Here is a 576,716-nt window from a genome sequence, read left to right as displayed (position 1 = left end):
AGCAATCGATACCTAGAACCACTCATAGTGTTTATTTATGAAAAAAAAAAACCAAAACCCACCAATTGAATGTTCCAACTGAGAAGAAACATTGTTATTAATATGCAGCATGATTAATGATCACATTGCAGGCAGGCCCACGCTGTCAGACTCACGCTCTTTACTTTTTCTAGTGGCTCTGCAGGAATTTGAACCACAACATTTCATGCACAGGGACAAAGACGTTTTGTCCCAGGGAAGGAATATGTGGATGTTTTTGACTTAAAGAGCCAGTGCCACATTCAGAACTTCACACATGCACCATTTGGAACCCAAATCCATCGCTCTGTCACGTCTTTCAGTGGAAGTATATTTCTCCTTTTAGCTGAAGATCTGTATCTAAGCAGCAGCCTTTCAGCTTGCTCAGATGTTTCACCCCTCTGTTACGGTTGTCAAAGCATCAGCTCTGAGGCCTCTTGGCTTACACCAAACATTGAGTTGTGGAGGTGGGATGAGTGTTTCTGATGCAGTATGCCAGCAAGTGAACAAAGTTCATTTCCACTCCTTTTGCTCTGCCGCCTAGGCTGATGTTTGCCCACCTGTGCCTTGCGCTTTTCCTGCTGCAGAAGGCAATGGCAATAAAGTCAGCCAGTAAAGTTGACACAGTTACAGAGAGCCCCGTGCCTTGATTACTTCCTCATAGCCATTTGTCCTTTGCAACACCGCTTTATTACTTGCTGGGCAAAGAAGCCAGCTGAAAAGCCAACATGCAAATCACCTATATATTGCAGATTGTGCCTGAGCTGCTATCAAATATTCTATTTTGTACAAATCTGGTTATGAGAACTGCAGGAGGGGAAAATAAGGAAATAAATCTTCAGGATGGCTACTCCAAGGCAGCTTTTAGCTGTGCTGAGCCACCGTGGGGACTGCAGTGTTGCTCTTCAGGGATGACAGGACCTAGAAGAGCCTTTGGGTAGACTGGGACATCCTTGCCACCCTTTAATTTCCCTTCCTACCCCATCAATATGTCAAGCATCAGCTCTTGTTAAACATCTTTTATCTATGTCATACAAGCACTTGCAAGCCAGTTGCCCTGAAAAGGACCATCCTTTTGCTATGATGTATAATGCAGTGTCTAGCACAAGTGAGTCCCACAACCTGCCAGGCTGGCTATTGTCAAAGAAATAATGGCTGCAGTGCATTTTTCAGACGGTTTAGAAACAGAAGGGGAATTACAGGACAACCATTGGAAACTGCTCTTGGGTTGACACATATCTGCTTTTTGAGATGCAGACAGAGAGAGGCCTCAACAGAGAAGAACACAAAATGCTGGGTCTCCCTGAACGATTCCTGGGCTTTTCAATGGCTGAAGGGAAAAGGAAAAAAACTGAAACAAACAAAACAGTAGCTGTAATATCTGCAATATCATTTTGACAACTGATATAAACAGTCAAATAATAATCATAAGTGAGATATGCACAAATGCCTCATGACATTGCAAAGTACAATAGAAAAGACTAATAAAATAGATGTCAGCTTTCTGAATTGCTCTCGCAGCATTAATTCCCTCCGTGCCAGTTGCTGTATGTTTTCCTTGATACAATCAGGAGGAAAACATCTAATCTGACATGACAAATTCATTGTATTAGGAGTCATCTCTGCTTTAAAACATGTGTCATATGACTAAACACTCTGCTCAGGGTACAATGCACCCCTCAGTAAAATCGGGCAGAGCTCATCCTTAAATGCCCTGCCAAAAATATTCCCAACAAAGGCCAACAAGAAAACATAATTCAAATGAGGGACATCTGTTCCCTAATGTTTGCGGATAATGACTGGATCAAGTGTCTGCATAAAGGATAATTATTTTCTGCAGATGGTTTGATCCGATATTTTAAACATTGTGCAAGATCTTTGTCTCAGCCGCTCTGTGAAGTATGTGGGGTTTTGCTGGCGTGAGACCTCTTTCCCACTTTCTGATTTTATAAACGCAAAGGTAGGTAAATGTTAAAGTTAAAAAAGGCAAAATGAAGCATGTATGTGTCGTGCAGATTTCAGAGGGGAGCCTGTTTGCGACAGTAATGGCACAGTATGGTTGATCCTCAACCAGCCTGCAGAAGTCGGTGCTTCCCTCAGGAAGCTGCTGGTCTCAGGCAAGAACGATCTTGCCGGGAGTCCAAGGATGCGTCTGTGAGCCACCGTAGGAGCAGTTTGTAATCCACCTGTGTCCAACGTGTGTGTTCACCCCCATATCTGTGAATAGCTCCACCAAAGTCTGTGGCAACCGGAGAGAAGGATGTCACACTTCCGCATTACTACACACCAATAAATGCCTACGACTGTGGAAACAACCCGCTTGGACGTTTAGAACCGAAAAGATCTGTCCTCTCGGTCAGCGACACTGACAGCGCGAAGAAAAGCACCGCACTACATTTCCCAGCGTGCACCGGGCGGCGGCCAGGCACGGGGCCGCGGGGAGGGAGGGGGACACTTCCGGGTTGGCGGCCGGCGGGGCGGGGCGAGCGCCGTGTGTTTACTTCCGGCCGCCGGAGTGCGCGAGTGTCAGAGCGAGGGATCCGGCCGCCTCGCGAGCGGAGCCGCAGCCGGGCAGCGCCCGCCGGGCCGCCAGCCAGCCGCTGGGGCGGGGCCCGCGGGGACCTCATGAGCGGGCGGTGAGAAGGACGCGGCGGCCGCTGGAGCCACCCGGGGCGGCGGGACCCAGCCATGGACTGGCTCATGGGGTGAGTAGGGCCCCCGTTCCCTCCGGGAGCGGCCGGCCGCCTTCCCACGCAGGTGCGAGCGGAGCCGTCGGGGCGCGAGGGCGAACCTTTGGGCGCGCGCCGCGGGACGGCGCCGCGGGACGGCGGGTGGCGGGCCGGACCGCACCGCGCAGGGCGGAGCCGCTGGGTGTGACAGCCCGCCGGGACGGACGGCAGGAAGAGGTGCGGAGGAGCCGGCCTCGGCCGTCGGGAGAAGTCAAGTTTTCATTCCTTTTTTGGCCGTGGGAAGGGCGGGCGTCGCGGGGCGCAGCGCTTCCTGCCGGCTGAGCGCGGGGATGGGACCGCGTCACCTCGCGCTGGGCACGGGGGCTCGCCGAAATGCGAGCGGCTTTCTGTGGGGAGGAAGAGGAGGCTGAGACCAAACCCGCGCCGGTGGGCTCGGGTTGTCCGGGATTAACAGCGCTAATTGCGCGGAGGACAGGAGGGAGCGCTTGGCTGCTGGTTTTAGGTTTGAGAAGCTCAGTGCGGGAGAGCACGGTGCTGCTGATGGCAGTGCCCTGATACACCAGCGCTGTCTGAAGGAGCGCGTCTGGTTGCTGCTTGCATGAGCTGTGCTCGTGACCTGTGCTTAGGTGAACTGTGAATAATTCTGCTTCCAAATCACATGAGCAGTAGGTCTATGCTTCAGCTCAACTAGACTCACAGCGGTTTCTGCTGCCTGCAGATCTTTTTTTCTCCCTTTTTTTAAACAGTGATTTAATCCTTAGCCTGAAAGCCATCTTTGTCACCTTGCTTGTGTGATGTGCCTAGAGATACAATGTGAAAACCTGTTTTGTCACAGTTGCTAGATTTGACCTGTTAAAAAGACTGTACGTGTTTGCCTGTGTTGCCTCTAATCTGCAGCATAACTCTTGAAAGCATGGCACTTGCTAATTATCTTCAAAACAGATGTAAAAAAAACCTCTTGAACCAACTGTCAGTACCAGCTCTGCTTGACTTCAAGCTTGACCCATGAGTCTGATGGATGTGAACACTCAGTATCTGTGGAGTAGGGTTATCCTCCAGCAGGCTGAGCAGCAGAATTGGAAATGTGTGAAAGGAGATGCCTTCTATGCCACATACAGCAGTTCTTGTCTTGCAGCCCTCCGACCTATACTGTGTTGACGTGCTCAGTGAATGTGGCTGGTTTTGATATTTCTTTTCATGACAACCATACAGCACAGGTGGCTTGTTTTTATTTTCTTAGTAGAAGTTGAAGTGTCAGCACTGTGCTACAATTAGAAAAAAGCGAAAGTCAATGCTTGGCAGAATGTTTGCATCAGCCAAAGTGGCTCAGTTATGCATTGGTACTTATTTTGTGCAAATTACGTTGTAAAGCAGGAAAGAATCAAAGCGGAGTTTGGCCATACTGTCAGTGTGTTAAGGTATCAATTTCCTCCTGAGAAAATATTTTAGGTCTTTTGAAGCTACTGTGAAAAAATTGGTATTGCTGTATACTTGTTTTTTTTTCCCTTAGTGTGTGGATCCATCATGCTGGAAAAAGGCTTGCCTGCTTTCCCATTGTGTAAGAATGGATCCTGAGTCACTTGTACATTGTGTATTCATTCTCAGCTATTTCCTGATATATTTCTTGCTTGACCAAACCCACCAGTGCTCTTCTTAAATCTGAGTAAATCTGAGTTTTGTTTGTAGATTTCTTAAGGGGTTGGGAGATGTGATGCTGCAGGAAGAGAGAGCATTGATATTTTGAAGGGAAAAGGGGAGGGAGGCCTGATGGACGTTAAGCTGCCTACATTATTCTTGTTGTTGGCAACAAAGTGTAAATGAAAACATCCTTCTTGCTGTTTACTGAGAAAGAAAGTAAAGATGTTTTTCTGTCTCAACAGAAGTCTGAGTAATGTTGCTCACTCAGCCTTTCTCCACTGTAAACTTCAGCTGTTCTCTTATGTGCAAAGGGAAGGGCAGTAGAAATAGTGGGAAAATAAATTGCTCCCAGTAACCTCTCAGATCTTGTGTCTGCTGCTTGTTGTGCCTTAGGAGAGCAAGACATATTGCTATGCATCTTGGCGTTGACACTCATGGTGACAATCACTCTTTGCTTAATGAATATTGTCACTAATAAAAGTACCTTGATCTTTCTTATTCTGTACTGTTTGAGTAACGTGCTGGCTTGCAATTTTATTAATTTTATTGCATGAAACTTGCAATTTTGTGTGCTTGTTTGCAATAATCCATCGTGTTATCAGCTATGCTTTCATAATGTTCAGTGTAAGAAATGCTGTCTGTATTCAACTTCATATTACTGAGATATCAATCTTCAAGTGCAAGGGTGTTAAATTAGGCAGCAATAACAAGTTGCTTCTGTTCTAGATCTCTACCCTTCAAGCTTGTTGTGTTTACCCTACAGAAGATTTAGAGTGATATCTGCTTTATTCCTTACTGTCTTCCCCTCCAGTCATGTTCTGGAGTGTGGGGGAAGGGTGAGTTCTAATCATACCACAAAGGGCAGCAGCCCAAGTGTCTCTGATCGCCTCAGAGTGCTTAATATACAAAAACGGAAGCTGAAGCTTATGAACAATAGTGAATTTATTATGGATTAACAAGCAGTTATAGGCTTATGTTGTCGCACAGCAAAACTTCTCTGGATGCTGTTTTCTGTTTGGTCGAGTGCTTCAAAATCCAGTTAAGTTGTAGGGAAGAAAGCTGAACAAAATGGGCTGTTGGCACATTACAATAAGATCTCAATTTAACATCAAAGTTAAACACAAAGTCACTTCTCTGGTTGGTTAGTATCTTTTATCTTTCTAGGTTGGTTAGTTTATTTTCTTTCTACTGTGCATAGCCTTAATAATGATACTGTTGAAAGGCTCTGGCCTTTTCAGTTCTCTTAAAGTATACATTTTTAGAAAGCCTTTTTTGTTTTACACAAAATATTTTCAATGCAATTCACACTGGAGATCAGTATTGCATAAATGTTTTGCCCATTGGTATTTGATGGAGCTCTATATTACTCTTTAAAAGAGATTCCAAACTTTTGTGTTACAGATAGCACTGACTGTTCGTGAAGTTCAAAGTAGCAACAAGGACAGGCATTATTTATTCAGTTATAAAACTTTTCAATTTGGTTTTATAATTCATAATTGCAGAGGAATAGGAATTAGGAAAGGGAAGGAATTAGTGGTACTAATAATCCTGACTTGGCATTATGTTTTTGAATATCTGACTGCAATGTCTGATTCTGTAACAAATTAGTCTAATCAAAGGAGGATTGTGTACTGTCATTATTTGATAAGCTGTTCCTTAAAATACTTTTCTTCTACGCTCCTCCCTTTTCTTTAAACCAAGAATTACCTGTTAAAGCAAAGGTGTTATTTTGTGCTGCATCTGTGCTATAACTGGAACCATGAGAACTTCAACAGTTCAACATAGTTGTGATGTCAAAGCAAGTCTGTAGATGCGAATTGAACTGGAAAGGAGTTTCTTCTGCAGGGATGAGCTGGAGGGCTTTGTATAGGCAACTGGAAAAGCCTGCATCATACAGCCTTATAAACAGGGACTACTAGTGAAGGAAAAGAGTCATCTTTAACTATTTCCTTTGCTTCTATTAAAAAAAAAAGCAAATGGCTTCTCAATTCTTGCTCAAATGACTGTGAGTACAAGAGAACTTAGGTGTCTTCAAGAAGTGAAATGCTGCCTGTAAACTCTTTAGGGAAGATTCTTTAATGTTGGATGTATATTACCATTCCCTCTGCATCAGAGGATGGAGTTATTCCAGGATCAGAGTAAGCAGTGACTTGACAAAGGTATAGAAGAGAAGAGAAGGCTGTGTGTGATAGGGGTTCATTCTGTCTTTAGTTCAAGTTGCAGCCCTTGCTGCTTATACTGTCTCAGCTACCCATATTGTCATACCATTCACTGCTCAATTATGTGTTCCTTCTTGTGTTGCCTTGGTGATGTGAAAGAAGAGCTTGAACATGATTGAAAGTTACCTTTTTCTCATATCCTGGCCAAAGTTCTTCCATATCATCAGCTTTGGGGATGGTAAGAAATCAGTGGCCTAGAAAGATGAGAAAAATACAGGCAGTAAAAGAAAGAAGCAAAAAAATTGTGCCTGGAGAGGGTACAGACATCTTCACTCTGCTCAGGTGCCCTGTGGCCTGCTACCATAGAGCAAGTGGATACAGCTGTAAACTGAAAACTGTCTAATCCAATAAATCAGCCTTTATGCTTGCAAATTTGTCATGACAGTTAATCCATTGGAAACACAATGTATAATATGCTGTTTTGTATAGTCTTCGTTTGACCAGGACAAGTAGTCAGAAAGCAACTTGTATTCAAATTCAATCATTTAGAGCATATACTATGTTAATGATTTTTAACAAGCAGTGCAGGAAGTCTTCTTTCAGTCTATGTACTGGTAGATTTGTCTAGTGCAGAAGGCCTTAGCTCTAAGTGTCAATGCACTAAAACAAAACTAGCAGATCTTCTGTGTCCCAACAGTGATTTTGAAGGCTAGTAGAAAAGCAATGCAACCCGTTGTTCTTGCTGTCTTCCATACTGCATTTATGGCAGTGTCTTCAAAATACTGCCCAGTTCAAGATATATTCTGGTGAAATATGAGCGATATTATTATGCATAGAAGTCCTAGCACTGAGCTAAAACAGCTGAGAGCTAGAGGTAGAAAACACAGTGTTCCAGTTCTGAGTCAGTAACAAGTCCAATATGCTAATTTACAGCTGTTAGGCTAAATCCTTGTTGCTTTTGAATAGGATGCATTAATTGTGAGGAACACATCTTGTAGTGGGAACAGAGAGAAATTACACTGTTTACTTAGCTGTCAGTTTGTCTTCTGTATAATGCAGTTGAACTGAGAGTAGTGCTGCTGTCTATATCTAACAGACCTTTATGTCAAGCTATGTAGCTAATAATTTTCATTCTAAGTAATGCTTGAAAATTCCTAATTAAGTCTTTCTACAAAAAGGAAAAATGCTGGAAGTTCTTCAGCTGCTGTAACAGTAAAGAATGCTTTTCTCCCCTTCAGTCCTCTCCAGTGAAGAAAGTCTCCTGTCTTTACAAGCCAGACCTCCCCCCATAAGCCCTTCTGCAGCCTCCCACCAATCACAGCTGCACTGTGTGTATCCATTCTGCTTTTTAACTGACTTCATGACAGGTGTTTCCCCTGCTTTGCATTCTCTGCAAATTCTTGGCTTTGTGGGTTGTTTTCCCTGCTTTGAAGGAGCTGAAAATAACTTGGAACCAGTAAAACAGATATGTCCAGTCCCATCGTGCAGGAAGTATTTGCATGTTCCTTACCTATTCCTGTTCATAGGTATAACATCATTACCGGTGGGTCCCCAGATTGCTCTTCCCAGCTAAGTCTAGGTCTGTCTGTGAGCCATTTGCACTCAGCTTACTGTTTACCAGTGAGACTTCAGTTTTATTTCCTGTACTTTCACCAGACATGAGCCTTATCTCTGCTAAACCAGAGGTTACCTGTCAAAACAATTTGTATAACATCCACAAGTAAAGGAGTATCTCAAATACTAATTTGTAATATTCACATGGTATATGTATAATGGTGGGAAGATGCTACTTGTTTGATGACCAAGGAAACTCTTCTAGCTGTAGAAGAGGAATCCATACTGGACAGGAAGATCAGTGTGGTTTGAACTGTTCAGTTTTACTCTTACTTCTCTCTGGTTCTGAAGGGGTTCGAGTGCATCACTGAGTATGCTACTACTGCTTTTCTGCCATATAGTGAAACAAATACTAAAAGATAACTGCAAAGGCCTTTTCTTGGAAGTGTCCTGGCATGATTAGTTATCAATTTATTGCATTTGTTGGCAGAAATACTGAAGAAACCCTACTGAAACCTGTGTTACTTTAGCAAACCACTGGACTTGTATCAGTTAGGCAGTTACTTGCCTTCAATCAGTACAACGTACATGAATCTTGGCTTGGTTTTGTAAGAGCGTTCTTTTTCCAGTAAGAATTTTATTTAGGATGAAGGGTAATATATCAATCAATATGAAATTGATTATCTTATTTTAGGATCCTTAGTTAAAAGAGTTGAATGCTCAAAAAGAGAAGCAGTAGTTTCTTAACATATACCTGCGTGTTTCTTAACATATACCTGCGTGTTTCTTAACATATACCTGCGTGTGTTCTCTGCTGTTATGCTGGCTGGTAAGGTAAAGATGCTCATCTAGCTGAAAACTAATCTTTTATTTCCCTTCCTGTTTTTCCTCTCAAGAATAGTTCTCATCTGAATGAGTTCCTGAGGCATGTTTGTGTGGCCATTTGAGCGATGTAAATAGCTCTAGGGAGTTGGTGGGAGCATAAGGTTAGGGAGAAGAGCGTTACTTTTCCGTGGCAGCAAGGATTTAAATCAATTGGTTGTAATTGTGAAATGGCATGATTGCTAGTGGTAATATTCCGAAAATAATTAGTGATTTTTCTGATGATATATTCTACTTGAACTGTGTGGAAAAACTGCAGAATCTGTGAAAATGTGAGATGCTCTGACTGATATCTTGGAGCAGATGTTGGACTCAAAATTCTGTCAGACTTCCTGTGAGTTTGTTACATTTAGTTTTTGGCTACATGATATAGTGAACTAGATACTTAAGTATAATTCAGAACTTATAATTTACTCCAAATCAGTTTTCATTTGTGTGAGAAAAGTGCTAGCTCTTCCATGATGTAGATGTGAAGGTAGCAGAATTTGGGGTGTCTGGCTGAATCCAGAGATCTGATTCAAGGTGAGAAGCCTTGTTCTGCGTTATGGCCTATATAGCATTGCCATATTTCACTGGCATTTTCCATCTTGTTACATTTACTGGATCTGGGCCCAGAGCACGAGTACTTGAAAAAGTAAAATGAACAGGAGACTGGAGTTTTTAGATAGCTGTGTATACAAGTTTGAACTCGGTTTTGTCAGATCTGTGTATTCTGCAATCACTGCTGACCTATCAAAAAACTTTAATGTGGGTCTCTGCTAGTGGAATGCTATCAAAGTAATCTTGTGCATCACTTCTAATGCATGTTCTGCCTTCCAGAAATGGTGATGAGGTTGTGAGATTATTAAGTTCAATTTCTAACTACCCTCCTTAGTAGTTTTCCCACTGGTCTTATTCTACAAGAACAGCAAAAATTTAGCCTGTATCCTTCAGTGTGATAAGCTTCATAATGCGTTATTTTATTCTTTTTTTTTTTTTTTTTTTTTTTTGCAGTCATGATGTTGATCATATTACTGAATGTTGCTACATGAGTGAGACTGCCCAGGGAAGAATGGTTTCATGACTGACTGCTTCAGCATTTTGAAAAGTTGCGTTCAAGGAGCCTCCCTGCTCCTGAGGTTATGTGCAATAATTGAAAATAATTCAATTTCTGAGTTATAGGGATGAGTGTAACTGTAAATTGCTGAACAGCAGTACTGTTATTTTAGTGTTTGGGGGGGGGGGGAATAGTGACTTTCACTGAAGCTGGTCTTGCACTCTTATTAATTTCTCTCAGTTGAAAGTTCTTCACCCAATCCACAAAGCTGTTTTCAGCTGGAAAGTGGGACTGCATGAGCACTGAATGTACAAATTAAAAAAAAAAATCTGAATGTATTTTGTCAAGGCCTTGAAGAATGTCAGAAATCAAGCTTGAATCAAGACAGGAATGACTGTTACAGATAATTTTTTTTCCTATGAACATTCATGGTAAATCCATTGAGCTAAAATGTAAGCTTGCAGAAAAGTATGTTCTCTTGCAACCATCTTCGGTGGTTAGAATAAAATTAAAATGATCTGGGCACGGTAACCCAAGCTCTTCAGAATGTATCTGCATGTTCTTTTCTTCCACTGTACAGGTTAGAAACGTGTGTCGAATGCTTTTATCATCAGTGTTCATTGAAGGTATCATGGCTGTTTCTTCTCTACTCTGAAACATAAATGAACAGTTGGGATTTTGACCTGGGATGTTTTCTGGTGTTTGAACGTAAACTGCAGAACTTGTGTGAAACAGGTTGTGTAGAGGGGACTTGGAGGCTGTTTTTTTTTTTTTTACTGCTCAATTTCACGACTTTAATGCTCATTTATTGTAAAATTTCATAACTTACAGACCATCTTTCTTTTGTATGGTGCTTCTTAAAACAGCAGGGAGTTGTTCAGGAAGGACTTGGTGACATAGAGCATAACTGAATAGGTTATACAAAACTGGATAGGGTTGTGGTTTGCTTTTTTTTTTTTTTTTTTACACAAGGTGTTTTGTGTCTGCTTTGTGGATGGGACTGCCCTGACTCAGGTTACAGGGTAAACTCTGTGGTTTCAAGTTTGTGTCAGGTCTGATAAATTATAAGTAGCTTTCTTTTCATTCAGTCTTCTCTCTGAGGATAGGTAGGTGTTTCTGGAACTCCAGTCTGTAACCTTCATGATTGCCATGTCTTACAGAGTGCTAGTGTGACTGCTTTCCAGTGGTTATAAGAGGATAGAGGGTTAATAACTTGTTAGGGCAGCAGATGTACCTGCAGAAGGAAGAGAAACTTTAGGGCAGACCTGTATCTCTTGTTTATGTTAATAGACTCTCTTGAGCAAAGCTTCATTAGAACTAAAACTGTGTGTTGGCTGAGTAAATCTCACCTGCTAATTTAGCAAGGGAATGGTATATATATATATATATGTGTGTATATTTTAAGGAGTGGACTAGCCTACATTCAAAAAACCACAGGTTAACACTGATCTTGCCATTTAGTAAGGTTATCTGAATTTCTTTTAGCAGAGGAGAAATAGGAGAATTTGCAGGTTCTGGTTTAGGGTATCCAGATCATCAGATAGACCTTATTCTCTCCAATGTTTTGTTTTCTTCTCTTCAAGTCATACTTTCTTAGTTTATTTATAATTTCTGTTTGGGGTGGATGTGTTGCTGTGCAGTCCTAGCATACTTACTGGTCTCTTCTGTGTTTCTCTTTTGTGGCAAGATAGTGCGGTGTTTTTTTTTTAAGTAGCATCAGGCTGATTGTCGAAGTCTAATTCCTTTCAGACTGGTAAAAGGTGGATAGGAGAAACAGTGAAAATAGTATAGAAGTCTAATGATTGTTTAGTTCTGTTTAACTATAGTATTAATCTTGCAAGATAGAGGGTCTGCTGGGTGCCCCTATGCTAATGGATTTTCAAACATTAGAGGGAGTTTCTGCACAGAATTCCTCTTCTGGATTGATATCTAGCAGTAGTTGTCCTTTTGTCCTTATTCTACCCCTTTCTCATTTAGTTATTGTGGCTCTATGTGTTAGGAGTGATTTTTGAAGGCCACCCTGACATTTCATCTATTAATGTTTCTTTCTAGATGTATGATGGCATTTGCCATATTATCTGGCATATCGCAGTTTTTTGCTTTGGTTTACAAGTACTGTTCAAAATGCTGCATTTGGTGGTTTGTGTTCCGATAGCCCCAGCGTGTCTGTAATGAGGCTTTCTTGCCCCACCCTGTTGAATGTGGTTGTACTTGTCCAAGTTACTTGAACCTGTTGAGGCTTGAGCTGGTGGTGTAAAACCACTATGGGAGCTTCTCTTTGAAAAGACCATTCTGTGCTAATACTTGTCAAATGCAACTAGGTATTTAGCTTAAAGATTGTAGACTGTGTGCTTGGTTAACTTGTTAGAAGAATAATTTCTGTTTTTACATTGCAATATAAGGTTGTTCTTGTTAATGTTGTTTTTCAAGTTCCTGTGTTTTCTAGGCTTGTATTCCAGGCAGGAAATACCCAGTCATCCACTAGAATGTAGGCAGCTGTTTGCTGTATATGGTGTAACTTTTCAGGTGGACAAAATATTGTTTATGTATATTCACAGGCCTTTTTTTTCCTCATCCTTGTTAATGGAATCAAGGTTCTTGTTTAAATTGTGTCTGTCTTGTTTGGCGGTGGAGTGAGTACGTATTAAGCTAGCTGGTTAGGAATACATGGTATTAACCATCATGTTAATGCAGAAGCATTTTTAGTCTTTTCTTATTCTATTTACTTCAAAAAAACAGTACTGAGTAGCAGATCTGAATTGTCATCTTTGTACATCCTATTCTAAGAAATGGATGCTTCTATTTTTCAAGAGACAAAAATCTGCTGAGAAGGATGTACTTTGTAATAGTCAGTTCTACTTGTTTAGTGTGCTAGCTCTCCTCAACGTTTCTGAACCAAGCCAAAAATGTGAGATAAAGATGTTAAATATTTCTTTGGACATATTCAGAAGTTAAGCAAGCTTCACATTAGCTTACTCTGCTGACAACTTTTGTGAAGGTTTTAATGTGTTTTGAAGTGTATGGTTCATATTCATTCTTTTATATTAAGCTTTTTGCATGAAAGCTTTTCTAAGTAGAGTTTAAAATTAAATAAGACTTTTGAAAGCAAACCTGAGGATGCATGGGATACATCACCAGAGTAATGGTCCACAGCACTGAGAACAGCATTTTTTCTTACAACGAGCAAATATAATTTGAGCAAGGAGAACACAAATATAGGAAGAAGGGAAGTGCTTGTCTGTATAATGCAACCTTGCTAGCACGCACATCATCATTTCTCAGTTGTTATAATAAACAGTAATAATTTGCTAGAGTTACGAAGACCTTGATAGTTTTATGACAATACTGAGCACAGTAGTATCTTATGTAGAGCAGTTATCTCCAATTGAACTGGAGCACAGAGAATTTGGATCCTGCTGGTTTCAGTTCATACCTGTGTCACTGACCAATAGGAACAGCTTATCATTAATCTAGATAGATGTCTGTGTCATGATGTGTCACAGGTGCCTATTTTGCAAGTGTGTGCTTGCAGTGTGTTACTAGTATGACACAGTATGCTGTCTCAATTGGTATCTGTTGTGACTTTTAATTGCCTGTAGCTGTGAACTTCAGCGTAATCCCTGTGCCAACAGTTCTTGTCCCATGGCTTTTATCTATTTATCTAATCATGGACTTAGCACACTTTCATTTTCAGGTGTGGATGTGGTTTCAGTCTGTCACCTTATAGGCAAAGGTTCTAGTGAAAGTCATGCCAGAAATCAGTGTGTGCAATTTGTTGGTCTTGCAAGTCAGGCCTGAAGATACCAGTGATCTTTCTCAAGTGAAGAAAGACAGAGGAATACAGATGTATTTTTGAATGATGTGAGACCTCAACTTGAGGGCACCTAGCTACCAAATCAGCACAGCCTTTGTGGCCAATGCAGTGCCTTACTGGGAAAGATTCTGTTTTGAGTCTGTGCTTGATTGTGTGCTCTGCCACTTCTTTGAAACTAGAATTTAGCAACTTTTTCTTACTATATTGATCAAGTACTCCAGAAGTCAAACTACTCATCTATTACATAAACTGTGGAAAAGTATATGAGACTTGGAGGAGGTTGAAGGCTATTGTAATAAAGGAACAGCAGACTACATGGGCAAACCAAATCCACCCAGAAATTTTTGTTTCTAGCAAGGTGAAATGTGAAGATCCCCCCCCCCCCCCTTTTTTTTCTACATACCTCTTAATTCTGCAAGTTACTATTCTAAATTTTATTTTTTCCTTAAATGGTACACAGCTTTACTAGCTAATTGCAGAGAGTTAATTTCACCTGCTTGATATTGAGTACTGTAGGGGAGCTGTTAGGTTAAGGCCTGACTGATAATCAAGCACCTGGTGAAGGGGGTGGCTGACATAGGTGCAAGCAATTCCCCTGTTCTCCCCACCTGACAGGAGGGGTGGATCCTGGGCAGGCTCATGTAAGGGCTAACCTCTGAAGGGAGAGTATCTCTTGGATGAAGGCCAATTCCTGTGAACAGCTGGAGACCCTCATCACTGGCTGGCAAGTGAACTTTCTTCTTGTATGTGCCTATTAGTATTCCCAGTAATAGTGTGCCTAGTATTGCATAGGACTTATCAGAAGCAGTTTTGCTGCTTTGCAGGACAAACACTCTTTAAGAAAAAGGAATAGGTAGAATCTGTGTTAGCTAAAATAAGAGGAATCATGCATTGTGGCTCTGGTGTTAGGTGTAAAATGTTGCATTCTTATGGAGTGGTGGTGCCAAGGTAAGGTCCTCAGTATGTCTGAGACTGTCCCCGAGCTCTTTTGCTAGTATGTGCCCAATTACATGCGATTATTTTATGCAAAAAAACAGAGTTAAGCAGCTGTGACAACTACTAATCCAAATGAATCCACATTCTCACTGAAAATAATAATGTGGCTGCTTACAGAATTTATTGCCGTGGCTTGTTTCTCTAAGATCCTTGGAGACATGCAAAGTGGGTGGAGTGCACAGGGCATAAAGCAAAAATATTATGAGAAACCTGTCCAGAAAGTCTAATCTCTAAGGAAGACAATGGTTATCATAGCATCACGAGCTACTTGTTAACTGGAGGTTGCTAAAACAAACATTATTTTAAAGTGACAGACAGCCATGTGAAACTGTTACTACTCTTTATTCTCATTTTGGATTTGCTTTTCTGCACCTTCTTTTTGGAGTCTAGGAGTAAAATGACTGTGTGACTATCACAGCAGGTACTGTTTCAGACCTTCCAAGAAAGAATGAGTTTTCTGGTTTGTGTTACAATATCAAACTGAGAAGAACTTCACGTTAACTTTAAGTTTCAAATAAATACTTGTTCTGCTTCATGTGGAAAAGCGGCAGCGAGCTCAAAAATGGAGCATCAACACCAAGTGATTTTACAAGGCAATTGCCAAGCTAGCCTACTTTGACAGTAAAGAATAATTTTGATATCTTCCATAATAATGGAAGATGGGAATACTAATAGGAAGAATTAGTATGTACAACATACAGTTACAGTACCGGTTTTGAACTGTATAATTCACTGAGGTTAAATGTATAACTCTGTAAAGATTAACCACATTAGCAAGAGTATCAGCGGTTGTACTAGCTAGGATAATATTGGTTTTAGTCCATGCATCAAAGCTGAGCAGTTAGAGCTGAGAAAAGATTTCTCTTGGGACATAGGGTTAGCAATTAGTTGTATTTTGAGAGATTTATGGAGCCTTCTGAATACTCCAGTGTTACATGTTATCAGAAATAGAATATCGGGCTTGCTAGGCTATGGTTTTGTATTGTGCATGGCACTGTGATGCGGAGGTAGATATCCAGAATGACTTTACATAACAGCACAGTAAAGGTTAATCTTTTCTTGTACTTGCAGTCTTATTTCCTTACAGTGTGCAGGAAGTTGAAATGCTTGATAAAAATCTAGTCATTACAGAGGAACTTAAATTCAAACTGAAATTCAAACTTTTAAAACATTTGTACTGCTTAGTACTCCTGTAAAAAGTAGGCTTTAGAGATAAGTGTGTTAGTGACTCGATTTTAAGCTTGAAAAACAGCATCAGATACCAGTGGAATGCTTCTGCAACTGTTTTTGCGGTGTTTTTTGAGGAATTAATTTCATATTTTTAAGCTTTTTGATCTAAAATGAATGGTGTCCAGCTTATTGTTTCTTTTTTTCCCCTAGATTCAGCTGACTTGTTAGAATGCTTCATCCTTGGGTTCATTTTGAGCCCTGAATTACAGCATCTGGTTCCTAAGTATGCTGAAGTCACTCTTTGTTGTATCTACCATTCCCTGTTGTTGAAATGTCACCTTTGGGACTCTGACTGTCATTAGACGTATGTTATGAATGTAGGTCATTTTAATGATTAGTGCAGTGATAAAGATGACAAAAGACAAAACTGTTTTTTGGGAGATAAGTTTTGAGATATTACAGAATTAGAAATATCCCTGGATATTAATATTGAATCACCGTGATGTGCTTTTCTTTTGTTATTAGTTGTTTAGAGGTGAAAATACATCAACTTTTTCCTTCCTGCCACAGAGAGAAGGGAGAATTAAGATGGAGTCTGTAACATGGGCAAGAATAGAATGTGTATTTGGAGATAGAGCTACTTGGTTACGTACGTAAGTTGTGTTACTGTTCTGCCGTGATTTTTCTTATCTGTAGTTGCTTGCTCGTCTGTTATAATGCTTTTTCAAAAACAAATATCTTAGATTCAAGATGTGTTTGCAGAGATGCCAGATGGTACACTGACCTTTGTCTTCTCCACTTGAATCTGTAGTGCTTCCCAAACAGTGTAAATACTTAGAACTTGCATTCTCCTGCTGGGTATTCAGAGCTGAAGCTTTATAATGAACTTTGGTTAGAATTTAAAGGGTTGATTTAGTCTACAGTAATTTTCTGTGGTTTTCTTTTTCTTTTTTTTTCCCAATTATGATGCTAATATTTAAGCAGAGTTTTCTATTTACAGATCTTCACTAAGAATTGCTGTAGCATCTGGAAATGTGAAACAAAAAGGTTATGGATTGAAGTTGCTTTTCTTAAATGCAATTGCTACTTAAAATGGTTTAAACAGTAATGCAGATTATCTGTCCTTTAAAAGGGGAGGATCCTTGCAGTGTTGGTTTTGGTTTCAGTGGGTCCATGCTTTGTTTATTCATTTATTGCTTGTGTGCAGGGAGAATCTAAGTATGTGGTGTAATTATCCATTGTAATTTTAAAGCTTTATGGTTAGTAATGTGCTAGGTTACTAATCCCAGCTTTCTTTTATGTACTGTTAATGGAGAAGTATTGTTCAGGACACAAATGGTATCTAACTAGATAAAGTAAATGCGATTCTGCTGGGTACTCCAAAGAGTAATACATAACAAAGCAAGTTCAAACAGCTGAGTTGAATGTTACCTCTGATTTGTTGATATAAGGCTGGGCATAAATCAGGTTTATTTAGTGGTAGGAAGTGACCTTTTTGTATTCCTCAGAACCGGGCATCTGAAAACCTGCAGTTCTTCTTTTGGCTTCGTTCTTGCAAAACCACTGTGTGCACGTTAACATATTTATGGCTTTTATGAGAATTTGTGTAGGATTAGCTAACTCAGTTAAAAATGTAACGTCTGAGTGCCCAACATCTGTCTTATGCTGCGGCCCTTTGCAGTGAGATCCCTTTTTCTTCGAGATACAATACCTGAACAAGTTCTATTGTATGCTCCAAAATCTCTTGGGGAAGATTACGTGCTTTATCTTGCTATTAAGTTCTGAGGAATGACCTCATCGTGTGCCGAGGGAGCAAATGTTGTAGCAGTAGCTGTTTTGAGTCTTTATTATTGAAAGCTGCAGAGATGAATGTTGTTGTTTCCTTCATCCTTTTTCTTCTAGCCAGTCTAAATTTACTAAAACAAATCAGTTGCTGATAAATTCCTTGAACAATTTTGGAAACGGTTCACAATTGGGAGATGGGGGGGTTAAAAAAATGGCTTCTACTTCGTCTGAAATACTGTGGCAGAAACGTGTTTGTAACCTCCATTATAGACTTCAGTGTGATACATTTTATCCAAAGAAAAGTTGCATTGTCAGGCTACTTTTGGCATGGCTAGTTCAAAGGAGATGCATGTTTTCACGAGTGAGCTCTCTTGCTCTCATTTCTGGATGGTGTTTTTTCTCCCAGCAGAGTGCAATATTGAAGAACATAGCCAATGTATGCATGAACTATAAGCCATTCTGAAGACCTTAAAAAAAAAAAAACTTTTTAATGTTCATCTGTGTTACATTAAAGCACTGACAACACTCACTGCTATAGGTGCTGCACTGATTTGTGTTCTAAAGTTGAAGTGACGGTACATATGCACAGTAGCCTCTGGTTACTTTAGTTCTCATTGCCACACCTGTGATGGAGATAACTTTTGCCCGGTTTCTGTCAGGCAAATACAAATTCCTTTTGTGTATGTCATTGTCATAGCTTCTTTGCTGTAGCTTGATATTACAAGAACAAAAGAAAGCAAGGGACCCTAGTGAGAATGTTAGGGAGGGATTAACAGAGCCTTGTAGCTATGGAGTTAAGCTGGGCTTCTTTTTTAACTGCCAGTGTCATCTTGATTTATGCATACTGGGGATGCTTTTAAAAGCAAAAGCAATAGGAAATAAGACAGTCTGCTTGTGTTTCCTGCGGGGCTTCTTGGCTTTGCCTTCCGGTTAGGCAGCAGCATTTGTGGCATCATCTTGTCATTCTTTCCACTCACTGCTGTTTATTTGTATTGCCAGCTACAAGCTCAGACCTTCATGCATCTCTCTTCCCCTTTTCTAAATTTTCCTTTAAGATTACATTGGGAATGTGCATATGAAAAAATTTGGGCACATTCTGTTTTCAAACTGTTATTTCATTCAGTCTTGCACTCCTGAGAACGTGGCTTGAAGGATGTCTTGTGCTTGGATCTGGCTGTGATTGCGAGGGAAATATGTACCTTAAATAGCATAAGAATTTAACAGCCAGCTAGGTAACTGATTTATGAATGCGTAGCATTTAGGAGTATTTAGTCCTAATGCAAATGTTATGTTGTCTAAATTGTTTTCTGTACCTTTCTCTTATCTCAGTGTATATGTTAAGAAAAAAAGTAGGTTTTGCACATTCAAGCTATCATTATGAAACACTGTAACCATCAATGAATTCCTGCAAATAAAAAATAGAGCAGCAGCCTGGAAGAGAAATATGAATACCTCCATTCTGTTATTGCTTATTTCAGTTGTGCATATTGCCAAGGCAAGCTGGCCTGCAGAGCTGTGAATGGTTAGACATGTTGTTAGTGTAACTAGTGTGAAGACGAGCATTCTTACATTACCAAGCACTTCTGAGTAGTCTATTGCTGATAGGTGACATTGTTTGTGATTCTAATAGTGTAACAGACTGTTGTTGGCATTCTGAACTATTTAAGTATTACAGCATATATTGACTAAAAATACATTCATATATTTTTGCTTATGGGTTTGATACAGAAGCAGAATGATTGATGGTCATTAGGTATTACAGAAGGATTTTCCACGCTGTATTGAAGGAGTTCTACTAGGTAGATGACTGGAATTAACCCCTAGCCTTGTCTCAGTGATCTTTAGTATTAAATTGCTAATACAAATTACTTATTAGGGGTCTTCCTACTCAGATAAATAAACTTTAATCTCCTTTTATAGACTGCTGTAAAACAACCCTTAACTTTTTGTTACTGTGCTGATAAAAAGTGCTTTAATCTGTGTAAAAAGCAGGTGAGCATGGGAGCTTTCCTGATCCTTTAAATGTTCTTTTTATCTCTGCTGTTGATAAAGGAGATTTTCCTATAATACTACAGTGAAGTAAGGATTTCATCATTTGACCCTTCTATGGTGTTTGTCACTCATTTTTAATACTGTACCTAGATTTTTGTGCTGCATCACTGAGAAGCAGTGGGCTTTTCTATTTAAAATAGTCTGAAATTTAGGTAATTTTTCTCCAGTGTTTGAAATGGAATGTACTGAATTAAAATGCAAATGTATAATGTTGTGTAGTTTTTTTGTTTAATTTCCTTAATCTTTTTTCCAATTTATCCTATTGAGAATATTTTTCATCCGTACTTAGAAGTGATGCTAATGTTTGTCACATAAATGAATAAATCTGCTTTGGAAAGTTCCTCTTCCTAATTCCCATCTTTAAAGTCTTTGTTGTGGTTCTAATTAGTAGATATTAGCATATGTATCAAAATGCAGAATGTTCAAGTACTTATTTGGAAAATTAAATGCTAGGTTTAGCTCATCATTCTGTATCATTTGGATTTATATTGAACAAAAACATTAGCACACTGAATTATGAGACTTATGAAAACATGGCACAAAATCAACAGCAATGGAAACCCATCTGATGCATGGGTATTGCTCTTGTAGCATCCATGTTGCTTTTCATGGCTGGGAGTGGTGAAAGTCACTAGAATTAACAACTTGGCACTGGAAATGTAAAAACACTGAAATGTTCCTAGGGTATTGAGGAGAAGATAGGGCAGATGCATATCTCGGGGTAAAACAAATATTAAAACTAGCAAAAGTAAGGTTATGATGTACTGCTCTGGGAGCTGCTCCTGATTGCTGCTGCTGTAGTGATGGAGGAAGTGACTAGAGGTACTGACTGCTTTGGGAGGTCTTTGTGTTGTAGACTTGCTGTAAAAGCCTCGAGTTTTTGAGTAATTGAAAGTAGTCACCCAGCTGTACCCTGCTTTAGTAAATAGGGAAATACTGGAGCAATTGCAGAAACAAAGCTAGTTTTCAGTTATCCTTCTCAAGTACATTTAATTATTGCTGATCTCGTGAGAGTTTGGGATGATAGGTTTGGATGTATGTTAGATTTTCTAAGGAAGTGCTAATCTGACAGGATTTAACATGCTGTGCCACACTTCCCATAAATGTAGTATTTTTAGTTGAAATTTAGCCATTCTAACCTGATTATAATTGCTGGAATGATAGTTTGTCAGTTTTTCATTGAAGATAGGCTAGATCTCTTTTGCATCTAAGTTGCTTTGCTACAGCAGTAAAGTGAATGCTATTTAGACACTTGTTTTTACTCTGTTACTGTCTGTGGTAATAGCCAACAGGAAAGTAACCTGTAAGTTACATCTCTTGCTGTTTTTTTTTTTTCTGCTGACCTAACATTTCCCAACTGGGATGCAATATATCCTGGGGACAGGAATGGATTCCCTTTGTGGCTTATGAGGTGAAATCAGCCCTTTACCAAAAGATTAGGATAAACAAAGCACATAGCTTGTTTTCAAGTGTGGCTTTTACCCATGGAATTCTGCTTATTGAATATGTGCCTGTAGAAGAGCAATGTCCTGTCTTCCCTCTCTGTGCCGCAGATGGCAAATTGGTTCTGGTCAGGGAACAAAGAGAAGCTATCAAGTAGGATGTGGATTGCTTGCTGTCTATTACTACGTGCTCCCAGCCAAACATTTACGATATGAAAATCCAGTGTATAACTTAGAATCATACTTTACTAATATAAAATGACATGAAGTTCTCAACTAAAATCAGTTATACAGTGAAGTTCTGAATTCACTTTCATTGCTGGCTATACTTTGTTTTGTGTGACTCACTGAAGATGACTATAATTTTGTTCAACCCGAAGTTACCTAGTTGCTTTTCAGAGTGTATTCGCTCTTCTGACCAAATGACTCAGTTCTCTTAAAACTTCTGATATTGTTTGCTTTTTTTTACAGGACCATATGTGCTTTATGGGGTGTGATAGGCAAGTGTATTGATACACTTGTTACAGGACCAAGAATGCTGCACTCAGCCTGGATGCTTCAGTGGTCCCTGGTGTATTGTGAAATGCAGCCATGTAGGTTTATCAGGAGCAGCTGTTTTTGTTCTGTGGACAGATCTATCTGGGTCTGGGGGGAGAGAGATGGTGGCTTTTAGATATTAACTGGTGACAATTTTGCTAGGGAAGTGTACCAAGTTTTAGCAGAGCTAGTGTAACAGAAATAAGAGATGAAAAGGGACAGGTGAGAAAAATGTGAGCCCTGCTAATCATTGTGTCAGAAGAAGCCTTCAGGATTTGGTTATCTGCACGTGGATCTAATTGCAACCTTGATTAGAGGAGTGCTTAATGCTTCCTATTGCTGCAAAGATCTGGCTGAGCTGTTTCAGACATTTGGATGTACAAGGCCTTAAATGAGGAGTCAGAGCAGCTGTGTCCTTGTGCAGGCGAGAGAGAGCTGTCTGGTTTATTGGATTACCTCTTGTCAGATCATGGTCATGCATGCTTTTTAAATCCCTCAGGGCAGAGAGGGAGTGCCATAGAAGGAATGGCTTATTTTAGGTAAACTGATTAAGACTACAGCCCACTTCTGTTTTGCCTTTTCTGTCGAGTAACGTTGGAATGTTTCGTGAGAGAGTAGTGTGAAATGTTCGTGTTGAGTTTTTTGTGGATAGAAGCTGTGTGGCAAGTATGAGCTGGGCAGAGGGCCTGCAGCAGGCTTCATTGATTTCTTCACCTTATGTTTTACTTCAGGAAGTGGTGGGTGAGTGGGTTCCTCTAACCTCAAAGAGGAAGGCTTCCTGGCTTCTGCAGCTTAGACCTTGCTGATACAGGACTGGCTGGTCTGGGAAGTGTGGGAATAATAGACGTATGTTGGGGTTGTAAGATATAGTGGCAATTCAGAGGAAAAAAAAAGTTACTCCGGAGGAAAGCCTGCAATGTTTGAATGGCTCAGTAGTTGTAGGACAACTCTGTGTTGCAAATGAGAACCTGTCCTTTGTGTTTACTGTGCTTGTCTCAGTCAGCTTTATGTCTAGAATTTGGCAAGTGATACCACTGAGCTCTTAATCTTGAGGGCAATGGGTAATGTGCTTGGAAATGTTTTTTAAGTAGTGCTTTTCACTCCTTCAGAACACAGTCATGTATGAAAAGATTGATTTTGGGCTGTGGTATCACTGGGTTAGAGGAAGATAATGTTTTTCTATATTAGCTCTGCCATTATCAGCGTACTGCTGCTTGATCAGATTATCATCTCACTCAGATTATCATCTTTCAGATGATGGTAACAAATCAAAATTTGTAAAAGATGAGGATAAACTCACTATGATAATGAGTAATCTCAGATGTAAGCATAAAACTGGAATGTCAGAAGCGTTTTGGGATGGGTTTATAGAAGATTACTAGTGAGGAGACTGGTGGCATTTAGATGATTCTTTCGTTTAACAAAGAGGTCATTGAAAAACTTGGTTTGAACAACTGATTGACATGAATAAATGTTCTGTGTTCAACTGTCTCACCTGCTTTCTAGAATGCAGGCTTATTAAGTCCTGTAGCTTAATTGTAATCTTTGTGGGCTTTTTCCCTTCTCCTTGCTGTGTTGTGCTCTACCCAGTGTAATTGGGAACATTTTATAATGGTAATGAACTTGGCAAGGGGAGAGCCTTTTGCCTGCTGCCAGAGTAAAGCAAACAAACAAATCAGGAAAACAAAAGTGGATCCCTCCCAGTCCCCTTCACGGGTTTCATGGGGTGGCTGGCACCGCTGGCCATACTGGTGGAAGGGTGGAATGTCCTGCTGTGCATTCCACGCAGATGGCCTGGAACCCAGCCACCCCAGCAAAGCAGAAAAAAACATGTCCTCAGCCATGCCACTTGTGATTTAATTGGAAGTGGAGCTGACTTAAAAAGTAGCTCATCATCAATTAGTGCTGTTTTTGCTGTGTTTCTAAAAATTACACAACAGTTTTGCTCTCTTGAATATTGGCTCTGACCTTTGTTTGCTCAGGAGAAGCTGAATTTCTCTGCCAGGCATATCTTAGCAAAGCTTCATCTTAAAGATAGGGTCTCTCCTTTTTGGGGCACCTTACTTCTCAAAGTCTTAGTATCTCCATCTGAACTGAGCAGAGGCATCACCTAAAGAGTAGCTTTTTCAGTAGTCACCTGTTCTGCTTCTCAGCTGTATATTGGGCCTTCTGCTTTCAAGGATGGTGAAATGATGCTTCCCGTGGAAACAGCAATGCTGCTCCTTGGGTGCATTAAAGACAGCTAATTGTGCTTCTGAACTGGTTTGTATTTATTGCTGTGGTGATCAGTACTGTCTCCTGATAAAATGCTCAAATTGCGGTTCAGAGTTTCTCACTGCAACTTTATGAGGGAAGTTGCATTCGCTTTTGATTTGAGATTGACTGTAGAAGTGTGCTGCTTCTTGCAGGATAATCTGAGTGTATCTTGCATATTGCTGTCGATACCACTGCATGCAGTAGCAGCTTTGTGTCGCTAATCAAATCTGCAGGTAGCTTGAGAGAGGAGTGGATCCTTTCAGATAGCCTGTGTATTGTTTAAGTCACCATTAAGGAAGCAAAACACTGTAACCTTAATTGAAGGATGCAATAATGGTGCTTTGTAGTTATTTAGCAGGCAAAATCTGATGCCATTAAGGAAGTAGAACACCCTGTCCTTAATTGAAGGATATGCTAATGATGTTTTTAGACTTTTAATAGGCAAGTCTGTGATTAGTGTCATGTATTGTTTTAGAATCTGGAGAAGGAGTTAGGTAATGTTTGTGAAATTAAATAACTTCAGGAAGAATGTGGGGAAAATTACATCACCTAATTCTACAGCATTGTTGTTACGCTGTCAAGTGCTGGCTGATAGTATAATGTTTCCTGAAGTTCAGTAAGAAATGGTTTCTCACAGGTGACAGAAGTGTGAAGCTGGACTATGGCTTATGTTAAAATCATAGGATAATTAAGACCTCCAAGATCATCAAGTCCAACCTTCAACCTGGCAACACCATGCCCATTGAACTGTGTCCCTCAGTGCCACATCTACATGTTTCTTTGAACATCTCCAGGGACAGTACCACTTTGCGGTGCAGGCTGTTTTGTTTGACTATTTGGAGAATAAATTTTTCATAATATCCCATTGGAGACTGAAGTCCACCTTGCTGCCACCCCCTTCAAGTAGTTGTACAGTTAGACTTAGTCCATCAATCCAGTTTATCCAGATCACTCTGTACAGCCTGCTAACACTCAAGATATCAACTTTCTTCCATCTTGGCATCATCTGCAAACTTAGAGTGCACTCAATCCCCATTGTCCAGATTGTCAGTGAAGGTATTAAACAGGACTGGCCTCCATACAGACCCCTGAGGAACACCTCTAGTGACTGTTCGTGAGTTGGATTTAACTCTATTCAGCAAGACCCCTTGGGCCTGGCCATTGTGCCAGGATTTTTTACTGGCATTTGTGTAAGCCATGAGCTTTCAGCTTCTCTAGGAGAATGCTGTGAGACAGTGTTTTATCTTAAGTTTAGGTAGACTATGTCCACAGCCTTTCCCTCATCTTCTAGGTAGGTTCCCTCTTCATAGAAGGAGGTCAGGTTGGTCAAGCAGGGCCTGCCTTTCATGAACCCATGAAGGCTAGACCTGATATCCTGGTTGTCCAGCATCTGCTATGTGATTGCGTTCAAGGTTATCTTCCATAACCTTCCTTGGTACCATAGTCAGACTGAGAGATCTGTAGTTCTCTGGATCTTACTTCTGACCCTTCTTACGGATGGGTGTGATGTCATGTGAAGTCTCCTGTCATCTGTGACCTCTGTGTTAGACTAGGACTGGTTGTAAGTGATGGCAGGTAGCTGTGTGAGTACTTTGGCTAGCTCTGTCAGGAAGAGTGTACACATCTGTGTATCTTTCACAATGACTGCTTTTCTAAGATATCCAAAAGGCAGTTAGTTACTAAAGCCACATTAATGATGGATAATTATAAGAGAAACATATTGCCTGGAGCCTTCTATCCTAATATCACCTTTCTGCTTGCTATGGTTAGAAGAGAAAACAATACCTTAGTCACTTGAAAAGGGCAGCAGTATTAGCAAGTCATGTAGCTGTTCTACTGCTCTCAGCATCCTGTGCAGTTTCCCAGGGGCAAACCTAAAAGTACGCAGTGTATTGTCACAAGTTGCTGTGTCTTCATTAGCCAGAGCCCTTCCCTGGGATTTGTAATTGTGCTGTGCTGAATCTATCAAATAATGAATTTTAATGACCTTAGTTTAGCCATTCTTCCCAACAGTGAATCAGTTTATTTCTGCCTGAGTTGCTTGGAGCAGCATCTGTGCACCTACATCAAGGCCCTGTGAGACAAACTGTCAGAGTTCTTGTCCCTGGAAGGACCTGGTGGCATGGCATGGCAGCTGATGCTTCCAGCTGTGCTGACACCTTCTGTGCAGAGGAGCTTCTGCTGGTGTGGGTCTGACCACCTGCTTCAGGCCACCAGCAGTCAGGTGCTGGATCACTTCAAGGGTATTCTCAAGGAGGAGCAGTCTTTGAGTTTTTTCCATGACAACATAGTAAGTATTCACTGCTCTTTTCTCAGAACAGATAGATCTCTGAACTTTGCTTTCTGAGAGTACAAGAAAATGTACAATACACAGAAACAAATGTAGCCATGCATATGTTTTTACAACTCTTCATAGCTCTGTTTATAACACTTTCGACTTATTCTTGCCTCCCTTCTGTCTCTGTATTGTATTGTTCACATCTATTTAAACTGAAAGAGGGGAGATCTAGACTGGATGGCAGAGGGATGCTTTTCACTAAGAAGATGATGAGGTCCTGGAATGAGTTGCCCAGAGAGGTTGTGAATTCCCCTTCCCGGGAGGTTTTCAAAACCTGTAGATGTAGCCCTGGGCAACCAACCTAGTACTTGATTGGCAGCCCTGCCTGTGGCAGTGGGGTTGGAACTTGATCATCCTTGAGGTTCCTTCCAGCCCAAGCCGTTCTATGATTTGTTAATCCATGAGCTCACATGACAGTACTGTGGCATCAGTCTGCTCTACTACAGCAGTTTCTAGCAAAGAAAAGCATGTGTGGTGAAGATCTATGATATCCGGTTCAGCTGGGAGCTGGGAAGCGTTTGTACTCAAGTGTGCACGTGGATTCGAGAGGGCATACTTTGTTCTGAAGTATGCCAGTTTTCAATAGTCTTCTGTAATAAAATTTACCAGTTCATTTGCTGATAAACTGAGGGTTTGAATTCTTGAAATAACTCCTCTGTGAAATAAGAGGAGGAATCCAGAACAATATTTTCATCAAGGCTTTGTTATAAAAATATGTAAAATAAGAGGTAATAGAGTAATGCTAAATATGAAAGGTTTTGAAGTCTTTTTTTTTTTTTTAAGTTCTTAAGTGCAGGTTCCTCCTTTTAACCATGCTCATAAATCTCTGAAAGAGAGGGGAGTGGGTGTGGAATTGGTACAGAACAGTGTTGGAAGCACACAGTCTCTAGAGGCATTTCCAAAGCTACTGGATCTTCAGATAAAGAAAAGAGCAAGTGAGACATGGAGTAATAATTGTTAAAAGTGAATAATGTTTTTTTTGTAGAGGTTTCTACATAGTCTGATAATTTCTCATGTCCCAATCCCTTGTTGTGTTGCCTTTAAGTACTGTAGCTCTTAAGGTTGGCAGGGTACTAGGAAAGAGAAACAGGGAAGGTGCTGGCATACTTCCTGACTTGTAGAAGTGACTTGTAGTGGAGTAAATATTTTCAGGCAGGACTTAGGACTTGACAATTGATGGCACATGCTGGAGAGAATTCTGAATAAGAATAAGCAATGAAATATTTTTTTAAATACCTTATTTAGCATAATTAAAGTAACAGTGACAAAGTTTGTTCCCGGAAATAGATCAATTTTCAGTCTTAGAGCCTGAATCAAGTACAAATCATGTGCCTTAGGTTAGAAGGGTGGCAAAAAATGCTGTCTGTTTGTTATGAACATGAATCACTAGACCTGTAGTAGTGTAACGAATGTGAAAAGGTAGTTAAATTTCCACCCTGACTCCTTGAAAAACATTTCTAAAGAGAATGGTTAAAATACTTTGAAACTTGCTCCTTCCTTATCCTTCTGGAGAAGATATTCATACTGTTTTAAATACTTGCTAGAAGAATTGACTGAATATTAACAAACATGGAATAAACTACTCTTTTTAGAAAGTGAGCTGTTCTTGGTGTGGCAAACTGGATTATTAAGTTTTGACATGCTAGGTGACCGTAGGTGCATCTCTCCATTACCTGTTGTCGTTTCTGTCTCTAAAGTGATAACTCCTGTGTAAGTCTTGGATATCTTCAATAAAATTATTGATGTGAGACTTGGTTATGGTTATGCCCTTGAGATACTTAGTCTACATCTTACTAAGCTAATAAGAGGGCTTGAAAGCTGGTGGCTATGGTAAAACTAATTAAAGAGAGGAGCAAATTAGGTGTGGGTTTTTTTTTTTTGGTTGGTCATTTTTCTGTCTTCCCAGAGTGGCTTTTAGCTCAACATGGCTCTGGTACCAGAGAATGCAGCATATTTTTAACGTTGGAAATTTGTGGCACACGTTAGTCCAGTCTGTGGTAGAATAAACACAGAATAGGCTGATATTTTTTTTGGAGAAATTCTTTTCTAACACAACTACAATTCTGTCCTTGGCAAGGTGAGTATTAAAGTTCATACTGCGTCTTTGCTCCCCAGTTTCAGACTGTGCCACATTGATTGCAGTTTGATTTTAAGTGTCAGTGAGGTTATACTTAATTTCTATGAATTCTACTCTTATCTGTTGATTTTGGAGCTTTGTGGGTGTTGGTTTCTTCAGATCTTGGTTACTATATTGCTGAAAGACAGCCTTCCTTCCTTCTCTTTCCTTTCATGATGGCAAGGTTATGATATGCATTCTGCCACTCTTGAGGAAAAGGTAATGTACTCTGACCTGATACAGACATACAGACCTGCAAACCAGAAGGCCATGAAATTAATTTGCCTTTTTCCTGTCAGGACTCATGCTCAGTCTGGAGTAGTAACTGCTAGCTTTTGCTTTTTGACATATCAGTCATTTTGGATTTACCTTTGTTTACTCCTAATTAGTATATGATTATATTGATGATGAATCAAATTGAGAGTGGCTTTGTGATGGATGTCTTTTTGGTAGACTGAGTAGCTCACAACTGTGAGTTGTTCAGTAGGCAGGACTTTGTGTCTGCAAGATATACTTGAGAACATGCAGAAGACAAAAAATTTCCAATTGACACTTTGTTTATATCAATTGAGTTTCTTTTTATTTCTTCTGATTTAATATCCATCTGTTCTATTTTTTTTTCTGATCCATTCCACCCATTGGTTAGTGGTACATCTAGAGAAGCTATAGGCAAAATGGTTCTGGAGAGAGAATTGAAGCTTGCCATCTCAACTTAGTGTGCTCAAGCTGGCCTGGTGCTTCTACACATTTAGTCTGAGGGCTCAGTACCTACTTACTGCGGCTGGTCAGACATAGCTATCAGTGTATACGTAGTTATTTTCTCTCTAGAACCTGTTCTTTTCAGAAGTACTTTGATAAACTCCATTCTGACAGAATGAGTTCAGTAAAAAAATATTTATAATCAGCACAACATGTCAAGAGAATTCCAATCTGTATTTAAACAGGAGGGCAAGATAAGGCCTGAAGTTTATTTTATGCAAACGTTACTTGTGGAGAGAAGCAAGGATAATGAACACAAGGTAAAATCTACAGTGACTGCTGGCAGGGCACCTAAGGGATGGCTAATAACAGATGTACCTTTGCAGCAGCACTGGTGTAGACCCAGAGAAGGGGCAGTAGTCAACAGAAACTTTTCAGCTGCTAGTAAGAATCTAAACTTAAAATATACATTTTTAAAATATACTTTTATGTATCTTTTATAATCCTCTGTCTAGCAGATAAATTTTTACTATGGTATTAGTCTAATTTGCAGAAACAGTACAGTATACAGTAATTAAGAATCCAAGCACTTTGGATTTCAGCTAAGAGAAGAACTAACAGTAAACCATTTGAAGAAAGAAACAGATTTCCATGCTGTATGGATGTGTATGTGGGATTTGTGGAAAACTAGACTTATACAAATAGACAGAGATCAACTTTTTTTTGAAGCTACAGTATCAAAGATGCTTATGTTTTGATTTACTAGTTAATAAGAAATAAGTGTTCTGTTGTATACTGATATGTAATGTATGCAATAACTGGTAGTGAGGATGATAGTTTGAAACAATTATTTCAGTTGGGCTTAGTTTGTTTATACACTAAAAAAAAAAAAGTAAGCAGGAGTTGGCAGTGGAGATGCTGCTGCATTTTGTTCCTAAGTTATCTGTGAAATGCTACCATGAATTTAAGATATATCTGGCATTGTAATAAGCTGGATGAGTTCTGGCAGCATTTACAGTTGGAAGGTCTAGACAGTGTTTTGAGTACTTCACTTTTCAGGGTAGATAAATCTCCTTGCTGCACATTTTCAAGGGAGCCTCTGAAAAAGACAGTGATACAGCAGGTTTGTCAAAGGAACATAGTTTACTATCTTGGCTGTATTTTTTTTTTTTTTTTGCTTAGAATATCTCCAAGGCTGCTGTGGAAGGAAGGAAATGTGACACTCCCAGGTCTTGTGGCTTCAGTTTAGATTTCTATCTAAGTTGTTAGCTGGGCTTTAAGTTTCTTATCATCACTTCACAGGTAATGTGATAACAATGAACACGTTTTTTTCACTAATAATTTTTCCATGCCAGTCTGGGTCATACCTCTCAACAAGGGAAGTATATAGCAAACAATAGCAAATGTTTAAAAAAATACACTTTTTTGAAGTCACTTTTTGTTATCTTAAATATATTTTTTTAATACTCTGATTTAAAAAGCAACAACCTGCATCATTATGAATTTCTAAATTAGCCTGTTAGATAATGCATGATTTAAAGTGATAGAGCATTTTTAAGGTTGATTCTCCTCTGCTGTGGACTGCTGCCTCTTCACAAATATTTTTTTGCAGACCCCAAGAAGGCTTTTTTTAAAAGATCAAAAGAAACAGTTTGTTTCAGGATCGAAATTACTTCAGGATTGGAACTCTGAAGAGGAAGACCAGTACAAACAGTAAGAATCCAAGATATTAATCTCTTCCTGATTTTCAGATGAATTATTCTTCAGTTTCTAAATTTAATGCCATGTTTCTGCACATTGTTTAAGAACTCTACCTGTGTATGAGGTGCATCTCATTAGAATGTGAGATTTCAGTGAGATCTGAGACCTGCACGAAGTGGAAACTCATCTTGCCCTTTTGTTTTGCTGCTGCCCTGAATGAGAAGCTGGGTAGCTACTTCAGCTTACCAAATTATAAATTATATTCCTCATAACAAGCTTGGAGGTGAATGTTGTTCTCCAGATGTGCAGTGAGAGGTGGAATGTGCTTTTGGTCTCTGTGGGGAGGTGTCAGCGTTGATTTTAACAATTAGGAATATAAACCTTGTTGAATATTTCCAAAGGAACATTGTGACCAAGCACTTACGGATTTCAGCAAGTAGAAATGTAATGGCAAACCATTTGAAGAAATGAACTGGAATCTTGGTGCTGTACAGATATCTGTGGGTTTTTAGGAAAAGTAGACTTGTAGAAATGGACTAAACCTGACTTTTTTTTAAGCTATACTGTCAAAAGTGCTTGTAGTCAAGCAAATGAAGATGATACGTGTTTACATGCAGGATGTTGCTGCTTATATCACTAGTGTCGTTCTGGAAGTGTAATGAGAATGAGAGGAAGTGGAGGACTTCCTGCATTAGTTTCTGTGGCTGCGTGAAGGGGTTCTGTAAACTGCAGCTGTGCTATGTGACTGATAAAAGTTGTTGGGCTGGGATAAGTCTCTTGAGATGTGGACCAATATATCTCTGTGCTGCATGCATCATGCTTAATTTTTTATTAACCTGCAAGTCAGGAGAGTAGTAATAATGGCCAAGTATGCCATTTGTTTTTTTTTGCATGCAATACATTACTATCCCATGAAATGTATTTGTGCTGAACTATGTCCTTAAATAGCCATTTTGGGAAAAGCTGCTTATGTAAGCTAACTACAGGAATGAATAAAAGGTCTGTGTAATATAGAAGAAAGAAGGGATTAATGAGAACCTTTAACATATCTGTTATCTATGTGTCTTAAGGTCTCTAGGCAAGAAAGGGGTAAATACCAAGTTGAAAAGCATTTGCTTTCTTTGGGGAAAGCTTGAGATGTATATTGTATGGTAGAGAAAAACACTATTGCTTACCATCCTTGAAACACAAAGCTATTTGCATGCAGTTAATTTCTAGATTTGGGCACTGCATTTAATGCTGCGTTAAGTTGATGTCCTGAATAAGGCTTGCATTTGACTCAGGTGTTTAAAAACTGAATTGATGAAATGTTAGTCAACAGTGTTAGTTCAGTGTCACTTCAGTGTTTGCTTTTCACAATAATATAATGGTTTTAGTGGATGTTTCAATTCAGTCAGCTTAGTGTTACTAGTTCCTCTGTGAACTTAGAACTTTGCATGACTCTTCTCAAACAAGGTCTGAGACCTTGAACTATAGGGCTGATGGATAATTTTGATTCTGATATGCTAGGCATATATTTAAGGTATAAGTAGAAATGAAGACTGTTTCTCTTCTGCTTCTATAGAGGTGTGGTTTTGTACCACGTACAGACTAGAGGAAGTGCTTGCAGATTTTGAAAAATGCTTTTTTGTGTATGTGGATGAGAAGTATTACTATGTACATTGGTGAGAGGTTTTCAGAAACAGTACAGCATGACAGATTTAATTGCTTTGGCTTCGCTGTCTGACATGGATTTTGTTTTGTTTTGAGCCATCATAGTAATCAGTCCAATAACTTAGAATCAAATATTCCCTAATGATATTAGGAAAAATAACAAAAAAATAAGTGAAAAATTGCTTGCTGCTTTGGGTATTTTCTGAGAAAATGGTACCTGCTTCAAATTGACTTGATTTTCCTGTCATTGTATTCTACTGCAGGTGTGGTTATCCTGGATGAAACTGGGTAAAGTGGGTTGCCGAGAAGCCAGCAAGGGGAGTGTGTTTACCTTTTATACTAGCAGTGTTTAACATTGCATGTACCACAGTAACTGGGAAGGAGGCCTCCCCTTTCTGTGCAGAATATGCTGGATTAGGTCACTCTCCTTTAAGGGTACAATGCTGACATTGACAATTAGCCAGACATAGATGATTCTATGATGAGATAATGATCGTGTTTAATGTAATAAAAATGTAAATCAGACTAAAGATGAGGCTGGCAGTTAGGCTATAAAAAATGCTCATTCATTATAATGAAACAAAATTCAGCAGAAGTGGAATTTGCGGAGTCCAGCTGTTTCCTTTGTGTAATTCTGTAGATAATGCAGGAAATAATTGATATAAATATGCTTTCAAAAGATTGCTTAGATTTCCAGGTGCCTTAAAAAGTTGGATGTCAACTTTTCCATATGTATTGACTTCCATATGTGTTGTAGCCTGCATGTTTGCCTATTTTTTGCTTCTGTTAATGTCTTTCTCAAATGTTTTATTCAGTGAACAAAAACACAGATTTCCTCTTATTTAAGAGGCTTATTATTCAGGACTTGACCCTTCTCCTCAGATTATGTCAGGTAGGATGACTAAGTTGGGTATCAGTTCTTTGGCTTTTAGTTTCCAGTTGTTTTAGCTGTGAAAGCAGGGAAGTTCAAAACCAGTCTGCCATTCAGTTGCATGTGTTACAATTCTTCTCTAGTACTATGTGAAGACAATGTTATAGAGCGCTGGTCTTCACAAACTTCAGAAAACACATCTGTAAGGTCAGGTGGAATGAATTTCAAATTGGGAAGATGTTATCTTTCCTTATGTTCATACACCCACAGTGAATTTTAAAATCTTTTATTGCACCAATACTACTTTCCAAGAAAAGGGCCGAAACTACTGTTTAATATTTACTCTTGAGAGTTTTCTTTAGGAGCCCACACACTGGTTGAGTATTTTAAACTCTGGTTTTGTGAGCAAGGGTCTGTTTTCTCCTTGACCTCTTCTGCTGAAGTGGTGTTTGATTCACATCATGATCTTTTTTTAGATGAGAGCTGCAGGCACAATGAGCATAACTGCACTGCACTTTGTGTGAAATCTCAGGGAAGGACTGTCAGGATACTGGCTACAAAATTGTTTGATGTCTCTAGTTATTAAATATATGAAAAATATGTTAGGCAACATACAGAAACACCTGTCAGTGAGTCATGTCATCTGTCTTTGCAGTTCACACTTCCATCCTGACTTACTTTCTTTTAAACAAAGAGGCCTACATGGATTAAAGGTCATGGTATGTATTTCTGTCAGAGTACATAATTACAACAAACTGTTTTTTTTTGTTGTCTGTCCTTGGTCAGTGCAGGTTGTAATTTGTATGGAAGCTAGAGATGGACATGTGTTTTTGTTATTATAGGGTAAAATGGGTATTAATTGTTTGTGGTTCCTAGCTTTGTTCAGAGTTCTCATGCTGAGTGAATTGTACACCCAGAATGTGCTTCTGGTAATAGTTCTGTTTGCATGTGGTGCTCTCTGCAGCCTGGCTGTGAGTTAACCTTTTTTAATGAAGTTTTGCTCTTTTAACTGTTTATGATGAAACAATATGCTGAAAAGTAGATTTAGAATATGCTTCCATTCATGACCAGCTCTCTCTGATGGTTCCTTGAGAATTTAATGAATTTCTATTCCTTGTAGATGTAAAAATTATACATTTACTGTGAGCCCTTTCATATGATAGGCGCTTTTCTTGTGTGTGGGTTGAGTAGTTCAGCAGGCATCACATCTCCCATGTGAGGAAACTAGGAATATTGCATCTGAAGATGGGTAAAGCATGGTGAAGCTGACAAGCAGAAAAGATACTGCTGCAGCAGCAAAGCAAGGGGGCAGTGCTTAGGCCTTCTGGATAAGATAGCTAGGATGCTTCTGGATTCTAAAGAACGTTCTTTAGTCATTTCATTCTCAACAATTTTTATTTGGACTAGTTAAGTGTGCTGTTGCTTCTAATGCTGTATATGACTACTGTTGAACGCAATGACTGATGTGCAAGGAAGGTAACTCAAGGTGTTTGGTGTATGAGTTTATGTGAGGGAACACAGCCAGAAGAGTGTAGGGGGTAAAAAGAGTTGATTCAGTAAAAAAAACCAAACATAAGTTTGAGTAGCCTTTCTGATGGGTTATATTGGGAGTAAGACAACTGTGGCATTGAAACTTCTTTGTATTAGATATCATGTTTAGACAGAAGCTTTGATTTCATGATGGCAAATTATCAAAGCTTATTTTAAATGAGATTTTTACATGGCAGTGGCGACTGCTTTTACTTGACATGCTATTTTTTCAAATCTTTACTATGTCAGAGTTATACACATACAGGCTTTTGACCTCCATCCAGTGTGTAGTTTTTGTTATGTGTTTTGGTTCTGGCCTGCGAGCTGTAAAATCTAAAGCTTTTATACTTTAGAGTAAAGAATGTGTGAAGTAGGGTGCTTTTTTGTGTGTTGTTTAAGGTAAAACTAAGTCTTTTTTTATGACTACAATATGGGAAGGTAAGGGAAATTACTTGATGTTCTGCTAGTGTATATCTGATCTCTCATTGCTTTGTAAAACTCTATTCATAAATGTCAAGTTTTTGTTATATCTGGGCTTTTTTTTTTTAAGGAGGAGTCTACAACAATGTAAAAAAAAATGTAGGGGGCTTTAGAGAGGCTGCAGACATTTTCCTTGCACTTAAGAATTGCCTTTATATATGTGTATGTATATTAAAAGGGGTACAGAGCAGATCCTTGTTGCATCCTGAGATGTGTTATTTTCTTTGAAACAGGAAGACTGTCCTTCCCATGGAAGTGTTGCCTCAAGTGCTAGGTCATTTAATGTTGGAGCAGCATAGTTGAGAGAACAGGAAGAATAAAATATTCAGTGTTTTATAAAACTAGCACTTACTTTAACGCACAGGGGTTGTTTAACATCCACTGTAAGGTACAGAGTTGAAGGGTACTGTGCAGCAAGGGGTGCTACTTCTCCTGGACAGGTGAGTTGTGAACTCTTCTCTGCTTTCTGTATGAGCTGGTTGCTGAGCTGTGCTCCTCTGCGGGTCAGGGCACTGTAAGTGAGGCCAGCAGCATGGGATGATGGCAAGGAAAGGAGGTAATGTGCAGCTGTGGAAACTGACACACATGTCCTTACACTGACTTTGAAAATCTCAGCTGGAGATTTTGGGCAGAGATACAGGCATTCTGGGCTTTAGGTCTCTAGAAAACAGGCAGGCTTCTCAAGTGATGCCTCCTTCAGAAGGGTTATGCTTACATCTTTTCTACAGACCCTGAGTTCAGCCAGTCCATGATCCAAGCAAATAAATTGCTCAGCCAAATAAATTTGTTATTGCATAAAATTCTCCACAATCAAATTTTGTTCTGTATTTCAATCCTTAAGTTGTACAGTTTTCAGGATGCTGTAAACGTCTAAATCCCCAAATGGGGCAACTGAACTGCTCTGAAAGTAGAAATGTTTTAGTGCAAGGTTTGTGTTAGAGGAAGTATAATGTAGCTGTGGTTGATAATCGATTAGTAATCATAACATAATTATTAATTCAAAGTACTTAATCAGTGTGGATATATGCTCTTAAGTATCTTGGTTTTACTACACACACAAAAAAATTCATGACACTGTCACATGACTAATATATTGCAGATGACAAAAGAAAATCTTTAAATCTTCTGGGGTTATTTTGCAATTTCTTGTGTGTTTATTTGCTTTCATGCTGTCCACTAAAAGCACGAGGGACATGTGCAGTACCTTAGTAATCTATACAAGATGACGCGGTATTATAGGATGTTGACTTTTAAACCTATTTGTCACCTTCATGGCCCTCGTGAGAAAGAAGCAGCAAGAAAGAACTATGAGAAAATAGAGCCTGAGTAAGGTAAAGGCTTACAGGGAGGTCAGAAAAACTCCGTATATGTGAAGTGGAGAACTAGTGGTTTAAAAGTTGCTGCTGTTTTTATTTTGTGCACAGCTCTCTTTCAGTAGAGGGCAGTGCTGGTTCACTTTCTTTTGAAATTCAGAAGCGGTGCAGTCACACGCAAACTAGTTACACCGTATTGTTCTAAATACTGACTTCAGGAATGGCTGAAAGTAGACCTTAAATTTAATGGTGCTAGTAGGTGACTGGAGAAGGACTGGGAATGGCTTTCTGTATAGCTGTGCCTAGCCAGGGTCAGTGTAGTGCTAGATTTAAGTTCTTCTAGCAGTTTGTCTGTTCTTAGTGGCACAGTTGCTGTGTCTTTGTGTTGCTAGTCCATCAGCTGGGGAGCTACAGCACATCTGTCTGTGATGGTTTTCTTGCTGAATGAACTGTAAACCCAAAGCCAGGAGGAAATGCAGTGAGACCTGTTCTGGACTGCTGTATCTCCTTTTTCAGCACCATGTTACTGTGATATGGACATAAAGTAAAAAATAGCTTTTTGTTTTATTAGTAATCTCTCCCTGCTTGTTTTTCTGCTGCAGTAGAATGCAGTTAAGTCTGTCTTACTGTGTGACTGGCAAAGTAAATGTGAAACACGTTAGTCCTATTTTTCCACTGAAGCCTATTGGTATGTTACAAGCATTGTCCACAAGGAGGAGCTTTAAGGCTCTACAGCTGAGAATTTTTCCCTTTTAACTAATGAGCAGAAAGATGAATGGATTTATGGGGTCTCTTAAAGCCAGATATAAAATGACCACTTCATTGTTTTTCAATAAAGTGGGCAAACTTTAGAAAAATGCAACAAGATCAACAGATATTTTGGACTTCTTAACGTGATTCTCTGAAAATAATCCTGTAAAAGAGCATGGGAAGGACCAGTTAAAAATAGCTCACTACTTATTTATTCTTTTGGAATTACTCCTTTCCAGACTGATTTCAAAAGTAGGCAGAACTCAATGGGGGCAGAGAAGCACTAGTAAAAGACTTGCTAAATCTTCTTTTACTGGGAGGAGTGGTTTTTTTTTTTTAACAGTCCTACCCTAAAAGAAGAGGAGGAAACATTAGATAACCATTTTGATAGATAAAAGAAAGGCAGAGAACATTTTCCTTTCTTTTGGCCAGCTGTCTTTTGGAAAATGAGCTATGTATACTGCTTCTTTGGAAGAGAATCTTTGTTTTGTTTCTCACTACACTTGCTAGAAGTTGTATCTTGCTGAATTCTGGAAGAGTGCTACCTGTATTTCAGGCTGTACTTCAGTAATTAGCTGTATTGAGCTTTTGAGTATCCTCACTGTTTTACACAGCCATCTTGTTGGAAATCCCCTGCTGTTAATTATTGCTGGAATGGAATTTATCATCTGTTCGTTGTGCTGCTGTTGGTAAGGTGATTTTGTATATTCATGCACTGGCACAGTCATGTGTGGACGTGAGTTGTGCAGACAAATGAAAAGAACTTGGCTAATGAGGGGGAAGAAGCAGCAGAAAACCGAAGTCAAGTGTGTCTCCTGTCCAGCTTTTCTGCCTGGAGCTAGCCTTTTCTGATGATAAGAGATGTTGGTAATGTACTTTTACCACATCTCTGACACAACTTGAAGAAACAGTTCACTGAGTATTTTCTACAAACATTATTTTTCTGTCAACTCTCTTTATATAACTCATGTTATTCTCAATGTCTTTGAAACATGGGAACTGATTAGTGTGTTTTGTTTTTTTTGTCCATGGTCTAGTTGGTTTTATCATGGTCTTATTTTCTGATAGTGAATTATTTGTATTGTTTCTTTATGCCTTGGAGATAGCCTGCTAGTGAGTGAGTGATGGGGAAATTTTTTTTTTCCAATTTTGTTGCTTAGGAGCTTCAAAAGTAAAATTCTGAGAAATTTGGAATGAAAACTGCATAACGAAAATCCCCTTTTTCCTTCTTTAAAATTGCTACCCCTTTCTGAAGGCCCTTTTCTCTCTCAAATTTTAGATGCAGAAAATGGTATATGGCAAATGGAAACTTTTTTTATACTTAATTACAATGTGTTAAGAGACTTTCTGGATTCATCCTACTACTGGTTCTAGGTTGTACAGAGGTCAGTGTCTGAAGCAGTTTGTAGTGCTTCTGGATCACACTGAATCTGCTACAGATCTGAATTAAGAACTCCTTTTTAAACATAAATGTGTTTAGAACTATAGCTTTTCCTTTTGTTCTACCTCTTTTTTTTCCCCACATTCTTGCCATGCAGATTTGTTTAAATGACAGTCCATTGCCAGCTGAGTAGATATATCTGTTGGTGTGAAAGATGTGGCAGGCAGTTTGGACAGTTTTTTTTGAAGAGCCCTGCCCTATAATGAAATGTTAGGTTAGATTTCTGAGCCACAACCTCAGAATAGAAATTTAACTTGACTTGGAAAGGGGTTGGGGGGCAGGGAAGAGAGGAGGTGATGGAGTGAGTTTAAAATCAGTTTCCTCCTTTCCCCGACAACCCCCCCCCCCCCCTTCCCATGGCCCACTCTCCACCTCCAATCTTGGGGGACTTGTGGTTGTATTTGGGCAGGAATTTTTGCCTTTCCTTCTGATTTTGCCAACGTGGGCTTCCAATTTTCAAAGACTGAATACTTCATCCTTTTGATTTCTAATGCAAGCAGCAAATTCCTTTCTGTTCTGAAGTCAATAGCATTATTGATTAGTTAAAAATACTCTAGATGCAGTTTTTTGCATAATTCTTAAGTTTTCTAACAGTGAGTGGTTCTGTGGTAGGCCATTTCAAACTACAATGGCTATAGATTTGGAACTATTAGGGTATTAATTTCTTACACAGACTTAACAGAAACTGGGTGTTTTTAACTGGGAGTTTCATGGTGACTAGTTGTAATGAAGCTATGGATACTGAGGGTACATTTACTGAAGCATAATATTTATATTTAATATTTCTCAGGCTGATACACTGTTGACAAAAACTCCCTGAGCAGACAGTTTGGAAACATTTCTCTGTTCATAATAGAATACAGTTGTCTTGGAGCAAAGATTTTCTTAGCACTTACTAGGCAAGCTTTATTTAAACAAACTTTGGTATGATGATATCAAAATAGCAACCCTAAAACATGCTTCCACAGAATACACATGGAAAGGCACTAAGTGTAATCTAGCCAACATTTGGGCTTGAATAAGCAGTCTGATTATTTGTTGTCTCTTTTTCTACAAGCCTTATATTCAGAATAAAACATGAAAGAAATGCAGCGTAGTCACCTATTTAGCTTCACATCAGTGTGAAAATCCCTCTGCAGCCTGCAAAGAGAGAAGGCTGGTACAGTCAGCTTTTAGAATAGTGGAAGAGGTAATGACTGGTAAGATGGATTCTGGTTATTATAAAGCTGCCTGTGGCTTCAGCATCTGCTTTTTTCACATCTTCCAGTCTATAGCATTTCTGCCCATATTGTGTTGTTATTTTTCACCTTACTGGTAGGCTTAGGTTCTCGTAAAACTGATAGGCTAACAATATAAACTTTTGTTCTTGCTCCTGTGTTCCCTTGTCCTGGCCAGTGACAGCTGCTCTTGGAGTTGAGTGCATTGAATGTGAAAATAAATCTACACTGTGATGCAAAACCTGAGGTATGGGAGTGAGTGTCTCATATTGTAATGATGCAGTTTACTCTGCTAATGTTGAATGACTCTGTAGCTGATGGACTTTTCTGTGATTTTAGTACCTGGCTCACTCCATCTGTTTTATTAACTAGCTCCTAATAACTAAGGTTTATAGGTGGTCTGTAACTGATTCCAATTTTAAACCCTATCAGTTTTCTTATCAAATTTTTAGTTCCTAAAATTAGGCAGTCTTCCAGTAGAAGCCATATGTTGGTTGATATATAAACTAAATGGAAGCAGAAAACACTTCTAATGACACTTCACCTTTTTTAGTTGGTTTAGGAAGTAAAAATGGGAGGAAGAAAACAAGAACTTAAAACCAGTTCATCAGCTATGACTGATGACTATAAATCACACAGCAGACATTTCGTAAGAGGAGATAAATCCTGATTAGACAATCTCAAATGCTTCTGGGAGGTGCTGTGGATACTATCCTGTAGTTAGCATATTACTCTAATTAGCAAATAGTTCACACCCCTCGAATGAAAGGAGTTATCTGAAAGTGTTTTGAGTTTGAACTATCTGAAATTAGTTAAATCTCTAATGCATCTCTTTGATATCTGTGTGCCAGAGGGAATTGAATGATAAGGTTACTTTCCAACAATGTACACATTTTAAGGAAAATGGTGTACGTGATTTTTAAAAAACTGTCCACTTTCTAATGTAAATAATTTGGTTTTTAAAGTATCCTGGAGAAGTAAAATTTCCGCTTGATATTCCTTGGATGAGCTTTGGTTAAAATGAGAATGATGATACCCTCTTACCATGTTCTGATGAATGCAGAATGATAAAAGAGAGAGGAAGTGTTTTTTTGTTTTAGTGCAACTTTTGTTCTTTAAGCTTCCATTTGCTTTTAAAATGTAGTCAATACTTGAAGAAAAACAAGTGCCACAGTGGCGCTGCAGTACATAATGCCTCTAGGTTATATTGATTCCTTCTGTGGTGGAAGGTGCATCTTTTTTAAATGAACCTTCAAGGGACAAGGTTGCATTTTGCATAATTTTCCCATTGCTTTGCTATTCTTATCAATTCCTTTGAAATGTTGGGTTTTTAAGGCTCTGCCTTATACTGGGACGTGTTCTATGCTGTTGTGCTCAGTCTTCTCCCTTCGTACTCCTACTCCAGCTGGGTTCTGCTAAAGTTTTATCCAGGACAGTCATGACTTGAAAACAGTTCATTGCAGGATGATGGTCCATACTGAACATGATTATGTAAACTACTCTTTCTGTCAGGTTTCAAAGCATCTGCTGTAGATGACAGAGATCAAGAGGACAGAAACCTACATGTTTCTTCTGTATTTGCTTGTCAGAGTAGCATCTGCTTTGTATGTGTTTCAAAACTGAAGCTCTGGTTCTCCGTTATATTGTTGTTTAAGACCTCCTTCCATTGCCCTTTTATTGGCTTTCTGCAGCATTGTAGGGAGTAGATTGTATAAGCATGCCCTGGAAAGCAGAGCCTGCTAAAAGATTTAAGACAAACTTGTTTGAAGACAAAGAGGGCATTGAGGGGAATTCTAGAGAGGGACTGAAGGGTTTTTGCAGTGCAACAGAGCCTTGCCTGTGCAAGACTCAGCCTGCCTCTAAGTTCCAGCAGGCTGCTGAGAAGCAGGCCAAGAAAAGACTCTCCAAGACCCCGTTCTCTTCATCTGAAGTCTGCCATCTGGACAGAGGATGGCTAGAGGGTTCCTGGAACATATAGAAAGGAATCTTGAGGGCTGAAAATAATTGCCAGTGGAGACAGGAAGTGTCTGAGACATACAAAGGTTGGAGGAGGGGGGCTGCTCTGTGGGTCACAGTGGTAAGGATGGGAGGCAGATGAGGAAAGCCTCTGTGCTATATACTCTGAGGTGCTTAAACCCACTCTTCATTTACTGTCTCGTGTGTATGAGAGTGTTTCAGTTGTTTACTACGAAGATCTGAGTGATTTGGGTTTCCCTTCCCTAGCAGGCATGGGTGCTTAAGTTTGTAGCTTTTGGCATACCAGGAGTTTTAAGTCTAAAAACTTTATAGAAAGGTAACGACTTGTCTCAGTTTTCATATTGCTGGGGCCGTGCTGTAGTTGCCACAAAGCTGTTACTGCAGTGTGATGTTTGGTGTGGTCTGCTGCAGTCAAATCAAGTGATGTTATGAGCAGACTATGCTGTCCTCAGTCATTTTTCTCATGTGGCACATCCAATGAGTAGGGGTGTATTTTTTTCCTTTTGTGTTCTTTAATAACTGTGATAAGTTCTGGAAAACAATAACTTTTGTGGGTTATGAATGTGGCATGGTCTTTCCACTTCTCTCGGAGTGGAAATGTTAGCTAATCACATCACCTGTCTTATGTTTCTATCAGAGCTTTTTTTATACTTCAAAAGAAATCTTGCAGTGAATTTTTTCATCACCTGTTATGCGTTTTTAAAGGTAACAATCCAGGTGATGTTGAACTGAAGGGCTGAAGTATTATGTTTATATGAAGTAAGTTTTCATACTCAAGGTGTGTCAAAGAAAGTAGTCGTGAAACAACTCCTATCCTACTAGGAGGCTTCTTCAATGTATGTAGTAAATGATTGTACACAAGATTTCTGGGTCACTCATTATTCTCTAAGGAACAGAGGTACTTGTCTCTTAAAAGACCAAGACAGTGATTCTTGAGAAAACTAGTCATTGAAAAACCGCTATTTTCCGTCAGTTAAGGATTCTTAAATGTGTATACCACATGAAGGTGGTGGTACATCTCTCATTACTGGTCTTGCAAGTGAGCTGTGCACTAAAAAGCAGCATACACTGGCTTACTTAGCTGAGCAGTAACAGAAAATCTTATTGGTTTCAGAAAAAGTTTTCCCATGCACTTATTTTCACAGTTCATGTGATGGCATACTTCTTAGTGAGATCACTGTGGGTTGTTTATGGTTTAGAAACTGAATGGGGGCATGATATGTAAGGACATAAAGTGCAAGTTTGGAATGAGAATTGTTTCATTAAAATGACAGATTTTCTGATTCCTCACTGTAATTGTTCATATGAGTGAACAGTCTGTTAGCTTAATGCTTTAGTGCTGTCTCCTGGTAGCTAAGAGACCAGATACCTAGCTGACAGAACCTGTAGACTGAGATTTCTGATTTACATGTTGATCAGTAACTCCAAGTTGTAGAATCTGGTAAGTGCTATAAATATCTAGAAATGGGAAAAAGGAGATCCTTCTACAACAATGTCTTCATTCCTGTAAAGTATGTCTTTCTTTCCTTTCACTCTAAATGACTTGATACATCATCACTTGCAGTATCAGTAAGGACTGTAATTATTTTCTAGGCATTACATGCAGTTAACATTTGAACTTGTAGTAGGGGGAATGGAAGTGTGGGTTATCTGTGCTTGATAAATTATTTGTGAACGTAGCTGTGTAACATTGCAAAATGGAATATGAATTTACACATTTTTCTCAAGAGCATGATGCATTTAAATGAATAGTAGATAACTGAGCTGGTAGTTCTCAGTATGTTATACAGAGTTTGAGTGAACTTACTGCTGTAAGATGGATTTACAGATTAAAAGCATGCGACTCCCCCTTGAAAGTTACCTTCCAAACTTCTTCCTGAATTTCATTAGTCCTTTATGAGAGTGGTAGTTTGACAGGAAAGAAATGATAAAAATTTCTTGTGATTTAAATGAGAATAATCACTGATTCTTTGCTGAAAGTCTTTATTTTTCCCCTCGTGAATCTTTTTCCTGATGTTACTGTAAATGACAGGATTTTAGCTGTAAGTTCTGCAGCAGTAACCTTTTCTGTCTTGCAGTGCATGTCATTGGAACAAAGCGCAGTATGACAGGGCAGATCTTTCTTTGGATCCAAGGAAAGAACATGGAAGTGGCTTTAGTATAGTTTTGAATTAAGCTTGAAAAATATCCTGTCTTCTTGAGGAGCTTGTTGAATTGTGGCCAGTGGGTTTTCACTTTTCTGTCCTGAGGAAAGTGAATGGAAGAAGAGGGGAAGATGACCTTTAAAGTAGGCTGGTTTTTAATGTATGTATGCGGGAAAAACCTTGTTGCATGTAGACTTGGGAGTAATCCTGGTTAATAAAAGTAAAAAATAGTGACCTGTATTAACAAAAGTCCTTGTCCTTAATATGGCTGTGAAATATAGATTATTGCTCTTTAGGAGAGGAACGGGGCAAGGACTCTGGCCCTGGATTTGTGTTGTTCCATGGGTGTTTGCATAAACGTGTATTTGGTATTTGCAGCTTCAGAAGTAGAGATGAGGCAACTTTACTCGAATTCCTTGGTATATGTTGTTGTGTAAGTGCGGTATATGAGGAGAATGAAATGCTGTCACTTTGTAACAAAACTTTCTAAGAGCTGCTACTCTGGTATAGGATGGGAACTGGCTAGTGCTCTGGTAAAGACTGACAGATTGCTAGAGAGCTCCTTTTTTTTCACCCCCTGAAAGAAATATGGAAAGGTGTATTTTTTAAAGGCTAAGAGCAAGTGTGAAAGCTAGAAAGGGAATACTGTACCTACTCAGAGTGAAGTTTTGCCTTGTGTTTGTAGAATCACAGAATGGCGTAAGTTGGAAGGGATCTTGAAGACTACCCAGTTCCAACTCCTTGTGATGGGCAAGTTTGCCAAATACCAGATTGGACTGCTGAGAGTCCCACCCAGCCTGGCCTTGGGCATCCACAGCTCTTCCAGGCAGCCTGTGCCAGTGCCTCACCTCCTCCTCAATAAAAGATTTCTTTCTGTCATCTAACCTAAAACTCCTCTTCTGTTGGAAAACTTTTGCCCTTTGTTCTGACACTATTAAACAGGTGAAAAATCAGTCTCCATTTCCCTTTGAGTACTGGAAGGCAGGAATGAGGTCTCCTGCCCATCTCCCTCAACTTTTCTTCATAAGGGAGCTGCTCTTTGCATTCTTGTTGCCCTTTTCTGTACTTCAGCAGCTCCACATGCTTTTTGTGCTGAGGACCCCAGTTCTGGATGCAGTACTGTAGTTGGGACCTCATGAGGGCAGAAGAGAGGAGGATGGTTACTTGCCTCAGCTGCTGGCCAAGCCTCGTTTGATGCAGCCCAGGATACAGTTGGCTGCAAATGCACACTGCTCAAAGCAAACCTGCTGCGAAGCCACAAAAACATTCTCAACGACCCCCCCCCCAAAAAACAGTTAAAAATGCAACCCCTCTCAACACTTCAACTCCCTAAAAAAGTGTTCACAAACCAAAGAGTGCACAGCCTTTCACCTCCCACAAATAAAGCTCTGGGTCCCTGTGAAAAATGAGAAGACACTCTCTGAACTCAACTGCCTCGAGAACTCCCCATCACTCCTGAAACCCTAAATACATAGAGTGAAAAATAACTGTATCCATAAGACCCCCTCCCAAAGGTGTTGGGGAAATAGAAAGGACAAAAAGCCCTCAAAACAGGGGAGAAAAAAAAAAGTGAAGTCCCTTAAATACTTCCCCAATTCCCTTAACAAATGGCACTGAATATAAATAAAAAAAAACACCCAAGAACACTGCATCCCATAAAAACAGACCAAAAAAACCCATCTCCCCTCCACCCCCAAAGAGGAAAAACACATTAAAAAAAACAACTTAGGAAAAGCCACTGTCTCACTCCCTGAATAAATGAAACAACCAACAAAAAATGCATCACCAACCCACCCAAGAGTTGTATGCCTGGCATGGGAAGCACGGGGGGGGGGGGGGGAGGGGGGGTTGTATGCTGGTTGTATGCTTTTTGTTTTGTTTTAGTGTTGTTCTTTTTTGAGGGTAGTTCTATATATATGGTTTTTTTTTTTTTTGAATGGAGATGATATTTAATATTGGGGTATTTGTTATGTTGCTTTTGTTTCTGGAGGGACACTGAGTTTTCCTCTGTTCTCGGAGTTTTTTTGGTTTTTTTTCCTCGTTGGTATTTTTTGGGGTTTTTTTTTTTTTTTCCAAGGGACATTTTTCTCTTAACGTCTGATATTAAGTGTGAGCTGGGCGAGGGCACAGTGTGGAAATGTCCCGTTTGGAGCTACTCAAGCTTCTATTGTTAAACTCTTACTCAGCAACACACTATATTTTGTGACCAAGCAATTTAATCAATTTTTATTCATTTCACTGCCTAAAATTGGAGAATTTTCCACATTGTAGCGGTGTCTATTACCTCATTATTAATTATGCTATTTACCTTGTGAAAATCATTTGCAAATTAGTGCAGTTTTTTGCTTGCATCCTGTTCATGGCACTATAGGCAAGACTGCTTATTACTGCAGCTTAAAACTTGAATTAAGAAAAGTTACAGTGATTAAATTAAAAATCCAAACCAAACAAATAATAGTAGAAAGCATTTATTGAGTGTTAGATATCTCAGAATAGCACGTAAGGTTGATTTTTCTTCTCTTAATTCTACTCTCTTTGCTGGCTAGGCTTTCTATTGTCATTTTTTTATCATGTTGGGAAATTCAGTTTAAAGTAAGTTTACTGTTTAGCTTTGAAATTGATTCTTTTTCTGCTAAATTAGAAATACAATCTACTAACTATGTTCTTGTGACCCTAAAAAGTATGCTTTAAAAATCTGAGTTTTAGGTTAAATGCCCAGGGTGCAAGTTGTGAAAGTCCATGGGTAGGGCTGGAACTGCTTGTGCAGGTACTGGTTCTCATCTTGAAAGTAAGTTCCCAGCCTCTGTGATTTTCAGTTGTTTCACCCAGATCACATTAAAGCAGCATATGGTAGTAGTGTATCTTTAAAGTCATGTAAGATCTACTTTTTGTCCCTGATGCTTTTAGGACATAAGATGCATGTAGGGCTAGAACATGTTACATAAGTGAAGAATGAGAGATTGCTCTGGATTATAGGTTTTCCCTATTCCATGAACTAGGCAGTTTGCTTTTCAGTAGCAGTCAATAATACCAGAAGTGTTACCAGACAGCAATTTTACAAAGCTTGAATAGTGGTGACAGTACAATTTTATTTTCTGACTTGAGAGCGGTAAGATAGGTAGTAAGAATCTAGTGATGCATCTATGATTTCTCTTTGAGAGCTAAGCTCAGTAAATCTTTAAGGGAAGTATATGCTTGTGCATAGATGAGGGAGAGAAGGGCAGTTATTCAGAACTGAAATGTAGCTTCTGTCATGTGAGAGGTATTTTGAAAGGTACAAGGCCTAAGTAGTGAGGCTTCAGTTGGGAGCTAAGGACTTCTGAGTTTTTTCCTTCGTTTGGTGCTTGGCTTTACACTTCAGGTAAGAAAACCCAGGACTTCATGCCTTTTCAGTTTCTGTCTGTCAGAGTGTGGCCAAAGTGTAGCTATTGGTGGTTTGCACTTCGTGAAACTGTGATACCAAAGCTAAAGACCTCCTTTCACCTGAAATTTTGGGTAAGATGACCTACCCTTGAGATTTGACTTTGCCTTAAAGATGAGACATCTCATGGGTAGACATAGCTAGGTGCAACAGATTCTTCATTCTGATTTCTAATGCACATGATGGGGAGTGCAGCATTTAGAATTCCAGGTCATCTGAAGTTGTAGCTCCAATGTTCTGAGATTACTGGAATTATTTCACGTTTGCTGCTGTCCCTTAACTAATACATTGAAAACGTACAGTACAGATGGTACTCTGTGTTTTGTCTGTGGTAATGGAGAAAGACAGAAACAGCAATGAGATCTTGATTCCATTTCCAAACTGCTAAACTTTACTTGCTCTGTATAGCCCTTTCCTCCTGGATTTTTCGAATTTGATGTCTGTAACAGTCAGTGATGGGACTTGAGCAACAGATTTAACCCTTTTTCTTTTTTTTTTCCTGAAGAGCTATGTGAATTTCTAAAGTGCTGCATAGCAGATATCTTTGACTGTTAAATACCAGTTCTGACTTGGGTCGAGTCATCTTTCCTTGATACAGGAGTGGCTATGGTTATGCAAATGTATGCAAAGGCTTTTATGGAACACTTAAGATTTTGTGAAAGTATGAATAACGTCAACTGAAGTTTGGTTTGATCAGGCCTTTGTTAGAATTGCCTGAAAACCCCAGTGCTTAAATGATTTATGTTGCTGCCTTATACTGACACAGTAGGTATTTTTCACTATGCACTCAGAAGCTATTTCAGTATGTGTGTAATTTAGGAATAGAGATTAATTGGCAAAAATAAAGTTAGTTTTGTTTGTTTTGAGATAGCCTGTTAATTCTCTTTGGTCTGAAAGTGTATCACATAAACTATGTCTGATAACGAACACTAATAATGCAGGCAGGATGATATTTTTGAGAGTTGATCAGAATTTATTCCAAAAATGTTCTGTTTTCTGTTTCTCTTTTCATAGTAGTCAGCAACTGATAGATGAATTTAAAGCCTCTGGTTATAGTTGTCTCCTGTAATATGTTTGGATTTACAGATTCTGTTATTAATCTTTGGTGGCCTGTACCCTCCTCCCGCTACTCACAAACTCCATTCCCTTTTTTGGGGGAGAATTCATAATCCCTTTTGGTCAGGACCAGATGTATTTAGTGCTTTTGGAAGTGTTTTTTTGCTTGGATTTGTGCTTCAGAACTTTTTTCCCTGCTGAGGAAGACAATAATTGTGTGCAAGTTGCAAAAGTAACGCTTTTGGTGCTTTCAGGTTTAAATGAATTTATTGGAAGTTTGTACGTAAGAACAAATGAGAGCTAGACTGTTGGATTCACTTGAATAATAGCTATTAAAAGCAATCTAGGTTTGAACTTGTTTTTGTAGAAAAGTTGCTTGCAAATTTTAGTAATGAGAAACTGCTTAGCTAAAACGGACCAAAAAAGCCTAAAGAGGTAAGTAAGATATGCAGTAAAAAACATTATACCTTTCTGCTTGTTTTGCAAGCTTCAGAGATTCATGTGCATCTGATCTGGTGTAGTTAATTTTAGCTAAGGTCTCTTTCTCAGAAATTTTTCTCCTGTTCTCCCTCTGTGGTACTTGCAGACTTCTCCTGGCTTGTGTCATTAGCTAAATTCTGCAGCAGAGATTTTTATACCAACTGGGACTTGCTGGGTGGGGCATTTTGGTGAGTTGTTTCCTGTTGGACTGAAGGGGCAGTGCCTGCTCTAAATTACCTGCTTGCTGCTTTTGCCAAGAACACCAATCTTTCCTTACTATTTATTTTGCTTCACGAGCCTTCTGTTGAGATGGACAGCATTCTGGGGCCTGATATGAATGGGGGTCTTCATGCTTCACGGCTGTCTGCCACAGCCATATAAATATAGCTGTTGTCTGCATGGCTGGTCTCCATGTCTGTCTGCACAACCCCGGGCAACTTTCACCTCTCCCTCAAAAATCTACTTTGCCACAGTAATTTATGTTAATGCTCTGTAAGGCGCTCTCTTTGACACAGAAATATATTAAAAATTTATCTAGCTGCTTCAATTTTTAAGACTACACATCATTTAGAAGTTAAAAACAATGTGATTAAGCACCGTGCAGCCTGATAGCAAGTGTGCATTACATGAATTCTTTTGGGCAGCGTTTTTAAAAGGAGATCTGCCCATGTTCGCTTGCTCCAAACCTGCCTCCAGGAAACTGCCCGAAGTGGGGGATCAGAGCAGGCAGCGTGCCAAAGACTTGAGTTTCAGACAGTTTGGCACACACTGAAAGCTTGTTCTTTCCTGTGTTAAGCCATGGGCAGATGTCCATTAAGAACGATGAGGCAAAATTCATATATAAGCTTTATAAAATGCCTTTTTTTTTTTTTTTTTGTGTGTGTGCTCTTACTTGAAGTTTTGTGTGGGTGTGTGTTTTTTTTTTCTTAATTTACAAACCCTGGCTTTTGCCCTTGTCCGGTAGAGACTGCTCACCCACCCTTTTCCGTTTCCAGGCGGATTGCTTTTCTGTTATTTCAGTTCTGTAACTTTCTCCACCACTGTCCTATTTGGCTTATTATGAAGGGCTTGCAATAACCCTTTCAGTGCTGCTGTCATCTTTCCCTTAAGTAAGGACAGGCTGTTGTATTCTGAAACAAATAAATATCTCCTCTTAGAAGTAAATAGAGAACATCTTGAGTTATGTTTTTTTGTTTGTATACAGGGAGTGTTACGTGGCTTTTGTTTGTACATTGACCGTTGTACTTTCCTCATACAGGTTTTCTTATTCAGTACTAAATGAAAACCCTCACTGAAATGGCATTTCTTAAAAGCTTTGGCAAAGAAATGCTTTCTTAAGCTGAGGCAACGCTATCTGCGTGTGCAGAATGAGTTAACCGAACTTGTTTATTTCCAACTCTGTCTCAGAGTCAACTTTCCTCTTCTCCTCTTAGAGGTCACTTCCTTCTTCGTTGTCTATTCAGCATCAATTGATATTTGCTTCTTTCTCTAATATTAGTATTTGAAGTAACTGAATTAGCTAAGCAGTTAAATGAAGTGAGCCTGCTTGGCTCGCTGTTTGTGATGATATATGAACTAAGGCAGTGTTGCAGATATTATAATCAGGCCAGAAATGTTAACTCAAACCTGTTCCTTCTAACAATTCCACATTTCACTGATTATCTCGGAAGTTAACTTGACTGGTCCTTAGGTGTTAGTTATGATGCAAGACAGTAGAAGGCAACTAAACATTAGGTTGTTAGGTCTTTTCCTCGAGATGGAGTAAGCTGTTCTCATCAATAGTGGGCTGGGTTCCAAGTCCAAATACAAGTTTTCAAAAGTGTTGAATGGAATGGGTCAAGGATGCGAGAACAAAGTAACAGTCCATGCTGTAGAAGTAAATTTAACACCTGTGGAAAAAGTCATGGCTCTGAGAAGTAGGGTACATATGGGCATACTGTCTCCTCTCTTTCCTGACCAGATGTGGAGAACTGAGGTTACTAGTGAGTGTTTCTTTTTAGATGTAGAAAGATGTTTCATTCATATGCAAAACATTCTCTGGGTGAATAATTAAGCTCTGAGTGTACTGTAATCCTTTCCAAGAGTAGAGGGCTAGCTATTCTCTTCTGTATTCAGCTTTTTATTTGACATGTACATTTCCTTACTAAATGGAGATTTTTTTTGTTGTTATAGTAGTTGAAACAGAGATCTTTTAATGCTGTTTTCAAAGTAGCAAGTGGCCGGGAGACGGCTGAACCCAGTAAATCATCCATACTAATTTCTCCTACCTAAAGAACTGTATTTGAGCTAACTTCCAGAACAACTGGGCCAAGTAGTCCTGTTGGAATTCCTCTCAGAAGCAAAGTAGTAATGGGATGAATGTTTAGCCTGGGAACCAATAACCTGTGATGAAGTTTATAGATGCTGCTCAGGGAGAGGAGTAAAGAGAAGTGGGCTGTCAGAATGCTTTATTTGTTAGAAGGGACTTGATAGAGACATATTTTCCCTCCTCCCATATGTTTTCACCACAGTAATGATGATTCAGCTTGTGCGTGCTCTCTGGAATGTGTGCATGTGAAGAGAGAGGAGAAAAGTATTTCATTACATGCAGCTAATTGAAAATACTGTAGGAAATGATGTATGTAGCATATTGCTTCACCATAGAGTTGCTGATTTCAGCAAGACTGTTGTCCTTGTTTTTATGTTAACTTAAAATAAGGGTATTTTTCATCTTTGTTAACAAAATACGTTTTTCCAGAAAACCTTTCTGAAGCAGGAATTTGTTTCTCCAGCAGTTGGCAAGTTCACTTTTGCTGTGTTTCTTTGGTAAGTGCTTTTGTCCATGATAGCATTTTGGGATCCCAGCATCAATGTGGCTGGCTCAGGCTGTGATTGGACGGTTTATATTTAGTTACTGGTTTCTTATAATAGTTTTCAGATGGAGATGTCAAAGAACGCATACCCTTGTGCTGCTGTAATCCCTGAAAGAGTGTGAGGGAGTGAAAAAGGAAAAAAAAAACAAACCAAAACACTGATATGTTTGGGTAGGCACGGTTTGGAAAAAGTAGCAGCTGCTAGCAGCAATGGAATGCTGAAATTTCATTTTAAGAAATGAGGTAGCCAGGAAAAATGAAATGCTTATAAAATCAGTGTCTCCATCATTTGTATTTTGCATCCAGACAGGAGCTTAAAAAAAGGAAGCTGGAAAGAAGTAATTCTTTAATTAAAAAAAGTTGTGATTCTGCAGTTCACAATTGTACTCAACTGAGATTTAGTAGTAATCACAGCACATCATGGTAACTCGTGTATTCTGTAGTGCTGGTGTGCTTCCAGTAGAAATCAGTGTGTATCCAAAAACTAGTGCCATATATGCTTCACCTTTGGAGAGCTTGAGTTCAATTAAAACTGAAGACATAACAGATTCACTTTGAGTCTGGGTTTAAGACCACCTGTAAGAAGATTTTCCTTAGTTCTCAGACACAAAAAAAAAATTCAGACTTCAAGGTTTGTGTTGTCTTTCAAGTTTTCTTGCTATTTAGAAGAGATCTTTAAATGTTATTTATTAATTATGATGGTATTATTTCTCCAAATTATTAATGAAATCATCCTGGTTTTCTCACTAGGCTTCTCAGACCAGGTCTGCTTCATCTGGTGCTGGCAGGTGGTACCTGGTGGCACCAGATTTTGAGCTCTTTAACCACACTGAACCTTCCTTGGCTGCTGAGGGACAGCAGGACCTGGCTGTACAACATGAAGGATCAGGTCCCAGTGCTAGCAGCTTGAGGACAGGATCTCTTCGTAGCTGGTGTCTGAGCGCAGGGGATGTAGTGCTTTTGCATGATGTATAGTAAAAGCAGAGTGCTTTTACCACTGTGGTAACATTGCTTCTCTTTGCAGTTCTGTCCAGTATAATTTTGGGGGGAAGAAATCAAAAGCATACTGTAGTCTGCTTGGCTCGAGCTCATGTGTTTGGACAGCAGTTTCCATTCTTTAATGGGAGCAAATCATAGAAAGCCAGAATTGGATGAGACCCATAAAGGTCACCAGTTAATCTCCAGCTCTGGAGCAGGATCATCTCAAGGGCCTACAGTAATCAAGGCTCTATATCTGTTCCTTTACTGAGAAAACAAACAAAATGTGCAATGCTGTCCTGTTTTATTTCTTGCTTAATTCAAATCCCCGTGTTATGCACAGAGCAGGAAGAACATTTTGTTTATTTTATGTCAGTTTTTCATTCTTGGGAGATGTTATGTTGTTTTTCCTCTGTTTTCTCATCTTTGAGGTGGATAAATCTTCATATTGGTGTCCCCTGGACTCCAGCTAATTCAACATCCACCTCCTAGAAGTGAGGAGGGTTGGGCATGTTGCTCCAGTTGAGGCCTGATAAATGCTTATAGCTGTTTTATATCTGAAGGAATTAACATACTTGTACAGCTCAGACTCATTCCCCTTTTAGCAATGGTATGACGCTCTTGATTTCTTCAGCCTGTTAATCCCTTGTAACCTTGTTTTCTTTTAGTCTTTGTGTTCTGATCAGGTTCTTTATTGGTATAGTTGAATACACTTGCTTGCAGCACCTAGGAACAAATCAATTTGCCTTCTAAAATTCCAGTTTGATAAGTATAGCATCTTTAGTTATTTGGGCATTAATAATAATAAAAATTAATAATAGTGACATTTGGGACCCTTCCCATTGCTTCCCTCTGTTTAGGTTGTAAATATTGAATCCATTTATTTGGCTAGCATGTAGTTTTTCTGCTATCCTAGAGTATCTAGGCCACAGTTGTTTAAACATTAAATTTAAGAAGTGTTTTTCATATGATTTATTGCTTGGGTAGATGTTGACTCGCTTGCAGCTAGTGATCAGTGATTATCTGCAGTACATTTTGCTCTGTGGTAGGTCCATTGCTCTGGTCCAGGTGTTTGGGCTCACTACTGTCGGGGAATGGCAGGCTGAACAGGAGAGGAGGCAGAGCAGCCTGATGGGAGGCAGCACGAGCTGTGAGCTGTGTGGGGCAGCTGGCCTAGGACTGAGCTGCTAGGGGTATTTTTCAGTTTTGACTGACTTGAGAGCTGCCTGGTTCTAACGTTTTGCAAGGAGAAGCCGTTAACTCCAAATGGTTTGTCCCTTTCCAAATGTGTAGCTTCTTATTTGATCTTTGAGTGGAGGAAAAAAAAAAAAGAAGGTAGTGCTGAATTCCTGAGTGATAATCACAGCAGGGCTCATGGTAAGGAGGGAATTTATCTGAAGCAGTTTTCAGTCCGATTAGAAGAAAAGCAGCTCACCAATAAAACGGTTTCCTATGACATTTATTCTTGCAAATGCAGGGTGTGGTTATGGTACTCGTTACTTTTAAAAAAAAAAACAAACAAAAAACAAAAACGAAAAACAAAACCATTCTCCGCGATTTTGTACTGCTTTTCCTCAGTAGGATTGGAGATGCTGTGGGGGGTGTGCTGGGGCTGCTTTACACCTCCAGCCTCTCGCGGGGCTGCGGGCAGCTTCCTCTGGCTTCCTGCTAATTGGCTCCACTGGCGGTTTCTCATTGTTCCTTGCTGATGACTCAGAGAAACAGGAAAGAGATCCCCTGATTAGCAAAAAGCATAGCCACCTAACAGGTGCCTGCATTCTGCTTTAGCAAAGGACAAACGTCCTCAGTCTGGATTTTTTCCTAAGATTCTTATCTGCGAGTATGAGGCTCAAGAGGAACGGTTCATACACGCTGATCGGGTAAGAGACAGCCTGCATCCTCCTTCAAATCCTCATCGTTAAAACTGCACAAATACGGAAGCCTTGTTTTTCCTTCTAGCAGTAGGGCTTGTGAAGTAACAACTAAGCATTCTGTTTCAAAAATAAGAGGATAACTGCATATGAAACGTGCAGCTTATTTAGCTTGTGCTCTTTAGCATTTTGTTAAATGTGCTGTTGAGGTGTCTGTTTGTTGGGGGAGGGCTGGAGCTGTCTGCGTGTGAAAATGGGGTGCATCTCATCTCACAGAGGAAAGGAGCACTGGCTCAGTAGAGCCGCCAAAGCATTAGGAACTGTGTGGCTCCTGAAGAGATGTCAGTGGTAATTATTTCAAGCGTTTGTCAGCAAGTAGCCCGTGCTTTTGATACAAACGGCGTGATGCTCATTAAATGTGATGCTCCCTTGATAGTGGATACAGATTACTTTGATTTTTATGCTGAATAAATGTAATGCAAGTAGTTTTGAGTACTTAAAATCGTTCTGAAATCACCTTGAGGTTTTTTTGTTTTTGTTTTTTTTTTAACTTCTCTCCAATTGCTGTTAAATCAGTAACGGTACCATTTGACAATACTGTTCTTGTAAAGAAGATAACTAGATATTTCTTGTGTAAGTAAGCTGTTTTGTGAATTGAAATATGAGTCTTATAAAGTGAAGTCACTTTTATTATAATTGCACATGATTTTACTTATGCAGATGCATTGTATTTCTTGAAATGATATAGGTTTTCTTCTTTAGCACAGCATGCCAGAGCTGAAGAGAACTTGCATTTCCACACTGCTGTGTTAACTGTTTGTTGGTGCCTGGTGGTGACTTGGCAAATGAAGAAAGCTGTTAGTCCTGGAGTGCCGTTTTCCTCTGCTGCTTTAAACCATCTGTAATGAGTAAGGATGGTGATAAATGCTCTGTGGTGTGATTGGCTTAGTGCTTCATCCTCAAGGAGCTGCAGTGTATTCAAGTTCAGTGTAGAGGTCATTGTACCTGGTGCCCCGAAACTCATAACTTGTTGCACTGTTGTTTGGCAGCCTCAGCACAAGAGAGCAGGACGGGTGTGCAAGTGGATGATTAGAATTGTTTGCTAGTTGTGGCCAGCTAGTCTGTGCCAATTTGCCTGCACTAGTTTGCAGAAGGCCACTTTAGTTGGAAAAGCATCAGTCCTTTATATGCTTAACTTTGATTTTTAAGGAAGTAGAGTCAAATGTTACTGTTTTTTGTGTTTTTTTTTAACAGTAGTCTAGATACTAACTTTTTCTATCTAACTATCCTTACCTTTTTTAATAACTGTAAAAAAAAGTTCCTCTACCTGTCTGCATGCAAAATCAGACCTAATTAAAGGATACTATCCTGCAGGATTTAGTTGTAAGCTGTAAGATGAGACTGTCTCTCTCAGTAGGACTGAGTTTGTAGCAGATAGAGGTTAAGAGTATATTAGTGTTGATGTTTTTTTATTATTATTTTGGCACAGGTTTTTGACCCTGTGAGAGATTATCTGAATTTAGAGAATCCGTTAAGAAATGTTTTTGAAATGCAAAATTTAGTTGATAATACTTATGCAAAGGGAGTTTTTTTAGGTTTTAGTTGTACATGGGAAGCAGTTTTTAATTGATTTGAGGTTTCTTAAAAATGAACGCATGCATGGTATAAAACTTACTGGAATTGAATTGTGCAAGATCACCCCATGCATCTGTTTTGCACCTTGTTCTGACTTGCAGGATGCTGCATAATCATTTTAAGGAATTTCACTTGTTGTGGCCCAGTGCATACCTGGCATTATGTTTTATGGCAATCATATAACTGGAAGTGTTATATTACACAGAGTAAAAAACAGTGGCACCCAAATGTTTGCATGAAAAAGAAGCTTCAACTCTGAGTTTGTGGGATGCTCTGATATTATCTGATTCTAACATGCTGATGTGCTCTACTCTATTAAACAGCAGATGCTGAGGAGTGAATTTCTCTAATTAAAGAAATTCCTTTTATGTTTATCTGCTGCCTAGATAGTTTAATAATGCAAGGCAGTGGAAAAAGAAGTTGAAATATGTTTTCCTGTTCAGCCTCAACTTCTGGCATGTCAGCAGAAAGGTTTGTTTTGATCTTTAGGGTTTTTGTTTGGGACAGCATGTTCCTCTTGCCAGGTGGAGCAGCACCCTGTCACACAGGTCACACCAGGCGATGGGAGCTCAGTGGTTTGGAATGCTGCAGGACAAATGCAAGCTACTGCTGCAGCAGATAGCTGCACATGGCATGAACATGGTCATAGAGGGATTACTGTTCACGATATAGCACCAGGGCTGCCAGCTTCTGTTACTGAAAGAAGTTTCTTTTTTTTTTTTTTTTTAAAAAAAAAAGCACATAGTTGGTTCAGCTAAATGAGTGATTTGAAGTAGTCAGTGTGGTCAAAGATGAATTTCCCATCCATGCACACTGTGAATCGGACAATAAAATTTTTAAACTATATATTTAATAATGTTAAGTAACAAGAACTGTGTGTTTAGTTCTGCTCTATCAAATGTGACCAGCTTTGAGTTTTTCCTAGTTGCTGGGAGATAGGATGCTCACATTTTGGTTGAGGCAACCAAGTGGATGCATGATTGGAGAATCTCAGTCCCCAAGATAAAAGGGTTGTGTGAGAACTTGCGCATCTTTTGCAGTAAATGTGTTAATTTCTGATAGTTATGCATTCAGAAATCTGGTGGAGAGGAAAGCTGGAGCTGTTGGAGAGAGGGTGCAGAGGAGAGACCATGAAGAAGATGATCAGAGAACTGGAGCACCTCTCCTGTGAAGGCAGGCTGAGGGAGCTGGGCTTAGTCAGCCTGGAGAAGAGAAGGCTGTGAGGAGACCTCATTGCAGCCTTCAAGTATTTAAAAGGGGGATTATAAAAAGGAGGGAATCGACTTTTTACAAGGGTAGACAGTGGTAGGACAAGGAGGAATGGTTTTAAGCTCAAGGAAGGAAGGTTTAGATTGGATGAGAAGGGGAAGTTCTTTACAGAGAGGGAGTGGTGGGGTGCTGGAATAGGCTGCCCAGAGAGGCTGTGGATGCTCTGTCCCTGGAGGTGTTCAAGATGAGGTTGGATGGGGCCCTGGGCAACCTGGTCTAGTTCCCTATCTGGAGGTTGATGGCTCTGCCTGTGCCGGGGGGTTGGAACTTGATTCTTGAGATCCCTTCCAACCCAATCCATCCTATGATTTTATGAAAGCGTGAAATGCTGTGTTTGCAGCCAGCATTAGTGCCAGGGCTGCTGGGGACTGCTTGCTCAAATTTCTGGGAAAGTTTGCATTTACCCTGTGATGTCAGGATCTGAGAAGTCACATAGCCTGGCATCTCCCTCCCCCTGCCCACTGCTGTCTTGGCTCCTTCTGAAAATACTCTTGAGTTTTGCTCACAAAAAAATCCAGATGGGAACGGAACCAAAGTATTTATCTCAAGACTTTGTCTTCTTGAAGGTGATTATTTATACAATCAATGTCAGAAATAACTGGTGCCTGGAAACAAATTTGAACTGGACAGGGAAAAAATATTTAGGAATATCATACTCGTTAATGGTGTTCAGCTGACTGATAAAATATTGTTGGCCCCAAGGTCTGTTTCCTCTGCTCTGAGCCACTGATGTAAACTAACGACTCTTGATTTTGAGCCAACTACTGAAATTGAAAAAGAATTTGTTTTTCTTATGCTCCCTTCTTGTAGTGACGCAAAACAAGCCAGGGAGGAAAAAAAATCTTGTATTTCTTTTGCCCAAATATGTAGAAATAAGGGCATAGTAAGCGTACTTCAGAAGACTTGTTTTATTAAGCATCACTGCAACTGCAGGAAAAAGAAAATTAAAGGATATGACAAGCAGTTTGTGAAAACCTGTTAAAATAGCTCATCTGACAAACAGGTAGTATGAACACCCAAATATCTTATCTGAGGAGAAGCAGCTGTTTAAATTGCTTTACAGTGCTTCCAGATTACCACTGTTTCTACACTTAAAGGGAATATCTAAGGGTAGTAATACAGACTGTTATCCTTGGAACGCATAGCAAACATTGTGACAGCCTATGGCCAAAAATGGGGATTAACCACTTCAGGTTTTGTTGAACTGGGAATTCATTTTTGGTGAGTCGTCTTTAAAACACTGTATGGTGTCAAAAAAAGGAGAGCTGAGCTACCATGGGAGCACTGCTGCCTCAAGGGGATCCTGCTGTGTTCTTGGTCAACCACGGCTTGTGCTCCCATCACTTAGAGTTTGCTCTTCCACTTGCTGAAGTCAGTAGTGATTCTCCTTGCCTTGCAATACCAAGTCAATGACATACATCATTACCTTCAGGAATGGGTCTATTTTTACAAGCGTTGTGGATATTGCTTTTATAAATTGTCCTCTACTCCTCTGGCTGTTCTGTTAGTGTTTGTCCTGAAGACTTATCACCTCGTGTTTTCCTTGATCTATTTTTATTTTTATTTTTGCATGTACAAGCAGGCAAAAGTAGTCAAACACTTTTCATTAATGTATGCATAAAAACTTTAAGCCTTATATGGTGAAAGTGTTACAAACTCAATGTTTCTAAATAGGAGATTTCATTAGAACTTGCACTGTGAGTCATTATTGTGTTATATTAATAGAGCTGTTCCCAAATAGGGATTTGGAACTGAGCCTTCTTTATGGTGAATGCTGCAGATGACCAAAGAAAATATACATCGAAATTAAATACGAAGTAGTTTGTAGGTAGTCTCTTGATCAAGGAGTTGTCTGGATTGGTGAAGTGTATATAGTATAGAAAGGTGTTGTAATGTAGTTCTGGAATGGAAATACTTCATGTTAGATACTATAGCGGGAAAAATCGTTGGTTTTATGTGAAAAAGTGATTAAGGAAGAACAATCTCAAGCAACAACATAGCAAGATATGCATTTTAATTATCATAGAATCAGAATGGTTTGGGTTGGAAGGGGCCATTAAGATCATCTAGTTCCAACCAGGGAACACCTCCCACTGGAGCAGGTTGCTCACAGCCCCATGCAGCCTGGACTTGAATGCCTCCAGGGAGGGGGCATCCACAGCCTCTTCGGGCAACCTGTCTTAGCACTCTCCCAGTAAAGATTTTATTTCTAATATCTAGCATAAATCTACTTGCTTCTAGTTTAAAGCCATTTCCCCACATCATGTTACCACATACCCTTACAAGAAGTCCCTCCCAAACTTTCCTATAGGCCCCCTTCAGGTACTGGAATGCTGTTGAAGGGCCTCTCTGGAGCCTTCCCTTCTTCAGGATTAAGAGCCCCAATTTTCTCAGCCTGTCCCTGTAGGGAGTTGCTTCAGCCCTCTGGTCTCTTTGGCTCTCTTCTGGACCTGCTCCAACAGCTTCATTTCTTTCTGGTGTTGGGGGTCCCAGAACTGGATGTAATAGTTCAGGCGGGGTCTCATGAGCATAGAGGAGCAGAATCATCTCCCTCCAGGTGAACTGGCCTGATCAATTAGTTTCCTGCTAGTTATAATATTGGAATCTATTAATCTGTAGACATGTATTAATTCCCATAGATTATATCTGTGTGTAACTAACAGTAACACCTCTAATAGAAACAGAAATTTAGTTCAGAATACAGAATGTGCTCTTGCTACCCTTGTATGTGTATATTCTCTGACTTCTTTTTCCCAGTAGTGTATATACTAATTGGAAATACTTCCCCTTTAGATACAAAACAATGTTGTGGCAAAAATTCAAGGAAGCTGTCATAATTGTTTTTATACAGAATCTCAAGGTGTGATAAATACTCGTGTTAGGATTTGTGTTACAAAAGGGTTGTGACATTAACAATGTTGAGCTAGTACAGGAACAACAAAATACTTAATTGACACTTAACCTTTAAAAAAGAAAAAAAAAAAAAAGAAATTGGCGCCTTCTGTGTTTTTCTGAGACTCTTACTGAAAGTAAACAGCCTTGTAGAATCATAGGATCTTTTAGTTGGAAGGGACTCTTCAAGGCCATCTGGCCCAACTCTCTTCTACAGTGAGCAGGGACAGCTACACTAGATCAGGTGTTCAGAGCCCCATCCTGCTTGACCTTGGGTGTCTCAGGGACAGGGTTTCCATCACCTCTCTGGGCACCCTATGTCAGTGCTTCACGACTCCTACTGTAGAAAAACTGCTTTCTTATCTAGTCCAAACTTCTCTTTTTCTGGTTTGAAATAATCTCCCCTTGTCCTGTCAAAACAGTCCCTGCTAAAGTGCCTGTCTCCTTCCTTCTTACAGCCCTCTCCCCCTTTAGATACTGAAAGGCTACTGCTATCACGTCTCCCTGGAGCCTTCTCTTCTCCAGGCTGCATAGCCCTGGCTCTCTCAGTCTGTTCTCTTAAGAGGTGTTCTGTCCAGGAGCATAGAGCATGATCAGGGCTTATAGTGAAGGCAGTATGTATGTGCAGCAAGAAGTATCCACTTAAAGTAGCCATATAATTTATCTATTCTATACCAGAACTATTAACATCTTTTATAGTCTATTAATAATAATTAGGGTCCATAAATTAACTCCAAACTTTTATAACAGTTACTGTGTATTTCAGATCTAACAGCTTGAGCGCACAGGCAGTTTATTTCTTTTTTTTCCTCTGAGATGCTCTAACTACTAGAGCTTTTAGCTGGGATATGAATGTGAGATTGTAGTGAACAAGTGTATTTAATACAGCCAGTTTAATAGCTTTTTCAGTGAATTCAAGCTTTCCACTACAATACAATGGGAGCTTGTTTTTCTCCTTTAAGTGCTGTCAAACCATACCTACAATAATAATGATGTAATTTGAGGTTTCTTTACTCCATAGCTATATTAAGGAGATTTTTTCAAGTATGGTCTGCTCCAAAGCCAAGAAAGAAAACTAAAGCAAATCTTGTTAATCACTTTTTTTTTTTTTTAATCTTCCAGTCCTGAAACTCTGTCCTGTCAGCTATGCTGGATGAAACATCATTCATCTCACTTTACTGCTAGCTCAGCTAAAAGAAAATGTGGATTCTTTATGATGTGTGGGAAAGAGCAGCAGTAGTGCTAAGGGATGCTAAAGATGGAGCATATGTCTTGGCAGGAGAGATCGTGATGCTGAATGTTAGGTAGCTGACAGCATCACACTGTCATTGCATGTGTCAGTTCTTATTGGCTTGGAACTTCATTTCATTTCATGGCAGTCATAAAGCTGCATTACTCCAAAGAGATGAACTCATTCTTTTTGCAGACAAGTCTTTGCTTTCCTAGTCAGTTTTAATTAAAAGTGTATTCTTGATACCATAATGTTGCAGTTTTCTGAGGGGAACTAAGCCTTTTTGTTATCGTCATTTGATTTTGTGGAGCTTGGAGGATTTTTGTAATGATTGATGCTTAGCACTTCTAAAGAGAAATTACCACGTTGAAATATTTTTATTGAGGTTAAGTGCTGTTTTCTGTAATATGCTCAGTGTTCTCCCTGTACTTAAGATTATTTAAAAAGCCATTCAGCTCTTAAAAAAACGACTGCTGTCTGACCTTAATAAACAAAAAATGAAGCAGTTGTTTAGCAACTGAAAACAATTAGGGTTTTTTGTTTGGTTGGTTGGTTTTTTTCGGTGGTTTTTTTTTTTTTTTTGCAGGTTCATTCCATCTTTTGGCTAATGTTAATTGATTTCTCGTTGGTTGGAATATGGCTTTTTGAGAGAAATTTGATTCTCATCCATGCTAAATGGATAGAATGTTCAGTGCTTTGTGGGAAGGTAGATAACTTATTGAACTTAGTGTGATGCAGTAGCTGAGGAGGAATGTCTCCAGAGGAGGCCAGCTGGAGATAAGACACAGCTCAAGAAACACCTAAGTCTGTGGAGGTACCAAGCACAAGCTGTGCAACTTTGCTTTTATATTAACCAAGCTGCCAAAGGAGCATTTCTTTTATTGATGCTGATCGTAGTGACTGCTGATTTTCTGAGGGATCTTTCTCTTTGTGTTCTAGAATATGGTTTTAAAAAACACTACCTGCTGGGCCTGGAGAATGGTGGTAAATGGAGTCACATCCAGCTGGTGATCGGTCACGAGCAGTGTTCCCCAGGGGTTTATATTGGGGCCTGTCCTGTTGAATACCTTTGTTGATTACCTGGATGAGTGCATTGAGTACACCCCCAATAAGTTTGCAGATGACACCAAGGTGGAGAGGAAGTGTCAATCTGCCTGGGATAGGAAGACAGCCCTACAGAGGGATTTGGATAGCTGGGATGAGGCCAGTGAGACAAAGTTCAACCAGACCAAAGTGCAGAACTTGGCACTTGAACATAGCAACCGCAGGTGACACTACATGCTTGGGGCCGAGTGGCTGGAAGACTGCATAGAGGAAAGAGTCCTGGGGGTATTGGCTGATGCTTGGCTGAATGTGAGCTTGCAGTGTATCCAAGTGGCTGAGAAGGCCAACAGGATCCTGGATCATATCAGAAGTAGTGCTGCCAGCAGGAGCAGGGAGGTGATCATTCCTCTGTATTTAGCACCAGTGAGGCTGTACCCTGAGTACTGTGTTCAGTTTTGAGCCTAACATTACAAGAAAGACACTTAGGGCCTGGAGTTTGTCTGTAGAAGCTGGTAAAGAGTCTGGAGCAGAGGCCTTTTGAGGAGCAGCTGAGGGAACTGGGATTGTTCAGTCTGGGGAAGAGGAGGCTCAGGGCTGACCTTGTCTCTCTCTACAATAAGCTGAAAGGAGGTTGTGGCAAGGTGGGAGTCATCCACTTCTCCCAGATAACTAGTGATAGGACTAGAGGGAGTGGCCTCAAGTTGTACCAGGAGAGATTCAGGTTGGATGTCAGGAAATGTTTCTTCGAGACTGGTGAGACCCTGGAATGGACTGCCCAGGGAGGTGGTAGAGTCACCATCCGTGGTGAAACATTTAGACATTGTACTGAGGCATGTGGTTTAGTGGGAAATGTTAGTGATAGGTGGACAGTTGGACTGGATGATATCAGAGGTCTTTTCCGACTTCAGTGATTCTATAATTTGTAATGCTTTATTTTTCTGGGTCTGTAGCACCTTGTTAATGGAAGAGTACTATGCACTAGTTTTGTTTCCTTCCTGTCATCCATCATAGCAGGGACTGACAAATGTATCATATAGGAGGATTGTGGTTTTAGAGAAGTTCTCGTGACCTGAAAGTTATCTTTGGGTAGATTTATGTAGCTATATTCAAGCTTCAGGGTGTGAAATGGCTTCTGGGGAAGAGCAGGAACTCTGAAACTAATGCCATTGCTTTTCTGAAGGTGACTTTGAAGCCCAGAGCAGTGCAGTGAGGGTTGTTTCGCACATGACTCTGTGCTGTGATGCTAGATGTGGTTGCTGATCTGGGAGTGGTTTATTTCTTGCAGAGCTTGCCTGCCTCAAATTCCTGACTGGTCCTCTTTGTTCTGTGAGAACCAACTATGGTGCTCCTTCTTGATGTCTTCACAAGGATTGAGAGGCAGAAAAGGTAGGCAGCAGTGGTAAAGGGTGAGGCAGATAAGCTGAAAGTCTAGCTGGGCTTGAAGCCCCCTGGAATGGGTGGAGGGCTGGGGATTTTGGTGTGAGGCAAAGGGAGAGGAACTGGCTGATAGGAGGTGTCAGGGTATGCGCGTGGTGCTGCGTGTGCACTGATACATTCTGAAACTCGTGGTATGAATGCTGTTGTGGAGGAATACTTGAATTGAGCATGTGCAAATTTGTGTTTGAGGCACATGCTGGAGAGGAGAAAAACATGATTCAAACAATTTTGAGAGCTGCTGATTAATTGCAGTCTGTAAATGTGGGAGCTGTTCTCTGCATAGACGACATAAACCATCAGAGCATATTTTTCTTATTATTTATTTTGCTAGATAACCAAACAATTTGGGATCTAATCATCTAAGAATTATTGTTTTAACCACTCTGTGCCATCTCTGTGTGATGAAAAGCTTTTAAAAAGCTCTAAACCTAGAATTAATTTAGAATATATTACGAAAATGATCTACCATAGACTTTTGCATTTTAAAAGTAGGGTAGGACATGCCATGAAGGAATGGCAAGCTAAGGGTGCTATGTTCATAGTACTCACAGATGATAGGCAGTCGTGGTCATATTTCAGTGTCCTCTGTATCATCTGCAGCTGTTCCCACAGGTTCAACAGGAAGAATTTTTTTCCTAAACTATTTTTCCCCCAAATTGCTTGAATGGCTGTCCTTTATTCACATAAATAGACATGAAATGCAGTTCTGGATTTCTGCAGGAGATGTTCAGGAGAAAAAAAAAGACTGGCTGCTAAAAGTTAGTTTCATAGAATGGTAGGTTATTTCAGGATTTTCTTTGGGTAGCTCATACACACATTTTCAAACTAGCTCCTCAATTTCTTTTTCAATGGAGTGTCTGATCCTGCTCATTTTTTTTCCCCTTAGTTTCTGATATGTGATCCTGCAATACACGTGATCAGCAGGAGCATCTACCTCTCAAACATTCTAGGCACTATATGTTAAGATTTTTTAAGTGATTTTAGAAAATTCATGTTATTTTCTATCCTAATGATTTCCCCTTGATAAGGACAACATTGCTGAAGTGAAGGTGTAGAACTTTTCATGCGCTTTTGGGAGTGATATTCTCCATCTGATGTTGTGCAGTCTCATTTGTAAGACAGGGATAAAGCATCTGTCTACTTTATAAGGAGCAGAAGAACTAACTTGTGCAGTTATTTAAACGGACATATTTCCTTGCTTTCATTACCTTTTTGTAAAGGTAAATAAAGTCTACGCAGGAGTCTAACCTGAAAACTCTGATACAAAATAAATGACTTTGTGCACTTATAGGTAAACCTGTGTGAAATGTAAATGCTTGAAAATAACAGCACTGGGGCGGGTAAACACCAACGAGCCTTGCCATCCTGTTGCTTACCTTAGAATAATTACTGGTCTGCATTTGAAGAACAGATCTCAATGTTGCCAAACTCCACCTTTTTCCTGCCCTGTCTGTATGTGGGAGAGCCTTCATAAGAATTTATTTCCTGTTTCCCAGACGAGGGAGGGAAAAAATGTTTTTTTTCTCCTTGTTCTGAAAAACAAAAGCCAGGCTGTGACTGCGTACCCGCATCAGCTGCTCCTGGGGCAGCCTGAAAATGAGTGTATGAACAGCTGAAGGCTGCAGCCAGCTCCTGACTTCAACCTTTGCCAGAGTGATACACAGTCTTTCTCATGGGGACTTACCTTGTAAGTTTTCTGCAAGAGAAGCAGTACAAAAGGTGATCTAAAGAAAAGAGCTGGACTTATCTTTTTATTAGGACACTTGAACACAATCTCTGAAGCATAGAAAAATTCATAAATATCTTCCCACTTGGTTATTATTATTTTGCAGGACGTCATCCCATGTTTGCAGTTCTATGGATTGTTTTTGTCAGAGACTGTTAAGCTTTTAAGTTTTTTGCTTGTGGGGTAGTATGTCACGGGCTTTTAGAGATGATTATAAATTAGTAACAACTCTACAGGAAGATGCTGAGGGACTAAAAGTTAAGTTAGCCTGTTCTCCAGTGAGCATGTGTTGAAATAAGGCAGTGTAATTTCAACATAGGTCTATTTGTATCAGAGGATTTAAAGTTTATAAACAAATTGTTTCTTTATGAGTATATTTTGTATCACCCTTGGGAGTGATATTTTGTATTACCCAAAGGAGATACTTCAAGCCTCTTACACGCCAAGGTTCAGGCAGAAAGAAAACCAAGCCTGAGTGTTGTTATCACTTGGAGTGCTCTTTCATTTGTAGACTTGGAGCAAGGGTGATGCTTCTCATCAGAAAACTGCAAGCCTGGGAGGAGATCAGTGCTAGCTAGTCTGCTGTGCTTCTCCAGCTGTTCTGATGCATAAGAGTGCTGAGCAGCTCCACTTGGATTGCCTTCTCCAGTTCCAGCCTCCTATTACTCCAAGCATTTTCCTGTGTTTGGGAACTGTTTTGACTACCTTCTACAGTGGCATTTAACACAATATCCTTGCTGTTGTAGTAGGCATGGCTAGGACACCAGGAGGTGATGCGATAGGCCCTCCCTTGCTCTGTGAGTGATGTATGATACATGCTCTAGGGGTCGTAGACGATGATAGATATATGTATATAAGGAGGTGCTGTGCCTTATTTTTGCCATTTTCTACTTCTCCATATTGGTGTCTATGTGGAAGTGACCCTAGCGTGGAAAATTGCTAGCCCTCAGCGGTCCAACCTCCAAGAACGGAGTCGACTCCTTGCAGCGTGGAATATTAGATATCAAGAAGCTACATGTAATTTTTCTCTCTTTAGTCTTATCACGCTCATTTATGGGAACTGATATGGTGCTGCATGTTGAGAATTGTCTTTTGTTTGCAAGCACATGTGAAGCTATTAGCATAAGCATGCAGTTTGATGCTGTAGCAGCAATCCTCCACTGATAGGGGATCATCCCTGGGCTGTTTCTGCTGTTTCTGTGACATACCCAGTGATACCCCACACTGAGCTGGTTCACAGCACTTAACTAGCAGGAAATCAACAGTATGAAAATGTCATATCCAGTTGGCGTGAGCACTGAGTGGAAAGCGGTTTTCCTCTATCACCAAAAGATGCTTCACTGAATTTCAGAAGATCCTGATTAGCTTTTTGTGTTGATAGACTAGTGTAGTCCACCTTAAGTGGGATCACTGGCCTTTCTTTATTGACCATATAAGGACTATTTAAATATTAGTTTACTGTAGCTGCATTTTTAGAGATTTGTGTTTAAAAGTTTTGTGAAGTGTCTGAATGTCAGTCTAGATTGGTTTCTCAGTATCCATTCAGCCAGCTTACGAACAACTATGCAGCTTTTGGATTCTCTAATATTTATATTGCACAGTGCAGATGTTAGTTGCTTTCATTGCAGTGCAAGGCTGTTTCTGAAAGGTTGCACAAGTAGAACAAATGCCAAGCTGCTGATCTGTTTCTCATTGGCAATCTGTTTTTCCTAATCAACAATCTGCTAAGAGGGAGTTGTGGTACAAGAGCAGATGCATACTGTACAGGAGGACAATGTGGTTTCCTTTGTTGCGTGGTGGGAGAGCGCAGGACCTTTTAAGTTCTGTTGATAGTGATTATCTGGAGTGGAAATGAGACAGTAAGTGAAGCCCTGAAGTGGGGAAACAGCGGCTTTCACTTTGGGAGAGCATCAGGTGTTGAAGCTGGGAAACTTGTGCGAGCTCCAACTTGCATAACGGCAGTCTACCCCCCTTTTTTCTTATGCATCAAGCAACCCAGCAAGCCTTGAAGTACATGGAGAGTGCTTCTGGTGAGGGTGGGCGTTGTTCTTTAGTGAGTTCAAGAAAGAATATGTTTTTTCAAGTTACATATTTGAAGTAGCATTGTTTGAGTGAGACTAGGACAGTACTGAGGGATAAGGGACACAGTGTGTATTGGTTCATTCTTTGCTGCTGTTGGAGTGTTTCCTTGTAAAGAATGTGAATTTTTTCCATGAGTCTGAGGAAGGGGTAGGAGAGAGCAGGCAGGAAAGCTGGACTGAGCAGCTTTCTGTGCTAATGGCCATAGTAGCAGATGGTAAGGCATGCTTTAAGTTTTAGGCCAGATCATCTTCCCCTCTCTCTTCTTACTGGGTCCTTCAGGTCAGATAGTCTGGCTTGAATCAAATACTACTTTTGCTCAAGGGTATTCAAAGATTACAGTGGAAACAAGCAGTGGTAAAGGTAATTTTATGTGGTAGAGGGCATAATGTTTTGCTGTTTTTTTTCTTACAACCTAATTTTGAATGATCATGTTGCAGCCTTTTTCCCCCACCCTTATGATTATAAATGAGGAGGTGAAGAAAATGGATTACAAAAAAAAAAAAAAAGTTTACTTTTCTTGAGGTTTTTTAATCAAAGGTAGAGCAACCTATCTAGGATGGCATGGCCTTAATTGTTGCTAAGCTTATTTAATATTTACAAAGCAAGGACGGTCTCAAGTTTAAAGCTCTTCTGTCTGGAGAATGAAATAAAACTCATGGTTTTACAGATTTGTCTTTCTGTGCTCAAGCGAGTGCTAGAATATTTCCTAGTGCCTTAGGATATAGACATCCTCGGAATTTGTAAATGTTAGAAGCTTAAACATTTTAATTTTGTAGCAGTATTAAATAAAGTAGTGTCCCTTTAATCTGTTGGGGAATGAAGACCCAGATAAGGTTCTGTGTGCTGGTTCATCCCTCTTAAAACTTAAAAAGTATCTCCAAATCTTTTGATCAGGCATACTTATGTTGTCTTGAGCAGGCACTTGGATCCCATCTAAATTAAAAAGATGGGAAAGACCTGTAGTATTTAAAGACTGGAAAAAAACAAAACTGTAATATGAGGCGTAAGGGGAAAGTCAAGAGAATACGGTATCTATCTGATAATCAAAAAAAAAAAAGGAGAAAGTGATAATCTCACAAAGAGAGTAACAGATTTAATTGGAAGCATGAATGGATGTTTAAGCTAGGAGGCTTCAAATATTCAAAGGATGTGTGTTTTAACAACAGATGTGATCAGCTATTGAAACAAGGAATCACTGAATATTGCTTTTTTTCATCCTTGTCAGATGTACCAGTTAAAAGTAGATGCCTTTCTGGATGCTATAGTTCATGAATCCTTAAGTTCACTCCAGGAATAATGAGATGGAAGGCAGACAAGAACTAGAGGCTTCTTCTGGTCCCAAAGCCTACCTAGCTGGTTATCATGGCATGTTGGCACGTAGCATACCCAAGGACCTTGACTTTGGAGGCTGCTTCTGTGACTCACTCCTAGTTGTCCCTACTTCCACCCCAGGCCCCTGAAATGTCCGGGGTAGCTGCCTTGTCTCAGCTGCTGTCTTCTGTGGACTCCCAGGCAGGAGGTAGTTGGCTACATCATCCCCTGCACATGCTGTTTGTTGTTTGTGCAATCCCAGTAAATCAGGCTCGTCTGGGAAGTGTCAGATAAGTACTGTGGTGAAAAGCCCAATGTACCACCAGAAGAAATGTGTGACTCATCCTGGGTGTTACCTGCGTGCATTTTGTCTGTGCTCCAGATGTCTTCTGGCGTTTGGTTGGGGTGTGAAGAAGACTTCTGAGTGTACACCTGCACTGGAAGAAAGTCAAGCATAGTTACAGGCAAAGTAGATTGTTTTGTGTTTTAACCAGTACAGCTTGCTTTACTTGGACAGCTCAGAGGCATGGGTGAAGGGTGAATTTTATATAAATCAGTGTGCAAAGCGCAGATTTCATAGGAACTGCGGTGTCTACTGTGGCAGCCACTCTTCACTCATGTGCTGTATCTTCTTGGATAAAAAAAAAAAAAAGCATGTTTGCATTGGGAAATAATTAGAACAAGCTACAAAAACCATAGTGGGGAAACAACTATTTAGTTTGTCTACAAGGTTAAATGAGATGAAGTCAACACCAGGAAGGGGTGTGCAATGCTGACTGTAGCTACCTGATAGATCTCATCTCTATTTAAGTTTTGAGATGTGATAAGTATTGCATATTTTGACTGCTTTTAAAAACATTGGCCCCCAAGAAGCCATTATTAGTGGAGACAAAGCAATAATCATATGAGGCAAAAGACAAAAGGAACTGGGAGTTACCAGCATGTTGCTACAACTGAATCTGTGCCAATTTATTCTTTCCTCAGCTGGCTGTTTGGAAGGTAACATTTTATCTGGGGAAATTGGTTCCTGGAGAACTTAACAAATACTCAAATGGTGAAGCAATACTTTGTCCTGTGTCTTTCTGTGTTAAAGCTTTAATCCCCTTTGTTTAGTGGTCCCTTCCCTATGCCTTCTCTTCTGTGCTTGGCAGAGCAGAAAGGTTTTGCAGTCTGCAGCACCAAGCATATTTGAGAGGCTGGGGTTGGGGGCATGGGTGCCCAGCACCGTTAGGCTGATGTACAGCAGAGCTTCACTGATCTGTGATGTTTTTTTGTTTCTGTCTGTATTTTGGCATGCAGTCAAGTAGTGAATGGATGCAGATATTGGCTTCAGTTAGATGGCCTAGTGTCATTATAAACTTGGTCATGTCTAAGGGCAAGCAGGGAGATATTTTGTGTAAGAGCTGCTGGTTAGCAGGTGTACGGGTAGCGCACTGCCAGCAGTGTACATGTGGGCAGCCTCCAAGTATGCATATGAAAGCTTGAGAACTTCTAGGACAGTCCCCTCTTCATCTAAATGCATGTATAGAAGTGAATTATTTTTCTGAAGAACTAAGGATGTTTTGGAATTGATGCCAGTCTTACATCTGCTTTAGTCTCACCTTATGGAAAGTTAAGGCAATGAAAGGGAAGGGAAGAAAGAATGTGAAGAAAGCTGACGCAGAAAACTCGAGACACATTTAAATACAATGACAAAAATAAAGCTACTGAAATAGAAAGATAGCTGTTCCTTTCTTGAAGAAAAAACAGTGAAAAGATTGATGGAGCCGCCCGTGTGCGGGTGTGTATGTGTTTATGTAATGTGGGAAAAATTTTCTGCAAAACTAAGAATAGTGGCTAAATGTTTGTCTGCTTAGCATCATCCTAGCAGTGATGCAATCCTCAGCAAGACGTACTATAATGGTCCAGGGAAGTTGCTATTTGCATAGTGGAACACAATGTTTGTTCCTTAGTTTCAAATCATTTTTAGAGCCAAATGTCAAACCCGGTTCACATACTGTACTGAAGTGTATTTGTCTGCTGCGTGTAACGCACCTTCAAAGCGCTGAAACAGCTCAAGGTGCAGGATGAATACACAGTGTTTGCTTTCACCTCCCCTGTAAGGGACCTAGAAAAGTACTGAAATACTTTAGGTAATGTGTATCACTCGATTGTGGATAAATTTTGACAAGCATTTCTCTCCCTTCCAGAGGAGGACTTGAATATTGACTTTGACAGCTCAGAGAATTACCAAATGTCCAAAGAAGTCTGGAATTCTCCTTCCTTTCTGTTGTTGCTAACACTTTCTTTTGCCACTTGCCTGCACGTGTGTCCTAGCAGTAATGCTTCAACTTCAGGACGTTTTTCTAGTTAAAAGCAATTTTCATCAGATGTTAATAACAAAAAAAAAATAAAAATAAAATAAAAGACAAAGCCATACACGAAAACCCCAAACAGATGGCCTTGCTGTGCTCACCATAGTTGTACCCCTCAGGAACTGAATAGAAATTATAATATATGATGCTATCACTCATAGTTTGGAAGATACTTCTATCATAAGTAGACATTCATGTCCTGTCTAGGTTTCCAGGACTTTCTTAACTAGAAATATTCTGATCCAAAAAAGGAAACTTCTGATGGTTTGAAATAATGTAATGCTCTCAACTACTTGAATTATTTTTGTATGGAGAAGTGATTTTTTTTCCCCCCATATATCTTACCTTTTTTGGTTGTCCTTTGATATACTACTAGCATGATCTCACTCAGTGCTCTTGCAGAGATGTTTAGAAATAAATGTAATACAAAAACAGTGATCCCACCAATACTTGCTTTTTAATCCACCAGTTCCTTACTGAACCATTGAGCTTCCAGCATATGTTAGTGCAGTGCCTAAACATTGAAAAAAGTGTGCAGTAGCCTTGGCTTTCAGGTATGTTATCCTGCCACTCAATATCTACCCTGAATTTCCAGGAGGGCTTTGTATCATGTTCATCTGCTCACAGTAACTTTTGTGAAGTACTTGAGGTATTGTTATACTTGGCCTACTTCGGGATTCTGAACTATTGCAGCTTTTGGGTTGGGTACTTCATGGTGTTGTTTGGATGGCAGAAGCTGTTGCTGGCCTCCTCTAACTCTCCTCCTCTGTGCTGGGATCATGCAATTAAATGAGCTAGGATTCAATGTGTGTGTTTGGAGTGGTATGTGGAGTGCAGACGTGCACTGATCTGGATGTGAACAGAGTTGAATTTGTGCCTTCTGGATTGTGTGGCCCTGTTCTTCAGAAGTAGTAGCTAAGTGATTCCTGGCACTTACAGGATAATTCCAGTGAATAGTTTCTCCTGTTTAATCTTGCATAATGTAAGCTGTGTGCTTCATATTTTATAATGTATGCCTGGAGAAAAACCTCCTAGAATAAATTTCACGCTTATTTCCTGAATTTTTTTTCCCCGATGTTGTCATCTAAATGTGACATTACTAGATATAAAATCATTTGCTGTTCTGAAAAGAAGTCATTATTAGCACCGAAAGGGAAAGAAACTTGTGTTTCCTTAGTGGCTCTCTGTCAGTCTGGGAAATCTCGTCAAGTTCATTCCCAGCATCTCCCCTTTTTTCCTCCTGTGCCTTTCCCACTCAAGCATAGATAGCCTTGACCAATAACTGTGCTGACACAGATACCCTCCTTTCCTGTGCTGATTACACTTTCTACTCCTTAGTCTGGAGTTCTCTGCCAATTTGTAATTAGGGTTTTGTTTTCAGTGCCATATTAACCACGAGTCTGTGGAAATAGTTGTGTTATAAAACTTACAGGGAGGCTTCTGTGTGTGTGTGTGTGTGTGTGTGTGTCACAAGTAGCTCCAAATATGTTAAATCATCCCCAGGGAAAATATCTAAGCCAAGTTTAAGAAGTTTTGCTCTGTAGGAAGCTGAAGGTACAGCATATTTGTGGGAGAGAAGGAGAAGAACAAGAGTCTTTCATTTTAGCTTTTCTGCATCAAATGCATGTTGTGTTCTTCTTTCTCTGGAACACAGATTTAAGCTTCAGAATTAGTGAAAGAAAATGTAAGGAATAGTAAAAATTCAAGACAAAGCTCTTGTTTTCTGTAGGAAGGAAGCAGTAGTGGATACAGTGCTAGAAACGAAGCGTATCACCCTTCACAGTATGCTGTAAGCACCTCGTACTGCCTACCAGCAGGTACTGTTTTATAAGACTTCAGCCTCTGACTTCATCTGTGAGGTGTGTCAAAAGACTGCTTTTTTGGGCACTTTCCTTCTCAGCTCCCCCGTACTGAAAGAAAAAGGCTTCATTCTCTCAGAAAGATTTTACCTGGCACTTGCTTCCAATGTCACCCAGAGTTATTGCTAGGCTCTTGTCTTGCAAACTGCATCTGTTTGGAAGGTAGTTGGAAGTAGAAGTGAATGTGATAGATTGGAGCTGTTTATCTGCAAATATTTTCCAGTTTATTGTTCTTTTATATAGTCATGCCAAGCGTGTTGGCTTGCAAACTAGTAGGAAGAAAACCATTTCTTAAGGCTGTATCATTGTGGTGTTGGTTTTGGAATGAACTGTGTAACTAAGGTACAGGATAAGGACTGCTTCATGCATCATTGAAATGGGGTGCTATGCAGTTGGGTACGTCAGCTTTGCACAGAAAGCAGAAATCATTCTCTGTTGAGAACATGGAGACTTTAGTCAGAGTGCAGTTATCCTGAGACTTGGCCAGGGATCAGATTTTTGAATTTTTAAAACAAACGGTTTTTATAGTTTTCAGTGATGTTCCAGCCCCCAGTCTGGATCTGATACTTCTCCCCAACTCTGTGACAAGTCGCCGTCTCAGATTCTACTTCCTCCAAACTTACCTGGTAGAGCTGCTCAGGAGACGTGTCTTTAGCAGAGTGGCCCCTGTCACTTGGGGGCTAATTCAGGAGGGACAACTGGAATGCAGGTGATAAAAATCCACTCTGTCCTCTATCTTGCATCACTTCTCCACTGTGTAATTCAAGCATTAGCATCACATTTTTTCTTAGTAGCTCTTGGGTACTTGTTCAGTGCTGGTAAAGCTGAATGTCTCCTGCTGAGCTGCTGTTAATGCTGCTTTCTTCACCACTTCTGTGTCTTCAGCTCTCATCTTTGTATGTTTCTTAATGAACCTGGGTTAACTTGATGTATGAAGGGATTTCAGGATAATAGGTGTGCCTACATGTATGCCAGAAATACAGTGCACATGAGATCATGGTTTCTCTGGTTCATACAGCAGCAGTCACTTTTTTTTAAAGTCACATTTGAGTTGACCTGAGTTCTATGTTCTTGTTTTGTGCATCTTTTCCAAAATACCATCGTATGAACTCATAGGAGTTCCTGGTGAAGCTTTCCCATTATTTTGAGGTGCTTGGTGTTGCTGTCAGTGGTTGTTTTTTTTCAGGTTAGAGGTTAGGTGAGAATATGTACTCTTTTTTCCTCATTGCCTGTTGCAGGAAAAACCCTGCCTCATTGATAAGGTCAAAGGTGGTGTTTGCAGGGGTGAGAGACTCACGCTTGCTGTGTTACCAGGGTTTTCAGTAAAGCAGCAGGTGAGGTGCTGTGTCACTTCTAAAAGTGCTTCTTTTAAACTCAATCTGTTACGCACAAACTTACCAAGCTGTGTGTGGCCACCATGATAAGGCTTTTATCACAGCACTGTGTGGCCAGGAAGAGCCATTTCTCATGCCTTTATCCTGAGAATAGAGCTGAAGGTATACCCTCAATCTTCTTCCCTTCTGCTGTGACCACCTCCAGACTGCTTTTTGGAACTGAGTTGACATGGATTTTGGACACGAGACAGACTGAAATTGATGTGTGTGTGTGTACAGAGCAGAGCTTGTTGTGCTGCTTTTGCTGCTGTGAGAGGATTACTGAACAGAGAGCAAACGCAATCTTGGTATAAATATTGCTTACTAAGAGGATAGCATGTTTTCAGTGCTAATTTTGAGTGATTCCAGAGTACTGGGGGTGCAAAAGAAGTGGGAAGTGTGCTTGGCTGTGTGGTAGCAGGGCACACTAAAGTCGGACAAAAGGACTAATTAGCTAGCAATGTTGAAACACTATGTCAGGCAGGGAGACACAATACATTTCAGTTTAATTTAAAACAGAACTTTACAATCTGACGTTACAAAGCCTCATTTTCTTATATATAGATGCTGAGTTGTACTTTAAGCAAAACAATGGTTGATTTATCCCCCACCCCCAACATTGTTTGCTTGTTTGGGCTGATACAATGTGCTTTCTTTTTGGGCTGGTCATCCGGATACTAGTATAACTCGTTGTGGTGTCTGCTTTACACCTCATTTTTATGGAAGCCTAAAAGAGGCAAATAAATTGAAAATTGTGCAACTGTTGCTTATAAAATCAGTTTAAATGCAAAACATTATTCATAACATTTTTAAAGACCATTCCTTGACTTGGTAGTCAACTCAGGTTTTAACAAGAAGTTTGAGTGGCAGTGACCACAAAGCTTGCTCTCTCCGGTCCTTACAGCGCTGGGATCCGTTCAGAGCCCGTGGGTGTGCCCTGAGAACCTATATTCATGTGTAAATGGTGGGAAAGGGGTATGCCCACAGTATTGTTCTGTGTCCTTGCTGTTTCTGATGTTAGCTCACCAGAGCTGAGTGGCAGTGTTGCTGTTCTGCAGTTGAAGCAGCTGGTACCCACAGGTGTTTCTGGTAACGTGTTCCTGATGACTTCAGTGCACTCTGGGTCATCTTTGATACCTGGGTGGTGGGCAGGGGAATGCCTAGGGAGCTCTTTGCTGCTGTGGAAGCCTGATTTGTATCTGGGTCTGGGCATAGCAGTTGCCATGAGCAGGGGTGTTGAGGAAACAAGTGAAAAAGCAGCTACTGGTTGATGCAAATAGCCAGAATATTGGATAGCATTAAGACACACCCTTTAGGAAGTGCAGGTATGCTCCCTTTTAGAATATGTGTACATAGAGATCATACCAGTGCTTGTATTTAAGTAAAGGTACTGCTTTTAGATAGAGTATTGCTCTTTCTGGATGCAACATCTTTCAAGTAAACCTATTTGTTTGTGCATGCGCTCTGAAACATGCTAAAATTTAAGCATCCATGCTGCACGTGTTTCAAATTACTGTATGTTGATACCTTATAAATGAAGTGTACATGCTTAAGTTGTGCTTCCTACTATAATCTTGTTAATTTTTATTGTTTAGGAGCATTTAAAATTGACTTTGAGATTCTCAGTTTTCCCACAACTTGAGTAAAGTCTGGTGACATAAATGAACAGTGCACAACTGAACTCAAAAGGGATACCTCTTGAATAGAGGAGCTGGTCGGTGAAGGAAGGGCTAAGGAGGGAATATACGGGTAAAGAAAGTATCTGTTCTATGCAGAAACCAGCAAAGCAGAGAAGTGGGTCATTTATCTAGGTCAAAGTGAGAAGATAGCACTTGAAAGCAAGTTTTTAAAGCTGCTCTTTCGGTCCTAATGGCAGAGCATCTGTCCCTGAACTTGGGCCCCCATGTGAGATCGTTGCTGCTCCACCTCTGCAGCGTGTGTGTGCAGCCCTCAGTCACAGAGGCCAGCGTTCCCAGTACAGCACCGCAGGGCTGTATTTATTTTGGTTTGACCTCTGGATTTTTCTTTAATTTACTTTGGAGAGACAGGCTTTCATTAAAACTTAAGCTGCTTTATGTCACAGGTTTGTTGTTTTTAGGATGTTTTTTTTCTCAAACAAAATTCTCTCTGTGCAGATTTCACTGGAGACCAGCAAGGTGGCAGCTTCCCTCTTGGCAGGTGTTCTCCCTCTGCGTGCCAGCACTATTGCCTTCAGTGTTACCGTGACAAGGTGGTGTTACTCTGGGAGAGGATTGGGTGGGCACTGGGTTTTTCAAAGGGTGGTGGATAATCTTTGGTGTGAAGCTCAGGATTGTGGCGTGAAAAGCTGAGCTCTCTTCGCTGAGCCGCAGGCTTCCTGTGCCTATCAGTGAAGCCATTAAAACCCTGTCTTAAATGGGCTGCTTGGAGAGGGGGAATAAAAATAGATGCTTCGTGAGGGCACCGATGCTTGGCCTGCACATGTGGCTGAAAGGCAGCAAAACACTGTGCTGCCTGTTTAGGTGCTTTGGGACAGAGAAGTATGTATTTCTCCAAGTTGCATCATGTGGCTGCAGTTTGTTGGCCCTGTGCAAGTAGCAGCCATACTCCTGGCTGAGCTGAGCAAGTGGAGCTGATGCTGGGCTGCTGTGGCAGTAATGGCGTTGTTTGTGCTGCACTTAATTGGAGACATCTGCTGGCCTTCTGCTTACAGGTGGTGCCACTTTAGCAAATGAACAGAACCGTTCCCTCCCAGGGCATTTGGCGTTGCAGGTGTACGTAGGGGCGAAACCCACAGTACATGGCAAACTTGGCTGGACGACCTCACAGATATTTCCCAGTGAGTCCTGTTTGTGCCCGTCTGTGCGAATAGGAAACCTCGTGGCAAGCGTAAAACCGCCGTAAAAATCACCGCGCGCCTCCAGGCTGCGGGCGCCCCTGGGCGCCGTGCCCCGGGCGGCTCCCTGCCCGGCGGGAGGCGGAGCGGGGCGGGCCGGGCGGAGCAGCCGCCCCCCGCTGCCCATTGGCGGGGCCGGGCGGGGCGGGCGGCGCGGCCGGGGAGAGCGGCGAGAGGCCGCGGCGCGCCGAGCCGTGCCCCGCGGCGCCCCGATCCGCCGGACCATGGTCGGGGATCAGTGCAGCCTGCCCGCGGAACGGCCCGTCCTCGCGCAGAGCCCCAAGGCTGGACTGAGCTGCAAGATGGTGCTGCAAGCGGTGGGCAAGGTGCTGCGGTAAGGAGGGCTCGGCGGCCGCGAGGAGGGGGAGAAGGCGGCGCGTGGTGTGCGCTGCGGGTTAGGGTTAAGGTGCCCTGTGCTCCCGCGGGGTTCTGCGCGGCGGCCGAGGGTGGAAGTTAGAGTAGCGGTGGCTGCTCGGGGAGAGACGCGTGTCCGCATGTAGTGCTGTGGTCCGGGGCTGCCTCTGCTCCCTGGGAGCCGGGCTGTGCCTGGGCAACGAGCAGACAGCGAAAGTTCTGGTTCTCCCGGATGAGGCGTCTGACCGAGACTCCACACGTGCTTTGGCATGTCTTGTGCAGGAATGTCGTGTAAGACGAGGGGAAAAAATTGCTCATGTGGCTCAGGAGTTGCGTGAACAGTGAGACGTGTATGACTGCTGAGACCAAAACCAGACTCTTTGGCAGAGGACGTGCAGTAATATGATTCGGAGGAGTTCAAACCCGTCCTGGTTGCAGGGAAAAACATCACCACAAACATTAGGATTAGTAGCCTTGCTCTTCAACAACTGCAGCTTTTTATTTTGGCTAAATGCGGTCGGGTATTTTCTCAGCTGGATGAAGAATGGCAGCACTGCTCCAAAAAGGCGCCTTGTTCCTCCAGCGTAACTTTATTTGGCAAGCTTTCATTTGTCCCCGTTCCTACTACTGGTTGCCAATTGTTAAATGTTTGTCAACAGAAACATTATCCCTCTCTTCCTCTGACTCATGCCTTCTCTCCCCGGACGGGTTTGGGGAGCTGTTTATTAAGGTCGGGATGGAGCTGCCGCGTCAGTGAGGCACGTTCACTGGTGCAGGCGGCTCCGTGAGAACCGCTCGGAGCTGCTTTTCAAGAAGTGCTGTGTTACACTCACACTTTTTCTGTTAAAAAGAATAATAATAAAATTTTCCTTCCTGTAGAAAACATTAGTTTAGGGTACTCAGGTTTCTTTCCCGGCGTTTAACAAGGTTAACATCCATTCTTGGTATTTTGGAGGGGGGTTAACACCATTCAATATGGTGTTACACAGCTGGTCATATCATAAAATCCCTTGGCCGGCAGCTTGCTATTCATGCTGGGAGCCTTTTGAAGTTCGTGGTAGCTGCTCTGTTGGCAGCGCTCCCAGATGTAAATAGATGGGTGCCTCTGCGGGGAAGCAGTGCCAAGCCTTTTGTTCAGCATCTCTGGCAGTTTATCGTACAGCATAGGTAACTTCCTGCGACTTCAGCAGCGGGACAGATCTCTGATTTGTTCAGTGAGCACTTTTTCATAAAGCATAACAAAAGCTCTTCCTTTCTCCTGCAACTGGAGTACGTGCAGAAGTTGCACGTAGCTTTATTTGCTCTTTCTTCTTGATGTTTCTTTGCTATACACGCTATGAAACTATGTCGAAAGCAGGAAAAAGTTGCTGTTGTATGTGAAATATTTTGGGTTCAAATAAGCAGCAGCGTCTTGTAGCTGTTACTGGATAGGGGTGACTGGTATTTTGTGGGATTTTTTTTTTTGCTTTAATATGTCTTTTCATTTGGAGTTATCTCCTTTTAGGATTTAGAAATGCAAAGTAACAAAAACTTACTTTGGATGCCAGACTGGTTCTCTTGTTTGTTTTTTTTTTTCTCACACGTATGTGTGATTTTATGGGTGGTGTTTAATTTTGCTTTTCAGTTTTTGTTCTGTAAAAAGAGAAACTCACGTTCTGCTAAGAGCTCAGGCAGTGTAAGAGTCCAGTAAATGGCTAGGAGCCCACATCAATACAGAGTCACCACAGTGTCCTCACTACAAAAATCAGGGGCTTAAGGAAGTGGGAGCCCCACAATGGTAGAAGAGGGAACTATGTGGGACCTGGTTTAGGTTAAAAATGGTGGCTTGTTGGTGCCAGTTGTGGAGGGATTTCTTGAATGTGGACATCTATGAGCTTTCTGCACTTCATTGCTGGTAGGGAGCAGGATGCTTGAACACGTGACAGAATGCAGAGGTGTGTTGTCACTCTGGTGAAGAGTGCCTGGCACTCTTGCTGGCATAGATATTGTAGGCATATGGAGCTAAAGATGAACCTACACTTGTTGGAATGGCTGACCATCTATTTCAGAGTGTGCAGGGCAATCAAAGATACTGCTTCTGAGCTTGAAATGCTGTTCACTGGGTTTCCCATCCTCAGCACAGAAAATGAATCAACGCTAAGTTTTATCTGAAGCAACTTTTCTTGTGCTGATCAGGCCTTACCATGGCATGGGGATGAAATCAGGGACATGTATCTTGTGTGTTGCCTGTTGCTATGAACAGCCTACTGTGCTTTAGTCCTATTTCACAGGCAAAACTGCGAACTGTCACTGTCACCCCTCCCACCCACTGCACCATTCCTCTGCAGGCCACCGGGCACTTGCAGAACGTCACACTTGAGAAGGGACAGAGTGCCCATCTTCTCTCCAACTCATCTTCTGCTTCTGTCTCTGACAGTTTACTGGTTGACAATTAGAAGGCTCGGTAAGATGCTGAAGCAGTACAACTTTTCTCCACGGTGAGCCCTTTGCACAGTAGTTAAGGACCTGTGGATGCCTGTAAGTAAGGTGCTGTCTGGAAGCTTTCAGTATTCCTGTTCTCGATGCTCGGTGATGTAGGTCGTGGTCCTCCTGGCTGCCGCTGCCAAATAGTGCCTGCATCACGTGCCAGGAGCAAGAGTAGCCACAGGAAAAATGGGTTCTGGGAGGGAAATGGAGGGTATTCATGACAATCAGCAGCCCATGTGCACACCTGGGAAGTTTTGAAGCATGTGGGGAAGGACAACTGAATCAGAAAGGGCAAAAAAAAAAAAAGTAACAAAAGCAGCAGATGTGTTCTCAGCCTTTCTAATTAATTTTTTATGAAAGCGACTGCTAGGTTTGTTACTCTTTTAAATTATTAGTGATTCAACTATGAAGAACTTCGGAGATGCAAATATCTTTCATCATACAGGCTAGCAAACTGTATTTAACATTTAAGGGGTGGAACCAAGACTCTGTGCTTCTAATGATTAAAAAAAAAACAACTAAATTCCATTGGAAAAGTGCCACCTCCCCTTTTAAATTAATCACAGCGCAGCTGAGATGAAGTTGTGTGTTCCTTAGCCCAGTGCTTAATTAGGGCTTGCATTTCAATTCAGATGTTTTTGAAATACGTTAATCTCAGTTTTTCCCTTCTCGTGGGATGAACTGCGTGTAATTTTTTAGCCCGTGGTGGGAGAGGGAGGGAAGAAACAAAACACCAAAAGGGATGCAGTTGTCTTGTCCTGTGTTTTTTTTTTTTCCTACATGTTGGTGATTCTAGAGAGAGGCAGGAAAAAAAAGTGAAAAAGAGCAGTGCAGAAACCTTAAATATTGTTCTACTTTTTAAAACTGCTGATGAATATGCGGAAGTGTGCTTTTTAATGGCCTTGAATGGCAAACATGGAAGGAAAAGCTCAGCTGCAGGCGACATCTCCCCTTCTTGGTCCCCACAGGTAACTGAGCTGGTTGTGTGAACGGGCAACAGCTGTTCAGAGCCATGGGTGGGGACGTGGTTTGCACTGCCTGTGTCAGGGGCAGAGTCCTGATTCAGGTTCTCAGGTGCAGCTCAGAACCAGCATTTGCTGTGCTATAGCACTGCAGGTCGTGCATGGGTGAATTTCAGAAAAGTACTTAGCATAACTGTACCGTGTTTGTCTTTTCCAACCTCCAGTGAAACCTAGGCCCTATGGGATAGTTGACTAGCAACTGAGGATACAGGGTCACAGAAGAGGAGTGATGCAGGCTACAGAGTTGTGATACTGTTGTCTAATCACTTCTGATGAAGAATGGTACTTTGTATGTACACATAGTCCAGGGTGAGTGTGGGAATGGATAACTTATCTCATAAGAGAGACTTCTGTTTTACAGGGATGTGCAGGGATTGATTTGGAACCCAAAGCAAAGCACTTTCTGTGTAGGCATGGTTACTGTGGACAGTACTAATAAAATGGGATTTTTACAGTCACTTTTCAAGAGTGTAGCAATTTGTCTTGTGATAATGTGATTAATGATTCCACCATAGATAAACTGACAAGCTGGCATCCTGGATGGCACATAGATATTCTTACACCCAGCGCTTTGAAATGAAAAATAATTATTCTCCTTAAATAATTCATAGCAAGATCAGAATGAAAACAGCTCAGTTACGACATTGAGTTTTGTTTCTCCGTGATGTTGCAGTCATCCTAAACATATTCGTGAAATGGGATACAGGTGGGTAGAAGCAGAGCATTTTTGCTGGGTCTGCCTCGGCTCACACAGCCAAGTGTGTGTGGCACATGCGTATTGGCAAGGCTGGAGTGAGTGTTTTAAAAATCAATCCATTCATATCCTACTTCAGGTTGAAACTTATTTTGATAATTCAGTCCAATGTACAGTATTTATAAGTAATTAACACTAACTAATCTGATTAATGCACAAGTTGGAGGAGGGTAGGTAGAAGTGAAGGAAGGGAGAAGGCAGTGTGCTGGGAAGGGGCTTGTAGGCAAAACCATGTCAGCTATTTTTATCCTGTGCTCGTTCCTTCTCCCTCCTACAACTTTCCATTGTACCAAAATAGTTCAAAATGTTTATGGTTCAGGGCAACTGACGTCACTAATTGTCCTGCTGTGTCTCGCTGAATATTTCTGTAACAGGAGGTGATTTCTTTCTTGTTCGCTGACATCCACTGGGCTCTTGCTGTGCTACTTGGGAAGGACAAAAGGCACTGTGGGGCAGCAGCATCTTGTGCTCTGGCAAGATGTGACTGAGATATGGGGCTCTGTGGGTAACTCTTCCATGCGACTGAAAGCATGGATGGGCTTTTGGAGATGATTCTTTCACCTGAGCGTACTGGCCCAGAGCAGGCTGCAGAGGACTCAGCCAGCCAGGACAGACCCTTCAGAGGGTCCCATCCTCAGCTGAAGCACACAGTTCAGTGTGTGTACGTAGTAAAGTTGTTTCTGGTGGGGGCTGCAAAGTCGGTCATGTTTTGCTTGATACTCAACCCTGTCACAAGCTGTCAGATACCTCTTCTGAGGGCATCTAACAGGCTGCTCTCCTGGAGCTCAGGACTTGAAGCTATACTCTGGAAAGAGGCCGTGTTCCTTGAGCAGACCTGTGCAGCCGGCACGCCTCCATTCCTTGGGATAGTTGTCAGTTCATTCGCTTGTATGCACTGCAGGAGTGTCACGATCCTGGTGTGTTTATGAAACCTTATGAACCACGTACAATGTACTAGCTTAACCAAGTTGGTCTTTCTTCATTCAGAGTTATTTCACAACATTGAGCTGTAGAGCTGTATTTTGGTTATGTGTTCTACATCCGGTGAAGTGATAGCCAGAGGGAGATGACTGCTAAAATTCCTCTGTGTGTTGAAATAACCCTGCAAGGTATCTTGAGGGCCAGTATGGGATGGGTGTCTGCCTGAGGATTAACAGCATTTTCCTCTGTTTTAGGAGCATGAGTGTCCTCCTTGTGTTCTTCTGGAAATTCCTTGTGGGCAGTTTAGGAAGAATAGATTTGATTGTAATCTGAAACTTCTGGAATCATCCACCCTTCTTTTATCATGTTTCTTTGGTATGCGGCTGTTTCAGTGTAGGATTTCCTCTATGATCTTAGCTACTGCTTGTTTCTGCCTGGAAGATGATTTCAGATATATATGCCCACAAAGTATGAGCATGTTGCATTCGTCCTTCTGGGAGCTGACTACAAATCCTGCTTTGTCTCTACTTCTTCTGTTATAACAGCCCATTTTTTTTTTCCCAGTATTGCTCTTTATGGAGAAAGAGTCTATTTCACACATGAAATTTTTATCCTGTGCTCTGTGGTATCTTATAGTGCACCCCGAGTAGATTTAGTAGTGGTGGTCATCTCCTTAAATAGGTAAGGCAGTCCCTGTCTAATTTCCTATTACGTACCGTTATGTGTCTCTTTCCCTTTCTGTGACTTTACCAAAACTGAGTTAGACAAAGCTTTTTTTTCTTTTTGCTGATAAGTTCTCCCTGATCTGTTTTCTTAATCCCTGGTGCCGTGGAGCTCAACACAATCTTAACAAAGACTTTGGCAAATAGTTCCCAGAGAAGATGGAACTTTGCCTTTGAGATCAGACAGCACCTAGTCTCTGGAGGGAGTAAGGTGTAGGATGTGTGGATTAGCCCTTTCCTTTGTGGAAGAAGTGGAGTCTGTTAACAACGGTCAGAGGTAGGTTGTTCGAGCTTGCCTGAAAATGCTGCTCTGTTAATTTTGCAAGTTAATTTCTTTCTGGTACTGAAGCAGTTGTAGAAGTGCTTTTGCCCAGACAACAGGGATTGGCTGTAGCAGCTGCTTCCCAGGTGGAAGGAACATCATGGATGTCTCCAATTCCTTATATTTTTTAAAAAGGAAGACTCAGCAGTGAGTGCAGCTGTCTGTCCTCAGGAAGGTAGGTAGAGATGTAACAAACTTTTACCAGAACTCAGTACCTGAACAAAATAATCCCAGCAGGCCATGAAGAATTGGAGTTGATGAAGAAAGGCAGCTTTGGATTCTTTTTGGTGACTTCAGCGTTGAAATGCCAAGAGAGATGGCACTGCGTCCTTGTTAGCTTCACTCATGCTAGATGCACACCAGAGTTGCTATTAATTCCAGTGTGACCACGTATCTCATTTTCAGAGCACCAAAGACTACAGGGGCATACGTGCTGAGAATCAGCACTTTGCATTTGGCAAGATGAGGGAAAGGAAAGTTTTGAAGTAGGTTGTTCTGGTTCCTCACTGTGCAAAGTCCTCAGTTACATCACTGCCTTTTTATTCAGAACAAACATGCAAAGTGAAGGAGTCGGGTAAGGGTCCTGATCAGCTCTGGGAGACTGAAGGGAAATTACACTGTCTTTGCTGTTTTTCAGCATTCGTAGCTGCTCTTTGCTTCTAGTTACATCATCAGCAGTTGTAAAGAATCTGTTAACTGATTTGTTACAAGCTTTCCAAGAAGGATTTCTATTGATTTTTGAAGCAGGAACTTAAGTACTGAGAACTGATCACCCAGCGATGATAGGAAGCTGTTCTCTTGAGAGCGTTCCTCCCTTGTTAGCCATCATCTTTAATTTCTTCGCAGTGAAACTGCTAATGTGGCTCTGCACCAGTAAGCACAGTTGGCTCTTTACAAAGCCACTGTGATCTGCCTAATGCTGCCAGGAACTGAAACTAGCAATGCAGGCTGTGTCTGAAGAGAGTTGGTCCTGGCCACCCTCTTGATGTGGGGCGTGATGCTGTGTTAAGGAAGGCTACTGTAAAAGCACGTCTTCACAGTGTGTTTGGGGTAATAACCTTAGAGATTAGTCTCTGCTTGTATGACTGGAGAAACTGTAAGTTCATGCAAGCTGTTAAAGGTGTTGCTTGCCATTTGCATGTGCAGCTGAGGGGATGAAATGAATTCACATGCAACTGTTCATCTAATTCTCTTATTTACTTAGAAAATTATTAGTCTTAACCAGTTCCTTGGTTGCACTTTCAGTATTTAATTAATGTTTCAGGAAGCTGTTGAAGGTAACACTGCAAGTTTGGATATATCTGTGTTGTTTCTTTGTGATTGCCCATGGACTGGTATGTATCTGTAAAGGTGCCTCTACTGTAGCTTTCCATTCTCACTTGGAGTGTCCTGGAAAGTAGTAAATCAGGATTGGGAATCACTGCAGTCTCATGAGTTAATTAACAGTGGTAGATCTAACTGTACAAGTAATTAAAATATTCTTCACCCTACTATTTTTATCGGTCATTCAGATATTTTTTTACTCTGACCCATAATTCTGTGGGGCTTATATTTGGAATAGATCTGATGTCATCTATTGTACATAGAAGAAAATATAACATTTAGGGAAATGCTGAGAGGGCTGTGTGATACTGATGACAAAACCAAACAGGCGATGTTGCATCATTCTTCTTCAAAGTTTAAAAATTAACCAATGGCTACATTAGCAAATGTTTTGTACTTAGCATTTGTTAATGAAGATCATGCTTTGATTCCTTTGACCTTCGACTCTTCTCTTACCCTGTGAGGAGATGCAGTTTGTGCCTTCTAATTAGGAATTGTTTTTCCCCTTAATGAGACACTTCGTATTAAGACTGGAAGGTACTGTTCCATTATCACAAGATCTGAGCTATGCCAGAAGAGGCTGGATTTCCCTGAACTTGAATCTTTCCTAATGAAAGTTCTGTGGGTTACTTAAAATGTAAGAGCTGAGTTTGTACCGTGGATCTGAATTTCAGGTGGAGCTGCTGATCGACATTGATCTTTTTGTCCAAACTGTTCATTAACGAACTCTTCACGGCTGTGTGCAAAAAGATACGTGTGTGTGCTAGCACAAATGCTCTAAGGTCACAGGTGCAGGCATGCAAAATTGCTTGTGAACGGTGAAGACAAGCTGTAGTTTTTTTCCCATCCTGTGTATCTAAGACTTTACTGAAGCTCCTACACAAAAATGAAAACACTGGAAGTAGTTACAGTCACGAGCTATGCGTGCTGTCGCTTGTGCCCTTGCTCTTTTCTGTCCTATTAAATCCTCTTACAGTTTCAGATGTGCGCTAGACTGTTCTGTGGAAGATTCAGCCATTGAAATCCTGCTTTACTGTGCGATTACGTGTCAGTGACGTTTTCAAAGATGTAACTGTATGTAATGAAGTAGCAAAACAGAAGGCAGGACTTGTTCTCACTATTCCCAATAAAGCAGGCAGCGTTGCCTTCCAATGCAGGGCACGTTTTGTGCCTCAATCCCAACTTGCCTGGTCCTACCGGAAGTGAAAAAGACAGCCCCTGCTGTTCCTTGCCTCTGGGGAGCTGGGGTGAGAGGCAGCAGCCGCAGCTGAGCTCAGCTGTGGGCTGACATGTCTCACCGTGTTGAGAAGCATTCATCTATTGGGAGCACTGACTCACGGTGAGTATTCCCATTAGCTTCTTGGGGACTTTATCTTGCAGCCCGTGTTGCCACCTTTCGTGCTGCACAGTATCGTTAGCAAAAGGATTTTAAAACCCTTGTGTAGTTTTTAAAAGTTCAGAAGTATAAAATTCAGTTGACGATATATTGACATTGTATGTACCTGTCCTCTAAAACATAGTACATGGGTAAGGTGGTGAGCCTGGCTTGCATCTCTTAACACACATCCCCTGTTGCAGATTCTTGTTAGACTGTGCTGGTACCTAAATCTGATAGGCACTATTGGATGGATGAATGTTTTTGTGGGAAAAGGGCTGTGGGGAAAGTCAAACACTTGTGTACAAAGACAAACCTGTCTGCAGCCTGGTACTCTGAGCGGAGCAGGCTGCCCGCGTTTGTGTATCTTGGGCTATGCAGCAAGAAGTCTGAGCGTTGAAGCCAGGTTTCCATGGTGAAATAATTCCTAGCTATTAAAGCGCAGTTCTGCTCTGAAAAGCAACTCTGTGCAAGCTACGTTGTGAAATCTCACATTTACGAGGCCAGGAGGGTTTCAAATCAAATTTGCTCGGAGAAATAGAAAAGATACCATTGCAGTCTGCCAGCTCTAGAGTTTGGGTTGGAAGATAATGAGCAGCGCCTTCAGTGGTTTATGTGCTCTGGTGGTGAACTCCCTCCCTGCAAAGGTGGACTGAAATTACTGCATGTGCTCTTCTGTGAAGATAACAGAGTTGCATCAGAATAACCAGGGGGAGTGGTTGCTGCCAGAACTCAAATTTAATCATAATGCAGAAGTCAAAATAACTTTTAAAGGTATTCCAATGGAAGATTGCAGCAGGGAAAGTAGTAAAAATAAATAAATCCCTGCTGAAGTTAGTTGATATGTCTGAAAGCACACCGGGAATAGATGTGTTAATGGAGAAGTTGCCGTGCTTTTAGTGCAGTACGTTTTCTCTCACTTTGCAAAGTCAAACTTTTGAGGGGTGCAGGCGTATTTGGTTGTTGCTGACTGCCTGGGTTTTAGTTCCTTCTTGTTCTTTGCAGACAGTTGTCCTTGGTCTCCGGTATTTCAAATTGTGTCGGAAAGAAACTGCTGTTTTGAATGATATAACTTGTGTTCCAGTTTTGGTGTGGATTACTTGTTCTCATGGTTCTTTTTCACTCTGCAGCGCACAGTATCTGCCTTTGTCTGCTCTCAATTAAGAGCCCATCTCCTTTATGTGTGTGTTTTAATTACAGAATTTTGTTGGTCTAGTATAAAACACGGACATAAAGCTATTCATCTCTCCTGCCTTTAAAAGGACGTACCCAATTCAGATATAAATCTTCACATATGCAGGTACCTGTGCTTAGGTGAGATGAATCCTATTCTGAATGCTAGCAGCAGTGTGGAAGCAATGCAAGCCCCTCAGTGGATGGCTACGGAAGAATTTGTGCTGCTTCAATAGGAATGACCTCTTCCTCTAAGAGGGACAAAGGATACAGTGGCATCCTGGTGGCTCTGGGGTATGTGCCTGGGAACTAAAATGAGCTGCATGTTAAGGAGACAAACCCCAGAACACAGGACTGCAGCCTGTGTTTGCAGCTGAAGTATTTCAGAAAGGGCTGGGCAGAGATGCTGTTGGAAAGCTGCCCTGTGGAATTTCACAGCAGAGCCTCTCCGGTCCCTTTGTGCCCCATGTGCTCTGAAAGTACCCTCCTGGGGAGGAGTTGCTGCAGCAGGGGAGAACAGCCTGAGAGACATGTTTCCAGGCAGGTCTTTGTTCTGTGTTGCTTTGGGATTGCTTTATCAACCAGCCAGAGCTCACCCACTGCTGGAGAGTTAAAAACATAGACAAAAAGGAAACACCCCAATTCTGTCACACACTCAGGACTCTGGCACCTATGACGCAGTGTTCTGCTCTATAGTTTGTTCTGTGCATTGGATAAATTAATTGTTGCAACACTGAATCTGTAACCCACTGCATCTCTTACAACAGATCTAATTTGGCTCCGTGTAAAGCTCTTGAGTATAAACGTTAGGAAAGATTTGTCTTTTTCCTTTCCTAATCCTCAGATTACCAAAACTCTGGACTGTACTGACTCACTTAGGACAAGAATTTTGCTGAGACTTTGCTTTGGCATCTTCTGGTTTGGCTATGTTGGGGGCATTTTTGCGTGTAAAGGTACAAGAAACCATTCAAAGTGAAAATGAATGGGGTAAGATTGTTTTCTATCCTTCTGCTGGTGTTTCCTTCTGGATTGCATCCCTGGCTCCCAGGAGTAAAGTGTACTTCCACCCTGCGTGATACCGGAGCTCTGTCCCCAGTGGCCCCTCCGTTTGCTGGCTGGACAGAAGCTGGACCTGCATGAGGATCCTGCATCCAGGAGGCCCTCTTCAAAGGCAGAAGGAGAGCACGGGTCTGGCCTCTGCTTTGGGGAGGAGTTCTGGCAGGTACGCCTGGAGAAGAAAGGAAGCTCTAGTCCAGCGTGTTTTTACCGCAAGAATGCGCTCTGCACATTTTTGTAGTATTAACTGAACTGTTTGCAAGCCTGGCCTTGCCTCTGTATTCATTCTTCCCAGAGTTGCATTAAAGAGAACAGGAAAGCCTGAGCAAAAGGGAAGGAGCAGCGGCAGTACACAGCCATCAGCAAGTGCCTGAGCATCCCAGCACTGGGCTTGAGAAGGTGGCTGCCACACTACGAGGGGCAAAGAGGGGCTAGCATGCAAAGGGTATGGGAGGGGGAGGTCCGAAGTGGGTGGGGATTCCTCCAGAAATAAGGGGAAGGCCTGATGTCCTGGAGACCGTATTGCAGGTGCCCTTTGTTCTCCCTGCTTTGCCAACAGCAGCAGCTGGAACTTGGCTTGGCCCTACAGAGTTGTTCAGGGCTTTCTGCTGAGAAGAAGCATTATAAAATAATGTTATGGCATTTGTCATCCTTAACATGCCTGCCATGCCTTGGCACCGACTGTTTTCAGCGCAGCATCCGGAGCCTCGGCAAAGATTCCCTTTTAAGGCAAAGAGCCACTATGAGAATCCAGGAGAAAAAGTTTCCCTGGCATGTAGGGCACATTCTTCTTTCCTCCTCCCCTTAAATAAACTATCAGTAATTTTTAAAAACAGAAGAAAAATGAAGAAGCAGGACCAGAAATGCTGCCAAAGACATTTTATTCTGCACAGCCTCCTTAGAGCTGCACCGTACCCCAGCCCTGGAACTAACCCAGGATGGGAGCTGGGAGGAATGGAGCTGGGGTCGCAGGGGTCTGTCAGAGAACCCTCTCAGGGCTGAGAGGGAGCACAGCCGGGCTGGAAATGCATCGTCTTTCCTTCCTCAAGCCCTGGAGAGATGATCTGACCACAGCAATCTGTGAACAATAGTACTGCGTGGTGCAGTGGGTTTGGGCTTGCATTCTCATACCTTACACGGTCTCCCTTCCCATGCTGACGTGTTTCTCTTTCCCAACCCTGAGCGTGTACGTGTACACCCAGGATTCACAGTCTGGGTGTGCTGGCATGTGGCCTTTTTGGCTCAAGGCTTAGCACTTGGTTAAAGCAGCACGTGGGGGGCTGCAGAAAATTCTCCAGGATGTGTGTAGTTTTAAAGGGGGAGAGAAGTGCAAATACCATCTCTCCCTTTCAACTGTGCTGCTGCTCAAATGAGACTTTTAATTCCGATTTTCTTTGTGCAAATAAAGATGTTGAATTCCCAAAGGGTGATTTTTAAGGTGACTGCAGCCTTGAAGCCTTCAGTCCTTGTACCTATCAGAGGGAAAAGGACTGCGGGACAGTGTTGGAAATAAGGATGGCCGAGTTAGGAAAATGGACAGCATTTGTAGCTGTTGTGTAAAAGCTGGTGTGACCCGCTGCTTTGTTGTTCTTGGTGGGTGTTTGTCATTGGGAATCAAATCTTCGCTCATAAAACCATTTCCTTCCTTCTGGGGGTAGGTTCAAGGCTCCCATTGTCACGCAGAACGTTCCTAACCAGAAACTTGCTGAGAACTTCTTTCCAGGAAGCCATCAAGGGGAAAAAAGAGAAGCAAATCTTGGAGCAGTTAGCCTGCTTTTCCTTACACAACACATGGGTGGCTGAGAGCTCTGCTTTTCTCCCCTTTGCAGAGGGGTAGCACATTAGGGGAAAAGAGCTCATGTATTCAAATTTTTAACTTCCATGTGTTTTAATTCCTTTCCTGTTCCATGCAGCTCCCATGATTCCTTACACCAAGAGGGGATGAGGGGAGAAACTGCCATGGAAAGGCATTCAAATCTGAATGACAACCTCACATTCACTGCAAAATGGAGAAGCTTGAAAGTGGCCATAAGGATCGGCCTAACAGATACCGTTAAAGGCTGGCTTACTGCCTCTCTAATCCCATGCTGACTTATGTTTTAAGAAGCTCACCCCCAGCCTCAGATTACTAAGAAAGCAGGTTTTGGCAGGAGTGCTTTTTTTTTTATCTTCCTTAAAACATTTTCTTTCTGTGCCACGATTGTATGCGTTACTGTGAACCTTGGGCTCTTACTCTGCTCTTGCCAGCATTGACAGAGTGTGTCACAGCTGGGTACCACTCTTCTAAATCTGCTTGGGAGTCCTAAGATTATAGCAGCCAACCTGGGGTAATAAATTGCATCGGTTATTTATAAAATGTTAGCAATATTAGCATTTAATAAACCACTCGCATCTCTTCTGAGGTCAAACTTGTAATGAGTGGGGCTCACGTGGCTAAAGCCATGGGTGCCTGGTACAATTCCAAAGTGATGTGAGGTCAGGCTGGGGAGCGTGTCCACACTGTGAGCATGCTGTCCCCGTCACATCTTCAGCTGCATTGCCTTGCTTCCTCTAAAGCAAGCTGTGTCAGTTAAAATTGAAGCTCTTCTTTAGCATTTGTACCTTTAATAAACTTTGAACCTTAGAGCCAGTTTCTGCTATGGAGTGGGAATAATACTCCTCTCCTATGGTTTTAGAACTGAATTAATACATGGACAGGTTTTTTTATACCAAGAGACTACTGGGCATCTGATCAAGAAGGAAATGAGAGAGATAAGAGAAGGATCTCGATTAACTGGGAGTGGATAACAAAGCAACCTGAGAAACTGGCGTTTGAGCTTGAATCTTAACAAGGTGGTTAGGCCAGGAGAAAGATCAGGAGGGCCCAGCAGGCCTGTTACTTGCTGGGGTTGTCTTACTCCTCTTGCTCCAGTGAGATCCAGGCAAGTTTCTAGCTGCTGTGTTTTCTCAGGTGAACACAAGGCTGAGTATGGAAGCCTGGGCAGCAATGAATGTACTCGGGCTGGAGCCGGTTTGCTTGACCTTCTGTTACGATGCTTCAGGTGCGTCAGTGACCTCTTACCATCTCTTGTCCTTCTCTGGATCTTCTTCCTGGATGTAACTTGGCCTGTGGTGTCTAATATGAGTGCCTAAAGCCAAACAGAAACAAACCTATCCTGAGACTTATCAGAGGAATTCATTTGTACTCTGCTTTACCCGTCCATAAAAACTGTTGAGTGCCATCTCTCGTTGGCTTCCCTAAAGATGCTCTTTCCTTAACTAATAGTGAAGCACCGGTAGGAAGGTTTGGGTCTGACCTGACAGAGCTCCCCGTGCTGTGTAACTGCCAGTGCTTCAGTGCTAAGACACATTTAGCAGAATTCTATTTGTTTTTAAGAAAGACATAAGTAAATATGGATCAGGACTTTTGCATGCTTTAGGATGTGGCTTTTGGTTTTGTTTTTTAGCTTCATTTTCCAGTAAATAGACTACAGGTGATGGATATGGGTGTTTCCTGAGCAGAACAATACAACTGCTGTTCTTGATACGTTTCCTTTCCTGGAGAACAGGATGAATGAACTGTTTCTGAATGTGCTGCTGTGGTGTTCCCTTATAAGGGTGTTTGGGACACCTCAGAAATGGCAGCACTGAATTTTTTGTATTTGTGTGCCTTAAAACAAAAAACTGAAGGAGAACTCTTGAACACAAGAGCTTTGCAGCACAAAGCAAAGTGAGTAACAGTCACTTCTCTTTGCACATTTGGAGTTGTTTCCAGGTGGATGGTGTCTGCTTCTGAGCCTGCAAAACAACGGGGAGCTGGGCCTTGCTGCAGGTTTGTGATGCTACTCGTGAGACAGGTTCTTTCTTAAACAGAGGCAAAGCTTTGGGAAGGGGCAGGGAACGGGCTCCTTCAGGAAGCCTCTGTTTGAAACAATCCAGTTCCACACTGAGGCAGCTGTGGAAAGAGTTAGCATCTGTTGAAAGATGCTAAGTGGCTGCATGTACTCATCCAGCAGCGAGCTGATGTCTGTGTGGAAATGAGGTCGGGTGTGTTTTTGGTTCTTTTTTCTGGTGCAAGGACTGCTCACAATCATTGGTGTTAGCAAATATCTGGCGTTGAATTTTGTTTCTATTCTTGAAGTGGACAGATGATGTTGAAGTGAGAATGAGGTAAATGTGGTCCACTTCTCTTCACTGGAAGGCTTGCCTCAGCCTCCTGCATCTGGCTTCCTCCCATGGTTTCCCTCTGCAATCTTGGCTCCGTGACAGTCTGTGACCTCTTTGTCTCTCTTTTCCCTCCTCCTCCCGGAAGATTGCTCTTTGCTGACGTGGCACAGCCCTGACCCGAGGCTCTCTGTTTAAGTATCCTGAAGCAAAGATACGCACTGTTGTATCCAAGCTATTTCTCTTGTCCCACGTGGTTCGTGTGATTTTTCAAACCGGTCTTGTAAATTGGAAGCATCTTCTGCTGGAGCATTATCAGTTACAGCTCTCATTTCTTAAAGAATCACCTTACCCATCAGCTTCTGAATCCTGCTCCTTTCCCCAGCCAGCCAGCTGAAAAAACCCAAAGCATGTATTTTGGATAGACCTTAATACTGTCTCCAGAGATGTAACAGGTGCAAAGATGCCACTTGGAGCACACCAGGCTTGTTTTTAGCAGTGTAGGAGTGAGGCAGCTTGTATTTGGAATTAGGCAAATTAGCAGCCTCGAGGATTTTTTTCATTAGCTCAGGGCCGAATGCATGGTGTCAAGTGGGTTTGTGCTGTTTGCTCTCAGGGTAAGGTAGTTTCAAGTCTTAATATGGCAGTCTTGCAAAAGGAACAGGACAGACATGTCGCGTTATGTATTCTGAAGTCAGGTTACAGGTTATCAAACGAGGCTGTTCCTTCTTGCTGTCGTGTTTCCCTTGGGTATTATTTCAAGTTCTCTGAGAACCTGAAACCTCACGCCCAGACGTAACATCTTTCATACCTTCTTTAAATACCTTCAAGGCCCTTCTGCAATTCTTTCATGGACATTTCTTATCTCCAGGTCACTTTTATGTGATGAGGTTCGAAAGCAATCTTGCAAATATAAGGGTTTGAAGACAGGAATACATAGCTGAGAACCAGGATCTGCTGGTCTAAGTAACTCTTCAGTGTTAACTGAACTCAGCTTTGAAGCGTCTGACTTTACGTGTCCTAAGACATCACTTTGGGCAGCAGCTGTGTGGATTGTCCAGACTGCTTCATTAAATCAGCCTAAGGGATATGTATCTCGTAGGCTTCATTTGGATTGGAATGCAGCTCTGTGCAGGAAAAGAGATGGCAGAAAAAGAGATGACAGAAAAGATGAAAGAAAAGCAGCTACGTGCTGAACTGGTCGTCTTAAGTACCAGTTTCAGTTTATTCTCCTACAGTGTGTGTAGTTTTGAAAAGGACGTTCAGTCACAGGTGTCCTCTCTAACTGTGGTGCTTCTCATGAACGTGTAGGAATGCAGGGGAGCTGTCTCTTCTATACTGGAGACCTCCAGTGGTGGCTCCTGCGCATCCGTGACTTGAAAATGTGTTGAGTGTATGTGTATTTGCTGCTGTTTTCCTTGATGCTGCCATTCCTTGCTCATCTTCCTTGCTCATCACACTAAAACCAAGTGTGTATTTTAGAAGCATGTTTTGAAGATTCAGCATGCTACGAGCCAGAATGCAAGGCAGTTTCCTGGGAATGGGATCTGTGTTTGGTCTATAGTTTGAGTGTGTTAAAAGCAGAGTGGGAGGAAAACTCTAATCATTACAGCAAACAGTTAAAAATAGGAGTTCAAAAGACACAGGAGGACATGGAAGTAAATGTGCATTATGGGATGCCATTAGTCTGCTTTTATAGGCCCTGGTGGAGGCTTCTTTCACGACACAGCTCTGCTAGTAGCTGTTGGTGCTGGATTGTAAGGGGTTTTCAGGAAGGAAAAGAAAGAGATGTGATTCTGCTCTGTCAGATGCACTGGCAGCCGAGGAAGCAAAGCAGGTACTTTTGAGTTTGTCATTGCTTCTGGAGTCACCATTGCTCGCTCCCTGGAACCTGAGAACACAGCGGTGGAGTCGTGAGTGATGCTGTAGCTTTGGAGAAGCAGAACATTGTGTGGAAGCAGTGTTTCCCCAGATGGAGCTGCCTTCTTACAGCAGCCCGCTGCTCCTGCAGGTGCTGCCTAACTGGAGGCAGTGCGCTCACGTCAGTTGATCTCCTTTGGGCACAGCACCATTCTGCTGTCACAACTGGTGGCACGTGTAGAGACTGGCTGCCACTCTCGCAAACATCATGCAGTCTAAAAACTACAGAAGGGCAAAGGAACTGCAGCATACAACATTTTCCCAGTAACTCGAGGGAAAAAAGTGAATTCAAATGCGCTTTCTGAGAAACCGTGTTTTGCTTTATTTAAGGAGTGAAAAGGAGGGGAGAGAAAGCAGGAGAAATGGAATGAACACCATGCGGGAGTTGGGGTGAACAGACTTCTTTCAGGTTTCAGTGGTGAAGGTGACCCCATCTTTTCCATCTCTTGCAGGAAGTCCAAGGGAAAGCCAAACGGGAAGAAGCCAGCACCGGAAGAGAAGAAACTTTACCTGGAGCCAGAGTACACAAAGTCCAGAATTACCGACTTTGAATTTAAGGAGCTTGTGATGTTACCACGAGAAATAGACCTCAACGAGTGGCTCGCCAGCAACAGTGAGTACTTGGGTCACACAGCTCTTGACACTGCTGTCCACACCCGAGCAGGCATTCATTCACTGTTCCCTTTTTTTGTTGTTCTACTGTTTTCAGCACTTAGAGAAACACACAGTGACCGTCTATGCTCAGTGCAGAATGCATGTCATTATACCTTGAGTAGCAATTAAGCTGTCTTCTATACAAACCAGCCCACCCAGCAGCGGGGGAGGCTGGGTGCGTTTCTTCCTTCCGACTCACTGTGGCACCACAGGCATTGAAGTTTCTAACGCTCTTTTGAGGACTTCTGAGGGCTTCCCCTTTTGACTGCAGCACTAAGCAGCAGTTCAGCATGTTTCTTACTCAAGCTGTTGGTCTTACCAGCACTGTAAAAGCTGTAGCTTAGTAAGACTCTTAAGGAAGTTATGCTCGACAACCAGAAGTTCACGAGTCTTTTGAAGTTAGATTTCTTCCAAGCTTTGGTGGAATTACCATGAATTCAAATTGCAGACCGGCTGGAACTCAGCAGATGTGAGCGACCGCTGTAACTGAGCCATGTGTGGATGCATCTCAGTTCTGGTGTACACTGTTTTCTCGTGCTGCTGCCTCACCTGCAGCTGTGACCCGTCTCATTTTTATTTCTAACAGCGTGGTCGTAGCCAGAAACTACTCGAAACTGTATTAGAGAAGTTTATAGTGGCTCATTAAGAAAAAGTGAGGGGTCCCAGAGCGGTATTAAAATGTGAATATCTCAGGAGGTTTTTTACAAGCAGCAGTGTGCTACTTTTCGTGCTGATTTTTTTTCAAGGGGGTGCATCATTAGGACTGTTTATGTTGTTTTGTAGCCACTGTGTATTTTGAGTCGGACTTCAAAAGAACGTAGAAAATGGTTTGCCTTCAGCTTGTAACAGAGTATTCAGCTGTGAAGGTGAGGCTGATGACAGAGATACTTTCCAGTCTTGCTACTTTGTGAGTAATAAGAGCTGATGCATTGTAGCGCTTTCATCTTAAATCAAAACAAGAGCTTTCATTCTCCGTAGCTCTTTGTTTTGCAATTCATCGTTAGACTCATTTAACCAAATCATGTTTAAGTGTGTATGCAGCTTAAGACTCTGAGGTCACTTAACTCCACGTGTTTAAGAAATTGTCAGGAGGACAACCGGTGTTTGAAAGAACTTCATTTCTGAATTTCTTTGTGTTTATTTTTCAGCAACAACTTTCTTCCATCACATCAACTTACAGTATAGTACAATCTCAGAGTTCTGTACGGGAGAGTCGTGTCAGACCATGGCAGTGTGCAATACGTAAGTCAGTATTTCTACTACGGGGTTTCCACAGAGTCTCGAGGGGAGCTTGGGGCAGGATATTGGGATGAGGTGGTCCTGGGCGAGCAGAGCTCTCTGCTCTGTAAGGACGTGGCAGCTGAGCGTCCTTTTCCCTTTTCCTGGTGAGGGGTGGTGTTTGTGTGAAGCACCAGGAGCACTGGATCTTTGGATCTGTGGCCAGTTCAGAGCTGGTTTTATCAGGTCACATCAGAGAGGCGAATTACTGTGTGTAGCCTGCAGGGATGGGGAGGAGAAGAAAAAAAGAGAAGACTGTCTGTACTGGAAACACTGCTGAGGTGCTGTAGAGGGCAGGGGAGGATGAATGAGTTGCAAAAATGTCAGAGGGTACTTTGTGATAGCACCAGGCTGCTGACAGCCAACCTCGAGCTTGATGTGAGCCAGCGGCTCTCTGCCACAGCCCCTGGGAGCAGGGGGCACAAGTGGCAGCTTTGCAGAGCACGGAAAGTGGATTTTAAAACCTGAAGTTAATGTTAGAATACATCCAACACACATCCTGGAGAACGGGCGGAGCGGAAGCAGGGCTCTGTATTGTATCTCTAACAAGAATTACCTAGTGCCTAACAGGGATCCTTGCTTTAAGCACCACACGTCTTGCTAGCTTGTACATTGGAAGATAATATCGGGGTGCTTTCTTTGCCAGCACTCTGGAAAACACAAAGTGTACAGAGGGTATTTTTGCATGCAAAAGTTGGAAAGGTAAGTGTGAGTAGAGAATTAAAAGCCATGTTAGAGGCTTGGAAAGCAGGCTGGGTAGAGTTAAAAAACACAGAAACAACTTTACTGGACCCAGATTTTATCAGAAGTAGATGATGTGTTTCTCACTGGGAGGTGCTGATCAGTCCCATGTTGACTCTCACTCCCAAACTTTCTCAAGTTTGGATTAGACGTAGCAAAGAACGGATCTTAACCGTCCATCAGCTCAGCTGATAGGAAATAGTGGTGAAGAGGGGGTGGTGAGAAGCTCTGCATCGCTGCTGCTCTGTTGTGTTGTACTGAGCCTGCAAGCAGATTATGCTGCAGGGTAAAGAAAGGAAGCCCCGCACCACGGCTTCAGCTGCAGGCTGTGTGTTTGGAGGTGAGGACTGATAGCACAGTGCTCCTGCTCCTATCCTTTGTTCTAGAAAAAGGAAAATGATGCTATTTGGGAATAGCAGGACGCATCTCTACACTGGCGTGAAATGCTTGAAATGGTTTGTGCTCGGCAAAATGGTATCAAGTTATTTTCCTGTGCGTGGAGGCAGCTGACTGATGCATGTTTGCGAACTGCAGGCTTCGTGTTTCATTCTTTTGTGGAGTGTGTGTTCACCTAGCTCCGAGCCACAGTGTGGCTCAGCCACGAAAGGCCCTGTTTGTGTCTGCTGCCCCAGGTCGCTCCCATGACAGCTTCACACAGCCCTCACTTGCATGTTCTGCCTTTCCTGGCTTTTCTCTTTTGGAACGTGCAGAACCGCCTCAATGCTGCGTACTCGTTCGTCTCCAATTCCAGCTATGACAAAGCTGGATGCTCCCTCCATTTTGTATTAAAGAAAACTCTCTCCCTAGTGAGGGTTCCGCAGGTGCACGGTGTGGAGGAGCAGCTGCAGCTGCTAAGATTTACTGTGCCCCCGACTCATCTGCCATAGACACAGCGTGTCACAGAAGCACTAGAGCCAGCTGTTAACTGACCTCCGGACCTCCTGGGTTTGACTGAGCAGGCGGTTTGGAAATGAGCACACATACCTGTGGGGGGTGGTCACAGAACGCCATTTCTTGGAGCAGGGGCTCAGTTTTGCCACTTGAGTGCTTCAGTACCAAGTTCCACCCCTTGCTCCTCTCGTGTGCTTTCCCTGCCCGGCTCCCTGAGGCCATCCGCGTCTGTTCCGGTGTTACCCAAAGGAAAGCTCGATGCGTTACACACTTGAGATGGCAAACTAACCAAAGAGAACACGGTGCTGTCTCAGCTAATGCTCAATCCCGAGATTAGAGGATGCGGGGGCAAAATAAATGTGAGGTGCACCTAAAGATTTCAGGTAAGGTTGGAAGGTGTCAGAGGAGCGGCAGGAGGGCACCGCCACACGGCACTGACCGACACAGCAACCCCTGTGGCCGCAGGGACACGGGGACACGGCGCAAAGGCGCGGGGTGGGGGCAGGGGGCGTCTGCTGCCGAGGATGGAGTGAGAGGTAGGTGGGCTTACACACACAGCACACACAGAAACACGTGCATGCACACACACTGGCACAAACGCACACATATAAACACAGTCTCACACATGCACACACACACTTGCACAAATGCACAGTTGCACACACATGCCTGTACAAGCACACACACATACATTCACACAAACACACGCACTTGCACACATGCACAATTGCACAAACACTTGCGCAAGTGCACGAACTCACACACGTGTACGTGCACACAGTTGTACACATGCACACTCATATATTTGCACAAACACTAACACTTGGACATGCACACTTGCTCAAATACTTGCACAATCACATGGGTACAAACACTCTCAAACATGCACTTGCACTTGCACGAGCACACACATAAGCAGGCACTTGCACAATGCACTTGCACACTTGTGCACTTATGCAGTCATGCTTGTACTTGAGTTGTACATGAGTTCTGCACACACTCATGCAGTTGCACCCACAGACTTACACGCACTCGTGCACACAAGCACACTTGTGCAATCACACTTGCACAAACATGCACACGCACTCTGCAGCAAGTACACTCGTGGATGTGCACACTTGCACTCACACTGCACACAATCTTGCACACATATGCACTTGTTCACAAACTCACACGCACATACAGTTGCACACATAGTCACACACAGTTGCAGTCACATTTGCAAACATGCACAAACACATGCATGATCACTTGCACACACATGGACTTACACAAACACACATTTGCACACCTACTTGCACATGCAGTTGTGCACACACTCATGCACAAACACTTGCACATGCACATACACGTACAAACTGACACACTTGTATAAACACACACACACTTGCTTACCCTTGCATGCACTCATTCACACACATTTACACACGTACTCTTGCAGTCATACACACATGCACTTATGAACACACACAAGCTTACACAAACATCCCTGCACACACATACATAATTGCAAACACACACACACACAATTGCATGAACACACACTCAGACAATCATGCACACTTGCACACGCACTCACACACTCATGCTTGCAAATACTTTTACACTAACACAATTGCACACAGTCACATATACACAAACACACAAAAACATGCATAATCACACACTCAAATCAGACACAAATGCACTTGCACGCACAATCACACAAACACACACACCGAGATGCACAAGTGCACACTTATGGGCACAAATACATTCGCAAATTCCAGTGCACACAGACTTACCCACTCACACGCCTGCAAACAGACACACATACACTTGCACACAGTCATGCACGATCACACTCACATACACTATCATAACTGCATACTTAACTGCATACTTATGTGCACACATGCATTCACAAACACCCTTGCACACACACACTTGCAAACACTTGCACTATTGTGCACACAGACACTTGCACACTCACACCCAATCACACTTGCAGGCACTTAAGCACATACACATGCACACATTCAAATGCACAATCACAGCTGCACACTTATGCACACACAAACACCCATGCACACACACACTCGAGTGAACACCCAGTTGTGCACACGCATACACTCCTGACTCAGATCACACTCGCAGTATCACAGCTGTGCACTTATGCACACACACACATTCACAACACCCTTGCACACTTTGACACATTCTTGCACAAAACATACTAGTACATACATATGCACATGACCTTGCACACACATACACTTGCACACACACTTGCACAATCTCAGCTGCACACTTTTGCAAACACCCACTCACATACACACAGAAGTGCATACACTTGAAGTCTTGCATGCATGCACACTCATACATGCAGTCACACACTCATACAGTCACACAGTTGCACATGCACACACTCATACACTCATGCAGTCCTACACACATACCCACACTCACTCTCACATAGTCTCACACACATACTACTAGTGTAAGTCAGACTTACACACTTGCACTCTCTCTCACATGCACATACACATACCAGTCACTCATACTCTTACACACTCTCTCTCCCCACCACAGTCACTTACACACATGCCGACACTCACATTCGCACTCACTCTTACACTCACAGTCACACATGCACACGCTCATACGATGCCTACACACATTCTCTCTCATGCATCCACACACAGACTCACACACACACACACACTCACAGATGCACTCACACTTAGTCTTACACTCAGTTATACTTACAAGTTAGTCACAGTTACACACTTGCACTCCCTCTCTGTCGCGCATTCTCTCTCTGTGACACCCACTCTCACACTCCCTCTCTCTCGCACTCCCGCCCTCTCACACTCTCCTCTTCGTCTCGTGTACACTCTCTTGCATACTCCCACTCCCTCTCTCCCCCCTCACATACTCTCTTGCACACTCTTGCACCCTCCCTCTTGCTTGCACTCTCTGTCACGCACTCTCACACGCACACCCCCTATCGCACTCTCTCATTCTCACACACTCTCCCTCTCTTGCACACTCTTCCTCCCTCTCTCACACATTCACTCCCCTATCTCACACTCACAAATTCACATACATGCAGTCACACACACGCACTCAGACTCACACTCTTTACACACAATCACACTACTACACTCATGCACACACACTCACATGCTACACTCACACACTCATGCACAGGACACACGCTCACACTTAAACTTGCACTCACAGTCGCACACTCTTTACACACTCATGTGGTCATACACACACACCTACAATCGCTCACGCTGTCACATTCGCAGTCATGCACACACTGTGACACACTCACACAGTCATACAAATCTGTCACACTTATACTGTCTAACGTGCATTACACACACCACACACAAACACTTGCACAATCACATGCAGTCACACACGCTCACATACATGCAGTTTTGCAAACTCACAGGTGCACATATTCAGACTCACACTCTCATGCACACACTCACATGCAGACACACACATACAGTTACACTCACTTTCACATGCTCACACAATGTTTCTCACCCGTGCACGCTCACACACTGACACACACTCCCACACTTACTTACATGCTCAGACTCGCACACACTCACAAACACACTCATACTCAGTTGCATGCACATTAACTTGCACACACTCACAAGCAGTTACACACACACACTTGTAGTCACACTCACACTGTAATACACACATACAGTTGCACTCATACTTGCTATTTACAAGACTCAGTCATGCACTCACACACACTCAGATACTCTTACACTCTCGCACACACTCAAGTTACACACACAATCATATACATGCCGTTACACGCACGCGCACTCTTACAGACTTGAAGTCATGCACACACACTCACACAGACACACACTCAAGTTACAGAACCACACACGTCATTACATTCATGCACAGACTCACACACTTTATGCACATGCACATTCACAGTCATGCTCACACACTTACACTCATGCACAAGCACTTTACGCACTCACACATGCTTACTACACACGCGCGCCTCAGTTACACATACACTCAGACTTGCACACAGACTCACATGCACACTGTCATGCCCTCACACACACTTTACACATGCAGTCTCAGACTCTCACTCATGCATGCACTACAGTCACACTTTACACTTGCATGCACAAACGCTGACTCACACTTTACACATTACACTCACACACTTTTTACACACACAAGCACACTTCTGCATACCATTATACTCACACTCTCACACTTACACTCTTGAGTTGCACTCAGTCGCAGACTCACACTCATGCACTTACGCTCTCATGCACATGCTCATTCAAGTTACACACCCAGACACAATGGTCACTCACTCACAAACTTACCCGGTATCACGTGCACACAGACTCACACTCATGCACACACTCACTCTCACACTGGCAAACTCATACACACAGGTCACATGCACTCAGACTTGCACACACACAGTTGCACACTCACAAGCTCAGTCGCACTCAGTTGCAGAGACACACTCAAGCACATGCAGACACGTGCACACTTGCTTCACACTCACACAGTCATACGCACACTGCACACTTACTCTCCCACAATCATGCAGTTACATTTGCACATGCACACATACTCAAGACTTACAAACACGGTTGCACACTCACACTCTGACACACACCACATGGTCACACACTCTCAGACTCACACACTTTACACACACCCAAACTTGCAGTCTTACACACATGCACACACTCAGATGCTTACATTCTCTCATGCATCCACACACTCAGACTCGTACAGATACACTCACACACTCTCATGCTTACACACGCATGCACAGACCACACACTTATGCACACATTCACTCACATGCTTTACACTCAGATGCACTCATGCATGCAGACATGCTCACACTCGCAATCACACTCATGCAGTCATACGCGCACACTCAGTTGCACACTCACATTCATGCTTATGCAGTCATACAAATGTCACTTATGCGCTTGCACTCTCTAATGCACATACACTACACAATCACACAGTTGCACTCACACTCTACACACACAGATTATGCACATGCTAATTTGCACATACATACTTGCACACTCACAGACACTAACACACTCTTACAATCACTACACTGTCACACACACTCACACTGTCACACACTGTCGCATAGACTCACACATGCACAGTCATGCATTCACACGTGCTCACTCACCGTCTCAGACACTCCCATTCACTGCACACACATTTTACACACTTACACTCATGCACACACTCATGCACTGATTCAGTCACGCACACAGACACTAGGCACACTCAGTCTCAGTCATGCACTTACACATACGTTACACATGCACACTCACTTGCACAAGCACACACATGCAGTCTTGCAGACTCATACTCTGTTGCACTCAGACTTGTGCTCATGCATTCACACACGTACACACTCAAGTTACTCATACAGTTACTCACATGCAGACTTGCACAGACACATGCACTGATTCACACGCTTTACACACACCCTCTTACACTTAGTCTTGTAATTACACTTTACACACATGCTCACTGTCACTCACTCCTGCACTAACTCATTACACACAGCATTACACACACATGCATATTATTACTCACACTCAGTCGCACAGACTCAGTCATGCGCTCATGTTACACCCTTACACTCATGCATACATTCTTTTGTGCACTCGTTACACGTTCACTCACACTCATGCACACTCGCTCACACTCATGCAATCACACATGCTGTTACACTCACACACTGACTTGCTCTCACACATCACTCATGTACACTCACAAAATCAGTTACACACTCAGTTGCAGACGCAGTTTTGCTCACACGCTCACACATCAAGTCAGTCACACTTGCACACACAATGCTCACACTTTAAGTACACACATACACTCCTGCACGCACTTAACACACTTAGTCTCACACATGCAGTCGCACAAGTCACACTTGCACATACATGTCACACATATACACTTTTATACACTTACACAATCACTGTCACACTCTTGTGCCATACGGTGTAAGTCACACACTTGCACACACTCTCACACGCACATACACCAGTCACACATATACTGACTCACACTTTACACACAAGCCCACACACACAAACGCCCTCTACACTTACACACACAAAAGCACTCACATATACATGTACATGCTTACTCACACACACACTTTACACACACCGTTGAGCTTGCACGCTCACTCAGTTGCACACACACTCGCATTCAATGACGAAGTTACACTCACGCACACTCAGTCACACTGCAAGCACCCACAGTGCACACACTTGCAGTTATGCATGCACGTTCACAAACATCTGTGCACACATTCTCACTCAGCATGCACTCAGGTGCTTGCACACTTGCATACTCGTATGCCCACACGTGCTCGCAGATACAGACACTCCCACTCAGATACCAACTCATGCAGACACACATACGAACAGAGACACGCAGGCACCCTTACGCTGTGGTGTTGTGCTGAGTTTGTGTTTGCTATAGCTTTGTTTTCAAGTTTCATTTATTATTGTTCCCCTTAAAGCAGTTCCTCACCTTTCTCTTTTAGAGCCAAGCTGCAAACTCCAGTGTCTCTTCATGCAGCGAAAGCTTTAAGTTGCCAAAACTTTGCCTATTACGGCACAGCGCTGTCACGGTGCCAGAAGTGGAAAGCAGTTTGCCTTCTGTGCCCTCTGATGGCCCCAACCCAGAGCTAACTCAGCATGAGTGGGAGCTGCTTACCGGCTCATAGCATGCTAAGGACTCCTCTCTTTCTCCAAGATATGTCAAAGCTCTGCTCACAGCACTTGAAGCACAAGACAGACAGTTAATTCTAATCGACGGGACAATCCTTGCAGTCATCCCCTGCTCTAAATTCCTATTTTGCACTATTAGTTTAAGATGAGGCAAAAGGGGCATGCAGTGGAATGCTGGAGCAGATTTGTTCACTTGGATCTTCCTTTCAGTGAACCTGCAGTTTCCTAACTGTCTCGTTTAACTAAATTTCAGTTATTCAGATTTGGTTTTCCATCTGAGGGCAACTCTAAACTGCACTGTTTTGTAGTTGAGAGTTTCTCCAGTCTGAGAAAAGTGAGGTACAGACAGTCCCGTCTGCTCGTGGCACCCAAAATAAGCCAAGGAGTTGCCCAGGACTGTGCTTCTCCAGCTGAAAGCTGGCCTGGATAAAGGAAGAAGACATAGCTTAGATTTGCACACTACACTGCATCAATAAACTGTAAGTGAAATAAGCAGTGATGAATAGAGAGTCCTTGCCTAATTTCAGTGCCTGACATTGCTTTTTATGCCTGATGATTTCTTCCTTTCTCACATTTGTATGCCCTGTCACAGGCAAACAATGAAGAGATCAAGCAGCACACGCTAAAAATGAGCCCAAGTACTTTTCAGTTGTCCCTCTTTAAGTTTGAGCTTACTTTTGAATCCTTTCTTTTGGTCTTCATATGTCCTAGGATGTATTTACTGTCTTCATACCACCACCCTCAGCTCCCTCGTCTTTCTGGGCAGTGAAAACACACTGTCAGTTACACATTTCCAGTTGCTGTGTACCTTTTTTCTTTAGTGGCTTCAGACCCAGCCACCTGTAATGCTCCCCTTTCTGAGCAGTACTACAGGTGCTTTAGTTCAGTGTTTATTAGTCCTGTAGGCAAATATTTAATTGCTATCCCTCCTGAAGGGGACAAAACAAACAAGTATCCAGAGGTGTCAAGACATCACAATGAAGAAAGAAAGACATAGCAAAGCAACTGAAAAGACCAATGCAATGTCTGTCTTTCAGTCTGGTAATGAACTAGTCATACACCTGGACTGCCTGAAGTAAGAGTTCAGGAGCTGGAACTCAGCTAACTCAAATGTGACACTGACAAATACCAACACTGCTACCCATTTTCTGTCCAGCATTTGTTACTGTGTGCACCTAATGCCAGGAATAGCTGCTTTTGGTGACACAAGTGCTTCAATTAACCATGCTTTAAAGAGACAAAAAAGAGGAGGGAACAAAACTTCAGTGCTTTTGCAGCCTTCGGGTTTCTTTTTCAGGTGTCTGTAATAGTTACTCAGAGAATGGTTTTGTTCAATTTTGGCAGCTGTAGCTGATCCACATGATTACGGTTAAGAGATCAAGTTAAGGTTGCTGTTCAAGAGCCTGATGCTATGCCAGAGCTTCCCGTTCCTTTTAAGATCCTACACAGTTATGCCCTGGTGGCAGAGCCAAATGTAAAATCAGACACTTACGGATTCAGGGAACAAAGGAGATGGGTTCTGAGGTACACGGTTAGGGATGTCCAAAAGGGTCACGAAAAGATTCCCCGCACAGGATTTTGGAGCAGGATTTGTTAAAAACAATCCCAAGTACCTCAGAGCTTTTCCAGCATAGTGTTTTGGAGCCACCTTCTGCCTGCTCAATAATATTACACTACAAGATTGTTCTGTGTTGTTATACATCAGATCTCCTGTTAATCTTTTTTTTTTAAGGCAACAACAGTACGATACAGTGCCTTCCTGTGTAGCTTTGTAAGCCCTCAGTCTGACATGGAGAAATAGTTATCGCTGCCTCACCAGGGCAACTCAGCTTGGAAACTTGTCAGTGGGCTTTTGGGCTCATTGTAGGTGGGGAGAGGGAACTGCGACTAAAAGAGATCGTGAGCTTTTGATGTAGAACACAATATCCTGAAGTGACTGTGGCAGCTAGAGGAGGCTACTGCTTCAGAAGCGTTACAGTGGCTTTATATTATTTAGAAACTAACCTCTTAGGAGTTCAGCTGAGGATCCAAGGTGTACTGTCATGACGCTGTCCGTTCTCTCCACAGACAGTACTACTGGTATGATGAGCGGGGGAAGAAGATCAAATGCACTGCTCCTCAGTACGTTGACTTCGTCATGAGTTCAGTGCAGAAACTAGTGACAGATGAGGACGTCTTTCCAACAAAATACGGTATGCTTACCTCTGGGCAGCTGGGCTCACCTTAGGGCTCTTTGTAAATGCTCCAGGTGAACGCTGACATTCAGCAGATATATTAATACCAGACAGTTTTCATACTTTTATTTTATAAAGGGTTATTTTAATTTGAGTCCATTCCTGCAGTGTCAAAGACTTGCACTTTTGGTATACGAATTGGGGTGAAAAATCCCCCAGTCCTGCCTCCTTGGCTAATACTTTGCCACTGCACATCTTTTTCTTTAAGCGTCTTGAGGTCTTCCAGGAACCAGCCTGTGTTCAGAGAGAACAGTCAGTGTGTGGGTATTAAAGGCAGCCTGCTGCCAGTAAAATGTAACCTGGTTATTTTATTCAGTTTCTTTTAGAACCCTGATGCAGTAAGTGGGAAATAAATTGCACTGCCAGTAACATGGCTCGTCTGCCTAACATGGCCTTTTTTCCTCAGATTGCTTAAGTCTCCATTCCCCTCTGAAGACCAAATAAGAACATGATTTTTAAGGACTGAAAAAAACAACAGAAAAGTAATTTGCACACAAGTTTGTATCTTAACAAGACAGCAATGCCTTCAATTAAAGGAAAGAAGGCTGACAGCTGCAGAGCAGAAGTTGCCACAGATAGGCTTAATTGGGGAAAAAAGTAGCTGGTTTCTTACGTCTCTTTACTAGGTAACTGAGGAGCTAGGATATGACGGTGTTTTTCTAATGGCATTTACTTAGAAGCATCTGAAAGAAGGCAGTGCCTAGTAAGCTAGCAGCACATGAGGGCTGCTGTTTTGCTGGTTGTTAATACACTGATTCAAAAGAGCAACAGGGGCCTTTCATCTGAGTGATCTGTGAGCGTGGCCAAGACACACTGTAGGCCAGTAACATACTTCTTACTGTCCACCACACATAGAATTTGTATTGTGGCACTTTGAGCATCACGAGCAGTAGTCCAACCACTGCCTTTTACAGTGAGGGCACAGTTCTGCTCTGGCAAGTGTAATTCAGACTGTGACTGATGGAGGGCATCTCCTATCCTTCCCTGTTACTTTCCCATTTGAGAGCATTTCAGTAATGAAATCAGGAAAGTCTGCCACGTGCTTTAGCTTCTGTTTCACAGCCTGTGAATGGGCTACCAAATAGACTGTGCGCTTCCAGCAGAAAAATGTGCTACTCCTGAGCAAGCTGTATAGTCTCTCTTGGTTTTTTTTTTTTTTTTTTTTTTTTTTTTACAGCCAATAACAGCTGTTGTTTAAACACATTACATTTTCTCCCTGATTTTTAACATTGGGTCTTAACTTTAAATAAAAATGCTTGAAACCTTACCTCTTTAAGGTGAGCTAGTTATACTTACCCAGTTTTGCCAGCATAAGTGCTGCTATGGGACTCAGAGTGGACCTCAGCTGGAACTGCTACCCTGTTTCTGTCTTCCTTTCAGGCAAAGAATTTCCGAACTCATTCGAGTCCTTAGTGAAGAAGATCTGCAAGTACCTGTTCCACGTGCTGGCCCATATCTACTCCTCACACTTTAAGGAGACTTTGGCACTGGAGCTGCACGGACACTTGAACACGCTCTACACACATTTTATCCTATTCATCAGGGAGTTCAACCTGGTGGACCTTAAAGAGACCACCATCATGGACGACCTCACAGAGGTCCTCTGCAGCAGCAGCGGGAGCAGCAGTAATGGGAGCGGCAACGGGAGCAGCAACAGCGCGGGAGCACAGAACCACGTGAAAGAGAGATGAGCCCTCCTACAGGATCAAAACTAACATTAAAAACAATATTATATATTATGTGTGTATGTGTATGTATACGTTCAGATATACATACAGGCATATACAGCTATGAAAGCTGAAAGAAATTATGCTGCCACCACAGGATGCGTAGTCGTATGGGACTGTACGGAGCTTCGGTTTAATGCGCCACCTGGCAAGAAGTTGCACCAATTTTATTTTATTTTCTGTCCACTCCTCCTCATACCTGTTCAGATGGATGGTGAGTGCTGTTTTTAGAGGAGAGCCAAGCCTGAGAGTGGGGCCACTCTTATTTCTTCGTTTTGTTTTGGTTGTTTTGGTTTTTCTTTCTTTGGTCTCGAGTGCAAGCCCTCCATCTTCCTAGGATGGTGGTCTTGCCGTTTTAAAAATACCTATTATATTATAAGAAGTGACTTTTACTTTGAAGTGGCTTAAAATGCAGATTTGGGGGGTTTTTTTGGGGGGTGGGGGGGGTGGGGTGTTGTTTTTTGGTTTGGTTTTACATAGACTGCCCCTGACCCCTGCCAAAAACTTCCCAGTTGAGTGCATCTTGCCCTTTGCTAGCTTGGAATGGGAAGAAACTCCTGGCTTGACTAGAGTAGCAACTAGGGACTTGCTACGTGTTGAGTGGGCATGATTCTCCAGTTGTTACATCTACTCGGTCACAACATGTGAATGTGCAAGAGGATCCAGAAGCCTTTCTGCTTATTGCTCCTACAACGTATATGCTCTCTTCCCTGCTCCCTCCACCTCCTCTTTTTATTTATAAAGATGTGCCTGGGAAAAGAGTAAGATCAGTGGTCTAAAGCCAATGTGCAAGAGCCACCACCACGTGTTTCCCTTTGAATGGAGGCCCGGGGAGGGAGCAGAAGGGCACATTGAGTCCGTCACCGCCTGTGCTAGAAAGATGACTGTTGGCATAAAATTATATTGTTGGCTTATTTTAGTTCATCTGTTCTATAATAATAAAAACAAATCTATCAGCCATGAGCTTTGTTTTTGTGTTTGCAGCGCCCAAAGTCACTGGAAAAAAGCTTCCCTTTCACTACTGAACGCCATCAGCCCTGTTGTCAGCCAGCTTTACAAACAGTTCTTTGTCTTCCACCCTGTAAGCTGGCATTCGCAATCAATTCCTTGTCTTTTCTTGTACTGCTAGGAGCCTCCTCTCCAGGTAAACTTGCAGACTCTGAGGATGAGTGACACACAGAAAGAAGCAACTTTCCTGTTTGTACAGACTTAAATTCTTTAAATCTAGCATACTCCTGGATGCTTTGCAGCAAATACAGTATCACAGTGTCTGCATCGATAATATTACTCTCTCATTTCCCATGAATTCTGGCACTCCAGATTTCCAGTTGGGAAAATACCAAATTTGGCTTGCAATTGGACTACCAAATCCCTAGCAAACAGTCTTCATGAATTGTTTGTTACTGCTTTTGAGGTTCACACACCATCAGTAACTGACAATGGCACGAGTCCTAGAAAAGCTTCCTGAGCAAGTTCTTAAACTGCATTAGCAGTCAAATAGAAAGGGGAGACGGAGAGCAAGCACGAGAGTGATGGGAACAATTACACTGAGGAAAGTAGAGGAAAAATGCAACTACAGGAAAGCACAAGCAAGCAAGGAGACAGAAAAAATCACAAGAAAAAATTAAGTAATGTAGAAGAGGGACCACAGGGAACGGAATGAAAAAAGAGTGTAAACGTGAATAACGGGAAGAAGTTATAAACGTGAAGGGAAAATAAGAGCACAAAGGCATGAGCACAGGAAAAGGGAAGTAGAGAAGAGAGTAAGAGCAAACAATCTTTGTCAGCCCAGAGGTGTCCCCTTTCATACAGGCTGCAGTACCTTGTCCATCAGTGGGCAGGCGTGCTGCTGTGCTGCCGACATAATGCTGCTAGCGCAGTCCTTCCTCACCACGTCATTCTGCTACTGCCACCATATCCGGGTGAAAATTCCCATTTGCTCTTCATTCAGTGGTCTGAGCCTTCCTGTAACAATTCCCTACAGTAATGTCTGAAGGGAAAAAATGGTCCTGAGTTGGTTTATCAGAAGGCAGCAGAAGCTGTCAGAGCAACAGCATTTGTCAGGCCCTGTACTTCACTTACCACCTGCAGCGGCAGCGTGCAGTGGAGATTAAGGTAAAAAAGAAACAGGGAATGCAACAACCCAAGTCCAAATATTTCTGGTAATCATCTGCTTGTGAAAATGCACTCATGATCTCAAAGAAGGGCAGTCAGTTAGCAGTGAAACACGTTTGGGAGAGGTTGAGTTGAACAAGAGGCAGTTCAACTCTCTCTAAACCAATTTAGCTTCACGTTGTGAACCGAAACCTAAGAGTCATCAAATGCAAGGATGGCAGTACCTTACCTGCCCGTATTGGGGTAAGCCAGGAGCCCGTGCCTTGACAAAAAGCTGCAAACCACTACGTCAGCCACCAGGAACCAGTGAAGTACCACATTACATCTAGAAAAGCCAGGTGTTGTTCACAGCAGCTGTCCTGAATTTAACCTGCAGACATTTTACATTTGTGAAATACAGAAACTTCATCTAGCACAGTAATTTGTTTTGTTTGGGCTTTTTTTAATATATTTTACAACCAGCTTACGAGCAAACAATGCCATTTCAGTGTGGCCCACCCTTTTAGTTGACGAGGAATAAGGAAAAACACTGAAATAAGTGCCAACACTAACATTCTCCTTGCCAGGAAGAAGCATTACTGTAAAGATCAGCCTCAAAGTGTCTATGCACATCGCAGTGGTTACTGAATTACACTGTAATAACGTAGAGAATTGTCACAATGTCTTCAAACTCAGCCTGGGTGATGCCACTGAAGTCTGCAGCAGTTCACCAAGCAGCCATACTGAATACAAGAACCGAGCCCAAATCCCTGCACATCTAAAGGAGGGCATGGGTCTCAACACAAAATTGTCACTATCTTAAGTAAGTAAGGGTGTTTTGTAAATTGATTAAAGTGCTGCTGAAGCAGCAGAGCTACCTGATTATTCCAAGTCCATCCTACCATCCTCCCTCTAAAGATTAAGGGCTATGCTATTGTTGCACAGTTGCTAAATAAAACAAAAGAAATAAACAAAAAGTGCCAGAAACCTTCTGAGCTGTCCCCCCCAGCACCAATGCCTTTTGAAGGCCTTGTCTCGCTAGATAAACTCTCAGCTTTACACTTGCCACTGCAGAATCTCTAACAAATCTCCAAGCCTACAACTATGGCAATGTGAGCTCAAGCCATTGCAGAATGAAAGTGTCCTCTTAAAAATAATCCCATGTACGTTTCATGGGGTTACATGCCCCGATCAGCTCCATGCCTACATAGCATCCTAAAGTAATTAGGGCTGTACAGCACTCAGTATAGCTGCTAGCTGTGCTGCTGGGGCCTAAATACTTGCCTGGTGCCTCAGGAGTTTCAAGACAGATCTGGTATCTTTAAATGACACTGACGTAGGCAGTACAAAGAAATCCTGATATACCAGATGGAGCTGATGAAATGACATTAGAAAGACAGCAAGCAGCTGGCAAAGCCCCCTCAGTGTGCTAATGGGGGTCTCTATTCTTTCCACGGACAGCAGCTGAACCACTCAGGCTGTGACAGTAACAGTTGGCCTTCTCAAAGCGATGACGGCATGGGGCTCCAAGAAAACAGAAATCACTGAGGCTGAGCACACAGAGTAGAAGATCTCTCATCTCTCCCAGCGAGCCTTTTCTGGCTCTGAGCTAGAAGGGACCTAGAATTGAACCTGATATCAGGAGTATTCTATCCTTATTTCTCCACTGAATTTTTAACATCTGCTAATTCTTTTCATTATAGCTATGAGAGAGTCATTAACATTTTGATGAGCAGTGCCACTTTCCTGTCCACTAGCTCAGGCAGCTAACATTCTCTCATGTATTAGTGCGAAGTCCCTTACATGAAACCCATCAGATAACTCAAAAGAAGTACAAAGCGTGTGGGCTAGAAAGCCTTTCTGGTCAGCAGAGAGCAACTCTGCAACAGCAGCTCAGACATTCATAGACTTATGGCATCATTAATGATGGAAAAGAACACTCAGATCATCTAGGCCAAGTGTCAACCCATCACCATCATGCCCACTAAACCATGTAGGGAACCTGCTTTGGCAGGGTGTTGGACTTGATGATCTCTTGAGGTCCCTTCCAACCCCTATGATTTTATGTCCAAGCGCATCTGACAAAACACTTGGGCTTCTGTGAAAAACCACTGCTCCACCTGACATTAGGAAGGCTTAAAGACTCGTGCCCAAAGCAAGCACCACCCTTAAGGGCCACCGAACAGGGAAAACAAACCAGCCCATCCAACAGCACAGCAACCCAAACAAGCAGTTCAGGGATCCCCAGTAGGGCAGAAGCACAAGCTGCTGAAGGTAGGTGCTCATTCTGATAAAGAAGTGTGGCACAGCAATCCTGTGCCTTGTGCTCACAGAGCAGGAGCACCCACACAGCTCTGTAAGGCCACACAGCAGTTACAAGTCCCAAGCTGCCGCTTTCTGCATGGACTGAACTTAAGGTTATTACTATTTCTCACACCTGAAAGTAGGTAAGTTTTCATAAACGACTTTTTTTTTCCTTCCTGATTGCACTTGACTAAGTTTCAAACACAGAAAACTAATTTGCACAGGCTTAACTCCCAAAATCAATTCAAGAAATATCCTCAGTGTTCCTAAGCATTAAACTGATAAGGTATCTCAGGCAGAAGAGCTGCTTCTCTCATCTGAATTCTGCTAAGACAATAAAAAACAGAAATACATCCCCAGTCTCCATCTTGGCCAACCTGGGCTTTTCATTTTGTTTAACTGTGCACTAATATGAAATGTTCTACAGCGTGTATCGTGACAGAGCACCAAGAGCCACTCGGCAGCCTGACTCTGGGTAACTCCAGGTAAGGGATATTTTACTGTTCCAAGTGGAAATGCACTGATTTTTGAAGTCCTTTATAACAAATTTGGGGGACACTGCTATCGCAGCCAGAATGCTCACATCTGCCCATTAAAAGCATCTGTTTTTATTCATCAGGAGAACCTCACTCCTGACTCCACTAACAAAGGACAATCCAGAATAGAAGCAGAGACTGATATTGAAAAATCCACATTTATTACATTTACATGAAATCTATACAAAACTCTTAATATAAAGAATTACTGAGTTCCTTCCAACCAGGTTTAGTGACACTCAGCAATTCCAGAAGTAGACCTGAATCCTTGTGGCTACAAAAGCTGATTAGTATGCGCAAAAATCAGAAGCAGAGGACAAACTGTGGTTGAAAATCAGCTGTACTCACTAGGGCAGAACAGAGAAACTTACTGTTTTTCTTGAAAGTGTCCGTAAATGTCTTTAAATAACCAAACTGGTTTAAAACCAGTTTCAAACTGGCTTAATTTAAGTCCTCAGAACAGGTGCTGCATTGCAATCAGAGCACCAAGGTCCTAGCATTTGAATGACTGCAGCTGGGCCAGGTTGTTCCTTGCAAAGGAGCACCAAGACCTCAGTGAATATTATTATTCATCACTACAAACACTGGTTTTCATAGCAGCAGCACTCACAGCCTGCAGAACCTCCAAGAGCAGATACTTGCTTCAACTGCCCTACAGCACCAAGCGACCCAACAGCACACCAGCAAGTCCCTCACTGCGCTCCCACAAAGATGACATTCAGGAGCAGGTACCAGGAAAAGCAGTCGGGCACTGCAGGCCAACACTTGTAGGCACAAACAGCCGAAAGAAGCCAAATGCTTGAGCAACAGCTGCTCGGCACTGAGAACAGCGCATTTCTATCTTGCACTCAGAGGCACAAACTCCCCCTGCACGCTTTCAGGCTGCAGGACAAAAGGCACAGCAATGGCACAGCTGTGACACGCTCAGGGAACGAGCCATAGCTGCCCTGCTTCAAACTCAGCAGCATTCAACCAGAACCTCCCTGCTGAGCAGCTCCGGGCTGCCCAGTGTGTGTGGAGGAGGCAGCTCAAAGACGGGCTGAGATAGGCTTGCTGAACCACTGGTACCTGCAGGGCCCTCAGGACCAGGCAGGATGCAAGTGTAGGTTCTGCAGGCTCCACCTGACTAAGGGGTGGTTTTGACACCTGCGCAAACCTGGCCCTGATGCACAGGCATTCATGGATCACTGAGCAGAGCAGATACCCTGGACTCAGCTTTCTCCTGCCCACACAGGGCCATCAGGCTGAATTTAGTAACAAGACTGCAACCTTGAACCAAATTAATCTTGTAGTGTAACCACTGCTTAAATATGAAAGCAGGACAATTGCTCCAATCCATTCAGGAGTTCTGATTGGATTACAAGCACCCTGTGCTTCATTATAATCTCTCTGATGAAGGCAAAAGTGAAACCACAGCTGGAGGAGAGAGATTAAAGCATTTCTTATAACAGTTTAATTAACTGTTATTATTGGTCCAGGCTCCCCTCAAATAAAGAGCTTGGGTTCTTTCTAAGAGCATTGTTTCACCTTGCTGGTGAACAGCTTCTGCTCCATGACATAAAAAAGGGGGCTTTTTCAAAGCCAGGTGTTCATGATGAAGTAAGCTTAAGTAAAGCACTCCAGCTGCTCTTTTTTTTTTGCCTACTCTGAACCTTTCAGCCATTGGCTGGCCTCACACACACCTGGAAGATGGCTCTGAAAGTGATTCAAGGGGCTACAGCTGGCCCCTGGTCCGCTCACTAACCAAAAGCAAGCCCCCACATGCTGGCAATATGAAAAGACTGAAAGCTACAGTGAGTTGGTCACGCTTAAAACTGCCATACTGAAACTATGAAAAAAAGAACATTTAAGTTTTCTTACATTTTCACTCTTCTGCAGTGTAAAATGCACAGGGACTACCACCATACAAGCTGAGCTGAGGGGCTTAATGCAAGCCCACTTTCATCTACAAGACTTCATTTAAATCTCAGAAGGGAATACTAGAAATCAGCCCTCCACTCCCATGCAGCACAACCACAAAAACAACCCACAGGAGCCCTGTGTTTGTAACACCACTGAGGAGCTCTTTCCCTGAGCAACACCATTTTGTTCCCTTCTTAAAGCTGACAGCTTAGTTATGAAAACCCAAGTGCTAAACTGTGTGATAATGCAGCAGCTGTGCCTGCTCCTGTACTCTGAACCTGTATGAGCACATAAAAGACCAAAGGGAAAGGACAAAGGCAGAAGTTAAATCTGGAGCCAGAATTACTGTTTATTTAGAATCAGATTTAAAGCTTAAACCAGTGAGGCCAATGACCTCGCGCAAATTTCCAGCAGCTGAAGCAACAACAATCAGTCTGTCTCTCTTAAAATGTTTAAGTTCCCTTTCTATGACTCACTGCCATTACCTTTGCCATATTGATTTGAACAATTCAATCTATTCAGCTTCTTCTAATTGTCCCGGTTTAAGCTGGGACAAAGTCAGCTTTCCTCACAGTGTCTGGTATGATGCTATGTTTAGGCTTAAGGAGAGAAAGTGCTGATAGCACCGCGATGCTTTAGTTACTGCCGAGCAGCACTGAGCCAAGGACAATTCAGCTTCTCACTCTGTCCCGCCTGCGAAGGGGCTGCGGTGGCACAAGGAGCCGGGAAGGGAGGGCACCGGGACAGCTGACCTACACTGCCCGAGTGGACGTCCCACACTGTATGGGATCATGAAATACTGTAAATGATGGGGAAAGCTGGCCAGGAGGCTGCCACCCTTCTGGGACTGGGTGGGCAATCTGTGAGTTCTTTTTTTTTTCCCCTGATTCTCTTCCCCATCCCACTGGGAGCAGGCTGTGAGCAAAGGTCTGAGCTGTGCTGAGCTGCCTGCTGGGTTAAATCACAACACTAACGCATAAATCACAGATATTATTGGCCCTTTTCTAAACATCGAGTGGTACAACAAACAACTCTTCCTTCCCACAATGTTGTTCTGTGTCTGTGTTGCCTGAATGACACCGTTTGGGAGCAGCTGCCGTATCAGCCTACACCACAGCTATGGGAAAGCCCGCACTGCTCCTTCCTCAGAGCATACACAGCCCACAGACACCCCTCCCACGGGATGCCCTAATGCTGCCCACACGAAGCTCCACACTGCCCAGGAAACACCCAGCAGCAGCACATGGCAGGGCAGGCACCAGGGGAATGGAAGCGCTCAGCACCTCAAATCCACGCACAGCAACCTCCTATCGGGGCAACCGTGAGGCAGCAGCAAGGCAGGCAGCGCCGTCCCACAGTGTATTTCAGTGCCTGCAAATCAGTGGGCGAGGGCTCTGGATCCAGTGCAGTGCGTCAGCAGCACGTCAGCCTGGAGCTGGGCCAGCTACCACTGCACAACCACATCCCACACTCAGCTTTTGGGAGCTGTGGGGAATGCTGCAGGCTGCCTGCTGCAGGAGGAGTTAACAGGCTCCACACCACCAAAAGCTCGGCTTCCCCATACCACTACAGTCAGCAAAAAAGAGAAGTAAGGTATGTTTTAAAATATTCATTATTTGGAGAACAGAAGCACTGGAGGGACCTAGATATGCACCTATTCCCAGATTTAAGTGGCAATCCTCTGCTGAGGTGGTATAGTCCACACAGAGCAGCCAACAAGCCCGATAAAAAGACAACATAAGGCAGCCAGAATCACCAAGATTAACAGTTTCAGAAGAACAAAACAGACCTCAACTCTCCTAGAGGCCTCCTCACTCAGCTGTACCCCTGTACTGCCAAGTTTCACATAAGGCAGAACACAGCACTGCATACATCACCCCTACAAATAAATACAAGCCAAAGACGTACGAACACAGCAGCACAACAAGCACAGCCCTTCTGAGAGGCAGCTCCGTCCCTGCAGCCGGACCTGCTGCCCGACCCCAGAGCTCCTGGCAACCCTGCCCTGCACACCGCAGCGGCAAAGCCTTGAAGGCGGCGCCAAGCTTTTCTCCCGCTGCCAGACTGATGCAGGCCAGCTAAGGTGCAGAGAGCAGCATTTGCCAAGTCAACAGCTGCTGAGTCATTCTTTGTAAATACAAGGTAACTAGAAAAAGCAGATACTCGGGGAATAACAGACAAAGGGCCCTGAGGTGCCACCTCCAAAGGTCACCCTCCTGACCCGGAGGACAGGACCTTGGGTGAAAAACACAGCTATAGATAAATAGTAGATAAATAAAAACAAAAAATATGCCCGGGGAATCTCATGCAGCAGCAAACAGGTTCCACTTTGGCCACGTCCCACTGTTACCTCAGTGCAGCTGTGACAACTGTTTGCTCTCAAATTAAGCATCAGCACCTCCACCAACACCACTGAGCTCAGACCCTTGCAGCACCCAGCCCCAGCAAGCCAAAGAGAAGCTAAGCACAGCCACAGGGAAGCAGCAGCACAGAGCTGTGCCTCCTCTGAATGCGTTCTTCATCCAGCTTCTGCATCAAGGGGTTGGGGCACTCCCAGGAGCAGTAGCGCCGGTGCCGAGAAAGACACCAGTACAAAGCCGGTTGCGCAGTAAGGGATGAGCTATTCAGCCTCTCCTCCACCTGCTCACCAGTTTACATTTCAATGCAAGGCAAGGGGCAGCAAAGGAAAGATAGCCGCGCTATCTTGCCCTCAGATACCTGCTTTCATTTACTTACAGCCCAATCAGGCTCTCATTCACCCAGCGCTAAGTACCGACAAAGCCGTAATCATCGCTGTGTTCCAAACCCAATGGTAAGGCTAACCGCACTTGGATTTTCTGCAGGTGATTAAAGCTCATCAGTTTAACACCAGGACACCTGGGGGCAGCCACCTCTCGGCAGGCCCACCCCAGGGCCAGGTCTGAGTTATCCCGGTGCAAGGCAAGGGACAAACCAAGCTCCCGTGCAAAGTCCAACAGCTCACATGGAGATGCCTTCACTCGGAGCCAGCAACCCCGAAGGACCCCAAGGCACTACATTTCACACAAAGTCTGCTTTCTGCTCGTCAGCTGCAACGAAGCAGGAACAGCTGGACACAATTACCTATTGCTTACACCACGCTTTTAATAGGGCTCCTAAAAGCTCTCTGCAAGGGAGGCTCATAGCAGAAAGAGCAGCAGGCATCTATCAGAACGCTGGTCTATAGCCAGGAGCAGGGGCCAGATATTAGAATTGTATTTCAGTCCCAAAGTAAAAAGAAACCCTCACTAGCCCATGCCTATTTATGATCTCGTTGTGTGCAAATCAGTACTAAAACTGAATGTTCCTGGGGTAAAAGAAACATCTCTCTCCATTGCATTTATGCACAAAAACACAGGCCAGGAATCTTGCATGAATGTGTACACCCATAAGCAATATGAGGGTCTCAGTCAGTACTCCATTTTAAACAACGCTAAAAAAAAAAAAGGCTTTCTGCATATCCTCAAAGCATCCCCAACTTGCATAGCTCTCCCAATGCAACATCAGCTCTGTTGCAAATAACTGGTAAGCTTCTGTTTCCAAGAGTGCAGAAATCACTGTTGTCCTATCCCGTTTATATTTGTAAGGCCTGACTGAGAAATCGGTCATGAACAGGATTACACCGAAATCTAATTTCAGCTAACGGCGGGGTGCACAGGGCCTTGGTTCAGCCTCATTTCATGCATTCTGGAGGCTGGCTGTACTTTATGAATGAAGATGTTCACAAAGGATTTATCCAGACAGAACAAACACTGCAGTCCGAAATCGCTGTCTCAGTGTACCTTTTCTAGAGAGTATGAAACTTTACTGCAAGCACTGTTGCTTTTTCTGACACACTGTCGGTTATCTGCTGTTACATTTTCAAGCACCCCTTACCTCAAGGCCCACCTCTCCCTGAACCCGCTGAGAAGCACACCGTGCCTGCTAGTCATGCCCATGTCCGAACGGGAGGTGATGCTCAGCTGCAGGGCAGGAGCCGCAGCACAGAGCAGGTGGGGGCAGTGAGGAGCAGGGAACCAGAATCTCCCTCCTCTCCCCGCAGGAACGCCTGGGGCAGGCTGCCCTGTGAAGCTGCAAGCAGGGCTGGGACCAGCCAGACCCCGGCTACGCTTCTGCCGTCCACGGGCAGAGCCGTCTTCCCAGGCAGCGCCCTGAACCTCAGCACCGGCAGAAACACACCCTGACTGCACGCGTGCTCGTCCTGCTGCTAGGGCTGCTGCTGAGAGCTTGGCGTCTTCCCTGACCTTGAAGCTGCGTTATCTGCCTTGGCTGCTAGAAGGCGATAATAGCTCCCGACAATAGCAAGAGTCAGCTCTGAGCCGGTGGAACAGGAAATCCCATTTCTCAGACCCTTCAAAGCCTGCCAGCCCGCCTGGCACAGTTTCTCTCAGCAGCACTCAGCAAGATTACAGAACTAAAAATAACCCACACAATAAGTTGTGCATTAAGGAGAAGAAAGGACTCGCCCTCAGCGTGGGTTTCCCTTCCACTTGTGGCCTCTAGTGTCCCCAGCCAGTTGAATTGCTCAGGTTTTGTTCTCCAAATTAAGCAGGAGCTGCAGCTGCTGAAGTGGTTTTAAATAAAATAAGGAGATTAAAGGGTACAACAAAGAGCTAAGATACTTTCCAGTTTTTAAAGTAGTGTCTCCCTCCCCTCTGTTTTCTATAATAAGAAATTGTGAACTAAATCTGCTTCCTTACCTAAACAGCCTGTGCTTCTTCCAGGAGCCCACGTAAAAAAGTCAGCATATAATACAGCTGAAATGAAACAAAGGCACGAGTCCTGCAGGCAGTCAATGCCAGGGGGCATCCAGCTATGGTGTGGAAGGAAACCTCCCAGCCTGCTGGGTATAAAGGCACTGCCCGACCCAGCAGGAGGAAAGGCACACCTCCTAACAGCAGGTGCTGGAATTAGCACAACCAGCAGGACTTACACAGGTTTTGCTGTTTTAACAAATAACGGCGCTCTGCCCCTCACTAGCACAAACCATTAAAGCTCAGTCACCTGTATCAGATCACGCTCATTAAAGCCAGACTGAATAGTGAAGAAATCCTTATGCACCGCTTATAAACCTTAAAAGATTTGCATTATTGCTATCAAAAACAACCAACTTCTTCCTCAGCCCCCAAACTGACTCTGCACACGTACAGTTACACATACAGCACGTCATGCAGTGGTGCACTGAACAACGGCTCTCCTTCAGCACGAGCACATTTTCACACATGCATTATCTGAGCGGAATCCACACGCAAGCGCGTGCAGACAAACAGAAAACGCTGACCAGTGTGTTACACAGCATCACAGAATTGGAGGGGTTGGAAGGGACCCCCAGAGATCACGGAGTCCAACCCCCGTGCCAAAGCAGCTCCCTAGCCCAGGTTGCACAGGTAGGCGTCCAGGCGGGGCACGAACACCTCCAGAGAAGGAGCCTCCACCGCCTCTGTGTGCAGCCCGTGCCAGCGCTCTGTCGCTGCACTGTGAACAAGGCCCCACGCACATCTGTGCAGAACTTCCCTCACCCGTCCGCGACCGTCCCCCCCTCCACCCTTCCCCCAGGACCAGACAAGGCAAACCTGCGCAACGCCAAGCCCCATAACGGCGCTGCACACGCAACATCGCTCCGTGTCGCGCCCAGCTCTCCCCAACCGCAGCACACCGCCACAGCAGCGCGGAACCTTCCAGAAGCTCCTACCTGCTCCGTGCCGCCGCGGGCAGCCGCCCTCCTCCCGCCGCCGCCGATCCGCCTCGCGCCCAACGGTCGCGCCGCGTGCCGCTCCCTGACCGCCGGGCGCGCGGCCAATGGCGGCGCGTGGCCTCGGGTCGGTTGGCCGTAGCGCCCCCTAGAGGCGGCGCGAGGCGGGCGGCCCCGCCCCGGGGTACTTACCAGGCTCGTGGCACGGGGACAAAGAGGACACGCCACAGCTCGTATCTTTACTGAATGAATTTATTGGTTTTTGAACTAAAGTTGCTCACAGTTATTTAACAAGGGATACATCAGATTTTTGTTGTCCATTTTAAACCATTAAATAACGTCAGTTTGTGTCTGTATATGTGTGTGTGCGCGCGTGTGTGTCTTCAAAGTACAAAATAGGAAGGGTAACAAGAGGTATTGCTTTCGTTTATTCTTATATCTTGTGTAAGTAATCCCCTTCCTGCTTGTACCGCGTGGGTTCTGCTGATATAGGTATTTTTTTAAATTATTATTATTATTTTGTATTGAAATCCCAGCCTTTTGTAGAGGTACAATGTAACAGAAGCATCAAAATCTATACACAAGGGGAAGAGAAAAGAGGGAAAAGAAGGACGGGGGTGATGGGAGGGGAGCTCGGAGGAGAAGTAGAGAGAGGGCGGAGGCAGGAAAGACAACGAAAGCAAAAGAGACTAATTTACAGCAATGTCATGCAATTAAAACTGCCCCCCTCTCCTGCACCCTTGCCTCCCCCCCTCCCCAGCCATCACCCCCTGGTGTCTGACATGCACACAGCAATACGAGAGAAAAGGTTAGGAGTAGGGAAAATAAATAAATAAATAGAACGGAAACGGAAAATAAATCCCTCCCGCTTGGGGGAATGGGGAAACGGGGCCAAAGTCAAAGGTCTTTGCCCCAGTTGTGTCTTTAAAAATTCTTTTTTAATCTTCAAACCTATGTACAAGTAAAACTGGTCCGAGAAGGGGAAAAATGATTAAAAAAAACGACGACGACAACAACAACCAAAAAGAACTCATACAACATTATCATTTAAAAAAAAAAATAATCTTGCGATACAACATACACCCATAGGAACCCAACGAGCAGCAATCGAAGGTCATAAAAGAGCTGAACACTAATGCTAAGCCTACATTCTTAAAATCTCAGTCAAGAAGTACTTCTCACTGCGTTTTGTCTTTCAGGTATAAAACCGTGTTTGTTTTTTCATTTGTTTGTCTGTTTGTTTGTTTAACCTTTGAACTTGGGCCAGAATAAGTTACACTTGGTCACGTAACTCCTGAGGAGGAGGAAAAAAGGCGGCCATTCTTCTTTCTCAAAGTCACAAGATGAACACTTAACAGGGTTGCTGCTTCTTTTTTCCCCCTTCTCCGCAAAATAAATAAGAACCAATGTTGCCTCTACACAGTTATTAAACAGAAGATATATCTAACAGCTTATTTTTTTAAATATATATATATGTATATATAAATAACCAAGACCTAAGAACTGAAATGACAAAAAAAAAGGTCCCCATCCACCCAACCCCACCCTCCTCCCCTTCAAGAAAAATAAAACAAACAAACAAACAAAAACAACAACAAAAAAAAAAACCAAACCAACCAAACAAAAAACCTAAAACTTTATAAAAATATCTTGCAGTCATTTTTAAAGTTTACAGTAGCTTCGTGATTAAGTCTCCCATTGCCCTGACTCCACCTTGTCTTGCTCAGATGAACGAAGTGCCGGTGATTTGCACACACACACACACAGGAAATAAAACCCAAGATAAGTCTCTTTCTTTCCTCTTCCTCTTCTTGTTTTTCTTTTTTTTTCTGTTTTTTTTTTTTTTTCTTAAGAAAAAAATCACCCAAGCCAACGAATGGAATCGGTAACTTAAAGAAATAATAATACTGATATCAATGCAGCACTAGCAACACAACAATTGCCTCTAAATGCAGGGTGTGGTGGAGGCTCCAGCTGGTGGAAGAAGGTCCCAGCGCGGTGGCACAGTGGCAGGGAGCTGACAGATGGGGAGGAAAGTGTCGAAGGAGGAACAGCAGTAGCAGCAGCAGCAACTGTGCCTGGCGGCGGGAGAGACAGTCCTTGGCAGAGTCTTGTCCCTCTTCTTTGCTACCAGAAGTTGCCTTTTCCCTAAGTTTTCATGTTTTGTTTGTATGTGTTTATTCTTTTAACCCCCCCCTCTCCCTCCTACGTTTACTCCTTTCCCCTTCCAGCAGGTCAAAAAGCAAAATGAGACAGCATTAAAAACAAAACAAATCAAAACAAAACACAATTATTTTCTGTGTGTATATATATATATGTATGTATGTATATTTGCATAAAATATACACACATATATACATGTATATATATAGATATAAAAAAGGGGGCAAAAGAAACAGAAAAGGTGGTGGGGAGAAAAAGAAGGTTAAGAAAATCCCGTGATGAAGCTCCCCAATATTGTCTTGGTTCAACGCTTAGTTTTGAGTTGCTCCTGGCTGGTTTCTGATGAGAACGCGCTCTGGATTCACACAACACTGTGCTCCCGCTACCCCATCTCCTTCCCCGCACCCTCCCGCTCCAGGCTGAGTTCACCTGTGCGGACAGAAGCTGCCAAGGGTAAAGGTTTCACTCCAACAATTTGCAACCTCCTTTCAGCCCAGACTGTGCAATCCCATAACTGAGCAGATCTCTCTTGTGGAGCACCAAAAATGAAAAAGAGAGAGAAGGAAAAAAAAAAGAAAAAAAGAAAAAAAAAAAAAAGGCGTGCATTGGGGAGATGTTTGGGGAGAAGTGGGGGAGAAACCCACTTCCTGAAGGGAGAGGGGAGGCTGGGAACCTCAAACAGGACTGGTCCTTGGACAGTCTACATCGGTTGCCTTCCGTCAACAAGTGTCCGCAGAGCACAGAAGGTGAAGCCGTGGCTGACATGTTAACTTTTCGGGATAATTCCTGGTAGCAGAGCGGAAACAAGTGGTGTCGTCAGAAACACAGAGAGAGCATGAACAGAACAAGAAACAAACCAAAAGAAAACAAAAAGTAATAATAATAATAATTAAAAAAAAAATCAGGAAGGAGGAAAAAAAAACATTCAAAAAAAGGGAGGAAAAAAAAAAGCAATAAAAAAAAAACAACACAACCCAAGATCTGTCGAACTGGGTTTGTCATCTGTGCTACCTTTTCTTTTCTTTCTTTTCTTTTCATTCTTTCATTTGTTTGTTTTTGTGTTTGTTTCTGAGATATATATTATATATCATATATAAATATATATATGTATATATATACAGTCATTCCTTCATACAAAATTTGTCTATAGACAGTTTTGTACTGTTGTGGCAAGGTATATACATCCTTCTAGTTTAGAGGCTAGCTTGCTAAGGAATATTCTTTCATTCTTTCTTGCTTTTTTTGTTTGCTTGTTTGTTTGTTTCTGTTTCTGATTTTGTTTCTAAGTTATTTAATTTTTTATGTGTTTATTTAAGGTTGGTCTTGTAGGCCGACTGATGAGACCATCTTTGCCTTGTCTTTGCCAGCAGGGTACTTATTGTCTCCTCTAGACCCATAGTCATTAGAACCGGAATCGCTCCGCTTGCTGTTTGCGCTATGCTTGGTTGGCGTGCCGGGGGGATGGCTCACCTGCCCGTTCTTCTCGTCTGAAAAAAGTTGTTTAATTACGTCAAAGAAGTTACTCAATGGGCTGCCTGGGTACACAAAACAGAGGAGACAAAAAAAGAAAGAAAGAAGAAAGAAAGAGAGAAAGAAAGAAAGGAAAAAAAAAAACGAGAGGGAAAGAGAGAGAAAAAGAGGAGAGAAAGAGAGAGAACAAACAAACAAATGAACAATGGGGTTTTTAACGAGAAGAACATGATGAGGAGATCCAGAGCCACGTGCGTGGGGGTGTGTGGGGGATGAAGACAATGAACAGGAAGAGGAAGAGTGTTTAGGATGGGACACCTACAGAAATAAAGAGGCTGGGAGCATCAAGCACCTATGGATAGGTCCTAGTTTTGTCCTGAGTGGGTGGGCACAGCTGTCTCACCTATCAAGAGGATGCAGCACCACGTAGCTGAAATACATAGTTCAGTCTGTTACTTGCACTCACTTGGCCATTCTGCACTGAAACATCAGTGAATGCAATGCAGGATACAGGCAAATCTTGTCTTGTTGTTGCTGTTACAAATGCCATCGTTGGTTTTTTGTTTGTTTGTTTTTGTTTTTTTTAACGTGGTTGCCAATTGATACTTTGCTTTGCAGCCCTGCTAAGTTAAGCAGCTGCACTGGGCATTATGCTTTTCTGCTTGCATTTTGTTCCTGAGAATCTCTTCGCTCACCTTTCGGACACTAAACCTCAAATGCTTAAGTGCTCCAAGGGAGAAAGTGTTTGAAAAAAAAAGTGATGGCTGACATGACTACCTCCATCGTATGTGTGGTGTGTGGCTTGTGCTTGCAAGCTTCTATGCATCTTCAGATCCTTCTTACAACAAGCACCTGGAAATGGAGATACTGAATGCTTTGTAGAAGCAGGCTGTTGTGCATGTAAATATTTCTGGCACCTGCCAGGGTCAAGAACTTCTTTCTCATTGTCCTGAATTTATTGTTTTGCTACAATACAGCCTCCAGAACACAGACATTCGTGTCAGTGCAGCTAGGAGCCACAGAAGGATGTAGGACTGCAGGCTGGTGGAACAGCTATCTCATTAAGCCAGCCAGAGGAGCAGGCTGTAGAAATAACATGGGTTGGCACTGTACATACGTTATTTTGTGCCATTTGAAAAAGCCTTTTTGCTCATCATTTCACCTTCTGATTAAATCCAAGATTCACTTTACCAAAGCCATTTTCTAGTTGGGAGCATGATGCACCACAGATGCACCTCCAGGGGCCAAAAGAAACAGACAGACCCTGGACTGACTGCAATGAGCCTTCTTCTAAAGCCCTCTAAATGTGGGCATCTGAGAATTCTCAATTAACAAAACACAAATATTATGTAAAGAGCCTTCATGTACTTGACTAACAGCTATGTACCGGGTTTAGTTATGCAGCTGCAAGATGGTTACGTGCAAAACCTTAACTGGTCCTCAAGGGCCAGACAATCTTCTTTTAATTCCTGACTGCCTTAAGTCCAATGCAATGAAAGAACCAGCTGTGTTTCAGCATGAGCGATGTCAATCCAGGAACAGTCCACAGAGGTTTCATGGCACAACAGCTTGGGCTGGACCTGCTAACAGGAATGGGATCTCCTTACAATGACCCTCTGGAGGATAACTGGAGGACCCTCTTGACTCCAAGCAGCAGTGGTGTGTGGTGTTATTCCAGACCTGTGTCAAAGGATGTGTTGAAGGTCATACCTGAGGCAAAGCTCTGCTGTGCTACAGAGAGAAATGGACCAGCTCCTACCACAAAGACAGTCTTTGTGGGATGTTTCTAGTACCTTGTCATTTTCTTGGATTAGAGAACTAATCCTGATCAGACATCTGAGGAGTCGCACTAAATTCTCAAATGCTGAAGGCACCGTTTTTTAATCTAACCTACACTATATAGGTGATGCTTGTTCGTGACCATTTAAAAACTCATGGTGCTTTTCTCAATATTGGGACTGTTGGCTCCATTGTTACAATAGGTTCAAATCAGCTGATTTATACCCCATCTAAGTGATTTCACCTTCCAGCTCCCAGAAAGAAACAGGCTCCTTGTTTCTGCCTTGCAATGATGTGGTATGCTGTGAAGAGTGGGACCTTTCATTCCTGAGATGGCATCATTCAGTCCAGAGCAAAGAGTTTTCTTCATAGTAGAGATCCCCATTCACCCACTGTTAGTGGATGCTGGTGGCTTAGTAATATTCTATTTCTTTTCACTTTTATTACACACATACTACAGTGGGCAAGTACTGTCTCTGTGTGGTAACTCATCTGAAGGACTTGTAGAATGCTTTCTTATTCTCTAATGGAAGATGCTAGACAGACACCAGCTGTTCATGTGCAAAGAAAATGAAAAAAGATAGTATTTGTGCCCTCCAAAACTGTATCTATTACTCTTCGTCTGCCCCATGCTAACCATGTAGTTGCTGCTTTCCTCTGCGTGGTAACAGGCATTGAGAAAAATCATATGGCTGGCATGCTAAGAGATGGATCTCAGTCTTACTCATCTAACTTGTTCCTAGCCTTCCCGTACTTGCTGTTTAGTGTTTAACTCACCGCTGGCCCCATTTCTGTCTATGTGTTCAATTACACCAACTCCCCAAGCAAATGGTTGTTAGTTTCTGGAAGGGCGTTGCTCAGCTAACAGATTTCAGAGATGGGTCTAACCAAACAGCCAGGAAAAACATCTATCTCAAATTCTGGCTAGTATGGGAAAACCTACCAAACTCTCAGCTATCTCTGGGTCAGAACTCCGTGAGTTCCACCTGCCTCCTCCCACATGCATGCAAATGCTTTGGAATGGGGATATCTCTTCCAGACCTACAGCTTCTAATTCGCCCTAAGCCACTCTGAATGCATGCTCATTTCTGCTTCAAGTGAATATTCTTATTCAGTGATTAAAAAAAAATAATCAAACACTCAGCCTTGTTTGCAGGAATGTGGACAAATCTGGTCATTATGTGGCTTTGGACCCCTCATCCTCATAAGCAAATGGAGTCAGCAGAGAGAATGAAAAAAAGCACTGAAAAAAATGCTGGAGAGGGAAAGACTGCTAGGTTGGGAGAAAAGGGGAGGGAAGTATCTCTAGTTATTCAGCTGAGCAGTTTATTCAACAAGCTTAGAGGGAAAGAGGAGGGCAGAGAAAGCAGCACTCTGCAGGAACTGGGAAAATTTTAGTTTCTACATAGACAGGAACAGTGGACAAAAGTACAGCTTTCAAAAAGGGAGCAACAAAACATTTTTTAAATTGTATGTAAATATCTGGTATTTGGCAAGTTCCGATACAGGATTTTTAATCATCCTTTTAAAATATGCAGCCCCTGTTTCATCCACCCTTTCTCCTTCCCTTGCCCTACTGGCTTTCAAGTACTTGGTGATTTACTGCAGCAAGTGTATTTAACAATCTGCCTTTTCCTTGCCTGTATCACTACTGGATTTCTTACAATCAGCATCTTTCAGGTAAAATTTTAATGGGAGGGAGAAAATCCATGGGGATATTGAAAGACAGCTACTGAAAAATAAAATAGGCCATTCCACTAACCCCTTCCTTTCTTTGCCTTTTGTAGTGTCTGGACTTGTAATTAAATAGTTGGTATTAATCCTTTCATATCTTGCAGTTATGAAAGGACTGATCCTAAGCCAAGCACTACAGACAATCACACTGATGCTATCAACACGACAGCTTGTTAGCCCACGCTTGGGCTTGTCTAGATATTGGTCTTTGAACAGACAAAAAGTCCTCACATTTCTCTCAGGGGATATGTAAACATAGGTCAGCTATGCTGGAAGCATGAAAATGGCAACTGTTGTTGCTCCTTTTAGTTTTCACTTGCCTTTGGGCTTATGCGGCCAGTAAAACAAGACTTGACAATGGAGGTTATAATTGTTAGAATAGCTTTTTCAGCAATCTTCCACTCCTAGTGTTCAGTGCAAAACATGTGATAGGCTCTCAGACCTGCAAGCCCATCTGGGGGCCTCAAAAAGACTTCCTCTCTTACTTAAAAAAGTGAGATGACATCCCATTTCCTCTGGACAGGGATGAAAGTTTGGCTTACTGATTTTTCAAAACTTCCCAGGCATGTCGTGCATCTGTAACTAAGGTTCTTCCCCCTTGAGAGCAAACGTTCATCAACATAGAGCAAAGAAGGCATGAAGGGCAGCAAGGGTGAGAATCTGAGACGGTTCAGAAGCAGGAAGGGAGGTTCAGAGCATTAGGTTTACTTCTGTTAGGAGGAGATGGATATGTGCATTTCTGAGTTAGTCCAAGGAGCTGGATGCTGCAAGATGGGGAAGGGGAATGGGTTTGAAAACAAGCACTGAAGCTTATGAGAGGGTCATGTATTGAAGGGACACTAAAGAAACAGATTGGTGGAAAAGGCACTAGTTTGTGGCCCCTGTGTGCAGTACTGTCACGGTCAGACTCCTCAAAGAAAGTCAACAGTGAATGCATTTTAACACAACAGACAGTAAAAGGAAGAAATGGCTAGGAACGGGAACTAAGAGGTAAAAGGAAGCTGGGCAGATATCTTGTTATCAACCCTCAGAGTACTCTGTATATCATTCGCTGTTCTGTAGTGGTGGCACAGGGGCTAGGAGCAAAGTTGAATTGGCACATTCAGGTTAAGAGAAGAAAGAGAAAATGAGGTGATGCACTCCAAGTACCAGGAATGGCACCAGAAGAGGATTCATCTGCTCTGACCTTGCCACAGACCCCAGAGTCCTTCACAGGAAACTAACAAGTAGGTCACAAGCAGCTTCTGGACAGGCTTGGAGGCTTTTATCTCTAACTGGAGCCTGCTCTTCTGAAACATTTTAAGGTAGTCACATAAGGAATTGGTCCTGTTTTGATTCAAGCAAATGCAACATTCTCACTGACTTAGTGAAAGCAAATTTTCTCATCCTGTGAAAACATCTCTCTTGCAGCTATAACGACATCTAATGCACTAATCTTTTTGGTGCCAACCACAAAGTTGACCACAGCAAACATGTCACCTATGGAATCATTCTGTGCCTTTCCTTCCTTGGAAGCCTGGTAAATTTTTAATTTCTGCATTTTTAACTTAGGCTTTGGGAGAAAGTGAATGGCAAAACATTGGTCTCCACTGAAAAGAGATACACTCTGTCAATCTGATTTCCCGTATTTCTTCTCTAGTTGCTTTCACATCCCTTCTGCCTGCCTTTGCCTCTGCTACTTACAACACAGATTTCTTTCCCTTGATCCCATGAAGGGCTTCTTTTTGTCATTGTTGTTTGTTTTTCTTTTTTTTTCATCCCTACTTTGTTCTTTATCTCAACTGCAGCCATATTTTCAGTGAATCATAGCAAAAATCCAACTCTTTCCACATAATGCACCAAAACACTCTTCTGATGACTGAAAATCCACTCCCTTTCAAACCCATTCTGCCACTCTGACAGAGATCTAGCCCTCTTTGTTAAGACTAGGCATGTTCGTTTGTTTTCAGTTCGCAGAGTCCATTTGCCTTCAGTCAACTCCAGTTGCCTTCAGTAACAGAAGATGTGAAATATAGAACCCATTCCAAGACTATATGCACTGCAAGAGATGAAGGAGATGTAAAAGTGGCCTGTTTCTCTGCTCCTACAACATTATGTAGAGGTTTTTCTCCAGAACAAGGAGCCCTTGGCCTGGGCATTCTACAAATGCAAATCAGTGAGAGGCCTCAAGGAGCTCACTTATTGCCAAAGAAGACTATACAAAGAGTTTTTGCTCAACTCATTTAACATAAATTGGATGTATATGGTTTCTCTCTAATGATGGAGAAGGGTGACTGAAATGCTGTTGCAACATCATGCTGGAAGCCATCACATAGAAGTTCTTCCTAGACTATGAACTCAACCTACACCACCTGATGTGAGCAGAAGGAACTGCTGAAATTCCAGGAATGGTGCTTCCTAAGAATATAGGAAGTTTGAAAAGCTTTTCAGGAAAAAAAGTATGTGGTTTTTTATTTGTTAGATTTTTGAACTATCACGATAGATTGACCAGAACGTGTTCTCCCAGTATTTTTTTAAATTATATAATGAGATAGTTGTTTTAGTTTTGGTTTAGGACTAGAAGATGGGGATAGACTGAGTCCACAGAACAACTCGAGTTTCTTAGCAGGACAAATGAATTGTAACTGGGAAAGACTACTTCCAAAGGAAACAACGGAGCTTCTTCTTCAGAGCCCATGGCCTCTGGCAGTAAAAGAGCCAGCTGATAATAGTGTTTGCAGAAACAGGCTGCTGCTTGGAACTACGCAGCTTATCAGACACCGTTAGCACAGGTGTCCATGGAATCGGTAGAAGGTGGGAACTTTCAGCTGCTACACATCTGAGCAGATTCAAACAACCAATCTGACATGTAAATGCTCTGTAACCTATCCTTGTTCTAACTCCCCTAAAACATGCCTTTTCCTGTGCAAGAAGGATTCCACTCTGTCTTGTGTGTTTTCTCTCTCTCATTTACATGCAAAGGAACTAAAATTCAGGTCAGCCTCTCCTGTCACAGGCAATATAACTGAGACAGGTAGATCTTGGATGATGAGTTAGAGAACGGTGCACACATCCAGCAAAAACCCAAATACATGAGGCAAATTTCCTAGCTGCTACCTTCTGCAAAGCTATGGCACAAGTAATTAATTAGAAAACAAATCTCCATTACTGATGAAAAACTCTAACCACTTTAGCACCACCACATAAAACTCAAAAAAGGAGACATGAGAGGAGGAAATCATGTGTTCATTTAGACAGCTGGTGGCACTGAAAGAGCAGGCAAGGATAGAGCTGGGATGAAGAGATGCCAGGTTTTCTTGTGGAATCACGCTGTTCTGGCAAATTGGCTGGTAAAGGACTCAGCCCAAGAATTCTTTGTATCTGTCTGTCCTTTCATGAAGATCTGCCTGCACAAGTGTGATGAGAGGGGAAGCTGATGGTCTATATTCATAAAGTCGCAACAGATGATATTATTGCTGCTACCCGTTCTCTTAAAGACTTCAGCTGCTTCATTCAACTTTTTTTTTTTTTCAGTCCATAAAAATGTCAAAAATATATTGGCACTTAATAATACGATTTTTCCCTTTCCTGACAGATGGGTGTTTACATGTGATCTTATGGGCTTTAAGTTCTCAGACCTGTTCCTAAGGAAAGAAATGAATTGTGTATGCTGGAGAAATGTTAATTACCTGTTTCCTTTGAATCAATCAATCCCTTCAAAATATGATTCAACCTCCAGGAGAGGCCATCTCAAATTCACCTCGGTACAGCAAGCAAATATTCATGTGGAATATCCTGAAGTACTGCTTGACATAAATAAAGTACTGTTATCTTAATTAAGAAAGAAATGTGTTTTCTGTATCAGACATTAACAAAGAAAAGAGGAAAATATTTTGTATTGGGCAGTAAAAGTCTGGCCATAGGTGTCAAAACAGAATCTGACACATAACAAATATCTTAATACATCTGGGGTCATCTTTAGTGCCAAGTTGCCATTTTTATTGCTACCTTCTTCAATAGCACAAAAATATGAGTTATGAATAGGAAAATAAGGTCCTCCTGGAAGCAGCACTAGAATGAAGAGATACAACTACTGTGTGGTATTTTTTTTTTCTTTTTTCTGGGGCAGCAAATAACCAGGAAACCTGGCTTGAACTCTTTGGAAAATCTGACTCATCTAAGTTATCACAATTCACACATTATGACTGAATATGTGATATTTCAGGTGGGCTTCCTCCTTAGATCTTTCATTTGGATCCCAATCAAGAATCAGTTACACTCAGAAAGACCAGCAGTGAGCACATTTATCAGAAATGCTAATAAAGAGAACAATGTTCTGACAACCTCACAGTGCAACAGTGGTGAAGAGAATCCTTCAGCTGTGAGGGCAGTGTGTGTTTGTTAGTTTGTTTCTGCAGGTCTTAGAGTTTCTACCATCAGTTATGACTTCATGAATGCAAATCACCAACCTTCTCTTCCATCAAAGCTCAAATGGCTACTCTAAGAGAAACAGACTACAATATGAATCACTTCTGAGAACATCAAGTCCAGATCTGTGTTGCTGTAAGTAACACCAGGAGTCTCTAAGTTACCACTAAGTTACACGCTGTGATCCTAATGCAATGTAATCAGTTCTAAACTACAAAATCTCTCCTAATTCCTCAAGTAGCTTGGGATGCTATTGAGATGGGCTTGCATCTGTGTGACTGAAACCACATTTGCAAGGAGGTACGAAGAGAAGTCTTTACTGCGGTGCAATTGTTCTGTGTGCAGAGATGATGACTGGTGATGGTGGACAACGTAAAGTGTCTCAGAATAGGAAACTGTTAAAATTCTAAATATATTCTGAACATCAGAAGCAAAAGATTTCAGTGAGATTCACTGGAAAGATATGAAAAGCAAGTGGATCTGCTGTGTTTTCACTTTGATCAGATCATTTTGGTGACAGTCACTGGTTAACATAAGGATCCATAAAGCTTCTTACAGTTTTTGAACTTAATCAGCAACATGGGATGTATAAAAATAAACAATATGTCTTCTCACAACTATTATCTCACAGTTATGATCTAAGATTTTGCAAGAAAATAAGCTTGTGCAGTACCACAGTAGCAAGAGCTGACTGGTGCTGTGCTAATTACACAGTAATTGTCACCCATTTTCTTGGAAGTGTCAGTGATGTAACTGAAGACTTCTTGAGATTCACGAGGGATGAAAAGAAACAAGCGAAGAATGCTTTACTTGAAAATAGAACTCAGCCCCAGACAACTACAGTGTAGAGAATGGGAAGTTCACAGGCTCCCTGGTAAATGTTTCTCAGAAGGTAATGTGAAGAATGAGACAGGCTTTTCTGAGCTTTCTGCCAGCAGCCAGCACTTTGGTGCAACGTGCTTCCTGAGGACTCTAAGAAATTAGAGATGGCTGGGAAAAGGAGTTTTCAAAGGCTATGAAACAGCTTTACTACTGATTCAACCATCCAAATAAACTCTCAGCTCACTTATTAAAGGCCTTAAAGTCATCCAAGCTCATAAAGACAAACTCCTTTTTGAACAAGGACTAGAGAAAAGGAACTGTGGGCTTCTGTATGGTATATATCATTGCCTCCAGACCCAGCACACTCAAACTACAAAGCTTGACAGTTTTCTAGTTTGAGTACCTGTTAGAACCTCAGTGTTAATCATACAATCCATTCTTAAATGCGATAGACAAATACCAGATTAGATGATAGTAAAGAGGTCTCTCAATCCTGCCTCAAAAGAATCTGAATCTAGCTTACCTTCTTACAGCTGTGTTGAATTTATAAGGCTTAATGGCAGCACATAAAGTAGTAATGCTTATTTGTCACTACACTGATTTGGCTGTGAATACACAAGGGAAAGATCAGCTAAGCTGGAAGGTGCCACTTCTACAGGCAGTTTTCAGGTTACAGATGCATTTTAAATGTAAAGGGCTATTATGAGGCAAAACTATTCTTATACACAGATAATAAAGACTTCAGAAAAATCAGCTAAGTCCTTCTGACACTAAAAATGCTCCTTCCCCTTCTGAAATGGATGGAAACAAAATAAAATATTGCATCCCTGTGTACATTTCAACTTAATCATGAGACAAACAACTTCCTTCTCTTGAGAAACATTAAGAGTTGGCAGTGGTTTTCCAGTGCATACAGATAGGACTGATAAAGCAGCAGCTATGTCATATGGACATGGGCAGCTCCTATGACATATCTCTGCTGTCCAACAATAACTGTTTTTCCATGCTAATGGCTACACCCAAAATCACTTCTCAGACTGATGGTGACTGCTAGCAGACAAGTTAATATTTAAAGGGCTAAATAAATTTGCTCTGCTGTTAATTGCAATGGTTTATATCGAGTGAAGAGATATTCCTCATTCCCACCACAGCTTTCACATAGCTAAGCCTGGCATACAACATCTGATTTGCTCTTCCTGCTCCAGTATTACCTCTTGAAAAATGACCTTTAATGCTCATTCTCAGAATGTGGAACAATGATAACATCACAAATCAGCATAGTTTTTCTTGCACTACTGTCTGTTTCTGTATGAACACTGTGCCAACTCCACAGGAGCCTGTCCTCAAAGTAACAGAGGATAGTTTGCCAATTCTAGGCTAAATCCTGCACCATTCCCCTTTGCTCACCTTACTAAATGTTAGATGAGCTCTCCTGTGCATTAAATAGCTCCTCACACATATGGGAGGGTGGAATTCAGCACAGTGAACGTCACCACTACTTCTACTTCTTATGAACACACCAAAAGGAACTTGATTCAAAGTAAGCAGCTCCATTACCTCAAAAATCCTTCCTTTCTCTTCTCTAGATCTACATACATGCTCTGTTCATGCTGCAGCTGCCAGAAAACAGTCTCCCTTCTGGCCTTCACCTTGCTGTCCCTTGCTGAATGGATGCCAACACTTTGACAGCTGGAGGACCTGAGCTGGGAATGAACAGCAATGCTCTTGTCTAGAGAGTGCAGAGGACTAGCCGGTTATCTGTGTAGCTTCCTTTACTTGCAAGCAATCAGCAGAATCAGCATTTCAGCATTTTCATGTGATGTAGATGTCAGATCGAGGCAAGAAAGAAAGGCTTGAGGAAGAAGAGAGATTGGCTGTCTGATGCCTTCAAGACAAAGCTGGAGGTCTGCCTACAAGTTTAATGAGTCTTCATGAAGAGATCAGAAATAGAGTAAACAAGAAAACTCAAAGAAGAAATCATATGAGCTCTCCTCAGAGAAAAGGAAAAAAAAAAACAAACCAGCAAAGCTGCCCTTAAAGGAAAAGAGATCGTCTGAAACACAACAATTTCTGCTCGCAGTCACACATGCATAAAACCAACATTATCTCCACTGTGACAACTTCACTGCAGAACAACTCCAGAAGAGCTTCCCTCAGTTTACAAAGAGATGACGCAGGAGCCACAGGTCCAGCTGGAGAGCAGTACCAGCTTAGTGATCATTTCCTCAACAGCTTGTGTTCTTTCCTCAGACATGTCTGAATTCAACCAAGTTACCAGAATGTCTTACAAGAACAGATTTCTCTTGTACAGAACCTTTACATACAAGATATAAGAGAAAAAAAACGCACCCAATCTTATAGCACTTGGCTATTTCCACCACTGTACTTGGGAGGAGCCAGCAGGGCCACAGGTACAAAAAGAAAGAATATAGTTCAGGTGTGCATACAGAAGAAGGAAGGCAAAGGAACAAATTAATCAAAATTAATGGAACCCCAAGCAAGTTGAGATGCAAATTTTGCAGAAAACTCCTTTTTTTTTTTTTTCTCTTCTCATTCCTAACAAAATTCTGAATCTCCAAACGGCTCACTATCCTTCAGCTAGAAACACGACACAGTTCCCCAAGACCAGACTGGAACTATGATAGGTAAATGTCTAGCTAAACTTCTGGTAGATAATATGCAGCACATTTTATGGAAGATTTAAAAGGGTCTTACCCTAAAGATACACGGCGAAGAAGGGAGTGGATGCAAAAAGGAATTAAATAACAGAGGAATTCTGTCTCAATAAATTGAAGGGAGACAGCAGCTAGCAGGCAGCATTCAGCTTCACTGCTGAAAAGGGACTGAAGAATTATGAATCAAAGGCAGCAACAACATCAACAATTAAAAAAAAAAAGGGAAAAGAAAAATCACTGGTCTGGGTGACGGTGAGGGAGGGAATCAGAAGTGCAACACCACACACTTGTGCTATGAAGGGGAAAGCCATAGTGGAGCCTGTGCATCTTGTGCATGGATGGGGAGGATCAGAGTAAGGGGTAAATGCTTGTGTCCACTGGGTAAGAGAAGGACATTGTGGGCTGTTATATATTGGGCAGTCTTGAAAAGAGTGTGTGAGAGCAGGGATAAGGAAGGGGAAGAGGTGGAAGGGACAGGGCAGTGCGTTATTATGTTGCTCAGCAGGGGCTGGGGAAGGAGAAAAGGCAGAAGGGAAGGAAGTTCTTACCACATTTGGAAAGTCTGCCAGTCATCAACTCCATACAGTTAGTGGTGTCTAGATCATAGAATGGAAAGAGGAGGGAGGGAGGGAAAAACATAAAAAAATGGTTTCCATACCCCTGTGCATAAAGTAGTAACTTAGCACATTATTACTTGAAGCAGGAAACATACACATCTTGGAGATCACACAACCCAGGCCAAATTCTGCCACCCACTTTATGACAGTGCACACCTGTCCACAGGACTGGGAGTGGAGTTTGCCTCAGTCCTGCTGCTTCCATCTACCTCTATATCATAGCTGTGAGTATTTAGGAGATGTCGGAAGCATTCTCCCATTACAATAACAAACTAAAAGACTTGAAATATGTTCTTTCCCCTGGACAGTTTTGCAGATTATTCTGCAGCACACAGGCAATGTCCAGTCAGCTGATCTATGTACATCAAAAGTTTGGGGGAAGGAGAAAATGCAGCACTGTGCTACTGGACACAAACAGGTGGCTACTCACAGAACTCAGAAACATCTTTTAGACCCCAATGCCCAAGTCCTCAACACAATTCTGCCCCCATCATTCATATGTAATCTCTTACTCTTCTTGCTTCCAGTGGCACTATTCATAGGCAATAGAATTACCTTCGGAAAGGGTAACAGAATCTGTCCCTAAGACACCATTGCCCACTTTGTGCATAGCTACCACTGCCACAGCCTCTGAGTGCTTAACTCAGGTGCAATAAGCAGAAAGAGCTCTACATGTAAGCTTCAATGCAGAGAGAATTAGCCCTATTTGTCCACTTTCCTGCAGAACATGCAGGCAAGCAAGATCTGCCACTGTCAGCCAGAGTGCCCTGGCAGTGGGACCTCATCACTGCATTGTTGAGCGCTGGGCACTCGCTGAGGAGCCAGCAGGTACCAGTTACTGCACTCAGTTCACTTTTGGGTCTTCTCCTGCCTCTAAATAAGCGCCCACATATCAGAAGAAATAGGTTTCTTGGAAATGTGCACATACGTCCCAAATCCCAGTCTGCCAGGAATCTCCTACTATTCTCTATCTGCTAAGCAGTCTGCATGAGAGAGGGTAGGACCACTTCTAGCATTCATTTCCACAGGAAAGTAATTTGTAAAGGGGAAGAAGGGGTGCTTGATACACCTAGGTATGCTGAACTCATGCTAGAAGAGCACAGATGTGTTTTCTGATGGAGCCAGGCCTGTGCTCATATTATCCCCTGGGAATGCAAGGAAGAGGGAGGACAGGTGCCTGGTCACAGTGATGTACTAAAAGTATCTGCAGAGATGTTACATCCGCAAGGCTGCAGGCAGGCCGGCAGAGGCAAATGGGAGATGAAACCCAGGGAAGGGCTCCCAGAAAGTCACAAGACTGAAAGAGGGAAGGGAAAACAGATGGAGGTGAAGGAGAGGATTCAGGATTTGGAACAAGGTGTCAGATACGCTGGGAGCTCACCTGTCATGGGGTGTTCTGACTGAGTAGAAAGCAAATTAAGCTCATAAAAAACATTTCTCCCTGAAGATGTCTAACAGGTTTAAGTGCCTACAGCTGCTGACTGAGTCAGTGACAAGCAGTCACAATCATTGTATTGCTCTGGTTTTTTTTTTCCTGTAGTAACTTGGAGAAGTTAGCCATCTGATGCCTTGTAGTAGTACTTCCTGTCCAACTCTGAGTCAACTACACCCAGCTGCAATAAGTACAGATCTCTAATGGCATGGCTCAGAGCAGTCACCCAGTTGTCAGCAAAACCTATGCTTTGAAAGACCACAGAAAAATTAATAGCAAGAAAAGTCTCAAGTATGATTCAAAGATTGTTTCTTACTCCTGTTATCTGGAATTTATCCCTCTAGTGTGTCCAGACTGGCCACACAGTAAATAGCATTCTAGAAACAAGAAAGGTAACATTTAGAAAATGTCAGAACAGCTAAGCATTGTGACCAATTTGCTAAGATTTTCCTAAAATTGGTATTTCTTTTCATTTGTGAATTTTTAACATAATTATCCCTCCCTAAGCTAACACTTCAGAATTGCCCTTTTTTTTTTCATCAACTGCAGTCAGCATAGCTCTTTTCAGTATTTCCTTTAAAGCCAATTGTGAAAAAGGTCTACGTATATTAACTGTGTGATTAGAATAGAAACTGACAGACCTACAACAGAAAAGAAGGATTGTAACATTGGCTTTTTGATAACATAACAACTTGGGATCTGTACCCCATTTTGCTACTAAAATATTAATTGCAGGTTGTAGGATAGTTTTTGATGGACAGAAAAACACTTAACAACTCTTTGAAATATAAGACCAAGGAAAATATCAAAGGACAATTAACGAGACCCTTAATTTTTTCTTAGGAAGTTAAGGCTCAACTAGAATTTGTGCTCTCAATATTGGCACACCCACTCTGAAGAAATGCACAGTAATTTATTTCTATTTGTAATGTCTTCTCAATACGTGATCAGCTGTTTTCTCCCCATTCCTAAAGAAGAGCAAACACGAGCATACCAGAAACAGCAGATAACACACACCTCCTGAGAGACTAACAGAGTTAATATGCTTTTAGCTTATTTCTTATAATAATTACTTTAATACTTCTTTAATTTCCATCATCTTGTAACATCTGCTTTAAAAATATTTTATGAGAAAAAATATTTCATAATTTTAAAGCAGAATTTTCATTCTTACTAGAAAGCCTTCGATTCTTGGCAGCAGGCTTCTGTTCATGGGTAACAACCCAGTATCTGTGGGATCAAGGTGTTACGTGAGGTGAATAATGTCAAGGTCCAAAGGCACTTAGCTCCCTGAGAAGCACTGATAGGTCATGTAACCCATTTAATGTATGCTGTTTAATTTTTTTAATTAAAGCAGAATGGCAGTGCCAGAACTCAATCCTTCTGATTATAAAGCAATTCCTTGTTTCATAGGAATTGCTGGCAGTCACTCATGCTTCAGCTTTTACCAAGACTCTCTCATAAATGACATTCAGTTTAGTTCATTAACAGATAACAAATGATTTGGTTAAAATGAGACCTTCCTTATTGGAACATGAAAAGGTCAAACAAGCTCTGAATCCATTAAAAATCCCTAGAGTTCTGCCAGATTTTCTTTCTCGATCTTCTTTTTTTTTTTTCTTTTCTTTTTTCCCTTCTGTAATCTGTATTTCTATCCTTCACAGATTTCACAGTCAAACAGCCTGGTTTGTGATGCTTCTGATCTCTCTGTTATGGTGGCTTGTCCCAGCCCAGAAAATCTCACACCAACAACTGCTCTCCTGAGATTCCAATTGCAGGGCTAGGTCCCAGCAAAGCACTGAGCATGTCCTGTCAGATGCTTATAGTCCCCAGCAACCATTTCCATGAAAGGCAATGATGCTAAGTGAGTTAGCAGTTCCTCTAGTCCAAGGCAGTTACCATCTAGGTTGGAATTTCCCACTGTTTGTGTGCCTACTTAAAATGCACAGTTCTCCTATCACAACTCCGGAATGCTCAGATTTCTTTCTCCATGCTTTATTTCAGGGCTACTCAGATAATTGTAGTGAGGTCTGTCAAATAATAATAATGAAGTTGTTTATCAAAATAAACCAGTGCTCTACCAAACCAATCAGGCATTACACAGTGCCTTTTATAGGTGGGAATTATGACAGCAAGACAAAGTGCTGTCTCAGATAGTATGAGAGCGTTTAAGACATGAAGGAATGCAGAAAACAAGGTTAAGGCACGACCTGGATGAGCCTCAGATAAAACTGAATGGCAGTCCAGTTCCAAACTGGCACTTACTCAATATTCCCTTTTACTGTCTTGATAATAATAAAATCCTTTGACGCTTGGAAACCATTTCTCACTAGTCTTTTTGGTAGCTATCTGGCAGCCCACAGCACTTGTGGGCTATAAAGATGAACACCCAGAAAGCACAAATCTCCAGAAAATCATTTTGAGTCACCTGAACTTTTTTTTTTTTTTTTCCTTTGAGACATACACTAGCACAGTAAGAGAGCTCAGGTGCACATACAGAAGATACGTGCCATCAGAAAGGATTAGCACTGCCCTATTTTGAGGCTGGATGTGATCTCTAAACAATTGTTTATGTTGATAAAAGGCACTTCCATCGGTAACACCTAAAAGCTCTGAACTTTGAAATGCTGATGTTTAAAATCTGACACGAAGCCAAGAAATATAATAAAGCAGAAAACCTACTACAAAGAAGTTATGAAGGCCACTTTGGCACAGCTGGTTGCCTAAAACATGGGGAAATAGGTTAAAAGTTGGGATGAACAGCACCCCACACATAAAAGCAAAACCTAAGAAGACAAGAAAATATTAAGAAAATAAAAACTGATAACCTGTGAATAAACATGGATGGCTTCTGCGTGTCCCCATTCGCCAGCTGTTTCTATTACTCTTTTGTGCAAAGGTGTTATGGAGGAAAACAGATTACAGTTTAATGGAAAGTGTACTGGGCTGAAACAAAGGCAAAAATCTGTGCTTTTTTTCCTTCCAAAGAGATCTCTTTATTCCACTAAAGGGCAGTCCTTCCTGGGCATTACCTAAGAGCAGATTCTGAGTATGGTGCTCCTGGATGGAGTGTTTATCTACTTGTTTCATGCCAGCCATAAGTCTGCAGGCCCTTCCAGCACTTACACTGCAAAAGATTTCATGTCCTGAAGCATCAATGTAGAAGGGTGATATGTGGCACTAAGTCTGGCCAACCAGACAGTGGTTTTAAAAAGTATTAGATTAGCGTGTGGGATGGATTGCATTTATTTACACCTTTAATACAGCAAGGGAGGGAAGCTGTTTTCCTCCTTCAGAATATGTCAGAAGAAATAAGCACAGTCAGTTTTACAAAGGGAAAATGGAAGTGAATGCAGGGATATCCACGGGTAAAGGAGATTACAAGGTGCTTAAGTGTGACATAGAAACACATCTGCCTAAATCAGGTACGTATGTGTACACACTCACATACACACACACAGATGCATGGGTAACATGACATCTACAAACACTGTTGTGAGCTGGAGGAAATGAGAAAGAAGAAAGTGTGTTCTGAAACCCAGGCAAGCCGGCTTAGTGGGCTGGCATGCTGCATAACTGATCAAAGAGGAGCAGGAGAGAGAACGACTGTCAGTGCCATATTCTTACTAGGCCTTGCTGTCCTATTTCACCCTGTTTTCATTTGTCTTGTCCTTCTACAGGTCTCACCTTACATGCATGCTCCCTTCACAGGTAGCTGTCATCATCCCACATGTAAAGGCACCCGAACCAAAAGTCAGGGGAGACAACTGCACAGTAGGTATGTCTGTGCACTGGCAGGGGAACAAACAAGTCAGCACTGCTGGTCACAGCCAGCAATGTCCTCAAAGCCATGGAGGAGGAGAGTGAAAGTGAACCATGAGCTTGTTCTGTTCCAGATGGGGACTGCCTACAGAGCATCCTCAAAACATGGACCTGAATAGGTGTTCAGCCACCTTAAATTCCTGTGAGATGTTCAGTGCTGGGAATGTGGGAGAAGAAGAGAAATGGAGAAGAACTTCTCTTGTTTCTACATGAGTAAGAAATGCTGAGCAATTACATGGCTGTTTCCAGGAAGCCTTGCACAGACTTATTCAACCACAGCCACCCAGCTTGTGGTTGTTCACCCAAGGTGCTAAATGACTTCTTTCCAGTTCCTTTATCCATTTATTTTCTCTTTTACTTTGGATGAGAATGTGAATCATGGGACCTCCCTACCTTGAAGCACAAGTTGTTTTTTCCACAGTAATAACCTCACTTCCTTTCTCTCTTTTCCCTGGATTCTTCTCCAAACTGAATTTTTCAGGTTAAATTATTTCTCTCTTCTTCAAGAGAAATGCATCTTGCTGATCAGGATAGATAATAGATACAGAACAGTCTGGCACTATATCTCTTATGAGCTGCCTTGTCTAGATAACTACCTGGATGACAGAGTTCTTGTTCTTAACACTCCATGTGGAGTTATGTTTTCCCTGTCTTTAAAGATCAGGCTGCTTTTCCCTGCTAGAATGAATTACTCTAATGTAGATTTAGGCAACAGAAAGAGACTCTGTGTCTATAATATAATTTCTCCATTTCAGAATCAGAGCAAAACTGTAAGCCAGATGCATTTCTCACAGCACAGTTTGCCCTAGATGCCTCTGAGCTTCAGTCAGATGAATGGTTTTTATTCCATGCTATTATATGACTTTCTTATTGAGATACCCTGCTTCACGTGTAAACGTGCAACAGAGTCCAAGTTTTTCTGTACGGCCTCAGTAGCTAGCACATGCTAAGGTAAAAAAGTTGAGAGAGACCACATCATTTAGTTTTCTTATCAGTTTTTCCCTCATAGAGGGTAAGGGCACACTTCCTTCCCGAAGAGGCAAGGAATGGTTGAACACTGTTCACACAGGAGCGGTAATGTGAAATAAGACTCAGAGAATGTTTTTTTTTTTCTCAGTTAATTGCCCTCATTCTCACTGGGCCCCAGCATTTCCCAAGAGGAAGAGCTGTTAGAAAATTCTGTCTGCTTCCTTGGATTTTATTTTATTTCAAAAGTTCACAGAGCAAAAATCAGAGTCAGCCTTAGTTCTAATATCCTCACCTTATCTGTTTCCTAAGAGAGTAACCCATGTGCTGGGCACCCTTGCAATCCAGCATGCAGAAGGTCAGGCAGTGCTGGAAGGCAAAAGTGAAGTGGAAAATAATCTTTCCTGAGCTGAGCATACTCTTCTGTCACATAGTGAGCTCACACTCTTCTAGACAGTTATTTTCTCTTCAGCTGTTAAAGCCACACTGTTAGGCCAGAAGGATGTAACCCATATGTGCAATGAGCCAAGGGGATCTAAACCATATGATCCTATGCTGATTTCATTCTGCAATTTTGTCTTGGCTGGTTCACACAAAGGTAAGGCACATAACTTGGCTTTTACGTATATGTACGTACTACCTTTACCCGTGTAATGGGAAAACTCTTCCCACTCCTCCTGTCTCTTCTTCCTGCAGCCTCCACTGTCTCCTTTGTTCCCATTTGTTCCTTCTATCTGTATGGCCTTTCTGCTTTTCCCTACTTTTCCTTTCTTAAAACATTTCCAATAACTAAACTTCCTTACATTTTCAATTTTCACCTTCTTCCTTTGTTATATGTTCTTAGAGGATAGAAGAGCCAACACTGATATTTTTTCCTAGTGCCACCACTAGTTGTCAGAGTCACCATTTGCTACATAATGAAGGGATGAGGCCAGTTTCTATACTATCATCTCAGGCTGCCTGCAGATTTAGATTGATGTCACTGCACAGGGCCACACTTGTAAGCCTTTCTTTACCACCACGATAAATGGGAACTTATTTTAAAAATCAATAAAATGTAGCTTCTGCAGAACCTCAGTGTAGGACTTGTGCTACCACAGTACTGGGCCAAGAATATGACCACGCTACTGGAATCTATTAGCCACCTTCTGACCATCTGAAAACACTGTAGTTAATGGCTAGTTAAAAGTAGCTCTTAGCTTTCTTCTGAAGGTGGAGGTTTCTAATGCATGCCTGAAGAGTTTGAAAAGTGGGTATCTTTGAGACTGTGTCCCTGTTCTGGGAGCTTATGGAACTTGAGAAAATCTGAAATATCAACTGATTATGTAGCCTTTGATGGAGAAGTGGGCAAATGGCTCTTTGGGCGGGAGGAGGGCAAAAGCTGTTCAACTGGGGAATGTGCTGGGAGCGTTGGAGTGGGAATGAGAGGGAGGATTGGGGTGGGTGCAGGAAATTACTGCTCTGTCTGAATGAAGCTAGGTTCTTGCTGTAATCAGAGGGATGGCCTCCCTCAGCCTCTGGTACTGAGAGGCACTTTGTCTCCCTGTCTTTTCTGAAACAAGGTGCTCAACAGTAGAAGCTACTTACCTGATAACTGCTGCACTGAAGGCTGGTCATGTGTGCTTAACAACTGTGCCTGAATGGTTTCTACTACCCTCTTAAAACGACGGCTTGGACCTGTGAGGAGAGAAGAGGCACAAATGGCTGTGAGAGGAGCATGAACTAAACCCTCATTGAACACAGACGGAAGGGAAAGAGCCGCAAACATCTTCCCTTCCATCTCATCCCCATAGGCGTACAGATAGTATAGCTGTGCTTCATCTGAAGACACAACTTTGAGGAACTGTTAAGTCCCAATGTAAACGTGAACTTCGGGGGTGTTGGACTCAACAAAAGGAAAGATGGCTTATTTTGTAAAGACAGAAAGGGTTGGGGGCTTTTTTTCCTTGTTATTTTAATTTAACCTTAGTGTGTGATATGCAATGAGCCAGGAAAAAAAAAGAGATCACATATTTCTGTAAGAAGGGAGAAATCATTGGCCCACAGTGCCCAGATGAGATACTGAGGCCTTTGAGTGAAACTGGGGAGTATTACAGGGAAGTATTTTGAATCTGATATGTGCACAGGGCAGCAATTTTAATATTAACTATGGTGGTGGTAATTTCACCTCCCTCCCACCATTTCCATTACTACCAATGCCATTCTTGATCCCAATGTCCTCCTTTTCCCCACTCTTGGAATCTTCCTCTGAGGTCAAGATAGTTATATTCTTTGCCCTTGCAGAAATATCTTGGCAGGCCTCCATGTCAGCAAGGACAAAACCAACTTGCACCCATGTTGAAGCTTTCCCGTGGTTACCTGATAAGAGTGTGAAAGTGACAGAATAGATCCCGTTCTCCTTCTGCGCTTCTCCCCCTTCTGTGTATGTTATGTCCACCTGGAACTTCACTGGCTTCTGGAAGACAGCAGGACCTCCTGTGGACTTGTACTCTGCACGGAAACTTGTCTGTGAGATGACACTGTGACTGAGGCTTGGAATCTGAAACAGGTTGGTAGAAGACAGTACAGACAGTGTACAAAGGAAACAATTGCAAAGTTCATAAAATTTGCTGTTTTTTCTTCTGGACTTGAATTTGTGATTTGATGCTATCAAAGAGATATCAGGACAAGTAGAGACACATAGACAAGTATCTGGAATATCTTCAGGGAAAATATGCATACTTACCCAAACCCCTACACCCCTATAAATACATAAAACAATTTTGAGAAGCTCTCTGGTACCACCTCTTATCTGTATCATCAGACATAAGGTAGAATTTCACAACTGCCTAATTGCCAGAATTGTACTTACTCTCACATTTTATTTATTGTTTCACAAAGGACAAAAACTTCAAAAAATCTCCCAAAACATTTAGAAATCTGGCCTCTGATTCAGGAGGAAATAAGAGGAATGTGTTCTTCAAGGTGTCCTTAAGGACTAACTTATCAGGCTATGACAATACGTTTAATTAGCAGTTATCTGTAGAGGTGATTCATAGAGCTTGGACACCACACCACATCTCACCCCACAAATGTGGGGTCATGCACAGGATCACCCATATAAACAGCGGTGCACACTACGCTAAACCCTCAAGCACAGCTAAATGCTGTGAAACCAGTACAGGAACATGGCTGCTTCAAACCAACCTCAGATGGACTGTTTGATGTTTGAATGTTTGATGCATGCTACACACACATTCTGTATGCCAGCACTGTGTATGAACAGTTAAAAGAACTGTATTTTCTTTTCTGGAAGAAATTTATCGCAGCATAGAGACTCTCATAAAGACTAAAAAGGAGAGTAACATTTTGTGGAAAACAATATCAATTCAATAAACTATATAAGAAATTGAGCTGCTTTCTCTTTGTTCTATTGGAAAAAAAGATGTCACTGTGCTTCAAACATCCTTGCATTTAAAAATCTTTCAAATTAAATTTATTGTACTGTCTTTTTCCTTATTGGTACTTGCAAATGGTGGGAATAAGGACTTTCTGTTGAAAAGAAAGGAAAAAAAAAAAAAGGAACATTTTCTGCTGCTCAAACAGCAGACTATCCTGAATGTAAATAAAGAGTATCTGCAACAAATAAGACTCTGGTCACTAGAGGAAATTACCATCCTATCTGCCATAAAGCATAGGAGAGAAGATCTAAAGTAATAAATGCAGACATGACACAGGTTTTTGTCTGATTAAAGTTGTTTAGAGCATAGCCAGGGAGGCCAAGTCTTTCACATAGATGGTGATCCTAAGAGAAGTGTGACAAAGCTGCAAATCGCTGTCTCATAATGTACTCCCAGTGTGCTCTCACTGCACTGACATTCCAAACACTGGCAACCTGGAGACTGCACTTTTCAAAAGGCTGAAATCTTTTCTAATCTTACAGAATATTTTCTGCAGTTAAAAAATTAATATTTTATTTTTATTTTTAAAATTAATATCAGGCCTCCAGAATAAAATGGAGGCCTGAATCAACACAACACATAAATCAAATGCACAGAAGATGCACTTGAAGGAGAAGGGGCCCTGCCCAATACATGGCACAAGGAGTCCTGGATCTGACTGAGCAATGCATCCAAGAGGCAGCTTGGCTGACTTACCGACAGGAAAGCGTGGACAATATCAGCCTTAATGGAGCTTAGTGGTTTGTCCTTAATGACCACAAAAATCTGTTCTTCTTTCTCCAGATTAATGAAGTTACCAAACCAGGATTTTTTGGCAAGCCTGACATGATGACAAAGAAAGAGATGGTTTAGAATACTGAGCACTACTTCTTAGGTACCTCCCAGAAAAAAAAGAAAAAAAAAATACAAACTGCGGAAGAAATTATTGGTAAATTCCAGTTGCTATATTACTACAACAGGTGGCTCACAGAGTCTAAGAAAATCCCACTCACTTAGTAAAACTGTTTAAGTAACAGTCTATACAGTGTTACCAGATGTGTGGCCAGCCATGAAAAAAACAGGAGCAATGGTAACTTTTATATAAACTTTTATATATAACTCCCTTTGGTGTTTCTGGACTTGGAAAGTTCCGTTCCCAAAGGCAACTTCTTGGAGTGACAGTCGCAAGCTCTAGGTTTCATTGGCCCTTCAATCTGCCTACGAATGAAATCCACTACTAACCAAAGAGCCAGGACAAAGACTTTTTTTCATTCATTAGATACATTCAACATGAGTTTAATAAGGAACAAATTTTGGCCTTCTTACAAAAGAAAGATTTTCCACTACTAAGTGAGAAGATCTCAGCACCACACAATACACAGCACAAGCTTTCCACTGACAGCACTCCAACTCCATCATTCCTTTCAGCATCAGATGGTGGTTTCACCATAAAATCAAATCGTTCTGTTTTCACACTGATCATATCAGCTGATGTTTGTTTTTGTTTTTGTTTTGTTTGATGCACTTCAATGAAGCTCAGTTTTAAGTCAAATCAGCTAAAGAAAAAGCAGGGCATGTAATGTTACTGAGGGAAACTGCTCAGAACTTGGAGGTTGCACCTCTGAGAGTTAAGGCTTTGAGGGGAAGAAAGATGCCATCAGCCATGAGGATCACCTCCCTTGACCTGCTGGTCACACTTCTCTTGACGTAACCCAGGATACGGGTTAGCCCTCTGGGCTGCAAGAGCACACTGCTGGCTCATGCTGAATCTTTCAATCAATCAACACTCTCAAATCCCTCTCTTCAGGGCTGCTCTCAAGCCATTCTCTGCCCAACCTGTCTCTGTGCTCGAGATTGACCCAACCCAGATGCAGAGCCTTGCACTTGGCCATGTTGTACTTAATGAGACTGGCATGGGCCCACCCCTCAAGCCTGTCCTGGTCCCTCTGGATAGCAACCCTTCCCTACAGTGTATGAACTGCACCACTCAGCTTGGTGTTGTCGACAAACTTGCTGAGGGTACACTCAATCCCACTGTCATGTGGAATCATGTCATGTTCTAGCAAAGAAAAATTTAGCATGAAAAGCCAGAGATGAAAAGACCCACCATTAACAAGTTTTTCACTCCACTGGGTATTTTATAATGCCAAGGCAAGCAATAGGCTTTCACTTTTAGGTTATGTTCTCCACTCTGCAGAACAAGACAATCTACAGACCAGCCTCTGCATGAAAGGAGAGCCTTCTGCACTAAGGATTGCTGTGCACCCCAACAAAGTGCTAAACAGCTGGTTATTAGGTGAATCCCTTCCTGCAGCAAAGACACAGAATGAAGAAGGGCAAAGAAGAGGAAAGAGAGGAGCATGGAAACAGCCCATCTCAGCTGTTCAAATAATCATTTGCATCTACCCATTACAGAGATAAGAGTACAAAAAGATTCATTTGCAATTTGGTAAATCACTGCCCCCCACTCAATTAAAGTGGGCTGGAAAAGTCACTCCCTAAAATATTCAGAGGCAGCTGTAACTAAACCAGTGAGCCAAAGATTAGCATGGAGAGCAGTAAAGAGAAAGGGCCTCTCATTTAAATGGGTCGTTAAGGAGCCAGGGTTAGAGTGTGAAAGGAAATTACATACTAATTAGCTCATGTGTCTCACACGTACCATAACAACTCCGCAAGCCCCCAGAGAGCTGGGGCAATAGCTCCCTGCATGTAAAGGGTCTGTGCTCATTAGTAAATTTGCACCTGGTTATCTATCTAAAATGTCTGGCTGTCTTAGGCTGGGATCTATCATAATCTAAACAGGACTTGGCTGACGGGACTCCAGGGGCCCAATGTATGTCACACATGCTCCTTGGAAGCTGAGCTTGGAAAAAGCATGAATATTTAACTGCAGATCTACCATCTTAAAATACTACTTTTCAAATTTGTATTTTTGTTAATGGTTTTGTGGAGCCTTCATTTTGGAGAGTCTCTTAATGAGCGCAGGTTAAGGGCCACAGAACACAGGGAGGTTTTCTGTTCAGCTTGGAAACTTGGTCTGGAGTCTGCAGAGTGCTGCTGGGCTCCCTCCTTCAGCAAGGCTATCACCAGTAACACTGACTCTGGAAGATTCACTGATAGCCTGGGCTATGCTCCAGCTTGCAAATCACTAGAATTCAAGACATAATTTTGCTCAAGTCGCATGAGACAAAACTGATGCCAGTGGTCTCTCCTCTCTCTGGAATAAACAGGATCAAGACAGAGCACACATGTGCTCTCACTTTTCTCTTTGAAAATGGCAGAACTAGCTGTGCTTCTTCACAGAGAATAGGTCTGCTGAAGAAGTCACTTCAGAGTGAAATCATACAGTAAGGGTTTCCCTTCTCTTGAGGTGCACTAAGTACTAAGAACTTGGATTAAAACAAGTATGATTTGAAGATCCTAGCACCCTTCAAAATCAGGCTATTAACAGTGAAAACAACCTTTTCTTGTGATGGGAAGCCTCCTAATAGGGAGAGAGACAGAAGATACGTGCGAGGCTAGGTCCATAGATTACTCTTGGGAATCTTATCAGGTGTCCAGTTGATGAAAAAAAATCAAATAGATCAGTACAAAAATACTGGCAAGTACTTTATTACTTCACACTGAATTTCTGACTGCTGTAATGTTGTACTCTTTTCTACTTTTGAAGTGTCTGACTGCATCACCTCACTGTCTTCTCTGACTCTGATTGCATGGATCTGTAACCTCTGTAAGTCTACCTGTTTGGTGTAAATAACAGCATTTCTACTCAAGCAATTGGAGCTTCATGTGTCTAAAGCAGCTGGAGCTATGTCTCTTTAACTGCCACCCTTAGCACATTTTCTAAGATTTTTTCAAATGAGAAAGAATAGCACTATCCAGACACATCAAAGCATATTATCTAAACATTGTGTTTTGTTAAATGAGTGGCAGTCATTCAAGAATGCTGTAATAGATCAAGAACATATATTTTTATTGCTCAACCCATGAGGTCAATAGAGCTGTTGATAAGGATACCTCATTTCTTACAGAAAGAAAAAAATAGCAGGAAAAAAACAAGATGTGGAAGTGAGCACTGACAACGGAATATCTGCTGTTAAAATGAAATCCAGATCATTATTTTTTATGACTTTTATTATGTTTACTGGAGGGAGCAGCCCAATTGAACTCGTTAATTTGGCAATTATACGGAAAAAGAAAAAAGGGCCTTAGGCTTTGACTTGCATCCAAACTGCCTTAAATGATAGGCACTACTTCATTCACCAGCTTTTAAAGGGTGAGAGGAAAGTAGAGAAGGCAGTAAATTTACAGAACTTCTACCAACATATGTGCACACAAAGGTGAGAGGAGAGGATACAAAGAGAAGAAACTTAATTCAGTGGATTTTCTGCTTTAACAGCCTTAAAAATAATTGAGATGAGAATATAATGTATTTATTCTGTCAGGATGTGTTAATATAATGAATTTCTCTCATGCCTCTCTATTAGTACATGCTCCAAAACGTTGAAAATACAATTTATTCAATCTTTTCTTTCTGGATTTCTTCTACTAACCTTTCCTGTTCCTTACTCCTCCCTCTCCTGCAGTCCTTATCCCTCTCCATTCTGCACCATTAGAAATAGATAGCACATACTACATCAGTTACATGCCAGGTCTGGGGAAAGTACCACTATCACCAATTACAAAACTTTGGGCCCACAATTTTCATTTACGACTCATGAATATTTCACACAAGTATTTTGATGAAAGGCCAAATTGCCTTGGTTGGCAGGGAAAGCCTATGGGCATTGGGTGCACAAACACAAGCTGTGAAAATAAAAAGGAATAATTTGGCATCTGTTGCATATATTAAGAAATGTTTGGAGCAGCACTCTCTGGCAGGGACTTCCAAACATGCCATGCAGTGGCGCACATTTGTTTCATGAAGTGGTTGAAATGTGCATGGACTTTAAGGAACAAGTCTGGTGAATATGAAGCAGCTTCTCCACCTTCTATGTCCAGAGTTGCTGTCCAGAATTAAAACTGCACTTACTATCCCAGCCAAAGATTCCTCTGAATTATCTCAGCGGAAGTTTCCACATGCTATCTTGAGGACGCAAACTTACATGTGCTAAGAGAAAGACCCTCTACTGCATAGTTAGTGCCAGTATAAGCCACTGACTATCTCCAAAAGTGATGTTCTTGAGAATGAAATGAAAGAAGAGAAGAAGATGTTCCAAGACTACTGAACTCAGCAAGCCACAAGTAAAAATGAGGTGGTTGCCATGAGAATGTTTCATCGCCAGCTGACCCCACAGCCATTACTGAGGTAGATTTTATCTCAGGCCATTAGCAGTGGGATTATTTTGACATCTCTGTCCCACTCGTGGTAAAACAGTCAGGTACTGATTCAGAGCAGAAACAGTCCACCCTATAACATTCAGGCAAGGAAATAATATTGGTAGGTGGTGGAAAAGAAGTAGAGTACTGATAAATTACTTACTCTGGGGATGATTCTGGGGTTAAATTGGACATTTCTTCTGGTGTAGGTACTGCCCATGCACACACAGCCAAAGAGAGGAAGGGAGAAAAGAAATCAGTGAATCAGCACACCTTTTTTTTTTCTGGTTCTACAACAATGAAAAAAAAAAAGTGACATTGCACTATCCTTTCATCTGGCCATTGCTTCTGCAGACTAGTTCTGACATTTAAAATGGGTCATGTGCCTCTAAATTATTGTATTTAATGAACTGATACCTTTCAAGGCTTGTTCTGCCCTTCCTTAAATCCCAAACAAAAAAAAATCAAAACAAACAAACAAAAAAAAAAAAAGAAAAAAAGAAAATCCCAAACATCACACCAATCTGATTGACTTAAAATTCGTTTGCTATTACTTCACGAGTCAGTTCTCATTTATGCAATGAGACCTTCTGCAAAGATTCCTTCCGTCACTGAAAATATGAGGAAACCCTGTGGAATCTCCACACCATTTGAAGCCATTTGCTTCTAAGTCCACCTGGCTGAAGCTCAGTCACTGCTGCAACTCTCAGCGGTTCTCTGGGCATCTCACGAACAATGTCCCTGACAATCGCAGTCCAAAACCTAACTCTTTAATGGCTGTAAACCTGCTTTCTCATAGGATCCTGGCATTGGGATGGCTGCTGATCATATCTGAGAACAATGCATGTGACCTTGGGTGCCCTTTGCCTGAATGCAAAAAGCTACCTGGAGATTGAAGAAAACAATTTTGTTGATCTCAACACTCTAGAGACTCTTAAAACTAAAACAGGCCAGCAGAAATGAAAATGCTGAATGTATTAAGGCAGCTTTTACACCAATCACCAAAGGTAGTAAAAAAAGCATTAACAAAGATCAAACTAGCTGTAAATCAGGAGGACAATTTCACCCCATTGTCACTGGCTGTTTTTTCTTAGCAGAAAGCTTGGCCCGTGGCTGCAGAGAGGCAGCATAGGTCTAGGTTTGCTGTCAAAATAAGTGATGAGCTAAAGATAAAATGTTCTTGCATTCTAAGAACCATGTCAACGACATTAAGGTCTGTACTACTCAAATGTGAAGAGGGTTCAGGAGAACCTGTTGGAGCAGGTGCAGTGGATTTACAGAGTCTGGTGACACACTGCCTGATGCTATCCCTCTCATTTGCTGTACCAGCATTCAGTTCTTGGCAGATGAAATTTGCAGAGCCATAGAGAGGTATCAACTTGCTGCTGAATGGCTGCCCAGATCAGACCCACCCTGTATGTCTGGGCAGAGTACTCACCTTGCAATTTCCGGCGATGGAAGCGAGGAGACCCCAGGAAACTATTCTTGATTGAGTTGAGCCGTGTCCTCCATGGCATTCCTCCAATGCTGGGGCTGGATGGTGGTGTTGGGTTGGGTGTGCCTGCTGGGCTCTCCTTTGGCGTATGGACAGGTGTCCCCTTGGGGGTAGGGAGGGGACTTCCCCTTGGAGAGGGGTGAGGGGTGACCTGTATGATGGGGATAGATTTGGTGCTTGGGTCAGTACTAGAAGGGAGTAATCTAACAGGAGACATAGGGTTGGTCTGCAATTTAGGAACAGCCAGCTGTGGGTTAAAGCCGGCAGCAGGTGAGCGGCCCTGGGCATTCTGCACAGGGCTGTTCTGGGAAGAGGGCGCGCTGGTATTGCTGGAAGGGAGTGGGTTGGATTTAGTAGACTGGAGTGGTTTTTCGGCCAATTTGCTCTTGGATGGCAAAGTCTGCGTCTTTGGGTTGGGCTGAAGTGCTGGCTTTGGTTGGAGTACATGTCCAGGCCTGGAGGCGTTCCTACAAGCATCGGGGTCCAAGGAGACTTGGGGTCGGGGAGAGAAAGGGAGGTCGGAGGTCTGAGGGGGGATGAAGAACTTTCTGATAGGCTACGAGACAGACACAGAGTGTCCATGCACATCAAAAACAGTGAAATACGCATAGAGCGGGCGAGCAGAGAAAGGAAAGTCAGAATAAAATCCATCCGAGTCACAAAGATGCATCATGTCACAGGGAGACACAAGAGATGGAGGTGAAGGGGTAGTGGGGGAGGGATTTTGCAAAGAAACAAAAACGAACAAACAAACAAAAAACAAAAAAAGACATGCAGTTAGCTGGGAACACAGCATCATCAACAACAGCAGCAGCGGCAGCAGCAAGAACAACAGTGTCATAACAGGCTTCATCATATTAACCAACCACGTGTCAGCAAAGGAAAACAACAGAAAGAAAAGTAAAACAAAGGAAAAGTAAAAAACAAAATGAAAGAAAGTAATCAAGAAAAAAGAAGAGAGAAATGTCATCTCTCTGGGATTGTTCTGATCGCCCTGCAGTGAGAGAAGCACAATGCTTAGGGAGGTGAGGAAGGGGAAGAAGAATCACTGAAGCCACAGACAAATTGAGATATGCCAAGAATGGGACCCCCTCCTTCAGTTCAAAGTGCCCATGTGCAAACCCAGTGGAGAGATGGAATTCGAAACAGGTGTGTGATACATACGGAGTGGTAGGCGATACACAGAGCTTACTGCACACACCGGTCAGAACCTCTGTCCCTCCTCTTTGTCCCTGACTCTGGCTAAAGCACATATCAGCTGCAGCCATCCTTGCAGAAGGAGGGAGGGAAGGGAGGCAATGCCATGTTGGCATCTGGCCTCCTCCTCTGGCCTGGACGGTTAAGCTGCTCAGCATCCGCTTGGGGTTTCACAGCACACAGTGCCAAGAGGAAAAAGTGATCTCAGCTCGGTGCTTGATTTGTAAATAGCAATAGCAAAAATTTCAGAAAGGCCTGGAAAAGTCATTTATCTGGGAAGAGATGATATTTCCCATCAGTCTTTATGCATCTCCTGAAACATCCCTCATGCTGTCGAAGGACAGCTTGACAATCGAGATTTCTGTCATAAAGTTACAGCAATATTTGACATTAAGCCCCAGTTCTGTGAAAGAGTAGGGGGGGACCACTGTTTGTAAGTTACAGCTTAAAAAAAAAAAGACAATCAAAGTTCATAATCCATCACTGAGCTATCAAAAATGGGATTATGACTTTTTTTTTCCCAAACAATAACATTTAAACATGTTACAGGCATTTTGGGAAACCGTTCATATGGAATCAGCAAACAGCAATACACAGGCTTGGGAGGACAGAAGCCTTTTCAAGGCACAGTTGCAAGTAAAAGCCACTTTTAAAACAAAATGAATCTCCTTATAAACTGTTGCTTTTAACACCCCAGATTACAAGTACTGGCAGAATTTTAAAAACAGACATTACAACTCGAGCTCTTTACCTTAGGTCTGCATTCACCTTCTGATTTTTTACAAATTATTAACGATCATGATGTATTTGTCATCTTTGTCATTATCATTATTATCCATTCCAAACATTTAGGAGCTCTAGTCAGGCAATGTCCAGATATGCCATGTAAATGCAACCTTGTTTCAAATGTCAGGTAAGCACACGCAGTAGTAAGTTTACTTTCTGGGTTTGATGAATTAACACAATGCTGCCATGTTTATAACTTGCAGAGATGTATTTATGGCAATGCCTAAAATTGTTTGGTCAGAACTTCCTAATGGCTTTGAGGAATTAGGACACTAAAATTAAAAGAAAATCACTTCATCAAAACATTTGTATTATTATTAGAATTGTAAAGGTAAAATCAAGCTCAACATTTTGGTCCATACTGATCACCGATGAGAAGGGAAAGGGAAAAGGAAGGAAGTGGTCTATTTATGAAAGTCACTATCAGCATCTGACTACAAATCATCTGCAAACAACTTTAGCTGATAAAAAAACTGTTGGTGACAAATGTTTCCTTGTGATTTTTAAATCATATGTGTATGACAATTTGAGAAACAAATTTGAAAGATATAAGTCAAATTAAACTCCCACTTCAGCCATTATGAAACTGAATGGACATCCTCCATTGCCACATTTCCAGTAACATAACAAAGAACAAGATCAGGTCTGTCCTTCAGCTGGTGCAACAGTGAAAACCATTAGCAAGAGCCTCCAAGATTTTTCAACTCTTAGTTGCCCCTGAATTCAATTTCTCATAGAACTTTACCTAAGCAGTGCATACAGTGAAATGTGCATTTGATTTTTGAAGTATATTCTCTTTCAATAATCTAAGATGCTATCAGAACATAGGTAAGGACTTAAAAAGAAATTTTTATACCAACATTACCTTTTAAGCCACAAATCTGACCTACCTTAAAATGGTTATGATCTGCGGAAAATGCCATCTGGCTGCTAAATCCCTTTGAAGACTATTTAATCAACTACCTATTAAGTAATAATGTTTTAGATAAAGCAACTATGGAACAGATTTTGTCATCCTTACTCTTTGATGTAGTCCTACTGAGATGTCAGAAATTGATCACAAGAGATCAGTTAATGAGATCCGGTTTAAGGTTTGCAGCTCTGGATGCTTATTTTATACACATAACTGTTTTTGCTCTTTTTCAGTACGTTCCGTGGTGTTATAAGAATTCTCAGATATCTGCCTCATTTCACTGCCATTCAAGAGGTGCAGAAATAAGGAGGGAAAGGAAATGGATCTTCACTGGTTCCTCGCACATTAAAGACACAGGAGACCGCAAACATATTTATGCCAGTTGCAAAATAGTGTAATCACTGCGAAGAACCCAGAATATGTTTCAGAAAACAGTTCAATCAAGCAAGGAGTAGGAAGCTTTACTAGCCTGTTAGCTTATGCATGATGGTCTTTATATTATACACCTTACCAGGGTTTTACGATACCCATAATTAGTTAACTTTTAATTGACCCTTTAAATGTTCTGCTCCTCAAATTTGTGAAACTGATTTTGTTTGACTTTCTAACCCAAACTACTCTGTGGCAAACTGAATTACACTGACTGCAGCCAGCATGGCTTGATGCCCTGCTGTAGCTTGATTGAAAGTAGCTGTGAAACAGTTTCTGATTTATGGGCTGAAACCATGTCATATACAGACCTCAGCTGGATATAGCAGTGTTTAGTCATAACAGTGTTATTCAATGCACTTCTGAGATTGAAAAAGGACAGGGGCACAGTGAGATCCCCAAGGTACCTTTAATAGTGTGGGGAAAACGTATGGTAAATTCTCAGCTTGAATTTGTAGATAACATTTCCCTCACCACTCATGAAAATTTACTAGCTGCCAAGGAAAACCAAAACATCCCAGCTAAGAGCCATGGCTCTGCAGCAACAGATGTTGAAAAGCATCAAGCATGTGTGAGTGAATTGGACCAACGGATCTTGAAGCAGAACCACTTACCCTTGGACTGCTCAGAGGACTGGTGGAGAGCCCAGACGAAGCTCCGCTGATTGACCGAGACCTGAATGGACACAATAAGAAAAAGGCCCTCAGAAAATGTGAACAAGCAATAACCCTGAGCACCAGCCACTGCAGGCACAGGAGTGAAGTGAGGAGAAGGAGGGAGACTGTCACTGGAAAAGCACAACTCTTTCCTCTCACTATTGTCACATTTTTCAGTTGTCCTACCCCCAAAACAAAACTCTAAGAAATGCTGACTGCTCAAGGAGGAAACTACCATCCCTTTTCATTATGGGAGTTGCTATCTTCTTTTTGGCCATCAAGCACTTGAAAACTACTGTGTCTGGCCCGTGCAAGTTGAACTGCTGAATTCAAAAAGGACTGTCAAGACACACATGCCGATGCTGAGGACTTTCTCCTACACAGTGCTGGGGGTCACAGAATGAGATGCTCTGTCACAAGCAACATGGAAAGCCACCGTGTGTACAAGGCAAAAAGGTAGGGGGTTCCCCCAGATATTAAGGAAAAAGGCAAGTGTTCAGGACCAAGATACATAATTGTTCCCTATGCAATGAATTCCCACTGAAATAAAAGTTCACACTCTCTCAAGATTCTCCAGCTTCTCTCTGATGGATTTCACAGCTCTGCTCCCCAGTAAGATTTCCTGCTGTTGAATTAAACAAGCTAGGTTTTGTTTATGAATAATGAGTTCTGCTGTTATTGATAACTTCACTAATAGCAGGATAACAGCCCAGGTGTCCTTAGAAAAAGAAAAAGCCAATCAATAGAGAATCAACTGCTTTACATGTTGACAAGGCCACCTGCACTGTAATGCTCTTATTCTCTCCAGCAAAGGCCATCTATGAAAAATGTGAGCTGAAGACAACAAAACATATGAATGTGCTGTACTAAAACATGCTGAAAGGGCACAGGCCAAATGAACAAACACTTCAGCAGAACAACTTTTCAGGAGGAGGGCTGCCAATTATGGAAAAACCTCTACATGACTCAAAATGAGTAAGCTCCAGAGGTAGCTTTAAATAGAAAGAACGTTGTCTTAAAGACTGAAACATCTTACAGAAGAGGACTTGGATAAGAACCTAGTTGGTCAACAACCACCAAGCACATGCCAGTTTAGTGTATCTACCAATGTTTCACCTATACTAACAGCAAATAAAGCAATTTCTTGTCTTCAGATAATGAATGTGAAAAGGTAAAATCTTGCAGATGCTCGGAAAGCTGACTGTATGTGTGCATGAGTATACACATATATTTAGAACTGGTACAGGTCAGATAGCATCATCCTGCATATGATGGAATATAATGGAAATTTAAAGCACAAATTGTCTTTGATTACTTAATCTGTTTTAGAATTCTGAAATGGACTCCCAGAAATTTATTCCTAAATAAATTTGAGCATTAGCATTACTAAAAAAATGTGTGAACTGCCTAACAAGGGGTAGTTCCAGGGAAAGAGTAAGTTAAAACTGAATACAATGGTAGATCTTCTCTCTGTATCCTCTGCAGAAACTATTCACTGATGGCTTTCCTTCTATCTCTTTCCAGTTTGTCCACCACAGGTAGGTAAAATGCAGAAGCCCAGACCTGGCATGCTTTTTTTTTTGCCAGATTAAATCTAAATTTGCACCGTGAAAATCTGAGGCACTCATTCTATGCAGAATCTACCTCCTTGTACCCTGCCACAGTATGCTCATGACAGTACTGTAGACAAAAACTAGAAGCTAAGTCTTGGCACCTAATTTAACTTAAATTTGCACCATCATTATATGAGGTGCTCATAAAGGTTTATGCAAAGTAACTTCAAAGGGAGAAGTGTCTGCTCTGCTTTCAGTAGTCTATTCTGTGTGCCTGTTCTATAACTGAAATAGCTGAGTGCAGCGCAGATGTGTCATGCATACGGGAAGTCCATTTGGTTAAAAACTTTCTTGTATGAGTCATCAGCAAAAGCTTATTCTAAACCATAAATTACAAGACAAGCCTATAAATTACTTTCCACAAGATTTGAGAGGCATTTAGGTGCCCAGAGATGCAGTTAAACACCAATTTAGGAGTTTAACTACCATTAGGAGATGTTCCCACCAACACTTAATTGTTGTGGGAAGGTCCTCTCTGACACTCACCTGAATTCCAGGATACTTGATTAAAAGTTCCAATCTGCTATTTCCTCTTTGCAATCAGATGTTTCCAAGTCCTGAATTCTCCCCTCCCAACCCCACTGCCTTCTATTTTTTACAAAAATGATCACACACATAGAGGACAAAACACGGCAGTCCCACCCTCACAACTCCCAGTTCCTTATTGGAAGCAATATTTGAAAAAAGAGTTGTTGTGTACTGTGTTTTCATCCAGCCTAGGAGCCTGAGGTAGGGGACAGAAGAGAGAGTTAGTGTGATATCCTCCTAGAAATGCATTCAGTATCCACATGATTGCTATTGAACAAATTTATTTCTGGTGCTGATTTACATGCAAAAATATATAAGAAGTAGGTCTTAGGTCTTATAGCAAATCTTAGTTTGTCCACACTGGAAATTGTATAGAGGAGCAGTAAGAAGAGTTTAAAGAACCCTGGGTTAATTTTAAATGTTGGGGTGAAAAGAAAGTTGTGCGTTACCGAAACTTTTCCCCTTTACAAGAATATGTTGATATGGAATATGACAGCCAGACTGAGAAATTCTTTCTTGCATCTTCTCCAATTTAATAAATCCTGCAGAATTTACCTTTACAAATGTGACACAGTTTCCAAGCTGGCTACAAAAACTCAGAAGGGTAGCAGATTCTATACTCCAGTACAAAAATGCTAACAAGCAAAAATGAGAGATTTTTCCTCCCAACGAGATCACCCTAGCTGGGGAAATACTGGAATTCATTTTAAAACAAACAAACAAACAAATATATGCACTGCTCCTGTATCTCAGAGTCAGTTGGACAGAACTGGGACAGGGCCAAAAGAAAGTAATGAAAAGGTTGCATTATGCAGAAATGCTGTAATGGAAAAACAGAGAATTTTGATCTGTATCCCCCCTCTCCAGAAAATAAAGGTATGAAGCTGTACAGGCAGCACATTAGTATGGCAGACCCTGGATGATCTTACATGTGGAAAAAGGAGAAAAATAGGAAATCATCTTACATTTCTACAGCTACACACTAACCGCATTTAGTGGGAAATACATATTAGTGAGAAACCTCCTCAGAGTCTCTACAGGCATTAAATGTCATTGGAAGTATTAAATCTATAATTATTCCAATAGCTCACTACCACACGCAATAAACTAGGTATCTATGAACGTGTGTGACTCATTCTGCTCTGTTTTGCATTGCTGTATGCTTCAGCATTAACTCAAAGGAAGCCATCAAAAAGTTGTTGGAAAAAACAAACGGAAAAGTTAATGCAGTTGCTCAGAGAAAGACCACTCTCTCAAATACAACTGCCACATTTAGGACCCAAGAAGACTCAATTCCCATTCAAAATGATGTCATTGCTTTGCCAAGCATGAAGGAAGGAAATGAAAATACATCTGTCATTAGGGATCTAGACCCAAGTTCTAGGTAGGGGCATCCACAGAGAGCACTCTAAACATAAGGTGGGCACTGAAGTCATAGTGGGCTATTCCTCCCATCTCAAAGACAGACAATAAGCAGGAGACATTTGAGCTATGAAAGAAAGGCCAAGCACTGAAAAGAAATGTGCATGTGTGGGCTGTAGCTTGTATATGCGATGCCTTTATACCTTATTCAATCTATTTGATACTTCAATCACAAGGACCTTTGTTTTAAAGTATGTTTTTACTCATTTTAGTCAGCTGCTATCACGTAAGGCCCAATTTGTGTTAGACCAGTTGATCTCTTACTGGTAAACCCAAGGAGCTGGAATCCAGTTTCCAGCTGATTTGAGAGTACTGCCATTCCTCGCAAGCTCTAAGAGCAAAGGGCTGAAGCCTGACACTGTTGAGGTGTAGGCACAAGAAGGAGGAAAAAGCAGCTGACTAGTAACCACAGTACACAAACAGTACAGTGCGGAGCACCTCCACATAGCCCTTCACCCAGATTAATTTTCAAGTGCTTTAAACAGTGCATCAGCTACTATACACCAGTAGAGTGTATAGGCTTTGCAGCCAGCATTAAACATTTGGGTCAGATCTGGCATTTGTTTCCTCTTTGAATAACCATCTCACAGAAAATTTTCCTACAATAAAAAGTGAGTTTGATACCTTGTTGCAGTCCCAGCAGAACTTGCTTTCATAGCACAGTTTTACTAGGATGCAGAATACAGTCTTATAGCTGGTCAAGCTGGAGCCATGCTTCCAAGAAGGGGAGCCTGCAGCATGCATGCAGCGTGCAGTAATGCATCTGACTTGTGCCCCTGGGTGAAATGCCTTCAAAATTTTGAATTAGTTTGATTCTGTGCACAGTTTTGAAAGGCACATCCAAAATACCCAGCCAATTTTTGTTTGTTTAAAAAATAAATTGGGTGGCATTTGATACTCCTCTTTGCTTGATCACTCAAGTAAAAATAAAAAATTGTAAACTGTACTTTGGGGTATGAAATCCCCCAAAACTACCCAAATTAATAAGCAACAGTGAACATTCAGGCACTGTGTATTACAACATTTCATCACTTCTGCTCTTGGGTGTCCAAAAAACACAAACTGTAGTTCCTTGCCTCCTCACACTGATCTAGGGAGTTAAGGATAGACTACTTCTAATTGCTACTCTGTCTTACAGTCCCAAGTGTGCAAACAATACCAACCTTAATGTCTTAACAAACTTCTACTCATGTCAGAAGGTCTACTCATGGTAATTCCCTTTGGGAAGGTGAAGCCTTTAGAAAAAGCACAGGGTGCCTTTTGACTGCAGATGTTGATAACACACCTCTTCTTCTTCCTTCCAGCTCACAAAGAGGGCAATGTTAAACAGCACCACTGCCCTTAACTGGCCAATTATACTACATCATCATCATTTATAAGCAGTTTAGAAAGAATTAATAAATAGTGTTACAAACACGAGAAGTAAATATTACTGGTGCTAATTAGCTTTCTCAGTTTGTACCTTTTCATAAGCTTTTACTGTAGTCTGTAGTTATCTATTACAACATTTTTATTAAATTACTTATTAATAAATATTTCCCTTATGTTAAGTATTTATAAATGGAAATTTAATTTGAAGTGGGACTGCATTCCTAATTGTACCTATATCCTCTTTACTGAAAATTGAAAATAAAGAGCTTTGAAGATATATCTTTCTCTAGGGCCATCTGTTCACCTCCTAAGAAAACCTACACTCAAAGAGAGAAAATACCCAGCTTTTTTTTTAATAACACAGATGGGGCTGAGCTTTATCTTAGAAAAAAAAAGATAAAAGGATAAATTAAGATCAAAATTAACTGGAAGGTACCAAGAAGATAGAAAAAGTGCTAAACAGAGAAGGAGGAGATATTCTCAGGTGTTCTGGTACCTACACAGTGTCTGAGATTATTTCTGTGTGCCCACAAACATCGAAACATACAGACAAGAGAACAAAAAAGAACCCCGAACTAGATTACATGGAGTGTAACTCCAACATAAAAGCACACAAACACACACAAAAGCACCAAAAATGCTTCTTCCCACATCTCTCTCTGTCTCCCTGCTGAGAAGTCTCTTTCTCTGAACTATATCCACCTGTACTGTATTTGTAAAGTGGAAATGAAAAGTTTCTCTACAAGTCAAAACAGGCCCCGCAACAGGAATAATCCAAAACTAGAGCTTACCCCAATGGATCAGCACTCGCCATCCTCGGAAAGAGAAAATGAAGAGAGAAGAAAAAGAGAAAGAAAGAGAAAGAGAGGGATGTGGAAGCAGGTGGAGAGAAGAGTAGGAAAAGCAGAGTGAAATACTGTTCAGAGAACTGCATGGTCATAATTACTGCCACAGGCGCCTACATCTTCAGAGACCAGGAACACTAGGGGGACAGTTTGATTCACTAGTAATAAACTTTTGTCCTGCTCACAATAATGCAGACACACCCAACTTCGGCACTGGGGAGTACGGAGAGGGACATACTAAGGCTGTAGAAAAGCCTTTCCAGCCAAATCCCAACGAGAACAGTCAGCAGAGCAACGGGGTTCAGACTTCATGCTGAATCTCTTTTCTGACTCTGACATTATGCACAGTTATATCAGACTGTTATAAAGGAAACTGTCCTTTTTTTCCCCATTTTGCTCAGTGTAGTGTCCCTCTGTCCCCCAAGCTGGCCTGGTAAGAAGTACTTCTTTGCCATGAATGAACTGTGAAACATATTGGTTATTAAAGCATGCATTTCTGAGCCAGCTTGGGAGCCCAGGGTACAAGATTGTAGCTCAAGCTGTGAATCTGCTTTGATACTGGCTTATTAGTCATGATGGTCTTTGAGTCAGGAATTCAGATCACCTAGAGCATACTAGCTCAGCAACCCAGCACTTATCTCTGTGGATGCCATCTTGTGCTCCAGGATCTCATTTTTCATTTAAAATAAATTCAGACTCTGGCTTTTAAAGGTTGCAAGGGAAATCTTTCAAATGTGAATGGAGAATAAATCAATGCTGTGCTGAAAAGAGTCCGAAACAGCAGCTTTAAAAGCAGAATGAATCTCTAACATGTTGACTTTGATGCCAAGAGACAATCAAAAACTTCAAGATTCTTTTTTTCACCAGTAACCAAAGCACTCGAAATAGGAAAGAACAGTCAAGTTTTCAGGGGTGCAGGTATGGAAACTCAGGAAAGCGTCACCACTTTTTCAGATTAAGAAAGATTAATTAGGAATAAAGAATATCTGGTGTATTATTAAACCAAACAATTTTTAAGTCAGATGCTGTGCTTTTTTCCTCTCTGTCTCTTTTTTTTCTCTCTCTCTCCATTTTCAGTAACAGGCTCCCAAGCTGCCAGAGCTACCTCTGGCTGGGTGAGGAAAATCCATTTTCCACAAGACGGTCACCAACAGAAATGCCAAATTTAATATATGCCCAGTAGATTTCACAGTTTCCTGCTCAGTGCAACTAGCCATGCTTCCAAATACAAAAACATTGCAAATGCTGGGCTGGGCAACACAAGGCAGTTTTGAGGAAAGTTAAAGAAGTTACAATAGAAAGAAAAAGCTATTGTGCTATGCATCAATAGAGAAGTGGAAAGAAGCATTATAGTAAGTTCTTTTTCATGTGCTTGAGTGGTACTCCATTTGTATTTTGGTCTGGAGTGCAAATTTGGTTAAGATCTAATTCATATATATATATATATGTACAAATACATATACATTGTATACATTTGGGGACAAACACTGTCCTCAATTGTACCAGTACAAATCTACCTGCAGTGATGTAACTGAGAAGAACAAATTGACACCCATTGTATAACAGAGCACGTGTGTATATTTATGCAGCAAATACACCCATAACCAAACATGCAGAATATTAAAATGTAAGTAGAATGGGTGCAATAAAGTTGATTCATTTTTCTTTCAAGTCATTTTCCCAACAGGGAAGGCACTTAAGAGGTTAACAAAGAGAATGGAAAGCAAGTTGACAATAGGGAAAAAGAAGAGGCAAATGAGGTTCAAAAAAAATTGACAATCCCAGGACACAATAGACCCAGAAGCGCAGACATGTGCATTCCCTACAATACTGAAGCAAGTGAACTACGGAGCTGCAGCAACCCAGATACAGAAGAAGAGAAGCGCTGAAAGAGGGGGTGAAAGTCAGAAAGAAAGAAAAAGAAAGGGACAGTGGCCTCAGCTACTAAGACAACCATGTGCATCTAGAGGGAAGGGACCCTTAAAGATGCAGTATTCCTTTAAAAAAGACATCATAAAGTTGGATAATCAAATGCTGAACAAAAATTTAATGGCCATCAGGATTAGTTGTCCTCATTTTGCTGGGGATCTCTTCACTGCCTATCTTCTCACTGCCTATCTCTTCCTTTCTTATGGCTATACACAAATGCAGAATTCAGTTCCTCTCATCACGCCACTGAGGTCCCTCATCCTAACTAAGAGAGGGAGGGAGGTGAGAGAACAGTGAATGTGATCTTTCCAAAATCAGCCTGGCTTTTCAGTGAGGAGGACCACAAGTGATCCTTGTGACTGCCCTACCTTTTTCTTCCTGCACTCTGAAAAACAATGCCTTTGAGAGGGAACACAAAATGACTGCATGTACATAAGGTGTTCCCCCAGTGGCTACTGAAGAGTAATCTCCTCTGCTCCTAACACACCTTAACAGCAGCTAGAGAAGTACAGAGGGATGATGACATCTGAAGGACCCTTCTCACACCACAAATGCAAAGGCGTCTCTCTTACTGGACCTAACTTTTAATTACTGTGAAAGAGCTAATCTTTGGAGTAGTTTTACACTAAGTGCTAATGCAAGAAGTGCCACATGTTCAAGAACAGAATTTACATATAGGGGGAATCGGAGGGAGGAACATGTTGATGGCAACAGTTTGACGAAAACTCAGCCACTAAAGACTATGTAACCACTATTTCTTTATGGCTCTGATACTTCAAGAGTTTTCTAATGGTTTGGGTGCAATTCTTGTACTTAGGTTGCTGTCTAAAAGAAGGTGCCTTACATACGTGAGGGACAATCTTGTGAGTGCTCTGTATTTGAGGTTCACTGTGGCACGTTCAAGGTTTCAAACACTGCCCACAAAGGACTGTCTGCAAAAAGCCAAAACAGAGACTGTCCTTACATCCTATAAGCCTTCCCTGGCTTAAACACTCCATTTATCTTTAAGTAGAATGGCTACTAAATGGAGAAATTGAAAGAAAAATGGTTAGCTGAGTCCTCAGGTTGGTTCCTTTAAGGAATTAACCAATTTTTCTTTTTGAATCATATGAAACAGTCCTAAATATTTAGATGCTGATTTTGGATAAGCTGATTGCTTGTCCAAAATGTATGAACATTATGATGAAGAATTATCCATTGGGACGACAGCTTTTGACATTAGAGAAGAATTCTCCTCTTCCAAGACCAGAATTTTAGGAATTCTATGTCCACTAACAACCTCCTCCTAAGTCTGAATTTTTTTTGCTGTTCATGGACCACATGAGACCCTAAATCTGGTGACTTGTATATCTTCCACTGTGCCTCTATTCATAGTTGGCAGCTACTCTTCTTGTTATTCTTCTGCATCTGTTAGACTGCCAGACTGGAATCATCCTCCAAAAGCCCCCTCTTTCAATCACTTTTTCCTCTCATTCTCTGATGCAGCCAGGACAGTCTTAAAGAGCTTGTCTCTTACACAGAGGTACTTAATTTTTTGCTCCTATCAATCAGGCTTCCCAAAGTTTCCTACCATTGCTCTTGCTGACCTGGTTGTACTACTGCTTTCAATGCTGAGAATGGAACATTCCTGTCTCTCCTAGTGTTTTATGTTCCAGTCATTCCCAGAGCAGTTCTAAAAAATACATCCTCTAGCATGGGCATCCTAACTCATGGCAGAACTGAACTAGAAGTAGCAACAGGATAACATTTTAGTGAGGAAAACAGTACAGTCACAGGCTGCATTGGGGATAGCCTCAAATGTAAGGTATGGTACAAAACTATACATAGTGTGGGCCTGTAAATATCCCACTCTCTTTGTTTCTTTCTAAGCAGGAACAGCTATGTCCCCATACAGAGAAGGTAAGTACTGCATCTTTAAGGTCTCAGCAGTGAGGTAGAGGAGAGGAACATATTGTCAGTGTTTATACCTTTCTTCTTTGTTGAATTTGGGATTGGCTTCAGAGATATCCAGGCTTTTACTGAACATTGTTTTACTATGGCAGGAACAAAGTGAGAAAACAGAGTTACTAGTGTGGACATTTATAAAAGAGAGTCACCTGAAGCAACGCTGGACACCCAGCCCCCCCAACCCATCCTCCCCTTTTTAAGCAATGCTCTGAAAACTTTCTTTTACTTTACAACTATGGGTTAGGCCTACATACAGCTAAAGTTCATTTCCCCTTGTCTTCTGAGGTCTACACGACTTCCCCCAAACATACTTGTAAACCCTGATCTTTATCCAGTTGAAAACCCAGATACAATCTACTTTTGTCACATTGTTCAGGGCATACAGAACATGCCTGAAAGCACAAGTAGCAAAAGCACACATTACTCAGACTTCTCTAGAAGATCTCAACACTAAGCATGACTTGGGAAAGAGTTTGAATTAGGACACGGGGCCCCTTTACCACTCCCAACTCTTTTCCCCATAATCTTAGGTCTGAATCCCTGAAGCTTAAAAGCAAAATCCTTTATGCTTTGCTAAAGGTGAAGTTCTCCATAATATGTTTCACTGGAAAAATGCTTCACTGTTTCACAGAACACTGCTTCCTAATGTTAGCTGGCCTTTCACGCAAGCTATCCACTTCAGATATTTACCAGAAGAAAACAAAGCCCATTTTAGAACAGGTTTTGGACTTATCCAGCAGAGTTGCTGAAAATTTCTGGTATATCCCTGAAGGATTCTAGTTCCCACAGAATTTTCTTTTGTCTGTATGATCTTGGCCCAAGGGACAAATGTGCTGGTGTTAAACTAAGCTAAGAATCTACCTCTTTTATTTTGACAATACAGTGAAATACCACAAAAGCAGAATCAAATAAGATGCAACTATGAACCTGCCGGGTGGACAACTAGGAGGGAAAACCAAGAATCAGGTGTTTGTGCATATGAATTTTGTCACTCACAGTCAAAGATCCAATGGAAACCACTTGGAGAGGTCAGCACAAATATTTCGAGGTGTCAGCAAGCTCAAAAAGCAGCGTTTGCACTGAATTTTTCTCACACATTATTTGGAACTAAGCCACTAATTGTTTTCCACCTAACACTTTCTCAGTCTGTATGGCTCAAAGTTGACAAGTTTCAAATCTCAGTGAAAAGATGTGCCCTTAAACAAGCCCAGACCAAATGCTTGTAGAGTCCCCACCTGGTTACCAAAAGCACAGCTCATCACACAGACACAGATATAACATCAATCCCCTTATGCAACAAAACATCTGCTCACTACTGGAAAAGAGGACATGGGAGTAAATCGTGACACATGGGTGTGTTCTGCCCATGATTAGGAGTTTCTGCCCACTGGTTAGCTGAAGAAAGAAGCAATGGCTCTGTGTCTCCAGATGTTTGTACTGGTCATCTGTGTCTAAATAGGAGGCCTGTTTCCACAGACCACCTCCCTGTCTTTCTAGTATTATAGGATAAAAGCACTGAACGGTCATCTATCCAGACCACAACATGTTATTCTTAAAAAAATCATCCAATTCTGGGATCTAAGGTCTAGCACTGGAAGATCCAGTCTTGGTGTGTCATTTCATGGTAAATAATATGCTGCTAGCCTTTAAAAATCCTTCAGTCTTGGAGGAAGGCACTTGTCTTTTTGTTACTGACTGCTCTGACAGATGGTGCCCCATCAGCAATGTATCGTCCCCAGACAATCCCTATGTAGTGGTGTTTGTTCATGAAGCCAGTTCACGTTATAAAAGACTGTGCTGCCAGCAACACAGAATGTGCCATTGTCATCTGTAGATGTAGAATGGTATGAGTTATGGAAGCTCAGACATGGAATACGGTACTATCTTCCCATCAACCCCTTCCAAAACAAGCACTACCAAGCTCATCATCATCAATCATGGTGTTATTACATCCCTTCCTCCACCCTTCATCACACCTTTATGTCCAACCCTGTGTTGTGTGCTATGCGTTTCCCTATATCTCTTTTGTGGCTGGAAGGTTTCACTTCCTCTTTAAAGCCAAAGCCCTTTCTTACTCATGTCACCTGGATACGTACCTCCAGTGCTCTGTACTCATCTCAAATCTTTGACTTTCACTGTTTTCTCATCCAGAATTAAGTAAGATATTTAAAAGCAAAAGATATACTTTGTATAATGAGACAGTTTTGCTTCTTCAGCATTTTGGAATTCAAAGGCAAAGCTGAGAGATGGAAGGTTTCAGTAAAATCTATTTCTATATTTTCTATATCCTCAGAAAATCTCAGAATCAATCTAACACATTCTAGGCGGGCTGAACAAGACTGGATCATTATCTTGGCCTGTTCATCTCACCACTTCCTATTTGTTTCGCCCAGTTGGACAGTCACTGCAAACAGCTGCAGAGTACTACAACTCACAGGCAGCTTTGGGGTGGAGGAAAGTGATTCACCTCTGCCTGGTTCATTCTGTGCACTTTATGGCTCATACATCTACCAGATACTAGATTAAATACAGAAAGTTGAATAAGGAGTGAGCAATTGTTTGTCAGTGTTATGTTCATCCTTATCACTTTGGGGCCTACCACGAAATTTCCTTAACCCAAACATTAAATATCAGAACAAACCGCACACTCAAAGTCATGTTTCCAACCTGCACTACAGCAAAAATCTTTCTGGCAGTCTATCTCAAGGCCACATATCCAGTCTGAAATAAGTCCTAGAGAAATCCTGAAAATCACTTTCTTCTCACTGTAGATAGAACTGTTAACAGCCGCTAGCAAAACTTTCTAGCAGTTCTAGGGGTCTCTGGACCAGAAATTATTCCATGTTCTTCATCCAGTTTTCAGTCAGCACAGGGAGTTTCTAAGCAGGCACAGCAGGCTCATTTTGAGCACATCTTAATGGCTAAACAAAGATAATCATGTCATAAAGCTGAAACAGAAGTTACAGCATCATCAGTATATATATATATAAAGCATTAAGTGTTCCTTAATACTGATTGATTTATATGAGTGTAAATCCAAATGCGTGTGCTTCCTTTAGGATAGACATAGCGACTGAGGAAGCAACTCCCATGGTTCACATAAGTGAACTTCCACAGTTCATGTTTTTCATCACAACCACCTTGAGGAAAAACATTTTCTTCTGCTGTCTCTCCACAACGATAACACTTTCTCTGAGAGAAAATAGGTAAAATTACAGAAATTTCATCAATTTAAAGACATGCAGTAATTTATGTGGGTCGGATTCATGTTGGCTCTGACAGTACACTTTAAAGATATCCACAGATGCCTGCTCAGGGCTTTCCAGACTCCAGCTATTCTAACACAGAGGGTGAGGTTCATCTCATTTAACTTCAAGTGCCAAAGAGCTAGGCACCTAATCCAAAAGCATCATCATCTAGATATCTGCTGTAGGCTATGGAGACAGAGAAGAACAACTAGAGCTCAATTAATCCTAGCTATGATTGCTGGAACAGCAGACACATATCTGAGATCTCCCAAAGACTTCATCTGTCCCCAGTGCCTAAAGTGACAGCTTGTGTGCCTAGCTTAGACTGAATCCCTCCATTCTGGACAATTAAAATGAGGTGAGATGAATTTTGCCCAGAGGACATAGCAGTTTCCTGAGCAATAGCTGCAAGTGAACAGAAATCTTAAGTTCCTGGCAGGACTTCTGTTCCTGTGTGAATAAGCACTGCTGGCTGCCAGATCACACTGTAAGTATGCTTGAAGTTGTTACAAGTGCCGCTGTGAATAGAAAAGCTCCAGTTCCTCTGTATGTATGACATGTAAGAGGGCAACAAACCCAGACAGGAGGGACCCTCAATTCCCAGGTAAAGGAGGGACCCACCTCTGTCCATGTTGTGCCATTTCAATAGCTCTGCGAGCAGGGACTGGGGAGCCGCCATCTGTCACACTGAGAACCTCCATCGACTTCCTTTCTGGTCGTCGCTTCCCATGCCTGTTCAGCATTGGGGAGTCCACACGCTTCCTGGGGGGATCTTTATGAAAAGAAAACACTGTCAGCTGAATTCGGCTGTGACTTACCTCACACAGGTTGGCTAAATCCTCTCTCAAAAATCGCGCTCTCACACCTCCCCTAGGGACAGTTATCTTGGAGATGAACATTTGTACTCTCTTCTAAATCTACAAGAATAGGACATAAGTTGCAATCCATCTGCAGAGAGAAAGAGTATTACTACTGAATGTATGAGCACTATAAAATAAAGGTATGACCAAAGCACAGCCTGCACAAATTACCTTACCAAGCTGATAACAGTAATAACAAGATAATAGCATGGGCTGTTGCAGAAGCTGTTAGCCAAAGTGTATGCCATCCAGGGATCCTGGATATGTACTCAGGTTTCTACAGCTCGTTTTCCATGTCCATGCTAGCAAGATTAAATATAGCGCAGGGATGTAAGTACACTCTAAATTCAGACTTGTATTTGTCTCTGAAAACACACTCTTGTTTTTTGCATCTTTCATATTAGATTTCAGGTTTTCCATGCCGTGTTATACATTTCCTCCTTCAGCATTACAAATTAAGCATTCTGGACTACCTGAGATAAATCTCCAATGAAAGCTACTGAAATTTATCTCAGAGGTCATCATATCACTTTTAGTGCTATAGTAACTGAAGTGCTTTATACCTTTTATTGTATAACAATTCTGTGAGGCATCGAAGTGCTACTTTCACTTTGCTGAGTGAAAACTGAGTTATAAGAATGAGATACTTAAAGGCATTTCATTTCTAAAGGTGCAGACAAACAATTACTGCAGCTCTGAGAGGCACCTAAATTGCTCTGAAAATAGTCATTAGATACCAAACTGCATGACAGCAAGTGCTCCAAGGTGACTTGCCAAACAGTACACACCTCCATGGTGATAAAGCAAATCAAATGCAGACTTGCTGAGTTCTTTTATTACTAATATATCTGATGGCTTCTAAACAGTAGAACAAGGAAAGCAGAAAAATAAATAAGGGAAGATTTCCCTTGCTTTGGTTGGACTATTTTGAGTTCCCTGCTTCTATTTATAGACATATTTTTAATTTTATCAGAGAGTGACTGCCTTTAAGAAAAGACATCCTTTACCTCTGTAATTAGACAGAAGCTCACAGCATCCAGCCTTTAGGGCTTCTTCCTCTGCCAGGATTCCTTTCCAAAATCTATCATTACTGCATAGACTGATTATATTATTTTATGACCCTGCCCTCCTCAGTCTTGGCCTATTTGCTTGCTTATTCTCTCTTACATCATGGATTTTAGAATATGATTTCTTCAAGGCAGAGCTTATTCTTGAAATAATGAATACAAGCAAGTACAGCCCAAATACAAATGAACCAGTGATAGCAACTGAACCTATGACCACATAATGTAAGCATTATTTGTATTAATAGTAATAATTATGTTAAAAATGAGTTAGAAAAGAACTGTATCTCACTCCATTTCAAGCTATGTTCAGTAATAGAAAAGTGGTAGGAAACACTAGCAAGAAAAACATAAAGTGCATAAAGTTACAGGAAAAACAGAGAGAGATAAACCTAACAAAGCAGTTGTACTGGGAGACTTCAGCTGCACATACATGAGCAGTCAAAAGTGAACTGGGGCAAGGTTAGCCATTTCAAACTCCTGCTCTCCAAGCACATACAAAGAACAAGGGATGATCCATCCTATAGAACAACTGTTAATATAAGAAGTGCGACTACAGAAGAGTAACACACATAACCAGAATTAAATTGTTCGTAATCCACACAGAGAGTTAATATGAAGATTTGCAGAAGGATACCAGACAGCATAAAAGAAAGGGGAAGAGTGCAGCTTGAAAAGGAAGAAGTAGGAAGATGATTACAAAAGAACAAAGAAGAGCAAAGGTGAAGTCAAAAAAAGGAGATGAGTAAGCTCAGACTGTATCAAGGTTAGTTAATAATGGATTCTAAATAATAAGAAGGAAAATGGCAAGAGAAACTGTATATGAAAATAAATTTTTAAAGGCAATTTCATCCATGCATGTTCAAAACAAAACACTTTACCAAATGGAAATTCAGCCAAGTGATACAAAAGTGATGGTTAGGCTAAATTGTAAAGTGGACAGTAAAAACAAGGTAAAAAGGAATTCGAAGAGGAATGAGCCAAAGACTTGAACAGAATTTTGTACAGACAGCTTGAGAGAAGGATAGTAGCCTGAAGGACTACATGGGAATCAACAGCACAATTAAGAAGGATAAGGATATTGCTAACAAGCTAAATTATTATTTTATAACAATCTTTGCTGCTCAAGATGCTGGAAGGTTTCAATTTCTAATCTGTATTTTAAACTAACAAAGAGAGGAAATAAGCAAAAGGAGAAGGTGGTGAAACACCTATCGATAAATTCAACAAGAGCAATTCACAAGGGTTTAATGGAAAATACATCTAAAAGTTTGTATGAATGTTGTAGAGCTTCTAATTGTGGTATTTGACTCCTCTATGAGATTGCCTACAAACCTATACTATACATGGCTGAAGGTGGCAAGTATTGTATATATTTTTTAAAGGCTTTAAGTAAGAAACCACAGGGTACCAAGTCTGTCATCACTGTCAAATCTAAAGCTACTAAAGTACATCCTTCCATAAAGACTAAAGTGGTGGCATATAAGAACAGTTGGAGATTTAGCAGCAGTACAGGAATTAAAAATAGGAAAACCTTCAGTGCACACACTTCTGCTCTTGATCCTCTGGAAATATTTCACTGGGAAACAAAAAAAAACCAAACCATTAAAGTCCCAGTTTAGATATTTGACAGTTCTGGAGATGTATCTTCTTACTTCATATTACAAAAGTGGAGACATTCTCAAGGATTTTTACAGAGAAAAGAACCTAGGTAATAATCCAGTTATAAAGCCACTTATCTGAAAGGAAGAAAATAAAGGTTCAGTTTCTGAGTTTGGATGAGGCACTACATCCTAACATGGCTATTCTGGCTGAATCACCTTTACTCTGATTTATTAAGAATCTCCACTCCACATAAGCCTTTTGCTCAAGGAGACATCAGTTGACACGTATGTATTTTTCTGAGAAACTTCTTGTTTCCTTGTTTTCAGCTAAAGAAAATAGAACTGGACTCGCAAGATGGTGAGGGTGGCCCTCTTCTGACCTCTTTGAGAAAGCTTTACATAGCTGAAGCATACAAAAGAGAGACCAAAAGAGAAAGTGCTTATCTAATATGGACAAATCTTTATTTCTACCTGCTTCTATCCCTTCCAGGGTCTAACATGCAAAGAAGGAGGAAAAGGCAAAATAAAATGAGATGTACTTTTTTTTTTTTTTTTTTGACAAGAACTCAGGCAAAGCACAATTCTCATGAATGTGGTTTCTTCAAGCTGCTAATATTATATCCATTACCTTTTCTCTGCTTGTGCAAAGCCATTGCTAATGGCTAATGATGAGACACTCATCAGAAGCATGACTGCTCTTAATTAAACCTTGCCCCACGTTCTCAGAGATACTGCTGCGAACAGAGGAGGTGGAAACCCCCTGTGGAACACAGAAGACAACTAAAAACACTTTAAGAATAATGTTCAGAGTCTAAAATGTGCCAATGCAGCACAATGATACATTCAGAATAATGTTTCCCTGATGGGGAACATCATCATCCCTTGTAAAAAATGAAAAATCAGGAGTGGAGAATAATTCTTCAGTTCAAACCATGAAAATACTTTGGCATGAGGAAGAAAGATATATGTGGTGCATTAAAGACATAGGTGTATTCACTTAAATGCTGGATAGGAAGATTCTAGTCACCCTGCTTTTCTTATGACAATAGCATTTCTAAGACAAGATGGTGTCTTTACACTGCAGGATAATCTGTGTGCATCAAAAGCTGATGTGTGAAGTACTAGATGGCAAATTGCACTGAGCAAGGGAGTTCTGACTGGAGCACCTGTGCAAGCGCATTTACTCATCTTTGTGAAGATGCTTGCCGACATTCTCTTTGCAGCTCCATTCAGGTAAGAGTTTAAAAAAACTACTGCATTAGCCTCGAATTTCCATTTTAACCCCCTCAGATGAGATCTCTCTGTAAAATTACAGGTCCAGCAGCCTAGAACTGTGTTAATGTAATAATTCAATTGAGTATTAATGAACTTACTATGTCCTGTAGGCTTGGGAGATAACAGGCTTTCCAGTTAAAGAGCATTTTGCCACTAGCCTTCAAATGAGAGAAATACAAGACCTACAAATCACAACTGTACTATATAAATATGCTATTTCAGGCCATTGATAGATGTGACTAATGCTTTATTAGTTAAACTTCTGTCACTATGCACAGCGCGAGTCACTTATATAGTTAGCTCCTTAGGGGAGCATTTTTCCAGTTTTCTGTCTATATTAATGTAGTCCTCAGTGATCTGCAGTATTTTAAAATACTAACAAACAATTATTCAGGAATAAAATGGTATCACAGGAGCTTTATAAGATATATAATCTTCCTGCATATTAAACTTTTAACTTTTTAAGATTATCTAAAAACATGTACTATAAATGGGTAAGTGATATTAATTCTTTCAACAGAGGATGTGTACACATATAACTTTATAGAGATGTAATGAATGGTACAGTCTTACTAATAAAAGTCCAGTAGCAGCATTTCTGCACCACTGCACGAAGATTAGTAATCGGAAAATTCTACCTACATTGCTTCTAAACCTCATCTAATTGCATAAAGGCAGCCTGTGGGTCTGCATTAAATTTTTTTAAGATTTCCAGCTCAAGACCAATGAGGATGTTTCTGTGCTGCAATAGATATGTCCTGAAAAATGAAGCCTTTGAGTTTAAACACAAAACAGATCTGCCCACCTTTGGCCACAGATTCTCACCAATAGTGTACACTGTTTCAGGTTTGAGGATATGAAAGAAAAAAAAGGGCAAAGAAGTAGTTGATACGGGTTCATGGTGATAGAGATCATATCTGTGGTACCTATTTCATTTCTAGGGGGAAGATCCTCATCTTCATGACTAGGATACCTCTCCTTCCGGTCAAGCAGAAGAAAGTAAATCATTTTCTCTTGGTTTTCTCTGAAAAAAAAAAAGAAAAAAAATTTTAAAAAGAAAGAAAACAATACATAAAGAAACCCTTCTTCTCAAACATTTATAGTTATTCTAAATAAGCTGGAAATAGCCATGTATTTGCTAGCTAGATGCAAATTTCACAAAGCTTTTGAGAATCCTGATGCCTTCAACAAGCAGCTCATGAGAGAAGGAAATACAGTTCCCCTGTTGCACATCTGGAGTAGAGGAATAGGACAGATGAGGTAATGTATCCACACAAAGCGCAAACAAAGTGGTAACAAGGCAGGTCTCCTGAGCCCGTAAGAGCTTTTTCCACTATATATCCCTCATAGCACATCAGGAAACACTCCAACTCTCGGGCATAGCTTGATATAAGTAATAATTTGCCAACAAAGGCATATCCAACACAAACAGCAGAAATGATATCTCTCCATTCAGACTGCACGGCCCATCTTTTCATGAAATGACCACATCTGGCAGCAAGAGAAGAGACAATAATACATTTCCACTGACACAGTGTTAAGAAAGGCTCAGTGATCTCTTGCTTTCTCTCAGCACTTCACTGTCCATTGGGCAGTGAGAGGATGAGGTACTGACACAGGTCTCTCACACCCACAGACGTATCAAAGCCATCTCCACCTTTCCCCAGGTCAATAATCATTCCAACCCATGGACACCCAACTGGTATTAAGTCTGAGCAAGTGCTTACTCTTCCGACAACAAGTCCTGTAAGAGTTTATTTCGGTCACGGAAGCAGCCTAACGAGTGCATGCTATCTAACACGTCTGGATCAATATCCTCCAAGGAAGGGAGAGAACGAATCTGCACCTTTCGAGGGATTGGTTGCTCTGGTTCTGGCTCATTCTTACCCCCTCTGCAGAGAGAGACGAGAGAGAAATGGGGGAGGGAAAGGAGAAAAGAAACATGAGTTACAAATGAACCTGCATTCTGAAATACAGCCCGCAGCAACAGATGGAAATAGCTTGTTCAAACCCCACTGAGAGCAGATCTCACAACCACACAGATACTGTCTTCAGAACAAACTGCCACAAAGGCTGAGAGTGATCAGCATCTTGTGGATCTGGGTCTTTTTATGAGAAATTCAGTCAGAAAGGCAGTAGGAACCTCACTTACCAGTGCCCTCATAATTTAAGCAGCTGTTCAGCATTCTAATGCCAAACATTTACAAAATACTACATGATTTTAGAGATTCTGTCTCATCAGCAGACCAGACCTCAGGCTATCAGGCTGAAAAGTGCAAGCTGAACAACTCCCTTTCAAAGAACAAAGCCTCATTTCACCAGTTCTGATTACAAGAAGCATTGCAGCCATTTGTACTTGGAAACTTCCAGTGGGACTTAAGAGATCGCACTGACAAGTTTCCCACTTGAGAGACTTCGAAGGATTTGGGGTGAAACCCAAACTGGCTTTTTATTTACAAAAAAAACCCCAAGGCTTTTTATTTACATGCCAAAATATGACAACTTCTGCTTCTCTTCAAAAAAAAAATGCTGTCCCAAGTGTGATGCCTGAAGTTAGTGGAAAACCTAGGAATACACCATTATTAATAGAGCATATCACTCTTCTAAAAGTAGTTAACACAGGCATCCTTCATAATCCTCTCATTCCATTTACCCAACTCAGGAAATATTCATTATTCATTGCAATTAAAAGCTCTGGCTACAAGAAACAGGTCAAGATGTCAGGATATCTCTAACAGTCTGAACAACATATATTTCAGGCACCCTGACTGTCCGTTGCTTTTTTTTAGCTGGGCAAGGAGCAACTTATGTCAACTCTATCTAACTTAAAGACTTGAGTTTGGTGAGATGTACAGTGTGATGCTGAAGCTTCCATATTCTCTGAGTGTGAATGTGTGACTGGGGGTTCAAGCTCCCAGGGTGGACAACAGAAATTGGGAATAGCTAAAATGCATCAAATGACCGTTTGATGTTCATGGAGCAATGTTTGGACAGAAGACATGCTTTTAGTACTAGCACAAATTCGGAACTTATTCACAAGGCTTGAAGTGCTCTTAGACTCAATAGGCTCAGATGCAAACTGGGTAACTTCAAAAGAAAAGCAGCTCCAATTCAACTGTAAACCTAATTTTTCTTGAATAGATCAGAAAGGAAGTAAAGAAATATCATACGTAAAAGATTGAGGTCTCAGCACCTAAAATACAGCTTCTAATGCCTCCATAAAGTCTCAAAGAAGCCTCTATCTCTTGAGTAACGATGACCTGGTCCTGAAAACTACAAGCTAAATTGGGAAATCTTGTCCAACCAAAGCAATGTCTTACTCCATGAGTGCCTTGTAACTACTCTGACAGCTGGTTATTACTCAGAGTGTGTCAGGATTTAGCTCCCAGCAGAAAGCAAAAACTAGATCATAGCTTTGCACATCTAAAGCCAGTGATGACATTGTCATTAAGATACATTCTTGCAGGACATACCTTTGGACAGCAGGTGAGTGGTTTTGTTTTCTAATGATCTGGAGATCCTTTTTAGAAGGAACTGACCTCATTAATCATTTATTACGTTAAAAGCAGAGGCCTTTAAGGTAATTTGAGAGATCAGAAAGAAATTATAGTTTTTGAAAATTCACAGAAAATCCAGGTTTCCTACTAGTTGTCCTAGTCTTCAGCAAGTATCACCTACAATCATCTTTTATAACCACCAGCTTGGGTGCCATTTCTGGAGAGCACAGCTTGTTACCTCCTATGCAGTGAAAAGTGGCTTTTCCTTATTCCCAGCACCTGGTCAGCCTCAGACATAGGCAGGAATATTCACACCTACCCATCAGAGACAAGAAAAATCTGCAAAGAGGTGCCTTGTCATTTGGCAATGCATTCAGTGCTTCAGGAAATGAAAATCACCAGGTCTGTGCTATGATTGGCATGCCTGTATTGCCTGTTCTATTCTCAGTCTGGTAGAGTGACAAATCTGTTGCATTTCAACCCACATCAAACAATGTCACCCGATGAATACTGCAAATCACGAATATTTTTTAAAGTGTTGCATGAATGTAACTGCTGCTTTAAAACCCTGCCTCTTTTGTGAGGAATGGTGCATACAATGGATGTGATTCCAGAACAGGGCAGACTTTTTCAGTCTCTCCATGAAATTCTCTCGTGAATCTCATTGAAATGCACATTTACATCAGAGCAAAGTAAAGCAGCACTGGTACCACTGTTCTTCTGCTTTTTGCAGATTTGGTGTCTTCACAATTAGGGTAATAACTCAGTGTTTCAGAAGTACATATTTACCATAACAGCTAATTTATTTGCCCTTTTGTTTTATTAAAAAAGTGAAAACAGCTAATTTACTTGCTGATTTATGATAACCTGTGATTGAGGTAAAAAGAGATGATTTCAGTTAAAAAAAGCTTAAAAAGCCTCACTGAATTAATTTGGGTGGGAGAGCAAGAAGAACTGGAGGTTGGTGATGAAAGGTTTCTGTTTGGTTTCTCTTTTTTTTTAAGGGTTGTGAATCATTGCTTCAACTTTCAAGACCTTTCTGTCTGCAGAGACTGCAATTAACTTTTTCAGCAGTTTCACAAAATCCTGAATATTTAGTTGAAGAATCAAATGTAATGACATATCATGTTCTGAGTACGACCTCCAACCTCCAGGTCAGTAGCTTATGTATGATAAAGAGTAAAGACTTTACATAGCATAGTAGTTATAAATGAAATAAAGAAAAAATGAAAGATGTGAGCAAAACAGCCACAGCGTCAAACACTTGTAACCACTCCTTCTCTGCAAGCATCAGTATTTCCAGGCAAAATGAATGCAAAGAGGCTGTGAAACGTTATCAGATGAAAGCAGTAGAGTTTTGGAGGTGCTAGGGTTATTCACAGACTAAATTTAGTCAGAGGAGGTTAACTTCCTTAGGTCAATCCATGGCCAGTAGAGAGAGCACGAGAGAGACTCATTAAAAAAGCTATTTTGAGCAGAAACTCTGCTTTAGGCAATCTGAACATTCTTCTGAAGGAGTCTTTCTCTCTCTTCATTGACTGTACTGGGAGTACGGGGAACGAGCTTTTGCCAAACTCAGTTTATACTTACGAGAACAGCATTAGATGCCATTTCCATTGGGGCAGAAACCTGTTCACTGTGCCAGTCATCAGAGGATCTGACCTTCATAAGAAGTACATGAAAATGTTTACGTCTACAATAAAAAATACCAGCCTAATTGTGCCTGTGAGCCTGGGAATACTATCTTCTAATTGTTAAAAACTTGCAGGTAAAAATCTCAAGGGTGGTTAGAGTAATAATAAAAGCAATCAATGATATTTTATTTTATTTCCTACTCCACTTCTGATCATTTCACAGAGAAACTGAAGACAGCTGATTTTAGTCCATGAAGAAACAAACTGTCTAGCCTGATATAAACAGATTTTACTTCTGAAATTTGTCAGACATTACAGGAGGGCTAATTAGAGATATCCCCCTCAATTTCTTCTACACTCATCTGTGAGAACTAAGCAAAAACAAATAAAAGAAAAACAAAACAAAACAAAACAAACAAAAAAAAACTTGCAGTAAACAGAACTCAAGTCCTCTGATTTTAGAAGGTGCCATGTGATATGGGAACTGTAGAGAATGCTGAAAAGCCACAGACAGAGTGCTACAACCATTTCAGGTGAACTGAGAACAAAACATGTTATTCTACAAACTGTTGAATGCCCAATGCCCTCAGGTCCTATTGAAGTCAGTGAAGCCAGCAAGTGAACACTGTCCATTAGATAGATTTAGAGAAAACAAAACAAATCAAAACAAGTGTTTCTTTTTCCTGGTGACAGGCTTAAATATCAGTTCATATCATCCTCAAATATTTCCCAAGAGCAATGAGAGAAGGATTATGAAGGCAGGACTTTACTTATCACCCACCCAGGGAATGTGTAGGTATGCTGACACCCAGAAGCATGTATCAGAGTATCATTTCCTTATTTGATATCCTCAGGTTAATTAAGTTATCATGAGTATAAACAAGAAATGTTATTTACTTAGGATTATTGAAATACTGTAAGGGATACACAGAGTGCAAGGTCACTTGTAAAAGCTATCAATCTTCCTTATACCCAAACCACTCGACAGGTGCATTCTTTTCTCACAGACCTCCCGCTTCACTGTCGAGACTGCTGCTTTTAATCAAGTCACAGAGCTACTCTCACATCAACAGGTTACAAGGTCACAAGCAGCCTCTTAGCTTGCTGTGAAGGAGTAGGGATTTTGAGACAGAAAGTCTCTTGTTCACAGGTGCTTACTTATCAATATAATCACTTTTGTTTCTACTTCAGAGAAAAACCAAGATGCCAAGAAGGAACAAGCAAAAGCTTTCTTGTCAAGAAGGTATTACAAGGGATTGTCTATATCACTTTGAAGAGCAAACCAAATATGGCTGTTGTTTTTTTCAAACTGTGGTCACTTTTAGGTATTGTTTTAAAACAGCAAGTTGCTGGACCGAACATCTTATTCTGAACAACTGTTGGTCTCTGTAGACAAAGTTACTAGCTTGAAGCTATAGAGATGAAATTATACTTGTAGCAGAGGGTAAAAAAAATCATATTAGATGCCTTCCTGTTCTCTTCCCCTTTCTCCACTTGTTGAAAACTGCTCTCAAACTCCATTGTTCTCTCTTCAAACATCACTAGCATACCAGCTTTCACAAAATGATCAATACTGATTGCATGCAAAAGTGAATTTAAAACGTGTTACTTACATATACCATATGTGTTTCTGAATATGTTCTAGCTGCAAAGAAAAGAAAACAGGGAATTAGTTCTGCAAAACACAAGAGGCAACTCCATAAGATATCTCAACTCAAGACTTGCCTCTAGTAAGAAACAAGTCCACCACTCCAGAGCTGGACCTATGCAAATGTCAGGAACTTCTCACTGCATAAAGACCACTCATCCTCACCCACCCCAAGGTACATGAGGCTATAACTCTGGAAAAAGGAACAAGGCAGGAGCAAATCCCAAGAGAATGCATAAGTACAAAGCTTCACAGGCAAGTGTTTTGGCTGTTTGTTTTTCCCTTCCTATTCCCTTCCCCTCTACAATCCAAATGAAGCTAATAAATTGCTCCCCTCAGTATGTGCATAATGACCGACTATTCACACTAGAAGTTCTTTTCTAGTTTTGGAAAGAGTGAGAGAAGGAAATACAAACTGAAATAGATAATATCCATGAACAAAATAAAATGTGTACCTGTAACATATTCTGCCAAGACCTATGCTTGCTAGATTTCACATTTACCACTAAAAAAACTAAATACCCAGTGGAATAAGGTTTCATGTCAAAAAAATACTATTTATAGTTCCAGCACTCAGCGTTTAGGTGCAAATTTCTTTTGCTTCCCTCTTTTCTGCCCCATACATGAACATTTTATTATGTAATGAAAGACTGACCAAAGCTTAACAGTGGCTTTGTCCACCTATGTAAAGCAAATGCCAACAAATGTGCTACATGATGACCACATATTTCACAAAGATGGAGAAAAAAGCAACAGCTTTTTCTGAGAGAAATCCCGAACTGTTCAGATTATAGCAGAACAGCAGAACCTTCCTAACCCACTTATTTTCTGAAGCATTGTCACAACAGAAAAGCAGTTTTTATGGATAGCTAGAAAATATTCATTATGGGGATGATATTTCTTGCTTTTCCTTTATGAAAAACCTTTGCACACGCAGAACAACGCGCACACTCACTGCTAACAGGCTTCTGTTTCTACAACATGAGAGTGAGAGGCAGTAGAGAGCTGGAAGGAAATTTGAGCTACAAGATGAAGCCACATGCCCATTAAACAGGTCCAAAAGAATGGAGACAGCTGTACTGTTCCTATTACTTTCCACTCCAGTTCCAGAATAATGAGAATCAGGGAGCAAAAAGGAAAAAAAAAATAACAATAGAGGAATAGACAAACAACAAAATCTCAGAGATAGAGAGCAAGTGTTCACTGCAGAGAGGAGGGAATTAGAGGCCTCTGTGCTATGGAACAACAGCTCCTGCCTGGGAGAGCAAGATCTCGTGTCTGCTTTATATTGGATCATTTTTTAAGTGAGACAGGGCTTATATTGAAAACAAAGAAACGAGAGAATACAGCTTAGAAAAGCACGACAGAAAGTGAGACCCGTGTGCCCTGACATCATGTGGTTTCCAGACATAGGAACTATGGGGTTAAAACTCATGGTTTTAAAATGGTTAGTTATCAGCTGCATCCTACGGTGAGTATCTGCTAAGGAGTGAGCATTCTTCATTTTGTAAAACCACTCTGTAAGATCACAGAATCCCAGGACCTCTGGGTCCCTGTGGCCCAGCCTCTGCTCCAGCAGAGACGCCAAGAGCTGTCTGCCCAGGCCACTTCTGGAGATCTCCAAGGAGGAGACCCCTTTGCAGCCTCTCTGGGAAATCTGTGCCAGTGCTAGTGCTCCAGCACCCACACAGCACAGAAGTGCTGCCTGATGGCCAGAGGGAACCTCCTGTGTGTCAGTTTGTGCTCCCTGTCTCTTGTCCTGGCACTGGGTACCACTGAAAAGCGACAGAGATGCATCTTTGCTCCTTATTTCCTATACAGCACATGGAGGGTTAGAGATGTTAATGATTTCAGACAAGATGCAGATGATACAGCTAAGCGATGTCCAAGCCTCTTTCATGCTTGCTTCTTCTGCTGCATTTTCTGTCTCTGTGGGTCACATTTTTCTTTTTGACTGCAATATGCAGAAAAACAGCACTTCATTCTGTAAGTCAGAGAGGGGAAATAAGAAGGGCCACCAGTTCATGTGTTAGTCACGGACCCCCTGGGCTCCTTCAGAGATGTCAAACAGAAATCCCTTCTGCCCATTCCTGCTGATCAACCTCCTCCGAGCTAGTGACCCCACGGCAGTCTTCTAGAAGAGAATCCCCCTAGCACTTTGATACACATTTATTTGAAGGTGTATGAGAGCTCTCATGTGAGAACACAATGGCTGCTGTTTACCCACACATCTGCAGTTCCATCCACATCAAAATCATTGCTGTGAAGTACTCAGGGATATCCCAGATATGAATAGAACTCTACAAAACCAGTTTCTATTCTGATTCAAATGTAATTGCATTTGAAATGTTATTACAAGTGCGTGCTGGCTGCTGCCAACATCTTCACTGTTTTTTTAAAGGTAATTAATTAATGCTTTGTTGCTTTTCATCTGCATTAAAGTGACAGGAGGGTTATGGGAGGGCCATTGGTTTTGACAAGGAGAAGTCTGTTTGCTTTTTACTATGCAATGCAGGGGAGGGAGATACACAGTGGGAGCTAATCTCACTCCTCCTGTCTTCATTTAAACACAATATTTAAATGCATGTAAGTGACGAAGGCATTTAACAGCCCTTCCCAGAGGGTTCTTCTTGCTATTTGCACACGAGTTTGCCAAATTTAATGCCATTTTATGGAAGTTGTTAAAATGCTGCTTCCTAACATCCCCTAGCCACCGCAGGCAATTGCCTCACGATGACATCTCTGAAACAACATAACATGTTCAGATGCATTGCACATGCACAGTCAGAGGAGAGATTCTGCAAGATAAAATGCTGCAAGAGAAGGAGTCGGGGAATTCCTTCATAATGGTTTTATACAAAAATACTTCCTATACATATTAACCTTGATTACTGAAGTAGCACTGAGGACACACGCTCATAAATCCACTTTGATGAAAAGCTGTACGAGCTCATCAGAAAAGGAGGTCTCCTCCCCCGAGGATCTTACGTCTGAAGTCTAAGACAGGGAACAACAGATGGAGACAGACAGGCAGATGGAAAACAAGATAGTGCAGTCTACATCCTCAGCACTGATCTCAGCAGAGTGGTTGCCAAGCTGAAAAGTTCTGACCTGAAGAAAAACTTTCTTAAAGTCCGTAGATAAGGATGAGAGCTTCTGAGCTTGAATTCATGTCAGGTTATGAACTTCTCTGTCCAGAAAACAAACAGTTTCAAGCCTATCTGTGCATTAAATCAACCTACACATCAGATAAATCTTCTTTACTGAGAAGATTCTCTAATCTGAGCTTTAAACTACTCTATAATGCCAAGATACAGGCTTTTCCTGACCAAGGCATTCAAGCTGATAGCACAAACAACAGTGGTAGAACTATCACCTTCATCAGTAGCAGCAGACATACTATAGCAGCCTCCAGGGACCTCAACAGGGGCAGGGTATTGCTATCGTAAATACTCACCATAAGAACAGGACTATGGCAATTAAAAGCTTACAGCTAAAGTACATCAGCTGGACAACTGCCTCCACTCTACTCTAGTTGAAGCAATCAGGTGATGTTATCAGGATAACTTCAACTTCAATGAAGTTGAAGTTATCAGGTGGTAAAGTTGGACAATTTGAATGATGCAATAGGCACCTTACCAAAAGACCTTCTAGGAAAATGAAGGAAGCAGGATCAGTTTTCTCTCAGTTGTTTTTTCCATCATTCTTTAGATGTTAAAAAGCAATAAAGATAATATCATCACAGTATACACTAGACTCCAGGAAAATAAAATGAAATAAAATAAAATAAATAAAATAAAATAAAATGAACAGCAGAAAGGGGAATCTGAAAATTTGGCTAATTTAACTTGGCTAATACTTCAGCCTTAACATCTATGTGGACATCCAACACAAGTCATTTTATTCTGAAATAAAATGTCAGCAGTAGGAACAGTAACAGCTTTATGACAATCCCTTGTTCTGCAATAACTGATCTGCTCTGATCCCACTTGCTGTACGTATACACTTTTGACACCGCTCACTCTTCTTTTACAGGAAAGTGGACCGAAGCTCCTTACTTCCTCCTCTTTGCCTTTCTGTTTTTGTGGAAGAAAACAACAGACAATGCAAATGGATTCCACCACAGGAGTTGTAATTCTCCACTGCAGAGATGCTGAGTCATTGGAAACCTCCAAGGAAAACATATTCACTTTTCAAAGTGCACATAGTTGAAAGGAATAGTATCCTGCAGTACTGCAGGCACCGAGAGCTCTCATTCTCTTCCATAAGCTTTACTAAACCTAAAATTACTTCACTTTTCCCTCCTGACACCATTCCTGCTAGAAAGCTGTCCCCATATCCCATTGACAGGGTTAGAATGCTTCTTCTCATTTCCAGTCTAGTTTCATGTAAGGCTACTTGACATACATTTGTTTTTGTGCCAGGTATCTTCCTTTAGTTTAAAGCTTTTCTCCCTGCTTATTACCTCCTGTGTGTATGTAGATGACTAGTACATTCTCACTCAGACATCATGTAGGTAGGCTAAGTCAAGCTTTTTTAGGCTGTGCTATTCAGAGAAGCTCACTCCAATTCCAACCGCCTCAGCATTCATCCTTTGCAGTACTGCCTGTTTGATTTAATCTTTCCTCAACATGGGCAGTCAGGAATACCACACCCAGCTGTTAGGGACTGCTTTTACTGAAAGAAACACATGGACTCTCTTACCTAAAGCACGCTTAGCTGAACAAGCCTAGTAAAGGGCAGCAGTCAGGCACATCTGACTATCCATCCTTCTGACTACATGAAACACTGTGAGTGTGAACATTATTCCACTATGACATACTGAAGTCCTCTTTCTATAAATGAATCATATACAACAAAACGTAATGCCAACTTCTTAAGGTGGGAAAGGACCAGCAACAATATTTCTTTGACTTAAGCTGTAACATTGAAGCCAAATGATGACAGTTGAACGTGAAAGTTAGTTCTGTTTTTGTTGATCATTTTAACAGATGGACTGGGGAAGTTGTGGGTGTACCATGAAATGGCAATTACTGTGGGGGGGGAATGCAGTTGGATGAAAAGGGAAAAAAAAGATACGAATGAAAAAAAAAGAAGAAACAAAGCAGAGTAGGGAAGAGAAAAATAGAAGAAGAAAAATCCTAGTGACCTTATAATCACTATATTTTTCTGCTGAATTCACCAGTAAAATACTGAAAAAATGATCAGTACCTTGGCCCTTATCGTACCCAAGCCACAATATTGCCCACATTTTTTATAAAAATATCAGATTGATTCAAACGAGAAATTTTCTAGGAATAGCGGCTTCCAAATAAACCCACACTCATATCCCTTTTTTTTTCTTTTTTTTCCTCAGGACACAGCTAGAATAGAATTCGGATCTCTCCTTGAAATGAATCACATATTCCTTGATCCTGTGCAGTACACAAAGAGCTCCATTCTGCCTGGCACTCTAAGTAGCCAGAACACTAACAGCATCGAAAGGGAAGTGTGACAGCGGCAGGGACAGCAAACCAAGAGACCCCACAATAATGAAAATAAGATTGCAGCTAGTAACAAAGCACTATTCTTTTTCCTCCCAGCTCTCAGCTCTTAAATGCATTTTATTTCAAATTCTAATTCACAATCCACTGTTGAGTACTTATCAATAACAATTTGATCTGTTTTTTTTTCTTTTTTTCTCTCTCCCTACAGAAATAGCTTCTTTTGAATCAAGAAAATAGGGAGATCACTGTAGGACCTTGATTTACCTTAATGCTTCTCTTTCTCGTGCGTGTACAGTCTCTGCTGTATCACACAACTTCAAACCTTCAGCCACTATTAAGAAACTGAAGTGTTATCTGGCAAAACTGAATCCTAACAGTTTGAAGAGATCTAATGTCTGATGATCTGTGCTCACTGGCATACTCAAGCCATCTGCACTAAGATCTTTGAGAGAAAAATTAGAACATTTCATCTGTTCCATATTGTGCTGGTTTCCTGAGCAAGAGCAGCAGCCTGTGTATCGGGGAAGCAAAAGGCAGCACACTCACAATTCAAGGTCTGATCTATCCACCCACTGTGGCCTTACCTTCTGTTGCCTTGTCCTATCCAGTTTGTGAGGTAGGGGATACTGTTGAATTTACATTACAGAAAAGAAACAGACAGAGAGTGGCTTAGTGACTTGGTCATAAAGAACAGCTCTCAGGCCTTAGGATACAGTCCTTGCCACTGCAGAATTCTGTCCACAAAAATACTCAGAATAAATAATTGTTCTCATTCTTTCTTTAAAAATTTAACGAAAATGGGCTTTTAAGGTGCCAAGTATATATATTTGGTTTTATATCAGTGCTACTCCTTTACTGGAATGTCACAGCTACTAGGTTTGCAAAGGTATGGATATCAGTAATATCTTGATCTTGATCATACAAGTTCTAATATCATGAATAACTTTTCACCTATGTCACCAAACAGATTATGACCTCATTTTGTAAAGAACAAAGTAAAAACCTGGCTGCAGCTGTCAGGTAATAATGTAAAGAGAGTTGAGAAGGGAGTTTAAGTTCAAGTTCACTTCTTAGCAGACAGGTGTCTGCATCCCAAAAGCACCATCACAGCTGGTGAAGACTGATGCTGTTGTTAGTAATCTCAGCAGAGAGGCCAAGCACTGATCTGAGAGTTTATTTATAAATATTTTAGCAGACTGAAGAACCAGGAGGAGTTTTAAATTTACATTTCTTTATACATACTCCCACTCAGAATCTGTGAGCTTAGTAAATCTGTATAAAATCATCACCAGAGCCTGACAATAGGATTTACAAGGGCAATGTACTCATAAAGGCTGAAGCCTTCACTGACAAGCAGGCAAGCTTGCTTTCCAAAACGACTGTAACTGCTAATTTTTTTAATTCCCCCAAACATTAACACAGCATTAATGAAGGATACAATCACTACGCAGTGCTCACCCGCGCAGAGCACTCTGTTGCAGTGATGGGATATATCCTAGCTACAAAGATGCAGAGCCGAATGCCTGGAGCCCAGCACTGTGGGCCTGCTCAGGACCACAGAGCACAACATGAAACAGCAGACCAGAAGGCACCTGCTTTGAAGTCTGCTAGAGGATAATGCAAAGCACACACAGGACAGAACACAATGCAGCTGTGCGACGTGAAGTGAGAAGTCACACTTTTTGTCAGAAATGTAAAAAGAGTGTACTGTGTTTAGCAGCAAAGCTTCAAAGAACAGTCCAAACGGTTTTGACCTTCAAACAATTACATCACGTCCCTGACAAACTGGTACAGCCACCAGGAGAGCCTAGGTGGATTCAAAAATGTGCTAATGGGTCAGTAGCACTGTGATGAGATTACAAGAGAGTCATTCTAAATACCCACTGCAGCATATGAGGAAGAATTACGAAGACAGAGAAGCAACACAAAGGTAATATGGTCCCATCATTTAAAAGAGAAGGCAACTAACTTCTTTCCAAAGATTCCACCAGTTTCACTCACACTTTGCTCAGAAGGAAACGCACAAGAGTGGCAGTAAATCAAGTGACTTTAGTTATTCAACTGTAACTGCAAGGAGGAGACAAAGCCTTGATCACATGACTTGCAGCAAATGCTTTCTTACCGTGAGACGTTTCGAGGCATCCACTTCAATCATCCCCCGCAAGAGGTTCTGACAGTCCGGGGGGATAAAATGTGGCATGTGGAACACTCCACGTTTCACCTTCTCCAACAGCTGCCGCAAGTTGTCGTCATCGAATGGCAGGGCACCCTGCAGGGATGTGATGGGTTTGTGGATGGGAGAGAGAAAGGAAAGGGAATCGGAGAGGGCACAAGGAGAAAAGCCAGGATAAACACAGTGAGAGAAAGGAAAAGAGAATGTCAGCTCATGAAGTACTATAATAAGTGAAACAGTCTTTTTATCCACAGAAAATAAATTATTTCTTAGTGCTGCTGTATTTTCTCTAACATAGGGAAAAGCAGAGGATACAGGGTTTTTTTTATTAAACCTTTAATTAGAAAATGACTGCCAGTATAAAGCATAATACATAATATGAAATTGCCTTTCCAGGCAAATTCAGCAAAGATGCATGTATTCAGTTAAATTCAGCTCAAGCTTTTGATCTGCTGGTGCTCCTCCTGGGCATACTTTCACTGCAGCAGTGTTTATCGTCTCCTTACTTTTAATCTTCCTGAGACACGTTTATTGCAGACATTGGAAAAGAGGTGAACAGCATTTGAGAGACTTTCAGTAAAGAATATCCTCTTTCTGATGGAGCAGTGGAATGACACAGCTGAAAAAACCCCCTAACCAGCATTAGCCTTTTGGAAGCAGCAGACATTCTACCTGGTTAATATATTCCATCCAGTTTCCATGCTGTGGTCTGGTCATCAGTTCCCATTGCTTCCCTACTGCAGCTCACTCACATGAAAAGCTAGGGGTTTTTTAGCTCAGATTTCATTTTGAATAGATCATCAGCTGGCCACAAAAAGCAGCAAAAGGCCTATCCTTGCTGCAAGGACAAAAAGGAAGAAAATAGAAATCTTTAGGATAACTCCACTGACTGAAGCCTATATCCTTTTATAGCAAGTATGCACTTTCCTTGATATTCTCACTTCCCTCTTGCACTATGTGCTGAGCTTCCTTGGCTTCCAGAAAGGGTTGTGGGAAGCTGCAAGCTGTCAGCTGCTGTGATAATGAAGCTTTCAGTTGTTAGTGCTGGCACTGTTCTTACTACAGCGAGTACTGCATCTGTATAGGCAGGCCTGTGTCCATGGTTTACTGAGACCAATAGCTTAATTTTCAGAAGCCTTGGAAAGTCAACCTGATGGCAGCAACTTCTGGATGCTGTTTACTGTTGTTCATTCAAGCAGCCATGACGAAAGAGCCTCCTTGTCTTCAGCAACCATTCTCTTGAGTTACCTACTTTTTTCCTAACAGTTCCAGACTTACGGGAAAATCAATTCTGATAGTTCAGTACTTTGGCTAACACAATTTGATCCACAGTGAAGTCAGCAAAGCTGCTTTGTGTCATTTCTTGAAGGTAACAACTACAGCTCTTTTACTACTACCACCTGTTACTATAGCTTGAGATTTTTTGCAGGGTTTTTCCTGACATAATCAACTGGAGAGCTCTGTCAATAATAGACTCATTTCCTTCCTTTTGCAGGCTCATGAGTATATAGGGGAATACATGAAGATGCTTCCCAGAAACAGAGGGACACCAAATCTTGACACAGAATCCACCTTAAAAGGAAAAGTCCACTCCTACATATCCCAATTGTCTTGCCTTCTCTTACAAACTCAAGACATCTCTTACAAACCTCAAGACAGTAGGAGCTCATTTTATAACTACTTTATCACCTTTGTAAATAGTTGGTTAGGAGCAAGAGATTCCATGTGATACTTAGTGAGATAGGTAAAATTCTTCCCATGCAGCTTCAACATTAAAAAAAAAAAATCCAAAATTTAAAAATGTCAATGAATTATAATTGCTCAAAATAGTAAAAGTGGTTAAGGAGAATTAATGCATCTTACACAGAATATTACAAGATATTTCAATTCTAACCATTTAAAAAATTATCAGTGTAATTTTTGGAAAAAAGATACTTTATACTAAGTATTTTAAAATTATGAACAGAGTGTAACTTCAACAGAGTTTTAGCTTCACTGAACAAGTGCTTCAGTCAAAATAAAACATTTCAGTGAAGAATTAGTAAATGAGTATACTAATAAAAGCAAAAGGACAACAAAATTTAGCTTTGGACTTCTTATTTTTATAATTGTAGATCATCACTTAAACTATTACAAATATAAAATACTTAATGCGCATTAAATCTATTCTTGCCTACAACATTAATTCTGCACATAGTAATGTCATGCTTATATCAGCTTATATTTGTATTTTCCTACACTTTACCATGAGAATTGATAACAAATGCCAAACCTATTTGCTTTCAGCTGGACATCCAATTATTGTATACTTGGGAATGTTACATTATGCTGTAAATCAGAATAAATACCACAGAGAATTGAAACTTTGATCAAAAGAAGGAAAAGTTACAAGATACTAGAATACTAAGGAAAGTATTGCAAGAGAGCCAGATGGAAATGACTTTATCCTTTGTATTATTGGCTCAGTTGTGTATTCTCCAGTGAACCAAATTAAAATATAGCTCAATACCTGCATGAACCAAAATTGTCCCACTCAAATTTTTTCTTGATAAAAGACTGCAGTTAATATATGCATATACCTAATGAAATGTATGTAGACATACAGCAGAAAAAAACACCAAAACCTCTTGTCCAAACCAGCCATGTTTAATCCTGTGAAGGGCAACTTAATTGACATCTTCAGTATCTTGGAGTGGCACACCCTTTTGGATCAAAAAATTCAGTGTGCTTCAAACGGGGCTGCAGTATTACAACACAGCAAATGATATTTATGGAGGCAAGTCTTTGACACTTGTCTGTGTTGTCATGTGCAGGGCAGCTGCATTTCAAAGCAGCAGTGATATTCATGCTTTTCCTTTGGGACTGATGTAGAACTAAGAAGAAAGCATGCAGTTGAGAGATACAAAAATAGGAGAACTAAAAAAACCCATATCTGTACACGATGTCAATAGAATCACCATTAAATAAAGCAGCATTTTTGAATTTTCCCTTCTTTTTTATAAAGAATAGAGCGAAGAAGATGACTCACCACTAGCAACGCAAATAGAATGACTCCACAGCTCCAGACGTCTGCTTTCCTTCCATCATACTTTTCTCCCTGTGTGGCAACGATATAGAGATTCAGAGGTGCTCACCAGCAAATGAATTCATTATCCTCAAAGAGCAAGAGAGGGGAGAATGGGAAACTACACATTTTGATTCTGCCACCTGCTTTGCACAGTGGCCTTCCCAACTAGGAGGCCAAGACACAGCCCATTAATTGATTTTTTTTATGATGACCGGTAACTTTTTAGTACTGGTCCTGAAACAGAGATGGAGGTGCATTAAGGGCAACAAGACTGCATTTTTCTCTTCCCTAGTTCTTCAGGGAGCTTGTCACCAGTCACATTATTTGTGAACTCATAGTATTGGCTGGACAGCATCTTCTGTATGTGTCTGGCTTTACATCAGTGACATGCTACAAAAGGGTGATACGCTACCCTTGTGAGACCCCACTTGCATTCAGCTCTATAGTCTGCAACCCAAGGAGGACATAGACCTTTTTGAGCAGGTCCAGAGGAGGACACAGGATGAACAAAGGGCTGGAGCACCTCTCCTACAGAGACAGGCTGAGAGAGTTTTTCAACCTGAAGGCAAGACCTCACTGCAGCCTTTCAGTACCTAAAGGGAGTTTACAAGAAAGCTGGAGAGGAACTCTGCAGGGAGTTTTATAGAACAAGGGATAATGGTAGATTTAGCTTAGATATATGGAAGAATTATTTTTTTATTGTAAGGGTTGTGAGGCAGTGGAACAGATTACTCAGAGAAGCTGTGGATACCTCCTCCCTGGAAGTGTTCAAGGTCAGGTTGAACAGAGTTTCAGCAACCTGATCTAGTGGGAGATGTCCTTGCTCATGGCAGAGGAGTTAGAAATATATCTGATATTTAAGGTCCCTTCAAACCCAAACCATTCAAAAAATAGAAAATAATAAAAAAGAACACCTAAAAAGGGCAGGGGAGGGGGAAAGGGGGAGAACTTTGCCACTGTAATATTCAATAGTTATTTTAAGAAGACAAAAGGAATAGTAGGGAGGGAAAGCATGGTTCCTATCATTTAAAAGAAACCAATATCACTGACAGCCAACTCCAGTTCTTCTGCTGAAATTACAGCTACACCAGAGAAAGAGAGGCATAGGTGTCTCAAGTGGAAAGATCAAGTTAAATGAGGCTTTTCTGTCTGATAACTTGGCACAAACGCACTGCGAGAGCAACACAGGATTATTTCCGTCAGACGGCTGATGTGGCTTGATTCAGGGCTGGACCAAACAACCAAAGCCACAGTTATGTTTATTCTCTCCTTTCCCATGCTGTCTATTTTGGATCGACTTACTGTACAGAGGTCTACCTGCACATATGCAATTAGTAACACTTTAAAGAAAACGTACACTGATTTAATCAACTTACCCGGATAACTTCAGGGCAGGCATAATGCGGTGATCTGAAACACAAAATAGTGAGATGAGTGTATTTATGAATTTTTTGCATTTCCATTTTGCTTACCAGAATCAGGGTCTACACAGACAGCAAGTTTGCAAAAACAGCCCTTATTATTACTTCAATGAGAATATATTTCTCAGACAAAATCAGAAATGGCCTACAACTAGTATAATTCAACATTCTATGGCCCTAATATGAATTTCTTAAAGGGAATAGAAAAGCAGGCATATTTTGTGATTGTAAAAAATCCCAGCCCTTTACCACTTCACTTTCACTTGGCCATAGAAGGAAGAACTAGAAGGAAGGCACACACAGTAAGGTCTTCTAGGAAAAAAAAGCTAGTGTTCTCAACTACTCCAGTGGTCATAAAAGCTGCAAGTATACAATTTCAACATGTAATTTTTTTTTTCCATTAAAAAAACCCAACAAAACAAAACACTACACAAGAAGGATGGACAACAGTACCTTTTGAGCTAATATATTCTCTTCACATCCTTCCACTCATCTATCTCTTCCTTGATTCTTGTCTGAGAATAGTTAATTACCTCAACTTGCCAGGTAATCATTTTAATTCCTAAAGATTATAGCCACGGCTATTTATTTTTATAGCCCTCATTAAAGTAACTTGACAAGTAGAAGGGATGCAAACTGCCTGAGACCTGTGTGCAAATCTCACTATTGTTTATACTGACACCTCCCAGCAGTCCCTGAGCCTGTCTTCATTTGTGCATTTGTTTCTTGTGACAAACACAATCATGGCTGGGCAATACCTGTCTCACAAAGTAATGAGCAAAACAGAAGCACAGCGAGGTTAGCATTGTGCTAGGATGGTACTTTAATGCCCAGTGAGACAGTCCATTAATTACATTTCCATACACATTACACTTATGGTAAAATATCACCCTGAGTGCATGGCACATCTGATTTTTTATCACAGCTTTTGGCAGACGGCGATAATACACTCGGAGTACAACTAGAACTGCAGCTACCTTGAATACAAAGCTTAAGCAAGGAGAGATTAAATATAACTGATCCCCCACAAACTTCAGGAAAGGTAGGACCTGGAAGTTTAGCGTACTATCCGATAACACTTCTCCTTCAAGAGGCTATCACAGGTATTATGACAAGCTCTATGAATTCAGTACTGATCTCAGGTCTTAATCTAGGCCTGATTTTATAAACCTTGAAAAGCCTATTAAGACAAGAAATGCCTTGCCTTGGAGAGCAGGATAGAGTTGACATTTGGATGCTCTGGGATTCTGGTAAGAAAGTACTTGCGTCTAGTGGTGAGGATAGACCCACTGGGCTCTTTTGGTGGCTCTGTCTCTGGCAGCCACAGGAACTCAGATGCATTTCTAAAAGTTGCTGCTGGCCACAACTGGATGAAAAAGGTGACCAGAACCTCATCATAAGTCAGTTGCTCTAACGAAAGCAACACCAGAGCCACTTTCATACCTCTCAGAAGTTTGCAACTCCAACAAAGACAGATTTCAGAATTCTTAATCGCAGATGCTGAGGTATATAACCAGCAAATACCCATGAAAAGAAGGATGTAAGTATTGTGAAGACCACGAGATGGGCAGATACCCAGCTACGAATCTCAGCAGCAAATGCACTTAAAACATTTTACTTCCCTGATGTTGAGTGCAGGGGAATCTGTGAGGTGTCTTTCAAGACAGTAGTGAAATTATGCTAAAATCCAACACAATGGGTGGAGAAAATGTTACAATAAATCATTTCAACAAGTTGGAATGATTTGATCATTCTACAGCTGCACCGCCACTGCCCAGAGAGCACACATTTCTGGCATAGTCACTCTAAATTCTTGCCAGCACACACTATCAGGATATCTGTAGCATTATCTTGGCAAACAGCTCTAAACAGGTTCCTCTGGCCAGCCAGAAATCTGTAGAAAACTCATTTCCATGCTGCCAATCACAAAGGACCTTCAACAGCTTTAAAGAGAAAACTAAAATTTCACAAAAAATCTATTTATCTTTCTATATAGTCCTGAGTACCTCTTTGGCTCTTATCAATAATTATTCAATACTCAATATATTCCCTGCCTCTTCCTCTGGACCATCTCCTCATCTTTCAGCAACATCTCTGTGCAGCAAAAGCCACAATTTGTCCTTGATAATAAATGAGTATATGGCTCAGCAAGATCAGGAAGCAGTTGCTGCCTGAGGGTACTGCTGCAAAAAATCTCCAATGTTGGCAGTGTTTACTTCAAGGGCGATGCTGATTTTCCCGGGCTAGTCTGCCTGAGGCAGGAAGGGCTCTTTGAATGGTCATTTACAGCTGTGACTCTTGGACACAGGAATCTTAACACATCTTGCAAAGCATTTATATGGGACTCTGACCAAAGGAAATAATCCAAAGAGCAATAGTGAAATCCACTACAAGTCCAGAAAGGGGTCATGCAATGGAAGAGATGCGTCCTTAATGCATCTATCCTGAATCTCATCTGAAAAGACAAGGAGTTCTTGATCGTGACACATTGATATAGTAAAGCTTGAGCAGAAATGAGACAACCAGTGCTGTACCTTCAGTGCAGATGTGATGTGCCTCTGATTTGTGCAAGCAGTTCTGACCTCCTGTCTCAGTATATAGGTAAGAGAGAACTGCACAGTGTGCAGATAAATCTGCTGTCTGTATACGGTTTATTCAGCAACTGCTTTTCCAGAGAAGGTTGATGAGGGAGCATAGGGAGAGCTGTACTGTATGATCCTGCTCTATAATGTGACAAATCATGTATTGCACTTCCTGACAGACCCCTTTTAAAGATGCTTGGTACTCCATGCTTGGGTACTTTGGATCCATGCTTTAAAAAGGTACTACTTGGGGAAGAAGAAAATGCTTTTCTGCCATTCTGTACACCTCACAGCTGGAGGCAGTATATCTGTAGAGAAGGAGGACGAAGTCTTGTTCTCTCTTTGCTTGAAGATAGTTTTATAAAAGAGGTGCACTGAAACCCTCTTGCGTCAGACTGTTTTTGCTGTTGCTCAGATGCTAGAGCCCCTTCTTAACTTCCCCCCAAGTTAACTGCTATCACTTAGTTGGCTTTTGGAGAGAGAAGCCACCCACCAGAGCAAAAGGCTGCCTGTGCAGAACACTGTGCTGGGCAGCAAAGGCTGAGATGAAGGGGAACACGAGAGAAGCAGCAGAATAGAGAAAGGGAGTTAGTCACAAGAAGGACGCGTGTTGGAGCATCCTGTGGGGAAAGCGACAGCCACAGATCACACAGCAAAGTAATGCAGGGAGGGACTGAAGAAACAGTTTCAGCAGTGGGTAGTCAAGGCTGTAGAGAAGGCAGTAACTGCAGGTAGGGCTGTAATTAAAGTAGTAGCTGTAGTTAAGGCTGAGTGCTATTTTGCAATTACAGCTTCAGCTCTGTCATTTAGCACTATATGAGAAAACTCAGCATCTAGCCCTCAGCCATCTTACAGCTGTTTACTCCTCAAGCGCAAATAGACTTTCTGTGAATTTGCAAATCAGTTCATTAATTAATATATGAGTTCAAATTATGAAGACTTAGATCCTTTAAGAGATCTTAATTTAAAAATTGAAACAGATCCCTATATTAAAAGAGCATAAAGAATGCTAAGTGCATTACTCAAAAGCTACAAACTGCTAAAGCAAAGCCTGGATAGGTTACTCTGTGCTCTGTGGATACATGAGCATGAGGTAGTGGGTCTGCTGCTGTCCACAATGCCTCTGGTTTACTTTTGCAGAAGCTGGAAAGCCAGTGGTCAAGTGAGGGAGATATGGTGCCACAAGGACAACACCATGATGAGGCAGCTGGTTGACACGCTGGAGAATCTAGCTCTGTGCCTGCAACATAGTCCTTCTGTGAATGCAAATGAAAAGGTGCTTTAAACGGGCATTCACAGCTAATCACAAGCTGCAGGTTCCCCTGTTTTTGGCCTAGTGAATATTTGTAAACCTAAAATGCTGTGATGAAAGTACTACCTAGCATCCATAGCAAGGCTTGAATGTGGTGAGCAGAAATGACAAATGGATCCATAAAACAAAGGATGAGAATAAATCAAACATTAAATAGATGCTTATTCAAAAAACTTCACCAAAACAACAAATGAAACAAATATTCAGCAGAAAAAAACCATATAAGCTCATAATTAATGGACTTATCCTAATGCACATGCACATTTTGGTACTGAGTTAATTTTATGCCAGCAATCTAAAAAGTAGCATATCTTAAATTCTCAGCACTTAATTTTGCAGACTTACAGCCCTTTTAATGCACCTTGGGATGTATTATAGGTAAGACTCGTATTTGCACTTATTAATAAGGTTGTCTGATATTTCCCTTCATAATCCTCATTTTAAATTGCTTATGACTTATTAGCAATTTAACAACTCAGAGATTTTCTTTTCTGTTTGCCTGCTTCAGACTGGTTTCACGTTTGTGCCCACTACTGAAATCTTATTTAAATTAAATATGCTTTTCCCTTTAACAGTGAAAATTTGTAGCATCCTTAAATGCGAAGGAAAAACTCGATGATTTATTCACGTTCTCTGGAAAAAAAATATTCAAACACAACCACTGGAGAAAGGGAAGTTTGTATTTACTAATGGAAATTCTCCAGAGAATCAGATGAAAATTCAACCTGCACTGGCAACGATTTTTTTTTCCTGAAGCTGATAGTACAAGCTGTTGTGACTGAGGTTGTCACTAAGCACCAAACTTTGAAACACAGCCTCTAACCAAGTGCACAAATAACAAGAGTTAGGTTGCAGACAGAGAGCTGGGAAAACCAGGTAGGGGAAACCCGAGCTGGAATCTAGTGAGAAAGAGAAAAGAATATTTGGGACCAAATATGGAGCAAAAAAGTTGACAAGACCAGAGTGAAGTGGAGAGCAGGGAAAGAGACAGGAACAGAGTGCTAGCAGCAGAAACTCTAAGTGAGATGGGATAAAAATTATGAATTCTGGCATTTATTTCCTAATTTTAAGAGCCTAAATTTGCTACACTAACAATACCTGGATGCAGGACATTTGCATATGTCTTAGATAACACGCACACATTTGTATACACAGCTCTACAGAAGAGAAAGAATACGTGCAGCATCATGCCTTGAGATTAAATTAGAAATGATGATTGTACACTGTTGTGTACAGCAAATGAATTCTGCTCATCTGAATTATCTAATCACAGGTGTGGTGATAGACCAAATACAAGAGGTGAGTGAATTAGGAGCTAGATGATCTCTGTTAGCATTTCTAACAAACACTGTTTTGGGCGTTACAGTTTTGGGCTCAAAAAGAGATAGTAATTCTAACAAGAAACAGTTGGGTTGTTTTTCTGATGTTTACAGGTGGGTCTGCAAAATGGAGCCAGCATTTGCTAGGGAGAGCTGAGAGCAGTGGAACAGACTGTGCTGGGGTTGGAAGTTGCGATTTTCTCTTCCTTCATTATGCCACCGACATGCACAATGGCTTTCTTACTCAACAAAATTAGAGGACACGATCAACATCGTTCCTCCCACAAGTATGGATTTCTGGACTCCTCCAGGGGTTCCCAACAGAAACACTGACAGGGGAGAACTGCTGCGTATACAGTCAGTTAACTGTGGGCCTGTACTGACTGCCTCTTTGGGAGCTGCGTCTGGTGTTGGAGAAAGCAACCTATACATGTTGTCATGGTCTCAGCTCATGTATGTTTGGGATCAAGTGGTTCAGAGCCAGCACAGAGACCAGCACTGCTGTGGGGCTCTCCATCACCTAGTGGCCTGCAGCAATCTCCATCCTGAGGGACATGGTGCTGTTTCACAGTAAGTGAAATGGAGTGAGTTGCAGAGATGGCAAAAACATACTCTGTCAGCTTCCTGTAAGGAGCAATAAGGAATTAAGAAGGATCATTACAAACTCCCAAGAATTATAACTCTACAGTATCCCCTATCAATCCTTCAATGCATGAGCTCTTTTCATTCAAGAGAAAAAAAGTTGCTACTTTTCCAAGACTCCTATAGATATAATTTCAGACTACATTCAGAGCAACTTGGGCACTATAATGACCTGTTAAAATTGAGAACTGAAGCACAGAGGGGTAATGTGACTTGTCTAAGACTACCATGAATGCCTGCAGCAGAGGCAGAAATCAAGCTCAGATCATGTAGGTCCAGAGATTTAACCATAAGAAACTCATTCTTCTTGCCTGGCGATGAGGGATTGTTCAGTATCTAACATTCTGAAGCCCTGCAAGGTAGTGTGCTGGGAAGAATTGCTGTTGAAAGAGATGAGGGATTGTCTCTGCATGTCATTGCTTGGAAGAGCCAAAGAGATCAGAACTAACTGAAGCAGCATCCTATCACATCCTCCATTTCCTTCACCGTCTGCTATTTGCTCATTGAACTCTACTGCATGCAAAGGCATGCAAAGATTTGTTGGGTTACTTTGGCATTTCAGGGACTCTCTCTCCACAAGAATGTCTTATTGTGCAGTCTCTTCAGTTAGCAGAACTATTCCCACAGCTACTCTTCCCCTCAAAGGTCTAAAGATACATGTTTAAATCTCTAGCTTACTCTTCCGTATATATGTACATATGCAAGATTTGTGCAATACAGGCTTTCAGTAATGGGGATTAATTACAACCAAGGCCTGACTGCAGTCTGGCAGTGACAAACGATGTCACCAAAACAGCCAATCTATCCTTACCTCCCTCCCCTACACACACATAACTGGACTGAAACTTTATCATTTCCTCCAGGCTGCCACCAGCACTGCAGAAAACCATGCTGGTCTAAGGAGCAGCTCCCATCAGATGCTGGCTCTGAGGTGAGCAACAAAATACACGAACAGCTTTGTGAGGCCAGTCAAGGATCTGTGGTCAAACTCTGGACTATACTTAGCAGTTCAACTGTGACAGCAGAGGATTTTTGGCTACACTCTAACAGCTCTGCTGTACTGACAAAGTTCATTGCATCATGCTGCTAAACTCCATCTCATCCTCCCACTCTGACAGAAAAACCTGGTGACTCCTTGCACAGCTGTCGACGGAAATGTTACAGTTTCATCTCATTATCAACGTTCACAGCACAGAGAAAGCCATTCTGAAAATTAACTTCTGGGTACATGGAGGAACTTCTCATTAAAGTTCCATACCTCAGCCACGACTTGGTCTGTTTTGTTCCTTTTCGTGCTGGCTGAAAGTACCAACTACAAGGGGGAGGTTAAATTGCTGCCTTGAAAACCTCTGAGATTGGTTAGTGTACGCTTGTAGGGAAAGCGAGTCACAATCAGATTGCCTTTCTTTGTGAACTCTGTGCCACACTGTTATATATTCCTTCCTTCCTCCCTTCCTACGTTCCTTCCTTTTTCTCTTTACCACCCAAATCAGATAGATCACAAGACATCAGTACCAGCCATGCTGGGCTCCATGCCAGGAGAATTAATGAAGTGGTGTAATAGCTCACGTGGAGGCCTAGTGATTGTCACCGTACTTAAAATACATCTGCAAGGCAGGAGATTGTAGCATTGCTTCTGTGTTCCGTATATTACAGGCATGTCTCTTCTGTTCCATCGATTTCTTTATTGGTGTATTTTAAGGCTGCAATAGTGGGGGCTGGCTCTGCTTGAAATATGGAGACTTGAATTCCAGCATTGCTTACAGAAAGGATATCTCCCATTGAGACTGTAGGCTTGGATGGCACAGACTGCTCCTACCATGAGCAGGAAGCCTACCAGGATGGTTCCCGAGGAGTTTGAAAGATAGTTCGGGGCGATGTGAGACTGAGTTGGTTTTTGTACTTTTTGTTGTTCTACTTTTCACAGAAGGAAGGGCGAAAATTTTCTTTAAAGAGCAGAGATCCTTTGTGGCAACTGCAGTGAGGACTTTGCTTCTTAGTCCAGAGGGGAGGTTTGAAGGCAGCTGCAAGCAACAAATGTGCAGACTCACAGCTCCTTGTTTCTCATCTGTGCTGGTGAGAGGTCAAATCTTGACACAGACAAGGAAGGAATGGGTGCATCTTGATATACTTATCAACCACCATTCAATCATATCATCAGCTTCAAACAATTTTGCAATTTATTATTCAAAACTCAGAATGCAAAGCTGTGCAGCTCAGGACTGAGAGGCAGTGGATGGGCTTTAAAGGGAGCCGGTATGGCTCCGTGTCTTCTCTGAATTGCCTTGCCTCAGGGCACAGACTGCAAAGACGTGGACTGTAGCAGCCCGAGGATGGAGATAAGCTGGAGTCATGAGATTTATGCTGCCAAGGGCCAGGAGGAGTAAGTGTGCATGGGAGGAGATGCAGAAGTGCTGGTTCCTTCTGCAATTCCAGTTGCTGAGCTTGCTGTTGTAACAAATTGAGACGCAGCTAAAAGCTGGCATAGTGGTGCCAGGCTGCAGCAGCTCAATGCAGCTGCTGCCCTTGCCACAGCTCACTGCAGCAGCACACTGCACAGTCAACACAGCGCAGAGTCATGGCTTTGGGGGACCACAGTGCTTGTGGTATCCCTAGAGATGATTGTGATCAAAGGGTATTGCTCCTGAAATGCTCATCCTGTCCTCAGCCAGGCACCAGGTCTTCACTCAGCTGTTGGGCTTATTGCTGGCTCCCTTGGAAATTCCTAGAAAGCTCCTGCTGGCAATTGAATTAACGTGGAAATGTTTTTAGACTGCCCCTGCGATATTCCTCCAAGCAGTCTCCTTTGTATCTGCATTCATGCCCTGCCTGTAATTGCAAAGGACCCTCTGCTGCCTCCCTGTCAATCCTGGATGTGAGCCGAAACGAAGAAGAGTGGAGCATAAACAGGAAGAGCTGCAAGCAGGCAGCCTGAACAGAACACGCAAATTCCATTTCAGATGCCCTAGATTCCCTTTTCTCCCATCTCCTAGTATTTTAAAGCCTCTTCTTCAAACAGGTCTCTTTGCTGCTTTCATTTTCCAAATATCATACATCCAGAGAAAGCAAACACAAGCCAGCCTAGGCAGATGAATCCAAACCTGAAAGCCTTGATTTTTATATCCATATGCGACATCTACAAAGGCCTGCTTTTCACTGTAAAGCACTTTAAAAAACCACTGTATTTTAGCTATCTTACATATTACATACATTTAATAAATTTACTAACTTATTAGCAAATAATGATGCACAATGTGAGCCTGCAGATCTTCCCCAAATCCCCTCCTATTGATGTCTTTTATGTCTGGAATCTGTCACTGACTATTTGCGATATGCTCTGAGACACTCACCCACAACTGGTTTCTAACAAGCTGTCCCCAACCTGCAGTGATGCCATCCCGAAGTCTGCTATCCGAATATTGTTCTTTTCATCCAGCAGTAGGTTTTCTGGTTTTAAGTCCCTGTGGCTGTAAAGAAAGGATCAAAATGCAAGTTAAATTATCCATGACAGCTTTGCCACTCTAAGGCTTGTATTTTTTTTTAATCCAGCATAGTATCTAAGCTATTATATTTTAATTGACATCAATCTTATTCTCTTCCAGATAGGAGAAAACACACACTCAAAATTCAGTCTTTGCAGTACTCTAGACCACCTCCCAAATGCCCTCTCCTGATGAATGCAAGGTTTGAGCTTGCATTGTTCTTATAGGAAATGAATAATATCAACGCAATCGGAGGGAGAGGCTGAGGGAAACTGGTAGGAGGAAATTTTCAGTTTGAATTTAGGTCTGACACACTCCATCAAATGCCAGCTTCTTAAGGTAGGAGCGAATGCCGTCAGTACATTCCTTTAATAGTAAACAGTATTAGTGAACTCTTGGATAAAAAACAAATAAACAAGCAACAAACAAATGCTACTGCAAAAACCTCCTATTAGGAGTTGTCTACTGAGGCATATGGTTTTGAAAACGTTTTGAGCAGCTAGCTCTAATGGAGAAACTCCTTGAATCCATCACTGCTTTTAACTGAGAGTATTAGCCGCAGGAAAGAAGAGAGAGGATTCCCTTCCATCCAGCAAAGCCTGATTCTTTCACTGTTAGGCAACACGGGAGCAAGCAGGTGGCCATGACCTTCAGGATGGTAACTCCTGTTTTAAATCAAAGAAAATGTATATTGACTAATCTACTCATTTTCATTACCTGCAGGCAACACCATTATGCACACCCATCTGTTTCTTAGTACTCAAGTACTTTTGTACAACTGTTACATTTACTTGATTTTGTACCCCAAACCAAAAACCCTGTACTAAAATTGAGATGACTTTTTTGCCTTTTCATTTGCAGCTCTTGAAGAGTCACAGAGATGAGAGAAGGACTTTAGGCAGGCTGAAAAAGCACTCTTCTCTTGTCTTTACTTATAAAAAGGCAAAATGTGCATCTTTGATGTCTTGCTGATAAAAGCTGCAACTCTGAGAAAAATCTTCAAGGCAGAACAGTCAGTCAGGCGTGCTGTTAGAACACAAACCTGCTGGAAATGGCCAATTGACAACATGTGTGAATGTTTGCAACAAACAACGGCCATTTGCTACAGTGCTTCAATAAAAATCTACCTGCCCAGAAACTGAAGACTCGGCGTTAGCATAACCTAGTCCAGCAACAGCCGTAACAGAGCTCAGCCTCAGCTTTATGCCATCTCTTCATTTTTCAACACTCCTCTAGCGCTGCTCATGGACGCAAGTGTAATTACACCTCTATCCACTTGGAAAGGAGGTTGGTCTCGACCCCCTCAGAGAAACATACAGAATATGACAATGTCTTGGAAATGATCTCTGATCTGTACAGAAGTCCAGAACGATCAATTAGGGACAACTTGTAAATAATGCAGGCTAACTTAAAGCAAAAGCAGAATATGCTGTAATAGGACACTTGGGGACTGCAATAGATATTTCCAAAGGAGACTTCCATTAAAACAGCACACATTCAGAACAGATACTGACCATTTACCTTATCACTGAGCCCTATGACTGTCATTAAGGACATTTAAAATGGCCATTAAGGACCCTGCCTTTGATGTGAGCTAGGAAATCCAACAATCAAGGTACAACGTGAGCTGAACGCAGCACTTTTCCAAACTTTTGTTTTGTTTTCATTACAAAACATCTCACATTCGTTCAGGAGAATGGCGCAGCAAAAGGAGATGTACAAAAACTGCCCTTCCATGCCTCAGAGCTAGCAGTCTCAGCAGACCTGCCTCAAGTTCTGGGCAGAGCAGCATGTGAGCCCTGAGCCAGCTTCACTCCCAGACCACCCATAGGTAGTGAAAGGGATGGGTGAAAGGAAGGGATGACACCTTTGGTAAAGAACATACTATTCACCATGGGAAAGTCTCTTCACCATTTCATCCTGAATTCTCACCAGCTGGTATCCACAACACAGGCATTTTCAGACTTGAATTTAAGGGAGGACCAAATAGAAAAATTAAGTACTTGTAAAGTGGCAATTTTTTTTTTTTTTTTGCAGTGCCATGGTAAGACAGAGAGGTTAAAGTGTGCCAGCATCCACACATCAGATGTGGGGTGAGCTTCCCCTTGTGCTGCACAGTGCTTTTACCTGAATGAGCAATCAACCTGAACGGATGGTAGTCTTTAGGTAGAGAATTTTATGCCCCAGCTTCTAGCTTTCTGTCTTTGTTAACACTTGGAATCCGGGACCACCCTGTGGACAGCAGTGAGGCCAAGAAGCCTACACTAGAGTGGCAGAAGTAGCATCACTGCCACTGGGAACAAGCCTTCCTCCCTGTTATTTGCATTGCCCATCTTTATGCTGCCAGTTTCCAAACGCCAGAAGGAAGGGAGAGAAACATATGGGAATAGGGAAGGTTTGTTAAAATTTACCTAAGAGCCTATTTGCCTGGATGGCCTTATGAATTCATATTTGGAAAGAATTCTCTTGTGCCAAAATGAAACAAAACAAAAATCCCACTGTATGTGGTAATTACTTGGCATTAACGGAACGTTGCAGAGTAAATGCATTTAATTTGGTCCCATTCCAGCTGATCTCTCTGGCTCTCTATGTCTTATATGATCACATCAACTCCTTTCTCTGCAGGTGGAAAAGAGGACTCGTTACCTTTTGATTGTTCTAAAGTCTCTAAAGCTGTAGGGGCTTTCGCGCATGGCTAGAAAATCAGTATAGAAGAAAGCAACTTATTTTGTGACAAACATTCATCTCGGGCCCTACATATGCTGAAGAAGAATCTGAAAGGGAAATACAGTCACGCAGAAGTCACTGAAATCCTGACCCAGGGTGGTCACAGACTGCCCAGAGCTCCTCACCCCAGACGATGGAGTAGGAAGTCAGCTCCACGAGCTTGCATGCAGCAGGTTTTTGAAGGGAGATCATGGGAGTGAAAGGGAGCCACTAAATATGCTATGAGACTCTCAGGCTCTCTGCAACAGTCCTTTTTTACAGAGTACAACTAAAGCTTTACAATTCTACTGCAGCACAAGACAAGGATGGGGAGAGAGAAAGAGATGGTGGACTCAAGAAAGGGTCTGATGGAAATGGGCACAATTCTCAGAGGTAGTGCAGAGAAAATGAAAGGCACACATTCATTAATGTGTTCCAGCTTCACACTCACACACTGGCCAATACTCTCTGGTCCCTCCCAGTGATGCTATCCAGCCAGCTCCTCCAGCTCCCTCCACTGCTTCTCTTAGCCTGCCCTCCTGCTCTGGGAACAGCCCTGGAGTGGCACTGCAGACAATTGCAGCACAGCAAAAAATAGAAGCAAAACAACCACCCTCTCCCTCTCACCCAGGATTGGGGAAAGATTTTGGGTGTAGAGACAGATTCAAGATCTTGGATTCAAGGAAACTATGTCACTTGGCACAAGATGATGAACCAACCCATTATTTTAAAGTGATTTTTGAGCTGCAACTTTCCTATCAGTTTCTATGACAACTCATTGTAGGTCATAGATTTCTAATCCAAGAAACCTCCTAATTGGTGTAGTTGCAGGTCATTTGTACTAATCAAATTGTTGGCTACTTTGCAAAATGCTTTTCTTACTGACCCCAAAATCCCAGAAGGGCCAGACCACAGAATAATTGTTCTGCAGTACACTTCTTAAAAGTGCTTAGAAGAAGCCTGATGTGATGCAAATAATTTATCAGTGTTAATAGCATGAGAAACAATATTTTTAATTTGCATGAGCAGAAAAGGTAAAGACATTTCATCTTATTTTCTCTTGCTTCTGCAAATAAGATCCAAATGTGTAACTGGCATCTACCTACAGAGGAATCTTTGTTTAGAGTCATGGTTGCTATGCTTAAATTTAGTAATATTCCACAGAATCCTGCAGAACAAGCAAATATAGCTAGGAAAAAGAACAAGATCTCTAAGCATGTCAGGAACCCAAAGAAGTGCTTGAATGCCTGAAATCTTGTCTGTTTTTAATACAATTATTTCTACTGATGTATTAATATATACTGCCCCTCCCTAAAAACCTTGCCTTAAAACATATATTCATGAATTCCAAAGACAGAACAGACTGTCAAGTCTGATCACCATGAATGCACTTGCCAAAGGATCTTACCTGGTTATACTTAAAGTAAGACTATGCCATTTTTCAGTTTTCAGTGGTTTACGGAAAGAAATAAACTTAAGAAAATACACATAGCTGAGCTGGTAACGTTGTTTGACATTGCAGCTGCTGTATTAATGCTATTTCTCCAGGTTTTTTTATTATTATTATTTTATTTTTTTATTTTTTGTACAAGGAAAATGCTTCAAATCCTCACTGTTTAGAGTGAGTTTCGGTCCTAGACACGCAGCTCCTGGATTCAGGCAAAGACTGGCAAAACTCAGCTCTTATCAGGGAAAGAGGATACCTTTCTAATCCAATGGTCTGAAAGAAAACTTCAAAATCGAAAGACTCAAAGTGTCTTTGGACTCTTCAGACCCCAGAAGAAATACCAGAAAACAACATTATTAAATTCTACCACTTCAAACCCACTTTCACATTTGGAAGCTTTAAGCCATAATTTCAAAGAGTCCAGCTATGGTAATCTTAATTATTTGGCAGATCATCTCTGCATCCTCCTTATAAATGAAGCAAGGCGAAGCAGGAGGCACTAGGAAGGTGGTACTAACAGGACAGCTTACTCATGGAACCTGGCATTCTTTGGCTTTCTCTGCTTCTTGGAGGCATCCCGGATTTCTTTGTAAAAGCACGTTTCCCCTATTGACAGCGCTCTGCAGCTCCTGCCTGCAGTAATATACGGGAGATTTTAGCATCACTGCTGTGAAATCTCTAAGTGCTATTTTATAAGGGGCCATTTCCCCCCTGCACTGATTCTAAGAACACAAGGCAAAGCCAAACAAAGCTCTTATTCATTGCGTTAGCCCCCTAAGTCACACACCCCCATGCCTATGCACACACACACTGACACACTTCAGCAAGATCCTTGTGCGTACTCAAGCAGGCATAGCCCCAGGCAACAAAAGGAGAAAGGGACCTCATAATTGTCATTTATCAATATTCATAAAGAAACTGCCTTAACCCCTCCTGTGCATGCTATGAAAGAAAAAAACAAAACAAAACAAAACAACAACAACAAAAAAAACCACAACACAAAATGAAACCTAACCAAAATAAAAATAAAGTGAAATAATAATCTTGCTGCTCATTACCACGGGGAATTTCCTCTCAATGTCACCACTGCCCTGTGCAGTAATTGGCATTATCTGTTATCTCTGAAGCTGTAATAAGGTTTGCCACGGGGCATTTTCTGTAATCATATTTTTATTTGTCAGCTTGTGAGATACAGACACCAAATATGAGCTTGACCAAAGCGCAAACCCAACACACAAAATAAGGACGCAGCCAATCCCAGCTTTTGGCGGTGATGTCACCCGCAGCCAATGCGGCACCCGCCAGCTCGCTCTGCCCGGCTCCCACCTCCCGCGCTGCAGCATTCCCTTGCTGCAAATAAGAGCCTCTTCCTGAGGAAAGCAAGAATTTGCGACCTACCCCAGTATTTGCTCCCGTATTCTTTTACAGTAACTATAGGCGGTGTTGAATTAGCTGAGAGCTCTCTACAGTATGGATGCAAGATACGCAAAAGGATTATTGATTCATAGCACCCAGCTGAGACATCTTAAAGGTACTGATATAAGAGAGTAGACACCCATTCTTTGGTAGCTTAGGAAAAAAAATGGTTAGTTACATTCAAAACCTCTGTACTAGCTAGCGAGGTCTTATGTCCAAGGGATTCCAGGTTACTCTGCCATTTCTTGCATCACTTTTGAGCACACTGGTGTGCTGCAGCACAGCACAGAGCCCTCGGAGCTCACACAGTGCTTGCATCACTGAGCTCACCATTCTGCTTGCTAGCTCAGGCAAAGCACCAGGGTAACACAGAGGCACTGTTCACAGGATCACATCTAATACCTCTGTGCAGCACTGCTTTGTAATAAAGAATTCCTAGCACAGCGTGGGAAGCCCTTACGGAACTGAGAAGTCAGGTGTCTGTGGGCTTTTTCCCCACAGGTAAACGTACCACCAAACTCCATATGTGACCGCACCTCAGAGTGAGATACCTCAAATCTTTGCACCTAGTTTCTACTAAATAAAACATGAGGACTGCTCTGAAAGTAATGCCTCCTATTTTATCATGTTGGCCCACGACATCAGAAGTGGATGTTGGTGGTACAGCAGCAGAGGTTGAACCTTCCCACTGATATTTCATTCCATGTTGTTGCCATGCAACAGACAGCAGCAGAATCACAGTCTGACAGAGTGCCATCTGACGTGGAAGTACAGATGAGGTGAAAACGTATCACTGAATTCCACATGCAGAAAAAAATGGCACCTAGTGATGTTCAGTGATACTTCCTGAATGTTTATGGAGACCAACCAGTGGGTGCAAGCACAGTGAAAGCTGGACTGCGTGGGCAACATTTTCTTAGCAATGATGCCATAATTGGCAGCTGTGAAACAGTGGATCACTTCAGATTTTTATGAGAGCAGCATCTAGCTCTCATTTACTACCGATGAAGATGCATAGCTAATGTTGATTCTGTTGAAAAATAGCATTTTGTAGCTGAGAATTTGCTCTATCAAAGTGTTACTGTGCTGTTTGTAACTGTTGTAGTTTCCATGAGAATAAATAAGAGGCATTACTTTCAGAGCAACCTATGTAATAACAGAAAGTTCCTACCTTTTTAAAAACAACATGAAAGCCATGAAAGAATGCTCAAGCTCCAAGCCTATTTTGCTTCCTTGTCTGAGCTGCTTGTTTGAAGATACCTTCTCAGACACAGGTGATCTCCATACTGAAAAAACTGCTTCCAGTAGAAGCCTTTTATTGATGCAAGCATTGGGGAATCCTTTCTGATTCTTTGGTCCATGAATCCCAATGCATTCTGAGAGGTGAAAGCTGAATGCGGCTACATACTGTAAAAGCAAACCACAGATGCTCCTCTGTGTTTTGGGAGGTAATGGAAGAAGATCAGATGATGATACGGGTCTAGGGACACCAGGCTATCAATCCATTCTGCCAGTGAGTTAGAGGCAGCCACGTTTAGTCATTAACCAAAGCAGAAGCCTTCATTTTTCAACGTGGTCATAACTGGATAACCTGGCTGATGAGATGATTTGTCATTTCACTGCCCCATGACAGGACAAGGTCAGGCTTCATTGCTTAGGGAAGCACATTAACTTTTATACTCACACAGATGCACACAAATGTATTTATGCATGCTTCTATTCTCAAAAAGAGTTTATAATAACTGTTCAGAATATCACACAGAGTCTAGTATAATACCAACCACACAAGTGTCAGAGTGACCGGGAGGGAACGCGAGCTTACGACTTACTGCTAGCTTATGCAGCACTAGATGTTAGTAGAGTGGGATGTGGCAAGGAGACAGGGGATTTACTTCTAAACAAGACTACTGCCTACAGTCCAATATGTTTAACAGAGGAAAATGGATTCCTCAAGAGAGACGTGCACTCTGCCTTGGAAATTCCACATATCCTTAAACCTGCAGAAGTGCTTGTCTGTCATGTTGACAGCCTCACCACAAACCTCGCTCAGTTTATTATTCAGACATGTCACGAGGCATCCAGCAAAAGCCCAAAGGACTGATGTGAATGTTTTCATAGCAACTTCTGTACCAATTGTGAATCATATTTCTCTGGAATATTTAATTGAAAGAATAAATAATTTATTTTATGTATTTTCAGTTGAACTTAAATATTATTTGAGGCTTTTTGGATCAGACCTCTAAATGTGAAGCCACGTAGTGAACAGAAACATCTACGTATGCAACCCATCAGTGGTTACACTGCCCAGAGTACTTAAAAAAAATTAAAAATTACAGATGTATGATTTCCCAGCAATTATGGTGATTATAAGAAGGTGATGATTCTCCAACCCAGTTGATTAGCAAGGAAGAAAAATCATGAAAACCACAGAACGAAACTCATCATGAGAGTCTGCCAACACAGAAAACTCACATTTGCTAGTCAGAGCATACAACTTGCTCTCTCTGGGAACTTCTCTGACTATTATAAACCTGCTAGTCCCAGGCAGGCATTGCCCTCAGAACCTTCTCAGCAGGATCTACCATCTTTGAAGTGCCTCTTCCACTAACAGTATAATCTTCTTAACTTGGGCTCCAGAAAGGCACATATTCCTCTTTCCATTTATTAGAAATTAGCTCCTTTCAAATTAATACTGTCTGTTGAAATGAGTCAGAGATGCACAGGGAGAGAACTGTAAAACCTTAAATGTTTAGGCATCCATTTTTGCTGTGGCAATTTGTGCTGCAGGTTATCTGGCAGGTCAGTTTTCAGCACAAAAACGTGGGTAACAGAAATCACTGTATCATCGCTGAGAAGTATCCACAGAGTGATTATGCAAACCCAGCTACTGCAGCATCTAACAGCAACCCTGGGCCCCCTGAAGAGGGGTGGCCGTCTGTGGCTACAAAGAAGCAACCACGCAGCCATAATGTATATGACCTCCCTCAGCCAATCTTACTGGGAGGAGCTGCATTTCTGAGATACAAGCAGGTCAGCAGCTGTACACAAACCGGGCGCTCAGATTCACCACAACTGATTCCAGTATAATTTAAATTAGCTCAACTTGCTGAAAATTAAGTGGAAACTGGTCTGATTTAAAACACTACCTAAACGAGCAGGTTAAGCCACACTTTATGGTAAAATCATCTGACAGAGTTAGTAAATATCTACTGCAGACACATCAAGCAAATTTGTCCCTACTGGAAAGGAAATTAAAGGCAGCAATGACTCAAATGCCCAGAAGGGACTCAGTCAAAGTTGCCAAAAGCCAGCAGGTTTCCAAAAACTTCAGAAAACCATAAAATGAGTTGGCTCTATTGGCATCTGTCCCAAGATTCTTCAGGGACTCATTTCAAAATAGTGTTTGTAATTCTCAGTTATTAGCAAGTGCCCCTAAGAATGATGGAAATTAAAGAGCTTCTCCATGGTGGTTTTGGTTTTCCTGATTAAAACATTCCCTGTGAATGAATTCTCTTCCAAAGATAATGTTCTCCACGAAATGTCTGTCTCTGACTGGTACACAGTCTCACAAACAGCCAAGAATTTTAAAACATGCCAGCATTTTACACAATGCCTTTACGGCTTTACAACATTGGTTACTTCATAGTAAGTAAAAATGTCAAGAAATAAGATGCTTTTAGTATGTGCTTTTATGTTACAGGTAATTCCTGGTGGAAATGACTGTACTCACCATATTGAATGACTATGGCAGAAGTCTAAAGCAGAGATGATTTGTCGGAAGAACTTCCTGGCTTCTTTTGGTGTCAATCTTCCCTTTTTTACAAGATAGTCGAAGAGCTCCCCACCTGACACATGTTCTAGCACCAAGTACCTAGAAAGAAAAACCAACAAAGTCAGGATTTGTGAGTACATTACCATACCAGCCTCTCACACACAGCTATGTACAAACATTTTTTACATTTGGTCAAGGAGAGCGCTTCTGGAAACACGTGAAGATAATCAGAATTTTAAAAGAAAAAATGATTAATATTTTTAACAGCATTCTTCTGCTTGTTTCACACAAATCAGTGATTTGTAACAAATCAGTATTTCACTGATTTATTGCACGCAGTGTTCAACAGCCTACTGACTGAGAATCTAAAAGCCAAAAATGTCTCATAAGGCCAGGAAGGGGAAGAAGAGAATAATCAGGTATAAGCCCTCATGGCAGCTCTTAAAGCTACTGTGGAAGGCTCACATCTCTTAACCAAGCTGACAGTTCCTTTATAAAACAGGTTTGGCAAAGCTGTCCTCATGTACTGCCTCATGTTCTGCCTTGGACACCCGGGACCCAGACAGATGTCAACAAGCTAGAGGGAGCTCAGAAAAAAAAAAAAGGGTGAATAGTTTATATTATGAGAAAATATCAAAAGAACTACATGTGTGCAGCCTAAATAAAGGGCTTCAGCTCTTGTTGCTGAACAGCAGTGATTTGCTGGAGCAGCTGTTCCCCCCAACTCGCATATGAAGAATGTGACACTGAGCAAATAACTGTGGCACAGTGGGGACCCAGGAGTGAGAGAGGAGACCCCAGTCCTCATACAGCACTCCTGGAAATCAAAGAGAGAAAAGTGAAATCTTCTGGAAGGAGAGGACCTGCCATGGATGGACCATCTTGTCGCTGTTAAGTGGATGTAATGAAAGGAAGCAAAATAGAAGAAAACTAAGCATAAATCTCTGTAAATGCTGCCTAACAGAGCCTAATAGTTTCCTAAGGAAGCTGTGCAACAACTTCAACTGAACCACTTAAAAATAAACCAGATGTAATTTGGACAAAGCCAAAGACTTCTGTCAGTGACAGGACTGTTTAAAACCACCAAGGACTTCTTCCATCTCCATTGCTATTTGTTTGAGAGACATCACCAGAAACTTGCAAAGAAGGCTTTTTACAGATTTGGTGAGTGCTTCTCTGTCCCTTCTTCCCAGACTTCTTCAGCAGACTGGGCTGAACAGTGTGTGCAGTATAATCTCCATCTCCTCCTGCTTTGCTTTACAATCAACTAGCTTTACTACTAGTATTAATCCAACTTTTCAAATTTGAGAGGACAGTGAAAAACATTAATCCAGGATACTTCCTTTTCTGTACTTCAAGCAACATCATCTCAGAGGGAATCTCTGAAAACGAAGGAGGAGAATAGTTTTATAAACTTGGGAGCTAATAATTTCTGTTTTCAAAGTTTTCCAAAGGATGGAATAGTTGATGGGGTCTATGAAAAATAAAGTAGTAAAAATAGTCAAATGGTTTAATAATAACAGCATCAGCCTTCAAGTTGCAAAAGTGGGACCAGAGCTCCTGATTCATCTGCAGCTAATGTGCTCCAGCCATATGTTGTATCCAGCCAGCAAAAACAGAAAGTGCTTTCCCTTCAGAAATGCAGCAGAGAATGCAGCAAGGGACAGACAATAAGATTGTCTTAACAGCTAGATAAGTAGGATGAGAGCAAAACAAGGCAGACAACAAGATGATTTTCTAAACTTTGGGGAATTTTAACTATAGTTTCTGCTTTTTTAACAAAATAAAAAACAAGTTATGAAAATATGTCAATATTGACAATTTAAGTGAGCAATGAGAAAAACCTTGACTTAACAATCACATTTGAAATATCTAGGTTACCTTCACTCCTGGAAGAGATGGGTACTCACCAGACTTGACAACAAGGAGATAATCATTTAATCTACCTTATTCTTTTCCAGCAAGATACTGAAACAGGCAGAAGAAAGCTGATGTACAGTAACCACAGGTACTGGGTGTTCACATTTTCAAGTTCCAGCCCTGACTTTTCAAATCCTGGCTAACAGACACTCCAATAACAAGGTTTTCTATATAATTTATTCTTCCTCTCACACTAGAGACAGATTCGGCTAAATACCCTGTATGACTGACCCAAATGTGGCAGAGAATCAATCCTAAAACTCTCCTTCACAGCTCCTTCTCTAACTGTGCCCAGCAGAAGTTGGACACAGCAGTGCATCTTGCCCCCAAAAATCAAACTGAAAGCTTCTTTTCTTTTCTGCAAGGAATTTCATGAAGATGATTGTGGCTACAGGCATACAGAAAAGCCTCTACACTTGTTTCAAATGCACAGTTTTAGAAAATTACAGACCCAGCATTTCTGTCACCCACAGCAGGAACTGCAAAGCAATTTATTTTCATCAGCATCATCTTATTAAAAACACTCAACAAAAATGCACTGACATGTTGTACAGAAAATAAAACAAATGGAAAGACAGGAAGTGTTTACAAGGTTATTCATTTCTGCTTGCCACCCAGAAGCACCAGATATAATAATGGAAGTGAACAGGGGAGAGCATCTGAAAAAGATTTGTGCCTATGACAAGACAAGGGACATAGAGAAGCACAGCGACGATGTATTCTGATCTGACAAAGCCCTAACTTGACAGGAGTGTGAAGGACGACAAACACATTCCCCAGTGGTCAAGTGCAAGAAATAAATGCTTCAGGGATGGTTCCACAAGCACATGGTTATGTTGCATCTAGCATTTCTGAGCTCAAATCTGCAGCTGGTCACCCGCCAACCCTATTCCCTACAGTACGATGGATTTTTTTTTAGGATAGCCCCCAACTAGGAGATTTTTGATTAAACAAGGGCATCGTTCAGCACCTGCCTCCATCTCTGCGCAAGCCAGTGTGGCACTGGCACATTACACGGTGCAGCAGCAGTACATGTTTTCCAAACAGGCAGAGAAAGGGGTTTAAGTAGTTCCAAATGCTGCATCAGTTCTACCACCAGATAGCTATGCAATCCCCATTAAATGCTATGTATATTTATCTGTACCTATATATGTCTGAGTAACTCCATGAAAGAACATACACATTCTGAAAGGCTTTCAAGGAACCTTTTTCAAGCAGAAAAAGCTAATGAAAGAAAGAACGTTATGCCTACATTAGACTGATAGCAACATCCTACTGTAAAAAATGTAAAAAAAAACCCTGTGATAGCCATTGAGAAGAAAGCTCAAGGAAAGGAAAGGCTGGTGGCACGTACCTCTCCTGCTGGATAATATTGAGAGGGGTACAGTAGGACAAAAAACACAATGTAAGATCACTTAGCTTTCACCTCTTGGATGCTCTGGGCACACACCAGCTTTGCTAATGCTTGCATTACACATGGGACAAGCTCGTGAGTAGTAATCTCCTAAGTAAAGCGACTTGCCCAGGGTTACAAAGTCACCAAATATCAGAGCTGGGTTTAGTCCCTGTGGTCTCTTGTCCCTTCTGCATTGCATTGTCCCCACCACCTTCCTCTGCTTGCCAGGACACTGGAAAATCAAGAAACCAAAAGCCTTCTGCAACTTGTCATGAAGCCAAGTGCACATGTTGTTAAAAATAAATTATTGATTAAGGATTTTCTTCATTAGATACATTCATTAAGAGGCTGCAAAAGTTTTCTGCAGGTCACAGCTTGCTTCCATAAAGACAACAAGGTTCAAGTCTTGCATGATATTCCTTCACGCCCCTAGTACAAGTCAATACATACAAAAAAAATATCTGATGAAGTCCAAAGCTTCAATGAGATGAGACTTTTGTCTTTCAAGACAAAGGAGCTCCATGTTTAATGCAAGAATGATTTCTTCTGTTGGACAGAAGCAGAGCGACTGGACGCAGAAACATTTTGACTATTCCCTGTGTCATTTTTTCCATCTGTCTACCAGTATCACTGCCTCCCCAGTAAAAGCCAACAAGTTCCTAACCTCAAATGATCTAGCACATATCATATTAGAAACATATGTGCAGCTTAGAAAAGGAATAACCTTGACTCCTTCCTTGCTTCTTGTTTCACTGCAATGAGCCTACACTACTTTGTTTCTTTGTTTCACTTTATTTATTCTTCATTTACTCTTTTAGCCAAACAAAAAATAATAACAGAAACCAAACAGCATAGGAAAGGAGGGATGATTTCTGTATGTGAAGGAGATGGAGTAAGCCAAGATGAATATACAGAAAGTGGCCTTCAACCACCTTTGTGCCCCTCAGGTTGTGACTATATTAGGAACCAGCAGACTCCCTGTGGCTGACAATGGCTTGTTCTGTAGCTTGTGTTGGAAACTTAACAAAAAAGCACTACACCTCTCCTCCTCATTGCCCCGAATTGCCTGTATGCTGCAGATGACAAGATATGACAGTGCACAGCCCATAAGTGACGCATCATTTCTGCACCTGACACACTATCTTTCAAGTCATTTTAGTCTTTTCCAAATCCTATGTGTCAGAAGGACTCCTATAAACACAGTGGATGGTCTATTTTTCCCGGGAACTATCAGTAAATGTTTGATAATCAACAACAAATTTAAAAGTAATTCAACAAAAGAAACATAATCCATCATACTTTCGTTATATCTAACTAGGCTACCAACTCGTTAGGGCAGTGAGGATTTGTGATGCCATTACCAGTAATTAAAAGATCAAAAGCTGTGGCTTTTGTTCTAAAACACACCAAAATAGTTGCAACACTTTAGCTTTCAGCTAAAAAAATTGGCACAATTTTCTTCCTTCTCTCCTTAAGAAACTATGATGTCAAATTTCATCTCAAATGTCTTTCTTTGTCCTAGAGTCAGCTCAAACAAACAAAATTCTGCCTCATCACTCTGTCCCACTTCTTCCTTTATCCCTAGAGGAAACACTGCTTGTTTGATCACGATTCAGGCTTGTATTGTGGGTGTTAACTTTGACTCAGGCCCTCTTCAAGTCCCTGCAACTTGGTTGTATTAATATCTTATAGACGTTTTCTTTATTAAGATCTCAGATAATGTTTTTCCTATTGTAGAATCATAGAAGAGCTGATCTGAAAGTAACGCCTTCTGTTTTATGATGTTGGTCCACAACATCAGAGGCAAATGTTGGTGGTATGACAATACAAGTTAAACCTTCCTGACAATATTCTGTTACACTTTGTTGCCATACAACAGATGGCAGCAGAAGGGCAGTCGGACAAAAGATCATCAAGTCCAATCATCAACCTGACCTACCGAGTCCCATCACTAAACCCTTAGTGAAACATGTCCCTTAGTGCCTTGTTCATACTCTGGATCTCCCAGTCCAGGTTTGGGAATGCCACATTTCCCTGGAAAGGCCATCCCAACATTTGACCACCTTCTCCATGAAGAAATTTTTCCCAATATTCAATCTAAACTTCCTCTGGCACAATTTGAGGCCATAAGTGGCTAAAAATTCTTGTCCAAATTTAGCTAGACAAGTTGTATCTCAATTAATTTTTCATTGTCTCTTTCATCTTGATATATTCTTGCCTCACTGTTAGCAATTCAGAGTAGGTATCAGATAATCTCTGCACTACCATGTACTCAGCTTTTCATTTTGACCACTCCTTCCATGTCTCCACTATCTCCTCCTTTTTTATACTCTATCTAATCCAGGCTAGCTGCCTTCACTTCCAGATCCTTCCTGCCCTCTCCCTGTAATCAGTCTAGGTTCTCTCCCTCAGCCTTTTGAGGTTGACCTCTGCCTCTGACCAACCTCCACAGTCAGCTTCCACCATCCATTTGTTAAATTTCCAGGCAAACATTCTGTGCTTTTACAACACTCTCTACAGTCAGAAGGACATTGTTGTTACTAACCACAGAGCTATGTCTTCAGCCCTTTCCTGAAGACAGTTCTTTGCCATGATGCTTGACAGCAGCTTGGGCTTCGCCCTGGTAAGGCTTCCAGCCTGTTTTGTGTTTGGGATTACAAACTGACCAGTGTGGAGATTCTCTTTTTGTTCCCTTTCTGTCCATTGCCAACACGGCAAGGTCTTTTTCATGGTCAGACTGCTTTTGTGCTATTACACTACAAAGGCATCACTTAAAACAGCCGCAGAAATAGTTTTGGTGACAATCCCTCCTTCCCATCTGGTGAGCTACGCTACATTTTATGAAAAGGTGTCTTCCGCAGGCTCTGGGGAGCTTTGAGGACTAGCTCATAGACCTCCTGTTGAGGCAAAATGCTATCTCTAAAGCAGGAGTTTAAAAAATAAACAGGCTGGCTCTGAGCAATACCTGATAAAACAAAGAAAGACCATCTGGCACAGAAAACACCAGGACCACGTGTTACCAGATATCTGTGGCAGAATAATAACGACAAACATCCTAGTTATGATTTGTGGAAGCTGGCTGTAAACCATTAGCAAGAATGGTGTGAAACACTAAAATTCCTGCCAGATGGGATAGCCCACAGCAGCCCATCGCTATGCCTCCTTGTGTGGGAATGCAGATCCTATTTTCTTAGTCTTAGAGATGAAGAAAATGCATGACACATTCACAGCTACACAAATTAGAACCTCTAGGGCAACACAAATATTTATTCCTATGAAAGCATTAAATGGATAGAGCTCTTTCAAGGAAGGCTTATATGGAAACACAAGGTATTTCAGGTAAGTGCTACAAATGCCAAATAATGAAAGTCTCATGCTCTAGGAATGGTAGTCAATTCACACACCTTCATGTTTTGGTCAGCAATAGATGGTTGTTAGCTTAGAAGAGCATGTATTAGCTGCTTGTTAGGAAAGCAGTTAATAATTCTTTTTTATTAAATGGTACAATATTTACACATATGATGCACAACCTCAGTTAAAACTACATATGTAGGTAGATCTAAATTTAGACACCACTGGGTAATGTTTGTAGAGTAAATAACTCCTAATGACGATACTCCACCAGGGAATAGTATAGAAGATGGTATATTTCAAGTAGTTCTATACAAACAGTTATACAGGTAATACAAAAGAGAAGATGGCTCACCTTTAAGATGACAAGGCTCGCAGAGGACTCCACATGGGAGGGATCTCCAAGAAGAGATCCTTTCCTGGTGGTGGTCAGCCCTTAAATGGGGTTTGAGAGAGGAGGAACTAGGCTCCACCCCTTCCACCCACACAGGTATATCACCTTCACCTGTGCCCCCATGGCTGACTTGGTGCTCACCTCAGGTGACCAATCAGTGGTTCAGGCCGTGATTCAGCAGTTCCCATACAATGTTCTATGGCTTTTACTAAACCAAAAGTTAGCCTGGGTATTTATGTGGCACTGGCTAGCTTTTAAGATGCATGATGTCAGATGTGCATTCCAGCAAGATTCACAACCCAAATGCACCATAAGACAATGAAAATCAGTAGAATCCCTGCTTCTTTTTTTTTTTGTGCTCAAGAGTTTACTGCTTTGTGGTATAATGCCTATGTGTAAGAAACTCCACGAAGTAACTACATCTGGTGAAATGCTCAACTACTCTTTTCATTTCATGTTATAGTTTATTATTTAACGAAAATGATGAAAACAACACTTAGACTAGGGAACATGGCATGGATTAAGACAATTTGGAGTTGATACAAGTATCTAAGCAATTATTGAGGCCGGGGACATAAGTCAGTAGGAATCTCCTTTAAAAAACGGGAATATCTTCAGTTCTTTCCTGTCCTCATATTTATTGGTGCTCATACGTGTAAAAACTTCTTCAGCCATTTCACAAGGTTTAGTCCAAAAATCAGACACAAACCAAAGGGACTACACCACAAATGACACGTGCTAGGCATCATCACCCATCCTGATGAAGTCTGACTCACCTCACTGTAGCCCCAAATCCCCTGGAAATGATTCATGAGAAACTACCTACTCCCTTCAGCTAAGAGCTACAAAACTCATCACATTTCACAGCTTGTGAATAAGCAAGAGATCTGTCTAGAACAAAACTGCCACAGAACAGCCTTCAGAAAAGAAAAAGCTCTGGCAACTCCTCTCCCATGACACCACTGTGTAAAGTGTTCTCTCAGGTATATATATGTAACAACATACATATAGCAGGGAAAGAGTTAAAAGCTGCCTAGCTCTGACTGACATGTTGTAATTCTTTGACAGCATTTTCACTGCGCTGTTGTCTATTGATTAAATAATCTCTATCAGATATTAAGTCCCTTGTTATTGGCGCAGCCTATGAATTATTCAGGAGTTATATAAATTCTTATGGCGGGCATGAATTTTTAAACCCTAATTTGGCACTAGGCCAGGAACTATTTTTTTCTTTATAATATTTTTCCTCATCTGCAAGAAAATGTGCATGAAATCGAATTCTTTTTCAAAAAAAAAAAAAAACAAAAACCCAAGTTTAACTAATCTGCTTGTTTGAGTGGAGATTCTGACTGATAATTATGTTTGGACATAAAGAGACTGGGGCGTTCTGAAGTGGGGAAGAGAGGCGGGAAGAGCTAATGCTGTTGTGCTCAGTACATATTTATGGGGGATGAAAGGTGTTTGAGCACTGCTGTCCTGGTGTGTAGCCACATGTGCCAAAGCATGGCAGCATCTCCTGCCAGGGCACAAGAGATGGCAGAGAGCGGGCCAGGGCGATCCTCCTCACAGGTTGGCAGACTCACTGCCACAAGCCTGCCACAGGCTGCACGCTTCTGGGTTTTACTTCTGAGAGCTAAATGGCCTTTCCTTTAACAACCAAAGCTCAGGTACATACAAAGTTACCTGCTGAGGCCTGAAAGAGAATTTTGGTAATTCAGGATGGATATGGAGTTGCATTTTCTCTTCACTTTCACTCCTGTCAGAAGTGCAGCACTCCGGGCCTGTTTCCTCTCAAGCCACAGGAGGTACACAAACACACATTGTCGGGAAACAAGGAGAAAACACAGTCAGATTTGTGTGCAGAGATTTCTAAGGCCATGTTGTGCAAGCTGTGGCACCAACCACCAACCTCACTCCTGTGCAGGCCCAGCTCCATGCCCGGCTGGCATCCTCTGCATCCGCTCCCCATGGCTCGCCTCATGGCCGGGCCCACCTGTGACGCACAGACACTGGCTCTGCTCCTAACGCTGACTGCCTTGCCACACGTACTTGCTGTTTGTGACAGGACTAAAACAGCTCAGCAGCAGAAGAGCCCAAAGTAGGGGGTTATGAATATTTCTCTTATTTCTAATCATAGCCGAGATTAAACATTATTTTGCCTTCCAACCATGTTTTGTTTTCTTTCCCTGCATCCGCAGCATCCAACACCCCACACCAAGATCACCAAGAAGTGTATCTATCAAGAAACTGATTGTCAGTGCTGGGCTCTTGCAGCCACCCCAGTGTTCTGAGCCCTCAATCTGGCTTTTTCTGTTTTCCCCATGGGTGGGTTGAATGTCAAAATTTCATGCTACTGATAACATAAGAACAAGCAGAACCTTTTTCTTCTGTTTCTCACATCCTCTGTCACCTTACAACTAGCTTTCAAGAAAAAAGGAACAGAATTTCAGGTAAACCCTGCAGGAAAGGACAGCAGTATGAATGCCTCTGCAGATACCACCAGAGCTGTTAAGTCTTTGACACCTGCTGGCAGTTGGTCTTGTCTAAGCCAGGAATGTGAGCTGTGTTCAGGGAGGAGGACATTTTAATTCTGTTATCTGGCTCACTGGGAAGCACCTTCACCTCTGAAATCAGGAGGTGGCATGTTGTGTACATTGCAATGAGGCTTGGGCACCTGCCCAGAGCTAGCATTGTGCTGCTGAATGATGAAGGGGAACTGTTGTGCTTGGAAAAAGAGCTGATGAATGCATGGTACATTTCAGAGAACGGGAGACAATGCCAATATTCTGATGTCCACTCTCAAAGCACTCTCTTTGCTTAAAACACTGAATAAGCTAGACACTAGAGAGATTAAAATAAATGTTCCCATCAAATTAAAAAAAAAAAGGGTGAAGATTTTAAAATGCATGGATATAAATGAATTTATATAAAAATGTCTCTATAAACCTGTAAATAGGAGTGTACAGGTATATATACAGCCATATTGATAGAAAGGGAACTGAGAAATACAAGTACAAACAACTAAAAGAAGAAGGGCATGGAGCAGTGATGACATCTTTATTCTGTCTTATTCCCACTCCCTGCCAAAACTCCCGTAATTTAAACTAAACAGATGATGAAATGAGATTGAACAGATAATGTCAGCCCTGTCAGGACTTCTCTAGAGTTAACTATAATACTCTGACATATCTGCTTTAGAAAGGGAAGGTCCTTCTTCTCCGTACTACATGATGGCATTTACATTGCCATGCTAACAGCTCCTCGAACAGAGGGATGATTTCTTTTATAAGACAAAAAGAAAAGCTGAGTTCACTGCCAAAAAATAAAACATAGGATTGCTTGCTAGAAGAAATGTGAGCCAGAAACCATACAACCAAAAGAACATTTCCACCCCAACACACATTAAAGAATATGTTTAAATCTCAATTTGGCTGTCACTTTGCTCATTTCCTTAGTTCATTCACATTTCTTGTCAATTCCTGACCATCTGAACTTGGTTAGTCATAATTACTGTTGCACACTCAAATTGTGGTGGCTTATTTGATCATTCATTCCCCATTAGGAATCAGCAAAAGGCTTTGTTACAGAACTCTGGCCTTACCCAATACCAGGCTGCTTTACATCATTTTCAATCTTTAAAACGGGAAGTGTTATCCCCCTGACCATCCTTCCAGGCTTCTTTGTCTTTTAACATCATTTGTTGAGAGAGAGGGAGGCACTGATTGCCTACAGCTATTTTTAAATTATCTGCTACTGTGGGGTCCCAGTCTTGCTTGAATGCTGTCAGTGCAATCACACAACAAATATAAGATAGTCCAATGGTGTGCAATAATGGTATTTTAGCCAACATCATGTGTATCTGGGATGGCGTATTGGCACACAAGCAGAGAGCTGCTGTGGATTGTCATTTTCCCCTGTGTACATAGAACTGTAGTCCATAGCATTATGGTTAGGTATGACAACTCAAAATGCAGAATACAGAGGGCTCATTACCATTTCCATCCCTCCAACCATCTTGATTAAAAAAAATGAAATGGAAAATTACTAGTAGGTTAATATAGATATGCTAACAAAGTTTAGTTATTATTTTTTAAAACTCATTTATAGTGTTAAACAAACTGCAGAAAAAGAACTTGATTCATGCATGCATTAGGAATCTACTCAACTAAAGCCTGTTTTCACAAATTAAATCGTAAACCAAAAGTCAAACATGATTTGTGAAATTAACATTTATCAAGGAAACATTCCTTGGTGATGCATCGTGACTAGTCTTTGGCATCTGAAACATCACCCATAATTCACAAGCCTCTCTGAAACCATGCCACTGCCGTTACTGTTGAGATGGCAGGCATGATGGAAAGGTGCTGCCACAACCAGACAGCAATCCCTCTTTTGATGCTGCTGAGAACCAGAGGTCACTGTGTCTTATTTGGGAATGTACATGCATCCTCATTTCTCATCCCACACACATTTCACTCTAACACAGGAACTCTTTTCCTCTTCTTAGATTTATCCAAGGCTATGGCTGTTTCTAATTTTAAACAGGGAGGCTTGGCAGCCGTTCTGCGTTACGCCCGTTCTTTAAAATAGTGACTAATAAAAAATGAATTACAATTAGGAGTCATTGGCAGTTTCACAGAATCAGTGTCTTTCAGCAGAGGGATTTGGTGCTTTTGTGGATAGGGGCAGACAGCTCAGTCTCACAGAGCCAGGAGCTATGGCACAAAGATGACTTTGTGTGACTGCTTTGGAGCCCAATGTATCTAGAAGCCAGGAACTCCAGGCACAGGTTAAAGACATGGGATGCTTCCCTTTCAAGGTGATTTTCAGCAGGAAGATAGAGTATCTACCCAGAAATACAGACATTTTTTGAAGTCTTCATGTATGACTATTCCCACTGCTCTGAGCACTAGATATTCTTGGCTTGGAGCAAAATATGTCCCAAGCCTTTTGGAAGGAAAGAAGGATTACTTTAGCTCAGCTGTTGCCTTCACAGGTGTTCAAAGTAAGAAGGAAGCTTCAGTACCTGTACACACCTACCTGGAATGCTGGTTTAATGCTAGTATCCACGTGTTCGTGTGCATGTACATCTAAATTACAAAATATTCAAATAAACAAGAATATACCTTCTCTCTTACACAAAAGAAAGCTGCAGGCCTGATTTTAACTTCTCTTAAAAGAGAATAAAGTGGCATGTACACTTACAAACGGCACCAATCCTTCCTTTTCAGGTTTAAAGGAGAACATCCTGCCTGCAAAGCCTCACGTGCGCTAACATTCTACTGCACACTGAGCAGACTGCATCAGATCTGGCCTTATTGTTTTCAGCCAGGGCAAACCAGGCTTAATGGAGCCATGACCACTTATGCCACTGAGAACAGAGTGCTCAGTATGCAGCTCAGAGAACATCTGAGCCAGCCTACACCACAAGCTTGCACGAGTGCACTCTGGCAACCCCACTTCACTTTCAATGGCAGGCTCTGCCCATAGGAGGATAGGGAATCCAAAACAAATTACTGACTGCCCCACTAAGCAAACCTTTTGGCACAGAAACCTCACTTCCTAGAAAAGGAATTCACTGGTCTAGTAACAAGGCTAGCTGAAAAGTCCATGAGGGATTGTTACTTCCATTCAAAACACTTTCTCTGGGTAAACGGCTATTCCCTTCTTGTACTATGACATTGTGGAGAGGTCACTGTAGGATGCTGGATTTTAAAAATTGTTTAATTCTTTTAAACACTCTCTTCAACTTGCAACAACCTGCTAAAAAGATGAAAATAACATTGAGTTTCCTATTTGTTTGCCCTTTCCCATTTGGAGAGCATTGATTTTTTTTCCTGTTGTGCCAAGATTAATGTGGCCTGTTTGTTTGACAACAGATTCAACGTATCTAGTGCCCTGTCAAGCTAAAATGACTCTGTCTGTGGACAGCATCCCTGCTTGGCACTGTGATGACCTGAAAAAATAAGGCTTTGCTAGTTAACTCACTGCAAAACCATATTTCAGTAGCCTTTAAAAACAAAAACTGTTGTTGATAGTATATTTAAAATGTTGCTGGCAAGCATCAAGAGATTCAGTAGAAACCATTAGGCAAGGGAGGATATCCAAATTATTCACTTAACATTCTGTCATAGTTCTGATTGCAAATGTTCCCATATCACACAGGTACAAATCTTCGTCCTCCCTTGCTGTTTGATAGAAAACATTGGTTTGTCCTCCCTTCTCCATTTTAAGTAGAAAAAGAAACAGCATATAAGCAAAGTACAGAGAAGAAAATGAGAAAAGCCAGTAAAAAAAAAGGACCGTTTCTTCCTCATTTAAGTATCAGATATGGGCACCAGTTAAGAGTGAAAATACACCATGCTCTGCTCCTCTGGAAATGCCAGCAAGGTCCAAAAACCCTCCTCTCCCTCCCATCCTTCCTCCTTCCCTTCCCCTTTCTCTGGCAAAAGCCAGTACCAGTAATACCTACAAATATTTTTTATTTTCGTAAACGTCATGCAGCTTTAAAACATGGGGATGCTCTATCAACTTCAGGATGGCTATTTCCCGCTCCACCTGGAAAAAAAAAACAACAACAAAAAGAAATACAGAACATTAGAAGCTAGATATCAGAATGCATCATATATCATAACACATTTTCTTCCCACTTACCCATTTCCCACTCCTCTTCATATGCATAGGACTCTTCAACTTACAACAATACATAATATTTACCACTAAAATAACACATATTTTTAAAATTATTTGGTCTCAGCACTCCCAGCCCCGCAGGGCAGAAAACTGGCAAAAGAAGTGTCCCAAATCAATCAGTTCATGCTGGGAGCTATAGGAGCATTTGAAGCTATTGCTGTCTCACCACCAAAAGCCATGACATATTCTCTAAGTACAGAAGCTCCAACATGGCACTGAGGGCTCTCCTGACCTCTCATATGCACGAGTGGCCACACGGCACTATGTATTGCATGCTCCATTGACGTGAGAAAATTCCCATCCTGAAGAACTGGCAAGTTTATGTAGGGGAGAAGAAGGGCAGAGGGGTACTGTTATTTTAGAGCTGCAGAACTGAGGCACAGAAAGATAAAAAGAGGTGACATAAGAAGTACAAGTTACAACAAGAAATTAAACCCAATTACTGAAGCTTTGGTGTAAGACCTTGTTTTCTCTCAATTCACAATCTGCCCAAGCACAGCTACTTCTAAGAGTGTGTCTTCAACACTGACTTAATAAGTTGTGACTAAGTCTCTGTAATTAGCACAAGTCTTGTTCTTACCCAAAATTCCTATCATGACTGCAGCGTGGTTTTAACTTGAATTTACTAAGGGCATTCATTAGAGATGAAGTCAGTGAGCTCCTCAGCTGCTAGCAAAATTGCTCAGTGCTGCTCAAAGCCACACTGTGACTGCTCTGATTTGACCTAGGCTAACTTGAAGGGAGTTAATGTAGCACTGTGGAGACTCCAGATAGCCAAAATAAATTCCACAACAGTGTGCAATCCAAGCAACATAGAGACTTCCAGGAATCCACAAAGCCAAGAAAATGTCCTAAAGAAGAAAACAAGAGCAACCAGGTAGGGCTTTTTTTCAGTTCTTCAAATAAATGATTGTCCTGAAGCTGCTATCCTAACAATCCAAACATTAACAAACTACAAAAACATCCTTGAACATCTCAGCAGGGTTCAGACAAATAATCAGGAACTTGTTCCAGTATAGCCATAGTTCCTGATGTCATTTAATTTTCTGAGATATCATCCTCTACTAAACCTGAACATGGACAACTTTCTTTGAGTGCTAGTAAGATACTCAGCAGGAAATTAGAAAGTGCTAGCTTTCCAGCAATAAAAAGAGGAGAAAGATCTCCCAGCATATTGGCAATCACCCAGATCTCTCTTCCTCAACACTACAACACAAAAACATCACGCCTGGTCTTCCTCACGTATCAGGACGGAGAAAAGTGTATACAGTACCTGATATTGACAGCTGTGTAGGCATAACTGGCTCATGCCCAGCACTCAGATGAAAGTCATTTATACAAACAGGGAACGAGAACTGAGTAGATCTCAAATGAACAGCTACTCCACTGAAACAAATGGCAGGAGAGATAGTTTATGTAATTTTTGTCTCCTCTTCAAAAAGACTTGTTGCTCTTTTAACCTATGGGATATGCACTGATATTTGCAGAGGGCTTGCTGAAGCTGGATTAGCTTCAAGGATGAGGAAAAACAAAACAGAAAAAGTGCCCACTCCCAACACAATTCTCCAGTAGTAATCAGATTCAGACACTAGCATCATGCACCATAACTGCTCAGAAGCACGAACTCCCACAGCGCAGTTCCCTTTGGATGAGACCAGATACTTAATGGGGAACACAATCACTGCACTAGCTATGGCAGTGGTCATCCAACCTCATTCTCCACCCTGTGAGCTCCCTGCCTATGTATCATGAAATTCCCTGTAGAGCTGCTAAATGCAGATTTTCAGATTCAATTCTGAAAAAACTCTCGGTGGGTGCTTTGGCAATGCACGTTCAGACCAAGTGAGTGATGGATGGCAGCATCCCAGCAGGGTCCTGCTTGGTTACTGTCCTAAAGCAAGAGATGAGGCAGTGATTTATGAGTACTGCTCAGAGAAGGGGAGTCAGTTACAGCACTGCATGGCCTGTGCTCAGTAAGAGAAAATCAGGCAAGAAAGCAAATATCCACTTACAACCTACATACTTAGGTTAGAAAGCTATTAAAGGAAATATCTCAAATTACTTTCATCACTTTAAGAGTGTGCCAGGTCCTGCACATATTTTTAACTTCCTGGAAACTAAATCCCCAGAGGAAATACAGTTTCTGAGGTCTTGACTTCAAGCAAGGTATGCAGAAAACACCCAGCTTGATGTGCCTGTGGCAGCACTGCCCTGCCATGTATTCAGTCATGTGCTGCACCTCGTCAGTGCTGGCCACAGTCTGCTTTCCAGCCTACTACCTTTTTTCTAGCTGTAAACCAGGGATAAAATCAACCTACCCTTCGAAGTGGGACCCTGTACAACCCTTCAGTGAGAAGGAGCTTTATGAAGGAGAAGTGTTTATACTTCTCACTGTCTGAGCTCATTGACAAGACACTGGTAGCTGTATTACCTCAACAAGAGAATCCCAGGTCTCTGAATAGGCGAAACTGATCTTCCTCAAAAATCTGATAGCTGTGCCCTGTCTCTTCTTGCTTCCAAAGAAATACAAGAGTTCCACAAAACCACTTTCTCGAGGTGACTACTGCAGCTGTTTTCTTTGGATGGCTCTCTTGGTTCCTATTCACACAGAGAAGCCAGAAATTGTTACGTGCCAGATACACACTGTAGATCTCAGCAGTGATCTGTCCACTACTGATAGAGGATCTGGCACCAAAGGAGAGGTACCACCTTTCTGCAAAAGAGGAGAGGCCTTAAAAAGCAAGCAGCTGTGCCTTCCCTAGAGCTCTGCCCGCTTTTGTGCACTCCTGTGCTTTCAGGCCATACAGTGCTGTCCAGCTCTGAAGGACAGGAGAGCACAGGAACCCTGCAGGGGTGTTTGCTTTAATGCAGAAACAATTACCAGAAAGGAGGCCAAACTCAGAAACAGCCTGTCTGGGGAGGCTCAGAGTCTGTGATAAACAGTATTCATGGAGAAACATTTGCATAGTCGTTAAAAAAGAAGGGAGAAAAAAAAAAGTGAAGCCCTCTGCATCACACAGACACCAACAACGTGATGGGATCCCAGCAATAGCTTGGGCTGCCTCATACCAGAGCAGGTTATTGACTGTGTAGCACTTCAATGCCTTGAAGCTAAGGGGAAAAGCTGTGAAAGGCTGTGCAGGGCAAATGGAGACACACTGCTAACTTGTAACCATGCAGGTGCCAATTAGAGGCTTTAAAAATCTATGCAGGAGGCTGATTTGACAGGATGCTCCAGTGATTCAACTAATGACAAAGAGCAACATGAGGGCAACACGACCCTTAGAGGAATACTGCAAAGCTCCACTTCCTCTCTGCCGCCTCTACTTCACCCTCCTTCTCTCCCAGAGGAATCTCTTGTTTAAACCCATCTCATCAGCACAGTTTCCACTGACAAGTGCTCTGCTCCCTCGCCTTCCAAATCACAGACAAGCGGGGTGCAAATTCACCTACAAGGCAAGGAGAGCAGGTGGAGGGAGCCATATGTGTCATCTTCATCACATACGTCTCAGTGATGAAGAAAGGTTCCTTTCTTCTTGTATTCACATTCAAAAAGGTGATGACCATCTAAGTTAATTTTTCTTACATTTCCATAATAACAGAAAGAAAAAAAAGAACAAGCTATTTTTGAGATCAGAAGAGAACAACATTAAAACAGAAATAATGCTATATAAGTAACTGTGAGCATGTACTGTGGGGTCACTGCTGTGGGGATATCACTCTTCCAAACAAACTTAAGTCATTACAATAACGTAAGCAATATCACATTGGATTCCCTTTATCTTTGCATTCAATGAAAACATAAACAGGGTAGAAGTGGAAAAAGAACTGTTTTTAAATGACGAAACATTACAAGATCCTCCTCTGCAGCTCTGAATTTAATTGATATTTCACTTAGTGAAAGTGGTCTTTCATTACATTTATCCAAAACTTCTTCAGCAGGCCATTATAGAAGCAAATGGAGAACCACAAAAGTTGGCTACTTACAAGAGATACTTCCTGCTGCTATTCTAGCCATTAGCTTCAAATTTCTGAATATAGTGAGCCAAATTCAAAGCGTATTGAAGTCAACAAAAGACATCAATTGACTTAAGTGGGCTTTGAATCAGACTTTCTAATGATCATTAAGTGGTATCTGGAAGAAATCTTCTATTACACAATTTTGACTAATTAAATGCTTTAACATGAATTCAGGTTTTCTGCTAAGTACTAGTAATTATGAGAAGATTCTATAAAAAGTGGATAAATGAGGGGAAACTAGATTTAGATACACATAGAATCAGGCAGCTAGACAATACTGTACAAAATACAACAAACAGACAAAATTACTGGAAAGCTGAGCAATTCTTCATTTTATTGAAAGCTCTATTATGGGCTCATTCTATCACAATTTTTGTTTGCATGCGTGCTTCTCAAAGTTATTTCCCCATAAATGAAAATGAAAATAGGTATGTGTTAGAAGCAAGTGAGCTGCATATTTGATGTTAAAATTTGCATGTACAAACTTTTATATCATGAATCTTTGGTAGGGAAACAAACTGCTGTTATAATAGAATGTCAGCTTCTACTCGTCTTTATTGAAACAAGTATTTTTCCATAGTCTCTTCAAAATTGCATCGCAAGAGCTGCAATGAATTTCAAAATTTGGCATAATGTCTGAGAGTATGAAACTGGCTGAAGTGTCACGGTGAGTATTTTCACCATGTCCCTTCTGCTGGCTTCGCTGTACCTCCATAACAGGTGAGGACACTTGGTCTGGCCTGCTGATGACAAGGTTCTCAAGAACCTTGGGGTAGTGGTTATCTAATCACAGAAAATCCTTCCCAAGATGGTTTAACTTAGCAGTTAACACCTGCAGCATTTCTCAGCACTTTGCCATAGGCTACTGAGTACATACAGCCATTAGACTTATCCGCAGCGTATGCTTCTTTAAGAAGCATCAGGGCTTCATGCAAGGGACACTGATGGGAGCTGACAACGAGTGGATTTATTCATTCAGCACTTGAGATTATCTGCTGCCTGGTGGTACACAGCTAGCAAGTGAGTGACGCGCAAGGCTCTGCCAGCAGTCAGCAGAATCAGCCCCTTTACACCGCAAGGCAAAGAGCGTCCCGTCACCTTGGTGAGTGCCTCATCCTGGCTGCCAACACCAAGCAGCACATGGGACTGAACACAAACCAACAACCTCTCTGCAGGGAAAGGGACCTGATATTTTACTTGCCTTTCCTCCTTCCTCCCTTATCTTGGTTTTTAACTTTGATATGCGCTGTGCCTGCACAGAATGCTTGCACAGCTGTTTTTTTTTCATCTGGGCAAAAAAACCCAAAACAACTCATGTGCAGCCCAGTTTGTTACGAGAAACCCATTACTCCAAATCAGCAGCCACAGCCAAGCCTTTCTGAAGAGTGACAGCTGCTGCTCCAAAGCTGTCCATGCCACCTTAATTCTATAGTGCTCACCCCAAACTTAGAAACCAGAGCAGCACTGTAGGTCCCCTGAGGTCCCCTGAACCTCTTCTCCTGAAGGACCAAGAAACTTACACTTGTGACACAGGCCTCATGAACAATCATTTTTTTCTTTTGGCTCTTTTTGAGACATATACATTACAGAGCACAAGAACAGCCTAAGAGTGTGGTGCAGTTCACAACTCACCCATCACCAGGAGAATGTACTGCCATTCAAATGCCCTCGGGGGAACAACCCTCAGCTACAGGAAAACAACCACTACACTCAGAGGAGAAACAAGCTGCAAAATTGAGGGGTATCGATAGTTCAACCTCAAATAATACAAGTGCAGAGCTCAAAAAATGGGCTGAGAGGGAGGAATAGAGACCTTACAGATTTAATGTGGCAACACAAAATACAATGCTGGAATGTCTGAACTGGAGATGGTGGAGGAGGCAGGAGTTGCTGAATCCCATTAAGGGAATATGGGCAAGCACAAGTGTTGGTATAGCATAGCACAGCATGTCCTGCCAAAAATACAGTGCAGAGTTTCTGAGAGCATTGGTTGAAGCATGTGATAAGACAGAGGAGCTCCCAGAAGCGTGAGGAAAGGCAACGAGACAGTGCAGAGATGCCGGCAGCACCACGGACTGGATACTTCTGGGAGCCCATCAGCAGCAGGGAGAGAAATTTAAAAGGACACTTTTGGAAAAACTTCAAAGGATAAACTCTACCATTTCCAGAAACCATACGTGTCTCAGATAGCCTCTTTCTATTCCCTGCTTTCTCCATTAGTCATACTGGCCTTGTTTACCTCTTCGGCGTTGTCTTACACAAACGTCCTTTACACTTTCTCCCTAACACTCTTCCTGAAGTAATCAATAGAATAGATGCTGTTTCCTTCTCTAAATCTTTCCTTAATGGCCATCTCAAAGAAACAAGGCAAATAACAAATGCTCCAAGAGAGGGCAGAGTAGCTGGAGCTTTGCAGAGATCGGAGGCAGAAAGTCAAACTCTATTGCTGCTCTGTGCTGTTCCATGAAAAGTGTAATGACATCAGTCATTTCGAAGAGCGGAAAACCTTCAATATGAATTTTGTTATTCTACTGTATCCCTCTGCTTTTCATTTTTGCATGCCACTTGGCTGAGTATTTGTATGTACTTGTATGTTAAGGTCTTGCCAGCTGAGTTAAAAAACTCGTGGGGTATCTAAAGAGATTCTCCACCTCCAACAGCCCCACACAGCTGACATCACAAGAAGCAGAGGCTGAAGAACCCACTGCTCTCTCCCTTGGTCCATTTTCTGAACATGCTGTTGGAGCTTCGTGCCTTCAACTGCACCTCCCAGAGGAACACAGTCCCAGACAAACAGCAGCATGGACCTCATCCATGAACTGCAAGAAGGCCAAGGGCAACAAAGACCCACAAAGTTCATTGTTTGTACTTTGCTCTGCAATAAAAAGGGAGCCTTGAGGAGCGGCCTGGCAGTGGCAGACAGATGAGAAAAGAGCTGACTTTATGCCAAGCTGGGGAGCCAGTGGCTGCGTGTTCAGGGAGGTCAAGCAACTGCTGGCCTCCCTGTCTTCTCCAGCAGGTTTGCAGCAGTCAGTAGCACACTGCAGTGTGAACAGCAGCCCCAGCTTGACCTGTGTCAGCTCTGTGTTAACACTTCTATGTTCAGCCTGGTTTATGTATAGTGATCCCAAGATCTTATTGATGATGCTGACATTAGTTTGCTTTATCCATAAAATAGGAACTCTGAGCACTAACAAATGCACTAGTTCAGACATTGCCTCCCCTGTGATATCTGCCCATGCATTCCCTGCATTTCCTCAGCATAGATTTCCTTGAAGGAGAAAAAGTGAGATCCCACCCGAGGCTTTCCCGAGGATCAATCAGTTCCTATCCATGCGTTTTTCTAGAGTAAAAGAGATGTGGATTATGAATCTGGATGATAACAGTGAAAAGGAATTAATATGAATAACCTGGGGTCAGGTTTTTCAGTATTTCATTTTTGATATGGGTTTCTCTCAACAAATGTGATCCCTTTTATAGATGGTAAGGCCTGAAAAAACGGCTCTCTCTCCACAAAGAAATGAATTAGGTCTTCAGTTTTGAACACCTCTGCCCACTAATATACATGTGGGATTATAACCTTTTAATGCAGAGCCACCTCAACTAGAGACATGTCTTTTCATATATTTCATGACAGGACTGAACAGCATAGGAAATCAGCAGTGACCTTGAAATACCTTCATCTCTGGGCTATCTGCCTGAATCTGGCCAGCCACAGAAAGGCCCAAACCCTGGTAACCTCAGTTTTTTGGTGACTCTCATGGTAAATTTATCTTCATAAACTCAGTCCCAGTCTCAGGTCAGGAGTAAACTGTTGCGACAGCTCAATGGATATTGCAAAGATCTCCCCTTCCTGCAGCTACTGTGCCTCAGAGTGAGAAGTGACCAAATGTTTTCAAGATGATACTAGCCCTGCTGCAACAGCTTTCTCCATGGTGCCTTACCCATTCTGTTTGCTCCTTTGACACCAAGGAGGCAGCAGAGACAGCAACGCTGGCTGGGAGTTGTACTCAGGTTTCAATCTATAGAAAGGATGCCAAATGTGGCAGGAACTGTAGTGCAAGGTAAGAGGCAGAAAGAAGAGAGAGAAATAAAACTGCACATTTTGCTTCAGTCTTGAGTCTGCCTGTACTCACTCCCTGTCTTTCCCCAGGGTCAGCCTGCAACAGAAGACATTACAGCAAGACTTTGTACTCCCCCCAGTGAAGACAACGTCTTCCTCTGTTTCGTACAAGCAACAGAAGCTGCAGAAAATTAGTCGATTGCTGCCATCAGCATCCAGGATCTCTCACAGCTGGGAGTTAAGAGATCAAAGACAGCAATGAAGGAACATTTTGTTTCTCAGCTATTTTATCTCTGCTCTTCTCATATTCCTCCCATCACACATCAACCCCTTATTGCTGGAGGTCCTGATGACATCTTGCAGCCGATCAACATCACTATCAGGATCAAGAAACCTCTTGGCAAAGGAGATTTATAAACAACACCGTAAAGAGATGCTCTCAAGCATCTCTGAGCAGGCATCGAGGATAAACAAAGTCATTCCTTCCCCACATTCATCAAATCTCCTTGAGAAAAGAGAGCTCAGGCAGCTCTGGGCACATCCTTACACCATGGTCCAGTCAAACCAACTCTAGTGAACATGAAGCAACAGAATGAGCACTCCACTCTCACCCTTCTCCCCAGCCCACCAAAACCCACAGAACTCTCAAAATCAGACAGCAATAAAAGACAAGTATTCATATCTTAGACGTTCACTGAATGTGGTAAAGCTTGGCAAGGTAATAAATCCCTTTCTGATGCCCAAATGAATTCAGAAACACACCTTAGAGGTATACCCCACATCCAGACTACATTTAAGTCTTACAAATAGCCACAAACTAGACTGGAATCAAAAATTCTTGATGAAAAATCTCTGAGTCTGACTTGGTAGGTAGCTGATAGCTGTCCAGCTACAAAGCCATGCTGTGGGAAAGGAGTAGGCAGGCTTCTCAAAGTACTTAAACTTTCCCACATTCTTGGTGACACGTCCCAGAGACAACTGCTTTCTACAGACTTTCTACAGTTCTAGTGTGCTCCCTCGAGGTCTTCCTGAAACTAAGCTGAGTATGACATCTGCATGACTTTCAGTCCCCCAGCTTTGCTCTTCAGGAAGTTGTCTTCCACAAAAAAAGAGATGACCAAAGTCTGCTGCCTTCAGGAAACAGAATGGCATTCTTCCTATTTTGACAGAATTAGATACTTACAGATGGTTAACAACGGCAAGAGATTAAGAGAGAAAAACAAGAGGAATGACTTATAAAGTTTTCAAGCATATTCTCCAGAGTCAAACATAGTTTTTTTCCACATCTTCATTATACTCCCCAATGCATTATTCAGTTTGCTTGGACTTTTAGGAGCACTTAGCTTTGGCCTATATCTTTACCTCAGTTTGTGGTACTCTTCCTATGAAATGAGACCAGAGTTAGGCAGCAACAAAAGGCAAACTCCACCTTATAGTTCTTTGTCCCTAGAGGTGTCTCTTGCAATCTAAGGCCTGCCTCACTATTTATGAAGCTGCATCTAGAACATTACTGTCCAAATGCCATTTATACAACTCCACAGTATTTCCGAGCCTTTCTGGGTCATAAGACAGCTCTTTAGCTTTACCAGTCTAAACCTGAGCTGAATCATTCCCCAAGTTAAAATAGATTATCTTTTCCACACAGTCACATTCTGCAGTGTAGAAAATTTCTCCCCTGAATTACCTGAGTCAACAACATTTTATGACTATATATACAGTATACTATGTATGCTGCAATGCAGATACACCCACCAACACAGCATTATTGCGTGGAGGCCAATTAAATGAATGCATTTTAAACCTGAGGAAGGTGGTATTTTCATTATTTCTACAGACGTTGTGGGCTCTGCATCTTCAGAATGGTTATCTTTGAGTGTAATTGCTTACCTGAGGCTCTTCCTATTCCTTCATGTCTGCACTACACAACATACCTAATACAGAGTTGAAAGATATTTTGCTTCAACACTTTGTTATGTCAGGAGATAATGCATCTCTAAGGGAAGTACTGCAGACAAAACAATTACATATAGGAAGCTACAGGAAAGTCCAAATGATAACCAAATGAGTTTAATTCTCTGAAGAAAACAGGCATGGCAAGATACGCCTTCTGTAGCTATTCCTGAAAGCAGAAAATCAATCACCACAAAAACAGAAGAAAATCTGAAAATCGAAGCTCACTTAAATCACACCATCTTAGGCCTGTACATCTTAATCCCTTGCACTTGCCAAACATTTACGATAACACACATGCAGAGTAAAAAGTGCTTATCAACAGTTTACTAGGAAAACAGCAAGCTAAATTTGAAAGACATATGAAATGGACAGCTGGGCTAGATCTACCCACCTACACCTCCAATTTTTCAGCATTTTCCACCAGAGTTCACATTCATCAGTCAGCTGAACCTTGTTCTCAGATGTTTGGAACATGCAAAAATCAACCTGTGAACCAGGGAGTTTTCCAAGACACAGCAATACAATCACAACACTGTTTTGGAATGAAAAGGTGAGGGGTGACAGACATGCCATCCTCTCTCAACAGAAAAGAAAACCAATTACTTCTCTTTAGAGGAGATATAATTAGCTCCCATCCTTCCAATGGAGAAAGCCTTCCATTTCATGAAAAGCTTCTGCTGCCTCCCACGCAAACACACATCAGAGAAATCTCCACCAAAACCCTGCTGAGGCAGATGCCATGCTGAGGAAACCCAGCAGCAGCCTCAAGTAGGAGGAAACAGTGCCTGTGATGCTCAGCCCACATGTTTAACCCTGACTTATATAGATGTAAGAAGTCAGGCAGAGATGCCACCCTTGCACCATAGTGAATCTAGCAAGATGGCATGCAAACCTTCAAGATATTTAGGGGTAGCTGATAATTACATTATTATACATAGACTACTCCAAAAGTAATGTCTTCTATTTATTTCCATGGAAACTACAACAGATACAAAGAACACAATAACACTCTTTGATAGAGCAAATTCTCAGCTACAGAGCATTATTTTTTCAACAGGAGTCACCACCACTAGCTCTGCATTTTTGTCAGTTATGAACAAAAGCCTGCATGTTCTGCTTGCAGAACAGAGGTGACGACTGCTACTGTCACCACTGCTGGAATGCACCACCCACTGCCTCACCGAGCTCATACCCACTGGTTGGTCTCCAGAAATGGTCTCCAGAAATCACGCGTCAATGAACGTGAATTTTTTCTGCATACAGCAATTAAATTCCATACTTTTGCCTCATCCATTCTTCCATGTCAGACACCATTTTGTCAGACTGCCCCTCTGCTGCCATGTCACATGGCAACAAAATGTAAGGGAATACTGGCAGGAAGGTTGATACTGTAGGCAAAGATTAAACTGTATCACATTGCTGTGTAATGTGAATTTACATATGGCTCAGAAATTTAATTTGTGTACTGTGTACCTCTCCTTAAGCTGATTCCTGCACTGATGCAGCAGTAATCCCTATTCACAGCCCCTCCTCTATGTAGGAAATGAACACTGCAGGTAAAGGATTTGCCTTCAGTGGCTTGTTGCTAAACAACATGGGACAGCATTACCCTGCTCTTTCATTTATTGTCTCTGAGAACTTCTGCAAGGCAATCTTGCAGGGTACACAGGAAAGCTCTGTGGCAGTTTGCCTCAAATCCACCTCACATTTTGTTTGCCAGAGGATAACATGGAGAAGTCCTTTTTCTTTTGAAGGGTCCTGAAATTATAGCTGAGTGCCATTCAGTGAGAAGAGATGAAATAGTAGGTGACAGGATGATCTTCAGAGGCCAGCCCCTCTTCTCTGCAGAGTTCTACGTAACTGTTAAAGAGAGTGGAGGCAACTTTCCCTCCCTTGATCACAGTTGTATTATTCCATCCCAAGTGAACAAGTAGAGGTTTATCAAGAGTTCTGTCGTGTCCTTTGGTATCACTCTGCTGCCTATACATTCCTGTATTTAGAGTGGGTCAATATTACACATACAACCTGGAGCCTGATTTTATTTTGGAGTGGATCCCTTACATCACCACAAAAGCCACTCAGTCATGCTCTATGAAGTCTTAGGGGCTGTGAGAGCCTTTTTCTGACTTTTCTTCTGCTTTTCCACTCTTAATGCTTCTAAACCATTAATATTTTCTCTTCCATGCTACTCTTTTTTTCTGAGGCAGAAGTGATTTTTCATTGTGGTCGTCCACGTTCCTTCCAGGGCACCCATGGACACGAACCTGTAGAAAACTTGTTACTTTGAACAGCATTTAAAGTACTTGCTTTTATTTGTTCAATTCTCATAATAGACTAAGCTCTATTTGAAAGCCACAGAAGACAGTGAAGTGATGCAAGGTGAGGGAAAATTATGCTGCAACTTCTGGCAAACAGTATGAGAGATGCCTTTAGTATGAAAGCTCTTGGTGACCAGTGTAAACATTTCTGGTGGCAAAGCAAGAAGTGTGGACAGTGCTTACATCTGACTCGTTCAACATGCATTTTGCAGAGCTGCTTCCAGTGAGATTCTTTTGGACAAGTCTTCATTTACCCAAGGAGACAGGCACAGCCATTCCTAATCTCTGCAGGAACAGTATTTGCTCAAGAAACTCAAGATGTCTCCTCTGGGTGTAATTTAACACTCTCCAGGCAACCCAAGACCCCTGAAGCACTGTTTTGTCTCTGATATCTTATCTTGCTCATGATCTGCAGATGATCGGTCACTTAAAGCCCACAGGAGAGAGGACTGCTGCCTACACACAGAAAGCCTGAGTTCATCAGTTATAGCTTCAAATAACTGAGCAGAAGCTTCACTTCAGGAAAATAAATACAGCACGCAGCTCTGATGCATTCTTGTTAGGGAAATACAAGGCGGTTCTTTAAATCAGAAACGAAACAAGGAAAAGAGGAAAAACAGAGCTAACAGTTCTCCCTTGAAACCACTCTGAATACCTTCAGATATGATAACATTTCTCGTTGAAGGAAAGGGAACTGTAATGCATTGCTTTGTCCTTTCCTTGCTCTAAACTCATCCTTTTCCATGATACGTGCATCTATGTCCTAACCAGTTCCCAGGTGGCCTCCAGATGGAAGGCAGCACTGCTGCTTAGCTCCTCAGTGGGGTTACACCGCTGAGGTCATCCCGAAATTCCCTAACTGCCCCACCTGCAGCAGGCTTCCTTCCCCTAGGAGTGCCTGATGCCACCCATGGACCTCAGTGGTGTAGCAGAACTGTGAAAAGCTATGGAGAGTTTACATGAATGAGCAAGTCTAATTTTCAAATTTAGGCCAGAAGCAGCTCGCCCAGCCTGTTTTTTTTCTCCTTCATACTGATTATTCAACCGAAAGGGTTTTCAGATGACCTGAGGGGATCGCCTTCATGGGTGAGTGTGCACTTTACCAGAAGCCCTGTTTGGTAGAATTACTTGATTATAAGCGTTTTGATTCTGTTGCCCTTGCTGCACACCTCCCTTCCTGGCTTCTGGCCATCTCCAAGTCCTGCACTAACTTCTTTTCACAACACACCAGGGACCCAGCAGACGCACAAACTACGTAATCAATGATCGCTCTGTGCCCCAGCCACTGCCAAATATCTTACTGCACAGCCTAGACGAGCCTACACACAACATCCTTTTGCTACAGACAATCAGCATGTCTTTCCACAAATGCCGTCATTCTACTTGAAATGCCACCTGGCTTCTGCAGGAGTGATCCTAAACCAGCAGAACAAATCAAGCAAGGGTTTAATACAGGATTTATATTTTGTTTTTACCCAGGGCTGGAGAATTCCTTTTTTATCCTCCCCTTATGACACCTTTTAAAACAGAGTTACTTTTTTCAGCCCCAAGCCCACTGAAAGCCAAGGGGTCAAGCTATGTTTCTCAACTCCTTTGTTCATCAGAGCAGTACTGGGGCAGGAGATAGTCTTTGCCAAAGCCACTGGCACAGGCTGATGATGACGATATCAGCCCCCCTCAGAGCTACTACGCCCTGTGCCTTCAGCTCTCCCAAGACACCCCCAAGCTCCGAGGTGCTGAGCAGCCTGTCTCTCGTGGGGTGTCCCCACCAACACCCCGCAGCGGAGTTCGTGCTCTGCTCCCTGCATCCTGCCTGGCTGCTCATTAATCACTCAGGATGTGGCTGCTGCTACCACCGTCACAGACACCTGAAGACTGAGGATGCTGTCCCCTCCTTGCTATGCAAGGCTTTTCTCCCCACCCTGACTGCTTTTAAAGGGAAACATCCTTTTTCATGTGTGCTGCAACACAGGAATACTGGTTCTGACATAAAAGAAATGTGACAAAGAGTTGCACTGCAGTACTCAGAGAGGCTGTGTGTAGCTCTGTTACCATGATGTCCTGGTAGAGTCAGGGCATTACAACGTGTGTATGAAAGTAACGTGCTATGCAAAAGCCCACCGTAATCTTTGCAGAATTGGACCAAAGACTGTGCCAGTTTCCTAGCCAGGTACAGCATGGACACGTGGAAGTGCTGGGCTTCTGGGAGAAGCACAACAGCTACTCTCTTTCAGTCCCTGGAGTACAAAACTATGGGAAGCAAAACAAGTCAGAATGCTTGCGAGGTTATTTTAACTTACCCTTGGAGGCGGGCACCTTTATCTCTTCTCTTTCTAATGCAGCAGAGAGACTGAGAAAGCAGGCTGTGTCCTTCAAGCTACCAACAAACATAACTGCTTGGCAAAATGCAACATATGACACCAGAAGGAAAGTTCTCTTTCAGTAATGGCTTTTCCAAAACAAAGATCACTCAGACAAGCATCTCTGAAATGTTAGGCACGTCCTCATTTTGCAGCTAGTCAACAGAAAAATGAGGGAGCTCCACGTGACCTGACGTGTGGGTACAAAGCAGACGCGGTGATGTCAGAGCTCCAGCCCCTGTGCAACACTGACTGAACATAAACACCAACAACAAACCCTTCAGTGTCACAGATGATCCTTACAATGTGGTGATTTTGTCCAGTGGGACAAACAGAAATAAGCAGGAATTCAAAGAGATGCTGCAAATCCTCCATCAGGAATCCCCTTAAGGAGAAGAAATTCCCCTCTGGCAGCTCTCCCATGGGTGGCAGCAGCATGTAATGCCCACATTTTCCATAAAGTTCAGTAATTCTGTGTTATCCACTTTAAATACTCAGGAGACAGATTTTCATCTGCTGACTTCCCACAGCTTATATTTTAAAAACCCTCTCTCCAACAAGGCACTACATAAAACTGGATTTTCAAGACACTCAGAAGCCATTGGATGCTATTGTTGACTTGGTCCAACATAAACCTGGTCTAATTATGGAAGCTGAGCTCCCATAGAAAATCTAGGCCTAAACCCTAAACTTTGGAGGTGTTGAGAGGTTGCTGCCGGTCCCACCATAGCTGGGAGTAATCCGTCACATTACAGCAAACATGTTCCACATATACTCAAAGAAGAACACCCAAATGAACACCCAAATGTTGTACACATCTGCAACATCTGGCATAAATTCACACATAAAACAGATAATATTAAAAAGAAATAAAAGGTGCAAACCTATGCATGTAGATGCATAGTTCCAAATTTGAATCTGAGTGAGATCTGCATCCAAACCCATTTTTGACATGTCTCTAAAAAAATGATAACCTCTGAGATTAAAAAAAAAGGAAGCCATACACTTGTATAAGGATCTCACACCTTGATGTGGATTCACTGGATCTGGCAGCATCCCCATGACAAGCATAGCACCAGCACCACATTGCTGTGCCCAAGGGTGTACTTGGAAGGGCATGATGTCCAGGCACTGACTTGGGACCCAGAAGGTCTAGCTTCACTTTTTAACTTTTAAAATAGTTTTTTTTGTTTTTTTTTTTCCTGGATGGGTCAATCTATCTGAGCCTTTTAAATCTATCCGAGTATTTAGAAAATAAAGAAAATGAGATATTTTACTTTTCTCACAATTTGCTGCCCTCTTACATGCATTACATGTTTAGACTGTAAAAGCTTCAGGTCAGAGATGATCTGACACTGTTTTCAGGTGCATATACAATGCTAGCACGTTGATAATAGTACAGGACATGAGGAGACACACCCTTCGCCTAACAGACAGAAAATGACATGTCAAACACCAATTGCCACTGTTACCTCAACTTGCAGCCTCCAGAGAATGGAGTGGTGTGGGGTGAAGTCTGCAGCACATGAGATGGAGCAAAAGCACGCTGCAACAGCTGGGCACTGACTGCAGTTGGCTCTGGTGGGCTCCTTTTCTGCCCTGGCTCCACACTCATCTCACGAGAACAGCAAGGAATCAGCAGTCAGCACCTGGCCTCATACAGAAGCACGCAGAGACACTGCACACCGCTCCCAGTGCCTCATTATCTGGGAGGGAGGCAGACAGCATCACAGGTAGATCGGTGACAACAGAGCAAGCTGCACGCTGAAAAGCCGGGAATGTTTGTCATGACAACAGAGAGAGCTGTTAAAGTCTACACAGTGTGCAGGGAACGCAAAGTGAGGCAGTGCTTTGGGTCTGCTGCTATCAGCAGGGAGGTTCTGGCAGAACTGCAGCAGCAAGTGATGGTTTATTTTTAGCAACTGCTTCTAAAGCCAAGGCTAGTGATTTTGTTTGTCACTTTTTATTTCATCCAACGCTCTAGATGGATACTAGCTGCTTTTGCAAGGCTTTATTTATTTATTTATTATTGTTTCTCCTTGAAGAGAGGACTGCAAATGCTGTGATAAGAAGACTGAAAGGTTCACTTAGTTTCAGCTGCAGTTTCCCTAAGTGCTTCTGTGTCCCCTGCTGAACTGCTGTTTTGTAACACCGGGGGTGGAGCACAGTTTGGGGATCTTCCACTGCTCTTCTGCCTCCATCACAAAGGCATGCCACCCCACACAAAGCATCTTCCTCTTCTCTCCCTTCTCCCTTTCCCTCCTGCAAATGGACAGCAGTCATCATGAGAGGAAGGCATACCATCACCTTCTTCAGGCCTTTCTACTCACATACTGCACCTTCACCATTAACTAGGCATCTCTGCTCTGCTCCTGCCCCGCGTCCTCCAGGAGGCACAAACACAGCTTGCTACAGACTAACTAGCTGCATAGTGAACTCCCAGAACTCAACACTTCAAACTAATACAGGGCAGAAGTGTCTGGAGCTGCAGCTCAGTGGTCTAAGGAGAAAGCTCTGCCAGTTTGTGCCCCCCCGTAATGGGCAGTGAGCGTGCAGGGCGAGTGCAGCAAGACGAGAGAAAAAAGGCTATGCAGGGAATGATACAACACAAGTGCTGGGCTTTGCAGTCCTTAATTGAGGTGAGTCAGACCCTGAAGTGCTGAGCTGCTTTAACTGACTTCTCTGTGCCGAAGGGCTTTGGGGCCCTTCGTGAGGAGCCAGGCAGCCGCGGGGTCACTGGTGCAGGAGGCAGAACGGACACCACTCCTCCCACCCATGGCTGTGCATGTCCTGCAGTGCTGGCAGGAACAGCTTATGTTTGTCAGTGAACTAAGCAGCTGTGACTCCAGCACTGCACTAAGAGCAGGCACAGGCAGAGGTAAGGTGCTGTTTTTAGAGCTATTTCACTCAGACTGGAACCATGCCCCAAGCCCTCGGGAGCCAATCCTTTTTGGAAGGTGGCATGGCAGTTGCAGTGCGATTCTCAGATGAGACATTAGAGCCGAGCTACTTTCTGAACCATTCATTGTTGCCATCTCTTTGCAAGCCGGCAGCCTCCACTCCCTCCTCCCCTTCCCAAAACTAAAGCTCCATGATGTAAAAACACTCCTCTGGGGCTGGAGGTAGAAAAACTAGGACACCACAGTACAGAAAACGCTCAGCACTGCATGAAATATTCACTATCAACTGAAACAGGTTTACCCGGAGGAGAGTATGATGAAGAGGAAACGGGGAATCAATTTCACTGTCCTATGGTTTGTTATTTGGGCTTCTTCTCTTCTCCAAATAAGCTAAGCTTTTTTGGAAGCTTCTGTCTGACCCAATTCTCATTCCCTTGCTTTTCAGTCCCTCTAACCCTCCTGTTTTATGAGTAAATCAACATGCATCTTTAAAGCGTGATCCTGAACACTGCTGCTCCCCAGAACAGGGCTAATAATGTAATGACGCATCAGAGAGAGGAGAGAGCATGTGCAGTCGGAGCGATCCACCATTTGAGCATCAGAGGGGTGAGAAGCACCAAGTAGTGCCCACCAGTCCCTTCAAAATCTTTCCTGCTCCCTTATAAGAAACAGAAAAAACAAGCAGGATCAGGGTGTTCCAGCAGCACCATGGGAAAAGGAAGAAGACCAGAAGTGAAGAGATCAACAACAGGAGTTACAGCTGTGGCTCTCCATAGCTATCCTGGGACAGGAGATGGAGGCAGAGCTCAAGTGCCCTGGCCACGCAACATGGGAGGAGCATCCATTTGTCTGCCTGGGATACAGCCCCTGTGCAAACCACCTCCCCAGGTCTGTCAGCACACAGTGCATTCAGACAACACATACGGGAAACCATACATTTAATTTTTTTTCAATGGGGTCTCGTAGAGAATGGGGCTTATACAAAAAGCCAAGCTCCCATACAGACAGAAAAAAACAAAAAACACTACCACTGAAAGCTAATCTGCAATGAATACATTTTCCACTCAACCAAACCTCAAATGTGTTTTATCAAACAAAGGAGCTTTTTACATGATCACCTGCTCCGGGGGGCATTTTCCTAATGACAAAGAGCATGCATGCTAGATGTACCTTCCACTATGAGTGATAGAGAGCCAGACCATCTTACCAGAACAACTACAGGAAAGCTACGCTTGCCTCACTCCACGCTGGAGCTGTTTTGCTCGCTCGTGCTGCACAACGGATGGACTGTCACATCTCATCCCTCTGAGATCTTCTTACTGCCTGCAGGGGTCCTATGCCAGCTCATCAGGCCCATGGAGAACACCAACATGTGTGACCTGGATGCCAACAGTCAGTCCCAAATTTACCAATGCCACACAAGAAAGCAAGAAAGATTCCTTCATTCACCTCAGACTGGGCTTACTATTTACATTTGATTAAGACAGTACTGATGAAAATTGGTTTTTAAAATGCTTATCAATTACCATTTTCTTATTCATATGTTTTTAAGGACTCACTTAACGTTGTGTTTTGTGTTTACATGCATCACAACAAAGACAAGACATTTCCAGCCTTACCATGACTGTGAAATGAGCTGCCTGGAAATCCCTGGGCAGTCAAGCTAGTCCAGGTTTCCCAACAGGTGCTGACAGTCAATGCTTATGGAAACATATCAACGCATGAAGCAACAAGGAGTGATCCCTTCCCAGACTGTGTGCCCCTCAGCTTCTGGCAGTTAGCAAGGACCACTGGACCTGGAGCATCTGTCCAAAGGGCTCTCTCTACTTCTTGAACCTCCACATGCTTCAGGTTCCCACTACTTTGTGCAATTTCATGTGTTTTATTCACTTCAAACCTCTTGCCTCAATCATTTAACTGATTTCCCTCTCATTCTGGTGGGTCATTCCCTAATCAGAACCTATGCTTCTGTGATGGTCAGCAGCAGGCCAGGACTAGGACTCCAATTTCTAAAAGTATTTGGGAAAGCAGATGAGAAATACGCACTTGACTCAATTTTAACCTTTACCCCAGTTGATTCACTTCAGCAATTCCGTACTTGCTAAAACCAGCAGTGTTTTCTGTTCCATTAAGTGCTTTGTATATGATTATATATGATCGTATATCCATACAGAGAGAGAAATCTTTTTCTATCCATTGATGGGAAGTTCCTAATTGATGATCTTAGCTCTCCTCACTCACACTTTTATAGAAAAGTAATTGTTGGAAAGAAAAGAAGATTCTATAACCAAAGCAGATTATTACAGAGTGAATGGATGGATAACAACAGGTAAATGCTTTCCCTAGCTGAGCTGGAGGGAGAGGACAAGTGGAAAGAAGTCCCAGAACAGTGTCTATTTGTACCAGAGCTACACTGGTAAGTATTTGCTTACCTACAATGCTCTGAAATACATACTTAGGTTTTTGGGATTTTTTTTTTTACTACCTACTGTTGATATTTGCTTTTAGAAATAATGTTTGACATTATGATCTGGTCACTTGCTCTTTTGTTTTAATTAAAACATATGAGAAGAGCTTTTATGCAGGTGCTCCCTCTGAACAAGATCACTTCTATGCTGTGCCCTTAAGAGAACTGATATGGGAGGTGCTGAGGGTGACTCCATCCATGAGGACCACAGCTGACCAGCAGCACTGTATTTGAGGATTTGCACATTTCCACTGCACGGGCCGTCACTCTCCAGACTGGCTGTCTCACCAGGGGATTGTGTATTTGCTCTTCCTGCAAAGTCAGGAATACGGAGAAGCCACATGGCTACTGTTCCATTACAGCATCTGCTGGACAGAAACAAGCAGAGCCTCACTACCTGCACGAACAACTCCTCAGCTTGTCTCTGGTGGCTTCTGCAAGAAAAATCAGGAGTGTGCCTAGGGTTCTGCAAACTGATCAAAGAAACGCTGCCTAACACCTATATACTCTGCAGGTCCTATTAAAATCCTCCAGGAGAGAGTCGCAAGCACAATTAGCACTGGTTTCAGTAGCACACAGCTGCATCCTGTGATAAGCAGGGGATTGAGTGCATGGCAATGCAATTTGACTCAGCCAAAATGGCTATCACTGGCACTGATCATCACTACCATCTCTTCTACTCATATGCTGTCACTGTGCTGGCAACAGCAAACTTCACAGGGAATAAGCACACCTGGGACGGGGCAGAATTTGGCAGGCACCTGAAACTCAGCAGATGTCAGATGTTTTATATAGCATGCATTTTCCCTGGAAAGTCAGTCTGTTTGGATAAACATTCACTGATACAAATGGAGACACCAATCCTCCACCTGCTAGCTGCACCATTTGGGAAGATCTGGCCCCAATTGCTTGACAATTTTTGAGGAATCTCCTCTGAGGGAGGATCTATATCCTTTTGTCTCCAAACAGGAATCACTACTGCATGATCCTCTATGGACATCCTGGGACTACATTCCATCATTAACTGCAGGTACAGGGGCCAAGCTGAGCTGCCTGCCTCAAATTTAAGGCAGTTTTCAGGATAAGGAAAAGCACATTATATGTGAATAATAGCAATCTATTGTTGACCAGTACCTCCCACATGAAAACAAGGAACATTAGGGCTGCCATCATCTAGTATTATTATAAGTGATGTCTGAAAAGGATCTGAAGTAAAAACCATTGTGTTTGTTTGCCATTTCCCTTTGGGTTAGCCACTCATGTGTGCTTCCTTATAAATAGGGAACAATCATACTGATTTTGTAGGAATGCAATTCATTCCTACAGTTTCATTTATGAATTCTTCATGGGATTCCGGTGGAGATGCATTCATGATGTTCTGCAAAGTACAAAGTGAAACTGTAGTAAAACATAGCATTCTTGTAATGTGATACTGGAAGAAGGGCATTACACCACAAGCAGTATCTGGCTCCTTCTCTACCTCTTCTACGTACCTTCATCAAGTGATGTACCTGATGTCACATTCACCTGACTTTTTTTTGACTATTGGTATGGTTAATTTTTGGAGTAAGGATTGCTTGTTACTATCTATTTGTACAATACTACATTCATGATTCAGTTAAATCCACAGAAAACACCACAAAACATAATGTCAAAGAATATCATGTTCCCTGTATCACTCTGTTTACACATCTTAGACAAAAAAAAAAAAGTTACTGGATTAGTAAGTGTCTGTCAGAAATACAGAAGGCCAGCCCCCGTGAAGCTGCCCAAGGAGAGCTCTGGAGATAAATAGCTCAGCTATTTCTATCTGGCACACATTGTTCTATGGCATTATTAATGTCTGCTGCAAACTTGGCTTCCAGTGGGTGCCTTCTCTGAGATCAGTGGGTGTTCACAAAGCTTTTCCTTTGCAGAAGGTGTTAACAGCACTGCTTACAAGCAATATCCCCAGTGCCTGTATTGTCATGGGGATTTCTGCAGATGGCTCACAGTGATGACTTACTAATTTATTACTGCTCTCTGCTCTTCTTCCTTCTCTTCCCTCGATGCAAGCTCTCTCAAGCATTGTCCCTCCTTTTTTCCTTTATCTGTGGCAGGCAACCTGCATTAGCAAATGGGGGGAAGCTGGTTTGAAGGAGATGAGTAGGAGCACCTCAGGTGCACAGCTCAGGGGTGAGCGACTGCACAGCTGTAAGTCACACACATCAGCCTTGGATTAGATAAACTGGCAACCAGCCATCAAGACAAAGTGCCTCCTTCTGAATTCAGCAATGTCAATTGTCACGATGTTAAAAAGAGATTGAGGGAGGGAGAGCAAGAATGGCACAAGCTGGTGAACATATACAAATAAACCAAACCAGACAGATTGAAAAAGAAGTCAAGGATGATATACACTAAACATACTCTGCCACTGCAAGATCAGTCCCACTGACCTTGGCCAATGATTAATGTTACGTTAGAGCACATACAGGTCCGCTCTTAATATGCCTTCCTTTGGATTGCAACTGGAAAAAATGCCATTCAGGCTGTATGGGAGAATTTGTGAGCAGTGAAATGAATCTTTATTGCCATTTAAATCATTTTGTTTCTGGCTGTATTTTAGGGCTGAATTTCATAGTGTGTAATTTTGTTTCTTGGGACCAGGTATCATATCTTTGTACAGCAAAAAAACAATGGTAGCTCTTAATAAAGTCAGGCTGCCTGAAGGAAGTGGACAGGGACAATGCAGAGAGGAGCTCATCAAACACACAGTATCTTTCCTCAGCTGTTACTCTTCCTGACACGATAAAGATACATCCAGCAAACTATTTTCAAGGCACAATGAAGCCATCTTGTAATTTACCAGAGAAATTTGAATGGTGAGAGTTGTGGGGAGAATGTCAAGAAGAGAAGACTGCAAGAGGGAGCAATGCAGCAACCTGGAGTGACAGGACTGTGTCCTGAAAAGGTTCCTAATCCAGAGACTGAAGCAAAGCCACAAGAGAAGCTCTCTAACAACAACCTACGTATCTCTGGACCACATCAGGTGTAGCTCTAGCTAACTCACAAGCCAACGAGATATGTCAGAATGTTTCAAAACTAACAGCGGTCACAGGGTCTAAAACATCCCCTTTTTTTATGCGCTTTTCTTACTGAGATTTGCTTTTACATTCCTGCATTTGTAGTATCTACTCCCTTCCCCTTCTCCCCTTACTTGCTTTGCATTTACAAGCAAATCACAGAGAATTCAAGTCGTTGAGCTCTGCTCGATATATTTTTAATTCATTTCACAGATTTACCAACATTCCAGCAAATTCAAGGATTCCTCAAAGAGGGAGACTTTAAGGAATACCTTATGTGAGTACAGCAGTCAGCCACTAAACCCTGGTCACAGCTGTCCACTGACTCCCATATAAACGTGGCATGTGCGTGGCCTGAGATAAAATCTAAGCATATTTTTCCCTAAGGAGCTCTGCCATCAATTTCTGTCACCATTCTCTACATGCACCTGGGCACCAGCTATTTACACCAGTTGGCACTTCCAGTCATCCAAATACTTCACATAATTCATCAGCCTGGAGCAGTAAACACCCACCTTCCTGCCATTTATATCTTTCCCCAGGAGAGCTCTGCTCAGACACAGCACTGAGGTTTCTGCTTTTTACCCAATTTTCCAGCTGGGTTAACTGAGGCATGCTGAGGTCAAGTGACTCGCCCAAGGCCACTCAGTCAGCTGCTTAGCCAGCACCACATCCCTGGCACCAGCAGTCTTAGGGACATTTGCTCCAGCCACTGGACTGTAAGGCTTCCCTCTGCATTGTTAGATGGTGTGCACAACACCTACAGGCCATAGCAATCTTTGACTTCCAGCTGTAAGATGTTTGGGAAGGGCAGGAAGTTAGCAGGAGGTAGCACGGTGCGGATAGAGCCATAATGAGGGTGAGCACAGGTGTGGGAATTCTCATTTAGGAGACAAACAGCTGCTCTTGATGGCAGATGGTGACTGCAACTGATTATTTTTAATAAGAATGACTTATAAGTATGCATCAGAGTGCTATAGCTAGATAGAACTATGCAACTTGCTGAAGATGTGCCTTCCTCAGCTCCTAAAAACAGTGAGTATCAAATGGGAAATCAGGTTTAGACTATGCTGGGAACTCTTAATGGCTGACCTCAGTTCACAAGAAAAGCAACTTCCCCCAGAGAAGATAGAGAAGCTGTGTCATGCTATAGCTATAGGTTTTATTAATCACAGAGATGTGGAAAGAGAAAATTTCAGAGACTGTGCTCAGAGACTTTTCCTGCCCTTTGGGAGAAGCCCAACTAAATGCCTTTCTCCATTTATTTAAAATACATGAAGAGAAATATGTCAAATAAATGCTAGGAAGAGTTGTGACAAATCAAAGCCAAACCTGCTCTGTACTGCTTGCAGTTACTCTCCTTGAGCCCCACAAGAGATTATGGGAAATAGCTTACTCATTCCTTAGGACTGATAACTTTGTGGCACAAAACTAGGTGGAGATCTAGTAAGGATTGTAACTACTGCAGCAGACCTAGCCCTTACCTTCCTCTGGTCATCACTTCTAAGGCGCCTTCTGTGCTCCCAGGTACATGATGTAGTTGCAGTCACACAGCTGCATTTACTATGAACTGGGAATGTGACCAGATCATGTTCAGAAATTCATCATCACAAGCATCTACTTTGCAAGCATAGTGTTTATGCTCCTGTTTCTATCTCTTTACCTCTGATTTCTCATAGAGACTGGATCTTTCCAAAGAAGATCTTTGCTCTCTAGAATTTAAAAGACAGAATACATTCTCCTCACATCTACGTGTCTAGACTCTTCTCTACATGAGAAAGCAAATTTTTAAAAGAAATGACCACTCGTGCTCTTTACAAGGCGTGGACTAAAGATTTTTATTTTTTAATTCAGCATAATTTTGAGAGGGTATTAAATTCTATGACAAAAACAAATCCTTTGTTCAGAATGAGATGTTTAACATGTGGAGCAAGTTCTGAGTCAAGAGAAGCTCATGTTTTCAGCAGCTATTCCAGCCAATTTATTTATTTGTACAAATTCTATAAGTAATCTGCAAAAGAAACAGTATTCTTGCCTGCCCCTGTCCAACAAGGAGACTAGCATGTCTGCCCACACAAATCACCACTGTTCGACTGTTTTCTCTACACCTGAGAGCCAAGACTCTAGACAGGTTTTCTTTCTGACTCTCAGAAAGTCATCTTTGCTTCTCACTGCTTGTCTTCACCTGTAAAATAGGGAACATTAACAGTGCTAAAGATCCACTATGAAATATTTCCCTGAACAAAAGCAGACACTACCAAGGGGTTAACAAGGTTAGGTAGCTAGCGCCCCTCTCTCTCTTTAGCTGGTTTGTTGACAGTACTTTCTTCCATATATCCACTTTTTGTTGTTGTTTTTGTTTTCCACAGCAAAATCAACATAAATGATCCCCATGCCTGCAGCTCAGAAACTCTAGAAGAGACTAGCGTATTAATTTAAACCACAGATAATGGTAAGCTGATGCATCTGATGCACATTCTGTTCTGCCACCTCTGCAGTGAGAAATTAATGAACATTGAGAGAATATAAACACTTAAGCCACTGCAGCCATTCACTTAGTAATGCAGGCTTGAGCACCTAACCCTGGCTAGTGGGGATTGTGAAGACTAGGCTCTACCTGTCTCGTAAATTAGATCACCAGTAACATATCTGGGGAGCGTTTCTCTTCTTCCACATTTGACCTCTTTGTCTTGAGAAGAATATCACTAAAACCATGAGTTGATTTAGCACATTATGAATCCATAAGAGAAAGAGCTGAGAAACAGAAGTTTTAAGGATGTCATGGAAAAGATGAATGCCACCAGAAAGCACACACCTGTAAAAGAAGAGATCCAAGTACCCTCTGAGCTGCAGACCATGAGTTACAAGTGAAAGCCTTCAGCCCTTCTTCCTGACCTACACCCTTTGCCTTCAAATCACAAGGCTACTTCTGCAACTTCTGTCAGCATTTCACTGTTGGCTGCTGTCAAAATAAATAAAGAGAAGCCAGTCCAGGGGTTTTGGTCAGTAAGATGGAGCACTGGTTCTTTGGCAACAACCTTAACGTGGTACAACATCTCCCATTTCCATATACCCTGTTCCACTGTCAGCAGCTCTAGTACCACCTCCATTAAAGTAAATTAGATTGAGAATAGAAATGGATTGACAATCACATAGGCAAGAATGGGATACTGCCACTGCAATCATCCACAACAGTCCTTTCACCTTAGCCAAGCTTGTGCACATCTGTAGTTCCCACTCATAGTATCTGTTTTTACTTAGGACATACTTTGAGTAGCCACTATTATTATGTAAGAACAAAGAAGTCAGACACTGCTAATGCCAGTGGAGATGCTACTGGTCACTCTGTTTGCTAAGTCTTTTGCTCAGTTGCCACCTGGTCTTCCTCAGTACCCTCAGCCAATTATATCTTTTCATTGGCATAGGGACTGCTGTTTTCTGTGCATGGCCATTAGCACTGTGAGAAGAGCATATGCTATTCATTATTTACCATGACAAACTCTCATTTTTTCTATTCTAAAATTGATGGTCAGTCAACAAGAGAGTAACATGGAATATAAACCAAGAACAATGAAGATAGAACAGCAACAAATATGATGATTTTTCTAATAAAATGTCTCTGAAAAATTACTTTCAAATGAGTCATTGAAATATGAACAAAAAAGTGGATTCATAGAAACCTCAGTAAGTTCACAGATCAGCATCTACATTAGGAATCATAGAATGGCCTGGGTTGAAAAGGACCTCAAAGACCATCTAGTCTCAACCCCCATGCTGTGAGCAGGGTCACCAACCACTAGTCCAGGCTGCCCAGAGCCACATTCAGCCTGAAAAACAAAAGCAGAAGTCAGACCAAAATCTATCCATCAAGTTCATCTGGAATGAGTATCATTACCAATTCTGCTGAGGAATATACTTTGGGGAACCTTGCATTTAGGTCAGCAGGAAAGGCAAGAGAGATTAAAAACGCATTTCCCATTTCACCGTTCTATCATGAGCACAACTTTAAGTCAGAAATATATCTACCCTACCTAATTACTACAGAAGGTATATTACAACAAAAGTAATGTATTGATTTGTATCTCACTGACTGCCGAGGAAGGAAGAGATTAATTGTACAGAGACCTCTAATACCAGGCAAGCACATCATTGAAATAAAGATGGAAACCAGAAAGGAAAACATTGGTGGGAAGCACCAAAACTGCACTTACTCTGCTGCATAACACAGAGCTGGCTGCTGGCTGGAAGGATCCTCCAGTGCATATGCACATTCTAACTGGGCACGGTAACTTGGAGTATACCCCCAGCTGCAGTGATTCACAGGCTAGCACATTACATTTGTGCTGACAGAGGCAGAAGAACTCCTGGAAATGATGCCAGCTAGTACAGGGCAAATAGCAGATGAAGCATCCTAAAGTGCTTTGGATTGGAAACCGCATCCTCTTCTGCTGCATGAACAATTGTCTGTCTTCTATTAGGATAACTTCCCATTTCTGTCACAGTTTTCTTGATGTAAACACAATTCTCTGTGAACAACAAAGGTATTTCCCCCCGATGGTCTTGGCTCACCCTTGGTGTCTAGAGGCAAAATATCTCCTGCCCATAAGTTATAAAGTTAAATAAAAGCTAAGCTTCACTAAACGGAGTAGTAGATTCTGCACAAGCTGAAGCAAAAGGCTTTGGAAACAAGTCCCTTCTCAAGCAAAACGTCCAATGCTTTCACATGGTATTTTCATTTGAGGTGAAAGCACAGTATTTTCAGAAAAGCAGGCAGAAGCTTTTAAGGATCCTTGAAATCAAGACAGGTGAAGTTTCAGCACTTTTCTGCAATCCATACAGTGAGGAAAAAGCTACAGAGAATGTAAGTTAGAATCTTGGATTGCCTCTATTCAACCAACTCCCAATTTTTAGTGCCACATATTTAAGTACTCAGCTGCATGTTGGTATCTCAGATCAGCGTTGAACATTTAAGGATAAATTATCTATTTAAGACAAACCTATACTTTATATTGAAGAAGTGAATTTTTAAAACTGTGTTGTGTGATCGATCCCCATACTAGATCAAAATGTAAGACAATTTCTGTAAAGACATCAGGCTTTGAAGGCTGAACTTGAGGAGAAAGGTGTATTTACATCTGAGGTTGTTCCCTTTCAATCTTGAGGCAACAGCAGGACAAAAAACAGTCAACCATGTAATCATTTCTTCTGGACACGAACATATAGGCATACAGAGAGCACAGGACCCTAGACAGACTTCCCACTCTCGCTATCTCACCTTTAATCCCAGCTCTTGTGGTGTAGAGCTGGCCATGATGCTAAGGGTCTGTGCCATGCTGCACACACCATTAAAGAGTTGTTGTGGTGCTTTTAAGTCTTCTGTAACATCCACCTGCATTCAAACGTGGCAATATGCTGCTGGTATTTATCCCAGGTTTTTGCTCCTGCTCTGCAGTTCACAGTCATCAAGTCAAAACCAAAGGCACCAACAATTTACTACAGACAGACTAATTTTTCTTTGTACTAATAGAAAAAGATGACTATTGCAAATTTTCATTTGAAACCAATTGGAACTGAAGTTACTGGCTAATTATTTTATTCCTGTCCATGTCAATGGGATTAACTTCCTCCATAAGAGTGGGAACAGATTTTTAAAATGCTGAAAACAATTACTAGAATAAATTTCCAAAGCCCCAAACCGTAGTGAAACACAAGTGCTAAAAAGAAGCATTTGGTACAAACAAGTCCAACTTGATTAAAACTTCAGAAGCAGAGGGACTACAAACAATTCTTTTATGGGAGCATTTTTTTCAACAGAGACTAAGTAAGAAATAAATGACAACGAAATATCAACATCGTGTGTTCATTCAGCATAACTAGAATGAAATAGATTGAAAGAAATTAAAAATAAATTTCAAGACTATAAATTAAAAGATGCCACAGAAGGTATGTAAATTGAATGCTACAAGGTCTTGTTTTTTGTTTACGAAGAATGTGTTTTCAGTTTGATGGAGAGGCATCATTACAGAGGGAATTTGAGGCATTTTAAACAGCAGAAGCACTCATTAAGAATTCATTTTTAACAGGAAGACTGAAAAAAAAAATTAAAATTAATGAGCAGGATGAAGGGGGGGGACTTTGAAGATGACAGCTTCTTGCTAAAAAAGGGCACACTTGATATTAATCACAAGCAGTTCACATACATGCATTACCCCTAACTCCACTATCAGACTCTCCAGGACTAATTCACAGCTGCTTTGTGTTCACTCTGTGGCAGGCTCCCTGGCAAAGCATGCAAAGCACTGTGTGGCCCTTCAGCCACTGTGGCAATAAAGAGGAGGAATAAAACCCTGGGCAACGAACCCAAGAGCTTCAGTATTCCTGCAGTGGCAAGTAAATGAAACCTTAAGAAAGAGCTGCAACTACAGTCTATACCAAAAGCTCAAATTTACTACAGTAGATTCTGAGCAGGAAGAGCACAAGGACCTTTCCTGAACTCCTATCAGGTTTCTTCTGTAAATGACCGAAATTCAGCTGTCACAATTTGTAATTTGCACATCCCAGCTTCTAAGCCTCTTTAAAAGTATGACTGGTTTAGGAATTCAAAACTGGGACGTTAGAGAGATTTTCTCCAACATCCTTTCCTATCCCTTAACCTTAAAAGGAAGAAAACTACTTTCTTTAAATACACCAGTACACACACATACATGGGCAAGACTGCTACAGCGCTGCACAACAACATGCATGCTGAAAATTCAGTGTTGTGCAACCACCAATTCATTCTTCAATACCGTGTTATGGTAAGTTTAAAGAAAAAACTCCTGTTTCTTTCTTTTAAGTGCAGATAAGGGTTTGGGGGGCAACTCTGCTTCAGGCTTGCTATGAAATGCAGTAATGACAAAAAAGGGAGTATGGGAAAGACTTCACTCTCTCTGGATCTGTTACTTTGGGTAAAGAAATAAAATTGAAGATAGGTCTGGAAAATGAGAGACTTAATCCAGGTTGAATCACCACCAGTAGTGGTACTGTGGAGGGCATTCTAGGCCAGTGTGTGACAAAGAGGAGCAAAAGCATCAGTACAGAAATTACTGGAGTGGAACGGGAATTGCATGAAGAAATCAGAAGGGATGAGCATTTGATGTGTATCTCATTTCACAAAGAGAACACGCTGACAGATCATTTCATGCTAGCATCTACCTTACTGATGTGTGTTGTTTCAGGGTGATATCTTTCCATGCTTGGCCATTCCCACTGTCCTCTATAAGTTGCTTTATTTCTTGCTCCCCATGGGAAGCACCTGCACACCAGATCATCACAACTCTACTGAGACAGAGGTGTGGCTGAAAATGATGTCCAGATCTGGTCCAAAGCCCACAGAAATCAGCGAGTTGGAGATCAGGCCAAGGTAAAGCCTGAGAGCATTCAGAGATCTAGGAAGTGTCCATGCTGGAGAGAGATGGCCCAGCCAGATCCATATAATCTGCTTAAGATCCTGCTTAATGAGCCCCAGCTGCACTGATACAGCTGTAACTTTTCTGTCCCCATCTGGGCACCTTCAGAGTGAACTGGGATGGTCTCTGCATGACCCCACGTTGCACTGTGTAGGTATACACTGGCAGCTCAGCTGATTTTGCTTTGAAATAATAGCAGCAGCAACAATAGAACAGACAGTTCACAATTATATGATTATCTCTTATTAATATTTGTCCCTTTAAGGTTTGGCATATTCAGCAACCACATATGAAAATGGGTTGAAAAGACTGCATGAAAATTCTCCTTTAGGACTCAGCTGACCCAAATACACAGTTCTCCTGCTCTGAATTCCTCTATATAGTGCAGGGAGACAAACTGCTCTGTTTTTCTCACTCTCTCTCGCCTTTTTTTTTTTTTTCTTCTATAATGCTGCATTGCAGGACCAAATTTTCTGATTATCGTGTAGTATCTTATTTTGATTTTCCACTCCCCAAATTAAATGCTTCTAGTACTCTCAGGACAATCAGGACAGATCTGCCTCCTATTAGGAAGGTTCTGTAACAGGTAAGGTGAAAAGCACACATAGGTCAGAAAAGTGACTGCATGTCAGGGTGCTACCAACATGTCTGCATCAGACAGTGGCATGACAACATGTAACTAAGAAAGCCCTGACCACAGAAACCCTTACTGTAGATGCAGTGACAGCATGAAAACACAATTTTTACTGCTTTAACTTGCCTTGTGTAGACTGAGGGTAACCACTAAGGCTGCATTCCCAACAGCAGTGCTATGCTGGCATTGCATAAGTATTTCAACAGTCCAGCAGGCACAGCTTTCAACAAAAACAAACAAACAACCCCTCCTCTTGCTCTATGCTGCGTATCTGGAGACAATTCTGCAGAACTAAATGACAGACAAAATTTGAACACGTTTATCATCTCTGCAGAATAAGCACAGGCATGAACAGAGTAATATCTGCTTTAGCTCCTCTATCATCAATAAGGCTAGCCAACTAAATTTCAGTTGTAGAAGCTTTACCTCCACATATCTTCACTGACTGAGCCTTCTGAAACTAGCATTAGAAAATCCTATTTTTTTTCCACTAGCAATTTGGGACATATTTGATCTACAAGCCACAGAGAGAAAACAAAAAGGGAAAGTTAAAATGCCATTGGTTTTATAGTCACATTTAGAAGCAAAGTCATACTGCAAAACTGGCTCTTTGTGCTCCTCAGGAAACGCACACGAGCATTTAACAACCGCAAGAACATTCAAGGTCAAAGGCTGGCTCTTTGAGGAGGTGAGCTGCCTTCTAGCTTTAGTGCTAAAGTCTGCAAAGTAGACTGTATTGCAGGTGAGATGACTGGGAGATCCCTGAATCAAATACGAAGATCTGTGAACCACATATATAAGTAAGAGCTTTATGGAGCCCTGTGTCTGAATTTCATACACAAAAGAACTGGCTTCTGAAAGCTGATTATTGCCTTGATTCGCTGGATCAGTATATGCCAGCTGTGAACCTGCTCCTTTCATTCAGCAAAGCACACTCTAGCTTTCAAGACCCCCAAAGGAACTGAAGCAGAGAAAAACATGCGACCCCACAACGGTATAGAAGTCGGCACTAGTTAGAGTGCACTTCCACCAGTCTAACCCATTGCCTGCTGCCTCACTGCAAGTGTTACCAAACTACTGGAAGAGCACGGGGCAAACTGTCCTGAACGCAGCAAATGCTGCACATGTATCAACATGATCTTGACTGAAACTCCTGAAGTCTAATCCCAGTGTGCCTCAGGATCAGTGAAAAGGCAGAACATTTCTGGGAGGCCAGAACTTTGTTCCAATATGCTGGGCCAGTATCCCACAGTGGTGTAGGATACCACCCCTCCTGCAGCAGTAATGAAACCTCAGAAGAGCACTGTTTGAATTAAGGGCTGCTTAGCCTTCTTCAGAATTGGCAGTCTTAGCTGAGGTGAGACTGTCAAACGTAGCTGAAAAAGGAAAAAATGCTTCTGGTAGGCCAGTTAGTTGCTCACAGTACTTCTGACAATGCTGTGACATAGAAAACTGCTTGGAAAGTATGATATGTTACTTGCACAAAAGAAGAGTAAGGCTAGTAGGAAAGGATGAAACTGCCGGTAAGTATATCACTTGTTGCGTTTATCATGGAAGGAGAAAGAGAAGGAAAACCATGCAAATTAGCTGTGGATGTTCTATCAGACTACAACCAGAGCCCGGAGTGAGACAGGGAGCAGATTTCTCCTGTTTCTTTCAAAGAAGTGAATACTGTAGCTTCAAGTTTTTGGGGGTAACCAATAGTTTATACTGCTGTAGGCCAGGAGTGCTACATGCAAACAGAAAACTGTCCAATTTTCCACTAGCTGATGCATCAGCATGCAGAATAACAGAAATGCGGTGCAATTATAGATTCTTAGCACCAGGGAGGGGAAATACAAAAGGATGGGAAGACTAAGGAATGCACAGCATACAGTTTAGAGGTTAAACTGCTCTGGCAAGAAGAAAATATAGCTTTTGTCTATGATAAAGTGGTTGATTTTGCAAAGCCAGGCAGGTATCAAAAACTGGTTAATTGAGGGCAAGAGAGAGTGAGAGTAAAAAGTGAAAACAGAGCAGTCAAGGGGATCAAAACAGCTGCCACGAAGTCTGTTTCCCCTTAGGATTTCTGGTTATCATTTGAAGACAAATGCACTTTCCAACTAACCTATTCTGCGCAGTTCCCTGGAAACACTGCTACCACTGCTGCCTAATGTGCTCAGGTGGGTCTTTACCTGTGTAGTGTCTGTTCAGATTGTGCATTAGGACACATCAGTTGTTATGCCCAATAAAAAAAAAAGAAATACAGCTGTGACAAGAGCATTGTATGCATATCTTCACTTATCCCTCACAGCAGATGGCCAGCAGACATCCCAATGCACGTGCCAGCGTTAACAGTGCATACACATGTAACAATGGGTGTACCAGCAAAGAGGAATCAAAGGCAAGCTCTTATAAAGATGAAGATCTTTTTTGCTTAGGTTTTGCAAAGTTGAATGAAAACAGCCCCTTTGATAAAATAACATTATCTTCCAAAGTTTGCTTTCCACAAGGCTGCAACGCGCCCTCCCCAGGAGCTAAATCTTTATAGATAGCCAACATGTTGTACATATTGCTGTGTTTTGCACTGCAGTATATTTTTAGTGTCAAAGTTGTTATCTGTATGCTGTACTTACAGAGGCACAGCTTCAAAGTACACATGATTTACAAACTACTGATTAGAACTTATTCCTATTCTACCATTGAGTGAGTTCAAGCCTATGGGAAGAGACTAACATCACCAACCCATGCAGTCTATGCCCTTTAGTGCTTTGGGTGCAACGTCAAGATCCCACAGAAATCTTCATGTTTCTTCTTGCATCACTGTGGCACACAGAGAGAAGGAGGTGCCCAGAAGCAAAGAACATTTAGAATAATGAGTCGGATGGGTGGTCAGCAGTTTAAACCAGCCACTTGATGTTACTATAATGAGGCCTCAGTTTAACAGTTGTTCTGCATGCACAGAAAATCTCTCCATCCCAAGGAAATCACTTAAGAATAACATGAATGAAAATCAAATTATCTGTTTGAGAAGAAAGATATTATGGCTTGGAAAATGCATATAATGTGTGGAGAAAAAATGCCCATGGATGAGTAAAAATTACTTACAGCAATAGGATCAGAGAGCCTCAAAGGTTTATCTCAGGGACAAGCACTGTGTGAATAAAACTGAGATTAAGACCTGCAAGTACCTGCAAGTTCTGCTGAATCATTTAATCTTTTGACTTGGAAGGAACTTTTAAATGTCATCTAGTCCAACCAGGGATACCTGCAGCTAGACCAGGATGCTCAGAGCCCCGTCCAGCCTGACCTTGAATGTTTTTAGGGATGGGGCATCCACCCCCACTCTGGACAACCTGTTCCAGTGCCTCAGCATCCTTACTGTAAAAAATTTCTTCCTTATATCCAGTATAAATCTCCTCTTCCTTAGTTTGAAATCATATCCTCTTCTCCTATCACAACCACCTCCTCTAAAGAGTCCATCTCCTTCTTTCCTATAGATCTCCTTTAAGTACTGAAAAACTGCTGTCAGGTCTCCCTGAACCCTTCTCTTCTGCAGGCTGCACAGCCCCAGCTCTCTCAGCCTGTCCTCAAATCCTTTTAGGAAAACTCAGAGCTTAATTCAGTATGTTATACATGTGTTTTGAGCACAGCGGTTTTACTTGAAAAAGAATGAAAGTTATTTCCATTATGGTTAGCAGAATTACATCACATGCCACTTCCTCAAAGGCAATAAACACCTGTTCTATGCTGTCTCTTGCATCAGTTAGAAAATAACAATCTAGCATCCATAACTTCCTGTTGAATGTAGGACCAGCGACCTTTCTCATTTCCACGACTAATTTGTTAAAAATTCTCAGGAATGTGTCTTGTCCATAAAACCCTGAAATGCATTTTTAACTTCGGTTTAGGCTTTAAGCTTAGGATAACTAAACATCTCTACATACACACTGAATTTACCAAGACCTTTTTTCCAAGCTCTGACTTCTTCAGTTTTGCTCAGGTCTCTCATTTCTCTAGTTACACTTAGTGACATGAGTCTAGGTATTCACAGTCTTTAACACAAGAAAAATGCTTGAACTACTGATACATACTTGGTAAAATATTATAACTTTTAAAATTCATATCTGCACATGCAAATAAAAACAGATGATTATTCTGACTAGCTGTTAATAACATTTTTGTTAGGTCAGGCAGCATTAAACTCTGTATTCTGCTATACTGGAGTTCGCAGATTGACAAGAAGCCACTAGCCATGACAGCAGTATTCGTGGCATCCAACTCTGTTGAAGTTTTAGAAACTTTTGAAATAAAGGGACCAGAGCAAACGTACAGCTCCTTAGGCATATGGGGATATTATAAGACCATAGCTCTATGCTGAAATGGGATCTGAGGACACAGTTACCAGAGCTGCCAGACGGCTTATAACCACAGCAGCTGTGAAGGGTAATGGCTGGAGGGTATTCTGTAGAGAGTTGCACACAAAATGCTGAGTAAAAACAAGAGAATGAAGCTAGATTTGCAGTGGTGAATTGATAATTACAGCAATGGGGAGGAAGAAATAGAGGACAATATGAATAGTACTGCTGGTCAAAAAATGTGTAAAAATAAGGGGAGAAAAAACAAGCATCTCCAACTGAATCTGCACCTGCAAAACAAGTTGAAGAGAAGCAGGCTGTAACGAAAAGGACAGCTGGAGAGATGATATCAGAGGATGGAGGTCAAGCCTCTGTGAGAACCAGCAATTTGAGAGAGTGAGAAATGAGAGGCTCAGAAATAGCTAAAACCTCCTTAGAAGAGCTGTGAAGGTATGTCAACATATTCATTATTTCATCCATGGTCTGCTAGCTAGCTGTTCCTCCGTTTACGGATACCATCTCTGCTTTTCTCTAGAGTACTTTTATTACAGCTGTTACAGACTGTTACTCAGTCTGGCTGTGACTCTTGATGTGATGAAACAAGTTGATCATCACATGGAGTTCAAGTTAGACACTAGGGAAAAAATAAAATCACTGGGAGTGTAATAAAGTACTGGTATGGGCTATCCAGAGGGGATGAGGAATCTCAGTTCCTTCAGGTTTCTAGATCAAGACAAAGCCACAGCTCATGTGACTGAGAGGATGGATTATATAAACACTCACTGGTCCCTTCCAACCTTTATTTCTATGATTTCATGCATTACTTCCAATATTTCACACTTTACTCTGCTTAGGAATTATAGCAGTCCGGCTATCCTTGATTTCTCCTTCCTTAATATCCCCTCTCTTATGTATGTAGTAAATCTGCCATTTGCATTACTCTGCTGCCCAGAAGGGGTTTGGTACTCTTAGGTATCCACACGCAAGTACTCCTTCCTATAATCTGCACTTCTTTATCCAAGTTCTCCCAACTTACACCCCTCTAATAATAAGAGAAAATATGATCACAGACAAAAGAAAGCTGTGTGCCACTCTCTCCTCTGCCCACCAATCTCACTTATTAGTTTGTTATTGTTTTGTGGATTTCATAAATAAGAGCTTGATTTAAGAGGTAGAAATGAGCAAACAATAAACATATAAAACCTAGAGGACAATATGCACTCTCATACTCTCTTCCCTTTCTGCTTTGAAAGTACTGCTTGGATAATGAGGAACAAACAAGAGGTTAACAAAGGACAAATGGGATTTAGGAAGGAAATTCAGGGACAGCTGAAGGAGCAGGAGTAAAGAGAGAAAACTCATCAAAGAAAAGAGATAAGAACATTAGATTGAGGGGATTTATTTCAGTGTATTAGGAAGGAAATATAAGAAAAATGTCTAAAAAATAACTTTAGCACAACATACTTTCCACCTTGGGGAAATTATTCTGCTTCTACTAAAAAAGCAAGTACTTTCTGCTGGACCACCTCCACACAATTGAATGTAGACATGCATGCTGTCCTTCTTTCCACAGAGCAACAGCCACTTCCGGTCAGCTACAAGGATCCTAATGGACAACATGATAGAGCCTCCAGAACACCATGAGATGTTATTTGTTCCAGAAGTAATGCCTCCTACTTATTTCCATGGAAACTACAACAGGCATAAAGAGCACAATAACACTATTTGATAGAGCAAATTTTCAGCTACAAAACACTATATTTCAGTATAGTCACCACCATTAGCTACGCACTTTCACCAGCAACAAACAAGAGCTTGCATGCCAAAATTGTAAAATTCTGCTCCAGCAGAGCTGCCCCACTGTTTCACAGCCGCTATGATGACATTGGTGCTAGGAAAATGTTGTCCACGCTGTTCATCTTTCACTAGTCCACACAGATGGAAGACAGAAGGTGCCAAATCCAGACTATGCAATGGGTGCAGTAGGACAGTCCAGCCAAGACTGGCAGTGTTCTCCATGGTCTTTAAACTGGTATGGGGCCTGGTATTATCATGTTGCAAAAGAAAGATTGTCTTCTTCTCTGGCCTGACTCTGGAAGTTTGAGTCTTCAATTTAGTCAGCATCATTATGTAGCTGTCAGAGCTGATAGTCTGTCTGGGTTCCAGGAAGTACAGAAGGATCACTTCTTCCCTGTCCTGGAAGACATTGCATATCACTTAAACCACTGAGGACTGCATTTTGCACTTCATATTCTATGGGGAATTCATATATCAGCACTCCATGGACTGCCATTTTTACTCCAGTTCGTAGTGGTGACATCACATCTTGTCTCCAGTAACAATGCAATCCAGGAAACTGTCACCTTCAGCATCTTGGTGGTTCAACAGGTCCCCAAAACTTGCATATATTGTTCATCCTGTTCCTGTGTGAACATTTGTGACATGCACCTGGCGCAAGCTTTCTGATAATGTAATGTTTCCACCATTGTTTCCAACACGCTGAAGCTGCCATTCAGATCCATTATGCAGTTCTCTGCCCATAGTTCATCTATTCATGCAGATCTGAGATGCTCTTTATTTAATGGTGTGACAGTTGTTCATGGCCATCCAGAATATGGCTCATCTTTCACGTCACTCTTGCCATTGCTGAAATGCACCACCCATCACTTCAGTGTGTTGCGATCCATGGCTGATCTCCATAAACATTCAGCAGGCGTCAATGAATGTCAACAGGTTTTCCACATGAAGAAATTCAGTGACACACCATTGCTTCAGCTGCACTTCCATGTCAGATGCCATTCTGTCAGCAGAGGGGCAATCTGACATTTGTCACATGGCAACAAAACGTAACAGAATACTGACAGGAAGCTTCAACCCCTACCATACCGCCACTGAACACTGTGGGCCAACATAATAAATGAGAGGCATTACTTTTGGCATAACCCTCATAGTCCACTGTTGATTTTTCCCAGATTCTTCCTGCACATTTGTAGCACAACCCTATTAAAAAACTGCTTCACATGTAATAGGGAAAGCTAGCAATATTCCCCATTTCCTTGTACATTTGTTATGGCAGTTTTTACGCATTCTTGGGGGCTTTTCACCTTAGTCATATGAAGTTCTACAGCAGCTTCTTGGGATATAGAAAAATAAGCTAAATACACACCCCATTAAAAATCAAGAGCATTTCTTATGAGCAAACATGAGAAGAAACTAGGTGTTCCTGTCTTGTTTATACATTTTGCTATTATTTATTTATTGCAGATAGGCCTGCATTTGAGAGAAGCAGACGATATATGTTTCTACATTCCAAAGCTGTACAATCACTAAAAGTAGAAACAACTAGAATCACACTTTCCTGTGCTACTCCTTGCAATGCTGACATTTCCTTACCACTTTTCCACTGAAGGTACAGAAGAAGTGGCATTTGCTGCAAGAGCTGCAAGCAATATGAGAATGCTTCTGCCTGTGGTATATGGCAGAAAAAGGACCAGGAACAAGTGGTTATGAATTTCTTATATCAGATTTTTCTTCCTGAGAGTTGACAACTGTTCCCAACTGCCCCCTGCCTTACCAAAATATTCTAAAACATGATTAGGAATGTTAAATTTAGCAGAAGCTGAAGCATTGGTCCCTACTTTCCAGAAAGGACTGGGATCTTGGCTGCATGACTTTTTTGAATTATCACTGAACACTCCTAAAAAGCCAGCCAGCTTCTGGATGTGGCACCCTAGAATTTCTTGCCATTATCTAGAGTCCCTTTTTCCTCCAGGGGAAATGCATGATAACATAACAGAGATGTTACTGAGCATTACAATAATTATCTGCTGAGACTGGAACAGATGCAGAAGTTCAAGATTAAATTCATTCTCTCCCTCCCAATGGTTTGCAGAGAATTACGGCAATATCTCTATTACTGCTCTCACAGCACAAAGACATTGCTGCTGTCTCCTCATGCAGAGACAGAGCACACCATGTTACATTACACCGTATGGATCAAGAATGCCAGGTGTTCTTACTGAGAAGTGATTACTTTTTCCATGTTGGAGCAGAATCAACCACGCCACAACTGCAATTCCATCGCGGCATGGTAGCTGGACCTACAGAACACAAGCTTCAGTTCCCACAGCATTAATGCACCTGAAGATTTTCTTAAGAGACAGAAGAGAAACACCATTTTGTAACAAAATATGTCCCTACATATGTGTAGCATGTGTTTCCAAGGGAGGACAGCAGCAGAATGCAAACAACAGTTTATTGCTATAGGAGTCTGGTTCATGAACAAGCTAGCATATTAGATACGTGCCCGCCACAGGCTGGGCACCTCAAGATGCCAGAATGAAGCATCGTGAGTTTAGAGACAGCAGCTGGTAAAAAAAAGAAAAGCCCGAACTCCTAAAAACTTACTACTAGGCAGGTCAGCCTGTTCGAATAGCAGCAAAAACAAACCCAGATCACATTGTGTCCAGCTCCAGCTGACACTTCTGAAACTAACAATTATATGCACTGGGATTGAGCTTTTGCAGACTTTCCTGCATTTATGCTAACTACTTAATAGTACAAACCACAGGAATAGAGCCAGTGGAGCCTGGTTTACACTTAACAGATTAACAGCAAAACTTCTACGTTCAATACTAAAATGAAAAATTAAAAGAGCAGGCATCTCCTGACAGTGCAATGCCTGGCCTTAGCTCACAGTTGTGCTAGTTAGTATATCCATTAGGTGGCATTTTATTTGGGCTAGGAAACCCTTGTAAGCTACACTAGGCTAAGAAATTGTGGTGGTACAAAGCATGACATAATTGTTTCAGCAAAAACAAAGTTTTTGCCCAGATAGCTTACCTTCTATAAACAGGGATGGACTACATCCCTTAAGTGGGATGGATCGGTATATTGATGTTTGCTCTGGTTATTCTAGATGATAGATGCAGGGTCAAACATCTAAGCCAGTTCTAGTCTCAGTCAATCTACTTAAGGATTGATGTCCTTATCCTAGTATGACATGAAGTCCTAAGCTGTTATTCTGGCGCTTATATGTGTGATTTGGTCCATCCTGCACAACACTCACACTTCTGAGTGCATCTGCGTTTCATTCTGAGTTTTGCTTTCTATCCAGGAAGAAATTGTTTGAGGAAGAAAAAGTTATTTTTCATAAAGAGCTGTAGAACTTAAAAAACTCCATAGTGCAGGCCAGAAACCATGCTCCCTTGCTCCCTTTTCAGCTTTGAAGTTACTTGTTAACTCCTTAAAGATTTGGGGAATGATTTTATTAATTTAAAAAGCATTTCCTATATGTAAATGCAGTCAAATCTGGCAATGCTTCACATGACTCAATTAGGATACTCTCTTCAGTGGCATCCTTTCATTCTCTGCAGCTTGGAAAAAGTTTCATTCTATATGTCTTTAGACTAATTAATCAGACCACACAGCTGGTTGAAATACTGGTAGAAAAAGTCAATTAGAAGAAGTAGTTTTAGTTTGAAGCAGATCAAAATCCATTGCTTTTCAGCATTTTCCACCAACCTTCAGTGAGCAAAGGGAAAAAAGTTTTGAAGGTACTACAGAGACTACAGTTCCAGATAAAAAAAAAACAAAAGTTCTTGCCCTTCACGGTAGCTTCTCCTGGTTATTTTTCCTGGGACACCGAAACAAAAACCTGACAACAGATAAAGACCCTGGTGCTTTCTGCCATTTCCCCATACAGTAACACTTCGAAGGGCCACCTCTCTAGCTGAGGACGTATTGCCCCACAGCTGCGTACTCTCAGAGCCTACCCAAGACATGCCACACCTGGCCCTGGTAACATAAGGCCTGGAGATGCTGGGATCCCAGGCAGAGGTAGGGCTTTCAGCATCTGGAGATGTCAAGCAGGACTCCTAACACCTTGCTATGTAAATGAAGTTGAGCTATGGTCTGTTTCACTCCAAATGCAAGAATGGTGCAGTTACAGAGGAAGCAGTTAAAGAGAGTCAAACAAAAAGGATTTTTAGCGGCTGATAACTGACAGCAGCAGCTTCCCAGGAAGATGAGGACTGGATGGCAGAACACATCTCTGAGAGCAATTGTTGGTCTACTCAGGTAGCAGGGTTACAACCAAGCTAAATGAATGGCAAATGCATTCCTTGACTCTAGCTAGGACTCTGAAAGAAATCTGCTGCGTGACCAAAGCAGCAAGCAACTATGGTAGACACTCTGTGTCTATGTTTTTGCACACAGAGGGCTGTGAGTAGAACACATCTGGTAAAACAAAGATTTCAGCAGACAGCTACAATACGAGCCTGCAGAATTAAAGGTAAGGTGAAAAAAATAGGACCAATTATTTTTATACCTTCCCCAAATGCATCAATCTATCATGCTAACTTTAGAAAACAAAAGGCACGGTGCATACTTGACAGGTTTGTTCCTCTGACAGGTACACCATGTGCTTGTGATTTCTGTTTAATTTCCGTCCTGAAGAATACCTCAAATTGTGCTCCTTGTGGGTGTGGTAGAAAGTGGGGGTGGAGAGTGATTCTTCTCTGAAGGAAAATACAATTATCCAACTTCTTTAACTGCTCCAACAAATGACAATAGGCTTCTAATGCTTCCTGCCAGCACCAGTTTAAAACACAGCACTCTGCATTATACATTCAATAACAGATCCCTAGTCCCAAACCCCCTACAGCAGAAAGGAGACAGGGAAAATAAGCTCCTTTCATTTTCCTGTGTTTTTCATACTGCAAGGTGTGTTTTTTTTTGTCTCTTTGAACTTAGAAGACAGACACACATGAGGCTGTGCTGCGCTAAACGTGTTGCTGCTGGAATATAAACGGGGGACAGAGAGGCAGGGGTAAGGGTGTGTCTGTGTGCTCCTGTTTGACGGGTGTCGATCATTCCTGAGGTTTGTTCAGCACCTACACACAGTCAGACATGCACACTCCTAATTTGCTCTCTTCCAGTGCTAAAAGCAGATAAGCAAGTGGTAATGCTCTAGGGTTAAAGATGAGCCAAACCAAGGGTGACAGCATGTATCTGAAACAAGCACATGCAACAAATATGCAAGGGAAGAACCATGTAAGCACAAACATACTCATCTATATGCAGCAACTTCTATGTTCAGCAGCAGTTAAAGACAGGAATATGAGAAAGTACATGTTTGTTTTGGGGAAATATAATTTCTTTCACAATTTTTCTTTTTCCTTCCACAGATACAAGGTCATTCGGGTTGTTCTCTTCTTGCAGCAATATTCTAACCAATCAGAGGAATAACAGATTGGAGCCAGTAAGTTAGCACAGTGTTTCTTAATAAGGGAGTACAGGAAAGTTTGGTGAATGCTTGAAAGCCTTTTCTTTGGGACATCTATTTAATACATTTAATCAATACTAAATAAATACATTTACTTTCCATCTTATTTGCTGCTTTTAATACAGTGGTCTCCAACATCTTGTGTTCCAGTATACCAGATCAATTTCAACAATAAAATTATATGGTCTCACTTCTTAGTTCACTTGTACCCAATTGTAGGGAGTATTCAGAGAGATTCGGTAGCAGCTTAACATAACATCCACTGCAATCAACAGTAAAACACTCAGATGCTGCAGCTTAAAGAAAAGAAAGGTATTACTGAAGACAGTTTACACACACACACACATCTGAGTTGGTTATTGAAGACCTTGTGTTTGTATGAGTTCAGTAACTTCACAAAAACTATCTTCACTGTGATCAAAGCTGAATTTAAACAAAGTTGCCCTATTCAGTCCATTCCTACTCTGTCTCAGATTTAGCTTCTCCTTGATGTTATTCTAATCTTTTGGTAATCATTTCTGTAGATCAGACCTCAAGTCAGCAGCTGAAAGCAGCCAGGTCAGACAATACCACGGTCTTAAAATTTATCCTAGAAGTCTGAAAATGAGAAATCCCAAAGTGAAGATGTTGCTTTCAAGAATTCCCTTCTCTGACTTACCTTGGGGGAGCCTAGATCTCTGCTTCTACAGACAGGCTGTACAAGCCTCTAACCTTACAATCCAAATAGAGATAAGTGGCTTTCTACAGATCTCAAGTATGTGATTAGAAACTCATAGATTTATGGATTTTGAGGCCACAGAGAGGCTGTTTTTTAATCTAGTCCATGTTAATGCACAGCATGGATCAGGAAATCACTTTCAAATACTTTCTGCCACAAGTCCAGCAGCCAATGTTGAACTAAGATCTAGGATTTAGGAACTACACAGCAGTTGTTTAATGGAAAGCTTAATTTTCTTTCTTTCAGGGGAAAAAAACCCAAACTCATCAGAAATCAGAACTCTTGATTGCTTGTTCCAATTAACAACTTCCTCCACTGCTCAAATAGGCTGAATATTTCTACTTTTAATCTACCTGCAGCTTCCAACTATTTGTTTCCAATTAGCTTTCTGCCCCTGAGACACAAGTTCTCTTTGATTATCAAATGCCTATTCTCCTTATCAGTATTTACAAATCATGACTAAGTTCCCTCTTAACTTTCTCACTGATAAACTAGTCAGACTGAGTTCTCTGAGTGTCTCATTAAGCATAAGCTCTGACTGTTTACTCATTCTCTCAGATCTTTTCTGAAATGTTCCCTATTTATAAAACATTTTCCTTGAAGAATGGATACCTTGACCAGACATGCTGCATTTTCAAATTAACAAAACAGTGACAGTTATCCGCATGACTTCCCATAGCAAAGGGAGGAAAGAAAAACTAAAAAGAACAAACTCACGGAATGGTAAGAAAAGACAAATGAAAAGGGTTAAAAAAGGAGGCAAATATTACTAATAGAAAATGGAGAAGGAAGGAATCAAAGTTAGATATGATGCAAAGCAGTACCTATTTATATGCATGCTTTACTGAGTTATCTTGTTTGCCCTAAGAAGCTGACAAATGAACATGCTACTCATCCCTCCATTCAACTGTATCAGGCAATTAGTGATTGCTGATGCTGATGCTTACATGATCCTCCCTGATGGAGGACACAGTTTTGGAAGTAGGGCTCATTAGCACCACAGGGCTCTAAAACAAGCCTCCAACCCCCCAAGAAAATTAAAAAAAAAACCTCAGCACCTTTCTTTCAAGCCAGCTCCACAAGATAAGTGCAGAAGGGACTGTGATTCTTTCCATCCCCCAGCCTTGAAATACCTGCCTCGCTTCAAGGCTGGCACTGAAAGATTCAGAGTAAACAAAAGGCTCATACGCACAAAGCACACATATGGAGCCCTGGGCTTCAGTCATCAAGCCTGGGACATCTGTGTCTTTCTCAGGATGTCTGCGTGTTCAAATAATTAGTCTAAGGCCAGCTGTCCCCTTCTTGGTCTTCACCCTTTATGCTCCCATTGCTTCTACTATCGCTGCCCTTCCAAAGACCATTTTGTCTGACAGATCACCAAAATATAATCTATTTCTTTTTTTGCTTATTCTTTAGATGGAGGAAGTAGAAGTGGAAAGGACTCCTGACTCCTCCTTCCCAGACCCCTCCACATTTCCAAGCAAGCTTTTGCCACATCAGAGGAAAGACTGACTTGAATTCTCACATTCAGATGTTAAGAACAACAAATACTCGTGCTGGTCCTAAATGCAACCATCAACAATGAGCCTGTGTGCTCTACGAGCACAGTTAGCTCATGTATTCTGGGCCCAACTTCCTTCTCTCCTAAAGTAGTGATTCAGAAGTAATTCAGGGAAATTAATGAGCCCTTCCTACTGTTTTGTGCCAGAGCGTGCTAAATCTACCTCAGGAGGCAGGTCTCAAACCAGCGGACTTATTGAAAGTAGAGCTGAAGAAACCCAGCCCAAGTACTTACAGTTGTGCAAAAGCAGCAGTGAGAACAGAACCAGGACTTCCGTTCTCATCTGTAAAATCTGTACTTCTACCCCAAAACAACACTCCTAAGCAGGCCCCAACTGGAGCTTGGAAGGGAACACTGCTCCTCAGCCTCAACGAGTGAGCCAGGACACACCAAAGCAGACAGCTTGCACGTACAGCAAGCAGCCCCGTCCTCAGAAAGGGCACAAGTACATGGATGAGCCACTTACTGCAGCCTGTGCTGCAGCCTGCCTGCCCATGTATCATCTCCATAGCAGCAGCTCTGTTAATTGAGACCAGCTGCTTCAACTCCAAATTCTTCTCTCCAGAAATATTGATACTACTACGTTATGATTAGAAAGCACTTTACCAAATGCCTCTCAATTTTGCACAGCTCAGATGAAGAGCAGCTGCAGAAAGAAGGGACAGTTCCCTGACTGTACAGAATGAAACAAATGCTCACTGCAAAATCACTGGAGAAATGAAGGCTGTATGAAGTAAGTCAAAATAATGATGGCAGGAGAAAGCAGCCTGCTGCATGTGCTCATGCCTGTCATTTTTGATGTTGAAGGGACTGTGAGCAGACTTCTTCCTTATGCTCTAGGATAAATGGCCACAGCACTGCAGTTTTACAGCTTCATGCGGCAGGTGTGCATATTTGTCAGATGCAGTTTTTCTGTCCAAGGACAGATTAAAGCAAAACCCATCAATCTGGGCCTGGCTTGGAATTGCTGCTGTGGGCTTGATTCGACTCCAGGGCCTGTTCTAAACAGCCCGCTGGCATAGACAGTCACTGTAACCGATAAACTAGTGGCAAGATTTGTGAAGTAGGAATGCCACCACATCACCATGACTTGGCTTCGTTGCTGACTGTCTCCCTGTGGCTGCTGACTCCATGCAGCAGGCTGTCAGCTGGCTGCTTGGCAATGGTCACACTGGGATTGCTGAAAGCTGAAAGCATTTTTCCCCATCAGTCGGGCTGGATTACACTGGCTAGGGGTACAGTCAACTCCAAATTCACTCAGAAGTCCCAAGCCCCATCTCTGACCATCAGACACAGGGTATTCCTGAAAAGACATCTGGTTACCGTGTTTATGCAAGAACTGGGCTAACCACTTCAATCCCATCTGTTGTCCCAGCCTCCTGAGTACAGAGAACAGAATCCTTGAAAGAGAAAATCTGGCCATGAATGGTTTGAAATGAGAATCATGATACAGTGCCTGGCTTCCTCCTGAGAAGGATGTTGTACAATTTTACAGAAAACATGGCACTCTTCAGCACGCGGCTGTGTAAACAAGGGCCTAACACATCACTTCATTACTCAGATTTTCTACTACAACTGAGGTAATACAACAAAATAAAAGCAGAGAGATCACTTTGCTATGCTATGTGATTTGCCTCCTACTCTGAAAATCAATGATATAAATAAAATCTTTTATACAGATACCAGACTCATCAGCCACCTCTCAGCCAACATAACACTCATGTTTTTTAAAAGTATTCCTACTGTGTTACTCTGGAAAATATTCAAAGTTTTTAGAGTTTCATTCAGATTTTACCATTTACACACTTCATTCATTTTCACTGCGTTCCACTCATCTAAGGGAATCTCTCTTCAAGGCTGTAATTTTCTTACCTACTTCACTTTCTAGTTTCTGGTCTGTACTAGGAGACTGCTTTAATCTACAGTACTGCAGGAGATGGAATACTTCAGTGGAACTCCAGAAGGGTAAGTCTGAGCACAATACCATTGAAAATAAACTTCACACCTAACATTCACTGACTGCATATTCCTTTAATCTCCATTTTCTTTCTGTTCCAAGTAAGGTTGCCATATTTACTTGTGACAAGTAACAGCAGTGGAAAGATATGCTGCGCGTGAAAACAGGGAAGTTACCTGGACTTGGCATGCAGATCCATTAGCACATTTTGCAGGTGACAACTTGATGGCATTCTGTTGATTGCAGAAGTTGTGCTCCCCCACCCAAGCTGAATTTAGCCTCTCAAGTCACCAAATCACATAATTAAACTCTTATGTTTTTTTATTTTTTAATTCTTAGATTTCCAAGATCTGTCAAATGACATTCATATAAGGTGATGTATGTCACAAGATTAGGTAAAAATGAACGGAGCTGTTCTGTGTACTACTGTCATTGGGACTCCTTGACCGTTTCCAACGACACAGCTCTGTGGATTATTAACAGAATTACAACAGTTTACAACACTCATGGATCTTGGTGCATCAGATATCAAAACCCATGCAGCAAGTGTAAGCAGTAGAAGCAGTCAAACAATAGATTTGCCAACCTTACTTAAATCTCTTCCTACTAACATGTAATTGCCTTAGTCTGCAACACACTGCAACCACTGTGCACTACTCCAGCAGTGAAAATCACAATGCCCAATGCACAGCTGCCCCAGCAGAGAAGCAACAACTCTGCAGCTGACCGCTAATTTTGTCCTCAAAGCACAGACATACGCTCATTTCATTTCAGCTGCCCTAACTTCCCCTATAACTGAATTATTTTTATTATGCTTCGCATAATCCTAGTACTGACAGGGATGTTTGTTAAACATAATTAAAGATATTAATTTTGCATGGAACAGAAGACACAGAGCCAAGAACTTTTTTGTTTTTTTTAAATCTCCTATTAGAAAATTACCTTCATTAGCACCGACTCGCTGAGCTTCTCTCTGTTGACAATTTTTATCGCAACCTTCTGACATGTGACACAGTGAACCCCCAACTTCACAAGCCCTGCAGGAGAAACAGAGCAAAACAGAAAAAAAGAACTGGTTAGAGCTATCCACAGTTGAGATTCTTCCTAACAGTACATTACTCAGGAATGTAAATCAGCTGGTGTTTTATATTCAAACAAATTTTCATTAGACCCTCCCCCTGCCAGATGAAGCCTTGTGAGTAATGAAGACCCTAAAGCCCACACTGTGACCACTTGGCAGTAAAGCTGCCAGCATCCTCAATTCTGCTGCAGCTTCTACCATCAAAGCTGTATTTTTGTTGAAACATGTACCAGCTCCCACCATTCAAAAAGTGTTATACCAGTACAAAGTAAGATTCTGCTAATTTAATTGCACTAGGTTTGGGGCTTTGCCAACATCTGACATCACTGAAAGCTCAGAAAGCAACAGAGCTAGATGACCAAGCGTGTGCAGCGTACACATAGCTACATTACTTTTAGCCTTTTTAAAACTTTCAGCACTTAATTACCCTGTTGCATGAAATTCATGTTGTGCTGAATACCACAGAGGAAGGGAGGAGCAAAAGTACATACTGATCAACATCAAGTTCTTCTCACTTATTAATATTTACTATATCCTTGTTAATATCTATAACCCTAAACAATTTAATGGTGTAGATAAATGGCTATATTTGGAAAAAGATATGAGTATTCTCATCAGAGAATCAGATCAGGATGTCTGAGTTATCAAAAAGTATGGAATAAAACTCCAAGAATGAAAAGAAAGAGGTAAGGAAAGAAGTCTTATTGTCGGCAGAAATTTGATCTGAATCTGCTGATTCACATAAAAGTACATCAAGAGATCTCTCCCTAGTGACTTAAACATGGTCTCCTGAGCTGCCAACTCCATCCCCAGCAAAAAATTCCTACCCTGAAAAGTTACTTTGTAGGTCTATTCAAGGGAGATCTGTTTTTTTTTGTTTGTTTGTTTGTTTTTGTTTGTTTGTTTGTTTGTTTCTTCCTGCAGCTCTTACTCTCTCAAATGTGGCCATGCAGCATCACACCTAACAGCCTGGATTCTGTCCCACTCCACAATGTGTCCAATTGTCATTTAGTTTAATTCAGTTATAACTCCAGGAAGAAATGGCACCTCCCTGGTGTCAGTAAGGTCTGCTGGGCTTCACAGGGCACTTATGAGCAACGATGTTGCATAGGAAGAAAAAAGTTCAGCTTGGCTTGCAGCTCCTAGGCTGTGTGGCATTAAGATCCTGACCTCATTCTCAGTCCCAAATGCCAAAGCCAAAGACATTGCTTTATTTGCAAAGTGGACACAGCAGATCTGCAGCCCAGAGAAAACAACAACCGTAGGACTTCACACTTTGAGGGATTAAATACTTAGAACACTGCCTTACTTCACACTGTCCTCAGAGATCTGGAGTATCCATCTATTTCCTACAGACACTTGTTCATCTTTTTGCTACAGTTAATCATTGATGCTGAACCATTAACCACAGGTTATTATGCCAAGAAATAACTTTCCGATTCACTTTCTGTCCTCTCTCTTTTATGATGTACTCAAAATTTCTGGATATTTCCAGTCCTGTAATTTTCCACTCTCACTTGGTTAAATGCTGACATCCTCACTTTCTGCTATTACATGAACAACTCACCAGAATTAAGAACACACTGACAAACCCATTCAAAGCTATGTCTGCTCAATAGATGTATGATATTACCTGTAGCACCACAGGCTCTGTATTCACTGCACAGAGCACTTGCAGCCTCCCTTCTGCAGCTTTGCTTTGGCTTTGCCCTGTGTGGGCAGTCACTGTCAGCACCCCTCTATTGTAGGTTCACACTGCTTCAGTCCATGCCCATTCCTTCATTCTGCTTCCATCACAAACCACACTCTTTGCATAACTCCAAATTCCCTGCCCTTATGTTTCTAACTCTTAGAAGAACTTCCAGCACATCTAGACTCTAGGATATGTGACACAGTGCCGTACTATGGTGTTCTGCAGTCACTATTTTAAGAGGGCACCAAAGGTGACAAACAGCTGCTTCCTCTAACTGATCCCCCAACCTTGAGAAAGTGTACATGCTTTTGGAATCTCACACTTCAAGACTCGATTCTAAATGCTTTTCTTCCCAAATCAAGACATTTGCCCCACTGCACTCAGCTATCTGTAACCCTTTTTATCCTTACCCTCACTGAAGCACTTTGTCATTGAGTCACAGACACCACAAATCTCTGGGACATCATCAGACCATACAGGTCATCTTCCCAGTGTCCTCTGCCTCTCTTGCTACTAATCTACCACAGAAACACAGAAAATAAGAATAAACCATTCTGCTTACTTTGGTAACAAAGTTCATCAACTTAGAAAACTTTATACACCTTATAAGATCATACTGATACTGTCCCAATGATTTTACATTGAATTAATTTCATCAGTCTTAGGAAGTCATTTCTGATTTACAGCAGGGTGACAGAGAACAGAATGCGAGAATGCATGATCTAATGTGTTTTTCCATTTTTTCTTAATTTACATTAAAAATTGGAAAAAAAAATAAAAACCTACACTGTCACTGCTATCTGCTCTGTGGGCAAGGAATTCTAACACAGTGCTCCAAACAGGCCTAGACAGAACTTTTCAGCATCCAAAATTCAGGGAATATAATTCTAGGATAATCACTCTGCTTGTGTCTCCCTGCTTTCCCCTTCCTTTTGACATATGCTTGCCAATGGAGCAAAATAAAAACCATCTACTAGTTCATAGCTAAGGTCCTCCTGCTACTAAGAGAAAATCTTAAATGAGCTTGGGAAAAGAAGAACTTGTACCCTGAGCTTCAGTTCTGGTCCTAGCAATTCCAGCCTACTGAGTCACAGATGAATTATGATCGTTTGAACTCCTGTGGGTTTCTGATGCCTTTTACTGGCAAGGACACATTATATATCAGTGTAATGAAATATCTTTGAAGAGAGTAAGAAACTATGTGAGTAAATTGCTGAGCTGCTATTGAAATGAGAAAGAAAAGCAATGCAAGCTCAGGAATAAGTGGTCACGTTGCTGTTTGCAGGGCTAGCGATCTTTCAGTTCTTCTTTGGCTGCATACACAGCTGCTGATGAGCACCTCAAAGTGTACAGCAAACCTCTCATTCAGATGTGTCAACAGGTGAAGTGCTTACTCATACAGCTTATCTACACTTTCCCCCCAGCAGAAGTAACCAAAGAGAACAACCAAGGCTGCTAAGAGGATATTTTGACAAGTCTGCCAAGGCAAGAGTAGGCTGCTTTGTCTTAGGAGCTGTGAACATCGGGCTGCTTCAGACCTTAGCCACTTAACTGCGCAAGAAACAACCTCATAATTTCAGGCTGGGGAGTAAAGAAGAAATGTACACACAGAAAAGCAAGGGGATGTGTAAGCTAACATTGTCTTTTCATTTATAATTAAAAGTCACAAGCTAAAAAAACACCAAGCAACAGGGACTCCAGACAACACAAAGAAAAGATGGCACACAAGGAAGAGCATAGGGAAGCCTGCAGGCCTGCTGCATCCGAACACAGTACTGACCTACTAACAACCACGCTCATGCCGTTTTTTTGCTAGGAAGTCCCACTGTGTGGATGTGTAAAGATGTACAGATCTTTCCTGAAAAGGACAGAAGCTTATGTGATGAGCAAGGGAAAGATTTAGGTCCGCTATACAGATGGACAGCCCACCCTGAAGCAGCAAATCCAGAATCACTTATTTTACCCAAGAAACGTGTGTTGCAGAGATGATGACACAAGCTTTCCCTCCAGAGATGAGCACACAGCCATCCCTGTAGCAATCATCTCTGCATCTTTTCAGAGACGGACAGGACTTCAGAAAAGTCTGATGTACTTCTGCCTTACACTGTGCGTGGGAATTTGCTCTAACACACACTAAACACGACAGAAAGAGGTGGTGCTATTTCATAAGAACTCCACAGGGTCGTGAACAGCAGCACAAGTGAACACAACTGGGGACAGGGACACCTTGCTAATGAGCCCTATTTTGAGAACTAAAACTTGGTTCTTCATTAGAAAAAGAAGAATTCTAGATACAGGAGAGATCTTTTTTTCAATCCTATCAAAAGATGGAATCTGCCAAAGATACCAGTCTGAAACAAATGATCATTTTGAGAGAGAGACTAATAAATCCTAAAATACCACTGCAATTTAAATGTAACATTCATGGTATGTACAGTGTTGACAAATAATGTCCCTACAGTCTTTCAGAAATGTTAAATGCAAGTAACTCATTTTTAATCATAAGAACAGAACCACTTCTAGAAGTGTAATAAAATTGCTACATTTGCTAATTTTAATATATGTAATTTCTGCACTAGAAAAGGAAAGCTTTTCATTTTCTTCTGAAATAAAACCAACCCAATGCCCAACCTGTATTTCTGTCACAGGGAAACTAGGCCCTGACTTCAGATCATCTGCCTGGCTCACGTTGTTCTCTGCTCATTTCACAACAGAGCACACTGTCAGAAAACTTATCTTCTCAAAGATTGAAGCGGAAGGCCCTGGTCTGGCTGGTACTATCTATTTTGGCTGGATGAGCAATTAAAGCAGTGTCTAGAGAGAATATTATTCCTAACTGAGTTAGCTAATTGACAATTAATTCATGTCAATGAATACCTAGCAATGTTAATCTGAGCACTGCAGGATACGAACACTTGTGGCTTACATTGGCACACAGACTAGTACTGGTAACCAACTATTTGAAATCAAGGAGGAACAAAAACCTTAGTCTGAACCAACCCAAGAACACTGCTTTTTAAAAGGCTCAACGTGCCTACACGGTTCTTGAACATGACCTTTTTACATATGGCCTTTATATATAAGTAAAGTAATTTAATCCCACAAAGTGGAGATTACTGTTATAAATCTTAGAATTATTTATTGATGCTCCTTCCTGAAAACTACATGCACTGCTATCTGTGAGATCTGCAAACCTTCAAGGATGCCAGTTTAGAAAATCAATCCTTAAAGCAAATAAAAGCATTAATATAACTCAAGTGAAGCATAGAACAATGCTTAAAATATAATATTCTTGCTTCTTATTCTCAACAGTTATTTTCTCAAATGCTATGGTTTCAATTAGGTTTGAATCAGTTCAGTTACAGCGTCCAACCACTGACTGCAGTGAAGTTACTTTAGATCTACAACAGCAGAAAACAGGTTAAAACGTGGCTCGCAGCAACACGATTTCCATAGCCATAAAATAAGGATAACAGCACTTACTTAATCCTTCTACAGTCCTTGCAAGGTAAGTGATTAATCCTTACAAGGAATGCTGAAAAGGGAGGGGACGGGGTACAAGACGTTATGCAAGTTTTACATACTACAACATATTTGGAAAATCACCTCTTAAATATTCTTTCAAAAGAAACGTCTAGATTATTTCTTAGTAAGAGTTTCCATTTTATGTCTCAAACTTTCTAGCTCACACATTTCTGGTTTCCTACAACATGCATCTTATGCACTTCTTAGCTGCACTACAAAGAACTTTGTTATGGGTGTCCTACTTATGGGAACCAATAATTGCCCTTAATTACTCAGCCTACTCATTGAAGAGATGTTTATTTTTCTACAGCATATTGTTATCTCAAATTACTGCCTTTAAAATAAACAAAACCTTATCTCGAATGACACACAAATTACACAGTATCAATTTATAATTGTATTATGGGGAAAGGAGGTATAGGGCTGTCTAGAAATCTAAAAGAATGAGGATGGAGCAACCCAGACTGGTAATGAAATAATTTGACCATGAGATATTCTACAGAGGGCCTCTAGTGCTAAAATGCTGTTTGGAGGGCTCATGCAATAATTGTTTCTAAATTGAATAAAGTGTAATTACAGTAGGACTAAAGCCAGAGTTCAAACACTCAGCAGGAGCAAGGAAGATGCTCATCAGTGCTGGTATTCACGTGCCTCAGCTGAGAGCACAGGGAAGCTGCACACACAATTGTTCCAGCTCAGATGTATTCTCCTGAGCTCCAAGCACTCTCAGACACGCACTGACTCAGGCAGCAGAAGGGATGAATGCCTGAGCTCAGAGATTGGCGAGAGCGATGCAACAGCTCAGACGTGATGGGATCCACACGCCTGATACTAGAGAACAAGAGACGCAGACGCATACTCAGATACACAGCTGCTCACCAGGAGCAGGTTTTATACTGTATGCCTCAGAGATTATGGCAGGATCATCCTCCAAGCTCAGCAGGATCAAAACACACAGAACCAACATCACCTCTATTGATTTTTATCTTGGTCTCTTTCTTACAATATTTCATAAATCAATACTTCTCAGAAACCCGTTGTGCCTGCTGAATATAGTGAAGAACGTGACTGTTCAGCCCTTTCAACACACCTTTCCCATCTCTGCCCACACCCATGAGTCTACAGAGGCCCCCCAAGGAGCTGGGACACACACCTGGGCTTTTGTGAAATTCTGTTATTCCACCAGCTAAGCTTAAGCAAACTCCTCAAGTCCTCCAGGAACTGTCAGCAGACTGATGCCCAGTGAGCTGAGCTTCTATTTCACACCAAGTCTTTGTTAGCACATGAAACAAGTGGGCGACTATGCTGTGCTGCCACTGGAGAGGGGCAGACCTCAGCCTCCTGAGCACGTATGAAGGCATCTGGGCAGGACTCTGACTGCCAGCAGACGGGGAAACAGGACAGTGGGTTTGCAACTTGAAAATGAAAAAGAGAAAATAAAATGGATGTATCAAAAAAAAAAACAACAACCCACCAAACAAAAATTCTCACCACGTCGCCATTATTAGGAGACATCTGTGCAATGAACCACAACATTCAGTGACCTACAGAGAAGGCTTGCTAGGCTAATAAGGAGGAGAGACTGCTCAGGGCAGGAGGAGATGGAAAAAGGATGGGAGGAGAAACTGTGGAGAAACTTCCTTACATGCTCTTTCAGTTGATGCTAATCCCATTTTCTAAGCTCATTTCTATCCTCTCACCATACTTTCCACCCTACCTTAGCCTGCCTCCTTCAGGGAGTCCTGCCGCCCTTTTGACCCTCCCATCAGCCAAGATTGTTTCAGCTAGGTTATATGTATATTAAGAACTTAATTAAAAAGAGGGTTAGCACAGAAAGCCTTTACACAGAAGACAGAGGTCACACTCTTCACAAGATTAGGTTCACCACAGAGCACTTCATCTACCCAGCTCAGTGCTGACACAGCTTACCCTGGCCTCTGACATCTCTTAATCACCAACTGACAGATTTCTAACAGGATTTGCACTCACTGCTGATACACTGCACTTCAGCCATGGTTCAAGGAGTAAGTTGGCTTAACTGTACGTGCACCTAGGAGCAAGGCACCAAACAGCAGGTCACGTGCACACCCAGCACATCCCTCTTCCCATGAATTCCCAAAAGGCCTGGTGATGGCAATGGGATTAAGGCTCATAGACGGCCACTGATTAACAGTAAAACTTTAGTAACAGGCTGCATGACATTCAGCAGCCAAGTGAGGAGAGACCTCGTAGGCTGTATCGCTAAAGGAAAAGTAAGGAGACACCCTGATTCTGCCTGAGAGAAAACCCCTCGCCGGTCAGTTAGAAGGACAATGAGCTCCTGAGCAGAGCTGCAGGCTAGCCAAGGAGATGTGGGGTCGGTGACAGAGGCAGGGTGGCCCTGGGGCTGCCAGAGGGACAAGTGATCAGGGAAAGGTTTGGGAGCTTCCAGAAGCAGCCGTAGGGGCCTGCAGAACACAGTTCTGTGGGATGCTACAGAGATCTCATGGCATAATTGTAAAGGATTTCCTTTTCTTAGGGAAACTTCCTCCATATGAAGTATAGAACATCTAAAATACAGTTTTCTTAAATAGATTGAATATGAGAAAACTTAAACTTCTGGCTCAGGGTAATGGGAAGAATGACCATTTGAAAACTGATCTCTGGCTTAAAAACAGTAAAGTCAAAGCAAAAGAATTAAAGGTCAGAATAATTAGACTATTATCATTTTAATGAACAGAAACAGGCATATAAAAACCCCAGTAGTCAGAAGTATTTTCCTCAATGTGGGAATAATAGCTCAGGTCACAGCACGGAGCTGAAAGCATTTATCGACTTCTACATCAAGAAGAACAGAAACCACCTGCTCATGTAATACAAACTTCACTACAACTGATTCACTGTGTTCCTTACAGAGAGGAAAGCTTGGGGTCATATTCAATACACCTCTACAGAAAAGGCCCAAGCTCCTCATTTAGTTAAGGTAAGGCTTATGAGAAACAATGTAGCACCTGGAGAGTAAGGTCAACTGTGCCTACACAAAGAAGAAAGAAAATAAAGTGAATTTAATTTCATTTCAAAAGAAAGATGGTTGGATAAATGCAAACACGCACAACCCAACCCACCTTCTGATACACAGCTTCATCACTTGGAAATTCCTACCAGATAAGAATGTCCTGAAATACAGTTCAAAATCCAATTCAGGCAGGAGCTGTTGATTACGAAAGGACAGTGGCATGAGAACTGTGCTGTCAAAACGCATCTTCGTATCATGCTTCTGTTCCAGGATTTCTATGAGACAACTAATAGGGTTACTGGAAGATCCCACAGTGAATTTTTCTCTTCTGGAAGAATTCACTGGAGGGGATGGTGAGCATCTCCCCAGGTCTGATCTAAAACCTAATAAGGTCAATACAAAGACTCATTTGATCCAGGAATCTGCAGATCAGTCTCTTCATCAGTAATATAAGGCTATCCAAAGCTCGATCACTCTAATGGGCATTGCTACAGACAAAATATGTCAGTGCAGAAAAATTTGGTTGTAGAAGATCTCACAGCTACAGCAAAAGTAATTGTTTTCAGTAGTTAGCAAGTTGTACAACTCTTTGTATGTGTTCACTGTCACTAAAGCAAAACAAATCTGCAGGGAATTTTGCTTTCAAACCTGCAGAGCCTTTTACTGCTCCACTTTCAATCAGGAGGGGTTTTTGCCTTTACTCATACTAGTTCTTTCTTGGTATAAGCAAAACATCCTTAAATTTGCCTCCCCACAAACACCAGTCCAAGCCCAGAGCTGAGGAAAAAGAGTGAATGAGTAGTTCTAGACATCAGCAGAGGACCTCATCTCCAGGGCTTTTTCCTCTGTTTGATTGTTTTCTGTTCTGCTACTATTTGCATTTCATGGTTCCAGACAGCTAGCATGAAGTGTCAGAAGACTCAAGAAGAATCAATCAGAAAAATCAGCTTAAGAAGAAGGACAAGCTGTAAGCCTGGATAAGTAGATAGAAATAAGCAAAAGATCAGTAAGCATCTTCTCTGTACAAGCTACAAAGTCTGGGGAAAGTTAAAAATACCATCTCTAAAGAATGATGCTCCCACATGAGGACCTGGTTTTCTCCATGAGTGCACAGGGATGGATCCCACTGACTTCCTGAGAATTATCTCCAATTCCCACCTACTAAGATGAGGTACAGCCCTGCCAGCCCCTCCCATGAAGCTGCACAGCACAGCTCACACTGCAAACAGCAGCCACAAAGGAGCTCAGCGGTGTGCATCAAAGCCACTCACACTAGCAAGAGGCAGCTCAGAAATAACTGAGATTGCTGCATCTGTTAGGTGTCCCGACATACATAGGTAATAAATACACTGAGATAATAGACTACTGCCCAGCAATACTGTCATTAGACAAATCACGTATCACTTTCCACAGAGCCTTAAGGGATACTGCCTGCTAAGAACACAGAAAATATTGTCTTGTGCTTATGAACATTACACACTTTGGCTTCATATTACAAGCCTCCTAAATGACTAGAAACTGCTATGATATTCCTCACTTGTACTGCAGGTCAGGCCACTTGTACCTCAAGGCTATGGCAAGTTGCATAGTAAGAGTCTCTTCCTGAACAAGAGAATCATCATCAGCTGGATAGCATTTATCTGGCACGACAGGTATCTGGCAGAAACATTATTTGCCTGTGACCCACTGAGCTCCAGATACTAAAGGCTAGAGAGTTGCAGTCCAAATTTTAAAATAATAGTAATAAACAACCCCACCAAATCCAATCAAAAAAAAATCCCACCAAACTTGTAAAAGAGTAAAAAAGACTTTAAAAAGAGTACCAAGAACTTTAACAAAGGACTGACAAAAGAAAGTGTCAGTCTTTAAACAGAGCTGGAAAGCTTGATTCTGTTACCTCAGTCTGCAAAACAATGAGCACTGTTAATCTGGACAAAAAAAACAGCTAAAGTGACCTGTGTAATGTCACCAAATGGTGTGACAGTACAGCATAAACACGGGATCTGCTTCCTGAGATCCAGTACCAGTCCACAGTGTGAGAAGGCTGGATACACACACACGAGAAATGAGGGCAGATTTAAACTCACAGATTTCAGCTACAGAAGAACATGCCCTAAGTTTCCTGAGGTTGCATTCTTACTTGCAGGTACATGACTTCTGGAGTCCCCAACACCAGATCTCTTCTCTCCCTTACAATGGGACAGAAGATTCAGCAGGCTCCAGGTGACAAAAAAGCAGTTTTGCACCTCACATGAGATTTATCCTAACTAAGTTGTTCTCGACTGGAATTGTACTTGAGTAAGGCAGAACTAGGAAAAAGTAGAAGGTGCTTCCCTCGGGTTAGATTAAAGGGAATTAACGTACATCTGTAGCCCTGCATGAATACAAGCTGTCAAAAATGAAGGAGAACTCCCTTTGCCAAGCATATCGGCTTTAAATCCCAGTAACAGCTACATAAGAAACCTGAAATAAAGAATTTAAACACAGTAGATGGTGAAGTTCCTCTGAAGACCTCAGTCTATTTTCTCTGCAGCATACTTTATTCAACTTCCAACCCTGCAGCTGCAAGTGAATGTTGCTGTATGCTGTACCAAGTGCTGTACAGAGAAGGTGCCTTCTGAAAGCACAGTGGCAACCAAGCTAGGGAACACCAGAGCAGCAACATCCAGCCAGCACTTGGTGGCAGTGTACTAGAAACTGGATAAAGAAAATCAGGGCAGCAGATGGGCAGTAATTTAGCAGCAGGGTAAAGAAATAAATCAAATCTTCTCTAACATCCTGCCGGATTTGAGCTGAACTAACTAGCACTAACAGTCCAAAATCCACTCCTGAGAAGCAAAATAAATAAATAAATAGATAGATAGATAAATAAAAATCTGTAACATGCTGTTGGTTACAGGGTCACAGAATAATCCACAGCCATCCAGGACCTTCTGAGATCACGAAGCCCACAGCCTCTGCTCAAGCAAGATCAGCTAGAGTAGGAAGCCCAGGACCAAGTCCAGGTGTGTTTTCAGTAATTCCAGAGGGAGATTCCCCAGGTGTCATCCTAATTTCAGGTAGGGGTCCCTACTCAGCACAGCTCCCAGAACAATGCTGCCCAATTTCCAGAGCCAGAAACATCAGTGAGCAGTAAGAGTAAAGTCTCCAGCTATGGATGTCTGACATACTGTTGCAACTGCTTAAAACAAGCAGTTCTAAAATGTTTTTTTTTCCTCTTTATGTTTGTTTTGAAAATGAACCATTACAGTTGGATACGAAACAATGATTAAGGCTTTATCTTTTTTTTAATCCATTTGATTTCACTTGGATTTCCAAACCAACTAGAAGGTGATGCAAATTACCAAAAACAAACATTTGCCCATCCACAGGGAGTAGAAAATTCTTGTCATCTACCAGTAATGCAGCAAAAATTCTTAAGGGAAGAATTCAAGAAAATGCAAATTAAATACACTATGGTTTTAGTGAATGGGCAGCGGTAGACAGTGTTGTCTTAACCACAGAAAAATACTAAATTTTGTCTAAAGATTTTTTTAATTATTATTATTAATTGCAAATCAATCTACCAGGATAGTTACTAACTTGGAAATTAGCCTTTTGTTAAGAAAATAATTAAAATGTACAAGGGACAAATACAAATGAATCAGTAAATGAAATCATGCTTTCGTTCTTGCTGATTTAAACCAAAATAAAAAGCTATATTTAAATCTGGGTGATTTAAATATGAGCAAGACTCATCAGTTCTTCAGATAATTCTTCCCTTCGAAGCTAGAAGATCAGCCCCAGGTCAGAACCTCACAGAAGTGCAAACGAGTGTCTGCTAAAGCAAAGACTCCGCTGCATCCTTTCAACTTCTGCACTCCTGTGTCAGCACCTGAAGCCCTGTTTTACGGCTCTAGGACTCTCTCCTAAGCTGCTGCCAAATGTGGGAATTCACCCCTTCATGCTGGGGAAGTAGGAGTGCTATGGAGGCACTTGAGTTGAGTTCCAGCTTTAAGCAGAGCTTCATAATCTTTAAAACAAAGAGAATAGTCTGTGGAAGTGCTGGAGCTACTGAGGTAAACCAGGTGGAATCAACACTAGCCAAGAAGCAGAGAGATTCCTATTTACATATAAATGGGAATTTGCACTCTTACCCCCTTCTCTCTCGTTCACATATGAATATAAGGCTTCAAAGCATAAGGCATTATAACCAGGCTGCTACAGGCAAAGTCTAACATTATGACACATTTATAACACACAAGGAATATGATGCTGTAGAAAACAATTATTTTCTCTAATCATTTTCAAGCCTCATAAACATACTTCAGGACTATTTCTGAAGGTAAAATACATACCATAATAGAGAATTAATTATATGAATGAGAACCCTGTGGAATTGTTACCGCTGTTTATATTGGAAGACTCAAAGCAAGACTAGGGCTCTACTCTAACATCACACATCCACATGTCCCAACCTCTCCTTGGGGTTGACAGTCAGGCTCCACATAGGCAACACAACCAAAGGGTATGCCTAATTGTACTCTATTTCTCTGTTTGAAAATAAAGACTTCAGTCATGAAGAAACTGGGTAACTTGCTGAAGGTCACAATGAAGCCCTGTGGCAGAGCTAGAAACCAAACTACCACAATCACCTTTTAAGTTGGTGCATGTAAGAAAAGCTAAGAAGTAGGGGAAGAGAGGTGGAGAGATGAGAAATAATTGGCCATCATTTTTATTAAATTCCAGACAACATTCCCCTCTGCTACATCAGGATAAAAGCAGGAAAATTCTATTTGTGTCACTAGATCTGTTCCAAAGTTACAGCAGAAAATCTGGGAACGAAAGAGGAGTACTTGCAGTGTCATATGTGAATGCATACATTTAGTGGGAGAGCTTTCAAATTTATGATCCATTAAATGAAAACAACGGCAGCAAAGAGATTGCAACACTGCATTTCAAATAGAAGAAAACATGCTCATTTGCAGAAGCAACAACAAAAGAATGGAAAAAGCCACAAAGGAATATCTCCCTTCTGTCCCCCATCATTTCACTCAATGTTCCCCAGAAAAAGGGCTGCTCTGCAGCAAAATGACAGGCAGCATCACCAGAACACACTGTTCAAATGGAAAGAGTTAAGCTGGCTGAAAAACAGTATTTAGGGAGGGGATGGCAGGGACGTGAGAAGCTCACAGTGCCTACACTGGTATCTTAGCAAAGCAGCAGAATGGCTGCCACAGCTCAGCATTAGCTCTGCTGGGTTGACTGGGGACAGGCTCAGCTTCATGGCATGGCTGGGGCAGGCTCAGCATGCTGCATGTGCTCAGGATTGAGAAGGGCTGACAGAGCTGCTAAGTGCTCCACAGAGCAGCGGGAGTACTGACCAGCACACGTGGGAAGTACAGTACAATAATCTCCCATCTGCACGGTACGGCTCTGAATCCCCTTCTTTACAGCTCAATAGGTGCATCTGCTGACCCTCTGATAATCCTCAACATTGTTTAAAATGCAGATCAGTGGAGATCATGCTCTTTCTCTCCCATTACAGCCCATAGCCTAATAAAAGCTTTAATCACACACAATATTCTATCTCCTGCAAGGGCTGCTGCCTCATTCTTTCTGCTTTGCTTTTGTTTGGAAACCAGATCTTTGTCAGGCACCAGCAGCAGAAGAATATAATTTTGCAACATCAGGTCTGAAGCCAGTCAAAGCGCATATAACCTCTTCCAAAACTGTACAATTGCAACTAGAAAATTGTGACTATAAAAGGTAAATAGCAGGGAGCTCAAAGCATGGGAAGCCCCTGAGAAAACGCATCCTAACCCCCTGGATATGTGGTGTGATTTTAAATGTAAAAAGCAGCATCAGCAGAGTTCCCTCTGTGTCTTTGTCTCCTTAGCACTGATGCACTATGACTATTTTTCAAAGTCAGAAAGCTCAAGAGCTGCAGAGGAAAACCTTGACTGGCTATGTGACTGGAGGTTGAGAAAAAATAATCTATTCTATGCACAGAACACATACATAAACAGATGTATATGCAAATGCTAACCTGAAATAACTAGCTCTTTCCATTCAATTCTACAGCCAAATGATTGACCCCATAAGCTGGAAAGCTGTTCATGCTCTGACAGGAGCAAGTCACCATCACAGTTCAACTGTAGTTAAACCCTGCTCCAGCTCTGAATCTTCTGGGGTACAGTTGCTCAACCAAAGTCATTCTTTCCAGGGTTTTTGCCACTAGCGTATGTCAGGGGGAAACGCCAGTCTGGAATTCTTCTTAAATACATTTACTCTTATTTTTCCTCCCCAGGAATCTTCTCTCTTGCAATTAACTTTAAAGTGTAACACAGTAAATCTCGTCTCTCTCTGTATTTATACACTGCACCAAGCCAGACATGCAAAGCAGTGCATTCTTGTCTTCCACAAATACACAACATGTGGTTGAGAGGAAGGCAAAGGAGGCCTTCCTGCGCTCTTATGTTCCAAGAGTTAGACACAAACATCTTCATAGAATCGTAGAATTGAGTTGGAAGGGATCCCCAAGGATCATCAGATCTTGGCACGCCCCAGACCTGTGGAAACTGCAGCTGTTCTGGGGGACCCTGCTGTGCTGGGCCACGTGGGCAGTGCAGAGGATCTCAAACAGCACCCGAGGGCAGACACAGGCCCAAACCATTCAAACAGCCCCTGCCCATAAAATACATGTCATCTGTTCATTTATGAAGCGTGGGCAGATGCTGGGCTAGCCACTCATTTAGCTGGAACCCCAACATGTTCTGACCTACTTCAGCATCTGTATAGAAATGGTTAGAAGCAGCAGTCCCATCCTCCAGAGCCTCTTCTATTTGAACTCACTGGAGTCCCTAACAGGAACTCTGTCGGCCAGATTTGCTGATCAAGGACAGCCCAGCACGTGGCCCTCTCTGCCAGTTGCCATCACAGCAATTAGAGGGGAGAAGACTAGGGTACAAGCCACATCAGTAGTGCACAAATGCATATATTACTCGTCTCATTATGTAGACACAATGTGATTTTCAATTAGCTGTTTAACAGTATGATCGAACACAAAATATTTTAATTATGTATTTCATGGACATGCTTCAAAGGTGCTGTTTCAATCTCAAAATAATTAGCTATATGCTTGGGAAACTCAGTTCCAGAGGGCCCGCAGATACCTTCCTTTTTGAAGATCCAGACAGTTATGTGAGTTTCTTTTTAGTGCAAAGGGCTGCAGGCATAAAATAACTGCATTTAATATATCTGTCTGGAGTTAGAGGTGCCTGTGCGTGTGTGTAGAGTCAGGTTCCTGAAGAAACATGGGAAGTGGTCAGTAGCTGCTGTATAATATACTTGATGTTTCCAATTAGCCCTCTGTCAATGCTAGGTCTTGTGAGGAAGTCTCTGATGAAACATCACAGGATGTGCACCTTCATGTGGGTACACACCTTCCTGCAGACTGCCTCAACCAAACCCAGGAATGAAGAAGTGCAGCAGGGCTGAAGGGGAGGCTGTTACCTACAGTAACAGTGTTTTATTTGCTGTTTGTACAAGCAGTAGGAAATAACTGCCTCCTGGTGAAAAAAGGAAGAAGGCGAGAAAGATGATATGAAACAAGTTTTCTCCAATTAACAATGCCTTCTGAGACTACTTACACACTGTCCCCTCCTAATGAGGGCACCCAAAGTCATAATCTCCTTCTATAATTAACAGCAATAATTGCTAGTATACAACATTATGCCTTAACGAAAGGCACTATGCAAAACATAAAACATTTGTATCTGCACTTTTGTGCATACTAGATGCAGAACATGCAAGGTTCACAGCAAAAAAAAATGTTTTCTTCGTACTAGAAATACCAGATTTCCATTTCAACTGCTGGCTAAAATATCTCAGTACTCCTAACAGAGGCCAAAGAGAAGGTTAAGTTCTGGCAGTGCTGCACATGCCTTTGTGTGTGTGCAAATTGATTTTCTTGCTATAAATAGCAATGTCTTGAAAGACTCCACCTGTCAATGATCTCCACCAAGGTGACCAGACAATATGTGCCTCAACATCACTAGAATACATATATATTTAAATATCTCTTCTATGTCTGCTGAAAATAGTGCCAAAAGAATTAGGACCATTAACTGCATTGGTAGAAATAGCAAGCATAAATGTTGCCAGAGGATAATTACTGTTACCACAAGCAGAATGCCACATGACATCTCTCTGAAGAAACAGTCAACTTTTCCACTAACTCCTCAATAACTCAATTATCTCTGTCAAAGTCAAGGCAGGGCTCTGCCCCTTCACATCCTTTGTCATATGTATTTATCTCCTCCTATATCACAGCTGTCCTGCTGGCCTTAGGAAAGAGATCCCTCGGTGGAAATGAGGCCTGACAGGAAAACAAGGCAAAGATTTTGAATGCAAAGAGGCATCTTTTGCAATTAAGGGTTCTGTTTGTTTTTCCTGTAGGTATTTATAAGAGGTTTGTTTGTTTGCGAAGTGAAGCTACTGAGCTTCAGGGAATCACTTCAAAAATTGTTACTTCTTCAAATTTCAAAAGATTTTCCCACTGCAGAGTTTTCTGTAAATTACCACATAGTGCATGGAAGGAGGAAGCACGTAACTCCAGAACATGTAAGATAGCCATGGGGTACCACCGAGGCAGAAAGCTAAAATTTCTCCATGCATCTCTGCTCTTTGCTAACAGGATTAGCCGTGTGATCCTCACTGTCACTGAAAATGTCAGTGAATCTCACTGGCATCAGGTGCCTGATTTCATCAAGGACTGGCGCTTCAGTATGCAACACACAGTAAAGCAGATTAAAAAACGTTCAGTAACGCAAAACTTTGGACAGTTATGTGTTGTAGTTTCACATACTCTTTAAAGTCACATAAGCTAGCACCAGTGCTACAAGCAGTAGCTCAGCCTCCACATTGTCACCTGCATTTTCTGGTCCATGTAGGCAACCAGCTCCCAGAACTGATGCAGGTGAAAGCCAAGCCAGGAAGAAAAAAAGGGTTTAACTAACTCATTTCTGCAAACAAATTCAGTTCACAGAAGAATCACACAGCCTATAGGGGTAGAAAGGCCACCTTTCCACTCAGCAGTGACAGCTCAGCCAAACTGCAGTGTACATGCACATTGCTACATCTACTGCTAGATAATGCTCAAATTCATTTTCCTTCTCTGTTACAAACTCCCTCCACATCAATAATCAATCACGTCCCAAGCTTCAAATTCCAATCCCGTTATTTCCTTCATTTGTTCTGTGTGCTTGGCGCGTACAGTGCTTATCACAGGGCAACAAACAAGTTCAGCAATCTGTATAGCAACAAGTGCAACAAATATCAAACTCAGACTGAAATTGTAGGCACCACTGCACTATAATAAGATACAATGGTAAAAGGAGGAGAGCTGACAGGTATGCTAATTCATGATTGAAAGCTGTAGTAACCTAAAGGATGTGATACTGCTTCTCCTGGAATATGAGACGAGCTGTGTCTTGCATACTTGACTCTGGTGCCAAATATGATATGTAATTTTTCCAGTACTATGGCTGACCATCAATGGAACAAGAATACACATTCTTCTCACAAGATACTTGTATTCCCAGCCTTATGGAAACTGTCCTATGGGATCAGTCATTTAAATGCACAAGTCAACATGGACCTAAACCACCTTCACAGCTTTCTGAATCTGGATGTTGGTCTCCCTGTGCCTTTGTTTATTCCATTGCTAACATTAACTTGCCATACAGAAATACTAGAGATTAATGTATTCAGATTTGCACAACATTGCAAGTACCCCTAAGGTGGTTTTGGAAAAGCTCCTTTTCTTTCTCTGTAGAACTGAGAGGAAAAGAATTTGCTTAATTTGCTATTTCTGATTATTCCACAGCAGCAGCCATTCTGTGAAATCCACAAATTCTCACTGACCAGTCTGCACTTGTAACATGTCCAACAAAAATTGATAGTTCAGTCTTCACTCTCAGAATGCACTGTGCCTCAAACACCAGAGCAAGGTGTTTCATTGAGCTACTCTGTTAAAATTACCCTTTCAAAATCACAGAGGTACAGCTAGATTAAACATGGTTAAGTCAGGTCTAATCAGACATGTCATTTGTAACTGCTTAAACTGATGGATTGTTTGCGTTATTGACTCCTTTTAAAAGAAGTTGCTTCTTCAAATTGAACACGCTGCATAGAGAGGCAGTCAGTCTGTGCTGGCTACAGTTCATGAGCGCATCTCACCAAGAGACAAAAACACAGTATTTTCTCTAACCTCTCAACACAGCTCAGAGTTCCCTACTCAAATAAGCCACAACCACACAGTGTAACTTACTGACAGCAAATGTCCTTATCGTTTGTCCTTTACCTCATGTTCTTCTCTTCCATATTATTAGTCATTCCCCATTCTACTTGGAAATACACAAGCACATCCTTTCTAAATAACACACCAGAGTTTCCAGCAATGTAACAAATGACATGCAAGGCTTTGTAAGCTATGTATTCACATTGGTGACACTGACAGCTGTAAAACAAATAAGCTCACGTCAGTAAATAAAATAGATGCAACTGGAAATATGCATGATCTGATCGTGGTTAAAAGCATGTGAACAAGGAGAAGGCTAATTGAGATTAGTCGAACTGCCTATTAGTTTGATCAGTACAACACAGAGAGGGCTTCAAGCACCCTTTGTAAGTAGTTGTACCATCACCCACTGGGATGAGCTGATAACTCATTGCCTCAGTGGAAGGAAATAGCACCAAAGATTTTATCCAACTCAGAAAACCAAAGGGCTAAAAGCTGCATATACTACACTCACTTGCAGAAAGGAAAATCTACTTTTAGAGCTATGATTCCTACTACTCAGTCTACAGATTAATTTTAAGCTTATTTTGAATTAAAAAATCCCAAGGAAATACATTTCAGTCTACAGAGCAGAAAGACATCACCAATTAGTAACTAGGATCCCTTTACTGGAAACAGTCAAGCTCTAAGCTTTCTGTGAAGGATATGGAGCACATGCACACAAATAAAAAGATTATGCAAATCAAAACCCATCAGATTACGCAAACAAAAACAGCCCTGCTACACACAGACTAATGTTACAGTCTTTATGATGGCCACACATCACAGTAAACCCAGCTCTCACAAAATTAAAATACGATTTCATCTTTTTTGAGCTGCTGAAGGAGGAACCTTGGCTACACACACGCACCACCACAGCCAACTTGCCAACATAGCTCTGAGAGTCACTTACCCCTGAGCAGCCTAGCTTGACTTTCACCAGCACTGCGAACAAACATGAGGCTATAAGGGCCAAAATTAGCAGTGTAAAACAAGAGTAACCCCCAAGCGAGGTCCTAGCAGCAAGGGATTTTTTTAATGAATCAAATAAAAAACAAAACAAAAAAAAAAGAGTGCAAACTGGGTGAACATAAGACTCTAAGGTAAGATACAGCATTTTGGAAATCACTGGCCATTAAGCATCTAAATTGCCACAGAAGAGACTCAGCATGTTGTCAGTCAGGCTCCCTTGCTTGGATTTCAGAAAGCAAAATTCATTTCAGATCCATCTGATTTTCCTTACAAAATAAACGAACAGTGTTCATTGCACAGCACTGAAATTAGAGTAGCCAAGAATAAGAAACATCCGTTATCTCTCCACTTCTAAAGAAGTAGTTGTCCTCTAAACCAATTCCAAGTCTGAACCATTCTGCTATTATGGACATCATTTAATTCTTCCCCATCAATTCATTGACTTGCTCTTCAGTCAGCCTAGATTAATTCAAGTTTACATTAAAAAAAGTGAAAGAAAGAGAATCTAAATCTCTGCCGATTCTCACCTACTTGTCAAGCACCTGGAATGAGTGCCAGAAAGTACCTTAGGTGTGCCCAACTTGATCTACACATCATACTCTCTCTACATCCAATTCAAGGAAATTGTGGTGGCGGGGAACCTCCCCTTCAGGCAAACTCTGCTAAGAGACTTCAGTAGCACTCAGCATCTACTAAGCTCCACGGTTGTTTTTTTTCTTTTTTTTTTTTTTCCAAAAAGCCTAAATAATAAAAGCCAGTGAACAGGCAGCAGAGGCAGCTAGGAAAGATGTTTCATAGTGAAAAGCATGAAAAACTGTCCAAGAGTCACAAATTCCACTTTTACATGTTCTTAACTGGGGACTGTGTGTTTGCACTTCCCTTGGAAGATGGAGGACTTGTATCCCTACTCATCCTGCTTCCAAACTCCACAAATGCAAACCTCTGACATTTCCAGCCCTCTCTGCTGTGCCCCAGCTGCACAGAGTTCTTTCAGAGTAACTTAAAAAGTCCTTATAAAAAGTGAAGTAATAACATAAACTTCTAAATCATACCAATAAATTATAGCAGCACTGCACACCCTGAAGAAAAGAGAGAAGCACCACACATTGCTTCAAACTCAAATTTATTTAAGCCATGGCAGGAATAAAGATTTGCCTTTGGCAAAGAGGGAAGATCTGCATTCCACTGCCTGCCATGTAACAGGGCTAATCCATCTTTCTACAAATCTAACTGTACCTATTCTACATTAAACACAGCTAATAAGCCAAGTGTGAAGCAGAAACAATCTAGTTCAGTTTCCTAGGGAGAAGAATGGCTAACTGAGCCATTCTCAGGATTGCACTTGAAAATAAAAGAGCAGCTCCAAGGCCTGAAAAAAAAAATCACCTCAGCAGTAGCTGTTCAAAGAGAGATCTTAAAATCTCTTATGAATAAAAGTTATTTTTGTCTAAAAAGAGGATGTTCTGTATTGCCTCCCAGCCTCCTCTCAAAAAATGCTGACAAAGAAACATCAACCGTTACGGCACTATTGGAAAGTGCCTGTAAGGACTTGAGTTTTGCAGGTGAAGACTCAAGATCAAGAAACTAGAGGGTCAAACCACATCATTTACTTCAATCAAAGATCAGATTAAAAATTCTCTTTCTGAATCTTGGGTCTAGAAACGCTATATCGAAGTAGAAGTGACAGGTAATTGCAGATCAGCTTTTTCAGCCTCTTTTCTAACCTGACGTTAACAGAGATGGCCAGGGAACTCTTAGCTGCTGATGAGTTATTGTGAGCCCAACCCAGCAATATACTTAACCAAATTCCAGTCAATGATACTTCAGAGGTAAGCAAGCCTTTAAATGAATAGATTCACTTTCCTACAAACAAGACAAAGGAAGAGATCTATAGCTACTGACTCGCAATACATTTCATTCGAGATTACTTTTCACAACCCAGATATTGGTAACAATAAGATATTTTCACATTCACCATCTTTCTGTTCAGAGCACTATTAAAACAATAAATGAAAAAACGCATTCATTCTGAAGCCTATTTTTACATTTCTCCTTGCTCAAACCATGCCTGTCACTGCCATTGGCTTTTCAGAAGAATGTTTTAAAGTATCTAATTTTAAATCTTTTCTGTTATTTTTGCTTTCTGTTCTGCTTGACAAGCCTGAAGAATAGCTGAAGTGCAGGGAAAAAAACACAAACAAAAAGCTCCATGTGGCTAATACAGTGTTTGATAAAATAAAATCAGCTCATATAGAAGGCTTTTTTCACCCCACAACATGCAATAACATCCTCCCTGGAAAGATGCACTTCTCTTCTGGGTCACAGAGCCCTCTGACTGTAATTTTGACTAAAAAAAAAAAAACCCTCCTACTCTTGACCACTTTATCACAACATAGCAGCAGAAAACATCTAGGTCACATAATCACGTCTCATCCAATTTGGATGCATTTCTTCCAAGGATATAAATTCATTAGAGACAGCTTGTAAACAAACATATACACACACAGGAAAAAATATGCAAACAGATTCTGTCTGCTCACTCTGCATGTATATGACTACTTGACCCAGAAACCAAAGGTATCACCATCTAGTCACTGGGTTAAAATCATTCACCATAAATAACTCAAGAAATTTTGCCTCTCATCCAACTTACCAAATGTTACACAGCTTTTCAGCTTTCCCTCCAATTTATTTATTCCTCATAGCAACCCTTAAAAAGCAAGGCTGGCATAGCATCTCTTAGTGTGAATTGGTATTTCATCCCAGGGAGAATCCCAGTGGGCTCCCGGGGACTACTCTTCTAGCATAGCAGTAAGCAAGCAGCACTGAGGCCACCGACATCTAACACGGCTTCTGAAATCAGGAGAGTGGCTTAAGGAAATATCTGGACATTTGGACTTCTCGCAGAAAGCTACAGCTTTATGAAGAAGTAGAGAACAACACCCCATGGCCATGGGAGGGATCTAAAGTATTTCCAGTTCTTTTGCTCTTAGACACCTTTCCCTTGCCCAAGACATCAGCTATAAAAAGCACTGAGCCACGTTAATATGATATATAAAAACATATAATATTTTTGTATATATAATATTTTCATATTTTATTATAATATAATATAAAAATAATAACATATATATAAGATTTTCTTTTTGTAATTTCCAACCAAAACCCCTTCACATACCTGGGCAGCTTCAAGGGTCTTTTTAAAGTCACTGATATGTTCATCAGATCACCCATGCCAGGGCTCTTCTAAGGGAGCCCAGGTCCAAACACTGCACCATGCACAACTTTATTATGCTAAAACATCCTATATGGATTACTGAATTTACTGGTAATTTTCTGTAATCACTACAATCAGAGACACAAAGTAATTAATTGGGCATACACACTGCTCCTGCTCATACTGCTGTCTAGCACAATTAATTACCCACGCAAGGCTTGGAGAAGTTGATCATCCCATTATTCCCTGTTGTCCCACAGGAAGCACTCAGTAAATAACCCTGAATAAACACAGTGCACATGTTAAGTAAACGTTCTGCTGTCCAAACCTCTCCATTCATGAAAACAACAAAAAAAGATAAATATTTATGGTGTTTGGTGTTCTTCTGCTAGCTAAACGACCAGGAAACCATTTAACTGAAGATAAATTGATACAATTCTTTAGTATACGCCACATTTTATTCATGTTTCCTGTAGAAAATTCTTGCAACCTGAGATACTGATGTTTATTCAATCCAACTTATATTTTGTTATCCAAAACAAACCACGCTTCTCTGCCATATGCTCAAGGAGCACAGGGAATCCTACACTGCCAACATTAGGCACTCCACCACAGTTACAGTAAGCATGAGATATCAAAGGATGCATTCCCATCTGCGTTTGAATTTTGCCTCAACTAGCAAGGCTAATAAGGTTCCCAATTATGTTGCCCTATCGGTTCCTTTAAGAGTAGTAAGCAACATGGCTAGGATTTTCTCCCCACAAAGACGGTAGGAGCAGCAGCGTAAGGACAGATAGGAAGCATCTGAGATCCCTGATGGGAAGACAGCACATACTGCAGCCTTCAAAGTCTCAGCCAGAAGCAGCACTGCTAAGGAGGTGCCTCAGAGGGATGATGCTGGGCACAAAGGCTCCCTGCAGGATCCAGCAGCTTTGAGGGTTGTAGGGTTGAGACTGCAAGATGAAGCCCTCCTTGGGTGAAGGACCATGTGGTTGAACCACTTTGGGAACAGCCCAGAGACTCAGCTGTGATGAAGACAGTAACTGCTGTTTTCTCAATTGCCCCTGTTCAGAAAAGGAAAACTAGAAAGTCAAGCCAAGTCAAGTGACCTTTCCTCTGACAGATACTGGGTGAGACAGCATTATCCTTGTCTGAATGGGTGGCACGTAGGATCTACAGGCATTCAAAAAGACTGCTTGACTTCTAGATGCTGGAGTATAGCTTCTAATGAAAAGAAGCTCACAGTCATAGTTCCATATCTCAGGTACACACGAACAAATGGCACACATATATATGTAAATATAAAAATAGAAATACATACGACTTCATTTGCACGTTGCAAGGCAGATTCAGACCTACTGTATTTAAGTAAAAACATCTTAAAATTTTTACCTTATATTTTTAAAGTGTAACTATTGAAACACAGGATAGCCATACGATTCAAAGGAGCTCTTCAAAATGCCAGTTCTGCATGCTTTCCTAAATTTAATTAAAAATAAAACAAATGCATATTTTACTTTTTCTTTACAGTAATTAATACACTGGGGGCTTAAGGACCCTTATTAACACTGCGGGAATTTATGTTTGTGGTAGTAGTGTTGTTCTTTTTTTTTTTTTCCTTCAAAAAGATATTCACAAATCAGAGGAGAAACTCTTTGAAGTATGCGGTAGGGACTTCTGCCCACTCCTTATGCAAAACTCTGCCAACATCATCTGACCGAGATGCAGTTTTCCCTGCAGCCTTCAGCAGCATGAATCTTACATCAGTCAGATGGGAGGGGGTGGGAAATCTCAGCCAGCACTGTATATCCACTGCAGAACAAGATGAGAGAAGTGATGCTCTCAGGGGTTTAGCAATCCTGAGTGCTCCTCACATCCCAAGTACCGAGTGGAGCTCAGCCTGTGATATCACCAACCTATGATGCATCACAATCCACACACGTGTAAACTAAGCTGGCAGTGAAAAGGTGTGAAGAGTAATTTTCCTTTCACTGTAAATAATCTAGTTAGGAGACAAAAGCTCCTCAAGACCTCCTCAATGGTAAGTCACTGAATATAGATAGCAAAGGAATTCAAATACATTACTCAAGTATACAAATGCAGAAATGGGGAAGGGGGGGAGTCATTTTTAGAATCAGCACAAAGCATCTCAAAGGTTAGTTTCAAGTTCCTGAGTGACAGGGACTTGAAAATCTGAGATCCTGGCACTGGAAAAGGCAGAAAGCATCCAGGCCTCAATTCAGTAAAATATCCAGGCCCGCATTCACCCAGCATTGTGCACGTGCCCACAACCACTTGGAGAAATTACTTGAGTGGGATATTGCTCCGTTCTCTCCACACTTCCAAAACTAGTAGAAGGCAATGATGCAAAGTTAACTGGGACCACTCTGGACAATCGGTACAAGACATGACTTCTGATCTGATTCCATGAACTGCCTTTCATCTCTTTGCCAGAAAAACAAAGGAGCAGTGTTTGGATGTATGGTCTGGATAGGAAAATCAGTAGTAGTGAAAGCCGTGAAAGCATATACTTCAGAAGTAGTAGCTGCACTGGTGAGAAATGCACCATCCTTTCCAACTTTGTGATGGTCTCATGGTAAATGAGAGACATTTCCTCCAGACATGAAAACAGGTCATTAGCACTCTATTTTAAAAACAAAGGGGGATTCACACAGAAAAAGGAAGTGCAGATAAATCTAGGAGAGCCAAAAGGGCATGCTTTTCTAACTTGGTTCAGAAGATGGCAAGGAAAAAGAACATTTTTACGGCTTTGTCTACACACATATCTATTTTGTTCTGACTACATGTGGCCAGCATAGAGAGTTTCACAAAGTCTAGGCCTTTGACTGTCACATGTCTTTTGAGGAATGAGCTACAATCAATACCTTGCAAAATGGGAGGCCTGAGTTAATGCTTAAACAACATGGAGAATAAAGAACTTAAATTCTCCCATGTTACTTGTAAAGGCACCTCAGTTAAACAGGAGCAGAAATAAACACGGGTGTTAAGAGGAGGAAGGAAAAAACTGTTCTATCAAACTATCCATGCAGTTCTTACTGCTCCTGTAGACCAGAAGAACAGCTCTCCCAAAGCGATATTTGAAGTCTTGGATTACTATATTCTGATCAGCAATTATGCCTTGCAATCCCAAATAATTTTTTGCTTGCCCTTGGGCTATTTGACAATGAAGTATGAGGCAGGAAGGCAGAAGCCCAGTTCTCATGAGCCAGGTTGGTGCTTCAGGGCTGAGAATAGCAGAAACCAGTTTTGACAAGTTAGCCATGCAAATATTATGTGCCAGTCGTTGAGCAAGTATCTCCGTGCTGCTCTCCTGTGTCACTTTCACAGAGTCTGATACATTGCGACATCCTTCATATCTATAGTTAAGCTAAACTCACTTCAGTCGTGGCATAAAACAAACAAAATAACTACCAAACTCCTAGCACTTCAGCAAAAGAAATGCTAGTTCAGAGCAGCAAAATATTTACATGCAAATCCAGATACTCACCAAAGCGTGAATCCCAAAGCTCTTTGGTCACCTTACTGACAATGTCTCCAGCAGCCTGGCACTACCTTTCTGCTCCCTCTTGCAGCTTCCGTAGCAAGCATTCTTTACCTTAGCAGACACTGGGTGTAGGTAAAGCACTGCACTACTTCAGCATATTTTGGTTGTCTGTAACTAGGGCTAGAGACATTAAGTATACTTCCGTCACCTAAGACAACACAGCCCTGCTTTCTCTTTGTCAGCTTCTGGGCATCACCATACTACAGATAGACTCTTACAGCAGTCAACTAGAAACAGGAATGAGAATATTAGCCTGCGACAACTGGATTAGGTCTCACACTGTAATTAGCCATATAAAGTTTAAATAAATTAACATCTGCCAGAAGACTTAACCTCTCATTCAATAAACACACTTTTCCAGCCAACAAGAAATTATATACCTGTTAGATGGCGAATGAAATAGATCATTTGGGTGACATTACCTCGAAGAACAGAATGGCATTATAGGCCAAAAAATAAAGAGTTCCACAAAGAAAAACACACCAGAAACAAGGATTACAGTGGTTCAAAACCACATTTAAAAACAAACAAACAAAACAACAAAAATAATGCAGAGGCTATCACAGCCTATCTGGTTTCCTCTAAAAGGTGAATGAAGTCATAGCAGTCTTGTGCCTTGAAGTTTATGCCCTTTTCCAAGCCCTTGAAGCTGTGTTTAGACACAGAAGTAAAGCAGCACAGGCACAACACGTTTGGGCATCCAGAGTGAAGGCTTGACTGGATGCACTCTATTTTCTGCCCTTCAGATGTGAGGCTGAAAGCCACTGTCCCCACTGCACTCTGTGACAGAGGCCAGGTAATCTGCCACAGCCAGAAATCAAGGAGGCTCCCCTCCATCAGTTAGTGACAGGCTCTTAACTCTGTTTCGTTCAAAGTAGGAAACAACTTGATCCTACAGCTTTCTACCTGAAATGAGAACGCACTTCTTACACCAGCAATGTCAACAGCACTCTTATTATTATCTATACTTACAGAGAAGTGAACCTAGAATACTCCTGGTAGATGAGAAATACTCTGGTAGACAGGCATAAGATAGTCAGGTAGACAAGTAAATATTTTAAACTTGGTGGTAAATTCTTCCTTTCACAATAGCTTACCTTTTCAACAGGTGTGAAAAGTGTTCAGCTTCATAAAGACCAAATATATATGTCAGGTACAATACCAAGAAAGAAATGAGAGGGATGGGGACCACTGATTTCCAGTTACATTAACCCCCTTCTGCTTCAAAGATCTGTATTTTAAACTCTTGAGGGGTATTAGAAAGCTCCAGCTTGGTTTCTCATTACATTCTCCCTGTGTCATTACACCTAATAACACAGAAAGCTTTAGAAATGTTTTCACTTCCATTATTTTCCCCTACTAGATGCCTCATTGTTTAATAACTTCATCATTTTACCGTTATTTGTATTCAGAATAACCTGTTCATCAAATTCAAATATAACAGCACAAAGCGGGGGTAGAGAAAAATAATTATTTAGTATGGTCTGGAGTAATAACTCAGTTTAATATGACACAATTCAGTAAGAGAAAATGTAGGTTAAGTATCAGGAACCATCTCCTAGCAGCAAGAACTACCAGACTGAAAAACACCTCCCTTCCCCCCCCGCCCCCCCCCCATAGAAAAGGTGGAATCCTTCCCTCTTGCTTTTGAAACAGGACAGAGGTTGGCAGCAGAGAGTATAATATACGGAGCCACTTGTGAAAGGAAGGTGACCTAAAGCAGCTTCCACTTCTCTCCTGAGTGACTCACAATCTGAAAGGAGGAAACCCTGTAAAGAGCATCTCATAACCCATCTCTGCTGTCCGCAGAGCCCAGACTGCCACGTACCGAAGGGCCAGAGCTTGTCAGCTTCCATACAGAAGTCAATGGTAACACCTTCATCAGCACACAGACACCTGGAACACTCAAACACAATCCTGTATCCCAGCTGGGAATGGGGCATTACATGAACACATTTAAGGATCTGTTTCAAATTTACTCAAATTGCAGATGCTTATATTCCCATCTTAAACTTGCTTCTGACTTCGGTACCAAATTGCGCTTTCCTGAACTGCAGTCCTTCTGTATAAGATGATTACAGAAATCATCTATCTATATGCAACTACAGAAGGATATGTATCCACAGAAAAATCTTCTATGCTTTATTAAATTACAGACAATTAATATTTATTAGTAAATCACATATCATTTATCTCCTATAGCCACTACGTTCTGCGCTTTGTGCTTTCTAATTCATTAGGGAGGATGCATACTAAAAACTTCTTTTTTTTTTTCAAACTCTGTAAAGTTCATTAAGTGAAAACAACTCTCAAATGAAGAATACAATGTGATCATCCCCGAAAGCAAAAAAAAAACAAAGTTCTGTACATCTATTTATTTACATTTATCAACAGACTTTAACTAACTGATTCCACAATAGCCACAGAAATTTTTGCCTTCATTTTGTAGGCTCACAAAGACCAGATGACTTGCCCAAGCCCATACAGTAAAGGTAGAAACAAAGATTCACATGCAGTTAGGAACATATCTAATTTATTTCTATCTAAGATTTTATTACACACTGGAGCACTGTATTTCAGTTCTTTACAGTACTTGCAATCAATAAATCCTCCTATTTTTCCTGTCAGATGGGATTTGTGACTTTCACCATTACAGAAGTCGAGAAATGAAGACACAGAGGTATATGCTGACTTGGCCAAAGCAAGTTACCCAAGGGAGTTCATGCCTGAGGCAAGAACAAAACGGGACCTCCAGGGTCCCAGCCCTTACCTTCATGTCACCCCTTCCCTGTGAAATGCCTTTTTCTTATTCCCTTTGTCTTTTCTAAGCAGCTCTAATAATCAATGAGATTTTCTTGGAGATTCTCTCACTATACTTCCCATCAAAAAGGCACTGATATGTGCAAGAACAAAATCAAACAGATATTGGAAAAATGTGAAAGAATTGCACTGATTCATGAGACCACCACCAGAAATGGGGAAAGAGAGATAATACAGCCTAAATACACCTCTCTAGATGAAACCAGCTTGCACTGAAGTTTTCTCTTTTACCACTGCACCACAGTGGATTATTTTCTATTGTTAAGAGGCATGTCTTGCAGTTACAAAATAGCTTTGTAACTGAAGCAGCAGGGATGGGTTAGAGGTCATTCTTTTTCAAGCCCCATTTCAGAGTGTTTTACATAAGCCTGTCATTCCACATGGCCACTCTCTACAGTATGAGGGGAAACGAAATCTGGGCTACCAAGTCTTGCCTGGCTCAAGCATCATTTCATCACAAAGTGCTGCATGTATGACCAACCCCATAATCTAGCTGACTCGCATTCCTACCACTTCTCTTTAATTGTCTCACAGGGTGAGCACAGAAAACTCTGGCACAAACAGACCTAAGGAAGTCTCTGCTTGCTGAGGAGTGCCTCAGAGACCACTTCCCAGCCTCTGGGTACTAAAGCACGGTGCAAGAAAAATTGCTATGCAATAGTAAAAGTTGACTTTTTTTTTTTAAACCTTTTACTCCAGCAAATAGCTCACAGAAGACCAAACTGTTTGATGTTTTAATGTTGCAATATATATCCCTACGGCATGAGCTGGATTTAAGGAACTAGCTACAGCTTTACTCAGTGCTTACAGTGATCAACCTTAAGTAACTTCATGGTGTAAGGATAGCACGGAAATAGCATTAAGATGCGGCCAGAGGTGAGCTTTCCTAACTGCTGATCAAGGAAGAAAAGGCAGGCCTGCAGCCAGCTTCTGAAACACCCACTGGGACTGCAATACATCACAGTCTGAGTCCATGTGTAGTCAGATTACACAATGTGCAGCTGGCCTACAGGAATGAACCACCCTTTCATACTTCTCTGCAAACACCCCTCCCTAGTCCTCCAAATCACCTTTAAAGCATGGGGAAAGGCAGGAACCAGCTCCTTTTCGGCTGGCTTAAACCTCATGCCATCATGAGCATTTCACAAAGCTGTAGATGGCATTGCAGTGAGAGTAGCCCCTAAAATATAAAGGCACGCTTTTAAGACACAACTTGCCCTGTTATTTGGTCTTTCTCAGTTCTCTCCGTTAATTGTACAATAGATCACTTTAGCAGCTAGCAACCACAACAGCCCTTCTGGCAGAGACCCTGTCCCTAGTTTAAAAATAGCATAAGCTGAGCAGCAGCAGTCCTTCATCCTGTAATGGCCAGGTACAACACTCCTAAAGCACCAACACACAACTCACTGCGATGCTTTGCAGGACAAAATGGAGGTGAAGTAACAAGATCCTGTGGTAGAAATGGACTTGGAAAAAAATGGCTTATTAATAAACGAGCATTGAAAACAAGTTGTATGTGTGTGCTGGCATAATGGCACATTTGAGTAGGGACTAGAATTTGGAGATTTCTCAACCATATGATAACAGAGTTGAGGCACTGCACTGGAAATTTTTTTCCTGGCACATAAATTGTTACTCACACCCTACTTTCAGGATCTGCACATGAAAGCTTTCAGTGGTGATGGGCATTTCAGTTTCTGTGGAAAACCAGAAGGATGCATAACATCGTTTTGTGCTGGTATAACCTCCCTTCGAAATACAGCCCTTCAGTAGCCATGTTATCTCCCGTTTTTCATCTATGGTATTTGGCCCCAAATTTATCATTTTCTTTTAATCACTGCCATAAACTCTAAATACACATTTTCCAAATCACTTCCTCGCTTAGGAGCTAAGCTGCCCTCATGCAGCACGCCACTGCTGGTGGTTAGCTACCTGCTCTAATTGCATGCTGCAGATGAGGGGGGGATTTCACACTCATCCTCTGCTGTGGTGCCTGACAGGCTGAAGCTCATTTATGACATTAGGGTTTTATTCGTAATGCAATATTTTTATTACACATTTCCAAACCACAAAACAATTTAACGATAAAATTATCAAGATACAAAACCTGTATTTTTAAAATTGCCTTCTGCCGCAACCATCTCATTACATTATCAGAATGGAAAAACTATTAAGATTAAATTATGTTCTACCATTTACTTGCCGCCAGTTGATTATTTATCATTTTTTCCTCAGCTTAGACAATGGATGAAGCCACACTCATGTTTGTTATATTTTAAGCACTGAGCTGTATTTCCTGTTTTACAGAGAAAGACTAAAATCTTCCAAATTCTTCTAGTCCTGTGTGCCCCCTACCAACTTCCACACACAGGAAAAAGTATGCCTGGTGTTACTGTACATTTATTGAAATTCTTACCGAGAAAGATCAATCAATCTTACAGAGCTTTGAAGGCCCAATTCCGAAGCTTCATTTGCTTTGTTTATTACTATGGCTAAGTAGGCAATTTTCTGGTGCCTCAGTTTTCCCAATTACAGAGAAAGGCAAAATTTCTTTTTGCACCTTCCTTCCTGTTCTCAACAAGATCACTACATGGTGTCAATACGGTATCAACACAATCATAATCCTACGTGATATTACCATTTACAAGCTAAAATTAGGAATTTTGCTTTCATTAATCACATTCCTCCAGCATCTCAAAAAAGAAAACGGAAAGTACAAATTTACCTTTTTAAGACTAGAAAAGAAGAATAAATCCCCAGGACACTGAAATGTTTTTCAGAATTGACTGAATCCACAAAAAGTATAGATTTAGAATTACAATGACAACTCAAGCATAAATGTAATGAAAACTGACAGTAAGTAGGTGCATTCAATCCAGGAAAGATAAAAACAGTAAAGAGTGATGTAGATAGAAAACATTCTGAAACGTAACCGAGAAAATAAAATCAAATGAAGGATTATTCTTGTTTGTAAAGAATCTTTTCCACAAGAAATGGAATCAGGACCCATGAATCCAAAAGCAGTGAGGCAGCCTACTGAACCAGGCTACATGTGCTTTTTTTGTCATGAGAGAGCTGAGATCCATAGAGTAGAAACAAAAGCTGCATATATGAATGGACTCATCTTTAGACTCCACAGATTTCTTATCGAAGTACTGTCTGGACCAGACATTGCTTTTCGTTTTTAACTACAGAAACCAGAGACACTCAAAGCACAGCCTCATTCAGTCAACATGTTCCTCTGCTCTCACCTTTCATGTGCGATGGGCTGTGCTTCTCAAGTAGGTCTTTTGCCAGGCTTCAGTAGGTGTTAAGACCTAATTCACCAAAGTGTATAAGTACACTCCTTATGCTAAGCTAACATTCAGCTCCCCTGTTAAATGAAGATCTAAAACGATAGGGAAATTAACCTATAGAGAACTAGACTGCATCATTCATCGATACCCCCTAATTTATGAGGCACGTGGTCTGTGCAAAACAATGTGTACCATTACAAAAAGCTGTAAAAGAGGCAGTGCAAAGTAGCTCCATGCTAATTCCTGTCCGTGAATATAGCTGCATAGCATCAGGTGAGATCCATCTCTCAGCAAACTATTCTCAAGGAAAATAACAGAAAGGAAAATGTGTTTATCTACCTTCAGGATTACAATTCTGGTGCTTGCTGAGTTGATGCCTTTCAGGAAAAGAAATAAAAGTAAATTTAAAAAAATCAAGATATTACCATTGCTATTCTTACAAAAAGTAAGTTTTGCATCTTTGCAGAAATCTACATGTTGGTATAAGCACATAAAGAGATTTCAGCTTGTAAAGTATTGTTATGGGAATGCTGAAAATGACAGCTTGGGTTGCTGATGAAAATGCCATCTCAACCTTAATAATAGCATTGCTACAGTAGGACTGTAATGAAATAATAAAGTGGCTGCTGGCTGAGGGGAGACAGAGGGTTGAGTCAAGTAGAAAAGACATACATGAACAGACATTTCTTTGCTATTCAAAGATTTGAAAAAAAAAGACCAAAAGCATTACATCCCCACATGAAAGAATTTTGTCTCTGTATAATAAATTTCAAAATGGAAGTGTCAATACTGCAAGTATTAATACAACTTTCAAAGGTTTAAAACAAAAAAAAAAAAAAGGGGGGGAGGAGGGGAAGGGCAGAACTAAGTGCTCTTATGGCAGACTTATAAGAAAAGGAATCATGAAGATTTACTATTTACTTAACAGGATGGATGTGGCACGTGAGCAATACTCACTATTTTGGATGCCAGAACTGTTAGCATGCCAAAATTAATACCGTAAAACTGTCATTAGCACTACCAAACATGCTACACTCACTAATTAAAATTGTTGCTTTCTCTGCCATTAAGGCTGCTTTTTGCTCTCCATACAGCCCTGTGACACACTTCAAAACTTCTGTTTAATTTTTACTTCTTCATATGGAAAAATATAACCATTCCCAATGCTTCGGGAGCATATCACATTTTTTCGTTTTGTGACTTTTCTAGTTTTATGCTTTTTTACATTTAGACTAACAGTGGAAGTTAGAACGTAGCAGAGAGAAAAAACAACAGAGTATGAAAAAAGCAGTTGTTACTAATGTAGGTCTCCACATTCAATTAAGACACTTTCAGAGAAAATTCAGGCTTTTCTCACTTAAGAATAGACACAAAATGCAGCTTCATGGAAGTATCTGTGAACTTTTGTAGAAAAAAGGGAGCTTGTGGTGTCAGGACCCTCCTGTAATTTAACAAGAGTGAACATCCCCTTCAATCTGCTGTCACAAACTCCCAGCACTATGGGCCTTCTGCTGTATAAATGTTCTACCATTGTTTACTAAATTCCAGCAGAAACACTACAGTGTCTGCACACTGCAGGAAGCACAGCGAAGTCAAAGGGACCTGCAGTGGGTCAATCTGCTCTCAGATGGGGGGAGAAGAGCAGGTAATTGCCTGAGAGCCAGGTGACCCCGTCAGATCAAGGAATTGCATCCACAGCAGCAGTTATCATCACTGTTTAACTGGGAGGAACTAGAGATTGCTTGGTAGTAAACTACACAAAGTTTTAACACAGTTTGAATTATTTCATACTCCCACAGAAGAATCTATTTGCTATGTTCCCACGAGTTCAATGGACAGTAAAGAAATGAGAGAATATTATTAAAATGTTCAAAACTATGCAATGAACAGTACAAATAATTCTGGAAAAAAAAAAAAAAACAGATAAAGAAAGATAGCAAGAAAGATTTTAGGACGCTTTTCCAGTAGTATTGCTGTGGACATATAATGAAGGAAGCAAATGCCTATTGAGCTGAAGCTTGATAGATTTTTGTAATAAGATCCCTGACATGACCGTCTAAATATTGAAGTAGTAACTTCAGTTACTAGAAGATTCCTTCTAATGCCTTGGTTGAAGCCGATTATGGACTTCTGTAAAAACAGTAAGTTGAAAATATAAAACTTCTCTTACTCTTGGAGGACTACACTTTAAAGAATTATTTGGATAAGCAGAACTGAGTTTAATTACCTCTAGACAGGTGTTTTCTGGATTTCCAGGGAAAGTCATGAACAGAGACATCTTTGTGTATCGTCCATCTAACTGTCCAGCTACACCGAGCTTAAAACTTGGTGAACTTGTCTTCTGTTAGGTAAAGGGCAAGGCAAACATCAATCACACAAGGTAGAAAAACATACTTTTGACAAAAAAAAAAAAAAAAAAGCTAGAGTATAAATAATTAGTGGCAGAATTAAGATCTGAAGAAAGATGAACAGAAACTCCAGCTGAAAAGGGCAAGAGAATTTCTGATCCTGCCAGCTCCACGCACAGACAAAAGACAGTGGCCAGCAGCAGTCAGGCACATTGCCATGCCATTGACGTATTGCCAGTTACTGCCTTGCTTCACATCAGTGCAAAGAGAAACCTACCTGTAAGGGCTGCTGGTTGTTAGTTTGTATCTGCAATTATTTGACATTAAAATCAGCACAATCCTAAAAACCAAGTCACTAGAGCATTAGGAAACATAGTAGTCGGGTTTACTACTACTTGTGACTATTTTAATTTCCGCAACACAAATCTATTTACCAAAAGCAACGAGAGCTGACACAACAATAGTTGGTATCTCTAGATCTATTTACTTGACTACAGCAAACTATTTTTCTTTCTTTTCTTTTCTCTTTTTTTTTTTTTTTTTTTTGGAAGAGAAAAGAGACTGAAAACTTCCAAAAAGAGAAAACTCCTAGTCCGTCATTTCTCTTTGCTAGTTATTGTAAAATTCAGCTTCCAAAATCTAGGGCTGAAAGGTCAGAATTGAAACCTGACTTTTGAACTTTCTATAGCTACAAAAAATTGACTTAGATGAAAGACTCAAACACAAGTTGCCAGTAACAGCTTTCATGAGATGAGAGTATGAAGGAGTGCTAAGAATTCACCTCAGCTTGTTTAAAGATGTAATGCTTTGGGGACTATTAACATTATTGCAAATCTTTCTTTCATGCCCAAATAAGAGGGAGAACTATGTGGTAGAAGAAATAAGGTAAAGGACTGAAATGTCATCTGTGAAATGCAGAATTAAGAAGCAGGATATATAATTTCGGTTCTTGATTCTGTGTAGCTCAACTCAGCCTCTCACATATCCACATATATATCCTGAAAAACAAATTACTCAAAGAAGCTCCGCTGAAAACACAAGCCAAGTAGTTTTAAAAGAATGACAGGATTGATCCCTTGGTCATAATGAACTACACTGTCTGGGCTAAACCAAATGCTGCAGTTATTTCACTGTTTGGTACTTTTACTCTATGTTTGCATTAAGCAACTACACAGAGAAATAGAGAATTGGATGTTGCTGAGTTGCACTCAATGATCCTTACGAGTCTTTCCTAACTCAGGATACTCTATGATTGTACTAATGCTTCTAACCACAGGTGACCCTTGAACACCAAGGCGTACAAATAACTTGCTTGGAATATCCACTTCTCAGTCAGTTCCAGCTCCCGGACACCTGCAACTTTACCATAATTAGAGTTGTATTATTTTTCTTCTGTGGTGTAACACAATTGTTAGCCAAGCAATTTCTAAGAACTAAAGAGTGCCTTGAATGGCAATTTATACTTTAGAATGCTTTTCAGCAAAACACAGCAATGACTCAGACTCTGAAAACAAGTTATTTCCTTCAAAGAGGGAAATAGATATATAGATAGATAGACAGACAGACAGATAGATAGAGGAAAAGCACATTTTATCCCACTGCTTGCCCAATCCTGGGGAATGTTATTAATCACACAGTGACTGCCACTATGAGAGAAGTGGCCCTCTGAAATAGGTGCACAAAGGAATCATCGAGAACTACCTTTATAGCCCACTAACAAGTGTATTGCTGCAAGGGACCTGTACTGCCACAGTGACTGAGCTGAAGTTACAAAGTAAAAATAATTGCTATCTGTAACCAGCAAGTTGTTCTCCTAGTCACAGAAATTAATTTCTGTTTCAAAGGCTTACTTTTCTTGAATTTTTTATTTGTTCTGTTTCTCCCTTTCCCTTCCCACAGCTCACTGACATTGCTTTATAAACCTGTAATTCTCTATTGCATTAGAACTTAGCAAATATATTCCCAGAAAGGTACAGACAGTTACTTCTTCGTTTTCCATTAAAAGAAAATGAAACCAAACTGTGCTCATTCAAGAATATGGAATAGGAGAGTATATAATTAAGTCAGAAAACATAACACCTCCTGATTTTTATATTTGGTGAGGTTCCTATGTTCCTCATGCAGCTCTTTCATACTTATCTTTCAAATCAATTCTTGTTCTAAAGCTAGCTTTTCTGGTGGTTTTAATTATTTGGGGGGGGCAGCAGGACAAAGGGAGAGGGCTGTATTATAAAGCCCTGAGGCCTCTAGGCAACAATGCAACACAACCACCTGCAACCCCAACAACACAGACAGAAAGTTTCCATAATAATCTAATAAACTCATGAAGATATACCAATAGGCACAAAGTCTAGACACACTCCCTGGTGGTGGCAGCAGCTGCTGACATCTTGACTAAACATTACAAAGGCAGTGTTTGGCAGATATAATCATGCCACTAAACTCAAGGGGTGACAGAAACGTGAATAAAAGTAGTTGTGGCCGTAGTTCATTCCATCAGTTAGGCTATGACCAGCTGATAAAGATTACAACTCTCTTGCCCCACTAGAAGGCTTTCAAATATCATGAAATACCATTGCCCTGTTCTTGAAAAGAGCAGTTATAAGGGAAAAAATGACACTAGCTACTCATACAGACAAGTTTCTTGTTTTAATGTTTCTAGCCCCTATTTACCTTGTTAATCTGGTGTATCCTATCTCTGTGTTCCTTTGCAATGTAAAGTACTCAGATACTACACATCACAGTCATTTGGCTTGAATTTAACCTGACACTGTTTTATCATTGCACCTATTAGCAAGTGCAATGATGTAGCAGATCTCCAGCCCCAGCTGGAACTGCAATGCTCCTCTCTCAGAAGCATCCTTCCATTTTTCCACAGCATACTACTGGAAAATGTTACTTAACATACAAGAAGCTGCTTTGATTTGTAGCCTGTTCAAAACTGCAAGTGTCAACAAAGTTACCTGAAATGTCTGTCAGGAAGGGTCTAATCCTACTGCGCCCATGGACACCAGAAGGAGTGTTTGCATAGACTTAGCACAGGCTAAAATCCTGAAAAATACTGCTGTCTGCTGAAGAGTGATGAATCCATCTGGCTGCCAGAAAAAGCCCTGATGCTTCAGTGCTGTGGCAGAGACATGGAATCAACACTTAATGAAACAGAAAAAGTGTTAGACACTACACAAGAATAGTTTTCATAAAAAGCTGGAGGCCATCCCATACATATTCAAAAGGACTTAGATAATTTATTTGACCTATGCTCCAGAGCACAGAACATTGCTTCTGGTTCATCATTTACAATACATAACGGCAAAACATCTCCATTCTGCACAGCAGAATGAGAGTAGAATACATCCCACACAAACAATTTTTTTTCTGAGAGGAGAAAAACAAGGAGGGTTCAAACTAATAACGAAACTAATACAAATTACAAGCTGTATGAGGTCCAGATCACAGCGCAACTTCACACGTAGCATTAGAAGTCAAGAGAAGAAAAGAGATCCAAAGGAAATGCAGATATGAATAAATAAAATCAGGCACTCATCTCACCTTCTACTTGCACATGGGGAAAGAATACTGCTATGCTACATCCTAATTTACTATGGGCTGTATAAGTACTTGGGGGCCGAAACCTTTGCAGTGGTCTTCAAATGTGTACTATCCAGGACACGTTGCAAAATGGGAGACAGTTCCTGATTAGCTCCTGATTAATGATGGGGCTCCAGAAAAGTGATGGAAGATATGGGTATAGCAACAAGATAGGAATTATCACCAACTGACTCAGCTTAGAAGTCTCCCAGCTCTGCTGCTGGTGCATCCATGTTTGTAATACTAAATTGCAGCTGAGCAGCAAGAAGGTTTCAGCATGCTGAAAAAAGCCTGCTTCGACTTGCAGTGACCATGTACCTTACCCAAGGAACCCATGGCAGTGCGGGCAGCATGACAAGCAGGGCACAAGAAGGCCTCCTGCCAGGTACCAGCTCTGCCAGCATTAGCACAGCACAGGACATCTGGTGACTGACGAGGAGCCACTGATCCTAAACATGTTGTGTTAAGCCATTCATCATCTTTTAACTTTCATGTTAAATGGACACAGCTTCCAACAAAGCCTTAGCCTGGGTTTTCCAGTCCCAGGGTAACGGTGCAGCACTGATGACACAGGCCAGCAGCCTCAAAATGCTGACAGATGTGAAAACTAGAACTCAGATTCTGGCGCTCAGTAGTAACAGTGCCTCCCTGTCAAGCTGTGTATTGATTCCTTTAAAGCTGTTGTCCCTCTTGCTTCTGCTTGCACACACTCCAACAAACCTTGGAGGAAGAGGTGCAGCTCTTAAGCCATTACAAAACCTTAAGATTAATGAAAGCTAGGAGCAAACACCAAGGAGAGGCAGAAGTGATATATTTAGGCCCACTTGTTTAAATCAGCCAACACAAAGGAGCTAGGTAATATGAGCAAATTTGTCTTAAAGTCTTAATCTAATAAACTTCAACAGTCACGCAAAAAGATGAGAAACTGCTGACTAGCCTCATCTAGCAAAGTCCCTAAACCTATCAGGTGAAAAATGCTCTCCTTCTACAGTTCAGAAGGAACAGATAAGACTCACAAAACTGCAACTGCCACCTATTTATTCTTAGCCATTGAATTCTTCACATATGCACAATGCCTGGTATGATAAAAGGCATGAGAACTAAAGCACAGCAAACTATTAAGTTAAAGCAGCAATCCTATAAAGTACTTTATTCTCATTTACCACAAAAAAAATGAGGCTTGTGGAAATTCAATAGCTTGCTCAGGACTACACAGGAATTTTCCAGAAACAATGAGAAAAGAAACAAGAACTGAAGCCTCTATTTGTTTCTCCTCCCCAGCTATGTTTAGCATGAACAGCAAGATGGCACATGTGGCCAGTAAAGAACATTGGGAGATAACAGAAGACATTGAGGTAAGAGAAGACAATCCATAGATTCTACACAAAAGGATGTAACAAACCCTGCCCTTCAATTTCCCATGAAAAGCAATAAACATTTCTTGACACTTCCTCCCAACTCTTTTATGCCAAGCAGCTAACTGAAAGCGCAATAATCACTGTATAACCAAACATAATGATAAATCAAACTTCCATCACAACAACAACACAACAACCTGAAGTATGGTAAAATAGTTTTTAAAACTGCATTTCACAGAAAAACAGAGGATGCTAAATTAGAAGCAAGAGCTTGCTGAGGGACCAACAAGAACAAAAATCTCTGACCAATGAAAACAAGGTAAATGTTGTTTAACCCACTTCAGAAGCACGGCATGAACGCTGATGGCATTTTCCCCATGTTGTTCAGCAACAAGCAATTCTGCTTTTCAGAGAAAAGAAGTTGTGCTCATTAACAAAACATCAGAAAATAAATTGCTACGCTGCTTCCTTTTGTTAGATGTCTCTGGTTATTAATTGTTTATTGCTGAGTGTTTCACCAAGGAGGTCAACTCCACTACTGAAACCAGAACAATTTCCCATGTAAGGGCCTATGGAGATGCAGACAATATGGCAACTGGGCATCTTATTAAAATGTATAGAAAGAGACTTTAAATAAAGGTCTGCACAATTTGATGATTTGGAAATCGACTAAAATAGTCAGTTTTCTTTTCCTGAAAATCCTTCAAGTATACAATAATACAACGAACGTGTTTCACATTAAAAAAAAATGTTTTAACTTACTCAGAAAATAGATTTTGCACTACATATATCAGAACAGGAGACAGTGAAGATGATTAAGCTGTCATTATTCTAACTCCTGCAATTCTCCTAACCAAGAACTACATGAAGCATGTAAGCATGTTACCTAGCACAGACAGCTCACAATAAAAGCAAAGATGACAGTCTGGCAACCAATTCCTTTTTGTCCACAACTAGCAAATTCCAAGACAAAAGGTCCATGTAAACTATTGCTTGTGCACAGAAGTATCTGTGAGCATTTTCCTGCTGTCAATCTCACTCCTATTTTGTATGTCTGCTTAATTCTAGAATTTCTATTATGCTCCAGCCCACAGATTACGCATAGCAGAGGAAACTGAGACCACAACCCATGGCACAGTTTTGGAAAACTCCCTGGCATCTCAGGTGCTTGATTTCAACAGGAGAAGCCAAAGAAGTATAATGAGTATGAATGGACCACTGCAATTTATAGGCCATATCAATTATTAAATGCTGGGTGCGCTTTTAGCACTGTCTCTACATCCCCAGCCTGAGATTCTTTAATCGTCCAGTATCAGAGAACTCATATTTCAGGATATTTGTTCTCAATGCTTTGTGCAGGGCATAAAACATTACCCCATTCTGCAATGTGATCCTGCATGCTGGAAAGAGGAGAGCTCACCACCCTCTGCAAAAAGAAACAACGGATGTGAGCAAACGATGATGATAGAGATCATCCACAGCAAAACAGGCATGGCCATTTGACAAGCAACATCTATTGCACTAGAGATAAAAAGGGGTTCGGACCAATGTTTCATTGCCCTCAAGGCTACCAATGATCACTTCTCAACGAAGAAAATCACCAGCTTAATTAGGCTTCTCAAGTAATCTTAAAAAGGGGGTTACCCATTCTCCATTCACCCTCTGCAGCAAACACTTAAAGCACTTTCTGCAAGTCTGACAATGAAGGTGTTTTGCTTTGATAGGCTCGCAACACAGCAAGAAGCCAACTTCAGCCTGTGAAGACACAGGGCAGAGGCTGATTAGTAATTCTGTGCGGGTTTCCTATCTTCCATCACCATTCTCCCCTCCCCCTTTGCACTCCCTAGGGAGACCGGTTCCATATTCAAAGCAGCCTGGGGTCTTCAAGCAGAGAAATGTGCATGATTTGTACTTGGCATTAAAGCAGGGAAAGAACTCCAAAATTATAGCAGCTGCATCCAACCCCTGAGACAGCCCGGCACCGATAAGGGATTCAGAGGGTTGCATAATTCATTTCACCTGCAGCAGTAGCATCAGGGGAGGTTAAATGTGTCACTCCATCACAGAGAGGCGATGGGTTGGGGGAAGCCTTCATCATTCATCCTGTCAACTCCACACCTCCCTTCGCCTCGCATCAGTGGGGGGAAATGGGGAAGATTTTCTATAAGCATATGAACAACACAGTTGGGGGGACATGATGACCTTATGAGTTTCCCCTTCTAATTCAGGAATTAATTGTCAACACCTGCCCTGCTTCCCCAGCTCACTCCCTGTGCTCCATCCTTCTCCCTGTACAAAGGGCCTCATCCTGCAACACTTACTCCAGTACATAAACGCAGTGCCCTCCTGGGATGTATGCAAATGGCATTGCAAAAAGGTCAGTGCTGCAGGGTGAGATGCCCTGTCCACATACATAGATGCCCGTTCAACACTGCAGGGACATTTTTCCAGGAAACATACATTCCTCATTTGGTTTTCCTCGAAAACAAAGGTATTTTCTCTCTTTCTCCTTATTTTTTTTCTCCCTCCAAATCATTTCATTGGTTCTTATCAACCTGAAGGTGTGGTCTTTCATAAAGAAAATTTTCTAAGCAGATCTTCTCCCCAGCCATATTCCCACATAGGTTTAACATTCTACCCTTCTTTGTTGCATTATTTGTCAGAATTCAACTACAAGCACTTCAAGACAGGATGTGCATCTCCACACACTGCACCAGCTCACTGATACTTGCATTCAAGTACAATAAGTACCAGTTCGCCCATGACAGTGCCTTTGGGAATGCAGTGATCTCACCTCTGGATTTTCTCTCGAGAATTCAGCTTTCGAGGGATTTCTGAGACATGTCACTGGTCCACAACCATCATGGAATAGAAGTAAAACTGATACCAAAGTAAAGGAAGAATAAAGGCAACACTTAAGCTTGCTGAGATGCCGTCACAAAGATAGGCTAGGTCCTTTCTTCAAAGTACAAGGGTGATTAATTTCCTATTGCTTCTTTCATAAATGCAAGCAAACCAGAGAAGGCTTTCATAAGAAAAACAAACATTTAGATGCTTCGATTTCTGCTATAAATAAATACATGGAAAAGCAGCAAATATCTTGATGATTTTAGAAACTAAGAGGAATATTTTCACCATATATTCACCATATATTTCACATGACTCAAACAAAGCAAAACCAGGGTCAATTGAAAAAAGTCCACAATTAATGACTGCTTAAATCCAAAGCCTAAAAAACAGAAAGCATGCAAGTCTTTTCCTTTCTCTTCTATCCTATAGAGCTTTCTAAATAAATGTTAAGTATTAAGAGATGTGCTTATAGCACTGACTGTACCTACAGTTTAAATCTTCACACCTTCATGAAAAATGAAGAGCTCCCTCTGTTTCATTCCAGAAGCTAAAAACTTAAGGAAAAAACGACTCCACTACCCTCCTGCAGGTGAATTTGGCATAAAGCTTTCTTCTATGTCTTGACAAAGATCAAAAGCAGTCTCATTTAACGCTTTTAAATAATAATTTAAAAAAACCCGAGTCTTTCAGTAAGTTCCTTTTCATTCCTTAATGCTCTGTCTTTGGCTGATTCTCCCTGTATTTTTCCCCCAGTTCATGTTGGAGAGTTTGGTAAGGGTGGGTCCCTGGCTTCCTGTTCTGATCTGTCACTATTACTAATCCAACCACCACCATAGAACACAGAAGGTGGAAGAAAGCATTCATAATGAAATATCTACTAGAAAAAAGACTTTTGTTTTTACTGCCAGCTACCTACAGTTCATGGACACATATCCGCCAACAACACGAGCATGTCTTTAATTCAAGGCATCCTTTACAGAACAGTAGGCAACCTGAACATGATTCCAGCGGAGTAAGTTTAAAACAGATACAGAGATGGATGAAGGGAAGAACAAAATGCTGTGCTACTTCATCCTTCAGAGACCACTTCGCCAAGGGCAGGCCTGGTGCTCTCACTTGTGACATCAGCAGTGTGACTCACAGCTGTGAGCCTCTCACCTTGTTGGGATTTCAACAAGGCCCATAAGAAAACAGGTTCAGATCTGTTTCATGGTGCATATATGCTTAGAGGTTCCAGCCTGGCAAACAAGGACAGTTTGCCCATATAAAATTACTTCAAAATGTGGGGCATCTTTCAGTCTATTTCAAAATAAGATTAAATTGCCTTACAGGAGCATGCACAGCAGCCTGGGACTGAGCTCTGTGCAGCACCACAGAGCTGCTGACCCAGGATGATAGCAATCAACCCTTTTTTGCCATTGTCCATGGAAAGCGTTGAAACACACAATTTCCTGAAGCACAGCACACACTGAGAATGTTGTCCTAGAGCCTCACCTACACTGCATGGTCTGATTTAATTCTCCATCAGAGGTCCCAAATGGCACCATTATCATACCCTGCTTGTGTCCCCTTGACAAAATGGACAAACTCCCAACATCCCATCATACATAGCAACTGTGGATACAACTTGCTCAGAACATCATCTGCACACCTACGTCCTTGAAAACCCCAGAATACTACTGAAGTGGTGCAGCAACAGCCACTGTGTATGCAATTGAGTTAAAGCATTCTAATTGTGATCAAAACCTCAGTATGGAAGGAGTGAAAAGGAAAGACCACTGACTTCAGATGTGTAGAACTGAATCACAAAACAAATGAAAAAAAAATAGATCTGGATACAGAGAGAAGGAGATTAAAATAAGGGTAAAGTTACATAGATCAGCTAATCACAATCAACTGCATGTTTTAGCTTCCACAAGGAGCATGAATAAATAAATACCATTAGCAGTCCCTGGTCTGCTGCTAAACCTAGCCATCATTAGCAAGCTGATTGCTGCCAGGCACCAAAACAGGAGTCAATCTTAAGGATGTCTTGAAGGAGAGGAGATGATGTCAGGTGGGCAACTGTGCATAAAGGACACTGCCACAGGCAGTGAAGGAAACCAGACAGATAAACATAGCCATGGCAAAAAATAAAAATAATAATTAAAAGAAGAAGATTAAAAAAAAATAGAGAAGGAGAAAAAACAATGAGCTCTGAAGGGGGGAAACAGAAGCATGAATTTGATATGGTAAAAAACAGAGTAACTGGAAGATTCAGAGAGACTGTGACATGATTGGAGTGACAGGCAAGGATGAGTAGTTTAGCACACACAGAGCAAAGTGGGGATGACAGAGGAGGTAGAAGACCAGAGGAAAAAAAGATTTGTGGGAGGGGAGAAAGAAAACAGCGCTGCAACTATTAAAATGCAGGAAGATTTTCAGAATAAAGCTTTCAGCTGGAAGAAAGAAGGAAGCTGTCCCTCCCCAAATTCAACTCATGATGTTCTCCAGTGAGAAACAGCACTTAAAAGTTCCTATGTCAAGATTTCCTCACCATCTTAAAAAGCCCCCAAAAAAGGCAAAATGTTCAGTCTACAGTTGGTAGTAGGCAGCTGAAGAGCTCTTATATGAGAATTAGTTACCTGCAGGCATTCTCTTTGGGTACTTTCTTTGTTCAAAAATCTGAACAGCTCAATCAACAAACTTGCTTATGAAGAACTATTCCAGAGAGGTATACATAAAGACGATGTGATGGATAACAAAATGCCTTTCTTCACATTTTTATGTATTTATTTAATCCTGTGATCTTCCAGCTACATTAAACATTGTCTTACTTTAAAGAGTTGGAATGTGAATAAGAGAAACAGCAGATGAACATTGATTTCTCTTCTGTAGTACAAACTTGCCAAGAAAAATGCTCCCTGAGAACCCAACTCATTACAGGTACAGAAATTACAAGAACAGTAATGTGGAAGTTTCCAAAAATAGGCAGGTGCTATGGACACCTGAGAAAGAAATAAGGGGGAAAATTACATGGAATAATCTCTAAAGAGATGTTATTACAAGGAAGACTCCAGTGAAGTCTGACTGTTTCTGATCACCTCTTCTGTTTTGATGGCACCTTTACTGGTTCTGCATTTTAAAACTATTTACTGTCTGCTGTGAGTGCAGTAGAACCCTGAGCCTTAGATTCAGTACTTTAAAACAGACGATGGATTCTCATCAAATGCTGTAAAATTACCATGGGGAAGCAAAAAATACACCCACAAGGCAAAAGAAACCCAAGAGACCAATGTGAGTTTTCACCTTTTCTCTCTCAGAAGCACTGCAGTTGATATATATGATGAAGTGAGGCAAACTTACTGTTAACAGCTCAATGATTTTAAGTGTCTTGTCTAGGCATGCGTCTGGGACTGCTGGACAGCATCTCTTCTTTATTTGTTTTTAAAACCCCCTTTTTTTTCTTTCTGAAACTCATCTCTGAATGTCATGCCCACGATCATCTATGTATCCAACCATGACCATGGATCTTCTGCTCTGAGTGGTTGTTCTGCCTTCTTTAGCACTGCTGATGGAATGGCATTTAAACAAAATACTAAAAAAATATCAGCGCACATGAGCAGAAAGAGAGTCCAACAATAAAACAACCAACTCACCCGTGTAACTCCAGACTCAAGTCTGTGAATACATTCTGCTTACTTTTCCCAAGTAGGAAAGCAAATGCAAGATACTGAACAGGAATCAACCAACAACAATTCTAGTCCCAACAGGATAACTTTTTTATTATCACTGTTCTCAGGTGGCTATATACAACCACATTTACAGGAAAACAAAGTCTACAGTCTCTTTTATGGTAAAGAAAATGAAGTGTCCAACCTGAAATTATCAGAGTCAGACTGTTAGTCTGAAACAGGAGGGTCTGCACAGGTCAGAATTTATATGGCTGAAAAACGCAAAGTGCCCCTCTGCTTCAAAACACAAACACGTGAGCATTTAGAAGCATTTGACTGACATGACAATCCCATTGCAGTGATCATCATTTGTTTCTGCAATGTATTACCCTAAACAAGAGCTTGTGGGTGCTCATGGCAATACAGGCCATTAGAAAAAGACAGAATTTGAAAAATTCACTAAAGCAGCACAGTGTCAGACAGACTGCTAACACTTCACCTTGATGCTGCTTCAGCAGCCCCCAAAACATACTGCAGTGCACAGCCTTCTTTGAGTAGGACTTTGACTAGATGAATTAATGTAGAGGGTATTTAACCCCTCCTTTCCCTGAGTAAGTGCATTATTTGCACAACTACTCCCACAGACAGAAAATCAGGAGCCGTTTGTGGAGAACCAGCAGCAATGACATCTGAAGCCAATGACATAACCCTCTGGCCACACAGTGAAGTTGTTACATAAACACTTGACTTCATCACTCACCTCTAATCACAGCAAACTACAGTTTGGCAAGTACTTGTGATCAAACAGATGCACACCTAATCCAGAGCTGGGAGGCGTTACTCATGGACCACTGGTTCCAAAGGTGTAAGACTCTGGGCTTGAAGCTCTGACATACAAGCAGAACCATTTCTCTGGTCCTCTCTCTTGTGCACCTAAGAGTAAGTTGTGCCACCTGAAGTTCTCTGCACTCTTCCCTGCTTTTTGTTTATGTATGCCAGTAGTTTCACCTCCAATTATGAATTTAATTTCCCAGTATCCTAAAAGAGCATGAAGCACAAGTACTACCAATACCTTGCCTGCATTTCACATCATTGGAAGTACTGGCAACCAAAAGTAAATGAAATCTTAAGAGATATCCCAGCTACAAAACTCATTCTACCTTCTGCTAGTATGTTTATACATTTAGTAACCTACATATCTTATTTACAGCTCTGACACAGGAGAAGCACTGGTAATGGACACCAGACCAGGGTCTGCTTCTGAAGCAGCTTTTCCAAAGGACTGAAGGAAATAGAGCCCACAGTTGTTCCAACATTGATGTGACAGAGCCTTCCTCATCACAGAAACGGAAAAGGGTGGCAGCTGTCTAGAAGCAACTGCAAAAATCACTCACTTTTTATAGGCCACATAGATCTACTGATGTTCCCTAACTGACAAAGCTTTTCTCACTAATACAAAACATCATGGAAGATAGCTTCTGCCTCCTCACCACACAAATCACGATGGGGGAAAAGTAAAGGGTTTTAAGCATTCTCCAAAGCTTATTACTCTTATTATTATTCTGAATCACATTTCAGCTCCATTCATCATTACTTCAGAACTCTTGCTTACTTTTCTTCCATCTCTTCCTTTTTCCCAAAGCCCCTGGGAACAAAACATTAAGTGTAACAAAATATCCATACCTATTAACTAAACCAAAAAAGTTCTTTTTGTCTGAGATGTGGATACTGATGAACTGGGGCCTTCCAGGACCATCACTTTGATGCTTTCAGAAACATCAAAAGATCAGGCTTGTTATCAACATCATTAGTGCAGCCCAAAGATGTTTAGTACTTCAGCACACGCAGATAATGCAGCACAGAATGCCCCAATGGACTTTGCCTTGTTTTTATTCTTTCTTTTTTTAATTTTGTTTTTAAATGCTTAACATTTCTCATTCCAGGTCCCTTGTCTCCCTCCCAGCCTGCTCCATACTCATTAATTCCCCAGGGAAGTGTTCTAGCACTGACTTATTCCTCCTTACTGAAGGGAATTCAGGGAACTCAGCTCTTACCCCAATAACGACATAGAGCAGTTCTTCTGCAAATGCATACTGCCATACACTGAAACACCACGTGCCCCTTCAAATACCTTGCTGAAATGAGTCAGAAGTTTGGGCTTTGTTTTCTTTCAAGTGTTTTTCAATAAAGTTATACATATCAAAAAGGATTTGAAAGGAACACAAGGGGAAAGAAGTAGAATTTGGAATCCTCCAGAGGAAGAACCACCAAACCTGTTGAGTTCTGCCTTTTAATTTGGGGAAATCTGCTTCCAAGCCTCATTTCAATTTAGATCACACAGACAGTTAATACAAGAACAGAATACACAGGTGTTTCTTTGATGTGGAAAATGCCATCAAGCCCACAGCTGTACAAATCAGACACACAGTAACAAAGATCACTGCTGTTGTCACAAAACTTAGGGAGTGATCATGACACGCGCACGTCATTTTTCCATGCGCACCCAAGAGGTGGTACAGGTATTGCACAGCTAGCATACAACACAAGAGAGTTTCAGCACATAAACTTCCCTACAAAAACTCAATAAGACTAAATTCCCTAACTGGATGCAAGTCCTGCAGCTAGGCTCCTCTCCCAATCACCCTCAGGCTTCTTGGCAGCCAGGACAGGTGAGATGCCAGAGACCAAAATGTGATTCCTAAGCTCTACCTCCTGTTTGGCTCTTCCAGGTCCCATACTTCTCCCTATTGCCACAGTAGTGGCAACCTAACAGGTTTCTTCTCCAAAATGGGTACTTTTTGCTGAAAAGACAGTTGCCTTATGCATAAAAGCATTGGGACAGGTCCGCTGATGTTGACCAAAGCACGCATTTTAATTTTAGAAAGCTGGCATCAGGCTGAGCTTGTATTATGATGATCATCCTCCCTATCAGCTAAAAGGAATCAAAAAATGTTCTTTGAGGACCGGCCAAGCAAAGAGATTTATTTCAAACTATCAGGCTTCTTTTATTGCAAGCAACATCATTATAAAAATATCACTGCATGAAAGGATCTACCAGTGACAAAAGCGATACAGGCCAACTCTGCTCTGCTGTCCTTGATGAAGCAGTTTCATGTAATCATCTGAAAGAACTAACGCCTTCTATACTCCTCTGCCATGAACAATACATTTTATCCAATTCTCCTCCATAAAGCTATCAAGATCCATTTAGTTATAAGATGCACAATATTTCTATAAGGTTGCAACTGCTTTCAAAGGAGAAAATAGAGCTGGTCATCATATATGGAGATAAGACTTCGGGGTAGTGCAGAAAAGCCAGGATGATGATGAAAACCCAAATAGATTAAATCCCTCTAACTTAGGGGTTTTGTGGGCTGCAGTCTCTCGCTGCTTTGTCTAGAAGTCGTGTTGTTAACATTTACATAAACTAATGAAAGCATGACTGTAACACTGCCCCTCCCCAGCCGTGTGCTCATAGCTCCCTGAGCTGTAGTAGATGCATTAAGGTTGGTACAAGCATACTCTGTTAGAAAAGCAGAAGTCCTGAAACATTTGGGACAACTGAATGTTTCTTCCTCCCTTATCTTGTTGTAGAAAGCTTGGATTCAAGTTTAACACAGCTCAAATGCTTCTGGAAGGTGTGCAGAGTATATTTAAGAGAATATACATGCCCTTCCCATAGAAGCATGGTATACTTCAGTGTGAGCGATCACTAATGACACAGAGCAGAAAGGCACAGATCAGATCATCAGGGAGCACTTTGCAGGGCCACAGAACAGCCTGTGGAGAAACTCACACAGTAGCTGCCTGCAGGACTACATGCCTGACCTTGCAAAGACCTAGAGTAAATATTTCTCACTTGAAATTATCCCTCAGACAACAAAATTCAACCACAATGCTTTCAAAGTACAAAAGGAAAGACAGATAGGACAGAATTTTTATTAAGCGATTAGGGGAAAATATTACTGCAGAATCCATCCGTCACATGCTTTTAATAGCACAGTGGCCATGATTGGTAGCTTCCAGAAGCGTTGTATTGTTACAGGTGTAGCTCTCTGATATAAATAGATCACTCTATAATGTGTCTGCACTCTGCCCTTTGAGGACTGTGTTCTTCCTACCATTTGATACACCCGGTTTAATAGCACACTGTCCAGAATTGCTGAACAACTGGAAGGCTGCCACTCTGCACACCCCACACAGATACTTTTGGCTGACAGTGTGAGCAACAGCACAGCTCTGCTGCTCGAGAGGATGGGCCAAATCCAGAGCTTTTTTAGGCTGATGTACACGGTCTGCTGATCTCTGCGGAGTCATGTCTCTGCATCCTGGAATCTGGGACAGACTCTGGGTACGCAGCAGCATCAAGGGCAATGCTGTGAAACGTGCACCCATCGCAATACTAAACAATGTGTCTGAAAAGACCACGCAATTGCTTATGCTGTTTGTAACAGTGGCTAAGAAAGTACATTTCAGAGCTACAGAAAAATATACCTCACAGCCCTCTGGTTCTGCACTCTGACCTTAAGCACAGCAGTGTGACCTGATGTCAATACGCATGGATCACTGGACTTGAGGCCTCAGCTTTATCTGTGCTTGTGTCAGTGGCCTGCTATATCACACTTACCCTCCATAATTCAGTTATTTCATCTGCAGAATGGAATTAACAGTATTTGCTTTCCATATTAAATGCGTTTAGAGCTATCTTTTACAGCTGCTACATAAAAGCATTATTACTAAAGTCATTGTTATGAGTATATTTAGGAGCTCTGCATGTGAAGTGCCAAAGTACATTTCTAATGTCAGTGGGATATCAGAAGTCCCCTTGTCTCACTGGAACAGCTTTAATGAGCTACTGGAAGTAGTTCAGTACATGTTTCTGCTGCCACAGTGCTGCATAACTTCTCCATACATCAAACAGTCTTGGAATATTTACCCTTCTTTTCTCTGAACTCTCTTGGCTGCAAAGACACAAAGGCTACTCGTACAACTGGCAGTGTGCCAGTATGACAATCTGGGCAGCCTAACAAGTTCCTGCAAGACGTGTGAAGATAAGGTGGCATACAGACAATGGGAGGCAAATTAAATTCCCCAAACTCAGTCCTTCTGCAAACTGGAAATTAAAGAATTATGGTTTTGTTGTGGAACCACTTTCCGGATCAAAGACTTCATGGAGACATAAGAGGGCACAGGTTCCTATTTCACTCTCCCTTACTGGTTGTCTCGATGAAAAGATTGAGCAGAAAGAACAGCCAAGGGCTGTTACTATGTTATTCCGAAATCCTCTTGTTTGGATTATTCTCAAGCAGTTATTTAAAAATGCAACAACTAGCAAGGGTTGGTAGAAAAAGAGAATTCTTCCACGACAGCAACAGATTTCCAACACAGAGAGAAAAATACTTTCTTGCTCCTATGCCCTACAATGCCCTGACAGCACAGGAAATTGAAAAACAGATGGTGTAACTAATAGGAAAAAAATCATGGTTAGGACAAAGCGTGTGCTTGCAGAATCTGGGAAAGACATTACTAATTTCACAGTGCATTCTAAGAAATCCCAGAATACAAACAAGAAATCGTCTCGTGAGTTACCACAAACAACAAACAAAGTTTGCGCCCGCAACAAACCCCTGCAGTGTTTTCACCTGACCACCTCACCAGCAGCACTTTCAGATAGATTTCTAATTCTCTGCTCCTGATGTCTCTCAGTTTCTTTTCATGCACTGCGCCACCTAAATGCGCAGGCAGACAAGCACATGCTTAAGCAGGACAAACTGCTGGCTGCTGCGTCGACAGCTCTCCAGGAGGGAAAAGCAGGCACCGAAGGAGAAAGAGAGAGAAGGCAGCAGATAACATTAGCAATTTCTTCCTCTGAACATGTCCGCAGTGGAACTGTTTACTTGTAAGACACAGAAATGAAACAACGAGCCTTTCATTAGCATTCAGATCCATTTGAAATCCAAAGATGTCATTGCAAAGCCTGTCAGTACTAACCATCTGCATCTGCGCTAGGAACAAAACACACAGACATGAGAGAGGAAAGCACAAGTGGGATTCTTTCTGCTGCAGCCTGCAGAGGGAAGGAAAGGGAGGCAGAGGCACATTTCCCCTGTGAGATGCTTGCAAAGACTGATTCAAAGGCAGTATGCCTGCAGGTTCCCTCCCCCTGCAACAAACCTCAGGGGGATTCCTGAATCGAAACAAAATCCATCCTTCCAAGCTGTTCAAACAGTACTAGCACAGAAAACTGTGCTAAAATAAATACACAAATGAAATTGAAATTACCTCAAGGCAAGTTAACTGAAAAGTATAGGCAAGAGAAAAGAAATAGAGGCCACCAGCTTCAGAGGAATTACACCATCTTAGACCAGCTGTGATACAGGACTAATCGTGGACAAAATGCAACATTAAACTGAAGAGTACTAAACAGTGCTTTATGGGGCAGGGGAAAACACAAAACCACTGAAGTGAATTTTTTTAATATCTTCTTCCCCCAAGGTCTCTCTAGTTCAGTCATTCCTAACTCCTTGATTTAATCTCTCAGCTCTTCCATTTGTAATCTAGAAAATGCAACACTTTAATAAAACTCTTCAAAATGTACAGATAAAAATGCTAATGTAGATGCAAATGTTTATTGCTGTTTATTAGTGTTGCTCTTACTGAGGATACTAAAAGGACACTCCTCTACTCATTCACCGCCATAAACAATCTTACTTTTGACTCTAGTTAGGACTTCCTGCCTGAGAGTTGTGCAAAAATAGCTAACCATGTGATGCAACACAGTATCTGCAAGCTAAGAAGATCAACAATTATATTACAATTTCTTGGAAAGAAAAAAAAAAAAGATTCTTGACTAATCATAGCAACTACTATTTGAAAATATGACAAAGTTCACTAGAAGCTCTGGACTCGAGTCACCCACACAATCCTGTTACCATGTGACAGCAAAACATAATCAAAATCAGTGGTTTCACGCAAACATTAACAGGATTAACATACTGGTTTATCAGCCACTACACACACAATTCCCTGTACAAAAGAAGAGTTCCCATCACCGGGATAAAGCACGGCAATTACTTAGCAATACATGGCAATACTACATGGCCGTTTGAGACCTGGGATCAAAGACTATTCTTACATGCAGGAAATAATGAGAGGGGAATTCTGGCCAGGTAGAACAGCTTCCTTTCAGACACTGAAGTTACTAACTCAACAGCAGTTACATTACCTTTTGATGCCCATGAACAGACAGAACCTCGGCACAACTTGTCATTTAAATTCCCAAGTTCCTGGATCAGATTGTCATACTGAATCCATGTAAAAAGTACTGCCTTCTGATTCAGTGACCCAAAAGCAGAACTTTCTTTTAGGACAGACAGGCTAAGCCACCACTGACCTCAACCAACCTTGTTTAACGTATAAAATTTAAAATCTGAAGCTGCCTGTTGTCTTAGAAAGAATCACAAAAACAAATTCTAAGGTACTACCAGAATTCAGAGTCACGTCATGCTGTCACAGATCTCATTCAAGGATCACTACAATCACAGTCAAAGATTCTAAACCACTCAAAAGGATTTTAGTTAAGTTCTGCGCAAGTAAAGCATGCCTAATAACACATGCAAGATTGCACTTACCATACACACAGTCAGCACCACCACAAACCTTGGTGTGCAGAATTATCAGCTCGATGCCACCTCTCCTATCCTAAATGTAAGCCCCTCCAAACTCTCTGGGTATGCAGAATTCTTCCACTCGCACCCCTCTACCTTGTAGCTCCCTCCTTAACCTGTAAGATGCGTGTTCCCTTCTTCTTGAGCTCAGGACTCTGCAATCAACAACAACTATCAGGTTTGCTTGCAGAACTGCTTCCTGCCTGTCCACCCAGCTGCAGCCTTTTGGAGAGACAGGGATGATGTTACAGAGTGGACTAAGAAAGTAATGTTAAGCAAGTCACGTTATTACTCTAGGCTTCCTCACATTTAATACCCAAGTACTGGAAAAGAATCCATGACTACTTCCCATGGGTTCATTCCTAACCCCACCTCAGGCAAAAACAGACAGAAGTACCAATGGGGTTTTTAGATTTGAAATCTTTACTCACTGAGTTATAGTAACATCTGCCTGTAGATCCAGTAACTAGCATAATTACTCTCAAAATAAATAAATAAATAGAAAGACCCAAAGATCAGTCATTCAGCTCTGTATTCACAAATGCCTCCCTGATCTGACAAGCATAGGCACATATCAGTTAAACTTTATCACTAAACAAAGGGCAGCACTGAAAACACCTTGAGCTTTGGGTAGTAGGGAAAACACCGGGATTAAGGTGACACAGTCCCACGGCTGAAACTGTAAACTAAGTACCAGTAAGTACAGACAGATCTCAGGAGCTTATTCTTCATGTTCAGCAACATTAGATTCCTAGCATTCTTTGCATGCCATTAAAATTTAGCATTAAGAGTGGGAAGTTGATCAAGATCTAGATTAGTATGGGTCTGACTTTCAAAAAGTACCACTTCAATATGTGAGATCAATGGAGAGTATCTAAGATTTGTCATCAGAACCAGACTGTTGGGTGAGCATGGGCTACCACTATAGTTTGCAAAGTCTATAAAGGTAAGCCGAGCAATTGCATCATTAGATGTCAGTACTGTATTCACCATTTTGGGCAACAGTGAGTGTTTAGTGTTAACTTATGCCTCGGTTTGGATCTGAAGGGGAAGGCTTGAGATACAGGGGATATAGAATATGTATGTACTGCTGTTAGCAGGAAACCCTGGAGCTAGATGATAAGTGGTGTTATTAGAATATGTTACTCATAATTTTCAGCAAGCATGAGCTCCTACTTTAGGGAAAAGGTTAGAGGAATGCAAATTTAAAACAGCAGTTAGGACAATCAAAAATGCAGAGCCAGAGATATTGCTTTCTATTCTGAAATTAGCAGAAGTAAGCTGAGAGCACATAAACAGCAAATTTTAACAGTTCACGTACAATCTATAGGCAGCACTGAATGCTGGTAGGTTTGAGTTTGGGACAACTAGGAATGAAAAAGCTTGGCTTACTTCACACGTAGGAAAATTCTGTCTAACAAGCCAACGGAAAATACCAATAGATTGAAGGCTGTATTCCAAACTCAGGAGCAGCACTAGTGGTCAGTTGTTCAAAGCTACATATGTACTGCTATCTCACACTCAGCACTGGGGTAGCAGGAAGGCACCCCTCCTCAATAGCTATGCTTAAAGCCTGGGTTGGGTACAGCCTTCAGTAACAGAAGCAAGATGACAACTTCTTGTTTGAAGATTTGTAGAATTCAGCTGAGGATGAGCATCAGGCGACTTGAATGTCTTAGAATCAATGTAGATGAGCACTTGATATATAATCAAACCTAATATCCATGAATATGAATTCACAGATGAATCAAACCTGGAGTTAGGTTTTCAGTTTCACTCAGTATGACTTGCATGGCTGGAAATACTCCTTCCTTCTGTGAGGTTAAAGGAAATCAACTCTTCTCTTTGGGAGAGTGTCATCTTTTTCAATTTACCCTATTTTTAAACCCAAGGTTGTGGTCATGCTCAGAATAATTTGGTCTGCAAATGTGAAGAACTGTTAATAATTTCCTCACAACTACGACTACTTAAATGATACTAAATCTTAGTGTTAGTGCTGGCACTTAGGAAAGCAGGAACTACAAAGCTGAAGTGCTTCTTTCCTTTCATACAATACAAAGTGGAAAGCAGACATAAGTAGATTTAAGCAAGAAATTCGGGTCAAGTGTTGCAATTTGAATTTATATTCTGAACTAAAGTCATAATTAATGTTTGAATTAGGTGCTGCAGAGTGTTAATTATTAATACATTTTCTTGGAGAAAATAATGAGAACAGGTGTCAGGTTTTTACATCTGACCATTAATTTTGGATAATCAAGCTGTTGTCCATCTTATACTCACACATTTTAGCAAGGTTCAGCATGGCAGGGTAGAAAAAACACTGGAATTACTGTTTCACTTTGAAAGGTACAAAGATGTAATTTGTCTATCATACTTCTAATGCTGGAAAACTGTTTGTTGGTACATATTTTATACTGACAGCTAAAGTCAGAAATAGGTTATGATACCAGGATGGAAAGGTCTGAAAATTTCCCTGAAATCAGTAGAGGTAAATTGAGAAAGAATTATTGCATTTAATTATTTTATTACTGCTAACTTGGAAGTAGCTGTGGACACTTCAGGTTTCACTGACTTAAAGATATAGATAGGAGTACAACCAACAACAAGAGAATACAGTTTGGGATCTTTTGGGAATCTTTGGTGGATTTATTTCACAACATTATAAAAGGTGGTTTTATTGTTATATAAATTGTTAGAACAAGCTTAGGGCTCCTGTAAATTCATTTGCATACTATGATCCTAGTTCTTAAGGCATCAAAATATTTTTTCTACACATTTGAGACTTGGGTTTGGAACAGGGGCAGGGTAATGATAGTCAACATCTAAACCATTTATTTTGCACAAATCTGAAAAAATTAATTTGTATCACTCAATTTTCACAAGGATAAAAATAGATGCAGTAAGAATGCTCTACTCTACAAAAATCAATTCAGCACTGAAGTGCTTGATAAAACTGCTACAGGTCTTTGCGCATCTGAAATCAAATAAAAGATATTAATTCACATGTAATTGAATTTAGTTCAGTGTTTTGAAGGCTGTGGATCTTTGAACTTTCTTTCGTCCCTTACAGGAAGTTCTTTTCAAATATTTCACTTTTATTGTAATTTTGTGCAGAATGATCTTCATGTCTTTTTCTGCTTGAAAGATGCTCAGGGTGACAGAGGTCACTTTCAGATTGTTACAGAGTGACAAACAGGAGTGAGATAGGGGAGCCAAAAAGGACTGAAACATAGTAAAAAAAAAAAGTGTCACTAACCACTTCTGCAGGTGTCCAGGCATATAAACGCCTCGCACAAACCTACTGGAGTGCTTCAAGGTATACTGAATTTCGACCTGAACTAACTGGGGAGACAACAGCATAACAATTTTCTGATTCTTTGAAATACCAAACTGCTTATGAGTGTTTTATGGAAAAAAAAAAAAAAGTCCTGAAAAAAAATTATCAACAAACTTGATCTTCATGCAACTTAGGAACAGACAGAAAATGAATGAGAAATGCTCTGTGAGTGAATGAGGTCATACGCTCTGAAACACCAATTAAAGACTTCAAAAGCTAAAACAATAGCATTCTGCTAAGTGCTAATCCTTCTATTTAAGAGGAAGAAGGCTGAGGGGTAGGACTGTTTCAATTATTAATATGACCCCATGCTAGTCTGCTTCACTGGAACAATGAAATGAATTATAGTGAGGGCAGTGCTATTTTAAATTACTCTCAACAAGGTCTGGAGTACTTACTCATTTCCATGGGTTGATGTTTATGTGCGTTCATGCACTTCTCTCACATATATGCATACATACACATGCACTGATTAATTCAAAAGTATTTAATATGTCTAGAAGAGAAAAAAGTTAATTATTCAAAGAGGAGATTCACGCAAGAAAAATAATCTCTCTACAGGAATGCCTTTGTTACAAAAAAAGGCTACAGCTCATAAGCCCTGCAGGCAAAGCCCTGCACGACAGGAGACAATGAACTGCCATGAAGGATGGCTTAGTGAATGAGACATGGGGTTAGGATTCAGGACACCTGGGTTCAAGCCCTCTTCAGTTAATGATTTTCTCTGTAACTTTGAACAAGTTGCTTAATTTATTACATCTGTTAGTTTCTTCTTTGTGTAATGAAGATAATGGCTTCCCATCTCACAGGGTGGTAAGTAGAAGCTAATGATTCAATGATTCCAAGGCAATAAGACTATTAATTATTGTAAATTTTGTTCGGTCAAACAGGCTTTGGAAATACTCTTCCAGAAATACTGCTCTGGATGTGCAATGTTTTATCTGACACAACTTCTTCCTATACGTTCTGAGTCACCCACTTTTACAACATAAGAAGTATAAAAATATTTAAAGTACTTCATCTTGCAGACAGGAATACACAAAGCATGACTATCTGAACCTCACAATAACCTCTGGCATTCAGTTTTTCTACATCTGTCATACAAGCTGACTCCCCCGATGAGATCTCCCCTTCAGCTTGGTTCCACTTGAGCTGATTTCACTTTCATGGAAATCAGCTTTGCTGGACCTGCTTCTTCAAAAAAAACAGTAAACACTTGCAGTAAAAGTCATGTGACCCAGGGGAAGAGAGAAAAAGCTGATAAAGCAGTATATATGTGTAGTGCATATATATATTCCCTCAGAACTGCAGATGCCCAAAATAATTATTTCTAAAAATAGTAATGTTTCAACCAGGCACTCTACAACAAAAGCAGATGCTAGCCAGTGCAAATGCCTGCATTCACACATCACTGCTTGAGTAGGGCAATTTCAGGTACCCACAACCTTCATCATATTCTTAGATACGTGTAATTAGGTATGCCACTGATCTGGTCCCAGTGTTGTCCTTGGAAACATCGACAGCTTCCCAAGATGGAGAAAGTCCAGGAAGCATCACTGCTACTGCCCCTGTTGTTCAACATTTTAATCTATTTTTCCCTGCTCTTCATTACATCATCACGCAAAGATCACGCGTTACGTACTGCCAGCACTTAACACAAAGATCAAAACTAGCAATACAAAAGCTGAAACAACCCCTTTTCACACCAGCAGAAAGACAGCTCAGCTACCAATCACTCTGCACAGCTACTCAACAGCAGAAAAGACAGCTCAGCCAGCAATCACTGCACAGCTACTGTGCCCATCTCTTTCTCACAAGCATGTGTGTTTGTGTACCAGTAACGTAAAGCAATCCTTTTTACATTTTTTTTGGTGGGGTTTTTTTCAGCTTTCATCAGTGCAACACATAATGGCATAGCCTACTTCTATCGACAGAATGAATATTAGCATTCCAGTGCTTCAAGCACTTTCCTTAAGACAGCTTTTACATTTTTAATCTCCTTTTTTGGTAGTGTAGAATGGATATTAATGTCTGATTCATATTCTGTACATAAAACAATGTTCCCATCATTCCTGAACCAAACTAATGGAGACCAAAAAAATACAATTTTCTGCTTGCTTTCATCTGCACTTTTCTGCTCTATCACTACTTCTCCTCAACCTAAAAAAAACCTCTAAAATAGTGCCACTAGCTACAGAAAAGCATGATCATTTATCATTTCCCAAGCCTGAATATCAAAAATTGCAAAATGTCAAAGTATTTGCTTTAGTTTATAATTTGGTATTTTTTTAGAAGAAACGTGTTTTTAAAACTCTGTCTCCATCATTATTTTACAAACCTTGAACACCTACCAGAACAAAAATGAGGTTTCAAACTGTTAGTGCACAAACTGAAAGACACCTCTCAACCACCACGGAATTCTTCTTGGTCCTGGCAGTGGGGGGCCTGTGACTCAACACATTTGGCAATGCAACAACTCGAAGAATAAAAGATGAAAAAAGTGTATCTGCACTGAACAAAACCAGCACCACAGAAGAATCAAACTGCTTTATTATTTTGCTTCCATTTATTTCCCCAGATATGCAGACACTCCAAATTGCTCCTGAACTAAAAGTGACTCCTTTGCCTATGGGGACAGCAGGGGATAGGGCTGCACACTGAGCAGTTCCCAACCCATCCATGTCAGCCACAGACAACTGCAGCAGTGCAGCTCTGCTCGCTGTGACTCGCTGCCTGCATCAGGGGGACTCCTCCTGCCTGAGGAGCCCAGACATGCATGTGAGCACATTACAGGTCTCACTCGACACTGATAGAATGCCACAGGGGCTGTCCTTAGCTCTTTCATGAAACAGAGCTGCAATTTCCAATACCACAACTACAAAACTCTCCCTCTGCTTCCTTGTCATCTCCTTATATGCTACCCGTGGGACAGAAGGAAAAACAGACTCTATACTGAGGATGTGCCCTGAAGAATTTAGTTTTTTAACCCATTTTTATTCTTCTTTACTAAAACCTACTCCCTCTTAAGAATGCTACAGTCTGTAGCCAAATCTTCCTCAGGCTGTGTTGCAGCGTGCTGCCCCAAGCTAAGCAGGTCCAGAATCCATCAGTAGGGGATCTACAATCCCAGGCTTGCATAGGGTAGAAGTGTTTTGTACAGCACAGACCACTGCTCAGCTGATGGTTCTGTACTTTATTGAAAATATATAGCTGGATCCCTGACCAGGAGTCCATCGGTAGTTTCCCCAAGCACCAGAGCCCAAAAGTAGAGTCTGAGACACAAGCTATATTTATAAAGTCTCTCTTGCTGCTTATCCTGGTTTCCTTTTTCTCCCAAACATGTGGGTAGAGCTAATGACACTGCTCTGACTCAGTTAAAATGGTTCGATGTGGATTAGAAATTTCCTCTTGAGAAGTGCCACAGAAATGCTTTGCAGAATTCTACCAAGATATGAAGTCTTCCTTGCACATACAGGTGTGTGTTTCTTTCACCATAACAAGATTTATGGTGAAGCAATTGAAAATAGACTGGCCTTATAAAGAAGGTGTATTTTGAAAAGATCACTGCTTCTTTTCCTCTTTAAAAACCCATCAAACATTTAGTCCTCCTCCCATCTCCCTAGCAACAACTTTTTCAAGTAGATGCCCTCAAGCAAACAAAGTTAGGTTCTTAGTTGCAATTTTAACTTGCATAAGAAGCCATAGAAGATTCCGTCTGACTTCTGAACTGAGGATTTCTGGTTTCAAAGAGAAGCTGGCTACAGTGTACTAAATTTCCTGCTTGGCCAAAATGAAAGCCTTAGAAAGTCCTGACAGAGCACACGTAAATAATCCTGTTTACTATGTACCTAGATCTCTCCCCAGAGGCAGGACCTCCTACTCCCAGCTATAGGATGGATGACAGGGAACACACCTGCACACTGTCCATCAGCTATGCAAAACACAGACTGACAAAACACAACATGGTTCCAGCAGCACAAGGAAACTTCGACTTACTTTACATCATCTCACAAAAAGTTACTCAGCGGAACCATCTTCCTCATTCTGCCTTCATTAATTACTGCTTTCATACAAAACACCCTGTCTCTTTCGGGCAACAACTTTCTTAAGCAGCTAACGATTACATTAAACTCACCAGCTCAAGAAGGAGCATTTTAACAAACGAGCCATGAAATCCATTTCAGTTTCCTGCCACTAGTATGTCAGAAACTCTACGTCACCTTTAATAAAATTCTCCAAATGAGCATGCTGATAACTAAACAACATGACATTTCTAACAGTGAGAAGCCAGAAAGCCAGAAACAATCATATTAAGAAATGAAGGGGGAAGGGGAAAAGCAGGATGGAACCTTCTTGCTCCAAGTAAAATCTTGTTACATTAGGATCTCACACTCTCAAGCAAAAGTACTCTTAGGTCTATGAGTAGCCATGTGCCAGGCTTCCTATTCCACTTTTAATGAGATCATTGTAACAAAGGACAGGACTAAGTGTGAACCAAGTGATTCACACCACTTAGTGAATTCTCTAAAAGATAACAGAGCTGGAGGATTTTGAGCAACCCAAGCACTCCCAGACAAGGAAAGAAGAAAGGAAAGTGGCAGCTTTCCAAAGTGATTTTCAAAAAGGAAGGTGGGAGTGTAGGGAATTCACTTATTTTATTGAAGGTATCTCCAGGTCACTGTCTTATAATTAGCATAGTGGGTCCAGAAAAATTAATGTAAAGAAGTGGAAATGATAAAGGTACTTGAAGATACTTTGGCTATGTTCACATTCGAAAGATGTGTTTCTTATATTGAAAAACATTAATTTATACAGAAAAAAAAAAACAAAACAAAAAGTAACAGAAGGAATCTATAATTCCACAAAAATTGAAAACTTCAAATTGAGTTGTTCTAATTTTTTAGTCCCAGATACTCTGTTCCTTCGTATGCTTTTATACCAACAAAAATATGAAAAACAGGCCCAATAAGAAAAAAGTAACAAGTATGCCACAGCACATAAGAGAAAATATTAAAACAAATCAAAATCAATCTTCTTCCCTCAAAAAACATATGAAGTCTCCCCTATTTTTTTTTTATTATTTTTTATAAATGGATCTAAACCAGAGTGAGTATTTTCATCTAGTTCACTTTGTTATTTCCTGTTTTTCAATCAGCTCTAATCCTTGGCTGGAGACTTGAATGGAGCTATGTCAATTTATATTAGCTAAGGATTTCGTGCATCGTATTAAATATTTCCCAGTGCAACCGTCTCTCTAAGTAATTAAAATGTTTCATGCAAATAGCAACAGACTCTGTATTTCAGTTTCTTGACTGATTCCAGCACAGCCAAAAGGGCTCCAATTTCCCTCAAATCAATGAATTGGAACATTTATTTGCACACTGAGACTTCTAGTCCCATACCCACGGTGCCTACATACTTTTGCACACAAGGTATATTCCCTTGAAGTACAATGACAAACACTGATCTGTAATTTATAACTTGGCCTATTTTTATGAAGTCATGTAGGTATCTAATCAAGCAGTCCCCTTCTGCTTGTCCAACACATTGCGCTTCACAGAATCCAGATGTCTAGACTAAATCTGTACAGTATAACCAATTACAAAGCTTTTCTCCATAGAATTCACTACTACCTCTGATACTTCAAAGCGACCTCTGTCATGAGAAGTGAATGATAACAGGGCAAGAGGCAATATGGTTGGTACCTTGATAACTCCCAACCAGCTGCAGTGCGGACTGCAGGGATTAAAGTGATCAGAGTTCAGTTTCACTAGGAAAAGGGCAAGGGGAAGACAAAATCAAATATTTTCAATTTTCACTTTAGCTTTGTTTGCTTCAACTCCATCACGGGTTCCACTACAACACAGTGAAAGCTCTACATAGGTTTTATATTTGTTTTAGGGTCACCTCAATCACTGGCTGTGCTCACAAATTCTCACCTAGAACAGAAATGTTTTGTCAACAAAACTGAATAAACTACAAAAGAAAAATCCATTATTTTATTTTACCCTTATTATGCAAAATACATTCTGATAAATCTTTACCTCATTGAAAGAGAAGAAGCTTTACTTTGAGTCTGAAAAACAAGGCAGAGAATGATTTAAAAGAAAAATTAGCAGCACATCATTTTGGATTTCATCCTAAGCCACAGTATCAACAGAATTGATGTTTATGTTTAATTTTTCCTTTGATCAGTGTAAGTCTGGATCCAGCCCCTTACAAGCAAAATCTTTCTGAACATTATGTTTTTTATTTGATTTATCTTTATTGCTAACATCTAATCTTGATCTGTTCACTTCTCCATAATGCAGGCAATGGCAAAACAACTGTGAAATTAAGCAGCCCAAATCAAGGAAACGGTAACGAAGAGACAGGAGAAAGAATGCAAACCAGCAACCACTGCCACTCATATCTGGTGTACAGCAATGAAACCTCTGTCCTCTGCTTTGAAAAATGATTTTCAGTATTCATTTTCAAGGGAAGAAAGGGGAAAACCCACGATTGATCTATGACACCATACCCAGCATGGTCTGCTTCGGGTCACTCAGCACAAAACTGTTTTGGAGACAGAGACAACTGCTTCCAGCTCCTACTCAGGGATTTTTACTGGGCATGCATGGTGATTGAAATAAGCCCCTAAACATCTACGCAGTATACCAAAGAAATTAGTCTTTTATCATACAATTGCTACAGAAATAGCCAGATTGCTGAATTCTTGAATCTATAAAAAGTTATTTTAACATACATGTGTGATTGATCTCATTTACATATGGAAATAAATGCTCAGAGCACATAAAAATAAAACAGTTTGTTATGGCCTCTTTGAAATCCTGGCCGTGGCATGAAATTCTCTCTCTCAAACATACACTACGTGATGCTGTTCAACTACTCACCAGAAAGTCAGCGTACAGAGTTACCCCCCCGCCCCCAGCAGAACAGCAACACTGGAATTGCCTTCATGCTCTCCACACAACTTCGGTGGTTTTACAATCTTCTCACTGTATACGAGGCTGCCAGAGCTTTTACAGATGCTTGCAAACCAGCCAGTGAAAAGAATAGGCACATCAGAAGACACTCATGAAAGGAAACTGGCATCACTGCAAATTCTTCTGTGTGAAAAGGTATATGAAGAAAAAAGAATTGTGTAAACTGCAACCGGATGGCAGAAAAGGACATAGCTGTATGTCAAAGAGAAACGAAAATTCAGAATTCAATCTGCAGTATTGGAAAAGGACTGTATTTTGTGGTGAAATAAAAGCTTAAAATCATTGGTTTGTTCCCATCTTTGTCACTGACACACTTTTATCTCCAGTTTTGATCCCACTGCCCTGTTCTATCAGTAGAGTCAAAGGTTGGGCTTCACTCCTCACTGCAAAGCCACCAGCTCATGGATGTAAAGGCTGAATTTCAGAACTGCTTAACACCCTGACTTCAAGTTCAGGGAACATGTGCCACAGGTATTCAAAATTCTCTGGGGGAAAGAAAGAAAAAACACAGGGAAAAGAAGAAACCAGGTCTCTAATGCTTACCTAAACTCTTCAGGATGTTGTGAGGATTAATTAACTAATACCCATAAAACGTTTAGAGATTTTCAGGAAAAAAAACAACACTGCAGACATGAGAACAATAACTCAAATAAAACGTCACGTAATCTCTAAATGTGTTCTGGGGAAATACCAGGCTTGCAAATCACGAAGAGAAAGTACATTGCCTAGGTGGAAACAAGAAAAGTAGATAAAAGACAACAGAATTTATTCCATCAGTGGGATGAATAAAATCTTGGCTATAAAGCTAAAGAGCTCAAAAAAGACTTTGCTTTAAACACATACAACATTTTTCCCAGAAGTCAAAGTTCAGTGAAAATTAGAGGAATATGCCTTCTGCAGGAACCAGCCCTTATTTCCCATGACAGCACAGAAGCAGGACAAAGGCAGGAGCGAAGGAGCGCACGGCAGCACCAGCTGCCCACCATTCTCACCCCCGCCCCTTCCCCGCACGCATGTAGATTGCCATCTTTCACCCGATTAATCCTCTCCCAGGACAGATTAACGCTTATCTGCTCAATATCCATCTGCTTTGTGATTTCTGTAGATTGTAACCAATCCCAAGGCCTTATCAGCGCCTCTCCCCCCACAGGCAGATGGGAAAAGATGGAAATCATCGTGTTCTATTAGCGATGGCAGTGACAACGGGCTGACGCAGCTGCCCCTCACTCTTGTTTCCTCATTCAGGCTCTGCAGTACAAAGATGTGAGTATGGCAACGCAGGCAGAACCACCTTCTCCCTCTGCTAGCTCTCCACCTGAACAAATGAATTTACAGAGGACAGCAAGAGCCAAATGCTTCTTCTGAGATTTCATATAGGAGCACTATCTCTGCCCCAGCAAAAAGATCAGAACAGATTACAGAGACAGGAAGCAGAAAGGAAAGCTTTGAACTACTTAGATTTAGGCACTTTAGACATCTGTGGATACACAGTACAGAAACGGCAGTGTTACGGCACGATGCAATCCTCTGATGGCCCACGCTTGTATGTGAAGCAACACAGGCCATCATTTGGACCCCCTACCTCCAGCTCTAATTCAAAACAATTACAGGTAATGTGGGAAAACAATATTTTAAGTGGTGCAGTTTATTTCCAAAGCAAATGTCTTCAAAATATACCTAAACGTAGCTATGGCCTTTACGTTCCCACAAATGAAAAAAATTGATTTCTGCCCTTCCACATCCTTTGCCCTTTTGTGTTCAGTCTCTAGGAAGACTGTCGTAATGATTTTACCTGCAGAAATGGAAAGGGGGATGCGAAGGAGTGTAGACATTTTAAAGAAACCTAATCCCCTAAAGAATCTCTCTTCTCTTTAAAAATATCTTAGAAGCTCCTAAAGCTTTTCCTGATGGTGTGCATTCTTCACGTGTTTCCTCTTCATTCTGGAGAGTCAGGAAAAAAGCACCTTCAACTGCATCTGCATTAAAATGGTTACACTAGACAAATCTCATTCAGAAATAAATAATGTGATTAAAACAAATCCAGACAAAACTAGTCTGAGGAGGTTTCAGATACTTAGATCAAATTGCTCACAGTCCACAGACAAAGCAGTGATTTCTAACATGCAGTGCAACAAGCAAGTGCTTGTTGAACATCATTTTGGCTGCCCACTGCTAATTAATTAACAGAAACATCTATAATCCCAGTGCACAGACACAGCAATATTTAAAACACGCATGAACATATTCTTAGTGAACACAGTTCCCACGTCCAGTAGGATGTATAAACCTGAAGTCATTCCTAGCATAGCTAGGAAACAGGGCAGGTTTCCTCATCTGAAGAAGTGGCTAAACTACTGCAGAAACAAAACACATACTTGTATGGGGTTTATGTAAGTGGTTCTCAAAGTACTTCTCAAGAGGAATAGAAAAAACAATTCTAATACATGAAATACAGCCTCAGTGATGGTGAAATGTGGTGGGTGCTTAGTAAAATAGGGCAGTACTATAAAACTGCTTATGACACTAAGAGGAAGGCATGGCATTTAAGTAGATAGGGAGAAAAATTAACAGAGGTTTAAAAAATACAAGTAACAAGTAACCTCCCAACCTGAAATTCTTGCCAGAAAATGGGTTCTCCCATCCCTTGTCACATTAAATAAGTCTATGGACTCTTATCAAATCGTGGCAGGTGAGGCCTAACCTCCAGGTACACAAGCACTCAGTGGTAAACGTGCTGTTTAAAAATAACAAAAATTAAAGGAAAATGAACGCTGCAGACACCGCATGTAACGTTGACATGCACCATCTGGAGAGGTAAAACAGAACAAGTGAATATAGTATTTTGTTCGTAAAAATGTCTTCTGAACACACGTATAAAGCTCTTTTTCCCAAGAAGGTCAGCTGTGTTCTGCACCCATACAGCAGAACCCATTAAAAAAAGTACAGTGTTTTTAATACCATAGAAAGTCACCATATAGCAGGTCAACAATCCTTTCACTCCTCTTGTGACAGTCTATTGTTCCAGTTCCTTATGAACTAAGGTAATGGTTGGCTGATACACATAATAGGGCACGATATTGATCTGCCTCTGTTCTAACAAATATGGACTCCTCGCTGACGTTGCTAGGGTAATAGAGTGCCTTACAATTCACAGTATCATCATAATACACGTGAGATATTATTTATTCCTTTCTTTTCCCTCACAGATGAGGAATGAGGTACTCAGGCTGCTGTATCTCACTGTTTTTCACAAAAGAGACACTTAATTGTATTTATGGATCTTGAATTTTGTGAATAGGAAAAATAACTCACAGAATGAACCTACTGACAACCAGGGTGTCCTACACCCTGCCCACTGGCGTGGCCCTCACCTGCTTTTTTATCATGCAGTGAAGGCTGAGCATGAAACACCTGTGTTAGCTCCTTCCAGCAATTCTTCACAATCATAGACTCGAGGAGCAAAAGAAATGACTGATAAGGAAAGGAAGAGTAAGCCTGGAGATCTCTCTTCACATAGGGCCCAGAACATGGATACTACACTGGGGGTAAGCTTCACAAAGGAAGGAACTACACGAAATCTGGTCTCACGGTGCGTTTGCATCCCATGACATGGTGAACAACAGCAGTAAGAGGGAGGTATAAATTATTCACTAAGGAAGAGAATCAAGTTAGGCTATTCTACATGTTTAGGAAGAACATAGCCTTAATGGGCATTCTGTGAGGTAATTTAGATGCCCTGTGTGAATAAAGAAGCTGTGCATGGGTCTTGTCTTGATTTAGAAAAGCACTTTGGTACACTCACTTTGCAAGTGCTGACCACCTTATCTTCTGAGATGAAAAGATGCAGCTCCTTAAAAAGCCTATCTAGAAAATAAAGTACAGCTCTAATGGGAACTGGGAGACTTAATATTCCTGCCTAACATCTCTCCTCCACCAGGCAGGAGGAAAACAGTCTCACAGTAGGACACCGTGGCTCTCAGAAGCACAAGTATGCATTAGGAATGACTGATTTAAGGAGTCTCAGCAGAAGACATTCCCCCACAACAACATCATTGGGTGTTCTTCCTCACTATCTGTTTCCCACTTCAAAGCTTGTAAAAATAATGTAAATAATAAGTAAACGTGTATATATTTTTAAAGAGTTTTTACCAAAGACTGGGGAAAAAAAAGTAAAAGAGGCTTTCCTTTGAAAGAATGTAGGAGGAATTAAGCTTCAACTCTTGCTAAGTAACATTAAACACTGTGAAAAAGAAGAAAGCCACTCACCTACAAGTCAGTTATCTACGAGTTCTCTATTATCTACGAGTTCTCTAGGCTGCAATACTTGGTGCTACCCTGCATATTCCATTGTTTTCAGGAAACTTTCCATCTACGCCCTATTCTTAATCTAACTTTGGATTGTAGCCCACTTCAGACGTGGGCAGGTTACTATCTATTACATGTGAATGCTCTGACCGCTTTTTGCTTTGCTTACTAGTTACCTGTTAAATAAATCTTCTGAAAATGTTCCACTACCCTATATAGTCAAGTTTTAGTTAAGGACAATCTCAAACTTGCATAGGTGGAGGAGGACACCCTTAATGCCATCTGCCCAGATTATTAATTTTTCAATTCAATTGAAAGTTTCTGGACCATGGTTGATGGAGGTTTTTTTTTTAACCCTACTTTACTAGAAATAGTTCCACGCTTCTGTAAAAGTAGTGTTACGCTAATTAAAACCCACATTATGTGATCTATTTCAGTCTCTTTCTAGTATTATCTTGCCTTCTTGTTTGCTTCATGTAGAGGGACCTACCAGCTACAGGTTCTGATGCTCCAGTGTGATATAAGAAGGTGGACGGTGTTTTGGATTATGCTGTATCTATAAAACAATCCTGTGGCAAAGGCTATTTCCCACTTTCAGTGGGCTCTTCCAATCTGGCTCTCATACTGGATGTTCTCTTTCACTCTATTCATTGACAGTGCTCAGGCAACATTCACACAGCACCTGCCACACTCAAGCTCTTGATTACAACTTCTACTGCCTACATCACCCATCTGCAGTGAGAACTTCAAACTACAAACACAGCGGTCAGTGCTGTATGAAAGCACTGGCTTCAGTAATAATCACAGCTGCCTTCTGCTGGAGTATCTTTCCATCTTTCCAACCCCCATCCAGCTCTTTCTCAATCTCTCTGGAATGATGTAATAATTCCCCAATTATATCTTACTCTACTCATGAGATAACTACTTCCACAAACACGTGACACCTGACAATAGTTAATCCATGCCTTCTTGACAAGCCTCTCCCTTTTTTCTATCTTTCAATCTTCCTCAGTCTTTCTTCCACGCCATCTTGTATAGCACAGCCTGCCAGTTAATACACATTGAACTCCTCCCCCAGCACTCCAATTAGCATCTCAAAACGTAACTGGCCTAGAAAAGTAGACTAACTTCAGCAACAGCACAACACCGAGGTTGTTCACGTATGTCTACTGCCCTATGTTGCAGTATGTTCTTGTACCTTTAGTCTGTCACCTCTCTGCAGTCTTTGTCCTTTCCATCCAGCCTACCATCTCTTTACAAAGCTAGTAAAACTGCATGCAAGCAACAGCATGGCTCTCTTTGTTCTCATTTTCAATTCACCAGTGTGAGAGATGCACAGTCTGCTGCACTGCGTGACTTGTCAGGTCCTCCTGGTCACAAGTGTGTCTTGACTGCTGATGCTAAAAAAAAAAAACACAAAACTGGGCAGCTGTCAAATTTCTACAGCCACCAGATATTTTCTTTTCTTCAAAAAACAAACAAGACCTTCAGATGACAAGCTTCATATTATATTTTAAGTTGAGATATTTTACATTTTCTCTTGTATTAGAATACTATACTGAGCATTATTTAGTGGCTTTGTCAACTGGGATCCGCACTCTTGTTAATTTTCCACTGTTGTTTTGGCACAGAAAATGAGCTACAGGCATCGGTCCATATTTCCTACTCCGAATATGCTTTGTAGCTTTCCATCTGCTCGCCTGACTGGATGGATATCTAGGAATAGTAATGGTACTGACTGCTTTGTCCACATACTACATTAAGGTCTCACTGAGGAGAAATGATGCCATTTTGCACTATTTGTGCATCAAGGATAGGGTCAAAACCAGGAAGACAGTAGCTGGCTAGCCTCTTCAGGAGTTTGGCTGTACTATTTCCTTGCTCCTCTTAGAAAGTGCTGAATGTAAAATTTTAACTTCCACAGGGGAAAACTTGATAATCCCCTGGTGGGCGATGCCATCTGTTTGCTCAGGAACACATCCTTACATCAGAGATATACAGAATGGCATGATACACAGAGTTCTGGGCTCCACAGAGTGCTCACCAGCGGGCATCCTCCCCACATGGAGTGGTCACGCTAACAGTCACTGCTTTATCTTCTGGTAGTAAAACAATTTAAAGGATTTGAGTCTGTTCCTACTCACTGAAATCAACAGGGAGGTAAAGATCTACATTAGCTGAAGAATGGGCTAGACAGCTCCCAAATAGATATAGAATTGGGCTTAAAATAGCAAATCCTTAAGAGGTCTTTCTGGGTAACAGCAGTTCTAATATAATTGAAGGAGTGAGGGGACATAGTTTGGAAGAAAAGACCAGAAAAGAGGTGAAGGCAGCAGAGAAAATGTTAATATTATGCAACAACAACTACAAAACCGTACATTCCCAATGGATGTTCTCAAGTGTATATTTAATTGATATCATACATACCTCCAGCTAGAGCACTTACTACTTTATGACGACTCCCATTTTACAGCATTACAGCATATGGAGAGATGAAACAGGTAGGATTCAGCACTCATGGAGTAAATCACCCCTGCACTCCTACCTTTCCTTCTATCTGCACCTGACAATATAGTCAAAAGTATTGCTTTTTATTTTAAAAGTTATATATAAATACAAAGTATAGAAGTATGTTAAAAACATCTAGCCAATAAATAAGCAACATATTGTTTTCCTGTTGCAGTTAGTACACAGTATGTCACCATTAGGGATGCTTAGATTTTCTGGAAAGAAACCCTCCTTTGTCATGGAGCACAGAGTTACAGCTTTCCTATGGGAAAGAGTAATCCATAAAAAAACTAAACCTATAATATTTACAGGGTCAATCCACTACAGCTTTCACAGTACAAACTGCAAGCAAGTTTGGAACAAGCAAAGACTTCAACATCTTTAACTTCCTATATAGCTGGGCATCCTTGACAGAACCAGATGAGAGTCAAATCTACACAGAAGTCTCTTTGAGCAGTTTAGTGAGAAAAGTGGCCGGCTGCTCAAAGCGCTAGAGCTGTCAGACAGTGTCCAAGCAGCAATGTCAGCTAATTCAAGCCTAGGAACACTGTTTACTGAAGACCACAACCACTCCCACCATCCTTCTGATCTTCTTCTTATGGAGGATGGAGCACAAGGTTTCAGTACCAGGGCAGCAACAAAATTTGTCCAAACCCATGCTGACTTGTGGGCATTTTAGAGGAAGAATTATGGCGTTGCCACAAGAAAGCTGTAGTCCTAGCAGTTCCAAAGTATACTTATGATATTGAAAATCAGCAATTATTCAAATATTTTTCTTATTTAAGTGTCCAGAGCAGACAGCAGCTGTTATTCACGCAGTAGTAAGATAGCAGTCCAAAGTTACTCCCCTCTTGCCCTTCTTTTCACTGAAATTACTGTATATAAAGCAGATGTATTTATAGTACTGGTAATTATACAGCTCTAAATACATATGCAGCTGTGGATCTAATTTTGCAAGGTGCTTTGTGCTATCAAACCTCACCTAACCCCATAGGAGTTGCAAAGCAGGAGGAGTTCTGTGTCTTCCAGGAGCAAAGACAGAAAAAGCAAAGTTTCTTAAACTGCTCTAGAAAGCATCTATTTGTCTGTCTCTTGGACAAATACTGTTGAGAATGGTTCAACATCTATTTGTTTTTAACTATTAACAAGAAACGTACTATAATCCTGTTCCTTGAAAGGATTGTTTTCTAATTACACACATAATTCAGAGGAGGGAAAGCCTAATGGAAGAGAGAGGGGAAAGCTACAGTAACTTCTCACACTGCTAAGGTCATGGCAACCTTGAATGCTATCTTAAGGAAATAAACAACATCCCATCTTCTGGAGCTTTATGCACATCACTAAGGCCTATTTGCAAGCAACTCTATGAAAACCTTGTATTGTGAGACACTAGTCACTACAGTGCAGTGCTCATGAGACGCGTGATTTGAACGAGAGAGGGGACAGAGTGAAGGAGTGATGGCACAAGGAATAAACACCCACATCGTTTTCAAAACACATTCAGCAAAAATTTACCTTGCTGTTACTAGATCCAACTCTGAGTTTGGAAAGCCCCAGTCCCTGCTGCCATGACCCATGCTGGTCATCTGCCTGTACGAAAACGAAGCCAGGGTGCAACACCGCAGACCTGAGAGAAGCTAAGTGCTACCGTGTAAAATCGCTTTGCAATGCACGTGTCCTGCTCAAAGCAGACTGCTCCCTGCACCTTGAGCATCAGAAAGGATTTAATTTCCCTGCAAGGGCCCATGAGAAATGAACAATACAATGTGCACAGTGGGCATAATCCTTGACTCTTGTTGACGCCACACAGAAATCCATTCTGTCTTCTTCTAATCCTTGTGCACAGCCGAAGCTCGCATGATGAAGCTGAAGGGACAGGAGCTATTTATAGCCTTTAATTTCATCCTGCATCAGTGGATTTTCAGGCAAAGGAAACAGAGCTTTTAGCTTGTTTCCCTTTTTAACCTGTTCAGTGCTCACAGCTTGAAGAAGTCAGAACAGGTTTATTTCAGAGTCACTTAGTGGTTTAGGAAAATTAATATACAGAAAGAGACCAAAAACACTACCAGTTCAAACTCACTGGTTACTCACAGGACAGGAGCAATGCAGGGTCCCCCACTGCTGCCCCTGCAGTTGTGTAGGTGCACTGTAATGACAGAATATGCAAATCACTGGAGATCATCATCATTCTGACCACTATGTAGGCAGGCTGACAAAAGAAGAGCATGTATACCCCTTCTACTCTGGCTCAGTCCTTGATCTCCATTTTTTGTTTTGCTCTCTTTCTGGAACATACAACTGTAAAGTCAACCCTTCTCCTGTTCTCCACTAGCGCATTTTCAATATGGTTGTACCATTATAGCAGATGAACTTTACACAGGTTCATAGAGAGCTGTCTGCATGAGATAACAGGCTTTTAGAGAGAGCAGAACCTCTTTAAGCCTCCTAATCCACAGCACACACAGCAGCACTAGCCCCTTGCACATGTACCTGGGTGAACAACTCAGAAAAGCTAAGACATTTCATGAAGTTCACATTTCCTGTTTGCAAACTGTAATTTTTACAATCTTACTGCCTATTCACAGCTATTTGTCATTATTTTTGTTTTCTGTGATTTAACAATTCCAAATCTTGGATGTGATCTACATTTCCTTAGGTATGACTGAATGAGACAAGGGATCCTTTTCCTCTCCTTACTTTTTTTTTTTTTTATGAAAACATTTCTAGTAAAACTGTCACTGAACATTAATTTGTGTCTTTTTGTTGATGAGCACCCAACAATTCAGAGGCCTAATAATGAACATAAAGCATATAGAGAAAGAATATTAAAAGACATGAACAAGTTCTAATTAACATTCATGGCGAACATCAATAATTCAAAACTAGTCAGCAAGAAGCTAATAAACAGACCAGGAAGAAAATTAAAAAAATAAAATAAAAAAATATACATAATAAAACCACATGGCTATGTTTATCAGCCTGGTGCTGATAAGTCAATATTTCCATAAATAATTATTGTATTTACCACAGTGGTAAATATATAGTGGTAAATTATACAGTGGTATATACTATATATAGTAGTAAATTATACAGTGGTACACAGTCATTGCTGGTTGGCTACTTCCAGGACACTGAACTGGTGAAAGGGGTAGCACAGGGGTGTCTAAAAACTACATGAGCTCAAGGAGCAGGCTTTGTCATGTCTAAATACATCCTGGATTGGAAATCCCAAACTCGCACAGTGTTCATGAAAAAACAAAGAAAAACCCAATCAGAAGGCAAACCTAGGTAGTACAGATCCTTCTAAAAACAGCAGCGTGGCATCAAAAATGGCTGACCTGCAGAAAGCCATATAAACAGAGGTGAGCTATGTGTGTGTTGAACTACTGTTTTTACATGAAATGTGGTGCAAACCTCCGATGCTTTGCTACAAACCCCTAAAAAACTGCAACCAGTCTTTGAGACCTCCTCACATAGTGCACTAAAAATATTTTTAAATATTTAAAGCTTTGTGTGTGCCTTTTCTTCCTCCAACCAAGAGCACAGAAGGCAATGCTAATACCTGAAAAAAAAAATAATAAAACTAATGTATCCTTTCATTTCATCTCTCTTCATATTTCCCTGTCCTGAATTTCCTTTGTTTCTGAAGAGCATCTGCAGGAGGACATACTCCGTTTTTAAAACTCAGCTTAGTAAGCCTGACAATTCAGGGTATATAACCAATGCAGTTCCACTGAAGTCTTCACCAATTTTTTCCAGCCAGGTATGTTATTTCTTTTCCTCCCTCCCCTCTCTTTCTTCTGCAATTTTTGAATCAAATCCCTTCTAGGATTTGACCAAGGATCACAAATCCACACTTACTTCCTATCCAAATGTTAATATTCACACTGTGTAAGAATCTTAAATCAGTTTACAGAAACTAAGCACCTTATTTGCCACAGCCTTTCACTGAAAATTGGTACCTTGCTCCCCCAGGAGCTTAAAAAAAATAATCCCAAAAGGTAGTCAAATGCTTCTTTCAATTACGCTGGCAAAGAACCAGAATTATTCAGAGAGGCTCCACAGATATGTCACAGATGCAGTAACTTCAGATTTAATTTCCGTAGAGTGACACGTACAATATACCTTTCCTGACCTGCAACATTTGAGGAAGTATTGATCAGATTAAACTACTGGACTGGAAATAAGAAGGGATTTTGAGGAGAGATACGATCATTAATGCACATGAAAGTATAATGTTCTATTAAAAAAAATAACAACAAAAAAACCCCATATTTATTGTCATGACACTGCATTGCTTAAGAGAGAGCACCTCCCTTGCAAACAGCACCCTACCTCAGTGTAGCTGTTCTGATACCTAGTTAATGTGAAACAAACAAGTAAGAGAAAGCTTGTGGATTATTCCTCAATCCTACCTAAATGTGGACTGCACAAAAGTGGTTCATACATATTCCTTATCCCTCAGCCGACAAAAAGATTTTTTTTTCTTTTTACACACAGAATAAACAAAGAAAGGAGCTCCATGAATCCATGGAAGAAAGCTTACTTTAACAGAGAAGAAACCCTGGAGGAATGAACATGCTTGAGGAAGGGGCCTAGATCAATAGATACACACAAATTCCATGATTTGATTTATTTGCAAAAATAAAAGCCAATTTTATATGAGCTTCTTCTCTAAGTTTGTTATCAAATAATCTGTGAAAGGGTCAACAAAATTTACATAAAGACTTGTACTTTAATAAAGAATTTTCTCACTCCTCATTTACTTGCCTTAAATCTGCCTTTTCTCTCCTACCAATTCTCCCAAAGAGGTCACAATCTTTCAGTGACACCCAATGCCTGCTCCTATGGGGAATGGGTGGCAATATCTTTAATATAGAGTCCACATACGAGTTTGGATGCAGAAAGTAGTACTCTTTGTGTTCTCCAGCTGGAAACTGCAGTACCACACAGTAACTGCACTGCTGTATCTCAGGATTTTTTCTCCCTACAATAGCAAGCTACTCGGCCCAGCCCAAGCATGGGAAAACTAGATCCAGAAGATAACACAGCTCATCAGTTTGTGGAGATGGACATAATTTGTTTGTGGGGATGGACATAATTTGCGACCCTGCATGCAAATACTGTTCACTTTAATTTATATTTTCTGAAGATACTGAAGAACTGCAAGTCCTCAGAACTGTCTGAGAAGAGAGTAAGAAGGAGAAATAAAAGGAAAGCTTCAGTGGTAGGGCATGTCTGAACTGTACCTGCTGGGGAGTAGTATGATAGTATCCATAGTAAAGAATTTAGCCTAAAGTCAGTTAAATCCCAATTAGTTTGTATAATGTTCAACTATGATGCTGAAGTGAAAGACAGGTATAACAACAGTGTTTGAAAACTACCTACGGACAACACAATTTCTCTAAGAAGTATATAATCCTATTTCTAAAGCATACCAGCCTCTCCCTGAGGACTACCTCCTCACTTTTTCACATTACGTACCAAGAAAAAATAAAAATTGCAGATTGTGGAATTTCAGCAATTTACAGCATGTATTCAACTGCAAAAAAATAAACCTGCAGGTGCGTCCTGCACATCTGCCACCACCCCAGAAACAAAGGGTAAAAAAGTATCTAAGGCATGCAACAAGATTTCCACGACATGCATTGTAACTATGTATGTGAAACACAGCATCAGGCTACAAGCAGTCCTAGCATTGGAAGCAGATGGCAAGAAATTACTCTCCAGACCTTGGATTGCCAGGTGTTAATAGGGTTGTAAATCACTGCCGTAAAATCAGAGATTAGACATGTAAATGTCTGTTTTTATTTCTCTCTCAGAATGCACAGGATATATCTTATATTCTACCCATTATTGTAAAAATTCATTCCTTTCAAGAAGTTCTTCATTTATGTTCTGATTTCACAAATGGCCAGCCTCTGGTAGTCCAGAGAAGTAGCAATTAGTTGCAGTTATTACTCAGACAAAATAGCCACACTGCAGAAGGAACAGACTAGAGATGGACTCAAGTTTTCTAAATGCTCTCGAGTTATTATGATCCTATGAAATACCCTCATGAAATACAGTAGAGGAAACACCACTTTATTTCTACTTCTCAAAACAGCATCTTTCTAACCCCTAAAACCTTCCCTGCTTACTCAACAGTCCAAGCCACAACTAACTTGAGACTCCAATCACTGCCAAATAGCACTTTGCTAGCTTATCTTTTTGTGTTCAAAAGACAGCTGAAGTCAGTAGAACATTATCAACTGATAACAACATCTGTGGATCAAGATTTGTTGATTCCAGAAAGGCCACGCTCACACCTAGATCCGCCGTTTTACTTCAGTTTTACTCTAGATTAATTTAGTGCACTTCTATGAGGGATTTTAGAAAATACTTATGTTAATGGCAAAGAAGAAAAAAAACAAAACACAATAAGTCAGCACTTAACTCTGATTATTATTCTGCTAATATTTCACAATGGAAAATTGGAAGCTACAAAAAAAAAAAATTGTCCAGGTTAGTTTAAAAAAAAAAATCTGACTTTGGAGCTCCAGTAACTGTTGGTCAAGATGGCCTAAGGATATATTACCTTTCCTTTCCATTTCCTTTTCCTCACCAAGAGATATAAATGTCACCTTCATTTCCTTCTGTCTCCACAAATTCAGGGAGCTTAACGCTCTTCATCCCAGGATGACTCCCAGACATGCTGGTTAGTACACTTCCACATGGAGACTATCGATCTCTGCAGCTGTATGAATATCAAAGAGCCAGCAGAAATCCCATTGCTGTAAGTGAATCCTACAGGCTGGGGGCAGCCCTCTAGGAAAGAGCTATTTGTGCAACCCTGAGCAACGAGAGCAACTTTGGAAGTATGATTATATACTGAAGGCTAAACAGAATCACTTCATAACCCAAAACAAAATGTAATCAGTTTCTTCCATAAAAACAGTATGCAATGCAGTTCAGTCAACATCCAAACTGCCTGGAGTTTAACCCAACAAAGCATCGCAGGAAGTTTTTAGCATGAGCCATTCAAGAAATGGCTCCATGTCTCCAAAGAACAGAAAATGCAAACTCTAAAAGGGCCGAATGATAAGCTTCTAATGGCCAGTAGTTAAATCTTTTTCTTGATCACTTCTTACTAGCAAATTGGTTTTCCAAAGTATAATAACTAATCACCATGCTTTAAAATAGTGGTCTGACATCAATGAAAGATGCTCTTTATTATTAAATCTATAAAGACACTAAAAAGTTAGTCTGGTTTTTAATCCTCACTGATACGACACATAAAACAACTAAAGGAATCCTACACATTTTGTAACAATTAAGACACCAAAAGCTCCAGTCAGTACACAGCTGCCTCATTAGGACCTTCAGCTTAGCAAATAGAAACAACTGCTTACTGCAATTGTACCCAAGTTCCTGTATCTTTCAGGAAATCTAACAACTAAATTATTAATTTAAATCAAATGAGTTTACAATGTTGCTTTATAAACTCAGTAAAGATGAAGAGAGCTCTACAGGAAAAGATGCAAGGAAAAAACATAATTTAGAATCACCATCACTCTGTTTCACAGAAATCAATGTAAGCGTTAGTCCAGGAGAATCATTCCATGAATCAAGAACGTACTGGCCAGATAAATCATCTCAATAAAACATACCAGGCCTTCACAACAATTCAGCATCTAATTTTCAGTTTACAGAATAAAGGGAACAGGCAAAACTTAAGAGGTGAAAGTAAGGATAAGCTTACATTAGGACTGAAAGGGAAATTTGGATTTTCTCACTTGTCACAACAAAAAGACTCAACCCAATTTATTCCAAGCACTGTCACACAGATGACATTGTGACATTAAACAATAGCCGAGTGTATCATGTTGCACTTGGAACGGGGCCTACTCAATTTCATTAAAATTCACATTCAGTACATTTAAGATTAGATTCACAATTCATCCTAAATTGATTACAGAAACCCTGTCAAAGTAAAAACCGAGGCTTTGACCTTGCTCTACTAATAAAAACAAGAGCAGTAGGAATTCCATGTCAGGTAACAAACGTGACTTTTTCAGAAGCAGACAAGAACGAGATGGCGCACGCGTGCTTGGTCGAGCAGATGGGCAGGCACATACAGGGGCACAAATCTACCCTTGTGCATGCAGTCACTGCTCTGTCCTCCAGAGAAAGCTACACCCACTTACACTGATTTCATCTGCAGATTCTTTTAGAATCAGATCATGCTATGCAAGTCCATATAACCTCACCAAAACCCAGTGGGGGCAATGCCAGTGGAGAGCAAAGAAGAATCTGGATCTCACTGCACTGTTTGAGTGAAGGGTTTTACAAAGGAGGGAATTCCTTTTCTTTCAGTTTATTTAAATGCTCTGCAGTTACTATGGTTACTCTTAAGGCATTTGAAATCTGCCTACATGATGCAATTGGTGAAATGACAAGGCACAAAAATTGATGTTCCTGTGAAACAGGCTGTTCAACCAGGACAGAAAACCGAAGGGTTGTAAATAGCTGATGCTGAGGATCTCAGATTTAGCCCACTGGCTCCATCTCAAACACCAGCAGTGCTATCAAATTAGCATTTCCACTGTAGCTCTCTCAGTGACATGGGGCACAAGTGCTTTTGTTTCAACAAAGCCCACTGTGTTGAGCTCACTGCGTTGAGGCTTTAAGACAATAGAGAAACGTCATTCAAAGAGCAGGAAACAACGAGCTATTATTTATCTCATTTATCTGGCCTATCTATCAGACAGGGAATAAGAAAATCTTGTTTCTTTCACAGATTATGTCAAACTGCAAAAGAGGCATCAAACACTCTTGCTTCTCACTCTGATCGCTGCAGTAGCTGACTGAGAAGAACACACCCTCTGAGTATTTGTTTGTACATTTTCGCTTGTTTTTTTTTTTTATCTCCAGATAAAAACACCACAACCAGTGTTACAACAAATTCACATTAAGTGGTAATAAGTTAATGAACAAAATATAGGAATATACAAATACATACTCATCCCTCCCTGACACATATCAAGGTATACAAATACCAAGGTAGGTATGTTCAACCCAATAAATCCTGTCACTTCAACAATTTAGAAAGTATTGGAGTAGCATTTTTTTCCCCCCACATTTTAATTCATTAACCTGCTTCAGGACAGCTACTCAATAACTTACTTACCATTGCTTTATCTTTAGACTGATGCCATCTGTGACAACAAAACAAGTAGAAAGGAGGAACAGAAGGAAACGTATCCTGAATGTAATCTAACCAAGGGATTCAAGTAAGTTCTATTTTCCATTATTAAAAGGAACCAAACTGTTACTTTTCCAAACTAGAAGCCTGCAGTATTGATTTCAATAAACACAAATTGCACACAAAACAGACAGACCTGCTTGTTTTATTCAGCAATTAGGAACTAGGTTCAGAAAGCCCACATTCTGCCCTGTAGCAGAAGTTGCCAGGACAACAGGGAATTTCATCAGGGCAATTTCAGGACTTGATTCTACAAAATTAATGCCCTTACCTGAGAGCTGGGCCATTGACTTCACAAGTCTAAGGATGAAGCTTCCAGGTGTCAGCTCATCTATTACACCTCACAGAATAAAAGCCAACAAGAAGGCTTCTGGCAGCAAGGACAACAGATGTCATGGGTAAAAGCTACTCACTTGATGCTCTAGAACTTCTTATGGTATCACCTCTCAAGAGCTATGCCATGTGTTTGTGGTTGCAAATAATTTGAAGTTGATGATCCACTGTGACCCTAAGCACAAGCCAAAATTTCTGAACAAACCAAAAGATCCTTTAGTGAACTCTGCAAAGAGAGAGGCTGTGACTCTTTTTGACTGATCTTCAGTATGTGTTCCTAACGTGTGCAGGTCAGGTAAACACAGGAAGGAAGCCAAAGCAGAGAGGTATTGAACATTTATTCAAGTATTTCCATAGCATGCTGTATTGTTAAGCAGCAGCAGGAACATGAAAACAGCAGCTGTTCCTGTTCAGCAGGCAGAAGATGGCTGGCAATGCTATATAATAAGGAATAGCAATCCTTGCATCGCCAGTCCAATCTTACCCTGCAGAGAAGGAGTCAAGGAGGACATTTCCCCATTTCCTGTGCCCTCCAGATTACTGCAGTGTGAAGATTACATTCAGTTCTTCACAGCCTAAGTGATTCTGCTTTGGAAGGCAACTGGCCAAATGACAGTCCAGAAAGATTACAAAATGTTCAGGGAAGACAGCACAAAATAAAACCTTGTTTCTAACAGAAAGAACATATATATGTTATATATATATGTTATATATAGAGAGAGAGAGATGGTGTACTGAACTACTGTTAAGAGACTCTCCTATGCTAAGAGCCTCACTGAAAGCCTCTGTATTTGTATTTTCTCTGGCTTACAAGAGATGAATAATTCTTTAGTATAAAAATAAGAATTATATTTCCCAAAAGACATGGTGAACTACCATCATAAACACAACCAGTATCTTTGATCACAGGAGTATTATCTACAGTGTAATCTGTCACACATTCTCATCTATAGATCTTGCCATGCAGTCCCATAGGTTTTTCACAACCATAACATTACAGCACCAGGGAAAACTAAGAATAGGTATTAAAAGCAAACCACCAAAAAATTCCCTTAAAAAACATCCCCTGTGAAGCAATTTCAGCAACCATAAAAAGCTAGAATTAATAGTGAGTTGATTTAGGAGAGAGATTTCCACAGGATTACAGACAAAATAACCAGCTTTCCAAAGAACTATTTGGTAATCTGAGAACTAAAGACACTAGTTTTATAACCCAGACCAGCAGAAAGCCTGCTACACTTTAGATTCTATGTTTCCTTCAGAACAGTTTTATGGCTAAGGCTTTGGAATGCAATGGAAAGCTCACCACAGACACTGAAAAAAAGAGTGAACCGATACTCTGGAAATTAAAAGACTAATCAGCCATCAAGCAGAATGCTACAGAGGAAGCTTGTACCAGTGCCCCTGAATACTAATGCTAGCCATGGTATGCATACTGCTCCTTTTTGTCTGTATATGGTTCTTAACCTGTTAGAAGAGTGGGTAACATAACAAGTATCATCAATGCAAATTATTTTCTTAAATTCTTCATCACCATAGTCCCCAGAATTGGAAAATAAAGTAGCTTGGTTGTTTTTTTTTTTGTTGTTGTTGTTTGTTTTTAACATTTGCTTCCTTCTTTGTGGCCATTTTAAAAATTAAAACAGTATTTCTGCCCATAGTTCTAACACTTTTTCATCTCACATTCCACAATATCTCCTCATATGCTGCTTATTAGCTTCTCAGATTCTGTTTGTTTACTCTGGCAAAACTCATGTTGGCACAAAAGAAAATTAAGCTCATGTAGTGCCTGCAACCTTACATTGAAGATCATCAAAATCACTTCACTGAAATTAATGAAAAGTAGAAGATTAAACCGTTGCAAATTCTCATTTATATGGAGTTATGACAGCAGGAAATAGTTCAGTATCACCGGCAAAATGAGAAAACAAAGGACATTGACCCTGTGAAAGGCAGATACAGTAAGGAACTGACAAATGCACCCAATCAAAAGAATCCAAGATTTCGACAATTCCATCCCTCATCCAAGTCAATATGTCCAGATATAATTACGCTATAAGTTTTTGCTTATATTTCAGTGTCACAAAGAATCTCTCGTGGAGCCAGACATAAATGTACAGACAGGATCCTGAGCATGCTGCCATGCTGTAACTCGCTCAGTTTTAGATAAAGACAGAAATCTGAAAGCATTTGAATTTGGAGCACTCTACTGCAGCCATTTTGGTAGGATATTGAGAGCAAGGTTCTTGTCATCCCTTTTTTAGGAAACTTATACTTAAATATTGTTCAGGACTCATATAATAGCTATGGATAAGACACACATTTCCATAAGAATACAAAGATATCTATGTATGTATCTATAAGTACATGAGCTCCATAGTACTACATCAGAGGTGCAAAAGAAATGATTGTGCACATAGCAAAACTTTACGGGATTAGAATAATCACAAATGAGAATTAGAGTATTACTTAACTTTTCCTCTGACCCAGAATACAAGGGATCAATGTCTATGCCTCCACACATGCGTGTAGATACACAAGCACACATTTTTCCTTGCCTGTCAATAACAGAGAGAGATGTCTCAAGAGGGGCTCTTCAGTCCCCTGACAGCTTTGACAGCCCCTGTCATTACAGCTTATCAAAAAGAGGACACCGTACAATACCAGTATGTTAAAATCCCTTCCTTACTTCTGCCCTCTCCTTGACACTTCTTATCATTTGCTGCCAATACTCCTTTACTTTGTAGAATCATCACTGACATATCATTTCAAAGTAAAATTTGTAACAAATTACAAGCCTTAAATTCTGTCATTTATAAAACTCATGCCCCTCTAAAATTAATATGAGTACTACCTTAACCAAACGTGAAGCTGCAATAATGGAAGCTACAGAGAAGCCATTAGTTAGATATATTTGTATTTATAGAAAGTTGAAAAGTCATAGCAAGTGAAATAATACTTTTCACAGGTTTAAAGCAGAGCTTTCCTAGTTTCAATCAGGATTGAATTCCACTGCCTTTTCTGGGCTGGATCCATATTTGAAGGCCCGTGCAGATCTGATGTGAAAATGAACTAACAGAAGTTAAATAAACTTAAAAAAAAGTTGCTTAATCTTAGATTAGTTCCTATTTCTTTGCAACAAAGCACATTATATGCGAGTTGGAAGAAAAAAAAGAGGGGGGGGAGGTGGGAAAGGACTATGAGATTTTTTTGTCCAACTCAGATTATACACATGTTTCATTAAATTGTTTCTCCTAAACCAGTTCCAAAGATGCTTTCCCACCTCTCTCACAGGTAAGAACAGCTTTAAGCTCCCACAACGGACCTATTCACCCCACCAATGAACAAACTGAGATGCACTGGATAGAATATTCTCAAGCATACTGACTTCAATAATTGCTATAAATCTCAAATACATTTGGGTGTTAAGTCTCACCAAAGCTTTATGTAACTGAGAAGTTTCAGTGATAAAGTAATGGACTTCTCACCCCAGGTACAATAATTAAGTCAGTGTGGCACACAGAAGCTCCAGCAATCAACGTTTTTATAATCTAGAAAAAAAGAAAAAATCTCCAAAAAACTGAAGTTTAACTCATGGAAATGTCAGAGACTTTCTCAACAAATCTGACAAATCATTCAACATCTTTGTGATCAACATAATCAATGGTATTGATTTCTTCACCTTTTACAGCACCTGACTGAAAAAGTAATACTTGTTCATTTATGAGGTCAAGCAAAACACAAGCTGAATCATGTTTCAAGCCCCACCACAGTGCTCCCGTAGCACTAAGCTCTGAGAGCAATTCCTCACAGCTTCCTTTCCTGGCTGACTTCCTGTGGTGTCTATAAAGTGTGTCCACAAGTGTCGTTCTACAAAACCAGTTACAATTTGGCTGCCCTATCAATTAGAAAGGGAAAGACTCAGATGCGTTGATTCCCTGATACAATCCACTCCTGCAGCAAAGCCAAGTAAATTTATAATGCCAGGACCACACACACCCAGTGTAGCTCACTAAGTGCTGTGCGAATGGCAGTTCAGTAAGACCTCCAGGCCTGCAGCCTATCACACAATACACCAGCCATCAAGCCACAAGACAAAATCCAAAAACCTGGTTGCAAAAGAAGCACATAATTTCCATCAGCTGTTGAAAAAGTATTGTTTCACCCTGGCATATCATGGTACAGATTGCTGTGCAAGAGGACACGAATTTACCAAACACCACAAAACCATAACATATGCAAAACAAAGAAAATCATAATGCTTTGAATCCACTTGAGCAAGGTTCAAACAAGAAGCACATCTATCAAATCCCTTTGATGTCCACACAGATATTGCACTGATTTCCACAGGTACAGTTCTGTTCCAGGGATGCTATGCAGCTGGCTGGCAGAACAAGTAGACCCTAAGAAAAGGAAGCAATGAAGTCAGGCTTCCAATGGTTTTGTGTGCCAGCCAGTTCACAACAAGGAGCAAACTCAAAGTTAAAATTTCCTTTACGTTACCATTCTCACAACAGAGCTTTTTCATTTTTATTCTCTAGCACCCTGTGAGGGGTATACTTGCAGAGCTTTTTCTCAGCAGAGCACTAAGGGCATCTCCTCTACTCCATGGTGAAGTTTGTTACCTTTCTTGTCAAATTTGGACTAAATTGATGAACAGGTCCACAGTTGAAAAGTAAAAAAGATGACAACCAAATATAGTCAGTGTAAAGACAGGATTGGTCCCTCACAAAGCTAGCTTTAAAATGCTACACAGCAAACTTGACCCATTTTAGCCCAGTACTCTTAACTGTTTCATAAGATCTTCAAGGTTCCCAAAGGTGGTTCAACAGAACTTTAGGTGCAAGTAGAAAGCAGACAGTAGAGAGGAGATGATGGGAATGGAGACGAAAAAAAAACCAAGTGCTCTATAATACTACCTTGTGCTTTCATATGTTAACCTGTTCCTCCCTGCTCTCCACTTCCCTTTAGATAGTCACTACTAAATAAGTATTTTCATTGCTACATAACTAAAGCCATCTTTCTCACAGATTAATGGAGAAGGCCAAGCTGGTGCCTGGGGACTGCAAGCCTTTTGCTGACAGTTTAATTTTGGTCAGATAAAGCATTAGTAAAAATAAGTCAATAAAGCATTCTCACAGAAGTTGTTACTGACCTTGACCAAGCCTTGGGAAAAGAGATGCGATCTTTCATTTCATTAGGAAATTGAGTTTTTTTTCTTTTGTTTTTAGGTTGATTAGTGGAGGGTTTGTTTTTTTTTCCTCCCACTGCTGATTTAAACTCTCAGAAAGAGAACAAACAAGTTAAAATAATTAAAAAAAAAAAAAAGCAAGAAGTGCAAAGCCCGAATTGCAATGACCAAGAATACTAGAACATTAGATTCTGTTGCTTGACAAACACCCTACTGACTCACATGGACAGCACGGAGCAGGGCTGTGTTGCCAGTGTTTCAGGACACTGACATGAAAATCAGGAGGGCAATTAACATATGTCCAGCCTTCTTGCCTCATCCCTGTGGGTTCTGTTTTTCACAGCAGTATGTGAGTTTCTATTGGTTAAACACATTTCCTTCCTGTTTTAAATTTAGACAATCTTTTATTTAAAGTCTGAGAATGTTTTTCAGAACATACGGATGTTATCATTATTTTAATGGAAATATGCTAACTAATCTAAATAAATTAAATACTATCTAAGGCATACCCCCAAAGAGTATAATAAATACTAGTACATTGCACAATTCTACTTTCCTATCCACAAATCCTCTTTGTGGTGTTCAGTGAGAGTGGTGGTTTTACCTCCAGCCTGTTTTATACCCATATTTACACAGTGGATTAATATTAACTTAAGCACTTGTTTCATACATACTACACACTTTAACAATGGTCTTTGAAACTAGGTGAAACAAGGTATCAGAGTGAAAACACACCTTTTATGATAGCCCTATTTGAAGATGAACAGCTAGCAAATGCCTTCTACAAGCTATTCTGCCAAGCTGGACACGAACAGTGTATCTGTATAAATTGCTATGAAAAATCTGTATGATTAAGTTGGAGGCATTCTAATTTTTGCTGCATTAACAAAATATACTTTTAACAGACAGACTGGTAGTACTATCTTCCAATGCTAAACAAAGTACACTTGAGATGCTATTATCATAATACCATAGAGACAAGGTTCCTATGGAAATGTAAGTATATAAGCAACATTTAGCAATGGATGTAAACACAAATGTGATCTAAATTTTATACTTGTACAGTATTTATTTTAGACATTTGTATCTAACCTTCCCTTTAACCAGTATGAATTTTAGCACTGCCTGCACAGAAACAGAAATAAGCCCATTATGAAGAAAGGCCCAAAGCCACATTTGCATAATGCCTAAGAAAAACCTGAAATAAGGATAAGGGAGCAGCACATAGCTGCAAAGGACACATGCAGTAACTAACAGGAGTTACTGTTGTAATCCTATGTTGTTCTACTTGAGAGAAAGATTACTTCTCCACTATACTTGCCATATCTAAAAAAATTGCAGCAGCGTGTCCAAGACACAGCAGAGGTAAAGAAAACAAACCCAACACATACACGCTTTATTATCGCTTCACTTCATCATCGACTAGAACACAAGAAAATCAATAAGAATCCTATACGAACACATCCACCATAATAAAATATGTGACTTACATATATCAAATCCTAACAAGTGTGCCTGCACGCTCAGTGGAGAAAATCACTTCATAACATAATCCCAGAGGAGAACTAAAGCCAAAAAGGTGTCTATGTAGTGACAAAACTGAATGACATACCCAAAGTATTAAAAACAAGAACAATTCTCTATTAATGTACCAGATTTGGCAAGTCAACATTCTTAGCCATTATTCTATGACTTAGTGAGTTTCATGCTTCCAAAGAGCCATATGTTTTTTTGTCTATACTGGAATCAGTTAACTGAAGTGACCGCTATCTATTTCTGTCCCTCATTTGTCTGATTTCTTTCCAAAACAACCAGCATTAACTACCTGTTTGGGCCTCAATCACCTCCTCTGTATGGTGAGTGCGCTGCATCCTGCACCAAAAATTGTACTGGGAAGTGCAGCTCCATGGAGCTGGAAAATTTAAATAAAACCTCACCTTTGCTATGAAGTCCTATTAGTCTCCAATAATTCCCATTAAACACAAATGTAAGTAAAACTCTCTTAAGTAATTCATTTAAAAATTATATGGAACAAAATCTAAAGTTTGCCACGGTGATTTTCAGTTGTTATGATTTGTCAGTCTAACGATAATTTGCTTATTATTCTGTGTACTGTGAACATCATGATGAATTATTTATGCGACTCGAAGGCAGATTTTTGACTGTTTTTCACACTGAAGTCTAGCGTTTTTAGCTCAGGATCTCTCTCAAATGCTTATCTATAACCTGCTCCAGCCAGTAATCCAAAATATTAAAGACAATGGCATTAGTTAGAAAATCACATTACCATAGGAAAGGTAAAAATTTATTCCTGTAATTAGTAAGGTTGTTGACTAGGAGACAGTAGAGATGATTTAACTTGTTTGCATCTCTACAATCTGTTCTATTGTCTAACTTAGTTCACTGGTTTGTCTTTTCTGTCACTTTTTCTGTCCAACCAACAAGCTCCTTCTTTTCAGTAGTGCACACCCTTTCCTAGACATAAGACATTTCTTTAAAAAAAACCAAACATCACCAGGACTGAGACAGAAGACATTTTAACAAAGTGATGAAGAAGAAAACCAAAGAAAGAATGGAGATGAGAATTGTCTCAGTACTGTGACCTCTGAATTTCTCATAAAGACAAAACGTAACAGAAAAATATAATGTAGTAAAAACAAAAAAGTCAGTCACACCATTAAATTGTCATTCACATTTTTTGAATCAGTTAAAACAAATTCAAAGTGAGAGTGTCCCTTAAACGCTTATGTATTCCAGTTTCCTTGATCTTGGCTACCTGCCTATCACCCAGATTGCTTTTACAACATCTGTTAATTGAGCTTTCTTTTCAACGATGTCCTGTAAGGCCAGAGACACTTCTCAAATCAATTCCCAGTGAACGTGAATCAATTTTTGAAGCTCACCACAACAAGAGGGAGAAACATTTTTTCTCTGAGACCAGAGCTGGTCATATGCCTTTAATATATTCCATTAATTTTCCTCGGTAATTTTATATCAAGCTTCAGACCTATTGCAGACAATAACTCTAACATATGCTTATAAAAGCCAGGAGCAGGGCATGAACTTGCATTACAGGTATTATAGCAGCATTTACACAACAGTCCTCTTCTATTGTGAAAACAATGTGTAGTCCCAATTTCTCAGCTAGATCCTGACATCTGGGCATAACTTCTCACAAAGCACAAGCCCGTGGATTAGCTTTACGTCATATAAATAGAACCTGAGCCCCTAATCATGGTATTTGAAGATAAAGAACAAAATCATGTGATTTCTTGGGCTCAGGGTAGGATTAAGTCAGCTTCTAGAGAAATAGCTATTGTACCCAGCAAGATGAGCTTTCTCTCACCTAAAGAAAAAGGGAATGACATACAATTTATTAACAAAAGATTTCTCAGGAAACTCATGAAGTGTTGTATTTCTATGAGGATCTGCTAGGATTTGTACTGGGCATATTCACATCTTAGGAACTCTGTTCCAGAAGGAACACAGACAGATTTAGACCTACACTCATACTTCTCCTCACAGAGACAGGAAATTTTGCTTCCTCTCTCCAGAATACTAATTTCTAGCTCTTCATGGACAGATCTGAATATTAATCATTCTCCACTTTTCATCAACGCAAGTCATATTTTTTTTTGTGTGTGATATTTACTACAACACTCTCAATGTATCAGAAAACGTGTCACTTGCCTCCTTCGTAGAGCACTTAATTGTAAGGCTCAGCAGTTTCTACTGCCACCAGGTAAGATGGAAGATGTTTTGAACTTCTAACCAAAAACTTAAAATACACAGCAGCTTGATAGCACCTCTCCACAGACCCAGCCCTTCTGAACGAGGTCTATCCAGCGACAGCTTCATGTGAATGAAGCAGCAAGTTCTTATAAGATGATAAATTATTTTTAAAAGTTGAGGACTTGTAATTATAGCAAATGATTTCTGGTTTGTGCTCAGATTTTGGATACTATTCATCAGTTGCATGCCTCAAAGTAGTGCTTAATCAACACCTGGGAACAGAATGGAAAAAGACTTCTGGAAACTAGAAAAAATGAAGTATCACATCAACCTTTTCCTAAAGTTGCAGTTTGGGTTAGTACAAGCACATAGTAGTTGTTCATTTTCAAGAGCACCCAATCCTCTTTTCCTACTAAAAAATTATAAGCCTTCAGCTTTTTATAAAAAATTAGTGAATGCTTTTAATTATATACTTTTTTAATGAGCATATACATTTTTATATACAAATACGTACACAGGCACTCTCATCTACACAAGAGAAATAGGGAAAGGGGTGCCCGGATAAAGACTTCTTTCTTTCTTTCTGTGCCTTTCAAGCGTGAGGTTCAAGTACAACAGCAACTGAGATTCTACAAAAAAAGAGGGCGTTTAGGATGAACATTATTGTGACATCTACAGCTGCATAGAGACAACCCAGGAAAGAACTGTGATCAAAGTGGAGCCACTTGAGTCAGTTCTTAACCCAGAAAAGCTTGTGCCCGTTGTAGGGGTTGCAACATCCACAGTCACCTTCTGTGGGGTTTTCCCCCCACTCTTGTAAAAGCAGGTTTTAATGGCAAGTCCTTCTAACCAAAGGTTTCTGCTTTGCAACAACATCAAAAGGATACCTTCCCTGTTTTGACTCTTTCAGTATCTCCGCTGGAGTCACCTCATGGTGGTATGCAATCCCATCACAGCGCTGAAACAGAAAACCCAGATATGCAGGCAAGTTTTGCAGAGAATAATCTGGTGCGGTATGAAACATCTTACATCAGATCTTTGAATCAGTTGTGAACTTCTGTCTCGTTTAAGGAGAATATATTGATCTACCTCAAACATAGGAAAGAATAAAAGCCTGGTTCTTGTCAAATCTAAGGGTGCATCATTGCATTTTCACTATTGAGAGCACTAATTATTACTTCCTAACATTCACATTTTCATGAAGAGATATCATTAAAACAGTCTCTTCTTCCCAGTTAAAAAAAATAAAAAATAAAATAAAAAATAATAATAAAAAATAAAATAAAAAAATATCTGCTCAAAAGCAGCTATAGAGGCTATTTTATAATTTCATTATAATGTCCTGAGTTTTTGTAACAACATTTATTTTGGTAATTTTTACACAAATATAAGATTAATACCTCCTGCTAAGCATGCTTCACTCTGCTCTTGCTAGATTAAGTTTCTTCAAGTAGGCTTACATGTACAAGAGAGCTTGTGATCACCACACAAGAGAGCAGTTAGAATGCTTATTTCAGACACCTCCCTAATACCCTAAATTCATTTTCTACAAAGGGGAAATCAACCACTGCTGTAAAAGGACACCTTTTTTAGTTTAAGAAAGCTTCTACTGCCACCAATAATTTGCTACAGCTGGTCTCTTCCCTTTCTGTAGGCAAACTCCACAAAGCAGTGAAAACGCAGAAACCTCAGTAACATTGGAAATGAGAGAGCGTGGCCACCCATGCAATCAGCAAGAGAAACTAATAGGATGCTTTTGACCAGAAGTGACAGATTCACTGAAGAACAAACTTAGTTTGCAACATCAGTCTTCAAACAGATCTTAACACAAACTCAAGTTAACTTGCAAGATTTTACTTACAGGAATAGTTTTAGGCCCCACAGCCCAGCCATCACCCCTCCTGTTTTGAAATATACAAAGAAGTGATGATATACAAAAAAGCATGCCTAGAAAAGCACCTGACATGCTGTTGGCTTCTCTTTGTCTGTGTCAGACCAACACAAATGCAAGTGAACACAAAAACAACGACTAAAAAAGTGACTTGAAGAATCCCATATTTCCTACTTCAGGAATGCAGCACTAATTCCATTTCACATACATTGACTAGCTTAACTGCAAAACTCCTGACTTGCTCCAGACAACGCCATACATGCCATATCTATTTCCCTGTAAGTCTCATACTGTTTCAATTCTCACTAAAGCACTAAGATTTTAACTCATGCATTCACTCAAAAATTTCTGCAGGCACTAAGGTGTCGGGCAGCGTCAACATATACAGTACTGCAGTTATATTAATACAGAAAAACAGGAGAGTCAAAGATGGAGAATATTACACTGCTCTAGTTCTAAATTAAAAACAAAAACAAAAACCCAGGAGTTTCCAAAGCACGTCCTAGAAAGAAATTCCATTACTTTTATCCTTGCTCAGTATTATGCTCAAACATTTAAGCACCGTATACCACAAAGATACCAGAACAAGGAGAATACATCAAGGTAGCAAAGATCCTCCACAATTAAAACCAGCAACCACTGCGTGGACAAAGATGTTTTTAGTATGTTAAAGAAGTAAAGAAGAGAAAAAATGTACTTTTGATCGAGAGCTATTCCAGATTTACAGAATTACAAATATTTAGAGACCATACATAATTCATAGCAATAGAAGTGTAAGAGAACTTCACTGAAGGCCAGACCTGTGCTGCACTTCCTGCCATGGCCTTATAGGCACATGGAAATTCATTAAACTCCCATAACCAAAGGGGGCTGTGTAATTCAGGAATAACCTTGGGAGAAGTTGCATACAACAAAGTATGGGAGGGACTGAAAATACATAAATGAAAGTCATATTTTGTGCTGTATAAGTGCTTTATACCTACATAAACGTGCTCAGCGTTGTACAAAGTGTTAATTAATCCCCCCTTCTCTCTGAGCTTATTTTCCAGTTTCAGTACTTCTAACATGTCTTGGAAATACTAAATTTACCATAGGTCCTCTACAAAGAAGGCTTAGAAAGCAAGACTATAGAGCAGAACCTTGCTCTATAGCGATGATTCAAAATATAATACTGCTCTAGTCTAATGCTTCCTGGCATAGCTGAAGGCACTTACATTCCAGTAAAAATAAGAACTAGTTAGACACTTCACTGAGTGTCTAAAAGCTCTTTAAAAATAAATGCTTCATATGCAATAGTCATTTTTAATGTCACCCACAAGAGAAATGTTACTGTATATGAATCCATACATGACAACTGTATAATAACATATGACATTATATGAATCCATTTAGTTTTTATTTAAAAAACTGATAAAAGAGTCAATTTGATAGAAATTCTGGTCAGAACTACAAAACCAAAACTAATGGTTTGAATCAAATTCTTCTGAAGGTTTTTCCCTGCTGGCACAAATAATTCATGAGGCTTTTGGAGGTAAAACAATGCACCAATAACTTTTAAATGGGAAATAACACACAAGAAGAAGGGTAGGGAGAAATATACAGCTACTGAAGAGAATCTGGAACTGAGATGCTCAGCTAAGGAGACAATTCATGTGGCACATTGATAAACCTGTGAGGGACAGCCAACCAGACACAGGTCTCTAACCATACTACTAGCAGTAGTAATAATAGTGTTTATTTATTGTTGTAGTTCCTACGAAGTTTCTTGCAGTGATTTAGATTACAAAGGCTGAACATGCACAGAATGAGCACTGCAAGGGATTGCTTGAGGAGCATGACTCCTAACCACACAGCTAAAGGAGAAGGTGCCTGGAATACAGTGGTACAACCTGAAGATAGGAAAGTGGACAGAATCAAGAAAAAGCTGACAAGGAAAGTAGAGAAAAATACAGACTTCAAGCACAGAACCACAAAAACCTTAGGCAGAAACACAAGCTGTATGCAAGCTCTCTGTATGGTATCTAGCCTTTTTCATTCACTTTTGCAGCTGTTATGACCAGCTAGTGTATGTCTGTTTGCTCCCAGAAGCCATTCCCTGAAGCCATGCAGTCAGGTTGCAAGGGGAGAAGACACAAGCACTGTCCTAGCACTACCTGCATGGTTTGCGTCCTCAGGCTCCAAGTCCAACAGAGAGGGAAGAAGCTGGCAGTACAGACCAGTTAAGAACGTGTTTGACTCTGCCACAAGTCTTTCACCTGTTTCCAGTCACTCCAGTCCCAAAAGACATACTGAACAACTTGAATGTTATCAAAGACAGGCAAATAGTATCTGCTTGGAAGGACTATTCTGTGAATATTTAAAACTAAACCATGACCAACACTCCAATAAACAAAAGAACCCCCCCAAAAAAAAAAAAACAGAAAAAAGACCTAGATATTCAGAGCTTGCCTAAGCAAGAGAATGATAAAAAAAAAAATAATGAAAAGCATAGGTTAATCATAGGCATCAATGACAGAAACGAATTACTGACTGTGCTAAACATAAGTATGAATGAGAGTTAACAGATTTTAAAAAAAACAGTGATGTGACAATACAGACAAACATCTAGGAAAGAAACAGGAGCTATTTAACAGTCCCTTATTTAACAATAAGAGACCAAAGCTCCACTATTCCAAGTTCTTAAAAACCAACTGTAGGCAAGAAAAAAACTCCACTTCATTAATTAAAATAAAAAAAGTCTTTAAGTCTAAAATACATTAGGATTTTCCAATGACAAAGTTGCCTGAATGATGCAAGTTAACTTCTCTAGTACCTGCCTGCTGATTGCAATTTGGCTGAAATACATGTATTGTAGACTATACAAATATAATTGAGCACTTTCGTTTGCTAAAACCTTGGGTTAACCTTCTCCTCCCTCTTCCAAATAACACTACTGAATGATAACCTCAGATGTATCATACACAAGAGAAGTTAGAAATGAAAATATACTTAGGCTCCTTATTTCAAAATGTAACTCAAGAAAAAAGAAAATAGTGCTATTACTATATTATTTTAAAGGTTAGGATTTGATATTTCCTACATCATGAATATACTGGAAGTTTGTTACCTTTCTTGAAAAGGGAAAAATTTCCAGAAACAATTCATAGTATCTACCCTATAATTTACTTCAACATTATTATATATATCTTTTATAGCGCAGCTTGATTGAACATGCAGATGATTAAAACAGAAAATTAAATCAAACTCTACAGTACAAAGGGAAATGTTAGAGAAAATTTTTGTAATATAATGAGATCATACCATTAACGCTCCACCACCTGCAACTCACAAGTCATTTTCTTTCTTTAGAGGATACTGTCCTTCAGTCATATACATGCTTCATTATGTATTACAGATAATGTATATAGGAGACTAAATGAAAGAAATCGCACTAAGTACTTCATGCAAGATAATGGAATGGATATAAGATATAAGGGAGAATCAGCATGGGTGAAGAAATCCGCTTATCAGACCTTCTGCAGTATTCCAGTTATTTAAAGTTTAAGCATTGCTATCTAGAGAACAGGAGTAAAAAGAGGAATTCTGAGGAACAAGGTTACTCAGTCACTTTACTAAGCCTGCATGATAAACCATTACTTACATTCCCCATACCCATAATTTTCAAAGACTTACCTTCCCTCAGGACTCTAGGCTCTCTTCTGAAGTTACACCAACAGTAAGAACGATGTCTTTGATGCCATTGCAATGGCAGAGGTGCAGAGCAGGAACTGGGAATGGTAGTGTCCAATTTAATAGATACATTTACATGGTGGTAAAGACATTTTATCATTACAATACACATAATTTTGTCTCTTAAGAGTACACTTTACTGTCAGACAAACACAAGTAGGAATCCAAGTTCAACTGGGTCATAAATGAAGAAAACCATCTCTCTGGAATGTATATTATTCAGCTTTTTTTCATCATGGAAAAGATTTGATCAAAATCAAAACATTTTGAACCTCCAACATTTCAATGATTTTAATAAGAACTGGATACACTTTAATAAGAACTTTTGTTTATTTTAACCTCTTATTTAAGGGTCAACAGATCTGAGGAAAAATCAGTTGTTCAGTTGTCCTGACTCAAATGCAGAAAAAGTTTACTAAAATAATGTCCGTTGGAATGAGTCTGCACAACTTGTGTCTTCTGAGACAACACAGATATCCACAGCATTGACTGGGACTGTAGATGTTACATGCACATCTTACTTACCCCTTCACTCCAGCTGCAAGGAGAAGCTGATCTGAGTTTGCTGCATGAAATCTCAAGTTCAATAGTTCTCAAGTTCTAGAATTATTCTAAAAGGTAAAATATTACCTAACAGCAAGAGAAAAATAAACCTGATAGGGAATATAGAAAAATTACAAAAGACTGTGTATTCCTGATGCTGTACCAGAGTGTGAACTGGGCAACTTCTGTAGGGCATGATTTCCCTTTGTTGTGACAGATTTACATCTCTCAGGAAACTGCTCCCTTGTCAAATAGCCTTCATGGAATGTTAGACCACAGCACTAGCAAGAATGATCTTATTTTGGAAGAACAAGCATTCTTAACAAACACGGCCACACAGGCTACCAAAAATAAAAGCCAGGAGCAAATCCAGGACCAAAATTTCTGCCTCCCCATCAGCTGACTCATAACTGATTGCTTACACCCCTTCTCTGGAGATGCTCAAGATTCTCCTGGAACCCGACATGTGCAACCTGGTCTAGGAAACTGCTTCAGCAGTGGGGTCAGACACGAGCTGTAGAGGTGCCTTCCAGCCTCTACAATTCTGTGATGCTGTGAAAAGCCGAGATCAGACATATGACATTTCATTCAACATCTCTCATCTTTCTTAAAAGAAAAAAATAAGTAAATAAGTATACTGCTACTCTAACATGGCTGAACTAAAAATAGACATTTGCTGCATTTATGGAGGAACAAGGGCTGGAAGCACAAAGAGAATCACTTTGGTATGTTACTTAAATAAAAATAAAAATAAATCCCCAAAGACTGCAACAAAGCTGCAGTGCATGCCCTCTCACTCCATCCCCTGCTACCTCAGTTCAGAACAGTTGCAGCTCAAGGAGGGATAGGAACTCATATATTTCCTTATTACATAATACTTCCTATGGGCTCCCACACAATCCACCAATCGAAATCAAAACCATTTTGCACTGAGACTGTTCTCCTGTCTTAGTAGATTTTTTTGAATAAATACTAAGATGTAGTTAGTATGACTGTGTATTTTTGCAGTTTACACAAATCTCAGTCCACTCGCAGGTCATGCCCTCTCTCCTTCTGTTAAAGCTAGTATGTTCTTACTCAACATACAAAAATATTCCAATCTGATATCCTACCTTAACTGAATTTAAAGAAAAGCAGCACACTATAACAACTGACCAGCTTGCTAGTAATGCTGCAGAACATCCCAAATAAACAGATAACATTTCAAATGATAGTCATGGTGGTAACATACCACAGAGGGACAAAATAGTTTTCAGAAGGTTTACAGTATCTCCCAACATTACAGAAAGAGTTATCTAAAAATAATAGAAGATTATTCCTGCCTAAATACCATAAATACTTTTCTGTTTCCTGCTATTCAGATGAACAGCTCTGGGGATGCTTTCCAAAGCAACGCATTTTAATGCTGCATTTAGTTCTGGATATTAAGATAAAGAAGGGATGTTCTCAAAATAGTGAAATACAACTTCTGTGGGGATTCACAAACACTGCTTTGAAGATAGCTCTTACAAAGCTCAGTATTGACTGAGATACTTTTCAAAAATACCACCAAATCTCATTACCACCAGTAATACATTTTTATTGATAAGACAAAGAAAAAGCACCACCTCTAGAGCAGATATCACAGACTTCAGGGTCTCAGGGGGTTTTCAGAGTTCTATAACTGCTTATAAACAATTTTTTTTTGAGAAGGGCATGTCTCAAATCCTTTCTCCTTTAAAGCAAATCAGTTTTACCCCCACTCCTCTCCCATTAAAAAAGAAAAAAAAACCAAAAACTAAAATTAATCCCCTCTGCAGTCTCTTAAAGGTAACAGTGCAGATCATATTATACACACCAACTTCACTCCCCAGAAAATTGTTTCAGAAGCAGAGATACACTACAGAGAATATCTTACTTCAGCAGATACACTACTGATAGAAAGGCTTGAATAAAGAATATAAAATTGGCCAAAACAGTATAACTGCCAAATCCTTCAGAGCAGTGCTCAGTCACAGAAAAGTTAGCTTTATTTGTGTGAAATGTGATTACCAGAAACTCATGTGAAACCAGTTGTATTAGATAAATGCATCAGATTTCAATTTAGTCACTGAATTCTGCATGTGTGACTGACATAGAAATCTTACTTAGCATATGAATAGGAAGACCACAGCCAGAGCTCCAGTACTCATATTTTTTACTGAAGGAGACTTACAGAGCAGAACAGCACGTTTAGGCAGCAGAGGTTGGATTCCCCTATCTGCTACAGTTGCTCTGCACAACATGGATCAGACTAGGCCATACTCACATTCACAAGTAAACTGATGCAAGAGAAAGTGATCACTAGACTGAGGTAGTAATTGCCAAGCCCCTGACGCCTACATGCCATACCAGTTCATGCATTTTATTTCACAATAGATGAGCCACTGCCAGGAAATAACCACCCCAACATGAATGGCTTGCTAAGATCAATCATCAGTTCAGACCCTTGAAGATCTCATCAACAGTAGCAAGATAGTAATACTTCCTTGATATCAAAATATTTTAAGATTTCTGGAAGAAAACCAGTGATCAGTGGTGTAATCAGAACTATATGGATATGTTTAATATTATTCTAGCTTCCAATAACAACAAGCAGGAATAAACATGAACATTCATACTAACATCATGACCTTTTAGGCATGCACACTAAAAAATTCAGCAGTTATGAGTACATGCGTTTGAATCACTTGTGAACAAGAATTACACCAAAGAGTGTTGGCTTTCTACTTGAGAGAAAATCTTCAGTATAGAAAAAGCATTAACAATCCGTGCATACATACACGCAGACCCAAACAAATGGCTCCCAAACAAAATTTCCATGCCAGGCAAAGCTTGCAGTCCCAGAGCCTGATCTTATAATTAGGGTCTTCTTGAAACTACAGAGAGCAATGCCCAATTTCACAGTCTGGTCATGGTGAAAGAGGAGAAATTTCACAGTTTTAGTCTGAAAATGAGGAGCAAAGGGAGAGTGGTTTGGTAAGTTTAAGGTGTGGGGTTTTTTTTGTTTGTTTGTTTTTCATTTTTAATTACCACACACACAGTGCTGATTTTATTTTATTTTTTTCCTCTATAGATGTTTTAAGATGCAGAAAGCATATACAAGGTGTCTATTTTGTGAGCATACCAAGTGCCAGTGGTCCAAGTCAAACAGCCAGTCTGCCAAACAAACCACGGAGCCAGAAACAGAAACACAACGTTTTCTTCTCCATCCCTCCTGCCTTCAGTTTTGTCCTGTCCCCTGTTACTTCAGTATCTGAACACATTCAATCCCTGCTGTATATGTCAGCAATACAAATCTCTTGGAGAATTCAAGGACACAACAGATGAAAGGGAAGTGTTTTCTCCACCAGAAAAGTGGAAGGGTTAACCCATAGAGTGAATATTGCAGTGGCAGAAAAACTTCAGCTTTAACAAAGTAGAAAAGTTTTGCAACATTTCCTAAGAACAGCTACCTCATATTTGTCCACAGACACATACACATCTGTTCACAGCAATATAAACAGACACAGTTTTCCTTTATACATTGTGCTAAGTTTTGCTACCTACAGTTTGCTAGAGAGCAGGAACTACAGGCTGCTCTGTAAATCTTATTCTAGCAGAATAACAGATCTCTCCTGCTAAGGATTAGGACAAGGTAAAGAAGATTTCAGAAGTAATCCATAACACTCATGAAACATATCCATACTGCTTGAACAATAAGGGAGACCAAACTGCTTTGCATCAGCAAGATCTTCAATGCAAAATCACCTTTCAGGAGTATATGCTATGTTTGAGGAAGAGAAGGAAAATAATGCAAATGATGGAATTTCTTGGGCCAAAATCATGCCTTCAGCTTGAAGGTAGTTTCCTCATCTTCACCGAAAAATTATCACAGCTTTTGAAGATGAACAGTCCCAAACATCATAAGAAGTTCTGGCACAGAAGTTACTAAGAAATAAATTTCATTTGTTTCCTGACAAAATATATGTGTACATCAGAACGTTTACAGCTGTCAGAAAGATGCAAATATCTTTTTTCTTTGTGCTTCTTCCAATTTTGCTTGCTACATCCTTTGTAAGAGCTCAGCAGAAAGCCAGGCTCCTTGGGGCACCTCTTGGAAAGGATGGCAAACCTGAAAACTAGACGTCTGCATCCATGGGAAATTCCTAAGGGCCTGTATTTATAATAGCAACATTCACATTTAGAAGATATTAATGGGGAAATTCATTTTCCTAAGAACTGAGAGGTTTTATCCCCCCCCCCCCCCCCCATAGCCAGCATACAATAGAATCTGCAGCCACCAAGACTCAATGGATAAGCCAGAAACATTTTTAGAAACTCTCCCCATTTGTTTCCAAATACAAGAACTACACCTATGGCTCCCCAGAAGCCTCCAGTGAATAATAACGTTTTAATACAATAACACATCACAGCCAAGAGCAAATGATGATCTTCCTCCATCAAAAATCATGAATTATATTTGAACACTTACCAAGTCACAGTTTCCAATCCCTAATTAGAATGAAGTTTATACACGACATTTCTTCTTGTGCTACAGACAGTGGACATTACTAACTAACCACAGCATCTCTCTTCAGTATCTTACATACCACTCAAAGACAGCAAATACATTTTACCACAAACCCAGCCTCAATACAGTGCAGTCTGAGCACCATAGAGATTAGTTTGATCCTACACCATAACACAGCTCACTCACACTAAGGTGACAGCAACAATACTCATCTGTTTCAGCCATTGGTGAGTATCACCTACATTCATACATTGAAGAGCAAACCTTCAGCACTGGTGCCCGAAAACAGTGCTGACTGACAGAGCCTCACTCTCCCATGGCAGCTGGCTAATAGTCCCAAATTCTGAAACACCAAAGGAAGTTGTAGCTCTGTAAAAGACAGGACAGGCCCATTTCAGCATTCAGTGGCTAGCACCTACTAATACCCAATTCATCATCTCCACTCCTTGCCAGACCTTCAATTTTCCATCCCATTGATCACTTCTTCCATTTCTCCAGATACCAGCAAACTGCTAAATATATGAATGTACATTTTAAAAATATTTAGAACTAGATCTCTGTGCACTGTCAGGTGCTGAAATAGCATTTCTATCGCTGTGCTCCGCACCTCAAAGCTGTACTGGGAACTTTGGACAAATTCTACAAATTGTCTACTAACTGCCATAAAAATGAAGATGAATTGGAGAATTCTACCCTCCATTTTTCTGACTGTCAGTAACCTTTCATCTTCAATAACAAGTGAAGGAACTGGACAAAGAAACTAGGAGGGAGAGGGAAGAGTAAGGAATGAAGCTTTTTACAGATAGAGAACTCTGACAGATCCAAAATTGATGAAAAACTGCCTTTCCCCTGCAGACAAAAGCAGCAGTGCTCTTTAAAGGTGTGATTTGCCACTCATCAGTTTCATGACTAGCACAAGGTACAAAATGAGAATAAGAAAGGATTTATTACCTTCTTTTTCAGAGTCAGTTTCCTCCATTCATTTCATCATTATTTGTGTTATGATACTACAAAAGCTTCAGTCAAAATCAAGTTTCCCTTTCCTCTTGAAAGCAAGGTTCATTTACTTTCATTTTACAGAATGGGAGCTAAGATGTACAGAATGGTGGATAAGTCCAAGAAAATAGTTCGCAGAAGAGAGAGAAATTCCACTATAGAATCCCCAAGACACTCACAATAACAAATATTTCTTACCTCATTTTATTGAATTAAGTAGAACAGGTTTTAATGGTACAACAGTTTTGTCTATACAGAGTTGTCATGTGCACTAGAAAGAAATTCTTTGCTCAACTTAGATGTGCCCCTCAAGACAAAACCTTTTCTTGGGATGGCTTTACTTTGTTGGGTGGCTACTAAGAATGGGAGGAGGACAAGTAAGGATAACATGATTAAATCCAGATCCATTTAGAAAAACAGGACTTCTGTTTTCTTGAAAGATGAGTGAAAATTAAGACCTTTTTGTTTTTTCTATTGCTGCTTCTGCAAAGCTGAGGAACTGTGCATCTGACAGAATTACACTTTTTTTTTTAGTACAGTGTTTGAGATAGCTTCAGTTGCAAATAAAGTTCAAATAAGATGATAGACAAGTGCATTAGGGAAAAAAAGCAACAAAATGCCTCAATTTCCTACACTTCCTGAACAGCTGTAGCAGATATATCTATGGATTATATTGTACCAAGGAGAGCACCTTTACGCAATCTACCTGGTTTCTGTGAAGCAGTCTGAAGATGGTGTCAGTTCTGCTATGCAACTATGAGAGCAAATGCTCAAAATTGTTCAGATGATTGCCTTTCCTATTCCCCTTTCTATACAGATATTCTCCCTCAGACCTTTTTTAAATGTAAGGATCCGTAACTGTAAAAAAGCAACTGTTTCCTTCAACTTGTAAGATAGGCTAAAAGTTTCAGTAAAACAAGATACAGAAATCTTACGGGAAAACACCATTTTTTACTCTAGGCTGTCTCATCAGAAGACATACAACACCACAAAGGGACTAGAAATATGACACAAACCAAAAATGTTCAATAAGCTTTAGACCAAATCACAGAGTAGTTGAGGTAGGAAGAGCCCTCTGGAGGTCACCTGGTCCAACCTTACTGCTCAAGCATGAACACCCAGAGCACACAACTCAAGGTTGTGCCTAGGTAAGTTATGAAGATCTCCATGGAAAGAGATGGCACAAGCTCTCCGGGCAATCTGTTCCAGCCCTCCGGCACCCTCACAGTTTACTCCACAAAACATTCCCAATTCCAGCACTGATTTCTCTCTATCTTTCAGCAATTCAACCTCTCAGTTTCCCTGCTTGAGAAATGAGAATTGTTATACACACAGTGCTATTATGAAACCAAGACTATAATTTCTAAAGAGCTTTGAGATCCTTCAGTAGAAGTTGCTATAGAAACATACCTAGTGTATTATTAATTGTGATTAAGAAACTGAAAATGCAATGAGAAAGTATTCATGTGCAGGGTAGGAAACTCTTATCTGAAATCAGTAACAGTACAGAAATAAATATTTGCATTCATGTGAAACACACATGATGCACCGCTGATGCACTAAAATGATACTGTAGTAGTAAAAAAAACCACTTTAAAATATAGTACTCAGGTTATGTCCAGAATATCAGAATTCTAATAATTTGTCTTTTGCTCAGAAAAACTTTGTCACCACCTCACTGTCACTTCTGAGCAAAGTAGGCAACCCTAGGAACCGTCATAATCTTCCTTCAGTTACTGATAATGATTCTAGTTTATTATCAGTAACTGATAATGATTCTATATTGAATACTGATAACTGTCAAACAGCATTATTGTCTCTTTCATTTCAGAAGGTGGACAAACCAAAGAACACAGTAATTTAAGCACAGAATTCCTAACACCATGTTGAAATAAAAAACATCCTCATTGCCATTAATAACTGCCAGTTTATTCAGAGGATGAAAAACCCCAGATTATAACAGCAGGGATATGGTGGCATTCAAGTATATTTGGCAGCAAATTCATAAACGAAGAGCAAGAGAAGGAAAGAGGAAAACCAGACAAAATTGTGGTCTGGTTTTTCTTTTTTTTGTGGTTGATATGCTGGATGTGAGTCAGCAATGTGCCCTTGCAGCCAACCATATCCTGGGCTGTATCAAAAGAAGCATGGCCAGCAGGGCAAGGTAAGTGATCCTGCCCCTCTACTCTGCTCTGGCGAGGCTTCACCCAGAGTACTGCATCAAGATGAGGAGTCCTCAGTGCAGGAGAGACATGGACCTGCTACAGCACGTCAAGAAGGCCACAGAAATGATCCAAGACACACAACAGCTCTCCTACAAAGACAGGCTAAGAAAGCTGGGGCTGTTTAACTTGGAGAAGAGAAGGCTCCAGAGAGACCTGACAGTGGTCTTCTGGTACCTAAAGGGGGCCTAACTCTTTATCAAGGTGTGTTGCAGTAGGACAAGGGGAAATGGTTTCAAACTAAGGGAGATTTAAAGTGGATATTAAAAAATATATATAAAGTTTTCTGCTTTGTTTTTTTTCTTTTTGTTGTTTTTTGTTTTGTCTTTTTTTTTTTTTTAAATAATAATAAGGGTGCTGAGGCACCAGCAAATAGGTTGCCCAGAGGTGACGAAAGCCACATATAGAGAAATTCAAGGTCAGGCTGGATGGGGCTCTAAGCACCTGTTTGCCCCTCTTCATTGCATGGAGTTGGACCAGATGGCCTCCAAGGGTCCCTTTCATCTCAATTGTAAGATTTTTATAAGGTAAGTACTAGGCACTTCTTTTGCTATCTTCCAGAGCACTTTTTAACCCTTACATGAGTAATCTAAGGTAAAGCAGATGAGGACAGCTTTTTCTTCTCCATATGGAAAACTCAAGTTGAGATAGCAGGTATGATTTTAAAGTTCTTATTATTTTTACATATTAAATTCTGGGTGCGAATGCTCAAAATAATAAAATTGAAATTTTAAAGACATATGATTTGAACTGAGGTGCCTGAAGACATTTTATAACATCAAAGTAGCTAAGAAATACATATAGAATCCTAAATCTAACTTGCTGGAACCTTATTTGAGTTACTATCTTCCTTGCTTTCATGGCTTTGGAGACTGTAGTTCTAATTAAGCTTTAAACACTGGAATGATAAGCAGACCAAAAACTTAGATGGTAAAATACAGCTTTCTACTAAGATTACTCCCTAGCAACTCAGACACTAGATCACAATGAAAATCTGCAGACATCAAAAAAGTAATCGAATACCCAAAACAGAAGAGTTTGAACAGACATGCTTCTGTTGCTATGGAAAACATCAACAAAAGGCACCATATTTAATTTCTGAAGAACAGAAAAGGACCGAATAATCACATAATTTAAGTGTTTTTGGCTAACCTTTCCTGGCTTACAGCCAAAAATCAGTATTTAGCCTCCTCAAGTACGAAGTTGTATACAGTAAACCCTAAGCAACTAAGCAAAACAAAAAACAAAAAACAAAAAAAAAAAAAAAACCCTAAAAACACACAAAAAAACCCCAAATCAACAAAATAATCAGGTGATGCAGATGCCACATAAATGACAGGTTCATGCTGACAAATAGAACTATTTGGGAAAAAAAACAACAAACAAAAACCCAACCTGGTACATCCCCATGGCTAAGTATCAGTTTAAGAGCCCCGGACCACTTAGACACTTAAGGAGCTGGAATCATTCAAACTGGTCCCTGGTACCGTAAGAGTAAACATGGCACTTACTGGCAGTAACAGCATCTATTACATAGTTGCCACTTAACTGCAAACCTTACTTTTTATCTGTTATATAACTGCAGCTTGCTGCATTATTTAAACTTGAAACAATACAGTAGTTTTCAATAGGCTTTCAGATTTACAATAAAGAAAATTCCATCAATGCAATTATAGCCGTTAAAACAACAACAACAAAAAAACCCAGAAAATTAGGAACAGTAATGTTTTACTCTTCCCCTTCACCTAGAAGCAACTTATAAGGTCATATACTGAGAAGAGGCATCTAATCAGAATGAACTTGCACCTAACTTTTTAATGATTCATTATAATGGGGTAGGAGCTTTGTAAAAAGATAGTGTGGTAGTTATCTGATCAATGAGGCTGATGACAAAAACTAGTTCAGCCATTACAATCAAAATAAAAGACAAAAAGTTCATTTCTAATACTTACATTGCAGTTAGATGTGTTACACTCTACCACCAAACTGTGGAAGGGGCTTCTGTGCACAGCTAGAGAAGCAGCAGTAATTAGCATAATGCTTTTTTTGGTTCAATAATTAAAATAAGTGTTCTAAAAGCTGGTGCTCCATATGGAACTGCAAAAGGTTTTCCAAGAAGGGAATAGAAAACTGGCATACAACACTCAGCATCTTTACAAAAAGAGTTCAAATTGTTTCTTTTGTTCTGTTTTGTGTTATCTGCTTTGTTATATGTGTGTGCACTGGCTTCTTTTTTTCTCCCCTTATTTTTTTCTGAGGGGGGGAGGGGTCAGTCAGGAGATAAGAATATATTTTGTTGTTGTTTTAAGTCCTTCAAATAAATCGTGCGTGCATATCCAAATATTTATATTTTCTAGCTCTATTTTTTGTGTAGAAAAGATTTCCTAAAGTCTTTGCATTACTGTGACCAAAACAAGGCAAAGTGCAATCTTAGCTAATCCACTCCTCCAGGCAATAGCCTACATCTATAAATCAGCTCTCTGCCCCCACTCCTCACAGATCAATGTCACAAGCAACCATCTAGGGAGCTGCAGGGAAGCCAAGCTGGTGACTATGTTCAAACACTCCAATAGGTTATTGAGCAGTCGTGTTAGATGCTGCAGTCCAACAAATCTGTTATGCTTCTCCCCATGTACACCAGAGTGTTTCACAGTAGTTCATCGAGAAAATAACAGTACAAGGCTTTCTTACTGCCTTATGTTAGAAAGAACTATTTAAAGATCAGTAAGTCGGAGACTTAAAGAGTAAAAGTTTAATTTTTTATTAAAAAAAAGGTAAAGAAAGAGTTATCAGCATATGATGTATAGAAGTCACAGAATAACAAACCCTTCTTTAATAAATGCTCTTTACGGCTTCTTAGCAATTTTTTCTTTTTTTTTTGTGGATGGACAGTAGCCTCTATTGTTACCACAATCACTGGCATTTTCCACACATGAGCAAAATGTGGAGAACTGCCTCTTCCTTTATACAGGTAATACAAACATCAAGTGCTCTAGTTACTCACTTACTCAGGTCCCACAACAAGAGCAACTAGGAAAAAAAGTAAAAGGATAATAAAATAGGACAAATATTGCAACTCTGGTTGCTTAGCCATAGAGAGCAGTATGGAAACATTTGATGGCCCTGTTAGAAGTGCATAGAAGATAAAAAACAGAGCTGAGAACAGATAAAAGGGAAGATTTTTACGATCTCATCTGGCCCCAGATTAGGCTCAGGGTGACACAGATCAAGGATGCACTTCTTAATTACGGAGCATGCTGAGCACCACCTGCAAATCACTGGCTAGACTGAAACTTGCAGCAACTGCAATGCAAACAGCAGATATCATAACCTCACAAAGCCATCTCTTGTTCACGAAGCTGAAAACTTCTAGCAGAATGAAACTATGAATCAACTTCGACTCACAAAAGCATAGCTTGCACATCATAAAGATAAGGAAGAAATATGGCATCTTTATTAGATGACCCCTCATAATAAGAAGTAAGCTAATCTTTGCAGAGTCATACTTTACAGTATTTCACTGTTTCAAGCACCTCTGCAGAAGACTGGTGAACCTCAGCAGCCTTAGATATTTGTGCTCATCTTTCCTCTGGTTTGGCTCAGTCCAATACACAGGCAGTGCTGCTTAATGCTCTGCGAGAGGCTTTCAGTTCTTACTTAACAAAGCTTTCCTCCCACATGTCATATGTATTCAGGCTACAGTCTGTTTATCTAATATCTGCCTCTTTCTTTCCTTCTCCCCCTCCCCCTGCTTTCCACCCCCTCGTCCCCAGAAGAGAATAACCATAATGTGCCTATCGCTTGCAGAAACAGACAGCTCAGCTCCCCCTTGCCATCTGGTCATACTTTGGTCTCTCAGCTGTCGTCAGCATATGAATCCCGTTGTTTTGACTAGTGGGGTCCCAAGGAACAAGCAACAGTGCAGATTGCAGGGAATCAGGATGCCCTTTTCTCTCTTCCTTAAACCAAAAAGCAACCCACATAATTAATGAGTAGAAAGATGTTTGTGAAATACAATAGAAGGCACAATCCCTCCACCTTTGCTTATGTGATGGGGATTATGCCAACCAAACCAGGCTATTCTGTAACTCAGCAAATTATAATATTCACATATTGACTCAGCTTCAGTTCACATTTTGCTGCCTTTGTCGCCTGCAGATGGATCATCCCTTCCTGCTTACTCCTCCATCTATTACCTCTAAAAAGTAATAATAATAATGAATCAAAATCAGGCTCCAACAAAAAGTAAAGGTAAAAATATAAACCTTGATCCATGAGACTCCATCTTCTAAAGAAAATGGAAGATTTTCAAAGATACCTAGAAGTTTGCAACTGATTAGTAAAAATTGCGAGAAATAAGAAAAAGTGTGGCTACTCAGCTTAGGAAATAGAGGAATTTCCATGAAACCAAAATGATCAGCATTACTTATAGGTCTGAACAATATTAAATATTTATGATGTGTCAGTGAAATAATTAACATGCTTTTTTTTTTTTTTGAAGAATAAAGAACCAAAATTGGTTCATCACCCCATAAACTGGAAGCATAGTAGATGACAGTTCTGAACAACTGGGCAGCATTAAGAACAAGGCCTGTTGGTCCTGGGAAGTAGTGAAAATGCTTCTGGTGAATTCTTTGTGATACCAGCCAAATCATCACTAGGAACACCAATAATCATACATAGGAAAAAAAGTTAACTCACCCAGTGATCAGGTCTCTGGCTACAGAACACTCCTCAAGAAGCGGCCTCCATCCAGGAGATGTTCTCCTTTTGGAGGCTTGCCCTTAAATGAGCCCAGGGTGCAGTGAACCCAGGGTAAAGCACAGGTAAATTACTTGCACCTTTGCTTCCTGGGCTGCCACACCCTTCCCCTGGTGCTCAATCATCAAATCAGGCCATGACATCACAGATGCCTTACAAGCCCCCACCAAGATCTGAGCAGAACAACCAGCTTATGTCTCTTTTGCAAAAATAAAGTCAGTGAAGCTCTCAACGTGCATCTGAATCTTCCTATGCCAATATTTCAGTAGGTTCCTCTGAGGACTGCAAAAAGTAAACAGCACAAGACTTCACGTGTGCTCTCAGAAAAAGCAATAACATAAAGTGTGCTTTAGAAGCACCACAGAGCATAAGAGACAGCTTCAGTTTTTCATAGCCAGTTGAGGACGGCTCAACAAAAACCTTGAGATTTTTCTTAATCACACTTAACAAAATCCAGGATTTATCCAAACAAAGTTGCTGTTCTGCCATTGTATCATTATTATTCACCTTGTGATATTTTACTCAATCATGAGTAGGAGTGTCTTGCACTGCAGCAGCTCAATACATGCAAATTCATTAGTCCAGCAACTGCTATGAACTTAAACCTTCGTTTAAAATGTTCGCTATTTTATCATAACATATGCAAATAGAGAAACAAAGAAAAATATAATTTTTAATTACATTTACATTAGACACTGCATTCTCTCTCGTGAGACATTGAGACAGAAGGGTATTATGAAGCTTTCCCAGAAGAGCAGCTAGATGACTCCACTGCAAAGACACAGTAAGATTTGAGTCCTTTGTCACACCTATGGCTATGCAACAAAAGGTACTGTTGGAAGTAGCTTTTTCTCAGCTTTCAAGGATTCAAAAGTATGGCCAAAGCTAAGCTTTCAACAAGTAACACAGTAAGGCTTATATCTTGCACCTATATTGCAGCAAGAAATCTGCCCACTTGAATGCAATTAGAGAAAACATCAAGAGCAGCCCAGGCCTCAGCATTGCTTGGGTATCTTTTTCCTTCAAGATATCTACAGTTCTGGGCAGGTTTATCCAGGCCGCATGTGTGCCATAGGTTCAGTCTATAGGTCGTTGATCTAATAAGATAAAAGTTTAAGGATGCTTGCAGATTGCGCTGATAGGTCCCATGGCTCAGTAGATGTACCATACACTGCAGAACAAACACTAGAATTTCCAGGTGTGGATGGTCTACAAAGAGTACACACAGGCAGGCAGCTTTGAAATGCTTCCTTCAGACTGCTGCAATATAATTGCAGGAGAAATTTTTAGTATCACTACCCATGCAGTACTTGCTTTAAAATTCAGCTCAACCTATTGAAGAACTGTCAAACACCAAGATTTAAAATGAAAACTTGCTTAAGAACCATACAGCATTCTCTTCTCCTGCACTAAGTACAACAAACAACACAGAACAAGAACTTCTATCTTCTGAATTACAAATACCACCCAGGGCTGTCTGACATCTGGTGTCATTTAGAGCAGCCCTGAGTTTTGGCCATTTCCTACCACAGATCATCTTGGCACTGAAAGAAGTCACATCGTCAAGCGTGCTACTACCCATGCTGAGGTCAGTTCTACAGCCAAAGGGCATGCTCTACTTTATATTCAGCAAGATCCACACCTACTTTTATTTCCCCACAAAATACATGTAAAATGTCCTTCCTTGGTACAGCAGAATGACCTTTAATTCACATAAAATATGTATGTATACTTACGTCTTTTTATATACAACTTATTATATCTTGCTATAATATTTTTCAGTTTTCTCCATTTTTTTTAAATTTTTTAAATCTATGCTATTTTATGATTAGCTGTAAAACCCTTGGGATTTTTTGATATGAATTCAATAAACCACAAGTCCAAGAGCAACCCTCCGCCTCCTAACAGATAAACCAGCATGTAACCCCACTTCTTATCTGCTCAGAGCAGCAGCCTCTCCCAGCCTCCCATACAATCAGGAAATATATTTCTTATCAGTATGAAGTCAAGCCTCTGACGTGCTTGCCCCCTTTCAAATGTCACCACCATTCCAGTCACTTTTCATTCTCTCTTCCCTCCCCCCACTCATCTTGTCATTTACTAGGGAAACACTCCCTGAGAACTACTGAAAATTGCCATGTTGCAAAACCATATATGTGAGTAGTGTTTCTCTATTTTGTCCTTGGCACCAAATGACAAGGCACAATGAAGAGCCCTCAGTCATTCAAACTATTGGGGTAATTTGTGGGGGGCAGCAGTAATACAGTGCAGCTAGCTCTCTTCATATAATCTACTCACACTAATGAAGATATCTAGGTTCACAACTCTTCTTTAAGATATCCTTAAATAAGCAGCCAATTTGCCTCCCAGACTGCTTTGGTATAAACCAACATTTTACTGCAGGGGGTAAAAATCACATTTATTTCCAGTGAAACTCGTAACATGAAAATTTAATACCGAAGTAATTCAAGGGTTTCAGAAAGACTGGAAGCCTATTTTCAAAATATATCAAGGATCAAAATGCATAAAGGAAGGTGCCTGTTAGTCCTAAAATTAAGTGCAACAACAATGGGCTTATCCTACTTCAGAAAACTTTGTGCATTTGGCAAAGCACTGATGTAAACTTTACTTCTCCAGCTGGCTGCATGACACCTGGCTCAGATAAGGTAAAGAAGAGGAGAGAATTCCAGTTCCCAGAACTGCATTTAATCATTCAAGATGACAACTATGTCTGTGAGTACTCTGCAGATGACTTCTCACTCCTTACTGTAAGTGAAATCTTTATGAAATACATAATAGTCTTATAATATCTAAGTTCAGTGCAACTTCCACTTTTTTAAAAACCCATTTTTCCACCCCTTAGTTCCTGCAGTAGTTACTCAGAAATGAGAGACAAGATTTTAGATATTATGATGACTAATATCTGCATAACATAATGCAGCTGGTTAGACTGTTTGGGACAATCAAGGTTAGAAACTCTTGAAAGATACTGTAAAGAACAAGTTCTCCCAGAGTGATATTCTACATAATAACCTGCCTAACAAAGGATATCCCACCTCAAAGTACTTCTCTGCAGTAAAGCTAAGCTTTTTTAGAGGGTTTTTTTTTTTTGTGTGTGTGTGTGTGTGTGTGTGTGTGTGTGTTCAAAAATCAAAATAAACAACAAAAATGATAACAAGTAGAAGTGCAAATATGAAAGCATTAGTAATAAACTCATAATTCCCACTGCTACACAGGTCAACATGGAGCTCATATGATCTCTGAAGTATCTCTTCCAGAGTTACACTGTTCAGAGGCTGCTGCTTTAAAGAAAATTGCAGAGGGAGGAATTTGCTGCTGCACAACTCAGAACCAGGTTTGATGAAAGCCTGATGTACTATAGCATTGAGGAGCTTTGAAGACCTTTACAAAACTGTCAGAAAGATGCCAGTAAACCTTTAAGGACTATTTTGCAGAGTCATTCTCAACTAACAGTTAATGATATGCTCTCTCCTCCTTATAACTGGTTGATGATAACCAATTGAAAGAAGGAAAACTATTTTATGACTCATTTGTTTTGAAATTTTTAAGATGGCTTTTGATAACAAGCAAACTGAATCAATAAACCAAGATTACATCTTTCTTTTCATCCTCACTGATTTTCTCAACTATGCCATAGCTCAGACAATCTTTGTATTATTCAGTCTGAATATCTGGATACATCATAGTCCACCATTTAAAAAAAAAATCACATTTTGTTCCCTTACACAAACTGAAAAGGGACTTCAATTTTCTTAAGGAATACAGAATTTAATGCTCGTGTCAATTTCAAATTGCAACTTCCAGAACTAGGCTACAAATAGTATTTGTCTTAGCTAGTATCCATTTTATTGATTACAAAACATAAAAGATATATAAACACACATGCTCTGTGTATAGATAAATATTTCAAAGAGATGGTAGCCTTTTAAAGTGTTGAAAGAAAACACAAAAACCCCTTTCAAGTTTCTAAGTGTTTCAATAAATTCAGCTTGGAAAATGCTGGACAGTTCCTTTGGTTTGCCTGAAGATTTCCCAATCTTACAATTTTCTCATAGCAAAATAAAATGTTTAGAGATTAGTAATATGACCAAGAATATTACAGGAGAGTTGAAAGTTGGAGTAAATGCAGCACAGCCCATCCCAATGCTAACAATCCATGAATTGTATGTACAGCATCATCCATACCTACATTTGGGACTACTTTTAAACAAGCATAAACGTAAAAATCAGTATTAATGCTATGCATATATTCAACGTGCAATGGCAAACAGAAACAAAAAGCTGACTAAAGGGTGCATGATCAGTGAAAAAAGGTGAAAAACTCTTGCATTCTGCTGGGCATTCAGCATAAGCTGTTGCAGTTTAAGAAACCATTACCAAATAATGTCAGTAACACAATAAGTATTGTAGTCAAAAGATAAAAATAACATTAATAGTATAGTTTTATGATAACAGTTGTAGTTTGACAAAGACACAGAAAAGGATTTAGAATAAAAAATAAAGTTTTCTAGCACATTTTTGAGCACTGGCAACTCCTATTTCAAAATAAGTGCCATATCCAGTCAGTGACAAAAGTTGTTCTAAAGTTATTCAAATTACGTAGAGTACTGCATCAACATGCAAAGATTTTTATATGTTGTGCAAGACATAAAAATACATTTATTTTTAAATTACTCTTTTTGGCCTCTGGCAGTATTTAATATCCATGAAGTTTAATATTCAGAATGCCAGTTTCTCAGTAGCAACCGCTCAGCGATGATAAGGTTCCCTTGGAGAGTGAATCCCAAGGTATTTATATAATACAGAACAGTAACAATTATCATCAGATGTTTATTCCAGCTTAGTGAATTGATTCTAGATCGCTGCTGGTTGAACAGTTGAGAAAATAAAGTGTTCAAGAGTGAGGTGAGAAATAAAGAACCAATAATTTATATTATCAACCTGTGTCAGATACCATCCTTTACTATGATAATAACATATCAGTGTTACAATTTTCTAAAAGTCAACCTGCCTTCCACCAACCTCAAATCCAAAGAAGCCAAGCAACAGGCACGTCTTCTCTACAACTCTTGGCACAGCTTCCTGCCACGCTCTTAAGACCATACACTCACAGGTAAGATCCACAAGGACAGAGATACACAAACCATAAATTTTCCTTTTTAAAACAATTTCTCTCACCAAGAGACAGCTTTAAATGGAAATCCCTAGTATTTTTAACTTTAATTCAACTTCATTTCCTCTACTCATAACCAAATATGAAACGAAGGAAGTCAAAAAACTTCTAACAATCACATTTTGAAAATAATTCATCATCCATCAAGGAATTGGTACAGATTTTCTCTGAAAACAAAACAAAAAACAAACAAAAAAACCATCACACTAGCACAGCAACTATACCAATATTCACCTCAAAACCCAGCTTCATCGCCTTAGCCTCTCTCTACTTAGAGCAGAAAGTGGGGCATTACAATTAATTCAACTACTGCTCCCTTCCTACAGTTATCAGACTGCAATGATGTAGGCAAGAACTAGAATAAGACTGATATCGTGTATGTCACTGAGTTTCACTGCGGAAACTTCTATTATGAATAAATGGCATGGTAGAGCTCTGCTTCAGCACTCATTTTCGATCCACGATGCAAGACTGGGCTAACGTAACAGGGGAGCCTGCACAGGAATAGGTTCCAAGAGAAATTTCTCACTACAGTGATTTTCTAGTTGACCGATTAGAATTCAAGTCAAACTACTTCACAATGAAACTAGCAGAGAAGTGTTCTGAGCATCCTTTAGACTCCCCCATTTCTCCAGCTACAGGGAGAAACTAGTTTCAAAACCTTAAACTTTCCCACAAAACACAGCTTTAGCAAGTCTTACTGGCTGAGCAAGTACATCAGATATGACATAGAAAAGGCTGCATTAAGGTTGGTACTCTTCAGGTAAGATGCAACTCCTCTAGGACAAACAACAACAACGAACACGAACAAAAAACCAACAGGCCCCTTTTGGGTGCTTCTTAATTACTTCTTTCTGTGAGCTCAGTTGTTGCATGCAGCCCTTATCCTGGCCTCATATTTCTAATACCCCTGCAACCCATCAGGTTCCTGTATGGCATCCCTGGCAAAGCTGTGAATTGCTCTCTGGAAGTAGCAACTTTTCAGCCCTTGTAAAGTCCACAAGTTCAACTCAGAGACATAAGAAAGAACTGTATTTCAGTCAGTGAAGCTAAATATCTTCTGATAAGGAACCCACATAGGTGGGAACTCATTGCAGAGCTGAGACAATCAGGACAAAACTCCACAGTGAGAAACTGGAAAATAACTGGAATAGGATACATTGCAATCTCTTCACAAGTAAACGTATCGTTTAAATATGAAGCCTTTTAGGCTGGTAAAATAGCTTGACTTAACACAAAAGTAATTTAAGGAGTCCAGAAGCTTGCTTGCAAGGTTCTGAACTTGCTCCATACCAGACTTTTGCAGTTCTCCTTCCAAATACTGCCCACTATGGAGTCAAGCATCCAGCACAGCCTGTCAATTGTTCTAAGCTGCATACCCAGCTATTTCCTTTCAGCAACGATTTATCCTTTTTCTCTAAAAAGTTACATCCATTTATTTTCTTCCTAAACATGACAGGGAGATAAAGAGACTGCAGGAGCCTCAGACACAGCACTTATTGGTTTTGTGCTGTTTCACCAGAATATTTAACTCATGATGACATGCAAGTTAGGCAAAGACCTTCTGATATGCAAGGTCATTCCTGAACCACAAATAATATTTGCAAGAGCCTCAAAGTCCCTAAAATGTCATGTCAGAAGGCATCTGTCACTAGATAACAGAAGCCACAGATTGTCATTTAAAGGTCCTATATGTCTCCTCTCTCCTTGCAATTTTACACAGATTAAAAAATAAAGACTCATAAATAAATCAAACCAACATATAGAATACCCAGTGTGTGCAGCAGGCAAACACACTAAACCATGCCTTACACATATCCTGAAGCCAGCTCTTTCATGGGGTAGGGAGAGAAACACACTGTAGAGAAAGTAGGCAGTTACTCATTAAATAATTATGGTTTTTAGACTAAATTGCTAAGAGTCATTGTGTGTTCAGCAGATGCTACTGTGCAAAACTAAATCCACTAAGATACCAGTATGTTCATCCCTTTTTTGTCCCTGCTCTACTTTGTAAGAAGGATTTCCACAATCAGACAAGCATCCACTGAACAGCTGGGCACAGTTTGCCCATTTTATAGCAATCAGTGATCACTGAACCCATCAAGTCCTTTTTCCAAGCTAGAATCTTAAAAATAAATAATAACAATAACAGTAATAATAATAAACTTGCAAGGAAGAAAGAAATTCTCCCATCTGTTCACGTTTTTTTTTTTTACACTGCTTGTACTGCAGTTTCATTTAGTTTCAGCATTTTTTGAAAGGAGGAAGATTTCCCCCTCATTTTGAGGATGCAGAGAGACTTTATCTGATCTGTCCATTTGTTGATATTTTTGGCAAGCAATAAAGATAAATCAAATGTCAGGGAGTCCTGTTATATATGATGATAGGCTATACCTCAATTAAAAAGAAAATCTCTAGCTCCTGTAAGACACCAGTCTGCAGCTCTCAAAACTGCTTGTGTAAGGAACCGTATTTATCTCTTTACAGGTGACAAATTGGATGTATTAGTATACAATACTCAAAAATCAGAGACAACTAAAGAAATCAGAATACCTGAACTTGAATCTAGCCATTTGCTAAACTACCTACAAAATCTGCACAAAACAGCGAAGAAATTGATTTTAATTTTAACAAACACAAGGAAGTAGATGGACAAAAATAAGTAACATAGATTAGCCACTTCTGCACATTTACATTTAATGTTTTAGGCCTCGGGGAAACACTACTGACTCGCTCTGAAAGAAGATACATTAAAAACAGAAATATCAAGATAAAAAAAAGTAAAAGTCAGCAGATCTCTCAGCACCTGGACATAGTAGTTGTGACCTTTTCAAGCTCAGGATCTCTCAAGCATCCAGCAGATTGCTACTTCTGTGTTTTCACTGTGGTAGCATACAGCTAGATCATAACTTTTAAGCTACAGATCACAATACATCAGCTTTGTTGTAAACATTCTAGATATGGCATCAATGCTTAATTCAGTTCTGAAGGGGTTAATAGGGAAGTTTGATCCTTTGTGTTGCCCTAGGAAATACACAATACATCCCCAATTAATGTGACAGGACACATCAGTTCATAAAGGGTGAAATTTACCCTTGCACAGTAGGCTAGCGCAAGATCAACATATCACTTGAGTCACACTTAAGCACTTGAGGATTAACAACAAAGCTTGGTGGACAGACAGCATGACTGTAGATGAAATTCAGCATTAACAAATGCACAATAGAAAGAATAATGCAAATCAAATGTATTTTGCTGAGCTCTTAAATGAATGGGAGACATAAAATTACATGCCATCACTTCGGATGCTTTAGTATCAACTGGATGTACAGAGGTAACCAAAGTGTTAAAGGAGATCAAAAATTATACCGAGAACATAACAACATTTAAATCAATTATATGTTCTGTTGGAATACTCTCCTCAAAAACAGATAAAGCAATACAGAAATAGGTGACACTAAGATCCAAGCAGCAAAAGCAAGGCATGCACAAGGACTGTATCAGAGCAGAATGAAAAATGCCAGTCCAGAAGACCTCTGTAAAGACCCATTGCATAATTTCAGACAGGATGATTCTAAATATAGAAATGATAAATTAAGAATGCTCACTTCTTATAATACCAGGTTATGTGATATCTGGATGAAGTAAAACAGAACAATTAGAGAAGGAAGTAATAGGAGAATGTTCTCCTATTATTCTCATTGAGAGAAATCTCAATGTTTTTTTTTTTTCTTTCATTCAGGAGTTTACACAACATATAAGCACAGACAGTAAGCTGCTGCCATGTAATATCACTACGAGTTTAGAAGGATCTGTAATACAGGTGGATATTGGGAATAGATTTCTATCCCTGTATTAACATCTACACCACACTAGAACAAGACAGCCCTCAAGTCTGATACAAAATTAAATTTTATCACAAAATTCTTGTGTACATCAAGAACTAAGTTGTTTAAAACTCTGTGATTGCAGTGTAGAGATAACCAAGACACTTGTAAATTAGGAAATGCGGGTATCCATCTAACTCACATCAATCTGGAGACCTTCTTCTTGCCTGGATATTAACTGCAGTGTAGACATACCCAAAGTTAAGGTAAGAATGAAAAACTGGCATTTGGATTTCACAGTGCAGAAGGGCATGAGATTTTGGACAATATCTGATGTTTGTATTACAAAACAGATCCTTAGAGTTTTACATCTTACACAGTCAAAAACTAAGCATGGGGTTCTGTTCAGTTCTAGAATAAATAATACTTTTCCCCTACAAGCGTTCTACTGAAGCTCAAAGGTCTTTAAAATCCAGATTTAAAGTAATAGACAGTACCTCTTCAACTGGGCCAAGTTTAACATATGTAGCTGTTCATTAATGTTTATTAATGCAAAATTAACATCTTCTACATTTTCTAATGAAAAGGAAAGTAAATACAAAAAATTAAGTCCTGATGTGGATATAAATAAGTACAGGAAAACAAATGAATAAAACCTTAAATGAAGGATTATCCTTACTTTCTCAGAGATTTATTTCCAGCAAGGAACTGAACTAATGACCTTCTCTTCCTTACCACCTCCTCCTGCCAACAGTCAAATAAAATAAACCTAGTCATATGGATTTTTATCAAGATCTCTGGAGGAAAAAGAAGTCATTTTTGGACTACAGGCCAACTATAAGAATTTTTTTTAAGTCCAAAGGTCAATTTTCTAAGACAACTGTGAGTACTTCTGAGTAGCTTAGAACAGAGGCAGAATAGTAACCACAGCTTGTATATTAACATAGAAATACAGCTGCTATAAATTCAACAATCATTTATTAAAAGAAAGAAACAGAAGGACATCGCAGAAAAGTTTTTTCAAAGGCAAAAGCAATACATGACTATTTGCAGAAAGAGTGTGATATCTTATTCTTCTGACACTATAACCTTTCACAGTATGTGTGGTTTTGTTTTTCTCCTAACTAGCAGTGTCTGAAGAGAGAGAAAACAATATCAAAGTCCTTTTTCAAATTTAAAAATCTATACACTGCTTGTTAAGGTCAACCCATAACAAAGCTTAGCCAGTCCACTAGCATAGAGTCTAAGGCCTTCCACCAAATGATTCCAGTTGAGGACTGGAGTCCATGGTATAAGACTCAACAGTCTCAGAACAGTTATGCCATTGTTGTGACAGCATAAGCAATGCATCAATGTGCCTGTGAAGAGAGAAAGGCAATGGGCTTCTTCATGAACTCACATACCCTACTTCTAAGGATATTTAGTGTAATGACACTTTTAAAGATATTTAGTTTTTCATGATTGTAAGTGAGCTTATAGTCAACCAGACTCCATGATACAGAGCTTGCAGCAGCACGGATCAAGACCATTCCATTCCCTTTGAAATCCAAGTCTGGATTGCTTCAGCTTGTTTTTCAATAGACCAGTTGCTTTCAAATGCTACAGTTCGATTTTACAATGCTGCTGGCGAGGCTGGGAATCAAGCTAAATCCAGCTGCACCCAACAGACAAAGTTGCCACAGGGAAAGAGTGAAAAATCAAAGGGTGAGCAGTAAGGTGATCCTATACCACTGACCTGCTGAACGCCAGACAACAAATAAAGGTTTAATAAAGCATCAGATGAATAAATAAATAAAAAGTTGCTTCTGATGCTATCAATACTTGTTACTATAGGAGGCAGAGATGGGTTTTTTGGAAGCACAAAACTGGAAGTAAAAAATTGCTGCTGAATATGTATTACCTTTTAGTCATCCACTTACATTTCAATTACTAAATGCTTATTTTCAGCAGTATGACATTTTAAATAAGCATCACAGTTGAAGATAGGAGAACGTATAAGGTTAGGGATTTTTTTTGTACAGCTTATAATCAAATCTCATTTGGCTAATATTTTCACGTATATCCCTTACATTGAAGCCTTTGCTGAAGCTGTTTAGTCTACATGTAATTCAGAAGCAGAAAGTGTGCAATGCTCTCACCCAGAACAGCTTTCTCAACACAGCATTGCACATTTGTGTACAGAGATTCTTACATAGCCATTAATGAAAGACAATGAGGTTCACACTAAGAAATACAGCTCTGCTGCACCAGACTGCCACTGACCTGAAGAAGTTGCAAGAAAAAAGAAATGTGTACAAAGAACAAAAAAGTGACCCAATGTTATGGAAAATTTTTCATATAAAACAGTCTTTGGACAAAAGGCAAATAATGCGTGTCAGATGACCAGGGAGAAATTTAGACTCTCATGTAAGTCTGCCATAAGCACAGAAAACACAACTCAATGACAGCAAAGCACCTGTTTAAAAACCTACATTTAAATACTGTTTTATATATTAACTGGCTCATATTACACAACTTGCAAAATGCAGCGAAATTGTACTCCCATACGCACAACTTCATGACAAAACTGTGAAGATCGTATTACCAAACACACCCAACCCACAAACAAAACCAGAGCCTATAAGAGGGCAGCTTCCTTTCATATCTCAGTAATTTGCAGGTTAGGGGACAACAGGAAATAAAAATTAAGAAGTGCACTTTAGACAAACATTTGCAACATGAAAAGCACATCAGGCTATTGACATTTTAGCTGCTGCTTCTCTGCTAAGGTGAGGAAACACAGTCTTAGAGATTTAATTCCTCCTAAGATATGTGCACAGAGACAAAACCCAAAGTTTATCAAGTTCACAACTTTACTTCCAGCAGCGACCAAAAACCACTTGATTTCATTTTTAGGTTAGAAATAAACAAGTTGAGATTCTCACTACTCAAAACATATATTTAGAATAATCAAGGGTATCCTTTACTTTATTTGAAACACAACTCACTTTTATCTAACCGGTTTTGTAACTCAAAGTATTTATTTTAAAATGTTTTGAATTGGCAAACGCTTGATAAAAAAAAATGAAGGAAATGTGGAGTGCTCAAAGAATTCTGAAGTGGCCCAGCACTGTTCACTTTGGTGAATTTCATCCTTGGTTTGCTACAACAGCTAACAGAACATTAAAAAAAATAAATCCTCATTTGAAATGGATGATAACAGTTCACTGGAAAACAGCAAATTCCACAAAACCATAGACCATTTTGTTCACATATTGATGATTCATTACTGTTTTCTATAGAGAAAAAAAATTCAACTTAAAAAGGAAAAGAAAACAAGTTCCCGGATCCTGGCTTTTGTACTCCTATCGTTTTTATGGACTGAATGCAAAAGAAATTAGAAAAAGAATTTAGACCTTTCAGATTTTTCCTAATGGAGAACCTCATGTTGTGGTTTGCTTGTTGTTTTACTATTGTTGTTGATTTGCTTGGTATTTGTTTGTTTTTTCAACAGTACCTGAGTTGGTAATAATCCACTTCTATTCATCCTCCAATAAATGATCAGTAAACTGCTGCAGCCATGTGTTACAATGTCACATGTTTTTAAACCACACACAAAAAGCTGAGTAAACAAAAATAAAACCATGTTTCAGAGTCTGTGGGTTACTCAAGAAGTGCTAGTGATGCCTTGGCCTCCACTTTTATGTTTTAAAAGAACAGCCCTAGGGTGACTGAAGCTCTGTATCTTACACTAAAAGATGATCCAAAATTTCTTATTTGTCTTATTTTTTATGCCAAGACATTTCCACTACTCAGTTCAGTGGGTTTGTGCCAAAATTTCTTTCTTTATAATTAAAAGCAGTAAAATATCAAGTAAGTTTTGACATTTGCTGACATTCAAGATAGGGGGTGGGAGGAGGAAGGCACATTTACTTCTTTCTAGCCTTCTTTCATTCTACTTACTTCCTTTTCACATTATGTTAACAGCAAGAATTACAAGTCAGAATTTGACCCATGCCTGCAACATAGAAAGCCATGTAAAACTGGCATTAAAATAAATAAGTAAAAAAAATACCCCTGAAAAAATAAAAAACCCACAAGTTGAGACTTATATCTCCAAAATTAGCATGGGAAACTATATTTTCACCACACATCTTAGCTTATCCATTGATAATGATTGGCAATTATACCAGGTGACCTAGTAAGGCCACAGGTTTACACCATTTTCAGAATGAATGCAAAGGAAACACCCTACAGCCATTGCTTATCACTTAAAATAACATAAAACGTACTGATATCAAATAAATTCTATCCATTGTTAGCCTTATTATTAAAAAAAACATTAACATTCAGAAACAAATTCATTCAGTAAACTTTGTTTCACTTTTCACACACACAGTAGATCTCAAGCACCACATTCAAATAGGTGTCTTTTAAAAACTACTTACGTAATTGAAGCTGAACAAAAAATGATTTGATTTTAAATAAAAGCTTGTTTTCTTCCCCTTTCTAAAATAACGTAACCTTGGGGTTGAAACATAACAGAACCCCATGTCTTCATACAGAGTACTTTTACAGTAATATAGTTGAAGAGGTATATGGCTTTGAAATTTACTATAGTCCTGAAAATGAAACAAACTAAACACGTCCTTGTCATAACCTTAGTTCCTGAAACAACCTACACAGAACTCTGGGTTACCATCTCAGAAATAACACGTAATATTTTACTTTATCTACTTTCTGAACTCCCATTTTAGCTTCCCAATACATCACATCATCCTTCAAAAGAGGGACTAAGTGGAACTCAAATGAGAACTGACTCTAATGCTGGCAAAAGGATAAATTTCACTTCTAAAGCACTGATAGAGGATTCTCCTCCATTAGCTGAAATATTTTTCCAGGCAGTAACTTGAAACATAACTAAAAGTAACACCCATAACAGACTTGTAAGGTCACCCCTTAAGAAGAAATAATTCTTTGATATTTGAACTTTTGAGTTCATCATTGGCCTCCTCAGAAACGCCTGCATTCCTAACAATTCAGCCAGTCTGCAGGGTAACCCATTAACCTCACACCCACTTCACACCAACCTATACCCTTTTCTGGGCAATAGTTCTGTAAGCTGAAGCTTACTGAAATAGCATTTGATAAATACCACTTGGTCAAGTAAGACTGTTGCTATTATCAAGTGGGTGCATTTATTAACCTTGCTTTACCTTTTACATTTCACTTTCAAATTCAGTTGGGGGTGAATAAGGTGAGGTCTGGAGAAAGGAGGAAGAGAAGACTCGGGACTATAAAGCAACTTAGTTTGAGGCATTTTAAAAATGCTTCTTATCTGTCAGAATTTCCAATGACTCACAAGAGGAAAAAAAAATAAAAAACAGACAACAAAACAAGAAAACTCAACACACCACCAGAGGGCTGTTGGCTACAGGAAAATGAAACTGCTGCACTTTAACACTTCAGTGTAATTCCACTGGTTGTACAGCAGCACAAACAAAAGTGACAAAGGTATAAATCTTTTGTAAGTACAACACATAGCATCACACAAACATAGTGTTGGGGTTTTTTTGTTGTTTTGTTTTTTTACTCACTGACATTTTGTTTCAGAGATTAGGGACAAATGTCCCTAAGGAAAAAAAAAGCAACAAAAGTCAGCATAACCACAAATTGTCAAGATGGGAGATCAAAGCAATTCTATTCTATTGGATAGCTAAACCACCTTTGGTTTTACATTGCAGCCACAGAGATTTCAGCACTTATGAATCAAGACTACAACAATTAGGAAGAGAAGCTATGGAAAACAAATACAGCATAAAAAGTTATCATCACCTGGAAAGACAAGGATGTATCCTGATCTATGCCATCATGAGATTAAGACCAACAGATATATATTAAATGAAATGAAGGTATGAACATGAACACCAGGGAAAACAAAAACAAACAAACAAAAATAATAATTTGAAAAAACAGCACTGTGTCTAAAAAAGTAGCATTATCCCAGGCACTTCCATGCTGCTTTCTATTTCTTAAAACGGTATCACTACTATCTGGCTAATCCTGTCAGTCCCAAAGGAGAACTTAAGCATTATCTTCGTTTTACAGCAGAGCATCATGAAAAACAAATTAACTCACCAGATGCTCCACCCCAAGTCAATGGGGGAGCCTTCCAGGGCCAGTGACAGCTACATAGTTATTGCCTCTGCACTGTACTGCACAAAGACATGAACAGAGGCTGTTTTGTACAAATGCTTCCACTGCTCTTCCCCAAGAAATTGCTAGTCTAGGACTTTCAGCATTTTAGCGAGCATAAGAGTACAAATAGGGATACAATCCTTTGAGAAGCTGAGTACCTTTAATCCAATAGGAATTGAGAGCACAGAATAATCTTTCACAGCAGATTTAGAACTCCACAGGATAAAGCACAAGGTTAGTATTTTGAGCATATGAAGGAAAAAAATAACCCTACAGTGAAATTATATACACTCTTAACTGTATAGTCCATTGTACACAAACACAGCTTATCCACATCAAATATACCACCTTGATTTCTAGCTGATGATGGTTTGTCAACAGAGCAAAACAAAGGCAGAAACGGTGCGAGTACATCATCAGGTAAAGATGGGAAAGTCTGAACTTCTGCTCAGGGCAAAGATCTCAGGTGCTCAGGTAGACTTACCCAAACTTCACAGAGCCTGCAGTGTCCTATTTACCTGTGCCAGGAGACATTAGCTACTGGCGCTTCCACCACTCCTCTGATTGCAAGATAGACGTGTCATTTGATCAAAATCCTTTTCCTTGGCATGTCTTCAGTTTCCACCTGTACAGTGAGGAGAACAAGGCCTACCACACCAGGACTTCTCACCACTGGTAGACTTGGTGGAAATGAGTAGTAGACACTCAAGAAGCAAATATGAGGTTAACTTCGTTATTCTAATCAATCTTTTCATACATGTTTGAGAAGCAATCTGTGAACAAACTAGTTCCCAGGCCACAGGCACAAAAGCACTGAGAACAAATAAGCATTGGTGAAGATGAAGTGGCTCTCAGCTGTCATTCACCTGAACTGATGGTGATAACAGAAATGATGATGACAGTGTTACAGCTCAGACCTAGAAACACGGGTGTCATTTGCAGCCTTTCACTTGGGAAGGAAGAGTCACCTGGTAACAAGATGGTAAATGTCCAACTATGCTAGTAGTTCGGCCACATCTGTCCCTAGCAAAGGTGCAGCAATACCAAATACAAGGATATCTTCTACATACTCATGTATAATGCAAACTGGTCAGGCAATTTCAGTATACGTACGTGACAGAATATTAGAGAAGAATTACTGCTTAAAGTATTCAAACCACTTCTCTACCTTAATTTTTCTGTTAGATGAGCAGACAGATTTCAGCTTTCAAGAAGAAGACAGTAATTTCTAAAATGCTGTGCCTCTATTTTCAATGTGAATTGAATTCACTTACACTATCACTCCACTTTGTGCTCTAATTCACTTGAATATTCACTGCAGAGATGTATTCCTAGGCTGTTCTTAACTAGAACACTGCCAGAGGTCTGCCTCTACTATCATCAATGAGAAGCGAGCTCGTGGGTCAAACTCCCCTGTCAGACAAACTCAAGCAAGGCCTTCGAGTCACTGGGGCTGCACAGATGTAACTCAGTGGGGAATTTGACTAATATCCTCAGAACAATCAGAAAACAACCAGAAGCAAAAAGAGATGCAATTTCACGAACATGAGCAATGAAATAAACCACAGACCCAGAAAAAACACAGCACAGGAAAAAACCCAGTAACACTAGGAGAGATCCTTCATATCACAAATAGTATGAATTTGTAAAGCCTAACGAAAATAAGAGTGGTAAGTTTGTGGAGGAAAAAGAAAAGGCACAGATTTAAGGAGTTTCAAAAGCTAATGAACTGTTTAAGGCTGCTGCTCACACAGCATAAGGATTCTTAAAAGCTGTGCCACTCATGGCCGTGTCTTTTCAAAAAAAAACAAATGCCTGCGTTTAATAGGCCTATGGCACTTGTGTCATTGCCAAGTTGTAATATAATACTTGGCTTTGTCTATGGTGACCATTTTTGTACAGACAGGCATTACAAACATACAAACAACTCTCAGTCTTCCTCTCAGCTTTCTGTAGGAAAGGACTACTTTCAAATACTGCCACTATACCAAAATGGATACATGGAGGAAACACAGCGAGGGCTCCCTTCTTCCCACACTGCTCAGTCATTGAACTTTGCTTGGAAACAGAAAGGGCCAATTTCAATCCTCCACTACCCCTGCTTTGCACAGCTTCAGCAGCAGCAAGTAGATGGGAAACCAGCTTATCAAGATGGATGGAGATTTTCACAGTATTAGATCATAATGTGGTCTAGTCTAATACCACTTCTTCCTCTCAGCTAGGACTTAGAGTCTTATTCAAGGCAAGGGGCAAAATTCAAAAAGTATCTGTGCTCAAGTAAACTCAGTCTGTCACAGCAGCATCTCATCACATTCTAAACTGAACACAATTCATAGAAGCTGTACTGTTTATGACAGCTTTGCTTCAGCCCTATTTCTTAAGGAAACAAAATTTATATTTTCAGGTTGTTCACCTGTAATTCCTATACCATCAGAATAAGTTAACGAGCTTCAATGAAGTTTGAAAGTACAAGAAAAGTCTCAAAGATTCCATACATTTCCTACTGAATGCCTGAGGAAGAAGGTATGAACTATTGCTCCCACATAGGAAGGGGAGACTGTGTTTTAATCCTTAATCTCTTCTGAGAAAAAGTAATAAAATTACTAATGACGAAAAAAAATATTCACAGTACAGGTGAAATTATAAAGGGTCTCAGTCTTGGAACTGTAACATAGCAAAAACTTTTCTGAGAATTCCCTTGTAAGGCCTGTAGCAATTCACTCTAGGGAACTGCAGCTACAGAAGGAACCAAATATTTGTCTAGCATCCTCTAGATGAGGACGTTAACTTTTGAACTAGCTGGCAGGCTGAAGAGGCAAAGTAAATGAAGTAAAAACAGACAGCCCAAACTTCGAAAGGGAAACTGTAGCTCAATCCTGTATCTGATGACAACAGAACATCTCAATATGATGGCTAAAACCACCCATCAGTTACAACCTGAAATGAATACAAGAGCTTTGGAATAGAGGGGATGAAAAGATTCCAGTAAGGCAAAAATCTGAGTGTCAAATCAATTCACTAAACATAGAAACAGGTCACAGTTATTAAAAGAAAGACATATCGTCACTTATTGAAGCTTACCCTGGGCAAATGGAGGCAAGAACTCGTTTCCCAGCTGGCAATGAGTCAGCACAAGGCACAAGAAGTTTTTAAACATGTCACATAGTCCATTTCACTCCACAGGGATCTAGAACGTGAAGCCTTCTCTTTGTACTTAAACTGGTGTTTTAATTTAGATGTAATAAAACTGCTTTCTTAGCATAGTCACATGATAGCCTAGCTCAAACTTCAGAAGAGCAGAATGTTGTTAAAAAAAGGAAGCTATACATCAGCTTGCATTTATCTAGAAATACGTTATTGTGCTTCCTCATGAACTATATTATCATAAGGCTGACAAGCCAATGTCATGAACAAGGTCTACAGGTACGTCACCAAGGACTAATTAAACATTCACTTTTACAAGGTCAGTATTTGAGTAGAATTTTATGTTGCTAGCCACACACAAAAAGAAGAGAGAGAGTTAAAGAAAAGAAAAAGCTGAGGCTTTCCACCAAAATCCCTGCTGGGTCAATCTGAAGACCTGGCACATTTTCACATGCTGCTGAAGAATGACTCTTAAACCTTCATCAGACTTAAAGTTGTAGGTCCAAGAGTAGGCTTCAGAGAGACAGCAGAAAACTAACAGATTTTTTGTCTGGACCAGTTTGCTTTTCCCAGAAATAAGCTCCTCCATTATTTTTGTTCTGGTCAATAGTGCCTAATGCTCAAATGACAGAGGCACTCAGCACACTGCATGTAAGGCTGAATACACAAACAAATGATGCTGCAAAAGCAGAACTTGTTAATACATATGTAATGTGTATATATTTTTAGACATAATATCTACATTACATCACAGATGTTTTTTCTCCAACATTAAACATACACTGCAAAAGATGGCAAATAAATATCTCAATAGCCTCAGGATACGAGAGAGTATGTTGTTTGTTAAGCAGGAGCAGGAAGCCAGAAGAAATGGATGCCTGAAAACAGTTTCCTATCCATTTATTTATTAAACTGTAAAAGTTAAGTACTTCACTAGAAATATTATTATCATAGATGTAATTTCCACAAGTGTTGGTACATTTAAAAGAGAGAGATGGCATTTACATGTCTTAAGCCATCTGATGTTCATTTCCCTTCTCACTGCCCTCCAAACCCAGTATCAGCCCACGTTCACTGTCAGTCAGTGTTACAAATCTCTCTCAGTTGTTTACCAGCAACAAACTCCTTTAGTCAGGAGCTGGAAAAATATACACTTTTTTTTTCGAAATTCCTTGATTATCAAATCACTCATCAGTAAGTAGATGAGACACAGCAAAATGCAAAGAGCCTGTTAATGACTGAACAAGGAATGGTCCCTCCTAGGCCAAACCCTTCTAACATTGCAAATGAAGTTTAAAGAAAGAATTGACAAATATTTTAATATTAAATGTGCTATTATATTTACGTAAAGAAGCCAACAGAAGGAGCAATAAGAGTGAAACACAGAAGCTGACCAGCACAAAAATTTAGCTACTAAGTCTCTGGAAGAATAATTTAGGACAGCTTCAATTTATGTCAGTTGATCAACCAATTGACTTCACATGGGAAGTTAACACTATCAGCATTTGAAGATCACTCCCTAAGCATCCATTTGTGTGTCTGCCTTGACTCCATCATTATGGAAATCTACCCCCAGGCTTCATTCGCTTCTCATTTTGACTGTTCTCCTATATACATACCATGTTTTTCATGATCCAGTACTCCAGAAAGCATTAATTTCAAATTCTCACTCCTTTTCAAACTCAGTAAGCTTTCATCACCTACGTTTGTTACATGTTACCTACCTACTAATTTTGAGGGGAATATCAACATTTATTACCACCATTACAATTATTATTTAACTCTATAAAGCAAATAACATTAAAGACTGTAAAATACAATGTACAGAGTAAATTTGTGGTATACTAAAAAATATCACAGTGTTAGAGAATCCAAAACATTCACTAACTGCTCCACTGCAATTTATAAAAGTAACTGTAAGGATTCATTTAGAATACTACATTTGCTCATCACAGGGTCACAGATTTTCTAAGAAGGAATTTTTCCTCTCTAAATAAAATTGACCTCTAAACATTTTTCATTTCTCCAAACTCTCTTACAAAGATAGCTCTTTCCACTACAGTGACACTGGGACAGTGACAGAAAGAAAAAAAAAAGCCCTCAAACAGCACAAGAACTCTATTTGAAAAATTCACTGCTTCCATATTTCCTGCTGACATGTGAAATGTTGATATATAAATAATCATCTAGACCTACTCACTTGACAGTGTATCTGAATTCTAACAGTTCCTGGATGGGAAAGCTCACTGTGCCTTACAAATGAAAACAAACATTCAGAGCCTACTCCTGTTTCAATAAGTCCATGATAGTTTTGCTACTTATACCAGGATAAAAGATAGATGGCACGCCTCCACGAAGCTCAAAGAAGGACAAACACTCAAATGTTTTCACTTTAGAGAACAAAAAGAAAGAAAGAAAAAAAAAGGAAAAAAGGGAAGTTCAGACTTGGAAGTCTGAACACAAGGCATAACTCTCAAGGTAATACCAGTTTATTTCAATCATAAATGCAGGAAAACAGTATTTTCAAACAAATCAGACCAAAGGTACCAAAAGTTAAGAGCTACTAAATCTCTGAAAATTCATAATCATTACTGGAAAATCCATTAAGTCTAAGTGACTTAATCTTCCAGGCAAAATTTCACAATGAGATTGTTTTAAAACTTCTAATGCCCTCAGTACTGCTTGCAATTCTGTATTTCTAGCAATACTGTTACTTCTAATATTATTGTTAATTAATCACTTCGGTCCTCACAAACTATCATGGAAATAAGGTGCAGATCCACTGTTTTGACAGTGATTCTCATAAGGAAAGTAAGAAAATACAGATGAGAACAGAAATAGAATTTACACTTAAAAAAAAAATTTAAAAGGCCATGGAGAAAACCACAATGATTAACACATCAATAACCATACATTCATCTAGACAACTAATCTGAATAATGCAGAACTTTTTTAGAATTCTCCGTAGACCTAACATAGTGGGACAAAAAATTAATATACGTCTAGTAGTATGGATTAAAAGGATACACTTTGTTTAGCCTACATACCTAAAAAATAATAAAAAAACCACCACAAAACAGGCTTCCGAAATCACATCATCTACCAAACACTCTTCTGATAGATTTGAAGCTTTCAATTGCAACCAAGTCTGACACACACACACACACACACACAAAATAATAAAATTTCACTTTCTGAGGATGTCACAGAAACAGGTGGTTAAGGCTCTGAAGAAATATCCTGTTCAAGCCCCTGCTGAATGAAAGACGATTGAATTTGCTGAGACTCAAATGTAATGATCTCTCTTACATAACTGAACAGCATACTGCTGAACACCTTACTGGTGGCTCACACAGACAAGATACACATAAAAGAAATAGCTGTAAGTTACACAGTATACAATACAGAAAAGAGACCCCTACACTTTTTCAAGAGTCAAAATGACATGAGTTTCAAGCACAATTATTTGTTGTGAATGCGTGCACAACTGGGCTTGAAACTGAATGAAAAGCATAAAACAAAATGTATCAGTAACATTAGTTTTTCTCAATAAGATTATCTGAAAGTTAATAGGATAACTACCACGTAGGTTTGGTATCTTATAACGTGTAGACAGAGCAGAGTTTTAGAAATCATCTGCAAAATGATTTGGTGCCACAGCAAACTATGATGCCAAAGTTCACAAAGCAAACATCAAATGAAAATACAAGAAAACACTCTGAAATTCTGCAGTCCTTCACAAGAAACAATACTTGAGTCCCTCGTCTTTAGCAATACTGAATATTTACCAATGACTGTAATCAGAATTACTTTTTAAAGAGTTTTGAGGGTGAAATAGGATTAATGGGAACAAAGGAAATGCATAAGCAAAAATTTTTGTGGAACAAAAATAAATAAGAGAGGAATATACAAGCAGCCGACTTCAAACAAAATGAGTGGCAACTGGAAAAAAAAAGTCTGAGTTGGGAAAACTAAAACAGTATTTCATGTATGATTGGGGTTTCTTAAGGTACACTGTTTCCACATGTGTTATTGTAACGTGACACACATCCTTTTCCTCATTACTGTTAATTACAATGGAAACCTCCTATAATTAACTGTAGTAGAAGGTAATTCAATGAAACTTACATAAAACAACCTTTCCTCACACATTCACATATATAAAAATAACGTTTTGCACTAACACTTCTGTAAAAAAAAAAAGTTTTGAGTATGATAATTCAAATTATGCTGCTGCTTCTATTCCAGCAAAACCATTTAAATACATAATCCAGGAAATATTCATCCAGTTGCAAAAACAAACAAAAACAAAAAACAAAACAAAAAAAAGCACAAGGGAGACCCTCAGCATCTAACTTATTACAAAAGCAAACAGGCAAATGAAAACCATCTAACTACAATACTCATGTTACATGTTAAATTCTTATGCATTGTTATTCAAAATAATTTTCTGTATCTTCTCGTTCATTCCTGCTACCAGCAAGGGCATAAGCACATATATCTTTCAGCTCTGCCTTATGCAGTTCTTTTCTGACTCCTCCAACTAAGAGGTCTTCATCCTCTCTTTGTGGCATCGGTCACCCTCAGAAAGCTTGAGACACCAGCACACAATGCTACTCAGGACAAATTTTATGTACTTGATTTTGAATTCTAATCAACGCATAAAACAACACTTTGTACCCACCAATATTAATTATAAAGCTTTTTCATGTCAGTCTGCCTAACCACATCCAGATGTTATTAGGTTCCAGTAATGTCAGAGATTCAGAGATACAGTACCTGAACCTCTTTGTAGAGACCAGTAAGCTGCTCGAGGGTAAACACCTTCCTCAGGTATTAAGAAGGTAATTGGAGAGAACTTCATGGAGAGCAAGCTAGTTATAATTCTATCCACCATTACATTACCCTTCCACAGCACCCTTTCAAAGTCTGCCTTCAACCTATGAACCCGGGGTCCACTCCAAAGAACTATTCTTTTGATCTCAGTAAAAGCTGGTTATAGCGATTCGTATAATATTAATATACCTGGGAGCAAAGCTAAAGCTGCATACCTGAAATAATAATTATCTTACACGAATGAAATGATGGGTAAAAGATCACTGCAAAAGGGGTAGGACTCTGCAACACAACTTACACTTTCTTTCCACTGACCACTATATTTTGTCAATTTTTTTTCACTTTCCCATCCCGCAGAAAAAAGATGTACATGCATTCCAAGCTTTTACCTTCCAATCTTCGAAGCTTTAAAGTTAAGCTCTAAGAGAATAATTACAGCCACTATTTTTCTTGAGCTATATCCCATAATTACAGCCACTGTTTTTCTTGAGCTATATGCCACTGCAGCCCAAATTCAAAGTTACACACCATGACGACACAGCATGGTGAATGAGGCCCTCACACTGCGCTTGTTGTCATCTCCCTAAAATGCTGCAGGTTGCTTGCTTACCCTCCAAAACGAGCAGGATGAGGACTAGCTACATATCACACACACTGTTCATGGCATTCTGCATGCTAGCAAATGTGATTAGCACAGAAAATGCGAGAAGACCAGAAGGCATCTTTCCATATTCAGCCACGTATGTTTAATACTGAGCTAGATTTCACCTCCGTGCATTATTCCGATGATCGACAGTGGGTAGAGTAAGGAAGACATAGGCTGACATCAGCTACTTTTAAGCTCTTCTCTTCCCCTCCCTCATTCACCACCTCCAGCTTCTATGACACCACGCATTGTGCATTTATGTGCACTCATGTGTGCAGACAGCACAGACTTATCTATTAAGATCAGTTATGTGGTAAAACTGCAAAAGGAAACTTTCACCCTTGTCCAGGTGGTTGAAAAACTGCAGAGGCCAACAGCAGCTTCTAAATGCATGCTCTCCTCCCTCCACCCCCACATCTCTAATCACTTAGGAGGAAGATAGGAAGATTAGCAGAGAAGAAAAAAATAACCAAAGCTGCAGATAACCCTTTAGGACCACAACGTCAGGCTATGAGATCTGGAGCAAAACGTTAATGCGGTAGTATTTTCAGGAATCTTAGACCATTGTGTTTTATATGAGAGGGAGGGCTGCTGAGAGGGTAAGAAAGAGAAAAGGAAACGGTGATGAAGACAGAAATGTATTTGTCATTCACAGCTGGCTCTTTGATTACCTGGAGTATCCAGGAAAAAAGATAACCAAAAGAAATAGAACAGTTATCAACATACTGCATTTTTGGGGGGGAGTATTTTCATTATCATCAGAGCAGATTTTAGTAAGAATACAGCTGCACAAGTAAGGGCTTATTGAGCAATGCAAATAATAAAGGTGGTAACCAAAACACTGACAGAAAGCTACCTTTAGCAGCTGATATACTGAAAAGGATTAAAAAAAAAGAAATATAAATAAAAGTCACTTTCACTGGAAGACAATGTCATCCTCATCCCTGTCTCTGAACGGTTGCTATGGGGTTGTGAAGAGGAGGGGAAAGATGGGGGGGGTTATAATCAATCATCTCAGAAGAGCATTGCTTCTTACAGAGAAAGATCTGGATTTTGACTGTGTCCCTAAGAAAATTGCGGACTGCAGAGCTGCTGCCACGCAGGGCAGTGAGGAAGCAGGCAGAGCAGAGACAGCAGCTGGGGATGGAAACGCCTATTAAAACCTTTAGACAACAGATGGGCAAAGCTCGGCTGGGTTTAAAAAAGAAAAAGAAAAAACAACACACACGCACACAAAACCAACAACAACAACAAAAAACCCACCCCACCACAATGCATCATGTTTTATTGTCCCACCATAAAGAACAACACTTAATACCCACATGCTCAAAGAAGCCCCCCTATGGTTGATTCCCCCTTTCCCTGAATTATCATCTCAAGTCTCAATTCACTTTTAGGGGTGGGGGTCTCCAACCCAATGAATTTGCCAGATCCCCTTGCTTATTGCACCTGTTACTACCAAGAAAAAAGAAAAAAATTAAAAGAGAAAAACATTTGGGCTTCTTTTAAAGGTTTTCCTTCCAATTAAGGATCCCCTGCCCTTGAAGTGAATATGCTATCTAAGCAAGCAACAGCAAGACCAGATCTTTAACGCATTTAGAGAATCTAATTATGTCATGTAGGGCAGAAGCACCTGCTCTCTGCTAATTCCCACCACTCTGTTTCCTCTTTTTAATATTTCTTACCATTGTTCCATTCAAGATCTGCTGGGGGTGAATTCATAAACAAGCTTTAAGAGAATTAATTAAATAACCTCCCCTCCCCCTCATCCTTCCTATAAAAACATAGGATAACCAGAATTAATTCTGCTACTGATCCTCTATTTTTCTTTTATTTCAGATGCTACAAAAAAAAAATAATAACACCAGCTCATCCATCCGTATTTGCTATATGCCCAATGCAGTCAGTGCCACAGACATACTGTATATATTTCCCACCACCACCACCAACTGCACCTTAAGGACTACACCCTTTTCAATCATGATGTCATGAAATACTGCTGGTGACTCCCCCACTACCACCACCACCACCTCCTTGGTACTACAGGCTGTGAACCCTTCATTTCAATATAATTTGATTAAAAAGAAAAGACTTCTAAGTAGGGCAGAGAAGAAATTGATGTGAAAATCCACCACAAGCAGATCATCTATTTTTTCCTCTGCATGCACTCTTTCTGCCATCAGAACAACACCCATCAGAAGGAACCTAAAGCATCACTGGGCTTTTTTTCTTTCATTAAAAAAAAAAGGAAAAAATAACATGAATATTAAAAATAAAGCCAAAATTCCTTTATGATTATTATCTTCATTAAATCAGCAAATGGGAAAACCTGATCCCTCACATATCCCATCCCCAACACCTCACTGGCTGCTACAGCACCTTCCCCAACACGGGTGCTGCTGCAAAGGAACCAACCTGTCTGTCCTTTTCCTAGGGTTTTCTCCAAACGATAGGGTCCAACATATTGTGCATGCTGAGCTCCGCTGCCTTCTTTCCCTGTTGATGTCATTTCTACCTGGATCTGTAATTCTGCAGTGTGTGTGTGCTGATGAGCTGGAATTTCTCTGCAGTTCTTTAAATTCCCACTTTGCAGCTGTGCAAGCAAAGCACTCTCTCTTTTTGCTTTAGTCCACTTGGCTGCAGGTTTTTCTCTTCCTCCTCTTTCTTTTCTCTCTCTCTCACGTGCCTGTTGTCTCGCTGGGTCTGTCTGGTACTCTGATGTGCGAAGGAGTTATTTTAACGTTCAAAGAAGGGGATCTACGATCCAAGCCCAAGGAGCATGATGCTGGTGATCTGGGCTCCGCACGCCTTGTTCTCTCTAGGAGCTGTTCAAGGGAGAGCCAGAGCTAGAGCAGCGGAAGAGCCGGGCCCCGCACGGTGACTGACATTGCAAGCAGCCAATCCCCTCGTCTCCCACCTCCTTCTCCCCTCCTCCTTCCAGTACCTTTTCTTTTCCATCAGCAGCAGCAGTTACTGCCTCTGCCTGCTACAGAGCATCATAATCAATGGTAACAACAAACACCCAAGTTTATCAGTCTATTGATAAGGCACTATTAAATATAATTAAGGAGTTTGATATTTTAAATTCCAAGCACATACATTTCTTTCTTCTGAATTATACTCCACTATGCAGCTGTACCTCCCTGGTATTGAATAAGGGATGTGACTGGCAGGAAATAGGAAGGGGAAAAAAATCTACTTCAGAAAATGCACTTAAGAAATTCATTTATTCTGTTTGATTCTGAAGGACCTGCATCTTCTGTGGGTTTTACCCTTTTGAGAGAGCCTTTTGGGAGGAAACAAAAAGAAAAAAATAAAATAACAGGGAAAAACAGGGCCCATCCTGTAGCTACTGAACTCAGTGGCAGGCTTGCTTTTGAATTTGATGGCAGCAGGCAGACTTTACATCCTTAGGTGAACAGATCAAAAATGGCATGGCTGCTATCTTCATTATATCAGAAACTCCGTATTTTAAATGGGAATAGGAAAGGATTCTCAGATCTGCACATAGTACTCTATAAGGCTCTATACCAGCACAGTAAGGAAACCTGCATTGTTTTCATCCAAGTACTTACATGCATCTTTAAAGTCCTAAGGGTTTAAGAAGTTTGTTATGCAGAAACCTGGGTACTTTCCAGACTCAGGGCCATACAGCAGATTCAGACTCCAGGGCTATCAAGCTGGAACTAATAACACACAAAGATCCATTTTTACCTTCTCTTCTCTGCACTGCTCCAGACAGAAAATTAGTCAGGACATCCTTTCTGAATTGCAACCAAGAAATGCACAGCAGAGATTCTTCAGTCATAGAGGAAAGCCATGTCAAGCCTATGAAAGAATGACGGAGTAAAGAGAGGATGAAACTTGGATGCACCTTATTTATTTATGTCATTAATTGAGAGCAAAGGCTGGTGACTTTTTCAGGGTTGCTTTTTTCTTTTTGAAAGAAGGGATTTGATTTAGTAGTTGGGTAGGGATAGTGATAGGAGGATGGTTGGACTAGATGATCTTGTAGGTCCTTTCCAACCTTATGAACCTATGAACCTATGAATAAGGATATATTTTTTAAATACTTGTATCTACGTGAATCACTTGCTTAAAGAAATGGGAATAACACTAGAAATTTGCCCTGTACCTGTAACACAGGCAACACAACTCCACCCAATAGGTTGAGGAGTAACAAGATGAGGAGGTGTGAGGAAACCAGGCCAGCAGCATGACACTATAAACTGACTCCAAGGTGTCCTCCTGCCTCCCTTGGGAAACAACAACCCCAATGCTTGTTTTGACCTTCCTCTGCTTTGCGCTTTATGGTCCGCCTTTAATTACTCCCAGAGCATGCTGTTACAGACACCTGCCAGAAAACCCCAGCAGTGGTGCACCCCATGCTGTCCCCAGTGCTCTGCTCCCCTTCAGACCTCACTCACCATGTGGGGCTGCCTGCTAATGGCTGCTCCCCAGCGGAGAGGGCTGGCTCCACCATCACCAGCTGGACCCTCCAGCTGGCATTTACTCTCCTTCCGTCCCATCTCACTTTTGCTAAACTCAAATAGTCATTTCTCCAATCTTTCCCAACACTGGAATGGCATTTCTCCATGCTTGGTCCTCCTCCCCTCTGCCCTACACCTCTAGGTAGAGCCATGAAGCTAAGGAGCTGAGGGGAGAGGGTGCTGCAGGCCACCTGAGCACCCACGGCAATATGGCAACCACTCACATCTGCTTTTCCCGCCAAAAGTGCTGGGCCGATGAATGCTGCGCTGCAGACACCCGTGCAGAGTGGCTGTGAGGGCTGCAGGCAAAATGTTTTCAAAGGCTGAAGGCATGAGGCTCAAAAACGTCAGGAGAGCATCAACAGGGCAACCAGGTATCGAGAACTTGTCTCTGAAACTCCTTCCACACGCACTGTGCAGCAAAGGCTTTTCCTTGCCTGGCCAGGGTGGTATGAGGTGAGGCACCATGGTGGGAGAAGCATGCTCCTGGCAGGGCTGTCAGCTTGTCCAAATTGCTAAATCATACTATAGCAATGTGCATCACCATCCATCTTCACACTTAACAGCATTTAAAAATCTGTATTTCACAGGGCTTTTAGTTGGAGATTACAGGGTGTTTGTATGTAGACAAAGACTGAATCACAGCATTAATAGAAAGATGAGCAATCAGGCAGTATCATCCATAGAAGAACCAACTTGTGTATTCTGCAGTTTGCTCCCATTGTGCTTTGGGGAAAATAACTTAACAGTTCCCTGAATATTACAAATCCCTACTTTCTGCCGCAAAATATGTGCCAGTGTCACAGCCAGAATAAAAGCAAAAAAAAATTATTTCATGTGATCCTGACTAAGAGATCAGTGAGTTTAAAACAATCAAACACACACACAAACACACAAAATCCAAACACTTTTGGTGTAATTTAGTTAATTATTATTTTTATTCCAGAAGAGTGTTCTGCTGTATGACCTATTGCAATAACTTTGACTTTTCATTCTCAACTCTTCTTGAGAAAATATTTGGACACCTCTTGCTTTCTGAATAATCAAATGATGTTTATTTCATCTGCTCATATAGACTAAAATCCCATTTATCTATACCCCTTTGATATGAAACTCATTCCTTTGAATCTAGGTTATGTCCCCCTGGTGTGAATTACTTATACAATAACTCCCTCAATTATTTGAAGCCCTGTTTATCCAAATGTTTTGATGTTCCCAAAGTATTCTGAATAAACAGGGCTCTGCTGTCATTGGATATATCAGATATCTTTGGGGATGAACACAAGATGATTTCCCCTGACCTTATATTGTATAATTTTGTGCTTAAATGCACAAGTAATGTAAACTTAGGTGTATAGTGCATGGTGGACACCATCTTCAGTACTTTTATTTTTCTCCTCATTAATGATTTTTCTTTAGTCCTTATTAAAAGCCCAAATCACAGTGATTCTGCTTAGGAAGAACTCAACACAGATGCACATAAAAGCATTGGTTGACTTAAGGAGTGAATATTAAAACTTTCTTTTTTTTTTTTTCATTCTTCAACTACTCCAATTAACACTAGCTTGTAACTTCACAGAGCCCTCATTCATATTTCTGCTGTTTGCCACTACCTTTCTTACTGTACCCATGAGAATCTTAAGGGTAAAGATCATGAAATTATGCAAGAACTGGAGGAAAAACAGGTTCATAAGGTCATTATATACTATTTTTCACTTGTTCATTTGAATGTATTCATGGAGTTACTAAAGAAGCAATTGTCCAACTTCCAGTAAAAGGCATCAATAATTTTTCATAATTAGCATAGAACGAGTCAGTAGTCTTTTTATGGTAAGAATTTAACAAAAATTAGGAGTTTATTTACTATTATAATAATCTAATAGCTAATACCAATGATAAGGGCATATTAAAGACAAATGGTACAACAATATTCAGCATTTTCAATGTCAATATCTGCTTTCACGTTATCAGTATTCGATCCACGCATCTATGGACACATGATACCTTTGATAAATGGTATTTGGAATAAAATATTTTGCAAATTGACCCCATTGCTCAGGTACATCATCAGATCAAGCCAGGAATACGTACGACCTTTAAGCATCAAAACTGTTGACAAACTGTAATACCTATACTGAGAATATTGATATAAAGCAGCCATAAGTCCAAATAAACAGCCTAAAATTGAGAAATTGTTCCCTTTGGAGTGGGTAGAAAATCACCATCTTCCTAAGAAGCCTAAATAAACTCAAAAAAAAAAAAAAAAAAGGACTTCAGTAGCGTAAGTAGATACTTTAAATTTTTAAAATGTACTCACATTTCAGGCACATTCTAGCACGCATTATATTCTGGAGTACTAGAACTACTTAACACTGGCTGCTGAAAGACAGTGCTTCTGCAAAGATTCCCACTTGAACAGCTCCTAAACTGGTCCATACTGCTCAATAGAGGTATACTAGAGAAGTATTAAACAGACACCTTGGAGAACTGCTGTTATTGTTGTTATATTAATTTTGTATTTATCTTAGTTTTTGGCATTCTATGCAGTCTAGTACATCATTTCAAGTTTCAGCCAGAAAATGAAGAGTTAGTTCCTTATCTACATAACATCTTTCTTTCATGCAAGGCTAAGGTAAAAGCATGTAAAATGTTTAATAATAAAATAGATAACAGCAGTACAAAGACTTACAAAGGATGCTGGAGAGATAAAGAAGAGACATTTCATCTAAACACTAAATACAAATGACCAATTTTGCCATTTCTTTATGTAAATAACAAGCCATCAACACTTAAGTAGTGAACCTAACAGCCATTTAGTACCTCCATGCCTTCCATTGCATGTAGATTCTTTTTCTCAGGAGAGTCCTGCAATTTGGGGGCCCATCCTCCATACATCTGCACACTTTGGGATTTCCTGGGTGATCTAAATTCCAATTCACTTCTTGAGACATTTAACCATTGATAAATACTCAAGAACCTCAAGTAGCAAAGAAAACTATAAGTGAGACACCATTCTTAAAATCCTGGAGCTGAACAGAGCAGCTCCAGCTGCCAAGTGACTGTTCAGAAGGAAGCCTAGAAACAGTAGAGCTCAGGGACCAGAACATTTGGTGCTTAACAAATAGAAAATAGGTATGTGAAAACAAAAACACTTTCTGGCTGTTATTATAGCTGTTATTTTGTGTTTTGGAGCAATTCCATCCATTCAGCCTCTGCCATAAAATGTGTGCGCAGCCTGATTGCAAGCTGATGGACTCTACTGAGTGACTATTGAGCAGCTATAGTGAATGCTATATCAGCACCCTAACAACATGCAGTAAACTTGTATGATGTCAGATATTATGGAAAAAAGCAAATTTTCTATAGTTTAAAACAGATATTTCAGTGGAGTAATCAACCAGCATTCTACAATATCTGTACATTTCTCTGCTGAGTTTTCAAGGAGCCTAAGAAGTTTTGACTGAATTGAATAAAATAATAATCCTTTAGATCACAGAGGAGATTTCACTAGTGAAAGTAAGAGGTATAGTTTGAGTTAAAAATGCACAGTGGTTTTAACTACCACTTGCAATGTAAGATTTTGATGAAAAATTAGCAGTAACTATACAACTTCATGTGTGCACATATGAGTGCTCAAGACAAGCCAGTAAATGTATTTATTGGGTTGACAGGAATGCAAAAATGAACTAGAGCAATGCAAGATACATGTGTTAGAGTAAAATGTATCTGCCAGATCTAACAGTCTGAGATAGGGTAGGCTGCCACTGCTGCATATATCCAGGTACAGCCATTAGCAAGGCTGAAGATATAACAGGCACATATAAAGTGCATGTTTACATTGCACAGATATATGTTGCATATCTACTTGTCTAGTCACACAGTTAATATACATTCAGAGCACTCACATGAACACATTCAACATCAACAGCCTCATCCTGCAACTCTCTCTGGCTGGAAGACCACTAGTGGGAATATATACCCATAAGGACTTTGTGGCTCCCTGCCCAACACGTGGCCTCTGAATCCCTGACTCCCCAGTTGCTGGCACCTTGACTTATAAACCTGCATGGCTGCAGCCCTCTCCTCCAGTTTCTGATTTGAGGCTGAATTTTAACCTCCCACCGCCTGTGATTTGCTACATATAGTTTACACATGCTACAGTGCTGCACTATGAATCTATTACACTTATCAAACATTTCTACAGACAAAATGATTTGCACTCCCATGTGAAAATTTGTTTCCCCCATCTTTGATTCCTTCCCTAGACATCCCATAGTATGTCCAGTGCAATCCCAGACCGCTTTTTCCTTACATCCCATACTGTCCCCCCACTTTGACATTAAACCACAACTGTCTTAGACCACAAGGTGACTGGAGCTTCCTTGATTTGAGTTCCTGCCCTCTCTCCATTTTTCCATGTAACCTAACACTGAGGATGTTACTGTGTAGGGTAGCTTGTTTTTTAATTAAAAGAAGCACTTGTTTCTTTGTTGCAATAGCCTGCCATTCTTACTTATTCTTCCTTATGGGAAAATTATAGAAATGATACTTACGACAAGGACCCTGAGGCATGTCATACCTCTTGGAAGACAGGATATGTGTGGCATTTGACACATAGTGGGAGCTAGAAAAGTCCATGGATCTATAGTGATTTAGCACACCTGGGGACTGAGAAGAGTACATCCAGCCTCAGGTTCCTGCAAAATTGAAAAGAAGCGTTAAAGGTAAATACAAACTAGAGATTGATAGCAATGGCTAGAAGATAGAAGGGTTCCTTGCTCCATAGAAACATACATTCCCAGGTATTTGGTAAAAGATGAACAAAAAAGATTGATGAGAAAGTGGGACTTTGCTTTTTGTATTCACAGCGGTCTCTCAGAAAACAAAAGACATTACTCAAAAAAGAGTGCCAAACTAGTCAGCAGGCAAATAGCAAAAAAGAGCCAAGAACCTGAGGCCACTATGCACCAGTGAACAGATCTATATCTATTCATCACATTGCCACACATAGCAGTAGCAAGTGCAAACGATAAGCTTTTAAGGAAAACAGCTCACGTGAGGTTGTTTCCTGACTTACAACAAAATCTGGGGGTGAAAACTGCAAGACAGGTGAAAGCTGGCAACAGCCAGCACACCTGACAGTTGAGTTGAGTGTAAAGCAAAAGGAAGAGTATCATCTGGTGAGGAAAAGCAAAGAAACAAGAACAATTTGAAGGGTAAGCAGGATGTTGCTCATCAGAAGGCAAGAACCTACAGGATTCTTCTACCACCAATCGCATAGGAAAGATGTGAGAGGTTGTTTTGAATATTTGCATGCTAAAGCTTATTTGTTGTTGCGTGATTGGTCAAAATACCAGCTTTGTACTGCAAACGAAAAACAGCACCCTAAGAGTGTATTTCCCAACTACCTCAGTAACTTGTTGAGGTAGAAAAAAAATAACAACAATAACAACAAACAACAACAAAAGGAGAGGAGAAGGAAAGGATGAAGAAAAAGGAAGCTAAGGAAACAAAGTTTTGAAGTTTCTCTGGAACCATTTAAGTATCAGAAGGTAACAGTTCCTAGTTCCATAGGTAATGCAGCTTTTCAGAAAAAAAAGCCAGCCTGTTGAGAAAGCCTCTAGCAAAATAAAGCAATACACAGATGAAAGTTATCTGGATGACCAAAATGTGAAGAGAGAAATGCTCTTTAAATCCCACCTGCTGGTTATAAAAAATGCTGAAACAAAACTATAACATTGTAGTAACTAAGTAATTCAGCAGGAACACAAAGAAAGTGTTACGAACTGGTCGAATAAGCAAGCTTTTGAAAGTAGGACTCTGTCCCCTTGCACAGGTTTTGCATTTGATTTACTGTGTGAGCTTGGACAAGTCACTCTGACCAGAAATTCCCAAACCAATTGAGCATATGTATCATAGATATTTGCTACTCTGCTGCCAGAGGTCCTGCCATTTTAAACATTGCACCTGTTTAAATTAGCTAAACTTAGGTAGCCTAAAATTCAGGCATCTAGGATCTCATTATTTGCCCTTAGTTTCATTTTCTTCATCATCTTCTTTTTCAGAAAACATTTCTAGCTTACCTAATGTATTATTTACAGTGAAATCTTTGAAAAGGATCACTGAAAAGTTTGAAATCTTGAAAAGATTTCTCAGAAATTTTCTATTTTTTACCTGGCTAGAAAAGGGAACAAAAAACGCTCCAGGAGCTGGACTGAAGAGTAGTGTTTTTTTATAGGGTCAGTTCTCTGCTAAACTTTTGAACGTTTTTACTGAAAAACTGGTAAGCAGATGCTCTGAAGAATGGTCCACAAAACCTATGAGAGTAGCAGCTCATGCATTAGAATTAGTACTGCCTTGAAATTTTACATGCCAAGGCAAAAGTTATTTCTCTTAGAAAAGGAGTAAATCAGATCACCTATTCTTTTTTCACTGTGGTTAGTAGGCCACACACACTTAAGGATAGATTGTGCCCTCTAGGCATGGACCTGCCACAGATACAGTACAGTACATACTGTAACAAGAGAGTCACAGAAGATGTGGGGTTTTGTGTGTGTGTGTGTTTTGTTTTTCTGTCTGCCTTTTCAACCGTGATCTTCTTACCTCTCTGCTCTACATCATCCCTTTTTGAATGTCCAGAACTTCGACAAATGCTGAGAATAAGGATGCAACGCTGTCCCTTTGAAAGATTTTAGAAAGAAAATTGCAAATTCCTTCCCTTTTTATACACCTGAATATGATTTAAAGTGACTAGGTAGAGATCCACTATTAAAACCTCAGACAAAAGGCCTGCAGATTTCACACATTCTTTGTCATCACCTGGGATGATAATCTTTCCTCTGTTTTTTTCTTTTCACAACTCCTGAGATAAAGCTAATTGATTTCAGAATGGCAAATATGTTGTAGCAGAAATGCTAAATAATGACTTGAACCAATGACTGAGCACCTGGTGGGAAGGCAGGGCCAACACAGGGGAGCTCAGGTGTATGCAGTGTACCTGAGTGACAGAAAGAGGTGGAGCCAGGATCCATCCCTTCCCAGACCTCATGTTAAGTGTTGGCAGTGGAGGTAAGATTGCCTTTTTGGAGTTTCCTGCATACCTGAGGTTTTCTGAAGGTAAGTATCTTCTTCTCCTTGTTTTTATGCCTATGGTTGTTGTATCTGAATGAGTCTTTGCTTGCTGCAGTTTGAGACCTTGTGTTCTGCTGTTACTGCTTTGCCTTCCTTTGTGTTGCATATGTTAAAATATAAAGTGAAAATTACGTGTGTATTCAGAAGAATTCTGCTTATTCTTCCATGGTGTTCCTTATGGCAAGATGGAAAGACCTTCCCTTATGGCAACAAGCATATGATACTTTTTTAATAAAAAGGGCTTTGAATCCAGCATGCCTGTCATTAGCTTGTTAATGTTAATGAAAATTACAAGGATGTTCTAATAGGTTACACAACCCCTGATCGAGTTAGAAGTGTCTCCAGGAAAAAAGAACAATTAAGTGTCTGTGCAGTGTTGCTCCTTCTTATAGTGCTTCAAAAGGTGTCCTTAAATATCAATAGAAACTTTATAGTTTTACAATGATGGGCATTTTCAAGCCCCAAGTCTTTTATTTGGTAACACTGTCTATATTTAAAGTGTCAACCTTAAGCTATGTTTCCCAGTGTGGAAGCTGAATATCAGTGCATTAAGGGAAGTTTTATAGTATTTATTAATGCAACCATTTGTAGAACTGACGAAGAGCTGCATAAAATGTTTATTCTGACTTTGAGATGTGAGTATTGTGCATCATTTCTATAATGTGTAAGCCAACAATGTCTTTGTTACTCAAACATGATAATTGTATATAATAATAATATATATTATAATTATAATTGTATATTATGATAATTGTTATGATACACTTTGTTACTGCAGGTCAGAACAACTTCACTCCAGCAGATAAGTTGTGGAAACTGATATTAGCAGTTCCAGAACTTGCAATGCTCAGGAACGAGAGGACATAGAGGAGGTACGTAGTTAGATTTTCCCCCTTTTCCCACTTCTAGTAATAAAAAAAAAAAAGCCAAAAAGGAAGAGTATGCGACTTGCATGGGAAGAATTAGTAGTGAAAGAGGCCTGAACTGGAATGCAGAAAGCATGCAAAATACCTGTGATGACCTCAGATGGGATTAGTGTTATGTATGTTATAGAAGTCTGAGGGACCAGGTCCGGGTCATGTGTAAATAGGCTTTTTAAAAATATTTCAAGTAAACTAATATCAGTGGTGGTAAGACCTGATCTTAAAATTGTTAAAATGCTTTTAAAGGAATTCCTATTGAGTGTATGCTTTCATGTCAGCATTTTGCAGCTTATTGAGTTTTATGGTACATTTGATATTGGGCTCCGAACTTGAGTTGAACAGACAAGAAATATGCCTCACCTAGCAGTGACTCTCTTGTTTACAAAGATAAAAATGTTATAAGAACAGGTGAAATTATGTATCCATCTTCAACTGAAATAAGGTTGAGGTTTGTTTTATTTATTGCCAAAAGACACGATATCTTGGCACACAGAAGGAAAAATATTCTCCTGAACTTTCGTTACTTAATGTGAGTTCTAAAGTCAATATAATGTATCAGTGATGTGAAATCAAGTCTGGCTCTCTCAGTGGAGACAAGTAGAAACCAATTTGCCTTTAAAACAGAAAGTTGGGAGAAATCTAAAAGCCAAAGGAGTGAAGATATTGTTCTCATTCTCACAATAGGAAAAAAATGCGATAGCAGCAGCATTTGAAGTTTCCTCTTACTCATAAGCACTCTAGAAAGCACAAGGAGAAAGGAGCAGGGGCACACAGCAAGACAAATAAGACATACGAAGATAGGGAAATATTTAGATCTGTACACAAACTATGCTGATTGTTCTGCAATATGAACATGTTTATATGTGGCAAAATTCTGGCTAGCTTTCTGACAGCAACTCAGTTCTGTGTACGAGCATAAGTCAGATGTTTGAATACTAAGATCACTTAAATTTCCATCCAACCTGTAAAGGCTTGATTAATTACATGTCAGAAACTTCTTGCATTCTCATGCAGAAATCATGCTGGTAGCTCTGCCAATGTTAGTAAAGGTACAGTGCATCTAATCTATTCCCAGCTACCCTTACAACTGCGAAAAATAATATGGCATGTTGCCTTCGTGTTCTGTATTGTCAAAGGCATGGTCTTAAAAGCAAATGCACATAACTAACTTCAAAAACAGAATCTCATAGATGGTTCTCTTGGCTGGCCAATGATTTTGGATCTCACAAGAAAATAGCAGCAAGTGATTCTTTATACAGTGATGTTTGGTTTCTGGAGTGAGCAGTACACGTTCATGAGGTCTGGTACTTCCTCTATGTACTTGAGACTGGTTTTTTCTTTGTTTTTTGCATCTTAATCCACTCCCCTCTCGTAAGGCACCTAGTGCAAATGTGTATGACTTCCCTCTAGTGGTCACCGCGGTAAAGTCTAAAGTCTCTGTTGAACGCAGGGCAGGGGAGTCCTCATCTCAAATTACAGACAGGCTTTAAAGCTGATAACATTGGGAAACTGCATTTGTCTGTCTGCACTGAAGCCTGTAAGTGTGCAGAAAAAGTCCATTACATACATGCGGGTTCTTGCAGCCTGCAGGGGTAGGATATGTGTGAGGGAGGTGCAGGTAATAACTGATGCTAAAACAGGGCATAAGATCCTCTTTTCTTATGCCTGTGCTCTTCAGGGAGTGGTGCTCCTTCAAAATTATTCTGGGTCTTCTCTGTTGATTGCTCAGGTGTTTGCACAACAGATTCCTGTGGCTCCATCTAATCATGACTCGCTGTCAATCACATTTCAGCACTGGGAGCAGTTATTTTCTATTATCAGTTCTAACTCCTTTAAATATTTATGTAATGTATAGTTCTGCACGAATACTATAGAGAACTAGGAATATACACAGACAAGCTTGATTCTTCAGCTGGTGTAAGTTAATATTAGTAACAATGACCTCACAGACCATATTATTTGAAGTGAAAGCATATTAAGCTTACTGTGTCTTTTTGCTGAAAGAAACTCCTCTGTCCACTAAATATGTAACTTCCTTTTTAGAGTAAAGTCACCAGTACGTTTACACATTTGTTTCCTTTGTCTTAAAATTCTAATGGCTATTGCCTGTTCTCTGAAATATTTCAAAAGCATGTGTAAGTGTTCTTCCATCATGAATTTGTTAATCATATGATAACAAACTGCAGAAGACTTGAGCAGAGCCAGTTCAGCTTTCCTGGTAGGACTAATGTCAAAGCTATAAGCCAATACCTTGGTTCTGTTGCTATAAGCAATTAACTCAGTGTACCTTAGGAACAGATTGTATGCATTATTCTGCTCAACTGTTCAGCTGATGATGATATAAAACATGGTGCATCAACAGACACAGCCAGTGTTAAGGACAATACATTCAGATAACTGTTGTGTTGAAGCTTTTGTGGTTCCCTGTAACTGCCCAACTATGCTGGTACGAGAAAAGAAAAAGGCACTAACAGTCTTTTAGGACAGATGAGAAGTCAAAAGCCACTAACAAACTGGCTTTACTGCTTTTGGGTGGAATGGGTCAAGGCTCTGGAACAGAATTGCATCTGAGAGCTTTCTCACTTTCCTTCAACTTCTGTTATCTGCAAGTAACAAGATTTTAACTTTCTTATCTCTGTCACTGTGGAGACCATGGTTCTTTCAACTGTGCTATGCAACTCAGTACCCAACTTCATGATCCAAGGGAAAATATCCCTTTCAGCCTACCATGGTCACAGCGTGGTTGGGAGCATGAGGACAAGAAATCAAAATGAAAAATAATCTAGAAAATAATTGCAGATAAACTATTTTTTAATGCTGTGGTATCTATTCACAGCACTATTCTCCAAAATAAGTATTTTTTTGTCTATAGAATTATCAGTTTCTGATAAATTTGGATTGCTCTGAAGCTAGGAAACTCTACTTACAATCACAGAGTCATAGAATGGCCTTTGTTGAAAAGGACTTCAAAGATTATCTAGCTTCAATCCCTGCTGTGGGTGAGGTCACTGACCACTAGATCAGGTTGCCTAGAACCACATCCAGCCTTGCCTTGAATGCCTCCAGGGATGGGCCATCCACAGCCTCTCTGGGCAGCCTGTTCCAGCACATTTGCATGAGAAGTACTGTTTATAGAAGTCAGGCTGTGAGATGAAGACGTAAAGGAAAATACTTCTTTAAAACAATTCTGTTGGTGTTTTATTTCTTTATTTTTCAATGTCAAGCTCTTCAGGTAACAGATAAATTGTATATTTTCAAAAGATGTCTGCTACTTTTAGGTACAATGACATCTTAGGTCTGATGACATTTTTAGGATGGGATAGAGAGAGGTACAGTTAGCTCATGGTGGAGAGTCTGATGTTTGAGCTGTAGATGGTGGTGTTGCTTTATGGGACTTCAAATTTAGTGAAAATGGATGACTTAAAAGGGTGTAGTTAGTGGTTAACTGGGCAAGGATTAGATAATAAATTTTCTTTGGTTGGCTGACAATAGTCACCTTCCTTCATCCTTAACACACTTGCTTATGCAACACATGAGAAATGTGAGCATGTTTGAATGCTTTACTTTCTAGCATGATTTACCAGCAGAGTAGAAGAGCAAATTTAGCATGAGCAGAAAAAAAAATATTCTGTTCAAATCCCAGCAAGAGGTTTACTCTATCAGTACAGTGCTTAAGGACAATTCTTGTTATTTTGCCTTTTTAATGTAAACTGTCATACTTCAGTTAGGTGGTGTTTTAGGTTTCGAAGGATCTTTGAGTAGCTTTGGGTTCGGTTTCAGTCAACATGTAGGCAATTTGATTTGCAGTAAGTCTAATCTTAACAACCACTACAATCAACTTGGCTGAGTTTTGCATTTCTGGGAATCCCATTGATCTAGTATTTTAATTCTTCAGTTTGTATACAAACTTTTGATTCTAGTCTCCCCTGAACCTACACAGCCACTGATCACACTTAAAGGGATTTTTATGTACTTCGTGGATTAGAACTTCTCTGTAAAAATGTCTGACTGCAACAGTAACTTATTCCCTTTGATCTGCATGGCAGAAAGGAGGCAAGCACTGAAGCTTCTGGGGTTGCTAGATGAAGCAAACGGTATTTTCAACTCTAGTCCAAAAACTGGTACTAAAGTGGCTTCCTTGAAGGAGTCAAACAGGGAGATTTTAGGGTAGACTGGAGTCCCTTGGTCTTTCCGGAAAGATTGTCACCTTTCCTGTGCTTTAGTCTGAAGGCACATTAAAGAGCAACTGTGATAAGGGTGAAATTAGAGATTTTGAGAATGAATCATAGAATGGCCTGGGTTGAAAAGGACCTCAAAGATAATCTAGCTTCAAACCCACTGCCATGTGGAGCCAACCACAAGATCAGGCTTCCCAGAGCCCTATCCAGCCTTGCTTTGAATGCCTCCAGGAATGGGGCATCCACAACTTCTCCGGGCAGTGAGAAAGTCCTCAGACTTCAGATGATCAAGGGTACAAGTTCAGTACCACATTCAAGTATAAACTTTTGAATGAGGCAGTTAGAGCAATTTCCAGACAGAGACAGTACTTAGATGTCACTCCTGGGACGTTCATTTCAGATGTGGTGCATAACCTATGTTCTTCCTCTTTCAACATGCTCTGAGGAAGCCTACATCACTCTAGCTCTTCTGGGGATAAAGGAAAAAAATATGGGGATGTTGGTATGAGGAGCTGTCAGTCTCTTAGGCTGTGGTTTTGTTTTAATCCCTGATGACAGGGCTTGCTGTGTCCTCCTGGCAGTCACTATTCAGCTTAATCATCATTTAAATTGCAAGTTTGTTACTCTCCTGAGTCTTCATGCCAGCTAACAGTTTTATAGTTGCTTTTTCCTGCTCAGACTAAGACATTCAAACTCCTCTTTCATTTTCTTTTGCTTGATCTTCTCAGATGCTGACATATGCTAACTTGACTCAAGCTTGTCACTAGCCTAAATAATCGTAACAATTGCTGACCTTCATTTAATGTCTTCAAAGAGGGGATTTTGGTAATTTTTTTTCTATGTGAAAAGTTGAAAGTATCTATTATTTGTTAGGAAGTTTATTCAAGTTCATTTTGAAAGTGTTGCAGATGATAGATCTCTGGTAGAATCCTGTTTTTAATTAATTTAACTTAATCTACTTAATGGATTTACTTGTAAGTTACCAGAAAATTCATTTGGAGCTTATGTGCTGTAAGTTTAGGAATGATACATGGAGTCTTTTTACACACTGCATTGAGGCTGAGTCCTTACTTTTCAGAAATAGCAATGTTTTAGAAGTGTACTGAGCTGCGTATTCACAGATTTTCCCGCAAATAGTGCTAGGTTCATTGTAAGGTTGCAAAGCCGGACAGCTTAAATTTAGGAAGTTGCTTACTTCAAGCAGATTGTAGTAAAATACAGCCCCAGTTCAGATTTTTTTTTTCAGGTAACCATAATGGTTTTATTGCTAGAGTATTTACTTTTAGATAAGCAACGTTATTTTTATTCTCATTGCTCACAGGCCAGAAAGTTGTGTTTACTGAATATTAATCAAATCCTTATAAAAATACAATCATTAGTTTTCACTTAGGTTTTTCTGTCTGTGGTACTTATCACAGTACCATGCCAGTACTTTACACTTATTTTCTCCTGCAGCATTTATTTTTATTTACATCCTCCAGATGGAAATTGAGACAGAGTGATTTAGATGCAAATTGTTTATTCATTTTGTGTTGGGCATTATAAATTAAATAGTTTTCATTGAAGCTAATTTTAGCTGCAAGTACTTAGCACATCTGATCAGATACTTAAGAAGTAGGAAGTAATTAATGAACCCACATCAAACATGTGACTTATCTTGCAGCATGCATCTGAGGACTGTCACAGGGAAAAAATATGATTTCACAGGGTATTCTTGATTACCTTAAGCATGAGTCCATTCCCTCTTCATAATATCTGCTACTTAACTACCAGCCTAGGCAGCAAATAGGGGAATATTTTGGGGAACAGAATAAAAGCCATGAAATTCAAACTGGTGTATATATAAAGAAGAATTGCTATTCACTTGTGAGGAACATAGGGGGATTATTTATTAAAGTTATTAAAACCAGACAGACTTCTTAACTCACCCTTTACTATAGGAAAAGGGTTCCAGTTGATTGCGAGTGAGAACCAGCAATGTGCCCTGGCAGCCCGAAGAGTCAACAGCATCCTGGATGCACTAGGCCCAGCACTGCCACTGGGTGAGAAGGGATTGTCCCACTCTGCTCTGAGCTGTGCGGCCTCACCTCAAGCTCTGTGTGTAGTTTGGGTGCTGCGATATAAGGAGGATGTAAAACTGTTAGAGAGGATACAAAGGAGGGCTGCAAAGAAGGTGAAGCTACCAGAGTTCTAGGAGTGTTTGGACAATGCTGTCACACACAGGGTTTGAATTTTGGGTGGTCCTGTGTGCAGCCAGGGGTTAGACTTGATGTCCTTGTGTTTCCCCTCTAATTCAGGGTGGTCTATGGTTCATCCCCTTTATTACCAAAAAGGGGCCAAATGTCTGTTTGAATTGTTATAAAATATTATTTGAAATAAAATTGTTTTGCTTCATTTAGCTCTGTACTGTCAGGGGGAACGTAGGAATACTCACTTTTTGGCTACCATGACTCAGAGGAGTACTGAATACCTAGGTAGACAACAAGTGATGTTAAAGCTAATTGGAGAAGAAAGGTGGAACATTTTCTGTGTTGCTGTAACAATAGGAACCATGTATTAGTGAAAAATAGGAAAGATCTAAGTAAAATAAACTTAAATTAAATAAATAACAGCAACCAAAAAAAGAAAAAAAGAAAAAATTCTCAAACTAAGTTTAAGTAAAAAAATGTTTGTGGCTAAAAAAAAATAAAATAGCCACTATGCATACTCGTCTGATAACGGTTTATGTCAAAGCCTTATACTGTATAAAGTATAAAATACTCAAGTGAGCTGTGGCTTAATATTTTATGCAGTTTTAGCATGGCTGTCTGTATTTACTTGTTTAATGAAACATGAATCTTGAGACCTTAACCAATACTCCTCCTTCTGAAGAAACTCTTGCTAAGTGGAGGTTAAACATTCTTGGATATCCAATGAAATCATTTATTAAGTTTTAATTTTTTTCAGAATTAGAATTGTATTACATATCCAACACTGTATGAAAGACAACTTGGGTGTGCAAGTAGTCATAATAAAAAGCTCTTCAGATGAAAGCAATAGGAAAACATTGAGCAATTATGCAGAGTATTTAAGATCGGTATAATTTTTGCATGGAAATCATACTTCCATAACTCTACCTACTTCATTGAAGTAATATTCTATACAGCAATCGTCAACATTTAACTAGTTTGAATTTTGCTATGACTGTTCTTTTCAGTAGGTGTGATCTAGATCCACAGAAGCTAAAGGGAATTTTTCAGGTGAAAATGGATTTGGCCCAGTATGCCAACTGGCCCTCATAGCTTGCACATTTCAATCTAAACGAAGCAATCTGTATACCCCATTCTTCCATCTGCTATCCGTGAGAATGGTGCTTTCAGTACGGCAAGATTCAAACTGCTTAGAAGAGGTCAAAAGAGTATAACATGGTTACAGTGTGCCACCGTGATAGAACCAGTTTGACCACCCTTTCATTTGTAACAGTAGCAGGATGCCCCCGGTGTTGCAGCTGATGGCTAGAAATTGTAGCAGGGTGAACCCCTGCTTGCTTTCCCGGCTGAGGGACTCAGACTGGGTGCAGCTGAGGCAGCCGTGTCAACCGGACCTTCTCGTACATAGGATGAGATTCCACGAAGCTGTAAGAAACTTAAGTGCACCTGCTTAGTACGAGGAAAGCATTACTTTGCCTCTTGCCCCAAACCACTAAATGCACAGCAGCAATGAATAGAAGTCCATAAAAGTTGCTGTGCAGAGAGGCTTATGCTCTGCTGTTCATTCCTACCCTATGGGCAGCAGATATTTATAATTCGCAGTAAAACTTATCTAACCAATTCCTTTTTCTTCTACAAAATGCAGATCCTGTCCAGGTATCTGCAGCCCTTTATCCTACCCCATGGGAAAATATTCAGTCCGTGACCTCTTATTTATACTCTGATAATTCCTTCTGAAGTGCCCCTAGAAATCTCCATCAGGACAGTTGCAAAAGAATCAAGGGACATTCCCTCTGGTAACCGTATCCTATAAATTTAGAGATTTTCAGATTGATCCTAGTATTTTAAATTCAATCTAAAAACCCTGTAGCAGCTGCTACAGACACAGAATTATTGGTGTAATATTTTTATCATGATGCTACTTTGGAAACTGTAGACTTTTTTTTCTGCTCTGGTTTCCCAGGGGCATTAAGGTAAAGCCCCATGCAAAGGGTAATACAGCTAAGTAATCTGGAAGAGGTAGAAGCACGGATTACTGTGGTGGGGATTAGCTCTGAAAGAGTCACACTCTTCATCATGTGATATAAATGAAAATGTAGATAATAAATCTGACTGAGAAAAGCTTTAGCATCTTTTTATTTTACCTAAGCAGTAGAATTCAGCTGGCCTCTTTCCAAACTAATGAGGTCATCATGTAGGACACTTTCATGATGGCTATGCTGGGCTAGGAATCTGGCCCAGCTCTTAACTGGTAGAAATCAGCTCTGTTATTTTCTTTCTAAATTGGTATGTACTGTCATTCCCAAAGCCTCCAGTAGCTTCAGGAATCAAGCTACCATCCTCAACTTCATATATCTGCTTCAGGACGAAATGAAAGTGCTTCTCTTAATGCCTATGAATCCCCTGTCCTCACCCTGCTCATTATTACAGCATCTTGAAATTCAGCCAGAATGCACAAGTAATTGAAGAATAATCTCCAGAGTTTAAGAGATCTGCAGTAAAAACAATAGGCAAATGATCCCTGGAGTAAGGGGCTTTGTGATTCTTTTTTGGTTACCTTGGTCCACAGCAGCTTTGTGGAAGTTACAACAACTGAAGCATCAACTGAGAAAAGCTTCCAGCCCTACAATTATTGCTAATTGCATCTTTAAAAGTGATAACTTTCAAATGTAGAGGGAGAATTTGAAGGTGAATGGAAGGAATTGAGTTTTTCTCACATCAGGCTGTCTTATCCTTCCTGTTAGATGTTGGTCTGCCCTTGCATTATTTTGCTTTCTTTCCTCCATTTGGGTGTTAGTCTTTTTACTAAAACACTGTAAAATCTAGAAATGATGGGTGCAGATTGTTTTCCTTATGAGACCTTCTCAAGTTTCATCAAGTGTTAAATAGGCAGCTCTAGAGATATCTGCACTATTTCTACAGACAAGCAACTGGTTGCCCCTTCCTTGGCAGCTAGTTGTTTCACTATTGCTGAGCAGAGCAGATCCGTAAGTCCTGGATTTGCCCAGGCTTAAGTTTACATCACGTTTAAGTGGCACTACAATTACAACATTTTCTTCCCTTCTCAGCTTTCAAGGATGCTTTCTACACTACCTCCTTTAGCTTTCAAAGCCTGCTGATTTCTTGCTTCTGTTCTAAGTAGAGCAGCCCTAAGCATCTTTCTTTCCATAACTCATTTATTTCCTAAGCAGACAGATTTCTTTCCCCCTGAATCTTTTATAGTCTTCATTTTCTGTCTGTCATGGCTTTCAGTCATTCTATGTGACAATTCCTCTCTCACTGTGCTCCCCAGAATCAGGCTTTTGATCCAGCACTCAGCTGTGTCACCTCTGGGTTTCCAGTCCTGTAACCTGGAAAATACAGCAATGCAGCAAGCATAACTAAGAATAATCCCTGAAATGGACTAGATAATACTTCCTGCAATTTTCCCCCAAGGTAAACACACTGGTAGTTTAGTTAGGTCATGTTCTTGGGGAAAAAAAAAAAGGTGTGTATATATATATATACATATAAAACAATGCTAAAGCTCACCTATGAAGTTTCTGTTGCCTGGTATTATGAGTCCCTGAGAGGGCAAAAACTGGGGCATAATTTGCTTCTGTTGCTGAAAATTGGCAGTGATTTTTTTTTTTTTCTGGGTAATGGCAGGGAAAATCATTCTTCTACTACATAAACAAAACTTAACTGCACTCAAAGGAAAGCTATTAATCCTGGTACCAATTTGTCTCATGCTAGTAAAAATAACTAGTGTAAGGATATCTTCTGAGGTCAGAGGAGTTACAAGAATGTACTTAAAAAAACAAAAACAAAAAAAAAGCCTTTTATTATTACTGGGATGCCCAGTAATAACATGAAAATAGGGGCTAAGAGTCTGCCTCCACACATCACAAGGTTGTCATTTCTAAACTTACTAACCTGAGAAGCAATGAGAACCAACAAGCAGAGGAGCTGGTAGGCCTCGACTCTACTCCTGTTTCTGAGATCATTTCACTTCCATAAGCCTGCACTTGCCTTTTCACCTTTGGTCATATTGGTCTGTAAATTCTTTGGCCTCAAGGGGCCCTTCAAAGTAGTGTCACGATGTAAGATAGAGCAAACTAAATCCCAGTGAAGACTAACTCTGAGAAAAAAAAAATAAATGGGGTTTACACACACAGAAATAACTTCAGAGAAATAAAAATTATCAAGACACAGTTTATTAGCACTAGTATTACATAACTCTAGAGCAGTGAGGCTGTTCTGTTATCCCAAGACTCATTTGTCATCAACAGTCACAACAGTTTCTTAAGATGACAAGAGATCAGTCTATCTAACTTGCAATTAAGGATTAAAAAAAGAGGCTTGATGAAAATATTTGACCTTAATTTAAAAAAATAGCACTGTGGCAAAAAGCAAATGAAGTGCATTTTCAGTTTAATTAAAATGCCACAATTACAATGTAAATAATTATGTTTTATTAATCATCAGCATTCAAGCTTGAGACTGCAGTGATATAATTAAGTTGCTGGTGTTCAGGTTGGTTCCTTAATAATTGCATAATAGTTAATATAGAATGCTAACTAAAACTGGGAACTTCAGCACAGCAATTATGTTATCTAAGGCAGCTAATTAGTCATGTTAATTTAGAATTACTTTCGTTTCCTGCGTAGACTAGGTTTGCTAAACTGCGAGTGCTCACTGTCACTTCTGTCTGATATAGCAGAACTGGTCCTCTCTTTGTCTTTCTGTTGAAATTTGCACAAAGACGTTTCTTGTCATCAAAGTGGTGTGTATAGGAGGCAGATCTGACAATCTTATTCTGAAATTGTTTGGGATGTGCACTTGCCAATGTGTTCATAGCTCAGGATGGTTAATCATTGCAAGGATCCTTCTGCTTGTTAATGTCAAGGCAGAGTCCACTTTTTTTTCCTAAGTTGCTCCTGTTGGTCCTATTTCACAGATAGAAAAAATAAGATTATTTTTAGGAGTGTAACAAGAATGACAACATGGAACTATGCTGAGCCAGGGACAGATCAGAGGCAAGATATAAAAGACATAAGTAATTTCTGTGTGAACTCATAATTTTGAGGCCTGTATTTTGAGGTCTGGACTCCTCAGTCAAGATATGGTCAAGGAGCTGTGAAGCCTGAAATGCCGAATCAGTTGAGCTGACTGTAGTGTAAAGCAGGCATTGAAAATAGCTTGAGTGCACAAGGTCTCAAAGGCAAAAAGGAACTGAGAAAATATACTGCAAGGGAAAGTGAACTGGTTGAAAGGTCACACTTGTCAATTTAAAATTCTCCAAAAATATGAAAATACAGTTGAGGAAGATTAAGGAGTGATTTTCCTGTTTATGAAAGCAATGATTGCCAGGGATAAAATGGACGTAACATGGAGTAAAACAGAGGTGCGGCCTTTCAGATGATTCATCTGATGGTTCAGCTGTCTTCACTAAAATCAGACAGATTTTAACTGTGAAGTGGCACTGCATATAAAAACAAAGTGTACCAGGGAGATGTTTTAGTCAGGGAGCTAAAAAAAGGTATGTGAAGGAAAAACAGTAAATTGTCTTTTGATCGGGCTCTGGCAGTTATTTCAACTTTTAATTTTGAAAGCTCGGTCCCTGGGAAGGAACCAGATTATAGTGGGGATCTTAAATTGTGTTGAGCATTTGTCACATAGAGGAAACACAGTGCTGCAGTCCTTTCTGGATGCCTCTAGACAGGCTGGATAGAGATCTTAGAGTGTTCTTGGGAGAAGGTTGCTAGAGCAATGGAGGGACTGAATCTCCATCTGTTTTGGATGAGGGGAGAGGGTTGTGCTGTGCGGGAGAGGGAGTAGCTGGCACCTTTATTGGCACAGGCCTTCATGGGAGGTAATTGCAGCAGAATGTGGTTGGGGTTTGGTAAGTTGATGTCCTCATCAGCTTTTACTCCAGGACATGTCCCCCAGTTTGAGGATGGAGGACATAGCTTCTCTGACCCTTCCGATTTTTGCAGATACTAAGGTCTCCTCTTCCCTTTTACTTCCTCTGACAAACTTGTTTACCATATTCACATTTATATGCTAGGACCCACAACAGCATTTGGCCAGCCTCCTCTGCTATATCAGCTAAAAGCCTCTGTGGATTATGGTCAGATTTCTAAACACCAGACAATCTTCTCACATCTGTAAAGAAACAATCTGAGTGTTGCCAACACAAAGTTGCAAGGAACATCTTTATTCCTCTCAAAATTAGGGAGACAATTTAGGGTTTTACAGTGATACTGTTGCAGTATCAAGTGCTTTAAACTTTGATATATGTATTTTTTTAATGAAAGTTTATATTTTATATTGGGTGCTTCCTTCTAGTGTGAGAATAAATTTCTAGAATGTTGCGCAGTTTGTTTGAATAGGCACTGTGGTTGTGGGGATTCTCCAGAGCACTGTCTCCAGATAGTGCAAAAAGAATGCCTTCTGCTTTACTCAGCCCTTATATATGCAAGAGTTATTTCTGATATCAAATTAATGCCTATGGGGAAACAGAGCACACTTTGGAAGTCATCAGTTCTGTGAAATAATATTTTCTTTTGCCTTTCTTAGAAAGCCACCTGAGTGGAAATGTAGAATTTAATCCTGGCATTATATTTGTGGGTTTGCCTCTCAACTTATTTTTTCACAGAAGCAAAAGTTATTTTTCAGATAGCAGACACTGCTCAGAGTGGCAGACTACTGTTTGCTGTGGGCCATCTCAGATCTCAATTTAACTTTTCCTGAGTATCCATAGCTCCAGAGACCACTCATTTGAACTGCTCAATAGTTATTAGTGTGGAAGTACTGATAACGAGACAGCATAAGTGAGTTTTTCAGGCTGTCCTCTGGATCTGGTTCACCTCCAGTATTCTGTGAAAGCTAGAGTGAAGAAAAGCACACTATGTTCTCAGATATGTAGAAAATGCTCCTGGTCGTCACTAATTTTCCTTGCAGAATCACAAAGCATTTTGTAAATGTTATTATATCACTCTTGGAAGATGGCTATCACAACTGTAGATTCACCAAGGAAAGCAAGGTCCAGAATGGTTAAATAGATCTGTTAACAGGAAGTTTGTGGTTAAGATGTAGACTCTAGAAATCTCTAACGAGTTTCTTATGCTCTAATTGCTGTGCTGCTCCTCTGGAGGAAATCTTCCCTGAAGCACTGCTGCTTTACAACAACTCTCCTAGCTATCTGCTACAGACCTTCAGGTTCCTGTTTGAGTTTGATTATTTTCATTGTCAGTGGCAATGTCAGCAAATCCAGTCCATATCTTTGATCTTCATGTACAAGCAGAAGGGTCTGTTTTAGGAAACTCACCTGCCATTTGCTAGTTGTGTGTGTACTACCATGGGTATCAGCACTTCTGTCTGAGAAATTTCCAGGTGAGCCACCTAAAAAGCAGAACCTGCGTGGGAGCTCTGCCTAGAAATTTGGAACGCAAAATGCTCCAAGGTCTGAACTGCCCTGATACATTGTGCATTTCCAAATGACTTTTATATACCACTGGGTAAGTGCAATTAGCACAATTCAACTGATGTGCCACAAGGTCATGCCTAGCTTGGTTACGTATGTTCAGCTTTAAAGTCCCAGCAGAATGCACATTGGGTCATTCTGAAAATTTGAGCTTTTTGTTTCTGAAGACAGGTCAGCTTGCATCTGCTTACCCTTCAAATCTTCCTCAGAGTACAGACATCTGGACTTCTTCAAAGGCACTGAAGGCAATTTGGCATCCAGCTCCAAATATTTCTCAAAATCTTCTCCACAAACCCTTAGAAATACAGACTCTTGTGTTCATGCTGTTCTCTATACTGAAATCAGTGGAATTACACTGCTGTAAGACAGAAGTGAGGAGAGGAAATGGCCCTGTGAGAGGCCCTTCTGGATAGCAATGGTGTAAATGAAGCCGTTAATCATCATACTGCATGGTGATGAGACTGTGCTGCCAGGCTAATAAATACTCTAATCCAGCATGGTATGGATGCAAAACCAGATGTGTTCTTGTCTGCAGAGACAGCAGAGGGATTTCAAGGTCTACAGTGGGTCTGCTGGAGACAGAGGAACTATTAACAGTGTTAGCAATTTGAATAGTCAAATTGATGAGGGGCTCAGGGAAAATGTCAGTAAATTAGAAAGCATTAGAGGCATTTTGAAGAGCATTAAGGTTGAGAATTTTGTTAAAGGATATGTTGTTACAAAGATGACTGAACCCTGTTAGAAATTGAAAGATGTTTTATAATATCACTCGATTGAAAGAACAAGGTCATACATATGTCTGTAAGTGCACATGCACTCACGTGCACTGACAAGCTTTTAAAAGAGCAAAGTTTCAGGCAAACAAAATGAGAGCAAGAATTCAAGCGGATAGGGAGTTGAAACAGAAGCTTTTAATTGCTTCCTGATTGCTTAGGTCAAGTGTTGAATATGATAAAAGGGAAAGGAGAACAACATGATCTTCTGTTTGATTCTCCCTCCTGCTGTTCTCTGAATGGATGTGGTGAAGCACTGAGGAGGTAGGCAGAGGAGAAACAGGTCTGGAGAGAGATGAGAAAGAGAGCCTCAAGACTTCCTTTTTTTGTGGATGAAAGTTTGAAATGTTTTAGAGCTAATTATTTTAGGGAAAAAAAAATTGTGTTGTCTATGTACTATATGTATATTTTACCATCATCATCAGGAATTATCCATCTCTGTAATGTTTTATTAGCTCTTGATAGCCACCAGTTAATTTGGTGTTCAGCTGAAGAAAATGGTGCAAGAGATTAATATGGGGCCAAATCTTGTTTTCCTTCTGTCAGATCCTTTCCTTTAACACAAACAGTCATTTTGTTGAATAAGAAATGAGTTTAAAATATGTACTTTCTTATTTTTCTTCCATTCATTTTGTTTTAGAATTTTATTTCTGAATGCTCCCTTAAATGTATCAGGCCCAGTTTGGCTCCAGCATTATTCTCTGGTTTTGCTTTTTTTTTTCTTCAAATAGCAAATTAGCATTTCAGTCTTCTGCTCTAGCAATTTCAATAGATGAACTGATGCTGAGTACAGATACTTAATTTCCAACCTTATGACAATTCACTGTGGTTCAAGTAGCACCTTCTTTCCATTTTGAAAGCTGAACCTTCTTATCCATTGTAATATTTGCGCACTGCTGTTTATAGGAGTTTGTCTTCCTCTCCTGCACCAGTATACAAACAGGCAGGGAGGCTGCACTTTTGAAACAGCCACATGGAGTCTTTAAGAGGCATCCTAAAGCCATGTTGAGGAGTCATTAGCAGGGTTTTTCAGTGATTATCACTCTCCTTAAGTCTCCCTTGGGTTTGCTTAGCTGGTGGAGTGCCACTTTAGTGAACCTTAGCTGTGATGAGCAAATCCTGTACGAGTTAAAATGAGTTGGGACGTAACCTCATGTCCCCCTAACTATGTTTTTCTTCCATAGAAATTCACTGCACGTTTCTGAAACTCCTCTCTCCCTGCACCCTTTTTAGTAAGATGTTTTAAAGGGCCATTGTTCAAAGATATTTTAATAAAAGTGAGTCACTCTACATGCAGAGCTGCTCCATAACCCAGACTTAGTGAAAACAAACAGGATTTTGCACACTGAAAACAGGGCTGACAAGTTCTTTACAGTGCAAAACACACCACAATCTTCTATGCCCCTATTCCCTCATCACCCCTACAGGAAGAATGGACAGTCTCATTCAGGAGGGCAGTTTTCTGAAGCATTTAAGATGCCTTTTTTTTTTTTTTTGGAGGGCAGCTGAAGTTGCCTTTATTGATATATCTGATATCCCTACGGGGATCTAATTTGCAGCATAGGGCTTTGTAATTTCATGCTAGAACAGCATAAAATGGAAGAATAACTCATCCAGGAGGAGGGGATTATGTAACAGTAGTAAAGGAGAATCTGCAGAGATAGTGAAGATCCTCAGGAAAGTCATGTTGCTGGTTCTGCAACTGGCTAATTGGTTTCAAACAGCAAGGAAATATCAGCAAGCAGAAAGAAAGAGAGGGAGGAAAATAACTCAGTATTAATACAGCTCACCTTCTAAATTCTCTGAGACAGAAATATATCTTATAGTTGAATAAAATCCTTCTGTATTGCCCAGGTTCATTAATGTTTGCTTTTCCTTCTTTTCTTTTCCATAGTAATACCAAACTGTGACAAAAGCAGGATCTTTGATATCACTGGAGTGCATCAGCAATCGTGAATGAAGAGTGAGATGATTGTCATGGTGGTGCACACAGCCTGTTACAAGTCTTATCACACAGGGACAGTACATTTGTGGAGGCACAACATGCTGTATTGAGGATTTGGTGTGTGTGTTGAGGTAACAGAAACTATGAGCTCTGCTCTGGAAATGACACTTGGTAGTAACAGCAAAAGAACTGCTGACACACAGGAAAAGTTTTGATGAGCTGGATTGGGAAACCTCATTAATTATTCCATTACATGGTTGCTCTAATACTGCCACAAGTTGGTAAGAAGGTTCTACTTCTGCAGCCATACAATTGATGTGTGCCTCTGGTGTCAAGGAGCAACATAATAAAACAGGAGGTATTACTTTTGGAGCAGCCCCCATTGATCACCAGGAATAGCAAAAGCACAACAGAGAATTCTCTGACTCAAAGAAGACATACAAAAAATTGCAGTTAGTGAAACTGGAGTAAGTGCTGATGTGACTGAACGTGGCAAGATGCAGTACTTGATCCTGGAATGTACATCCCTGCTAGTTTACTGGCTTTTGTTCACCTGTGGGTTTCTTCCCAGAAAGTACCTTTTCTCCATACTTTGAGGAAGAGCTTGGAGCAATTTAAAGATGTAAGACAGTTTAGTATTTTTTCTTAGGTTGGTTATGAAAGGGCTTTTGCTACTGAACATTAATTCAGACAGTGCATATTTACGCTTGGCTAAAATCTTTTGTTTGTATATTGAGAGACAACAGCCACAGGAACTTTTTTTAATATAAATAAATAAATGCTATTTTATGGACAGAAAATTAAATCCTAAGGACCAACGTGGCAGCTGGCCAACTGGTAATCATGCTGAGCCTTCAGAATTATCCCTGGCATTTATGCACAAAGCAAGCAGATGAAGCTTGCCAAGCAGGAGCCAGCAAACAAGCAGTACACTGAACAAATATGATACAGGGAGAAAAAAATATCTACAGTGGCAAAGGGAAAGCTGTAATTCCAGCACAACATTTTCGGTGGTGATATACGCAGCAGCTTGGCATAGTGGCAGTGAAGAAAAATTCCAGAGATGAAAAGGCTAGAACAACCCCTTAATCTCCTTCATGCCTGTCCTGTGTGACAAGAAAGTCTCCCTTTGAAATGAGAAGAGATACAGCCTATAAGAGGAAAGTTTGAGCATAAAGAGATTGGGCAACACTCAGAGGTAAGGTGAAGTCAGAACAAAGAAGGTTTCTGTTTAAGATGCTGAACTGTGACTCAGAGGAACTGAATTTTCTTCCTGCATCCTTCCTCCTTTTCCTCTGGCAACTCACTTAATCTCTGTATGTCAGTACCTCAACTGAATAACGAGGCAGTAACGCTAAAAGAGTGTTTCTTCTGATACTTGAGAGCATTTATTTGTTTTTGGTGGTGGTTTTTAGTTGCTTGTTGTTTTCTTTCATTTATTTATTTATAACTTGAATCATTTCACAGAACTGAGGGAGGAAACAATACGGTGTATAGCTAAAAGAGTAGAGTGGAGGTGGGGAATATACCCTCACAAAAGAGAAGTGGTGACAAAAGGCTGAGAGTAGGAATCTTTTACCCAGGATCAGCATCATCCATCAGAACATCTAATGTACATGCAAAAAAGGCTTAGCCAGAGAAAATGCTTTGTACAATTAGAAGCTAATCTAAACAGAGACTCTTAAGTAATACTGTAACTAGATAATATGAATTGTGAGAGGTGAACTGCCTATATGAGGGCACTTGTGTCAAGGTGGTCTGAATTACATTACCTGGTGGTTCCTTGAGTACTGAGGCTGATACTCTTTCATTTTTGTCATCCAGAGCCAGAGGGAAAGCCAGGAGAAAAATGACTGTTCACTAGGGGAACAGGTAAAAATGAAACATGGCCATAAAAATCCATGGGAAGGGCAAACTGAGGTAGCTCTTCAGTGGGTAGCTCAAACTGAGGTAGATCTTCAGATCACTCTGTTGCTTTTATTTTTCATCAGATCTTCACCATCAGCTTCAGCTGCTGTCCTGTATACATAGCACACTTCAAGTCTAAGGGTGGCATATGCAAAATTTCAGAAGCTTCTATAGCAGCTGATGGCAGCATTACAACTTGCAAATCTATTTTTGATAAAAATTTTGAGTTTGTATAACACAAATATCTGGTGAACAGAATTGAAACATTTCACTGTTTCTTATATATTGTAGTATTTACAAATGATACAGAAACAAGGTTTATCTGTTAAACTGGGATAAAGAACCAGAATGAGACAAAAAATAGTACGTGCAGAACTGTCCTTTCTACATTCTGCTGACTTTACAAATGATTGATAGAAGGCTCAGATAAACCTATGAAGTTTTTGTCTTTCCCATCTTCACTGTAGGAAAAGAAAATTACATGCTTGATTTTCACACACAAAAAAAGCAAAGTCCTATTTTTAATTCATGCATATTTTCATGTTCTGAGTGTAGCTGTAAGACTGAATTCATGCCTGGAAAATCTCTGCAATTGTAGTCAAGTGACAACGCCTTTCCATTGAAGAGACTTTATGTGCCAGGAACTGCTACACAATGCCACAAGCAGCAAAGTTGAGCAGGAAGTGACTTGAAACAGGTATGTAAGTGTATGTGTTACAGACATGTTTTGTCTGCATTGTATATAATCCTTTATTTGCAATTAAATATGACTTCAGCTAAAACCACATTTAAAACTGCCATTCATTGCTTTTAAATATTAATTTTAATCATCTGAGAAGTTTACATATGATGATGAAGACTGGCCTTTTAAATCCTACTTGTTTCATTTGTCCCCTGACTTGATTTGTTACTTCTTACTTCTGGTATTCATTCTTTCTAGGTGCATTCTTGCAGACAACTTGAGGCATACATGGGGTCTCATGAGGATTCGTGTGCAAACCTACTTCTGCTCTGATCCTAACCAGAAGACCAGTGCTTTAATGAGTTATTGATCAGTGTGACTGTTAATCTGAGAAAGTGCAGGCCTGTGCTATGCTGTCCTATCCTGTCCATACAGCTTGGTATTTTGGCCTGTGTTGTGTTGCGCGTATACTTTGGCAGCAGGGAGAACTTAGTCTGCTAATTGTAATGAAGGAGCCTGTTGGCAGCTCCTGCTTGGCATCAGTGATTAGGCCACCTGCACATCACGTGTTTATTTTCCAGTGAAGCAGCACATTTACTTGTGAATGTCCTTTTATTTGACAGTAGAAATTACAAATTGCTTTCTTCTATGGTAGTCCTGGAACATGTCAAGAAATTTGTACCATGTTGCCATAAAACCTCTCAATGGTTTGGGTCTATACCATATGTAATGTCCTCACTGGAGATCTATAGAATGTTGTACAACCCACAGGAATGAGAGTGATGGGACAAAGGGGACCAGATTTAAACTGAAAGAGAATATTTAGATTAGTTGTTAGGAAGAAATTAATTACTCAGAGGGTGATGAGGCACTGGCACAGGGTGCCCAGAGAACTGTGGATACCCTGTTCCTGGAGGTGCACAAGGCCAGGCTGGATGGGGCCCTGGGCATTCTCATCTGTTGGGTGGTGAGGCTGCCCATGACAGAGGGCTAAAGGTCCTTTCCAGCCTAAGCCATTCTATGACTCCCAGCCTTTGAAGGGATGTAAGTTTATCTGCAGTATCTTCTTTTACCTAATAGTGCCAACTCCAATAGAAAGGAATTCAAGTTAATATATAACAAAGTCCGGAGTGACACTCTTACATAAGAAAATACTTTCATTGCTCTAACTTTCTCCCATCTGCTAAATGATAGAAAGAATGAGGTACACTCATTAAATACCTGGTTTGTAATTTCTTTCTTAAATTGCAGTATACATATTACAGCCTGCAGTAAGCACTGAAGATCTTGGCTGTGCTCCGATCTTCTGTGCTGAACACTCTTTGCATGCTTGCTGTCACAGTGAACCTGTCCCTGGAGGTGCAGATTTGTAACATGCAACAGGTATGTTCATGTCAACATGCTTGGAAGTGAAGAGAATGCATGGTGAGATCAGCTTACTTACCAAGATCACATAGCCTAAAGGAAATGAACTTGGATCTTCAGCAAGTTTAAGATGAATACTGCTCTTCCATTTATAGCAATTTGCTCTAAACACAAAACCAGTACTTTATTAGAAGTCTCCCATGTGCAGAGAAAATCACCCAGATTCTTCTTCAACCAGATACTCAAGTGACTGAACACTGAGGTGGCACCTTGTAGGGTAACACCAAATGATCAGTGAACAGAAATAGGAGTTCAAAACTATTTAGCTATTTGAAATATTCAGCTACGCACAGATGTAGGCTCGTCTAGTCCAGATGTTTGAGAACACTGAAGCTGCAGCCAACCCAGACTATGCTTTTCTTCAAGACAGCCTCTGGTGCCTAAACAGATTTGAGGCTTTCAGAAGACCATCTGTGTGTGTTGGTTGCTAACTTCAAAGGGGGCTGATATCTGACCCCAAAGAAACCAGAATCAGTACATACAATAATCCTTTTACTGCAGACACAAAATGTATTTGTGTCCCCGAACCTGTCACATTCAATAAGAAAGGCTCTGGAGGAAAGATGGAAATAGCACATCAGGCCATTGTATTATCTGAAAACAATCTTAAGGGAAAAGGCTAGGGACTTAATTGAGTAGATGGGGCTTTAGAACTGACAAATGCATCTAGTGCATGAATGTGCTAATAAAGTTAGTTGTGCACTGTTTGGAAAACAGCACATTTCCTCACAAGACTTGCAATTAAACATCTAACAGAAAATAATGATTTCCTTGCAGGCACTTAGACACCAAATATAAAGACACAGAGGGAGAGCCAACCGGAGAAATTGCCTGCTTTTATATGCTAAGTATTGAAAGCCACAGCTATCTATGAGTCCTAGTATCCACTGTTGATTATAAGACTAATATCTTTAAAATTAAAGTTCCCAGTGGGAGAAAGTATGACATTTAACTTGCACAATTCCTTTCACATACAGAAGTGGTGCTTCTTTTCATAAAGAATAGGAATTGGGAAGATGAGAAATACAGCGTATTGATTTGCATGTATATCATCTTACTGAGGAGGAACAACAGATTAGCTAAATTAAGGAGGAGGAAAACTGTATTTTGCTGCATATAAGCAGAGATTTCTATAATGAGCTTGAGTAAGCAGGAGAGCAGTGTTCGCTTGCATGTGGATTTCTACCCACTGCAAACAGCATGGGCAACTCTACCTTTTGCCTGAATCTGCTGGAAAGTTTTATTGTGTTGAGCAGAGAACCACATTTGCACTGCTTGAGCTTATACAAAATATCAGAAAAAAAAAAAAACAACTGGGAAATGTGAGAACACATCAAGTGTGAAGTGTTTTGAAGATATCCAAACAAATTTTTTTAAGGAAGTTGTTGCTTCTTCCTGCAACATTTCAATCTTATTTTTCATTGTTGTTCTTCTACTTCTTTATCTTCATTTATGTCAAGAAAAAGCAAACTAACTGAAATCCTACTGATTCACTTCTATGAGAAACTTTCTTAAAAAAAAAAAAAGAAAGAAAAAGGATATGGTCCTAGACAAGATTCCTACAATAATATCTGCTTACACACTGGAATGAGAGTACTTACAAATTTGGATATTGTAGCCTAAAAGGCTGTGTGTCCCTCTGTGAGACTAGAACATCAAAATCTATGTGCTCTAGTGTCTGCATTCAAATAAAGACTTCTGAACTCCTGTTTTTTTATGGATTTTTTTTAATGAAGCTGTGGGGAATTGTCCTTTTTAAGAGATTACCTAAAATAATAATAATAAAAAAGTTAATCCATTTCAGTAAAAAGACATGAAGGTTTCCTTCGCTAGGCTTCTCCCTAGAGAAGATAGCAGCTTCTCTTTAAATAAACAAACATGTTGATTTATTCATAATTACTCTGGGAAGATATTTTTGCCAATCAAACATAACAGGTATACGTTGCAGAATGACTCCACGATGAATTAAGAGGATGCAACCAAATAAAAACAAACAGGTTATCACATTTAGGCAAGAATGATGAACTGCAAAAATAAAAGGTGAGGAAGGACAGGCTAAGTAACAGCATGGCATAAAATGATTTGAATGTTAACATAGATAATAGGCTGAATGGGAGAACAAGTGTTAAGCAGCTGTAAAAAAAGAAAAGGCAAATTCTGCGATTTATATCCAGTCTTATCACCTACAAAACATTTAGTAAATCTTCAACTGTCCTTTGAGCTATTGGATGCTGCATCCAGTTTTAGGTACTTCAAGGAAGGTACAACCTACTGAAAAATATCAGCAGAAGATAACAGTAATCACCAGGCTTCATTTAAGTATAATCATAAGGAAAGGCTGAGATAACAGTTTAACGTTTAGTCCAAGCTTCATTTGCACCGCTACCATTTTCCTGGTGCATTATCAATACACCTTGGGAAAGGTAGGGGGGGAACAGGAGAAAATGGGAAAAAATTCTTCCCTATGATTGCAGATTGCTCTCCTGCTCTGAAGCAGCTGCTGTCGGAAATTGTTTTCAAAGAACCTTCGCCTCACCTCCGAGCTGAATGAGCCTACAGAAAAAGCTGGCACGAGCTTGATTTGAAATGAAATAACTCCCATTTTAGAGTGAACTGTGTGATGAAGATGTAGTTATAAAATAAATAATGATTCAGCTCTTTCAGCTCTAACTTTCAATTTTGTCCTTATTAAGTTGCTCAACCAGGTGTTGAAGCCAATAGAATTTGCTTTTTCCCCTGTTGGAAAGCTATTTTGAGTGCAGCGTGACTGAAGAACAGCCACTTATTAGCTGCTCGGCTGTGCTTTCAGCTTTTCTGCTAGAATTCCCTGCAATTGCTTGAACAACACATTTGCCAATACTCATCTAGCTCAATCAGTACCCATAACGCTGGGGTATGAAATCATGCGGTGGTTGCGGTGGCGGTAAGTTGCCTGCTGTTTAATGTCTTTGTTTCGTGGCCTGGTGCTGGGATGGATGCAACGCCAACTTTGAGCTTCAGTTTGTATTCAGATCTTTCTCTCCTCGCTCTATCCACTTGAATTCCCTTATAGTTTCAGTAGAGTATGCATCCTGGCAGAAATTCCTGAATAACTCTGTAGAGTTGCTCACTGCTCATGCTGGAGCTATCTTTCCTTCACTGATGAGGGATGTAATCCATCTGCATCCCAACTGGACTGTGAGGATTAATTAACGTTTGCAATGCACTATGTGTTCCTTGCATGCTATTGAAATGGAAATCATTATTTGTTACAGCCAGTCTGCATGCCATATGGGATTTCCACGTTAGGGTTTCAACTCCGCTGTGCATCACCAAGCTTGAACTGGTACCATGAAGAAAAGATTAGCATTACACTCAGTTGTTGTGTATTTGGTGCTGTATCCACTGTCTAAGGACAAATATCTCCTGAGAAGCGGAGCTCTGCACAACTGGACTCCACGGTCTTTTTCTGTAGCTAAAAGCTTGCAACATCCCTTTCCATCCTCTGGACTTCCACACCAGTATGGGCTGAGTCCACAGAGTATTGCATCCCTTGGAACTCCATGTTTGCTTGTTATTGCCTCCAAGTCAGCTTTGGGAGACTGTACAAGAAATAATGGTAGAATCTGGCTCTGCATTTTGCTACAGACGCTTTTCCCCATGTAGCAGATTTGTACATTTGTGTTATTTTTAGATCCTTCAGGGACTCAGTAACATGGACTGATTGACTGAAAACTCAAGCCAGAGGTACACAATGCATGGCCATTCCGCAATATTCTTGTATGCTTGCAAGACCTACAAAACAGAACCTAAAACTTATTTTGTTAGTTTGCAGGACCAAATGAATTTGTCACTCTGCTATTATGCATCAGCTTTAGTTTAGCTCAGGGCACATTTGTGAACACTTCTTTGACATCAGCCATTGCAAGCCCTTACAAACAAACCAGCTTTAAATGAGTTTGGGAACTCCGCTAGTATCATGACAGACACTCGTCACTGACAGAGAAAACAAATATAATCAATTCACCCGGTTTGCTTGTGAGGGTTCCCTGGAAAAGATCAGCTATCAAACAGTTTGAAATTAGCTTCCTAACTGACAGATTCTCTTTTGTTTCTCTCACAAATAAACAGGGATGCATGGCTTTCCAAAATAAGCACTGTTAAAGAGATACAAATAGAGAGTTCTCGTCACATAAATTATTATTGTTTATATAACTGACAGGTTTCAGTTTTATAGGTGAGATTCCCAGCTGAGTGCTAAACACATGCTGAAAGTGAGATGCAGTCTCAGTGAGCTTCCTGTACACTCACATCCCCGTAGCATTATTCTTCTCAACCTTTTAAGCATCCCTTCTGATTCTGGGGACAACTACAAAGCACATTTGGCAGTATCTCCATTTGGTGAGAATGTTCATAAGTTCATAAGTTCATAAGTTCATAAGGTTGGAAAGGACCTATAAGATCATCTAGTCCAACCATCCTCCTATCACTATCTCTACCCAACTACTAAATTAAGTCCTTTAGCACCTCATCTAAACGCTTCTTGAACAGCGCTAGGGATGGTGCCTCAACCACCTCCCTAGGCAGGCCATTCCAGCAGATGTGTTACAGCAGATCTGTTGAAAGCAAAGTTAAATACAAAGAAAGTAAATACAAAACAGTAGCAAGGCAAAAGATGTAGAGGAATGTAGGAAAGATGAACAAAAGGACAAAAAAAAAAAAAGGTTTGGGGAGGAGAGATTATGGGAGAGACATGAGAAAAACAGGGACGGATAGAGAAGGGACAAGGAATGAAAATAAAAGAATGACACAGGATAAACTGACATCAGCATTTTCATTACAAGGTAAGTGCATGTTATTGTCATTATAGCTTCTCTCTAATTACCTTTCAACCTTTTTTCATATATATATTACATCCATATGCTGCAAATTAAAGAGTTTTATGACTTTTGTTCTCTCACGTTTTCCATAGCTTACATTTTATTTTAATTACTACATCGATATCAGATGCTTCACTTAATGCTCTTGCACCAGTGCCCCCTATTTGTGTTGATAATCCTCTCGAGGAAGCAGAACCACCTGTCCCGTGGTTGCAGGATACTTGCTATTGTCATGGATGTCCACTAGATGGCAAAGTTGGTATTTCTGTAGAGTTAACAGGCCACCTTCAGGTGATGACTAGCCCAAGGATAAGTGCGGGGGTTGAAAATGGCGATTAAAAGTCACCCAATAGTGCCTCTGTGAAAAAGCATGAATTGCCTAGGACTAATAACAAAACAGGGAAATAATCGGTTAGAAAATGCTGATGCTCTCAGGAAAGCACGATGTTCTCTCCAGTCTGCAAATCTCTATAGGAGTAATTTCTGAGTTAGAATGACTGGTTTTCCAGTGGAAATGAATTTTATAGAGATAATAATATTTCATCATGTCTAAACTTCTTGAATTACTTGAGGCTAGCCGAAGACTCCTCAGTTCGAGTAATTTCCTAGATTGTATACTTGCAGATGTAAGAAGTGCAACGAGGTTTGTTACCACTTTCTCCCTTCAACGTGCCTTTATGACAAAGATTGTAATTATGAAGACAAGCACTCATTTTATTCCCTTTCTTCGATGGGGTTTACATGCTATTTCAACAACGTTACTTCAAGAAACTTCTATCACTGAAAACTCACCGAAACTTGGTTGCAAATACATCTATCAGTATGCAAGCTTCATACACACGGGCCATGTACCTAACGTTGTAAGATGCATTTATTTCCACATTTAGCTTTTTGTGTCTATCAGCAGAAGCAAGGGAAAGATGATTTGCTTTAACAATTCTGTGGACTGAACTGAATTCTGCTTCCAATAGAGGAAGTGGTGACAATGATAACGGAGTATTAGAGCCTTTCTCTTCTGCTGGCTGGTTAGCTTGCATCTGGCATCAACTATATTCATTCAATGGCTCCCAATCAATTATATCCTGTAGTACTCATTTTTCTGAGTATCAAGACAAACAAGAAGATGAGGCCGCTCCCACTCCATGTAGATGAGATGGTAGTGTGAAAAAAAGTCAGTGCTATATTTGGAGTGTTCCTAATTGCACTGTTCTATTTCCAGCTGCCGAAACTCACGCTAGAATTTTAATTAAGGGCTAAACCCTTGCAGCAGATCCTAACAACAGGAAACAGTTATGTTATTTAAATAGGCTTTCAAACGATCAGATTTTATCTCCCAAAGCAGCAGTCTGATGAATATTAAAGCTGCTCTGCTCCTCCAGAAAGAGCCGCAGTAGCGCAGGGCTTGCTGAAGGAGGTCACCTCCATCGTGGGCTGGGGACAGCCATTAGGGCACAGCCAGCTGTCCGTGCCACGGAGGGGCTGAGTCAGCAGCCATCCTCCTGCACACGCCGCACTCGGCAGTAAGGCTCTGTGCTCCCACTCGCGGCAGGGGCGTTGCGTGGGAGCTCGCACTGCAAGACGCTTCACCTCCAGCCGAAAGTCAGCCCCCCTAAGCCTCCTCCCCGTATTCCCAATGGCAGCCGCGAAAACGCAGCCCAAGGGCACGGCGGCGGCGCGTGCAAGATGGCGGCCGCAAAGCCTGGCTTCCAGCGCCGCAGCGCCCCCTAGCGGCGCTCTGCGCAATGCTGCGCTGCGGGGCCCGCAGAGCTCAAGGGCGCACGCGCGCAGCTGGTGCGACTCTCCTCGTCGCTAGCCGTAGGGCGCGTGCGCATACCGCGTGCACAGCGCCCCCCCCCCTCCCCCTCTTTATCCCGGGGGCTCCTGGCCCGTTGGCGCATGCGCCTGCTGGCGGACGACTTTGGAAACAGCCAGAAGGGGCGGAGCCGGGGCCGGGGTCGGGGTCAGCTGATACGGGCGTCCGGCGCTGCGTGACGGTTGGCGGCGGCCGAGCGGAGCGCTTAACGGGAGCGGTGTGGCGGCCTGGCGGGGCGCGAGGCGGGGGCTCGGCCCGAGGGGGGCACCATGGCGACCACCGTCAGCACCCAGCGGGGCCCGGTGAGTGCTGCCGGCCGCGCCGCCGTCTTCGCCTTTGGGCTTTTCCCCTCTTCAGTCCTTGGGCGGCTGCGGCCTGGCGGGCCCGACTGCTGCCTCCCCTGGATGGAGAGGGGGGCGAGCGCGTCCGTGCTCGGTCTGACGTGTGGGTGAGGGATGAGGCTCCGTGCGGTTTTTCGCTGCTCTGTCGCTGCTTCTCGTGTGCTTTTCCTGTCCGGGAGGGTTGAGCAATAGCTGCGAATATGCATTGCTCGGCAGGTGAAGCACGGGTTTGCTTCTTCACTTCCTCTTCCCCCTCTCATTAATTTATACCGCTGTGTTTAATTTCTTAGAAACCCTTTTGTTAGGTTTGCCTTCTTTTTGGTGCTGTTGTCTGTACAGGCTCTCTGAGAAGGCCAGAGGACTGGGTTATCAAATTACTCATATTAAAAAGCAGAATCTGTTATTACCTCGTGCTAGTGATGCTGCTTGACTACCACTTTAATTCCTTGAAATGCCTTACATGTAAGATCGTAAAGAATTAATTCCCTTTGTGATCGTTTTTACGATTGCTATGCTCTTGGCATAAGTTTTCAGTGGAGAATTAAGGCAAAACAGTGAGTGAAGGTTTTTTACCATCTATAGCGGTTTTGTGGACGGACAGCTGCTATTCTGTATCTTCTGTGTTCAGGACTTGCTGTCCCCGGAGGCTTGGTGCTCGAGAACCGATAGTGTGACTGCACCCAAATGCTGTTCTTTCAGTATGTAACAGATTCTACAAAAAATAAGTATCTGACAAAGCTGTTTTAAAGTAACTTCTAGTTGGTTGACGTTTGGAAAAGGCGGGGGAAATTGTACTGGTATGGAAGGAGTGGGCTGAAGAAATTATCCAGACCAGTAACACAATAGGCAGCCGGTTGCAGTCCTGATTTTCTGAGACAGTGTTGTGCTGATAGTGGTAAACCTCTGTGAAATGGGAGGAGCTTTTTTTCTTTTTGAGGGAAGCTTTACTTGTGCTAAATACCTTGATGGTAATTCAGTCTGTTAACGTTTAATCTTGGCTTCTTTAACTTGATGTTGTTCTCTTGTTGGGTTCAGATGAGATTCTAGGAGTTGGCCTCAGCTTTTTCTTTTGTTTTTATATGCTTCCAGCATTCTGTGTGCTTTCCTTCACCTTAATACTTTAGAGATCAGGATAATTTGAAGTAAATTATTACATTATGCAGCATTAATTAGCTGTCATTCATAGGTGAGAATGCTTCCTTAATTCTCCGAAGAGCAGAAGATAGAGTTCAATTTCTTTATATATGGCTGCATTACAAATGAATAGCCACTAAGTGGTGCTAAAGGACTGGGAAGCATTTTCCCTTCAGTGGTGCAGAACACTTCTACTGTCTCTGAACAGGCAAGAAAATATTCAAGATTGTTTCATGCAAATAAGAAGGCTGTATATGCTGCTATACCACTGCCAATCTTGTTCTTATAACCATGCTTTCTAGTTTGAGACTGCTTATTCAGTGAGAGTTCATGTTCTGATTGCCCTTAAGTTTTTCAGATGAAACAGAGCTGGAATCCTGTTTGCTAACAGTAAATATTCTGCTAGAATATAGATTTTTCTGGTCTGTTTTCAGGAAGATAGGTAATTAGTATGTTTTCATGCTTTGTGATATTTTAAGAATGGTGCAGCTTTGGAAATCTAAGCTGCAGCTGAATATAGAAAGGATGCAAAAGGATAATTCTTTTCAAGTGATAAATATCACTGAACAGTCTGGTCAGGCTTCGGATTAAGCCTGGAGTCTGAGACCCTAATGCTGCGTGTTGGTGGTTCTTCCTCGAGCCAAGCTCGCTCGGTATCGGTGTCTGATTATTTGCAGTGCTGACAAGTATGTCAGGTCCTCCAAAATTAGATGGGATGCCAAACTAGAGCTACTTGACTTTCTGCTCCACTGACTTCCCTGTTCATTTTTGCTTTGGTTTGAACTGCTCTGTCAGGCAGCCTGAATGTGTACTTAGTTCTCTTCCCGTTTTAATACTGTCATTTAACTACATGAGTATTGTTATCTCTGATTTTAAGTTTTGTTTTGAACATAGCTCAGGAGTGCTATAAACATGACTTGAAGTTAGATGCTTATTCATTCTGTCTTTGTTACATGACTCATTTTTGAATATAATTATTTCTGCTGTAATTAGCCCTCAAATTACTAAGTGTTCCCCTTCTTACTAAAATAGTGTAGATTTCTTGTAATTTTTTTCTTTGCAAAAGCCTTTTTTTTCTTTATTAGTGGCTGTGCTTTTTCACTGTGGAATGTAAATGTAGATCTTTTAAGTATTTATGTCCTGGGTGAATTTAGATGTGCTGGGAAAATCCAGAGGGAATAGCTTGTGACAAAATATTGTCAGGACTAAATGTAGTATGTGCCCCTAGGAAGGGGAAAATACTGTCTGAGTAGTGGCTTAAAGATAGGTATATGCAGGCAAAGAAAGTGACTAAGTAGGTGATAATTTTTTAGCAAAAAGAATCGTGAGAATGAGGTAAGAAATGTACTGAACTGCAAGCTATCAGGCACTTTCTACTTTATTGTTTATTACAGCTTGATTATTATTTTTTAAAGCTTATTAAATGTAATAAACCTAGTTGCTTAATTCTTTCCTTTGTCTGTTTCTAAGTTGAAAAGCCAGGGGTAGGGCCTTTGATGACTATACAGCTCTACAGAAATTTTTGTGGGGATGTCATACGATAATACAAGTTGTATAGGATCAGAACTGCTGGGGCTGGAAGGGATAACTGTGTAAACCAACCTTTCCTAACAGCACAGTCAGTGCTTAGTTCAGACTAGGTTGTTCACAATTTGGTCCAGTGGGATCCAAAACTGATGAAGCTTGTTTTTGTAATTTCCATGGTTAATGTTTGTATCTGTGCCTGTCCATGCTGTGATTTTGTTTTGCATGAAACCTCCTGTTTCACTTGGACAATTTAAGTTTCTTCCTGCCTTGCCATCTCATAAGAAAGTTTGGTCTGTTTTCTGAACAACCTCCTTGTAGTTACTGGAAAGCCTGTGTAAACTATGTGCTGACATTCCTCTGCTCTAGATAAATCTGCAGCTTCTCTTTTCAGGTCCTGTGCAGCCACCCTGTTCGTGTCCCGTCTTGGTGGACCTCTGCTGGACTTTTCATCATTTGTGGGCTGCAAGGCCCCAAAGTGGATGCATGATTCCAATATGTTCCCTGAAGAGTTACGAGAGAAGAGAAACAATCACTGTCCTCAGTCTACTGGCTTTTGTTTCTGTAGCATGGTGTGCTGCTAGAGTTCAGCTTGCATTCCCGCAGGCACCCCCCTGCTGTTCTGCTAGATGTTTCTTGGCTGTCCCACTGCCAGGGAATTTTCTGTCCAACACACCGGACTTTGTGCTTGTTACTGAATCTTGTGGGGTTCCAATCAGTGTATTTTTTCAACCCTGGTTGTTGGTTATGTTCTCAAACACACCTCCATTCCCCTCCAAATTTTGAGTCACTTCTTGAAGCTGAAGATGCATTCTGTCTTCATTTCTGGTCACTGATAAGAAGAGGTATTAGGCACACGTGTTAGATCTCAGTACAGACCTCTGAGAAACATACCATTTAGCCAGCCTGCAGCATCACTGGCAACTGAACTGCAGTTTCTGAGCTCGGTCATGTAGTTTTCCTCCATCCTGCAGTCCACCCCCATTTGGGCTGTAACATCCAACCTTTGGTACCAAGATGTAGTGGGTGACCTTTCTGGAGGTCTTTTAAAATCGTGGTGAGCGGACTTCCCTTCTCTCCTTGCTTACAGGTTTTCAGAGATGGACATGATACCTTTCTCCAGTTTTTGAGCACTTATTCTGTTATCCATGATCTTCCAAAGATGAGAGAGCTGCCTTGGGAAATAGTATCACCAAGCTCCTTCAGCACTTTTGAGGCATCTCATGGTCCCAATTTTTCTCTCCATGTACAAAACATAATTCAGAGTTCTCTTACCTGCTTAGTTATTCCTTAAAAACAGTAAAAACCCTTAAGGAGATAAATAGCTAAGAGAAGGTGTTCTTTAGCTCTGTAGCCTGAGATTTCTCTGAACACTGAAGGTTGGGAGTGTGTACCTTTCCTGTTCCTTACTTTTGAGGGGTTTAGTGGTGATATCTTTTAAGAATTTAGTTATGCTAGCTGTTACCAGTTTCTCAGGATGTCTGTTCTGCATTTCCAGTATAAGAATGTCGCTTTGTGAAATAGTGGAACAACCAAAAATCATTCTTTCTTTGTCTCTTTTGGTAGTTGGTGCAGAGGTTGGTTTATGTATTTGTATTTATCAGCAGTATTTGGATGACTTTGAAAAATCTCATGGCTTTTTCTTTTTTACTTCTCCCACCATGATAACTGAGTGAGGTTTCCAGCATGCATATTAAGGTGGTTACACCAAATGCTGTATGCTACTGTTTTCTGATTAGCTGGCAGAGGGAGCTTGCACATATGGGAATGTGATTTTAGGGCTGCAGCTATCACTTCTGACGATGTGAAATCTTCATGATGTGTACTCTTAGATGCTAAAAATTCTGAATTTGAGACTTTCTGGAGGTTGTCAAGGGTTGAAAGGAGCCTGCTGTGTTGCAAATGCCATTGCTTTTTTAGTTCTGGAGCCGTTGCAGATCTTTCCTAAATGGAGTGTTCTACTTTAGAGCTACTGATTGCCAAAGACATTGAAGTGTTACTGTATAACTAACAAGCTTGTTGTAAACAACATAGGTAATAAGTTAAAAGTTATTTGTAGAGTTAAGTTCCTTCAGAAAGCAAATTATTATGAGGAGTCCAAATGTGAAATTTAAGTGGCTATGAGAAAATACTACTCAAAGTGCATGTTCTCTGGTCGCTCTTCTGAGAATTGTATTTCCAGCATTGTGACAATGCGTGATGAATGCCTGAAGTATTGCTCTGTGAGAAAGAAGCTTGATGTTTTGACAAAATAGTCTAATGAACACCATTAAAGCGTTCACTTTATGAATATTGTCAGTTAACCATCCAGAAGGGAACATTAAAGTGTTTCCCTTCAGTAAAATTACTTTTTCAGTGTGGAATTTTAGGATGCTTATAAGCAGAAGTGCTTTTCTTTCCTCTCTCCCAGTAGCCCAGCAGCAGGCATCCAGCACTTCCTCTTCAGTGGCTTTGATACACATCCTCTCTGGTATGTGACTCCTACTGTTGCCAGGATTCCTGAGGCTCTTCAACAGAGCCAAATGCATCCCTTGCCAAATCACATTTCATATGACGGTTACTATCTCAAGGATGCGATCTTGGCATGCTACTGCTGTCTAATCTTCAAAAGCTGTGTCCTAGGGGCCTTGTCACTTCTGACAGTACGACGTTCTGTAGGCGTGCATTTTCCAAATACAAGGTTGAGTAATCCTGTCTGAGCTAGTAATGTAAGAAATTGCACTGTCTTTTGTCTTAATATATTAGGTTTTTATTAAATATGGAAGCATCTCTGTAGGCAGCAGAAGTGAGCTTATTTGTTTTTCTGTGCTACTGTGTGGCAGAAATGCTTTCAAATTTTTCTATCTTAATATTTTTACTATTTTTAATTCCTGTGGTTATCTGAAGTCTGAATCCCTCCGTTAGTTTGAGTATGGTAGGATCTGATCCCAGATTTGACAAGGCTAGTTGCAGGCTATGTTTAACGCTGAAAAAGCATTGGGACATCTTACTTCTCTTGAAGGATTTGTCTTTATGATCTGTTTTGAGGATTCATTCTGAAAGTGATGCTTTTGCCTCCTACCACATGCCATGTATTTTATTTATGCAGCTTTCAAGTTTGCACTAACCTATGCTGCAAATGTGTTGTTAAAATATTAGCAGTATCACTGAGCAGCAGCTTTTATGATAATGGCAGCATATTAGACCTTGTGGTCTTTATTTCAGTGCACTTTTATTGTGAAAGCAGTGTGCTATGTCCTGTCTCAGGAATGATGGGTGATGAGTAAGTGAAAGAGTTGGGCAGCATCAGATGTCATGTGAAAATGGGATCTGAAAGTTGATGTTTGTGTGGACTGTTTGAATGTTCAGTTGGAGAACAGCCTTGGATCTGCATGCCCGCATTTTTATTTTTTTACAGAGCTTTATGTTGGAATTTAGTGTCTTTGAAAGTGTGAGAGCATTCTTCATGTGATTCAGCACTTCTGTCATTATTCACTCTTTCATGCTGTCAAAACTAGAGTAAAATGCGGAATTTTTTGCTGAGGTGTTTTTTGTTCCTTTCCTTTGTTCGTTATGAAAGTGGGAGATCTGAGTTTACTTTTTTCTTTTTTCAGGTGTATGTTGGTGAGCTTCCTCAAGACTTTCTTCGTATTACTCCAACCCAGCAGCAACAGCAAATCCAACTGGATGCCCAGGCAGCTCAGCAGCTACAGTATGGAGGACCAATGAGTACAGTAGGCAGACTGAGCATTACTGTAGTACAGGTATAAATGACCAATGTGAACTTGAGTCCTTTTTCATCAGTAACCACAAAAGACTTTGTGTTGAATTTTTTGTTTAATTGCTTGGTTTTTAGAAAGCAAGTAAGTTTCGGAGTTGTTGTAGCTTCCTATTATTCTACATCAGTATTTTTTTTCCAGTTTTGTTTCTTAACTCTGTAATGCATGGTGCAGCAATTTTCTATAAGCCTTGCTATTACAGCAGATATTCTTCTTTTAAGAAGAATTCCTGTAGAAGCACTGAGTACTGGAAGACATCTGCAATTTTGAGACTGAGGGGAACTCCAGTTAGCTTACGTATTTTTCCTTAAGCAACTGCTCTGAGCTGCATCTGCTTTAATGCATTTTGCTACTTTTTCTTTTCTGCAGATGCTTTCTGCAGGCTTTCTTATTAATTGCAAGTACATAGTCCTAGTTTAACTTATTGCTCTTTTCCTTTGTTACCTCTTAGTTGTTCTCTTGGCAATACTAAATTATTACCTTCATTATGCATAGGGAAGTTTTAATACTTGAAGTCCTGTCTTAGCAGAATTCTGTGTATCTGCATTAACAAAACAGATATTCTTCATGTTAACTTAATGTCTCATCAATGGAGAAGTCTTTTTCTAAAAGCATACTGAAGATATTTAGTGACAAGCCTGGTGCACTGTGGTTAAAACTTTAAAAAACTTTAATGGTGAGGCGAGGCCCTTTATTAGGGAGGAAGATTGTAGGATCTCTGAGTAATAGGAAAGCTGATCTTTCCTATGTCTTTCACTGGTCAGTTTACTCCTTCACAACCTTCCTTATATTCTGAAGACTGAAGGGAGTGCTTTTCCAAGATTTGTTAGTTCTGAGGCTTGCTGAATTCAATTGCAGCCATTTCTCTAGTTCTAAACAGTTTTCTAGTCTTCGTTCAGAGGCTTTCCATGATGTGGATTTATTTGAATAAGAGAAGAATGTTACTATTCTTTGAGGCTTCAGTACCTTTTTTCTTTCTCAGAATGGGGAACAGATGATTTGGGTGAAACCTCAGGACTACTGGGAAACGAAACATTTATTAAATGACATGGCACGTTGCTGTTAGCTCTCTAGTTTTCTAGCATTTGTATGTTAGTAAGTTGTTCATTTTTGACTATTCGTTATGATAGTTGAAAGTGCTTTTTTCTCATGGTATTTTGGTCCTATCGCTATGGATCATAGAAGTTTGTGGAGCTAGGTAAGAGTTCAGACAGGATGATGTTCAAGGAACTGTAACATCTCAATTCAGCTGTGTACAGAAACAATCAGATGATTCCTGTTTGTGTAGGTCAGCGGATATTTGTGTTCAGTGCTAATTTATATTTTGGAAGTTGTGAAGACAAAAATAAAAATGACATCTGTAGTCAGTTCAAGAGTGAATTCTGATGGCTGTTCTTCTTGCTGTCTGCGAGTAACCACTTGTTACAGATTTGGAAGTTGAGGTTAAGGGAACCTCTGGTGATTTAGTCCAAGGCCAGTCCCTTAATTAGGGATTAAGGCACATCGAGTGTCCAAGGAAAGGCTGAGAGATCTGGGTACATATAGCCTCGAGAAGATCAGGAGTATTATCAGTAGGTAATTCCTGCCATAGTGTATTTCTGGAGATTGGTTATCTCTTGCGGTGACTGAAAAGACCATAAGAGGAGAGGTGCAAGGAGCACAAATTGAAATAAAAGAAATGATCAGAACAAACTTTTCATTGTGAGAGTTGTCAAATATCTAAGCAGGCTGCCAAGAGAGGTTGTGGAGTCTCCATCCTTCAAGATATTCAGAACTTGCTTGGCCACAGCACTGAGCATTTGACCCTGCTTTGTGGAGGTAGCACAAGACTCACTAGAAGTCCCATCCAAATTCAGTCATTTGGTGATATTGTGAAACCCTTAATTTCAGTGGCTCTATGCTGATTTAGTTCCAGTTTGACCATGTCTTGTACTGGACAGCCCAGAACTACACAGGAAAATACTGCAGGTGTGGGTCTTATCAGCTCTGAGTTCTTGGCCTGCTAGCTGTGTTCCTGATATAGCCCAGGAGTCAGTTGCCTCTACTGCAGGGCTGAATCACTGGATTATTTCTAACTTGATGTCCACCAGGAGCCCTGAGTTCCCTCTCCAAAAAGCTGCTCTCTCTGAACATGGGTGCTGCTGGAATCCTGTGTATGGAAGCATGTGGCACTTGGATAGAAGGCTTACCATGGTGTAGTTAACCTGTGGAGTGCAAAGATCTAGTTCAAGTCCTTTGTGTTTAAGTGCCAGTTGAAGTACATGGAACAGTATGCACTATTTCTGCTACTAATAAACTAATGGAAGAACAGAAAATATTTTTAGAAAGGTAATTTTCCTGCTTTATTTCTGTAGTTACACAGCAATGGTAATGAATATATTGGGTAACTTCAGGTTATATACTGTATCTGTCCTTCTGGTACCATCGAACTTAAATTGCCCTCTGAATTATGTAAAGTCAAGTTTATGCTCAGATCTTATTTCTTATCTCTTATATCTGAAAGGTATAAATAACTGGGTTTTAGTCTAATTGATTTCTTTTCACAGCAAACATTGTGTGATATTATCAAAATTAAGGTATTTCTTCCCTTTAAATACTTCAATTAAAGAGGACCTGTAACATTTAGTTTTACTGGAGGGGCAGAAATCAAGGCAAAGTTGAATGTAATACAATTTCCTTGAAATCATGTATCTGCTTGTTTTATTATTAGCTAACCTCAGTTTTGGTGAGGATGTGTACTCTCTACAGAAATTGGTTTAAAAAGAGAATCTTGTCAAATTTTCCCGGGCACTTAATGGTGTCATCAACTTTTCTGTGTTCAATCTGAATGCCGTTCTTAAATTTTGGCTCTATCTCAAGTTAATATATTTCTATTTGATGTCTGATTCTTTGTGATCTAATCATAAACACAAGTTACTGTGCGTGTTACACACTTAAAACTCTTTCTTTTTCTTTTTTTTTTTTCCAGGCAAAATTGGCAAAGAACTATGGAATGACCCGCATGGACCCGTACTGCCGGATACGGCTGGGGTACGCTGTGTATGAAACCCCCACTGCACACAATGGAGCCAAGAACCCTCGCTGGAACAAAGTTATTCAGTGCACTGTTCCTCCGGGTGTGGACTCTTTTTACCTAGAGATATTTGACGAGGTCAGAACATTGATACTGCTTTCCTTTCCTCATCCCTTATTTGGGCTGAGGTTTGGGTGGAGTACTGCAAGGCAGAATTGGAGTTAGGAGTGGCTGTTTCTTAGCTGTACTCCCTAGGAGATAGTGCTGATTTTTCAGAGACTCAAGATCAGTGATGTGTAAGGCTCTGCCCTGCTCCTAGAATGTCAGACCAAGAGTGCCAGATGCTCTGGTAGCATTAGCAGAGCTCCCTGCAGATAAAGAAAGCAGAAGTGTTTGACTGGTATCTAAGCCCTTCTTCACTATCAAGATGTGCTGCAGCCTTACGTTCTGTACTGCCCCTGTTAAAAGAAGCATGCTTATACGTTGCTGGTTTAGCCAGAAATTGTTTGTTCTAACCCAGAAAGAGGTTAACTGCAAGCCCATGAATACTGAGAATAAATCATATATAGAATGTGTAGTTCCTGGGAATTTGTAAGTCATGAATCTAAGTCCCTTCATGTCCACTTGCGTGTGTTTTACTTAACATAGTGGTGATAAATCTAACGTGCAAACAATATCAATTTCTCAGAGATTATGTACATCTGATTAACACCAAGTAATCTGCTCTGCAAACGTTTCTTATAAGAGTAGTACTGTCATAAATTCTAATATGTTATTCTGCTAGATGTTGTTATTGGCAGCAGGGAGTATGTGCCTACATGTTAACACTTTGGGATATTGACTCTGACTTAGAACAGACTTGTGTTCTCAGGTGATGTAAGCAGCTACATGTGAGACTAATGCTATGAATTGCCTTTTTTTTGCTGCCCTTGTTACTGTGCAAGTTTGACTTGCCACTGCAGCAGCTGTGCTCTTGTTACACAAGTGAGGCTTTTGAATGCTGTTTAGTGATAATTGGTTGAAGTTCCATTACTGCAACGGAGGAGGCACATCAATGCTTATTTCTACTCTGGAGTTACTGGAGTTAGATTTTAAATGTGAACAGAAACAGATTCTTACTTAGTGTGACTGCTCGTAAGTGGTTGCTGCCTACAGGTCTAGACCTGTTTAAGTACTTTCTGCCTTCTAGATAGGATAGGAGCTCCTGCATTCTGGTTGCATAATCAGATGGAAACTTGAAATATTGCATAGAATGAACAAAAAATACGGAAGTACTTTACATCAATATTTGTTAATGTTCATGCGACAAAAAAGCTTCTTGTACAGTTTCTCACAGTATCCTTAGCTGCATACAACATGGCAAGTGCATAGCACAGTGTTTGAAGAACTAGCTGATGAGTCAGGCTCCGAGTTATAGTAAATAGATCAGGCTGACAGATCTAGTCACCAGTAGGGTTCTTCAGGACTCTGTTTTGGGATCAGTTCTCTTAAATGCTTTTATTATATGATCTTGACACAGGGCTCAAATGCATACTAAGAAAGCTTGCAGGTGATATGGAATTAGGGGGAGCTGTTGACTTCCTCAAGGGTAGAGAGCCCTTGTGGAGATCTTGACAGACTAGAGGGCTGGACAATCTCTAACCACACAGCTGTAACAAGAGCAGTGCCACATTTCCCACCTGGGATGGGGAAGCCCTGGATGCGTGCACAGACAAGGGGATCAGAAGCTTGAGAGCAGCCCTGCAGAAAAAGGATCTGCAAATTCTGGTTGACAGCAAGTTGGATGCGAGTCGGCAGCGTGTCCTGGCAGCAAAAAGGAGCATCTGTAGCTTGGATGCACCAGGCCCAGCACTGCCAGCTGGGTGAGGAGGTGGGGTTGGACTGCTCTGAGCTGTGTGGCCTCACCTTGAGTGCTGTATTGCAATTCTGGGTGCCACAGTATCAGAAGGGCATAGGACTGTGGCGTATTAGGGAGCACGTGAAGGAGAGCAACAAAGATAGTGAGACTTAGGAGTGGCTGAGCTCACTTGTTTTGTTCTACCCAGAGAAAAGAAGGCAGAGAGGTGACTTCCTGTCAGTCTGTATGCTGTGATAAGCTATATTTAGCACGTACAGGTAGATAGCAGGAAGGTAAAATGGAGCCTTTTTTTTTTCCCCTCCAGCGAGCCTTTTCAATGGATGATCGCATTGCTTGGACACACATTACAATTCCCGAATCTCTAAAACAAGGAAACGTGGAGGATGAATGGTATAGCCTGAGTGGAAGGCAGGGTGATGACAAGGAAGGAATGATTAATCTGGTGATGTCCTACACGGTAAGTCATGTTTAGGGTGATAATGAGAGATAACAAAAGGAGATATTTTTGGTTAAAGTAGGAGTATTTCCAATGCATCTTATTGTTGTTTGCATTTAAAATATTTATACTTCATTTGGGAAACAGCAGCCAAAAATATTAAGGTAGTAAATCCTTCTTGGTAAAGTAGTAAATGAGTATTTATTAACAGTGCATATTTTCAGTATGGTGACTTTTTGCAGACATTGTTTTAATTGGTGTTTTTTGAATTGTTTTAATCTCTGCTATGCTTTTTTTAGTCTTTGCCAGCTGCCATGATGATGCAGCCCCAGCCAGTGGTTCTGATGCCCACTGTATACCAGCAAGGAGTGGGATATGTACCTATAGCAGGTATGTTTTCTTTCACTGAAGACTACAGCTTCCAGGTAAGAGGGTGTTGCAGAGATACCCACCAAGTTTCTCTCCCTTGGAAGAAGGAACTTCACCTGATTTTTTTTTTCCCACAATATCAGAGAAAAGAAAATTAATTAAGTTTAGACCTGATTTCAATTTTTTTTCGACTTGTGAGTTTGAGAGAGATGCATAAGTTTGGATTAAAATGACTATAAACTCAGAACAAGTAGTATGTAGTCTGCTCTTACTGAGTATGAAATGTAGGCTTAAGTCTTTAAATAACTAAATACACTGGGACATAGTCTGTCAGATATTGCATGCTGTGAAAATGGTGGCAACACAGGTGAGAAAATGCTCAGACTTCAAAATGTACATCAAATGATTTGGGTGGTCAGAGCTGCAGCTAAAATTGACTGTAAAGAGATTGTGTTTCCTGTGGATCTTGAAGGTTCTCTGTTGGAAACTTGCTACACAGCACATGAAGTGCTTAACATAGTGAATGAAAAGTACTAGGGAGCTCTGAGTCAGATCAATGGAAGTGTATCAAGAAAGCAGTTGTCCTTTGTCTTGATCTCTGCAAAATAAATTTTGGACTTCCATAGATATGTTAACCTTGGTTTTGTACTTCTACTGTCAAAAGTGAAAAGCTTCAAGTATATAAATAACCTTGTGTTTTCTCTACTAAATAACTGCTAAGACTAAATAACTGCTAAGTAAAGTTTGTTCTCCTCTTTCACTTACAGCTCTTAAAAGCTCTAGTTTGGACATGAATTCAGCAAGATAGTACTTCTAATGAAATGATCTTGATGTATTTTGAGTTTCTTTGCATATATTTGTATGAATGAGCAATAGAGAGCGTGGGACACGATTGCAGTACTGAGAACTGGCACAATTATTTTTCTTTTAAACTCAATTCCAGATTGAATTTAAATTTCATTCTCTGAAAAAGCAAATTTCCACAATGGAAGTCTGGATATTTAAGAAAATATGCTTCATTTTTAGAGTTAAAGCAAAACAGGAGAGTTTGGTTACATAGTTAAATCCCTGTTATAAATGTGTAGAATGCTCCATTCAGAGAGTTATTATCTCTAGAGCTTCATTGTCAGGATTTAAGTGTTGCTTGCTTTGTCAGCAAATTAGTCTAAAGTGTTGTATGTATTCTGAAGTATCACTCAATAAGAGGTAAGTTTCTGTGGTTTCTGTTTTTGGGTTAGGTTATCTTTTTACTTCGAGATTCCTCACATCCCTATACACTGAAGCAGTTAGTAGACCTCAGTATCTTGTGTGTGGTTAAACAGGTGATTGAATGTTAAAAGCTATAGGGTTTCCTGAACAGGTTAAAACAATACTTATGCTGCGGAATTACTGTGCTAGTCAAACTATAAACAGTGGAAGTGAAGCAGAGGCTAATGTCAGATATTACTGGGACTAGACATCTGACTGAGCAGGTAAAACTGAAACTGGACCTTCAGAGTTAGAAAAACAAGTACAGCTGTATATCTTGAGATCAGCGTTGTGGTGCTCTGTGAATTTTGTGGTGACCCTGAGTAGATTTTCAGAAATACTTAAAAAGATTTGGACAGGTGAACAAACAACTGATGTTTCTGTGCATGTGATTGTAATGCCTGACATTTTATCATGTGAATATTTATGCATCTGTTTTATCAGTGTATGCTGGCATATCTCCCTTCTGAAGCTGCAGCATGTTTAATTATTGCTATGATAATCTCTATTAAAAATTCTTCCTGATGCTAGAACTTAACGTTTCTAAAACGTGAAGTCCCAGCATTCCATTTCAGCTTTTTGTTCTGAGAACTTGAATGTAATTCCCTAACTGTATGAACACCAAACTAGCTTATTATAACCCACCCTTCACCTATTGATATTTTCCATATTTTTGATAATTTTTTTGAATAGTACTCTGCTGTGTGTTTACTGCTACAGAATTTGTGGGCTCCATGAAAATTTCTCAAAGCTTTTGCCTGTTCACTAACCTAATGACCCACTCATAGTTGAAAGGATGGTGAAATTTGGCCTCTCTTTGCAGGTGACTTCAGAATACTTGTACTGTTTCAGACATAATTATATAGCTTAAAGAAGGGCAGTAGTAGGGCAGTGGTGTGTTCCAGAGGCCTATGTTTACCTTGTTCTGTCTTTTCAGTTCCAGTTTTCCTTCTTCCTGTCCACTTAAATGTGTGTGGATGATAAAGTCCTAATTGTTTCCTTCAGAAGACTGGCACAGCAGCACTGATTAACCTACTGTGTCTGGAAGGGACAAGATTTTGCTGTTGGGAGACAGAATCTGAGTATTGTTGAGATGGAGAATAGATTCAGTAGGTGGACTGGAATGCTTATCCAGTCCAGTTATTTGTGGAAACTATCCAAAATGACTGAGCTTTGAAGTGAGATGGTGTAAGTTAAACATAGCAGTGTCTTGAAGGACTTCACTGAAGTTCTTTGTGGATAACAGAAAATCATTTAAAAACTTGGCATACGTGATAACTGACCTTCTAACTAAGGTTGAAGCAACTCATATTGCTCATACAATATTCTAGTACTGTTAATGCATTTTGAAGGGTTTAAAAGCTAAAAGATCCTGTTACTAGTGCTAGTTGCTGCAAACCGTGGTTGCAAAATGCTGTCTGAGGGATGGGTTTGGAAAAAACCTGAACTTATGTCCATCTCCCAAAAGTTGGCTTTCATTATATTCCCTTTTACTCATGTACTCTAAACTTTAGTCAGTTTAGTGCTGTAGAATACATAGTGTGGTACATTGGTTACTAATCAAAGCTGGTCTTTGAGCAGGCTGTGAGAAGCACTGGACTTAACACGAGTAGTTCAATGAAGCTGTGTTTCTTTTCAGCTAAGTTGTGACTGGATAAAGTGTATTTGCACTTAACAACACCTGTATAGAAAATAGGTTAAAAAAATTTCCAAGGCTCGCTCAGAATGTAATGTCCTTTGAGGCAAACCTGTATGTGTACCTCCATTACTCCTTTCTGATTGAGTTTGATGGGTTAGTTTATGAAAGTGTTTATTCAGAGCAGCATGGATGTTTGTTCTCTGTGGGAGATAAAATATCCTCGCTATAAATGCCTAGTAGCTTATTTTGAAGTATATATATATTTTTATTTTTATAAAAGCAGTGCATCTAGGAGGCTTTTCCTGAGTGCTGTAATGAAAATAGCTGTGAGACTGAATCCTAGCAGTGTTTCATTATTGCTATTAGCTAGTGTTGTTTTTATTAGGCTACCTCAGCTTATCCAGCTTTCTCCTTTAGAAACTAAATGTTTCATTTCCTTTTAAAAGATAGATTAATGTTTCTTTCCCATGTCTTATTCCTTTTCCCTTGCCCTCTCATTTCCACCTATCTTTAGGGCTTGAATACTTTGCTCTGGGTAAGTTTCCAAGCTCTCTTCTCACTACCATCCTCATCGTTTCAAGTCTATGCATGAGCTTAATGTAGACAGCTTTGCTTACATAACAGCAGACTGTATCACAAGGTATTTCCACTTGGATGTCACAATAGAATAATTTAATGCATTTCTTGAAATTGTTCTTTCTGATCTGTGGAAGATTCCTTTTTTTTTCTGCTCAACTTCAGTGTATAAGGATTGAAGTAATTGGTGACTGATAGTGTTGATGGATAAATGTGGTGCTAGTACTCTTCTGAAATTGTTCTGTGCCAGCGAGCTGCTCTTGCTGGCTGTACTGGTTTCTTGGAAGAGAAACTTCTAGTCTTGCAGTTGTTCTTCCCCAGGATTTGGGGAGAATGAGGTAACATCATGACTACTTGTGAACTTTGAAGTGATGAAGAACTCAGCCCTGCAATGACATTCTGACAAGACAGCCTGGCACCTGCCTTTGTTACTTCTTAAATTAACCTTTTTAGGAAAAGGTAACACTTACTTCATCAGTGTGCATCTTACACACACTGTTTTAGTTTCGTGCCAAGTGAAGTATCTGATGTGATTCTAAAGGTGAATTACATTACAGAAAATCACTTTTATTAAATTTAGGCTTAATTTAATGTGGCACATCTGATTTTTTTGAACTGTGCAGAGATATTGTGACCTCCTTAACTTCAGTATAAGTGTTGGTGTTCAATCAGTATGTTCAGAAAATCCTAGATTTATGCTTTGAGAGAAAATGCCATTTGGTTGATGATCTGTATTCCGTATAAACACTGTAAATGCAACAGACATGGTTGCCACAGTGTATTTTGTTTTGTCAGAGCAATAGAGCTGTGAAAACTGAGGGTTCATATTCTTTGTGTCACCTAGCTACTTGCTAGGTAAAAAATCAGCATTGGAAAAACAAGTAATGGCATCCATTCTGCTAGAACTGACTTCTTTCTGAGGCAAATAACACTCAGGCCTACTGGAATACAAATCATTTGTCTTTAAAAAAAAAAAAAGTGATTCTTTTGTCTTTATGTTAAAGAACTTGTGCTGAAGAGGTTCATGAGTTAATTGTGGAAGGATCATCCCTATACACATTAAAGAATAATAATGAATTAATCATAGAATCATAGGGGTTAGAGGGGACCTCAGGAGATCGAGTCCAACCCCTCTGCCTAAGCAGGTTCCCTATACCAGGTAATAAATTAAACATGGAATGCTTGACTGAACAGTAAAATAAGTGTGTAATACCTTGTGTGCAGCTGGAAAGTGCTTACACTTGTAAGGCTTTGTTGATGCTTCATCACTGCTTTTAGCAACTGACTTGCTGTACATACTTGCTTCACTTACTGGAATGCCACTGCTTATGCCAGCATGTTTGCCATTTCCACTTCACTGAATTAGACAGTGCTCCGTTCTTCTGATACGTAACAGCTATTATCTGAGAACAGCACAGGAGCGTTTAGTTGAGCTTAGAGGATGCTTATGTGGTTTCATTTCAGTCTTTACCTGTTAGTGGAATGAGCTGCTTAGTATGTAAAGCAGCTTTTTACTGAGCACCGAAAAAGCTGAGGTTTATAACTGTGTAATCATTTTATCATACATAACTGATATACATATGTTAAATTACAGTGGGTTTAAGCTTATGTTTAAGTCTTGCTTACTATTTTGTAAATCAGAAATAATGGATGCTTTTAGTCTGGGGTTTGGGGATGACAACAAAGCCAAGAAAAAAGTACTCTTCAAATTCATAATATTCACTTTCATGGAAAGTATTTATTCTGGAAGTACTTATTAAATATCACTGATACAGCTTCCATTAATGTAGTTTGAACGTAGGCAGTAAAGTAATTCAAGAATTATAAACAGCTGGAACAAACGGTGTTTGAAAAATCATTAGTGTAAAACAGTACTGGCAAGAAAAATCTCATCTCTGAAATCAGATCTTTAGACTGAGAATAGTTACTCAGTGTTGCCTGTGCAGTTATCTGGCCTCGTAATTATCTTTTTTGATGAAAACCGAGAGAAAACGTCACCTTCCTTTTTTCTTCAACAAAAGGCTATAGGCTGTTGTGACACTCGAAAAGGAGCTTGATATTTCATTTGTCTTGATGATCTGGCCTTTTTTATAGACAGTTCTTCAATAGCCTGTGCTGGTAGCTGGATAGTCTCATGGTGCTGATAGTTTATTAGAGAAAGTTAGGAAACTTCACTTAAAAGTAAAGTATAACTTGTATTGCTCTTTCTTTCACTTTACAACTTCAGATTTGCATGGTTTCAAAATTTATATCTTGTAAATGCCTGTAGTATTTGTGGGAAGAGTCAGAAGGGAGCTCAAGTGTGCTGAAGCTCAGAAGGCAATCTGAAATGCTGCTGCTGCCAATGGTTATTGTGCAAGGAGCTGTATTTGCATTGTTGGTGAGGACTGCTTTATGCTTTACCTCTGGGGCATAACCACGATCTGATTTGCCAGACGGTCAAAGAATCTGACAGTGCTAAACAGAACCTGAGGGAACGTGATCCAAATGGGCTCTAGAGCTTCTTAAGCCAACTTCAGGTTGTTGTGGAAGAGACTGTAGGTGTCTTTGTGAGGGAGTGTGTTATGTGTGGCTGGGCAGAGTGTGTGGGTAACAAAATTTTGTTAAGAAGAGACTTTTATTTAGATGCCAGTATAAACTGTTTTAAATACATGTAGCCTGCACTACCTGGACTTGAAACACCTACCTTCCTTTTTTGCTTCTAATGAAACTTAAGATTGCAAGGAGAATTTTAAAATTGGGAGATTGATGAGCATTGAAATGCTTGCAATTCAGTAATGTGCCCCTGAATAGAATGAATGGGATTGAAGTCCAAGTTGAAGAAAGAAATAGAGAAGAATGTTAAGTAAAAATATAGTTGCCATGCTCTGTCAAATTGTACTCAGTTACAGGGCACTGTCGGCTGGAGTTTGATATAATAAGTTAAGGTGGGATTTGGTCATCCAACCATGAATATCAATACATTGCTTTTAAAAACTAAAGTAACTGTACACATTAGCAAGCATAAGCAAACACAAACATGGTTCTGTAGGAAAAGCTCATACCTCTGGAACTGTAGGTGTCTTATGTGTATGTGGTTAAGAATGATGTGCTCACCTTGTCAGCTGTATTTCTGACACTGTCATTTGTGAAGGAATCTCATAGGATGAAAGCATAAGAATAAAAGTAATTTTGTGTTTTAGATCCTCAGAATAGCTATGAAGCCTTTGCACAAGTTGTGGAACTATGTCATATCACTAAGAGGGATGTAACATGACATACTTAGATGTATTTTATCTTTACACATAATACTTTAACGTATTTGGTGGTGCTTCTTTGACCATCAATACACGTACAGATCTGAGTTACTGAGGACTGTTCTATGAAAATATCAGGTGAATGGTGTACAGAAAAGTGGATAAAATGTCTGAAAGGAATTAGTGAACAAACAAGACTGTATTGAGCTGCTGTACGAAGCGCTGGCACATCTGCATTTGCATCACGATGCAGATGGTTCTCCATGCCTTGTTCTAGAAACAGTTCAGCAGAAATGAACAATAATGCTTAAATGTGCAAGACTAAGATACCTGAGGAATGGCTTATAGAGTAACAGTCCACTGTCAGAAGATAGAATGAGAGTCTCTCAATGTTCTGTGCGTGGTATTAGTTCTTCAAAAACCAGTGGTAGCTTTTCAGCAACAGGTGTAGTACAAATTAGTAATAAAAGTTGTCGAGTGAAGTAAAGGAGCTTTTGATAGGAATTTAGATACTCACATTCTAAAACTTTATAAACTGGCAATGTTTCAATTTCACACAGAAATGTAAAAAGTCAATTTTGTACTAAAGCATGGGTACTTGAAGGAGTAGCGTGTACCCTTCTGGTCTTAAGGGGAATTGTACTTTTGCTGTTTTGTGGCTTTGCAGGAAGGAACTTCAGCCAGGGAAAACCATTTGCTTGAGATTGATACTTGTGTGCGGTCCAGTCCTTTTGCAGACATGATTTCCTTTTATGTGAATATTGAATTTTTGGAATGTCTACTCATTGGTTATGTACAATGTTGGTTTAAAAAGCATCAAATATAAATACAGTAGGGCCTAAAATATGCTTAGTATCTGATTACTTACTCATACGTAAGCCTGGTTGATACAAGTTGTTTCTTTATTCCAAGCTGTGCCTATTTCCACATTGCTTACTGCTTCTGAAACATAACTTGTGCAGAGAACCAGTTCCAGGAAAGTGTTTTCTGATTGCAGCAATCTTTGCAGCCTCTTTTCTAGGGTATGTGTCTTTGTTGGTGGGTTGGTGGTAAGGGACCACTTCCTTCTTCACAGTTGTTAATTTTTTTCTTGTGTTGTTTTGGTGTTTTTTTTTTTTCCTGCATGCAGGGATGCCTGCAGTCTGTAATCCTGACATGGTACCTGTGGCAATACCACCTCCTGCAGTCAATCCTCAGCACCTGTGTAATGAAGAGGACCTGAAATCTATCCAGGACATGTTTCCCAACATGGACAGGGAAGTAATCCGCTCAGTGCTAGAAGCTCAGAGAGGGAACAAGAATGCAGCTATCAACTCCTTGCTTCAGATGAATGAAGAATCATAGAATCACTTCTGCGTTGTCCGTTTCCTCAATGCCACTTATTCTTACTTGCCAAGCCAGGGATTTAGCTAGAGGAAGAATTTCCTAACAGTTTGCTGTTAGTGTGTCCTGTATGCAAGAATATCCCCTTTTCTCCTTGAACGTGTGTCTTTTCACTTTCTTATGCTAAACCAAGTATGTACAGGTAGAGAATGTCCTACAGTTCAGCACTGAAACATCTCTGATATCACCTGTGCCCAATTTGGCTGTATTCTGAGGGAGTAATGCTGCTTTTTTTTCCTCTCTCCCTCTCTTCAAAAACTTCTTTCTATGATTCTATTCTACGTTTCTTACAGAATAACTCTATGCAGTACAGGATTTACTACTGCTTGTCAGATTAGAAAAATTGCTTTTCCGAGAAGGGTTTGCTTTTTAAACAATTTATTTGCCGAAGTATGTAGGTTTAACCAAGCAACCTGTTTATAGCAGAAGTTAAAAGAAAGGCCTGTTCCTTGTCCTGTAGTGGTTAGCTGTCGCTATGAAATATTCAGCTGCTTGTGGTTGATGGAAGCCCTTTGGTTTAATAAGTTAGATTTCTAAGGTTGCACTAGTTGGTATTTCTCACGAGCATCTTCCCTTCAATCTAGTCATTGAGCAGCAAAGCAGTATATTATCTCGTGTGTATTGGGGGCTTTTATCACACCACAAAATATGGTTATATATATTATCTGTAAAATCATAACAAATGACTTCAACCTGGGCAGTCTGCTGCCATAGCAGAGAACAGGACCGAGCCCTAATGTACTTGTACTGCTACTTCTGTGTTCCCATGACTATTCCAAAGGATGAACACAGAAGGAAAGATTTTGTACCTGGAGAATTAATGAAGCTGGAAAGATTTAAAGTATTGCTCTTGATTTAAAAAAAAAAAAAAAAAAAGAGTAGAAATCTGTGATCTGTTTAAGGCTTCTTTATTCACATCTATATTTCAGCAAGATTACCATTTGATATCAGTAGTCAAACTAGTGTATTTCTTTGTGTCATTTGAAATCAGAAGCTTGGAAAACAGTCTCAGAATCTTTGAATGTCATTGAGTTGCCCAGTGACTTGTTGATTGTGGTTGCTGTAGTCACAAAATGATTGAGGTTGGACCTCTGGAGGTCATCTGGTCCAACCTAGTCCATTTGAAACAGGTGGAAATAATTTGCAGGAGAAATGCAACATATCTGACTTATTCTGATCCTCGGAGGAAGTTAGAGGTTGCTTGTATTTATTATTAGTGGTTTTTTCCAGAAAACAGTTCATCTTGGAGCTGCAGGATCTTACAGTTGGCACCAGTTATCCTGTTGGATAAGTTTCTGCAGTTTCTGTTTTTGTAGATGATAAAGTAATGCACTTTAAGTAGTATGTACCAGTTTGTTTCAGTGATGTGCAATGTTGCTGTTTTACCTTTTTTAATGTTTGATTTCGATACTTTCTACAATAGCCATAAACTGTTACATTTTCAAGAGTTGGAATGAATGTACACTTAAAATCCAGGCTCTTAACTCATTCATGAGACCTTTAAAGCAAAGTCTAGAATAGGGAAAAGGGATTCCTGTTCTCTTTTGCCTCAAACTTTGCTGCATGTCACACGCTTATGATTTTTTCATATCTGCTGAAGAGCTGATTTTTTTTTTCCTGCCTACATATAAGAAATCTTTAGGTAGCACTGGTGGTGAAGTATGAATATTTATTTTTTTAAAAGATAAGAAAAATGATGCTGAAACTTCTAAAATCCATTATCCAAAGCTATCTTGGTTCCTGATGGATGGTTGTTTTTTTCATTATAACAATGTTACGTTTTGTTCCAAATCCCACTGCAGTTGTAAATTTACCCTTGAAAGCGTAGATATCCTTACACATCTTCCCATGGTCTTAATGAGATTCAAGGGTACAGTTTTTGTGCTTTAGTACTAGTGTCCCCATACTTCTTTTTCTAAAATAAAACGGGTGTTCATCAAGAGAGTATTCTTGCACCTTCCCTCCAGTTACTGTAGGTGGTGTATGAAATAAGCGTGGAGGCAGAGGGTCTTTGTCTTTGTAGCACAGAATCTTGACCTTGTTCCCCAAGAGGGTAAATAGGCGTCAAGTTTTAACTCTGCTATCTCCAGGAAGACCTCCCCTGTGATGACTTTTACTCAACGTGAATTTATAGAGATGTAACAATTCAGGGAAAATGTAAATATTGGATTTTTTTTAATATTAAAATGCTGGGATCCACAATGACAGCTTTTTATGAAAGCAGCAGTCACAGTTCAACTTCATGGCTGGTAAATTGGGCTGCATCCTGTGACAGCTCCATTTCAAGGACAGAATAACACTTTTCAGTTCTAACCATGAGAAGGAATGTTAGCTTAGCTAGGCTTATGCATAAACTAGGTTCCAGGCCTCTGAGCAAGCTATAGCCCCTGTTAAATTTGTTTGTTGTCGTTAGTTTTGTTTATGCAAAATAGGGGGAGGTAAGAGCTGAAGACAGGAGTTATAGGAGAGTTATGGCTGGTTGATGGGTTTCAACATGTTAAACTCAAACACTATTCTTGAGATTTTTATCTTGATTTACTTAAGCATTGTAGCTGAAACTTTTATTTCAAGATCTCCTCCTTTTAGAAACAAAACACTGTTTGTGATCCTGCTCAGCTTTTCATACATTGCCTCTAAGTCAGTCTGCTCATTCGGCTTTGAATTGGAAAGAGGTGGAAAGAAGGGGAGTAGGTTGGTTTTCCTGGAGTCTGTGAAATGAAAGCATTGGAACCCAAAGTCTGATTCTTGATCTAAGTTGTCACTGTTGTAGCTTTTGATGAAATGCAAATGGGATTATGCTATTTGACACTGTTCTTCTGCTCAACAGCTTCAAGCAGCTCAGAGCCAAAGCCAGATGTAAAAGCCTGGCACCTGCTGGAAGTGAATGCTTTTAGTACTAGTTTGAGTCCTGCCAAGAACCTGAACTTGCTAAGAATAGGAACATTTTTTTGTCTAGCTAGATCCTTGCTGCTTTCTTCTCTACTGCTATTTGCATCTGTTGATGGTACTGAATGTTTTCCCTTTCAGATGTTATTGCTTGTTTGGTTGATCTGTGATACAATACAGAGGATGTTTTTTTTTTTTTGCTGTAATAATCTGAAGACATTGTTTATCTCTGTATTGAGGTCCAGTGTCCAAATGTTTCTTGCACTCTAGAATACATAAACATTTTTGTTCTAATTTAATAAATGTATCATCTAAATGAAAGCGTATTATGTCTCTGTTGGAGAGGACTTCTGTTTCATCATCTATAGCCCGATACAGAATTCACTGTGTATCAGTTACTTTATGTGGTCTTGCATATTTGCTAAATTGCACTTCAGTTCTTAGAAATGTGATCATCTGGTGGGGTTGGTACAGTGAGCACTCACAAGTATTTGAAGCGTTCCTCTCTAGGTATTTGCCTTTCTTTAACACTTCCAGGTGCTGCTCCTTCAAAACTGTTAGGATATTGCAGGTTTGGAGGTAGTGGTGTCCCTGTGGAAAGTTAGGAAATAAAACTGATGTAATATTTCAGCTACAGGACAAACCAGCGTTACCTGCTAGTTTTCAGTATATTGATGAATTTTAAGGATTTGATTTACATCTTTTTTAATTCTGTTGTTAATGGAAGGCTATCTGAGGTCCTTTTTCTTGTTCAGCAGTGTTGCCGTGCTTGAGAATTAATGAGCTACTAATGGTGCTTTCCTGTAGCTCTGAAGTGGTAGCATCTATCTTCATTTATGTTCTAAAGCCTTACTGTTTGCTTTCACGTTTCTGCAGCACACTTGAGAGTGTGGCAGAAATGCTGAGTCACAGACTGAACCAGTGATTGAGCACCGGGTGGGAAGGCAGGGCCAACCCTGGGGAGCTCAGGTGTGTGCAATGTACCTGAGTGATTGGAAGGGGTGGAGCCAGGATCCATCCCTTCCCAGATCTCATTTATGGATTGGCAGTGGAGGCAAGGAGATCTTGCTGGGGATTCCTGTGTACCTGGAGTCTTCTGAAGGTAAGCAGCTTCTTTCCTTTTATTTCTGTGCTCACTGCAATTGCACTTGAGCAAGCTCTTGCTTACTGTGGCCTGGGACCTTACTACTCTGCATTGTTGCTGTGATTTCCATCATTTTACGGAAGGCAAGTTGGAATTTATTTACTTAAATGTTGGCTTCCTTGTGATGGCTAAAGCATCTGCTTAGGATTTCAATGTTTATTAGCATTTGCATTTCAATGTGGATTACACGTTGATGGCATTTAGGAATCTAATAGAAGTTGGTGTATTTGAATTACTGAAATATTTAAGTATATTGGTGAAAACAGAGCCTCTAGGAAAAATATAATAGGGATTTTCATAGTTGGAGAAATGAAAAGCCATAGTTGCAATATTCCCTGCTCCAGCTGTAAGCTGTAGCCCACTGAAGATTTCAACTTTCCTACATGTTCTGAAGGCTTATTCAGAAACTCAAGTTGATCTATTTTCATACTGTAGTTTTACGTATCTCATTATCCACTAGATATTTTAGGCACTTGTAAGTAAATGAGCAGCAGTTGCAGCTTAGTTTAAGGCTGGGGTAACTGAGTCCTGAAGATGCTTCCTATAGTATCAAGCAGTTCATCTCTGCTTGGAGTAAATGTTTGAGAAACTACAAGCTTGGATAGCTGGGAATAGTGTCAGCTCCTGATATCAGCAGAGATATTGTCACTGAGTTCAGTGATTTAGATCAGGCTTTGTTTCATTGCGGGTCACATGATTAAGTTGCAGCATGAGTGGCTGTGGGTGCTGGTTGTGTTTTCAGGTGTCTTTTGTTCATCAGCTGGATTTTCTTGATTGATAATTAACAGTGCATGTAAAGCATGTAGCCATCTGGATGCTCATTTCATTTGAACTATCAGCCCTATTCCTGTTAAGGCTCAACTCCACAGCTGAAATAAATCAGCATATGGCCTGTAGTGTGAGGATTGAGATCATTGTTTCATTCTAAGTATTTTAAAGTGCTGGGTTTTGTTAACATTTGAGAAGAAAAACCCAGAACTCTGTAAAACTGGAATGTGTGTTACAGAATCTTAGTAGGATGGTACCAAAGTAAATGATTTTAATGGCAAGGGTGTATTATGGCAATATTTCTAAACATTTCTAAATGATGGCTAACTTAAATGTTCTGTGGAAGCACTTGGTGAGAGAACTCCTTTGTATGGGAAAGGCAGTTTTCAGGAAAGAAAGAAAGAAAGTTTGATTCAAGGTTCATAATGTTTTAAGAATGCAAGCTATTTTTTTTCAAAACTAATGGATAAATGGTATAATTTGCTATATAAAGATGGTCAGGATGCTGTGTTTTAGTAGCTTCTGATGGTGTGTAGTTTGTGGCCAGCTCTACATGCTTTTGAGTCCCCAAGATCATGAAACTGTCACATCTGTATGATGCTTGTACATCTGGCAAAGCCCTTTTGCACATAGCTCCTATTTGACAGAACTGCAGTAAGTCTGCTTGTGTAAGCTACTGGGGCAATGTTTGGAGACTAGGAAGCTGAATGAGTGGCTTATCCTCCTGGCAGCACAGCCTTGAGGCTTGGGAAATGACAAGAATAACAAATACAAAAATAAATGTATCAGTAGCAGTGTTCTGGTATAACTTGTGCTGCCTCTTGGAGATGAGGATCTCCCCTCTCTCAGCACATGTTGTGTGTAGTAAAATTAACTCCATGCGTTGCTGGGAGGCAAGTAGGTGACTTTGGGGAATACAGCAAACTCCTTACACACAATGATATTGTACTATAAACATGGAAAGTGCTACCAGTTATCAGTGAGCGAGGCAGATGAATGGAACTCAGGCTAAGATCAATGAAGTATTTCCATAGATCACTACTGTGAGAGTCTGCTTCAGAAGAAGAGGAAGCAGGAAAAATGGCAGTGGAAGGTGGTGAGGAAAGAGATATTGGTTGGTGTTTTTAAAGGGAAATCTATTCTTGTACCTTTCTTTTCTCTAAAGCTTAAGCCAGAAGCAATTCCAGGGGATTTGCACTTCAAGTAAGCAGAATTCAGGAAGAGACACATATGGAGACTTGGAACAAATGCTACATTGCTATGGCCCAGGGAATGTCTATGTAAAACAGATATAACTATACAGGAAAACATGAAGATGTGCATTTGTTTGATATTCAGGAAGTAACCATTTTTGTTCAAGTCAGTTATGTACTACATGGAACTCAGAAGTTGAAATGATAAAATGCATGCATGACTTAACATACTTGGAAATAAAACTAAATCTGCATTCTTAGCAGCAGAGTATCTGTGTGGAGCTACAGACAAGTAATACTTAAAACACCAAACAGTATATAATGTCAATCCTCAGCTCTTTTTTGTGTTTTTTGTGAGGTATCATATTAATATGAAAGTGCAAGTTTTTCATCCTATATTTACCATAGGCAAGTATATTGATATTTCACTCAGATTACTGCAGCAGAGCATTTAGCTGGAAAGAATACTTCTGGTGTAGTCATTTAATTATCTGATTGGAGCTTTATTTATATGTAGACTTTTCTTCAACTTCAGAAGGGCAGCTTTCTTTGTTTTGGTTTAGGATGTGGAGCAACTGTGAATATAACATTTTCTATCTTGTTTTCCACTTGTCTTTTGGATCTCACTAGCCAAATGCCCAGCCTGCTGCTTCACCTGCTATCTTGTTTTCTTCTTAAAGAGAGAAGCCCACCTCTTTGTCACTGGACTTCCCATTATTTAGACAGTGAAAATAAGTACCAGTCACCAAAACTGAAAAATGCTCAAAGTTTTATTGATCAAATAAGAGACGAGATGAACAGGAAAACAGTCTCTTCCCTGTCACCAAGTGATGTCTTTTAAGAGCATTATATCCATAAAAATGCTATGCAATAAAACTTTCTCTAATCATAGGAACCGAGTGCAGTGTAGCTGTGCTGTCTTCTGCTTTTGTTTTTGGAGCCTTTAAGACTTTACCCAAATGTCAGGTTTGTGATTGTACTGATACATAGTGACATGTCTGCATAATGCATGGGAATATATTTTACATAATTACTTAATTTTACATTGAAAACTGTATCACTTAAATAAAAAATGCTCAAAGGTGTTTTTTGAGGTTTTTTTTTTTGCTTTTACAAGTAAGAAAAAAGAAAAGGTGTTACACTGAAATATCAGTTAAAGAATGAGCTCAAGTTAATTTGAGGAGGACATAGTTCTGGCTTTCTGAGGATGTATTTTTATTGTTGTTGTTTCCACAGTGATCATGTCAATATTTGACTGATTTTTGATTGGTAATCGCCTACTTGTTGGGTCTGTGAGCTGCATGCATTTACACACTGGCACTGTTCCACGTAGACGTAGTTATAATTGATGCTTGTTCCATTTTGGCAAGTCAGAGTCACGTCTCTTGTGTGGCTGCTCAGCTCCTGGCAGCAAGTACAGTCATGCTGCATCTGGTTTGTTTCAAGAGAATACCTGCATGCCACCAGAAGAAAAGATGTTCTCTCATTAAATGTCTATAAACAGGAGCATCATGTGAATATGATTTTAATACCCTAACTTCTTGGTAGTGAAGTTACACTTGATTTGTTTCAGTCTGGTTCTACTCAAGAGATGCATGAATATGTTAACTTTGCTGCTGCTATATGATTGGTTAAGAGAGACCACAAATATAAACACAGCTGGAGAGATTCTCAGCTACTGTTTTTTGAACTTACATGGAGGAGCCAGGACAGGTCCCTTCGCAGTACGCCAACTCAACAGCTTCAGAGGATTCGCAGTCTCCATGTCTGATCACAGTTTTTGTGCTGTATGCTTTGCAGTTTGTAGCTTCGAAAGAAGAGGAACAACATAAACATGCTTCAAATCTCGTATTCAGCACCTCGTGCTAAAGGAATTTGGAAGGGCATGATGTCTCATTACTGAGACTATGTACAAGATGAGACAGTAGGTGGTACTGTATACTGTAGCCAGAGATTTCAAGTGGTTTTTTTTTTTGAGCTCGGCTGTACTGTGTGCTTGGAAGATACAAGCTGAGGAGTGAGTGTCAGTGTTTTCATTTGTGGTATTCACTATCCAGCAAATTTACTTTTTTCTTTTGAAGAAATGGCATAGGAAGGTTACTTTTGGGTGAAAGCTAGATCAGCAAAGAAACCTTCCTTCCACTCAAATACAGGTAGAGGTTGAATGTAATTATCTGTAAGAGGAAAATACTAGCTTGGTGTTACTTACGTTTACATATCTTGCAGCAGCCATCAGGAGTAGTCTCTATTTCATCCTTTGCAGAAATAAAGAAGGATTTGCATTAAAGCATGGATGGCAGTACTGAGTGTGTTAACAAGTTAGCATTACTAGCACTTAGCAGAAAGCTTCTCCACAATGAACGCAGAATGAAACCATGGATGTCTGACTGGCTGTGTCATCACTGCAGGAATCTTATATCATTGTAAAAATGTAAAAATGCTCATGTAAAAATACCCAGCTTCTCTTTAATACTGTTGTTACAGCAACATTATTTTCATTCTGAAAGTGTTCCTGAAACTTTAATGAGCATAAATTGTTGCATTCTTCCTCACTCCCTTTTCCCCTTGTTTTTTTACACTGTGTTCAGTTAACACTGAAGTGATGAATACTTACAGGATCACACTCCAGTGGGTTGTACTCGGGGCATACTCTTTTAGTTTGAACTACAACATATTGATCTTCAATTTTTTCACACTTGTACTGGCTACAGGCATCAAGTGGCAGACTCTCATCAACCTAAGATTTGAAGAGAAGAAAAAATATATTTTTTTCCATTGTAATCAGGTACTGGGTGGTTACTTCAAAAATGCTTAAGTTCTCACACCTCAAAGATTTTCAGCTGAACTTCAAGTTCTTTCAAGTGGCAAATGAGAGAAGCCTAATTTTGCAAATATTGTAGATCTTAGGGACAGATTCTTCCAAACAAGGGGCAATGGGTGCAAACTGGAACAAGGGAAGTTCCATATAAACACAAGGAAGAACTCATTCACTGTGAGAGTGGCAGAGTGCTGGAACAGGCTGCCCACAGTCTCCATCTCTGGAGATATTCAAGATATTCAAGAATTTCCAAGTCTTCGGTTTGGATACTGAAGTTTTTAGTTTGAGACTACTCTGAAAATGACACTAATAAAGTGTTAATATATCCCTTCCCAGTAAGAATTTATTTATGTGATGAGAGAAGGAAAGTATTACTTACTTTGAGCACTTGTGTGGTGTTGTTACTTAGGTGAATTATGCAAGCTGCTACAATACACTTCCCACAGCAGTCTCCATCCTCAATCTTATATTCATAACCCTGCTTGCAAGAGATGAAAGTATGTTGAGTTGATGATGGAGGGTTCCAGTCTTACTAGAATACTAATAATTGAGGGCTGATAGGGCATCCCAGAGAATCTTAACTCACCTCCGGGCAAGATGTTTCACATTTAAGCTCCTTACAGTGCATAATGTAGTTCCCAGTGCGTAGATCTCTCTCAGAAGTGCAGGTACAATTTCTACATGAATCAGTTACAGATGTACCAATCTGGAAAATGGGAAAGAAAAAGTGTTCATTTATAAAGTGTCTTTATAACACGGGTGAGGGTGAAAGAAAAGCTGTGTACCATTAAGGTTTTTGAAATGCACGTGAGCAAAAAAATCTGGCCTTATTTTTGGAGGTTCACAGGGTTATTTCAAATAGCATTTGAGCTCAGGCAATGCACCAGCCCTTTCAGAAAAAGTTAATTCTACAAATGGGAGAAAGCTTTTTTTATTTTTTTTAGAAAGTACGTCGCTAAGAATGATGCAGTCTTGTTTTAAGCTCAAGCTTAAAAACAGAGTTTAGGGTTATAGATTGGTGTGGATTGGGGATAAAAAGGGCTTTTGTTGTAGAAAAGCTACGTTTCATTTCTAGTAAAATGCCACTAAGTATCAGATTCTCACCTGATATGCTTTGTCATTAAGCACACAGACTGAAGCTGGCTCTGAAAAACAAACAAAATAAAAATCAGCAATCTCTAACTGTGAGAGTACATGAGAAGTTAAGATGTTACCAAGATTTGTTAAAACTACAGAGATTATGGAAAGCTTGAATTCAGGCTCTCTATGCACACAAACCAGCATAGCTGGGTGTTAAGGATATATCTTTTAATTAGCTAGAAGAGATGAGCAGAAATGGTGCCAAACTTGAGCTGAACATGAAAAATCCCTTTTTTGCCCTTAATATATGGGTTCATTTTCAATTAAATTAGTTTATTTCTCTTTGAACCCTTGAAGACCAGTACCCTTCATAGATGCCTTTGTATACTGATACCATATGACCTCTCAGAATAGAGCCTGGATGTGTATTTTTTATTGTAGTGATGCAGTTTGATGACATGGTAGATTACATTCCTGGCTTTTACGGACTTACTTAAGACTTCATAGTTCCCTTGTTTTGATTTGTTTCAGGCTTCTTTTACAGCTGCTTTTCTTTTTGAATCTTTTATATATTTTATATGACCACTGGATTATAATTTTTTTACAGTACTATGGAAGTAATTAATATTTTTTGTACATCAGCAGTTCAGTTTCTAATTATGATTTACTTTGTTGCTTTGTGTTACCTGCTTTTGTAGTAAACTATGCTGGGTCGTTATGTTTATGCATGTGTGTTTAGCTGCGGACAGAGTAACGTTAATGTGCTTCAGTGCTATGTTATATCAAGTACTTGACGGCTTGGAATATTACCCTGCCCTTCTGCATATTCACTTTCTCTGAACAGATATTGAAAATAACATTTTGTTTCCAGATGAATTTGTATTGCATATTTAGCTAAAAAAAGATGCGTATTAACTGAGTGAGACCAATGTAAAGAAGGTTCTGGTGTTACTGTGATAGATGTAGAATCTGCTTAGTTACTAACAGAAGCACAAAGGTAATTTCGCACAGTGCAGCTTGGTGCATCCACTGGTATTTTTAGTACTTACGGCATTCAAGTTCAGGACAGCATGGGTCTTCTACTGGTATTACAGGTAAGGAAATAAATCCGGTGCCACAAACTTTTTCCAGAGGTTTTTGGCATAGGAGTGGCTCACAGTGCGCCGTACCATTGAATGGATCACAGACACATTTCTGGCACTGACTTGTCCATTCCTCTCCAGGCTGAAAATACATAAATTATTTATTCTGAAATGCCCCTTCAATCTAGTTATTCTGGGCCAACTTGGCTTAGACTCTCAAGCATAGTATGGATTCCAGATTAAAGTTTTGTTGTCATATAGTTTCAGAACTTGAGAACAGGCAACCTGAGAACAATAAAACAACCATCTTCTCTGTAGAAAAAAAGGCATTGTAATATTTTCATAGCTAGTCCACTTATTTTTACAATGTTTGAATATCTTTTATTCTTAAAAAGTCTCTGCTATGGTATTGGTGAACTTTTCTATCTGTAGATGCTTAAAAGCCTGATAGTGCCAGGTTGAACTTTTTTTATGAGGATGTTCTAGTGTGATCAACTTTGTTACTGAAATACACACGATTTGATTTGAATTGGCTAGTAGAGGATAGGAGTTGGGCTGTTTTTGCAATGGTGCTATTTTAAAATAATGAAGGGAACCACCTTTCGTGGAGGATTGACGTCAGTACAGTTTCTTGCTGGTGATGTGAGGGATGTTGCTGCAGTTGGTGAAATAGAAGAAATGGTATGTTCTGTGGGTGAGGAGGCTTGTATTGTAGTTTCTGAGGACGTTGAAGGAGTTGTTACAGGACATGGCCCCTTAAACGGGGCAATTTCACATTCACTGCTGCAAAGTGCATAAAAATGACATCCAGCCTTATCTGTTCTGTTATATATAACTTCTCCTGTAGAGGAAAAATGAAAGTAAAGTTAAAAAAAAAATGAAAACAATAAGAAAAGAAAAAAAACACAAAATATTGTAAAAACATGAAGTGCATTACTCTGTTAAAATGATTAATCTACTTAAGATGATATTGAGTGATTATCAATTGAATACACTATTAAAGGATCATACTGCTTATGAAAAGTATTGTAACAATTAAGTAAGAAGCTTACCAGGAGAAAACAAATCACCAAACACGTGACAAAAACATGGAGTTGTTCCAGTAGCTTCTGTTGTGAAAGCTGTGGTGAGGGAAGAACTGGAGGCTGCAGAGGTGCTTGTAGTGTGGCTTGATTGTGAAGTACCAGCTGTTGAGAACAAAACATAGTTTATTTCAAAGCACAACAATTGCTTCTTGGAATTGTTGCAGGAGTCTGATCAGAATCTGGTCAAATTAAGCCAATGTTTGGGTGTGTTCAAGTATATGATGACCCACTTCACTAAGCAGAGATTGTGGAAATCTTGCAACTCTACATCAAGTTACAAATATTAAGACTTCTGGCATTAGTATTTTTAAAAGTTTTGGAGTCACAGTCATTATCCCGGTCTGGGTAATAAATATAAAAAAAACTAAACCATGGAATCTGCTAAATGACTTTGCATGAGCGAATTCTTTGTGTTAAAAGAAGCATGAATGATAGTAGAAGTCACAGAATATAATTACAGCAATGACATTCTATCAAATTAACAGCAAAAATAGCATTCTGATTACACAATGACATAGGAGAACTCCTTGAAGTAGGGGATTGTGCTATAGTCTGTATTACTACAGTGAAGATTGCTACAGGAGTGAATATAGTTGAAGAGCTGAGCAATAGTTTGGTAGATGTAGGGATAGTGAATACTGTTCCAGAGGCCGATGTTCTGGTACTGGTGGCACTGTTGATAGGTGTGGTTGCGATACCGGATGATTGTTCAGGCAAATTAGGAGAAATCTGGGTAGTGGCAGAGCAGCTGGTCTATGTAGGAGTGAGGATGGAGGTAGCTACACTTACTAACACAGAAGGAGCAGTCTTAGCAGTGCTGGCACTGCTGGTAGGTACAGTGGTCTTTGAACTTGGGGATACAATGACGGTCATACCTTTTGTTGGAGTTAGTGAGGTCCTGGTGGTGCTGGCACTGCTAGTTGCTACAGTGGTCATCCCTGCATTTGTGGATGCAATGGCAGTTGAAGTTTCAGTCATAGGGAGTGAGGTCTTGGTGGTGCTGGCAGTGCTGGTAGATAAGGTGGATCCTGAACTAGTGGATGTCATGGTGGTTGAAGTTCCTGTTGTAGGGAGAGAGGTCCTCATGGTGCTGGCACTACTCATAGGTACAGTGGTCGTCCCTGAAGTTGTTGATGATACAGTGGTTGAAGATTTGGTTGGAGGAGGTGAGGTCTTGGACGTGCTGGCGCTGCTAGCAGGAACTGTGGTCGTCCCTGTGCTTGTGGATGCAATGGTGGTTGAAGTTTCAGTCGTGGGGAATGAGATCCCTGTGCTACGGACACTGCTGGTAGGTAAGGTTGTCATCCCAACACTTGTGGATGTGTGTGTAGTTAAAGTTTCAGATGTAGAGAGTGAGGTCCTGGTGGTGCTGGCAATGCTGGAAGTGATTATGGTTTTTCCAGCACTTGTGGAAGTGATGGTGGTTGAAGTTTCAGTGGTAGGGGGTGAGATTGTTGTAGAACAGAGCTTGTGGTCACAGCACAGCACCTGGACCTGGTAGTTGAAGCACATGGGGTACTTGCTGTTCTGATCCTTGTTTCTGCACACGAGCCCCACATTGAGGCTGCAGTTGAGTTTCTGGTCCAGGCTCTCCAGGCTCCTGTTAGGGTAGTTTACAGCACGGCACTTGATTTCCTGTGGCTGGGAGCATAGGTCAAAACCAGCAGCACGGATATTTGCAAAGGTCTCAAAGTCTCCATCCTGGCTGCCAGAGCCTGGGAAATCCACATCAAACCACTGTGTCCAGGCACACTGAGGTTGGCAGGTGACTGAGGGGGATGAGGGGGTTGTAGTACTGGTGGGTGATGTTGTGATGGCAGTTGTGCTGGTTGTCTCAGGAGGAGTGGTCTTGGTGGTGCTCGCACTGCTGGTTGGTAGTGTGGTTGTCCCTGCACTTGTGGATGTAATTGTGGTCGAAGTTTCAGTGAGGGGAGGTGATGTCTTTGTGCTGCTGGCACTGCTTGTCGGTAAGGTTGTTGTCCCTGTACTTATGGAATTGATGGTGGTTGAAGATTCAGTCGTAGGGATTGAGGTCTTTGTGGTGCTGGCACTGCTGGTGGATATTGTGGTTGTCCCAGCACTTGTGGATGTGATGGTGGTTGAAGTTCCTGTTGTAGGGAGAGTGGTCCTCATAGTGCTGGCACTGCTGGCAGCAATTGATGTTGTGCCTGAACTTGTAGAAGTGATGGTGGTTGAGGTCTCAGTCGTAGGGATTGAGGTCCTGGTGGTACTAGCACTGCTGGTTGGTACAGTAGTCCCAGCACTTGTGGAAGTGATGGTGGTTGAAGATTCAGTCGTAGGGATTGAGGTCTTGGTGGTGCTGGCACTGCGGGCGGACACTGTGGTTGTCCCAGCACTTGTGGAAGTGATGGTGGTTGAAGTTTCAGTCTGAGGGAGCGAGGTCTTTGTGGTACTGGCACGGCTGGTAGATACTGTGGTTGTCCCAGCACTTGTGGATGCAATGGTGGTTGAAGTTCCTGTTGTAGGGAGAGTGGTCCTGGTCCTGGTGGTACTAGCACTGCTGGTTGGTATGGTGGTCCCAGCACTTGTGGAAGTGATTGTGGTCGAAGTTTCAGTGAGGGGAGGTGATGTCCTTGTGGTGCTGGCACTGCTGGCAGATATTGTGGTTGTCCCGGAACTTGTGGATGTGATGGTGGTCGATGTTCCTGTTGTAGGGAGAGTGGTCCTCATGGTGCTGGCACTGCTGGCAGCAATTGATGTTGTGCCTGAACTTGTGGAAGTGATGGTGGTTGAGGTCTCAGTCGTAGGAATTGAGGTCCTGGTGGTACTAGCACTGCTGGTTGGTACAGTGGTCCCAGCACTTGTGGAAGTGATGGTGGTTGAGGTTTCAGTTGTAGTGATTGAGGTCTTTGTGGTGCTGGCACTGCTGGAGGATATTGTGTTTGTCCCAGGACTTGTGGAAGTGATGGTGGTTGAAGTTTCAGTGATAGGGGGTGAGACTGTTGTAGAACAGAGCTTGTGGTCACAGCACAGTACCTGGACCTGGTAGTTGAAGCACATGGGGTACTTGCTGTTCTGATCCTTGTTTCTGCACACGAGCCCCACATTGAGGCTGCAGTTGAGTTTCTGGTCCAGGCTCTCCAGGCTCCTGTTAGGGTAGTTTACAGCACGGCACTTGATTTCCTGTGGCTGGGAGCATAGGTCAAAGCCAGCAGCACGGATATTTGCATAGGTCTCAAAGTCTCCATCCTGGCTGCCAGAGCCTGGGAAATCCACATCAAACCACTGCGTCCAGGCACACTGAGGTTGGCAGGTGACTGAGGGGGATGAGGGGGTTGTAGTACTGGTGGGTGACGTTGTGATGGCAGTTGTGCTGGTTGTCTCAGGAGGAGTGATCTTGGTGGTTCTGGTACTGCTGGTTGGTAGTGTGGTTGTCCCTGCACTTGTGGATGTAATTGTGGTCGAAGTTTCAGTGAGGGGAGGTGATGTCTTTGTGCTGCTGGCACTGCTTGTCGGTAAGGTTGTTGTCCCTGTACTTATGGGATTGATGGTGGTTGAAGATTCAGTCGTAGGGATTGAGGTCTTTGTGGTGCTGGCACTGCTGGCGGATATTGTGGTTGTCCCAGCACTTGTGGATGTGATGGTGGTCGATGTTCCTGTTGTAGGGAGAGTGGTCCTCATGGTGCTGGCACTGCTGGCAGCAATTGATGTTGTGCCTGAACTTGTGGAAGTGATGGTGGTTGAGGTCTCAGTCGTAGGGATTGAGGTCCTGGTGGTACTAGCACTGCTGGTTGGTACAGTAGTCCCAGCACTTGTGGAAGTGATGGTGGTTGAAGATTCAGTCGTAGGGATTGAGGTCTTGGTGGTGCTGGCACTGCTGGCGGACATTGTGGTTGTCCCGGAACTTGTGGATGTGATGGTGGTTGAAGTTCCTGTTGTAGGGAGAGTGGTCTTCATGGTACTAGCACTGCTGGCAGCAATTGATGTTGTGCCTGAACTTGTGGAAGTGATGGTGGTTGAGGTCTCAGTCGTAGGAATTGAGGTCCTGGTGGTACTAGCACTGCTGGTTGGTACAGTGGTCCCAGCACTTGTGGAAGTGATGGTGGTTGAGGTTTCAGTTGTAGTGATTGAGGTCTTTGTGGTGCTGGCACTGCTGGAGGATATTGTGTTTGTCCCAGGACTTGTGGAAGTGATGGTGGTTGAAGTTTCAGTGATAGGGGGTGAGATTGTTGTAGAACAGATATTGTGGTCACAGCACAGCACCTGGACCTGGTAGTTGAAGCACATGGGGTACTTGCTGTTCTGATCCTTGTTTCTGCACACGAGCCCCACATTGAGGCTGCAGTTGAGTTTCTGGTCCAGGCTCTCCAGGCTCCTGTTAGGGTAGTTTACAGCACGGCACTTGATATCCTGTGGCTGGGAGCATAGGTCAAAGCCAGCAGCACGGATATTTGCAAAGGTCTCAAAGTCTCCATCCTGGCTGCCAGAGCCTGGGAAATCCACATCAAACCACTGCGTCCAGGCACACTGAGGTTGGCAGGTGACTGAGGGGGAAGAGGGGGTTATAGTACTGGTGGGTGACGTTGTGATGGCAGTTGTGCTGGTTGTCTCAAGAAGAGTGGTCTTGGTGGGGCTGGCACTGCTGGTTGGTATGGTGGTCCCAGCACTTGTGGAAGAGATGGTGGTTGAAGTTTCAGTGTTAGGGGGTGAGATTGTTGTTGAACAGAGCTTGTGGTCACAGCACAGCACCTGGACCTGGTAGTTGAAGCACATGGGGTACTTGCTGTTTTGATCCTTGTTTCTGCACACGAGCCCCACATTGAGGCTGCAGTTGAGTTTCTGGTCCAGGCTCTCCAGGCTCCTGTTAGGGTAGTTTACAGCACGGCACTTGATATCCTGTGGCTGGGAGCATAGGTCAAAACCAGCAGCACGGATATTTGCAAAGGTCTCAAAGTCTCCATCCTGGCTGCTAGAGCCTGGGAAATCCACATCAAACCACTGCGTCCAGGCACACTGAGGTTGGCAGGTGACTGAGGGGGATGAGGGGGTAGAAGTACTGGTGGGTGACATTGTGATGGCAGTTGTGCTGGTTGTCTCAGGAGGAGTGGTCTTGGTGGTTCTGGCACTGCTGGTTGGTAGTGTGGTTGACCCTGCACTTGTGGATGTAATTGTGGTCGAAGTTTCAGTGAGGGGAGGTGATGTATTTGTGCTGCTGGCACTGCTTGTCGGTAAGGTTGTTGTCCCTGTACTTATGGAATTGATGGTGGTTGAAGATTCAGTCTTAGGGACTGAGGTCTTGGTGGTGCTGGCACTGCTGGTGGTTATTGTGGTTGTCCCAGCACTTGTGGATGTGATGGTGGTTGAAGTTCCTGTTGTAGGGAGAGTGGTCCTCATGGTGCTGGCACTGCTGGCAGCAATTGATGTTGTGCCTGAACTTGTGGAAGTGATGGTGGTTGAGGTCTCAGTCGTAGGGATTGAGGTCCTGGTGGTACTAGCACTGCTGGTTGGTACAGTGGTCCCAGCACTTGTGGAAGTGATGGTGGTTGAGGTTTCAGTCGTAGGGATTGAGGTCTTGGTGGTGCTGGCATGGCTGGTAGATACTGTGGTTGTCCCAGCACTTGTGGATGCAATGGTGGTTGAGGTTTCAGTCGTAGGTAGTGAGGTCCTGGTGGTACTAGCACTGCTGGTTGGTATGGTGGTCCCAGCACTTGTGGAAGTGATTGTGGTCGAAGTTTCAGTGATTGGAGGTGATGTCTTTGTGGTGCTGGCACTGCTGGCGGATATTGTGGTTGTCCCGGAACTTGTGGATGTGATGGTGGTTGAAGTTCCTGTTGTAGGGAGAGTGGTCTTCATGGTACTAGCACTGCTGGCAGCAATTGATGTTGTGCCTGAACTTGTGGAAGTGATGGTGGTTGAGGTCTCAGTCGTAGGAATTGAGGTCCTGGTGGTACTAGCACTGCTGGTTGGTACAGTGGTCCCAGCACTTGTGGAAGTGATGGTGGTTGAGGTTTCAGTTGTAGTGATTGAGGTCTTTGTGGTGCTGGCACTGCTGGAGGATATTGTGTTTGTCCCAGGACTTGTGGAAGTGATGGTGGTTGAAGTTTCAGTGATAGGGGGTGAGACTGTTGTAGAACAGAGCTTGTGGTCACAGCACAGTACCTGGACCTGGTAGTTGAAGCACATGGGGTACTTGCTGTTCTGATCCTTGTTTCTGCACACGAGCCCCACATTGAGGCTGCAGTTGAGTTTCTGGTCCAGGCTCTCCAGGCTCCTGTTAGGGTAGTTTACAGCACGGCACTTGATATCCTGTGGCTGGGAGCATAGGTCAAAGCCAGCAGCACGGATATTTGCAAAGGTCTCAAAGTCTCCATCCTGGCTGCCAGAGCCTGGGAAATCCACATCAAACCACTGTGTCCAGGCACACTGAGGTTGGCAGGTGACTGAGGGGGATGAGGGGGTTGTAGTACTGGTGGGTGACGTTGTGATGGCAGTTGTGCTGGTTGTCTCAGGAGGAGTGGTCTTGGTGGTGCTGGCACTGCTGGTTGGTATGGTGGTCCCAGCACTTGTGGAAGTGATTGTGGTCGAAGTTCCTGTTGTAGGGAGTGAAGTCCTTGTGGTGCTGGTGGTGCTGGCACTGCTGGCAGCAATTGATGTTGTGCCTGAACTTGTGGAAGTGATGGTGGTTGAGGTCTCAGTTGCAGGGATTGAGGTCTTTGTGGTACTAGCACTGCCGGTTGGTACAGTGGTCCCAGCACTTGTGGATGTGATAGTGGTTGAGGTTTTAGTTGCAGGGATTGAGGTCTTTGTGGTGCTGGCACTGCTGGTAGTTATTGTGGTTGTCCCTGTACTTGTGGCTGTGATGGTCGTTGAAGTTTCAGTTCTAGGGAGTGAAGTTCTGGTGGTGCTGGCACTGCTGGTGGATATTGTGGTTGTCCCAGCACTTGTGGATGTGATGGTGGTTGAAGTTCCTGTTGTAGGGAGTGAGATTGTTGTAGAACAGAGTTTGTGGTCACAGCACAGCACCTGGACCTGGTAGTTGAAGCACATGGGGTACTTGCTGTTCTGATCCTTGTTTCTGCACACGAGCCCCACATTGAGGCTGCAGTTGAGTTTCTGGTCCAGGCTCTCCAGGCTCCTGTTAGGGTAGTTTACAGCACGGCACTTGATTTCCTGTGGCTGGGAGCATAGGTCAAAACCAGCAGCACGGATATTTGCAAAGGTCTCAAAGTCTCCATCCTGGCTGCCAGAGCCTGGGAAATCCACATCAAACCACTGCGTCCAGGCACACTGAGGTTGGCAGGTGACTGAGGGGGATGAGGGGGTCGTACTACTGGTGGGTGACGTTGTGATGGTAGTTGTGCTGGTTGTCTCAGGAGGAGTGGTCTTGGTGGTTCTGGCACTGCTGGTTGGTAGTGTGGTTGTCCCAGCACTTGTGGATGTGATGGCAGTTGAACTTTCTGTCAGAGGAGGTGAGGTTCTGTTGTTGGTTGTAGTTTCTGTGGGTTTTGTCTTTAGTGTTTGTGTGGTTTGGGGCCTGGTTATTTGCGTAGTTAGTGATGTTATTACTGTGGGAGGAGTCGTTGAGGCTGTAGTGGTTGTTGTGGTAGTAAGGCTTACTGTTGAGAAGGCTTCTCCAGGTGTGGCTGTGACAGTGTTTGCTTTTGTTGATAGCTCTGATGTCGTTGTTACTGATGTTTCAGGCAGAGAAATGGTTGTGCTTTCTGGTTTTTTTGTGTGATTTGGTGATATTGTAGGTATTCCTGTTTTTTGCGCTCCAGTTCCTATTTTTGTTGTTGCTTTAGTCTTTGTCTCTACTGTAAATGTTGTTGATTCTCTAGTTGTTGATGTTACTTCTTCTGTATGTCTTGGTGTTGTAGTTTTTATTTCAGAACATGATTTGTAACTACAGCATAATTCTCTGATTTGGTAATTGTCACATTTCTTATCTTCTTTGTCTTTGTTATTGCATTTCAGTTCAGTGCTTTTATTGCATTGTATTGTTTGGTTAAGATAGCTTATCATCTTATCTGAGTGCTCATCTACTCTACATTCAATCCTGGTCACGTTATTACAAGCACTGTTTCCTTTTCCTTTGGTATTTTGAAATGTTTCATTGTCTCCGTTTTCTTCTTCATTTTCAAGCTGTGTCCTTTCATGCCATTCTGACCACTCACATACATACTTTACACACACAGTTTTCACTGTTAGTGTGGTTGTCATTTCTGTAATTCAGAGGAAGAAATGTAAGTTTCATTTTATAATACTAAGGAAAATGACATGAAAAAATTATTCAACTTCCATGTATTTTTCTTATACATTTAGTATGTATGTTAATATAGTATTTTAATGAACTTGCTTTGACAGTGCTTAGTTTCACTTCTAAGATAGGTTTTCATCTCTGTATTTTTCTCATTTATATTATCCTTACTACTATTTACTTACTATTGCATATCTTCATAACTATAATGATTTTAAAATATTTTTACAAGTTAATGACTTCTCTACTTATTTTATTATAACAATATGGTATATTTGCAAATTTATTACATGAACATGTAATATTTAGTTTATATAATATACATATGGAATACATATATATTATTTCTTATTTTAATGAGATTTCTGATCAGAGCATAGCGTTATGCAAATAAGTGTATGTATTATAATCCAATTCCTTGACATGAATGTTACATCCACCTAATAGAAGACTTAATTTGATTGTACAGTTCTTGCTGTAGTATTGCTTGATTCTGCTGAATTTTTTATTGATTTCTCACAATTACATTTGAGCATTCTCTCGAAATTATTTTCTTATCTTCTACTTATGCTAATGTGGTCAGTAGTCTTTAAAATGTCAATAATTGTCTTTTATGTTGGTCTAGAATGTTTTTTATTTGCAGGTAAGTGAGATTTAGTAAAGAGTAAAGGCTAGTAAGTTTCATCATTTTTCAAAGAAAAAAAAAAACAACAGTGAAATAGTGGAGACTGATTGTGAGAAATGCTGCACTTTCTACATTTTTATGTTTTTCTTTTAAGTGACTGAATCTGCCAGTTGAGTTGGTTGCTTCACAAGTCAGCAGTTTAAAAAAGTATGTCTGTATGGCCCATCCCCATCAGGCAATTTTTAATCCCTTCCAGAGATTTTTCAGATATTTTAAAGAGTATTTATGCATACCTGTGTTGGGTTGACTGGTAGAAAATGTAAATGTAGTAACTGGGGTTGTTGTGGTTCCACATTCAAATATATTTCTGTTTATTGTTCCATTGACATCACATGTTGCACTGAAACACCATCCAGTTCCATCTGTGGTTGTGTAGATGAGTTCATTATATTTATAGGTTTTGTTTTCATAAATGCAGTTACATGCTGTAATTGATAAAGTTATTGTCAGTCACCTATGAAAACATAGTATCCTGTATCTAATTTTGTTAGCATCGCTTCTTAGCTGTCTTACCTTTATCATCAAACTTGCACTGTAAACCTTCTGATGTGCACTCACTAAAATAAAAAGCAGAAAATACATTAATTTTTTTTTTTATTATACACTGATTTAGTTGCTATCATCTTTCTGACGGGTACTAGCATCAAGAAACAGGATTAGACAAGTGTGAATAACAACATGGTTGATTTATGTAATAGCATTTAATGGGCCTCAATTCCAGCTAAATAATGATTGCTTGTTCCACATTACTAAGGTCCTTTTCACTCTCCAGAGCTATCAACATATAGGCTGAATAAAGGCAGGTCTTATTTCTTTTCTTTCTTGTAGTGTGGATCATTGTCTGAACTGACTGTATCATGGAAAATCCACTTCTTACCCCTTTCATTTTGTTAACATCAATTTATATGTGTTTACTCTTTGAGCATGCAGTTGATGTTGGTTTTGGTTGTTTTTGTTGGTTTTTTTTTGCCATGGTTTTCCCAACTGTTTCTTTATACTGAACCCAAGCTTATACATAGAAGTGAAACTGAAGATTATGCAAAGTTACAAGTGGAAGTCTTAAGAAAAGCTACATATAACTTTCCTTGCACTCATTTTTATACTGAAAAAATGCAAAATAGGGAGAGTCTGAATACTACAGGCCATATAAGAATGCAATAAAATCCTTGGAAATAGACTCCTTATTAGATATATATAATTCTGGAATTATACTTTTCCCTCCATAGAAATGGAAAATAGAGGAAACTTAAAGCACTTACTGTTCTTCTTGTATCACTGTGCTGAGCATTTACAACAATAATTAGGAGCAAATTCAACATAACAAAGAAATGTAATAGCACTTCATACTAGTATATAGTAAGAAAGCTGGGACTGGGTAGAAAGGTCAGGCAGCATAAAACTCATGAAACAGTAACATGCAGTTTCCCATTGCTGGTTTAGTCATTTTTCCTTGTGCACAATTATGTTGGTGTGTTAAGCCTTACCATAATTGACATTTATCGCGCATATATATCTTCCCATCTTCATTATCATAACAGTCACAGAGACTAACGCACGTCATCTGATCCTCGTGGAAATATGGCTTGTCTGGTGGGCAGTTGGGGTAACAGCCTGAAGCGAGGAAAAGGGCATGTAGAAGGTTGAAAAGGTGTAAAGAAAAGGTGTGAACTCAGGAGAAGTTTTGTTTGTGTGGGATGTGTTTGCTGGTTGTGTTTTTAATAGCAATGAATTTTACTACTTATTTTTTTCCAATAATCATAGGAAGTAATGCAGAGTACTAATGTTAGCAGAGCTATAAGGACCACAGATGTTTATATCTGTGCTGTATCTCCATTCATATTGATACAATGACGTTGAAGAGAATTAAATGGTAGAAAAGCAGCTGATGGAGAAAACAGGCTCCATTAAAGACTACTTAAAAGATTATAAACAAATTTATCCACTTAAGGGTACTTGCAGCTCTTCTTACCTTCTAAACCTGGCAAGTTATGTAGGCATTTCCCACTTGGGTTCCTACAGGTCTTCATGCAGGAGGCTCCACAAGGCTTATAGTGCCATTCACATTCTCCTTGTTGATTATAGTAATCACAGAACAGTGCTGAAGAGAAACATAAATTCAGACATGCTCAGAAAAAAAGAGCAAAAACATTTCTTTTGAGTCATGTCTGTTCAGATCCCTACCACACGGCCTTGAACAGCCTTGAAAACTGAATGAATAGGTAAAAGTGTATGACCATCAAAACCCTGTAAAAAGTCTATGCAGTGCACTTACAATGCATGTACATGAGATACACAGAACATGTGTTCAAAGATATCAGCAAGGAATTGCTGTATATTTAACTACACTTTCAGAAGAAGTGTATATAAAATAAAACTCACGACAGACTGATGGGGTTCTCCAGGCTATACAGACACCAACTTCATTACATGCTTGAGCATAGGCAGCTACTGCTGTACAAAAGCAATCACAGTCTCCTCCAGTGTCACAGGCACAAGCATCCGTCACACATGCTTGATAATATTTTGCTGGTTCAATCTGTCATAAAGAAATATTACACTATACATTCTGCCTTCTAAGTTTTCTTAACTTTGCTAGACTAATCTTCTTAAAATGAGTATCTCAGAAGGCCTACATTGGTAATTTCTTTTGTTATGTTAATATACACTGTTAAACACCAAAGGTAATGCCAGATAATACATCTAAACCTTCTGACACAGTTTTAGACATCTATACTTGTGTCCCAGTGAAAGATTAACTTCACATTCCCAAGCAGTATTAGGCAGCCACACCTGACGGTCTCTAGCAGTGGGAAGAACTAAGGTAATAGAAAGAGCACAAAATTATCCTGCATTGTTGGTATGCACTGTCAGTTAATGCTGCTTCATTACTACCCCCAAAATGTTATTTCATTGAATTTGTATTCATTACATGGTGTATTTTACCCAAGTTACGCCATATGAAAATATATAGTAATTCTAAAATTACTGTTCTTTCCTGAAAAGTTAGTACCATTTTCTGTATAACCTACTACTTCTTACAGGTAGGCACTATGAACCTGTTCAATTGCACAAGATTTAGACTGAAGTTATGCAGTTCAAAGTGAAACATGCTCTCTAATGAGTTAGACATTTATGACAAAGTGAATGAAGAGAGCCTTCATTTTAGCTTCGCTAACACACAGGCCTATTCTTCACAGAGTTAACTCCTGCCTTAATGATACCTGTGAGTGACAGGCAGCAAAGACGTTGCTGTTGATGATGCTACACTGCTTCTCTGACCAGGACTTTCTATAGGGGTTGGTAGAGCATGGGTCCTGTACGAAGGTGGCATCAGGACACGTAGAGGATACTTTCCAGCTGTTTCCAAACTCTAGGACATTCTCCACTACAGATAGACTCCTCGTAGTGAAGTCATTGATGCCATTGCCATCATAATTTCCACAGAGGCCACAGATCTGGCCCTGCAAAAGGAAATCAAATAATGATGGATGTGAGAAACTGAAAGAATACATGAAATTCAGCTCATAGTGTGGTGCCATTCTGATCTAACTTTACCAAAGGTTTCCATTGAAGATATTTTAGGTTTAGATATTCTGGAAAAGCAGGCATCTGTTTCCTCAGCAACAGAACATGACCACTAAGGCTACAAACAGCTGACTTTCCTGGGCAACACAACTGTCTTGGTAATTTTATGCATTTTTGGGGTACATCTTTAACAAGGGAAATAAGTACTCAGCTGACAATGCTACAGTGCTTTTCACTTATGCTTAGTTTTATACAATAGGTGTTCGTACAAAAGACAGTCTTACAAAGCTGTCGTAAGTACTGCCAGTCCTCCTTTATAACCTCCTCATTTGTTATGACCGCTGACAGATGGAAAAAGAAATTACATTTTCCTTGCATTGTCAAAAATACTTCATTCCAAATTTCTACATGTGAAATGGTGATAGGCTGTAACAGATGCTAAGCTTTCTGTGAATCTGAGGTTCATACTTTCTGTCCATAATTTATCACTTGTTCATATATATGCTTGAAAAATACATAACATTTTACATAGTGTTTTACTTCCTTGTTCTTGGAGTGCAATAATTTAGATTTGTGTGTCAATTTGTGGAAACTGGAAACAATGGGTCATTTTTCAAGATCGAGACTACTCAGTTGATTTCTACACATGTAGCTATGGCAATCTTAGTGAAGTCTGATAAGCTTTACCAAGATTCAGAGAGTAATTTTAACAAAGCCAAGTCCACAAAAGCAGACCAACTCTATCAGGCCAAATAGAAACTGAACACTGTCTTAAGAACTGTAAAACAGCAGCAGAATGTTTACATGGCTTCCTAAGATACCAGATGAGTGGAAAAGACCTGCAGGAATGCTAGAGAAATCACCTGTTTGAGATACTGTTTGAGTCAGGTAAAAAAAATAATACTCAGTCCCAATCTAGACTAAAACTGCCAGTTCCTCACCTTAAAATCAGGGCTTAGCTTGATGAACATGCTGGTTTTCTTGTCCCACATGAGGATCAGTCCACTGGTGGTATCAATCACTGTGTACATGCCTATGTAGCGGACTGTGAATGGTACTTCACCATCTTGTCCTCTCTTTATTACACTGACTTGCTCCTCACTGAGTATCAGTTCATAGTTCTGAAACAGGAGGAAAAAGTGATTAGAAATGAACCTAATAGCTACAGTTGTACTAAAACCATTAATGAAAATAAGTCCTTCTAATGCAGTAAATTTAAGCAGCATGGTTCAAATCTCAGCTTCATGGAATTGTGGTAAAAATGTATTTTAAATGGAGCAGATTGCAGGAAAAAAAGGATGTCCTGGTAGTTACGGAGGAGCTACAGTGCACAGCATGAGAGAATATTCTGACTCGATCAGTCAAATTTCTACTACAGACAGTTTTCCTGTCGAGCTGTAACTTATCTAAGATTAGTACAAGATGGCTTTGTAAGGGTGGAATAGACAGAAAGCTGGAAAACTACCAAATATTTCACCTGATTCTGGTTTAAGATTAATTTACAAGTTGATTTCCTTCTCAGAACATTTTCTCCAACTTCCTTGTAGCGGTGGATATCCTGACTTCTAGGCCTTATGCAGATACAGAACAAAACTGGTCTGTAATTCAATATCTATATACCTCTAAGAAAACTTTGATAGATTTTGAGCAAGTTGTCCCAGTGCTGCCACAGGGAATATTTTCAGTGATAATCTGGAGGGTTTCATTCGTTGTGTCACTGTTCCCACAGCGGTTCTGAGTAGAAAATAAAATTTAAAAATACGTTATTGTTCCAGATAACAAAAGTAAACTGTAATATAATCTTGATATCTTAAGTATCAGTACCTGGACTAACGTGTATTCACAGTTTCCATTGAAGCTGAAACTTTTGTCATCAAAGGTAGTATAATGCCCATCTCCATAAACAGCACAAGTACCCAGACACTGTTTTTTGGTGCATTCCCACATCCTATCTTTGCATACGCTAGGAATGAAAATTAAAGATATTAATAATAAAATAAGTCAGTGTCTTATACAGATGTGTCCCAAAAATTCAGCATTAGTTTGGCATCTCGTTCTTGTATAATGTTCTATTGATTCTGAAGTTAAAACAGTCTTTGCATTTCCCACGTGAAGTTGTGTTCTGCTATTCCAAATGCATGAACTGCAAAATAGGGTAAAACGTAATGGACACTATCCTCCCAAAGGTTTTCTTCTAGTTTGTGCCTCAGCTGTCTGCCTGCAACAAAAGTAAACTTGCTCATCTTGGCGAATCAAAACCTAAAAGACCCATCAATTGATTGACAGTCTAAATCTCTACTTGCTACTGTATAGTTTAAGATCTTTTTTAAAGGCAAATGATGGAACCAGGAATGCAAGTTCCCAGAAAATACTTACCAGGTATTGCAATCAACATCGATCTTTTCCCCAGGTTGATATGAGGCTCCATTGTGAATACATGGACATTCCTCTTCAGGAATGCAACCACCATTCCCATCTGACACAAGCCCAGATGGGCACACACAGCCAGATACACACTGTGTACTATACTGGAAAGGTTGAGAGGAAGGTACAATTTCAGAATGAAATAATCACAGTAGAAACATGAAGATTAGATAAACTTAAAATGTCTTTATATGTTCTTATTTTGCCCTGATTAAATAAGAGAAGATGCTGAAGTACTTGTAGGCCTCTAGAACAAAGAGAAAGTAATTAGCTATTGATTTATTAGCATACAGAGCTGCTAAACATTTGATGTATTCTAATCCTAAATGCACTTGTGAAATGTGAAATATATTGGATCTTAAGACTTACCCTGTGCTAGCTAAATAAGCCGTACGCTTTGTGATGGGAGATTTGTAAATTGAATGAATGGAGCTTTAAAAAGAAAGTAAGTATAGGTATAGGTTCATAGGTTCATAAGGTTGGAAAGGACCTACAAGATCATCTAGTCCAACCATCCTCCTATCACTATCCCTACCCAACTACTAAATCAAATCCCTTAGCACCTCATCTAAACGCTTCTTGAACAGCGCTAGGGACGGTGCCTCAACCATCTCCCTAGGCAGGCCATTCCAGTGCCTGACCACTCTTTCAGAGAAAAAATGTTTCCTCAGGTCTAATCTAAATCTTTCCCGGCGCAACTTGTGGCCATTCCCTGTCGTCCTGTCATCGTTTATCAGGGAGAAGAGGCCCACCCCCTCCTCACCACAACCCCCCTTCAGGAAGTGGTAGAGTGCAATAAGGTCTCCTCTGAGCCTCCTCTTCTCCAGACTAAACAATCCCAGCTCCCTCAGCCGCTCCTCATAAGACTTGTGCTCCAGACCCCTCACCAGTTTTGTTGCCCTTCTCTGAACACGCTCCAGGGCCTCAATGTCCTTCTTGTAGTGAGGGGCCCAAAACTGAACACAGTACTCGAGGTGCGGCCGCACCAGAGCTGAGTACAGGGGGATGATCACCTCCCTGCTCCTGCTGGCTACACTATTTCTAATACAGGCCAGGATGCCGTTGGCCTTCTTGGCCACCTGGGCACACTGCCGGCTCATGTTAAGCCGAGCATCAACCAACACCCCCAGGTCCTTTTCCTATCTACATTCTTCAAGTAGATTTAGTTTGTTTGAGTGAGTTGCACTGAAAACAGATGCATCTCTTGTGGTACTTATTCATGAAATTACACATGGCAATCATGCACATACATAGGGAGATATAATTAGATGTGTAAGAAATTCACAATTACACCATGGTATGGAAAGGAATGATTGCTCCTATCCAGCTTACAGCAAGTAATTTTCTCCTAACAAAGTAAAATGAGTGTCAAAAGCCTCAATATTTTCACTGGTAATTACTCTTATAAACAGTAGCTGAAGAAATTTTGACACTAATTTTACAAAAGTTGTATGTTACTTCATTATAGTTTGTTCTGATGATCCCATTTTTAGCACTTCATAACGTGTTTTTGCGTGTGTAGCATAGGAACAAAGTATCTGTGATGTAGACTGACAGTAGAAGTGTTAGATCGACAGTGACTGCAACACAGAGATCACAGACAAAATCTGAAAGTGTCATTTCATCCAACCATGACATACTTACACACTGCATATCCAGAGTCTGACAGCTTTTTTGGCACTCTGCTCCAGTTGTTCCTGATGTGTTGTTTGTACAATTTAAGTAGAACATGGGAGATTCACAAACTAGAGGAAGGAAAGAAGTGAGAGAAGTTAAGAAATGGCATTTATCCCACAGCTGTAGCCATAAAAAGCATCTAGAAATTCTCTGGAATTTGTTCATTTCAGTTAATGAGGACTGCTGTCCATACTCAGTCTGCTAAACAGGAATCCAATTGTAGATTCACTTCAGAGCACTGAATTCACAGAGCCTTCCACAGTCTATCAGAAAAACACCTTTTAGAACATATCTCATTATGAACCTAGGGTTGCTTCTGCCTTTTATAGTGTAGAAATACTCCATTAAGAAATATCAATTCTACCAAATATTCCTGTTCAAAACCTGGCACAGAGAAAAAGACAAGAGTGAGATTTATTTATTTATTTATTTATTAACCTGTAATTGGATTAGGTGCTCCAATGCAATTCAGTCTTCCCTGGATGCAAGTGCTGTAAGAAAGGGAAAAACATTACCTTTTAACCATGTATTGAGACTGCGAGCTACCTCTGTCAAGTTTCAGTACTTTCTAAGGAATAAATTGAATTCCAAAATACTATTTGAAGCTTATTTAGATAATAAAATGCATATGCTATTGCTTAAATGTTCTGCAAACTCTTCCCTTACCATGCAAGCCCATTTTCATGGACAACTTCTCCAAGTGGTATGGGAGATCCTCGGTAGTAACAGGGGCATTCCTTAGCAGGCACACATTTGCCACCTTCGTCCATATAGGTTCCATTGATGCAAGTGCAGCCATCAACGGGGACAAACTGAATTTTGCATGTGACATCAGGCTCACTCAGAGAGCGACATGTGGGTTGACAGGAACTGATGGAATAGCTGTAACTTAGGGATTTGGGACATGAGGTGGTGTACTTTGCTTGAGAGAGAAAAAGAAAGAATGGGTTTGTTAATTTCAGATGGTGATTTTTGCTGGGAAGGAAGAAACAGTAGGTAGTAGCACTAACAGGTGAACAGTAACATATAATTGTGCCTAAGTTGCATCTTTCTTATCAATGTTTTTCTGAACATTTCCAGAGTTAGAACTGAAAGCTACTGCACATTTGGATTAAGTCAAGTCATATATGCAATAAGGAATATATTTTTTCAAACGTTATTTAGTAAAGAAGCTGCCATTTGGTGCTGCTATTTCATTTTTCTAGTTTTCTGGTTAGTATTATTAATGTTGTTATTCTAATACGTCATATTTATCTCTGTGACACCATGTGATACATAAAGCTACAGTTGAATTCAAAATTGTGCAGAAACATGTGGAGGCATGTCTGTAACAGCAAACCCTTTCCTAAGCAATTTATCTCCTATCTGTTTATATTTACTTTTGCTAGTAATGGATTGAATTTAAAGGTACAGCAGAGAATCACTTTTAGGAGTACATTTAACAAAATCTCTTCCTCAACACAACATATCTTTCTAGAATTCAATAAAAAAAAATTGACCAGCAGTTTTTACTGATGGGTGCTCAGGGAAGGAAATAGTGAAGAGTACTCACAACAGACATCAGTCCTCCATCCGTTTATTTGGATTCCTCTTGCAGCACAAGCTCTGACATAGGAAGAAAGGGCTGCACACAGACAGCCCTCGCTGTTTTGACAGTTACACGTGTCAAACATGCAGTTCTAGAAATGCAAGAAAAATAAAATCTCAACAGTTCTAAGAATGCCAATCAAAAATTCTCATAAACTAATCCATCTTCAGATATGCTCAGTCATGGACAGCACTAGAATAGCTTCATTATTTATCTAAGTTTCCTAGTGGGAAGAATGAAGCTAATGGGAATTCATTTCAGTTATCATTGGGAAATGTTAATTTTAAAATCTGTTACATTTAGCAGCTTCATCTGAATCTGTAATTGTGAATATACAGCACAATAGCATGTACAGGTTTATTCACTATGCGGTCTAAACGCATCATTTCATCAGCATCAACATCTGTGTCATTTATAATGAGAAGAAAGATTGACAACACATTGTTAACAGAATGATGATAATTAGCCAATGGGCTTTATGTGCCAAGTAGTTAATAATAAGATAAGAGGTTGATGAGGTAGCAGTTAACTGTCATTTTCAAATAAGCATTTGACATGCCTTTGTGCAAACTTCCTACCATGTATATCCATCCTAGAGGAAATAGCTGACTTTGCACTTGCAATCAAGTAAACATGATAAAGCCAAGACTAACAAGTGAAATAAGATAATGCTACAACAAAAACAGCAGTATGTCGAAAGAAAGAAATGCAGTGCAAAAATAAAAATGCAGGCATTGCATAAAACTAAAGATATGTCTGGGACAGTGTTTCCTGGTAGCTAGTTGTAATGATCCTATTTCTATTGTTTCTAAAAGAGAAAGCAATCTACTGACATACCGTGTAGTAAGTAGAGGGATTCAGTGCATTATGACAATCAGCAAAAGGTCCTTCAGTGTTAGTTAGAAGTCCACACCAATGCTGAGCATATTTTTCTGTAAAAAGAACAAACCGTGCAAATACACATTACTCTTTGTACTTCATTAGTCTCATAAACCTACTGCCATGACCTAGGATGCCAGTTCTGAAATTACATTAAATCTCTCCCCTTCTGTCTTTTTTCACTTGGCTTGTTGTCTAAGATTATTAAAACCAAAGGTGCATTTAAAGAAGTTGCTGAAGATCATGAATACAGGATTTCCAAAGATGCTCATGTGATCCACTCCTCTGAACTTTCTCACTCCTCTGACATTCTTTCTGTTTTCAGTGGTCATATGGTTTATTTCAGTTATGTCTACAGGACTCTTCATTTACATAGCCCCCATGTTCTCATTGTGAATATTTTGATTTTAGATGTGTTTCCATCAAATATACAATTCTTCATTGTCTTATATGTGCTTTCTAATAGTTGCATTTTATTTAACAATGAGAAAAAATAACCTAGAAGAAATTATTTGAAAGCAACAACAAAAAAAAGTTAGTGTTTACCATTATCGATGCTGAGTGCACAAGGGTTCTCAAAACTTCCCTGGATATCAGTGCAAGTAGCCTGAGTTTTCCATGTATTAGCAAATGCTGCTGCTGTTCCTTCAACTACTCCACTCATTGCCTTGAAGTCATCAGTTTGGACATTATTGAAATTTCCACAGAGACCTGTTGAAAACCAGTGAAAAGTTTATAATGTTTGTACTCAACAGAAGACATTTAGCAAGATGTTCTTCAGTTTGATTCACATACCACAGGTTTGGTTTTTGAACGCAGGGTCTACCCGCACAAACACTTGCATGATGGGTGTGATCTGGATTTCAACCTGGATACCCATATCAGTGTGCATGATGATGAAGAATGATGAAGGTCTAAAGATGGTGACATTGGCTATAAAAGAAAAAACAGAATGATTGCTTTCTTGAGGTCACGTGCAAGAGAGAGTACATCATAATATGAAGACTGCTCTAAAAGTAATGCCTCCTATTTTATTACTTTGGCCCACAATATCAGAGGTGAATACTGGCAGTATGGCAATAGAGCTTGACCCTTCTTGTCAATTATGTATTACATTTTGCTACTGTGTGACAGATGGCAGCAGCAGGTCAGTCTGACAGATTTCTTTTACCATGCTGAAAAATACTGTTTTGTAGCTGGTAGAAGGCATTACTTTCAGTGACTTATGCACTACTGTTCTTGAATTTCTGTTCCAATTTTTGCAAATTCTAAGGTAAAATTATGACAATATTTGCAAAAATGACTCATAAATAGAAATCAAAATTTTTCTTGTATCTACCAAGCATTTTCTTGTAGCTACCAAATTGTTCACTTTCTTTGCCGTCTCAGTATTAAGCAGTTGAAGATTACTCTTTAGAGAATAAGAAGGAAAAGCTGTATAGCATTAAGCATTACAGAAAAACAAACAAAACAAAAAACACCAAAAATCCACTTCTGTTACTTCGCTTCTAAGCTTGAATTGCATACAATGGGGATTCCACTCCACCGAACGGGGTAAGCAAGCAGAATTTGGAAGTTAGAGATAACAGGTAGAATTATTAGTTTTTTGAGATATCAGCAATCAAATTTCTGCAGCGAGAAGGAAGTCAAACTTACAGTGACCAAATCAGGACAGTATAAATGCCATTTGCTTCTATTTGAACTTATTTATGCCTGTACTATCTCACATCTCATTCCAACATCAAATTTCTAATGTAAAAGCACTTGTGTGACTCAGAAAGTATTCCAAAGAGAACCAGGGTTTGAACATGCATGTTTTGAACAGTTTGCAGTTCTCCTGTCTTCTGCAGTTTAAGCCAACAAGCATGTGTGGAATTGAAGTTCTGAGCTTATCACTCATAATCTGTTAGAGAAAGAATACCTGCTGAGATTGGCAGCTGGGTATAGATTGAGTTCACAAACACACCACCATCAGTTTTGACCTCAATGAGCTGTTAAGGAAGAGGAAAAACAGGTAATCATGTGAAGGTTTATTGCAGTCCAAAGGGTAATAATAGAGATGACTAGGATGATATTACTTAAGAGCTATTAATTAAAAGGGGTTATTTTTATGATTCTAGCTCTTCTCTCTCTTTCCACTTTGTGCACTTAAACTAATTTTCCTTGACAAAGAAGAACGGTTTTTGAAGAGTCTTTCTCAACTGATTAGTGAATTCTATCTTCTTGGTTTTTATGAACAAAACTTTATGTTGAATTACACCCATTACGGTTGTACTTGTAGCTTCTAAATTACAAGCTTACGTATCTAATAGGCAGAGAAAGTGTTTTTTCAGCTTTTTCCTAATGAACATCCACAAAGCCAAATCTACTATTTCATTTTCATAGCAAAACTAATTTATTTTCACTTGATAAAAAAAGAACATGTACTTATCCCATATGTGTAAACAAAGTTCCCTAGCTGATAAAGGCCTAGATGGATGCTTTGCTCCCCATGTTTTTAATAGTTTTTTTCTCATGCTTATTTTGAATTCTTACAGTTTGTCCTTTATTCAAGCTGAAAGTTACTGTCTTTAAGCATGTTTCAGTGTCTGTCACTCCACATTTGCGTAGCTCTACCAGGATGGTGAATATTTCATCTTCACAGTGCTGAAAAAAAAAATCCCAACAGTTATTCAATGAAAGGCTGAAGAGATTACTGAAGCTTTCTCTGTTAAAGTCTTTCTCACCTCTGAAAAAAAGTATTTATTTCTGGAGAAGATTCAGTCTCTCCCAAACCTCAGGCTGTCTTTGGCCTACAGTTCAGTTTTGCCTTTTGTATTGATTGGAAACAACAAGTGAATTTTAATCTAATCCTGCATTTTATTGATGATACCACCCATATTCAGAACTTTTACTCGTGACTACTTTTAGTGTTTTATTCAGTTCTGTTGTATCTCTCATGCTTCTGGAGTTGGTGTCATTGCTAGACGAAAAATTCAGACCATTTTCAGGGAAATAGTAATAAGGAGTGATATATGTATGTATATATTTTAGACTGAATTGTGCAAATGGGAAAAAAAGAATACAAAGAAGAAGCAGATCAAAAAGGCCAAACCATTTCACTTACATATTACTGTAAAAAAATATTTTTATTATAATGACTTTTTTACTTCTTTATTGCTTTTGACACTTTTTAATAATGGTTCAAAACCCAAACAAAACACATCAGTTGACCGGAACTGATTTATCTATATTTCAGCTTACCAGAAAAAAAAAATTAGTCTTACTTATTAAAGATTTTTTTTAACTGTTAGTGCATTTTTTCAGACCTGGAATACTATTTGGTCCAATAATATAAAATACAATAGCAGGGCAAAATTATTAGATGCAGTAAGACAGCTGGAACCATCATACTGAAGAGTGTAGATTAAGCAATACTTTAAAAAGAGAGTAGTCTTCAGCATGTATTGTATCACAGAACTGGAAATTCCCTGGAAACCACTATATACTGTTTCATGACATCCTAATAGCTAGCTGATAAAGTCATTTGAATGACAGAATACATTTCAGTAAGCATCTGATTAACTGAAGCAATTCAATATACATATGTCAAAAGAGTAAACGGTAAACAATAAACATATGTCAAAAGACATACATTTTATAGGTGTTCATTGCAATCACCTTTCCTTTCCACAAGCATATAAGGCTTTATGACCAAATATTATCTGATTCTCACCTTAGAAAGGACATAAGTGCAGTCTCCATAGACATCATAACGCTTTTTATCATATGTAGAAATGTGTGAGCCTCCCTCTACTGAACATACTCCTGGACATGACTTGTCTTCACAAATCCATTTCCCTCCATTACATGTACTAGAAGAGACGGGTCAAACTTAGCTGAAATAGTAATAGCAGTCCAGACTTGCAGGAATTAGAACGACATTAGGTTTAGTACTGATTTTCAATCTACAGTTTGAATACACATTAAATCCAGGTTTAAGACTTTACCAAATATTGTGAACATATGATGCAAAGCATTAAATTGAATGACTCTGATATGCATTCACTTTGCTTGTTTGGTTCTAGTCCTTTTTTTGAATAGATGAACTCAATAGCAACAGGTGCTGTACGAGCAATTGCTTGTCTTCTGCAGCTAACATAAAACATAATGCCAAACGAAAATCTCTTCTGTCTTCTTGTACAAATGTATAAGAAACTAAGAGAAATGTGACTCCACATCTACTCCTGATGCAGAATATATCTGGTTTCTAAGATAATGTGGTACTGTACAGGTACAGGATTAATAATTGTGAAACTGAGGTTGTGTAGCATCTCCTGTTTTCTTCAGAGAAAATAAATATTTGCAAATACGTAAATTATTGCAACTTCATTCCTCTTAGAGAAGTCCAAATGTTTGAACAAAATAAACAAAAAAGAAGCACTTGAATTCACTGGTGAGAAATGTAAACACTGTAAATCCTTACTTTGATCACCTTTAGCTCAAGTGCAAAGACATTTAAGGCTGTTGCTAAATAAAACAAAGAATGTTCTTTGGAGTTATTTTGGAACTGTAGTGGTCAGTTAAATACACAGATCCATTACTGATGATGCAATTGCAAACAATAAACCATTAAACCCATTAAGTGTATTAGAGGAAATAATGAGCTAAGAAAATGGCAATGGTTACCAGGAATAGCACTGCTCTGAGAAAGAAGTTCCTGGAGCGTAGGTGTTGCCATTGTAAATACAAGAGCATTGCTCACGGGAGATGCAGCCAGAATTGTTTATGTCATCAAAAACGGTTCCTTAAGTTAAAAACAACAACAACAAAACTTAATCAATTAAAGAGACATTTTCTATACATGGGAAAAATAATCATTTTTGTTTGTTACTAAATATTGCCTTGTAGACAGATCTGTAGCTGCTGTGAATTGTCATAGATATACCAAGGACAGTAGGATTATGCCAATTTACAGACTTTCCACCTTTGTATTCTTAAATTCCATCAGCTTTGAAAGGGAGTTATTTTACTAAAGGAGGCTTGTTGAAAGACTGGCCTTGATCTGTTTGCTTTTCTGCTTTCCTGCTTTCCAAATATTGCATGTGCACTGGCAATTAATTCAGATGTCTTTCCTCAGTTGATAAATGATAAATACTTATCACTTGCAGCAGTGAAAAATGCAAATATAAGGGCTTTAATCCTTATTGAACCTGCCCTGTTTATTTTGAGATCAGAGATGTGAATATGTAAGAACTTGCCTGGGGGGCAGAAACAACCATCCATACAGTGCTCTTCACATAACTGAGATCGTTCAGGATTAGTGCATGTGTCAGTGCAGGGGGAGCTGCACTCCGAATACTGCATGTTGTGAGGACATGTCTTGGCTGAAATGTTAAAAAGAGGAGAGATTTTTTTCAGTCCAGTGTTCCTCTAGTTCACTTCATGTGAAAATTTCATTTCTGTTTTTCAGCTAAATTCAAAACCACACTAAACCACAGACCTATCCCTACTTCTCAAAATCTTTAAGTTTATTCACTCAGATCCATGCTTTACAGTTGAAATTCCCTTCTCATGACAGCATCCTGAAAGACTCAACTGGTGGCACAATGACTTGACTTCTGGGGACGACAAATGGCCCTGCAAAGCTAGCAAGGTTTCTTTCCAAGAAAGATATCAGATGTCATTGGAAGGGCAAATAGTATCCCAGTGGATTTTTAATTTGAAACAAATGTTGGTGACAGTATCAACAGCTAGACCTAGTGATATGCAAGCATTTAATTCAGTGGAAACCTCTATGAAAATTACAGTGGTACAAACTCCTCAAACCAAGCCAGAGCAGATTAAACATTAAACCAGCCAAAGACCAGTTAAGACTCAATCTATCAATCAACCAGCTAAAATATCGTAGTCATCATGAAAAAAGGAGAGAAACAGAAATACAAGTGGGCAGATCACCCTCCTTCCTCCTCCTATTTGCTTCCTTCATTATCCGAACTCATTAAATAACACTTAACTCTTGAGTAAGTGTATCCATTTAAGTGACAATGTTAAAACCAGTTTGTATTAAAACACTTAGTTCTTTCTCTTTAGTGGTCTTGCTGGAGCTTGTACATCAGAACCCTCAGTAAATGCCTATAATTTCCAGTGCATGTTTAGCATTATTTGAGAACTTGTTTCTTTTTATTTACTGAGCACAAAGTAAAGGCATCTCTACTGATACTTACGGCACAGTTTTGAGGTTCTCCAGTTCAGAGGTTCCCCACCAGCATGAGCACACTGCCGGGAGTATTCAGCAAAGGTATCACAGATACATGAGGCATTTTTTAACTCTTCAGAGCGGCACAAGTCCTCTTGGCAAGCCATAATGTACTCACTAACATTCACTAGGTCATTACAGTGTGCAAACGCGATGCCGGTCAATGTTTTCTGACATATGTCATCCTTGGGAGAGAAAAAAAAATCTGCTAGATTGTTCTTTAATAGAATTTCATATCCTCTTTACTTACTATTGCCCAAGGTCTTTTTCTTTTGACCCCTCTGAAGCTGCAGAATGGTATAGATAAATGTGAAAGAAAAATTAAGAAGTAATCAAAAAGATACTTACAAAGTTATGTGTGCAATTGTCAGATGGGGAAGGAGTAGGGTCTTCACAGTACTCTGTTGGCCCATCCATTTTCTGCATATTCCCAAACTGTAAGGCTGTCAGTCTGATATCTGTGCAAAAGAAATTTAATAATGAGGGTAGTGTGATTTTTTTTGGTCAATGCAACTTCCTAGTATCTTTTTCTCTTGCCAAGGATTTTGTTCAAGACCAGCTAAGGCAGCTAGTTCTCTCAAGTCTTTTCATTTGATCATCATCCCTTCCAAAGTAAGTGATATCACTATCTGGAAAAAAAAACATTAGAAAACAATTCTCAGCCTACTTCATCTAGATGCAAAATAAGATTTGAACTGGAAAAAAAAAAAAAAACACACACACACACACAAAAAAAAAAACAACCACAAACAGGCTGCTTTTAGAAGATAATGAGTCCATGCAGGGAAGGGAGAAAACAATTAAAACAAAGATTTGTACAATGGAGACTGCTGAGATACAAAGTTTGGGAAAATACTAAAATTGAGAATAGATAATATAAGAGAAGATTGTATGTAGACTATGAGTATCAGAATGCAAATGTGGGTATATTTTGTAGAATAGGATTATGTATTCAAAATTCTGACAGTGTGTTTAATGGACTCATTAATATAGACAAAAATTCTATTTCCTGGGCTTTTCAATTCAGAATTGATATGTACTATTAGAATTACTTTTGTGACAGAACTGAAACAATGAATGTACTGACTAGATATTACAACTATATTTCATTTTATTGGATATATTTCAATATTATAATATTAGTGAGAAACTGGCTTACACCTTTAAGTATTAAATATATTATCTGCTCTCTGTAGTACACAATTTTCAACAGATTGAATCATAACTTCTGAGTAAATCCTTTAACAGGATAGGAAAGAGGAATGATGATGATGTTAGTGCTGAAAGAATGTAGAATTCATGCTGAAGATTCCAGAAACCAATCTCTGATATTGGAAAAACTTACTGTTTGAATAGAATTCATTGTAAACTGGAATGCCATTGAAGTCCCCACAAAGACCACAGGTCTGATTGGCATATTTCTCATGCAGTTCTAACTGAAATGATAGGCAACACGTTGATAGAAGTTAGTATGCATGTTGTAAAATATATTCAGGATCACTGGAAACACTTGCACCTGCTGACCCTATTTTTCATCAGAGCTATATAATTTTATTTAGCAATCTAATTTAAACTTGAGAGATAGAATGAAGAGTTGTCTTGGATTTGATTTACAATGTAAACTCCAAATTACTGATGTAGATTTAGGTTTTCACTGTAATATCTGTAGAGCTTCCAGTCTTTTTCTCTCCATTCTTCAGAAAGAAAATCAAATTCACAGCAAAAATGTTGTTCTAACAGAAAAATTCTCCTCAAAAATTCTATTAGAAGAGGTAAGTCAGATCTGAAATGATGGCAATATATTAATGACAGTGAAAGTGTTTTTTCACCCCATTTGAAGTAGAAGTCCGCTATCAATGAGAAATAAATCCACATAATTTTCTCTGGGACTACCTGGATGCAAGCCTAGCTTTATTAAGGAAAAACTGCTCAGCAGTACAAGATGCAAAGGCAATAGTAACTCCTGAACAAGTATTAACCTAATCAAAGATTAGCTTTTTGGGCTCTGAAGGTGTAGACAGGTCCAGGAGCTGTTCTTACCAAGATACTGTCACGTTGATTCCACATAAATACAATATCTGTTTTGCTGACAACTTTCACATAAATGCTGCTTCTCACTATAGTAATTCCAGCTTGGCTGTATGGTAGTTGAACTCTACAAAAAGGTAGAAGAAATACTAAATATTTACTGATCCAGATGTTTAATAAAGAGAAAAATAAGGCTTGTGTGTTCCAACATCTTACAAAGATATAATGCAGTTGTATGGAAAGAAAAGCAATTAAAAATAATTAAAAATAATAATTAACAAACAAAATGCTCCAGTACCATTAAATGTGGATTTGAATTTAAATCCAACCTTCTATTTTTCATAGAAATTTTGTTTTTGAGGTAATCTTTGCAGAAACAATTAATTTACTGTGACTGGAATTAACTTAATCATTATTTCTATGGGTAAAATTATCAGATTTATTGAAGAATGCTATTTTTTTCCCCAATATACAAAAAGTACTTGGCCAATTTGAAAACAAACAAACAAGCAAACATCAGTAGTTATCAAAATAGTGATATGAATAAACTCACGTCTTGCTGTTGATCAGGACAACATCCTTTGTTAGCTCAACAGCTATACCTTCCAGTTTTAAGGTAATGTGCTGGATTTTTGGAACATCTTCCACTAGTGTACGCCTAATCTGGATGTTGAAGTCTTCATAGGGAGCATTACAGTGGGATGCAAAGACATAATTACAGAGCCCAGGGTAGTGGAAGATGTCTCCATCAAATGTCTTGAAGTGGAAGTTGCCCCAGGTACTGCATACACGGCCATTGTGAGCAGGATTGGAAGCTGCGAATTTAAAACTAGCTGTAAAAAAATGACCTACAATTCCTTGCCTTAACAAGGTGAATCATATTGTTCAAGGCTTCATTCTGTCATAGTTTTCCCTTGCCCACCTCTCTTTATTTTCTGTCCATTGATCTATTGTAACAGAAATCACCATGTATTCATTCTTCGTCACCTGTCTGCTGTTCATCTCTTATAACCCTACAAATGGTTGTAGTTATGTTCAAGTAGATGATATAGTTGTTCACATTTCATACAGATTTCAAACATATGCCTTGCTTCTTAACTGGACTTTTTTTCCACTTAGGATTCCATGACTTCTTTCACCAGTGCATTTCTCTGTTTGCATTGAATTCCTTTGCCTACATCCTCTAAAACTGAATACTTACTGAATACTTTTAATTTATTTAACTTACGCGTTATTATTGGATTTGTCAATATTTGCTGGATGATTTTCACCTCAGATGAAACTGTAAAAGAAGAAAACCAATAAATTAAGAAAGAAAATCAAACCTAGTATAACAATACAAAAATTTGCACCTAAAACTGACCTAGAAAGAAAAGGTTAACATGTTAATGACAGTGTTAAGCCTGGTGTTGATTCATACAGGATGTGAATCAGGCTATATGTCCATATTAAATTTCAAATTCAGACTGGAAAAAAAGCAGAACGTGGCCACATGATTCAGCACTCAGCCACATCAAAACTGTCCTATTCCTGTGTTTGGTTTCAGTGATTATTTTTGTACCTGTAGTTAAACAGTTAGTGGCTCAACTGTATTGACTGTCTTCCAACTGAGTTCTCCTTCTCTCTATTCTGTCTCCATCCGTTTTCAATTGCGTTCTATGCATGATCCAGCAGTCAGAGGGGGTATTGGCAAAGAATTTTGAGAGGTAAATTAACACTATCATGCTTAGAAAAACACTTGATCCTGTGCTCCAAGTTTGGTGCTCTAAGATCTTGTTTTTTTTAAGTAAACATGTCAGGCACTTCCCATTTAGGAAAAATGGCTACAACATTATTTTATGAAAGATTGAATCATCCCAGAATGAAATAACCATAGCTGGAAAATACTAATTAATGCCAACCTACAACATGCCAAGTCTAAATCCTTAGAGGACTTAGGTGATGAAATGACTCATGTTTGAATCCCAATCAGGATTAAGTGAATGAGCATTCCTGGTGCCCAGAGAACTTGCCAGTCAAAGAAGAGTTGCCTGTGTAATTCAGTTCTAAGTCCCCTTTCTCCTTATACAATAGATGGAGAGAGTCCACAAACTCAGATCTAGATTCGTAACTCTACCACACCAAACAAGGAAGGATTTTTACTGGAAATGCTGTCCATGCACAACATGTAAGCAAACCAAGCACTTGATCTCAGAGCTGAAGGATGCCTGTCTGAAGGGAATCAAACTCCCACTCCCAAAGAGGAACCCAAAAGGCTCCTAAATTTGGAAGGGTGTTCTGGGTAGCTTCACCACCTCTAGAAGTTGTTCCAGTGTCTGCAGAAGTTTCCTTTCAGCCCTAAGCTTTTGTTCTTTTCTCATTTACCTTTATACATGACTGTTAGTGACATATGAAAAAGTAACCTTAAACGTTTTCCGCTTTCTGTTGGTCTTTCAGTATCACAGATAATATCATTAGGCAAATACATTCCTATCATTATAATTGTTGAGAAAATATAACAAATGCTTCTGTGAGTTTTAATAATGGGACAGGATTTGCTTTCACTCTACAGATTCATAGGAACTTCAGTGGGCATAGAATCATCCTGACTTCACTTAAGAGCCAATAGTCTTTAAAATATTGTTAATGTTTATTTAAAAGTGTGAGAAGTTTTGTAACAGAACAGAACAGTATAAACATGTATTTTAGTCTGTTAAATTTTCTCAAGGAAATACAGGTGTTTGGTCGTTGTTTTTTTTTTTTTTTTTAATAAGCAAGTATTATTTCCAAGGAAATTCTAGCTGCACTAGTTTATCTAGCAATTGCACAATGCCATGCTTTTGATCCTTATAAAAATAGGTGCCTATGACTTCCAAGAATATACAAGGTAATTCAATCTTTGATTATTTGGGAGGTGTTACAAATATTTCTGGATGTACCTTGTCAAGCTTCTATCCAGCTGCTACCCCATACACACAGTTCTCATTACAATTCATAAAAGTTGGAATTTGATCCCAAGTATAAAGTTAGGGACAAAATGTTTGAGAATATTCTGTAGTCAATCAGGGCATCTGAATGTATTTTCCACCTAGTGTGATTTAAAAGAAGAACCATTTGCTGGATTTGGTCTGACTACTCATTTTTCAAAGCAATTCATCAGGTTAGCGTTGTACAGTACAAATAACTTTCTTGTTCAAAGAAGACCTGAGGATGTTTTGATTGACAGTGCATAACTCTAAATGTAAGCTTACACTGTAGGTGACTTGTACTCTTCTCCTTAAATCAACTTAGCAGTATTTTAGTGCTTATTTCATGCAACATAAAGTGGCCTAAAATTATATTTACACTTGTTAATGTTTGGAAAACGATACACAAGATAAATTAAAAGGCAATCTTTACATTTTAAAATGTTAGCTGACAGGGCAGTACATGAATGGGACTGACAGCATGTTTGTATTCATGCAAGTAATTTCTATTTGAATAGTGCAATTAATTGAACATGATTTAATATTAATAAAATCTGCCAAGATTGGCCTCAATTAATGTAATGCAAATGAGAAAAAAAAAAGAACAAAACGATGGATTGCGGTGCAACAGATCAACCTCCCAGTGCTTTTCATACTAAAGATGAACAATTTATGTAAATGTTATATCTAATGTACTATCAGTATACAATTCATTACTGAAAATCGTTGCCACATAAATACATTCTTCTAGACTCTTTTGCAAAGGAATTGGCAAGAGTAATCTGGTATTAGCTACCAGTTAGGTGGCAAGATACTGGAAAAGACTGACCTGCAGCCTGATTCAGCAACTGGAAAATTCAGTGCTTTAAATTTCATAAAAAGATCAGAACGTTATTAATCATTCTTACTACAAAATGTAAAGGAAATGAAATGCTTTTGTAAGGCTTAAGTACTACTGAACAACTGGTACTTCAAGACATGAATAATGATACTTTTTTATTTGATTTTCAAGACTACTTTTCAAATGTATTCAGTGGCTTGTGGCAACATGAAATTAAATCAGTCCAGTTAATAGCCAGGCACCAAATATTTAATGTAAATTAAAAAATAAAAAATACTAAGATATCCTATTTAAGTGCAACATTAAATTGAGTGAAACGTTAAAATGAGTTTAGTTGCTTAAAATATATTATTAGATCTAAGCAGTAATGAAAAAATAAACTCCTTACCTATCTGATGGGTACAGCAAAGTGCTAAAAGGAAAGCCCATTCTGGTAACCATATCCCCCTGCCAAACCCCATCTTGAGTGGAGTCTGGCAGAAGGATGCCAGTCAAAGGTTGGTCAGGAAGAGTAGTTAACCTGTGCTTTCTCAGTCTTATATAGCTGGTGACTTTGGCTTCAGTCCCAGATTGATTCAGATAATCCAGAAAGGTGGGGTTTGGGGGATTTTAGCTAATGAATAGGTAAACAGAGGATGCTCTTCCTTCCTCTGCAACTGGCCAATGGTATTTGTATTCTGGGAGGAGTATATGCATATACGTACATATATTTTGTTAAAGTTCAGCCTAATAAAGCAATATAACATAACTGCAAATAAAACACAACAACTCCCCCGCAAAAGAAAAGGTCCTGGAACAAATAGAATTTGATGATGCTTTACAGTTACGCACATGGCATATAAGTAACTATTTTAAGTTTTTCAATACTGTAAATGATGCAAGGCAGCTCCTTGGCAAAAGAAAACATAAAACCAACAAATTTCTGATTTCTGAAATTGGAGGAGATGAAGAGTATTTCAAGTGGGGGGACACAGGAATAAGAAGTTACTCTGTGCCATTTGGGCCAGTTAATCTTGCAAAAAGAAAAGACTAACAACCTTGACATGTCCTGCATTATCACAGTATCATACTGAGTATGGCATGAAAAGCTCTGACACTCAGAAGCATTGGGTGCCCGTTTAAGGAACTCTGATTAACTCAGCATTCCCTGGACTTATAAATTTGTTAGAGATGGGTTCAGACCTTGGCATCTACTTTTGAATTTGCTGCAGAGTCTGATTTTGCCTGCTCACTGAAAATATCAGCAATTTCACGCAGCCAGGTAACCTTACTACAGCTTTGTAGGAGAGAAAAGTTTAACATGTGAAGGCCTGCAATCACTTTCATTACCACTCCTGTGTAATTCCATTCCTATCCATGGGGAAATGAGACCTACACCTCAGGGAAACAGACAATGAATCAGGCCTATTAGGCCTGACAGTTAATGTTTAACACTTTTTTTTTCCTGAATGTTGACTTTTTGCAGTTCTACTGTGTTATCATTTCAAAAGCATAAATGAACGTATACTTCAAGACAGTCTGGATTGCTATTTGCATCACCTTCTTTCTTAGCTTGACGTCAAAGATAAATTGCTCTGGGCAGATTTCTCACTGTCTTTTCAAGTTCTTTTAAACTGATGTTTGGCAAAAAAAACATGTACAGCCCAGCACCTGGTGTACAGATAACATTTGCCCTCGTCTTCAGTCTCCTGATGGCTGACAAGAACAAAGGTAGCTGATGAGACCAAAAATCTTCATCATGAGAGAGCTGCTGCGCAGTGGGGAGTTTAGCAAGAGGCATCTGGGAGACAGAATTGGGGTGGCTGAACCACAGGAGAAATAAGCAGCTAGGATGTGTAGAGATTGCAGAAAGAACTTTCTTTGAATAATATGGGGTAGTACTGTGTCTGGTCAGATTGAGTCTTTACTGATTTTTCTCATTTCTGACGAAGCAGAGGAAAAAGCCAAACTTGGGAAGGTGTCCTAATTGCAAAACCTGAACATAGCTGGATGCCTAATTCCTGTGGGTTCTTATGAAAATCCTAGCCTATAATTATAGATGCAAAAGAATCCCAAAAGAATTGGGGAGTATTATCCCATACTCTATTAGGGTGTTACTGAACTGAATTGTGTCAATTTTTTCAGCCCCTATTTCCACTTTTGTTTAGAACTAAACTTATTGGATCCTCACTCACTATTATAAAATAAACTCCAAAATGTATATTTATGGAGTATTATCTGGACTTCTGGTTTTAAATCAGTGGTAGCTTACTATGGCAAGCTTAGGCTACTTAAGACAACATATTAGCCTGATGCAGCATGGAACATGTTCCCAATCGAAATATCCAGGATGTTTAATGAAGTTACATCTTCATAATCAGTAGTAAGCTGTTTACACACCCTAGATTTATATCTTCATGCTTCAGGAGATGGGGAGAAAAGAAAAGACTGAACTTCCTGCCCATACAATGTTGTTTTATTTTGTGCCAGCAATCATAATGAAAGTAAATTCATCTGTACATACAGAAAGCAAATTATATCTTATTTACATGACCAGTTAAATGTATTAAATAAATACTCAAATGTCTCACTTATTTAAACAGGCTACCCACTAAACTAGGCTTTCAGTAACTACTGTGCATATACCTTTAGGAACAGGCTACACGTGATCCTTAGAGGTAGTAGAGCTTTTCTTCTGCAAATTTGATATCTTATGCATAACTAAGATGTGGACCCCCTTCTTTTTAATTTCTGAAAGTTAATTATAAAAACGATTCCTGTAAAGCAGACCCTATAACTACCTCAAAGCAGAGATTTCCAGGCATTATTTATACCTTTGAATGAGAGAGAAAAAGTGCAATATTAATGAATAAAATTTTATTTAAAAACATAGGAGATGGAGCCTTTTAAGAAAAGGTATTTCTAGAAGTGACTTAGATCCTTGTCCTTCAGCAGATAACATTAATACTATTAAGTGGCATTAAAACCCAATGCAGCGGAAAAGATAGAGATCATCATGTCTTTCTAACGTGATGACAAATACATTCTATTTTATTATATTCTGTGTTTCGTACACATCTTTCAAAGACACAGCGAATGCTGTGCATTTTGCTCACTTATTAAGAGCTCACAGTGAGGGAGCAAGACCTTGCTTCCTTTCCCAGTTGCACTCAACTCTGCTTGGGGGGGAAAACAGAGTATCAGGTTCTTCTCATATTACTTCAAAACACTTGGAAAGAGTTTCTTGCTTCCCATGGGGTATAACAGAGCGAGGGACTACTCTACTGATAAATGGAGGAGTTTTCTGAGGGCAGAATTGGTGATTTTGCTACTCATCTGGGGAACGTGAGGTGGTTGTCTGTACCTAGGTGTATCAGTGGAATCAAGACTGGATTTGTCTTTTGCCCTGTCTCTTTTGCTGGAGTTGTTGCTTAGCAGAGTGCTACTACCAAATTCTTTCTTCTTTATAACATTTTCTGACTAGAACAATACATGCCAACCTTGAATATCCAACCTCACCAAGTGTTTCTAAGTGCACACTGTATAGTTCAAGTTGCATTTGTAGGTGTTCTTAAAATATGTTAGTCAGATATTTTACTGGAATGGTTATGATTGCTACTGTTCAGGCTGAAATTTCTGATCTACAAGGAGTAGTGACATTCAAATGGTATTCCAGTGTTCAGCTTATCTAACAACACAGGCTCTTTCTCTTCCTCTCTATACCTCAAGGAGTGGCTAAAGTAATAATAAGAAAACAAGTATAGCAGAAATTTGGGTCACTTAATGAAATACAGTTTATAAAATTTTGAAAGTTGATATTATTACAAAAAGTTTACAAGTTTAGGTATTTATTGATCACATGGGCAGTTTCTCCAAGTGGTTCCTGTAGATTAAAGAAAAAGCAGTTGGAGGACTTCAAAGTCTCTCAGTGTGATGAAAAGAACTCACCTATGCAGACAGGGAGGAGCAAACTCACTTTTTCAGCTGTGTAAGGGGAGAGAAACTCCAGAATCAAGTTTACAAAGTGTTTTAATAACGTGAGCAGCTGTCTTCACTGTTAATGTACACCAGGAATCCATTAAAGGGACACAGTTTTCCTGGTGCCTGGCACTAAAACAAAGCACTTTTGTTTGCAGGAGGAAATGTTCACGGAGGTGTTAAAAGCATTTTTACTTTTTTCTTTCCTGCATTTTTGTCTGTTTTTCTCAGTTTTTAATACTGTGCAAAACCCAAAACCTTATCCTCACATCTCAATAACAAATACCATGGAAATTTATTCTAGGATAGCTCTATAAAATTGGAATAGATAAGCTCATTCACGGGAGGTTAATGGAGATGAATTACAAAAGCCAAGGATCTGGCTGACAAATACTCTATTTTCTTTCAATCTCGTATGAAAAACCTCTAACAATGGATGGCCAATTACAGCAGTTGCAACAGAAAATCCGAAATAATCACAAAGCCCAGAGTGGCTTAGGCTGAAAGCAACCTTAAAGATTACCTAATTCCAAACCCCCTGCCATGGGCAGAGCTGCAACCCACCCTATCTGGCTGCCCAGGCCTCATCCAGCCTGGCCCTGAATGCCTCCAGGGATGGGGTATCTACATCTTCTCTGGGCAACCTGTGCCAGTGCCTCACCACTCCCTGAGTTAAGAATTTCCTCCTGACACCTCACCTAAATCTCCCCTCTTCATTTAAATGTCTTTCTAGGTAAAATGTGTATATATACACTAAAAACATCAACGTTGCAATCTGAAAATAGTCCACATAATGTATAAGTGGCAAAGTAAGACATTCAGAAGTTAGGAAGTGATAGTATTAAGGCTATTAAAAAAACCAGAATTCATTTTCCTTCTGTGTTCAAATTACAACTCCACTAGGTGTTGAGAACTTCCACCTCCTCACAAGCATGACAAACTAGGGACCGCTGGGAACTTTGTAACTACATTGTGCTTCAGATCTCTGAAATTCTTCCTTACCACGTGAACTGGGAAAATAAATAAACAGCTGTTTTAGTTAAAGACAGCAATATTTATTGTGGAAAGCAATGTAAAGTAATGACAGAAGGTTTGAAATTAGCATAAAGCAAGTTGGCATTAACTTAGCAGAGGATCCAGCACACCCTTCCCACCTGGCTCTTTAGAGATACAGCTGTTCTCCTTGGCTTGTCCTGCTATGGTTTTCTCATCTTTCTCTCATCTTTTCCTCAACAATTTTTTTTTTCCCAACAATCTACAAGTGACTCACCAGGGTTTTGATTAACATCCACACCTCTTTCAGTACCCTGTTAACTTGCTAGTTTCCCCCTCCTGAAAAGTCATACCACTACTGTGGAAGACTATGGTGGACACAGTCTGGTCATGGGCTCCTTTCCCCTGTTCTGTTGCAGTCTGTTGCCTGTTTGGTACGACATATCACACCACCTGAGAAATCAGAGAGGTTTTTCTACAAGGAGAGAGTGTTAAACCCTTAAAATGAATGGCAGATGAGTTTTGTATTTTAAATGGTCACAACCATTTTTTAGTTTGTTACAGTGGCTTTAGAAATGATTACACAAGGTACTATGAAAATTGGAAGAAAATCTTTGGCTATGGAGACTGGATAATCCAAACAGAAAATCAGTGAGAGAACAACAGTGAAGGTTAGAAGAAATGAAGTAACTTACTTCATTTGTCAGTGACAGTAGTCATAGTTTCTTCGTTACATAATGATAAGCACACAGTTGTGCAGCCTTCACTTTATTTGCATGGAAGAGGAGCAGGTAACTGGTATCTTGAACTGACAGGCAAGGGAGAGCTGTCACTCTGCTCACCTGAACTAAAGGGAATAAAAGATTTAAGAAAAGTAAGTGAAACTAGTACCTTGACAACAATGGATTCTGTGCGTATGAAATTCAACTAATGATATGTACTCATTCACACTGTGGTTTCCAAGTGCATCAGCTCTTTTTAAGTACACAGCTTGCTTGACGTCTGAGCAGCCAGTCTACACCCTAGGTGAACTCAACACCCTCTTTCTCATTCCCCTGGGTTCTAATATTGAGAGTACTCAGCTGTACTTACTGAATCATTTTTTTTTTACCTAATTCTGATGCTTAAGAAAAAAAAAAAAAGGATAAAATAGCTTTGCTGCCCCCAAAATGCTGTGCTTTCTATCTCAGTATTTTTGATTGTTGGGTGTTGGGTTTTTTTTTGTTGTTTTTTTTTGTGTTTTGTTTTCAGATGAAAGCATAACTTTTATGTTGTACAGACTATCTGAAAACTCTGTTGGTAGATTTTCTCCCATCAGTATTTGCTTATGATGTACTTAATTCTCACAGTATTCCAGTAATACTGTTAGTAGCTCTCATTTATTTGGCTGGCTGGATTGGCTTTCCTCTTCTGAATAGTGCTGAGGATGCCTTTTTGGACAATAGCATCACTGATCATTTGTTACTTATTTGGCATTCACTGTTCTATATGTACTGAGCTTTTGTCTCGTCTGTGTGTCTTTGCTTCATTTCATAAAATGTTTATTCCATGCGATACTAATAACCCAGCTTGCAGAAGGCTCAAAGGAGACCTTATAGTGGCCTTCCAGTACCTGAAGGGGGTAGTTTCCTTCTATTGTGAGGCTTTCTCAGTGCTATCTGACAAGTCATTTCAGCATCTGCCCACAAAAAGCTGTTCAGATGCAAGTGTGCTCATTAATGCTGTGCACAGCTCAATTCTTGTCAGATAAATTTTATGCTGCTATCGATAGGTAATTATAAGCTCAGTTTGAAGACTATATGCAGGGACCAGGCTATAAATTTGACTCCTGTCTACAGTGATCACTATGTTTAGAAGCTCAGCTGGATTTCTGTAGTAGTTAAGCTTATCATCCCTTGTCTCCTTGTTTATATTATTCTGATTAATGGAAGTTACCTGGTATCCAGACAAGCAGCATTTCAGCAATTCTGTTTTTCAGTTCACGGCTCTTCTGCTCCATTTCCTTCTCTACCACTCATACATAGTAGGAGACCAATCTACAAATTGAGAAAAGTGTTATACAGACTATGTCCTGGAAGAGCCTGATTTGCAAACAAAAGCATAATATAGAGAGTTTTGTTGTGGGCTACAAAAGGAGTAGTAGAGTACATCTGTTTCAAGAAGACTGATGCTAGTGGTCAGTACAGATGACCACAGTGCATTTTATCCTGCTGCTCTCCTCTGTGACATCCTGGTCTAGCTGGCAAGTTTAGGTGGGGTTCCCAGGAAGTTCAAACCTACCTAAAGCACAGCTGCTTTTACCTCTGATTTTCCCCTGATTCTGCCTTGGAACTTTCAGGACCATGACAGTGAACCAAGTCAGTGAGTGCTTGGCCCCAAAACTTATACTGCTCTTTTACATAAGGTATCCATCATGAATTCCATTATATTCTAAAGTTTTCACAACCATAAGAATCAGTCATTTTTGAGGTATGTGGGCTACTGTTTTTCCAAACTTAGGAGTAGATGCACTGAAAAATACAACTTAGATTATGTATTTGTGACATGAATATTCCTGGAGGAAGCTTCTATGATTTCATATATGCTCTTCTCTTCTTCTCACAGAATGTCTAGATGCTGCAGGAGCACCTGAAAGCCTTATCCCCTGCCTGCTCCATTCCTTCTCTTCCATACATATTCTACATATTTCAGAGTTCCTCTTTAATATTGAAAGATTGCCATGAGGTTTTTAAGTGCAATTCTGTCTGCCCAGGCACAGAGAATCAGTGCTCTAGTTCTACATATAGTCATTTTTCAATAATGTATTTTTTACTGCTGAAGAGAGCTTTAATTTTAAATCTTTCCTTATAAATAGAAAGAAAATGTAAAATAACTTGTACGTGGTTTAAATTAGTTGCCATACTCTTTATGATATTTAGGTGCCAGTCAGAGCAGAATCACAGATTTGCAGGGCCTGGAAGCAACCTCTAGAGACCATCTAGTCCAACCCTCTGCCAGAATGTGGATGGATTTCATGCAGTGAGGCTTTGCTATGGGAGAGGATGTAAGTCACTCATTCTATTTCTTATTTGCATGTCATAACCTTTCACTGTATGCACATATTCACATGCCAGTTTACTATAATGAATATATTGCAAGTGCTGAAGGAGATTGTCCTGGTTTTATTAGTATTCCTGGTAGCTGTAAGAAAGTTTGTTTCGTCACTTCTACTTTCAAACTCCCAAAGAGAACTTGAAACAAGCCAGGCTTCATTTCTTCTCATCACTCTTCACATCAGCAAAGAAGAATAGAGTGTTCATATCTTTAACAACTACATCTCATCTAAACTACATTTTAGGACCATGTTCAATACTGATGGTAGCTATCTGTAAAATCATTGCAAAGAACAGTAATGCCTACTCTTTCAGCTTTATGAATATGATGAGCAAAATTCGGATCTCATTTACGTTCTTCTGTGTTATAGACTAAAGGTACTTAGGAATTCTGCTTACAGATAAGAAGCCTGGCAATAAGATTCACTATACTATGGAACTAAATGCAGATAGGCTGGTATTAAAGTAGCTTAATGAAGTCAAGATGCTGAAGAATTATTCTGAGATACTTATCAGTATCCTAATATCTGTCTATCACAGGTTCTTTATGAAACTTATGTCACTGCATCATACATAAAAGTCCTTGAAATTTCCCGTACACTGAAAAAAAAAAAGAGGATATCTGTATTTTCATTATGTGTTTCTTAGGGTATCTCTTACCCATACTATCCTATGATGATGTAGCTCATTGGATATACTGAACTAATTAATTATTAATTAATATATCCAAATTGTTGAATTTAAATCAATATTCCCAGTGCTTAGGATCAAGATGAGCATTTTAAACAACCTGCGAAATTCTCCTAATTCATTTGTTGATGGGACAGGTAAAGCAGGCGAACTGCATTTGAAACCACTTGCAACTCATTTGAGATTCTTAGGAAGTAAAAGCTGGATATTCTGCCTACATCTGATCATGAAAGATGAAATCCACAGTAAGAAACTTAATGTATGTTGCAGTATATGTTATTAGAAAATATATGAAAATATATTAGCTCTTGAATTCAGTTTGAACATAATGATGTCAACTTTGAGGGCATTTTTTGGGACTCTTGTATGTAAGAAAATGTATTGTTAGGTTTACACCAAACACACCTGAACTGTGAAGACTATGATGGTCTCAACCACAATGCATGCAGTATAAATACACTGGATAATCCAGTAGTTTTTTTCCATTTTGTGCTGTTGTGCTCTGAAGAGAAGGAACATCCTGTACGTAACAGGACAAGAACAACAGAGCTTTGGGAAATAGTTTCCAGTTATTCCACTCATGAACTGAACAACTGAATGAGCTCATTCTATACGTCAGAGACATTAGCTTCCCCTAAGAAGACACTTGGTTCTATAATTATTTGCTAGAGTATCTGTGGATCAAAACCATGTAAAACTCCTGAATGGAGCAGCACATTTGGTATGTCATATTTTAAAACCAAAGAGAATAGAATGGAGCGTCAGGAAACTTTTCATGGTTGTTCTTTTGGGTGTATCTGCTAATCAGTCACTATTTTAGCTAATATTTGCTTGCAAAGACAAAAAAAAAAAAAAAAAAAAAAAAAAAAAGTAAGAACATTTATGTGTGTAATTTAGCCAGTTTTGAGCTAAAACTTATTTTTAAAATCATTTTCCTCAGACCTTTTTTCATTCTGAGTGCTAATATGGAAAAGCTGATCCTGCAGGCTGAGGCAGGAACATATTCTAAGTTGATTTTGCAAAGAATACTTCGGGAAAAGAACTGTGCTTAGGTATTTTTTCTGTTGTTCAGAGATCCAGACAACTGAAGACAAAGATCTGTGAGAATTGGTATCCTTCTTAGATTATGATAGTTTGCTAAAGTGTAAGAATTTGCATTTGTATTTACTGTGATTGATCTTATATATCCTCTACTCTTCAGTTTGCTAAGAATTGGATCTGTGTAAAACATTACTCACGTCTCACATGAGGAAACTTTCTTGGAAGCTCATACAAATTTTATTATTCTTTAATTAAGTATACTTTGCTAATGATTGTATCCTTTTACAGACTGGAGTACTAAGTAGGCAAAATGCTTCCTACCCTAAGTTCTGTGCAGACTCCTTGAACCTGAATCACTGCTTATCTACTGATATGAATTCCTGAACCATTAGTTACACATTAGCTAGAGCATAAATGACTAGTTTTGATCACTTCCTGAATCCTTCATATGAAAGATTTACCTCATAGCATTGTCAGATGTGATAGAACATTCTCCAGGCTATGACCATCTTTCCAGTTGCTACAACTTTGTCAACTTTAATTATTTAGTTGACATTTTACAGACTTGTGATCTACAAACATCAGATATTTTTGGAATAAGAAGATGAAAACACTGCAGTCAAAATGATCCGGTTGTTCACAATGAGTCAAGAGAACAAACTGCTTGACATATTGTTTAACATGCCAAGGTGTTGCAGCATATAGGAATTTGGGAAAATCTTGCTTCTGTTTAAAAAGGATATCTTGACAACTACATCTGCAAAGCAAAGAACTACCTCATTAGAATTTATCAGAATTCAATTTGTTCATCTTAGGCTGCTATTTTCTCAGCTCAAGGAGATCTTAATATTTCTTTTGTATGGTAAAGCATTTACTGAATGCCAAATCAAACTCTTAACCTTTATATAATTCTGTAGAAAAGTAAACTGGATACTAGGAAACCTTTCTCATAAATACCTAAGATCATCTTGGGCCTCTTTTTTTCCTTCCGAGAAGAAGGGCTGCAGCTAAGTGGCTGCTGGTTCTACTCAACATGAGAACTGCTTTCACCCTCTTCATTTACCATAAGAATAACCATAGTAGATGAAAGGAACTTTTCATCCAGTCCAATACCAAATCTGTGGCAGCGGCCAACAGTGGATGTCAAGGAAAGAAGTGAACAAGCACAAAGTAATTAATTCTGGCGACTGCCCTCCTATACTCTAAAACTATGCAAGTGAGGGGATGTGATGCCTTTGGGTTGACTATCTGTATGGCTTTTTCTTTTGTTGTTGTATGTTTGCTTGTTCCGTTACTACTTCCAAGTTAAAAGGGGATATAGATCATAGTTACAGTCAATGTGGAAATGAAGCAGACACAAAATCTGAGTTAAAAGACCTTGAAGACAGACCCATTTCATTATCTTCAGGACATTTTGTAGTAGATAATTTTTGCCAGCAGATGAGCTTCATCTTCACTGTTCCTTATATCTTTGCCGTTTGCTGTTGCTGCCTTCAGCACTGGGCTACCAGAGTGATCACTTATTACAGAAGACAATGGGAGATTAAAACTGGTACACTGATAAGGAGAGGAGAGGAAGAAGTAGGACCAGGGGAAACATAAAGGGAGAATGCCTAGGAAGAATGAGTGAGGGGACAGAATGCAGAGAGTTGCTAGAGATAAATGGGTACATACATGTAAGTGAGAAAGACAAGAATAAGTGTGGGGATGTGAAAAAATGAATGGGATAATACAGCTGTTTCTAGCTCTAAATAAATTAAACACATCTAAGGATACTGATCAGCCTTTGTAACTGAAAGAGTTAAACATCTTGGTATGAATAACTACTTCTGCGCTGTTCTGCGCAAGCCATGGAAAGGACGTCATGCTATTGAATTTTATTTGTCTTGGAGGTGGTGTGCGGACATCCTTGTATCTCAGCATCTCCTTTAAATGACATTGCTTTCTGGAGTTTAAGAAAAATTCTGTCTCTAGACAGCTTTAATCTCTCAGCTGTTTGACAAACTCTGTTTACTCTGTGAACACTGGGACTAGCGTCCTAAAACTAGCTAAATAACTAGCAAAACCTCAGTTTCAGATATTTGGCTGTTTCCTTTAAGCTTCACAAACAGCATATGTAACCCTAGATGCCTAATACTGGTTTTCCTCTCCTCTCTTCCGTGTCTTTATATTACATTTTATCTCCAAAATTTCTCAAGTTTTGTATTTGGACAGCACAGCAGAGCATAATTGTATGCCATTCTACTACAGGCACCACCGTGGCTTAATAAAAAATCTAGATAAATAATAATAGGACAAAGAAGAGAGATATAAGCAAAATAAAATGTAACGTAGTTTGCCAAAGCGTGTATGGCAGCGTTTCAAAGAACTAACTCCAGAGCACAAGAAAATCCTGATCTGTGTGAGTAAAATTCTTAGCTGTTAGGGTAACAGTAATGCCAAAGCAAGCATTTAGTTTATTCTGAAATGCATATGTTCCCACATTATCTTTCTGAGTAAGTATGTGGAATGGAATTGGGTATTAAGTGTAATCAGATGTTACAGACGCAGTTGTTTCAACAGAGCTATTCGTGAGTTTTGAGTTTAACAAACTCTCAAGAAGTTTGATGAGCTGGCAACTAAGAATCAATAACTCAGTCTCCAAAAGTGGATGTTCTTAATGAAACAAAATCAGAAAACAGAAAAAAAGCATCACCCAGTGTAGGGTAGGAAAAAGGGAAAAAACAGAGGGAGAAAAGAGTCAACTCATCTTTCCCTTGCTACTTATTCCCTTTTACTCAAAGTATTACAAGATATTTTATGGAAATATTTTAATCAAAACTCCTAATTTTTGTACTCTATTCCCATACCCTTCAAACGGCTACCAAACTGAATGCCTTGACTGCTTATATTGTGGTAGTTTCACTACAGAGTACATTTTTGATGAAGATTTACTTTAGCTACTAGCGATTGTTTTGCAAGGCTCTGATCTGTCATCATGTGCATTGTGCTCAGGCTGAGCCAAGACCACACCTCAAGGACATTTTTAGGCAAAAGGCTGAAGGTAACACAAGTCATCCACAATGGCAGCCTCTGTCTAACTGTTTGCTTGGTATGGATTCAGTTTGTGTGACACCTGATAAATATCTAAGCCTTTGTCAAAATGAATAGATCTATTAACAGGGCTAAAATGACGATGACTTTCAACCTTTGCAGAACTCAAGGACAAAGCAGCTTTTCCAGTTAGAAGGCACACCGTGTCTGCTAACAGTAGCCAATGATGTCACAGGCATGGTTTGGCATGAAGAAATATAACATCAAGCAAATTTCAGTAAAATATGCAACTACCACTGCCCCAGTTTCCCCAGTGTTAGTATCAGAGGGGCCAATCTTTTATGCTAGAAACAATCTTTTGAGAAACAGCAGCATTGCCATAAAGCATTTACAGATAAAATGCTGACTTACAATTTGTCTACATGGTTGTTGCAAGTATGTGTGTTACATGCGATGCAATGATGCACAAATGTATACTCTACTGGAAATTTTAAAATACTGTTGCACCGGTACAGCTAGTGAGAATGACTCCAAGTTCCCTTTTACATGTATCAACTTATCTATTTTACAGTAACAGTACAAATAGCTTAGAGTGTCTCTAGTGGCACAGAAATACATGGAGGAAGCAAGACATTAAACACATTGCTAAAATACTGCAAGACTTTTCTTCAGGTGTCAGTGATACAAGCATTTGTGCACTGAAAAGTTTGCCTAGTTTTTTTCTAATTTGAACCATCTAAACTTACAGTACATATTATTCCCTCTTACAAATCTTATGTAACGCTACCTGTGACCTTAAAGACCACATCGATTTCAAAGAAGTAAGAGTAGCTCCAGACTGATTACTGAAAGTAGGAGGAAAGAAATTGGTTGATTTAGAAACAACAAATGCACTCTTTCCTCGTAGATCATTTCCCCTTTGGCATGCTTGTAGACTAAGCACAGAAAGTATTCTTATTGTGAGAGTTTACATATATGTAGCACAAAGCAGATTGCCTAACACAACTGAAATATCTGAGTCACACACTAGATTACAAACAAATTTTTAGGAGAAGAGAGCAAAGTAATCTGTAGTGTCATAGTAAACACTTCTTTTGCTATTGTATTGTACAGGAGTTTAATTTTGATAAGATACGCCTATTATGTAGTTGCTGATACAAAAGAAAATCAAATGCACAACAGTGAAACTTCCTATGTGAATCTGAAGCAGACAGCTTTTTTCAAAGGAGACAAAAAAAACTTGGTTTCAGCTTTTCAGAAAAGTGAAAGCGCATGGTTTTATTTTAAAATACATTTTTAAAGATAATACACTTAGAATATCTATTTAGAAAATTTAAGAGAACAGACTTGTCATTAAAAAGAATGTCAGTTGCCATATCACATAACATAGGGAATGCAATATAATCTATCAAAATATGCATTAAGCATCATGATACAGTGGATATTAAGAATAAAATGAAGAACAAATAACAGGAAAATCAGAGCCTCGAGAAACGTAAGGAAGGATAGAATTACTATTTTACTAAGATGCAAAATGTTCTGATGATTCCTTGCAAGGTATCCACTGATCTTGATGGGCTCCAATTTTGCAGTCAGGATGCCTGAATTAATTTGTTTGAGACATGAGATTCTCAATGGTATCAGAGCATAGCTTGGCATACCTTCAGAAGAAAAAGGGTCTGAGTCTGCCTTGATCTGAATCAGGACCTGCATGAAGGCCCTGCCAAGCGGAGCAGAAATGGGCTCCTGGCAGAGGCTCGGGGCACCTGTGAGCACACAGGTGTCTGTAAAAAGTAATATTAATACAGCTTTCTCCAGGAGGTACTGGGGGGCTGCTTTGTCACCAGTGCTTCTTTACCCATTGCATTTAACCTCCTCTGTTTGACTGAGGTAGCAGGTGAGTTCCTGCTTTTGTTTGCTGTGCCCACTTGAATGAGGGGCTGGCTTTCACCCTGAATCCCTGGCAAAAAACAGGGGCGAGGAGGAATCAGGGAAAGAAAAGGACGATAAAAATAAAAGACCAAGGCTCAGCAGAAATAGGGCAGGCATAATGCACAAATCCTCTCAGAAGTTTCCCAACGAGGCAGGAGTACCTCTGCCAGCGCGTGCTTCGCTGCCTTCCTCCCGAGGAAGGGAACGATGGCTGACTCGCCGCCCCTGGAGCTGCAGGCGTGAGCACGCGTGGCGCGAGGCCCGGCAGCATCGCTGACTGCCGCCCCTCCGTAAAAGGCCACGTGTTGAGGCAAAGCACGCCCGCCAGCTCGCACAAAGAAGGGGGCTGCACTGTCGCTGGTAAGCATGGTGACACCTTCCTTTTAGGCAGACACCGTGCTCGGGGTCCCGGCCAGGCTCCGTGCCCGCGAGGGAGCAGCGGCGCCCCGAGCAGCTCCGCTCCAGCGGAGCGCGATCCCTTCCCGCCGAGCTGCGGCGGCGGGGCCATAAGATGGCCGGCACAGCGGCTGTGCTCTGAGGGACTCCTGTGCTGTATTTCTCGGTACTTGTCACCGCTTGAGGACATTCCTCGAGCTCGGCGGATTTCGGGTTAGGCCCTGGGAATGGGACAGCCTCTGTTTGCCGGCCGCCGTAGCCGTGTTTTGCGTGTACGAAACTCTCTGAAGGTAGCAGATATGGTTGTTCTCCTCTCCCTCACGAATTGCTCTTCCTTTCTGAACAAATGTGGCACATTCCAATGCATTTGTTTCATCCCTCTCGTTTCATCTTAACCTTGCAAATAAATAAATAAATAAAAAGGTGTTCGTGGTGCGGGGCTTGGTTCTTTGTTATTTAATGGCATTTGGGACTAAGTTCTGTGTTAGGAAAAAATCTCTCTGTAGTTTCCCGAAAGTCTCAGAGGTTAGTCATAGAGTGTATTTGTATTTTACTGTGAGGTAAGTGGTCATCCTGCTGCAACATCCACAGCAGTGCAGTGCTGGCTGAGTTCTGAGATGCCCAAGGTGAGGCAGGACAGGGCTGTGAGCTCCTGATCTACTGTAGGTGTCCCTGTCCATTGCAGGAGGGGAGGTGGACCAGATGGCCTTTCAGAGTGCCTTCCAGCTCAAACGATTCTAGGTTTCTCTGTCTTGAGATGCAGTCTACCTTTGATGGTTCTTTTTTTTTTGATGGCTGTTTTGTGTGAATTTCTCTCTCAGGTGTGCAAAAACAGCTTCGCTGAGTGATGCAGAACAGTTTTAAAGTTTTGTGAATTTCAGCGTGAGTTCAGCAGACTTCAGCTATTCTGCAGTGTGCTTTGAGCCTGAAGAGCTGAGAAGAGGACAGATTAGAGTAGTTCACGTGGTCTTTTGATCAGTTGATATCTTCCTTGTTTCCGGGTAAGTGACTATTTAAATTAATTTTATGGTGCAGTTTTATCGCTGGAAATCTTACAGTAATTTCTTTATAAACAAAGATTTTGCTGACACTTTGCACAATAAAGCTTGTACATTTAGTATGATAAGGCAGTCTGTCAGATCAACTACTCCAATGAGAGGAAGACTTTATTGTTTTCTCTGCTACCTGGCTTTTTTTTTTTTTTTTTTTTTTGCTGGGTTTACAAAGGAGCAGCAGAGTAGAAGTTTCCTCTCTTTGCAAGGTGTGATTCAGCAGTAACTGTGATGACTTCAGTATTCCAGTACAGTGGAAGGGCTTCCTTTTATGGATCAGTTGTTCCACTTATAGAAAGGCACATGTGAATCTGTACTGCCTAATGGCTTACTGAAGAGTATATGCTTTTTGGTGGCAGTCCTCTGTCTTAAACCACACTGTTCTTTTCACAAAGATGGTGGCGTAGATGAATTCTTCAGAAGACAATGATAGAGCAGATCTAATAAATAAATGATGAGCTAACACGCTGATAGCATATTCATTTATTGCAAAAAATTTGGATTCTGTGAAGTCTTTGCTAAATGCTTATACTCTGCTGTGAATCTTGCTCAGAGATCCCTTTTCTCCAGGACTGGAGCTTAGACCCAAAGCCTTTGAATGCTTTTTGTGAAAAAGCTTTGTGCAAACTGAATGGTTTCTTTGCAATCTGTGTTCCAAAGAGAAAAAAAAAAAAGAAAAAAAAGTGACACATAAATAAGTCTTGGTATGTTTTTTAGAATGAATGTCCATAGATTCATGAAATAACAAAGAGCAAAGTTTTGTCATAATGACTGGAAACCAATGCACTAGTTGTTACGTTGCTTACTTAAAAGTGCTTTCAAATAAGCCCTTTTTAATGAACCTCTTCACTTAGCTTTGTAAATTGTGAGCCTAGAGCCCTCTAGTGTTAGTGTTGTATGATGTGCGTTAATTGTAGTAACGGAGATCAATGGGACCTGTGCAGTATTCTGACCTATGTCAGTAAATGGCTACCAAGCCAATAAGCTAATGTTTAATTGACTTGAATATTTATCTAAGATTTAAAAAATTAGTGATTTATTTATGAGAAAGCAACTGATCTCATTTATTCCAGTTTTTAGAAAGGGAGTTATTTATTTACTTTGGAGCTAATACCTGATCCTTGTCAGCAATAGCTCAGAACAAAGATAGCTCTTATTATGTAAAGGAAAATTTATGGAGCCTGTAACACTAGCGGCTCTTAATTTTCATCTATCCCTTGTATTGCTTAATGCTGCTCCAGGAGTTGTTGTAAGTTGTTCCACTTGCTCTTTCATGCACAAAGCATGTTGTGTCCCTCTTCTCCTTCTCCTGAGTTGATAGTCCCCATTTTATCTTTCTCATCACTGGAACTGTATATTCGAGGCTGTTCTTTCTTCTAGGCAGAGATTCCAGTGCATCCTCAGGCACAGCATTTACATGCCTCCATAGTTTACCTTTGCTTAGGGTTCCCTTCCTTGTTTCCTTGCCTCCTTGCTTTTTCATGCCAAGACCAAAGTCTGTCCCTTCCTTTGCTTCTTTTTCTTTTCTTTTCTTTTCTTTTTTTTCTCTAATTTTTATGCCACATGGCCATTTGCTTTTCCCTTCCGCAGAATGAGCAGGAGAATAATTATTTCCCAGTTTACCTGGGAGGGAGGTTCAGAGAATTTGTCACTCACCAAGTTAGTCATGAATTCATGAGTAGTGCTGCATTGGGAAGCCTAATGGATTTGGTGGAGAAGAGAGAAATGTGCAGTAAACCACCTGGGCCTCACTGGGAAGCAGAAAAACCTGGAAACTGGGAAAAGGAAGTTTTCTGAGGAGCCAAAAATCAGACAGTGAAGTGACAATTTGTCAGTAGGAAGCTGGAAGGAGTTCAGGCAGATTTTTATCAGCAGGAAGTAAGAAGTTACCGGTGTTCCTCAGAGACAAGTAAGTGCTCACTTCTGACTGGGAGGTAAATTAGTTGTTCCTGTTCTTTAAAAGAAATGTGGATGAGAAAAGCAGCCTTATCTGCAGAAATCCTATGCCGTTACCCAGTTGCTTCTGTTACAAGTAAGAAACAACTGTTACTGAATTGTCCAAACTGTGAAGTGTGGAAAAACTCATTTTTATTCTTGAACTATTCCCTCTTCTGTCCCAAGAACAGTCATTCGTGAATTGTGTGAAAACTGTCATTATGCAAACTACTATCAGGTCTGTGGTAGCTTGTTCAAAGTACAGCTGCATGATAACTTAGAGCTTGTAGATTGGCAACAGTGCAATTACAGTTTTTTTTGAGATTTATGTATGTTCCTGTGGGCACTAAGATATGAGACTGACTGGCTTAGGGGATTTTGGATAGTTTGTTAGTCAAGTAAAGAACTCCTAGAAATAAAGTGTGTACAGACCAAAAATTGTGGTTGCTTACTGATATCTCAATGATGGAATCAAAAGGGATATACTTGGAATGCTTTCAGAATCTGCTTTTGATATTTTTTTTTCCTCATTGAGAGAAGTATCAAAGCTCTGTAGGGGATTTGAGACTACTGTCTGGATTGACTTTTACCTGGAGGTCAAAAGTGTGTCATGGCTGACATGAAACTGGGGGAAGTGGCTGACTCAGCGGAGGTCTGTGCAGCCATCCAGAGGGATGCCTCACAAGAATCTCATGAAGCCCAAGAAAAGGAGAAATTCAGAGTCTTGCACCTTGTGATGGAAAACCCCAGGCACCAGGACATGCAATCCACCCAGCTGAAAAACAGTTCTGGAGAAAAAGATGTAGGAGTCTTGGTAGATATCAAGTTGAACATGTGCCTTTATCGCTATTCTCGGCTGCATTTGGCAAAGCGTTGCCAGCAGATCAAGAGAGGTGATCCCTCAATTCTGCATTGGTGAGGCCATACTTTGAGTGCTGTGTCCAGTTCTGAGCCCTCCACTACAGGAGAGGCTTGGATATTCTTGAAATAGCGCAACACAGGGCCAGCAAGATGCTGAAAAGCGGCTCTCCTATGAGGAGAGGATGGAAGTTGTGACTGTTCAGCCTGGAGAAGATGAAGCTCAGAAGGATCTCATCAGTGTCCACAAATACCTGAATGGAAGTTGCGAAGAAGATGAAGCCAGGCTATTTTCAGTGATTCCCAGTACTGAAACAAGAGGAAATGAGCACAAACTGGAACACAAGATATTCCATCTATTGGACAGCACTTCTGTGCTGTGCAAGTGCCTGAACGCACGTTGCCCAGAGAGGCTGTGGAGTCTCCTTCCTTGGAGATCTTCGGAAGCCACCTGGACATGGTCCTAGACGTCCCTGCTTGAGCAGGGGGTTGGACTACATGAACCCAGAAGTCCTTTTGCACTTCAACCATTTTGTGATTCTGTGGAGCTATTCAGATATGGCTGTGGTAGAGTGGCAGAAGCAAAAATTTTTCAGGGCCAGCAGGGAATGATTCAGAGAAAAAAACGAGGAGACATTCTGTAAAATGCTTAAAATTTATTAATCATCATTACTTTTTTCATAAAGAACAAACAAACAAAAAAACAGTATTCCAAAACAAAATGGAAGAAGAAAATATACCACACCCAGAAAATATGTCTAAGACTAAGAAATTGGGTAACATTAATTCTGAAAGAAATGGCCCAATAAATCAATTCTCCAAAAAAAAAAAAAACAAAATAAATAGCAATAGTACAACTTTTTAAAAGCTTTGTAGGAAAGAATTTACATATAATATTATTATTACTTTTGTTTACAAAAGTCCTTCATATGCCCCTGTTGGCTATATATATATACTTCTTCTGTAAACAGTTAACCACAAACAAACAAAAAAATTCCAAATTTTCATACAGTTTCTATGCTGATGATGTTATGTAAACAAAGAGGAGTATGCAGCAGCTTGTCATTATAGTGTCTTTCTCTCTTCTTTCTTCTCTTCTTTCTTTTCTTTCATTTCTTTCTCATGAGAATAGGCAGGGAAATGCCCTAAAAATTGTTTATAGCATTGAATTTTATAGCTTTGAGAAGATACAGCTTTTTGCAATCTAAGTTTTCCTTAATGCAGAAAAGAGAGGTACAGTTTTCTTTCTCTTAAATTTTAGCTTTTGATCTGTCTCAATGAACTGAAATTAAAATGTTCAACAATAGTTCAGTATATCAATGGAAATCTTAGATATTGTCAAGAAGTTGCAGAATGTAATGACCAGCAAAACTTGATTTCCTACAGAGTAATTTTTATTCTGTACCAGTGCAGTCTATATTGTGCCACAAAGGAAAGCCTCAAGCCAGAGAAGAATGTTGTTCTAATAAAAGACTGTGTGTTCTCAGACTTATAGTTTAGCATTTCTCATAAGACAAAATAACAAGAAATATGAAAATGATCTTATGCTGTACCTCTAAAGATGTAAAGAAAAGTCATGAAAAGCTGTATGAGATATAATGGTAGGGAAAGCTGAAATAATGTAGACAGACAAATAGAGCTTGTATGCAGAAAATACAATGTTAGTCCAAAATTGTAGCTGCTTTTGATGCTTTTTCCAAATGTTTGTTTTTATATATGTTCAACTTGTTTGGCTTCTCTTTAGTTTTAATTAGGCATTCCCTTTTTCTTGAGAGGTCTTTATCTCAGATTTTGCCTGTTTGCTGTTGTTGGTTGGCAGTGTCCTGGGGAATGCACTCAGCACCCACACAGCTGCACTGGTCCACGTAGGTGTATGAGTGATCAAGGTAGGTTCCATCACTGCATGTCAAAGTCACCTTTCTTACACTAGTCTGGATTTCCTGACAACATGAGCATTTATGTTCCATCATGTTTGCTTCTTGAGAGTACCTGTTTGCAAAATGAACAAAAGAGAAATATTCAGAAATTATGTGAGAAATACCACTGCTCCTTTCAGACGTGACTAAATATAACCAGGAGTTGTGTGTTTGCATGTGGGGATATGTCTTAATATTACCATTCTTGCAGTAGTTTGGTGACACAAAATTTGTTCCTCATTGTAAAAATGGGTAAATCTAGCTCTTCATTCTAATCTAGCAGATGTCCCTTCTCATGGCAGGAGGTTTGGAACTAGATGATTTCGAAGGTTCCTTCCAACTCAAACCATTCTATAATTCTGTGATTCATTATGACGAAGGAAAAGTGAAAAAACTAATTCAGATAATATATCAAGCCAGTCCAAAATGAGATACTAGTATGAAACAAATAACCTCACTTTTTTATAGGCAAGATCAAAACTTGGGACCGGTCACTTAACAGTCTGTTATGACCTGGTGAGTCTTGAGGCAATTAAACTAATATGGAATCACATCTGTTTAAAAATCTAGCTAGCCTAATGGGAACAGTTGATGGCTTAGTGAGTGTAAGACATTGTAGAAAATCACTAGCAATTTATTTTCTGCCAGTACTGTAACAAGTGGAAGACTGGAGTCTACAGTTATCTTTTATACCACTTACTTTGAGTAAGCATCACAGCTGCCTTCACAGTATGTCATCTCAACAGGTGCAGAAATACATCCATGGTATTTAATGACTGTGGTGGTGTTGTGCTTCTTGCAACCTGATGTTGCCACAAAACAAGATAAAATAGGTTAAAATATTTGTGTATACAGATAGATACCTATATATGATAGACAATCCTTAGCTGCAAACTGAGACGGATGGAGCTGAGATAGGAATTTGTCATGGTGTGTTTCTCTTTTAAACGCTTATGGATAAATCTTGCTCCTTGTCTTAGCACTGAAACTAAAATTCCCTTTCCTTTTTGCTGCATTGGTGTAGGATGTAGAAATAGAGAGCAGTGCTGTAGCAACTGTTCAATGCATACCCAACTCCCAGAACCATCTTCACGTTCATCCTTAAAGAGAATGAGTCTGTGGAAGTTGGAGAATAGACATAGTCTTCTCTATTTCACAGTATGGGATAGGAAAGTTCACCATATCCATATTTGCAAAGGCCCTAAATGTTCTGCTCCGTACCTGGTGGTATGGAGAGCACTGGTATCAGTTTTGGTCTCTTTACCTCTTCTGTCTTTGCTTCTGCCGTGTGGGTTGGACTCATACAGCTAACAAGGTACATACTGTGCTATTACTCAAAATTACCATTACTTACCTGTTGGTGGGATTGAGCACACTCTGCAGCAGCCATCGTCTGATAACCTGATGTTGTCCTTGAGTGGGGAAAAAGAAGATAACTCAGGTTTCATATTCACATGATAAAGCAGAGGCTTTCCCTGCGCTGTAGGATTCTCTGGTGACAGAAAATTCTGTGTATTGGCACAGAATGTGATTTCAAGCAGATCTAGGCGTTAAGGACATTTAAGTAGCTACTAATTTAGGATTTAATAAAAATCCTTTGCAAGCAGATATTGAGGGGACTAAAACTGCTTTGCTGTCATCAGAGTTCAGTAGTAAAAATTCAGAAATAAAGCTTGCAGCACACAGGATATTTTGAGGTACCAAAATCAGTGTAGATTAAGGGTTATGTTGGACGGTGTAACACCTACTGACTCCCCTGATGTCTGGGGCTGGCTCTAATCTTTTCTGAGGTGTACTAAGTGAACTGAAGTAGCTTGTTTTCCTTCACCTTTGCTCTTAACAATTGGTTTCTTAAAAAAGAAATTATAAGCCTAAATAATTCAGGAATAAAGATCCCATTATTTTCTGGTAATATTCTTGTTCCTGGACACCTGTTACTTCTAGGAATCCAAAACATTACACTGTCCCCTTTTCTGTAGTACCTTGTGCTATCTTCTTGCCTCAGTGAGGATATGTTGCCATTTTAAATTTTGATTTGTTTTTTCAACATTACATTTGATGGGGGACAGTTTCAGAGAGGATAAAATCAGAGTTACATCCTGTGTGATGCTCCTGCTAGGTATTTTCCTTGGATGTCATGCTCTTGCTACTGCTGGTGCTAATCACTGCAATCTTACAAACATGAGAGCTGGTAGACAAGTACTTACAGGCTCACACAGATCAGGGTTAAATTGGGGACAGCTTTTCTTTGAGATAACTGTGATGAACTGGCCATTGTATTTTTCACATGTGTAAGTTGTACAGTTATTACCAGGTGGGCTCCAGAATTTTCCAACCTGAAAGTAATTTAATTAAATAAAGGTGAATAAAAATCTTCTTGCATGAAAGCAAAGCAAAAATAACCAAACAACTAGTATTCTATCATTGCTGTGCCCTGCAGCATGCTTATCCTGAATAATGACCTTGAATTGCAGCTAGTAGTTGCTTATCATAATGTCATCCTACTGTCTTTTTCATTAACCAGGAAGCTACAATTTTATGTAGATACGATCATGTTTTTTTGTGTGCATGGGATAAGTGAAGACTGATTTGAGCTTTTACAGTTTTGCTGTCAGAATTTATGATGTGCCCTAATCCTGTTCAGTTACATGGCAGAATTGCAGGTGTTTTTACCAACTAATCCTGTTCTTGAGCTCACAGATCACTTGAGATTGGATATTTGGAGCAGAAACTGCCTCCGCAGATAGAAAGACAAAGTTGAGCAAAACTGGTGTTAAGTTTTAGAGCTGATGGCTAATAAAAAGGCATTGCTTTCATGTATTTTTCTATTCTGACATTTTAAAACTGTTGTTCAGTATCACAGTTACTTCTGGAAGCCTCTGTTAGCCTTGTGGCGCAAGGTTCTGTTCAAGCCATGTGAGACAGTCCTTTCCCATCTGAATAGGCAGTATTCTAACATAAGAAAAGACACTGCAAGTAAATGTGATAGAGGCAAGGAAAGGAAAGAGTTAAAAGGCAGACAGTTCACCAAAAGGGAACTGCAGCAGGTTAGTTACCTTGAGCACGTGTGTAGAATTGTCTTCCATGACCACTATGCAGGCCTCTGCCTTGCACGTGCCACAGCACTTTCCAGGCTCCTCAGTATATTTGTAACCCTATTTTGAAAGAAACGGAGACAGAATGTAATTGAGCCAGAACATTGACCTTCAGTGGCAGATGTTTGAGCTGAGCAGGGTAGGAATTACTGACCATAGAATAGCACTCACCGCTGGACAGTAGGTGTCACAGATAACAGGCTGGCACTTGACAGTATACTTCTGGTGGCTTGAGTAAGAGGGTTTGGAGCAGGTGCAGCTTTCACAGGGGCCTGATGGGACCACAGTTCCAGGCTAGGGGTAGACAGCAGAAAAATTATTAGTAATAGCAAGTTACTTTGTGTATGTACAGCACAGACAATTCAAGGCTGAACTATCTGTAGGCTAATCTATCCTTAAATTCAATTTTGTTTGTTTAAAGCAGAGTTAAAAAGCAGAGTTAAAGCAGAGTTTCTGAGCTTCTGTTGTTGGTATTGTCCATGCTGCTTCTCATTTCGAAAGGACGTTATGCATTAAACATTAAAGGAGAGCAGAAAATACTGTTGAATATGGGAAGGGTGCTGATATGCTAATCTCAATGAATAATGTTTTATCTTGGCCCTTTTTGCAAAATGGGATCTATGATAGGGATCTCAAAAGTGTTGCATTGTGAATCTATGAAAAAATGTATAGTGAGTTACTTTGTGTACTTACCGCATAGTAGGTTTCATTGACTACACAGCCATGTCCTGGAAAGAAGGAAGAAAGATAGTGTCACAGAAGTATAAAATTGAAGAAGCAGAAGTATGTGGAGAAACTGATACTTTGTTGGCTCTATGACAACACTGATTAATTAAATCTTTTTCTTTTAAGGGTTTCAATATTCATGACTCTGAGTAACACAATGAAAAAGTTGTGTGGTACTTACTGCATTCAAAGGTGGGGCAGCATTTTCCAGGTTGCGTTACTGTAATTATTTCCTGTCCCTCTAAGCACTGGTGTGTGATCTCGGGGCAGAGGCTTGTGTTGCAGTCTGTGTAATGTAACAGAGGACAGCAAATTACAAATTTTTAATGAGCAATTTTGTTTTGCCTGAACTTCAAAAGTTTTCCAGTTAGGCAAATACAGTGCTGTAAGTAAAAATTTATGCAAGTTAGTTTAATGACTATTTCAGTATATTTGCCCATCTATTTTTAAAGAGCTTTCTGATAACTTTTGCAAAAGGAAGCATTGGCTGAGAATAGAGTGATGACTGCTTGAAAAGACTTATTTCCAAAGAGAAAATAATTAGAAAATCTGAGCTCTCTGAGTTTCAGACATTCTCTTGAACAATTTGTAGAAGTTTGAGAGATATATTAGGATTAGAAAAAATGTTTATGCTGGTCTTTGAAAAATAAGAGGTGTTTCAGGTAGTGGCAGTGTTACAGGTTTTCTTTTTTTCCTTTTGAACATTAAATTACAAATTTACAGCTACTTTCCTTTGTCTATCAGCGTAAAATTGATTCATCTTTAAATTTGTTCTATTCTAGTAGATGCTTTGCAATGAGGCTCTTGGAAGCAGTATGAGGGAGAAAATTGTTATGAAATCAATGCAAAGTATATGTTTAAAAAGAAAAAGAGAGAAATTACTGCTGTAGTTTCCCAGAACTAGTATAGTATGTTACCCACAATGAAGAAGTGAGACAGTACTTACAGCACTCAGTCCTGGTACAGCATGGGTCTTCTGGCATCTGTATCTGAACAGGCATGTATCCTGGTTCAGAACAAGATACTTGCTGTGGCAGAGGACATTCATGTTTTGTGCAATGCACTCTAAGAGTATATCTGTCACAGACACATTCCTGGCAATTTTTCGTCCATTTTTCTCCTGGCTATATAAAAAGAAAAGGGAAAATAAATAAATAATAAAAATAAAATCTTTTCTGATTGTTTTATTCATAAATACAATGATAGCTAATTATGTCAACCTTTTCATGGTCCTAGTATTTTTAGATTTGTTAAGAAACCCTTGAAGTGAAACAGATTAGGAGAAGATCATAGAGGCCACTAAAGGTTCTGTGGATGTTAATTTGTTCTTGTGAAACACCAAGCACATGTCCTCTTGCTTCACCTTTTATGTATCTGATAAACTGCATTGATGGCTATACTCACCCATCTGGATGCTCCGTTTGATTCTCTACAAGCTGGAAAAAAACAAAATAAAACAAAAAACATAAGAAAAGGAGACTTATACTACTGACAACTGACAAAAGGTGCAGTTTTAAATTAAAATATCATGAAGATAAATCTGGTGGGAAAGTGAACGTACAGAGCAGTTCATATAAAATGATAGAGCGCTTCCATCTTTCCCAGTCTCATGTGGATAAGAAGATGGGGAAAAGGCAGTATTTTCTATTATTCTATTTTTAGATGGGGAGACGAAAGGACTAAAGAGGTTGATTTGTTCATGATCTGACTATGTAAAAGATGGCAGGTTTCCTGCCATTGTTAATCAGATCTCCTCTTTAACAATCCAGACCTCTGTTCCCTAAGCTAGTTATAGAGTACTTACAGCATTCTGAGACACAAATGTCGCTGTCTTCGCTTAGGAGTATCTTTCCTTCAGGACAGAAACAACCTTCAGTTACTCCGTAGCCAGGATGGTCAACAAAGCTGGGGTGAGAGGAATATATAAGTATATGTATTTGACTACCATGTTTTTGCAGTGAAGCTGGAGAGATAGGCATGTAAAGAAGGTCATCATGTCAGATACAAGGGAGACAAATGAATTTGTATTTTGCAGAATGCAACAGAAATTGCATATTCATAGCAATGATTTATATCTATGCATTTTGTATCATGAAAATTCATGAGATTTAATTATGAAATAGTTCTATTTTGTAAGGAAAGTAGGTAGTTAAAAACAGAAGGGGAAAAAGACCAAAACATTTGTTTGAGGCTTTTTTTGTTCTTTCCATACCTTTGGCTGCAGGTGGCAGGATTAATGGACCCACATGGCTTGTATACCATATTTGCTGGACAATTGTATGCTGTATGGCAAAAGATGAAAAGTGATCAAAAATTGATAGTAGATTGCAGCAAAAAGTGACCCTGACTTTACAGCCTTCATTTGGGGTTTCTGTCAGTAAGGACATCTCTGTATTTTTGTAGGTAAAATGATATAGTCAAGTGTAAGATGCAAGATGTACTTCCTGAATAAAATCCTAACTGCTACTGGTTTACTCACACATTTTTGAGTTTTGTAGTACTTACGACAGGTATTGTTTGTCTTTCCTCTCCAGTCAATGCAGACACCTCTAGCAGCACACTCCGTAGCATATATTTCTAAACTGGAACACTGCATGGATTCATCAGTTATGCGACATCCATCAAAAACACATCCTTTGTAAAATGGTTCTGGTGGTATCACGTCATGGCATTCTGCAAAAACTCTACAGGCAGAAAAGAAACCAGAACAATCTGCTCATTATACAAAATCTGATCATGTGTGGCATTTTCCCAGTTAATGGCATGTTACTCTTTGCTTCAAGAGGAGTGTATTATGAGAAAGAGAGTTAACTATATGAATGGCTGCTAATGTGGGAGATAGATTCAGGAATGGAAAGATTAGGAAATTTGAAGCTCTATTTTTGTTTTTGTTTTTTTTTTTCAAAGAGGCTTGTGGTTATAGTGTTTATGTTAAGTGTACACAATGTTTCATCAGTCTGACACCAGAAACTTGTTGAAGAAGGCAATTGCACTAGGTATTTGAAAAAAGAATGCTATAAGTACCTGAGAAACAGAAAAATTGGATTGAATAGCTTGCAAGTTACTAGACACTACAGCATGCATGCAGCTGAGGGTCTTTATAAATGACAAGGCTGAAAAACTTTCGCTAGAGTTCACATGAGTATAGGAAATATTGCTGGAAACAACCTTTGTTGGTGCTGGTATTTTTGGAGCTCCATGTTTTACATAAAATGTACAAACTGTGAAGGACTCATTTGGCAGAGATGTTTCTGTCTGTTCTGTTATCCTGGTCAGTAACTGAATTCTTTACCTTCTGGACTAAGGGATCATTTTACTTATAAGGATTCATCCTTATTTTAATAGTGTGACTAAGAGTGAGTAAGCGTGCCCTGGAAAGCAGGGAAGGAAAAAGATAACAGAAATGCATGTGCTAACAACCCAGGGCATATGGACTTGAGTGCTTGCTGTCTCCCTCATTTTCTAATTTCACTTCTCCTTGATCAGCTATCATTGGGATGCAAGTCCTTAAAGAAGAGCAGTTTCTTTATCAAAGGCCTTTTACTGTATGTATCCTTATATTAGACTGATGTTTTCAGCAATGATCCTGTGATAGGATTGTAGTTCATATCATTTCATGAAATACTGAGACATTTCTGCCTAGAGCAAGATCATTATGGTTGTTTTTTTTTTTTTTTCTTACTTGCTTATGATAAGCTTGCAGAGTTCAGGAGCATGACATTGTGGCCTTGCTGGAGGTGTGGTTACCATTGGTGGTGGTGGTACTCCAGAGCATGATGTGTCATTACCAACAAGCCAGTGATGAGCCATTTGGGGACAGGAAGAAATGATCTTACCACTTGGCAAGCGGCATTCATCTCTTTTGTTATTTGTACATGTTCCTGGAAGATAATAGAGAAGTTATGTAAGTTTCATATGCCACATCTGTAATGCAGAGTCCCTTAGTTGCTAATACTAAGTTTAGGTGTGATGTGCTCATGAAATGTATAATCCTCTGTTTCATGAGGATTCTTTACGGTCATATGAGTTTTAATTCAGTTTAGGAATAAAAGCAATCAAATCCAAAATGCATACTTGACATCAGAAAGCAGTTCAGAATATATCTGCCTATCATGATCTTGCATAACCAGAGTGAATAACAGTAGCTATGGAGGGTGGGCAAAATATGATTAGTGCATCTGTCTTACCGCACTGTCCTTCAGTATTGTTGCCAAATTTGCTGTATGGAAGTTTCACGGAAAAGATCAGCCCACTGAAGGTGATGGTTGCACCAATCTCTGGTATTTCTACAATCATATTGATACCAAGCATGGAGAAATAAATGCCATCTTTGTGAAAGCCTGGTTGGACAATCCTGTTGTTAAAGTACATCTGAATGCAGAGTTTAAAAAAAAAAAAAAGAAAAAGAAAAAAACCTTCAGAATAAGCTTCTGCTTCTTTTTCTGTTTACATTATTTTGTTAAAACAATGTATTTTCCAATGTATTTTCTAATCTTCATAATCATGAATAACTTTGTATTGTTGTGCATCACATCCAGCTCCTATTTGCATTGCAGTAACAACATAATGCACTTGTCCTCTCTGTGATCTGATATTCTAACAAGCTGTATTTCAAGTGAAAAACAGTAAGGCATATAGACCTTATTTCTCTTTTTCAGTAACAGAGAAATAAAAATAAATTTATTTTTACCACATTGGTCATAACACCATTCACAGGTTCCCGGGTCAGCTTCACTGTTGCAGATTTGTAGAAAATAATAATGGATTTAGGACAGGAAAGTCCGTCTTTTGAATCACAGTAATAATTCTCAATGTGAACACGGAAGTGGTCATATTTAGGTACAATCTGTTTCACCAGAACGTAAGTGCAGTTTTCAAGGAAAGTATAGTAGGTTCCATCAAAAGTAATATAATGAGGATCACCCCATCCGCTGCACACACCTGGTATAGAGAAAATATTTAGATTAACATGAAAATAAACGTAGAAAGATACACTACAATTTCAAAAGCAACCTTAGGAAAACAGAATTCCCTTATATTCTGTGCAAAGTTTTGATTATTTTCAAAAATGTAATTCCTTAATCTATACTTACATTGACACTCATAGTGATAACAGCATCCGTTTTCATCAGGTACCAGTACTGCTGGATATTTGTTTGCACAGGTAATTTCCTTTATAGGTGGGCACACTGTTTGATTTACTACAACTTTATTGTTTCCCTCACAGATGAGTTCTGTACAGTTGGATAATTTGAATCTCTGGCCAGGCTGAAAAATAAACAAAAATTGTTGTGACGGTAGTTTGCAAACAGGTATGAATTTTACTAATATTTTAATAAGATGTAAGCCTCGATACTAGCTTAGATTTTTCTATACAGAGAAGAGTCAAAAAGCACAAGAAAATTTGCTTTTTTATTTCATTGAGATCTGTTTCTTATGCAATGCAGTGCGTTAAAAATAAGTTTTACTAGCAATGAAATAATAAAAAAAAGTATTTCACCTTTCTTTCTTAGTTTACAAAAAAAAAAAATTGAAGACACATAGAAATTTTATGTTTTATATTGACCAGTAGCAAGAGTTCTTCTGACAGTCAGAATATGTAAGACTGCCAGCTATCCCTTTCTTGTACCTTTCTGGTATAAAATAAATACTGTTGATATTTCACAAATCCTAACACAGAAATTACATACCTGTAGGGGAGGGTGAGTACTAGAAACACAACCAGGAGGAAGAATTGGATGTGATGTTGTTATGGTAGGTGTCTGAGGGGAAGAAGGGGTTACTGGAGTAGTAAAATTACAGTCTCCAGTGTAGCGTTCAATTCTACATGTTTCACTACACATGGCATAAAATCTACATCCGTCACTATCCATTGTGCTGTAAATCAGCTCACCTGAAGAAGAGAAAAAATGCAGTCAAATAAAGAGAGAAAATGAAAAGAAAATCTTCATATTGAAAAAGATGTTACATTTCCAGATGTCCTGATTTCAAGTGAGATAGAGAGATTTTTATCCAAGAAACTAATATGGTTCTATGTTTCAGATTTAATATGAGAATAATGTTTATATTGCTAAGCAGTACTTGTACTATATAAAAAATTACTCAGCATTCTGTACTGCCCTGCTTGTGAGAAAACTGGGGGTGCACAGGAAACTAAGAGAGGATAAAATCAGAATGGTTTCTCCAACAGACCAGAGGGATGTTACATTCTATATGAAGCAATACAGAACCATAAAAAAAGGGAGAATTGGGGAAAAAAGACTGCTTTTCATTGGGAGATGAAAATTGGCAGTGATAAGGTGGTAAAGAAAAAATAGCATTTGGTATAGGTCGTTTAGTTCACATTATTTAGCAATGATTTTTTTAAATTACTTAATCAATACTATAAAACAGACTTTTCAAAACAACACAAAGCATTTTTCTGTGGAGATTTGCACCAACTCTTATAGGGAAAAAGAGAGTAAAGGACTGTGTACATTCATATATATGATTTAAAAAATATGTAAGGAAAAAAGTGATAATATGAGAATGATTATTAACAGGGAGAAAAATACTGTATAAAAAAAACTAGTTTGCATACAGAAAATGGAAAAAATAATAATACCCACCAGGAGAGTAAAATTTCTTTCCAATTCTACAGAAACATGGTGTTGATGTAGAGGTAGTTGTACTATAGCTGGATGACAATGTAGAGCTTGTGACAGTGAGGATGGGTACTGTGGAGGAGGTGCCCGTGGAGATGGTGGTGGTGGGACTGCTGGTAGCAGTTATGCTGGGTGGGCAGATGGGGTTAGGAGTGCAGCAGTAGACGCGGATCCGGTAGTTGAGGCACATCTTGAGACCGCCGCGCTGGTCCTGGTTCTTGCACACCAGTCCGTAGTGAACGTCACACTGCACAACCTGTCCGACTTGCTCGATGGAAATCTCGGGGTAGTCCTCCGCCTGGCACTCAATTTGTTTTGGCTGCTGACAGACTTCCTTCCCGGCAGCGCGGATGTGCTGGTAGGTTTCAAAGTCTCCCTGGCTTGTCCCCGAGGAGGGGAAGTCCACGTCAAACCAGTCGGTCCACGAACACAGTTCGGGATGGCAGATGGTGACGTGCTCCGTGGTGGAAGCTGAGCTGGAAGTGGAGATGAGCGTTGGCGTTGGCGTGAGGGTGCTGGTGCTGCTGGAGGTGGTTGGTGTTGTTTCTGAGGAGTAGGGCGTTGCGGTGGAGGTTGTGACAGTGAGGATGGGTACTGTGGAGGAGGTGCCCGTGGAGATGGTGGTGGTGGGACTGCTGGTAGCAGTTATGCTGGGTGGGCAGATGGGGTTAGGAGTGCAGCAGTAGACGCGGATCCGGTAGTTGAGGCACATCTTGAGACCGCCGCGCTGGTCCTGGTTCTTGCACACCAGTCCGTAGTGAACGTCACACTGCACAACCTGTCCGACTTGCTCGATGGAAATCTCGGGGTAGTCCTCCGCCTGGCACTCAATTTGTTTTGGCTGCTGACAGACTTCCTTCCCGGCAGCGCGGATGTGCTGGTAGGTTTCAAAGTCTCCCTGGCTTGTCCCCGAGGAGGGGAAGTCCACGTCAAACCAGTCGGTCCACGAACACAGTTCGGGATGGCAGATGGTGACGTGCTCCGTGGTGGAAGCTGAGCTGGAAGTGGAGATGAGCGTTGGCGTTGGCGTGAGGGTGCTGGTGCTGCTGGAGGTGGTTGGTGTTGTTTCTGAGGAGTAGGGCGTTGCGGTGGAGGTTGTGACAGTGAGGATGGGTACTGTGGAGGAGGTGCCCGTGGAGATGGTGGTGGTGGGACTGCTGGTAGCAGTTATGCTGGGTGGGCAGATGGGGTTAGGAGTGCAGCAGTAGACGCGGATCCGGTAGTTGAGGCACATCTTGAGACCGCCGCGCTGGTCCTGGTTCTTGCACACCAGTCCGTAGTGAACGTCACACTGCACAACCTGTCCGACTTGCTCGATGGAAATCTCGGGGTAGTCCTCCGCCTGGCACTCAATTTGTTTTGGCTGCTGACAGACTTCCTTCCCGGCAGCGCGGATGTGCTGGTAGGTTTCAAAGTCTCCCTGGCTTGTCCCCGAGGAGGGGAAGTCCACGTCAAACCAGTCGGTCCACGAACACAGTTCGGGATGGCAGATGGTGACGTGCTCCGTGGTGGAAGCTGAGCTGGAAGTGGAGATGAGCGTTGGCGTTGGCGTGAGGGTGCTGGTGCTGCTGGAGGTGGTTGGTGTTGTTTCTGAGGAGTAGGGCGTTGCGGTGGAGGTTGTGACAGTGAGGATGGGTACTGTGGAGGAGGTGCCCGTGGAGATGGTGGTGGTGGGACTGCTGGTAGCAGTTATGCTGGGTGGGCAGATGGGGTTAGGAGTGCAGCAGTAGACGCGGATCCGGTAGTTGAGGCACATCTTGAGACCGCCGCGCTGGTCCTGGTTCTTGCACACCAGTCCGTAGTGAACGTCACACTGCACAACCTGTCCGACTTGCTCGATGGAAATCTCGGGGTAGTCCTCCGCCTGGCACTCAATTTGTTTTGGCTGCTGACAGACTTCCTTCCCGGCAGCGCGGATGTGCTGGTAGGTTTCAAAGTCTCCCTGGCTTGTCCCCGAGGAGGGGAAGTCCACGTCAAACCAGTCGGTCCACGAACACAGTTCGGGATGGCAGATGGTGACGTGCTCCGTGGTGGAAGCTGAGCTGGAAGTGGAGATGAGCGTTGGCGTTGGCGTGAGGGTGCTGGTGCTGCTGGAGGTGGTTGGTGTTGTTTCTGAGGAGTAGGGCGTTGCGGTGGAGGTTGTGACAGTGAGGATGGGTACTGTGGAGGAGGTGCCCGTGGAGATGGTGGTGGTGGGACTGCTGGTAGCAGTTATGCTGGGTGGGCAGATGGGGTTAGGAGTGCAGCAGTAGACGCGGATCCGGTAGTTGAGGCACATCTTGAGACCGCCGCGCTGGTCCTGGTTCTTGCACACCAGTCCGTAGTGAACGTCACACTGCACAACCTGTCCGACTTGCTCGATGGAAATCTCGGGGTAGTCCTCCGCCTGGCACTCAATTTGTTTTGGCTGCTGACAGACTTCCTTCCCGGCAGCGCGGATGTGCTGGTAGGTTTCAAAGTCTCCCTGGCTTGTCCCCGAGGAGGGGAAGTCCACGTCAAACCAGTCGGTCCACGAACACAGTTCGGGATGGCAGATGGTGACGTGCTCCGTGGTGGAAGCTGAGCTGGAAGTGGAGATGAGCGTTGGCGTTGGCGTGAGGGTGCTGGTGCTGCTGGAGGTGGTTGGTGTTGTTTCTGAGGAGTAGGGCGTTGCGGTGGAGGTTGTGACAGTGAGGATGGGTACTGTGGAGGAGGTGCCCGTGGAGATGGTGGTGGTGGGACTGCTGGTAGCAGTTATGCTGGGTGGGCAGATGGGGTTAGGAGTGCAGCAGTAGACGCGGATCCGGTAGTTGAGGCACATCTTGAGACCGCCGCGCTGGTCCTGGTTCTTGCACACCAGTCCGTAGTGAACGTCACACTGCACAACCTGTCCGACTTGCTCGATGGAAATCTCGGGGTAGTCCTCCGCCTGGCACTCAATTTGTTTTGGCTGCTGACAGACTTCCTTCCCGGCAGCGCGGATGTGCTGGTAGGTTTCAAAGTCTCCCTGGCTTGTCCCCGAGGAGGGGAAGTCCACGTCAAACCAGTCGGTCCACGAACACAGTTCGGGATGGCAGATGGTGACGTGCTCCGTGGTGGAAGCTGAGCTGGAAGTGGAGATGAGCGTTGGCGTTGGCGTGAGGGTGCTGGTGCTGCTGGAGGTGGTTGGTGTTGTTTCTGAGGAGTAGGGCGTTGCGGTGGAGGTTGTGACAGTGAGGATGGGTACTGTGGAGGAGGTGCCCGTGGAGATGGTGGTGGTGGGACTGCTGGTAGCAGTTATGCTGGGTGGGCAGATGGGGTTAGGAGTGCAGCAGTAGACGCGGATCCGGTAGTTGAGGCACATCTTGAGACCGCCGCGCTGGTCCTGGTTCTTGCACACCAGTCCGTAGTGAACGTCACACTGCACAACCTGTCCGACTTGCTCGATGGAAATCTCGGGGTAGTCCTCCGCCTGGCACTCAATTTGTTTTGGCTGCTGACAGACTTCCTTCCCGGCAGCGCGGATGTGCTGGTAGGTTTCAAAGTCTCCCTGGCTTGTCCCCGAGGAGGGGAAGTCCACGTCAAACCAGTCGGTCCACGAACACAGTTCGGGATGGCAGATGGTGACGTGCTCCGTGGTGGAAGCTGAGCTGGAAGTGGAGATGAGCGTTGGCGTTGGCGTGAGGGTGCTGGTGCTGCTGGAGGTGGTTGGTGTTGTTTCTGAGGAGTAGGGCGTTGCGGTGGAGGTTGTGACAGTGAGGATGGGTACTGTGGAGGAGGTGCCCGTGGAGATGGTGGTGGTGGGACTGCTGGTAGCAGTTATGCTGGGTGGGCAGATGGGGTTAGGAGTGCAGCAGTAGACGCGGATCCGGTAGTTGAGGCACATCTTGAGACCGCCGCGCTGGTCCTGGTTCTTGCACACCAGTCCGTAGTGAACGTCACACTGCACAACCTGTCCGACTTGCTCGATGGAAATCTCGGGGTAGTCCTCCGCCTGGCACTCAATTTGTTTTGGCTGCTGACAGACTTCCTTCCCAGCAGCGCGGATGTGCTGGTAGGTTTCAAAGTCTCCCTGGCTTGTCCCCGAGGAGGGGAAGTCCACGTCAAACCAGTCGGTCCACGAACACAGTTCGGGATGGCAGATGGTGACGTGCTCCGTGGTGGAAGCTGAGCTGGAAGTGGAGACGAGCGTTGGCGTTGGCGTGAGGGTGCTGGTGCTGCTGGAGGTGGTTGGTGTTGTTTCTGAGGAGTAGGGCGTTGCGGTGGAGGTTGTGACAGTGAGGATGGGTACTGTGGAGGAGGTGCCCGTGGAGATGGTGGTGGTGGGACTGCTGGTAGCAGTTATGCTGGGTGGGCAGATGGGGTTAGGAGTGCAGCAGTAGACGCGGATCCGGTAGTTGAGGCACATCTTGAGACCGCCGCGCTGGTCCTGGTTCTTGCACACCAGTCCGTAGTGAACGTCACACTGCACAACCTGTCCGACTTGCTCGATGGAAATCTCGGGGTAGTCCTCCGCCTGGCACTCAATTTGTTTTGGCTGCTGACAGACTTCCTTCCCGGCAGCGCGGATGTGCTGGTAGGTTTCAAAGTCTCCCTGGCTTGTCCCCGAGGAGGGGAAGTCCACGTCAAACCAGTCGGTCCACGAACACAGTTCGGGATGGCAGATGGTGACGTGCTCCGTGGTGGAAGCTGAGCTGGAAGTGGAGATGAGCGTTGGCGTTGGCGTGAGGGTGCTGGTGCTGCTGGAGGTGGTTGGTGTTGTTTCTGAGGAGTAGGGCGTTGCGGTGGAGGTTGTGACAGTGAGGATGGGTACTGTGGAGGAGGTGCCCGTGGAGATGGTGGTGGTGGGACTGCTGGTAGCAGTTATGCTGGGTGGGCAGATGGGGTTAGGAGTGCAGCAGTAGACGCGGATCCGGTAGTTGAGGCACATCTTGAGACCGCCGCGCTGGTCCTGGTTCTTGCACACCAGTCCGTAGTGAACGTCACACTGCACAACCTGTCCGACTTGCTCGATGGAAATCTCGGGGTAGTCCTCCGCCTGGCACTCAATTTGTTTTGGCTGCTGACAGACTTCCTTCCCGGCAGCGCGGATGTGCTGGTAGGTTTCAAAGTCTCCCTGGCTTGTCCCCGAGGAGGGGAAGTCCACGTCAAACCAGTCGGTCCACGAACACAGTTCGGGATGGCAGATGGTGACGTGCTCCGTGGTGGAAGCTGAGCTGGAAGTGGAGATGAGCGTTGGCGTTGGCGTGAGGGTGCTGGTGCTGCTGGAGGTGGTTGGTGTTGTTTCTGAGGAGTAGGGCGTTGCGGTGGAGGTTGTGACAGTGAGGATGGGTACTGTGGAGGAGGTGCCCGTGGAGATGGTGGTGGTGGGACTGCTGGTAGCAGTTATGCTGGGTGGGCAGATGGGGTTAGGAGTGCAGCAGTAGACGCGGATCCGGTAGTTGAGGCACATCTTGAGACCGCCGCGCTGGTCCTGGTTCTTGCACACCAGTCCGTAGTGAACGTCACACTGCACAACCTGTCCGACTTGCTCGATGGAAATCTCGGGGTAGTCCTCCGCCTGGCACTCAATTTGTTTTGGCTGCTGACAGACTTCCTTCCCAGCAGCGCGGATGTGCTGGTAGGTTTCAAAGTCTCCCTGGCTTGTCCCCGAGGAGGGGAAGTCCACGTCAAACCAGTCGGTCCACGAACACAGTTCGGGATGGCAGATGGTGACGTGCTCCGTGGTGGAAGCTGAGCTGGAAGTGGAGACGAGCGTTGGCGTTGGCGTGAGGGTGCTGGTGCTGCTGGAGGTGGTTGGTGTTGTTTCTGAGGAGTAGGGCGTTGCGGTGGAGGTTGTGACAGTGAGGATGGGTACTGTGGAGGAGGTGCCCGTGGAGATGGTGGTGGTGGGACTGCTGGTAGCAGTTATGCTGGGTGGGCAGATGGGGTTAGGAGTGCAGCAGTAGACGCGGATCCGGTAGTTGAGGCACATCTTGAGACCGCCGCGCTGGTCCTGGTTCTTGCACACCAGTCCGTAGTGAACGTCACACTGCACAACCTGTCCGACTTGCTCGATGGAAATCTCGGGGTAGTCCTCCGCCTGGCACTCAATTTGTTTTGGCTGCTGACAGACTTCCTTCCCGGCAGCGCGGATGTGCTGGTAGGTTTCAAAGTCTCCCTGGCTTGTCCCCGAGGAGGGGAAGTCCACGTCAAACCAGTCGGTCCACGAACACAGTTCGGGATGGCAGATGGTGACGTGCTCCGTGGTGGAAGCTGAGCTGGAAGTGGAGATGAGCGTTGGCGTTGGCGTGAGGGTGCTGGTGCTGCTGGAGGTGGTTGGTGTTGTTTCTGAGGAGTAGGGCGTTGCGGTGGAGGTTGTGACAGTGAGGATGGGTACTGTGGAGGAGGTGCCCGTGGAGATGGTGGTGGTGGGACTGCTGGTAGCAGTTATGCTGGGTGGGCAGATGGGGTTAGGAGTGCAGCAGTAGACGCGGATCCGGTAGTTGAGGCACATCTTGAGACCGCCGCGCTGGTCCTGGTTCTTGCACACCAGTCCGTAGTGAACGTCACACTGCACAACCTGTCCGACTTGCTCGATGGAAATCTCGGGGTAGTCCTCCGCCTGGCACTCAATTTGTTTTGGCTGCTGACAGACTTCCTTCCCAGCAGCGCGGATGTGCTGGTAGGTTTCAAAGTCTCCCTGGCTTGTCCCCGAGGAGGGGAAGTCCACGTCAAACCAGTCGGTCCACGAACACAGTTCGGGATGGCAGATGGTGACGTGCTCCGTGGTGGAAGCTGAGCTGGAAGTGGAGATGAGCGTTGGCGTTGGCGTGAGGGTGCTGGTGCTGCTGGAGGTGGTTGGTGTTGTTTCTGAGGAGTAGGGCGTTGCGGTGGAGGTTGTGACAGTGAGGATGGGTACTGTGGAGGAGGTGCCCGTGGAGATGGTGGTGGTGGGACTGCTGGTAGCAGTTATGCTGGGTGGGCAGATGGGGTTAGGAGTGCAGCAGTAGACGCGGATCCGGTAGTTGAGGCACATCTTGAGACCGCCGCGCTGGTCCTGGTTCTTGCACACCAGTCCGTAGTGAACGTCACACTGCACAACCTGTCCGACTTGCTCGATGGAAATCTCGGGGTAGTCCTCCGCCTGGCACTCAATTTGTTTTGGCTGCTGACAGACTTCCTTCCCGGCAGCGCGGATGTGCTGGTAGGTTTCAAAGTCTCCCTGGCTTGTCCCCGAGGAGGGGAAGTCCACGTCAAACCAGTCGGTCCACGAACACAGTTCGGGATGGCAGATGGTGACGTGCTCCGTGGTGGAAGCTGAGCTGGAAGTGGAGATGAGCGTTGGCGTTGGCGTGAGGGTGCTGGTGCTGCTGGAGGTGGTTGGTGTTGTTTCTGAGGAGTAGGGCGTTGCGGTGGAGGTTGTGACAGTGAGGATGGGTACTGTGGAGGAGGTGCCCGTGGAGATGGTGGTGGTGGGACTGCTGGTAGCAGTTATGCTGGGTGGGCAGATGGGGTTAGGAGTGCAGCAGTAGACGCGGATCCGGTAGTTGAGGCACATCTTGAGACCGCCGCGCTGGTCCTGGTTCTTGCACACCAGTCCGTAGTGAACGTCACACTGCACAACCTGTCCGACTTGCTCGATGGAAATCTCGGGGTAGTCCTCCGCCTGGCACTCAATTTGTTTTGGCTGCTGACAGACTTCCTTCCCAGCAGCGCGGATGTGCTGGTAGGTTTCAAAGTCTCCCTGGCTTGTCCCCGAGGAGGGGAAGTCCACGTCAAACCAGTCGGTCCACGAACACAGTTCGGGATGGCAGATGGTGACGTGCTCCGTGGTGGAAGCTGAGCTGGAAGTGGAGATGAGCGTTGGCGTTGGCGTGAGGGTGCTGGTGCTGCTGGAGGTGGTTGGTGTTGTTTCTGAGGAGTAGGGCGTTGCGGTGGAGGTTGTGACAGTGAGGATGGGTACTGTGGAGGAGGTGCCCGTGGAGATGGTGGTGGTGGGACTGCTGGTAGCAGTTATGCTGGGTGGGCAGATGGGGTTAGGAGTGCAGCAGTAGACGCGGATCCGGTAGTTGAGGCACATCTTGAGACCGCCGCGCTGGTCCTGGTTCTTGCACACCAGTCCGTAGTGAACGTCACACTGCACAACCTGTCCGACTTGCTCGATGGAAATCTCGGGGTAGTCCTCCGCCTGGCACTCAATTTGTTTTGGCTGCTGACAGACTTCCTTCCCGGCAGCGCGGATGTGCTGGTAGGTTTCAAAGTCTCCCTGGCTTGTCCCCGAGGAGGGGAAGTCCACGTCAAACCAGTCGGTCCACGAACACAGTTCGGGATGGCAGATGGTGACGTGCTCCGTGGTGGAAGCTGAGCTGGAAGTGGAGAGGAGCGTTGGCGTTGGCGTGAGGGTGCTGGTGCTGCTGGAGGTGGTTGGTGTTGTTTCTGAGGAGTAGGGCGTTGCGGTGGAGGTTGTGACAGTGAGGATGGGTACTGTGGAGGAGGTGCCCGTGGAGATGGTGGTGGTGGGACTGCTGGTAGCAGTTATGCTGGGTGGGCAGATGGGGTTAGGAGTGCAGCAGTAGACGCGGATCCGGTAGTTGAGGCACATCTTGAGACCGCCGCGCTGGTCCTGGTTCTTGCACACCAGTCCGTAGTGAACGTCACACTGCACAACCTGTCCGACTTGCTCGATGGAAATCTCGGGGTAGTCCTCTGCCTGGCACTCAATTTGTTTTGGTTGCTGACAGACTTCCTTCCCAGCAGCGCGGATGTGCTGGTAGGTTTCAAAGTCTCCCTGGCTTGTCCCCGAGGAGGGGAAGTCCACGTCAAACCAGTCGGTCCACGAACACAGTTCGGGATGGCAGATGGTGACGTGCTCCGTGGTGGAAGCTGAGCTGGAAGTGGAGATGAGCGTTGGCGTTGGCGTGAGGGTGCTGGTGCTGCTGGAGGTGGTTGGTGTTGTTTCTGAGGAGTAGGGCGTTGCGGTGGAGGTTGTGACAGTGAGGATGGGTACTGTGGAGGAGGTGCCCGTGGAGATGGTGGTGGTGGGACTGCTGGTAGCAGTTATGCTGGGTGGGCAGATGGGGTTAGGAGTGCAGCAGTAGACGCGGATCCGGTAGTTGAGGCACATCTTGAGACCGCCACGCTGGTCCTGGTTCTTGCACACCAGTCCGTAGTGAACGTCACACTGCACAACCTGTCCGACTTGCTCGATGGAAATCTCGGGGTAGTCCTCCGCCTGGCACTCAATTTGTTTTGGCTGCTGACAGACTTCCTTCCCGGCAGCGCGGATGTGCTGGTAGGTTTCAAAGTCTCCCTGGCTTGTCCCCGAGGAGGGGAAGTCCACGTCAAACCAGTCGGTCCACGAACACAGTTCGGGATGGCAGATGGTGACGTGCTCCGTGGTGGAAGCTGAGCTGGAAGTGGAGATGAGCGTTGGCGTTGGCGTGAGGGTGCTGGTGCTGCTGGAGGTGGTTGGTGTTGTTTCTGAGGAGTAGGGCGTTGCGGTGGAGGTTGTGACAGTGAGGATGGGTACTGTGGAGGAGGTGCCCGTGGAGATGGTGGTGGTGGGACTGCTGGTAGCAGTTATGCTGGGTGGGCAGATGGGGTTAGGAGTGCAGCAGTAGACGCGGATCCGGTAGTTGAGGCACATCTTGAGACCGCCGCGCTGGTCCTGGTTCTTGCACACCAGTCCGTAGTGAACGTCACACTGCACAACCTGTCCGACTTGCTCGATGGAAATCTCGGGGTAGTCCTCCGCCTGGCACTCAATTTGTTTTGGCTGCTGACAGACTTCCTTCCCGGCAGCGCGGATGTGCTGGTAGGTTTCAAAGTCTCCCTGGCTTGTCCCCGAGGAGGGGAAGTCCACGTCAAACCAGTCGGTCCACGAACACAGTTCGGGATGGCAGATGGTGACGTGCTCCGTGGTGGAAGCTGAGCTGGAAGTGGAGATGAGCGTTGGCGTTGGCGTGAGGGTGCTGGTGCTGCTGGAGGTGGTTGGTGTTGTTTCTGAGGAGTAGGGCGTTGCGGTGGAGGTTGTGACAGTGAGGATGGGTACTGTGGAGGAGGTGCCCGTGGAGATGGTGGTGGTGGGACTGCTGGTAGCAGTTATGCTGGGTGGGCAGATGGGGTTAGGAGTGCAGCAGTAGACGCGGATCCGGTAGTTGAGGCACATCTTGAGACCGCCGCGCTGGTCCTGGTTCTTGCACACCAGTCCGTAGTGAACGTCACACTGCACAACCTGTCCGACTTGCTCGATGGAAATCTCGGGGTAGTCCTCCGCCTGGCACTCAATTTGTTTTGGCTGCTGACAGACTTCCTTCCCAGCAGCGCGGATGTGCTGGTAGGTTTCAAAGTCTCCCTGGCTTGTCCCCGAGGAGGGGAAGTCCACGTCAAACCAGTCGGTCCACGAACACAGTTCGGGATGGCAGATGGTGACGTGCTCCGTGGTGGAAGCTGAGCTGGAAGTGGAGATGAGCGTTGGCGTTGGCGTGAGGGTGCTGGTGCTGCTGGAGGTGGTTGGTGTTGTTTCTGAGGAGTAGGGCGTTGCGGTGGAGGTTGTGACAGTGAGGATGGGTACTGTGGAGGAGGTGCCCGTGGAGATGGTGGTGGTGGGACTGCTGGTAGCAGTTATGCTGGGTGGGCAGATGGGGTTAGGAGTGCAGCAGTAGACGCGGATCCGGTAGTTGAGGCACATCTTGAGACCGCCGCGCTGGTCCTGGTTCTTGCACACCAGTCCGTAGTGAACGTCACACTGCACAACCTGTCCGACTTGCTCGATGGAAATCTCGGGGTAGTCCTCCGCCTGGCACTCAATTTGTTTTGGCTGCTGACAGACTTCCTTCCCAGCAGCGCGGATGTGCTGGTAGGTTTCAAAGTCTCCCTGGCCTTTCCCCGAGGAGGGGAAGTCCACGTCAAACCAGTCGGTCCACGAACACAGTTCGGGATGACAGATGGTGACGTTCTCCGTGGTGGAAGCTGAGCTGGAAGTGGAGATGAGCGTTGGCGTTGGCGTGAGGGTGCTGGTGCTGCTGGAGGTGGTTGGTGTTGTTTCTGAGGAGTAGGGTGTTGTGGTGGACGTTGTGACTGTTATTGTTGTTGTGTACGTGGTCTCTGTTTCTGTGCTTGTTTGTGATGTTTCTGTTGTTTCACTATGAATATTTTCTGTTTGTGGTGGTATTGTTGATATCGTAGTCGTTTTATGTTTTGTTTGTATATTGGGTGTATATTCAGTTGTTGTTATTTCCATGTATGGTATAGTTTTTGTTGTTGATGTTGTTGGAGTTGATGTTTTTGTAGTTGAATATGGTGTTTGTGTTGTTTCACATGGTACTGTTACATTTTTACAGCATTTAAATCTTACTTCATAATTGTAGCAGATCGGTGGTAGCTGGTCTTTATTGTAGCATATCAGGCCTTCTTTAGTGTTACATGTAATGTGTTGCTCCAGTAGTTTGTATGGTGTATTAGGGAATCTTACTGCTCTGCATTCCACAGCCTTTCTGTTAGCACAGACTTTATATCCCTGTTTTCTAATATTCTGTATTGTATCAAAATCTCCATCATTGTATCCTGATTCTGGATAACTGACATCATACCATATTGACCAGTCACATTCTTCTTTTACGCAGAAAGATGGTGTCATTCTTGTTGTAGCAGATTCTGTAGTAATTGTTGATTTATATGTTGATGTTTCTGAGGTTGTCATACTTGATGATTGTGTAGTGGTAGTAATTTCCTCTGGTACAGTCGGTGTCACATTTGTTTGGCAGTGGCTATAGTCATCACAACAGAATACTTTTATCTGATAATTTAGACATATATGAAGTTCTCCTTTTTGATCTTCATTTCTACAGATAAGTCCAAATGTTGCATTGCAATGGACAACCTGGCCTATTTCTTCAATAGATTTATGTGGGTATTTCTCTGCTCTGCATTGTATTTTTTCAGGGTTTCTGCAGATTGCTTTTCCAGCAGATCTAATGTCCTGGTAGGTTTCATAATCTCCTTTGTTTTGCAAAGTTGGGAAATGGACATCATACCATTTGGACCATTTGCACTTTGGTTGGCAAGGTGTTGTGCTGCTTATTGTCTCAGTGGAGGTACTTGCTGTTTCTGAAGAAGTACTTATTGTGACAGTAGGACTTGTTGTTTCTGTGGTTGCAGGTGAAGTTGTGATAATGGTACTTGTTGCTGTAGTTGTCGTTTCTGGAATTGGGGTATGTGTGATCAGTGTTGAAGAGCATGGAACAAAAATACAACATAAGATTCTGATTTCGTAATTGTAGCACATAGTTGAAATTTGATCTTTGTTGTAACATATAAGCCCAGCTTTTGTATTGCATTCTACTGTTTGTCCAAGGTCCTTCAGTGGTATGTTAGGAAATTTCTCTGCTCTGCATTGAACAGCCTTTGGAGCTCTACAGACTTCATAACCTTTAGCTCTCAAATCATTGAATGTTTCAAAATCTCCACCATCAAATCCAGGTGTCAGTGGACTTCCATCATACCATTCTGACCAGTGGCAGACTTCATGAACACATACTGATGTTGTTGGCGATGATGTAACTGAAAGAGTGAAAGAAAATACTTTGAAATGTAGAAGACATTCCTATATATTTTTTCATTATACTAATTGTGCTGAAATTTTTTTTAGCATCATTAGTTGCATTGTGAGCCTGCAATACCTTATTTTAGTATGCTCAAAGTTGAATATCAAGTAGAATGGAAAATCCATCACCTAGCAATTTAATTTTCTGACAGGCTCTGAACAATCACTTCAAAGAAAATATTGTGTTTTAGAGATTGCTGAAATAAGACTCAGACACACTTAATATATTTTGAAAAAAAACCCCTCATTGGTGTGTATATATATACCAATATATTGGTTATATATATATAATGTTTGATTCAATGCAATTGCTTGATTTTTTTTATCTTGTTTCAGTATTTAGTAGTCTCTCCTGAAAATCAAGTGTAGCGAAAAGAAGAGCATTTCTTTCACTGGTATATTTAATTTTCATTTCTAATTGATTTATTCTTTATGAAATATATTGCATTCCCATTGCTTCCTCATTTGAAGTTAAAATATCTCTCATGCAACATTATTAGAACCTCTATACTTTTACTTTAGTTCTGGTCTTAAGAAATGATTTCTTCACTGGAGAGCAGTCCGTAGGATTTTGCAGACAAATTATTCATGTGAAATAGCTGGAAAATGGCTAACAAATACCGGTTGTGTTAATGGTTTCTGAGATTTCAAAACTTGTAATTCAGAATTTTGTATTGAATATATATTTCATTAAATGTGGTCATAGTAATTAGAAATTATCAACCTCAAGTATACTGGAGAAGAATTCTACAAGTGAGTATTTCAATATCTCAATGTCATTATCTGAGCCATCTTCTTAGTACTGTAATTACACATATCATGAACCCTATCAGGAATTCTATAGAATGCGATCATTCTATAATTTAATAGTAAAAATAGTGAATGATCTATTCAGGTATAGAAATAGTTACAATTGGAGATAATAAATCTTATACAATTTTCTTATACTTTGCTATGAAAACAAAATAATTGTATCAAAACAGTGTGCAGTTGTTTCTACACTGGAAGTGTTTTTATTTTCTGTATTTACTTGTGTTAGTTTGATTACCAAGCATTGACTAAAATCCGACACTAAGAGAAATGATACTTAGTGGCTATATTTTACCCAGTAGTGCATAGAATAAGCTCTTACGGGCTATAAGATTATACCTGTGGAAGCAGTGGTAGGTGGTGTAGTGCTGAAGTGAAATGTTGTTGTCGGTGATGTTGAGATTGGACAGTCATACACAACTCTTTGAAGTGTTCCATTGGGACCACAGGTTGCAACAATACATCCTCCTATGCCATCTGTAGTATTGTAGATCACATCTCTATAGTGATATGTCTGTCCTTCGTAAGTGCAGACACATTCTGTAAAACAAGAGAGGATATTATTCTTTGGTATCTGAAACGCAGAGCAGGGTGCTTTAAATGCATTGTACTTTTATGAAAACAGTTTTGCCAACATACCATGTTCATTGTATTTGCATATTTTGCCACTGTTTGTGCATTCACTGAAAAAGAGAAAAAAGGAGATGATGAATCTGAATGTATTGGTTAGTAATATCATTTTTTTGTTTCTTTTTTTATTATTTGCTGTTCATTGTGCATTGCAGTGTGGAAGGACACTAACTTCTCAGTCAGATATTCAGTTCTTCTGTACAGATCCAAGTTAGATAGGATCACTCCATTTTGTGGCAAGAAAATCAACTCTCATATGTCATCATACTAAATGCAAGATATCCTCACTGGTGCTTTTAGAGGCGAGGCAAAGATGTGGAGAAGGGTGATTAGTAATGTTCTTGTCTCCTTGATAGCCACGCATTTTTTGTGCAGCAAAAATACCACTTGAGAAGGGATCATTGCATTACAGATGTTGACATGCTCTACACAGAGAATTTTCATCAGATTTTCGACAAACATCTAATGGGAATGTAGTTTTTAAAGAGAATTTATCTATTATCAGCTAAGAATTGAATCCTGATATATTTATTTACATTTATATGACTAAGGGCATATGTACACTGAATAAACTTAAGCAAATACAGATATATATTTAACAGTTCATGTTTCGTATTCTTGATGACATACGTGAGGCAGTCAAAGCCATCTACAAGCTGCAATGTGTAACATGAAAGTTGAATAAATAGTCAGATGGGCTTTGTGCTAAACTCTTCACCACTCTGGCTGCACTGCTTGCAGTATTCATTTATAGCTATTTTAAAGATCATAAAGTCATAAAATTGTAGAGTGGTTCGGGTTAGGAAGGTCCCCTGCCATGGGTAGGGACACTTCTACTAGACCACGCTGCTCAAAGCCTCATCAGACCTGGCCTTCAGTACCTTAATGGATGAGGCATCCACAACTTTTCTGGGCAGCCTGTTCCAGTGCCTCACCACTCTCATAGTGAAGAATTTCTTCCTAACATCTCATCTAAACCTACCTTATTTTAGCTTTAAACTGTTACCCCTTGTCCTGTCACTGCACTCTTGGAGAGTCCCTCACTAAGATGTCTCAGGACAGTGTTGACTGCTTCACAACTGGTTCTGCTAACTTTGTGCTCTTTGGTAGAAAGCTTGACAGGACTTTCCCAACATGTATAGCTATATTTATGAATTTTAACGGAACATGTAGGAATACTTGCTGATTGTTGCGACTAACAGAAATGAGTTCAAAACAATGAAGAATAGTTATCTACTAACCTTCTAAATAATTCCAAATAATAACTTTAGGGATATCTTAATAAAAGTCCTCAGATTATTTACAAAATTATTATTATTTTATTTTGGTTTTAATTAGTAATAATTGTAATAAGAAGCACAGTGACTAATAGATTTATCTCCCTAAAATAAAATGTTTCATCATGACATCTTTTACATTCTTGGGAACAGAAGAAAATTAGACATTATTCAGCAGCCTATGACTGGCCTAATTTTTGCTAGCAAACAAAAAACCAAATGTATGATGAATTAAGTACTGCAACTTTAGAGTCAACATTTAAAAATCTTTTTTAATCCTACCATGACTGGCAGTTCTGCTTTGAAGGCATCTGCGTTCCTGGCTTGTAAGTTTTTCCATTCTCATAGCAACCACAATAAGAAACACAAGCCATGGTTTCTTCATCAAAATAGGGCTTATTCTTTGGACAGTGCGGATAACAGCCTGCAATAAAAAAAGAGTCATATTGATACTGATCTTTCACAAGTAGAAGTAACTCTATACTCTGCTAATATCTGATCTTCTGAAATTATTCCATGTAATAATTGAAATTTCATCCTCCATTACTGCTATTTCACTGATTAAAGATTAAACTTAGGAAGGATTTGGACTTCATCTTCACTCCAGACAAGTGTATGATTCATTGGGGAGTTAGATTGTCTTTGAATTTCTGATATAAACATTTCATATAATGAGTAATCTAGATTTTGTTAATCTTACTCTTTTATTTTTTTAATAAGTAGAATGAGGTATGCATCATAACTATGTTTACCTTCTAAACCTCTCAACTCATGAAGGCATTTCCCGCTTGGATTATTGCAGGTCTTCATACAAGGGGCTCCACATGGTTTGTAGTGCCACTCACATTCCCCCTGTGGATTGTAGTAATCGCAAAACAGAGCTACAAGAAGGAGAAATGACAGAAAAGGATCTTTAATTTTATTTCCATTGGTGTAATTTCGCTGGATAGAATCCTGTGTCATCAGCATAATCATGTAAGTGGTGAACAGCATATTGTCTTATTTTTCTTTTAATACTATTGTTATACTTTTACAACATTTGAAGACAGTGAAGTTTTAAAGCAGAGAACAGAGTTGCACATTAAGCATGCAAAATAATGACTGTCAAGTTAATAGGACACTAATTATATACCGCTGGTAAAGTTACTGGCAGATGGTTTCTTTTTAAGTAGATTGACTTCAATGATTTACTCAAATTGCTTTGGGTTTTGTGTATTTTTTGTGTTTTTGGTTTTTGTTTTTGCTATTACTGCACTGTTTTTTTCTGCTCATTTTTAGGATACAGCAGCATCTCTTACAAATATCTTGCTTTAGTTCTTCTTCCTAGTTTTTTTTTTTTTTTTTTGTCTGTTGCTTTCTTTCCCTCTGAACTCCTTCAGAAGGAAGTGGGGTGAGACTTACGACAAATGGATGGCGTTCTCCATGAAATGCAGATATCCAGCTCATTGCATGCTTGAGCATAGGCAGCTACTGCTGTACAGAAACATTCACAGTCTCCTCCAGTATCACAAGCACAAGCATCATCCACACATGCTTGATAATATTCATTTGGTTCAACCTGTTGAAGGAAACATATGAGCTTTGTTCCCTGCACCTGTCCAGTTTTAAAAGGTGTTTTCTGTACTAAAAAAACTGAGAAAATATCTGAAATTGGCCACTCTGTACATTTGAGAAAGATAAGAAATGAAGAAATTATGATAATGTTTTGAAAAATCAAGAGAAAAATGTAGAATGCAGCTATTATTAGTTATTCATAAGCATAAGAATAATTTGGTGTTAAAGACAATTGATAATAGGTTATTGTTACATTACTATGTGCTAGCGCACAATTGTAGGTATCATGTAGTTGATCTTTATATTAACAGAAAATGACACCATCACAATTAAAACATATCCTGTTATTTATTTGTAATTGTCCCTTCTATAACACAAAAAAAACCCCATGTCCTATGAATTTTTGCTTTGCTACCAAATGGCACTAACTGAGGGAATAGAGGTGAAAATCCTTTCTACGCAATCTCACTAGAACATGGTCTGACTTTGTTAGTCATGACCTAGTCCAAATCCTAGTGTGTTTTCAAATATCCCACATAAAAACTGATGTAATCTCTAGCTTAAAATAACTTCAGACTGAAGTTTTATCATACCTGGGAGTGACACTTCGCAAATACTTCGCTGGTAATGATGCTGCATTGCTTCTGTGCCCAGGATTTCCTGTATGGGTTTGCAGTGCATGGATCTTTGGTTTGATTGGCATTTGGACAAGTAGAAGACACTTTCCAGCTATTGGCAAACTCTAGCACATTTCCTACTACAGACTGACTGCGCGTAGTGAAGTCATTGTTTCCATTGCCATCATAGTTTCCACAAAGGCCACAGACATGTCCCTGCATGGGGATAAACGTAAAATAACAGAGATCAGCAAGGTGCAGATTCTCAGTATCTGTGAGGAACATATCCCAGGATGAATTCTATTTAAAATGAGATGGGCCTCTTCAGCAACAGTCTTGGATATTCCTATAAAAAACCTTTAATGAAGAGCTATCTCTAAGTTATTCTTAGGAGTGATAGGGAAAAAAGCAGAGTAGGCTTGTGGGTTTTGTTCTTAATATCGTAAACTTAGCACTGAGCTTGTTTTATCTAATCCTAGATAAAACTTCAGTAAAGTACGTTTTCTTGAAGGAAACTACTGATACAGCTGCTGTTATGCCATTGTTGAATACCATAATTTCTGGAAAATGTACATAGAATTTGAGTCAGTACTACAAAGATGGTAGACAATAACTGCTATTTCAGTTGCAGCCTAAATTTCTGTGTTTCCATTTAAGATAGAGCATGAAAATGGATCAGGGAGTGTGCACTCCAGAATTTGGATTTTAAAATATACCTGAAAGCTTGGACTAAGTTTGATGAATATACTGGTTTTCTTGTCCCACATGAGTATCAGACCAACAGTAGTGTCAACAACTGTGTAGATGCCCATGGTACGGATTTGGAATGGCATTTCTCCTCCAGGTGACCTCTGGATGACATCAGAGTGTCCATCACTGAGTACCAGCTCATAGTTCTGGGACAAGAAATGAAAAAGTTAGAGATCAATTTAAAAAGTCACCTATTAGGTCCAGTTTCTTATATAGCTAGTAACCATTTTTGAAATAATAACTACATTATCATCAAAATGCTGTATTCAAATATCTCCTGTTAATCTGTTTCTCTTCAAAAATCCCTCCATTGTTTTCCCTGGTGGAATTGTTCACAGTGAGCATGGAAGTGTGATAACATTTTTACTGTCTTGGGAAATGTGTTATGGTGCAATCTATCTGGGACAACCCAACAGTTCTTCCAGCAAATTAGGCTTGGGGGGAAACTTATTAAAGAACATACTTACTCCCAGGAAAACTTTAATGGACTTGGAGCAGGTAGTTCCTGTTGTGCCACATGGAATGTTCTCGGTGATAACTCTGAAGGTTCCCTGATTCAAACCTTTTCTGCCACAGTAGTTCTGAAACAGAGGAATGATATGTTATGTTAACAATGCTCTGTGATGAAGTATACAAGAATTACAGAATAACAGAGGAAAAAATCTCCAAGGTCATCTAGTCCTACCCTCTACTGCCTACCTACCACCAGTAGGTCCCACTAAACCACATGCCTTAGTACCACATCCAAAAGTTTATTGAATGCCTCCAGGGACAGTGACTCCACCACCTCCCTGGGCAGAGTCTGATTGCTCTTTCAGAGAAAAAATTTTTCCTAATATCCAATCTAAACCTCCTCTGGTGCAACTTAAGGTCATTTCCTATCATCCTATTGCTAGCTACTTTGGAGTCATAGAACTGTAGAATTACAGAATGGATTGATTTGGAAGGGACCCCAAGGATTATCAAGTTCCAACCCCCCTGCTACAGGCAGGGCCACGAACCTCCAGAAAAAGAGATTAACTCCCACTTCACTACAACCTCCTTTCAGGTAGTTGTGGAGAAGGAATCTGTTACCTGGATCAGAACATATTCACAGTCTCCTTCAAAATCAAAGCGTTTGCCATCAAAGGTGGTGTAATGCCCATCTCCATAAACTGAACAGGTTTCCAGGCAAGGTTCCTCAGAGCAGTGCCACTTTCTGTTTCTGCATGTGCTACATAAGGTGAAAGGAACTCAAAATGTAAAAAAGATGTATATTAACATATCTATTTATATATATACATATATATATATATTCCTATATGTACATTTTTCTGTTTATAGTTAAAAAAATAATAAGCCTCCGGTGAAAGAATAAGGTTTGTTTATTTTCAGAAATGCAGCAAAGCTCCAGAGTCTTTAGAATTTACTCAAAGACAGTGTTAGTTCATGGTGACATGAATAATTTGGGTTAGAAAAACCCTCAGATGTTCCACATTTCTAAATCTTGTTGGGTGTACTGAATTATAGGCATTGCCTAAGAAGAAAAAAAGAAAGCTTTCTTAACTCTAATGAGTATGACAACGTATAGACCACATTTTTATTCTGACCACATGCAATTTCTGAGCTATGTGTCACACAGATTCGTTTGCTTCTTAGGTATAATGGTCATGAGTGGGCCCAATCAGCCTTATTTTTTGCTTAATTTATTATTTTATGTAGGATTCTTTCCTACAAACCTCAATACTGCTGGAGTGAAAAGCTGTAATTCAACTAGATATTAAACTATTTCTTTCCATGTGCTTGAAAATAATGTTTCAATATGCTCTTACCAGTTGTTACAGCCAACTCTGATTGATTCTCCTGGGCGGTAGGAATCCCCATTGTGAACACATGGGCACTCTTCAGCAGCTACACAGCCACCTTTGCCATCTGATACGTAATTAGGAGGACATATACAGCCAGAGACACAGTGGGTTTTGTACTGTAAAGACCATATAGAAGATGTGACTTGAAACATTTCCCTGATGGAAGAGTCATCTACAACTGGTAAGCATAAAAGAGATTTAGTTTCTTATTCTTTCAATTGAGTGTACAGATTCCATACTTACACATTCCATGTCTAGAGTCTGACAGCTCTTCTGGCACTCTGCTCCTGTGACACCAGCAGTGGCATTGCCACAGTCAACATAGACCATAGGGGGTGCACAGACTGCAAGAGAGAAAAGCATGAGAAATATGAAATGAGCCATGTAATATATTTGTGCATTTTGGTTTTATGTGCCTGGACTGTTCATAGACATTAATGTCCAGGTAGCTTCATGAAACACTTCTTTTCAGCAAAGGAAAAACAAGAAAACAAAGATCCTGTTTTACTTTGCATGTTTGAAGTGACCTTAATTTTAAATAAAATATACAAAGGGCAGTCATTTTTCTCCTCTTTTCCTCTGGGTAATCCAGGAGGTAATAACTTGATGTTTATGTCATTTGAAAGTGAAAACAGTGTTTTTTTTCTTACAGTTGTGGTGTGTTATAGAATCACTGGTTCATTTTCATGTTTGATTTCAGACTTGTAGAATTTGTATCATTATAACAAAAAACAGAGAACTGAAAAGGTTGAAGGTGTAAAGGGAAGATTAAATGAAATCTTAACTAGTATGTTACCTGATGGTGATTTCTCTCCAATGCAGCTCAGCTTTCCGTAACTACAAGTGCTATAAAAAAAGACAGTGGTGTTATGTTGATTCTCTTGCTGAGTTTCAGTTTGTTTCCAAATTAATTTGAAATAATGAAACAATCACTGTGTGGAGAAAGCTAATTTTTCATCAGAATAGTTTGTAAAGTATTTCATATTACAGAAGACCAAAATACAATTATGTTCTGTATATGGACAAGCTTGGTCTGTCCATCTGTCTAATAAATAGTTGTCCTTCAGAATGTTCCTGATTCCATTCATAATGTTAATCCTAGTCAGACTGTCAAGTCTTTATCACCTTCCACTGTGAAAGAAGTCTTTTATGGTCACCGATGAGAAATTTTGTTGCAGAATAAGCAAGTACCTGGGTGAGAGTTTGGCTGTTAGCCAAGGTTAACTCACCATAGTATGGTTTGTTTGATTGCTATGGTAGTCTAATTCAAAACATGAATAGCCCTTTATAATTTTTGTGAATTCTTTTTTTGTGTATTGAATTCATTAGGAAGAAAAATTGATTTGAATAATTTGGATGGGATATATGTGGTTTCATGATTGCCTGTATCCAGTTTCAATCTTTTCTTTGCAAATCTCTTACCAGACGACACCATTATCATTAATAACTTCCCCAGAAGACAGAGGCATTCCTTTGTAGTAACAAGGACAGCTAGAAGCAGGCACACATTTGCCACTTTCATCCATGTAGGTTCCATTTACACAAGTGCAGCCATCAACTGGGACAAACTTGATGTTGCATGTGACATCAGGCTCACTCAGAGAACGACAGGTAGGTTGACAGGAATCCACATTGTAAGTGTACTTCAAGGATTTTGGGCACGTGTTGGTGTATTTTGCTTGAGAGGATAAAACAAGGTGAGTTAATTTAAGAATCAGTGTAGATATAAATGCAGTATTTGAGGTAAAGTACATAACTTAAAAAGTGGCATTATAGATAGATGTGCTTTTCTAATGTCCTTAATAGTGTTTTGTTGTTTTTTTTTTTAACTGACAAAGCAAAAATTTCCCCTATAAATGTGTCATAAAATTTTGTCCAGGTTAAAAAAGCAAAAAAGTTCAATTAGATTGATATATTGCATGTTTTTCATTCACTGCTATTTTCTAAGCGAGTAACAAATTCTCTTGTTTATATTTCTACCTGTATACTGCTTGTCTTGTATGGTATGTGCTACACTTAAAACATAACTAAGCAGAATTTACTCTGGGAATCCCATATGTTCTGAAAGCTTGTTTGTGGGAATGTTTAACCATTCATGATTGTTTTCAAGACAGAAAGGGATGTAGAACTTACTGCAGACTTTGTTCCTCCATCCATTGAGGAGTATTCCTTTAGCAGCGCAGGCTCTGACATAGCTGGAAAGGGCAGCACACATGCAGTCCTCAGTATTCTCACAGTTACATGTATCAAACATGCAGTTCTAGAGAAAGGTAGATGACATAATCTCATCAGATTGTTATTACAATGCTATGGCTCTTTAGACTTTACTTAAAGTGTTATGTTCATTACTGCTAAAAGCAAATGTAATTCATATACAAATAAATATAAGCGCATGCCTATTTTAATTTTGAAGATTTCCTTGAGCCCTTTCAGAAAAGATTATTTGCAAGGAGAGATAGTAATCAGAGGCCCACGGTTTTAACTTATTTCTCCTTTTTGTTGTTCTTTACTTGTACAGGTGGTGGTAGTTTTCCCAGCTACTTCCAATTTGTAGCCATACTACCATAGATGGTGGAGCAAGGAGTAGGTATTTAATGCCACCTGACTTTTATATCTCTGCTAGGCTCTCTGAGTCAGAGGAATAAAGGAAAAAAAAAAAGTAATTTAGTTAATTACTAAACTGGTAGGACCATAGGTTGAATTCTTGGAACTTTTTTTTTTTTTAACAATCCATTTGCTGCTTTGTACTTTCAGTTCTTGCTTTCTCTTTAGGATGTGCAGAAAGGTGCCAGCTGAAAGCAGCTAGGCTAAGTACCACTTCAACTCCTTTTATCTCCTTTTATCTCAGAAAAAGTGCCTTCTCTCATTGGACTTGATAAAGAATTCAGGCAGTTCAAGCTCCTAGATTAGGAGTGAGAAAACATCTGTAAATTTATCCTCCTTTGAGTGAAAAGAGATAACCTTACAAAGTAGTGCATTATGATGTGTAGATGAAATGAATTCTTAGCTTACAAAGAACTGTCATAAATGTGTCTTCTCCTGATTGGCATCTTATTTTCTCTGGTGTCAGCATCAGTAGTCTAAGTCTCATTCTTTTAAGCATGAAAAAGTTAAGAGCTAAGTACCTTCTGGTAAACTTCTGGATTCACTGTAGAGTGACATTCAGCAAAAGGTCCAGTGGTATCAGAGAGCAGACCACACCAGTGCTGAGCATACTTATCTATGAATTTAAAACATACAAATTAATATTGTGCTTCATTGCCTAAATTCTTGTTTCTCTGTAGTGATTCTTCCTTATAGAATAGAATAGAATTCAGCTCTGTATTTCCTTAAGTGCTAACAGCATTTTGCTTCATTTATACAAAAATAATATTTTTTCATAAACTCAGTGCTCTAAATTCACAGTAGTTGTTGTGGAATAAACTAAAATGTCATAGATTTATTTTTATAAAGAATAATTTTCAATTGATAATTGAAAATTTCTAGCATCTGCTGAGGAAAATAGCATGTGTATGTTAATGGTCCGCTGTTACTTTGGCTAAATGCTTTGTGGTTGTCTTATTTCTTCTTTCTATCTTAAAAGAGAACAGAAGAGTTTATTATATCCTGAGCTTACCATTTTCTATGCTGAGGGTGCAGGGGTTTTCAAAGGTAATTTTAGCATCAGGACAGTCAGCCTGAGTTTTCCAAGTATTGCCAAAAGCAGCTGAAGTACCCTCTATTACACCACTAATGGTTTTGAAGTCATCTGTCTGGATGTCATTGAAGTTTCCACAGAGACCTAAAAGGAAGTAAATAGGCTGTGAAACAATTCTGCAAAATCAAGCATACTGATGAAGGCAGTTGTTAGAATAAGATCACTTACCACATGTCTGCCCTTTCTGTGATGGGTCTAAGTTTATAAAAACTTGCATGAGAGGTACGATTTGAATCTGCAGCTGAAGACCATAAGTTGTTTGTAAAATGATGAAGAATGATGATGGTCTGAAGATGGTAACGTTTGCTGCGGACAAAGAGGAATAATTTCATTTGAGATAAACAGTTGAAACAACTTTTCGTTATACAGGAGAATTACACAGCTGTGTGTGATCTTAGTTGTTGAACTGAAAAAAAATGTATAGCATTTCAAATCCTGCACTAAAATGGGCTGTCTTTACTTTAAAGAATGAATATGTAAAAAACCTGTTTTTCCATCATATATTTTAAAATAGAAGGAAAGGCATTTTTGTTCCTATCTAAATGACCACCTTTGCTAGATGAAAATTGTTTAACATGATTTAGTGGTAGACTCCAACATGAAGCTATTCTGTCATTGCTTTGTGTTCAGGTGCAGCAGTATCTGAGAAGAACTGGTAGGATACTCTCCAATGAGAAACATCACAGAAGTCTTCCAAAGGAACTTACCTGCAGAGAAGGGCAGCTGTGTGTAGATCATATTCACAAGTACGCTGCCAGAAGGCTGAATCACGATGTTCTGCCCACAAGAAAAGGCAATGATTATCAAGCACGTTTAGTGAAGGTAAAACATTTTACAAACATAGTATATCTAGTATTATTCAAGATAAAGGGAAGGAGCCAGTGAGGGGAAGGGGAAGAGGGAAGTTGGTGGACTCCAGATATGGTGATTTTCAGATTCCCATACTATTTCTTTAATGTTTATTACAGAGATCCATTGTCTGCTAAAACATACAACTAAATGAATGAAAAGTGTGAGGATTTTGGCTTCCCATATATCTACTTTGTTCTTTTCAAAAATCAAATGAAATAAAACAAAAATCAGTCTGTGCTGTTATGAGTCAGTTGCCTACTACTTGGTTATTAAGATTGGAAAACATCACTGCATAGTATTAGCTGTCTGCTACTTACAGTTTGTCCTCCACTTAGACTGATGGCTACACCCTTGAGGCATGTCTCAGTGTCAGTCAGACCACACTTGTGAATGTCTCCCAGAACAGTGAATTCATTGCTGTCACAGAGCTAGAAGAAGAAAACAAAAGAAGTCCGTTGTGCTAGAAAGGTCACACTCAGATGGTATTCTTATTGAAGTGAGCCTTATCAATGTTGACAATTCCTTTTTCTTCCTACTCTTATGTCCTTGCCTATCTGTACATAGTCAGCAATGTAAGCTCATGCTCAAGTGTGTTGCACAGTGGAAGCTGTCCATTACTTCTGACATTCAGTGACACACTAGACATAATAAGCTAAACATTACTGCTTCCTAATGTTTAGGTAGAATTAGTTTAATCTGCTAGAGAAGGAAGAAGTGTCCCTTTCTTGTGTGTTTGTTTTTGATGTATACCTGGGAAATAAATGTTTTCCAATCTTTTCTGCACTGAACAGATTAAAAAGCTTGATGGTTTGGGCATTCTTCTAAAGGAAAATTTTTGCAATTTTTTTCTTGGTTCTATTTTTGTTGTTTTTGTTTTTTGCAGACTGTTCTGTGAGCTAAATTCGAAGTGTAGCTAATGGCCAACTTATTACAGAGAAACACACAGAACTCATTTTCTTGGTGTTTACAATACAGCTGAAGACAGCTGAGATATGGAATTACAGCCATAAGAAAATGTAATCTTAAAATTTTGGGCTTTTTAGATCTTATCTGTCCAGATTTAGGGTTTTGGTGTACTTCCAGGCCCCCTGTGAATCTAATTTTACAAGCTGTTGCCAAAAAGGGAGTTTAACACACAAGTCTGATCTGTGCTCCCATTGTTGCTCCAGCCCTATGCTTGTGATTCCCACTGAAAACTTTTGTTGATGTAGTCTAATTTATTTCTAAATTTTGTCATTCTAGCTCATTTCTTAAGTGTTTATGGTTCTCTTTCCTGGTAACATTCAGCTTGAGATTTTCAGAACAGGCTTTATTTAATATCTAGCCTTTATGAAATTGATTTTATATTACTCACCCAATACAAATCAACATCAAGTGTATATCGCATTCTGAGATTTGAGATCTGTAGTCATTAATTGAGACATGCCTATTCAGGATTCAGTCCCTACTAATTTAGTGAGTCTAGTAAATCTTAAGTGTTTGTGTGTTTTTTGGTTTTTTTTTTTTTTGTTTGTTTGTTTTTTAATATATATGATTTCTGATGCTGGTTTTAGAATGTATGTTTGACTTCTTAACATTTGACTTTTACATTCCAGTGTATTTTACATTTATGGGGAAAGACTGTTTGGAAGGCTGGTCATTTTAATGAAATGTCTACTCTTATGAGTTCTGTTTAATAATTCAAATCTGAATGTTGTCAATAAAATAATTAAATTTACTATATTAACTGTGACAAAAAGAAGAGTAACAGTTGAGGTAATGAGAACGTTTCTTTCTTAGAAAGAGATAGTTACAAAACACCAGACAGAGAATATTTAATTAAAAAAAAAAGTGTAGAGGCTGTTCATGGAAACTGTAAATTCAGTGCAATTCTTAAACAGCAGTCAAATAGATAAGAATACTAAAATATGTTTATTTACTACAAAACTATCAGAAAATTCATTGGAATCTATTTAAGGTTCCATGTATTTCCTTTAAATTTCAGAAAATGATGTAATTACCAGTAGTCTAAATTAAACATCCTTGTATTTAATGAAAGTGGTTTCCTATAGCATATTACTTCAGCAAAGAACGTGACTCCTTTTTACCTTGGTTAGGACATAGCTACAATCTCCGAAGAAGGAATAATGTTTTTCATCAAATGTTGTAATGTGGGAGCCTCCTTCAATGCTGCAAGTCCCAGGACATGACTGGGTGACACAAGTCCATTCACCTCCAGCACAAGTACTGAAATGAAGAAGGCATTCTGTAACCTTGGTAGTGCATGTATAAATTAAGTTAGACATAAAGGCACCTTAATTTTCTTCTTGAATCACTGGTGATCATGCTGCCTTCTAGAGAAAATAATACTTACAAAGAAACCACATTTCTTTGAAATCTCAAAATAAGTATAATTAATATATGATATTTCTATTAATGATATTTTTAACATAATGTTTTTGATTTCCAGTCATTGGACAGAATTCAGTTCTTTTGAAACTGGCATCCATTCTGCTGCATATGAAGGGTTGCCCCTCATTGCTATTAGTATGACTCTAGTGTTACACAGTGCTGTAAAGAATGGTACATGGTAATTCACATCTATAAATGGCTTTTTCAGCCTCCATAATCTGAATTTGCTTGTTTCCTATAAATGGTTAGTTTTGACATTGAAGTACCTATATCTAAACTTAAAATTGTGCTTCCAAGTCTGAGGAGAAAACATATGTAAAAAGCCTTTTAAAAAGTGTAATCAAGGAACTTCAGTTAATAGATAGTTCATTTGTTTTTAAGGACTATTTAGAAATTTTTCCCTGTCTCCAAAATGTTCAGCTAACACCCCTAAACAAGAAGTATGAGAAAGGGATTATGTTACCATGATCTGCATTTAGATGAGAAGGAGGTACCAGGAGCATAAGTTTCGCCCTCATAGGTACAGTGGCATTCCTTACGGGGAATACAGCCAGCACCATTAATGTCATCAAATACCATTCCTAGGGAAAGAAACTGACTGTTAGGCATTCTGTGCACTACAGAATCTGCTTTTGTTTACATATCTGTCAGATATATGAAGCATTTTGCATTTTTCCTGCACATGGAAAATTGTAAAGCTCCTTAAAATAACAGGATGCCAGCTATGGAGAGAATGAAGGAGCTAGGCTTCGATGGAATATATCTGAAATCCTAGGATTATTGTAAGGAACTTCTAGGTAAAGTCCTTTCTGTTATAGACTTCATTAGATTGGAATTAGGATTAAAACTATTAGAGAACAAGGTGGAATAGATGAACCATTTATAAGATTGCCAGGGGACATGTAATCATATACATGAATCATATACAGTAATCATATACAGGCAAAGTCAGAGGATTATCTAAGAGGCATCAGTGGTATCGCATAAACAAGTGACAGTGAATTTTGTGAGACATCACTGAAGATGTGCAAAAGATCTACAATGGGAGAAGATGACTGTTGCACACAATGCCAACAGTTCTCAGCCACAGAAGTCAGCATGCAGAAAGTAAACACATTTGTAGGGTGTGGTACACTGGGTAACCAACCCAGCTTTGCTAACAGTGAGAGGTACCATTATGGACAGATATAATTAAACATTCTGAGCATTCAGTTAACTGAATGTGGATGCTAAGAACATCTTCTTATCATTAGCAGTCAAATATCTTATACACAGCTCAGTTATTATGTACGTGTCAGGCCCGTTTGGTGTTTGAAAGGGTGTCATGCTGTCTATGTCAGCATAGAACTGATGTATGTATATCAAGGAAGAAACGTAGATATTACTGTGATGATACAACAACAGTGACATAGCAGGAATAGATAAATAAAGTTTCAGTGGTTTTGGCTATGAATGAAGGGTATGTAGTAACTTGCCTGGAGGACAGGTGCAACCGTCTGTACAGTGATCTTCACAAAGTGCAGATCGTTCAGGGTTGCTGCAGGTGTCAGAGCAGGGTGAGCCACACTCCTGGTGTTGCATGTTGAAAGGACATGATTTGGCTGAAAGTAGAAAGAGTAGTATGGTGCTGACTTTTCCTTAGAAATGTTGAGAAAAGAATATTTAATATCTAGGATGTTTTCTGTAAAGATGTAATGGACAACATCCAAGTGTAGGTTGCAACATTTTAGACCTTCAGAAATATATTGAAAATGGTAATGCAAGATCCTCTAAACGTTTATATCCCTGAAATCTTGTGTATAGTCAAGCATATGCTGATTTCGTGAAAATTATATGTACCTTATAACCTTTACATGGCTATCTTCTTCAGGAAAAAAGTCAAATATTAGAAGCTTATTGTATATAAGTGGGCAGAGTAAATGAAAGTCTCTTCCAGATATACTTACGACATAATTCTGAGGTTCTCCAGTTCAGAGGCTGTCCACCAGCATGAGCACACTGCCGGGAATATTCAGCAAAGGTGTTGCACATGCAGAAGTCAGCCATAGAGGTATCACAGTGGCATAGGTCTTGTATGCAAGTTTCAATGTAATCCTGAACGTCCACAAGTACGTTACAGCTTGTGAATGCTTCACTGGTTAATACTGTCTTGCAGATAGAAGTCTGGAAAGGAAAACAGTGAAATAGTGTTTGGAAAATGTAGCAGTGGTTATCTCATTTAAGGCACGAAGCAAAAGAAATCAGAAGTCCATCATGTCCAAAACCCTGTCCAACAGTAGCCATAAGCAAAGGTCTAGGGAAAGATCTATTTAGAAGCTTCAAAAGACATGTTATCACAGTAGGACAGGTACTTGTGGAACTCCCTTGATAGTTCTCATATATTGAGTTACTTTCTCAGGTGATTCCACAACCATTATATAGTTTCTTTGTATTTAGACAATTTCAATGAATTCCTTTTTCATTTTAAAGTGTCCAGTCTTCTCTTGAACTCATGTAGTTTTTATTTATTTATTTATTTTTATTTTTTGCATTCACTTTAGCAAAGAATTAAATGCTAAATTTGGGAATATTTTATTTCCAGACCCATGTCTGTCCATATTCATGCTGTAGTTTTACCTATCTTAGCAGCTTCTTCTCCAGGCAAAGAGAGAAAAAGATAATGAATGTTACATTGAAAAAAGCAAATTCTGAAAGAGAGGTTCTTACAAATTCAGACGAGCAGTTTGTCAAAACAGCAGAAGGAATAGGATCATCACACTGCTCTGTGGGTCCATCTATCTTCTGCCTATTCCCAAACTGAACGGCAGTCAGTTTTGCATCTGTATAAAGTAGACATAGTATTAGAATTATATTTACTCCTTGACTAGCTTCTGCATGGAGGTATTTTCTTTTGTAGCACTACCCATTAAAAACAGTGATTTAGTGACGATATCACTAAAATACAAAAGGCAAAAGGAGGTGAAGAAGGCATATAAGGGTCTGGAGCCTTACAATTTTAAAAAGTAGGTTAGATGGTTTTAAAAGATCTAACAGCAATGGAAACACCATAATACATCTGAAAGTTGTGACTCTATTACATATTAAAACTGACATCATAAAAATACAGACTGCAAGATATATCATTAGTTTTGCAGTTAATATAACCCACTTCTTATTTACTCTATACTGCTAAAATAAAGAAAAACAAAGTGCCATGACATGATAATGCTTTTTATTACTTACTCTGGGAAAAAAACTCATTGTTAGTTGGAATGCCATTGAAGTCCCCACAAAGTCCACAAGTTTGGTTGGCATATTTCTTATCTAGTTCCACCTAAAAGAAATGAGGAAAGTGAGTTTAGGTTCACAGTAATGTCAGCCCTGATGGTTAGATACACTGTCCTTATGTAGTCAAAATTTGACATAGGTGTGGTGGTGCAGACTGGAAGGTCAATGACCACCAAGAAAAGCTTCATCTGAGTATTGCCAGGCCTGGAATCTGAGTATTTCACTGTGATGTGGGAACACTATGATATGGGAAAATATTGATTCTCAGTGGAAAAAAAGGGAAAACTGGAAAAAGACTGGAATATAGATTTGTTTCCATGCTGAACATAGAAACAAATCCATAAATAATTAATGTCTACTCAACTAATTAAGACTGCAAAAATTTAAATGGACTATCTTCTAATTACAGGCTTTCTGACACTTATGGGATATTTTCTTACCAGGAGGGCATCCTCTTCATTCCAAAGGAAGATCAGTCCTAACTTGGCAGAAACTTTAATATAGTTGTTGCTTCTCTCTATCAAGACTCCCATATGGCTGTACGGCATCTGAATCCTGGGAAAAGATCACCATAATTCAGTGGGAGTAGGGACAGAATATCCATTGAATATGCAAATTGATACCCATTCTCACTCTTACAGAAGCTTCAATACACAAAGATGAGGAAATTAGCCAGAGCAATAACTAAATACAGACAGCTCAGATTTGTTAACATTTGGCTGTTTTGATTGTTTCTTTGTCAACAATAGATCAGCCTTGCTTTCTCTACTGTTCCTTTTGCTTATTTCTGTTAAAGGTAAAATGTTGGCATGTCTTCAGTTATGCTGATCAAAAAAAGTGCTGAGATATTCTGTTTTGCAGGCAGTATGCTTCGGGGTATTGTTGAATACTCCTTTAAGCCCTTGATAATGAAGGGATAAACTATTTGAGCTTTCTGTGACATGAGTGCAATTCATAAAGTTGTATTGAAAATAACCTTTAGTCTAGCTTGCTGTAAGTAGCTGCCATAATACACAGATCACTCTGAGATAGCTGTCCAAATATTTACCCAAACGTTTGGACATGTTTCACACTTTTTGCCAAAGTCAGTGATACCATTTCTTCATAGGTAGGAGGTTCCCAGATTAGCTAATTTAAAATAAGCTCAGTTGCAACCTATAGTTGCAATGCGTTTAACTGCATTTCTCATTGCAAGTACAGGAACAATCAGAAATTCCTCACAAGGCTCCTGTTCTGGTAAAATTAATGATAAGTAGAAACTTAAGGGGTAGAAAGGCCTAATACTTTGAAGCCAGCTTCTACAATCAACTGCATATATAGACAGTCATTGCAATGGGGCTGCATCTGCGATGTAGCTCCTCTGAACAAAATGCACACAAGGCTAATCTGCAGAAATTGCATGTAGCCCGCTGTTGGGCCCTCTTAATTTTTGTTGATGCCTAAGGAAGGACCTGAGTCCTTCAGCTGGTTGGGAGCAGTATCAGATCAGATGAAGAAAAAGGTTGTTTGCTCGAAGAGCTTTCTGGGAGTGAGAGCAGTCCCAGCAATTCCAGTTCATAGTAGAAGATGTGAACGTACTGTTTGCCATTGACCAGGACAGAGGTGCGGGTCAGTTCAACCACCGTTCCTTCTAGCCTCAGGATGACGTGAGTGATCACGGTAGCATTTTCCACCATGGTGCGCCTAATCTGGATATTGAAGTCCTCATAGGGGGATTTGCAGTTGGATGCAAAGATGTAATTGCAGACTCCAGGGAAGTAAAAGATGTCCCCATCAAAGTTCTTGAAGTGGAAGTTACCCCATGTGCTGCATACACGGCCATTGTGAGAGGGGTTGCCAGCTGCGGATTCAAAATGAGCCATAAGAATTTTCTGCAATTTGCTGTAGATCCCTCCATTTAGTTGCTTAGGTGAAATATCTCACCACTGTTTTGGACACATTATTATTTCCCTTACTTTACTAGAAATATCATGTGTGATTTATTCCAGTATTACATGCATAAGTTTTTTTCTGCACTTCATCATATTAACAAAATACAGACTGGAGGAGATCATGCCACATGTAGATTATTCCTATTACTGGATTAATTGATTATTTTTCTGGTTCGTTTTTTATTTTATGAAGCTGAAGGATCTTATAAAATACATGAACCTGTTTAGTTCAATCCAGGTTTTGTTTGGCACAAATACACGTGTATCTGAGCTGTGACATTTGTTGCACTCACCCTTTACTTTCAGCGTGTTTTGAAGAGGTGGGATGATTGTTATTCCATGGGATTTGGAAACTGGTGAAAGATGTAAGAGGAAAAAAATGATCAAGTTTAATCTCATGAGAAACCCTGAAAAATGGCTGGAAGTTGCTTAGCTTCTTTAATGTTATAACATTTCCTAGTTCTAGTTACATCCAAGTGAGAATTTCCACAATTTTAGTTGTTGCTTTTTATGCTGTGTTTTGTATTCTCTTTCCATATGTTTTGCTAACAGCCAAATCTCAAAGTGCTTTTTGGCTGGAGTTCTTATTTACATTATTTGTTCAAGACTCCCATCTGATGCTGACCTTGCTGATCTGAACTCAAAAGCAGCAATGTAATCCTTTGATTGCTGTGTTGTAATAGTAGTGGAGAAAAAGCCATGCTAACGTCTGTATCTGAGCCTTCACCTCTCACTACATTTAGAAGTAGAAGGCTATTGAAGAACCTTAGAGGATGAGAAACACAGCTGTTTTTTTCTGAACCTAGTCTCTTTCTCTCTGCTGAGGATGCAATTTGGTAGAACCAGCTGTGTTGTAAATTTTGTAAAGCTTTAAATCACGTGCTCTTCATTTGAAGTCTTCTGTTCATAGGATCCTGCCCTAAATTTTCTATGTCCAAATCCAACGTTTTCTCTATAGCTCCAGCTATGAAGAAGATAGAATACTTAGAGAACCTACTATATATATATTTTTTACATCACATTTTGAGGATTTGCTGTAGTTTCTCCCTTGATGGTATCAAAATTGTAGGACACCATGACTTTCAAATTGTAGACTGTGGAATATCAGCAATTGACTTATCTATCTAGACTGAAAACTAGGACAAATCCATGATTTTGGAAAGGCAATTTTATTAAGTCTTGATGTAAGGATTTTAAGGGGAAGCAGATAAACTACCTGATTTGATAATCTATTCCAATAATTAAATGCACTTATGAAATAATTTGAGATATACTTCCAGTTTGAGTTTAGTACTTTTTTAATTCCTAGCTAGTGATTTCACATATTGCTAATAGCAGTGCAGACTAAATGATTGATTATTACAACCTGTCATCACCAGTATACCAGTTGGCATTTTATCTTTTCACCCTTATTTTGCCGTGTACTATTACGGTGTTCCAGTATGTGTCATAAAACTGTTTAGCATACATGATGATTTAGTGCTTAGTCATTCTAATCTTTAAGGTAGTTACAGTTCTGTTATTCTCACTTGTGAGTGATGTGATCATATTGACACAGCATAAAAAATGTGTCTTTTATTACCTTCTATCAAATACCTTGGCGATATGTATGTATACACACCCCCTTCTGAACATACACTTTTTGATAGAAAGTATGTACCTTTCATGAAGTTAAAGATTAGATAACTGTATTACATCGGTTGACCAGATCTACTATGCTAGATCTTAGAAGTTAGTTCTCCAGGGAACTGCTGGGACTTAAAATTTCGTAGACAGGTTTTTTTCTCTCCATTTTATTTATTTATTTATGTTTGTTCATTTATTTGTAAAGTGAAAGTAGCTCCAAGTCATTTAGGCCCAGTCTATGAATCTGCATTTGTATCAATTTAACTTGAGATAAAATATTAGAAATATATCAGCATAAAAGTACTTACTCTTTTGTCGCTGCAGGAACGATAGAGAATCATAGCTTAATTGTGATGGTTGTTCACTGCCCTGCGCTTGAGCTGCACCATGGAGAGTGGAAAAGGAAAGTGTTAATATT

General features: G+C 40.5%; 5 protein-coding genes across 15 annotated transcripts; 2 read left to right on the top strand and 3 right to left on the bottom strand.

The window, feature by feature from the left end:
- The first annotated feature begins 2,533 nt into the window (after window positions 1–2,533).
- MOB2 (MOB kinase activator 2) lies at window positions 2,534–110,829 on the top strand. Of its 3 annotated transcripts, none has more exons than XM_065755174.1 (5): window positions 2,534–2,723; window positions 96,009–96,169; window positions 97,359–97,452; window positions 107,973–108,097; window positions 109,520–110,829. In XM_065755174.1, the coding sequence occupies exons 1-5, from the start codon at window positions 2,707–2,709 to the stop codon at window positions 109,828–109,830; spliced, it is 708 nt and encodes a 235-aa protein (XP_065611246.1). In that variant the 5' UTR covers window positions 2,534–2,706; the 3' UTR covers window positions 109,831–110,829. The 3 variants fall into 3 exon arrangements, with proteins under 3 accessions (XP_065611246.1, XP_065611245.1, XP_065611244.1); XM_065755173.1 differs by lacking the exon at window positions 2,534–2,723 and adding an exon at window positions 54,581–54,926; XM_065755172.1 differs by lacking the exon at window positions 2,534–2,723 and adding an exon at window positions 78,161–78,339.
- Window positions 110,830–125,267: 14,438 nt separating this feature from the next.
- Window positions 125,268–410,570, bottom strand: BRSK2 (BR serine/threonine kinase 2). Of its 8 annotated transcripts, XM_065755156.1 has the most exons (22): window positions 410,158–410,570; window positions 275,603–275,697; window positions 227,357–227,442; window positions 213,782–213,922; window positions 204,351–204,467; window positions 195,101–195,134; window positions 193,686–193,754; window positions 190,607–190,753; window positions 182,964–182,995; window positions 177,947–178,111; window positions 177,146–177,243; window positions 172,038–172,188; window positions 168,189–168,254; window positions 164,239–164,262; window positions 158,472–158,532; window positions 154,476–154,683; window positions 153,201–153,249; window positions 148,436–148,559; window positions 146,658–146,838; window positions 145,887–145,976; window positions 138,011–138,058; window positions 125,284–126,062 (listed from the first exon to the last, which is right to left on the bottom strand). In XM_065755156.1, exons 1-22 carry the CDS (start codon window positions 410,249–410,251, stop codon window positions 125,887–125,889), a joined length of 2,256 nt encoding a protein of 751 aa, XP_065611228.1. In that variant the 5' UTR covers window positions 410,252–410,570; the 3' UTR covers window positions 125,284–125,886. The 8 variants fall into 8 exon arrangements, with proteins under 8 accessions (XP_065611234.1, XP_065611228.1, XP_065611229.1 ...); XM_065755162.1 differs by lacking the exon at window positions 138,011–138,058 and having other exon boundaries at window positions 125,268–125,361; XM_065755157.1 differs by lacking the exon at window positions 138,011–138,058 and having other exon boundaries at window positions 125,284–126,110.
- A 37,137-nt stretch (window positions 410,571–447,707) lies between these two features.
- TOLLIP (toll interacting protein) lies at window positions 447,708–470,446 on the top strand. Of its 2 annotated transcripts, XM_065755170.1 has the most exons (7): window positions 447,708–447,828; window positions 454,119–454,268; window positions 457,252–457,434; window positions 459,459–459,611; window positions 459,890–459,980; window positions 463,361–463,381; window positions 467,788–470,446. In XM_065755170.1, the coding sequence occupies exons 1-7, from the start codon at window positions 447,796–447,798 to the stop codon at window positions 468,000–468,002; spliced, it is 846 nt and encodes a 281-aa protein (XP_065611242.1). In that variant the 5' UTR covers window positions 447,708–447,795; the 3' UTR covers window positions 468,003–470,446. The 2 variants fall into 2 exon arrangements, with proteins under 2 accessions (XP_065611242.1, XP_065611243.1); XM_065755171.1 differs by lacking the exon at window positions 463,361–463,381 and having other exon boundaries at window positions 447,709–447,828.
- A 4,673-nt stretch (window positions 470,447–475,119) lies between these two features.
- On the bottom strand, window positions 475,120–511,636 carry LOC136055471 (mucin-5AC-like). The gene is made up of 42 exons (XM_065747231.1): window positions 511,534–511,636; window positions 508,588–508,641; window positions 507,913–508,174; window positions 507,372–507,486; window positions 506,677–506,767; window positions 505,680–505,789; window positions 505,300–505,516; window positions 504,334–504,459; window positions 503,762–503,879; window positions 502,809–502,947; window positions 501,629–501,739; window positions 501,015–501,084; window positions 499,889–500,026; window positions 499,640–499,804; window positions 499,052–499,146; window positions 498,179–498,305; window positions 497,293–497,548; window positions 497,065–497,117; window positions 496,594–496,694; window positions 494,902–495,053; window positions 494,350–494,488; window positions 494,146–494,259; window positions 493,467–493,646; window positions 492,222–492,461; window positions 491,380–491,536; window positions 490,970–491,098; window positions 490,485–490,611; window positions 489,514–489,557; window positions 489,234–489,425; window positions 485,607–488,280; window positions 482,130–485,423; window positions 480,973–482,036; window positions 480,065–480,199; window positions 479,612–479,853; window positions 478,980–479,154; window positions 477,955–477,995; window positions 477,437–477,556; window positions 477,230–477,328; window positions 476,647–476,769; window positions 476,242–476,287; window positions 475,728–475,839; window positions 475,120–475,485 (listed from the first exon to the last, which is right to left on the bottom strand). The coding sequence occupies exons 1-42, from the start codon at window positions 511,604–511,606 to the stop codon at window positions 475,272–475,274; spliced, it is 12,234 nt and encodes a 4,077-aa protein (XP_065603303.1). The 5' UTR covers window positions 511,607–511,636; the 3' UTR covers window positions 475,120–475,271.
- A 19,561-nt stretch (window positions 511,637–531,197) lies between these two features.
- LOC136055461 (mucin-5AC-like) lies at window positions 531,198–574,609 on the bottom strand. The gene is made up of 46 exons (XM_065747219.1): window positions 574,320–574,609; window positions 573,182–573,296; window positions 572,697–572,787; window positions 572,181–572,293; window positions 571,421–571,637; window positions 570,950–571,075; window positions 569,938–570,055; window positions 569,171–569,309; window positions 567,401–567,511; window positions 566,939–567,008; window positions 566,400–566,537; window positions 566,151–566,315; window positions 565,660–565,754; window positions 564,668–564,794; window positions 563,957–564,212; window positions 563,331–563,380; window positions 562,778–562,878; window positions 562,499–562,650; window positions 561,762–561,900; window positions 561,155–561,268; window positions 560,654–560,833; window positions 559,914–560,153; window positions 559,168–559,324; window positions 558,519–558,647; window positions 558,049–558,190; window positions 556,499–556,542; window positions 556,199–556,399; window positions 542,470–555,006; window positions 541,552–541,754; window positions 540,955–541,129; window positions 540,552–540,802; window positions 540,049–540,232; window positions 539,544–539,742; window positions 538,367–538,545; window positions 538,074–538,143; window positions 537,666–537,766; window positions 537,266–537,297; window positions 536,808–536,985; window positions 536,043–536,147; window positions 535,829–535,863; window positions 535,307–535,429; window positions 535,097–535,195; window positions 534,248–534,376; window positions 533,395–533,452; window positions 532,741–532,843; window positions 531,198–532,113 (listed from the first exon to the last, which is right to left on the bottom strand). Exons 1-46 carry the CDS (start codon window positions 574,601–574,603, stop codon window positions 531,909–531,911), a joined length of 18,780 nt encoding a protein of 6,259 aa, XP_065603291.1. The 5' UTR covers window positions 574,604–574,609; the 3' UTR covers window positions 531,198–531,908.
- Between the last annotated feature and the right edge of the window lie 2,107 nt (window positions 574,610–576,716).

The sequence above is a fragment of the Cyrtonyx montezumae genome, unplaced genomic scaffold (assembly GCF_038088225.1).
Source record: "Cyrtonyx montezumae isolate F1298 unplaced genomic scaffold, pur_monq_1.0 scaffold_10, whole genome shotgun sequence".
NCBI classification, from domain to species: Eukaryota; Metazoa; Chordata; class Aves; order Galliformes; family Odontophoridae; genus Cyrtonyx; species Cyrtonyx montezumae.
Note: the sequence above shows the minus strand (reverse complement) of the source record. Positions and strands in the feature narration are given on the sequence as shown.

Bases quoted from the DNA above. Each gene is read 5' to 3' on its own strand.
- MOB2 (XM_065755172.1), top strand. From the start codon at position 78,230: ATGGTCGGGGATCAGTGCAGCCTGCCCGCGGAACGGCCCGTCCTCGCG. The intron at 78,340-96,008 runs GTAAGGAGGGCT...CATCTCTTGCAG, and splicing joins GCGGTGGGCAAGGTGCTGCG to GAAGTCCAAGGGAAAGCCAA. The intron at 108,098-109,519 runs GTATGCTTACCT...TCTTCCTTTCAG, and splicing joins CGTCTTTCCAACAAAATACG to GCAAAGAATTTCCGAACTCA.
- BRSK2 (XM_065755156.1), bottom strand. From the start codon at position 410,251: ATGACATCAACAGGGAAAGAAGGCAGCGGAGCTCAGCATGCACAATAT. The intron at 204,468-213,781 runs GTGAGTACAGTC...CTTTCTTTACAG, and splicing joins TGCCATAGTCATTCAATATG to CCACAGGGACTTAAAACCAG. The intron at 154,684-158,471 runs GTAAGTGGTTCT...CCCATCATACAG, and splicing joins GTCCTCTGAGCAGTCCAAGG to GTCACCCCTCACCCCTCTCC.
- TOLLIP (XM_065755170.1), top strand. From the start codon at position 447,796: ATGGCGACCACCGTCAGCACCCAGCGGGGCCCG. The intron at 447,829-454,118 runs GTGAGTGCTGCC...TTCTTTTTTCAG, and splicing joins TCAGCACCCAGCGGGGCCCG to GTGTATGTTGGTGAGCTTCC. The intron at 459,612-459,889 runs GTAAGTCATGTT...TGCTTTTTTTAG, and splicing joins ATCTGGTGATGTCCTACACG to TCTTTGCCAGCTGCCATGAT.
- LOC136055471 (XM_065747231.1), bottom strand. From the start codon at position 511,606: ATGGGGTTTGGCAGGGGGATATGGTTACCAGAATGGGCTTTCCTTTTA. The intron at 506,768-507,371 runs GTAAGAACAGCT...CTATCATTTCAG, and splicing joins ATCAACGTGACAGTATCTTG to TTAGAACTGCATGAGAAATA. The intron at 495,054-496,593 runs GTAAGTATGTCA...CAACCTTTCCAG, and splicing joins AGACTCTGGATATGCAGTGT to TATAGTACACAGTGTGTATC.
- LOC136055461 (XM_065747219.1), bottom strand. From the start codon at position 574,603: ATGGCTCATTTTGAATCCGCAGCTGGCAACCCCTCTCACAATGGCCGT. The intron at 570,056-570,949 runs GCAAGTTACTAC...TTCTTTCCCTAG, and splicing joins CGGTTGCACCTGTCCTCCAG to GAATGGTATTTGATGACATT. The intron at 534,377-535,096 runs GTAACTAACCTG...AATTACTTTCAG, and splicing joins ATTCTACACACGTGCTCAAG to GTTGGAAAATTCTGGAGCCC.